The sequence below is a fragment of the Lepidochelys kempii genome, chromosome 8 (assembly GCF_965140265.1).
Source record: "Lepidochelys kempii isolate rLepKem1 chromosome 8, rLepKem1.hap2, whole genome shotgun sequence".
Classification (NCBI taxonomy): domain Eukaryota; kingdom Metazoa; phylum Chordata; order Testudines; family Cheloniidae; genus Lepidochelys; species Lepidochelys kempii.
The window spans coordinates 100951274-101527989 of record NC_133263.1 but is presented as its reverse complement, the minus strand read 5'-3'; the positions used below and the strand labels follow the sequence as shown (position 1 = coordinate 101527989).

Sequence of the window (576716 nt, the reverse complement as noted above, 5' to 3'; positions counted from 1 at the left end):
GGACTTGTGGCAACTTAGAGACTAACCAATTTATTTGAGCATAAGCTTTCGTAAGCTACAGCTACATCCGATGAAGCGAGCTGTAGCTCACGGAAGCTCATGCTCAAATAAATTGGTTAGTCTCTAAGGTGCCACAAGTCCTCCTTTTCTTTATGCTAGGCTGTTTACACATGCAATCAATACATTCCCAGGTGTCCATGTGACCAGTCACTGATATTTCTCATGTGTGAACTGCCTTAAAAATAAACCCAGGTTAAATATAGCATCTTTCCTGCATTTGTTGTAACCATGGGAGCTGAGATAGTTATTATCTGTTGACTATTATCTGTATGACTAACAGATAGTCATTATCTGTTGGTCCTAGGCCATGATCACTTTACAGTCTGCTACTATAATTGATCCTTCTCATCAAAATAATATAATAAGAGAATACAACTGGAAAGAGGATGGAACTGATTATAGGACCCCTCCTCCCCCAATAACCTCCAAATTCAAAGTTCCGTTGTATTCCTACCCAATTCTATTTGACAGGCGTAATTTCCCATTAAAAAATACACTAGGGCCTTGCTCTTGAATCTCTACCCATTTCCTATTTGCAGCTCATGTTATTTCGATAAAATAGGATGGAATTTTTCATTAAAAACGAAGAGACATTTCCAATAGCAAATCACCGTCAAATCTTCCCAGAATGGAATGCTCCATTTGACCTTTTTATTTGGTGATTTTATATACTTAAAAAAACAAAAACAAACCTACAACAGTCTTTACTTCAAGGTTTTTCCATCATTCCTGTCTATTTATTAACGGTGGTGGCCATGAAATATTATGCGACAAATTAAATTCTGCCCTTTTCAAGGCCCAAAAGCTATTGGAAAGCAATTACCATGTGAATTCTGAGGCGAGATCCTGGTTTTTGTCCTTCCTATCTGCAGCTTTTAAGTTTCAGGACATTTCTCCCGCCATTCCCTAAAATGCTAACCATTAAACTGAGTTTTAAGTCTCTGCGTGCCCATCTGAAAGCCATTAGCCAGCCAAAATGACGGCCATGTGATCCCGTGATAGAAAGTGCTGCTAGGCTCCTTCAGGGACAGCAATCAGGGCACAAAAGATGTGACAGATGTTTGAAAACTGTAATAAATTCATAACTCAGCGCTCAGTCTGTGATCGGAGCTGAGAGCCTCTATTCTGCATGAACTAGCCCAGGGAGAGCATATTTATTTCCCAATGCTTCTGCACACGTAAAAAAAAAGGACTCTATCCTGAACGAGTCAGCTTAGATTTTATCCCCATTGATTTAAATGGGACTCCTGCCTAGGGACAGGAATAGAGGTAGCACACGGCTCCGATATAACTGGCAGCTCCTTTATCTCCATCCGAGGGGTCTTCAGCAAGACATCTCCGGGCTGCTGGTCTTCTACCAGGACCTCCTCCAGACCTGGAACCTGGTCTCAGTGACCAGGTCCATAGTGGCCACTGAGGGGGTGGATCTCCTCACAGAGCCCCTGCTACACAACCCCCAGCTCCATGTGCAGGTGGCGGAGTTCCCCTTGGTGCAACAGAGATTGGTCCTGGCAGAAGTCACCAGACTCGGAGACCTCCTGGATTACGACCGGAGAGTCTGGCTGGATCCCCTGATGCTGGCTGAGTGCATAGGACTCTCTGGCCCTTGTACTCCCCGGTGCATATTTCAGGAGGTAAGGGCTGCTTTACCACCCACTGCTTGGGCCTACCTTGACCGAGTCCTGTGGGAGGGAGCCCCCCCCCACCCTACACCCCAGGACCTCCGGACCTTCTCGTCGGGCCCCTGCCCCGTGGCCCCACCTGGCCATCCCAGCCCTTCACCGTGAGCCAGCTGCATGAATTGCAGCCAGTTCATTTCCGGACTGTGCCTAGGAAACATCTGTACATGCTCATGCTCCACACCCTTCACATCGTCACCCTCACGTCCCACCCCGACACGAAGTGGCGGGACCTTCTACCACTTCTGTAGGGTGAGGAACCCCGGTGGGCCAGCCAATATTCCAGCCTGGTCCCGAAGCCTGCCAGGAATATCAGTTGGCAGCTCCTTCACAGAGCTGTGAGCACAGGTGTGTTCTTGGCATGGTTCACCCCCGTCCTGGACACTTGCCCCTTCTGCGGTGTGAGGGAGACCCTGGTGCACGTGTATCTGGAGTGGGCCAGGTTGCAGCCCCTATTCTGGCTCCTCTTAGATCTCCTGTTACATTTTTGGCTGTACTTTCCCCCTCACCTCCTTATCTACACACTCCTTATCTGTGGCCCCACCAAGTCGCGGGACCTCCTTGTCAGCCTCCTCCTAGCACTGGCCAAACTAGCCATGTGCAAGACCAGGGAGATACGTTGGTTGGCTGATGGGGTTTCCTGCGACTGCGGGGCCTATTTCCGATCCTCCGTCTGCTCATGCGTCCAGGCGGAGTTCCTCTGGGCGGTGTCCGCTGGCTCCCTTGACACCTTTGAGGAACAGTGGGCGCTGTCTGGGGTTCTCTGCTCGGTGTCCCCATCCAGGGCCGTCCCTAGCCATTCTGAGGCCCTACGCACCACCCCTAGGGGGGGATGTGTGGGGCCCCAGGCCTCCACAGGACCCGAAAGGGGGCTGGCCCCAGGCCTCTGTGGGGCGGTGGGGGGCTGGCAGGGGGAAACCGCCCCACAGCACTCACCGGTGGTGCGACTGGGGCCAGGTCGCTGCACTTCCCCCCACCGGTGAGTGCAGGCCCGGCCCCTGCTGAAGTGCTCAGGGGAGTGGGGGGCGGGGTGGGAGCGGAGTAGGGGTGGGAAGAGGCGGGGCCGGGGCGGAGCAGGGGTGGGAAGAGGTGGGGCTGGGGCGGAGCAGGGGCGGGGGCCATGAGGAAGAGGCAGAGCAAGGGCTGGAGCAGCACGCAGCAGCCCAGGGCACCAGGAAACTTGGTGCCCCAAATTTCCTGGTGCCCTTCTCAGCTGCGAACTTTGCGTATGGGTAGGGACAGCGTGTCCCCGTCCGGTTCCCTTCGTTTACCCCTGTGACCTCACCCCATCCCTGTTATATCTTTAGTTGTCCCTTGTAATTAATTGAGATCCCGGACCTTGTGGATTCTCCCCTTAGGCTGGGGGAGGTCCTTTAGCCTTGGGCACTTCTGCCCCCCCAACTTCCAGGATCCCCACAGGACAGGGATGCAGTACCAGAATCAGCCAGGCTTCTAGGAACCAACCCATCCTTCCCACTAAGAGGCTGCAACACAAATAAATAACAATACTTCTAAATTATTAGTATTTAAAGTAAACACATGAGTGCGTCCTCCCCTCCCGTGGGGCAGAACGGGCCCCCAAGTGATGGGGGTGGGGGGGGAAACCTTCCTTGTTGAGGCGTGGGTGGCCACCTCTCTGCTCTGCCCTGATTTGAGTGTGGTGTGGCGCTTTTAAAGTGCCTTGACACCCATTTCCCCTCTGGGCAGATTTATTTCAAAGGCAAGAGGGGGGATCATGCAGTGTTATGCTGCCATGTTTGCTGTGGAGGGGGTGTTTTTTCCTTTGAAACCTCACCGGTGACCACCCCGTTAGGAGCTCCGTTTCCACGTGGGCGATTCGAAGTGTAGCAAGGTTCGATCCCGATTCCGACGCCTGGCTCTAGCTGGGTTCCACTGGTCAGCAGCGTGGTTTAAAAGGGAGAATTGCCCAGCCCCAGTGCAAATATTAACATATTCATCCAGATGACGCTCCTCTCCCTCGGGGCAGATGTGTCTGTGTGCGGGCTTTCTGTCAGGATGACTGGCTGAAAAGCGATCCGGTTGCTAACACGTGGTCCGGATTACCTCTATTTACATTTCCTCCCCCCCTTCCCCGCCTTCTCTTTGGGAAGATGGGCAGTTCGCTGAGGGTCCCGGGTTAGGTGAGACGAGATCTGAAACTTTAAACCGTTTCATGGTTGTTTGTTTTATGATCCTGTTGGGCCACGTGTTTACCCAGATCGTGCCACCATCTGGATTAGATAATTTGTTGGAAATTAACCGCGTTCGATGGTTATCTACCATCGGTTGATTAAAACTCGTTGGGAATTTATGACTGGACACTGGGGTGGGGGCGGGGGAATAACACACCCACCCAGGAGTGGGTGGACTTGAGTCATGTTCTGATCGGTGGGGAGGGGGCGGATGTGGAATCAGTGTGTAACCCCATCCATTCAGGATCACAAGGAGCACTCAGTCAGAACCGATGCAAAAAGCCAGTGATGTTGCTCCAAACAGTTTATGACTTTGCAACAGCCACTTCCTACCTTGGCTAGCCCCTTTGGTCGGCTGCCAGCTGCCCACCGGTTTGCTGAAGAGTTTCACCTGCAAGTAGGCTTAACTTCTGCAAAAGGGCTCATGGGCAGGTCTGCCAGGGGATCTAACAGCTGACAGAAGGCTGCAGGGGCAGACGTTATTGTGGGAGGCTGAGCTGGGAACAGGTCAGACTAGCTTTAAATGGTGCCACTTCTATTAGGAATCAGGAGACGAACCTTTTCCCCCCTCCACCCTGTTTTCCATTATTTCCAAAATCCTGATGACTTGGGAGATCTTGTGCTTCACCAATACCCAGTGAAGTAGTGACAGTTCCACCCACCCACTTCCAGGATCCCCACGGGACAGGGATGCAGATTGCAGTGCTAGAATCAGCCAGGCCTCTGGGAACCAACCCATCCTTCCCACTAAGAGGCTGCAACACAAATAAATAACAATACTTCTAAATTATTAGTATTTAAAGTAAATCCAGGAGTGCGTCCTCCCCTCCCATGGGGCAGAATGGGCCCCTCGCCCACCTCCTGGATCCCAATAAGACGAATACCCAGTGATCATGGGAAATCAATGTTTGTTGGAGTCAAATAACCAGCTGTCTCTTGCAAAGTCACTCGCCTGGGGATAAAAATTACCGAATTGAGTGATTACCAACAGGCAGTGAGTTTTACTCGATCTAAACGTAAAGATCTGGATTAATTAATCACAAATTATCCCTCCTCCCCAGCAAAAATCTGATGCATTTTAAAAATGAAGGCATATTTGTTTACAAGTCACTGATCTATCCTGGAGAAAGAAATTGCAACTCACCCTTCGAGCTGTAATGGATCAGTAAATCAATCGCTGTAGTCTCAGATGTTGGGTGTGATGTTTTCGAAGATGTTTTCCATGTGTTGCTTTCTAACTTTATTTCTTCTTTTTTTTTTTAAGTAAATGTTTAGAGGAAAAAGGTGGGGGGGGGAATCCTCAATTGTTATGGGCACACTATTATAATAGTAATAAACGTGGGTGTATTTATCGGTTCGTTTGGCGAAGGAAAAAGTTGACTTCAACCCCAGCAGCACGCAGGCTGTACCAGGGAAAGCAAGTATCAGAGGGGTAGCCATGTTAGTCTGTATCCCCAGAATCAGCAAGGAGTCTGGTGGCACCTTAAAGACTAGCAGATTTATTTGGGCATAAGCTTTTGTGGGTAAAAAACCCACTTCTTCAGATGCAAGTTCATAGATGGATTAGACCCTCAATCCTCAAATGGTATGAAAGGATTCAAAAAATCAAGCACAAACAGGAGGGTAGAGAAATCCGTTGCTTTGTGTGGGTGTGGTTGCTCAGGTGTATTAGCTGAATAATTTGTTAGACAAGCTCCATGATATTTATATAAATTATATACACTGCTTGACAACCCCCACCCCCTTAGCTCAGTTTACAGAGTAGGGTGAATAGCTTCATGAGTAGATTCATGTTTTGTTTAGTTTTTCAAACAGGCTATTCACCTTCATCCCCCCCCATCATCCTCATTCTGCACAATTTAAATCAATGGGACTTTTAACACTGATTTAAATAGGAACAGGCTCAGACCCTATTTGCCCAGCTCTAAGTAAGGGTCCTACATTTTGCATAACTTTATTATCGGGGTTAATTTTGATGTTCTGCTGGATTCACTTAGCAGTCAGATTAAATGCTTCCAAAGTCCCATTCTGCTTCAAAGACTTAGGCACCAACTTAATTTTGAGCATGTGAGTAGCCCCAGCAAAGTCAATGGGATAATTCCTGTGCATAGAATTAAGCATATATGCAAATCTTTACAGTAGTGGGCATGTCTGTGTGTAAACTGCATAGCATCAAGGTACACAGTATTGTGTGTGTGTGAACTACCTAGCCTCACAGCACCCAATATAGTATGTGCATAGCCTGAGTTAAGATGGTTTCAAAACAGGAAATAAGAGGTTTTCTTTTTCTCCCCTTTTTGTCTCTCTCTCTCTCCTCTCCACTCCCTGCCCTTTTCCTTTCCCTCCCTTTTTTTCCATTTTGCCACTGAAAAAAGGAAGGAGCAAAAGTGAGAGGGGGAGAAGTAAACAAAAGAAAATTGTTGTTTTTCCTTTTTCCTCCAGAACAGGACATTTTTTATAAAAAAAATTGCCTTGAACATTTTTGAGGGGAAAAAATAGTTTCTGAAATTTTCCCTGGACACACACCGTTATTCCTCCCTCCCCTCCACCCCCGCTGGGTGCAGCTACAAAGCCACTGTAATCAGCTTCATGGCTCCTGCTGTTTTGTTGAGGAGCCAAGCCCCACGGAGTTTCATGGGATTGAGAGCCAGTGGACCATTCCTGGTGACCCCTACAAAGAGCAGCCACCTGCTTTCCCAAAGACCCTGTGGAGGTGCAGAGAAGGGAACATGGCTCTGGCAGGGAATGGAAGGGGGAGACAGGCCCCCCAAAGCTCAGGGGGCTAGGCCCCTAGCCCACCACAACATGGGGGTCGCTCGTGGCTCCTTCCCTGCAGCTCGCCTCTTCACCATGGCCCTGTCAGTCACAAACTGAGATGTGAGGGAGGCTAAGCCCCATGGAGTCTGTTCCCGTTATTAGTCGGAGGAGTGTTCCAAACCTTGACATGCAATGGGCAGCCTGAGCTGCTAGTTCTCCTGTGAGGCTTATACGTTGGCTCTGAGAGGCACAAGATCAGCTCTGGGCTCGTGGATTGGCCGGAGCCTCGCACAGGAATGGCTCCTCACCATATACAGCTTAATCAGGCTCTAGTTCAGGGATGACTCATCGCCTCCCGCTGCCCCCACTTGGACTGGTGATGGCGGGGGTGGCTGCATGGGGCCCCTTCTCCTTAATGACAGTAGCAGAAGTTTTTTCTCCCCCGCCTTGCCAATGCAGAAATGAAAGTGTGGATGGGATGGGCTAGCACTTACCCCAGCAGCCAGGGTATATCTGTATCAGTGGGTCGGCTGGCTCCATGGCACTCTTTCTTTCCTGCCACACACACAGTCCTCGGAGGTGGTGGTGGTGCGGGCAGCTCCCCCTGGAGCAGTGGCTTTTGGAGTTAACACCCCGCTGAGTTGCATGGGGCAGTCAACCCCTTTCAGAGCAATTGTTTCAGTCTCTCGGCAGACTCAGGCAGATATCACTGCGTCAGTTATATTTGGTTCACGTTGCTGAGTTTTTCTTTGCAACCAAGAAGGATGAAATCTTACTCTTATGTAGAAATGAAAGTGTAGGTTCTGATCTAACTATGTGGCTCTGGGAGCTGAGGCCCTAGGAACAGACCTGAAATGCCTATGCCTTAATCAGACTCTACTGAACGCAACAAAGAGTGTGTGTGTGCACACATGCATATGTTCTGATTTCTGGGTTGTTGTCGGTGGTGGGTCACCCAGGATGTGTGGAATCATTATCCGTTCAGAGTCAGCAAATATTCATGGACCTTGCCCAAATTTGTAACACCACCCGGGATCCATCCTGATTTCTGGGGGATCCATCCAAGCCCCTCTGCAAACTGTGGAGCATTCAGCTGGCTAAAGACTTTTCATATCTGCCTTTCTTTAACTTGAACCAAAACAAAACTCACATCAACAATCTGCCCCGTGGCTACTTGCACTCGTTCCACATGCAGGGCTCCCGTTGATGTGGGAGTTGAGCTGTATATAGCAGGAATCCTGAAATATGGATCAGGAATAACAGTTTTCCCCTTTAGCCTGCAGCGCATATTCGGAGTACATGATCATGAAAAAGAGAGTGATTTCCTGTGCCATAGAAGTTATTTTTATGAATGGAGCCATCTAAAACTTTAAAAACTCCATAACGGAAATGAGAGAGGGCAAACAAGCGGTACTATTTTGCTGAATGGAAAACAAAGCTGAATGTTGTGGTTTGGGCTGCTTGTTCAAGATTTCATTTTTCCTTGATCCTAACTCTCCCATTATGACTTTCAGAAGCAAATAAGGGATAATCCCTTTATGGTGTTTACTTAGTGTATAGGACAATAGATGGAAAAGCACCAGTTTTACTGTAATTGTGACGCTGACAGCAAAATAAACCTAGCCTCACCCACAAGAAATATAGTTCCTTGTGATCAGCAACCACCTTGTGAATTGGTGTTAACTGGCTGTTGCCTCCCAAGTCCTCATCACAATCATAGATCTTTGGGCTGTAAGCCTCTCATGTCTGAACAGAGCTCCCCATGGGCTTTGATGGGGCAACAATGGCAGCACACCCCTTGTTGTCTTTATTTAGATGAAATAAAGATCACCTCAAAGGCCTCTGAGCATAAAACTTTATGGGAAGCTTCACAGTAGCTGCTGACATGGGAAAGCTGTAGAGAGGCCCCAGACCAAAATCTTGGATGCAAACATCTAGGAGTTTGGGGCTGTTCAGAATGTGAGTCCAGATCCGTGTCTTGCAAGTGTCCCTTGTCTTTATTATGGGTCACACCAAACCCCTGGATTTGAGCACACCCATATTTGATTTATTCTGATCAAAATCCGGATCCACCTTTTGAGTCTTGAAGCCATCTTTGGGATACCCAACTGTTAAGAAGGGCCTGATCCAAAGCCCACTGAAGTCCAGGGGATATATACATGGGTGATAATTAATATATGTAACCATAAATGGTTACAGTAAAGAGGCCAAGAACTTTTGCACACACTGACTAAGCCTGTCTTTCCAGGATATAGGAAAGTTTATTATTGTACTTAAGTTTAAAAAATAATGCTAATAAAATAACCATCAAAGTTTTCATTAAGAGCAAGTACTTACATTAACTCTGCCCAGCAGAGCAGCATTACACTCGGTCAATATATATATATATATTCTGTAGGAACTTTGTGAGCATTGACATTGTTCTTACATTTCTCCCCATTAGCCTGTTTCTGTTTGGAGTGCACTTGAGCCAGAGTTCAGAAACATGCCACGTTATTTACTGAGCGGCAGTAACCCTGGAAAGAAATATAGTATTTCACAGGCTGTAAAGTTGCATGGAAAAAAGAAGCCCACTTCTGACACATAGTATCTACTTGGTGAAAGTAAATATTTTTCTGGATTTAATTAGGAGATGTGGTATTAATATTTGTGCAGATAAATCTAGGGTGGGGGAAGGGAAGGCCCCTGTGGTGTAGTTTGTATTACTGAAACAAATTGACCTCGTCATTCGTTATGAATGACAGTGCGAATGAAACTGGATCATCTCTCTCAGCCTCTCAGGTTGTTGCATAGACAGATTGTTTAACTTTTTCCTTGAAAAGGAAGGCTGGGAGTTTCTAAAGGATTAAGGGGGTTAGGTACCTAAAGCCAACTGACTCTCACAAATCTCAGCCAAAAGGTGAGTTTTGCTTGAGGTCGCCCTAGCGTTTTCCACCGAAGGGCCGATCTTGTATCCAGAACCAAGTCTGACTATGTGGAGTTGGCCCATGGGTTCCGTGGGGGGCATGGAAGAGGTAATTCCAGACCACAGAGCAGCTGTAGAGTGCTGTTCTATTCTATCCTGTTCAGAGCTGGGCAATAAATGGTTTTCCCATCCAAATTTCAAAAATGTTTCCCATACTGAGGAAAAGTAAAAAATTTCCTGAAACCAATAATCTCATTTTTTTTTCTTTCCGGATCATGTCAACTGAAATGTGTTATTTCCATTAATTTTGAAAAGTTCATATGGATCTTTTTAAAATTTTAAATTAAATATCTTCTTAGTCTCAATTAATTAAAGTTTTGAAATAGTCATTTTGCACTGAAAAACAAAACTAAAAAAAAAACCTTCGATCTGGGAAATTGATCAAAACTGACCTTTTCCTGTGAACAGGTTGGGTTTTGACAAATAGGCATTTGACAAATAGGCATTCATCGAAAAAACACTTCACTGAAAAATTCCAGACAAACTCTCCTTCTGTTCTATTCTTCTACTACATCTGTCACTATGCCATCTGAGCATATTTCAGGAGTGACTTAAGAAATGTGATTGGCCTCTGTAAAATTGTGTGTAGAATTTTTGGGTGATTTTTATTTTATTCAGTCCACAGTGTGGGTTTTATTAGTGAAGGCAGGTTAAAGGAGTGCACCTTGCACTTAGAATGGAAGATGGTGAGGTTATTGGTGTCTCTTAGGTCACTGAGTTGCAATATGGCTGCTTCTACAAGCTCAGGCTATCATAGCTCTCTCATGGAGTGTGCCACCGTAGGGGTGAAAGGTCACTAGATCTATGTAATCATCTATCCACTGGCCCTGACTCAGACCACCTCTTGCCTATGTCCAGCACACCATCAAGCTTCCCCTATGTGCTAGGACACAACAAATAGCAGCTATTCACCCCATATACCATTATGAAGGGCTACCCGGCTACTGGATCCAAGTACATAGAGATCTAGTGGTCCAAGTGCTTCATCCCACACTAACCCATGTGGAGCCACCTGTAAGCACAGAAGAAAGCGCAATAATAACATGATGATCCCATGATAGAGTAACTGAATGGTGTTATCGAGATAATCAACAGGTTAGTCAACATCATATTAGCCTCAAAAGAGATTAGATTCAGTTCTGGGTACAGAGTCTGAGGTCCTACTATTCCATCATGTCCAAATCATACCATGTGTTGAAAATAAAGAAGAAAACCTGCTGGAAGTGGAGTTAGAGAAGAAGAGACTGGAAAGGATCCAGTAATCAGAAGAAATATTTTTATTTGTTATTTTAATTGGAGGCCAGGAGCCAAACTCTACCCTCAGTTTTCAGTGGAGTGGCTGAGAGCAGAATTTGGTCCCAGTTTTTTTTTTGAGTACCGAGTGAGCTCTGTCCCTGTTATATAAAAGTGACACGTAGCATTTTGTTTCTGTGGGCACTCAGAGCCAGAAAAGGGAGTCGCTAGACAAAGCCATGTGCCCTGAATCACACAGGAAATTAGAGGAACAATAGAACAGAAAATGTAGAATAGAAGTCAGCCTCACAAAGTTCCTTTCATACTCAATGCAACCTAAATTAATCCCAGAAGGCTACATACTTGGAGTAATGTGTGCAGATGGAGGTGAGACCCTTGCATAACAGCAGTGCAGTGACTGTGAAGGCAAAGAGGGCAGCCATTTTGTGCTCAGCAACAATGGAGGTGAGACCTTTTTGGTGACATAAGGGGTTGGGTCACTGGTCTGCTGCACCCCCAGAGCAAAGGGGAAGCAGGTCTAGCGCTTCCTTGCCTGCAGGGGCTGAAATTCTGCCTGAGTGCTAAGTTGGTTGGGATGGAGGAGAGAGAGTCGTTATGGCTTTCCTTCCTTCCCCACTCCATGCCCATGCGAAGGTCCATCAGAATGTGGCCCTTAATTTTCAACAGGCACCATAACAGTTGCTCCCTTTAACCACTATTATGTACTATACCAGGACAACGTTTCAGACTGAAGAAGGAGAAGGAGAGGCAACAGGATAGCCATGGTTTCTTCCTGTGGAATGACCTTGACTACAGAAGCGATACTCTGGGTCCAATTCTTAACTCGCTCCCACCGACCTCAGTCAAGAGTAACTCTACTGAGAACAGTGAAGGTGCACTGCGTGAGCTCAGAATCAGGCCCTCTAAATCTAATATCAGTAGAGTGGCATAATTATTAGTCTAATCACTACTCTGAGCAGTTCAAAGAGAGAACCTCTACATTTTCATATAATATGCTATGGAGCTTCCAGGAGCAGGAGAGGTTAGAGAACTTTAGAAAACAAAGGCATGCCTGGGAAATAGTGCACTTAACCTTCTGGCTTGAGGAGCAATTCATCTCTTTGTTCTTGCCTTTGTACACAAACTGCACCTGAGGCTCTTTGATTTTTAATGATCAGGTAGGCTTGTGAGGAAGAGCCAGGCAGTTAGGGCCTAACTGTGTTAGAAACCATCACCTTACATTAGGAAATGGATTCACCTCTTTGTTCTTCTCTTGTATGGTAATTGGATTCTAATGAATCAACTCATGGGTTTGATTCAGAATATTTTAAGAAGTGTTTGTTGGCTGAAAAATAATGATAGAATCAGTACTGGTTTCCTTGCTTGGTTTGACTATATTCTTTTCCTCCCTAATTCATTTTGCTAAGGGCAGATTTCACCATCTTTACTCCTGCTGAGTAGCATTTATGCACACAAGTAGTTCTGTTGCCTTCCATAAGTACTACTCAATGGGCCAAATTCTTCCCTCACTTATCTCTTTGCAAATCAGGAGTAACCCCCTTGAAATCAGTGGAGTTACACCGTTTTCACACAGTGACTTCAATGGGGTTATTCCTGATTTACACCACTATGAATGGAGAATCAGGTCCAGTATTACCAAGGGAAGTGGTGGATTCTTCATCTCCTGAAGTAATCAAATCAAGACTGGATCCCTTTCTGGGAGAGATCTTTAGCTAGACACAGGTTATTGGGATCAATACAGAAGTAACTATATGAAATTTTATTACCTGATAGGAGATCAGACTGCATGACCTAACAGACCCTTCTGGCCTTAAAATCTATGAATCTATAAGGATTCAGGCAATCAGTAAACAGTGAGCACAGTATAGGACCCAGGTAGAAACACATAGCAACAGTGTTCAAAATCATTGTAGTTTTACAAAGCAACACTCATTTGTGTTGGACAGTTTTAGATCCAATTATACCATACTGACCTGTTTGCTTCTTCAGCCATAACTACTAATTTATATTGTACATGTATAGTACTTTTCATTTAAGGATCTCAAAGCACTTTACAAATTATTAATGAACTCTCATGGTACCTCTGACCTGAAAACAACATGATGAGTCACTTTTCCCTGAGTGAGAACGAAGATTTATAGGGTTATAAGTGAATCATCTTCATTTATTGTCTTTCATATTTGTAGCCATATTCCTAGGAATAAAAGATTGGCTCGAGGAATGAACGTTACTGTACAAAATGTGGTTGTGTTTAAAACTTGTTTATTTTCATTGTTTTTCTTTAGCTTTGTTCTTGGAATTTGTGTAATAAACGTTAATATTTTAAGGGACACAGAGGGTTTGAATCTAATTTTGTACAGTGTGTGGTATGCTGAAAAAAAACAAAACACTGCCAAGTTAATGGACCACATTCAGAGTTTCAGAGGTGAGTCTTAGTATTAAAAAATCTGAAGGAATCCAAGTTGGTAAAACATTCACCATCCCCCGCCCTTCTCAGCTTGTATATTAAACCATTTTATACTCTCACTCACGTACTAACATCTAACCTACACCTCCTTATCCATCAACAATGAAACTGGCCTACTTAATCAAAGTTGGAGACACTCCTGTTCTGAGATGTGCAGCAGGAAAAACAATTAACAGGAGACGTGGACATGAGAAAGTCCATCCAGACCACTCCCGACCCCTTGTTATAATTCCTTCCATCCCCTTAGTATGTTTGTTACATGTGTTTCTTTACAATAAGTGATGTGAAAGGTAGGCAGAGGTGAAGGAAAGAGATCTTGATTTAATCTGATGTGGGGCCAGTGTTACAAGTTAACGCTCTAGAATATGTTGCATTAAGAACTTGCAATCCTAAAACACTTGTGTTGCACCAGCTGGTCCCTCCTGAAACTTGACCCTCTTTCTTCAGTTCCACTCATCACACTGCTTAGAGTCACATAGACTCTTTACATTCACTTCGGCGTTGTCTACACTACAGAGTTGTGTTGACGCAAGTTAGGACGATGTACAGCCACCAGTGTAATTAAACTGCTGTTGCATGTTCACACTCCCTGTGTTGGTGGAGCACAACCACAATAGCAGCTCTTGCAGCGACACAGAGAGCAGTGCATTGTGGGTAGCCATGCCACTGTGCAACTGGCCGCAGGGTGTTCAGAGAAGGGTTTGCAATGCCTTCTGGGGGCAGGTACAGTGTCACATGATAAAGGATTCTTGTTCCCATCATTCCATGGGCATCCTACTGGATTGTCAGCCACTTTTCACCTGCCCTGGTAACCTGCGACCCAGCCATCTCCGTCAGAAAGCCTGGATCCTGCACTGCTCTTCAGTATTGTGCTGTGTGTTATGAACACAAAGCTATAAAAAGAGTCCAATGGGGGGCTATTCGGCTGGCATTTTGCCAATCTAACTTTGTCACAAAAAGGTCTACACCTCTTGTTGATGTGGTTTTATTTTGTCGGCAAAGCAGGAGAGTTTTGTCCGCAGGAGGAGCATTGTAGTGTGTACTCCTCCCCTGTTTTGTCAACAAAACTGTGTAGTGCAGGCAAGGCTCCCCTGGATTTCTTTAACTTCCTTCCACCCATTTACTGACATGTAATTTACACCACTTCACACATCACCCTTGAATTTGGCCCAACCTCCGTCTATCCCAAGAGCTCAGGAGAGAAGTGTATGTGAGAGACACTGTCAGACAGAAATGAAGAGTATTCATTTATTGGATAAAATGGGAAACCCTTGACTTCTGCAGGATTTTAAATTGGAGCAGAATGTAGCCTTGATGCCTAATCTATGTAAAAAATTGCATCACACCTATGTGGCCCAATTTCTCTATAATACTTTCCTGCCTAAGCTGGGCTACAAATTTTATGCAAGATTCATAAAGCAAAACAACCTGTTCCACCATTCCATACTGTCTGCGGCTGTTATTAAGAAATCGTGTGTGTAATTAAGAAATGCCCTGTGCTGCTTTTAATATAAACCCTTGCCATAGTATCAGGATCTGGAAACCATGGGAGACCTTTTGTTTAGAGTATGCTGGAAGCAATGGATTTGTTGCTTTCTTCATGGGTGATGCCAAAATACTGCATAGAGATACTTGGTTGTACGTTAAATTGAGTTGTCTCTTGCACGCCATGATTTTCTTGATTACTACCGTCAGGTCTTCCTGTGCACACAAGAAAAAGAATTGTTTGATTTTTAAAGAGCAAAAATGAAAAAAGAAACACATGCGCTTCAAAATGAATGCCTTATTTCTCTAGAAAGATGCTCTGCATCTCACAACCAGTCTAAGCATGGTTTTATGGACACTGTTGATTATGGTTCCTAAGAAGGTGATTGCAAACATTTAGTGTGTTAGTATTAACAGCAGCTAAAATCATTGCCCCCCTGCTGCTATGCACTGTCTATACACATAGTAAGAGGTGGTCCATGTCCCACAGAGCTTACAGACTAAGGCTATGTCTACACTACAGCCGGGATCGACGCTCCAAGCTCGATCCACCAGCAGTTGATTTAGCGGATGTAGTGAAGACCCACCAAATCGACAGCAGATCGCTCTCCAGTCGACCCCTGTACTCTACCCCCAATGAGAAAAGTAAGGTAAGTCGATGGGAGAGTTTTTGTTTACCTAAGGTACGCCGACTCCAGCTATGTTATTCACGTAGCTGGAGTTGCGTAGCGTAGGTCGACTTACCATGGTAGTGTAGACATAGCCTAAATAATCAAAGGGTGGGAAGTGAAAGGGTAGCACAGAGAGGTGAAGTGACTTGCTCAAGGTCACTCAGCAGGTCAATGGTAGAGCCAGGAATGGAACCCAAGTTTCCCGAGGTCCAGACTAATTCCTTTCCTACTGGCCTGGGCTGCCTAATAAAGAGCCTATTGAAACATGCATATTATGACACATCTTAGGCCAAGTGTTGCCGTCAGTCACACCCATGCCGCCCCTGGTTGCACAAGAATAAGATGAGGGCAATGATCTGGCCCATCAGTTGGACATAGGCAGTGAACTTGAAAACACATGGTGCCCTATCCAGCCGCCTTTGAAATTCAAAAATCATTCTCAAGTCAATAAGAATCTTGAGTATGTAACAAGTGCAGGCTCAGGCCTAGAATACTTCGTTTGCAGTCCTCTAAGAACAATTCATTGAAGCCAGACTTACAAGGCTGTATTATCTTTTCACCCTTCCCTGACCACATCTCCAGCCTGCCCAGGCCTTCCCTTGGCCTGCCCCATCTCATCCCTCTCCCACTGAACCCCAGGAGCACCTTCTGTGGCATTCAGAACAGGGAGGTTGGACAGTGCTATTCCTTCCATTCCACATGGAACAGTTGGAGCCCCATACCCTGAGAGTACCCTTCATACACAGACCTCGGGAAGGGTTGCTGTGGGACAGTGTTGTGTTCCTTCAGGGCGCTGTTCTGAAACCCTCATTCATGCGCTAACCCCCCGCTGACTTTAACGGGGCCAATCAGGTGAGCATCTCCTTGCTGCTGTTGCTGCTTTGCATTCAAGACCAGTTACTGGGTCAGTCGGGACTGTGTGTCTGGGGACTGTTCGAGCCTTTGTTCCCTGGATCATCCTTGATCATCTTCGATCAGCCTCAGTCAGTCTTGTGATCATCCTCTCCCTGTGTGAGTAACAAGGGGCTAGGGCTGACCTAGGAGAGAAGGTCTTAAAAGCCAGTGGCTAAGCGACCAAGGGACAGCAAACAGGGGAGTTTGAGAGGGAGTTGTAATATAGTCACTATAGTTAGGAAGAGCCACATCAGCAGTCCCAATGCTGCTCCTCTCTCCTCCACCTGTGCCTGTATCCAGACAGACAATCGGATCATAGATGCCTCTACCCAGATCCTGGTGTAGATTTGCAGAGACTGTGGCCGGCATTTCCCACTCACAGAAAGCCAGGTGAGCGGGACCATCCCGGGTGAAAGGTGCCTGCTGGTGGAATCTCTCAGGAAGCAGGTGGGAGAGCTACAGGAGGAGGTGGCTAGGCTGAGGAGCAGCCGTGCCCGGGAGGAATTCCTTGAGAGTATTCACATGGAGACATTCAAGACTGAGGAAGCTATCCAGCTACAGAGGATTGCTGTCACACCACTGGGGGAGGCGTATATGGCTCTGTCCCAGGGAGGACACTGGCAGCTAGTTACTTCCGGCAGCAGGCAGTGTTCAACCACTACTCCCAACCCACCCACCATGGTGATGGAAAACCAATAAGCTGCCCTTGCAACGAGCGATGAGGAATCACCCCCAGAGGGGGTGGAGAAGCCGTGTATCCCCAAGGCTGAGTGGATCGCAGCCATCGCTCCCAGGAGGAAACGTAGAGTAGTGGTAGTTGGTGACTCACTTCTGAGAGGGATGGAGGCACCCATCTGTCGACCTGACATGACATCCCGGATTCCCAGGAGGTATGCTGGCTGCCAGGGGCCAGTATCTGAGATGTTACAGAGGGATTGTGGAGGATCATCCAGCCCTCTGATTACTACCCCATACTACTCATCCATGTGGGCACTAATGAGACTGCGAGGTATGATCAGAAGTGACTACAGGGCTCTGGGAGTAAGGGTGAGGGAGTTGGGAGTGCAAATGGTGTTCTCTTTGATTCTTTCGTCAAGGGTAGGGGCCCAGGCACAGATGCATCCTGGAGGTGAATGCCTGGCTGTGAGGATGGTGTCACCAGGAGGGCTTCGGCTTCCTTGACCATAGGATGCTGTTCCAGGAAGAAGGACTACTAAGCAGAGATGGGGTCCACCTATCAAGGAATGGGAAGAGCATATCTGGATACAGACTGGCTAACCTAGTGAGGAGGGCTTTAAACTGGGTTCAAAGGAGGAAGGTGACCAAAGCCCACAGGTAAGTCAAGAACATGGAGCCCTGGGAGAATGTTTGGAATTTGGGGGAGCATGGGCTGTTATAGCAGGGATAAAGGAGAGCCAAGAACAGTGTGTGTGTGTGGGGGGGGGAATCAAATCAGTACCTTAGATGTCTGTATACGAATGCAAGAAGTATGGGGAATAAGCAGGAAAAACTCGAAATGCTAGTAAATAAACATAGCTATGGCATCACAGAGACCTGGTGGGATAATACACATGGCTGGAATATTGGTATAGAAGGGTACAGCTTGCTCAGGAAGGACCAGCAGGGAAAAAAGGGAGGAGGTGTTGCCTTCTATATTAAAAATGTACACACTTGGACTGAGGTTGAGATGGAAATAGGAGACAGACTTGTTGAAAGTCTCTGGGTAAGGATAAAAGAGATAAAAAAACAAGGGTGATGTCATGGTAGGGGTCTTCTACAGACCACCTAACCAGGAAGAAGAGGTAACAAAATCATCCAAAGCCCAGGACCTGGTGGTGATGGGGGACTTCAGCTACCCAGATATCTGTTGGGAAAATAACACCGCAGGGCACAGATTATCCAATAAGTTCTTGGAATGTATTGGAGACAATTTTTTATTTCAGAAGGTGGAGACAGCTACCAGGGGAGAGGCTGTTCTAGATTTGATTTTGACAAATAGGGAGGAACTGGTTGAGAATTTGAAAGTGGAAGGCAGTTTGGGCAAAAGTGATCACGAAATGAAAGAGTTCATGATTCTAAAGAATGGGAGGAGGGAGAACAGCAAATTAAAGACAATGGATTTCAAGAAGGCAGACTTTAGCAAACTCAGGGAGTTGGTAGGTAAGATCCCATGGGAAGCAAGTCTAAGGGGAAACACAATAGAAGACAGTTGGCATTTTTTAAAGAGACATTATTAACGGCACAAGAGGAAATTTTCCCACTGCATAGGAAAAAGAGGACGTATGGCAAGAGACCACCCTGGCTTAACCAGGAGATATTCAGTGATCTAAAAATCAAAAAAGAGTCCTACAAAAAGTGGAAACAAGGTCAAATTACAAAGGATGAATATAAACAAATAACACAAGTATGTAGGGACAAAATTAGAAAGACCAAGACACAAAACAAGATCAAACTAACTAGAGACATAAAGGGCAACACGAAAACATTCTACAAATACACTAGAAGCAAGAGGAAGACCAAGGACAGGGTAGGCCTGTTACTCAATAAGAGGGAGGGGGAAATAATAACAGAAAATGTAGAAATGGCAGAGGTGCTTAATGACCTCTTTGTTTCGGTTTTCACCAAGAGGGTTGGTGGTGATTGGACGTCTAACGTAGCAAATGCCAGTGAAAATGAGGTAGGATCAGAAGAGGCTAAAATAGGGAAAGAACACGTTAAAAATTACTTGGACAAATTAGATGTCTTCAAGTCACCAGGACCTAATCAAATGCATCCTAGAATGCTCAAGGAACTGACTGAGGAGACATCTGAGCCCTTAGCGATTATCTTTGAGAAGTCATGGAAAATGGGAGAGATTCCAGAAGACTGGCAAAGGGCAAATACGGTGCCCATCTATAAAAAGGGAAATGTGGGCAACACAGGGAATTACAGGCCAGTCAGCTTAACTTCTGTACCCAGAGCAAATAATTAAGCAATCAATTTGCAAACATCTAGAAGATAATAAGGTGATAAGTAATAGTCAGCATGGATTTGTCAAAAACAAATTGTGTCAAACCAACCTGATAGCTTTCTTTGACAGGGTAACAAGCCTTGTGGATGGGGGGAAGCGGTAGATGTGGTGTATCTTGACTTTAGTAAAGCTTTTGATACTGTCCCTCATGACTTTCTCATAAATAAACTCGGGAAATGCAACCTAGATGGAGCTACTATAAAGTGGGTGCAAAACTGGTTGGAAAACCATTCCCAGAGAGTAGTTATCAGTGGTTCATAGTCATACTGGAGGGGCATAACGAGTGGGGTCCCACAGGGATCAGTTCTGGATCTGGTTCTGTTCAATATCTTCATCAGTGATTTAGATAATGGCATAGAGAGTACACTTATAAAGTTTGCGGACGATACCAAGCTGGGAGGGATTGCAAGTGCTCTGGAGGATAGGATTAAAATTCAAAATGATCTGGACAAACTAGAGAAACGGTCTGAAGTAAATAGGATTAAATTCAATAAGGACAAATGCAAAATACTCCACTTAGGGAGGAACAATCAGTTGCACACATACAAAATGGGAAGTGACTGCCTAGGAAAGAGTACTGCGGAAAGGGATCTGGGGGTCATAGTGGACTACAAGCTAAATATGAGTCAACAGTGTAACACTGTTGCAAAAAAAAGTCAACATCATTCTGGGATGTATTAGCAAGAGTTGTATTAGCAGGAGTGTTGTAAGCAAGACACAAGAAGTAATTCTTCTGCTCTATGCTGCACTGATTAGGCCTCAACTGGAGTATTGTGTCCAGTTCTGGGTGCCACATTTCAGGAAAGATGTGGACAAACTGGAGAGAGTTCAGCGAAGCGCAACAAAAATGATTAAAGGTCTAGAAAACATGACCTATGAGGGAAGATTGAAAAAATTGGGTTTGTTTAGTCAGGAAAAGAGAAAACTGAGAGGGGACATAATAACAGTTTTCAAGTATGTAAAAGGTTGTTACAAGGAGGAGGAAGAAAAATGGTTTTTCTTAACCTCTGAGGATAGGACAAGAAGCAATGGGCTTAAATTGCAGCAAGGGAAGTTTAGGTTGGACATTAGGAAAAACTTCCTAACTGTCAGGGTGGTTAAGCACTGGAATAAATTTCCTAGGGAGGTGGTGGAATCTCCATCACTGGGGATTTTTAAGAGCAGGTCAGACAGACACCTGTCGGGGATGGGCTAGATATTTAGTCCTGCCACGAGTGCCGGGGACTAGACTAGATGACCTCTCGAGGTCCCTTCCAGTTCTATGATTCTATGACCAACGCAATTTCCAATGCCCACTGAACTGTCTAAGCAAACACAGCAGCTGACATCCCTTCCTCCAGAAGAAAGTTCTAATACATTCTTGTTTAACTTGCTGATGAGTGCAAAAACACTGCAGGGGAGGCCTGTCCTCCAGGAAGCCTCTACAGCCATCAGTGCTCTTGGCAAGGAAATTTTGGTGTGTCACATTCAGTATAGCCCAGAAACATTATGACCCTTCAACTCTCCATCTCCATAGAAAGAAAACCCAAGCAATGGCGCATGGCACTGTATGGAGAGACAGATCAGGTGTATCATTCAGATAAAGTAGATACTTGGGAACTGCGGGAATACTGATCCAAAGGTCACGGAAGCTAATGGGATTCTTTCTATTGAATTTATGAGTCCAGAAAGGACTATTGTGATCATCTAATCTGACCTCTTGCAATAACACAGGCCATATAGAATTTCACCCAGTGATTGCTGCATCAAGTCCACTAACTTCTGGCTGACCTAAATCAGATCTTTTAGAAAGGCCCTGAATCTTGACTTAAAGACCCCAAGGGATGGAGCATGCACCATACTCTTTGGGAAGCTGTTCGGTGGTGACTTAACCTCCCTGTTAAAAATGTGCATCTTGTTTCTGGCTTGAAGTTTAGTTTTAACTTCCAGCCTTGGGACCTCATTATGCCTTTGACTGACAAAGTAAAGAACCTTCCACTCTCAGAAATCGTTGTCAGTGTAGATACATATAGATCAACTCACCTTTATGCAGAGTAGATACATATAAATCAAAGGACCATATAGATCTAGTCACCTTTTATTGAACAGCTTGCAATGAACTTGGATCAGGTTGTACAGTGAGTATCGATATCTGAACCAATTTGGACGAGACATTTTCCTTTTGCCACCAAAAATGTCATTTAAAAAACAGCACTGATTGGCACTCTTATTCGTAGTCTTATCAGAGAGGCCCAGGAGGCTGAACGAGCCTGGGGACCTACTAGCATGGGATATGGGGTGGAGTACTTTTTAAGGCAAGGTAGGGAAAGCTGCCCAGCCAGTATCTGTTCTGTGGACAAGACAGGAGTTCAGTCTCCAGGTCTCTCACCCTGGCTGCTTTCAGGAGCACTGATTTAACTCCATCCCCACACAAATGCAATGTCCCATCTTCAGCCGGTGATATAACTAATCAAAATCATTGCAAATAATACATTAATCACCCTCTTTTCTTTCCTCTGCACCCATCTCTCCCAAACAGCTACCCCGGTTGGAATATGTCTTCATAAATCGTACCGTATGCTCTTCTTTTATTCTGAAATATATATGCCCCTAGAGATAACATACATAGGAGAGACAAGAGAGTGATTAATGGAAGTAGGTTCAAAAATTGTTGATTGTGAGTTCTGCTGTAGGATCAATCAGTTGGGTTGATTGAGATCAAGCTGATCATGGAGGTACCCGTAGATAAAAGATGAAATAATATAAGATAGGTCATCATGTCAGGTGTCTATCTGCTAAAGCACAGGATTGCTATGGAACACCTGATGTACCCATTAGTTTTCCTCCAAGAAACAATTTTGCTGAATGAGACCAATTGTTATGACTGTATTTTAACTGAACAAGTGGGGGGTTGCCCTTGTTATATGTCAGCCTAGGTCTGGTATGTATTTTTTTCCAAGTTTTAACCTGGGCATATGTTACTCAATCACATCATTAGGTAGCCGGAATTCTAATTCCCCCGTCATGATTTTTGACCTAAAATCTAATGCCAATCCAGTCGGGGCATGCAAAGGATGAGTGGTCGGTGTGTTGTTAGGACCTTACAATGCTTCTGCACTTCCACCAGCTATCTGTCTTCTCACATCCATATTCAGCTCATCCATGAGCATGGCAAAGGCACAGAAACATAATAGAGACCGGGGAGCCTTTTTATGCGAATGCAGGCCACACTTCCCATCCTGGATAACGGCTCCCTACAGTCTTTAATGAAAAATGCGATAAGAAATAGCTGCAAGACAGATGGACAAGGGTGGATGGACATTCCGCTGATTTCTTTAATTTTACACTAATTTGAAAAGCCAATTCATTCTCTTTTCTGCTCTTATATTCCACCCCAGGCCCTCTTTTTATTAATGAGTAAAGTAGGTTGGAGTGCAGTTTGTATAAAATACATCTGCCTACCATTCACTTGTGTGTCTGCCTGCATGTTATATCTTCTGATTTGCAGTGGAGTTGTGACCATTTTGGTCCCAGGATATCAGAGACACAAAGTGGCTGATGTCATATCTTTCATTGGACCACCTTCTGCTGGTGAAAGAGACACTCTTTCCCGGCCCAGCGAGCTCAGCTCCCCAGACCCCCAGAGCTTGTCTCTTTCATCCACAAGAGTTGGTCCAATAAAAGATACTACCTCACCCACCTTGGTTGTGTGTGTGTGTACTGTAGCTACAGGAATATATATATGAGCCTGGGGACCTACCAGCATGGGATATTTGTATTGTATGTCTGTGTGAGTGTAATACAGGCATGGGTGATAGGAATATATGTGTATGGGGTGTTGTGTTTTCAAGGTGTGAGTGTCCATGTGTGTATGGAATGTGTGTGTTGTACTTAGCACACACAGAGAGATTTATTCCCTTTTATTGCTATGGCTACTGTATGTGTGACCTGTCAGTGTATTATAATCAGCGCCACGAGGTTGGCCTTGGGCTTTCCCTGGTAGGTTTTCGGAGCTCATTATGGCCTACACTTGAGTTTGCTCAGCTGCTTTACCAACAGCCCAACTTTTGATCTCGGCTTGGGAACCGGTTGCCCACCCTGGCTCTATAGGTACCCTGCCCTCTGTCTTCACCGAATCTCCCCCCCTTTCCCTTTCGCCCCTTCTATTATGTGTCCCCTTTGCTGACACACAAAAGCTTTGTGCGGTGCTTGTGTGTGGTCCCCAAGGGGCGCTGGAGCGGCGACAAGCTGATTTTCGGCGAAGGCGCTGCGGGACCTGTGTGTGAACCGGGTCAACGAGCAGCTTTCGCTCCACGACCCCCCGCGTTGGCTAAGGTGGGGACAGGCCTCCCCCCCGGGGGCGAGCGCACCCTACCCCAGGCAGAAGGGCCTAGTCGCAGGGCAGACTCCCCAGTCTCAGGAAACCCCAGCCCTGCAATCTGGAGATTGGTTGATTGCCTCCCCCCTTGCGGAACACATGGGGTTTAAAGGGATCATTTGGAAAGCCTTTGCAAGCATATGGATCGTTTTTAAGCTAATGATTTTTAATTCACTGTGTTTCCCGGTTTCTTTTTTAATTGAGGTTTTTTAGGTGGGGGGGGGGGAGGTTGTTCTGTGCTGCAGAAAGCACCGCTGCAAAGGGGGGGGGGGATTGGTGTGTCAAACCTTTCCCAAGCCCTCTTGTGCCCAGCTCATGTCCCTCCCATCGAAAGGACAGGAACAGCGGCTTGCCCGATCTTCTTCATCGTGATATTACCAAGTACAGGCCAGGGTCACTGCAGCCAGATCCAGTCGGAGACCCGCGGCCAGGTTTGTCTTTCAAACAAAGATACCTAGAGGCTCCGGTGGTCCTAGTCCTGATCTGGAGGAAATAATAATAATAACAATAAATAGAATAAATTAGGACAAATAATAACGAATGAAGACTTGCTCATCGGAGGAAATCGGTCAAACAAAATACACAAGGGGACACTTGGACTCACACCCCGACGGGGTGCGGTACAGCTGGCTGGCGAGAAAGTCGCTGCGATTTGGGGATGTGGCTGGACTGTCACTGTGCCTTTTGGGGGTGGGGGGGGGGAGAAACCTGATGGGGAATCGGACCGCTTTGTGAATGCAGAATTGCCTGGCAAGGGCGTGTTGATTTCCTACAGCCACGTCCATCTTTCACCTCGCCCCGCACTTCTCCTTAGGGTGCTTTAAATCCGCGATTGCTAGATAAACGGTTTCAAGCAGGTGGGTTTGCGATTTGTAATGGCAGAGGGCACAGGGCCGGTTTTGTTGCAGAAGCAGAGACGGGTGCGAGCCTGACCCCACTGAAGTCGATGGAAGTTGGACCATTGAAGTGGGGCCAGGAATTCACCCTAGATAGCCACAGCACGTGTGTGTGTGTGTCTACACTTGGGTGTGTTACATCTGTACCAGGTGATTTTTTTTCTTTCTTTCTTTTTTTTTTTTTTTTTTTTTAGCGTCTCCTTTTCGAAAAAGCTTCCACACACAACCCGCCCCTCATCGCGGAGTCGGGCCTGCAGCAGGGGACGCCTCGGCCCGCTGCCAGTGCAGCGTCATGGTTTCCTGACGGGTGGTGGGGAAGCCGAGGGAGGCTTTGCGGCTCCGCTTCCTTCCCAGCCGAAAACCATTTCACCTCCCCGGATAGACATCCAGCTCCGACCTCCTTCCCCTCCCCTCTGCGCCTTATTTGTACAACCGGGGCTGTGCCTTCAGAAATCAGCCCAGCCCGTCTTGCGTCTTAAACCTTCCGGGAGATTTTGTTTCTCTCAACTTGGAAGAGCCGAGCGAGCCAGAGACCTGGGGGGAGAGGAGCCGGGGGGAGGGAGAGGTTGCTGGGGGGACGGAGAGGTTGCCGGGGGGAGAAGGGGGGAAGAAGCCAGGTGGGACGGAGAGGTGGCGGGGAGGGGGGGAGAGGTTGCTTGTGGTGGGGGGGGGAAGAGGCCTGGGGGGAGGGAGAGATTGCCGGGGGGAGAAGGGGGGAAGAAGCCGGGTAGGACGGAGAGGTGGGGGGGGGGAGGGAAAGGTTGCTTGGGGTAGGGGGGAAGAGGCCAGGGGAGAGGGAGAGGTTGCTGGGAGAGGGAAGAGACCAGGGGGGAGGGAGAGGTTGCTGGGGGGACGAAGAGATTGCCGGGGGGAGAAGGGGGGTGGGACGGAGAGGTGGCGGGGGGGAGAGGGGAGGAGAGGTTGCTTGGGGTAGGGGGGGAAGAGGCCAGGGGAGAGGGAGAGGTTGTTGGGGGGACGAAGAGATTGCCGCGGGGAGAAGGGGGGAAGAAGCCGGGTAGGACGGAGAGGTGGGGGGGGGGGGAGAGGTTGCTTGGGGTAGGGGGGAAGAGGCCAGGGGAGAGGGAGAGGTTGCTGGGGGAGGGAAGAGACCAGGGGGGAGGGAGAGGTTGCTGGGGGGACGAAGAGATTGCCGGGGGGAGAAGGGGGATGGGACGGAGAGGTGGCGGGGGGGGAGAGGGGAGGAGAGGTTGCTTGGGGTAGGGGGGGAAGAGGCCAGGGGAGAGGGAGAGGTTGTTGGGGGGACGAAGAGATTGCCGCGGGGAGAAGGGGGGAAGAAGCCGGGTAGGACGGAGAGGTGGGGGGGGGAGAGGTTGCTTGGGGTAAGGGGGAAGAGGCCAGGGGAGAGGGAGAGGTTGCTGGGGGAAGGGAAGAGGCCAGGGGGGAGGGAGAGGTTGCTTAGAGAAGTGCGTTATTCACTCCACTCTTTAAAGCTTCTTTTCAAGGCTCTCTCGAGTTGGGCAAACTGAAAAGCAAAACAATCATTAGAGATAATTGCTTGTGGCCAAACACAGGCATCAAAGCCCCCGGGCTCATTTGTGCCGGGCCTTGGTGTGCGATCCGAAAAAGTGACCCTTGTTTTCTCGCTGGAGTGGGGGAGCACATAGAAAGTGCCAGATGGAGGGACCCCCTTTGCCCTCTCCAGCGGCTCAGCCGTGTCCGCCCAGGCGAATAGGCGCAGAGGCCGGGATAAAAGGGACAGAAAGAAGGGTCAGAAGAGGTTGCATAATTACCAGGGGGTGGGAGGAAAGAGAGAGGACGGAGGATACTCACCACCGTCATGGAGTTCTATGCATGAGCGACCTCATCTGGGGATGGGGTGTGGGGGTCCTGTTTAACCCGGAGGGGGGGGGCGGGGATCATGGACGCTAATGATGGGAAAGCATCTCGGACCTGATTGAAAGCCAGTGGGAACTGAAGTCAATGGGAATCTTTCCACTCATTTCCGTGGGAGTTGGGTCAACTTCTCCCCACCCCCCAAAATATGTTGCTCTTGTGTGAATTTAGGATAACCTGAGACGCCCCGATACTCGCCCCAATCTTGTCGAGTTACTCTGAACACCCCAAGAGAGGCTCATTGGCAGTGTCCTGGGTACCATCCCCTCCCCCTTGGGGACCTTGGGTCACAAATTCTAATCACTCGGGAGAGGGGGGTTCCGGGGAGGAAAGGAAAAATAAAGTACAATCCAATAAAACCCACCCACGGTGTTTTCAGCCCCCCTCCCAATTCGAAATATTAACTGGCGTCAAGAGAGACGTTGGGTTCGTCCACACTGGGCCTGCTGATTTTCCGACGTGTTGGCTTAAAACGTGTCAGTCGGTGGCATGACAAGAAAAGGTGTAACAAAGGCTCCCTCTAACAATTGAGTCTCCAGAGAGGCACGTTATGAGCCCATCACACTGCCAGAATCCATGGGGCTGGGGGCAAGTCACAGCCCCCCACTCGCGGGAGCTCAGCAGCAGCTGGGAAGGATGGGGGAGAAGCTGTCTTTGAAGGCACTCTGCTCGGCAAGGCTGAAGGCACAGCGCCAGGGGGCCGTGTTCGCCGTGTTTAGAGCTCACTGGGTCCTATGATAAGATAGAGTCAGGGTTTCTGCGAGCCCAGCCTGTCTCTCAGTAATGGGCTTGTAATGACCTAAACGATCTGTTGATGAGGGACAATAAATCTGTCTTTTCGTCCTGTCATTTCATCGGGCCCTGGGTAAGGCTGTTTGCTTAAAATAATCTCAGCTGCTTGCAAAGGAAAATGAAAGCCACTGGAGGAGGAGAATGCGAGGAAATACTAGAAAAGCTTGAGTTAAATATATGGCTTAGGTTAATCGTATATTAATCCTCATTTGCCATTTTTATTAAAGCGAATGTTAAAAAATGTATAGAGTCCACAGGTTAAGAAAAGAGTCTGTACATCTGGGTATAGTGCTTAGATTATCCACAATACAAAGTTTGTTTTAAAAAGTCATAAAATACATATAGTGCGTACTCCATATCTTCGATCAATGCAAATATGAGTCTACAGCTTATGGGTAAAAAGAAAAGGAGGACTTGTGGCGCCTTAGAGACGAATCAATTTATTTGATCATAAGCTTTCTTGTGAGTTACAGCTCACTTCATCGGATGCACACTGTATGCATCCCATGAAGTGAGCTGTAGCTCAGGAAAGCTTATGCTCAAATAAACTGGTTCGTCTCCAAGGCGCCACAAGTCCTCCTTTTCTTTTTGCAATTAGGGATGTGATCCAAGGAATTTTTTTTTCCCAAGGGCAAAACATTCCCTGCAGCTGAATCCGTATTTATCTATTTGTAGTTTTGCGACCGGGTTGGAGACATTTATCAAACCTCTGAGGCACTTCTGTCCACCACAGGTGTTCAGTCAGCTGTCCGATCAGTTCGAAAAGTAAAAGGAATGATCCTTTTCCTGCAAAAACAAGGAGGAGTCCGGTGGCACCTTAAAGACTAACCGATTTATTTGAGCATAGGCTCCATGCATCTGAAGAAGTGGGGCTTTTTACCCAGGAAAGCTTATGCCCAAATAAATCGGTTAGTCTTTAAAGTGCCACCGGACTCCTCCTTGTTTCTGTGGCTACAGACTAACAGGGCTACTCTTCTGATTCTTTTCCTGCCGTTTTTCTTAAGAGGACATTTGTATAGCGGGTGTGGGGTGCTTGCTTTTGTTTTTTTTTAAATCTGGGCTCTGCAGATAGAATTACAAAACCCCACCCCGACTTCGCTTTTACCTTTTCAAAGCGAAGGCTCTTCCCTGAAAGATCACTTCACCCAACAACCCTGTTTGGGAACTGGTTGTATTTTTGCATTCCAATACTTCCAGATCTCCACTGTATCATCCCCAGCCTCCAAACGTGTGTAACACTCAGACCGGACAGAACAGAATTCAACCGCAGACGCAATCCCACTGCGCCCCCTGTGCTCTGAAGAGGAAAGAGCGTGTTACTCGGTCCTTTTAAAAGGGGGTTACTTTCCAATGCTGTTATTGATCGTGTTTTATCACAACAACGCTCTCCACCGAGATATGTTGATTCTCCAAGGCAGCGCGGGTTGCAAGAATGGAAGAGCGATTGTTAAAACTCGAGTTAAAGGCAGCGAGGGTCTAATTTTTCTTACTATTTTGCTTTAATTTTGCAGAAACTCTGCTCAGTCCTTTGCAGAAATTGTAACGTGTCCAAGTGGAGCCCAAGAAGTTGTCGTTAAATATTGGGGTGTGTGTGTGGGGGGGGGGGGGTTAAAAGAAAAGTGATCGAGTGACAGAAAAGCAAGACAAGAAATCATTTCAGTCACTCAAAAGGACCGATTGTACTCATGCAAACCCCGCAAGTAATTGGAGTTTTGGGCTGACTGAGGACTCCAGGATCATCCCTCGAAATAGGCTTCAAAATGTGGTTGCTTTTGATATTTTAGTCGCATGGCTTCTTGCCTTGTTGGAAAACGAGGCTAGGTTCTTAGTTGATTAACCCCTGAACACAAGCGACCCACTAAATAATCTAATATAGCACATGGAAAGAAAGGGGGAAGCCTCATGGATTACCAGCCACTAGCCAAAGCATTAGGAAACGGGCTGGCGTCACAGACCTGGGAATCTGGCGACTTTTAATTGTGTCGGTTTTGTGCGCAAAAATCCAGCGGTGTTGGATGAGATGTCCGTGAGGAATAAACAGCTGCCTTTACTGCCGTGCCAGAATTTAGGGTCTAAGTCAGATACCACTTGCTACAGCAAAATCCATAAGCTTCAGTGACTTCTGGTATTCACAGCCTGGATCACGACGAGCTTTGTTGTGTGCCGCGCTGCGAGGGTGGGGAGCGACTTTACCGGCTGCTCACTAACTTTCTCTCGGGGCCACCTCCCTTTATCCAGACGGTCTCCCCAACAAAGCCCTGAAATTGACCCGAATAGTTGAACGAGGCATCTTTAGAAGACTCGATCAGACGCCTGCAATTCTAGCCCCGATCGGGGAAACACACCTTACTCACCTGAGTAGAAGACTTTGCCGCTGCTTGCATGAGTAACGCTGAATCAGCGGGGTCGGGGGGTAATTTTGATGGGCTACATTGTCTATTCAGTTCGCCTCCGGGTAACTAGGGGAGATTTTTTTTGGAGAGGGGGGAAATTCTCATGTTCGTGTTCACAACCCCCTGTAGAAAAGGAGGACTTGTGGCACCTTAGAGACTAACCAATTTATTTGAGCATAAGCTTTCGTGAGCTACAGCTCACTTCATCGGATGCATGCCCTGGAAACTGCAGCAGACTTTATTTATACACAGAGAATATGAAACAATACCTCCTCCCACCCCACTGTCCTGCTGGTAATAGCTTATCTAAAGTGATCATCAGGTGGGCCATTTCCAGCACAAATCCAGGTTCTCTCACCCTCCACCCCCCCACACAAATTCACTCTCCTGCTGGTGATAGCCCATCCAAAGTGACAACTCTTTACACAATGTGCATGATAATCAAGTTGGGCTATTTCCTGCACAAATCCAGGTTCTCTCACCCCCTCACCCCCCTCCCAAAAACCACACACACAAACTCACTCTCCTGCTGGTAATAGCTCATCCAAAGTGACCATTCTCCCTACAATGTGCCTAATTCAGGTGGGCCATTTCCAGCACAAATCCAGGTTTTCTCACATCCCCCCCACCCCCATACACACACAAACTCACACCCCGTGTAGGTGCTCCCAAGTGCCACTTTTGGAAGCCGCAGGGTAGAGCTTTGGCCACTGGAAAGGTATTCAGTGGATGGAGGTTTTTCCTACTCTAAATCCAGGGACAAATAAACAGGGAAACCCAGCGCGATTCCGGCTTAGGCGTGAAGGAAAATGGGAACCCTGGTTTTAGTTACGCAGCGGTACGGTTTGGGAACAGGTAGCCAGTGGCTTGCGAGCCCACGCATCCGAGGGGTTAGGAAGGGATGTGGCAGCTGGCGGGCAATTTTCTGCTCAGGCTTTTCAACGACCACAGAAACGCCCAACCCCATACTGGCGATCGTTACCCCTGCCAGAGGTGCGATACGGCTGTCTGCGGCCTTGGCGTGGGCTTCAGGTGTGAAAAAACCCGGTCCTGGGCAAAGCAAACGATCGGCCTCTTTTAATCCCCAGCCAAAAACTACGAGCTTCAGGCCCGAGCGCTCTGGGGTGCGCACCCCTAACTGCGCCCCGCTTCCCAGCTGGTGGGAAACAGGCGACGGGGGAAGAAAATGGCCTCGTCTAAATGTCTTTTCACCTGGGACTTTTCCAGCCCGTTGACAGGCGAGGTTTACACCCACTGTGGATCTACCTGTGAGGCGTGTCTCCTTTCGGGTACTTGGGAGAGGGGTGTTTGGTTTTGAATAGCGGTGAAGGAGGGAGTGAATGAATCCGCGTGCAGGGTGATTTCTTATCTGTCTGCCTGGTGTTCAGATACCACGGGGATGGGCGCGGTATAAACGCCAGGTAGCCAGAGAGCTAGAGATGTATTTGGGGCCTGATCCCCGCGGCACAGAAACCAGGGGGAGTCTCTTCGTGGACTCCCGTGGGCAGGGGCGAGGCTCTGCGCAATCTGGGACGGTTCCCACCCACACCCCTCCAGCCTCTCCGGGGGTCCTTACGTGCCTTTCCAAACCGCTCTCTAAACACAGGAGCTGCTTTCTGCGGCCCCGAGAAAGGGGAGAGCTGCTCCCTTTGAATGGTGAGCGGGCGGGCCATTAGCAGGTGCCCCCCTCCACCACGGTGATCAGATGTCCCGATTTTATAGGGACAGTTCCGATTTTGGGGTCTTTTTCTTATATAGGCTCCCCTGATTTTTCACATTTGCTGTCTGGTCACAATGTGAGGCTCAATGTTAGCACCTGCCCTTCCCTTATTACCATTTGAGCAGCCTGGGGAGGGGGGCGGAGGGCACTGGCTGATGGGTGCTCCTACCCCCCCCCCCCATTAGTTAACCTTAAAGGGAAGCCCCCGAGGCCAGGCAGGGCTTGGACATTTGCTGTCTCTGCTCTGGGTTCCTGATTCCCTGTGATCCGGGGGCTTACCATCTAGGCGAGTTGTCTGAAAACATACCAGCTTCCTGCCACCGGGCGCAAACAACCTGTTCAAAGAAAGCCTTTTTTATAGCCCCACACCTACCTCTTCCTCCACTGTGGCATTTTAATAGCCCAGGCTGACCTTGACCTTGCCTAGCCGCACCTGAACCGGGCCATAAACCGCAAGCACGAAGGGATCTGCACCCCCACCCACTAAAACATGGAATGGGGCCATGAACCAAAGTGGGGACACAAGTGGTGGATTGTGTTTTCTGTCAGAGCTGGGGGGCACCTGTTATCCTTAACCAGAGGCCAGAATAAAATACTTAGGCAAGAGAGACCTGAAGCATAGACTCCCAGGGCTGGACTTGAGAAGTCATGTCCAGCCCCCTGCTCTGAGGCAGAGCCAGATGACCAGAAACCATCCCAGACAAGGTCTTCCAACCTGTTCCTAAAATCTTCCAATGATGGGGATTTCACAGCTTCCCTGGGCAGCCTGTTCCAGTGCTTAATTGTCCTTAGAGTTAGGAAATGTTTCCTAATATCTTTCCTTGCTGTAGATTAAGCCCATCACTTCTTGTCCTACCATGGAGAACAATTAATCACCATCCTCTTTAAAACAGCCTTTAACCTATTTGAAGGGCGATGCTGTTTTGTTAGGAATCTTTATGGAGCATTTTTCTCCTTCTATTGATTAAAATTTACATTTTTTTTTAAAAGCTTGCATCATCTGGTTCCCTGCCTGTGGTTTTCTTTTTGACAGCTTGTTTTCCAGTCCCGACAATGAAAAAGAAAAAAGGCATTCAATCATAGCAATCATGTAAAGATTTCAAATGCTAGCAACAAACGTGACAATCCTTTGCCTCCCAAGACTGGCCAGAGGTTCTGGCACTGGGCGAGGTTCTGATGTGCCTGACAAGGTTACATTTGAACCCCCTGGCCATGATTTTTACACTGTTATCAAGATACCCCGGGGGGGGGGGGTTACAATCAAAGCACAATAACACCCGGGTGTGCTGGCAGAGAAATTTGGCTCAGCAAACGCCCCTGTAATAGGGGAAGGGACAGAAACATCACACACAGCCAGCCCCCTTTTTGCCACCTTCTTCCCCTGTTCCCAAAACAACCGGCATCTTTCCCCCAAAGTTCCCAGCTGCGTATGAAATTCCAGAAAACCAGCTATGTTCGAGTTCAGCTCAGGGGCATTTTATTTTTGCCTGGAGAGAGAACCATCCAAGGCTTGGCGTGCAGTGCCTTACATAATAGATCCTGTGTGGAAGAGGAATTTGGAAGATCAGCAGAGATCTATAAGCCAGGGGGCTTAAAGGAGGCTCTTGAGAAGAAAGACAATGACATTTCTGAACCCTGTGTGCTAAAGCTTGTCAATTTCTTTCTCATACCGATTGTGTGGCCACCGCTAGCTGAGACAGTGGATGATATTATTTTCACGGAGATGCACTAGAATAAACCGGGGTGCCCATTTGGTATCAAGACGTTTACAAACATGCTCTCCTTAGAAACCATTTACTCAGGCAGTTGAAAGCCTGTGACCAATTTAAAAGTCTTTAAATGAGTCAATGGTAGCCTTACAGTTTTGTTTTTCAATTGCATTGCTGAATGTATTGTTGATACGTATATTCTGGTTAAATAAAAAATAAAACCAATCGCTCTTCCTTTTGGCTATGAACTTTTAAACAAAGAATATTCACAGTTTGCCCCTTAGGTGGTCCTCTGCAAAACTGAAATATGCACCATTTAAAACAATTGCCATTGCAAAAAAATGAATGCATGCATTTGGACTTTGAGATAACATTGTAATTTACATCCGGAAGGGAAAAATGACTTTTTTGCATTTCTTTAAAAAAAATTTTAAAAAAAGTTGGATGAAGACAAATAAAGGATGATTGCAATGTTTAATCCAGTTCTAAATAAAGAACAATTTGAATCATGCCTTTAAAGATATATTCAAATGATCATAATTTTCTTCCCCTCTGAATATTGCATTGATATTACAGTAGCTGCAATAAAATTAGGAAAAACAAACAAACAAACAAACAAACATTTTTTAAAGATTTTTAAGAACATAAGAATGGCCATACTGAGTTAGACCAAAGGTCCATCCAGCTCAGTATCCTGTCTCTGACAGTGGCCAATGCTGGGTGCCCCAGAGGGAGTGAGCCTAACAGGTAATGATCAGTGATCTCTCTCCTGCCATCCATCTCCACCCTCTGACAAACAGAGGCTAGAGACACCATTCCTTACCCATCCGGGCTAACAGCCATTAATGGACTTAGCCTCCATGAATTTATCCAGTTCTCTTTTAAACTCTGTTATAGTCCCTAGCCTTCACAACCTCCTCCGGCAAGGAGTTCCACAGGTTGACTGTGCACTGTGAGAAGAACAACTTCCTTTTATTTGTTTTATACCTGCTGCACATTAATTTCACTTGGTGGCCCCTAGTTCTTATATTATGGGAACAAGTAAATAACTTTTCCTTATTCACTTATTCACTTTCTCCACACCACTCATGATTTTATATACCTTTATCGTATCCCCCCTTAGTCTCCTCTTTTCCAAGCTGAAAAGTCCAAGCCTCTTTAATATCTCCTCATATGGGACCCGTTCCAAACCTCTAATCATTTTAATTGCCCTTTTCTGAACCTTTTCTAATGCCAGTATGTCTTTTTTGAGATGAGGGGACCACATCTGTATGCAGTGTTCAAGATGTGAGCATACCATGGATTTATATAAGGGCAATACGATATTCTCTGTCTTATTTTCTATCCTTTTTTAATTATTCCTAACATCCCATTTGCTTTTTTGACTGCCACTGCACACTGCGTGGACATCTTCAGAGAACTATCCACGATGACTCGAAGATCTTTTTCCTAATTTGTTGTAGCTAAATTAGCCCCCATCATATTGTACGTTTAGTTAGGCTTATTTTTTCCAATGTGCATTACTTTACATTTATCCACATTAAATTTCATTTGCCATTTTGTTGCCCAATCACTTACTTTGGTGAGATCTTTTTGAAGTTCTTCACAGTCTGCTTTGGTCTTAACTATCTTGAGCAGTTTAGTATCATCTGCAAACTTTGCCACCTCACTGTTTACCCCTTTCTCCAGATCATTTATAAATAAATTGAATAGGATTGGCCCAAGGACTGACCCTTGGGGAACACCACTAGTTACCTCTCTCCATTCTGAACATTTACCATTTATTTCTACCCTTTGTTCCCTGTCTTTTAACCAGTTCTCAATCCATGAAAGGATCTTCCCCTCTTATCCCATGACAACTTAATTTACATAAGAGCCTTTGGTGAGGGACCTTGTCAAAGGCTTCCTGGAAATCTAAGTACACTACGTCCACTGGATCCCCCTTGTCCACATGTTTGTTGACCCCTTCAAAGAACTCTAATAGATTAGTAAGACATGATTTCCCTTCAAAGAAACCATGCTGACATTTGCTCAACAATTTATATTCTTCTATGTGTCTGACAATTTTATTCTTTACTATTGTTTCAACTAATTTGCCCGGTACTGACGTTAGACTTACCGGTCTGTAATTGCCAGGATCACCTCTAGAGCCCTTTTTAAATATTGCCATTACATTAGTTATCTTCCAGTCATTGGGTACAGAAGCTGATTTAAAGGACAAGTTACAAACCATAGTTAATAGTTCTGCAATTTCACATTTGAGTTCTTTCAGAACTCTTGGGTGAATGCCATCTGGTCCCAGTGACTTGTTACTGTTAAGTTTCTCAATTAATTCCAAAACCTCCTCTAGTGACACTTCAATCTGTGACAATTCCTCAGATTTGTCACCTACAAAAGATGGCTCAGGTTTGGGAATCTCCCTAACGTCCTCAGCCGTGAAGACTGAAGCAAAGAATTCATTTAGTTTCGTCTTTAAGGGCTCCTTTTGTATCTCGATTGTCCAGGGGCCCCACTGGTTGTTTAGCAGACTTCCTGCTTCTGATGTACTTAAAAAACATTTTGTTATTACCTTTTCTGTGATTTGCCTATTTAGCTCAATTTGGAGATTCATTTCTGTTAACAAAACAGCACTTTATAAAATAACTGCATCAAAGGAAACTTATGCTTTCTATTTGGTTTGTGGCAGATGGCTTTATATAGAATGCCAAAGCTTGCAGAGCCTTCACAATGAATACTATTTTAAGATTGGGGACAGGCAGTAAACACAGAGACGCAATTCTTCAATGTGTTTACTACATAGCTATAGAAACACACATTAATGGGTGTGTTTGGTGGCCCACTCTTGTATCTGAAGTTCTACAGTCTATATGTATCCTGAAGAGAACTTCCACACATGTTAAAATGAAATGGGAATCAGGTGCCTATGTGCTTTTGAAAATCAAGTTTTTGTATCTTCAGACACATATGTTCTTTTAAAAAATCTGGCCCATGGCCCCTAATGCAGGAAAACATCCCTGTTTAGAAAAGCACTTAAATGAGTGCTTAACTTTCAGCAAGCACTTAAGTCCCACTAATTGCAGTCGCATTTTACCATGTGCTTAAGTGCTTTACAACGTTGGAATGATTTTAGAACCAGGGCCAGAGTAAAGATTGCAGGGTGGGGCCCATCCTTTATGGTTTATCTTGGAGTAAAATATAAGTATTGTTATTAAACTCTGGCCCCACTGATTTTAATGAACATTTTCTAATTGACTTTAATAAGGTTTAAAATGTGGCCCTATATGTCCATAATGTATGCATACAGGAATAAGCAAGATGTCTTGTGTGTGTACAAAAGGCAGGCTTGGTATTACGGAGGTTGTCATGCTCTCCCCATTCTGAGACCCCATTTTCATTACTTATAAATTTGCCAAACTTCAACGCCCTCCCACTGGACCTACAGAAGCGAACGGACAAAACCTGCACACACCCTCTGAAAAATCGGTGTGGGTTTGTGTGTGTTTTATATGTATATCTACCGATGAGAGAAATACAGACAAATAGATGGTAGATACACATGCACAGAAATATATGAACAAGTTGGAGAACTTTGAAGAAAAGAAGAATTTTGCAAGACAATAGTGGAGATCTTTAGTAATGCCTTGATCCTGTTCCCATTCCAGTCAATAGAAAAACCCTCATTAGCTTTAAAGAAGGATGATCAAGCCATAAAAGCACATTCAGAGTGTATTCTCTGCATAAGTTTTACAATAAAATCTTTTGATTTCACACTCTCCAGTTACCGGTGACTAATCTCTTAGGATTCATTTTACAACTTCAGTGTGAAAAGCTCATGATTTTGCTTTTGATCACTGATAATATTATCTTAGACCTTAGTCCATCCCTTACTTTGCTGCACATTGGGCTACCCACATTTGCCATCCTTGCCTGTCAACTGCCCTTCTCTCCAAATCTTCCCATTTCATGTTGAGGTGTTTGATGTCATTCAGAAGTGTTCATTTCCATGTTATTCATGGTCTTCCTCTCTTTCTTCTTGCGTTTTCTGCTTTCCATTCAAGGGCGGTATTTGGTAAACGTTCTTTTTCCATTCTCAGCACATGTCCCAGCCACTGTTGTCTTCTTTTGTATGTTATTTGTGAGAGGGCACCTTGTCCGGTAATTTTTTTCTGACTTCTTATATTACACACCTTAAAAACAAATCCATGGATTATTTTATAGTCTTCTCTTCCCTGCCTTCTGTCCTGAACTTAAAGCCAGACTCCCAGCCTTTGTGGTTAGTTTGTACCGAAAATGACTCATACTCATCTGGCTGGGCCTATTAATCGAGTTGACTTTTTATTTTTTAAAAGAAAAGAAAACATTTCATGCTACGCCCTGTCCAGCCCTTTCACAGAGCAGACCTTGTCAATTGCGTTCTGACATTTAGCCGTCCCCCAAGGAGCCAAGGCTGATAGTCTAGCTACAGAATATGGGATACTGTGCAGTTACCTATTTGGCAGGCATGTATTTTCGTGCAGTGAAGGAAGGGATTATAAAAGGCATCTTGTACTTATTATATGCCCATCACATGGGCTAGCTGGGCACATGTGCACAGTTCTAGGCTAAAGAGGAGGACCATGACGTCTGGACTGCTCCCCCATCCCTTGCACTCACCAAGAAATTGAGATGCTGCTTCAGCCTTATGGGGGCTCCCTCTCATCAAGAGACAAGTGAATTGTGAATACTAATACCCCCTTGCTCGGTCCATCAGTAGATCTCAAAGTGCTTCACAAAGGAGTATCATTATCTCCCTTTTACAGAGTCACAGGGAGAAGTGACTTGCTCAGCATGGACCAGGAGCAGAGCCAGGAATAGAACCCACTGTTTTTACTGAGTTTAAGTCCAGTGCTCTACCCCCTAGGGGTGCTGTCTTCTGGTTGTGTTCTCCTGCCATATGATGTGGAATCAACATTGCTTCGTGCTGACTCAGAGCTCTTTGGGGCTAACAGTTTTGAGGTTTCTGTGGAAAAATGTGGGCACCCATAGGTCCACCTCACCAATGGTGCTTCTCTGGTGGACCTATGGGTGCCCACGTTTTTTCAACTGGTTGTACAGCTGATCAACTTTTTTTTTTTCAAATTTTGAATTTTTACATAGACTTTTCAAATTTCAGCAACAAAAACAGGGGCGGGGGGGGGGGGAAGTCAATCCTGTTTTCATGGTTTCGTTCCCCTCGTGTTTTTGACCAGCTCTACTTGGGAATAACAAAGTACCTGAAGAAAGTCAAAGATTCAAGAACGAAGCAAATTAGTGGCCTAATTTAATTTGAGTTAATGAATAACTCAGCCAGCTCAGAGACCCGCCATGCTCTTTCACAAACATTGGGCCATTTTTGCAGGATGAATTTTGGATTCTTAACTGGTGGAACACCATATCTTCCATCTTCACCTACACACTTGTCAATACAATCAGGTGAGAAACAAGACCAGAGTTTGGTCCATAAACTGAATGGGATGCCATGATTGAAACAATCTGGCTTGCCACAACAGAGAATTAAGCTTCCAGTCCCATTCCCAATGAAGCCAATGGCAAAGTCCTCATAAATTTCAAATGGAGCAGGATCAGGCTACCATTCATAATGTGGCTGAGCATGGCGATGCAGTGGAATGGATGCACTGACAAAAGGAGCAGGCATGGAATCCTTCCCCCGGACAGACCGAGTGCAAGGGCTGTGTTTAACACTATTCAGCAATACTCTACAGTGGCACAGGGCAGTAAGTGAAGGAAAATGCCATGTCCATTTGGAACTGCAGGGGAATTTTAATGGGGGGGAAAGCACTTAACCAGCTGGGAATTTAGCTACGCATGCAATAACATACTTGGCATGGAGCATTTCCTGAGGATTATGTACCTTGGGGCAATCTCTTAACCAGTTGCTAATCCCTAGGAAATGCCCTGCACCTCACGCGTAACTGCTTAACCCTAGCCCCGATGGATTTATTTTAAGTCCTGTTTTCCTGTGGTGCTGTGAGGCAGAATAAAACAATAACTACTTTAAACAGTGCAGCCACTTGAGCAGCACCACTGAAGAAGCCAGGAGTGATGCTTGTGTGAGTATGGCTTTATGAGTCTCGCTGCTTTCAAAGAACAGTCCATTTCTCTGGCAAGAGGGGTTCATTTATTTTGTTTAGAGCCTGATCCAATGCCTATCAATGTCAATGGAAAGCATCCTATTGATTTTAATGGAAAGTGGGCTGGGTCTTTGGCAACCAGAACATTTAGGGCTGCTTTATAGAAATGCAGAATGTGAACCACTGGCTGAAACATGGACATCTCTGTACCTTATCTCTCGAGCTAGCATGTTCCACTCTACCCCTGGTTTTCTTCTTTCTGACTTGATTCAACAATCCAAGAGTTCTGAATCCAAGAGTTCTGAATCCAAGCTCTGCTGTTTGTGAACCTGTCAGAGGCATCTTCTCCAGAATGTGCCATGCAAACAGAACTTGAAAACCCAAAGAAGTCCATCTGTCTTTGACTTGGAAGAAACGATAGGCATGACAACGCAAAGATGATGACATCGCAGCTTGAGGCATGCATCGCTGCTATGGAACAGATGGTGCAAAGACATTTTTTTCATTTGATTTTATTAAGATTTTGTTAATGAACTTGGCACCTGGGAACCTCTGGGGGAAATGTTCGAATTTGGAGTAATCAGAACATTCATCATTTCGGATACACTGAAAATCAACAGCTCTGCTTAAGAGAAATGTAGTTTTAGAAAAACACAAAGATACAAAACATGATTTATTATTCAAATTAGCTTCTGCATAATAAACAACACTGCTCCTTTCAGATTTCAAGACCTGATTCTCCTCTTCCTTATGTTAGAATAAGTTGGGAGTAATTCAGTCAAAATCAGTGGATTTTCATCAGTTCCTCCACCAGTACAGTATAGAATTGATGTTACTGAGAGGAAAGGAGGACACTATCAGCCAAACTTTTAAATGGACTGATAGATTTTAAGTCTGAAAGGGACATTAGATCTTCTAGTCTGACCTCCTGTATAACACAGGATATAGAATGTCAACCAGTTACTCTTGTATTGAGCTCTGCTGACTTGTGTTTGACTAAAGCATCTCTCTCAGACAGCCATCCAGTCTGGATCTGAAGACTTCAGGAGCGGGAGAATCCATCGCTTCCCTTGGTGGTCGGTTAACGGATAATCACCCCCAGCGTTAAAAATGTGTCCCTTATTTCTAATTTGCATTTGTCTGGCTTTTTGACTTCTAGCCATTGGTTCTTGTTATGCCATTAAAACAAAAACCCTTTAGTTCTCTGTATTTTCTCACCAGAAAGATACTTATTCACTGTACACTGTAATCAAGTCACCTCTTGATCTTCTTTTTGATAAACTAAACAGACTGAACTCTTTAAGTCTCTCAGTAGAAGGCATTGTTCTGGCCCTCGAATCATATTGATTTCCATATGGCTTGACTTCGCTGGAGTTATGCCAGCTGAGAATTTGACTGTATATTTCAATTCTCGCTAATATTTTATGGTTTCAGTTAGAAGCCTTCCATAGAGACGATAAGCTATTTGTAATGAATCTCTCTCTTGAACTGGGTTAAGCGATTAAATGGGGAAGAATTCACCTCTCTGTGGAGGACCAGCACAAGGTCTTTGACCCACTTAAACCCCCATTTTGAGGGCTTAAATATGACTTAAGTGGGGCAAAAGCCTTGCAGGGGTAAATTTAGACAGGGGTAAATTTCATTCATGAAGACTGATCCTCCGTTGATGTAAATCTACACTGATTTGCACCAGCTGAGGATCTGGCCCATGGTAAGCAACATTAACTCAATGAAGAGCCAGATCATCAACTAATGTAAATTGGCCTAGCCCCATTCAAATCAACAATGTTATGCTAATTTATCCCAGCAGCGGCTCTGGCCCTACATAATTAGTGACTGAATCACCTCTGTGATGCTCCATATTTATGCTGATGTGGCTCTCCTGGCTTCAAGAGAGTGTCACTGATGTAAAGCTGTAGTAACTCAGGTCCATTCCTCTTTGCGATCATTAGATGAAATAAAGAGTCTCGCCTACATTGCAACATAGTCCCTTGAATTTGATTATTTAGGGATTAATCCTGCAAGGCGCTGAGTGTCAGCAGGACTTGGTGACACTCAGAATCTTCCAGGATCAGCCACACATCCATTTTGTCCCAATTTTCCACTGCTTTGCACCTTGTGATGAATCCCTGTGCAAAGTGGGGAGAAAGAACCCACGGGTGATAGCATTATACAAGTGTCTGGGCTAGATCCTCTGGTGTCCCTGAACTCCACCAGCCCAGGATGGCTGGAGTGCTCTGCACTCCATTCAGATCCAGGTCAACCCTTGGTGTGCATCTGGCATGTCTGCTACTCCAAAGAGTGGTGTAACGCCAGCAAGGCTGGCTTTATGCCACCTACCACCGAAACCTCAGCTTGCCTGCTAAGGCAGTTCTCCGTCCTCCTTGTGCCACAAGAGTCCATGTGGGATGGAGGAACTAGCCCATTTTGAACAGATCAAAATGATGACCTAAAATACAAAGCTATTTTTTTGTGTATGAAAATTTTCAAGCCACTAAATCGCTGTTTTTTTTTTCTTTTTTAAAGTCAAAACTTAAGTCCCTCATCATTTTACTTGGAAAGGTAACTATTTCCCATAAACATTTCCTAAACAATTTTCACAAATAAAATGAAAAAGTAATTAATAATCGATAATGTTAATCACACTTACTACATACTTCCTCCGCGTGCGAGAAACTGAAGCTGAGGGTAAGAATGGCCCTGGGACGATCTTGTGGCTGTGAAAGAGGCCCAGTGCAGTTTGTTGTGTTGGTGAGCTATGAAGGGCAGTATTTGCTGACATCCTGCACTGTTCAGCTCTGCTAGTTTTTCATGGCCAGAACTTGTGGATTGACAAGCTCTTCTGACTGCATCAGAAGAACTGGACTGAGTCTACGACAGATTTGAAAGGGGGTTTCAAAACCAGGATTTTACTTTTTCTTCTCTCGCTTTTGTTTTAGGCCACCAGAAGAAAAGAAAAACTAAACACACATAAACCCTACTGAACCATCCAAGGTGTGACTAGAGCCGTAAATGTCTGAATTTCAGAGGTAAGATCATGTCATCCATTCGAGTGGTTTATAACCATGCCAGCAGTATGAAGCCAAAGTAAACCCAATAGATCTGCCTTTCTGAAGGTTCCCCAATGCGAAGAACGCCTTGACTAGCATAGAGCTGCCAAAGCTGTTCCTACACCCTCTCCCCGCAACACCCTCATTGTTCAGTGGGCCTATCAGGGGAAAAAGGACACCCTGGTTATCTATAGATTTTGGAATAGCCCTCTGGGGCTGTGGGCAACAGGACCCAATTGAGAGCAGCTCTAAAGTATATCAGGGCTCAACCTGTTCCCGCTTGGGGCTTGGAATGGAGGTGGTGGGAGGCATGGGTAAAGGTCACTTTAAAACTACCTTCCCCTCCAATCCTGCATCAAGTGCCGCTTATCTGGGCCAGAGGTTCAGCAAACCCAAAGCAGCTCATTTACTGAGAGTCGGGTGGGGTCTTGTATACAATCCCCTGAAATGAGCATGAGTAAAGCATACAGCGTCATAGGTGAGTGCTAAGGGGCTAAAACTTAACTCTCAAATGGCCTGACCTTAGGGCATTTATACACGACCCTTATACAATGTATTTGTGTGTCTCTGTAGTTACAGATGTATGTGTCTCTCTCACATGCCACCCATACCCCTTTGTCTATATTGCATATATGCCTGCAGTTTCATACATGCAAACACACATCCCTGTACTTCTACCTTATATATGGACACAACTCTACCTGTAGAGTATATAGAGTGGTATAGAGGCTATGAATATAGATAAGAAGGTATGGGAATGTGTGTGAGCATGTGTGGCGGATAAAGAGAATGCAAAACCAGTATTTACATTGCAGGCGAATGTTAGGATCCCAGAGGTTAAGGGATAGGCACTAGTCATAAAAATAAACCTACCATTCTGGTTTGCCATTGATACATAGGTATACTCATGGAGGAGGAGTAAAGTTTTAGTTCTCACCTTCTTCTGATGGTGAGCTATTTACTTCTCTCCCTGGCTTTCCTGACAGTTCAAAGGAAAATGACATTTGAAATGGAAGGTTAAAGTGCAAGGGAAAACAGTGAGGTGTTCAGCTCACCAGGGGAGATTTGATAAACCAATGTTCCAGAGGTGTTAGCAATTTGAAAAGGCTCCCTTTCATTTGAATAAGATTTAAGGAGTGTGATTCAGAGCCGGATCTATTAGACTGAGCTCTTAGCTGATTAAAAAGTCAGACAGTCTATTGTGTTAAACCTATTGCAAACGCTGCCACCATCGTATCTACCTCAGTGCTTTAAAACTCCACTTTGATCCCCAACTAGAAATTGTGCTGATTTTGGAATGATGCAACCAAAAATACACGCCCACACCCACTCAGGGCACATCTACACAGCAGCTGGGAGTGTGCTTCCCAGCACAGGTAGACAGACACATGCTAGTTCTGTTTGAGCTAGCATGCTAAAAATAGCAGTGTAGCTGGGGGGTAACATGGGTGGTGGCTGGGCTTGACACCCGAGTACATACCACGGGGATCTGGGTGGGTTTGTACTCAGGAAGCTAGCCCAAGCTGCTGCCTATGCCACCTCTGGCTACATAGAGATCGTTAGCACGCTAGCATGAACAAAATTAGCATGTGTCAGTCTAATCAGGTGGGGACACACGCTCCCCGCTGCAGCATGGATATATCCTCAGGGCAGTGGCTCTCAATCTTTCCAGCCTATCTGAACCCCTGTCAGGAGTCTGATTTGTCGTGTGTACTCTCACGTTTCATCTCACTTAAAAACGACTTGCTTACAAAATCAGAAATAAAAATACAAAAGTGTCACAGCACACTGTTACTGACCAATTGCCGACTTTCTCCTTTTTACCATATCATTATAAAATAAATCCATCGGAATATAAGTATTGTCCTTACATTTCAGTGTATCATATAGAGCAGTATAAACACATCATGGTCTGTATGAAATTTTAGTTTGTACTGACTTCTCTAGTGCTTTTTGAGTAGCCTGTTGTAAAACTAGGCAAATATCTAGATGAGTTGATGTACCCCCCCTGGAAGACCTCTGTGTACCCCCAGGGGCTCACGTATCCCTGTTTGAGGACCACTGCCCTAGGATATGTCTATATGGCAACTGGAGGTGTGAGGGCAAGGCAGACCCACACTAACTTTAAACTAGTTCACACAGCTAAAACTAGCAGTGAAGATGAAGTGGTGCAAGTCCTTGCAGGACCCTGACTATGTACTCACATTGCTAGACAACACCAGGGTCCATGCTGCTATGTCTTCACTGCTATTTTTATGCATGCTAGCTAGATTAATGCTAGCATGGGTATGCCTCCCCAAGCTGCTATCATACCTCTTGTCTAAATATAGAGGGGTGAAATCCTGACTCTATTAAAGACACTAGGAGATTTGCCATTGACTTCAGTGAGGTCAGAACTTCACCCAAGGAAGTTGGTCACAATTTATATTAAGGTTTCATTAATAAAGTATTTATAAATGCTCAATAGATTTTATAAGCATGTTACAGACATGAGTCACATGTTTCATTGATGGTTGTAACCACATCAATAGAGGGTCCACTGAATCAGACCCTTACCAAAGTTTGATTTGTCCTCGATTTTGACAAGAGTTTATATCTCAGGAAAAAATGAGGCCTTTTAATTGTTACCATTGTTTCGTTAAAGATTGATTGAGGAGAATGGATGTATCAGGAAACGTTTTACCTCTAGGCTGCCCAAATGAATGCAATGGCCCAACATTCAGCAGGCAGGAGTGAGTGGAAGTTGTTGCCACCCGACAGCTGTTTATTGACCTTTGAAAGAGGACAGTATTATCACAGAACAGTTAGTACCGGGCAAGCATCCGGGTTGTAAAGGTCAGCCTTCTTGGCAATCTTAGCAAAGGACTGGATAGGTAGGAATCAGCCCTGGCTGACCTACAGTCTGCCTCCTACGGGTGGCCTCTGCCTCTAGAAAAAGTGAAGTCAATGGATGTTTTATCTGAAGAAGGACTGCAAGACCAGGCCAAGTTTTGCTGACTCAAGAGGTCCAGAGCTTTTGGACTCTTTCATCCTCTGAGTCTTTGAAGGTCACTCTTTCCATAAAAGGAAAGGGAACTGCAGTTTAAATTACCGTATGCTTTTATGTATTTTCCCCTGGGAACAGAGAGCAGTGAGGGAGTTGTCAGAAGTGCCGTAAATTGCTTTGGGTGACAGGGCGAGTGATTTTCGCAACAAGACTATAGACTACAGGATCCTATAATCTGTCACACTCTAACAGGGAGAAGCACAATTGCCATTTTGTGATGGTGCTATTTGTTTCTTGCCCTTTCATAGGCAGCATGATTTGAGGGAGGTTAATAAAGCAACACGACACCAGATTAGGATCCTAGCCAGCCATTGGATGCCTTCTTTCAAAACGAGCACATATATGACAAAACATCAGTAAAGCAGCAGCAGATGGCTCCAGATAAGGAGATGAATTATGGCCTTATCTTAAGGTAAAGGGCTAGGAGCCAGGAAATCGAGGCTCTATTCCCAGTTCTGCCACAGACTTCCTGTGTGACCTTGAGAAAGCCCCTTCAACTCCCTCTGACTCAGATTCCCCATTTATTAAAACAGGATTAATAAACACAGGGGAACTTCCCAGGGTTTAACGCACTGCTATTTGCAAGATGCGTCAATATTCTTGGATGGAAGGTGCTATAGCAGTGCAGTATTATGTGGAACTGAGAGAGCCTTTCAAATGCATCAAGATGCATAGATATCTCAGTGAAAACAGTGGGCTAAATCTGTGGCTGGTTTGAACTAGCATAGCTCTCATGATGTCAATAGACCTATACCGAGTTATGTTAGCTGAGGTTCTGGGCCCCTGTTTTTAAACAGATAAATAAATAGCTGTGTATATGTAAATTTATATATATATCCATGCAAATTATGTTATATAGATAGATTAGCTTAGATATGTATGTCTGTGGAAATATATGTATAAAATTGCACGGACATATATATGCTATACATTGATTTATAACATATATATGATATAAATAAATGTGTGTATCTACCTATCTAGGTATGTGTGTGTGTGTGTGTGTGTATATATACACACACACAGCTAGATAGATAGATATAGATATATATGATAGATAGATATAGATATATACACACACGCATAGCTAGATAGAATTATTTATACACACATATATAGCTAGATCAAATTTATAGCATCTTTCAGTGGCAGACAGTATCTAATGAGATGCTTCTAAAATCCCTTTCATGGGTGTAATTTATTTCAAACCCCAGATTTCCATTCTGGTTTTAGCAATCACTGCTATCTTAACTCCAAGCCTGTTAAGTCAACCGCGCCTGGACAATGATATGATGTTTCAAAACAGATCTGCTGGCTCCCCAATGGGAAACTAACTTGGACTCAGGAGCTACCATTTAACCTTGGAGTCTCTAAATCAACAAGGCCGTTTCTGGAGAGGTGCCCAGAAGTGTGCACATTTTATGCTTTAACATGGCTGGTAAATCCTGGGTGGTTAAGTAAACTTAACCTTCATTTATGAAACTTGTGAACCAAAGGGTAAAATGTGACTGGTGCAAAGTAATTACACCAGGGTCTTAGCAAGTGGAGTTATCACTTAAAGAAGCAAAGCATTGCTAATGAGTTGACTGAGAATTGATCCCTTTGTAATTTAGTTATTTATATGCAGCTCCTCTTTTCCATGCTCAGCTATAGGTCAAGCCCACTTTGAACTGCTCCGAGACCCCCAAGTTTGTCAAGCAAGGTCCCAAAGCCATGGCAAAATGATATTTTAGAAAAGTAAATATTGTCCTGTGGGGCTTTAAAAAGGAGGAAAAGCTGTTTGCTTTATAGCTTGTTCTTTAAACTAGACAACTGTTTCCTGTTACTAAGGAGTCTCTCAGCAACAACACTCAGCTGCAGTTAAACAGAAAAGAGCTCCAAGAAAAAATGTCACCAGCACATTCCAGGTATTTTTACATTACAGGGAATGAGGTAGGAATATGCTAAGGGCCAGATTTTAAAAAGTATTTAGGCACATAACTCCTCCTGATTTCAGTGAGAGTAGGTCCCTGAATACCTTTAAAAATCTGGCCCAAAGGTCTGTGAGCGGAAGAGAAAATATTTGCACTAGTGAAAAGAGTGGGCCTGATCCTGCCAAAAAAACCCCAAACCCTGTATTACTGGGCATAAAGGTTACTCCACTGAGCACCACTCCTGATACTAAGTGTTTGCAGGCTCTGGCACTGAAGTTTTCAGTTCTTGTCATCTTCGTCAGCGCCATATTAAGTGGCAGGACCTGAGGATATTTGTAGCCAAACTCAGCAACCGCCTCCATCACAACTGGTTTGGTTTCAGCAGCTCTCGTAGGCAAATTATTGAGACAGAAGACCAAGGAATTATTGTTTACCAAGGAATGCCACTACATGGCTGGCAGTCATGTGGGTGCCAAGCATTTTGGTGGTGCAACAAGATGGCCCATGACAGATCTAGACTGAAAAGCCTGCCAGACTGCCTTAAGGATCTAGCTAGAGATGGATCCACGTAGTGCTAGATCCCGCGGGGATATGCCGTGGTGATGCACTGAAGTCCCAATCCTATAAACAGATTCTAGAGTTGGAGCTTCCAAGACCAGCAGGGACCACTGTGATCATCTAGTCTGACCTCCTGTATAATGCAGGCTCTAAAACTTCCCCCAAATAATTCCTAGAGCAGACCTGTTAGAAGAAAACCACATGCAATCTTGTTTTAAAAACTCTCAGTGATAGAGAATCTACCGCCACCCTTGGTAAATTATTCCAGCAGTTACCTATTCTCACCATTAAAAATTGACACCTTATTTCCAGTCTGAATTTGTCAAGATCCAGATTCCAGCCCCTGGATCATGTTATATCTTTCTCTGCTAGATTGCAGAGCCCATTATTAAATATCTGTTCTACCATGTAGGTACCTCTAGATGGTAATCAAGTCTTCCTTAACCTTCTCTTTGTTTAGCTCAATAGATAGAGCTCTTCGAGTCTATCACTATAAGACAGGTTTTCTAATCCTTTATTCATTCTTGTGACTCTTCTCTGAACCCCCTCTGATTTATCAACACCCCTGTATTGCGGGCACCAGAACTGGACACAGAATTCTAGCAGCAGTCCTACCAGCCAGTTTTTAATCCATTTAATGGGTGCCATGTACTTTTCTATCATTAGTCATAGGCGGATTAAGACTTAATCATTTGTGTGCCCCTCCGGCCATGGGGCTTCGCCCCCTGCTCCCCCACTTCCCCCAAGGCCATGCCCCCGGCCTGGTCAGAAGCCAGGCTTTGGTAAGGGCTGCCCAGGGAACCCAGGCTGCTGTGGGGAGCCCTGAACCCTCCACCTGCCCTGGGTGGTGCTCCCTTGGGGGCACAGACACAGGCCAGGGGCTGCTTTCAGGCACCCTGCCCCCCCACCCCAGGGTCTGGGGCTCCCCACAACTGCCCGGGCTTCCTGGGTGGCTCTTATCACAGTGTAGGGCAGTGGTCCCTAAACTGTGGGGCACACCACCATAGGGGGCATGGAGGTATGTGGCAGGGCCTGGGTCAGCAAGGCTTGGGGCACCAACCCATGGGGGGTGGGCAGGGAGCGCCACCCAGCCCTGCTGTGGCCCCAGCTCTGTTCTGGCCCCGCCACAGCCATGCCCCCGACCCCAGCTGCGGCTCTGCTCCCAGCCATGGCTCCACTCCCGGCCGCAGGCCCAGCCACACCTCTGGCCTAGCTCCTGACCACGGCTCCCGGCCCCACAACAGCTCCTGACTCCTGCTCCCTTCTCTGTCCCTGGCTCCCAAGGCAGGTGTGGACTGGGTAAGGCGAGGGCACAACTGAAAAAGTTTGAGGACCCCGGCCTAGGGTGACCATACATCCCGTTTTGGCCCCAGACATCCTGAGTTTTTTGGTGGAACTGGGCATTTGTCCCATTTGCTCTTGCCAACTGATCACCACTTGGCAAGAGTAAATGGGACAAATGCCCAGTTCTGCCCAAAAGGGGCTGGGGGCGGGAGGCGGTGGGTGATGGGGTTCTGGCCAGCCCTGCACGAGGGAAGAGCCCTGGGTGAGTGGCTTGGGCCAGCTCCGTGCAGCTCTGAACTCCAGCCTTGCTGCCACCGCCCTGGGTTTTTCTTGAGCAGCGGCTGCCAATGACACGGGAGTGTCCCATGGACAAACGGAGACCTGAGAATCAGTCCCTGGTGGCCTAAAGGAGCGCGGCATCCTTCTCAAGTGAAAAGAAAAGGAGTACTTGTGGCACCTTAGAGACTAACCAATTTATTTGAGCATAAGCTTTCGTGAGCTACAGCTCACTTCATCGGATGCATCCTGTGGAAAGTGTAGAAGATCTTTTATACACACAAAGCATGAAAAAATATACCTCCCCCCACCCCACTCTCCTGCTGGCAATAGCTTATCTAAAGTGATCACTCTCCTTACAATGTGCATGATAATCAAGGTGGGCCATTTCCAGCACAAATCCAGGTTTTCTCACCCCCCCCACCCCCCACACACAATGAGAAAACCTGGATTTGTGCTGGAAATGGCCCACCTTGATCTAAAGAGGCAGTTAGGCACCTTGTGACTCTAGCCCTTAGCCTCTCTGTGCCTCAGTTTCCCATCTGTACAGTGGGGATAACTGCCTTGCCCTGCCTCATAGGGTTATGAGAATAAATGCGTTAAAGACTGTGAGATGCTCAAGGACTGTAGGGGTGGGGGTGGTTTCACATAGGTACTAAATATAGACTAGTCACTTTTCTTCTGCTGCTGCCATCCTCAGCAATACTAAAGGCCAACAAGGTCATTGCTGCTCCCTTTGCCCTTTTAGGGCCTGATCCAAAGGCAGTGGAAAGAATCCCATTGACTCCAGTGGGTTTTGAATCAGGGCCTGGATGAGAACAACACCTTGTAATAGGTGCGTGTTCAGGGCCTGTGTTTAGGTTCTTCTCAGCATATGTGCAGCATGCCTCATGTGGCACCTAACCAGGATTCATCACCGAATTTGATCCACTGGTTGGATCATTAGGTTCCCTGGCCCAGGCCGGGTACTGACGGGGAGCGTGACGTAAATGCTGATCCGTGCCCCGTTGTGTTCAGGTTGCCAGAGGTGGCGTGTTCCCACACCTTGATCCCTGACTCAGATGGACCCCCAGACCTGCAGAGCGATCGCCATAAGTCTAGGGGCAGGCGGGAAGGGTGCTATGAAAGTGGCACAGACTCAGTTGGGCAGGATTCAGCCCACAGCTGGGTGGTAGCAACCCATCGAGATGTGCCATGACTGATGCAGTGTTGTGCCTCTGGACCATCTGTACTGGATTATTATTATTTTTTGACGCAGAGTGTTCCCCCCTTGGGAAGCCTTGTGGTGCTCAAGGTGGGAAGATAATAGAGCCTGTGTCTAGACTATCTCCTGCCCCCTCATGTCCATAGATGGGGTTATCTGGGGAAACCATCAGCTGTCATACCTCAACACGGCTTGAATGGCAGGCAACGGCTGTGAAAACCTGGAGGTGGAATGGCAGCACGAGGGAATCTGTACATAAGAATGGCCCTACTGGGTCAGACCAATGGTCCACCTAGCCCAGTATCCTGCCTCTGACAGTGGCCAATGCCAGATGCTTCCGAGGGAATGAACAGAACAGGGCGATTCTGAGTGCTGTATCGTCCAGTCCCAGTTTCTGGCAGTTAGAGGTTTAGGGACACCTGGAGCATGGGGTTACATCCCTGACCATCTTGGCTAATAGCCACTTTAAATTCTAAATTCCTTTATGGACCTAGTTATACCTTTAAAACCTGTATTTTAAAAATCCGTACAAGTGGCACATGGGAGGTGACAGGAGCCTTGCGACTCGCACTGGGTGGGGCATCAACCTCATTGTGATGTGAAGAGGGCAGCCCCAGCTGCCCCATTGAATGACTGAGGAAGTACCTTTGAGATCTCCACCCCCTCCAATTCCCCTACCAGATTTTCAGCCCCAGCCTGCTTCCCACACACAAAATCTTTCCTCTCTAGCCGGAAAGAACCTCTGTTCAACCCGCAGCTGTATCTCTGTTCTGGAAATCCCAGCTTTCCTTCTTCAAGGGTTTACAATGGGACCTGTGAGAAGACAACGTGATTTCGCCATCTAGTGCTCAAAGTAATTATTACAGGCAGCTGGAATTTTACTAAAGGACTGAATCAACAAGTTGCCAGGTTCAAAGCCGTCATTATATAGACAACCTCTTTGCTGTGCTCTGCATTCACCTGCAGAAATATCAAGTAATACCATTGGACTTACAGTTTCACAAACTTCTTGCTGCCAAAGTTTTTCAGGCTCCAAATTTAACCTATTTGGAAGTCACCCCCATCATCACCAAATGCACATAGTCTACAGAGGAGCGTTGCACCAGCTGGAGTGACCATAGTTGATGGCATCACACCAGGCACCGTAGAGTGAAGTTCCCAGATTTGGCTCCATCCTGAGAATCCACTAACCTTGGGGGCGGCCCTGCGGGCAACGCCAGGTAGGGTCAAGGCTTGCACCCCTTTGTGCGTTGATGGACAGTTTAAGAGCACGGTGAGCTGGGGTATTTTTGTTCTTCCTGGTGATGGCTAAAGAACATGAAATACCACTTTCAAATGTAGCAGGTGAGTGGGAGAAGGCCAGATCGGTGCAAGATTATTATGGCATTTTGCCCATAGCCGAACCACTTTATGCTCAGGTTTTGGCACTGACGGACAGTGCATATGGATTACCTCTAGCTGCTCCAAGACTGCCCTAAGAGGGTCCAGGTTTCTGACCCATGTAGCAATATAGGTAGTATAGCAGTTTGATAGATCCTGAATTTTGTCCCAGCTCAGAGACATTTTTTGCATCGATAGGTGAGACATGAACTTCATTAAGGAGCCTGTCAGACCTAATAATTGGAGGATGTCTGGTTTGCTGTGACTATTTCAACTCAGTTTGCCATTTACATTTTGATTAGACATATTCCTGGAAGTTTCATCCCATGACGTAATCTTTAATTAAAGATTCATCTTTAATTCCTGGAGATTCCACAACAATCCTGGAGGGTTGGCAACACTAGTCTAGATAGATGAACTCATCAGTGCTTTCCACAGTGCTCTGTCCCACCTGCACTGGAGGTTCTGATGGCCCAGTTCCAAGGTTCTGGGCCTTGGTCTTCTGCCATGAGACATTCAATCCCATAGTGTGAGTGATGTCTTGGGAACCCAGGGCTGAAATTCTCTGGCATCTTCACGAGCAAGGCCAAGTCGTCAGTGACCACTTCCTGACCAACCTTGATCCCCATGTGTGGAGTGACAAATCCTAATATCCAGTCGATGGTGCGACAGAATGGGGGGCAAGAAAACACCCCACACACCTGAGGATCTGTAGAAACACAGCAAAAGCACATCCACTTTTGCACACATGCCAGCGTGAAGCTCATGCGCTAGATTTAGCAGAACATCTGGAACACGGACGCCTTGCAATGCAAGCCAAAGTTCTGCCCTGGTGACTGCATAAAAAGCTTGGAAGGTTAATTGCAAAAAGCCTCTCGTCTCCCAGCAAACAAGGTGGTGTTAAAACATTTTTTTTAACTCGGTCAGAAAGGTATTTAAATCAGAAACAATGGCAGCACCCGTTAAGCTAACAATAAACAATGCACTGTGCACAGCTAGGTATAAAGGGAGTGGGGAGCAGAAACACAAAGTGACGGTGGATCAAGCTTCCTGTTTTACCCAATAAAGGCTGAATATGAAAAAATAAACCAGGCAGTAAACATGTGTGAGGGGGCCATTTAAGAGCAGAAGCCAAGCCCCAAAAAGTGATCTTTGCATATATTATATACACGAGAGAGAGAAAGAGAGATGGGATCTAACCAGGAACTGGCACTCCCCCCAAATACATGGCATCCCAGTTTGCTCTAAGAGAAGGTAATAGCTGGGAAAGAAACACTTATTTGAGAGGGTTTCTAAGATCGTTCAAAATTTGGCAACATGATGCCATGACTCAGAAACCGGTGGCCCGTATTCTATTGTTAGCAACTTCCCTGATTTCCTGCAAGACATTGGAGTGTATGTACTGCATTTTTATTAATTATTATTATTATTTGCATTGTGGTAGCAGCACCTAGGTGCTCCAGTCATGGACCAGGACCCTGCTGCGCTAGGTGCTGTACAAACACAGACCATAAAGACAGTCCCTGCCCCAAAGAGCTGACAGTCTACGTGATCGTATGATGAAACCTATTTTTAAAGAGTGGGGTCCTGCTGTCCTTCTGTAAAAGGTTTTGTGATTCTCCAGTAAAAGGCTCTGGAGACTATGAGTGTCAAGTGGTGTTTTTAATCCCCAGCTATTGTAAGACCCCTTTTAAACAGGTCACCACGGCACTTTCCCATATTTATCAGGTGCACTGGTGATCTCAGAGGGCAGAGGTTATCTCCAAGGTGATGTGACATGCCCACAGACATAAGGCATTCCTGAGTCTTGTAAACATTTACTCTTACATGCAGAAGGGAGGACAGAGCGATAAGGGTCTCTGAGACCCGTTCCACTGACATTGTGCTATGCACCAATACCCCATTCAGCTGCTACAGTGCTAATAACATTATATTCTGTGTAACGTGAGCAACTTTTATCATACACTATTTTACAAACGGATACTTTGTGTTACAGGAGCACTTTTCATCCACAGATCACCGCGTGATCCAAACTGGATCAGCATTGTTACCCTGCAAAGAAGGGGTAGAAGAAGCACAGAGAGGATGAGTGAGTTGGCCAAGGTCAACGAGTGAGTCCGGTGCAGCACCGAGGGTGCCTGACCTGCAGCCCCCATGCTCAGTCCACTAGCCCGGCCACAGCTTACAAACAAGGAATCAATCCATTCAGCACTTTAAGGCGACTCCCTCTGGGGCTGAGCTTGGCAGCTGTCTAATAGCACTCAGCAACCATATACAAGAGCGCAGGACGTTGTGGGAACGTCTGTGCAGCCCAGGCAGCGAGCCACCCAGCCTGGGTGGCCAGATCTGAGTTTGCGGGGCTCTTGTTAGTGTTTGAAAACTCACTATATAGACTATGGTAGAATTTGGCCAGGACATTAGAGGCAGCATCGGGCCAGATTGCACTGGGACATCTAGGGCAGTGTTTCTCAATGACCGGTCGGTGGACGGGTGCCGGTCCCTGAGATCTCCCTGACATGGTTTAGGGAGGCAGCAAGCCGGTCCCTGGCATGAAAAAGATTGAGAAACACTGCCCTCGGGAAACCCAGAGTGCTGTAAGAAACGGAGCTGGTAATGCCACAAAGAGCATCCTTCCTCTTGCTTCAGTAATGGCCAGGTATCTCTATACTGTCCTCTTTCAAATGAGCCACAGATCTGGAGGCACGAAAGACACTATGGTATCCTTGGCCAGATGCAGGACGATAGCCGTGGGGTGAAATCCTGGCCTGATTGAAGCCTCCGGTGAAACTCCCATTGACTTTATACATCCATGAGTTCTCCCCTTGCGTGTGAGCCAGAGCCCGATTAAGAGTAATTGCGGTTTGCCTTCGGCAAGGCCCTCTTTAGCTCCCATGAGATTATTGGATTCGTCACACCCTCAAACCGTTCCGTCGTGTTACAGAGAGTGGTGACGGAGACGCTTTGCTCAGCCATAGAGCTGGCTGCAGGCGATTTCCAAACACCCACTGTTTGCTAATGACTCCGGAGTTATTTCAGGGTACTTGGTTTACTAAATTCATTCGGGGCTTTACGCAGCACAGAGCCTATCCGAGCCAAAGTTCAATGTAATGGAAAGCTTACTAAATTCCATCCACAGAGGAATTCAGTCCTTGCCTAATTTGGCTGCATTTCAAGGGGTACTTGTGTGCAGAAGGGAAGGGCCTAATCGCTGAGCAAAGAAACAAGCAAGTTGTAAGGCCCCTTTTACAGTCCAAACGGATGTTTCCCTAGACTCATAAAATACGCAGTTGAAGTAGTAGCTATGTTTCTAAGGCTGGTCTCACACCTGCAATGACCTTGTAAATGGAATTGGACTATAGAGTACTAAGTCACCTTGTTAAAAAGAAAGATCACCATGAGATTTACACAGTTTTATTGAACGGTTTTATAAGCTATTTGGACAATGAAACCTGCCATCAAATTCACCTAAGGTGCTAATCACAGATGGAACATTCAGCAACACCCAGCAAAGCCAATTGCAAGCGGTTTGTCAAGGAGCTGTGGGCCTGATTCGGTTACTGCTGAAATCAAAGGCAAAACAGCTCTGTCATAGAATCATAGAATATCAGGGTTGGAATGGACCTCAGAAGGTCATCTACTCCAACCCCCTGCTCAAATCAGGACCAATCCCCAGCTAAATCATCCCAGCCAGGGCTTTGTCAAGCCTGATCTTAAAAACTTCTAAGGAAGGAGATTCCACCACCTCCCTAGATAACGCATTCCAGTGTTTCCCCACCCTCCTAGTGAAGAGGTTTTTCCCAATATCCAACCTAAACCTCCCCCACTGCAACTTGAGACCATTACTCCTTGTCCTGTCATCCGTTACCACTGAGAATAGTCTAGATCGATCCTCTTTGGAACCACCTTTCAGGTAGTGGAAACAGCTATCAAATCCCCCCTCATTCTTCTCTTCCGTAGACTAAACAATCCCAGTTCCCTCAGCTTCTCCTCATAAGTCATGTGTTCCAGACCCCTAATCATTTTTGTTGCTGGACGTTTTCCAATTTTTCCACATCCTTCTCATAGTGTGAGGCCCAAAACTGGACACAGTACTCCAGATGAGGCCTCACCAATGTCGAATAGAGGGGAACAATCACGTCCCTCGATTTGCTGGCAATGCCCCTACTTATACATCCCAAAATGCCATTGGCCTTCTTGGCAACAACGACACACTGTTGACTCATATCCAGCTTCTCGTCCACTGTAACCCCTAGGTCCTTTTCTGTAGAACTGCTGCCGAGCCATTTGGTCCCTTGTCTGTAGCGGTCCATGGGATTCTTCCATCCTAAGTGCAGGACTCTGCACTTGTCCTTATTGAACCTCATCAGATTTCTTTTGGCCCAATTCTCTAATTTGTCTAGGTCCCTCTGTATCCTATCCCTACCCTCCAGCATATCTACCTCTCCTCCCAGTTTAGTGCCATCTGCAAGCTTGCTGAGGGTGCAATCCACACCATCCTCCAGATCATTTATGAATATATTGAACAAAACCGGCCTGAGGACCGACCCTTGGGGTACTCCACTTGATACCGGCTGCCAACTAGACATGGAGCCATTGATCACTACCCGTTGAGCCCGACAATCTAGCCAGCTTTCTATCCACCTTATAGTCCATTCATCCAGCCCATACTTCTTTAACTTGCTGGCAAGAATACTGTGGGAGACCATGTCAAAAGTTTTCTAAAGTCAAGGAACAACACATCCACTGCTTTTCCCTCATCCACAGAGCCAGTTATCTCGTCATAGAAGGCAATTAGATTAGTCAGGCATGACTTGCCCTTGGTGAATCCATGCTGACTGTTCCTGATCACTTTCCTCTCCTCTAAGTCCTTCAGAATTGATTCCTTGAGTACCTGCTCCATGATTTTTCCAGGGACTGAGGTGAGGCTGACTGGCCTGTAGTTCCCAGGATCCTCCTTCTTCCCTTTTTTAAAGATGGGCACTACATTAGCCTTTTTCCAGTCGTCCAGGACTTCCCCCGATCGCCATGAGTTTTCAAAGATAATGGCCAATGGCTCTGCAATCACATCCGCCAACTCCTTTAGCACTCTCTAATGCAGTGCAACTGGCCCCATGGACTTGTGCTCGTCCAGCTTTTCTAAGCTGGGAACAAGACCCTGGAATGTCTCAAACAGGGGCAGAGCCAGGTTATAACAACCAGGGAGGTGATGGGTCCTTGGTGGTACCTCCCTGTTCAGCGGGTGCACTCTTCCCCCTCCTCATCCCACCAAGGGGCATCCATTGCCTGCAGCAGCACCATCCACCCTGCCCTTGCAGCCCTAATCTTGGCCCCAAGGCAAAGGGGATGTCCTGGCTGAAGGGGCTGTAGAGTGAGCCTCCCCCACACCCATCAAGCACCGGTGGCTCCTTCCCGTGAGGCTGGGCCCAGCTCCCCTCTCTGGATGTCATGACCTGGAGCACAAGATGACAGCGCCATTCAGGTTTGGCCCTGCCGCCCCCTCCGTCACGGCAGAGGGGCCGAATCTGAGTGAGGAGCGGCGCCATCCGGTGCAGGAGATTGTGGTGCCATGTGACTCCTTGTGCTATGTCACAATGCCCAGAGCAGGGAGCTGGCACTGTGGGACAGGAGCCACCACTGCTGGGTAAGGGAGGGGCAGGCTTGTTCTCTAGCAGAGAGGTTCTCAAACTGTGGTCCGTGGACCACCGCTGGTCCGCGAGCTCCATTCAGGTGGTCCACGGATAGTTCTCTCTAAGGTGTGCACCTGGGCGACCGCACACGAGAGAATGAAGGGCCACCCACCTAATTAGTGGAGTCGCGCGGGCGTGGCTCCAGTAATGAGGTGTCTGGACCCTGGAGAGGACGCACCATGTACTGTGAGGTGGTGGCCTTGGGAGGAATCGGGGGAAGGTGGGAGGGAGCAGTGGGGTGAGAAGAGGGGGTCGGGGGAATTTGGGATGTGCAGGGCTGCGGCAGCCAGAGAAAGAGGTGACTTTCCCCCGCTCCAGGGCTGCGGCTATGGGAGGGGGATGGCCTTCCTTCCCAGCCCCATCTCAGGGGCTGCTGCGGTGGGGGAGAGAGGGAGAGACCCCCCCCTCCTTCCCAGCCTCAGCTCGGGGGTTCCCGCGGCAGGGGAGAGAGGGCACGTCCATCGCATTAGAAAGGTCAGACTACTGGTATTAAAATACGAATTGTGGGCTTTTATTTGTAGAACAAAAATAAGTTAATTATTATTAAGGGTTTTTGTTTTCTATATATCCAAAGCACTTTACAATAGTTAGCTAACGGTACGAACAACATTTGGAAAGATCATTAAGTGGGCCGCCGAGACCCTCAGCAATTTTCAAGGGGTCCTTGAAATAAAGTTTGAGAACCACTGTTTTAGCACCATGTGAAAAGGCACCGTACACACAGCTAAAGGCCACTGGGGGGCAGTCACCCCCCTTACCCTTCTATTCGCTCCACTGCTGAGCTGGAATCTATGAGGCTGAAATGTGCTTAGAGAAAGGCAGATGGGCCAAAGATACTTTAGAGATATTTATACTGCTATAAATCAGGTGTATTTCCCCTTCTACGCTTCCACTTTCTCTCTGCCCCTCCTGCCCTGCCCCTAAGGGGACAGGTTGCCAGAGCAGGGAATGCAATTCTGCCTGGCACGTCCTTTGCTCACACCTGCCGAAAGGCTTGCCACAATCTGTCCCGTCCGTCACAATGATTCTATCATTTATATTGTAGTAGCAGTTATAGCCTTGATGAGGTCAGGGTGCTATAGTGCTAAGTGAAGAAGGTCCAAATTTTTGCATCAATTTTTAAAAATAATTTTTCATCAAAAATAGCCTTTCCATGGAACAGATATTTGGGCAAGAAAAACGTCCATTTTTTGTCAAAATGATTTTTTTTTTTTTGGTAAACAAGTTTAAAGATTTGAAACAAAACAAAAAACCAACTCCCCATCTGAAAAACCAACCCACTTCACTTACCTCCCTTCTGCTTTTTCCTCCCGTGACTGGAATAAAGTAGGAAAAAGTGGGATTTATTTTTCCCCTCCAACAAAATCTTTCAGCACTGTTGTTTGAAAATTTTCACTGAAAAATTTTGAAATGAGGGGAAAAAAATTTCTTTCTAATACTTTTTTGAAATGGACTTACCTTGTTTCGCCCAGTTCTAGAGCTAAACATTGTACAAGCAAATTGTAGTTGACAGTCCCCTGTTCTCAGAGAGGTTATGATCTAAACGACAAGACATTGCAGATGGAGTGGACAGCAGGCAGGCACAGGGCTGGGGGGATTTTGTCACTGTCTAGCTGCACTGCACTGATCATAGCCAATCACGAGCAGTTCTCAACTAGACACCTGCTTAGTCCTCAGATGGTAGTTTCCTGCATGTGCGAGGGCAGAGGTGAGGTTTGAGTTGGGACTTACGGAAGGATAAAGTGTGTTTATGACTTCTGATTCTGAGCTTTTAAAGATGGGCATGGGTGAGAGCACAGAGAGAGGTGGGTGATGGAGGTTGCCATCGCTGGTCTAACAAGTGGAAGTCAATTTCTCAACAAGTGTATGTCTACACTTAGAGCTGGAATGTGCAATTTCTAGCTCGAGGAGACATACCTGTGATTGAGCTATAAAAATCGCAGCACTGCGAGCAGCAGGGAGCAGCCTCACCCAGAGGACGATCCTGTCTGAGACCCTAGGAATGTAGTCAGGGCAGCTAGCCTCTTGCACAGCCATGCCTACACTTCTATTTTTAGCATGCTCGCTTGATCAGAGCTAGCACCGGTATGTTGACCCAAGCTGGAAATTACTCCTTCCAGTGGAGACATGTCCTAAGAATGAAGGACAGATAGGTAGGTCAGGGCTTTGAAGGTAGGATGGGATGTTTGTGCACCTAAGGACGTGTCTACTTGGGGAAACTGATGAGAAAAGCTACTGCGGAATGGCTGTCCAGATGGACACTATTCCAGAATAATTAGTGCATTTACAGAGCACAGGGAACTATTCCAAATAAATTGGTTAGTCTCTAAGGTGCCACAAGTACTCCTTTTCTTTTTGCGAATACAGACTAACACGGCTGTTACTCTGAAACCTATTCCAGAAAAGATATTCTGGTCAATTTCCTCCATTCAGACGAGCCCTAATTCGCCATTGGCCTGCCCCTTGTGTTGTCACTTCCTCCAATGCAACGTGGGTGTAAAATGCTTCCACATCGCACCGGAGAATGGAGAAGCAGGCCCTGTGTTTGTGTTGCTTCCGTTTGAAATGAGTCGTTTGCCTGGCTTTCTCCATTGCAGCCTCCTGGCTGTTTGCTCCTATGAACGGAATCATTGGGGTCACAGAGGAACTGCTAATGCATGTTACAGAATAAGCCTTTTGTTCCAACCCGCCCACCTGCAAAGTTCCTGTATTAATTCATCAGAATGGTGTAAATGATACATGCCCCCACATTCATGAGCCATGCTGGCTTTGGGAAGAAAGATGGAAATAGCAATCCTGCCTAGACGGAAGGGCTTCTTCCGTTCATCATTACACGGTATACGTCTTTTGGGGGCTCCTTCTTCTCAACTGGCAGCCAGGCTGGACTACGTGCTGTCCGTGGGGAAGTTGTGAGATCCATTCAGAGGGAAGGCAGGCACTCAGCACTTCTTACGCTTCATGAGGACGCGTGGGTCTGACCCAAGGCCACTGGGAAGCAGAAATGTGCACTCCACGCTCCGTGTTAAATGTGTCGTTTTCAACCAAAGCATCTCCATTTCCAACACATCCTTTTTCCAACACATCTCCATTTCCAATAAATGCATCCTTTCTTGGCACAGCAAACGTGGACTAATTCCCATGCTCAGTAATAGTTTTATCTATGCCCAGGCTTACCCATACCCGAAGTGGAGCAGATGAATACATGTCCATAGTCAACTTCTATTTTTAGCATGCTTGCTTGATCAGAGCTAGCACGGGTATGTTGACCCAAGCTGGAAATTACTCCTTCCAGTGCAGATATGTCCATATTCAACTTCAGGGGCCTGGAAGTTAGCAGAGAGCAGAATTCATGTCTGACCATCAGTGAGGACGTGTGTCCTGATCACTAAAACGCAGGGCTCCTGGGTTCTAATCCTGACACTGATTTGTCGTGTGGCCTTCAAGCCACTTAACACCCCTGTGCCTCGGGTTGCTCATATGGAAACTGGATATTATAATACAAACCTTCCTCCCAGGGGCTGATGGGGAGGAGTTAATTGTGGCAAAGACCCTCATTTGAAATGTTGCTATGTATGTACAAAATATTACTGCCACCACTCTGGGAAGCTGAAGGATGATCAGTGACTGAGCTGAAATCTGTTGGGGGGACCATGCCATGGAGGTAGTTCTGCTGAGGAGGCTGGCTGGATGTCTCCTGGATCCAGGTAACTCTGCTGAACGATGTCAACTCATGGACACCCTTCCTCCTGGCGGCCTAGCCTTGGTTGCATGACTATAATGAGGGATAAACTAAAGCACAGGAAGGGACCAACTGCCGGATTGGATCAGACCTGAGATCCATCTCGTCCAGTAACCTGTCTCCGACAGTGGGCAGAACCAGATGCTTCAGGAGGAGGTGAAGAATTCCAGCGTAGGCAGATGTGGAGTAATCTGCTCCTCACATTACCTCTCATCCTGGTCTCTGAGGAGACGGCTACACTGCGGTAAAAGATCCGGGGCATGGCCACAGCTGGCCGGGCTCAGGGGGCTCAGGCTGTGGGGTTATAAAATTGCATTGTTGATATTCAGGCTTGGACTGGAGCCCAGGCTCTGCTACCCCTGCGAGGCGGGAGGAGCGCAGAGCTGGGGCGCCAGCCTGAGTGTCTACACTGCAATTTTATAGCCCCGCAGCCCAGGCCACACAAGTCCGAGTCAGCTGAACTGGGTTCTGGGACACAGTGCTTGGGCTTTTTACTGCAGTGTAGATGCACCCTAAGTGTTCATAGGTAGTTTAATAGAACTGCCAGTGCCTTGAGGGAAATGATTCTATGCAAAGAAAGAACCGGTAATAGATTGGAAACAGAGAAGGTGGCAAACGAAGCCCCAGGAAGAGTTTCTTCCTTGTCTGAGTGCAAAACCCTGCGGACGCAGAAACTGCCACATAAGAACATAAGAACAGCCATAATGGGTCAGATCAAAGGTCCATCAAGCCCAGTGTCCTGTCTGCTGACATGGTGCCCCAAAGGGTGCCCCAAAGGGAATGAACAGACAGGTTATCATCAAGTGATCCATGCATTGTCACCCAATCCCATCTTCTGGCAAACAGAGACTAGGGACACCTTACCTACCCCTCCTGGCTAATAGCCATTGATGGACCTATCTTCCATGAATCTATCTCCCTTTTGAACCCCGTTACAGTATTGGCCTTCACAACACCCTCTGGCAAGGAGTTTCAGAGGTTGACAGTGCGTTGCGTGAAAAAATACTTTCTTGTGTTTGTTCTAAACCTGCTAATTAAATTTGGTGGCCCCTTGTTCTTGTATTTTGAGGAGTAAATAACACTTCCTTATTTACTTTCTCTATAGCACTCATGATTTTATAGACCTCTTTCATATCCCCCCTTAGTCGTCTCTTTTCCAAGCTGAAAAGTCCCAGCCTTATTAATCTCTCCTCATACGGAAGCCGTTCTAAACCCCTAATCATTTTTGTTGCCCTTTTCTGAATCTTTTACAATTCTAATATATCTTTTTTGAGATGGGGCAACCACATCTGCACACAGTATTCAAGATATGGGCGTATCATGGATTTATATAGAGGCAATATATTTTCTATCTTATTATCTATCCCTTTCTTGATGATTCCCAACATTTTGTTAGCTTTTTTGACTGCCGCTGCACACTGAGTGGATGATTTTAGAGCACTATCCGCAATGACTCCAAGATCTCTTTCTTGAGTGGTAACAGCTAATTTAGACCTCATCATTGTATATGTATAGTTAGGATTATGTTTTCCAATGTACATGACTTTGCATTTATCAACATTAAATTTCATCTGCCATTTTGTTGCCCAGTCACCCAGTTTTGTGAGATCCTTTTGTAGCTCTTCGCAGTCTGCCTGGGACTTAACTATCTTGGGCCCATTATCTATCAGGGCCACCTCCCTGATCTCATTGCTAGATCTGGTCCAGAGGAAGCAAATTGTTTGCTGCAGCCCCACCAGTGGCCCTCCAAAGCCACTGTACAAGGTGGCTTTTCAAACATGTCACTGCGAAGAGCAAACTCCAACGGCATCAAGAGCAGGTGCCAACAGAATAGCTAATGACAGGACTAAGATGCAGGTGAACAGTGCTGTCAAAGATAACCATTCATAGCTTATCTCACCAGAGATCTCAAAGCAGCTCCCAAAGGAGGTCAGGATCTGGATCTTTTACAGCTGTCACCCAGCAGACCAGTTGAGCGAGGCCTACCACCTGTGTCTTTTGAGTGCAAGGCCAGTGCTCTATCCATTAGCCAACACTGTAACACCTAAAATCAAGGAAGGAAAGTGGAAGAACATTGACCTAAGGCTCAAGGAGGCTGTTTTAAAGTCCTGTTTTATAGGACAGCCCATAGGCCGAGAGCCCTTGGGAAATTAATATACAAATTTAATATCCCTTCTATAGGAGAGCAGAGAAAACCCTATAGAAAGTATACAATCCTCTAGTACATTCTGTAGATGTCTAAGATGATTTCTGTTGCTTCACTGGTACCTCATAGAATCATAGAATCATAGAATATCAGGGTTGGAAGGGACCCCAGAAGGTCATCTAGTCCAACCCCCTGCTCGAAGCAGGACCAATTCCCAGTTAAATCATCCCAGCCAGGGCTTTGTCAAGCCTGACCTTAAAAACTTCTAAGGAAGGAGATTCTACCACCTCCCTAGGTAACGCATTCCAGTGTTTCACCACCCTCTTAGTGAAAAAGTTTTTCCTAATATCCAATCTAAACCTCCCCCACTGCAACTTGAGACCATTACTCCTCGTTCTGTCATCTGCTACCATTGAGAACAGTCTAGAGCCATCCTCTTTGGAACCCCCTTTCAGGTAGTTGAAAGCAGCTATCAAATCCCCCCTCATTCTTCTCTTCTGCAGGCTAAACAATCCCAGCTCCCTCAGCCTCTCCTCATAACTCATGTGTTCCAGACCCCTAATCATTTTTGTTGCCCTTCGCTGGACTCTCTCCAATTTATCCACATCCTTCTTGTAGTGTGGGGCCCAAAACTGGACACAGTACTCCAGATGAGGCCTCACCAATGTCAAATAGAGGGGAACGATCACGTCCCTCGATCTGCTCGCTATGCCCCTACTTATACATCCCAAAATGCCATTGGCCTTTTTGGCAACAAGGGCACACTGCTGACTCATATCCAGCTTCTCATCCACTGTCACCCCTAGGTACTTTTCCGCAGAACTGCTGCCTAGCCATTCGGTCCCTAGTCTGTAGCTGTGCATTGGGTTCTTCCGTCCTAAGTGCAGGACCCTGCACTTATCCTTATTGAACCTCATCAGATTTCTTTTGGCCCAATCCTCCAATTTGTCTAGGTCCTTCTGTATCCTATCCCTCCCCTCCAGCGTATCTACCACTCCTCCCAGTTTAGTATCATCCGCAAATTTGCTGAGAGTGCAATCCACACCATCCTCCAGATCATTTATGAAGATATTGAACAAAACCGGCCCCAGGACCGACCCTTGGGGCACTCCACTTGATACTGGCTGCCAACTAGACATGGAGCCATTGATCACTACCCGTTGAGCCCGACAATCTAGCCAGCTTTCTACCCACCTTATAGCACATTCATCCAGCCCATACTTCCTTAACTTTCTGACAAGAATACTGTGGGAGACCGTGTCAAAAGCTTTGCTAAAGTCAAGAAACAATACATCCACTGCTTTCCCTTCATCCACAGAACCAGTAATCTCATCATAAAAGGCGATTAGATTACCTCATCCTCTCAGGCTCTCAACCCTCTACTTTTAGCTAGTTTTTCCACTCCTGTGTCTTGATGTTAGCTGGGATTGTGAGTGTGCTGGGGCAGGGAATATCTTCTCACTGGTTTATGCAACACCTAGTTCTATTAGTATTCATATACAATCACGCCCACTATGTGCTGGGCAGTTTTGAAGCACAGAAGGAAGCTCCTCCTTGCTCCAATAAGACCCAATGAGACAGACGTGAGAAGAAAGTGGAATGGGAATGACAAGAGGCAATTTATGGACAGGTTCTATACTCCAGTTGTTCTCAAACAGGGGTACACATACCCCTAGGGGTACACAAAGGTCTTCCAGGGGGTATGTCAGCTCATCTAGATCAGTGTTTCTCAACCTGTGGGGTTGCAATGTCCAGGGGGCATTGCCGTCAGAGGATGGGTTTTTTGTGGGGAGGGTCACAAGTGCAGGGCTGGCAGTGCAACTGGTTTCTATTGCATTCAGGTTCTCACATGGCCCTTGTCATGATTGCATGCCTTCCATGAAAGAACTAAGCACCGACATCTTTCACGTGCGGTTTGCAGTATTGCCAATCCCCAGTGTCTAAAACTCATGCATCAGGCCCCCAGCGTCATGAGATTGGCTTAAAAAACCATGTGATTTCAAAAAAGAAATACATTTGGATTCCCTGTCTTTGCCTTCTGGTGGCTGAGCCTTTAGGCTGTGCTCACGTCACAACTGCAAGCTAGAAACTTATTAACAAAATGAAAGTTGAGAGGCTCACGTAGTAACATGACTGCAGGAGCTGGGCCTTTAAGAAATAAAACAAGTATTGTGAGCGACATGATAAAAATGGTGAAAGTTGGCAACACTCGGTTCATTCTTTCTCTCATCCTCTCCCCAGAGGAGAAATGTATGTGCAGTAGAGAGTTTTGTTTTGGTAGGGCTTTATTTTTATCCACGTTCATGCTCCTTTGCATTTATATTAGAGAAGGCAGGTTGGAGAAATGCCCCTTGCACTTGGAATGGAAAGTGATGAGGCTTGGGATGGTCTTGAGTTCCTGGGAGCGTTCACAGTCTGGGACCAGCCCTTAGAAAGCTCTGTCTCCTGAATAGACAATATTACCAGTGATTCTCCCTTTGCTTAGTAACCGTGTGGCGGTGGCTAGGAAAAAATGATTTTTTAATGGCTTCTTAACTACATCTGAATTTGAGCCATGTTACTGAATGATCATTTGCATGGATTCCTATTTCAAATCAAAATCGCTCCATTTCCCAAATCCTGTGGGATATAATGAGGATGACACAAATACAATATTCGAGTGGTGTAGTATATGATTCTGTATTTATTATAGCATCAGGAAAAAGACTAAGAGGACTTTGGTGCAACTCAACTGACTTTCTCTAGTTCTACCAATGCCCAGGAAAAAAATCATGATTGTATCTTTTTTAAAGAAAAAAGCTGTTTGGGGCTTCATTGATGTTTTCACTCACAATTGTTCTAAAGGTTTCAGAGGGGCAGCCGGGCTAGTCTGCATCTGCAAAAAGAACGAGGAGTCCTTGTGGCACCTTCGAGACCAACACTTTTATTTGGGCATAAGCTTTCATGGCTACACCCCACTTCATCGGATGCATGCAGTGGAAAATACAGTAGGAAGAGATATAAACACAGAGAACATGAGACAATGGGTGTTGCCATACCCACTATAACGAGCGTGATCAGTTAAGGTGAGCTATTATCTTTCTACTGCATTTTCCACTGCATGCATCCGATGAAGTGGGGTTTAGCCCACAAATTGTTGTGAAGTTATTTACACATAAAAGACATCCCCAACTGTGCACGAATGCTAATTATCCTCATCAACTTGTGATCTAGATTAAACCAATCATAGTGAAGGATTTAAGAAAAACGCATGTGTTCAAAATATTCCCCCAGGCATCATTCACCTAATAGTAAATTGCAGAGGTGAATAACAGCCGTGTAAAACTCCCAGCAGTCGAAAATAACATGGACCTTGCACTATGACACACGTATCCAAGACACTAAGATTATGTCTATATTGCACACTGAGCCGAGGTGTGATCCAGCGACTCTTTGATGCCAACTGGCAGAGGGCATAGGCAGTACATCGGGTTTTGCATGGATACCCTCGGTCAGATATCTGCATAATAGTTCACCAAAGGGTGGCATGGGAGTTCTCTATCAAGAGCCAGTAGCCCACAGGTCATCATAATCACTGTGAAATGTATGTACCAATAACATTCAAGGAGTTTTGTATCTATGCTAAAAATTATGTTCTTAAGGTCTTGCAGTTAAAGCTGGTTACCAGGACGTAAACAACACTTAACTCCCTGTCTTGCTATTTGTGTATTGTATGCCTCACACTGTAGGCCAGTTTGCATACTTAGCCTGTTGTAAATTAAACAATTGTGAAATCTACAAGAGAAAAAAATGTACAGGAAGAACCACCCAGCTGGCGGGAGGAGGAAGGAGGGTGTTCTGTTTATGAATAAAGAGCAAGGATTGACCTATCTTGGAGTGCAAAGGAACACTCCGAATCCTTCACTAAGGAGGCAAACGGCCAGGGGGCGTGTTTCACGAAAGGAGGGTTACAGCCAGCCTTGGCTGTAATGCACTGCAAAGATTTTCAGTGAGCATACTCAACAAGACATGAGAGAGTCGTGTTAATTAAGTCCAGGCTCAAGGATGCATGTTATGATTACATATGTAACCATTTCTTCCCAATATTTCTACTTGCTACTCTGAATCTCTATGCTTGGTTAAGTACATTTATACTTGATTTCACTATAAACACACCTGAGTGCTGTGTGTTAAATGGCTCAGTGGTCTGAGGGGGAGCTGCAAAGCTGGGGTGCACTGGGGTGCAAATCTGTGCATAGGGCAAGGGATGTCCAGTGGATCGGAGCTGGATACTCCAGGGAAACACTTGGAGAGCTCAAGGGTTAGAGTGTGCCAGTTGCTGACCTGTAAAGTGACAGTGGGGCATTCAAGGCCTAGAGGGGAGTGTTTATATGTTCTTGGGGCTGGTGGACGTGGGGCTCTGAGCCCCGGCAGTCACAGAAATGGCTTCCTCATGCTAAGGGCCGATGGTAACTAAGTGCCTCATAATCCTACATACCTCCAGGAAGCAGTACACTGGGGATATCTGGGCTTGTGGACTCGATCTTTCCAGGGTTGCCAGTTCGTTTATTTGTTTGTTTGTGCATAGAAGCTGTAAGTTCTTTAATAAGGTGAATTGTAAGTCTGGGTAACATGAAAATAATAACGATCAAATTTCCTGTGGTACAGTTAGCGATAGCTTCACAGAATATAACGCAAGGAACAATCTGATCAGAAACTCATTTAATACTCTTTTCATCAATGACCCTTTATAGAATAAAAGTGATAACTGAAAAACTCTCCACAGTAGCCATCCCAGCTTGGGACTTGAACGCTTCCTGGAAATAACCGGCAAAATGTTTGCTTGATCTGATGGCTGGATCCTGTTGCTGAAAGCTAACAATATAGGGGAGGTTGGGGGGAGAAAACTCACTGTAACGTAGCCTGAATGATCACATTGCATGACTATCATTTGGGGCAGATTATAGCTCACCTGCTGTGAACTAATCTGTCAGGGTTCAGGTGTTTGGATAGCACAGCTAATGTAAGGCAGCACCTTTCCTAAGTCTGCCTCATTCAGGGCTGTCTGTTTAGAAGATGAGTCAGAACTGGGCTATTTATTAGCTTAGGAGCTACTCAGCCAAGTTCACAAGTACCTTTAAAGCACTTTACAATTACAAGAAATTATACTTGGATGCTGATGTTACAGCAGAGCCCTCTTCCTGCCCCTTGGGCCCGAGAGGGCGGAACGACAGGTTCACGCACCACATTATTTCATTCTGAGTGGTGGAGTACGTGGGTGGAATGGATTCCCCACCTGTACATTTGTCTTTGCCGATCTGAATGCCCATGGAAAAACCACATCTGAACAAATAGTCGCAGTGGGACTGAAGGGATCCAATTCCAGTGGCAGTCACGGAAAGACCTTCCATTGACTTCACTGTGAGTTGCTTGGCATCTCTGAAAATCAAGCTGGTGCCTAAGCATGGCTTTGAAGCCTAACTCTAATAATAATACTTAGTTCTTTTCAGTAGTAGACCTCAAATCGCTTTACAAAGGAGGTCAGTATCATCCCAATTTACACGCAGGGAAACTGAAGCACAAGGCAGGGCAGTGACTTGCCCAGGATCACCCAGCAGGAGTAGAAGAACCCAGGTCTCCCAGCCCAGTGCTCTATCCACTAGACTGGACAGTCATTATTTCCATTGTGCCACTTTTAAAACTTCAGCAATTCCACGTGGCTTCTGACAGAGTACATATTTGATTGAAGATTGTGCAGACTTGCTGAGGCAGTATGAGCAGTCAGGTGATCCAGAGATTGCAGACCATCTTATAGAATCATTGGATGCCGCGCACCGGGCTTGATGGGAAGAAGCGACAGTGGCATTTGACTTTGCATGGTCAAGCCGGAAGAGCTGGAGTTTAACTTGTTGACTAGGGGTGGCTCAGCATTCACGTGCACAAAGCAGACCAGCAGTTACTCCAAATCAGATTGCCAGTCATCTGTTGAAGGTTGCCAAACCTCCTGTTGACAGAGTTGTCAAACGACAGGCCCATGACAAGTGGTGGCGTTTCGCACAGAGTGATCCAGCTGATAGCAAGATGGAGCCATTCACTAGTATGGAATTGGATAAAGTGCTGAAGGATTTAAAAACTGGCACAGCTCCCGGATATGACAGAATTGCGTCTGAATTCATGAAATGTCTTGGTCCTTGCGCTCGGGAATGGCTTGTTTGCTTTTCAAACAGAGTTCTGCGGGAATCCAGCTTGCCTAGAATCTGATGCCAAGGGAAGGTCATTGTCTTGCTGAAACCCGGGAAAGATCCACACTTGTCTTTGAGCTATGGACCAAATTCACTAAGCATCTGCTTTAAGGTGCTTACGCATCTGATTTTGCAAAGAATTTCGCCGTCTGTGGGAGGCAGGCTGGCAGCAGAGCAAGCTGGGTTTTGCTGCAATCGTCGTACCTGTAATCAAGTGCTGGCACTTACAACTTTCATCGAAAATGGATTCCAACCTAAGCTGAAGACTAGTTCAGTTTCTCTCGACCTGACCGCAGAATACAATACAGTGTGACACACAGGCCTTTTGGTGAAATTGTGTAGAACTATGCCAAGTTGGTTTGTGTGCACAATGGCTCTGTTTTTGAGAAATCCCCATTTCCGTGTGCATATTGGGGATAGAACAAGTGCTTGGGGGCACCAGAAGAACAGCCTCTCTCAAGGATCAGTATTATCTCCAACATTATTCAACTTATATTCAAATGACCTACCATACACTAGGTCTTGCAAGTTAGTTTATGCAGATAACATATGCCCGGCGCTCAGTCCACTCTGTTGATATATTTGAGTGTGTTCTGAATGCAGATATGGTGACTGTGGCTGATTATTGTTGTCGGTAGTGCCTGATACCAAGGGGAAGTAAGGGGTGTCTTCCACTTACGTCATGCACAAGCAGGCAGAGAGCTGAATATAGTTCTCAATGGTCAGCGAATAAAGCACGATTCACACCTGGTCTATCTAGGCGTCATGTTGGATAGAACTCTCACATATGGTGACCATCTTACAAAGACAACAACTAAGGTCAAAACACGCAACGACCTGCTCAGAAAACTGGCTGGAATGACAGGGGGTGCCAATACCCAAACGTTACGCACTTCAGCCTTGGCACTCTGTTATTCAGCACTGCAGTAGGGGCTCACTCATCTCATGCAAGGATGATCGACATACAACTTAATTCCACCATGCGTATCATTTCAGGCACACCCAGATCTACTCCTCCACCACAGTTACCGGTTCTCTGCAATACTGCTCCACCCAGTGTTTCCAGGAAAGCGTAACGAAGTTTGTGATGAAATTGTGTGATCTGCCACATCTACCATTAACTGAAGACTTGTTTAATCCACCATATGGTCCTCTGCCCTCACGGCACCCATTGTGGCTAAGTTTACCTGGTGAGGAATTTACGGTAGAGGATGCGTAGCGAGTTTCATGGTCCGTAGAGAAAGTGACAAATAATTATCTTGTCTCACACCCGCTTAACATCAACCGGGGTTTGATTTACCTTAAAGGCAATGGAATCCTTTCAACTGATTTCGTACTGGACATAGAATTTAGGCTGCAGCAGAATTTCGGTAGAGGTTTAGAGACTGTCAACCATGTCAGTGTGGGTAGCCACAAACCACGACACACCTTGTTGAGGACGGCAAAATGACACAACTTCCTGGAGGTCTTCGTGCCTTGAACATTGTTGATGAGAATGCTGTGGTTTGGCTTGACCCGATTGCATATGCCAAATAAGAAATAATGACTCTGGACCCTAGGTTTGAAAATCTTAGCCAGACTTTACTTGTTGCCCTTCATATTATTTGTTGAGTGTTTTGTGCATCACTCAGCTTGGACATGGGAACTACTAGATCGGTCAATTTCTTATTTTGTCATCGTTTACTATGGAAAGTTCAAAAAGCCAGTAAATACACAATAGAATGTTAGTGATTCCCTTTATGGACAGGTTACTTCTGTCCTAGAAAAGATGGTTACATAACTAGAACAGGAGTACTTGTGGCACCTTAGAGACTAACAAATTTATTTGCGACCCCCGAGCGGTCGGCGTCCAACTTCTTAGAGGGACAAGTGGCGTTCAGCCACCCGAGATTGAGCAATAACATGTCTGTAATGCCCTTAGATGTCCGGGGCTGCATGTATGCTACACTGACTGGCTCAGTGTGTGTCTACCCTACGCCGACAGGTGCGGGTAACCCACTGAACCCCATTCGTGATGGGGATCGGAGATTGCAATTATTCCCCATGAACGAGGAATTCCCAGTAAGTGCGGGTCATAAGCTCGCATTGATTAAGTCCCTGCCCTTTGTACACATGCTCAAATAAATTGGTTAGTCTCTAAGGTGCCACAAGTCCTCCTTTTCTTTTTGCAAATACAAACTAACACGGCTGCTACTCTGAAACAGGTCACACAACTGTTGTTCTTTGAGGTGTGTTGCACATGCCCATTCTATTCTTGGTGTTTATACACCCCTTGCACACTTGCTGGAAATTTCCCCTTCAGAAACGAGGGAAATTTCCCCCTCGAGTGCCCTCTGATGCCAAATGCAGTATAAAATGCACACCAGTATGAAATGCTCTGCTGACCCCATGTCCCTTTAGTTCCTTCTTACCACCCATGACCATCGCTGGAACTGCTCTTTGTGTGTTCACAAGTTCTCAGTGGACTTTTCTCTGTATAATGTAGATAGTTAATTTTATTGAAGCTATTAGTTTATCAGTTTTTTCAGCCAATCCAGTTTATGTGATGACTTTAGCCCAGTTTATACATCATGAGCTATCTGTAACTAAATCATGATTTACACTCACCTCTTTGTTATTTGTAATTTTACCATATGCACAATACTTGCTATGAGTATTTGCTCATTATTACTTGCAGGGGTTGTTTTAAAAAGAGTGGGGGAAAGCCAATGAAAATTCCCCCTGCTTTTTTTTTTTAAATGCAAAATTTTGAAACATCCATGAAATTATTTGTTCTAAGTTTTGAAAAATTTCAACCAACTCTATTTGCACTGTCAGATTGGTCACATGACACCACATGGGATTGTTTCCATTCTCTGAATTGGCTACCCAAACTTTATTTGTAGGAAAAGTCCTCTTTTATTTTTGAGTTCACCAAGCAGATATACTATTCATAAATATGTGACAGGTTTCAGAGTAGCAGCCGTGTTAGTCTGTATCCGCAAAAAGAACAGGAGTACTTGTGGCACCTTAGAGACTAACAAATTTATTTGAGCATCAGCTTTCGTGAGCTACAGCTCACTTCATTGGATGCATGCAGTGGAAAATACAGTGGGGAGATTTTATATACACAGAGAACATGAAACAATGGGTGTTACCATACACACTGTAACGAGCGTGATCAGGTAAAGTGAGCTATTACTGGCAGGAGAGGAAAAAAAACCTTTTGTAGTGATAATCAAGGTGGGCCATTTCCAGCAGTTGACAAGAACGTATGAGGAACAGTGTGTGTGTGTGTGTGGGGGGGAATAAACATGGGGAAATAGTTTTATTTTGTGTAATGACACATCCACTCCCAGTCTTTATTCAAGCCTAATTTAATGGTGTCTAGTTTGCAAATTAATTCCAATTCAGCAGTCTCTGGTTGGAGTCTGTTTCTGAAGTTTTTTTGTTGAAGAATTGCCACTTTTAGGTCTGTAATTAAGTGACCAGAGAGATTGAAGCGTTCAATCTTTTGGTGACAACAACAGACGGACTCTTCAGAATGGCCATAGAGATTCATATTTGGTAATTGCAGCATTTACTTATTTAAGAATAATGAATCTGAATATATTGTCACTTACCTAGATGAACATGTACACTGTATATTTAAGAGGATTCTTCCTCCCCACAAATGTATTTATTTTTTATTTTGTCAAAAAGACTGGAATGTTTTCAACAAAACCAAAAATTTTATTTTCAAAAATTTTAATTTCGTTGAAAAGTCATTTTCTGTGCAAAATATGTTTAAGGAGAAAATTTGTGACCTAGTCTAATTGTTCGTGTAGGCGCTGCATGTGTGCAAAATATTAGCATTCTGTTGTCACACATCTGTAGATCTATTTAATTCCTCTTGTTGCTTGGGACACGTGCCCATATTTAACCCTAGTTACTCTGTCATTCCATCCACTGTCATTTATTGGCCTTCTAGTTAAACAGAGGGAGCCCTTTACTGGAAAGATAAATCACACTCCATATTTTATCCCATGTGATTCATCATAATTTAACTTTACAGTATGTTTCCATAATATGCTTAGCCTTTTGCATTAGTGGCTCAGCTGTGTCTATAAACCGGTTCTCCTAGGAGCATAATAAATGTCTTCTACATATCACTGTTTTCTAGTTTGGGGGTGAAGGGTAGCTGTTGGCTCAATCTTTTATCATTCCTTTTTTTTCTTTCAGTACTAACTGAGATCAGGGCCCCATTGTGTTAGGTGCTGTACAGAGACACAGTAAAAGGCACTCCAGGCCTTGAAGCACTTACAGTATAAATAGACAAGACAAAGGGCAAGACAGGAAGGATGATCATCCTCATTTGAGGTCAACTGAGGTACTGAGAAATTAAATGGCTTATCCAAGGTCATAGAGAGCTGGGAACCAAACCCACAGAGCCAGAGTGCCAGCCCAATGATTTAAAACAGGATCATACTTCCTTCCCTTTTTCCTCATGACTGTACTTTTAATACAGGGTGACTTTAGAGAACCCTTTTCTGTATATTTTAAATCGAAATCCAGTTGTCCTGGCATTTGCTACTCACAGGCAGGGGTGTGCACAAGAGGGGGACAAGCAGGGGCACAGCCCCCCAGTAATCATCTCTGCCACCACGCCCAGCTTCTGCCCCAGCCCTGGGATTCCCTCCCTCAAGCCTGTCCTCACCCCTTACTGCCAGGGTGGGAGTCAGGCTGACCGCCGCTGAAGGGAAAGGCACTACAGCGAGCACTTCTGATGAGCTCCACTAGGTGGTGCCCAGAACAGGGAAGCCAGGCTGGCAGCACAGCTCTGCCAGAGGGGGCGCCGGGAAGCCTGCGGAATCCCATCCCTTCCTCGCCCGCAGGCTCGAGAAAGTGTTAGGGACCCGCCTGGAGTGCGCAGAAGAGAGCTCGGGACAATGTGGGCAGTGTGTGAGGCAATGGGGTCTGGGGGCGTGCTAATCGCCTTCTATGATGAGATTACTGGTTCTGTGGATGAAGGGAAAGCAGTGGATGTATTGTTTCTTGACTTTAGCAAAGCTTTTGACACGGTCTCCCACAGTATTCTTGTCAGCAAGTTAAAGAAGGATGGGCTGGATGAATGCACTATAAGGTGGGTAGAAAGTTGGCTAGATTGTCGGGCTCAACGGGTAGTGATCAATGGCTCCATGTCTAGTTGGCAGCCGGTGTCAAGTGGAGTGCCCCAGGGGTCGGTCCTGGGGCCGGTTTTGTTCAATATCTTCAAAAATGATCTGGAGGATGGTGTGGATTGCACTCTCAGCAAATTTGTGGATGATACTAAACTGGGAGGAGTGGTAGATACGCTGGAGGGCAGGGATAGGATACAGAGGGACCTAGACAAATTGGGGGATTGGGCCAAAAGAAATCTGATGAGGTTCAATAAGGATAAGTGCAGGGTCCTGCACTTAGGACGGAAGAACCCAATGCACAGCTACAGACTGAATGGCTCAGCAGCAGTTCTGCGGAAAAGTACCTAGGGGTGACAGTGGACAAGAAGCTGGATATGAGTCAGCAGTGTGCCCTTGTTGCCAAGAAGGCCAATGGCATTTTGGGATGTATAAGTAGGGGCATAACGAGCAGATCTAGGGACGTGATTGTTCCCCTCTATTCGACATTGGTGAGGCCTCATCTGGAGTACTGTGTCCAGTTTTGGCCCCCACACTACAAGGAGGATGGGGATAAATTGGAGAGAGTTCAGCGAAGGGCAACAAAAATGATTAGGGGTCTGGAACACATGACTTATGAGGAGAGGCTGAGGGAACTGGGATTGTTTATTTTGCAGAAGAGAAGAATGAGGGGGGATTTGATAGCTGCTTTCAACTACCTGAGAGGTGGTTCCAGAGAGGATGGTTCTAGACTATTCTCAGTGGTAGAAGAGGACAGGACAAGGAGTAATGGTCTCAAGTTGCAGTGGGGGAGGTTTAGGTTGGATATTAGGAAAAACTTTTTCACTAGGAGGGTGGTGAAACACTGGAATGCGTTACCTAGGGAGGTGGTAGAATCTCCTTCCTTAGAAGTTTTTAAGGTCAGGCTTGACAAAGCCCTGGCTGGGATGATTTAATTGGGGATTGGTCCTGCTTTGAGCAGGGGGTTGGACTAGATGACCTCCTGAGGTCCCTTCCAACCCTGATATTCTATGATTCTATGGGGATGGGTGGGGAGCCTGGAGAGAAAGCAGGGGCCTGGTGGGTAGGGGAGGCAGCAAGAGACAGAGGGATGGGGGAGGCAGTGGGCCCCAGGGGTGGGGAGCTGGTGTTTAAAATGCCCCTCCAAAAACAGTCACATTTAAATCCCTGAGCACGCCCCTGCTCACAAGGTTGATACTGTGACGGGATGGTATTTAAAGCACCTATGTATGTAGTCCATCAGAAATGCAAAGAAAGCAGCATAACCCACAACAGGCAAAAAGTACCAGGGAGTTGTACTGGATTTCTTCAGGTGAAAGGGTTTTATCACTCTGTGACAGAGAAATGCAAAGCATGGTCACATGGAACACAAATCACTCAGAATCCTTTAGAAACTACTTGCGAAGGCTTACCATCCATCAGCCTATTAATACACTGAGGAGTTTCACCTAGATATGTTTTCCATGGCTTTAAAAATACACAGGAAAAAAATGGATTCTTGTGAAATGTTATTTTCACTGCTTTACAGGGATCAGCAGTAGCAGAACGGTTTGCACTGTGATAAGATTAAGAAGAACTGACATCATTTCATTGTATTCATTGGACCCGATTCAAAAGTCAATCCCTATTGAGCAAAGCACTGAAACACATGCTTGAATGTCTTTCTGAAGTGAGGCCTTTATCTGTACCTTTACAATCATGAGTTAATAATGATCATAATGATTTATAATGCTCACCACAGCAAAGCACACAGGGTCTGATCCAAACCCCATTGAACTCCATGGATCTCTTTCCACTGACATCAGTCGGCTTTAGATTCAACCTTTGGAGTGTTACAGGCATATTAAAAACAATCATACTAGTCAACAATACCATTAAAGGTGGTCTATGCAATATACAAACCCAAACACTTTTCTAAAAATCCATCATTCAATGAAGTGGCTTTAATTTCTTTAACTGCCTGTAGATGGCACTATGGCAATAAAAGTTTTAGGTTTAGACATTTTGCAAAGCCGCCTTGAAAGCCCTTATGTCACAGAGATATGTTGCTTGCACACTGTTCGGCGTTCTTGGGGAGATGCTAACTGGAAGATAAGAAAGGTTATTTTTTGGAGGTAGGGAAGAGATCAATCCAACCAGTGTAAGGACTCCTTTCTCAATACTTAATGATACTTTTTGATCAGAAAGAGTGAGTTGCTATTAAACAGGAAGTTTTTAACTTTGGTTTATAGTGTTTTTAATAGGGCTAAGTTTGGTTTGAATATGCAGGCTTGTCACACAGCTCCTGATCAATTTCACATAATGTCACTGTTCGGCGTTCTTGGGGAGATGCTAACTGGAAGATAAGAAAGGTTATTTTTTGGAGGTAGGGAAGAGATCAATCCAACCAGTGTAAGGACTCCTTTCTCAATACTTAATGATACTTTTTGATCAGAAAGAGTGAGTTGCTATTAAACAGGAAGTTTTTAACTTTGGTTTATAGTGTTTTTAATAGGGCTAAGTTTGGTTTGAATATGCAGGCTTGTCACACAGCTCCTGATCAATTTCACATAATGTTGGTACAGTACTATGATCTTGTATTGATTTTCTGGTCACTCGCCCCTCCTCCCCCACGATGGATTAATTTATTTTTGCTTCCTATATCATATAGTGTTTGATGTTTTCTTTTGCAAAAGCATACTCTGTGAGCAGTATACTTAAATCAGCTGGGTATAACAGATATCATCTAAGCCTGATCCTTCTATTGCTCATGGTTGATTGCATTGGGACTACTTGTGGAATAAAATTCTTAATGCAAGAAAGGGTGGCAGAATCAGGTCCATCGAGTATTTAGAAGAGTCAGAGGGGTTATACTATAAAGACAGAACGTCAGCGTATGCATATGTAACAGGATACAAGCAACAGCTGAGGAATGGTATTAGCTTTTCAGATTATATACTGTCTTATGTAATTACAACACTGTTATTGCCTATGTCACATGAACTGGTGGTATGCTACAGTAGTGGTAACACAGTGTTGAATGCCATGTTGAAACCATACTGTCAACTATAAATAGCATGATGTTTCATTGGCTCACTTCACAAATCCGATTTGATTTTCCATAGTTAGGCTGAAAGTATATTTTGTCAGATATTTTTCTTTCCTTCCTTATTATAAGTTGCAGTGGGGGTGGTTTAGGTTGGATATTAGGAAAAACTTTTTCACTAGGAGGGTGGTGAAGCACTGGAATGGGTTACTCAGGGAGGTGGTGGAATCTCCTTCCTTAGAGGTTTTTAAGGTCAGGCTTGATAAAGCCCTGGCTGGGATGATTTAGTTAGGGATTAGGTTTGAGCAGGGGATTGGACTAGATGACCTGCTGAGGTCCCTTCCAACCTTGATATTCTATGATAGTCTATAAAAAAAAATAAGTAATTTTTGTTGTGTGAATTTTAGTGCTCAATCCAGCAAAGCGCGGATGCCCGGGCCTAATTTTAATCACATAAAAAGTCCGATTATAGTCAGTCAATTTGCTGGAGCAGGACCTTTCTATGCACAACAGCTGTTGGCTTAACAACGGTAGCAACTCAAGTTCCCTCAGACCTCCAACACATGGAGGTTTTTTGCCTTCCTCTGTAGCATGGGGCATGGGTCACTTGGTGGAGGATTCTCTGCTCCTTGAAGTCTTTAAACCACAATTTGAGGACTTCAATAGCTCAGACATAGGTGAGAGGTTTTTCGCAGGAGTGGGTGGGTGAAATTCTGTGGCCTGCATTGTGCAAGAGGTCAGACTAGATGATCACAATGGTCCCTTCTGACCTACATATCTGTGAATCTATGAATCTATGGAGAAAGTCTAGTAGAGGTGAGATCAGTCTCCGTGGTCCATTCAGTTCTTAGCTTCTCTTCAGAGTCTTCCAACTGGGTTGCCAGTCACACCAATGTGGTGGACATTGACATGTAGACACTTGGCCATCAGGGGTTTGTCTACGCAGCATTATAAAAAGAACCTCCCAGCTTGGGTCGACACACTCAGGGTAGCGGGACTCGCATTAGTTCTCTAAAAATAGCTGTATATTTAGAGCAACAGTGCAATCCAGGCTCGGAGGCTTATTCCAAAATGCTGTGCAAACATATGCTAGGAGGTGGGCTATGACTACTGTGATAATTTCACAGAGGCCACCAAGCACTTGTCAGATGTCAACAACTTCCAGTCACTACCCACCTTGGTTGGATTGAAACCAACACCTAGGGGAGCACAGAAACAAGCATTTTTCACTGAACGTTCATGAATTCGACATTGGTGAGGCCTCATCTGGAGTACTGTGTCCAGTTTTGGGCCCCACACTACAAGAAGGATGTGGATAAATTGGAGAGAGTCCAGCGAAGGGCAACAAAAATGATTAGGGGACTGGAACACATGAGTTATGAGGAGAGGCTGAGGGAGCTGGGATTGTTTAGCCTGCAGAAGAGAAGAATGAGGGGGGATTTGATAGCTGCTTTCAACTACCTGAAAGGGGGTTCCAAAGAGGATGGCTCTAGACTGTTCTCAATGGTAGCAGATGACAGAACGAGGAGTAATGGTCTCAAGTTGCAGTGGGGGAGGTTTAGATTGGATATTAGGAAGAACTTTTTCACTAAGAGGGTGGTGAAACACTGGAATGCGTTACCTAGGGAGGTGGTAGAATCTCCTTCCTTAGAGGTTTTTAAGGTCAGGCTTGACAAAGCCCTGGCTGGGATGATTTAACTGGGAATTGGTCCTGCTTTTGAGCAGGGGGTTGGACTAGATGACCTTCTGGGGTCCCTTCCAACCCTGATATTCTATGATTCTATGATTCTATGAATGGTCACAATTCAGTTCTGGGCAATTTCTCAACCCAAAGATCTTGCTTTTCAATGAAAAAAAGGACAATTTTTGCAGTGAAGCATCTGCAGTTTCAGGTGTATTGATGTGGAACTTAATTTTTCATTGAAAAGAAGTGTGTTTCAACATTTCAGAAGTGCTGAACTTTTGACATTTATTTTTACTCAAAAATAGTCGAAGCTTTGAATGGAAAACTGAAAAAATGTCTCAGAAACTCGGCCAATTTCACAAAATTAAAATGAAATGTGAAAAACTTCAGCTTTTGAGGTTATTGAATTTCACGGAGAGTATTTCACTGAAAGTCAAGAAGTGAAAGTCTCCGTGCCCCATTACCATTTCCTGGTGACATCCAGATATTAGTCTTAAATTCCATTCAGGGGCGCCCCAATCCTTTTAAACTTTATACATGCAGATAGTTTCATTGGCGTCAGCCGGCCCACTCAGGTGTCTTTGCAGAATCAGCCCCTTCATCTGTATGCCCTGATACTTCCAGTGAATGCTTTAATCCTTTGTCATTTTTGTATTTCAGGGGCCATCAACTGTGTCTCAGGCTGTGCAAATGCCTTATGCAAGAAGAAAATGCAAGTCTCCTAAAGGGCTTTCATGCAGAGCAATCTAAGGATACAGCTCAAATGCATCAATGCTTTTGAAATTGCAATAGACTTTCAGTTCTTTAACTAATCTCTGGAGAAAAATGAAGCCATGCCTTCCTTTTATCAAAATACAAAGATTCGTGAATGGAATATTGTGCAAAAGTTAATGGCACCTTCACTGCCTCGGCCCTTTTGAAGTTAATAACGTGCTGTGAGAATTCAATGGCTCTGGGCAGCAGGCTACAAAAGAACTCTTTTATTATTATTATTATTAGATAACTGTAGCTTTATAAGACAATTTGCTCTTCACTTACATTGAGAAAAGCTACTATTTGAGGCCAAGGAAGAATGTTATGGTGAGCAAGACATTAGGAGTCATTTTCATTAAGTGATGATTGAAAGCAAAGTAGAAAATTATACTTTGTAGTAAAGATCCATTTAGCCATTATACCACACTATAGAGTACATAGCAAGGAGGGTTATTTCAGCTTTCAGCCAGGCAGAAAATGCCAATGGAAAGACAACGGGAGGCTCTCGTTTACATCTGAATGACCTCTTTTCCTAGGATCAAGCAAGCTTGTCTGATCACGGCCATGTGCTGATTTTGCATCTGCATTTATTTTTGTTACCCTTCTCAAAAAAAAACTACTAAAAAGTGAAAAGCAAATATGAGTAACTGTTGCATTAATAAAGCATTGTAGCATCAGGTTGCACCCAAACATGATTCATCTAACATTACTTTGGAGAGTCCAATATCGTTCACTTTTGCTGTTACGTAGACCTATTTCACCCATCAAATGTTCATTTAGTCTCAGCATAGTCCAGTGGGGAATGTAAGTATTATACTCAGCACACAAGCTAATAAGCCAAGAGGTTAAGTGATTTGTCAAAGGCCACACTGCAAATCAGTGGCGGTCCTGATTCCAAGTCCCCTCCTCTAACCCCTATACCAATTATGTTGTCATGCAGGATCCAGCTTACTACTTTGCGGAAAAGCCTGTGGATGGGAGGATGCCAGAATGCAGTCACACCTTTGCATTCTCCATCACCAGTATGGTAGACTCTGTACCTGCACAGAGTGGACAGTTGAAGATGAGGCAACTGGCTCTGGACTTATAAATAAGAATACGCACAGCTTCCAGGCCATTTTGTTCGTATAATACAACAGCGTGTTGGGACCTCCACTGAGATTGGGGCACCTTTGTGCAAGGTGCTGTACATACACATAGTGAGAGGCAGTCCCTGCCCCAAAGAGATTACAATCTAAATAGCCAAGAGTCACAGTTCATGGCTTGTTGCACCTCTGACCCCTTCTGTGGTCTGAGTGCACTCTCTCCTGGTCTTATGCCTCATCCTTTAACCTCCCTGCAATTCCTCCACTCTCAAACCACAACCCTGGCTACAGCGCCCTGCATATCAACCGTAATCACCCAGCAGGTCCAACTGAGTTCAGCACCTGTGGTTCTTCCCTTCAGGAGCTGTGACCAGTGGTGAATACAGCAACCCAAACCAGCCTTCTTAAAACAAAGTATTGTTTAATCTGAATAACAGGACCAAGGTAAAGCATATAAGAGCAGCTTAGGTAGGCCTATCTTACCCAAACTTCCTGACCTGAGAATCCCCACCAGTCTCTGTCTTAGTCTCCCCTTTAACCCTGTCTTTAAACCCCTTGAGGCTTTTGATCCTTTTTGCCCCCTCACAGGGGCTGAGTCCCTCCTGGTGAAAATGTGGCTGTCAGGCCCAGCAGGGTGGTAGACCCAGGGCAGCAAGTGAATAGTTCTGCATTGTTTCTTATCCCATGAAGTGTCTTCCAGGAGATCTGAATGTCAGGAACCACCCTCTAATCCTGGGTGCATTTCCTGACAAGCATACTGATCAATTAACACAATATCTACAGGCAGTCAATGCCACAATGACCTGGTATTAATCATTACAGGCAGCTCCAAACCCACCACACCAAGGCAGACAAAAGGTTACCTCGCTTTACAGTTTGGGCATAGAGTGACGCACTTCAGGTCACACAGGTAGTTTGTGGGAAAGTCAGCTCCCTGGAATATCAAGGCCTAACCACAACACCCGCATTCCATCTTCTGAGATTAGAGGATATCGTCCCTGCAGAGGTTCCACCCCAGGTGCTGCAGCTGGAGGGGGTGGGGGAAATGCAGGCACTCTCATACCTTTACTCAAGAAAGAGGGGGGTGGATTTGGAACAGAACCTGGCAGTGGAATTGGAATCGTGTGGGTCCCACAGCATCTGCTGCCACAATAGTAGGATGGGTAAAATGTACTTTGTTGCGGGCAGGATTGGGTGGGTGTCAAGGTTCCTTCCCCACTCTGAACTCTAGGGTACAGATGTGGGGACCTGCATGAAAAACCCCCTAAGCTTATTTTTACCAGCTTAGGTTAAAACTTCCCCAAGGCACAAACTATTTTACCTTTTGTCCCTGGACTTTATTGCTGCCACCACCAACCGTCTAACAAATATAACAGGGAAAGAGCCCGCTTGGAAACGTCTTTCCCCCCAAAATCCCCCCAAGCCCTACACCCCCTTTCCTGGGAAAGGCTTGATAAAAATCCTCACCAATTTGCATAGATGAACACAGACTCAAACCCTTGGATCTTAAGAACAATGAAAAAGCAATCAGGTTCTTAAAAGAAGAATTTTAATTAAAGAAAAAGTAAAAGAATCACCTCTGTAAAATCAGGATGGTAAATACCTTACAGGGTAATCAGATTCAAAACATGGAGAATCCCTCTAGGCAAAACCTTAAGTTACAAAAAGGCACAAAACAGGAATATCCATTCCATTCAGCACAACTTATTTTATCAGCCATTTAAACAAAACAGAATCTAATGCATATCTAACTAGATTGTTTACTGACTTTTTACAGGAGTTCTGACCTGCATTCCTGCTCTGGTCCCGGCAAAGGCAACACACAGACAGAGAGAACCCTTTGTTTCCCCCCTCCAGCTTTGAAAGTATCTTGTCTCCTCATTGGTCATTTTGGTCAGGTGCCAGCGAGGTTGTCTTAGCTTCTTAACCCTTTACAGGTGAAAGGGTTTTTCCTCTGGCCAGGAGGGATTTAAAGGTGGTTACCCTTCCCTTTATATTTATGACAGTGGGCAAAAATCCCCAACTGCAGCAATTGGTGGAAAAACACTTTAAAATTGTTCATACTTAAATTGACGTGAGGGATAACAAGAGATTTGATTTCTATTATAACAGGAGTTAAGGTATTTTTAAATGGTTTAAGTGGGATTGGTTTTATCCTGCTTAGTGGTAAAAATTGTGTCGGAATTCCATATTATAGATTAAAAAAAGCAGTTGGTTAAAGAAGTGGTATGAGGGAATCTGTCTCTCCTGCAGGAGCTATGGTTTTTGTGGATGGGAGCGGGATAAAAATGCGAGAAATAATGCGGGGGTTGGGGTGGGAATTGCACAGTGGGATTAAAAAAACAGTCCCACACAGGGCTCCAATTTGGAACCCAAGCCCTTTGTATGGAACACTCTCATCAAGCCTGATGAACCTCTTGGGAGGTTGCCTGCATTTCACTTACAAAGTTCCACATAATTCACTGCAAAAAAAATACACCCCCCACCATCCCTCTGTTTTCTTTACAGGAGGAGGATTTATTTCATTTGCTTAAAAAGCATCCTGGGAACCCCACATACAGTTCAATTTCAGATCATTTAGGGCTCATCCAAAGATCCACATCTACAGTTCTGGGGGCACCATGTGGACTTCATAATGAAATGCACAGTGTTAAGTGCCCCTCTGGAATCATGGCTTTTAAATTCAATCCTTGCTTAAAGAAAAGAAGTACTTGTGGCACCTTAGAGACTAACCAATTTATTTGAGCATGAGCTTTCGTGAGCTACAGCTCACTTCATCGGATGCATAAAGTGGAAAAATGCAGTGAGGATGTTTTATACACACAGACCATGAAAAATGGGTGTTTATCACTTCAGAAGGTTTTCTCTCCCCCCATCCCACTCTCCTGCTGGTAATAGCTTATCTATGCATCCGATGAAGTGAGCTGTAGCTCACGAAAGCTTATGCTCAGATAAATTGGTTCGTCTCTAAGGTGCCACAAGTCCTCCTCTTCTTTTTGCGAATACAGACTAAGACGGCTGCTACTCTGAAACCAATCCTTGCTTAGAAGCACTGTCAGCTTCAGCTCCTCATGCAAACGAAAGAGAGGCTCCCACTTGAATCCTTCCCTTCCCCTGCTCCCTCTCAGGATACAAACCCCTTTTCAAAAATCAGACCTGACTTTTCATAGCACAACGTTGTCCCACAGAACGAAAAATGATACCTGCCACGGGCCTGATCCAATACTCACTGAAGTCAATAGAAAGATTCTCATTGACTTGATCAAGCTCCAAATGCTGGGGGGGGTTTTGTGTACCCGCCCCCCCATGTTATGCATCATTCATTGTACGAACAGTAAGGTTAGCTTGAAGATACTGGGCCTGATTCACCATTTAACTGCAGCTTGCATAGTCATTTGCACCAGTACAAAGTCAATGCAAAATGCTATGAAAATCAGTTGGTAAAAGGCTACACAAGGTAAGGCCCAATGGCGATTCAGGCTCATTGATATAAATGAATGGGGCTCGATCGCTCCATTGCAGTACAGTGGAGCTAGGTTGGCATAAAACTGATATAATAGGGTAGAGAACCAGGCCCTTAATATTTATTATTAAAGTGGGACAGTCCTTCATACTCAGCCTTCTGCTTTGGATTTTATATGCGTTCCTGTTAAAGCCACTCAACACAGATCTTGAATGCCAAAAAGGAATTACTAAAGCTCACTAATTCTACAGGCGAGAGTATCCAATTTTAAACCAAGAACTAATCAGATTTTAAAATACATTGATCGTGGGGTGTGCAAGGCTTTAAAGCTATTTTAGCCAAGTGATAAGTCTCCCTTGTAAATGCTTTTCAGCATGTTTGGGTATCATATGTCTTGGTGCACATTTGAAATCACATTGGGTTGGGGTTGTTGCATTTGTTTTCTTCATTTATCCATCTCTAGCTACTAAAGCACATGATTCCTGGGTCATGAATCTTGACCTGCGAGCTTGTCAGTGCTGTTATGCAAACTTCCATAGAAGCTTGGATTAGAGCCGTGTGGTAAATGGCTCTGTAATCCTGGGAAAATTTGACAGTTCAAAATGTTTTCTTGTCCCAAATCAAACTGAACTGTCAAAAATCTCAAAAGTTTTCACAAGCCAAAATAAATAAAACTTGAAGTCAAATGAAACAGTTTATTTTTATTTTCACCTTTTTATTTTTTAATTAATTAATCCTTCACTATAAACTAAATTAAATTTTGAAACAAAAAGTCATTTCAAACCACAACACATAACTTTTTTATGTAGAAAAAAATCAAAACTTTTTTCCAACATAGGAAATTTGTTGAAATTGACCCTGTTCTGTGAAAAGATTTGGTTTTGACACCTCAACACTTTTCAAAGGAAAAATGTTTTGTCAAGAAAGATTTCCAACCAGTGCTCGTTTGGATAATCACCTCACTGTCTTTTCTATTATCACATTCTCCATCATAAGTGTATTTCATCTTCGCTTGAAACTACACTAAACATATCAAACAACAAAAACAACTTTTTTCATAAGAGTAATAATTTATATTTAGAGGCCTGACTCTCCACTCACACCATTTACACACTGGTGTAACACAATGTGCCCTTGTTGAGTCAACAGTGTGCCCTTGTTGCCAAGAAGGCCAATGGCATTTTGGGATGTATAAGAAGGGGCACTGCCAGCAGATCAAGGGACGTGATCGTTCCCCTCTATTCGACATTGGTGAGGCCTCATCTGGAGTACTGTGTCCAGTTTTGGGCCCCACACTACAAGAAGGATGTGGACAAATTGGAAAGAGTCCAGCGAAGGGCAACAAAAATGATTAGGGGTCTGGAACACATGACTTATGAGGAGAGGCTGAGGGAACTGGGATTGTTTAGACTGCGGAAGAGAAGAATGAGGGGGGATTTGATAGCTGCTTTCAACTACCTGAGAGGCGGTTCCAGAGTGGACGGTTCTAGACTATTCTCAGTGGTGGAAGAGGACAGGACAAGGAGTAATGGTCTCAAGTTGCAGTGGGGGAGATTTAGGTTGGATATTAGGAAAAACTTTTTCACTAGGAGGGTGGTGAAACACTGGAATGCGTTATCTAGGGAGGTGGTGGAATCTCCTTCCTTAGAAGTTTTTAAGGTCAAGCTTGACAAAGCCCTGGCTGGGATGATTTCGTCGGGGATCGGTCCTGCTTTGAGCAGGAGGTTGGACTAGAAGATCTCCTGAGGTCCCTTCCAACCCTGATATTCTATGATTCTATTGACAAATATATATTTGCATTTGTCTTTATTCTTTTGTATAGAATCCTATTCTCTTTGGTGGCAGGGGAATGGGTTGGGAAAGAACACTTTGTACATAAAGTCATCATTTATTATACAGTGACTTTTATTCAAGGTCACCCAACAAGCCAGGAGCAGAATCTAGAGGTGAAATTCTGGCTCAGGACTTGTCTTCAATACCGGGATAAGTCGACCTAGGCTTTGTCGACTCCAGCTATGTTATCTGGAGTTGACGTAGCCTAGGTTGACTTACCCCAGTGTCTTCACTGCGCTGCATTGATGGGAGATGCTCTCCTGTCGAATTACCATACTCTTCTTGGAGAGGTGGGGTATCGGGGTCAACTGGAGAGCGCTCTGCAGTTGATTTAGCGGGTCTTCACTAGACCCGCTAAATCGACCCTGCTGCATCCATTGCAGCAGCTTTGATCTCCCCGTAGTGAAGACCAGCCCTCAGTTGAAGTCATTGTCCTGACTACTCATCTCATACTGGCCATTAGCCCATACTCCCTTGATAACACTCTGAGGCCAAGATTTCCAAAGAGTGGTTAGTAAATTTGGGTGCTTCAGTTTGTGGCACACCTTGACTTTCCTGTATGGGCTACCTTCATCATGGACTATAATGCAGGAGTCAGTGAGGTGAGGTTCTTCAGTTTTTGGGATGCCCATCTAGAGACATTTTAAAGGGACCAGATTTTCAGAGTGTAGGTATTCACAATGTTCTGAATATTAGGCATCTCAAATTCAGCTCTCAAAGAATAAGGCACCCAAAAATAGAGGAGGGCTAAAGAAGCTCAATTGCCTGCAATAGAGCCACCCCCATTTAAACTAGGGTAGGATCTGGCCCTCAATGGAAACATGAGTTTGCAAGTCAGCCTGCCTCTTACACACCAATCTCCAAGCACCTGAGATCTCTTCAGTGATTATCAGTTAAATGTTTCCAGCCTGACATTTTATTTAGTCATGTCGCGGGCTCAACCTATCTATAGAGCAGGCAAGAGGGATCCTCTGGGATTGCAACATCACCAAGTCTAATGGGATAATGATGCTGCTGGGGTGTGTGTTCCTTCCTGGAATATGCTTAAGTAGTCATTGGACTCTATTTCCGTAGTCTAAAACCACTGCCACATCCCTCCACTAACTGTGGTTTGGGAGGGTTCTTATTTGTTGTGAGGCTGGGCCTGTTGTTACTCTTTCATTTTTGCATGCCAGCTACCAGCATAACAGAGCTCCCTTCGGAGCTGTCTAATTCAGAGAGGACTGTTTTGAAAAGAAGCCTCCTTTCCTTATTCATATGAAGGGCAAATGTTGCCATGTAAGTCAAGCACAAGTTTGGAGAAACTTTTGTTTCCACACACATGGGATAATTTGGCCTAAACAGGAATTTGTTACTGTAAAAATCCCCTCAGAAAACGTTGACAAGACACTAACCAGATTTTTCAGCAAAGCCTTCCCATTCGGATGAATTATTCAGAGTTTCGGTTACAGATCCAATAGTGTGGATGGTTATCCAAACCTCAGGTCCAAAAGACTATGGAAATCTCAAAAGAACAGACATCCTTATGAGATTTCCAGAATTTCCTGATTCAGTCAGGCCCCAAGAACAGCTCCATGTTTTTGGCATTTCTGTATCCTGTCCCATTTGGAACCAGAAAGCAACAAGGGTACATAAGTTCATGGCTTGGGCAGTAGTGCTGGAACAATTTTTATAGTGAGGGTGCCAAAGGCGGAAATCAAGTATTTGGGTTGTTATTCCTACTTCAAGCCAAGTGGTGCGGCAGCACCCCCAGCACCCCTTGTTCCAGCACATATGGGCTTGGGTTTCATTTGAGTTTGAGAAAACTTCAGGACAGTTCTTTAATTCCAAAACAAAGGCCTCTATCACTTCATTTCTCTACATGGGTCCATGATCCACTCTGGGTCAGCCACTAGAGGGCATAATCCCTAGAGCTGATAAAAAACTCAGAATTTCCATTTTGTGGGAAATTCTGAAATTTGATTTTGTTCCAAACAGGAATGAAAAGAAATAGCTTCAAAATTTCCCATGTGTTGGGATTCCCTCTGAGACCTTTTCCATTCGGCTGATCCAGAACACCTTGTCCAGTTCTGGGAGAACACTTCATCCAGTTCTCTGGGATCCAAAATACTCAGGTCAGCTCTGGATTTCGTCACTCAGTTTCCTTTATTTGGCATACAGCAGAGCTATGCTGACTTGGGCACACCACACATTCAAAGTTACACAGCCAACCTCTTCCTTTATAGACATTTACACATTACATTGCATTTGCTATACATTACACCACACATTTTTGGATTGGATTGGTTACTTTGCAGGAACCAATCACTGTACAGCATGCTCTGTCCATGTGGAACCTGATCTTTACACTCCAAGTTTCTCTCTTCCATAGTCCTGGGCCTAGCATCAAGGTGTTGCTGCTTATCTTAGCTAGCACAGACATCCTGACTCCATCATATTGTTTGTCAAGCCCCTACTTACACCTTAACCTTCCATTCACTTTCCCAATTATGCCCACTAAGAAATGAGGCAACTTACTTATGTCAAGTCATGCCTATGCCATGAAATGGAAATTCCAAATTGTAGCCTGTTCTATTGATTATCGATTGTTTACTTACGAAATCCCAATTATTACTGAGGATTGACAGGTTCTTGTCCCAAGATCAGGCCCAGTATTATTCACGTTATTATATCGTTGGGATCCCCGATGTGCACAGCTGTAACCCTTGCACTAAAGGAACACTTCTATATTTACAAATAATTTATTAATACATTTAGTACAGTCACAGACATCCCAACTCAGTAAGGTAGATAAAAATACTACAGAATGTACATCTGCACATCCATATACTCACACCATCCCTTGCAGAACAACCTGAAATGTTAGCCATCATCTTTTTTATCACCATCACCTTCACCCTCATCACCAGTGGCCATCATTCAGGCACCTCCCCAAGGACTACATCTCTTTCTCCCACTGCCTCTGGGCTGGGATGCAACTTATTATAATATGGTATGTTAACGCCGCTATGATGCATATTCGTAGGGGGTTTCCCCCCTCTTCCTTATTTATATTTCCTCACCTTCCCAATATTGGAGTGTCCTTCTTCTATAGGTTTCAGAGTAACAGCCGTGTTAGTCTGTATTCGCAAAAAGAAAAGGAGTACTTGTGGCACCTTAGAGACTAACCAATTTATTTGAGCATTTCTTCTATAGGGTATATCAATGATCTCATTTTATTATCATATACCTCAATTTGTTGCTATGGCCCTCTTGTGGTTAGGTATCTGCAGCTGTGACCCATGTACCTGTTAGGTATGTCAATTCGTTGCCATGACACTCTTGTGGTTGGACTCATGTTTCCATTGTCAGAAATTCCCCTTAAACACACTTTTTTCAGCTCCCCAATACTTGGGGTTTTCCATTGGGCCATTCATCCATTCAAAGTTCATAGGCCTCAAGCCTTATGCTAACTATGTTAACGTCTTACAGGATACAGGCCTGTAGGTTCCTTGCATTGCTGTTGAATACAAAAAGAATACGAAAAGAATAAATAAAAAATAAAAAGAAGTTGGGTTTTAGGAAATGTTGGTTTCAGAATTCCAAAAAATTTAAATTTTGTTTCATTTTATGTTTACATTATTTCATAACATGTCCATATTCATAATATCTAAAACCACCATCATCATGGTATAAAATGACATAAAATAATAGTTGAAAATTTATTTTCAAAATCATTAAGGGCTGCTGTTACTTAGTACAAAGCACTAAATTGTTTCACTGCAACACAGACACAGCTCTAGAGAAGATAAGATGTTTCAATCAGTACTAACTAGCAACTGTCATTAATGGTTTAAAAAAATAAAATTGAATATTTCAACTATATACCATATCATATCATGCACTATTACTGACATGGTATGAAATTTTAAAAAATGCATTCCAAACCAAAAATTTTAAAATTCAAAAATGAAAATTTCAGAATTCCAAAACAAAATTTCTTAATTTCCCAAACAAAAAGAATTCCTAAATGAAATTTTTCTCCATTTTCAATTTTTTCCTGCAGAAATGTTTGTCAAAATTGACATTTTCTAAATGTTTTCATTTCAACAAAACCAGCATTTTTCATCAAAAAAAGGTAGACACATTTTCTGACTAGCTCTAATAGTCACACACAAAGCAGCTACATTACCAGGGAAGCTGTCTGGTAGAACCATATGGTGTTTGTAGTGTTGTTGTGGATGGCATGGACTTAGGATACTAGAGAGACAAGGTTGGTGAGATAATCTCTTTCATTGGACCAACTTCTGTTGGTGAAAGAGACAAGCTTCTGAGCTAGTCTTCAGGTACTTAAAATGTGACTCTAAGTACTTAAATTTAACCATTAAATACCTATTACACTAAATACCTAAATAAGTATTTAGCTGTGACATTTTGAGTACTTTTTGCAGACCTGAAGAAGAGCTTTCATAACCTTGACAGCTTGTCTCATTCACCAGCCAGAATATGGTCCAGCAAAAGTTATTACCTCACCCACCTTGTCTCTGAAATTAATGGGTCTGCTTGCATGAGCACAAGCTGCAGGATTGGTCCCTGAATCATGTATGCAATGAAATCTGAGCTGAAGAATGAGCTGATAGTAAATCTACCCTGCTTCCTACCTGTTATATGGCCAAGTCACTCCTAACTTTTTTTTTATTATTACACCATCCAGCTGTTTGCAGCTGGGACTTTAGGTTTCTTTTGAAGTTTAAAAGCTGAAGGGGAACAGTTATGTCATAGTGGAAACAGCTGGTCAAGAGCTAAGAAAGGCAGTAACAGGTTTATGCACAGTATGTTCAAGACATTGCTGTCATCAACGTGTGACATGCACCTAAAGACTAGGAAATAATGGCTGTGATGTGCAGAAAGGATGCCAAGCATCCCTGTGCAAATGACAAGCACTAAGCCTTCCAACTACAGAAGTCCTGCTTAAGCCTGGTCTGCAGTGTACTAGGTTTGTGTAGTTATGCCCTCAGGTGGCTGATGCACAGGGTCATTAATGGACCTGTTATTACGATCAGCTGGGGAGCTGAGAAGGATGTAAGTCATGCATCAGGCCTTCTGTGCTGAGGTGAATTTCACACAAGATGCTTAAGAGTAACTAGTGAAAGTGCTGGCCCAGGGGCCTCTTTAATTCACTAATGTATATGGTCTTTGATTCCTGAACAAGGGTAACATTTTGTGGAAAGAGGCTTTAGTCTGGCTTCAAACGAATTCTGCACTATTCTCATAGGCCCAAGTTTTTAACAGTATTTAGGTGTTTCTTCAGTCAGTGTTGCAATGCCTAACTGATTTAGAATCCTAAGACTCACCTGCCACATGGATTTAGGCACGTAGGAGCCAAAATTCCTTTTGAAAATGAGATGTAGGATCCTAAATCAGTTTGGCTTTGCAACACTGAGGCCAGAGTTAACTCAAAAGTTAAGATGACCCAGCTACATTGCTCAGGGGCGTGCAAAATCCATACCCCTGAGCGATGTAGTGAAGCTGAGCTAAACCCTGGTATAGATAATGCTAGGTTGATAGAAGTGTTCTTCTGTTAACCTAGCTACTGCTTCTCCAGGAGGTGGATTAACTACCGCAGTCGGAGAACCCTTCCTGCAACTGTACTGAGTGGCTACACTGAAGCGCTACAGAGCAAGAGAATACTAGGCCTGAGTGCAACAATATCTAAATACTAGGGCTGTCAAGTGATTAAAAAAATAATCAGTCATGATTAGTTGCTCTGTTAAACAATAGCATACCGTTTATTTAAATATTTGTGGATGTTTTCTACATTTTCAAATATATTGATTTCAATTACAACACAGAATACAAAGTGCGCAGTGCTCACTTCATATTTATTTCGGATTATAAATATTTGCACTGTAAAAAAGAAAAAAAGTGTATTTTTCAATTCACCTTAAACAAGTACTGTAGTGCGATCTCTTTATCGTGAAAGTTGAACTTACAAATGTAGAATTATGTACAAAAAATAACTGCATTCAAAAATAAAACAATGTAAAACTTTAAAGCCTACAAGTCCACTCAGTCCTACTTCTTGTTCAGCCAAACAAGACAAGCAAGTTTGTTTACATTTGCAGGAGATACTGCTGCCCACTTCTTGTTTACAATGTCACCTGAAAGTGAGAACAGGCGTTCGCAAGGCACTGTTGCAGCCGGCGTTTGCAAGACATTTACATGCCAGATGTGCTAAACATTCGTATTTCCCTCCATGCTTTGTTCACCATTTCAGAGACTTTTGCTGCTCTGGTCTTGCAGAGGTGACCCAGCTGTCCGAGAATACTCTCCTTTAGGAAAAATTGCTGATGCATCCTGAGTTGAAGGTGCTCAGCATCACATACACATGTGACCTGTCCACCAGGTGCCAATGCCAGCACCATGATCTGGGCTAAATCTGTCTAGGAGCCTTTCTTTAAAATAATTAATACTCCAGCCCCAACACACACAACCCACCAAGCCACTGGGAAAGTCAATTAAAACCTCCCTGTGTAGGCCTTGCTGGATTAACAGTGCAAACCAAAGGCTGTGAACCAGAGTAAGCCTGGTCTTGGTAGAACACCACACTAGGTATTGGCTAACCAAGTAAGCATATTCCTGACTGGAGAGGATGGTACAAGAACACTGGGAGGTCTCAAGTAACTATGTAAACACATTCCTAAGAGATGATACAGGAACACACTCACCCCTCCTAAGATAAGATGGTTTGATCGAATAATGAATAGGGACATTTTGTCTTAGACATCCGGAGCAATGTACAAGGGGAGGTAACAAACAGATGTCATGAAACATGTAAGGTGGCATGTAAATGGTTTATCCCAGTCTAAAAATGGCAGGGTACCTTGCCTTAACTCTTTGTGTGGCCAAGGGAACAGCAGAGATTCCTAGTGCTGACTGAGCCGCTCCTTCGCTCTCTTGTGTAAGTTGTGCAAGTCATTAGGACTATGCCTTGAGGGTGATAAACCTAGCCAAGTGCCTTTGTCACTGAACTATGCCTGTGGTCATTCTTTATGAGTAAGATAGAGGTCTGCTGAAATAGCAGGCTGCGCTCTCTGCTCGTGCAACTAACGCTGGAGTTCCAAGAACAGAAGCCCTAAGCAGCTGTAACAGCTTATCAGCCTTGACAGCATTGTCACAGCAACAATATTCCTCAGCACTTAACACCCCAGTCACCTTTGCAGGTGTTTCCCCCCACAAAACTTGTACATACCCAGAGACCTTTGGGAACATTGAACCACAAGGAACTTTTTATTTGGGGGGAGAAAAGGGAGGAAACAGACAAAAGAAACATGAAAACCCAGTATAAATATTGGCATATGAGAAACCAAGCAACCCAAATCAACACATCGGGGATCTGGCCAATCCCTTAGCCCCAGGCAGTAAGTGACTGCATTGGGGATGCCCAGAACTCTGTTTCTCCACAAACCTGACACACCTAGAACCCCACTCACAGGTCAAGTTAGTTTCACTAACAGTGAAGGGGAGTCCAAAGGTGGCTGTCTGCCATTGGTCTTCTCTGTTGGTCTCACCTTGAAGTACAGCTACTTGTTCAGTACTGTGATTTCACCTCTATTTTCACTGAATCAGGCATATGGAAATCTCTGTATCACCATCACCAGTTCAATCAGGCCTTGCTGGGGAGTCAGCTCAGCCGTGCTTCTGCTTCCATTGATCTGTCCGGTCAAGACCCAGAGATTCCTTTGCATAGAACACAAACACTAGACAGACAGAGATCTACAGATCCCTTAGATAGAGCCTCTGCTCCCTGGAATAAACCTTCTCCTCGCCAGATAGCAGCTTCTCCCCACCCCCTCTACTGAGCCTAAGCTTTTTATCCAAAGACCATTACTTACGAAGTTAGGGTGACCCCTTCCGGCAGGGCATATCCTGCACAATTCCTATGACCTGTTGTGAACAAAGTAACGACAGTAACCTACCCTCACATTTACGCACCAAAATATAAACAATTTCCAACCAAAAAAACCCCAAAACTCAGTAGGCGGAATTGTGGGTAATTCATGCAAATGAAGCTAGGCAGAACTGGGTTTTCCCCTTCTTTCCAATAGAGCAAGCACACAGGCTTTGTAACTCACAAGATCAAGCACTGAGATTGTTAAAACAAGTATAGCTCAGTGACCAGCATTTTCCTCTGGCATATGGTGCTTGCACCACAAGTTGTGAGCAACACCATAGATAAATTCCAGTTAACCTCCTTACAGCCAATTCTCGTAATAGCTTGGAACAATACAGCAGGCCACATGGCATGTGAAGTTCCCGCAATTAACTAATGGCTTCCAATTCTGTCATTATGGTTTAGCCGAAGATTAGTGCTTGTGCACCAGGGCACTTCTGCATCATCATCAAATTATCACGTTGCAATGACACATTGCTCTGCACGGTGATTACAGCCAAAGAAAGCACCAATTGAAGGGAAAGAAATGGATTGAAAGCTTCAAAAAGAATCTCAAACAAATGTTGTTCAGAACTGCTGTTACCATCCTACGATTTCTTTTCACAGAGCTGGTATGTGCAGTATTAACAATGACAGGTTTCAGAGTAACAGCCGTGTTAGTCTGTATTCGCAAAAAGAAAAGGAGTACTTGTGGCACCTTAGAGACTAACCAATTTATTTGAGCATGAGCTTTCGTGAGCTACAGCTCACTTCATCGGATGCATGCCGTGGAAACTGCAGCAGACTTTATTTATACACAGAGAATATGAAACAATACCTATTCCCACCCCACTGTCCTGCTGGTAATAGCTTATCTAAAGTGATCATCAGGTGGGCCATTTCCAGCACAAATCCAGGTTTTCTCACCCTCCACCCCCCCACACAAATTCACTCTCCTGCTGGTGATAGCCCATCCAAAGTGACAACTCTTTACACAATGTGCATGATAATAAAGTTGGGCCATTTCCTGCACAAATCCAGGTTCTCTCACATCCCCCCCACCCCCATACACACACAATTAACAATGATTATTAACAGTATTGAGACACTTGCCTAGGGTGCCCAATTATAGATCATGATCCCATTGTGATAGGGGCTGTACAAACACAGAAGAAAAGACAGTTCCTGCCCCTAAGTGTAAGACAAGAGACAGATGGATACTACAAATTGACAGAGGAGATACAAGGTGACAATGAGGAGGTCTACACTACAATCAACCACTCACAGCTGGCCTGCGTCAGCTGACTTGTGCTCGGGATGTGGGGCTGCAAAATTGCAGTGTAGATGTTCGGGTGCAGGCTCGAGCCCAGGTTCTGGGACCTTCCCCCCTCATGGGATCACAGAGCCCAGGCTCTTGAATGTCTACAATGCTATTTTACAGCCCCACAGCCAGAGTAGGCTGACATGGGCCAGCCATGGGTGTCTTATTGCAGTGTAGACATACCCAATAAGACAGACCTGGTCAGCTTGATCCGCAGTGGTTTCAGCGTACCAGGTGCTGAATACTTATTGAGTTTCTTGTAGGCATCACAGCAGAGAAGATGTTTAAGGAGGGATTTGAAAGATGACGATCAAGTAGCTTTACAGATATTTACAGGGAGTTTATGCCAAGTGCGAGGAGCAGCATGGGAGAAGGTACAATGGTGCTTGTTTAAAAATGTAACAAGTGAACAACAGAGACCAGCACCCTGCGCCGATTTGAGGTGGGGGTGTCAACAGCTTGATAACATATGAGAGATGATAGGTTGGGTGGGGACAGGACATGAAGGGTCTTAAGTGCAGATGAGTAGTTTGTGTTTGAAGTGGTGGAAATGGGGGAACCAGGGAGGGGAACGGTTTTGCATCATACTTTTCAAAGCACTTTATAAACTTATTAATCCCATTCCGTAGCTGAGAAAATTGAGACAGAGCGGTCAAGTGAATTGCATAAGATCACATAGCATATCAACGATAGTCAGGAAAAGAATAATCATCTCTTCCTTCCCAGGTCCCTCCTTGAACCTCCAGGACTATTATTACTGAGAAAGACTGAGCCAGATCAGAACTGTGAGGCTGGTTCTCTAATGAATGAGCCAAATCCAAATTCTGGATCCAAGCAGCCCTGAAGTTTGGGGGAGTTTTGTCTCTGTTCATTTGGACCATTTATAATTTATCTGCCATTTTTGCCAAATTCCACACATCCTGCTTCCATTGGAACTTGTTCCTTCAGTCCCATCAGGGAAAATACACTTACTTTCAAATTACATCTATGTAGGACTTCCAATACTTAACAATGTAGACCCCAATCCTGCAAACACATGCTTAACCTTTAATCATTTGAGTAGTCCCAGTGAAATCAATGGAGCTGCTTATCTCCAGAACTGAGGCCTTGTTTATTAATAGTCTCTTTTCCCCACCATTCCTCCTCACCTTTATCCTCTTCCTGAAGGATAAACACAGAATCTGTCTCACCATGTCTATTTTATATATGGGGAAACTGAGGCAACCAGGTTAAGTGAGTTGACCAAAGTCACATAGAGAGGCACAGACATAATTATGAAGAGATCTCAGGTCTCCTGACATCCTGAGCCCTGCTCTAAACACTGTAAAAACAGCAACCTCCATGCTTTCACTCATTGTCTTAGCAATGATTGGTACCATCCCAAAAGTCAGCAGTGTGCCCTTGTTGCCAAGAAGGCCAATGGCATTTTGGGATGTATAAGTAGGGGCATAGCGAGCAGATCGAGGGACGTGATCGTTCCCCTCTATTCGACATTGGTGAGGCCTCATCTGGAGTACTGTGTCCAGTTTTGGGCCCCACACTTCAAGAAGGATGTGGATAAATTGGAGAGAGTCCAGCGAAGGGCAACAAAAATGATTAGGGGACTGGAACACATGAGTTATGAGGAGAGGCTGAGGGAGCTGGGATTGTTTAGCCTGCAGAAGAGAAGAATGAGGGGGGATTTGATAGCTGCTTTCAACTACCTGAAAGGGGGTTCCAAAGAGGATGGCTCTAGACTGTTCTCAATGGTAGCAGATGACAGAACGAGGAGTAATGGTCTCAAGTTGCAGTGGGGGAGGTTTAGATTGGATATTAGGAAAAACTTTTTCACTAAGAGGGTGGTGAAACACTGGAATGCGTTACCTAGGGAGGTGGTAGAATCTCCTTCCTTAGAGGTTTTTAAGGTCAGGCTTGACAAAGCCCTGGCTGGGATGATTTAACTGGGAATTGGTCCTGCTTTGAGCAGGGGGTTGGACTAGATGACCTTCTGGGGTCCCTTCCAACCCTGATATTCTATGATTCTATGATTCTATGAAAAGCTCATGAAAGCCAGTGAAAAAACAGGCAGGGGAGTCCTTAAGTGGCTATAAGAATGTAAGCAAGCCAGGCATGATTCTGAAGCCTATATACCATGGATCTGAGGACTATAAACCAGGAACCAGATCCATGCCCACCAGTACCACAGACTTCCTCTGTGACTTAAGGCAAGTCACTGAAAGCATCTGCGCCCCACTTCCCCCCCCCTCAGTAATATGATACAACACCATTTCCTCACCTAGCACCCCTCAACGTCATGGAAATTAAGTCAATGTTTGTAAATGACTTGGGCAAGTGCAGTATTATTGTTAAAGCTGTAGCAAGCTACAGCATTCTCAGGGACTGTCGTTTATGAGCACATTTTCATTAGACCATTACCTTTTCGCCATTTATTAGGAACCTGAAAAAATATGATGGAAAAAAAATCACTCTGCAGAACCTCTGGGAAAAATCAAACTTCTCCCAGAGCACGAGCCATGGGAGATGCTGGAACTATGAAGTCACTTTCCAAATTATGGGGCCTGGCCCAGAGACCCATTGGATGCAATTGAAAGACTTCCACTGGCTTTGGATCACTCTCTATATCATAATTTTAGACCGGTCTTCCCATCCCTTTCGTTTGGGTGTCTGAGCTCAGAGTGACCGAGAAAAACAGATGGGGAAGTCTGGGGCAGACCCATTAAAGAGTTTTTCCATTCGCCTTCCTCTTCTTCCTGGCTATTTTAGAATTCATTTCTGTGACTAATCTCAGGACAGGAAGGAAAGTAATTTTGGGAGGCCAGGACAAACCTAAACCAGCACATTTACGAGTGTTTCTCCCTCTTCCCCCGAAAATGATTTGATTTTATTGTACCTCTTGACTGCATGCTGGGCAAGGTGCTTTCTTTTCATCACAGCTCATTGCTGGCTGCTTGCTACAGGAATTCCAAACCTCATAAATTTTATCCTAATGTGTAAATCTCTCATTTACACAAATTATTGCTTATTTTTCCAAAAGCGGTTTGAGTTTTGGAAAGTCATGGCCTAGGAAGTTTGAGACGTTAAAGGAGGCCCTTCACATAGGGATGTGCACATTTTGGAAGGGCACAGAGCAGGTCTTGGACTTCTTTCTCATGCACAATCATGAACTTGTTGCTCCTCCCTTATTATTAGTATTAATTATTGGCCAAGCACCACCCGTGTGTCCAGCACTTTATGCCACAGAAAGTTAGAGTTCCTACCTCATGGCCATTACCTTCTAAGAGTATGGCTAGCCTGCAATCAGTGGTGTGTGATTGCAGCATGTGTAGACATACCTGAGCTAGCTTTAATGTAGCTAGATCAAAGTTACCTTGAGTAACAACAGCAGGGACGCCGTGGCAGCATGGGCAGTGGCCAGGGTCGGAAGGGTTAGCCCATGCTGTCGCTGCTTCACTGTTGTTGTTACTCAAGCTAGCTTTGAGCTACATCAAAATTAGCTCAGGTATGTCCACACGTGCTGCACTCACACCTCCCAGTTGCAGTGTGGACCTACTCTAAGACTCTGCCACCCGTACTCAGGTACTTGAGGAGTCCCTTGGAAATCCAGGGTACTGCTAACGGAGGGCTACACTGTGACTTTGCCGCAAACATCACGAACGAAGTAGCACGTAGTTGCTTCGGTTACTGAAAGGACAGACACATCATGGGCGATAGCAGCTTGTTCCATGCCCTACCACTATGTTTCAACCTTGTCCTGAAGAGACCACCTCTAGCCACCTCTACACTCACTATGCCTTCCCTGCTGTGGTTTCTGGCAAAAATTAGAGACAAACAATTGTCCGCAGTTTCTGTGATGTAGACACCTTCTGGGACCTGGATTAAGACTGCTAATTTACTGTCAGGATCGCAACAAAGGCAGTTAGGACAAAGGGTCAAAGCAGGGGCAAACCTGAAGCTAGCAGTAGCCACGGAGTTCATAGTCAGTTCCAGGGCAGAATCAGAGTCCGAGTCAAGTTTCCGGGTTCAAGTCAGGAGACAAAGTCCAAAACAAGGAGAGGTTGAGCCAGGAGTTCAAAAGCCTAGAACAGGAACAGCCATGGCAACTACAGAGAATCCACACTGTTACCCAAACACTTCCTGGAATGCCCCTTGGCTTTATATAGGGCAGGGAGCCAATCAGGCCTGCTGTCTGTCAAACTCTTGGGGAGGAACTTCCCACGGTCTGTGTCCACAGTGGGTCATGGGAAGTGGAGTGCGGGGTGGGCGCGCGGGGGTGGGTGGGGGGTTAATAGCAGCTGCTAGGTGGCAGCCTGGAGCGGTTAACTGTCTGGTAGCTCTACGGGCTTGGGTTCTAGAACCGTAGGGCCTCCTACTGAGAGGAAAGAGGCCTTGCCTGTGGCAAGTCATTTACACCAGCGCAGAGTGGAGATAATACGGCATTATCACTGCAAATGAGTAGCGAGTTCTTTAGCGGTCACTCAGCACTCTCTTTGAAGGGGTGAAATTGACTCCACAAAGGTGTGGTAGTAGAGAATCACTTTATTAACCAGTGGCAAGAAGAACAATCCCAGGGCAACTGTATAACCTTTGGGTGGGCTGCACTTTACTTTACTGCCCCTCCCCTAGTGCATCACAACAATTCCCAGCGAAAAGCACACAGGGACCCAGAATTCAGTCATGTGAGGGTTTTCAGCAAGGATTGCACAGGGCAGCCTCCCCACAATCAAGTCTAAACAAAATGCACTTAATTCTTAAGTACCAGCTTTATATAGTTTTATAATGATGAAGAAACATAATTACAAGAGCTTAATTTCTACTACAAAACAAGGCTACTGCATAATCCACATATATTATCTTCACAGTTATACTTAAATCTAAACCAAAATTAAATTTAAACAGGTCAGTCCCTACAGAAACACACAGTGAGAAGTAGCTCAGAGTTCCAAACCCTGAGGTTGAATTCAGCCGATCCTCAGCTAGTGTCTTTGTTCTTCAACTCCGTGCAGCCTGCTGAGTCAGAAGTACGGCAATAATTTCATCCCTCTGCTTGCCTGCAGAAATCTCCATTTGGAACCCGGGCAGACTCTGTCCCCTCCTCTGAGGGACTGTGGAATCACTCCACTGGCTAGCCAGCTAACTGATTCACCAACCAATCAGTATTAAGTATATACATGAAAAACCCTATTTCCTGGAAGATGCAAAACTGAGAACAGCAAAATATTGATAAGAACATAAGAATAGACATACTGGGTCAGATCGAAGATCCATCTAGCCCAGTGTCCTGTTTTCCGACAGTGGCCAATGCCAGGTGCCCCAGAGGGAATGAACAGAACAGGTAATCATCAAGTGATCCATCCCTTGTCACCCATTCCCAGCTTCTGGCAAACAAGAGGCTAGGGACACCATTCCTGCCCATCCTGGCTAATAGCCATTGATGAACCTATCCTCCATGAACGTATCTAGTTCTTTTTTGAATCCTGTTATAGTGTTGGCCTTCACAATATCTCCTGGCAAGAAGTTCCACAGGTTGACTGTGCATTGTGTGAAAAAATACTTCCTTTAGTTTGTTTTAAATCTGCTGCCTATTAATTTCATTATGTGACCCCTAGTTCTTGTGTTATGAGAAGGAGTAAATAACACTTCCTAATTTACTTTCTCCACACCAGTCATGATTTTATAGACCTCTATCATATCCCCCCTTAGTCGTCTCTTTTCCAAGCTGAAAAGTCTTATTAATTATGAATTAAGTCTTATTAATTAAGTCTTCCCAGTCTTATTAATCTCGCCTCATCTGGAGCCAACGCATTCTAAAACTGATGTCATAATTCTCAAGAATAATACGGCCATTGCACTTCATTGAGCTTCTCTGTAAAACAGAGCAGGAATCTCCCATTTTCCACCTCCATCTGTCTTTCATTTGATTCACCTCTGTCTGCTGGCTGTTGATGTTTTCTCACATTATACTGGTCATTTTCTTCCCACTGTGCTTCACTGGAAGAACCAAGGGACCCCGGGTGTGAATGATCTTTATTAGCATTCATACATTGTGTCTGGCTGTTATTATCATTCCTCTATTCCTCTGAAAATCAACACGATGCCGTTTTGACTTCATGTAATTTGTTGATATTTTAATCTCGTCTCGCTCTCAATGGAATAAAGTGAATGGCTTTAGAAATCTGCTTGCACACAAACACACCCATCCAGTGAAGTCCATGGGGCTACTTATGTGCTCAACGGAAAGCATGATCTCAAGTTTTTGCAAGATTGGGGCCTACTATCTAAAACAGTGGCTCTCAACCTTTCCAGACTACTGTACCCCCTTCAAGAGTCTGATTTGTCTTGTGTACCCCTAAGTTTCACCTCATTTAAAAGCTACTTGCTGAAACAATCAGACATAAACATACAAAAATGTCATAGCATGCTGTTACTGAAGAATTGCTAACTTTCTCATTTTTACCATATAATTAACAATATTAATCAATTGGAATATAAATAGTATACTTACATTTCAATGTACAGTATATAGAGCAGTATAAACAAGTCATTGTCCATATGAAATTTTAGTTTATACTGTAGTGTTTTTATGCAGCCTGTTGTAAAACTAGGAAAATATCTAGATGAGTTGATGGACCCCCTAGAAGACTGTATATGTACCCCTGGTTGAGAACCACTGGTCTAGAAAAGCCAATCATCCAGAACCCAATCCAAAGTTTTTTCCCATTGCCTCCATTCCATTTCCATTGATTCCATTGAGGTTTGCATCAAATCATTAGCCAGTCCTCTATTTAGCATATCAAGCACAGGACTGTTCCCTACAGTATATTCTTGGGTAATCTGTCCAGTCCAACTTTAAACTTTAAAATGTCGGAGCTCGTTACATTTCCATCACATTTGCATGCCACCCATCAAAGAGCCAGGAGCTGACACTCACCCAAGAGCTGCACAAGTAAATCATCTGAGCCCTTCATTCACAGCAAAGGAAATCATCAGTCAAAGAAAGCAGCATGAAATTTGTAACTTTCAGTAAAACTTTTTGGTGTTTTTCATCTACCCTATTGAAATTAGATAATTACATTCTCACCATCCAAATGTTTAGTAAACTGTGTACATACTCATTTTCCTATTACTGCAGTTATTACTGGCAGCAGAACTATGGGTCTCTGGTTATTTTTGTTGGTTGGGTGTCCTCCTCTGATGGCTGGAGTTCCTCTGGTTTTACTTTCACTTCCAGTTGGACACACGGATTTAAAGGGATACATTTTAAAACAGCAGCACCAAAGCTGTTTCTGTAAAATATGCATATGTATGCACAAAACTGGACATGCTGTTGAGTATTTGTACATCAAGTACTTATTCATGTGTGTGACAGCCACTTTCTTAGCTGGTACCTCGGACTTTGAACCATGGACCTCCAGAGCTAAAAGCTACTGGAGGCTGAGCTGAGGTTCTCCACCTAGGCCTGTAATGTTCATATCCTCTGTGGCCAGAGGGGGACCCAGGCTGTAAAATACACTGAGCAGTAGGGTACATGTGCAAACAAAGGCATGTTTTTCATAAGTCTGCAACATCTAAAACCCTTGTCCTAGGAGACTTTTTTAACCAGTTTGTTGTGGCAATCGAGAAAGAACAGATATGAACACCAGGTCTTCAGCAGACAGAGAAAGGATGAGCTCTTAACTGGAAGTACCTTACTTTAGTGAATACTGCCTGCCCCATGCAGCATGTCCTGGTCCTAAGAAATGGAGCCCTAAGAACTCTATGAGTTTAACTTAAGTCCACACAATCAAAGAGCGACCAAGTGGGTGAGGTAATATCTTTTATTGGACCAATTTCTGTCAGTGAGAGAGACAAGCTTTCAAGCTTACACAGAGCTGTTCTTCGGGTGTAGGAAAGATACTCAGAGTGTCACAGCTAAATATAAGGTGGAACAGATTGTTGAGCGTAAGTATATCTTATATCATATGTGCTATAACAGCAGATGCAAAACCTGCAGACATTTCTCCACTGCTACGATGATCAACACCTCCCACCTTCCAGGATCCATGGGTCCTACACATGCCTATCACAACATGTCCAGTGCACTAAACGCCCCAATAAGTATGTGGGTGAAACCAGACAATCACTACGCTCTCAAATGAACTCACACAGAAAAATAATAAAAGGCAAAGACTGTACCACCCCAGGTTAACAATTTTCACAAACCAATCACTCCATAGTAGACTTCTTAGTACTCAGCCTCAAAGGACACCTGCACAACACCTTCCTAAGATGAGCCTGGGAGCTTAAGTTCATGACTTTGCTAGACACTAAAATTCATGGTCTTAATAAAGACACAGAATGTACGGCTTACAGTCTGAAACCCACTAATCCCCCTTTTTTTGCCTCTTTCACCAACAGAAATTGGTCCAATAAAAGATATTACATCACCCACCTTGTGTCTCTAATATCCTGGAACCAACATGGCAAAAACAGCACTGCACGGAACAATTAAAGAGTATCGGTCAGTAAGAAAATTGTGTCTCTGGTTTCAAGAGAGCAGAAAATGGCTAGAGACATGGGCACTCATCTCTCAGCTTCTGATCTGTGGAAGCTGATCTTATACTATACTGGGCCACAACGCTTGTATGATTGTGTGTAAGCATCCTAGATCTCAAATGGCATTTAATACAAATTACACAGCCATCTGCAATTCTGCCTGGGTGGAAAAATATAGAGAAGGGCATCGTTAGGCTTAATCTAGCTAAACATTGCTCACAAAGTAATTAGGATGGGTAAAATTTTCAAAAGCAGCTAAGTGACTTAGGAGCCTAAGAGCCATTTTTCAAAAGGGATGTGGGTAGGAGGCTAAGTCTCATTTAAAGGCAACGGGATTTAGGCTCCTAAGTGCTTAAGACATTTCTGAAAGTTGACCATAGGCTTTTAAGTCATGTGGGTGCTTTTGAAAATCTAAAAACCCTTCACCAGTTTCAGAGGGAATGGGTAATGTAGTATAAGTTAAACGCCTTTAGACTCAGCTGGAGTACCTAGACTGATTTACACCCATGGTCTGGTGTGTAAGGGAATCTAAGGGCACAGCTACACTACAGAGTTTACAGCCATGCAGTTGCACTGATGTAGCTGCTCCACTGTGAGTTCTCTAGTGTAGCTACTCTAAGTCAACGGGAGCGAACTCTCCCATCAGCTTTACTCCAGCCCCCATGAGCAGCAGTAGCTGTGACGGCGGGAAAAGCTCTCCCATTAACATAGCGCTGGCCACACCGGCTCTTCTGTTGGTGTAGCTTATGTCGCTCAGGGAGGTGGTTTATTCACATAAGGGGAAGTGTAGACATAGCCTCAAATGGTTTAGATTACATGCTGAACAGCTGGAAGAAGGTGGAAAATGTGTCCATTAAAGTAAGGCAGGGTGATATTTAACTGAGCCCTTTCCACACCTGCCTTTTATTCACTTTGCTGCCTCACCTCTTTGCTTCTGGTCCCTCAGCATGTAAATGACACCATGATGTCTGCAGTCTCAGTTGGTCTGTCTCTGGCCTGCCTCTTGCGGTCCTTTAGCGTGACCTTGTTCTCTGCTAGTGGCTGGCATGGTTTTGATCCTTTCCCTGGACTGTACAACTGCCCTTGCAACTTGGAGCGAAAGGTGCATGAGGTAATAGCTTAATGGATCAACTTCTGTTGGTGAGGGAGACAAGCTTTCAAGCAACACAGAGCTCCTCTTCAGATGACCTGTGAAATGGCTTCAAGTACGCGGTGTTGTAGCCGAGTTGGTCCCAGGTTATTAGAGAGACAAGGTGGGTGAGGTAATAGCTTTTATTGGACCAACTAAAGAAGCTCTTCTGAAGAAGACCCCTGTGTAAGAAGTTGGTCCCATAAAATATATTACCTCACCCACCTTGTCTCTCTAATAACCTGGGACCAACTCGGCTACAACAACACTGCCTACTTGCTACTTGGAGGCATTTCTCTACAGCTAGAGCTCTTTCTCTCAATCTCTCCTGGAAGCTGGACTCATGTGTCCCACAAACAATCCTCTTTCTAGCTGGTAAATCTTTTATATCTCCAAAGCTACATGTGGATGCCAGATTTCTCAGCTAAGTATCTACTCTCTCTTCTGTTTCTTGATTTTGAGTGAAAAAAGCAGGATCTCTCTACAGTCCCATTCTGTCTGGGGTCACATCTCTCATCAAACACAGTTATCAGCTGTTCCAGTGTTTTGGGCATTATTCTTGGTTGCAGTGTCCTAGGGTATGTCTACACTGCAATCAACAGGCATGATTGGAGCCCATGTTGGTTTATCTAAACTAGCTTGGATCAGGGCTAGCTGGAGTAACAATGGCAGTGTAGGGGTGGCACAGGCAAACCTCCTGAGCACAACCTCCTCCAGCTCCCTGGGTTAGGGGCACCAGTTCCGAAAAATTCTGGGTGGGGGCAGGGGACACAGCACACAGAACATTATATTATATGTGATTATATTATATCCTGTGATGTCAGGGAGGCAGGGAGTGGAGCGTATAGCCCTATGATAAGTCCGGGGAGGAGTCACAGCAACGCTGGGGGGCAACTCACACCTTTGCCCCATAGAAAATGACTCCCCTACGCTGGGTACACACTTGAGTGGCTAACACATGCCATTGCCCATGCTGCCATGGCTACACTGCTACTGTTACTTGAGTTAGTAACTGGGGTTTGCAATCACAGCTCTTGATCAACGTGTAGACACATCCTTACTCACTTCTTGTCCTCCCTCCCTCCCCCAAGAGATAGTTTAAAAAAAAGCGTTACCTGCATTTGTCATCTTTATCCCCCATGATCAGCTTTGTCTACAGATGAAATTGTTGCTTCCGTTACTTCCATTCTTGTGCAAGGTTTTTTTAATCTGAAATTCCTGCATTCCCAGTGCTCTGAGTCCCGCAATGTTTGAGCTGTTTCTAAGTTCTGCTTTCTTTTCCTGCTAATCACATTCTTTTCCTTACTGTGGGTCTCATTAAACTGACCACTGCCACCATGATCCATGTGCTGGGTGATAACATGGAAGGACTCCATGCTTGTAAAACTAAACCGGCTCTTTATTAAGAGAACAACTTACACAGCTGCTGCAACGGCAGCTAGCAGTCTAGCCATGTGCACACAGACTGACTCCTTGGGGCCTCCTCCAAACTCTTCCCCCTGCAACCAGTACTCCTCCTTCCAGGTTCCATGCAGGATGCTACAATGGGTGAGGGCCAGATTCAAAGATGAGCTGAAGTAAGTGCAGAGGAAGTCTATTTGGGGCAACTTACACCCTCTTCTGGTGCCATCAATGTGTATATTACACAAGTCCAATTTAGACATTAGATTTACTTATTTAAACTCACACTTCCTTACCAACATATCATTTATTACATACAAAAACCAACTACACTTAAAGAATGTTATCAATATTGCAAGAGATCGGAAATGCCAGAATTAAGGTTGACCAGGTAACCCTTAATTCTATCCCCTTATGAATATGCATGATGATAAGGCTTTAATTATATGATGCCTAACCATTTTTCCCCCACAGGACCTCAGCATCATTGAGTGCACAGTAATTTGTGTTGGGGGAGGGGTGGGTGGAGGGAATTTTTTTTTCAAAAATTTCCAGCCAGCTCTGCTTAAATGGCAACCCATCTGATTGAAGCCACCTGATTTCATTAGGTTTGGATGGAAAAGCTTAAGGGGCAGCACTCAAAAGTCTGAAAGATGATCAGAAGCTGGGCCAACCCCATTGAGCATGAAACGTTGACATTAGAGTGGTCTGAAAATATTCAGATTTTCAAAATGTGAATGAAAATTTGCTGTGAACATTTCCCAAGAATATCTATTGCTGGTTTCTGACCTGTTCGAGTGCTGAACATATTTTAAATTCGAAGTACTGATGAAAACTATTCTCCAAAAATGTTGAACATTTTCCTGCATGTTTTGACCAGTTCTCAATGGGATGATGGGAAATCTACAACTTCTCAGCAGCAATAACTATTAGGCTGTGATGTTATGCTCTTGGATGGGTCATTGGCATTAGGGGTTGAACCTGGATCTTAAATCCCCAGTGTTTAGGCTCAGATCCTCAAAGCTATTATGGTGTCTGATTCCTACTGAAATCAGTGGCTAAATACCTTTGAGAATCTGCACCTTAATGTCTGGGCTAGAAAATCACACTCTATTAGCTGTGGTGGTAGCAAACCCAACGACCACTAGAGGGGGACAGAGCGCCACACTGAATGGCTGTCTGTCAAAGAAACATCTATGACCCAGACACCTCGAAATATTGCTTTAAATTGCAAAGGCTTTCACACCTAATTAAGGTGCGATTAAGGGCAACGTATTCAGGGAAAGGTATGCGCTAGCGGTTATAATGCATATGATTTGCTGCAGGCTTTCATTGTAACAATGTGGAATGTGCCAAAAAATGAGCAAATTCCCAAAGCCCTCTTTATCTTCATGCACGCAGCTAACCTCCGCTTTATCTCCAAGGGATACACAATTCAAAGATTACAGCCAGCTGCAAAAGGGTGTGCTCAAGGCTCAAAAGACACCAACTGTTTTCATTCAAATAAAACACCTTCTTTTCCCACCGGGACTGAGCGCAGGCCCTCTGTCTTGTCCATTTACACAAGGTTTTTACTGGGATATACAGACGTGTGAGTTATCGCTGTAGCAGCCCTCACATCATGGAGTTAAGTAATAAATCCTGCCTCCAGACCTACACAGAACCCGATTCTAGGCTCACAATGGTGTAAATCAAGAGTAACACCATTGAAGTTAAAGGGGCAGCTCCTTAGCTGGTGTAAAGTGCTAGAGCTCCATTGACTTCAGAGAAGCCACTCCTTCCAACAGCTGAGGATCTGGCCCAATGACGTTAGATCACTAGTGCAAAAGGAGAATTAGGGCTACCGACATGGTTCCTGCAATACACAAGAGCTTGATTCGAAACTCACTGACATTGAGGTAACTCCATTGGCTCCCGGGGCCAGATCTTCGCCTGGTGCAATGTGGCATAGCTTTATTGGAGCTATTCCCACTGTTCACGATGACCTCTAAGGAGGGCTCCATTTTACTGCAAAGATTGCCCCATCTCAGGCATTTCCCACTCTGAAATGGCCCTCATTTCCAGGGAAAATGAGCCCATCCTGTGCAAAAGGCAGCTTTCAAATTCTGCACTTCAAAGTTGAGATTTGAATTGTCACGTGTTTTCAATGAACACCTAGTTCATGGGGGGAAGAACCTAGACATACAAGACTGGTGTGCTGTGGATTTATAATAACTTTTATTCATATATTATGCTACAAAAATATTTTGAAAAAAATAACATTAGAAAGCATCTTTTTAATTACACTCTTAAAGAACTCTTCAAAACAGGTCACAAAAGTGGGAGGAGGAAGAGGAACAAAGAAATCCTAGAAATATTTGACACACATTTGAAGTGGACGCTGACCAATATGCATCTTGAACTTCAAATGAAGACTCATCACCCCTCCACAAGAAGCAGCAGAGTTAACAGTTGGGAAGTTCTCATGGAGTTTCCCTAGCTTAAGGCACCAGTTTAAAAGCTAGCCACGAGGGGTATGTCTACACAGCAGCTGGGCCGGTACTTCCCAGCATGGGTAGACAGTCCTGAGCTATCTCTGCTTCATAGATTCCAAGGCTAGCTCGGACCACTGTGATCATTTAGTCTGACCTTCTGCGTAACTTCCTCAAAATAATTCCTAGAACAGATCTTTTAGAAAAACATCCACTATTGATTTAAAAATTGCCGGTCTTGGAGAACCCTCCATGACCCTTGTTAAAATGTTCCAATGGTTAATTACTCTCACTGTTAAAAAAATTTACATCTTATTTCCAGTCTGAATTTGTCTAGCTTCAACTTTCAGTTACTGTGTTGTGTTAGACCTTTCTCTGCTAGATTGAGGTGCACATTACCAAATATTTGTTCCCCATGTAGATACTTACAGACTATAATCAAGTCACCCCTTACTCTTCTTTTTTGCACCCGTGTAATCTGGATTATATTTACTGAATCATGCTGGTGCAAAAAGTGGTGAACTGAGATCAAAATCAGGCAGCTGGAGTTTTCTTCTGCTCAGGTAGAGCAGGTTCAAAATTGAAGTTGAAATCCAGAGCACTCTATGTAATATAGATCACTTAAGAGAGGTGGCTCAAGGTTATTTTGGCCAAATGACGTGTAGAAATACCTTAGGTTACTTAATGACAATTTGGAACAATGACATTTATGCTGGGCTGATTGATTTTAAAAAGCTAAACCTTAGCACTGCGGTTTCTCTGACATAACTGTAACATGCTGTGGAAAACTGACGTCCTAAATAGATGATGCTTTGTAATGAAATACCTCTTCATACCAATAGACTGAGCACTGCCTTAAGGATGGCTTGGATTACTGCCTCTCTTGCCAGCTCAATAGCAAAGAGGTTAGATAAACACACAGCACTGCATACTGAGTGTTCCTAAACTACAACTGAGTTTGCAGAACTGAGCAGGGAGGTTCAAGGAAGGGGGGAGTTTGACACCTGTGCAGAGCATAATTATCATTAATCATGCTCAGCAGTCATTGCCAATAGAGTTCTAGGAAGACGATAGCATTATTCAACGGTGCGAGTGCTTGAACCAAAAATATGCCATTCACAAAATGCAATGTATCTTCTCTCCCACTCTCCCCATACATGCTCTTCAAATGGCAATGCATTTTGGCAAGGGAAACGATGAAAGAAGTAAAATAGAGTCCCTTTGCTCTTTCGATTGTGGTATTGTACATTCCTTTCGGCAGGGATAGCAGCTGGATCGTTAACTGGCATTAGTTGCAGTATCACAGTCGGACATAGGGCAGGATGTATTACGATTGATTGCTGTGACACCGAGAGCAGGTCTACACTACGGGGTTAAATCAACTTAAGTTAACCAACTCCTGCTACGTGAAAAACATAGCTAGAGTCGACGTAGTTTAGATCTATTTATTGCGGTGTCTACACTGTGCTGGGTCAACGGGAGAAACTCTCTCGTTGACTTACCTTATGCTTCTGGTTCCGGTGGAGTACCAGAGTCTATGGGAGAGCAATCTGTGGTTGATTTAGCGGGTCTTCACTAGACCTGCTAAATTGACCCCTAGTTGATCAAGCACCGCAGCATTGATCCATGGTAAGTGTAGACATACCCTGAATCAGATGAGTGTTCAGGTTCAGATTCAATAATGCCAAAATCTTGGCCCTGAGTAGCAGAAATCTCATGAAATCTGTTGATTACGTGTAAGTCCCACAACAATGATGCCAAACTCTCACAATTGTATTGTGAGTTTTGTGGTATTTGGTGTTTTTCTAAAATCCCCAGCTCCTGGATTCAGGTGATGATCCATGAGGATCTCGGTTTTCATCAGGGAAAAAATCAGCTTCTATCCCTCTTGGTTGCTGAAAAAAGCTGGAAAATATGAAACCTAAAGGCTCAAAAAAGAGAAGGAAAATAAAATCCCAATGAAGCTAGTAGTGTGTGGTTATTACTATTATGTACACAACATGTTTCCCCTCTGAATTATATAGACACTCTCCAAACTCATGTGGAAAACAGTCATGACATTAACATGGCCCATTTGAATAAAGGCTCTTTCAGAAACATAGCTCTGTGCTATCTAGCATTAGCGTATTTTTATTAGTACTGGGTTAGCATAATTAATTACTAAATATTCCATTTTGTCTATGCTATACTCATTTTGCAGTCCCTTACATATTTACTGGTATGATTTAAAAACAGTTGATTGGAACCAGTTAACTGGACAGATATCTGTACACTAAAGCACACAGGGAATATTATCAAATTAGTTAGGGAACCTCTATGATAATGACTTCAACACAGTTCTCTAAAGTCTGTGGAAAGCTAGATCATCCAGTACAGGTCCTTCTCCTTAGCTCCAGCTTCAAAATAGCCTTCAAAACAGCTAACTATCAATTCAATACTTAGCTGATATTACTTTTCCACATGAGGAAGTTGCTACAGAGATGTTCTAGGATTTTGAATTGGAAGGAAAGTGGCCTAATATTGAATGCAAGGGGAGGTCTCCAGGAGGAAGTCTCTATATAAAACATGGACCACACTATGAAGTTTGAACATCCGTGTACAGAGTCATTCAAATAAATGGTGGCAATGCCTGTTTCCCCTGAAATACAGATGCAATCTTGGGACGTGACAGCTATAACTAGAATACATGTAGAATAAGTATCGTAGTATATTGGGCTAAAGGGTATGTGTACCATTCTCCTATATGAGAGAGACTCAGGACTACTCAGCCGCATGTCATAGGTCTTATCATGCTAACGGAGATTCTCCTTTAGCTCAGGCGGTAGGAACCCATGCTTTTGGAGCAGGAGGGTCTGAGTTCTATCCCTGCTGCTAGGGTGAAGTTCTGACTGACTATGGTGTGCAGCCTAATAACAACCCTGAAATTCCTAGATGTCCATAGACTTAAAACGATGCAACCCCTCCGTCCCCCACAAAAAATCAGTCTGGTCTAATGGATAGGACAGAGGCCTGAGAGTCACAAGACTTGGGTGTCACTCCTAGCTCTGCCGCCGACATTCCCAGTGACCTGGGGCACTCACTTCAGCGCTGTGGATCTCTTGTTCCCCTCCCACCTTTTCTCTGTCTTGCCTATTTAGATCAATGGTGGGCAAACTTTTTGACTCGAGGGCCACATCTGGGTATGGAAATCATATGGCGGGCCATGAATGCTCACGAAATTGGGGGTTGGGAGGGGGTGAGGGCTCCGGCTGGGAGTGTGGGTTCTGGGGTGGGGGCCAGAAATGAGGAGTTCAGGGTGGGGGAGGAGGCTCTGGGCTGGGGCAGGAGGTTGGGGTTCGGGTGGGGGGGCGGCTCCGGTTGGGAGTGTGGACTCTGGGTGAGGCTGGTGATGAGGAGTCCGGGGTGTAGAAGGGTGCTCTGGGCTGCGACCGAGGGGTTTGGAGAGTGGGAAGGGGATCAGGGCTGGGACAGGGGGTTGGGGCGCTGGAGTGGGTCAGGGGTGCAAGCTCCAGGTTGCGCTTATGGACCCTGCTCCCCAGCAGGAGCTCGACGGCCGGAATAAAACATCTGAAGGGCTGGATGAGGCCCCCGGGCCATAGTTTGCCCACCCCTGATTTAGACTGTACATTTTTGGGGGCAGGAATTGTCACTCACTGTGTGTTTGTACAGCGCCTAGAATAATGGGGCCACCATCTCATCTGGAGTCTCTGGATGCTATGCTAGCATATTCAAGTAATAATAATCTTCCTCTGTACTGTAGCATCACACCAAGAAAACCTGCATTACCTACAGGTCGATTTACTGTGGGATAGTTTATTCTTAAATGAGTTCACAATTCTCAGTTCAGATGGTCCGTTCATTGTCTAGAATACAGCCATACAGCATCCCTGGTTTAGGTGCATTAAAGTTGAATTTGAAGGCCTTTTAAGACATTATATTCAAATGAAGTCCTCAACAGTGCAACCGCTCAAATAAAGCTGTAACGGAAGTTCCTAAAACATGCTTGCAATACATGGCCCAGTGCAATAAATATCATGGAAGGGGAATGGCTTCCTTCCAAAACCAACATCTCTAATCGTCCACACACCAAAATATACAATGGAATAGTATGCATGAGATGTCCTTGTAGCTGTCACTGGGGGCAAAGCTTGATGGCTTCCATTTCACTTGAAGCCTTATGTGCGTGCCCCTGGAAAAACAGGGCTAGTTCCGCAAACAGCGGACCTACCTAGGTTTGCACCATTCTTCTAAAACATAATCTAATTTTCTGCAAACGCATTTCATTTTGGTCATTTTGTTTTTTCATTAAAAACTGTTTTGATGAAAACATTTCGACCAGGTCTATTAACCCAGCTATCTTCTGGCAAGACTCGTTCTCTTTGAGGACGAAGCCTGGGCAAAGTTTCATATGTTTCATCTCTTTTTTTCTCTAGCGCTGTCTTTCAAAGTGTGATTGGAATTATGAACAAGAGATGTACTTTTTCCACCACTGCCAAGCTCAAAACTAGCTACATAGATAATGATCCAAAATTACAACTGGTGTGAATGGGCACAGCTCTGTTTAAGTCAGTGGAGCTGCCATGATCTAGACTAGCTGTGAATCTGGCCCTTTGTCTTCATGCTCTTCTAAGAACCTAATCCAAAACCCATTGAAAGGACCAAATCCAAGACGCACTGAGATCAGGGGGGGTCTTTTCATTGATTTGAATAGGTTTTGGATCAGGCCAGAACGTTACAGAGAAAGCAGCCACGCATATCACAGCAGCAGGATCGTGGCTACAAAAGCAAACTTTACGATGCTTCTGCATCCCCAACTTACTCAAGGTGAAGCGTGGCCACAGCTGAGAAGCTTTATAGACTAGCATGCTATTAAACATTTAAATCCTGTAAGTAGGGCAAATTCTGCTCTCATTAGCACTTGTGTAAATCTGAGTAAATCCAGTGAGGAGTCACACTCATGCAAAAAGGGTGTGAGAGGAAAAACCAACTCCGCAGAATTACTCCAGACTGATGCCATGCATTTTCACTAGGAAAAAGGTGAGTTCTTGACTGAAGTTAGCTATCATAATGTATTAGTTTGTTAATCCTAGAGAAGACAACACAGTCTCCACTTTTCTTACAGGTTGAGTTGAAGGCAGTGGGGGAAGCTCAGGGTTTATCTTGACTTGCCAACTCATATGAAAACCACAAATGGTCTTTTCTTCAAGAGGATTTTACCTTGGGTTCCCTAACTTGAGTTAAGAACATGCCTTTTTCCCTAGTGACACCAAGGCCACAGACAGCATGAATTGTCTAAAATATGTCTAAATTATGCTAAACGGATATACCCCCCCACTCCCCCCCACTAATCTCAGCCATCAGCATAGATTTGCCTATGGGAGGGTTAGTGTAACATTTTAATGACCAAAACAGCATCTTTGGGTGTCATTTCAGATTCATTGGTTAAAAAAAACAAATCTAGAAAATATTAATTTATCTGTTTCATCGTCACTACTGTTTAATGGGGATGTTATTAACATATCCAATACCAAGAAAAATAAGTTTACCAGTTGAATAAATACACTTTTTCTTTTTTTTATATATATATATGAACACATATATTTTACAAAGCCCCATAGCACTATGGGAAATAAAGATCCTTCTACAAAAAAGAAGATGTAAGTCAGTGTTACAATAAAGCTTTAGAGTTTCAAAATATATCTGGGCTAAGAGACAAAACCAGCTAGAGACACTACGATTTCTCCTTGGTGAGAAGGTCCAGGTTGAAACCGTCATGGAGAAAACCACACACTCATTCATAAATTATCTCTGTTCTCCATTTTAGGTATTGCACGTAATCCTAGGTTGGTCAGGAAGACCTCAATAGACTCAGGACAAAAGACACTATTGACACATAGAAAGAAGCAGTTATGGATGGCGCCAATACCCGGCCAGCAGCTGAGCTCTTTGGCTGACGGTGGAACGGGAGAGCTGAACGTGGTCTCTGATCCAGTTGGTTTGAAAACCAAACGGGAGGATTGACTGTGATGTAGCCATTGGTTATCCTGATGTGGGAAGGTAGCGTGGTCGTGCTAGGAGAAAAGACAAGAGGACAAAATTAAACAGGATTATTTTTTCAGTATGCAAGTGGTTGCTGAGTCTACATCTTCCTAATCAGTAATAAGAACAATAGTTTGAACAGATAGAGTTCCTTTCCATGGAAGAGTTCACTGTGCTAATTATTTCACCACATCCCTGCATGAGAGGTGTTATTCATCTGTTTTACTGGGGGCGGGTGTGTGCGTGTATGAAACTGAAGCACAGGGAAGTGACTTACCTAACGTAACCTAGTGAAAAAATCAATAATAGAACCCCAGAGTCCTGACTCTAGTCACGTGGCCACGCCTATGTGTGCAAACTTAGAGATGTGAGCTTCAGTTCTTCCCTGGCTACAAGGAATTGTCTGTCAAAACAACACACTTGAAATGGACTCAGTGGAGCTATGTCTGTTTATACCAGATGAGGGTCTGGTCTAATAACTACATGACTGATGATTCACTGAGTTTTTGAAATAAACAAAAAACCCAAGCTTCTTCCCACTGGACTGGCATTTAGTGTGGCTATGCATGCTGTTAGGATGGTCACAGTTCAGGGCAACTCCACCTTTTCCCCCCTCTATGGTCCACCAAAGGCTCTGACATGTAGGCCTCTTGGCTCCCCAGCCATCACCTCTCTTGGGCAGAGACATGCATCTCACTCCCCCTTGACTGGGGTATTTTCAGGCCCAGTTCCCTGCCTACACTCTGAATTCCCCCAGCAAGTCAGACTGCCTAGATAGGCCTGCTTTGCTTTTCATCTCAGATGCTATCATTAGCATAATTGCTCACGGTTTTAAGTTACCACGCATCTCTGTTTAAGCAAGCATGTTTATTTGTAAGGTAAAAGCGTTACAGAAAAAACATATTAAAACAATAAAAGAATCTACCCGTTTGCTGATAAGTTTACCAAAGACCAGCCCCACAACTCCACAAGAACTCCGGTCAGTGTTAGTCCTTCCAACCCTTCCCTAAGGACTGGGGTGTCCCTTGGACAGTAGGTCCTGTCTGTTGACTGGACCAGAAAGATGGCCTTACATCAGGTTAAACTCAGACTAAGTATTGAAAAGTCCTTTTTGTGTCTGTTGGCCTCTGGAGAATCCAGTCTGAACTAGTATAGGCAAGCCTCCCTAAAGTGAATTTGCCTAATCACCACTTCACTGTTCTTAGTTCCTGGAGGGGCTGTGGTTACCATCCCCCATGGAATTACATATGGTCCCTGGGTGGTCTACAATGATACATAAACTTAATACAGTCAGATCTCCCAAAGATATTGCAGGAAATTACCCTATATGTCACAAGGACCAAATTCTGGTCCCAGTGAAATCCAAAGTAAAAAGTCCCATCTATGCCCATGCTTTTGCTCTTAAACTGCAAGCCCCATGTCAGACAGAGTCTGCTTCTATGTAATGAACAGCATCAAACTCACTACCAGCATTCAGTAATTAATAAGCAATCATGTGCACCAGTGTGACAGCATTAGTCGAGTATAGCAAATCTTGGAGCACCTCTAGTAGATTATCCTCAAAGAAGCAGTGCATTCTCCTGGCAAACAAGGTGAAAAATGATAGAAACGCCTGTGACAATCTAATGTGCATGCTGGTATCCACAGATTCTCTCTGCAGTTTTCTTAATCACCAGTGAAACAGGACTTCGAGGCAGTAAACAGCCCATGTAGCCACATTTCTCATGGGACAGTCTGAAAGTATATAGAAGATTAGGGTTGGAAGAGACCTCAGGAGGTCACCTAGTCCAACCCCCTGCTCAAAGCAGGACTAGCCCCAACTAAATCATCCCAGCCAGGGCTTTGTCAAACTGGACCTTGAAAACCTCTAAGGATGGAGATTCTACCACCTCCCTAGGTAACCCATTCCAATGCTTCACCATCTTCCTAGAGAAATAGTGTTTCCTAATATCCAACCTAGACCTCCCCCACTGCAACTTGAGACCATTGCTCCTTGTTCTGTCATCTGCCACCACTGAGAACAGCCGAACTCCATTCTCTTTGGAACCTCCCTTCAGGTAGTTGAAAGCTGTTATCAAATCCCCCCTCACTCTTCTCTTCTGCAGACTAAATAAACCAAGTTCCCTCGGCCTTTCCTCATAAGTCATCTGCCCCAGCCCCCTAATCATTTTCATTGCCCTCCGCTGGACTCTTGCCAATTGTCCACATCGTTTCTATAGTGGGGGGCCCAAAACTGGACACAAAACTCCCGGTGTGGTCTCGCCAGTGCCGAATACAGGGGAACAATCACTTCCCTTGATCTGCTGGCAATGCTCCTATTAATGCAGCCCAATATGCCATTGGCCTTCTTGGCAACGAGGGCACACTGCTGACTCAGATCCAACTTCTCGTCCACTGTAATCCCCGGGTCCTTTTCTGCAGAACTGCTGCTTAGCCAGTCAGTCCCCAGCCAGTAGCAGGGCATGGAGTTCTTCCGTCCTAAGTGCAGGACTCTGCACTTGTCCTTGTTGAACCTCATCAGAGTTCTTTTGGCCCAATCCTCCAATTTGTCTAGGTCTCTCTGGACCCTATCCCTACCCTCTAGCATATCTACCTCTCCCCCCAGCTTAGTGTCACCCGCAAACTTGCTGCGGGTGCAATTCATCCCATCATCCAGATCATTAATGAAGATGTTGAACAAAAATAGGGATGTAAAAGAAAAACATTTTAATAAATTCTAATAAAAAATATCCCCCCCCCCCCACCAAGCACAGTCAACGTAACAATCTGTGGCCAGAGTCACCGCTGGTATAAATTGGTGTGAGAGCTATAATGATTTGCACTGGCTGTGTCTGCATAAAATCACAGACAAAAGGGTCAGCAGCTAACCAGGAACATAAGACTGGAAGGGATCTCTTGGGTCAACAAATCCAGTTGTCTGCTATTTCAACCAACCATGTTATATAGTCCCATTAATTAATTTAACAATATATAATAAACCACAGATATTAGAGCCGGAAAATACCTCTTAGAGCACCTAGTCCATCCTCTGACCAATGCAGAATTGTTGCATATTGGAGTTTTTTGGCTGTGATAAAATGTCTTCAGTAAAATGTACAGCAAAGCATGTAATAAATGGGCAACTTGGTTCAGCAGTGATTGACCTTCTGTTTCCCCCTTCCATTTACAGAATCATTATATGAATCTGGAAAGCTCCCAGTCTCCCTGAGCCAAATAACCTGCTATGGTATCACATTTGCAAGCTCGTACTTTTGATCAGATGATGCAGCAGACGATACAGCAGCCATTCATTGCCCTCCCAGCATTAACACTGGTAACCCTTTCTCAAAAAGCAGCAAACCCAGGCCCTGATTCAGCAGGTTCCTTATGCACATGCCTGACTTCAAATATGTAAACAGGCCCATTGACTTCACGTGCTTAAAACAAGGCATATGTTTAAGTACTTGCTGAATTGGGAGTACACCAAAATGAAAATAAACACACACACACAACGCTATTATACATTGGTTTGGGGATCGATTCTGGTTTAGCACTTGAGGAGTAGTAAAACTGCAATTTTATTTTTTGTGGTTCAGCTTGTCCTTACAAATCTAGTCACATATTTGGCAATAGGTATTGGTATTGCAACAGTAGAATCCATAGAAGTAACAAGTTGTAAGCAAAACCTTTGTTCTTAGCACAGCTAGTGAATTTCAAATATCCTCTACACCAAGCGGGAGCTCTTTCCTGGAGGTATTGTCTTTCAGATGGTGTATACAGTTGAAAGCCTGTTGATAATACCTTCTCTTATTCAGTGCTTTTCATCCCTAGATCTCCAAGTGCTTCACAAAGGAGGTCAGTATCATTATTCCCATTTTACAGAAGGAGAAACTGAGGCATGGAATGCCAACACTGCCTAAGGTACTTTTGAAAATCTTGCTAGGCATAAATCTACATTTTTAGGTGCCTATATACTTTGAAAACCTTGGGCTTAAATGACTTTTTAGCAGACCAGAGGCAGACCCTGGAACAGAACCAGGTGTCCTGAGTCCCAGTCCAGTTCTTTGTCACTGCCTAACCTTTTTAGCAAATAGAAGGGCGTGAAAAGATCTCACTCCAAATTGAACAAATGTACCTGCCTACCTCGGTTACCTCTGCAGTTTCAGATGGCAATGGTATTATCACTTCCTGCCCGAGATTTCCATCCAGCAAGCTTTCCAGTCATAGGGCCCCCTTTGAGATCCATGGGAATTCCATGCATGGAATGGTTGTGGGAGGGGGTGCCCAATGCTTCTATGCAGGGGTTGCTGTGCCCTGTTAAACAGCTGCCATGTTTCCCCTCAAAGATGGCTGAAGTTCAGTGGTGGGTGAGTGATTCTTTTAGACACAGTTTACAAAATACTTTGGGACCTGTCTGGATGAAAGGGGCTATGTAAATACATGATGATATTGTTAATCACCCTAAACAATAATGTGTACAAGCCCAGCATTTGGTTTTCTTTATAATATTGGGTGAAAAGAGGTCATACGGATGACATGTCAACAGAGACTCAGACTTAAAAAAATGGAGTTTGCAACTAAAAGACCAAATCGCTGGTAAGTTGCAATGCTGTTTCTGTCAAAATTCTCCATAAAATAATGCCTGGTTCAAATTTGTGATTTGAGGTTGGTTTTGTTTTTTTTTAAATTGAAATGATTTTCAGCATGTGCTTCCTATTTATTTTCAAAACAAATTTAACCATTATTGAGCTTTTGTTTTGTTTTTTTTAATCCACAGATGTGGGAAGAGTCAATCAGATTATTTTCCTGGTGGCTTTTTCAGATCTGAGATCAGTAATAACGTCCTCCCTTTTTTAAAAAAGGCTGTTTCTGTGGAATCTAATCAGACCATTATGCATGTCACTACAGATTAGTAAATAAGATTCACAGGTCCCTAGGACCAGCCACATGCAGTATGATGACTGTTAGGCTTGTTAGAAGTTTTATAACTTCACGGGGAGAATATATTGGGTACTAAAGGGCTGTTTAATCTAGTGGAAAAAGGCATAATGAGAAGCAATGGCTGGAAGTTAAAGCCAGACAAATTCAAATTAGAAATAAGGCACAATTTCTTTAACAGTGAAGGTGATTAGCCATTGGAAAAAAGTACCGAGAGCAGTGATGGATTCTCTGTCTCTTGAAGTCAAGACTTGGATGCCTTTCTGGGAGATAGGCTTTCATCAAACACAAGTTATTGGGCTCAAGGGAGGAGTAGCTGGGTGAAGATCCATGGCCTGTGTTATACAGGGAGTCAGACAATCTAATGTTCCCTTTTGGCCTTAAAATCGATGAATCTATAACTCACAAAGACACACAAATGTGTTTAAGCTAAAGAATGTGTATTAGTCTTTGAAGGATTGAGTTCTGGAAAAAATAGAATAGGTCAAAATATAACGAGATTTTTTTATTTTGCTTGGTGGGGAGCAGTAGGCCACCTTTGTTGGAGACCAAAGATCTACCCCACTGTTTTCCGTACTTTACGTGTCTTCTCTTGAGACGCTGAATTGCAGTCTCCTTACTGTCAGCCCAAAGGTCCAATCCTTCAAGGTGCTGAGCACTCTAAATATGTCCTTAATTTTAAGTACATGAGTAGGTCCCTTGAAGCCAATATTTACACACTTAAAATTAAGCACTTTTCCTCTAGTTTGTGCTGCTTTTGCACTTCCAGGTTCCAGCCAGGACCAGACGTGAAAATACCACCAGAAAGGCTGGCCTTGGGGTACTCCTGCCCCAAACAGATGTCGGAAGTAGTGAAAGGTTTCCAGTCCAACTTTGCAGACCCGAGCGGTTTGGATAAACATTTGGAGCCCCCTTCTTCTGTTGTGGAAAATTTAAAGTTGGCGCAAGAGACTTCTCCTTTGCAAATCCTGCCACCTTTCCTTTCTACACCCTTTCCTTTCTGCCTTGTTTTTAACCTCTTCATTTCCTTCTCCTTTCGCTTTTTAACTTGAGCTTTGTGCTGCAGCATATCAAGGGTTCGGGGGAATAATGTTGGTATGAAAGATCCTCTACAAGATAAAGAATTGTACTAAATTTATGACAACAAATGTTTATTCCTGGAAGAAGCATTATTCAGACTGCATTTATTGGGGATCAGAAATAACTATAATGATAATTATTAACAACAAAGGAGATTGCCCAGGTCTGACAAAAACTATTGCTATGTGAACTTCTAGGAGTTTAGGCTTGATCCTCTTCACACATGTGGCTGTGTCATCTGATGTGTGAATCCCTACTGGCTGAGACTTGAGTCTCCTCTCCCCGGTGGCTGAGTAAGCAGGAGTCATTCCAAAGAAGTGATGCTGGTGTGCAGCTGGTGGACAGACCAATCAGATGTCAACATTTCAAATGCTTAACTCAGCCCCTTATAGTTCAGCGGCTAGGGAAAAGGACTGGGAGTGAGGAGACCTGGGTCTATGATTGCCTCTGCCACTGATTTACAGTGACCTTGGCCAAATCATTTTGCTTCTGTTTCCACTTTTCTTAATGAGATTGTTAACTTTTTAGGGCAGGGATTATCTATATGTGTACAATCCCTAGCACAATCTGATCTTCATTGCGATCTTAATAATAATAATAATATTCTAGCACAAACATTTCACCATCTCTCTCAGATTTGGACTATCCAGCTGCCAAGGTTATATGGAAAATTCCTTCTGAACAGTCTTTCTTGATGTATTTTGTTACTTCTGTGGCCACATTTAGTTCTGGAGCAAATCACAGAAGAAAGCAGAGTTGCACTCACTCGAACGAGGGTGGAATTATGCCCTTTGTTTCAGGTAATTCCCAAAGGGCGGAACTGGCCCATCCTCCAAGCCTGAGAAGGGGTTCGATTTTGTCTTTATTGTTTTTTTGGGTGAAAGTTCAGGAGTGGGAGCACTCTTATTTCTTGCTAACATGTATTTCCATCCCTAACTAATACCATACAGGTTCCTATTTAACTTCAAGTGCCAAAATCCTTCAGGAAAATCCTTCAATTAGTTTGCAAACAAATACTGTTCCCACTGTACCATGAATGGAGCAGAGGCAGAATTGGTACCTAGGTTATTTTTCAGACAACTGCAGAATAGTGAACATACTGTAAAAACTAATAACCTTTGAAGCTCACCCTCTGAGTGATTACCCCATTCCCATCTAATGACTTAAAGATGTTCTATTCCTCTTGGATTTGGCAACAACAAAGATTTCAACCTTATTAAAACCAGCCTGTCAGGAAACGACATGTCATCCCTAGGGAAAAAAAAAACTAAGAAAGAAATGAAATGAAATTCTTTAAAATCCCTGTGAACAATAAGTCAAGATACCATAGCTGAAAAATACCATGATTTGTTGGCTAGTGTTTGGGTGGTCCAGATACAGGAGATGACAACTTTAGTTCTTCCCTTTGCCCTCCTTAGAAATGCTTGGATGGTTCTCTAAGATCCTCAGAAGATCCCTTGTGATTTCATATTAGGACTCTGCCAGATCCTCAAAAATAGTTCGGCTCCTAATTTCCATTGAAATCGGTGAAGAGCAGGGCCTTCGTGGCCACAGAACCTAGAAAATCTATCCCAGTTTTTACATGACACCCAGCTCTTGCTGAGATCGAATACTTTGGAACTGTTTGTTTGGCCAGGTCTATGGAGACAGCCAAGCCAAAATGTGCTCAGTAAAGTTGCTGGTTGATAATATTGGCTCATAAGGGTCCATAGGCTCATTCTGTGCACACATGTGGATGTACAAAAATGCTTCTCTGAATTGTACATGCAGTTTCTGCAGCTGCATGCATAATCATGGTAACTGTGCATGCAAATGACCACATGCTTGTCTAACTGGTCAACCTTGCCCACACTTCCTGTGATAATCAGCACAATCGTGGGAAGTCAGCACACAAGCTATGCAGGCAAAGATGCCCAGAAAATTAGGAAAAATCTGGTCCGTATTGTGCTCATTCAAGGCTACCAGCAATTGGATGGTCCGCAACATGTGACCATTAAAAGAAACAGGTTTTCATGTGATGAAGCTGTAAATCAGGTCGTGTCAAACCCTCCTCCCCAAATGTTGTGTTGCTTGAAATCTGAATCCATCTCTTTTATCCACTTTCTGCACATGGCCCCCATTGTTAAAATGGTCCGAGCCAGAACGCCCACATCCAAACACCCCAATCTTGCGGTGATCCATGTTGGGATCCAGATTTGTGTCTCTTGGGCTCAGCTTATTGTTAAATCAGAAACAGAATGGCTAGCCCTACGCTCTCCTGTGCTTATTCATGTGTTTGTTTGGAATATTCTATTCTATTCTATTCTTTGCAGATGCACAGGATTAACCATGCATGTTTAGATATGCGTGAGGAAAAGACATATATATTTGTCTCTAGTGTTAAACACTTCGCAAGGTTTTTTCTTCTTTTTTTCCCTCCTCTCTGCACCTTATTCCATCTCTGTGTAGCTTTTTTTTTCTGCTTGGTCTCAGCCCCATCTTGCTCTCTGTTATTCGTTGGACTCTGTCCTCTGTCTCTCTTCCCATCGCTGTTCTCAAACAGAACATTAGGCGAATAACTTCAAGTTCAGGTCAGATCCTTGAACCTACTATGTCTGAGCAGTGCTGAATTTAGGCAAATTATAAGCGGGGAAAAAAGTGCAAGCTCTTTTGTCTTTCCCTGAATTCGAGGGTCTGAGGTGTGGGGGAAAAAGTTTCAGGTTGTATATTTGCCAATTTAAAATGTGAAGGTCATTACGCCTTTGGTTGCCCACAAGACACGAGCTACTTCCTATGTCTTACAAGGCAAGAGTGGAACCAGGCACCACACATAGTGCCCATCTCAAAACATTTCCAGAGCAAAGTAAAGTCCCCTCGGAAGTCCTGGAGATGCCAGTAATTACTTGTACAAAAATCTTTGACCGCCTGCAATGCTTAAAATCCTGCTAGCTAATCAGGGTTTCCCTGTGATACACATTAATTAGGACCCTATCTGGAAATGACTTAAGAGTCTCCATGGAACCATATCTAAGCTTTCTGTGAACCCATTCAGACAGTTTGCACACGTTTGCAACACTTCCCAGTGGCAGCACTGGACTTGGCCTCATAGATATTGAGCTGCTCCCAGAGAAACAGTCTTTGCTCCCAGTTTTCTAAAATTGCCCATTTCATGGGTGAACATCATGGGTATAATTCTCTGTGGTCCATGTTCTGCCCTTTGCTACCCTGGACAGTGAAAATGTTCCCAAGTGCATAACCCACAGAGAGATCTCTAATGTTTGGAGAAGGGGGAATTCTATGGTGGAGGTGACAAAACTTTTTTTTACATGGGGACTTGGAGTTTGGGATGCTTGAATTCCAAGCTGATTCCGGTCCTATTATCCATTTCATATTTAATTGATAAATATTGGGTTGAATTCATCCCTGGTTTAACGCCATTTACCGCTATTTATCTTAATAAATGCACCTGAAAATAATAAAGCACGTGCTCAATCTAAATGAAATGCAAACTTAAATCAGCCTTGTAAAGTTAGCATCCCCATCAGGGTGAAAACACTATTGTTTACTTGTATTTTAATAGCCTGTCAAAAAAAAATGCCCAGGTGAGTGTATTTATCTGAGATGCACCTAAATCTGAAATGCACTTTTATTCATCTTTGCAGGATCCACAGAATTTTACAAAGCTGTATAAAAGTGCATCTCAGATTCAGGATATGAAAAGCCACTTTAGTGTAAAGAGTGGATTTCTCTCCCCCCCCACCTTTTTGATAGGAGATAGCAATCTGATTTCTTTTCTTTTCTATGAAATAGATGATATGCCACGCATCCTCATAGTTAAAGACTTCAAGGACCCAGCCGTGGGATCATCTGGCAAGTGAAAGCTCTGGATATGGAAAACAGAAATGTAGAGGCTCATATTTATAAATTGGAAGGGCCATCAGGACATCTGCTAACAAGCTTTCCTCCAGAGTCTGTTTGCTGCGCACGGTTGTTCACCGGCAACAATAAACATGAGCATGGATCATGTGCATGGCCTGCCGTTCCTTTGAGTAGCTGAAGGAACATATGCTCTGGTTAAACATAAATGCTCTGCTCTCACAACACAGAAACACAAGTGTTCGCAAACCTCACAGCAAAGTTCGTGTATACCAGACCTCATAGGGATCTGTTCCTGGAATGGGCTAAAAGTAGCCTGCAAAAAATCCTTGCATTTACACAAAGAGAGTCAAGCCCACTTAGTAGCAACCTGTACAATGGAAAATCCCACATTTTTCTCCAGACTTTTTTTGTGCAAGGGTCCAGTCCTGAGCCCCAAACTCCTATGACCTCCAATGGAGTTTGGGGTGTGTATTCCGTGTCTGGAACAGATCCCCAGTTAGCACAATTGTGACCAACAGATCAAACATTAAAAAGTATGTACGTAAAATCAAATTTCTTTTCCATTTATAGTGCAGGCATCTTTCCTCCAACAGGTGCCAGCAAGAAGTACCTTACAAGCCCCTGAAAAAAAGTAACACAACAGATAGCAATCATAATAATAATCATAATAGTGACAGAGGATTTTGCTAATTGGTCCTCTGATCTAGGTGCCTGTAGGATCCTGTTCCCAGACATCAAGGCCCAGATCCTTAGAGTATCTCTACACTGCAGGCTGGAGGCATGATTGGGAGGGGTCATAGGCAGGAAGCTAGACTGTCCCACTGCCTCTGTTGCTGCAATTATACAGCTATTGTTATTCAAGATGGCTTTGACCTGTCTAGATCAAAGTTAGCTCAGGTAGGAGAACACATGCTGCAATCACGCCTCCAGCCTGTGGTGTAGAGATACACTCAGATCTATTTATGCATCTCACTCCCATTAAAATACCTTTGAGGAGCTGGGCCCAACAGCCTAATCAGTTAGCATTAATACTGGCTCCACATATAAAAAGTAGTCAACGAAAGGGGGGAAAAAAGAAGAAATAAGACGGAGGAAAGTGGTGCTCTCTATTCAAAAAGAAAGTTGTTGCATACCTGATGCCAGTATAATTATTGTTTGTATTACAGTAATGCCAAGAGGCCACTGCGGGGCCCCACTGTGTTAGGCGCTGTACATACACATAGTCAGAAATAGTCCCTTCCCCAAACAGTTCGCTGTCCCAAAGCCCTGATCCTTCAAAAGCTTATACAAGTGCTTACCCTTTTTGTACTGAAGTCAACGGGACTTGGATAAAGTTAAGCCCCTGTGTAAGTCTTTGCAGGATCAGGGCCGGAACAGGCAAGACAGAAAAAGGGTGGGAGAAAGCGATACAAAATACAAACAAAAGTTGGGGAACGGAGGCACAGAGAAATTAAACGTTTTGCTCAAGGACACGGAATAAATCCAGCAGAGTCAGGACCTGAGCCCAGCTGTCAGTCCAATGCCCAAAGCAGGGTTATACTTTTTCAAGCAAAGTAACCCCCAACATTATGTATACGTATCATGCATCTTCTTAAACGCTAGATGCCATGCAGTACTAGAAAACAGAAATGAAAGAGATATTCCTGTATAGGATCCATACCAAATCTTCCGTCTGCATTTACATTCCTATTAGCAGACTGAGAAGAAAGGAAGGGAAAATGTTCTTGGATTCCTGAATAGAGAGTAACTATATGTACAAAAATCTTTGCAGATCTGGCCTCTAGTTTGGTTAGTTTCACTCATCCACCCAATTGGAAATATTTAACCAGTAACAAATGCAGAATTTAGATTCAAAGACTGCTTAAAATCCTCTACCAGCAAGATACAAATGTTCTATTCTACATGTTTATTTGCCTCATTTTGCAGGAAAAAAGCTTTGCTTAAGGTAGTTTATTGCTGAAAGTAGCGAAGAGAATACAAAACGTGTTGCCTGTTTCTTCATGCTCCTGAAAGCAGACAGTTGTATAGGCTAATTTCTGCTCTCAGAGAGACATGCAGAAAGGCCAGTCAAGTCAGTGACAGTTCTGTAGACAGATCTGAAAGCACAATTTGTGTGCACTTGGCCAATATCAAATACAAAGTTGCAGTGTTTTAGAGTGTGAACATGAATAGCAAAATCATCCCTGGACTTTTGGAGAATTACTTTTTTACTTCTCTAGCCTGCCCTATTTCCTTCTGGAGAACCATAAAATGCCCTTTTTGACTGAAGGTAGGGTGACCAGACAGCAACTGTGAAAAAACGGGATGGGGATGAAGGGTATTAGGCACCTATATAAGAAAAAGTCCCAAAAAACGGGACTCTCCCTTTAAAAATGGGACATCTGGTCACCCTAATTGAAGGTACATTTTATAAAATCTGTTTGGTATTGTCTCTTATAAGAGCCCACTGTACACAGAAGTGATGTCTAGTGGTTAGAATGGGAGACTGGGAGTTGGAACTTCTGGGTTCTATTCCTGCCTCTGATTCATGCACCTTTTAACCTTGGGCAAGTTACTTAGGACCATATTGTGCCTTCAAGGAACAGCTCTGCCTGAGGGCGGTACAGCCTGTCCCTCCCTCACCCGCAACACTCAGCTGGTTGATGTGGGGTGGGGGACATGAGGTCATGCCCCTGATTCTTTGGGCAGATGTGCGCAATATCAGAAAGAAAGAAAGAAAGAAAGAAAGAAAGAAAGAAAGAAAGAAAGAAAGAAAGAAAGAAACTTTGTCTCTAAGTATAGACACTGCACATTATACTCAATGATTACCAAAGTGGTGTAAATCTCTTAAATGATGGCAATAAAAAACAATGAGACTTTTCTTTAGATTTTTTTGGAAAATAAAAAGTTGATAGCTTGGCGTATTCCTTTGATCACATTTCAGCAATGCAAGTTTCTCAAGAACATTAGGAAACTTAAGCCTAGTGAAACTAACAGAATGAACAAAAAGTAGCTTTGGACCCATAGTCTGTTTATCATATGAAATCATGGCTGTGCATCTCTTTAGATAGGTCTGGAGAATAGCAAATGAACCTTGTAGTTTTATAAGGTGAAAGACGTTATCACCCCTAGCAGGCTGCCAAATTTGGAGTATTAGCGTGATCATACTAGAGTTTAAGACACGTGTCAGAGTTTTCCATTTCTTGTTGTGATGCATGACAAAATTCTAAACTGAACACATATCACCATCTTAATTAATACATTGTGTGCACTTTGACCAACCTGCTAATCCAAGAAGCACTAATAAAAACCAGAAAAGAAACTATATCAAAGCCGTATCACAGGCTACAGTAAAAAGATTGGCCTCTTATTCATATTGTGCTGAGTTATCCTTTGCCATTATTCAACTTTTGCAAAGATTTTATACACCCATCACTTTTACCAGGATACAGTAAATATCAAGCACAGATATTGGGCCCAGTCCTGCTTTCAATTATTCCCATGCAACTTCATTGACTTGTCTCATTTTATACTTAAATGGTACTCTCCCTGTGGCATAGATTGTCTTTTTGTTCTCTGTTTGTACAGCATTTAGCACATTGGGGGTCTAGATCCATGACTAGGGCTCCTAGGCACTCTGATGATAATAATAAAATAATAATAATAATAATAATAGTGAGATTGAATCCTGGTAATTGAGACAAGAATGTGCTCCTCTGACAACAGTCTACATGATGAAATGCAGTAAAGACAAGTGCAAAGTACTTAAGGAAAACTCAAATGCACAGCTACACAAAGGGGAATAACTGGCTAGGTGACAGTACTGCTGAAAAGGATTCGGGGTTATAGTGGATCACAGACTGAATATGATCAATAATGTGATGCAGCTGAGAAAAAGACTAATATCAATCTGGGGTGTATTAACAGAAGCATTGTATGCAAGACGTGGGAGGTCGTTGTCCTGCTCTACTCGGCACTGCGGTGGCCTCAGCTGGAGTGTTGTGTCCAATTCTGGGCACCACACTTTAGGAAAGATGAGGACAAATTGGAGAGAAAAAAACAACAACAGATAAAATGTTTAGAAAACCTAACCTCTGAGGAATGGTTAATAAAACGGGGCATGTTTAGTCTTGAGAAAAGAAGACTGAGGAGGGAACTGATAACAGTCTTCAAATGTGCTGTTACAAAGTGGACTGTGATAATTTCTTCTCTTTGTCTACCGAAGGAAGGACAAGAAGTAACAGGCTTAATCTGGAGCAAGGGAGATTTAGGTTAAATATTAGGAAAAACGTTTTAACGCTAAGGGGAGTCAAGCTGTGGAACAGGCTTCCAAGGGAGGTTGGGATCACCATCGCTGGAGGTTTTTAGGAACAAGTTGGACAAACACCCGTCAGAGATGGTTTAGGTTTACTTAGTTCTGCCTCATCACAAGAGGCTGGATTTAATGACTTCTTGAAGCCCCTTCCACCCCTACATTTCTATTCATCTGTGTTAAAAGGCTCTTGCATGCAGGTCGCCAACTCTCAGGATTTTAGGGCGAGTCTCCTGATATTTGATGTAAAGCCTCAGTGCCTAGAAGTCCGGTGATCACATGAGAATTTATCTATCCGAAGCACTTGCATCACAGTGCGTTCACTATTGTCGCTTGGTACCTCATGGTCTTTAATGCATTTATCCACCCAACACCCCTGTGAGGCGGGGCAGTGGTCGTCTCATGTTTGGCAGCTAGGGAACTGGGAAACAGAGGCTAAGTGACACCTGCAAGTCACGCAGGAAGTCTGCAGCTGAGCAGGGAACTGAACCCAGGTCTGCTCAAGTCCTAGGCTACTGCCATGACCAATGGACCATATTTTCTCTCAGATTACATTTAAATACAGTAAGTTTCCATAGCTGCCGAGACCAGCTTGAAAACATGGCCGAAATGCACTCTGATGGCTCAGAAACCAGAAGGGCAATAAAAAGAATCCCACATTAACTATTAAAAAAAAAAGAACTTAAGCAAATTTCACAACTCTTTGAACATTCGGGGAATGGCCATAAGCACAGAATGTGGAATACAGGAGGGATTTTCAAACACACTCATTGTTGGCCTAACAGTGCTGCCACTGAAGTAAAGGAGTTTTACCACCAACTTCAGTGGAAGGAGTTGTCAGGCCAATGCTTTGGAAAATCCCCCCAGACACTTTCAAAGTACAAATATTTTGATATTATCAGGTATAATTATGAATTACTGTATCTACAAAGGAACTTGGTACACATGACTAATTAGTTTCTCAGAAAAAAGAATAGATGATTGATTCCGGGTCCTGATTGGGGATTGATAAATAAAATATTATAATAACTAATAAAAATTAATGCTTTTACATAACACCTTTCACTTGAAAAACCTCAAATGACTAACAAACATTAAAGGGCCATTAAAGGGCTTGATGTCTGCTGTGCAGCTCAGAAGCAGCAGGATAATGTCACTCCGGTGAGTAGAGCAAGGTGGGAAATGGTTTTCCTGTTCCACCAATATTTTGGAGAGTTCAAAATCGTTTTCCCTTCTTGACTCAGGACAAAAAGTCAAAAGCTGAAAATGATTCATGAATAAGGCTGTGAGTCTGTCATGGAGGTCATGGATTCTGGGACTTTCCGGGACCTCCATGACTTCTGCAGCGGCAGGTTCGACAGATCCCAGGGCCACCTAACCATCTCAGGTAGCCTCCGGGCCAGCCACACAGGCTGCTGCTAGGGCAGTCTCGGGTCACCACGTGCCACCCCTCCCTCAGCAGCAGTGATGGTCCTGGGCCACATTCTGCCACTTCCCCACCTCCTGGAGCACCAGCGGTGGTCCCGGGACATGCGCCGCTTCCCCCCTCAGCAGCAGCAACGGTCCTAGGCTGCGCATGGCCACCCCTGCCCCCTGGAGCACTAGTGGTAGTCCTGGGATGTGTGCCACTGCCCCCCCAGCACCAGCAGTGATCCCAGGCTGCCCCCTCCAGAGCATCTGCGGTGCCCCCGGAGCCCCCCCTCCAGAGCACCCATGGCGCCCCAAAGCCCCCACTCCAGAGCACCCAAGATTTAGTCAGAGGTATATACTATAAGTCATGGACAGGTCACTGGCTATGAACTTTTGTTTACTGCCTGTGACCTGTCCATTACTTTTACTAAAAATACCCGTGACTGAATCTTAGCCTTATTCATGAACTGAAAAACTGATTTATTTTTTTAGTTTGGATCAACTGTAATGTTTTGTTTAGATCATTTCAAAATGTTTTGTTTCTGTTTTTTTCCTTTATCCAATACAAGTTGTGGGGGCAAACAAGTTAGTTAGTTTTTAGAGAGAGCTGGACAAATTTATGAGTGGTATTGTATGGTGGGGTTGTTTGTGATGGGAGGAGGCAGCCCCGGGGGTCCCTTCTAGTTTATGTCTTATGTACCTAAAAATCTCATGCTTCAGGGCTTCACCCAGTTTCCTGTAAGGGTCAGGAAGGGATCCCCCCAAGTTGTCTTCTTCTTCTCTCTCTCTCTCTCTCTCTCTCTCTCTCTTTTTGGTCTCTTACATGAGTAGCTTCAGGAATGGCCATGGGGGGAGATGGGACATTGGAGGGGGATGGCCAGTGTTCTGAGGTGGCACAGAGTATTCTCTCTCTCGGGTGCTTGACTGGCCACTTCTTGTTCACATGCTCAGGGTCTAACTGATCACCATATGTGGAGTTGGGAAAGAATTTTCCCCCAGGTCAGACTGGCAGTTTTTTTTGGTTTGGTTTTTTTTTTGGGTTTTTTTTTTTGTTTACCTTTTTCTGCAGTGTGGGGTATGGCTCACTTGCCAGGATCATCTGGGTATATCTCACTCAATCAATTAGGTCACAGTGGGGCCTTGGGCACTGGTGTTTATCAGTCTCTCCTATTCTCTGCTTGTGACACTTGATAGTTTAGTCTCCTCTGGGACTGTAATACTTTGGTCCAATTTTGGTTGTTGGGTTTAGTGTGAGGGTGCTGGAGGTTAGACTACATGCTCTGGTGGTCCCTTCTGGCCTTTAACACTATGACTCTCTGACTATTAATTTCTTTCTTTTTGTTTCTTTTGTTTTAACCCTTTTCAGTCTAATTTGCTTAAATTTCTAATCCAAAAGTCACTTTGAACTGGGAAAGGAACACTTTTCATTTTAAAAGTTCTGAAACAGTTTTCCCTGACGTTGGGTTTTCCCCTTGACTTGGGCATTTCATCAAACCTGATTCTGTTTCGTGAATTTCAGTTTAGACCAATCAGCATTTTTCAACAATAAAACAATTCACTGGAAAATTCCCGACCAGATCTAATTGCAAGTCCTCCTGATGAAGTCAATGGGACTACTCAGAGTAAACATGATTCCTAGCAGGCTGTGTTTTGCACAGTTAAATCAGGGCCCGATCCAGTAAAGCACATGGACAGCTTTAAGCACATGTGCGCTTGGAACTATGCACAATGGAGGTATGCACATGCTTAAAGTCTCACTTCCTTACTTTTAAAATCACGAAAGCAACACCATCCGATCATAATGCCACATAGCTTTTTCAATGGGACTACTCACAAGAGAACAGCGAGCAAGATTTGGCCAGGAACTTCATATTTCATTTCATAAAAAAAAATACTCCTTAAGAACGAGCGTAAGAATCTCCAAGTCACTCAGAAGACATTTGGAAGCTGATGTTTACACTGAACTGGTTAATAACCGGCTGCATTTTGTAGTCACTTGAATATTTGTTGAAGAGCAATAATTGGAGCATGTTATCTAACAAGTCAGAAGGAAATCAAGCCAATATCCCTTCTTGTTTGAGGGCACTCATGGAGGCATCACGGTGATATCAAAGATTGCTGAGAAGAAGGAAGAAGGAAATGGTGGATGGGGTAGTATTTAATAATTAATCAGGAAGTGGACACAAGTTGCAGTAACTTACTTAGGTTACATACTGCAGTGAGATATAGGATCAGATAGCTTTGTTGCCCCTTTATGATGCTCTGGAGGTGCAAAGGGGATATCAACTAGGTGGACATGGCCACCAGAGAATTCCCTCAGTAGAGAGGGAATTTCCAGGTGGTATAGGGTCAGGGTAGCAGCTCTATATCCCCACCTTGCAGTTCCTTAGTGTAGGGGGCCTGAAGGAGGCATGGACCGGAAAGGCAGGCATTATAGGGCCCTGTGGGTCTAGCACCTGGAAGCGGCCATCTCCAGGCTATAACCAGCTTGTACTCCACTGCCCATGACCCTCTGTGGACACAGATCCTGGGAAGTCCCGCCTCAGGGGCTCTGGTTGGCTCCCCACCCTATATAAACCTAAGGGGTATTCCAGGAAGTGTCTCGGCAACGGTGTGGATTCCCTGTAGCTGCCACAGCCATTCCTTGCTCCTGAACTCCTGGCTTTGACTTCGGCTTGATTTGGACTTCACCTTGTGACTCAGATCCTGAAATCTGACCCTTGGTATCAGTCCTGGCTGGAACCTGATTATGCACTCCTCTGCTACTCCCTGCCTCAGGTTGGTCCCTGTTCTGACCCTTGTCCTGACTGCCTGTGTGGGGTTCCCAACAGGCCTGGCTTAAGCCTCTCTGTTCCTGACTGCTGGAACAGCTCGTTGGAGTCATAGGTAACTGGTCACAAGTTAGAGAAGCCCCAAGGCTACTCTCTAACTAATGCTGGGGTCTAGACAGGGCTCCAGCCAATCTGACAACAGGGGAAACACAAACCACAGAGCCACCATTACCCCTTCCCCATTTCCTATATTGAGCATAGATTGGCTGGAACAGAGAATGGAGCCCATAGTGTCCATCAGTGGCTATGTATCCCTTTAGCATCTACTACACTAAACAGAGAGACGGATGGAATATTTTAAACAAACACAACCCCACTGATGGAAATTTCAATCTCAAAGCCACCATATGAAAGAAAGTCATCTGACCACAATTTACCTGTTAGACTTCAAAAGTGTCTTGGTCTCCTAAAAAGAAAAGCAGCCTTCTCTTTAATGAAACTAAGTACTATATTTCAGCACTGTGTGTTGTGAAAGGGAAACAATTTGGATTCATTTACTGAAATTTACCTTTCAGGTGCAATTAAGCAGAATTAAAAATTTGTACAAATTGACAGCATTCTGTTTTCCATCACTACATTGTCTTCAAGGAAAGGATAACAGACTAACTGTCTTAAATTCCAGCCCAACTGATAAGGTTCACTATATATGGGCATGATTAGGGGAGTTTATTGCACATTGTCACTCTTCATTCATCACTGGCTTAAAGTTTTTAGTCTGAAATAGCTGTCACTTTGAAAAGAAATGGATGTTTGTAATGTTACTGCATTCATCTGGGGTTGAACATTCACCAATGGGCTATCAAGGAAATGCCATTCCCATTCACAGTGGGATTTTATTTCATTTTCAGGCAATAACAGACCTGCAGTTCCATGGCTACATTAGACACTCTTAGTCCTTTCCTTTCTCTGACCAAGTCTCCTCCCCGCTCCTTGAAATTTTCTACATTTGCTCCCATTTTTCATTCTGCATGAATCTGAACCTTCTACTCACCTTCAATGCACTCCATAACTCCACCCCATTAACAGCTCTTGCTCAAGGCTCAGCAAGGCTGTTAATCCCTGATTTGCCCCTCACTCTCATTCTGCTCTACCCAGTCCTTCCTTCTCACCATTTCATTTGTCCCTTTCACTTCCTCCAGACTCTCTGCCTTATTCCAAATTATCTCAGCTCCTGAAATAGTCCTCCATTCACCAACCTCCCGGCCTCTCTACCTGTAAGGAACTTTTCTAAAGACCCTTCTATTCTATGAAGTGCTCAAATGACTATGTCAACAACCGATGGTGTATATATTCTCTAGGTCTTGTAGTATTTTTTGCTTATGGTTTTAAAGTCTAAACCCTTAAGGGCAAGGACCTTGTCTGTTTGCATTCAAATGCCTACGGTATTTTAATTGCCCCAAGCATATAATCAGTAATTAACTATTCATATTAGAAGAGGAAACTGAGTTGATGGTTTCAATGGAAACAGTAAAACTTTCCCCATCCAATTGAAGCAGTGACCCTCTCATAGGGTGACCGGATGTCCGAATTTCTAGGGACAGTCCTGATTATTGAGTCTTTTTCTTATATAGGCTCCTATTACTCCCCCCCACCCCTGCACCTCATCCCGATTTTTCACACTTGCTGTCAGGTCACCCTACCCTCTCAGTGCAATCCATCCATGCCCCCCATCCCCCGACTCTCCCACCTTCCCCCCAAAATCCCAGCTAAGCTAGCTGAACTGCTCAACATTTAGTTTTGTGGAAATCAAAATGTTTCGTGCAAAGAAACAAATTTGAAACAAAATGAAGATTTCTGAAAATGGAAATGAAATCATTTGGTTTCATTTCTAATTACAATTCTCATTTCATTTTTGACAACCAACATTGCCATGAGAAAGGGACATTTTAATATTGTTTAAGTTTTTTTTTTTTTGTTTAAAAAAATAATCAAAATTGGCCATGGCACATTTTTGAATGAAATTGTTACATTTGAAAAAAAAATTGTTGAAATAAAATTGTATTTTTCAACCCCCACATATGACATAGTTCAGCTTTGTAACGAATCTTGGCTTTGTCAGAGCAACAGGGGGAGGTGAATTCCAGATCTAGAAACCTTCTACCGGAGGTGAAAGTAAGCCGGTACGGTCAGGTACGGCGTACCGGCAAGAGCCAGTATGCCGTGCCAGACTGGACCGGTTTCCCCGGGGATGATTTAAAGGGCCCAGGGCTCCAACCGCTGCGGGGAGCCCCTGGCCCTTTAAATCACCCCTGGAGCTCCAGCTGCGGGGCTTGGGCAGTGCTTTAAAGGGCCTGAGGCTTTAAAGTGCTTTAAAGACTCCCCGCCGGAGCTCCGGCAGCCGGGCTTGGGCAGAGATTTAAAGGGCCCGGAGTGCCAGCTGCTGCGGGGAGTCTCAGGCCCTTTAAAGTGCCGTCCAAGCCCTGAAATGCCACCGGAGCTCCGGCAGCAGGGCTCGGGTGCAGCGGCCGGAGCTCCGGGCCCTTTACATCACCACCAGAGCCCTGCCGCCCCGGGGTAGCAGCGGCAGGGCATCTGCGGTGATTTGAAGAGCCTGGAGCTCTGCGGCGGCTGGAGCCCTGTGCCCTTTCACAGAATCACAGAATATCAGGGTTGGAGGGGACCTCAGGAGGTCATCTAGTCCAACCCCCTGCTCAAAGCAGGACCAATCCCCAATTTTTGCCCCAGATCCCAAATGGCCCCCTCAAGGATTGAACTCACAACCCTGGGTTTAGCAGGCCAATGCTCAGACCACTGAGCTATCCCTCCCCCCTTTAATTTGCCCCTGCACCCGGGGGCTCCCAGCCACCTCTGCAGCTGGTAGCTCTGGGGTGATTTAAAAGCCCTGGGGCTCCCAGCTGGAGCCTTTAAATCTTGAAAGGCTTCGCCTCCTCTGGTTCAGGCAATGCCTCTTGCGGTTGAGGCCACCCCCTGCTCAGGACTCCAGAGTACCGGTAAGTCCTTTCAGTTACTTTCACCCCTGCCTTCTACCAGAACACCCTGATGTTATACAAATCTAGAGAATATCAGTTTGTGTGTGACAGCTAGTCCCAGCTCTCAGGATAGAATAAAAGGAGAGAGACAATGTCTAAAATAAAATAATAATAATGTATGATGTTAAATGATGACTCGTCTTTGTTAGACTATTTCAGATGGTGGCTATAACCCCAGAGCAGACTAGAAATACTGTATGAGTTAAGGCCTGAGTGGAACCATTAATTATGGATTTCCTGGCTTTTATAGGTTGAATTCAGACCTTTGATGTTCCTTTAACATTGTTCTCATTTGTTCATTTCCTTTGTTTCTGTATTGGAAGCTTAAAAAAACACCCTAAAATTTCCAAGGATGTGTAGGAGATGGACTTTTAATCCACAGTCCATAAAAGCCCTGCAATTCATGGCTCATAAAGTCCTCTAATCCATGGTCAATAAAGCTTTGGAAAAGAGCTCTGAAACAGTGATTTCATAGTTCAGTGGGGTTCAGACAAGAACCTTTAATCTGGTTTAAATTTGCATGTGTGCTCCGCCACTCACACATTTGGCTTTGAAACTCAACTGAAAATATTGAAGTTTGAAGGCTTTGGATGGAAGCCGACTGAGTTTTACATGGTTTTCACCTGAAATAAAAATGACACAGGTTCCCCTCCTTCCCCAACTTACCCCAGGTTTGTGCACCTTTCCCTCTTACCAAGTTTCCAGTGTATAATTTAACCCAATAATAGTGAAGCTAGGAAACAACCATGAACTGGGAGAACATTCTTGGTATACTGGGCCAGAGCCCAAGATGGTGTAAAATCAGCATAGCTCAGCTGTGGATCTAACCCATTGAATTTATCTTCTCTTAAGAAATGCCCAGGAGCCAAGCTGGCCGCAGAATTATTCTATCGCACCCGTTCAGGGAATAATCAGACTACAAACTCTAATAACTTACACAGTCTTATGTTCTACTATGGCCAATGGGAATGGAACTATTTAAAAAATAACACCCTGTGCAATGCATCGCACTAGGCCCAGCGTGCAGTTGATGCCGATGAAACAGAACTGCCAAAAGCACAATATGCAGCAGCTGGTTTGTAAAGTTCAATACCACATCCATTTTATTGGGAAACCAAAGCTTCCCATGAGCCTCTGATTTTGGATTAACAGTTTGTAATTTTTTTTTAAAATGGAAGTTGCTTTAGAATTGTAACAGCACCAAAAAAACAAACAAACCCCCAGACAAAAAATCATTTGAAAGCACTAAAGCAGATTTATTTTCCCCCTTCTTCATTTTAGATCTTTGGTCTCCCACCCAACCCCCCATATGCCTCCTTAGAAACACTGCTGCAAAGCAAATGTCATGCAAAGTCTTGCTCATCATAGCCTCTGTGAGCCAGAAAACGGACATTTTATCATCTCCTCAGTTCTCATCGAAGGGAAAGGAATAAAAGGTTCAGATTCAGATGAGATCCTGCAGGGGTAGTAAAAGTATCAGTGCAACACTAAGCTGGGGAACCATCCTTTTCAAAATCATTTTTGGAAGCAATGGTAGTTATAAATAAAAAAAAAAAAGAATAGCCAATTCCATCCAGCTGTTTGAACTCATAGCTACATAGCATAGTAGGTATCCTGTCCGTTAGCCTGAATTTATAGATAATTCAGGGAGTGTGGCTAACACCCATACCCCAACCAGATCTGAGCCTTTAACACACCCTTTTGTCCCACATGATGTTGAGCTGGGACAGGCGGTCCTATGGAATCCTGGGACACTGGAGGACTTGGAACCCTTCAAATGGAAAACAAGGAGGTTGCCCTTCTCTGGGATAACTCAGATCACAAAAGCCAGGACTGAGTGCATGAGAGCTGGGGACAAAGCGGCTCCATCTGTGGAACAAACTTCCAGATAAGACCAGGAGAATCCAGACTCTGACCATCTTTAAGAGACACTGCAAAACCTCCCTCTTCCAAAGAGCCTTTCCACCACAGCATAGGTCACACTCAGAACAGTGACACCCTCACCTGTCCATGCACCCACCCAAAATAGGAAATAAAACATGTAACATGGATAAATCAACCAATCACAACATAAAATAGTTCGAAAAAACCTACAAAATACACAAATGAAAAGCACAGTTTTCACCCCAACATGGGAGAAGTACCAGAGACTCCATGCTTTTGCTATCAATTTTAGATGGAAGGCGGTCAGATACTTCTGTGATGGGCACCAGTATGTAACCCTAAGATGAACAGCTATATTGATAGATAGGTAGCCACTTCCAAATAATGTTTGTTTCATTTCCTTTGGTTTGTTAGCTGGCCTTTATATACCTGTATTTTAAACCTCATCATGCCGACCTCTCTCTTTTCCTTTCCAGTTTGGATCCAATGTATCTATAACAGCTTAGCCTTCATCCCAACTCCCATATTCCCCCCTCTATGCCTGAAATATATCCTCACACATTCCAGCCCCAACTCCTTACCCCCAGAGTCCCCTCATGACTCATGACTTTGTTACATCAGCCAATCAGTGGGGGTCAACAGTCAAGTCTTGAGACAATGAGAAGGAAAAAGTTGCTGGGGTAATAGCAATGACTCACCTGTCTTCTATTCGAACCCACAGGTCATTGAACTGCCTTTGGCGATGGTGTTTGTGCTGCTTCTTATGCCATTTCTTCTGACGGCCAAACTCTTCCAGCTGGCTGATGCTATCTGGTAGCAGGAGGTGAGGTGGAAGGCTGTCTTCTTCATCTGACTGAAGAGGAATCGAAGAGGGAGAAGACACTGGTACAGGCTCAAAAATATGGACAGCAGATGCAGCTGTTCCTGAGGACCCTCCCGAAGAAGGGCTTGTGTTCTTTGTCCTTGAGCTGCAAAACACATATAAATGTAATATGTTAATGGGTGACCATCCTAACAAAAGCCTGATAGAAAGAACTATACCAGCCACTGTGAAGGCACATGAGGATGCGAAGGGCTTTTCCTACAGCGGGTTGGGAATTTTTTGATTAAACGTTTTTTTCCCCCTCAGACAACATCAATTTGTCAAAACAAAAACTTTCCATGGGAAAGTGTCCGTTTCAACACAGTTTTCAACTTGAAGAATTTTTGGAAAGAAGTTTTGAAATCGTCTAAGCATTTCATTTCAATATTTTAGAAAGGAAAAGATTTCTGGCTCAAAACATCTTTTTGGTTAAAAACCTTAAAGACGATTGGAGTACAAAATTAAATTAAAAAGGTCAAAATCAAAACAAAAGATTTTGAAATCATCTAAATGAAATAGTTCAACTGACCTGCAAACTTTCCCTCCACCTCTCAGGTTTTCATTTTACAGAAAAAGTCAAGACTTTGACTTTTCATTCCTGTTTGGGACAGGAAAAAAATTGAAATCTCAAAAATGTTCAAGGGATGGAAAAACCTTTTTCCTCACAGGTCTAACTTTTACCTCTATGCAGTGGCCAGGCACAAGTGTGGTACTTCCCATACCTGATGATATAAGATACCTTTAATAATAAGCTCTTCAATCTAGCAGAAAAAGGTATAACATGATCCAATGACTGGAAGTTGAAGCTAGACATAAGACCATAAAAATGGCCAAACTGGCTCAGACGAAAGGTCCATCTAGCCCAATATCCTGTCTTCTGACAGTGGCCAATGCCAGGTTCCCCAGAGGGAATGAACAGAATAGGTAATCATCAAGTGATCCATCCCCTGTCACCCATTCCCAGCTTCTGGTAAACCGGGGCTAGGGACACCATTCCTGCCCATTGTCAATAGCCATTGACGGACCTGTCCTCTATGAATTTATCTAGTTCTTTTTTGAACCCTAAATTCAGACTGGAAATAATGTGCAAATTTTTAACAGTGCGAGTAATTAACCATTGGAACAGCTTACCAAAGGCTGTGGCGGATTCTCCGTCACTGTGGGAAATCACACTATTGTTAACAAGCGGTTACCTTTGTTGAGGTCAAGGTGCATACAGGGTGGAAAGATATTTCCCTTCTTTCTTTCACTTTTAGAAGAAAATGCATTTTGTAGCAAACAACCATTTTCTTGACTCTTACAGTAATTATATTTGGGCAGCCAAATTTGGACTAGCAATGGGAGAACCTTATTATGTTTGAGGAAGGATGATCCAGTAGTTAGGACTGCAGGCTGGGATGTGGAAGACCCAGGTTCAAGTATTATTAATTATTATTATCCCCATTTTATGCATAGGGCATAGAGAGGTTAGGTGACTTGCCCAAGGTCATATAAGAAGTCTATCCTAGTGCTGGGATTTGAACCCAGGTCAACTGAGTCCCTTCACCATGGCCATCTGAACTACTTCCACCTCTTGCAGCTGTACACTTTGGCTGGAACAGCTATGAGAAATGTCAGTTGTTGTTGTGTGTGTTTTTGTTTTGTGTTTTGCTAGAGTTTTAATAATTCTTGCTTATGGTCAGGTTAGAAACACAATACAACAGCCTCTCTCTCATGGAAATGCTAAGGTACCCAAAACAAAGGCACACAAATAATACAAAACCAAAGGGAAACTTTTCCTAACTTAAAGAAAAGTTCACGTTAGATTTGAGATTTGAGCGAAGGTTCAATTGGGGCGAGATCGAATCTTCATCTATCCCAAGAGTGGTCCAAAGGGTACAGCGAGAAAAAAGTGGCATGAAACGCATAGTCAATGTGGCCTGCAAAACTATTTGTATTACACTGAAGCTGTGCCTTTTCTGACAGAAACAGTTAAAGCCCAGTTAAAAGTTTTGCCTCCTGAGTGAAACCAGTGAGTAACAAAAAATTCTTAACTTCACTGGTGACAATTTACAAAATGTGCTTCAAAGTGAAACCACATGTTTCATTATGGAACATTTTGTTCTAGTCCAAAAAAAGATTCATATCTACTACTATTAGTAGCTAATTTGTTCTTAAATCCATTAAGACAGCACTCTGAACAGTCAAAGTCACTTTCCACTATCTCACATTGCCCCTAAAAGTCTTTCCAATGTCACTCATCTGGATCCTCACTGCTACTAGGCATTCATTGTTGCTTACAGAAGACTTATTAATAAAGACACAGTAACTTTGACATTCAAAGGCAACAATAATGAGACTCTTCAAAGCTCAATAATGCTCTTACACCTAACCAAGAGGCTTCTCACTAAATTCTCTAGGCTTGTTATGAATTCTAAAAACAGCTGATATTTCTTGACATTTCAAAATGTCAATGAGCCAAATTCTGACACCTTTACTCATGCCGAGTAGCACTTTACTCCACGGAGTGAACTATTACTCAGTATATGGGCATCAGAACTTGTCCCAATGAGATTCTGCTTCATGACTCATGTTGAGAACATTAATAAAAACATTTTGCACCTCTGTGGGGTCTTTCATTGAAGAATCTCAAAATCTTCAAAAACATTTATTACGTTCCCCAAACCCATGCAAGATTGTAAGAGATAGATAGGGATCCCTGTACTCACTGTTAAAGCAAAGCTACCCCCAGAAGGGTAGGAGGTATTGTAAGTGTCTAACAACATTTCAAATATGAAATGGCAGAACTATTAAATACGGTACCGGATGACGGGAGGATAGCTAATATAACTCCAATTTTTAGAAAAGATTCCAGAGGTGATCCTGGCAATTACAGGACGATAAGCCTAAATTCATTATTAGGAAAACTGGTTGAAACTGTAGTAAAGAACAGAATTGTCAGACACATAGATGAACACAATATGTTAGGGAAGAGTCAACACAGCTATTGTAAAGGGAAATCATGCCTAACTAATATATAAGAATTCTTTGAGGATGTCTACAAGCATGTGGACAAGGGTGATCCAGTTGATTCAGTGTACTTGGAAGTTCAGACAGCCTTCATCAAGCACCCTCGACAAAGGCTCTTAAGCAAAGTAAGCAGTCATGGGATAAGAGGGAAGGTCCTCTCATGGATCAGTAACTGGTCAAAAGATAGGAAACCAAGGGGAGGAATAAATGGTCAGTCTTCACAATGGATAGAGGTAAATAGTGGTATCCCCCAAGGATCTGTACTGGGACCAGTTAGGGTGACCAGATGTCCCGATTTTATAGGGATAGTCCCACTATTTGGGTCTTTTTCTTATACAGATGCCTATTACGCCCCACTCCCTGTCCCGATTTTTCACACTTGCTATCTGGTCACCCTAGGACCAGTGCTATTTAACATATTCATAAATGATCTGGAAAAAGGGAGCTGACAAAGCTTGCAAAAGATACAAAAATGCTCCAAAGTAGACTGAGAAGAGTTACAAAGTTGGTCCAATAAAAGATATGACCACACCAGCCTTTTCTCTCTAATGGGCTATGGATCAGTCCCAAAATCCTCAGTGTGCTACTCTGAGTATTTATGAAAAAAGAAAAGGAGTGCTTGTGGCACCTTAGAGACTAACCAATTTATTTGAGCATAAGCTTTCGTGAGCTACAGCTCACTTCATCGGATGCATACAGTGGAAACTGCAGCAGACTTTATATACACACAGAGAATATGAAACAATACCTCCTCCCACCCCACTGTCCTGCTGGTAATAGCTTAGCTAAAGTGATCATCAAGTTGGGCCATTTCCAGCACAAATCCAGGTTTTCTCACCCTCCACCCCCCTACACAAATTCACTCTCCTGCTGGTGAGTGGAGGGTGAGAAAACCTGGATTTGTGCTGGAAATGGCCCAACTTGATGATCACTTTAGATAAGCTATTACCAGCAGGGCAGTGGGGTGGGAGGAGGTATTGTTTCATATTCTCTGTGTGTATATAAAGTCTGCTGCAGTTTCCATGGTATGCATCCGATGAAGTGAGCTGTAGCTCACGAAAGCTTATGCTCAAATAAATTGGTTAGTCTCTAAGGTGCCACAAGTCCTCCTTTTCTTTTTGCGAATACAGACTAACACGGCTGTTACTCTGAAACCTGAGTATTTATGCTCATCTTACTGTGATAGTAACAGGGATAAAAATAGTAACATACCAGTTTGTTTATATAGCCACTAAGCATGGTAAGCACAGTTATATTAAGAGATACCACAGAGATAAGTATGATGCAAAGGTCTAGACAGAGAAGATGGACTCAAGCAGGGTGAAGGCAGGATGCCAAGAAGTGACACAAATGTACCTAATGAGGCATGAAGTTATTAAATACAGTGGTGAGGACACTAGCCTAAGACTAGAGAGAGACCTGGATTCAGTTTCCTGCTGCACCACAGACTTCCTGTGGAATCTTGGGCAAGTCACTTAGTCCCTCTTGTGCCTCAGGTCCCCATCTGTGAAATGGGGATAATAGCATTGCTCTACCTCCCAGGGCTGTTGTGAGGATGAATACATTAAACGTTGTGAGGAGCTCACTTACTATAAGACAGTGTACCATGCAACTAAGTACCTAAGAGAGATAGCGTATGCATATACATTAAAACTGAGCATTGCCCTATAGCAGAGTTACATGACATTTCTGTGGAACTTTTCTATTGATGGTTATTTCCACATCTCCCAAAATGTTTCCAGTATTCTGAACAATCTGCAAAAAGGTCACCACAATAATCTCTTCATCTGATGCCTGACCTGTACACACCAAACAAACTACCATATATGTTCATTTCTACAAGGAGAAGATCTGAAAGTGCAGATCATGCATGGGGAAGTTCTCTGGCCTGTGTTATGCAGGAGGTCAAACTAGATGATCATAATGGTCCCTTTTCACCTTGAAATCTATGAATGGTTTCTTGAAGGTGCATTGAAGCATCAGAACCCAGCATTTCCAGATTGTGTCACCTTCTCCCTTGTTTCTAGAGCTCATAATGTTCTGAATTCCTAGAAGATTGGAGCTGGTAGAGAGGAAACTTTGTAGGCTGAAATTCTGGAAACGCTTTTCAGAGAGTTGGATGACCTATCCCTATTAAAATTAATGGGGCAACCAAATCCCTTTGGTAGTTTTGAAACTCTCAATCGTAATTCCTTCCACCACTGTTACACAACCCATGGGTTGTAAACTCGATATTCTGGAACATTCTTCAACAAGAGGATAAATAAATAGTGGAGCAATTACAAAATTTTGTAACCTAAAGAGGGTCATAAACCTAACCACTCTCATTTTTAGTGTCTGGTGTACTGGGACCAGCTGAGTTGTGAGAGCTGTATATTACATTTGGTTAATATTTGTTCCATTACTGTTGTATCAGTAATCGTCTCACTAAGACCTAGTAGATCAGTGTGTGCTTTGCAGAGTTAGATCTGTGACATGTGCCCCTTCAAAGACCAGTGGAAAATGGCTCCAGGAATGACAAAGCTAGAAAATAAAATACCGGGAATCTGAGGTGGAAATACATCTCGTGGAAAAATGGCCATAAACTCAAGTATTTGTCACGGCTCTCACTTAGAAGTGGAAATATAATCAGGAGACCATTCAAGCAAAAACAAAATCCTTAAAAATTGGATACAACAACAACAAGCTAGTTCAGCATGTTTTAATAGCATAAGAATGAAACTATTTTGAAATTGATGTAATAAATTCTAGAGATCATGGGGTTTTTTTTTTCCAGATCTGGTTACTATCCCAAACATATTTAACCAGAAATGTAAACAAAAAATGTAGTCTAACAGAATACGGAAAATTAATCCAACTATATTATATGAACATTTGTAAGCTATTTTGTCAAACCATGGTAACACTCATGTCAATCAATGGGAGTCGTCCTGCTGATTTCAATAGGCTTTGGCCCTGCATGAAGGGTTTGCACATTTCTTTATTTTCTGATTTTATAAACAATTTATTTTTAAAAAGAACTGGGCTGCAATTAGATTACAAGTGGAGTGAGTCTACCATTAGATTCACTGACTGTTGGATGGGTTCTTTTCCTATTATTCTGCTTTCTCTCAGTTCTTAGCTTCCTTCACTAGCATTAGCAGAGCCATCTATGTAATAAGTAACCCCCCCTTGTAGATTTTTTTCTTTCTTTCACCATTATTAACCAGGCAATTTTTCAAGGTTATTTTTAGAGACAGAGAAGAAAACAAGGATAAGTTTTCATTTTCTGAGACCATGAGGTATTTTCCCTAAGAACAGTCAAAAAATTCCACACCTACACACAAATGTTCCGCACATGTCTCATGGGATTTCCATGAGGCTCTTGACACACCTCCAGGTTGGAAGCGCCCACCTTTCCCAAACCTGCTTCTCCCTGTGGGATGATCTGCAGGAATTTCTGAAAATTGAAACTCATGGATTTTCTTGGACCATGGATGAGTTTTCCACACCAAGAGCATGACCTGACCTTATACAATGATTCTGTAAACCAAGGCCTGAGGAATCATGAAATCAAGGTGATAGAAGGTGGAAACATATGATTACATTCTCTTTGTAGTTTAGCTCCCAGGATATGAGAAAGATTGATTCTTCTGTGCTTGATTCTTCTGGGAAGAATTAGTCTTTTTCGTTCTGTAAAACTAGGCAAAGACAGAGGTCCCAGTGTCACACTTTGTTCCTGGTAGCTTTACTGCTCTCAATTTTGTACAAGGGTTGATCAAAAATTGCCATGCTGATATTTCGGGTGAGATTAATCTGCTTCATTGCTGTGCTTCTGCAGTTCTCACTCCTATTCTCTGGGCTCTTTGCTTGTTGCTATTCACCTTTGATTTTTAAATCATTATCAGGCCGTACTAAACACCTAGCACAGCTGTAGACAGAAAAGTGGGTCTGTACAAGTAACATCCTGGTGTTCCACATACAACCGTTCTCAATGATTCCAGATCTGATTTGTTTGCTTTGCTTCTTTTCTAACTGATGGTGCTACTAACTCAACCCGAGGCCTGAAAATCCAGTTGGTTTCTTTCTGCCTGCCACATTGCCAGCACCAGAAAAGATTCTGCAGTTAGAAATCAGCCAACAATTGTGTTAAGGAAGTATCAAGGCAGAGTAGACTACCCTCACTGTCCCAGCGCTGCTTTGAATTCCTCAGTGTTAACAGTAATAGAAACCACAGGTGACATCCTAGCCCTGTTAAAGACAATGGCAAAACCTCCATTGATTTCAATGGAGCCAGGAGTTTTGTGCTGGTTTTGCTTGTAAGTCAGAAAATAGGACTCAGAGACGCAGACAGGAAAATTCATCCTGGCCTATGCAATTGCTATTGATTTAAGAATGGAAGCAGGTATGTTCAGCCAGATGACACTTTTACACATTGTTCTGGACACAAACACACTTTAAGCTTCAACACAACCAAAATCTAAGGCCAGTTTTCCCTTATTTTACTGAAGTATTTATATTCCCGAAGATGCACAGAGAACCTTTTAAAACACAGCTTGCCAATTTGCTATATGCATCTCTTCTTTTTAGCTTGGGTGAAGGAAACTCCTGATTTGCAAAGCTGTCATATGCTCCCTAGTCTTTCCAAATCTAGTGATTTTCTCTCAGTTTCTTTATATTACAGATTAACCAACAAGATGAAAGATTTCATTTCCTCCATAGGGAAGCTGTGGTAAAAACAAGGAATGTGTGATGTGGCAGCTTTGTCTCCATGCCATCATTCCACTGCTGCACAGAGTACAGCCAAATTCTAGCTAATATCATTTTATTGTATCTGGATTCTCATAAATTCCAGTTTGGGAATGTTTGTCAAGTCAAGAATTCTTTGCTCACTTACACGTGTCCTTCATCTTCTGCCTGCATGCGACAGAGGCATTGGGATTTTCCCAGTTTTTCCTCCTGCTCTACTCTGTGGCCACCATAAAGATTCTGCGATTAAAAATTAGCTGACAATTGTGTTAAAGAAGCATCAGGACAAGTAGATGGGCACAAGAATGTCAAATCAAAACATTCTGAGATTGTTGGATTTCCTCTCCCCCCCCACCAAAAACAAACACTCTGGCAAAAACCAACATGAACTTGTGAATTACTCAAATTGCATTTTTTGCTGAAAAAAGTTTTGGTCATAAAATTTCCCCCCACCTCTAGTTGTGGTGTAAATGAGAATAAGGCCTACACAGTATTTAGTGATTTCCTAGGACTTTTGTACTGCTAGGTCTGAATTTTCACATAAGGACCCTTTACACTGCTCTGGAAGTTGTTATTGAAATACACACCTCTCTTAAGGCCCTCTTACACTGTCAGAGCTGCATACTCCATGGGTGACTCCGGGGATGGAGCACCTATGGAAAAAAAAAAGTGGGTGCTCAGCACCCACCATCCACCTGCCAATCAGCCGCTTGGCCGACCCAGCCAATCAGCTGCTCAGCGGGCTCCACCTACCAGCTGTTTGGCGGCAGGCAGGAGGTGCTGGGGGGAAGAGGCGGAGAGGGGGGGTTCGGGACGGAGCGAGGGTGGAGCACCCACCCTGAAAAGGGAAGGTCCGTGCCTGTGCAGAGCTGTGACCTCAGTGCAAATGAAGATCTGGCTCCTAGTATAATTTTGAATTGTAGTGGAGACTGAGCACGCCCGATACTACTGCCTCAGGATATCAGCTCTGTGTGATAAGTGATGGAGGTGTTGGAGCCACATGGTTGTCCTGCTTTTCCAATGTCCTGTTCCCACCCCCAAAACCTTGTTGAGAACAAGAGGCCATACCAGAGCATTCAAAGGGGGTACGGAACCCCGTCGCAGGCTCTCCAAATCCTACCCCCAACATCCATGCAGGACAAGCACACCGCTTTGACTGTTACAGCTGTCCTGGAGTTCTCCCACCTGTGTCACTCTGACAGAAAATGCAAGTTTCCACAACATCAAGATTTTCTGCCAGAAAATACCAACTTTGCGAAATTGTTTTCATTTTCTGGGGGGAAAACCAACAAGAAATATTTCTCCAATCTGACCTGAATTGAAATATTTTGGTTTGTTGAACTGACTTGAACTGTTTGGTTTCAAGTCAGTTCTTGAACATTAAACTGCATCCCCCTGTAGTGTCATATCGCCTCATGGGAGTTATAGTTCAAAGGTCTGATGCCCCCATTCTCTTCTCTGGGCTGGGTTCCCTGGCTAGAGAACATCGACAATGCCACAAAGTTTCTCTGAGTGGTGTGATGGATCATTGGAGTCACACGACTGCATGTGCATTTTGGGAGATATAATCCGGCCAGGGAGCCTAGTCCATAGTGGGAGCTTGGCAGCATCGGACCCAAACTACAGCTCCCATGAGGCAATGCACCACCATATGGGAAAACAGTTCAAAGTTGAGCTGACAAACTGAAATATTTCATCATTTCTAAAACAATTTCAGAACATTTTATTCCATGAACAATGGTGATATTCCAGGTTTTTGTCCTGATTTAATACAAAACCAAATGCTGAAATATCAGAATTTCCCATGGGATGGAAATTTATTTCACTCAGAGCTCTCTATGAATGTGGAGGATTGGAGAACATTGTTGTTTAAAGTTGAAGATTCTAGTTTTACATTTTATTAAACAAGAACATTCCTCTCAAACTTTATCCCATCCATTTTGCTCTGCTATGGCTTGAAAAAGATTAGTAGCAACAGAGAATATACAACTTCTTTCCTTTTAACATGAGTTTTGAATACTCACATGTATTACTTTAATAAAGAAGAATGGTGAATTTATTGTCGGGTTAAGCAATCACTACTTCCTCCCCCTATGAGCTCTCGGAGCACTAACTTTCAGTATTAGTGAGGATGATGTCATATTAGATAGCAGAATTTTTCTGATGCTGGACAATACCATTCATAGCACATAGTTCACTATGTTTTAAAAGTCATATAACTCACACTCACAGTGGCCCAGTCTGCCAAACTGAGGTCCCCCAGATCCAGAGTTAAAGTTCTGGGTTGTGAGTTTGGTTCTGTTCCATCTCTAATTTCATGGCATTTTGATACTAGGTTAGTATTTCGTTAGCTCACGAAAGCTTATGCTCAAATAAAATGGTTAGTCTCTAAGGTGTCACTAGTACTCCTTTTCTCTATACCTAAATATTTCCCCGTCATACTGTTTAATTCACACTCCTGAGGCTCTTCTGGGTTATGTTGAGCACTAATTTGGCTCCTGAACCATTGAGATCTGAGTATCACTGTGCTAGATGGATCGCAAATCTGATCCAATGTAGCAATTTCCGTTTAAGTACCTTGCTGAACCCAGCTCTTCAAACACATGGGATGAAAGATGAGCAGCTTTCGGTTCCGGAAGAAGAGAGACAGGGACCACTAAGATTACATGGTAGGCAGCAGGGTGGAATCAGATCCCTGTCAGAAGATCCTGACATCTGAGTTACGCTAAATCCACTTTTCCAGCCCATAGGGGGAAAGACTTACACAGTGAAACAGCCTATCTGCTGAGCTAAAAATAGGGATTAAGTGACTCCCTTCAGAAATGTTGCTGAAACCCATCTACATCTTTTTATCGCTGGACCTGAGAGACTCAGAAAAGAACAAGACAGTTATCAAACATCCTAGACAAGTGTAAGAAGATGACCCTTCAAACCGTCCGCAGGCAACTCCACTTTAAATCACAGCGCGCAGCCCAGCAGTACGTTGTCTAAGCCAGCAGCTGTCAAACGCCATTCGTTCACCTATCACCATCTTTAAAAACTGTTGCAGGTGAACAGGTGAACTTCAAGCTCATGGACCAACAGTAGCGCAGATATCACAGGTTGGGAACCCCTGCTCTAAACTCCCTTGGCCTTAAGGGCCAAGGCTATTTTATCAAACCTAAAGCTTACTGATTTTAAATACTATATACTGTACAGGCTCCCTTTCTGTGTCAACACAAACTCCCTAAATTGCACAGTGCAGTCAGACAACACACAAACATCTTTCTGAAAGAAAATAATCCATTCTTCATTAAAATTCCTGGAAGAGAAAGCATATTCATTTTTGCCAGGTCCTTGAGAAAAAAAAATACCTGCTTTATTCTCCTCTTTAATTAGAAATACAAATCTACCTGAATAGAGCTTAATACACAACTTGAGTGGCTGGCAAACATTTTAGGTCATGGTCAGAGCTATTGGCAATGGAAGACTAATTTTTAACCGTCGTGATTAAATCAGATTTTATAACTTTGCTGCGAAGCAGAGGCTCCCAAACTTGTGGGGGGGGGGTCGCCATCCCAAATGGAGTCATACCATCAACAGAGGGGACTGAGGCGATCCCTTGTGTATGGAGGATTTTACTCTGCACAGTGTGACCTCGCATGTAATGTGCCTGTGAGGTCACAATGCACGGCGGACGCCCTTTTGCTCTACAAAATGACCTCCTCCGCAGAGCATGACCTCGCATGCACTGTACATCTAAGGTCACACTGTGGAGAGGAGGCCATTTTGTAGAGCAAATGCACCATGCAGCATGACATTGCACACACAGTGCATGTACGGTCACGCTGTGCGGAGGATGCAATTTTGCTCTTTATTGTCTGGGGTCCTGGCAGGAAATACTTCATTCAAATTGGGTAGTGCCAGCAAAAAGTTTGGGAACCCCTTCTGTAAAGTCATGTGGCGTCCCCATGTGCCCCTTTGCAACCTGGTGTGGTCCTCCTTTAATTTCCCAGAATTGGGGTAGTTTTGGGTTTGCTTTAACAGCCTGGGACAAGGAGGAGCCAACACACACTAACAAAATAGCACATCCTCTTCTAATAAGGTTTCAGGACAGAAGCAATTACAATAAGCAGCTAATTAGGACCCTGGTGCAGAATTCCCAAACTTCAGCTCCACTAAACAAAGTCGCAAAGTCAGGTCACACTAGTCTCCTGGAGCCAAAGAGAAAAAACACCACCCTCTGAAGCCTTCACAGCTTCTATGCCCCGCTCCTCCTACTCAGCTGCCTGTTCCTGTTTAAATAGCCCAGTCCCAGGGCAGGGCAGGTCTTCCTTGATTATCCCCGGGTTGCCAACCACCGCCTGGCCCTTAAAGGGGTAGTACACTGCTTCACACTTGCTTACAACATACACCATTAACCAAGCTCTGGTAACATGGCCCTGATCTTGCTTCCATTGATGTTAATGGCAAAGCTCTATCTTGACTAAGATTGGTAGAGGATAGCACTCTGTCATGGTGCTTTTGACTGAAGGCCTGATGCTGTAAGGTCCTAAGGTGGCTTTCAGGAGCTCTCTCAACTCCCATTGACTTCAGTGACCTGACTGGGAGTTGAGAGTGCCCAGCACCTTGCCAGAGGGACTTAGAACCTAAAAGGATTAGTCCCTTACATATGCTGTTTGGCTTTTCACCAGAAGCAGGTCAGACGCTTTCAAGAAGCGGGTATTTTTGAGACACCTCTGAGGTGCTGGTTAACATCGGTGCTCGTAGCTTAGTGTTGCACCATATTTTAGCAACTCACCGGGCTCTGCTTCACTTTTTTGCAAGCAAAAAATGCTTTTCCTCGTCATTGGCACGGATCCTCTTCTCACTCCGACCAGTTTTACATCCACATCACTCCTGCCAAGGGGCGCCAAGAACAGCTCAGAGCCAGGTGAAGGGAGGCAGTGCAAAGGTGGCTCTAAGCCAATCCCCTGATTCTAGGACCAGCTGAGCGTCAGGCTGACCACCACAGAGCTGCTGTAACTCGAGCTGGTCAGCAACAGCAGCCAGGGATCACTGGAGTCCTATCCTATTTCCCCTGCTCACACCCTCAGCTGCAGACTGCTGGGTGGAAGAGGGTGGTTGGAGCCCTATGATGGCTGCGTCATGAGATAATATTCTTGTACTGGATGGGCCTGCCATGGGGCAGCTTTGTGCTGGTAAAGCAGCGCAAAGCTGCCAAGATTCAGGGGAGGATCAGGAGCAGTCACTGTTGCCACTCTGGGTTAGGGTGACCAGATGTCCTGATTTTATAGGGACAGTCCTGATATTTGGGGCTTTTTCTTATATGGGTGCCTATTACCCCCCCACCTCTGTCCCAATTTTTCACACTTGCTATCTGGTCATCCTACTCTGGGTTCACACCATCATCATTGAGGGACCTGTGTGCACTCTGAAGCTTGCATTCGCTGAGGAAAAAAATGTAATCAGACAGGAGATGAGAGGGGACGGTGGAAACTTCACCGAAGCTGTTTGACGAGAACGAAAGACACGTGGCTCGTGATGTGTTTTTGAACCAAAACAACATCTCATTATCTCTGCTCGGAGATGGAAGCAAGCAAGTTCAGCTTTCTTCCCCATACCGCAATAAACGAAACATTGGGCAAATGAAAACCACTTGTGGTGTCCTTCCCCGGAGCCGATGATGTCATTTCGGAAGCATCCTCCTTGTAGTGCGTGTGTTTTTTAGCAGACGTTTGGTTGAAAATGCTTTATCCAAGCGCCAGTTGTGTGAGCAGGTGTCTTGGCATCTCATTCATGGCACTACTTAGCTGCTGAAAATCTGTATGACGTCACTCCCGAATACCACGGCTGAGCGCTGAAAGTATGGCTGGCGTTCGGCTTAGTTTCTAGCAGTCACCCTGCTGAGCTGTCGTACTGTAGTACAAAGCCAGGACAGTCTGGAAGCCTCTTAGCTCAGATTTCCCTTTCAACAGTGCACAGCATTGCCTCTGCTAATCTGTTTACGTAACCCCGAAAACAACGTTTGTTTGGTGGTGAAGGGCTTTTCAGGTGAAATTTTCTCTCTGATTTCCAGTCAGACCTCTATGTTTCACAGGGTTCTCTTAAAGTAAATTGTTGCAATAAACTGGCATCACTGTCACGGTTGGACGGAATTAACTCAGTGTCCCAGGCCCTATACTGTTACCCAATGAGGGAGATTCTCTTGTAGCTCAAGCGATAGTAGCATGCGGGATCTGAACTCAACATTTACCACTGTTTAATGGTTGCTACACTTTCTCAGTCCACACAGGACATGATTCGGCAACATCTGTCAGCTCGGGGACTTAAGTCCCGATTTTTAAAGGCACTTAGATGTCTAACTCCCAGAGCCTAAATAATTTTAAAAATCTGGCCCTTAGTCCTTTAACTCAAGATGTAGAAGCCAACAATGGGCCCCTTCCCTCTACTTGAGCCGCTCCTTCCATCCTGGGTGTTGACCCCATTGGGCTGAGAGGGGACACTAGGACCCCAAGGTTTCTCCAGTTCCTCCACTGCTGTCCAGGAGGTAGAGGCAAGACCACTCAGGTTTCAGATACACAAAGCTCCAGCCCCTAACTCTTGACAGAGCTGTCAGCTAAAATCAATTCCACAGTGCTAGTGGAAGTGTGCTTCGTATAACAACTGCCATCTTGACAGGCAGCTGGTATATTTGATAGGCAACGCTGAGAACTCAAACAAGAGAGCAGCCAGAAATCTCCCACCTTTGCTAGAAGAGCTTCCTTATATGAATCATGGAATCTAACTTAAGAATCTTGTTTTCGAAAATCTTGCCCTTGCAACAAAGCCCGTTGCCAACTGTGTCCGCATATCTATTCAGAGGACACCATCACAGGGCCTAATCACATCAGCCACACTATCAGAGGCTTGTTCACCTGCACATCTACCAATGTGATATATGCCATCATGTGCCAGCAATGCCCCTCTGCCATGTACATTGGTCAAACTGGACAGTCTCTACGTAAAAGAATAAATGGACACAAATCAGACGTCAAGAATTATAACATTCATAAACCAGTCGGAGAACACTTCAATCTCTCTGGTCACTCGATTACAGACCTAAAGGTCGCAATATTACAACAAAAAGACTTCAGAAACAGACTCCAGCGAGAAACTGCTGAATTGGAATTAATTTGCAAACTGGATACAAAAAGAAAAGGAGTACTTGTGGCACCTTAGAGACTAACCAATTTATTTGACTTTTCTTTTTGCGAATACAGACTAACACGGCTGTTACTCTGAAAACTGGATACAATTAATTTAGGCTTGAATAGAGACTGGGAGTGGATGTGTCATTACACAAAGTAAAACTATTTCCCCATGTTTATTCTCCCCCCCGCCCACCGCTCCTTAGACGTTCCTGTTAACTGCTGGCAATGGCCCACCTTGATTATCACTACAAAAGGTTTTCTTCCCCCAGCCCCGCCCCTGCTCTCCTGCTGGTAATAGCTCATCTTAAGTGATCACTCTCCTTACAATGTGTATGATAACACTCATTTTTTCATGTTCTCTGTGTATATAAATCTCCTCACTGTATTTTCCACTGAATGCATCTGATGAAGTGAGCTGTAGCTCACAAAAGCTTATGCTCAAATAAATTGGTTAGTCTCTAAGGTGCCACTCGTACTCCTTTTCTTTTTGCGAATACAGACTAACAGGGCTGCTAATCTGAAACCTTTCCACACAAGGAGATTTTCAAGATACTTAGGGATTTAGGAGCCCAAATCTCACTAAAAGGCAATGGGACTTATGCTCTTAAATCTCTGAGGTGATTTTGAAAACTCTCCTCCAGAAAAAGCTTTTGCGAACCTGTAAACGAATCCACTCTCCACTAGGTGTCCCCTTGTGGCCAGGCCTGGCATAGCAGATCGCTTGCTCCCCTGCCAATGGTTGCTCAGGTTTCTCTTTCAGTGACTCAGCCCTCTGGCCAGGTTACCATTTTAAGTCCACCCCTTCTGGGGTCACAACCATCCAAACTGAAAGTCCCCAAATGACCCTAACTCAGACAAAATCCTTCCACCATCTCTGGAGCTATTCCTCAGCTTGTCTTAGGGCTTAGCCTGGAGCCCCCTGCTGGGCTTGATAAGCTTTGCAGCGGGCTTGTACTCCCCCTTCTTTGGGGCCAGTCGGGGAACGGAACCCAGTCCCACTCTGGGTTCTGGCCCAGGGCCCCGAATTGAACAGTTAGCTCTACTCCTTTAGCTGTCTTGGAGTTTTCCCTTCCTACCCAGCCTCTTAAGTTCCCCTCTGGGTCTCTCTCGGTCTCTTCCCTGCTTAATCAGGGTCTCTCCCAGAGCTTTCCCCTACCTCCTCTGAGCGTCCTCCCTGGCACTTACTCCAGCTCTTTCCCTAGCTGGGCATTGTCACCACTTTAACCTGGCCCTCCCTCTTTGTACAGCAGCTCTTTATGGGACATTAGACTCAGAGGCTTTAAGGCCAGAAGGGACCATCATGATCCTCTAGTGTCTGACCTCCTGCACATTGCAGGCAACAGAACCTTGCCCGACCACTCCTGAAATAGACCCCTAACCTCTGGCTGAGCTACTGAACTCCTCAACTCATGATTTAAAGACTTCAAGTTACAAAGAATCCAGCACTTACTCTAATTTAAACCAGCAAGTGACCCGGGCCCCATGCTGCAGAGGAAGGCGAAAGCCCCCAGGGTCTCTGCCAATCTGACCTGGGGGAAAATTCCTTCCCAACCACAAGTGCAGCAATCAGGTGGACCCTGAGCATGTGGACAAGACCCACCAGCCAGGCGCCTGAATCCCTGATTCCCCCCAGGTGGAGCTCTTTTTATAATCAGGTTGGCTTAGCCCCAGGGTCTCCAGCCCACCGGGCGAGCCACCTCAGTTACAGAACCATAGAACTATAGTTGAGAAAACTGCACTAAGATTTGTGTCATTGAGCTTTTCCCCAGCTTTCCCAGGATAAGAAGAGCAAAGTAAACACTAGGCGATTTTCTGACTCTTCTAACTGCATTTATTCCAAACAATACATGTCACTGTCACCTTATGCTGAATCCTTTCCTAAATACCTGGACATGCACATGGTTTGTAAAATCATTGTGCCCTAGCACAGAATTATAATCATCCCTTGATGCACATGTAAAATTCTTATTTAACATTTATGAAAAGTATCATGCATTGGTGGAGAGGAGACTGTAGGTCTCACTACCCAATTCGGATGTGTAGGTGTTGGGACAGGAATAAGCAAAGGGTTGTGTGGGCAAAAATGGCCTATGGAAATGTAAAGGGCTAGACTGACCACATGGCCTTCTTCCTTTGATATATGTAAATGAGCAGAGTTTGACCATCAGATCAGAGGTGAGTTCCCCATCACGGGAGGTACTAGATGCCCTCAACTCTCATCAGTGTTGAACTCAGGCGGGCAGAGCGGGTTAGGGTGCGGGGGGTGCCCATTCTTCCGGAAGCCCCCAATTGGCTGGGGTCCCTGGGCATGGGCCTCTGGCCCAGTGGCTAATCCACCACTATGCTGCAGGCTTCTGCTTCACAGAAGAGAGTGACCATATCTCAAGTAGGGATGAAGCCAGTCAGTGATGCTTTCTGCCTCCAGAACTCAGGCAGGAGGACAATACTCAGCCAGCTGGATTGTGCATTATATTCCAAGTGTGTAATAAAAACAGAGGCACAAAGATGTGGATATAGAAAATGATTACACTTTAGAAAGATATTTCAGTTTCACTGAATAAAACTAACTCATTCTGAATGCTGTTGGCACACACACATACTCTAGGGTTAAATATATCCCAATGCCCACAGAAACCAGCATCTTCATGGAGGCTAAGTGGCAGCCCCACTTAGTCCCTTGTGATTACAATCCTGAATATACAGAAGTATCATTTTTCCTCGGTGAAAGGGGAGACTGTTTATCTGGGAAGCATTTCACGGCAAGCACAATAGGAAACTATTTAGATTTCCACAACTAGGCTAGTGCATGACTTCCAAGCTGTCCGTCAGGAATACTTCAGAACATAAACATGTCTTTGCAGTGGGGTTCCATGGAAAGTAGTCAATACCCTGAATCTTTCAGCCTGATTTGATTCACTGTTCATCTTCGTTTCAAAGTACTGCACTCACTTCAAATGCAACAGGGCCCATCGCTGGGAATATGCTCTCTGAGGACAACGGATTCCAGACTTGTATCAGCAGTTCCAAATTAAATGGAGATGGGTTGTCTCTACAAAGGTATTTTTGTGACTGGCTTTATCTTTGCATAAATAATTCTGAAATATAAAGTTGGGGCTGAAACCGATGAGAAATGTCATATAGTTGTTAGAACAGGCCAGTGCCTGCAGGACTCCTGGGCCCTACCTGTAACTTTGTCACTGAGCAACTGCATGATCACATGCAAGTCATAATGCTTCTGTGGTTCTATAAACTTCACAGGGGCCAATAGGGAGAGAATTCAGGATTTTCTGCTCCAGAAAACAATAGCTTTCAATGAACTAGAGCTATATTCCTTAGTGGCCTCTAGAAGGTGACGAGTACACACCCACTTGAGCAGGCCTGAAATTCCATACAGCAGAGGGCAAGGCTGATCCATATGCTCTAGCAGTACATTAATGCTCAGATTTGCAAAGCCTCCTTAAGTGACTAAATATCTCAGGCTAAAAAGCCACATAGATGCTCAGTTTTCCCACCTGTAAAGTGGGGATAATACTACTTGTTTGCCTACTCTGGGGGCGGGAGGGGATGTAGTGAGGCATTGTTAATGAATAATTGTAAAGCTCTTTCAGATTCTAGGACAAAGTGCCCTAGAAGTGCCAAGAGTTACCTATTACTATTTAAACTAATGAAGAATGGTTTGGAAATACAGAGTGAAAACAATGCAGTCCTGGGATTGCAAATACATGCAAAAATGAGGAGCCTAAATGTAGCAAGACTGTTAAGCAACTTCAGTACTTTCCAACACGTGTGTCAACTGCAGGATTTCCTAATATTTTTTCTTTAATTTGGCACGGGCGAGGGAACATAGATATCACTGTAGACTATGGCCCAGTAGGTCAGCATGGAGGTGAGGCTGTAAAACAGTTGATACATAATTATGTGTAAATATGCTAGTTTGGGACCTTCAAAAGGATCCAGCATTAACTTAACTCTTTTCCCACTAAAGTCAATGGAAGTTTTACTTTTGACTCCAATGGGAGTAAAGTTGGGCCACTGCTTTAGAAAATGACACCCTACAGAGATGGGGTGCTTTACAAATGATGGACAGAGGAAGTCAAAGAAGCTGTGACAATTTACAGCAGCTGAGGATCTGCTTTACAGTGTCCGTCATACAGGCTAAGGGTCTTACTCTTGGGGGAATTCTGTGTCACTGCACACATGCAGAATTCATGTCCCCCACAGATTTCTTTGCTTCCCCACAGAAAAATGACTTTCTCACGGGGAAGCAAAGGGAAGCTGAAAAAGAGGTTACCTGCCCCTCCCAGCAGCATGGGTGTATTGTTTCAGGTGCCCGGAGCAGCCGGTGGAGAGGTAAATCACCACCGGGGGGGTGTGGGGGTGTGGGGAAGGAAACTGGGGATGCCTCAGCGTGTGGCTCCTACCCTGCGTTGGGCTCAGCTGCTAGTCCTGGCTGGGTTGGGGGCGGGAAAGGATGGGACATCCTCTTTCCCTGCAAGGAGCAGATGGGGGCAGGGACAGGAACAGGTAAGACCCACCCCCAGAAACCTCCCCCAGCTGCAGGAAGCTCCGCCCCCCACCTCTCCCGTTTCCTGACCCTATCGCTCCTCAGCCGCGGGTGCAGGGGTTCTGGAGGATCTGCTACCCTGTCTGCCCAACCCCTGTGCATCTGGACCCACCATACTCAGACAGACCCCTCTGCCGAGCCTCACCCCACCACACCCAGAACCCCCACACCAAGCCCCCCACATCCGAATGCCCACCCTGCTGAGCCTCACCCCCATGCATCTGGATAACCCCTCATACCCTGCTACCAAGTCCTACCCCCCTGCATCCTCACCCCTACCGAGCCGCACCCCCCACACCCAGAACCCCCCAATCCTGAGCTCCCCACACCTGAACCTCCACTCACCGAGCCTCACTCCCTGCATCCAGACCCTCTGCACCCAGACTCGCCTGCTGAGCCCCAATCACCTTTACCTGGACCCCCCTGCAGAATCCTGTTGCCCCTGCACCTGGAACCCTCCCAATGAGCCCTTGTGCATCCAGATCCCCCATGCACCTGAATCCCCCACTGAGCTGCCTGCACCCAGATTTCCCCACATGGAGTCCTCTCAACCCACACCTGGATCTCCCCACACTTGGATCCTGCAGGGCTGAGCCTGCCTGCACACACCTGCTGCTCCTGATGTGGAGGGGCAGGGCACCAGGGTGTTTCTGGGGCAGGCCCAGCCCTTGCACTGCGTAAAGGTCAGGTGCAGCTTCACTGCCGAACCCATGTCCTGGGGGAGTACGGGCTTCAGGGTGATCTCTCACCTCTGTGCAGCCAGTGGCCTGTGCTTCCCCCTCCCATGCTGGAGCCTCCACATTTATTTATTGACAAATAAAATTTGCAGAATTGTACAGAACTTTAAAATATTGTGCACAGAATTTTTAGTTTTTTGGTGCAGAATTTTTAATTTTTTGGTGCAGAACTCCCTCAGGAGTAGTCCATCTCTCACAAGCGGAGCAACTGAAGTCAGTGGGATTATGAACAATGAGCATTCCAGGACAAGGCCTAAACTGAACAATTCAGTTTTCATCAGGATTTCCTGATCTGTTGCTCTGTCCCTTCCCTGAAAATGTGCACGTGCCAATCCTAAAGTTGGATTTTTGTACTGGGACACTGCACTGGAAAATCTCTCTCTTGGAAAGAACCTCTCCATATTGGATCCATCGATGGCTGTTAGTCATGTGTTTCGCAGACATATCTACCTGATTGCTTTTGCCAACTTTTTTCTTATAGACATCCTCATTCCTCATTCTCCTTGCAACGTAGCACATCAGGGAGTGCAAGGGGAAAAAGTCAGTGTCTTTCAAAATGGATTAATGTTAATTAAGTTTGCAGGGGGAAAGAAAAGACCTGAACTTGTGCTCTCTGTAGTTCAGCAAACATGAAGTATTGCCATGTGCATCGATACACAGGAGGCTGCCCTGACACACAGAAAGTGGAGGAGTTGTTTTCCTGGGAAGCTCTGACTAAGCTAAAATGATGTCAAACACAGGAATTTAATCTCCAGGAAATGGAAAACAGATTGGTGTGATCCTCACTTGTAAGTAGCATGAACTGTAGTGAAGGGTGAACCACGAAGCTTAGTTTGGCTTACAGAGGGATGAACAAGTCTGGATGCTTCTCTAACACAGATCAGGAGTGGAGCTGGGTAACCTAGTTGCAGCAAACCATTTACTGGATGAATTTAGCTCTTCTCAGATGATCAGGAATGAACATTGTTAATCAAAATCATTCAATGGGTACTATATGCAAACATATTGTAAATTACTTGCTGACTGGTTCCTCAAGTAGTTGCTATTCGTCATTTGTTAGTTCTGCTACAGGCAAGTTTGAGGAGTGCTTACTTGTACCGGTGAGCACTTACTCCCAAAAGTAGATCCACTGAAGTGAATGTACTCAACAACATAAGTACTTCACAATCTAGCCCTGTGCAACTGGTCACCTAAATCACATGGTTTGGTTTCTGGATGACTTCCAAATCACCTGGGACTTTCAAGATGGCCATGTGAACACCTCAGCACTACTATAGGTGTGAAAATGTGTTTGTAAGTGTAGTCAGGTGTGGAAACGTGAATATTCTCAGCATTTTCCTTTTCAGCAACTATTCTTGTGAACCGAATTTTACTTGCAGAAATGTTGGCCAAAAGGATAATATGGAGAAAAGACCTTGGAACTTATTTCTTACACCTTGTTTGAAGGAAATCATCCATATTAAATACTTGCTTCTTCATATCATGCAGAATTACCTACAGTTCTGCTGACAACCAAGCGAGTCATTCTAATGATTACAACACATCCCACAAACTCCACTGTTAAAAGAGATGGCTCTGGAAGTAGAAAAGCTATCAGGTCAAATGTGTGAGGCCTCTTTGCACGACAGTGTGATAACGAAGGTAGGGAAAATTGACACTGGGTAGACTGAGTGACTGCAGACAGACTGCAGGCTTCCCTAGATAAATGGACAGTCCTTCAAGCCACATGATGCCACTTTATACCGTTGTACCACTTGAGCTGGTACAAAGTGGAGCATCACTTTAGTCCAGATTGATATCACCGGGGAATGAATCAGTCCAAAGGACAAGTGCAACATGATCACTGACAGGGCAATCTTCTTTCTAATCCTGTTTGAGTGAGAATGGGCCAATTTCTCTGCTGGTGTAAACTGGCACAGCTACATCATCTAAATTTGGTCCAATATCTCCAGGGCTAGAGGGTCATTCTGTCTCCTTTCTGATCCATTCTGTAGCCTCTCTGATGAGGACGTCAACAAAAAGCTACCATATTATTGCCAGTTCTGGCACTGGTTCCTGTCCTGTTGAGACTGGTCCCATGGGAGATATGCCAGGAAAAGCAACCCATTTCCTGTAGGTCACCAAACAACCATAATGGGCCAGATCCAAAGAACATGGAAGTTCAGCAGAGTCTTTCTACTGCCTTCAATGGACTTTGAATCTGTGGCTCTGTGGAACTGAGCCGTGGCTCCCTTGGCCAAGGAACTAGGAGCCTGGAAGCTCTAGGAGCCCCTGCTCTGAGGCAGTCCATGCAACAGACAGCCTAGGAGTGGGGGAGCCTGGTAGCTCGGGCTCCGCAGCAGAGGTAGCTGCAGAACTGGGAATAATTTCAATTTTTTTCTGGCAAAACTAATATTTTCTTTCAGAAGGTGCCCGATACCTGACAGGTGGCATAAACAACATACATAGACACTGGCCATAACTAAAGCCTTGCTATGAAGTGAAAGGGTCTTTAAGTTTTCATTGACAAGTTAACTCTGCTTCCCTACCCCTGATTTTGAAACCTTTCCCTATTTCACCCTCCTCCCCCCAAATATTTACCTTGAGTGACTCTGCCCCCCGAGATAATTGTGGAAACAGGGGAGTTAAAATCACGAAGGATGATATTTTAGGGCCATGTAGGAATTCCTCCATATTTCCATGACTGCATTTCAGAAGCATTGAACAATCCTATTCCCCAACTTTAGGTTAGGCAATACATTCACATACACATGGACATGATCCCTATTTAATCCCCATCCCCTCCTCTTTGGAACCATTGCAAATTATATTGTCATGTGAAAAACAATGAATTATGGCTTTGATTCCCTTCTGTCCAGGCTGTGATGGAGCTAGTGAAGGGAGGATGATCTAGAGGCTTGGATTAAATCCCAAAAGTTCACAGTAGAAATCAGGGACTGTTCCAGGGCTGCCACCTGGAAACCATTCAGGGTGGGGGAAAGATATCCAATTTTTTTCCCATCTCAGAAGAGATTTGGTTCAGGGTAGGTTAAAGTTTCAGGTGAAGATTCATGCCAGTTCTTACTTGATCTGAACCAGTTCACCCATCTCCAGACAAAGGTGTCATTTTACATTACATGCTATTTCTCTATCCTTCTCTTTTCTAGCAAAACTTTACCTCATTTGACTTCAACCATTCCACTCTGAGAGTGAAATCCTGGCCCCAACTGAAGTCAAGATTTCACTCTATAGATCTCCCTTTCCCCCCTTTCTCTCAATCTACTTTCACAATGTTCTTTGTCTTACCCTATCTTCTTTAAACATCGACCTCTGCATAATTTGCCTTCTTTGTTGATAGACCATCCCTTCCAACTCATCCTGTTCTTTTCCACCTGCCAAAAGAAGCCATTTCAAAGTTCATTTCAGAGACAGGTCAGAGATGCAAAGTTGACATCTGGATGTGGATCCAAGCTTCGCCAACATTTGCAGCTGTTCAGATCCAGAAGGACTGAAGCTCGCTGCAAAGCTGATAGCCACATTCAGACCTGAACGGCTCCAATTTGTGGGTGGGTTCATTTCTGGAATTTTGGTTTGGGATCATGGCCAGTTAATTGGCAGTTTGCTGTTCTGGGAAGTGTGATAAGAACTTTGAATGATGGGTGTGATGGATCCGTATAGCTCAGAGCACAGGGAAGAATGATGGCTATTGGCATGTGAGAAGGGAGATTTCCAACCAGTGGGAAGGTGTCCAGCATTATTCATCTTTTTGAAGCTGATCCTTCTCATCTGTAATACCAGACTGTGGTATAGTACAAACACAGCTTTATTTCTGCAATTAATTAAACATATTGTTTCTTCTAAGACTTAGACCCAGATCCTCAATGGGAGATAGGCATCTAAATCCCTTTGAGGATCTGGGCCTTAAGCCTACTGTTGATTAGAGAGAATTAAGCTATGTGAAAAGTGCTATCCATACCAACTCTGGGCCTGATCTTTGACACCCAGGGCCAGTTTTAGGAGCTGGGGCACAGAGTGGTTGTCTTAGGTGTCAACTTCCAGGGTGCACTGTACTGCTTAGCCAATTTTTTTTTCTTCACTGATTGGCTGGCTCCATTTTTCTTTGTTCATTTCTTTTTGGCTTAGTTCTCAGGAGATGGGGGAGGGGGTGGCACGGAAAACATTTTCCACCCTGGGCAGCAGAATGCTTAGCAACGTTCCTGCTCACACCCACGCAGATACCTAGAAATAAGAGCAATGCCTATATTCTATGCAGCTTCAGGGTCATAGATTTTTTTCTCTCATGCCCAGCATCTATTCTTCTTGTTGACACAGCAATTCTTAGATGCAGCAGATCCCATGCTCACAGCTAAAACAGCAGCATATAAAAATAACCATCGAGCTAATTTGTTTGCTGCTGCACCTCCAGGTTACCTTCTCTGTAGTCAGTGCACCATTCATATTTCTTTAAAATCAATTGGATTTGGGACATTCAGATGCATCCCAGGTGTGGACTGCTTGCTCTACCCTGTACATTCAGCAGCTCAGCCTGCAGCAGGTATATTCAGGGGCAAACTGTGTTTGCCTGCATTATGCCTATTACTCTTATATGCCAATCACATGCATTCTGGAACATACCTGGGACATACCACAACAGTGAAGGGGATTTTTAATAAGGTAAATTGACAGCAGGAATCCCATGGGTTTCATCATGATTGATATAATACAACCCTTAAGGAAGTAATAAAGTGGAGGCCATTGCATTTTGGTTTAGGGTGTCATACCCAAAAGTGCTTAAGGGCCAGATTTACGAAGGTATTTGGGCAGCTAACAATGCAGATATGTGTCTAGTGAATATACAAAAGTGATGAAGCAGGTTAGATGCCTCGCCTGCCAAGGGATTTTGCAAATTCCATGAGGTACCTATCTATATCTTTATGTGCCTAATTACCTTGGTCAAGCTGAGAGTTAGGCACATTTGAAAACATTCCCCTTAAGTACTAGTCCTCTCCATCAACAAGATCAAAATGTGCTTTGAGTGGATTGTGATGAAAAAAATATTTTTGAAATTGGATCCATTTTTTTCAACCTGAAAAAATGTCCTCATATGTCCTCAAAATATATTTGCTGGGTGAGCTGGAACAATGTTTGGATTTTGTTTTTCTCTTGTGGATCTCATCATGGCCCCTAAATAGAGGTTTCAGACAATGAATGGCTAAACATAGGTCTCATAGCCTTGCCCCAAGATAACAGCAAACATTCTTGTCTTGTGCCTCTTTCATTGAGGAAGGGAGCACATTCCACAGCAAATCAATCTTCCCTCTCTCTCTCTACTCCTTTAGAAAGCAGGGAGGGGGGAAATTTTGCCTCATACAGATTCCAATGGCTTGAGCAGATCTGTTGCCGCAGCTGCTGCAAATTTAATTTGAAACAGCAGAACTAAAAGATCAATTCAGGAAGCACCTGCGGCCAATGATGATTCTCTATTGTTCAAGAATTCTCAGACTCTACCCCATCCTTCAGCCGCGCGCCAAAGCTTTATGTACTGGATACAGTCTCATAGGCCAACAAAATGCACGGTAGTACTCCTTTCCATCAAACCACTCTGTTGGGTGCTATATTTAATGATATGTTCTTGCTGAATGGAAGAATATAAGCTGTGCTTTTATTTCCGTCCTTAACCTCGTGGGACTATACAGCAGAAATTAATCACCATCTTTCTATATAGGCTTCTCATCCCAGTGGAAGCAGCAAGAGGCAAGCCACAGCTGATACCTGGATACTGTGCCAAACCAAAGAAAGGTACAGCATTCTCTCTCCTCCATGACTTGCCAGCAGGTGAGGAGCATGGCCTTTGGGATGGCTTGTCCTACAGTCCTTATGCACAGGAGAGCTTGGGTACCACAGTTGTCCCTATCACAAGAGCACACAAAGTCAGAAGTCTACTCAGGTCCTCCTCCATGGATCCATGCAAAAGCCTGGCCCTTCACTTTCATGGATTCAGGAAGGTGATCATCTCTGCTCTTCTTAGCTAGGTTTTATTTTTGGTCCAATGTATAGAATTAAGCTTTCAAGGTAGAACACTTCAGATTTTATTCTTTGGATTCTGCTTTTGTGCTGTTTGAGTCTCGCACTTCTTCTAACACACATGATGAAATCCTGTAGGTATTTCTGGAGAGAATCTGAATATATTCTTATGCTTTCTGAAACTCAAATAGATAGACAAACGTGGCCTATTGGTCCATCTCCCTGCCAAGGTAGGATTGTTCCCTATACCATGGAACAGCATCCAGTGTTTTGTCAAAGCTAGTTCCAAATGATGGGTCTTCTGACTTTTGTCTAAAAAGACTGTCCTGCAGCCTAATATATCCCACTGTCAGGAAACTTCTCTTAATGTCTAGCCTAACCTTCCTTTCCTTAATTTCAACCCTTTACACCTACGTAAGCCCCCATGTTCTACCCTAAATTATGCCTCTCCATCAGTGTTCCCACCATTCAAATATTATGCCCCCTCACAGTTAGCAGATCTATAAGATCTATAAGACCACAGTTGGTCAAGCTATAAACATTTAGCCTTTTTAATTTTTTCTTGCAAATCAATACATCCATTCTGCCCATGCCCACAACCAAACAATCCAGTCAATCTTCTCTGAGCTTCTTTCAGTTTCTCAACTGCCTTTTGCCAATGTGGTGACCCAGAGTAGAACACAGTGGACTTGGTTCCCTTCTCTTTTATGCCCCTGTAATGCCATTAACCTCAGCAAGTTACTTCGGGTCTACGCTGGCATAAGTGAGAGGAGACTCAGACCCATTATTTCATGCGCAGTCCTACAAAGATCATGAAGAAAGCTCCAGAAAGTGATGTCTCCCTGCATGAGACTCAAAACTGTATGGACCTTTTTATTCTAGCCAAACTCATGTTTAATTTGCTGTCCCTTACCACTGCAAGGTACCTCTTTCATCAGCAGGGCTTTCCAGGTCTTCCCCTCCCTTTCTGTGTATTGGTACTTATTTTGATTTAAATGGTTAAAAAATATAAAGACATCTATACTAGGCTCTAGATCGCCTATCACTCTATTAATATTACAACATAAACTCAGCACCATTAAACAGTCGATCAGACAGGAACTCAGCCTCTTGGTTGTCTCCAAAAATAAGTCCTTTCTGCTCCTTCATCATTCTGGGAGCATACCCTCAACCCTCTCCAAAACCCCTGTCTTTTGCAGCGTGCCCAGAGGTAGCCAAATACAGACTATTCCAGACCCAGGGGGGAAGCACCCTCCGTGGTCCCCACTTGTCAGCAGCGTCCTTGCTTTTACAAAGGGGAACCAGTGGGAGTATGGCAGGGGGAGAGAGGCAATCCTGTAGGTAGACAGTACATGTGGTTTCAATTATTTTCCTTTCAGTGTATTAGGTTCCATGTCTCCAAACCCAATCTCACTTTGCTGTTTTCTGTCTGTCTCTGAACTTGCTAAGTTGTTTTTTTAACATTTCCTCTGTTCTGAGTGATGTTTGCAAATTAGTATCATCTGTAAATTTCATTAACATGCCATTTACGCCCTCTTTTAAACCATGAGTGAAGACATGGAGTAAGATCTCTCCCATGGCTGACTGATCTGTCCATCTAGGCATTTATGCCATGTTCCTCAATGTAGTATACTACTAGACCCCTCCTCCCAACTCGATCCATCTCATATAGAATCATAGAAATGGAGGGCTGGAAGGGATCTCAATATGTCATGCAATCCATCTGCCCATGCAGAGGCAAGATTAAGTATGCTTCCTGACAGGTGTTTGTGTAATGTACATATAAATATCTAGCACTGAACTCCCATCTCTCCCTTCACATGCTTGCTACACTATAGAATGCAAGTTTTCTACAACTCTTTTTTATGGGAACAGAGAAACACAGGCATCATGATTCTAGGAGACAGAATATAACATTTTACTCAGTCTCCCATAAAAAACTCAACCTGGACCTGGAGGACCAAGAACGTTATGGTTTTAACTAGAGCTGCTCAAAAATCTTCAACCGAAACATTTTTCAACAGAAAAGTTGGTTTTCGAATAAATGACTTCTTCTTTTTTTTTGGCAGAAAAGGTCTTTGATTTTTTTGTTGGCAAACAGAAAGCCCCAAACCTGAAAATGTTGGGCCTTTTTGTTTTAATTTTGTTTTTATGAACTGTCAGAATTATCCATTAACATTTTGATGAAAACCAACTCTTTTAGTGGTTTGAGTTTTCATCAACATTTTCTGACTAGCTCTATTTTCAGCTTAACTCCACAAGCTCTTCTCATTTACAAGTGATTCCTATCTTTCTACCCCAATGAATTTCCAAATTATATCTGAACATATGCCCTTCCTTCCCTCTTGTACCTTTTCATTTCTTTCTCCGTCTGATATTATTTAACTCTGGAGTTTTATGGCTGAATAAACTCTGTGAAGCATTTAGGATAAACTTTGTGTCAGAGATACTTATGCACCATTAAGCTTTATCATATTCTATATGAAGGACTGCAGGAGTTTTGCAAACAAGATTCAATCAGCTAAACATTAAGACTATATCAATCTAGATAGTGTCTTTGTACAGAGAACACAACCAGACAAGATTCATTAGTCCTGCAATTAATCCTGTTACTGAAACTCACCTCATATTTGCATTGGGCACTGTTAGTTCCACCAGGGACAGGAAAATGTGGCAGATCTGGCAATTTCCTGCAATATCCTTGGGAGACCTTATTAAATTATGTTTAAGTATCTTTGGAGCCCATTGTATTAAATTAATTGTTTATGTATTCTTGTGGGCTGGGATTGTATGTAACCTCTGGGGTGTGGGGGGCGGATGTGATAAGTGCGAGAGCTGGGAGCTCAAGGGACTATATAGAACTATGTGCCAGGCAAGAATGGGCTTTTGGAACAAAAGATATTAAGTTGTTTTCCTGGGAATTTCTCCAGAGAAGTGAATGCAAATTCCGCACCTCTGGGTATGCAAAAATCCAAAATTGAAACTATGCCCTGAGGAGCAGGCCATTTTCTGCTGGTCACCTCTTACAAGAGGCCAAGATCAAAGGGCCAAGCTGTATAAAGTAAAGACTGAACTATCCCTGGTGGTGCTGGTTCTGAGACAGTTATGAACTTGTAACCCATGGGGAAAACCCAGCAGTGGATTTTGAAGGACTGACACCTACCAGAGCCTGAGGTTGGAGTTGGGGTGATTTCGGGTAAGCCTTTTAGCATGCACATAGGTTCTTTTATTGTTTTTAATATGTTTTCCCTCTGATTATTTTTTACCTTAACAATAAATGTTCTTGCTTATACAGAGTGGTGTACAAACTTATAGATGTGGGCCAAGATGTTGTTCACAGCCTCTGGAGAGCAGGGGTGGTGGAACAATCTGTATAGTAGGGATGCTGAGGGACATTGAATCAAACTGTAAACCCTGTATATGATGGAAACCACTTCAAGCCAGGGGATGCTGCAGCACCCCCCCACCCCCACATCCCTAGTTCCAGCACCTACGCTTAGGGTGACCAGACAGCAAATGTGAAAAATCGGGACAGGGGGTGGGGGGTAATAGGAGCCTATATAAGAAAAAGACCCCAAAACTGGGACTGTCCCTATAAAATGGGGACATGTGGTCACCCTGCCTATGCTGGAGAGAAAGCAAAACACAGACTCTGGCCAGTTTAGGCCATCTAGCTTGCTGGGAATAGCACGGTGTAAGCAGAGAACTGCGCTGCCAGGAAAAACCCTAGTCAGAAGGGAGTGAGATGTGGGTCTCTGTCCAAGAGAGGTGATGGCTGAGGAGCCAGGAGCCTAGCGTGGGTGCCATAGAGGGGAACACACGTGCGATTGCTCAGAACTGTGGTACTAGCAGTTATTCCGAGCACAGGATTGCTAACAATCTTAGGAAGAAACAATGTCAGCCAATGTTATCTCCAGGGTGCACAGGGGAGGATGGCAGTGCAAAGATAATGCATTTCCTTGGATACTACCAGAGAGGAGAAAATTGCTCCAAAGCACTCCTCTCAGGATGTGTGCTTTGTCTGGGACACAGATGCACGAAAGGGCAGATCGATATCCCTGTGGAGGAAAAAGGGGCCTGGCACAAAGAAGCATCAACAGGAGCTAAAGTGGCAGCTCCTTTTCCAACAATGCACCATAGCCCTGCAGTGTTGAGGTGACTACTGCCCCCAGGGAGAGGGGAAGAGGCAGCGGGAAAGCTGCCGGGGAGAAGCTGACAAGGACAATGGCGTTTCTTAATGAGTAAAATAACTCAGCAGAATGGTACCACCTCTCAGAACATTGACTTGCTCTGGTCTTCACCATGGTGCATCTGATCTGGTCTGAATCATTAGGTGCTGGAACCAGGGTTGCTGGTGATGCTGCCGCACCCCCTGGTTTGAAGTCGTTTTCAGGGTACACAGAGTTTACAGGTTAGTTCAATGGCTCTCAGCACCCCCACTTTGCAAACTGTTCTAGCATCTCTGTTGTGAATAAGCAGTATCTATATCATCTACCCCGACAGGGAGCTACCTGCTGCCACTGTATCACACCTTTGATGTCCCTTAGCTGACGCTTCAGATGCCTTCCTTTGAAACGGGTAGCTGTAACTTATAGGGAACTTATAACTCACCCTCTTCGCTCACCAAAATAATCTTGCTCACTCGCAGAAAGAGAGAGAGAGAGATAGAGGTTAAAGGATCTGCAGGCAGCTGCTTACTTTCCAATTGGTTGTCCAGCAGGTGTATGCTCCACTTCAAAGCCTGCTTGTCTCAGCACATCAATCACAGTATTGTTACCCAGGAAGTGACCTAAAACATGGACAGAAAAATAGCCACGTCACTCAAACTGCTCCTTGAGGGTACTCCCTCCGTTCGACCCAAGCTTGGAGGAGTAGGTTACCAAAGACTGGGCTGGCTCCAAGGACAACAAGTCATGGCAAGCAACTGGTTGGGGCCCCAGAATCCTGAACGAGACTCAGCTGCTCACAGCCTGGTCCACTACTCCACTTTGGGCAGTAGCAAGGAGACGAGCCAACTCACAGCCTGACACGCTGCCCCCTGCGGGCCAGGGATTGATCAAATGGGTCGGCAACTCAAGGGCCAATTCTTCCACGGCAACTTGGAGCCTGCAGCTTGTTGTGTTAGCTCTGTACAGCTGCCGTTTTAAACACGGGTTCATGCACGCACGCTAAATCATCCCCTCACCCGGGTTTTACAATTGTTCCTGCAAACGGTGAGAGAAGTATTATTAGTCATCCTAACTGTATTCAGACTAAGCATCTATTCAGGAGTAAGACTGGGAGGAATGCAGGACTAGATGACCTCCTCAGGTCTCTTCCAACCCTAATCTTCTATGATGCTATGACACAAATACTCTGCTAAATACCACAGTGCAGTCAGGCCACGTTTATATCCCTTGTTACCTAGTGTTCCTAACGTCTGTGCGAATAGGTTAGGCTTGTGTGATTGTTTAGGGCATAGTATTTTCTCTAGGAGAATTGGCTGAAGTGGGACTCAGAGTGGATAGATGGATCTTATGCTGGTTCTCTGCACATCGGTGAATTTCAGCATTGGTTGCTAACCTCAAGTATTTAAAAAAAACATGAGATCAGCTAAAAATCAAGAGATTCATGAGAATGAAATTTGGATTCTTTTCATTGGTCCGTGGGGTTTCGAGCCTTTGGGATTTGTCATAAGGTGCCTTTACCCCATACTGCCCCATTGGCTGAGTGTACTATGGCTGGCAACCCCAGCCTTAGTTTCCCTTTCTGAGGTTGGTCTTCTCAGCTTCCCAGATACAGGTCTGTGTGGGAGATGTGGCTTAGCTCTCCAGCCAAGTCACAACCCATGTAATCCCTTTTGGGGTACCAAGAGTCCAAACTGAAAAGTTCCAAGCAAACAAAAATGTTCTTCTACCCTTCAGGCCTTCTCTTCAGCCCACTCGCGGGGCCTTGTTCGCAGCCCCTTTCTGAAGCCCCACCCCCTCCCTGGCTTCAGAGCCTGAGCTGCTGCCTAATCTATTTTTAGTACCATAATGCAAGCCCCAGTCTGTCAAAGAGGCTGAGGGAACTTGGGTTATTTAGTCTGCAGAAGAGACGAAGGAGGGAGGATTTGATAGCAGCCTTCAACTACCTGGAGGGGGGTTCCAAAGAGGATGGAGTTAGGCTGTTCTCAGTGGTGGCAAATGACAGAACAAGAAGCAATGGTCTCCAGTTGCAGTGGGGGAGGTCTAGGTTGGATATTAGGAAAACACTATTTCACTAGGAGGGTGGTGAAGCACTGGAATGGGTTACCTAGGGAGGTGGTAGAATCTCCATCCTTAGAGGATTTTAAGGCCAGGCCTGACAAAGCCTTGGCTGGGATGATTTAGTTGGGGTTGGGCCTGCTTTGAGCAGGGGGTTGGACTAGATGACCTCCTGAGGTCTCGTCCAACCCTAATCTTCTGTGATTCTAACCCAGGCTCTGAGACTTGCTGCTGCGGGCAACCACTTGCGTGTAGACGCACCCTAAGGATTCAAGGGTAATTCAGTCTCCAGTCTCTTTTAAGCCTCGGTCTCCCTGCCTAAACTGCCGACAAGGATGCTAATTAGTATCAGTTGTGAGTGTGATGTGGTTATAGGGCTTTAGTGCAACCCGCAAGCATCATAAACAGTTTTTAGCCAAAAGACTTTTCTTTAAAAGATTCAAATCACATTTGCAGGCCCTAACTTGTTCCAGGATTCCACTGCCTCCTTTTCAGAAACATAAAAAATTGATTTTCCCCCTGACTAACTTGCTTATAACTAAAGCCAAAGAAGCAGTCCCAAAAATGTGTTCCACGCCCTCAGAGAGGAGAGCAATGTGACATTTGTGAGCGATTGATTTGATTTGATCATAACTGGATTTTTTTAAAACAATGCCAGAGCAAACAAAGGCCCGATCCTGCAACTGGTTGAACAGAGGGCTGAAAGTGGAATCGGGAACAAAGACGTCTCTGTGTCCATACTCCAATGTCCTAGTTTTTCTCGACATGGAATACAAGTTGCCAACAATTGTATTTGTAGGAACAAGTGTCCTGAATCTTATTAACCTTTGACCTTTATATCATAATACCAAAAGAAACCCAATTATAATTCTTCAAAGCTCTTAATTAATTTAGTCCTGGCAAAAAATAGCATAATAACAACCCTAAATCCACATCTATCCTCATCATGACCAGGCAGCAGCGTTACCAGCTTCCCAACAACGCCCTGTCAATACATTCAGGGGTGAGAGATATTTTGGCCTTCTGATCCTTTGGCTTCTCTGTTAAGACTGCCAACAAAGATGCCACCTGTGGATCTGGTTGGCTTTTGTTGAGTACTTACGTTATTTAGATTGAGGAAAGTATGGGATGGTGGCAGTTTTGGTCTCACTGCATTCCAAATTTGGACACATTTGTTTTCTGCCTTCCGGCATTTGTCGTGGACTGAAATACTACAGTGTTGGGGATAACTTGTATTAATTAACAATTTTTGTCATGCAGACACCTGTCGACCAGGATGTGGACAGAGACCATTAATCATTTCACCCAACAGTTTTTGGATTCTATTCATTATTTGTCTGGAAGGAGTCAAACCAGACATGTAAATGTGAAAAGATCTGCAATCCATCACTGTGCCTTGAGCCCTCCAGTCTTCTGCCTTAATTATTCATTAGGAAAACATCCCAATGGTATCGGAGGGGTGCTTAAGATTTGCCCAGAAATTGGAGGGGATAAGAGAAGTTCCTGCTTAGTGTCAGAGCCAAAGATTGTTCTTGAGATCAATATTTTTCAAAGCAGATAGTTTGCACTAGACAAGAGTTGGTGCCCACTTACTCCAATGTCCAACAGTCTATCTCTTGAAGGAACTAATCCTTCCCTGAAAGATCACTGTGGAAACAGCAGAGCTGGTTTTGAAGTGAGAAACTGGCCAGACAGCATAAGAATCTAACTACAAACACCCTATTAACGCAGACTGTGTAGGGTCAGAAGTTTGTCTCTCTTGGGGTACCCAGGTATTTTCAAAAAGTACCTGCCTGGATGAGCAAAGTCTAGAGAGATTCAATCAATAATACCAGCATATACAGACAAGCAATAGGCCAGACATCTCATCTCTTCGGTCATAGCCCTAAGCCCACTAAAATCAGTTGGAGTCTTTACATTGACATCAGTGTGTTTTTGGACCATGCCCTAATTTATAACTAAACTGAATCTTTTATCAGTGAAACACTGTAATAAGCAACATAGTGAGGAGTCTAGTATACAAGTCCTCTTCAATCTAACCTTAAATATTTGCGTATTTGATTTAGCCTAAATGGCAGAATCTGAAACCCCTTAACTTCTCCCATGAATGCATCCTTCCCACTTTGCTGTGTCTTGTTTGCAATGATACTTGAATGTTGACCAGTTTTGCCTTGCTGCTCACTTTACTTCTCCTCTTCGCAATATTCATTCATTCCTCCCCCCCTTTTTGGAATACAAGCTGCTGTGCCCAATTTATTATCTCTCCATGAATAAATCAGAGGATCTGAAGACATGTTCTAGCTCAACCTGAATTCATAGGGTTGATTCAGGAAGCACTGAATGAAATTCTATGGCCTGTGTTAGGCAGGTCAGACTAGATGATCACAATGGTTCCTCCTGGCCTTAAAATCTATGAAAATTGCACACACACTGTGACCTTCCTTGGTGGCACATCTTTGTTAACACCTTAGTGTTCTCTTTGTTAACTATTTACAGCAGTGTATGATTTTCAATGGATCAGTCGGCCAAATGAATGCCAATTTTACCAGCACACTCAAAGGCATTTCAGTGCATTGTGAACTAATTCCCTGTACTTCCTGCCACTTTATCACTACAACTGTTTAAAAAGAAAAGAATAAAGATTTTGTAAAATTATTTTCATTTTTATAATGGCTTGGGTATATTTCATTCTCTCTCCACCTACTGAAAAATAGCAATACCATTTTTGCTAACGCTTTCCAAATTAATTCCCTTTGTGTTAGAGAAGAAGCCTGGAAAATATCTCCCTAAAAGGTAAAAACTTTAGGAAGTTATAATTATTGAAAACTTTGTGCATGTGGAAATAGATAGATAGATTTGATAGATAGATAGTTTAGATAGATAGATTCGATAGATGGATGGATGGATGTCAGGTCTTCTGACCTGCTACTCACTATTTATCCTGAACCTGGATGAAAAATCCCTTTAGTATTATCCTGATTTATTGTGACAGTTGATGAGTGCTAGGGCTAAAAAGGTCAGAATATCTACTGCCCTGGGAATGCCTAGTAAATATGCAGAGAAAAGCAGGTAAAAGGAGAAATAAAAGACCTGGTACATAGAGGTTTATGCAGTAATCCCAATATCAGGCACAAAGATGAATACTGCAAAATCTCCACTAACAATTTAAGTTAAAATAAGTTTCATTGTTGCAAATAAACCATGGTCATAAAACACTGGGTATTATATTTCTAGGTTTGGAAGGATTTGATTTTTATCAATAAATGTTAGTAACTGTTAATTTCACCGTATACACACAGACTGACAGAAATATTTCCCTCTATAATAATCAAAATCTACAGACAGGGAAAGTAAGAAAAATACAGCCTAAGAGTTTATCAGAGTTTGATATAAGGATATTTACTTTGCATATTTTGACATGCAATGTTGACAACTTGTGTTTTAATGGTTATAAAGCTTTAACATTTTTTAATCTCAACGCCTACTGTCATTAAATAATTATTATCTGACACTCCCATAATTTCCTGAAACTGTAAAAATTTAAAATAGATAAATATTCAAAAAATACTTAAAGCCCATAATTTTGCACAACTGTGAAGTTTTAAGTAAATAAAAAATACAAAAAAACCCCAGTATTCTGTCAAAATTACAAACAGAAAAAAAAAAGAAAAGAAAATTCTCCCAAGCCTATAAATATATCTGTATGTATGGTGCTCATGACAATACAGGGCAAGACTGTTCAAATGATAAATGGGTACTGTCACAGGTATTGTATAAAATTAAAATTTGAGCCATCTCTTAAAAAACTCTGCCACTCTACATTTCTAACAGGTCCTGGATTGATGCATATTTAGAGTCACCTTCTGCCCTTTTTTACTGAACTCGATTCACCAGTAGAAGATTAGGACAAGATCCAGGACAGGAATGGGGAGTAAAGGCAGTCCATCTGCTTCCTAAAGAAGACTTGATACCAATGACTTCTGCTAGAGGTTAATTTTTAATGCTAAACATACAGTGAACTCAAAGTTTGGCCACAGTTTACTTTAATAAACTCACTACTTTGTAAGAAGGATCTCTTTGTGTAACTCCCAAATGAAGTCAATAGGAGTTTTAACATTGACTTCATTGGGGCCAGAATTTCACCCCTTTAGCTCAAGTGGTACGAGCCTGTGTTTTGGGGTTGGACGATCTGAATTTCTCAGTGAATGTGTTTTCACAGTGCCTAGGGCTGGTCAAAATCCTCCCACTTCACCTTGTTTTTCTGATAGAAAACTGCTGTTTTGACTAAATGGCAATTTTCAGGGCACGTGTGTGCTTTCCTAACAAAAAAATTGGGATTTTTCTTTGACTGAAAATTGACTCATTGACTCAAAACTGAAAATCAGTGCAGGGATTGGGGGGGGCGCGGGGAGGGGAGGGGGAGTGTATGTGGCAGGGTAGAGAGGAATTGGCAGTTTTTAAACTAAAAGACAAAATAACCTTTGTTCTTAATTTTTTGCCAGAAGTCCAATTTTTCCACTGAAAATGACAATGAAAATTATTTTCGTTTTCATTTGGGGCAAAATATTCTGGGTGGGACTTGAAGGGATGTTTTTCAAACACCTCTGAGAGGGAGAACCATGTAGTCCTAGATATTAAAAATCTACCTTGCCATCTTAGACATGAAATACCATCAACATTGTTTCTAAGCATCAGAATCAAGCCACAGCCCTAAGAAGTTAAATAAGCCCACGGGTTCTTACAGGCAAAAATATTATCTTGTTTTGGTGACAGGAGCAAGAAGAATGCTTCTAAGCAAATGTTATGTGCTTTATCTGGATTTGAAGATCTACTACAAATTACTTTGTCTGTTCGCTTCAGGATTCGTTGTTCTGGGGCTTAGAGGGATAAAGTGGTACAAAGGAGCAAGAGATAATTCCCGCACAAAAGGCCTCCATGGCAGACCCTTTGAAGTCACGCTAAGAAAGGCTTGCTAGGCCATTAGCTGACACACAGCAGAAACCTGAACTGTTTCCATGCGCACAACAAGCCGAGCTATTTTCCGCACAATTAGTCATAAAAAGGGCCAGTGTAAACTGTGTCGGGAGGTCTCAATTCTTTACATTCTCCATGCCATGAATCAGATGTTATGTATAATGTTAGGTTGCCCTCAGGCTGCTTTGCAAAGAGCAGCCAGCAGTCTCTATTCCTCGCTTTCTCTGACGCTGATTTTCAATGCATTTGGCACGACCCCGAGTGTTTATTGTAGTTAAACTTCACAAGAATTAAGCAATCAGCTGAGATACAAAATCAAGTGCTGTATATTCACCGTTGCAGCAAATATTTACTGGCTTCTTCACTGCTTCTCCAAACTGTGTATTTTTTCAGACAGCTCTAACTTAACATTTGCAAGGCTGAGTGATTCGTGCATTAGAAAGATACCATGCTATTTTAGTAAGCAGTCAACACGTATTGCCCTCTGGATTTTTTAACCTCTCCATTGTGTCAATCCACTCTCCCTCAGTGACCTCATGCACACTCTTCTGCCAGCAAACTCCATTCCTTAACATGTTGTGTCCTATCATTTCATCATTATGGAGCATAATTGGAAGAATGGAAATTGGAAGAATGGCTCTATCTATCAGAGTGAGGTTCTAGAACAGCCTTCTAATAGGAGTAGCAGCAGCAGCAAACAACCTACTTACTTTGAAGGTGGAGTTCGGTAAGTTTATGAATGGGTTTATATGATGGAATTGTCACAATAGCAGGAGATTGGACTTGAGGGCTCAAGATGTCCCTTCCAGTCCCAAGTCCTATATCCTAGGTTCTTATGGATTTATGGTTTAATGTCAAAACCTTGCAATGTTTGTGATTCCATATGGTTCCAATGTGAAATGCTGCATCTCTCCTTTTGCTCTGGGATTCTGCATTTCAAATTCAGGGAGTATGAACCACCTCAAAACCTGTTCCCTGAAGCAGAAGTCTCATGACAGCACTACCCCGAGCAGACATTCCTTTTTCTAATACAGCTGCCTCTTACATTCAGTTGTGTTAAGTCCAATCCAACACAAATAGAGAGGGTGGGAAAAGGCAGAAACATTTTGGTAATACATTTTCAAAATTTTGCACAATCACTTCTTTGTTCAAAATGTCAAATGTTGGGAAAAATAGTGAAAAAACATTAAAAATAAATTCTCAAAAGTGTTTGCAAGACCAGCTCCCCCCGAAACATTGAAAATTCTAAAAATTTCGACACGCTCCAAATAATCGTAAGCGATGTTCATCACGTTTTCTTTTCTTTTCTCTTTTCATTCATATTGTGAGTTAATTCAGTGTTTGTGACAATAATAGTGTCCATGACAATATTGTCGTGAACACTGAATTAACTCACACTATGCTTCTCCAAACGGTCACCTTCTGTGGTGGGCATTGATCCTGACTGGGGGCTACTGGGCACGATCATAATAGGAACATTTAAGAAGAAAGACATCAAGTAGCAACAAGATTAATAGGGGCAAATGCAGTATGAGTTTCTTTACCACAGTACCTTACTGCTGATTTTCAGCACCTCTGCCATTCCAGTCTTCCTTTTTCTCCATGGGCACATTCATCCACCCCAAGACAGACACATCTACTTAATACACCCAATCTTGACCTTCACCATCCCTTGCTGGTCTAGCCCTGCCTCTTTCCCAGATGGAGCCTGCATCCACACATGCACCCTTCCCCCATGAATCTGTTTAATGAACCTCAGTCCTAAATTCTCTTTTGCTCCTTTATGGTAGGTAACAGGGCTGGAGTGGCATAAATTGGCCCTAAAAGGCTCAGTTCACACCAGGGGAAGACTCTCCCAACACACACACTGTGGAAGACAATCTGAAGGCTGCCTTCTGCACCTCCCGCCCCCCCCCCCAATAAACCATAGCATGTGGCTAGGGCCCTACCAAATTCACGGCCATGAAAAACACGTCACGGACTATGAAGTCTGGTCTCCCCCAGTGAAATCTGGTCTTTTGTGTGCTTTTACCCTACACTATCCAGACTTCATGGGAGAGACCAGTGTTTCTCAAATTGGGGGTCCTGACCCAAAAGGGAGTTGCAAGGGCATCCCAAGGTTGTTTTTGGGGAGGGTCACTGTACTGTCACTCTTACTTCTGCGCCGGCTTTGGAGCTGGGCGGCCGGAGAGTGGTGGCTGTTAGCCGGGTGCCCAGTTCTGAAGGCAGCACCATACCAGGCCATCCTGACTTCTGCGCTGCTGCTGGCGGCGGCTTTGCCTTCAGAGTCGGGCTCCCGGCCAGCAGCCGCCACTCTGCAGCCACCCAGCTCTGAAGGCAGCGCCGCCGGCAGCAGCAGCGCAGAAGTAAGGGTCGCAGAACCACAACCCCGCCTACAATAACCTCGTGACCCCCTCGCAACTCCTCTGCGGGTCAGGAGCCCTACCATGACAACGCCGCGTCATTTCAGATTTAAATAGCTGAAATCATGAAACTGATGATTTTTAAAATCCAAAGACCGTGAAATGGACCAAAATGGACCATGAATTTGGCAGGGCCCTACACATGGCACAGAGGGCTTGACGGAGGCAGGTCGGGGGTGGGAAGGAGCACTGCGGAGGTACCAGGCAGCCTGAAGAGGCTGCTGCAATTTAGAGAGGCCCCTACATGGATACCTTAGCTATGCTGGAGGCTGCCCCAGCCCCTGGAAGAGGCCAAGATCAGGAGGGAGCAAACTTCATGTAAAGCCACAATAGCCCTCTTAAACGGGCAACACAAAATTGCACCCGCGGTGCCTGCCCTTTTCAGAAAAGCTGATCGTAGGGGTAGGGGAATGAGAGTCACAACAATATTTTGCACTTAAAAGTATTATATGAATGGGTGGGTGGGGTGGGGGTTTCTGATTCCTTATCTTGGGTGGGGGGAATTGAGACCAAAGTGCGCGTTATAGCACTTCTGTGCAAAAGACGTGCAATGCTTTTGCAGCCTTATTTTAGACACAGCTGAAGAAATCTTTTTCCCATCCTATTTGATGTGGTTCTTCTCGACCGTGCAAAGCACTGACTCACAGCTGCTTTCGGACACCGTCATTGGAATTAAGAAATAAAACATAAAAGGGCAAAAAGGGCAGCACTTTGAACCCCACGTGGGCCCCACCTGCCACTCCATTCCTTCCTGACGTGTAATCACCTCTCCCGCTACAATTGTTCAGTTCTTGCAAAATACATTTTGGACCAGGGCCATCCTGTAGATTATTGGAGAGCGACTTAAAGCCCAAAGTCAATGAGGTTACTCCAGGCGGATGCCCGTGTAACTTTGAGCAGCTTTTGGTCCCCCATATCTCATTTAGAGCTGCAGTGTTGTGCTGTTCATAGAGAATCAAACCCCCAAAAGCTGCACAGACCACAGAGACTCCGTCCAAGATACTGTTTCTTGCTGTCCCTAGAGGTAGTGAAAACTCATTCTTTCAGCACATCTCTGCTCTCATGTCTTTCCTTCACAGCTCTTTCATTGCGCTTAGTTCTCTTGACTATGCGTCTGTGTCTTTCTCCCATTGGGTCATCTTCGTCTCTTCTTCCATGCTGTCACCTCTGTGTTTTGCTAACTGTTTTTCTACAGAAAATGGGTTTTCGAGAAAAACTATTTTTGGCAGAAAGTGTCTGATATCTGAGGAAAAAAATGATTTTTCAACAAAAAAAGAAAATTCAACACTAAAAAGCTTTCATTTTTGGCCAATCAGCTCTCCCTGCAATTCAATTAAAAATGCCATCACAGTTCCTCATGTGAATTATAATTTGGCTGTGTTATACCCCCATTCTCCTCTATGGGCTGGGTTCCCCAGCTGGACGACATTTCCCATTATGCACCATGGTCAAGGACTCCCAGAATGCATCACAGCAACTCAGCAAGAGGGTGCAGAAAACAAAGGTATCCCAGTTTCATGCACATATATCACACAGTGGAATTTTCCCACTGAGAGCAAGCACATAAGAATGGCCCTACTGGGTCAGACCAAAGGTCCATCTAGCCCAGTATCCTGCCTTATGACAGTGGCCAGTGCCAGGCGCCCAGAGGGAATGAACAGAACAGGTAATCATGTGATCCATCCCCTGTCGTCCATTCCCAGCTTCTGGCAAACAGAGGCTAGAGACACGATTCCTGCCCATCCTAGCTAATAGCCATTGATCGACCTATCCTCCATGAATTTATCTAGTTCATTTTTGAATCCTGTTATGGTCTTGGCCTTCACAACATCCTCTGGCAAGGAGTTCCACAGGTTGACTGTGTTTTATGTGAAGAAATACTTTGTTTTATTTTGTCAAAGGATGACCACTGTACATTTTACTGTAAATATATTAAATACGTTCACTATTGATTGGGCATTGGGGTTTGATTCTAAAGAGAAGAGGAAGACAATATAGGAAGATGTCCACCTTTTACATAAGTACCATTCATATTATCATAGTCCTGTTTCTTTGGGATCTCAGCTTACTCCTCGTTCTGATGCTAGATGAACCTGCAAAGAATGCATTTAAAATGCGAACAAGGTCTTTTTGCAGGGGAACTTAAAGAGACATGATTTTTTAATATGTATTTTTTTGCTTGTGATTTTTTGCTTGTGTGGGAACTGGCATTTCCATTTTGTGAGAAATTCTGTGATTTCAAAATTTGTTCCACACTGTAATGAAAACAAAGACTATAGAAATTCCCCACAAAACAAAATAAAAAAAAATCATTTCGGGTTAGATGAAAAAAGCTCCTTTTTTGCCTTTTCCCATGTTTATAATATGAAATAAAATTAATGTTGAAACGAAAAATCATTTCCAAATGGGAAATTGATACCTTCTGTTCTGGAAGTGTCAAAACAGAACGTTTCACCCTGCTCAGATATTTTTAATATTTATTCCCAAACAAAAGTTAGTTGCAATTGACGTTTCCATGGAAAGGTTCGATTGAAACAAAGCAGCATTTTCTGATGAAAACACGTTTTGTTGGAAAACATTCAATCAGCTTTACTTGTGATAGGAGCTGGAATGATATCACCAGGAAATGAAACCCATGGGGAAAGTACAGTGCGGGCAGCAGTGTCACACTGCCCTGCCTTTTCCAGGGGTGTGAGAGCAGCTCACTGTCTGTGACCCATTCTGTCTTGAGCCTCAGCGGAGACTAGGGGAATCGGTGTTTATCCCTTTTACAAAAGACGGTTGTAACATGAAAGAAAGGAAAGGTTTTGTCCTTTTGATGGAAACAGATGCTTTTCACCACTATTTATAGGCTGCTCAGATAGCACGGTAAGAAATGCAATCACCATGATTCACGTTAGTATTTACTGAGTGCCATCAACAGGTTGGGCAGTGTTCACAGTCTGGAAGAGGATGCAACCTCTCTCCCAGGGGTGTCAATGACTGGGATTGTGGCTTTGGTAAAGTAGGCAGTCTCTTACTATGTGACTCAGATCACCAACTCATTTCACATACACTACTGACGAGGAACTATGCTTCAGTCACGACAGCTGGATTCAGACAGGTAACCTATGAGTGAAGTGTTTCATATCCCATTGCAAATCCTCCAAGCCATTTTGGAATGTATAAGGTCTTGCTTGCCAAAAGCAGGGGGTGGGAACTGTTTCCAGAGCTCACAACTCTGGCTCCATTTTCTGCGAAGGAGATAACTAAAGCGATGTGAACAGATTACTAAAACAAACACAACGATAAACCCGAGCCTGACCTCAGCAGAGTGCAAGGCTGAGGAAAGCTCCTGACAGTCAGGGAAAACTGTTCTTGCTCTCTGAACATTTCAGCCAGTTTTCTAAAATATTTTTGTCTCTCCCTCAGCTAGGACCCAATCCTACAGGATGGGGATCTGATTCTGGGTATGGCCCATGCTGAAAAGCACAATGTGTATGGCCTTATCATAGAATCATAGAATCATAGAATATCAGGGTTGGAAGGGACCCCAGAAGGTCATCTAGTCCAACCCCCTGCTCGAAGCAGGACCAATTCCCAGTTAAATCATCCCAGCCAGGGCTTTGTCAAGCCTGACCTTAAAAACCTCTAAGGAAGGAGATTCTACCACCTCCCTAGGTAACGCATTCCAGTGTTTCACCACCCTCTTAGTGAAAAAGTTTTTCCTAATATCCAATCTAAACCTCCCCCACTGCAACTTGAGACCATTACTCCTCGTTCTGTCATCTGCTACCATTGAGAACAGTCTAGAGCCATCCTCTTTGGAACCCCCTTTCAGGTAGTTGAAAGCAGCAATCAAATCCCCCCTCATTCTTCTCTTCTGCAGGCTAAACAATCCCAGCTCCCTCAGCCTCTCCTCATAACTCATGTGTTCCAGTCCCCTAATCATTTTTGTTGCCCTTCGCTGGACTCTCTCCAATTTATCCACATCCTTCTTGTAGTGTGGGGCCCAAAACTGGACACGGTACTCCAGATGAGGCCTCACCAATGTCGAATAGAGGGGAACGATCACGTCCCTCGATCTGCTCGCTATGCCCCTACTTATACATCCCAAAATGCCATTGGCCTTCTTGGCAACAAGGGCACACTGCTGACTCATATCCAGCTTCTCGTCCACTGTCACCCCTAGGTCCTTTTCCGCAGAACTGCTGCCTAGCCATTCGGTCCCTAGTCTGAAGCGGTGCATTGGGTTCTTCCGGACCCTGCACTTATCCTTATTGAACCTCATCAGATTTCTTTTGGCCCAATCCTCCAATTTGTCTAGGTCCTTCTGTATCCTATCCCTCCCCTCCAGCGTATCTACCACTCCTCCCAGTTTAGTATCATCCGCAAATTTGCTGAGAGTGCAATCCACACCATCCTCCAGATCATTTATGAAGATATTGAACAAAACCGGCCCCAGGACTGACCCTTGGGGCACTCCACTTGATACCGGCTGCCAACTAGACATGGAGCCATTGATCACTACCCGTTGAGCCCGACAATCTAGCCAGCTTTCTACCCACCTTATAGTGCATTCATCCAGCCTATACTTCCTTAACTTGCTGACAAGAATACTGTGGGAGACCGTGTCAAAAGCTTTGCTAAAGTCAAGAAACAATACATCCACTGCTTTCCCTTCATCCACAGAACCAGTAATCTCATCATAAAAGGCGATTAGATTAGTCAGGCATGACCTTCCCTTGGTGAATCCATGCTGACTGTTCCTGATCACTTTCCTTACAGAAAAGCCTTTTGGAATTTAATAAGGATGCAATCAATAGGCTTTTACAGAAAATCAATAGGGTTGTATAGATATTACTCTAAAGATCTAACGAATTGAATATAAAAATGATAATCTTTCTATAAGGGGTTTTGAATCATCCAGTAGAATGCTCTGGTGTAGCTATAATTCTCTATTAAATTCTACAGGATAGTTTAAAAAAAACCGATAGAAAGGTTAGAGAGACAAGGTGGATGAGGTAATATCTTTTATTAGACCAACAATAAATCAAGAACTGACAGAGTTACCACCACTCTGCATATAGAAAGGTTATCATTTTCTATTAAATTCTAAATTTTTCTAAAAGTCTGGACTGAAAACCATAAATGAAACCTTGCAATGCACAGGATAGGTCTCCCAGATTCTGATTTGTATTTTTCAGCTGATCTTGAGTGGTGAAATTGATGCCCTTCACCTCTTTGAGGAATCAGTTTCTATGGGTTCATTTGGATTGTGACGGCAAAACTTTAAACTGAAACAGGGTGTTTCATAAGAGACAAAATGTGTGTTTAAACAACAACACGGGCACCCATTCACTCAGATGTTGACCAATTTGTAGTTTTGGAGATACAGGACATACCTCCACATTGACATGGAACATGTTGAATTCTTTCTAGGTCAGCATTCTTCATGTGGACATCAGCTGGTAGGAAGTAAACCTCCATTAAAATTCCTTTTAAAAAGAACAGTGCCATGTTCCATTTTACCAGGCTCTTTTGAAAAAAAGAACACTCTGGTTATTAAAACACTGCAGTCCCTAGTTACTGACACTTCAGTAACCATGGGTTCCATCACCTAGGCTACAGATGCTTCGTGCTTTTTCCTTGAATAACTTAGCTGGCCGCTGGGTGTCATTGTTGCAGAAGACTACAGAAGGAAGTTCACAAACCAGGCTGCAAATAAGGAGAGGTGATGTCACCCACGTCTGAAAATGACCATTTATCTTAGGTTGCCAATACCACTTATTTCTGCCTATGACTGGGGTCATTTGGTGTCAGAGCATAAATGTACAGAATCTGGTGGCAACGTACAACGAGTATCATTCAGCATTCCACCAGACTCTGCAAGCAAATGCATAGGACTTTCTGCACAGTGTATGCACCACCAAATCACCCTGTCTGTTTGGATGAATGGTTCTCTCCTTTCTCCTTCTGCCCCTCCAGTTAAATCTCAGTGAGATGTAGCCTTCAGAGCCTACAGGGACCATTGACATGGGAATGTTAGAAACCATCAGCAAATATTTTTACTCTTTATTTTCTTTTTCTTTCAATGGAAAACAAAAGAAGGAAATTAGATTGGAGGGAAGGAGGGTCATGTGATTAAGGGTCGTACTTGAGAGTCAACAAAGTTAGGTTCTCATCCCACCTGTGGTACAGATTTCCTCTCTGATCTTGGCCAGTTAACCTCTCAGAATGTCTGTCTTCCTGTCTGTAAAATGGGGATAGTAATATAGTACCTCGCAGGAAGGGTGTGTAGTGTTCCTAAGATGATTTGAGATCCCTGGATAGAGGGCCCAATATAATCACAAATCCTTATAATTATTAAGTGCAAAAACTATATACATGTCCTACTCATTCTAAATATAATATAAAAGCTATGAGCATGATCCTGCATTCACTTACTTGCATGCATTCATTTACACCTGTAAACAGTCTTGTTGAGAACTCAGTGGGAATATTGTGTGTAAAATTAACTCATGCGCATACATATTTGCAGGATTGGGCCTATATTAATTTACTTTTTGGGTTACAAATGTAAATGTAGAAAAGTCAGGCAATGGAAAGTTATGTTTCTCAGAGTACTATTAATTTACACAAATTGGGCCTTTGTATTTTTTACTACTCATTTATTGCTAATTAGACCATCAAATGTCTACCTACATTTTATTCTGTTCATGTTCTTATAGTGTACCCCTGGAACAAATTCTGTTCTCAGTTATATGACTATAAATCTAGAGGAATTCCACTGCAGTCCCAGTGTTTTTTGTGTATAAATGTATAGATATACTGGTTTTCCATACATGTATAAATTGAGGGAGGGGAGAAACTTGACCTGATTCACCAGTGTATTATGCTGCTTTCCACTGGCATAAACTCGGTTGGTTTTCACAATTACCTTTTGTTGCCAAGGCATGAAAGTAGAAAAATTAATAACGAAGAATGGCACCATTTATTTGAAAACTCAAATACGTATATTTCCTCATTACCCCTTTTATGAATTTGCCCCACTAGGTAGCCAGTGAACCAAGAGATTCACCTAGAGATTTTGTCATTTTCCCAAGAAATGGCTGTCCGCTATGATACTTGGTCAGTTGCAATAGTTTAGTGGTTTGGGTAAGTTATTACAGAAGTTTGGAAACCTCAAAATATACACAACATGTTTCAAAAAGTCTTGTGGTTGTGTGGACCCAAGGGTACTTGAGTCATATGTTAAAATTCAAACAAGCAAGCAAAATCTTGTTGCTCAGTCCCCTTTAAATCACACAACTAAGTCTGCATTCCAGTTTTGAGCTCTACTTATTCATACTATTCATTACAGAATAACAGCCCCTGTTTAAATATCACTGAACAAATATCACTGAGCAAAATTGTTCACACATGAGGACCAAAGAGATACAGCACCGCTGCAGCCTTATGGTTTCTGAGTGACAGCATTAAAAAGATTATGCTTGATATTTCTTTTAGCAAAGCTGGACAACATTCAAGCAAAGCCTGGATTTTGTTTTAACAGTATGTTAACAGAACCCTGAGTCTGGCACAGCTGGAAACCCACACTGCTGAACAAAACTCGGCCCTGCCAGCATTTCTGTTTGTCCCAGCCTCCCAGGACAGATATAATGAATGTTTATGTATATATCATTTTAAATATCTATTATTAGCTTGGTCAAGGTTAGAACTGGAGGGAATGTGAAGAATGATTTTCTTAAAAATGAATTGCACAAATTGAGCAAGCCACAGTTTATATGGTGTCTGGTGGTATGGACTGTATTTAAAACACACATACCAAAAGAAAGGAAAATGAATCCAAGAGATAAGAAAACCAAAGGAGTTGTCATCGCCATAGTGTTTAATGCCCCAATTCAGCAAAGCACTTAAGCACGTGCTTAACTTTAAAAGCACACGAGCTGTCTCATTGACTTCTCTTTCATTTAAAATTAATTACGTGCTTTACAGAATCATGGCCTAACAGCAGACAGCCACAACTGATGTAAATCAAGCTATATCAGCATACACCATCTAGAGAACAGGCCCAGGGACTTTCAAGATAAAGAAAGGAAGAAATAACCAAGGACACAGGGGAAGATTTAATGTTTAATTTTTCCTCTGAAAAATTGAAAACTTGCCATGTGCACAAACACACACACACACACACACACACACGAGAAAAGTTTCTTAAGGATAAATGGGGTCCCTCCAAATGCCCTTTGACTGTTCTCTGTGTTTCATATTTGTAAAGGTACAACAATGTTTTCTCTCTCTCTCACACACACACACATATTCACTTGCCATCTTCAAAATATTTCATTTCAATTCAAAGGAACCCCCCCTTATTTCAGCAGAAGTTTGTTTCTCTATGCCCAGCACTGACATTTCTGATTCTACTCCCTCACGAGCTCCAGAAAATGTCATGTTGGGTGTTTGATTTGGGGGATCATCCCTCCAGAATATCTGTGAGTGTAGAAGACCCTCCAATCCCTGATCTTCAGTTTCCACTAAGCTGTCTCCATGACATTGTGGAAGGGGGACGGCAAGAACATGTTGGGGATGGGACCAGTAATGAGGGATTGCTCCTCCACCCTGAAAAACACAGGCACCTCTGGATTGCCATACCAGATCACCCAGGATCCATCTAGTCTAGTATCCTGTGTCTGACACTGGTTAGTACCAGATCCACAGGAAGGTCCAAGTAACCCCATCCCACCCCCAAAGCTGACAATTATGGAATAACCTGCCCATGGAGGAAACTTCTGGCTCACCCCTATCAGCTCATGATGCTTATTCCATGCTGGCCTTCCAAGCTTGCCCACTCGCCTCGAAGATATCACTTCATGTCAAGCCCAACTCTTACTTGACATCCAGAAACTCTTTCGTCCCTCCTAAATTGATGACCTAGTGGGATCCCATCCCACAACCCTCCACAAACCAACCAACCAACCAGCCAGCCAGCCAACAAAACCCCTTGAAATGGGAATTTGCATAGGCAGGAGAGACAGTCACAGCACCCCAGGTCACAACACCTCCAGGGTCCTACATTGCTACATGGTGTTTGCAGCAGAGATGGGACAGACTCAGCAGAGGTTGAATACCCTTTAGACAAACCCCCCAAAGTCTAGAATTCTTGCTGGAAATCTTCAAGGTCAGGCTTCCTTATTGTTATTATTTGTTTGCATTGCAGTAGTGTCTAGGGGACTCTACCAGGGATCAAGGCCCCATTGTGATAGGCTAAGTGCATGTACATTTAATCAGGCCTGTCAGATTGGCTTTTCTCAGAGGATTTCTGTATTCATGCTATTGGATCATACTGAGGAATGCCGTAGTAGGCAAAAGTGAATACATAAATGCCAGCCAAGCTTTTAGAACCTCAGAATGGGTTCTGTTTAGCTTGAGTTTTGGAGGCTTGAGTACCAAGTCAGAACTTTTCTAGTCCTAAATCACCATCAAAATGTCCATCCATCCCATAGAATACCCCCACAATAACGGATCAGCGGCCAACCCTGATCTGTTCAGCCTTAAACAACTTGCTTTAAACACTGGTTTGGGTCTCCAGGCTTGCAAGGCCGTACTCAGGCAGTAAGGAACTTTGAAGCATTGGACAGGAATCTGAAGAACTCAGGCTGGATCCCAGCAAGTGTCAGAACACCACTCCGGAGGGAGGTGCCAAACATACAGCCTGCAGGATGGCCCTCAAGATATATTTATGTAGCCTATGTGACATATTCAGTTTATGCAGAACTGAAGCTTTCATTTTTTGTAAAAAATAGATAAGTTTCTAGCCTTCTTGTTGGGCAGAGATAATCTTCCAAAAGTGAACTGAAGGTAAACTGATGCCGTCTGCCTGAGTCTGCAGATAGCCTGAATTAGGGACTCAGAGGTGCAAGCTCCCTTGTCCCCTATTAATCTGATTCAAGAGTCAACTCTAAAGCCCTATGAGGACATTTCATTGTCAGTGTTAACTATTCCATTGCTGATCAATTTAGCAGGTGGAAGATGGGTACAGGGTGGCCATGAAGCTCCTGGGGTTGCTACTGGGAAAGAAAAGCAGATGCTATACAAAGGCAGAGAAGACAGAAAGACACAGCTTATGGGAGGTGGGGAAGGAAGAAAAGCAAAGAGCAGAAACAGCTTTGATCTAAAGGGGAGCAGATTTTCCAGTGCAGAGATGAAATGCGACAATAAGGTGCTGAATAAATAACGAATGCAAGTTTAATTATTGCCCAGAAGCTGTGTTCTCCCCTTGATCTCTGTGCAAACCTCCTACTGGCACCGGGGATAGGCTGGAATACCAAGTCTGGAATTTATATCCCAGCCCACACAGCAACATTTAACATGGAGTCCAGCCCCCTGCTCCCAGTGGGTTTGACACCCCTTCTGTACAAGCAGCCTCCACTCCAAATGGAAGTTCCAGCAGAGCATTAAATACATATTTATTGCAGAAGAAGGGGAGTCGGGTCTTGCAAAATCTACAACAGATTGGACTGCTGGTCCTTGTCTTCATGTGATTTCCCAGCACTGATAGGGGGCGATTTGTGGGCAAAACAATCCCTTTGATCAAATTTGGATTTATTAATATGAAAAAGCTGGAAACAAACACTCTCCTCCCCCCCAATAAAGCCCTGTTTTCCATTTTATTATGTCACAGTTGGGGTGGGGGGGGCTTTGCAAAATATTGAAGGACATGCATATAAAGAGGGGTGTGAGTAGAGGGAAAAGAGAACCTACAGACCCTCTCTCCAGCGCCCCACCCCAAGCTTCATAATGCTCACACAAGAAATTGAAACTGGTTTCTTGTCTCATACAGTTGACTTAAGGATTGAAAGTCTACTTTTTGCTAAATATTAACTATTAATTCCTGCCATAAATAACTCATCTGGCATTTATGCATTTACAGTAATATCCTAATGGAATTAGAGCGCAGACTAGGGTTTTTTTTTCCTCCCCATCTAGCCATGAAACACAATCCACAGCTATTCATCATGTGGCTATAGTAGATCTTTACCCTTAAAATTGTACTCGTGGCGAGAACAGTTTCAGCACGGGAAGAAATCAGAAGCCACCTCAGCAATATTAGGGGTGGGTTGCAAAGTTTCTGTGACATTGTAATTTAGATTGATCTTGAGAGTTTTCTCCCATTCGGCTTAGAAGCTGATAGCCATATGGGCATTTAAATAATTATCCAGGCCTTTCAGATGCATGCACAACATTTGTAACCGGAAATATCGTCTGCCAATAAAAAAAAGATAGATTTGAAAAGTATTAATGGACATCGCACATTAATAGGGAGGCAGCAAAGAATTTCACTGGAAAATAAGTTTAATTCAGAAGTTCGAAAACCCTGAGGGTGCCTTGTGGTTTATGTCTTATGTTCCTAAGAGCTAATGCTTCGGGTCATCTGCAGGGGTCAGGAAGGGATTCCCTTTCCCTCCTCCCCCGCCCCAGTATATTCTAGATTTGTGGCGCGGGTTAGTTTTTGCTTTTGTCTCCTACCTCTGAAGCATCAGAGATGGCCACAGCTGGAGATGGGACACTGGACAGGGAGGGACAATGCTCTGAGGTAGCACTGAGCATTCTCTCTCTCTCTCAGGGACTTGACTGGCTGCTTCTTGCTCAGAATCTAACTGATCACTTGTGTGGGGTCAGGAAGAAATTGCCCCATCCCTGTCAAGTTGGCATTGACTGCAGGGGGTTCTCACCTTCCACTTGCCTGGATTACCTGGGTATATCTCAATCAATTCCTTGCCACTGCAGGGGCCTCCAGCATTGGTGCACCTCAGTCCCTTCTAGCCTTTGGCACATACATGGTTAGTCTCCTGAGGGCTATAATGCCCTTGGTTTAATTTCATCTGTTGGGTTTAGTGTGAAGGCGCTGGGTGGTGTCCGTGGCCTGTGATATATAGGTGGGACTAGATCATCTGCTAGGCCCTTCCGGCCTTAAATTCTCTACTTCAGTCTCCTATGAATAAACAATAACAGCAATCAAGTACAAAGTACTACACCTGTACCATCCCTATGAAGTTATGGATCCTCCCATTCTAGCAAATGGATGGCACCACATTAAAGAAGAGTGGCCCACATATACAGGTGTGTTTATTATTTAGCCGGATTTAACAATACAAAAGACACCAAAAGCTAGAGCCAGTGGGGAATTTTTGGACAAAACATTTTTTCATTGAAAAGCGCCAATTCGTCAGAACCAAACTGGTTTGCAGTGAAGGGTCAGTTTCAACCAAATTCCGGTTTACACGACGTCAGGAAAAAAATGTTTGGAAATTGTCAAAATAACCAATTTCACCATTTTCTAAATGACCATGTTCATTTTTCAGGTTGAAATGACTTTTCCTTTCAAACTTTAAGTTCATTGATAGTTTAAAAAAAACAAACAAACAAAAAACAACAACAACAAAACACGTAGAAGGTCAAAATCAGAATGAAACATTGCAATTGACCCATTCTGAGTTTTTTCCTGTATTTTCAGCTCGTGACCATTTTCAGGATTCTGACTTTTTATCCCATTTGGGAAAAATTGTGAAATTTCAAAAATTCTTGCAGGATGGGAAACCATTTCCTGCCCAGCTCTAGTCAACACCCAAGTTCAAGCTGAGCCGACAACAAAATTCATATTCAGATGCAGAGGTGGAAGTAAGCCGGTACGCCCCGATACGGCGTACCGGTAAGAGCTGGTGCACCGTACCGGGACTGGCTTTCCCAGACGGCAATTTAAAGCCCTGGGGTAGCGGCGGTGGGGCTGCAGTGGGCATTTAAAGGGCCGCGGTGCTCCAGCTGCCGCTACCCTGCCTGGACCCTTTAAATCCCCACCTGAGCCCTGCTGCCCAAGCCCTGGGGTAGCGGAAGTGGGGCTCTGGCGGGGATTTAAAGGGCCCCTGAGCTCCAGCTGCCGCTACCGCCCCAGACCTTTAAATCTCTGCTGGAGCCCTGCTGCCGAAGCCCTGCGGTAGCTGCGGCTGGAGACCCAGGGCCCTTTAACTCCCCGACAGAGCCCGGCCACTGCTACCCCAGGGCTTGAGCATCAGGGCTCAGGCGGGGATTTCACTCAAATAAATTGGTTAGTCTCTAAGGTGCCACAAGTACTCCTTTTCTTTTACCGTTAAGAGCGACCTTTAAGGGTGACCTTTTTCATTCCTCGGGCCCATTCAGTCCTTGGCCACTGTCGAGATGACCTGCAGACATGGGAAATGGAACCAAAATCCTTATAAAGTCCTTCTGGCTTCAAAGGAACAAATCCAGGGAATAATCTACAGCTAAGTATTTAAGAAAATAACATTTCCTTCCAGGCTGGATTCAAACTGCTCCTCTTCATTTTCAGTAAGCCACACAGTTCTGGCCTGGCCCTCTATTCAAAGGCCCCAGATCCCTGTCTGATGGTACTCAGGGTACCCAGGACTCTGACTCATCTTGTTATCCACAGCCACTAGTGAGAAGTAGCCTTGCCCACAGTGGATCAGTGTTAGTGCCCGAACACCACCAGCCTGTCAGCCACTCAAACAGTCTCCTCTGGGCTATACCAGCCCTGACTTTGCCTTGCAGGATAACAGTAGGTACACAGAATCATAAAACCATAGAATATTAGGGTTGGAAGAGACCTCAGGAGGTCATCTAGTCCAACCCTCTGCTCAAAGCAGGACCAACACAAACTAAATCATCATCATCATCATCCCAGTCCCTGAGTCTCTTTGAAGGAGTCTCATCTGATATCCAGCCCCTGACACTGGCTACTCACAGAAATCCCAGATCCTCTGCCTCCGAAGGAGCAGCATGCCCCAGTTTTACCTTAATCCTTCCACTCCGGTCTAGCGCACAGCTCTTGTAATAAACAAAAGAAGGTTTATTTAAGAAAGGACAGAGATTCTACAAGAAACAAGTGAGCGTGATGGACACAAATGATTACAGTACAAAACAGAACCATAAAATGTGAATCTGGGACTACAAGTATTTATTGTTACCTTTTCCGTCTAATAAAGCAGATCCTTCCCCCACCCTCAAGCTTCAGTCTGGTACAGAGCTAGCTGGCTTCATAGGAACTAGTATCCTGTTTTTCATCAGAATACCCACCCTCCCTAAGATGTCTCCTTAGTGAATGGATACAGAGTGCCTTTCTCACTCTGCGTTATACTGAAACAGTCTTTTGTCTTTAGTCATAGGCAAGATGATTTCCCATCTGTTACAATGTTCCTTTTTACCTCCAAGTGGTTTTGATTGTTTGCAGTTGCCACAGATGGTTTTCTATTGGGATGGAACAAGGCTGGACAACTGAGACCTGCATTACGTCACCAGCTGATCAGGGCGGGATGACATCTCCCTCCTGATTGAATGGGCCACCACCAAGACACATTATCCCCTGGTGACTAACTTTTACTCCAAGTTCATAAAGGATGCTTTCAATATAGTTGCATTGTTCATTAAATATTACCCGAACTTACATCTCATAGTGATTGTGAGCCTTGGTAAGTTATGAGCTTCCTATAGATACCTTAACATGTTACTCTTTATGAAGAGATATCCTGCAACATGTGTTTGGTGTAATGAGTTTGTCAAATCCAAGGTGAGAGTTGTTTGCAAAGAACAGGGGACCCTTTGCCAAGGAGCCTCTCGTGTCACACTCTGAACATGGGGTCAGATCCAAAGTCCACTAGTGTCAGAAGAAAAATTTCCGTTAACTTCAATGGCATGAGACAGTCACTGTGCAGCATATGTGCTTAGTCTTCACTGGGCGTAAATTGGACTGTGTACTGGAGCCTTTGAGCCTGCATGCAGCTTTGGGGGAGCAGATTCTGTATCCTCACTGGTTTGCGTGGTTTTCATGCATTAAGACCCCAACTGAGGAAAGCAGGATGTCTGAACAGATGGTCCGAATGCTCCCATCTGTCCCTAAAAATCTATGAATGAAGGCAACGGTTTCCACTGCCCTTAATGGTGCAAGACCACAAGACCGGAGCCTCAGGGCATGCTTACAGTTGACAAGGAGGATTTCCTGCACTGGGGCCCAAAAGTAAAATGGGGATACATGTTTCTACAGTCATTTGGATGAACAGTTTCTTTTGTCCTTTGAAAAAGCTTGCTGCCTTCAGTGATGAAACTCAGATCACCCTGGATTGAAGAAAAACAATTCACTGCCCACCTTACACCAGTTTCTATGCCCTATCCCCAAAGCAGATTCTTTCCCCACCCAGCCCCCAACTCTACATGCACTATATTTCGGCTGGCCATTTTTTTCTATTATATAAGCCCTTTGGCAGCAGCCTGGTAGATTTCTCCCAGCCTCCATGCTTTTTCCCTCACATCCAAGTTTCTGCAGGAAACAAAACGCTTTTCATTGTGGCCAATTAACTCAAGAATGTCAACAACAAAAAATCATGAAAGCTTTGGGTTAGTGACAAGAGCAATACAGAGCCCACAAAAATGAAAAGAGCTTGTTCTGAAAATGTTTTTTTCCATGCCAGAGCCGATGCCTTAGGGAGTGAGACAAGAAAAACGTTCCTGGAGGGATTCAAGATTCCCTGTGACTTTCCAAGACCAATCAAGAAGTCACATCTACTCTCTCTTTCTGTCTCATTCTACCTACCCTCCGAAGAGTCTTTTCAGGTCTGTTCCTGGGGTGTCTACATGAGGATGATGAACTGAGGGAGCAAGAGAGTGTTACAACAGACTTGTTTCAAAGTAGCAGCCGTGTTAGTCTGTATTCACAAAAAGAAAAGGAGTACTAGTCACACCTTAGAGACTAACCAATTTATTTGAGCATAAGCTTTCATGAACTACAGCTCACTTCATCGGACGCATTCAGTGGAATATTTTTTCCACTGAATGTGTCCGATGAAGTGAGCTGTAGCTCACAAAAGCTTATGCTCAAATAAATTGGTTAGTCTGTAAGGTGCCACTAGTACTCCTTTTCTCCTTACAACAGACTTGGCCATTCAAAATGTCGCTGGACAAACTGGTTTGGAAAACATACTGCACTTCCCTACACACAATGCTCAGAACTATCCCGCATTGCCCCAGGGGACTGCTTCTCAGGAGAGCTGGTTTTAAGCCCCCGCACTGCAGAAGAGTTCCCATATGACTGGGCAAATCACTTAAATTTCTGTGTGCCTTGGTTGCCTGTCTGTTAAATGGGGATAATGATTCTTCCTTTCTTCCGCCTTCTCTCTGTCTTGTCTCTTTAGTTTGTAAGCTCTTTGGAGGAGGGACTGTATCTCACTATGTGTCTGTATAGCACCTCGCACAACAGGTTCCTGATCTAAATTGGGCCATCAAGATGCTAATGTAAAAACAAACAAATAATGGGGTTTATTCCCCCATTTTTGCACATTTGCACTTTCAGGTTCCAGCAACCAAAGAATAAACCTCTGGTGAGAGCCCTATTCTCTCCTAATTTTGTGGACTTCAAAACACTTTGGCTGTTTGTCCGAACCCAGTCTCACATTCCAAACCTTCCGCAACATGAATTCCACGGATTACAAATGTCATCTTAAAAAGACCCCAGGCAGCTATGGAACCATCCCACAAAGCAGCAGCAGAGATCTGTTTAATGAGGGACTCTACAGTTTCCAATCTCTCTGGAAAATAATTGCCACACGGCATCATAACATACTGAACAGGAACAGTCAAGCTCCAAGCTAATAACTCATAGTGACATTATATGTATTAACTTTTATGACAGTCTTAGTTGGACAACACCATACGTCGATCTTGAACATTTCACTGTGAAAGTTAAATATTCTTCCTGACATATAGCTCTGTATTTGTGGGTTCGTTTTTCCTGATGATTAATTGTGAGTTCATGTAGAGTGTGCTCAAGATTACAGGGATTCATATGCAGTTGACCATATCTGAGTGGATTAATTTTTTGTGTGCCCTGGTTTATGGCCCATGAAACATGATCCCATCCTCCCTCTCTTACTGCCTTCAGCACTGTATTAACAAGCAATACCCACAGCATTAGCACAGTGCAGGAGAGTACTTATCTTTCTCCAAGGAATATAGCCCTCTCTTCACTTTCTGTTCTCACTCTAACCAGTAGACAAATGAGTACAGGTGGTCAAAGATTTTCAGTCAAAATATTTTTCGAAAAAATTAGCAAATTGAAATTTGTGAGAAATTTCCCTTTTTTTTGGGTTCAGAATTAATTTTTGTTTTTGACAACTGAAAAGACTTTGGTTTTGGGTTGTCTGTGGTCAGTTAGGGTTGATGAAAACCCAAACACCAAAGAAAAATATTTGATGAAAACCACAAAAATGTGGAAGAAAATTGTGACAAAAACAGAAAAAAAACATTTTTACTGAAAATTTTCACAGGAAAAAATACTTCTTTCTGTACAGGGGTATATATGAATTTGGTCTTTGTCCCATGATTTTGTACCAGCGAGCTGCCATTTTTGTCCCACAGAATACAAACCATAAATAAACCGAGTCCTAAGACTTAGGCTGGATATTAGAGAAAAAAATTCTCTAACTATAAAGCTAGTTAAACACTGGAATAGGTTACTTAGAGAGGTTGTGGAATCCCCCTTATTGGAGGTGTTTAAGAATTAGATAAAACTGTCAGGGATAGTCCAGGTATAATTAATCCTGCCTTAGCATGGGGGATGGATTAGATGACCTCTTGAGGTCCCTCCTAGCCCACCCATCTTTTCTGTCTCTTACTTCAGCCTTGTGCTCTCACTCCATTTTAATTACTACTGGTGACTGTGTGATGAGATAAAACCATAAGAATCATCATTAATCATATATTTCAGTCTGTACCCAAAATGCAATCTTTGTGCTCGACTGCTAGGATTGCATGTTAGACTGACAAAGGGGATTGGGCAGTTTCAAACACTCTTACGTAAGGGGAGACACAGCCATCAATCAGGCCAGCAATTATGACCCACTGAGATTGAATGGGGGGTGGGGGGGTCTTCACTAGGAGGAGAAAAGGTGCTTTCTTAAATTGTGTCAGAGAGCTAACAAGATGCTCCTGAGGTCGCTTCCAACCCTAATCTTCTTTGATTCTATGCTGAAGACCTGAGCTGTGTGCACTTAGAGACATCTGAAAGGAGACAGCTAGCCCTGTAACTGTGACAGATGGAATTTAGGCCGATATTGTCAAACCTAAAGGATTTTTATGAATAGTTCCCATTACAATTAATGGGACCGGGGCGTCTAAATCCTTTAAGCGACTTTCAAAATCTGAGAATTACTGCTTAGGAGAATATTTGACCCAAAGCACAGTCCTGACCCTGGCATCCAGCAAACCTTCAGGCATCTCTTCACAGCTTTGCCAATATACTGCGGTTACACCTCTCCTGGAGCTATCTTGAGCCAGCTCTCAGATGCATTGAACCATGCTTGATTTATGATGTGCAGAGATTGAGATTTAAGGTGAGAGCACCATGCTAACTTTAATGAGCAATAAACAACCGTCAATACTAAAAATTAGCACTAATAATAACAATGCTTTACACTTCCTACCTCTCATCTGAGGATCTCTAAGCACTTTACAATCACTAATTAGGGCCTAATCCTGTAATTTGCATGTACAATGAGTAATAGTTATTTATGCAAGGAGCCCCATTGAAATTAATAGGGCTACTTGTGGAAATGCTATTCATCATGAGCATAACAACTTGAGCACGCGTCTAATTGCAGAATCAATATTATTTATTTACGGTTTATATTATGGTAGCAACTAGAGGCACCAATCAGAGGTTCGGGCCTCATTGCATTAGGTGTCATACAAACACGGAAAAGTCCCTACCCCATTGGATTGATGGCTTATTACAAGAATCTATACGCCACTAACCTCCCGCCCCCAAGTGTTTCCCTCCTTTCCTTTCCTCCCTATGACAGGAGGGGTGTGAACATGCCACTTCACCTTGAATGGTCCCTTGAAATTTGTGTAAAATAATTATGCTAAACAATCTGTTCCACCTTGTATTTAGCTGTGACATTCTGAGCATGTTTCCCAGCTCTGAAGAAAACTCTGTTTAAGCTCAAAAGCTTGTCCCTCTCACCAACAGAAGTTGGTCCAATAGAAGATATTACCTCATACATCTTGTGCCCCGACCCCAGAGAACTCACAGTCTCAGACTGGTAATTCAGCTACCTTGGAGGAACCAGGACGTAACTGTTGTGCCCACTTTATAGAAAACAAAACAGAGACATATTCTTAGAGAGGTAAAGTGACTGACAAATTCACACAGCTCACTTCTGCCGAGCTCTGTGTAGCTCAAAAGCTCATCTCTCTCACCAACAGAAGTTGGTCCAAAAAAGAGATATTACCTCACCCACCTCATCTCTCTAATATCCTGAGACCAGCACAGCTATAGCCCTGCATACAACATCTGTGTTAAAGACAGCTGAGGTCCCCTTGGAGAATTCATGGCAGGAAATTGTCCTGAAGGTAATGTCAAAGGATGAACAGGGTTCCCAGTGAATTATGTATAATCATTTATCATTACTATTATTTCTTGAAAGAAAAAACTTCTCTGCAATTACCCCATTCAAGGAGGGTCTACTGGATCACATGCCTTTCATTTACCAGGAAGAGCTGGGATGTGTCTTCTGCAGCATGCCTTTCTGTAGATGTATAGTGAGAAGAGATGGATTTGGGATTATCCCCCAGGTTACTAAAAAAAGCTGAGTTTTTTGCATATCCAAGAGATACCTGGATCACTGAACAAACAGCCACTATGCAATGAAAGCCAGTTTCCTTTTCCGCCTCAATTTTAAAAAATCATACCTATTAATAATATCATATCTGGGGAATCGCTTCACCTACCATTGAAAACCACAGCAAAGCAAGGCTATGTGACAGGTTAAGGGGGGGAAGCAAAGGGGCATACTGCATTCATTTGAAACTGCAGGGGGAATTTATGCAGAAACAGAATGAACTTTTCTTCAATGGATTTGGCCAGGACATCATAGCAAAAAAATCCAGTTTTGTGAAATATGCCACGGAATCTTTACTGACCACAAGTGGTGCCTGAGTTTGACATGTCAAACATTGCCTCAGTTTCCCCTGACACCAGGCTGTGGTATTCATCAGCACTGACTCAGAAGGAAGATTGTGTTCTATAGAATCACTAATGCAACTTCTTCCAGTACATGTTTCTTTTTTCTTTATTATGGACAGTGTTATTATTCTGACACTGATCAGCTGGTAGATCAGACACGAGATCACAGCTTATGGTAGCATGGCTGCATTCAGTGAACAGATATGAACTCTGAGGACAGATCGGCACCAGTAGAGCTCATGCTTGCTTACATCAGTTAATCACTTTTCTACACTTGGTGAGGCAACTCCCATCTTTTCATGTATTTATACCTGCTCCTGTATTTTCCACTGCATGCATCTGATGAAGTGGGTTCTAGCCCATGAAAGCTTATGCCCAAATAAATTTGTTAGTCTCTAAGGTGCCACAAGGACTCCTCGTTGTTTTTACTTTTCTACAGTGTCACCTTGCTGCTATGCAAGTGTCCACATCTTCCCAGCATCCTCCAGCACTGTCTATGATGCTTCCTAAGTGTCTGACAGTTGCCACTTGCGTGATAGCCCATCCGGGCAAGTCATCAGGTGGTCACCAAAAGCTTCAGTGGCACAATAAGATTGCCAATCATGGACATAAACTGAATATCCAATCAGACAGTCTGAAGGACCTAGTGAGAGGTCAACATGGGTAGTGACCACTTTGCAAGGAGACTATGTTCCTTTGGGATTTGCCATGATGATGATGAACTTGCAATATCCAATGTCTGGTTACTGAAAGTTCACTGATGTACATACATATTATATATATCTGCATATGTATGTATGCATTTAGCTGTAAAGGAAAAATGAGATTTTTACTTCACAAGATGAGCAAGGAGAATGGCAAGCCAAGAAGTCTGGGCCACCACCCAAACCCCATGGCTTTGAAATCAGCAGTGTGCTTACATTTTTTTAAAAAATCCATGCTTCCTTCCAAGAAAAGAGTGTCTAAGTTTTCTCATCTGTTTACAACTGATGTCTACCCACAAGAGACTAGATTCTGGGCTGGACAAGACCCGTGGTGTGCAAGACAGGGGGTGAACAATAGGGTAAAGTGTCTGTACATGGAGGCAGATTCATAGTTACTCAACTTGTTCCCCCGCAACCCCCGAAATGTCAGAATCTGCTTATAATTATTGAGGAATCAAGGAACTCGTCTGCTGGCTGCTGCTCATCCCCCTCCTACTCTTTTTGCTTTGGGAGCTCAGATATCTTTTCAAAACACCTGCTCCCTGATGCATATGAAATACGGTTTGAAAGTATTCAAGCACTGTTTCTTCTGTGTGAGCCAGCGCGCTGCCTCTGATCAAGTAGCTTTATCTGTGCTTATGGAAACAGGTGAGCAGGAAAAACAGGAGAACCAAAGCATTCCTGAGCAGTCTATAGCTACCTAAGAGGGGAGGGTAGATTCCACAATAACCAGTGGAGGGTGGTGATATCTGAAAAAAGATATATGGACATATATGCTTGGAGGCAATGTAGAGATCATACAATTGCAAGAATAATAAACCTATATCTAACCCAAATCATGTTAGAAAACACCTAAGTCGAGGAACCTCCACAGGTGTTAGCATCACTATTGTAAAAGGTTCACTTTGCTGTTCTCCTTCATGAAAATATTCCTGAATACCAGCCAGGCATTAACAAAGCCCCCTTTTTGGCACCTGTGCTCATGAAGAATTGAGAGGATTGTTGATGTCTGACTTTGCTCCCAGTCAAATTGGGTACTTGGAAATGGACATAAATTGCAACTGCAGTTATTTCTCCCTGCAAACTGCGTGCATGAAACAGATGCCAAGGTTTGCAAAATTTATTATTAGCATTAGGGGTGCACCAAGGGCCTCACTGAGATCAGGACCCCCCAGTGCTGGTGTTCTACAGATGCCTAGTATGAGACAGTCCCCACATCAAAGAGCTGAGAACCTAAATAGACAAGACAGATGAAGGGTTAGAGGGCAAACAGAGGCAGAGAGAGTATTTGAGTCTCGCAGTGCTTCATGGCTTTTACAACCCCAGGTGCTGCAATCAAGAGGCTGAATGAGAATCTTAGCTTGCATTTTTTTTTAAAGTAAGTTTCTAGCCCTCATGGTTGCAGAGAAAAGCTTTAAAATATCACTGACTCAGAGTCAGAAGACCTGAATGGAAACCAGCCAGATGTCTCTCGGTACATGCTCATTTTGCTAGCCCACAAGGTAGCTACTGGAGCTGCAATCAGACCTGAAGGGTAGATATACCTTGAGTCCAGTGACCTAATCACTGGACCATACTGCAGCTTTAGTTTTCTCTATTAACCAAATCCAAAGGTCATTTCTAGCCCAGTGTATTTCTTTTTCTTTCTTTTCCCTTTTTTATGATTTCAGGTTCCTGGAGCTGTGTGGAGCAGAGTGTTCCTGGATGCACTAGCCTTTCACCGGCAGAGACTTTAAAACCTTCATATCCCATATGTAACAATTGAAAACGGTTTGTTGATCTCATCCTTATCTCTAAACACTGTGATAAAACTGCCCCACATTGCACCGGAAGACGTAAAGCTAAGTTGAGGCTGCCTGTCCTATTATGCTTGATCCATGACACTCCTTTAAATGATGCTTCACTTAGCACCACTTTCAATTCACCAAAATCCTGACGTGTAACGTTTGCCAGCCCTGGACTCTTTAGGCCTGAATAACCGTCCTATGAAGACAATGGATAGACTCCCGGAGCAGGTCCCATGGGTGCAGACAGCTACAACTAACTTAACTTCACGGGGGATTTTATCATATTCATATAGGAGAAAATCTTAGCTTAGCTCATTTTGACTTGTGGCAGGATTTGAACTTGGGTCTTGAGCAAAGAATTGCTGGGTGAACTAACTCTGCATCACCACCCATCATTTGCATGCTTCTGTAGGAAGGCAGTGTTGTCTTTTGGTGAGAGCATGGCAGGAGACCTTGGTTCTAGCTCTGACTCCACCACTGGTTTGATGTGAGACCCTGGGGAAGCCATTTAACTTTTCTGTGCCTCATTTTCCCCAGTGGGAACACTAGTTATTTGATATTTGTCTATAGTGCCACGGTTGGAGATGGTTATCTATAGACAGACTAGGGACAAGGGACCAGCCCTGAAGAACGTACAGTCTGGGTAGTTAAGGATGACATTACCTATTTACCTTTCTATCTGTATGAGGTACATAATATGGTCCCCAGTACCATAGAGTCTGACATCACAACACCCCTGTAAGGTCGGGCACTGATGCGATTCCCATTTTAGATATGGGAAACTGAGGCACAGAAAGGCACGATGACTTGCCCAAAGTCACACAGGAAGTCTGTGGCAGAGCATGGACTTGACCCTACATCTCCCAGGTGAGCGCTCCCACCACCTTTGTACAGCATGTTGTGGCCTTCAGGTGAAAAGTGATATGATTGCATTACCTATTACATATTATTATTTGCCGAGTAACATTGGTGTTTTACATCCAGGGAGGCCTCACGGTTCTCACTGTCTGGTATTTAACCTTGGACTGGGCAGATAATTTATTACCGGAGTGATTAAAAAAAAAAAAGGCTGAAGTGTTCTATTTAAAGTGGCGCTTGGTGAGACGTCTCGTGTTCTCTCCACAACTGCTTTGTGGTGAAGCTCAAAACCGTTTCCCAAGATATAGCACATTTGGCACGATTCCCTGCCATGCACAAAATTGTCAGATTTAACTGAATTTGACACATTCTCACACCCTGCTTTCCCAGCAAGGCTTCAGAGCTTCACCACAGCGTGCAGCCATAGCTCCAGCCCTTCCAACAGCAGGGGGAGCAAGAGGCCAAGTTCGAGACCACAGCTGGTGACCTTGATCGGAAAGAGTCTGACACAAAGGTCAAGTCAAAGGGATCCTTTCTACTGGCTGCAATGGGGGATCAGGCTCCAAGTCCCAGCTGAAATGTCTCCTGTGCTCTTTTTTTTTTTTTTTGGTCATAATTAAGGTTCGGTGGGCTCTCTCTACAGATGCCCCTGAGCACCAGTGCTCAGAACCAGACCAATATCCAACATTCACAACGTTCTGGGATGTTTGGATCTGGGGTGCTGACTCAGTCCATTAGAGATGAGAAAGCTACACAGTCCAACCCCTAATTCGAATTTACCCCAATTCATGGGGTGATCAGGATTGGTGGCATTGCTCCCGTGTGGTTTGTTCCGTGTTTGTAGTTGGTGCATAGTATTAAGTGTCGGTCCCAGGATATTAAAAGATATTACCTCACCCACCTTGTCTCTAAGAGTATTAATGTCACGTGTGCTTGCCCAAATCTCTGTTTAGAAAAGAGGCGAGCTGGTCGGACTAAGTGTATACAAACATTTCATTGCAACTTTAGCACTTTCTTTGCAAAGCCAGTTTGTGAACTGATCTGCAGATGTGTCTGTAACACGCACATTTTCACTGAGTTGTTTGAAACCATTCACTTTACTCTCAAATTGATTTCTTTGACCACTCATAAATAATGTTGTGCAACTGGTCAGTTTAGTCACATGATGATATTGTTTACGTTCCCCGATTGAAGGCTGAAACCTTCCAAACAGGATAACAACTGCACTTGCATAATGAGTTTTCAGACAAATACTCATTCATGCTAAAATTCATGAAACATTTACACAAAGTCTGGACAGCCATCTGAATACTCATAAATAGCAAATGATATGATTCTGGGAATCACAGTGACCAGAACTTGAGCTTTCATTCATGATCATAGTCTGTTCCTGGGGGCATTCTGCACCAAAAAATTAAAAATTCTACACCAAAAAAATAGAAAATCCTACACACTATATTTTAAAATTCTGCAAAATTTTATTTGTCAAAATAACACTACATAATCATGCCAGTTTCAATTATTTTGGCAATTTATTTCTAAATACCTGTCACAAGTATGTCTGTAACAATACAGATACACATAAAAATTCCCCTGGGAGTAAAGAGTTAAAGAAACCCCTATGACAACCCAGTTCCTATTTCTCTATCACCTTCCCCTGCCACCCCAGAGCCTAGCTGGGGGGCCAGACACCCACAACACCCTCCCCAAAGCCCCAGGCCCCCCCAACCCAGATACCCACACCCCATTCCCCTCCCCCACCCAGAGCCCAGTGGCGGGGCCACCCGGCCCAGATACCTGAACCCCCTTCCCCCGCCTCCCCACCCCAGAGACCAGGGATCCAGAGGGAGAAACAGCCTGATGCTTGGTCCCAGGCTTGCAAAGAGTTTCCTGCCTGCCACCCTCTCCTTCCCTCAGGGCACGCTGGGAACTGCAGCTGCCAGGAACCCTCTACCTCAGAGGTTCTCAAGCTTTTTCTTTCGGAGGCCTTCCCAACATGCTATAAAAACTCCACGGCCCACCTGTGACACAATAACTGGTTTTCTGCCTATAAAACCCAGGTCTGGCATTAGGGGGTAGCAAGCAGGGCAATTGCCTGGGGCTCTATTCCACAGGGGCCCCCACGAAGCTACATTGCTCAGACTTCAACTTCAGCCCCAGGTGATGGGGCTCAGGGATCTGGGCTTCAGCCCCATGCGGTGTGGCTTCGGCTTTCTGCCCTGGGCCCCAGCAAGCCAAATGCTGTCCCTGCTTAGAGGCCCCCCTCAAACATGCTCGAGGCCCCCTAGGGGGCCCCGGACCTCTGATTGAGAGCCACTGCTCTAGCTCCCTCTCCTTCCCCCAAGCAATGTCTTCTATGTGCAAGCTGGGCTCTGCTGAGTCCAGTGGCCCCTAGTGGTGGCTAGCAGCACTACAGCCCATTTCTGTGGGCTGAAAGGAAATTCTCCATGCACAACATTAATTTCTACAAAATTCTGCACTGCGCAGTGGCGCAGAATTCCCCCAGGAGTAATATTCATGAATCGGGCTTTGTTTTTGTTTTTATATTACTACTTCCAGCGCAGTGATATAACAATTCTCACACAAAGCAGAAGAGCTGCTGATATTCAGGTGCAGTGTTACTGAGTCGCAACCTTCCCCAATAATGAACAGGATAGTTTATGCCATTAAGCCAAAGATAGAGGCCCATATAGTTGGGTTGCCATAGTCCCTTCTAGTCTATCCACCATACCCTTGAGTTTCAAAACAAGCCCTTTCCCCATGTCTTACACTAGCAGTTCAACATCCTTACTTGCTCTTGTCTATATAGATAGAGGTTTTCTCTGTTTATATATATATATATATATATATATATATATATATATATATATATATATTCATCTGTCTCCAGCACTCTTATAGAAAAAGAATGACTTCTCAAAAATCCATTAACATGCTTTGGCTACAATCCAACATTTCAGCTACCAAGAATGTTAAATCCTCCATCTGTTTGCTAGTTAGATAATGTTACCTTTGAGCTTTCCTTTGGCTGCTAAAGACACTTTATCTGCCTTAAATGTGCAGAAAATTACACTTTAGGTCAAAGCCTGCATGCCATTAAATAAGGGGGGGAAAACTCCTGTTGCCATAAATTCCCATTTTAGCTCTTCCATGCTGTTGGTATGTTGAGACACAGCAATGACCATAGTTGAGTGCATAAGCACATTAATAACCCAGGTAATTGATGGCAAAAGATGGAGAATACCAAGCAAGACTCTAATGCCCTATTAAATATGAGCCCGACTTTTTAAAATCAAGGGAATATAGTAAAGGGTAAAAGTTAGACTTCAGAGCAATGCAGCTCTGGTGTACTTTGCCACCTCATCCTATTCCCTACCTGAGACAGAGTTTATTCTGTGTCTCAGGTAGAGAATAGAATGATCACCAAAGCCAGTTGCCTTATTTATTACTAGACTGTGTTACTATTGTGAGATCCATCAGGTATGCCACGTGAGAGGTGATTCAAATGCTTGTAATGGGATAATTCAGGTGGTGTAGGTCAGATAGGTGAATTTGCAGAGTCCCTCCCAGATTATGCCTCATTTCCTACTCTTCTGCTGAAACGGACTGGACACCCAAACGGCTGTCTTCAACCAAGGGAAAAATATCTGACGAGGCCTGCACAGCTGAAGTCATCGGGAGCTTTCCCAATGAATTCAAATAAATTTCCAAGAGTTCATCATGATCAAGAGGGAGGGCCTGCTCTCTGTGCCTCATAGACGACTCATAACCCTGGATGTGGGGTGGGGGGGGCACAATTTAAAAGTTCAGGGGAGGGGGACGTAACCGCCCCATGCGTCGCCTTTGGCCCCCTTCCCGTTCCCCCCGCCCCACTCATACCTGCTCCAAACTGACACACCTTGCCCCCACTCTTCTCACAGCTCCTTCCCCACTTACTTCTCCCATCACCTCCCCGCTGCAGGCGTGGGCTGGAGCGGGATCTGGACACCTACTGCCGGGCAGGTAACTGTGGCTGCAGGTGAGGAAGGGACAGGATGCAGAGGGCTTCCCCACGCCCCCTCTGGCGGAGCTGTGCTGCCAGCCCCATCTCTCTTTCCTGCTCCGGGAGCTTCCTAGTGGGGCTCAGCAGTAGTGCTCAGTGGTGGTGCCTTTCCCTGGCATGTCCCCCTTAGCCGCACTCAGCCCGACTCCCACCCTGGCAGAAACCTGGGGTGGGAGGGAATCTGACCCCGTGTGCCCCTCTCACTACGCATCACCTCTGCTGTCACTTACTGTCATCCACACACCCCATCATGTTGTTGCCTCCTCCAGGATTTTCCCCATCCCAGCAGAATGGCAGGGTGGGGATGATGCCAGCAGATGGCACAGCAGGGTCTGCATCCCCAGTGTGCCGAGCAGTCCAGCCCCACAGGGACTTTCAGCACAACCTCGGCAGGTGGAATGTGGGACTCATGGGCTTGAGTAGCAGCTCTGTTCTCACTCCACAAAGTTGGAAGAGGAGACTTTCCATCCAGCCCTGTTATGGCAGAGTTTCACACCACCCACCCACGTTTCTCTGGCTGGGGCCCGGGGAGAGGATTTTAGGGCTGGTGTCCTAAAAAGGGCTTAACCAGCCACAGAAGTGCAGGTAATCAATGCTGCAATGAAAACACCCTGAACCTAACAGCAACTGCGGGGAGGTCAAGAGAAAAAAATCTTAGACTTGCCACTGCATCTAGGAACAGAGAATACATTGAACATAAGGATGAAAGGAATTGGGGCAGGGGGAAAGGGATGGGATGGGATAGATACTATACTAAGAGATGAAGGCTTTCACCTCTAAGTCACAGGTTCAAATCTGGCCTAGTGCAGCATGGCCAAAAGAGCTCTGCATGGCCTAAAGGGACCATCTAGTCTGACCTTGTGCACATCGCAGGCCACAGAACCTCACCCACTCACTCCAGTAATAGACCCATAACCTCTGGCTGAGTTACTGAAGTCCTCAACCCTTGATCTGAAGACTTCAAGTTACAGAAAATCCACCACTTACTGTAGCTCAGATCAACAAGTGACCCATGTCCCACGCTGCAGAGGAAGGTGAAAGCCCTGCAGGATTTCTGTCAACGTGACCTGGGGAAAAATTCCTTCCTAATTCCAGATGTGGTGACCAGTTAGACCCTGAGCATGTGGGCAAGACCCACCAGACCAATTCCTAATGGATAAGGTCCCACATTGGCATGGGACTTTGAAGGTGCTGACACTGCTCAGCACTCCCTGAGTATACAGAGGGGCATCCATTTCCATACCAGCACATACCCAGAGCATTAAAAGAAGAGGGATGCAAAGAACACATACCATGTGTGTCTCCCTACACACGTTGATACCATTGTCAGACTAATGCCAATCTCTTTTTATCAAGCAGCCCAGCTCCAGGGAAAAGGCTTGCTATCAGTCTTGCTCAATCCACAGAGAAACAAGGCATCCTTGCGCCCACTGACCTAGCATGTGAGAATGAATCATTTGTTTGGACACAGATGAAAGGAAGCATGCAACTGAAGCTCTTCTCTGTCACCACAACAGATTCACTTCTTCAAGTGGCCTCAAGTAGCTTTGGAAAGGAAGTCTGGAATGTAGCACGTCTGTAAATATTTGAATGTTCTGGCTTACCTCGAACACAGGCAGAAACCCGTTGAGAAAGAAGGCACTACCAAATCCAACAGTAATTTCGCTAAGAGGCCACAAACTGGGGAGCTTGGCTTTTGGAGGGTGGGGGGGCCTTAGGTATACAGTAAATTGCAGTGATGGGCCTACACCAAACCCTTGCGGGCTTCAAAAGCAGAACCAGATCCAGCACTGAAGATTGCAAATAAGTCAGTCACAACCTCACCTGCACCCTTAACTTTACAATGGGCTGAACGCATCATTTCTCTCGCTGTTGGCTCCCCCACACTGATAAAGATTATGTTGCATATGATTATTATTTGCACTTCAGCAGCTCTACTCCTAACTGTTCTCTCCATCTCTATAGGAAAACACAGTCTATGCCTGAAGTAGGTTACAATCTAAAGACAAGCAACATGTAAAGAATGAGGGATAAAACATATGATCTAAAAGTGCTGTCCCATAGTTAATATCAGCATTATCAGCTATCCAATCCAGAGCCATTATTAGCTGGCTAATTCAACAGCAGCTAAAGGAGTTATTACTTCATCTCAAGTGGCAAGTGCTTGTCATTTGGGTTCAAAACATTTTGGCTTTGACACTCATCAACTTGATGCCTGCGTAAGTACACTAACTTGGTTTATTAAAAACAGAATCCCAGATGGGCCTTGAAAACCTATGGATCTCAGACACATGGGACTAGCTTGCCCAGGACAGAGTATGTAATAGATTGGCTAAGTGTTTGTGACCATGTTGCCTTCTAGAAGCTCATTCAAATGTATGTAAGAGTGTGCTACTTACTAACAGAGTTACTCCTTTAGCTCAAGTGGTAGAGCTTGTGATTTGGTCCGGAAGGTCCAGCATTCAGTCACCAGTGAAGACTGTGGTGTGCACATGTATCTGGCCATGGTTCATTACATTAAACCCCCCTGAACGTTGAAGCATTCAAAATACCAATCCAAATCTTGTGCCTTCAACCCTATCTCAAATAAGATGTCAAACATCTTCACCACCTTTCTGACAGCTTTCTTTATGGATATACGACAGGCTGAGCTAGCCCCGATAAGAATATAAGAATGACCACACTTAATCAGACCAATGGTCCATCTAGCTCACTAACCTGTCTTCCAACAGTGGCTGGTGTCAAATGCTTCAGAGGGAATGAACAGAACAGGGAAACTATTGAGTGATTCCTCCCCTGTCATCCAGTCCCAGCTTCTGGCAGTCAGAGGGTTAGGGATACCTAGAGCATGGGTATCTTCTTGTCAACTGCTGGAAATGGGCGACGTCCACCTTGATTGCATTGGCCACTTTAGCACCACAAAAGTAATTTTCCCTCTCTTGATATTCACCCCTTCCTGTCAACTGTTGAGAATAGGCCACTTCTACCTTCATTGAATTGGCCTTGTTAGCACTGACCCCTCACTTGGTAAGGCAACTCCCATCTTTTCATGTGCTGTGATATATATATATATATATATATATATATATATATATATATTGCTTACTGTATTTTTCACTCCAGGCTTCTGATGAAGTGGGTTTTAGCCCACGAAAGCTTATGCCCAAATAAATTTGTTAGTCTCTAAGGTGCCACAAGGACTCCTCATTGTTTTTGCTGATACAGACTAACACGGTTACCACTCTGAAACCAGAGCATGGGGGTTGCATCCCTGACTATCTTGGCCTAATAGCCATTGATGGACCTAACCTCCAGGAACCGATTCTTTTTTCAACCCAGTTATACTTTTGGCCTTCACAAAATCTCCCGGCAATGAGTTCCACAGGTTGACTGCATTGTGTGAAGTAGTTTCTTGTGTTTGTTTTAAACCTGCTGCCTGTTAATTTTTTTGGGTGACCCCTGGTTCTTGTGTCATGTGAAGGGGTAAATAACTTTTCCTTATTCACTTTCTCCACCTCAGTTGTGATTTTATAGACCTCCATCATATCCCCCCTTACTTGGCTCTTTTCAAAGCTGAATAGTCCCACTCTTTTTAATCTCCCTTTATATGGAAGCTGGTCCATACTCCTAATCATTTTTGTCGCTCTTCTCTGTCCTTTTTCCAATTCTAATATATCTTCTTCTTTTTTTCTGAAATAGGGTGACCAGAACTGCACGCTGCATTCCAGGTGTGGGCGTCCCATGGATTTAGACAGGGGCATTATGATATTTTCTGCCTGATTTTCTACCCCTTTCTGAATGGCTCCCAATGTCATTAGCTTTTTGGAGCAGATGTTTTCAGAGAACCATCCACAGTGACTCCAAGATCTCTTTCTTGAGCGGTAACAGCTAATTTAGACCCCATCCTTTTGTATGTATCGTTGGGATTATGTCCTCTAATGTGCATTACTTTGCATTTTTCAATACTGAATTTCATCGGCCATTTTGTTGCCCAGTCACCCAGTTTGGTGAGATCTCTTTTTAACTCGTCACTCTTCACAGTCAGCTTTAGACTTAACTATCCTGGGTTATTCTGTATCATCTGCAAATTTTGCCACCTCGTTGTTCATCCTGTTCTCCAGGTCATTGATTAATATGTTAAAACAGCACTGGTCCCAATACACACCCTTGTGGGACCCCACTATTTACTTCTCTCCATTGTACAAACTGATTATTTATTCCTACTCTTTGTTTCCAATCTTTTAACCAGCTACTGATCCATGAGAGGACTTCCCCTTTTATCCCACAACTGCTTACTTTGCTTAAAAGCCTTTTGTGAGGAACCTTGTCAAAGGCTTTCTGAAAGTTCAAGTACACTCTCTCACCTCGATCACCTTTGTCCACATGCTTTTTGACACCCTCTAAGAATTTTAATAGGTTGGTGAGTCATGATTTCCCTTTACAAAAGCTGTGTTGACTCTTCCCCAACATATTGTGTTCATCGATGTGTCTGATAATTCTGTTCTTTACTATAGTTTCAACCAATTTGCTTGGAACTGAAGTTAGATTTACTGGCCTGTAATTGACAGGATCATCTCTGAAGCCTGTTTAAAAAAATTGGCATTACATTAGCTACCCTCCAGTCATCTGGTACAGAGACTGATTTAAGTGATAGGTTGCATTCCACAGTTGTTAGTTCTGCTATTTCACATCTGAGTTCCTTCAGAACTCTTGGGTGAATACCATCTGGTCCTGGTGACTTATTACTGTTTAATTTATCAATTTGTTCCAAAACCTCCTCTACTGACACCTCAATCTGTACAGTTCTTCAGATTTGCCACCTAAACAGAACAGCTCAGGTATGGGAATCTCCCTCACATCCTCTGCAGTGAAGATGGATTTGGCTTCTCTGCAATGGCCTCGTCTTCCTGGTGTGCTCCCTCAGCACCTCGATTGTCCAGTGACCCCACTGATTGCTTGACCGGCTTCCTGCTTCTGATGTACTTAAATTTTTTTTTGCTGTTAGTTTGTGTGTCTTTTGCTAGTTGCTCTTTAAATTCTCTTTTGGCCTAATTATACTTTATACTTGACTTGCTAGAGCTTATGCTCCTTTCTATTTTCCTCAGAAGGATTGAACTTCTAATTTTTAAAAGATGTCTTTTTGTCTCTAAATATCTCTTTTACTCTGTTGTTTAACCACTGTGGAATTTTTTTGGTCCTCTTGCTGTTTTTTTTTTTTTTTTTTCAATTTCTTTTTATTTAATTTGAGCCTCTATTATGGTATTTTTTTAAAGTTTCCATGCCGCTCTCAGGCATTTCACTCTTGTGACTGTTCCTTTTAATTTCTGTTTAACTAGCTTCCTTATGTTTGTATAGATTATACAGTTGTCACAGATTTCTACCAGTTATTCAGACTTTCCATCCAGAGAGCAATGGCATTCAGGAGGAGACAGAGAAAAAGGAATGGCATTTTAAAATTTATAATGCAATCTGAAGACTTCCTGTTTGCTTCTAAAAAACTACTTAGCTCCTAGCTGTGCTGATATCCCAAACTCAGGTTATAAATAGAATAAAGGATTTTGTTTTTCTGGACCATGGCATCCAAAAATGCACGCACAATATGAAATGCTTCCACATTTTGCAGTCCTTAAATTAATCTGAAACTAATAAGACATACATCACTCAGTTGATGAAAGGTCCTAACTCTCATTTCTCAATTGACAAGGAATTCAGTTTGAATCCATTGGAGAATTCTCACATCAGTTGATCTCCATGCTGTGGTACTTTCTCCTCCAGGCATCATCAGAATGCTGTAACCTAAACCACTGTTTTCAGTCCTATGATTCTAATGTCACCCTAGGTGATAAACATTCATTAAAATTCCATTACTCCAGCATTTGGATCAAGAGGTATGTACAAATATCAGCAAATCCTAAATTGCCTTCCACATACCTATAGAACAATTCATGAATAAATTTCTGAAATATATGGTCAAACCTTCCAAAAATTCTTTCGGACTATATCTTACTATGTGAATCTACAGTGCCTAGCATAACAGGGTCTTGATCTTGGCTGGGACCTCTAGTCTCTACCCTGGTAATAATAACTAAAACCAACAACAATAAATGAAAACCACCCCCTGAGTTTGTATTATTGCTGTCTACCCAATTTCTGTCTGGGGATAGATCCAGACAACCTATATTCATAGATTCATAGATATTTAGGTCAGAAGGGACCATTACAATCATCTAGTCTGACCTCCTGCACAACGCAGGCCACAGAATTTCACCCACCACTCCTGCAAAAAACCTCTCACCTATGTCTGTGCTATTGAAGTCCTCAAATTGTGGTTTAAAGACTTTATATCCCTGATAGAACTGGTCAGGAATTTTTGCCAAATCGTTTTTTCACCAAAAAAATGCCAGTTCATTGAAACAAAAAATGTTTGTGAAACAGGGTCAGTTTAATTGACTCTCTCGACTCAAATTTTTTTTGAAACAAAAAGTTTCATATTTTCATTTTGAAAAGACTTTTCATTTTCAAAATTTAACCTTTGTTAGTGTAAAAAGAAAAGGCAGGGGGTTCCAAAATCAGAACAAGATATTTCAAATTATCGAAATGAACCATTTCAATTGACCCAAATTAAAACTGTGTTCACATTTTTGATTACCTCAGAAATCACCTTTTTGTCCCAGTTCAGGATGGGGAGATGTTTTGAGATCTTGAAAATTTTCACGGGATGGGAAAACCATTTCCTGTCTAGTTGTATCCCTAGTATCTTTCCAGTAAAGTCACTGGAAAGAGTTTAAGTGACTCTTTTAAGTTTAAGAACATCAACAGTACAAGTTGCTTAATATACCCGAATCAAGAGTATAGTACTGTTCTTCAGAGCTACTTTGGAATGTTAATGATTGGAAGACAATGCTTGGAAAAATATGTGATTCCACGACAAGCCACAAAAGTCTTCTTATGCTGAAAATTTGGGGGTTAGGTTTTGCTCATTTGGGAGTCAGGCACTGTATTTGCATTCAGTCTGAGATTAATGCAGCAAAGACTTTCAAATGCTAATGTTTTTGCAAAGAAGCAACATGTGCAGGAAGTATGAACTGCACGTTTGTTTGCTTTGGGAATATTGATAAAGGCAAAAAAATAGAGGGACAGTCAATTGTTATGGTTTACACTTGGTTTTTTATGTGGTGCAGTCTTGGGCTTTTTGTTTTTTTGGTCCATCAGGATGTGAACAGTGCAGATTTGAATTCTAACATCCTTCAAGCAGCTGTTTTTCAAATACCTTCAATTCCTGAGGAAGTTTACATTGAGGGAATGGACACCCTAAATCATCTCCCTTGTGTTTCTTCACTTCCTACACAACCAGGCATCAGAGGGAGAAGGGCAGGAAGTTGGAGAAGGAACGAGAAAAGTAGACACTAGTGGTGAATGAAAGGTCACGGAATCATGCACAGGGGCCTGTGTGTGAACAGTAAAACCTTTCTGACAATAACCCATCACTATATGAGAATTCATAATATAATACATTTGCTGTCAAACAACTTTCCGAATTAACGGTCCATGAGGACATGATTGTTGATGCCTGGGATTTGCAGGATAAGAAGGGAACTATCCAGTTCACTGAAACTATAGTATCTCTTTCCTCTTGGCCTGAAAAGGATCACGGAATTAGCCTTCCAAGGCATTTCATTCAGAGGTGGGTCAAGATCTGGTAAAGGATCAAAGTGTAGTGGAAATTCCAGCAGATTTCATCAGGATCTTTCATCTGGTCTCCGTTGCTTTCTACTGGTCACTGTCAGTAGCTCCAGGAATCAGTACAGCAACTGACCCATTGATCTGTTCCAAATCTGTCTGTCAAATGGAACCAGACGAAAATAGTTCAAACGGAATTTCCCCTGGAGTTCTTTGAGCACAAAGATCACATCTGGCGAGTTGTGCAACTTGCCCACCGCCTCTTCCACCAGCATCCCTGTTGGCAGCACAGAACTGCCTCCTGCCATGTTCCTGCTGGCAGGCACCAATGAAGCTCGAGCTCTTGGCCGGGCAGTGCAGATGCAAGTGCTGACAACATGTCCGTAGTTCATCTGGATCCCCTGGACCACCTGTCTGCCCACCTTCTACACTTGTGCATTGTCACCTCTTCTTCCAGTGCACCAGAACACTCTCTCTCTCTCTCTCTCTCTCACACACACACCCTTCTCCTAGCTGTCACTGTTTATTTCCCTGTCCCTCTTTATGCCTAAAAATCTCAGTCCAGGAAAGCAGAGATTACAGTAGATTTTTCACACCATTTTATTTCTGTTGCCAACACAGGGAGATTATTAATGGTTTTATTTGAACTATGTTTTAACTTTTCCAGTTCTTAGGGCATGTTTACAGGGTGTTTTAACACCCATGGCAGCAAATCTCACAGCCTGGGACTACAGACTTCAGCTTGCAGGGCTCACACTACAGTGCTGAAAACAGCTGTGCAGATGTTTGGGCTAGGGCTCTGAAGCCAGGGGAGAGGATAGGCTTCAGAGCCTGAGTTGCTGCCTGAGCCGCAACATCTGCCCAGCTGTTTTCAGCGCTGCAATGAAAGCCCGAGTCTATAGGCTGGGGTTTGAAACTCGCTGCCACAGGTTTTAAAAACCAGTGTAGATGTACCCTGTGTCTTTTCATTTGTATCATTGCAAAGTGCAGAGGATGCTTTTGTAAGTGGGCATGTGCAAATAAAATGCGTTATTATTTTCATCAGAACAGAAGACGTTCAGGCATGTGATACTGGTTTACAGATACACGTCTGCAGAAGGAAATCTTTCCAAGGATACAAGCTTCTTTTAGAACTAGAAAAACAAACCCATCACAAAAATCCATGCTCTCCATGTTCACTAGCCAAAACGAATCCCAATTTACTTTCCTAAGGGTCTGAGATGAACAGTGAGAATGGCTCTAAGTCCTTCTGCTTCTCTACCTTCAGCCATTTATAACTTGCTACATTATCATTTTGGGCCTTATCCTCAGCTGATACAAATCATTATCCCTCCACTGACTTGACAAAGCCCTGGCTGGGATGATTTAGTTGGGGATTGGTCCTGCTTTGAGCAGGGGGTTGGACTAGATGACCTCCTGAGGTCCCTTCCAACCCTGATATTCTATGATTCTATGACTCCCGGAGAGTTTGACCGGCCCACAGCAGCTGAAGACCTGATACTTTGTTTCTTAACTGAAGAAGAGAAGGCACTGAAGATTTATAAATAATGAGGTAGCTCACGAAAGCTTATGCTCTAATAAATTGGTTAGTCTCTAAGGTGCCACAAGTACTCCTTTTCTTTTATCAGAACATATAGTAAATTTCACATGAGATTAAAGAAAGTTGGCTCATTAACTAGATTTGGGGGGAAACCTGAATGACTAATCAATTGAAAATAAAAGGGAAATCAGCATATAGCTCTGGAACATGTAAGTAGCCTGAAAGCATATGTTCTCTCGCTTAAGTGAATCTACCAAACACTTGCACTTTAATTGAATGGAAGAGAGATTCTGCAGTAATTCAGGCTCAGGATCTGAGATGGAGATTAAACCCTGATCTGAAATGAGGAAATGCATTACGTATCTGTTTTCCTGCTCTGTATAAGTATTTGGTGTCAAAAAATCCTCTCATTTTCAATGGCATCTGCTGCATTACACAGTGCAGACAAGCAGATAGGATACGATGACAAGGGAAACTAAAAACCCAGCACAACCAATTGTAACAATTCAGCTACGTTTGCATTCTGAACCAGTTTAGCTGGTAAGCCTGACACCAGTTCCAGGCAAAATAATGGAAAAAAGATTATATGGGATTCAATTAATAAGGCCTCAAAGGATAGGAATAGAATTAATGCCAGTCAGGATGGTTTTATGGAAATTAAGTCTTGTCAGACAAACGTGATTTAATTATTTTGATGAAATTGCAAGTTTGGTTGACAAAGGTAACTGTGTGCATATATGGTATACTGAGACCTAATCTACACGACAGAGCTAGGTCGACATAAAGCAGCATATTTTGACCTACTTATGTCAGTGTACTCACTACAGCCTTGCTCCCTGATGTGAGCAAGGTCCTACTACACCGACATAATAACTCCACCTTCACAAGAGGCCTAGGGCTTATGTCCGTGTAGTTAGGGTGACGCAAAGTCTGTTTAGACACCCTGTTGCTTATATTGGCTGTCATTCTTGTGAATTTCAAAGCACTGGGCAGGAGCTGTGAAATTGACAAGAAAGGCTGGTAGGTTCCCTGCTGTGAACCCCCTACTGGGCTCATGGCTGGGGCCGTCACCCCAGAGTGGGTGGGAGACTCTAGCCCTGGGCTCTCAGCTCCCCACTCCCCATGGAGCTAACCAGCTGGAGGTAGTGCCCAGGGTTCCTGAAGGGAGCTCCACACCCAGAGCCTGGGCTGCTGCCGGGCTCCCGCGAGGGAGCGGGGAGTCGAGAGCCCAGCGGGGTTCCCAGCAGGGAGCTTCACATGGGGCTAAGAACCCTGGCAGTAGCCAGGCTTAACTCAGTGGAAGCACTCCTGGTGAGGACATGCACCACCGACAGAAGGAGGGCAGTGTGGACATGAAAAGCCCCAGTAATTACTGCGGTGGCCGTAAGTCAGCCTAACATTGGTCGACTTAATTTTGTAGTGTGGATAAGCCCTTAGACTTTTGTAGGGCATTTGATTTAGTACTGCGCAAAATGCTGACATTTTTAAAAATTCACCACTGTCCAATAAAGCACGTTAAATGGATTAACAACTGGCTAACCAACAGATCTCCAACAGCAATTGCCGCCGGTGAGTCATCCTTAAATGGGGGTGTTTCTAGTGGGGTTCCACATGGACTGGTACTAAGCCTGATGCGATTCAACATTTTCATCAGTGATCTGGAAGTAAATATAAAATCACTGCTCATAAAATTGGTGCACGATACAAAAATTGGCAGAGTGGTAAAGGACAATGAAGAGAGGGGCGTTACACAGAGTGACCTGGATTGCTTGGTAAGCTGGAAAATGTGTTTTAATACAGCCAAATGCCAAGTTATATATCTCGGAACAAGTAATACAGGCCCACCTACTGGATGGGGAATTAATCCTGGAAAGCAGAGACTCTGGATTTAGGGGTCACAGTGGACATGCAACTCAACAATGATCTCCCAGTGTGATTCTCTGGCAAAAAAGTGCTAATGCAACCCGTGGGTGTATAAACCCCGTGGGTGTATAAACCCATCCCATAAACCCGTGGGTGTATAAACAGGGGGCTAACGAGTAGCAGCGGGGAGGTGTTTTTACCTCTGCATATGGCATAGTGAGACTGATACTGGAATACTGGAGAGACAAGGTGGGTGAGGTAATATCTTTTATTGGACCAACTTTTGGCCAATAAACAGAAGTTGGTCCAATAAAAGAGGTTACGTTACCCACCTTGTCTCTAATATCCTGGGACCAATAAAGCTACAACAACACTGCCTACTGGAATAGTGGGTCCAGCTCTGGTGTCCACATTTTAAAAAGGCTACTGAAAATTTGGAGAGGTGACAGAAAAGAGCTATAAAAATTATTTGAGGGGTGGAGACAATGCCCTACGGTGAGAGATTTAAAGACCTCAATCTGTTTAGCTTATCAATGGGAGGTGACTTGATTACAATGTATAAGTACTTTCATGCGGAGAAAGAGAAAATACCCGGTACTAAAAAGTTCTTTAATCGCGTGGAGAAAGGCATAACAAGAACCAATAGCTGGAAGCTGAAGGCAGACAAATTCAAATTAGAAACAGGCACATATTTTTAACAGTGACAGTGATTAACCAACAGAACAAACTACCAAGGGAAGTGGTTGATTCTCCATCTCTTGATGTCTTCAGAGCAAGACTAGATGCCTTTCTGCATTAGCCAAATGCAAGTTATTGGGCTCAGTACAGGGGAAACAGGGGGCAATTTAATGGCCTGTGATATACAGGTCAGACTAAATGATCTAATGGTCCCTCTGGCCTTGATTCTATGAATCAGTGGATCATGTTTTGACTCACCTTGGATACAAGTCCACATGGGCCTCTCCTCGACTTCAGTTTGAGTTCCACACATGTGCTGGGAGTGGAATTTGGCTTTGAACATTGAAAAGAGAGCTAAGCCGTGTTATTTCTCTCTGAACAGAGAATCTGGTTTGGTGAGGCGCTGAGCACCCTCAGTTCCCGCTGGCTTCCAAAGGACTTGAGGATACACACCACCATTCAGGAGAGGGCCTGAGCACCATGCAGGGTCAGGCCCCTGAGGTCCCCTGAGAACTCAGTAAGGGAAGTGGCAGGACAGAATTGGGCGCCATTCCCATATGCCATCTGAATTGGTAAACTGCCACTGATACCAGTCAGTTTACCAATGACATCAGTGATCAGACCCTTAAAGCTCTCACAGAGTAGCACTGTTTCACTAAAGAATGGCTTCGATTTGTCAGAAGAGGCATTTCTCTGATCTATAACATGAATATTTATGTTTGATTTGCCTTGTGGTGGGCAAGGGCAGGTGTTTTCTACTCCAAAAGCCTTCAGCAAATTTGTTCTACAGTCAGCTAATTTTATTACTGTATATAAATGTCCTTTACCCTATGGCTCTTGTGGTATTTTCATGATTCTACCCTGGGAATTACAAATCAACTTTCCTTTTGATAAAGGAACGTGCAGTATTTTATTTAGTTATTTTATGTTTATGTTCCGAACAGCTGAAAAAGTATGACATCCCATAAAATGTCTGGGTTAAGCCTTTATGCCTTTGCATATGTGTCTTTTAAAAAGTGTTTTAGCATCTGAACAGAGAAACACAATCCTACGGTTGGAGTCTATTAAGTAAAAAGGGGGAAGGGAAACCCTGAAAACCAATACTTAACGTGTCTTTAAAGTTGCCTCTTTGCATTCCATAGGGACCCACCTTCCATTTAATTAATTTTTTTTCTTTAAGTCGGGAACCTGAATTAATTTTATTTATTTCTATATTTTTTGCAGATGCTTACAATGAACTATATAGGTGAACTATCCCCAAAGGGAACGCATACTTAAGTAATGAAGTATTTTACTACAGAAACTGAAAACTGGCCTCAGAGACCTAATCACAACTTCATTCACAGGGCAACAGCTGAATCAAGAGGAAAGAGTCCCAAACACACAAGTAAATCAGATTTATCAGACCCCCAAATGTGTGGGCCGGTCCCCAGAGCTGCTCCCCAAATCAGTTACATGAGCATTCTGAAAGTTTTCTGGGGTGCATTTGCCATGGGAACTTGGCTGACTTTTATGAGGCTAGTTTTAAAACTGGCACTCCTAGCAGACCGGGGTGTGGTTTTGATCAGCTGTAGAGAGGACTGCAAAAAACTGAATGAAAGCAGTGGGAAACCTATCTGTCTGAGGACATGGGGAGCTACAATATAGAAACATAGTGACAGCTGGACTTTACATAGGATGTGGCAAGTAGCTGCTATTTTATTACATTTCCAGAATACGAACAAAAGTCACATTAAAACCTTATTAGATCTACTAAGCCATTTTCTCCCCTGACTCAGCTAATTAATAATAATTTAAACAACAGGAAGTGTAGCACCCAGAGGCCTCGACTAAGAATAGGACTCAATTGTGCTCAGGACCCCATTGTGGTAAATGCTGTACAAACTCAGGGAAAGAGTCAATCCCTGCCCTGGAGAACTTGCAGTTGAAATAGGCCAGAAAGACAAGAAGCGGAAGGAGAACCAAGAGGGGAAGGGACTTGTTCAAGATCACACAGCATAACAGTGAACAGAACGCAAGTCTCCCAAGTCCCAATCCAGTGCCTTGCCCACTAGATCATGCTGCCATCCCAATGGGGTTTTGTTTTCCAACTGTATGTTTCAGTGCTTTGTGAAGTCCTGCTTAAGGTGATCTCATGGGATGGCCCTTCCACCACTTTCCTTGGGAGATTACTCCACAGATGAAGCTCTTGGTGCTTTAGGATGCTCAGAACCGCACAGGATCCGGCCTAGCAGGCCACACTGTGATGAACAGCTTCATGACATTCAGGCTAAGTTTCTGATATTTTAAATTTAATTTCATTACTCCTAGTCCCTCAGTTAGCACCCCAAGCAAGCACTATAAATGCACGCTCCTGAGCAGGACCCATTAACCCAAGTGAGATCATTTCAAACCCATTTTAAATGCCTGGGCCCCCAATTTAATCATGGGGACCCACCTTTAGGAAAGGCTTTGTATTCGGCAAGACTGGATCTGCTAACGCGGACCAAGTCTTCAATAAAAAGTACGGTGTCAAATACCATTCCATTGAAGTCAATGGGATTACTCATATGCTTAGAGTTTGGCATGTGATTAAGTGTTTTGCTGATGGCTAATGGCTAGTGGAAAGCACAGAAGAAATAGAAATAAAGGAATATAGGAAAAGCTCTCATCATTTTTACTGGATTTCCAGCAGCACCTTGTGATATTATATTGCTGATCGTTGCACTGTTTATATATAAAACACTAGCACTCTATGAAATGCACTATTATGGCTTTTTCAACCATGGATCTATTCAGAAAAGTGACTCTCAAAGAGCTCCATATCTAGGAGCTCCACGTTCAGACCCTGCTTGCGACTACCTGCATTGCAAACCCCTAAATATGCAGTTTCAGTGTCACACGAGCATGCCAGGGCGTTAGACTCAGCACCTCCAAAAGGCACCGGGCACAAATTCTAATAGTTGAATTGTTTGCAGCTGAAAATTTTGGACCGGGCTCTTTTGAAAATTTACCGCTTAGAATTTTTTTTCCTGCTTTGATTCCACTTCACACCCGCTCAGATTAACAGTCGAATGATGGCATGCCAACTGCAAACTCCAGCTGGTAATCAAGCGATTTTCTTCATGTTTCCTCCCTCATCCCCAGCAATAAAGATGCTGCAATTACAACATGGCTGTCAATTTTCTTGATATTAAATGAAGCAGAACAGAATTCCCCTTGCCCTCCAACAGCTTCCTGGGCACTATGAAAAGGAGACAAGCTTCTTTATTTCAGTAAAATGAGCCAACACGTTGAGTAAACAGAGAGCATCCCACCATTTAACGGATTCAAAAACATGACTTATAGTGAATACGCTCCTTGAATTTGTCTCTTTAGCTTACCAAAGAGAAAGTTACGGAGTTGATCACAGTCTAGAATGTCCTACCTGGGGAACAAATATTTAATAATGGGCTCTTCAATCTAGCAGAGAAAGGTAAAAGACGGTCTAATGGAAATTGAATCTAGACAAATTCAGACTGGAAATAAGACGTACATTTTTAACTGGGAGAGTTTTTAACCATTGGAACAGCTTACCAAGGTTGTGGTGGATTCTCCATCACTGACAAATTTAAATCAAGACTGCAGGCTCTTCCAAAAGATCTGCTCTAGGAATTATTTGGGGGAAGTCCCATGGCCTGTGTTAAGCAGGAGGTCAGACTAGATGATCACAGTGGACTCTTCTGACCTTGGAATCTAAGAACCAAGTGAGTCTTTGGATTTTCAGAATCAATAGAAAGAAAAAATAAGCTTCCTTGAGTATTAGAGACAGTTACAGACAACAGAGACACTGCCCAAGGCACAGGGCAGGTTAACGCTAAAGTGTGTGGGCTGAAGTTTTTCCCTGACTGTAAAAACAGGGGCTAAGATAGTTCTTTTGTAGCCTGTATTAATTACATACTGGAAGCCAGAGGGGAAGTTGTGATCAGTGACCCTGAGAGGAATTAGAGAGATAGAGCTTTTGGGCACAGAGCTTGCTGGAGTGACGGACGTGGGGATTTAGAGCAAAGAACTGCCTGGTGTTGTTTGTTTCTACTTTGTGTGTGTGTGTGTGTGTGTGTGTGTATTTGTCAATAAAAAAAACCTGATCTCCTCTGAGGTGCAAGATTGCTCCAAAGAATATACCTGACTCCTATCATCCATTTCCCAACTTAACAAAAACAACCGTGCAAGTTCCCAGTTATTGGACCAAAGGGGCAACAATGTTTACTGAGCAATTTTTCTGGCCCTACCCACATTTTGTGTCCCACTCCTGCAATGTACCTCAATGGGAATGGAGGACCCTCGGTATGTTGCCAGAGTGGACACTGTAAGGGCTAACCTAACCCTACACTGGGGTGACTGACTCTCTCAGAGATTCCATTCAGGACTTGCTAAAGCTTCATTGTATTATATCATTTTAAAGAATCTAATTCTTTTCTTTAAACGTTTTTTTAGATTTATGAGGCTCTGCTGCTTGGGAATTTGAAATAGATATAGTGCCCTCCTCTGAGGTGCAAGAATGATTTATGTTGCCAGGCATCCCACTGGCAATAAGCCAGAACTGATCTAGCAGGTACAATTAGCAAACCCTGTAAATCCGCCCAGAAACAGAATGGAACAGGCATATCAATTCTGGGTATGCAGTTGCCCTGATGGTCAGCAACAGGTGCATAAGATATCTGTGCATGTGCACACAAACACACAGAGTTGTGAATCATCTACATAGCAGCAGATTGAACATCAGAATTGGAAGCAGCCGTAATTCCCCAGGGGCCATCTCTCCATAATTATTATTTATTCCCTGCAAATGGGAATTGTAATCTGCTGATTTTGTGGTTGCATTTTTGTGACTTAAAATTCCACATATCACAAGAAACATCAGCCTCACCACCCACATGCCTGGCTAAATCTAGCACATGTGTGGCAGATGAGGGCCACACAATAGCATCTCTCCTTCCCTGTTTAGTGTTAAAATAATGACAATGATCATAACAACATCATCTTAATGCCTGCAGAGCATCTTTCTTCCTGGAGGCACCCCAGGTACTGGTTGGAATCACATTTTTCTCACCACTGAAATGCAGTCGCTGTTGTGGAGGAGCTCAGCAGCTCTTTAGCAAAACCCTGCTGCATCCAGATAAAAGGATGGGGGGATTCAGACGCAGAATGTACTCACCCTAACTAGAATCAGGGCAGATGACAGGACCCAAAACCCCATGTCCTGTGAAAAATGCAATGGGTTTGAGGATGATGACCAACGTTAGTCATCATGAGCTCAGCTTCAACCAAACCAACCACAGAGTGTCGTTTAAAACCACCTGGGGGCATTTATTCAGTACTAACTCAAGGTCCACCAACACTGCTTGCTGCAGTGCCTTGGATTTTGCACAGAGGATTCTCACGCCTGGACTGACCAGGGGCTTGACCTTAAGACTAAATTTTGTCCTGGTCAGTGCTAGCAATGACACTAACAGATAAGTCCTCTGTAGTGTTAGGGCGTCTGGGCCTTTAAGGGCTCAGCTTCCCAGACAGAGAGTCTGCCAGGAGCACAGGGAAGCTCTTGTTATGCACCGTGTAAAAGAGGAGGCACCCCGGAGGCAGCTGCCCATGGCGGGATAAACAGCTCTTTGCAGGGTTAATTTGTTACAAAAGCCCCACAGCCCTAATCCAGAATTCGTAGCACAGTCCGAACACTTCCTTCTCTCTTTGAAGTCCCAATCGTCCATCAACACACCCAGTACAGCTCTGACATCTCTCACCACTCATCACTGCAGCCTCTCTAGCTGGGGGTGCTTCTCCACACTCTTTCATGCTCAGGTTTTGTTCTCAGCTCTCACCTGCTCAGGTCTCCGTCACTCCCAGCCTTCAGCCCTCGCTGGCCTTCTGGCTACAGATCTCCAGCTCAGAGAACCAGCAGGCACCTCCCTCTGCTGCTCTTGGCCTTCAGTCCCATCCAGCCCTCTCTGGCCATGGCTCCCTGGCCTGGGAAAGTTTGTCGGGGAGCCCTTCTGAATGCCTTCTGCTTTCACCAGCCTGATCTGTCTCCCCTGCTCAACTAGGGAGCTTTCACCATTCTCTCCTTCAGGGGCATCCCTTCCCTGAAATTCTCTGCCCAGCTCTGCTGTTCTTCTGATCAGTCTTTGCTTCTCTGAACACCTTCAGCTCTTCTCTCCCACTCTGGATTCTCCCTTCCCTTTGTGCTCTCTCTCATGTATAACTCCCAGGGGCAGTCCCACCCTTCTCATCGCACCACCAAGCTAGAATGCACCTGGACTAGTACAGGAGAGCTGGGCCCAACTGATTTTAAAGGGGCCAGCATGCCCTGTTACACACAGCCCGTTGGAATAGAACTCAGAATAAAGCAGAGTCCTTGGCAAGCCCCTGTTACCCTAAGCACTGTGTGATCACTGAATAACATATTCCTTTTTTCTAGGGAACCCTGCTTGGCAGGCAAAGGGTTTCCACAAGGGTCTGGAGGATGCACAGCTATGGTATGCTTTGATGCACCCTGACTGAGAGCAGCTAGCACCCCAGCTGCTGCCAAGAAAAAGACTTGCTACCAGGGTAGACATGTCCTCTTGGGGATGAGGTATGGAATGACCCAGTAGCCTGGCCCACTTCCAAGAACTCCCTGGAGCACTGAGGAACAATTTGGTGCATACAGCACTAGCAAACCAGCACCACAACACTTAGAATATCCAGGTTGGGCGGGACCTCAGGGGGTATCTAGTCCAACCCCCTGCTCAAAGCAGGACCGATCCCCAATTTTTGCCCCAGATCCCTAAATGGCCCCCTCAGGGATTGAACTCACAACCCTGGGTTTAGCAGGCCAATGCTCAAACCACTGAGCTATCCCTCCCCCTCAGTGGAGCTATGCCATTTTACACCAGACGAGAACTGGCCTCTTGGCTTGCAAGCGCCGATGGTGAGATTACTGTCTAATGAGGTGATGCTGCAGAAGGCACTGCCAGTAAAGACTATTAATAATGATATTTCACATAACGATGGCAGGGCTGTGCCAAACGTCTATCTGCAGCCTTCATTTAAAATAATGAGATGTAGTGAAGCTAAATTAGAAGCCACATATTGGATTAAATAATAGACGATCGCCATATGTATTAAATTTGATCTTTTACTGCAGCAGGATGTTAGTAATAAAAACAAGGCCAATAGCTAGTCAACATCATAAATCCAGAGCATATTCATGAGATGTTTCTTTTCCTAGCAGCTAGAGGGAGGCCTGTAGCAGGAGTCCATGTGATGAAGATGAGCGTGAAGATGAAGGTGGGTGCAAAGAGGGTATAAATGCTACCAGATCAGAATTCTCCATTCCCACAGATGAATGGGAACATTTTATACCCAGCTTGCACTCAATTACTGGACAAAGTGGAAGCCCCTGGAGGGAATTAGGCCCATAATCATTGCTTGGTTAAAGGATGAACATCATTAAAACATCCTGCTACTAAATTATAAATTACTTCACTCTTATAAATGAATACATGAATTAAAACAACTTGATTGATGGCCTTATGTGCCATGGCGCTGGTCAAAAATTTTTGCCACAGAACTGTTTTCCATCAGAACACGCAGCTGCATTGAAACTGAAATGTTTCATGTGAACACGTTGATTTTTTTGGAAAAGGAAATGTCCGAATGAATTGTTTCCACTTTCTCTCTTCATCCTGATCATGAAAAAACATTTAATTTCAATAACATCCATTCAATTCATTTTGTTTCAACTTTTAGGTTATACTGAAAGATGATTTTTAGTATATTGTGTTTAATATTATGTACTCATTACATACAGCATTTTCTATTATAATGCATTGGTGTGTTCAAAATGAAATATTTCAGTGTTTCCAAATGGAGAATTTTATTTACTGATTTTTGGAAATCCTGTTCCACGAGAGATTTTGAAGCGTGGGCTTTTCACTCCAATTTGGAATGAAAACAAGGTTCAAAACGTTGGTGTTTCCCCAGAGTGTAAATGTCTACAGCACCTTCTTGGAAAATGTTTGGAAGTACTTTAGGAGAGACCTTCCCAGCCTTGGCAGCTGCCAGACTCGTCCAGGGTGGAGGCAATGGTGGAGAAGAACAGTGCAGCTGGAGAAAGTTACCTGATTCCAGATCTCCCCTCCTTCTCCAAAGCAAATGGACTCCTGAGGCTCGGATTTAAGCCACGCCAGCTAATGAAGCTGGCTCAGAAGAGCAGCTCATATTTACAGGTCTGCAGGCCATAGCCCAGTCACATGCAGGGCAAGGACACTGCAGCCTTTTAAGGGTTATTACTAATCATGTGTATTACAGTTGTGTCTGGAAGCCCAAACTGATATCCGGGCACCATGATGTGCAGTGCTGCACAAACACATCCTGAGAGACTGTCCCTGCCCCAAAGGGCTTACAATCTACATAGACAAGGCAGAATGGAAACATTGTTATCCCAGTTTAACAGAGAGGAAATCAAGACACAGAAACATTAAATGACTTGCCCAAGGTCTATGGCAGAGGCAGGAATTGAACCCGTATCTCTTGAGTTCTAATCTGGTATCACCTACTTCTGGGCACGCTCCCAGAGCTATTATGCCTTCCTCGGACTTCCACATACACCAAGCAACCGCCACTGGTGTGCTACACCTCTGCACCTCCACACTGTGTCTCTCCCTCTCAGAGACAAACTCCCTCGATACGTCATTGAGAGCAAAGCATAATATTTCCTCTATGAGCTACACACATGGTGTAACTGAGTAGAATGCTTCAAGGCTGAGGAAATTATAGTGCTTGTCTGATTTAGTTGGGGATTGGTTCTGCTTTGAGCAGGGGGTTGGACTAGATGACCTCCTGAGATCCCTGCCAACCCTGATCTGCTATGATTCTATGAAAACTAAGAGTATATTTCTTGCCTATCATATGTCTTGGATGCAGTGCTAGGATCCCTAGCAGAGAATGAAAGCTGGTACTAGCAGAGTCTGCCAATCAGCAACCTGCGGAAGCAGTTGTGATCTGTGTGTCCTGTCACTGTTTTCACGTCAGCCGTTGCTTTCACACACTTTGGGTGCTGTACAATAATAAGCAACAACAACGTTTCTGCATGTGACTTTCACTCTACAGCTCTGGTTGTTATATCACTTATTTTCCCATTAGATCTAGCAAAAAGAACAGGAGTACTTGTGGCATGTTAGAGACTAACACATTTATTAGAGCATAAGCTTTCGTGGGCTAAAACCCACTTCATCAGATGCATAGACTGGAACATAGAGTAAGAAGATATAGATATATATATATACATACAGAGAAGGTGGAAGTTGCCATACAAACTGTAAGAGGCTAATTAATTAAGATGAGCTATTAGCAGGAGAAAAAAACTTTTGTAGTGATAATCAAGATGGCCCATTTAGACAGTTGACAAGAAGGTGTGAGGATACTTAACATGGGGAAATAGATCCAATTGCCAACTATCTAAATGGGCCATCTTGATTATCACTACAAAAGTTTTTTTCTCCTGCTGATAATAGCTCATCTTAATTAACTAGCCTCTTACAGTTGGTATGGCTACTTCCACCTTTTCATGTTCTCTGTATGTATGTATATATATCTTCTTACTATATGTTCCATTCTATGCATCCGATGAAGTGGGCTGTAGCCCACGAAAGCTTATGATCTAATAAATTTGTTAGTCTCTAAGGTGGCACAAGAACTCCTGTTCTTTTTGCGGATACAGACTAACATGGCTGCTACTCTGAAACCTGTCATTAGATCTAGATCATCTGTAAACCACAGCCCTCCTAACCCACTTTAAAATATACTTAATGAAAATACAGAAGGGAAACACCCCAACGAACAAACCAGTGTAGGGAAAATGCTCAGACGGGAGGTAAAGCACTGGCAAGGTTTATTACCAGCCACGTCATCACCAGGAATCCTAGAAATCCGTTTGCCATGGGAAAACGTGGGAATCTTTCATTTTTACACTTTGTGAAAACATAAAAACATACATTATCTTTTAACTAATTTTTTCTGAAAGTACCAGTGTCACTTCTTCAATGCACACAACCTCCCCCTCTTGTGGTTGAAATTTGAATGCACTTTAAATTTACATAGCTAAACACACTCCAATAAACTGCTTCCGGTGTATAGAGATTACCCAGTGGTGTATAAGAACACAAGAACGGCTATACTGGGTCAGACCAAAGGTCCAGCTAGCCCAGTATCCTGTCCTCCGACAGTGGCCAATGCCAGGTGCCCCATAGGGAATGAACAGAACAGGTAATCATCAAGTGATCCATCCCCCTGTCGCTCATTCCCAGCTTCTGGCAAACAGAGGCTAGAGACACCATCCCTGTCCATCCTGGCTAATAGCCACTGATGGACCTACACTCTGTGAACTTATCTAGTTCTTTTTTGAACCCTGTTATAGTGTTGGCCTTCACAACATCCTCTGGCAAAGAGTTCCACAGGTTGACTGTGCATTGTGTGAAGAAATATTTCCTTTTGTTTGTTTTAAACCTGCTGCCTATTAATTTCATTTGCTGACCCCTAGTTCTTGTGTTATGAGAAGGAGTAAATAACTCTTCCTTATTTACTTTCTCCACACCAGTCATGATTTTATAGACCTCTATCATATCCCCCCTTAGTCGTCTCTTTTTCAAGCTGAAAAGTCCCCATTTTATTAATCTCTCCTCATACAGAAGCTGGATTTTTATGGGTTCTTTTTTATCAGAGAATTTATTTTTTTTATCATGGTCTAGACCCTGAATGTATGGATCACCACTGAAAATGGCACATCCAGCACTGACCGTGGGAAACAGGGCCAACACACCCCAACAACTGGTGGATTATTCTATAATTAGATTCACCTAACCAGTAAGAAAATGAGCTTCTGTAGCACTGGTTAACAAGAAGCCAAAACAGAGTCCCCTTAGGCAATCCAGCCCTTATCACCACCCAGACATCTGGTCTTTATGATGAGAGGTTACTGAAAACCAGATTCAGCATATATAAAGTTCTTCCAGTCCCAAAGGATCAGCTACTTTCCCAGGTCAATATATAATTCAGATAAAAAACCATGCTATCAGCCAATCCTTAGTAAACCAAAGGTTTTATTAATAGTAAAAAAGACACAAAGATGGACTACAAGCCGTCAGGAACAGTATCCCCGATAATGTCACGGCAAACCTGGTGGCTGAACTTTGTGACTTTGTCCTCACCCATAACTATTTTACATTTGGGGACAATGTATACCTTCAGATCAGCGGCACTGCTATGGGTACCCGCATGGCCCCACAGTATGCCAACATTTTTATGGCTGACTTAGAACAACGCTTCCTCAGCTCTTGTCCCCTAATGCCCCTACTCTACTTGCGCTATATTGATGACATCTTCATCATCTGAATCCATGGAAAAGAAGCCCTTGAGGAATTCCACCATGATTTCAACAATTTCCATCCCACCATCAACCTCAGCCTGGACCAGTCCACACAAGAGATCCACTTCCTGGACACTACAGTGCTAATAAGCGATGGTCACATAAACACCACCCTATTCCGGAAACATACTGACCACTATTCCTACCCACATGCCTCCAGCTTTCATCCAGACCACACCACACAATCCATTGTCTACAACCAAGCTCTACGATACAACCGCATTTGCTCCAACCCCTCAGACAAAGACAAACACCTACAAGATCTCTATCAAGCATTCTTACAACTACAATACCCACCTGCTGAAGTGAAGAAACAGACTGACAGAGCCAGAAGAGTACCCAGAAGTCACCTACTACAGGACAGGCCCAACAAAGAAAATAACAGAACGCCACTAGCCATCACCTTCAGCCCCCAACTAAAACCTCTCCAACGCATCATCAAGGATCTACAATCTATCCTGAAGGACGATGCATCACTCTCACAAATCTTGGGAGACAGGCCAGTCGTTGCTTACAGACAGCCCCCCAACCTGAAGCAAATACTCACCAGCAACCACACACTACACAACGAAAACACTAACCCAGGACCCTATCCTTGCAACAAAGCCCGTTGCCAACTGTGTCCACATATCTATTCGGGGGACACCATCATAGGCCTAATCACATCAGCCACACTATCAGAGGCTTGTTCACCTGCACATCTACCAATGTGATATATGCCACCATGTGCCAGCAATGCCCCTCTGCCATGTACATTGGTCAAACTGGACAGTCTCTACGTAAAAGAATAAATGGACACAAATCAGACGTCAAGAATTACAACATTCAAAAACCAGTTGGAGAACACTTCAATCTCTCTGGTCACTCGATTACAGACCTAAAAGTGGCAATACTTCAACAAAAAAACTTCAAAAACAGACTCCAACGAGAGACTGCTGAATTGGAATTAATTTTCAAACTGGATACAATTCACTTAGGCTTGAATAGAGACTGGGAGTGGATGGGTCATTACACAAAGTAAAACTATTTCCCCATGTTTATTCCACCCCCTACTGTTCCTCAGACGTTCTTGTCAACTGCTGGAAATGGCCCACTTTGATTATCACTACAAAAGCTCCCCCCCTCCCACCACTGGTAATATCTCACCTTAAGTGATCACTCTCATTACAGTGTGTATGGTAACACCCATTGTTTCATGTTCTCTATGTATATAAATCTCCCCACTGTATTTTCCACTGAATGCATCTGATGAAGTGAGCTGTAGCTCAAAAGCTTATGCTCAAATAAATTGGTTAGTCTCTAAGGTGCCAAAAGTCCTCCTTTTCTTTTTGCGGACACAGACTAACACGGCTGCTACTCTGAAACCTGTAAATAGTTAAGGAGTCATAGGACTGGAAGGGACTTCAAGAGGTCATCTAGTGAGTCCCCTGCACTCGTGGCAGGACTAAATATTATCTAGACCATCCCTGACAGGTGTTTGTCTAACCTGCTCTTAAAAATCCCCAGTGATGGAGATTCCACAACCTCCCTAGGCAATTTATTCCAGTGCTTAAACACCCTGACAGTTAGGAATTTTTTCCTAATGTCCAACCTAAACCTCCCTTGCTGCAATTTAAGTCCATTGTTTTTTGTCTTATCCTCAGAGGTTATGTATTATAAGTATATATTACTCTTGATTTTCACAGTTTGCAGGTCAGGATAACAGTGATGTTATCTTTTAGCTTGTAATTAGTCTCTCTAGTTCACCCAAGCAGATTGGGAGTCATTCAGTCCTATGTTCAAAGCTTTCTTAGAAAATCACAGCCCAGAGATGAGAAGCAGGAATGAAGACAAAGCAGTGATGTCACAGTTTGCAATTTATAGCTCAGCTCACAGGCATGCAAAGTCACTGGCAAAAGATGGAGTCTTAGATCACATGTCCTAATCACCTGTTCTTACATGCTTTCTTGAATCACAGGGATAGCCATTTGCTCCACACTGTCTGAGGTATGCTGTCATAAATATAAAGGGAAGGGTAACCACCTTTCTGTATACAGTGCTATAAAATCCCTTCTGGCCAGGGGCAACATCCTGTTACCTGTAAAGAGTTAAGAAGCTCAGCTAACCTGGCTGGCACCTGACCCAAAGGACCAATAAGGAGACAAGATACCTTCCAATCTTGGGGCGGGGGGGGGGGGGGAGGGTTTTGTTTGTGCTCTTTGTTTACCTGGTTGTTCTCTCTTGGGACTGAGAGAGGCCAGAGAGAAATCCATCTTCTCCAACCCATCCTAATCCAAGTCTCCAATATTGCAACCAGTAGAGGTAAACCAGGCAAGGCGGATTAGTTTATCTTTTGTTTTATGTGAATTTTCCCTGTGTTAAGAGGAAGGTTTATTCCTGTTTTCTGTAACTTTAAGGTTTTGCCCAGAGGGGGATCCTCTGTGTTTTGAATCTGAATACCCTGTAAAGTATTTTCCATCCTGATTTTACAGAGGTGATTCTTTTACCTTTTCTTTAATTAAAATTCTTCTTTTAAGAACCTGATTGATTTTTCATTGTTCTTAAGATCCAAGGGTTTGGGTCTGTGTTCACCTGTACAAATTGGTGAGGATTATTATCAAGCCTTCCCCAGGAAAGGGGCTGTAGGGCTTGGGGGGATATTTTGGGGGAAGACATCTCCAAGTGGGCTCTTTCCCTGTTCTTGGTGGTGGCAGCATACTGTTCAAGGACAAGGCAAAGTTTGTACCTTGGGGAAGTTTTTAACCTAAGCTGGTAAGAATAAGCTTAGGGGGTCTTTCATGAGGGTCCCCACATCTGTACCCTAGAGTTCAGAGTGGGGAAGGAACCCTGACATATGCTTAAGAAGGGCTCACTTAAGAGCGGATTCCCCTTAATGGCCCATCATCACATGGATGGTGGGTCCATCAAGGAATGGATGGCCCAAACACAGGGATGGCTAGTCTGGATGTAAAATTTCCATATGGGTGTCACCCAAGGAACAAAACATGTCTGAGATACAGACACGTAGCAAAGTTTCATAACTTCATGTGCAAAGAGGATACATGCATATAAACATGATAATCACTGTTAGCAGAGTAGAAGTCTCAAATGATACCTTACATGACATACATTGTACAAGATTTGTTGCAATTGTATAATAGGAGTAACAACAAGGATATACATGGTCATCTTCCTTTTCATACAGCACCAGGCACGGAAAGCTAGGGCCCTTGGTCATCACAAGATAAAGCTTTGTAAGAGGTCTTGCCTTCAAAATGGGAATGGCAGGGCAAACTGGATGCAGAGTCAGTAGGGAGCAAATTAGGGGGTGAGTTAGAAATGAAGACCAGGGAGTGTTGTAGTGGGTAATTTAATGGAGCTGATTTGAGCTAGTTGTCAGAGATTCAAATTCCAGAAAACAAGGTACCCTCGGGTTCTTCGTTGTAGTTGTTTTTGGTTGTTGTTGTTGTTTTTTTTTACCCAGATCTTTCTGTTCACCCATTCAGACCCCAGTAGCCACAAAAGAGGCTTAGGCTAAAGAATCCCCCCGAAGTCACAGACCAGTGCAGCAGGCTCACCGAACCAATACAAAGAAGAAAGGAAAACTCCTGGCTTCTTGTACAATTGCTGGAGAGAACTGCAAGGAGGCAAAGAGTGCGGTAGGGATTGTTCATCACGTCGTCACTCAGGCAAAATTCCCACTGACTTAGGCCAGGCCTATTCTAGGAGAGCTTGACTGGTACCAGCATACAGGTATATCACCCTGGCAACGTGCTCCTGGCGTGGATACAGCTTGTACTGGCAAAGCTGAGTTTTTACTAGTATAGCCTATTCCACACCCCCTGAGTGGAACATGGGCTCGTCTGCACAACAAAGTCAGGTCGACCTAGCAATGGTGCTCAGTGGTGTGAAAAATTCATATCCCTGAGAGACGTAGTGCTGTTCTACACCCTTCTTAAGTTGATGTAACTTACGTCGCTCATGGGCATCTCTTCACCATCTCCCTGAAGGCCCCCACGTGGGTGGAGCAGGGAGGGGGAGAGGCGGAGGGACGGCGGAGCCTCAGGGCAGGACAGTGGCGCACTCCAGAGGGGGTGGGACGTCTGTTTGGGGAGGCTTAGCCTCCCGTGGCCTATTATACCCGCCACCCATGCTGGACATCCTGGCTAAATGAGGCTTGAGGTTGTGAACAAACTATCTTCTATTATTTTGGTTTCAGCTGGGAAACAGGACTTTGTACCTTTCTTGCAAATAAAGAAGACTGCATTAAAGGTACCAGATTCCATCACCAATTTCTCCTCCCAGGTGGAAAAACCTACAAGACCCAAATTGTGGCTCGCCACTTAGATCAAAAGGGGTAACATCAGCCAAAGTGTAGGTTTGCCAACTGTGTCGACACTAGGTGCTTCGGCTGGTGCAGCTATTGATCACAAAACACACCCCTTCATATACGTGACCAATATAATGATGCCAGCAGAAGTGTGTAATGTAGACATGGCCCCAAATGAGAGTGTTGGCTGAATAAAGACTATGGGAATGCAGGATACTGGTTAGGGTGGTAAGGCATCAGAGAATGAGGCAGAGGCAACTAGACAGAATCAAACAATTCTATGGCAAACATCAAAGCAGTGCAAAGACAGCATTTATTTTCAAAATTATCTTAACATTAATTTTCCAGGTTTTCATTAAAAAATGAAAGAAAAATTAATTTTAGGCAACCAAAAAGAGAGGGGGTAAAAATACAAAAAAAGTTTTGGGGAATTTTTTGTGTGGAAAACATTGACAAAAACCTACTTTTTTTTTTTCCAAATTTTCCATGAAAATGACAAGTTTTGTCAGCTGTTGTCTCAGGCACAACGCTGGAGGATAGGATGAAAATTCAAAATGATCTGGACAAACTAGAGAAGTAAATAGGATGAAATTCAATAAGGACACATGCAAAGTACTCCATTTAGGAAGGAAAAACCAGTTGCACACATACAAAATGGGAAATGACTGCCCAGGAAAGAGTACTGCGGAAAGGGATCTGTGGGTCATAGCGGATCACAAGCTAAATATGAGTCAACAATGTAACACTGTTTCCAAAAAAAGTGAACATCATTCTTGGTGTATTAGCAGGAGTGTTGTAAGCAAGACATGAGAAGTAATTCTTCTGCTCTACTCAGCATTGATTAGGCCTCAGCTGGAGTATTGTGTCCTGTTCTGGGTGCCAAATATCGGGAAAGAGGTGGACAAACTGAAGAAAGTCCAGAGAAGAGCAACAAAAATGATTAAAGGTTGAGAAAACATGACCTATGAGGAAAGATTGAAAAAAAAATTGGGTTTGTTCAGTCTGGAGAAGAGAAGACTGAGAGGAGACATGATAACAGTTTTCAAGTACATAAAAGGTTGTTACAAGGAGGAGGGAGAAAAATTGTTCTCGTTAACCTCTGAGGATAGGACAAGAAGCAATGGGCTTAAATTGCAGCAAAGGAGGTTTAGGTTGGACTTTAGGAAAAACTTCCTGTCAGTGTGATTAAGCCCTTGAATAAATTGCCTAGGGAGGTTGTGGAATCTCTGTAATTGGAGGTTTTTAAGAATAGATCAGACAAACACCTGTCAGGAATGGTCTAGTTATTACATAGTCCTGCCTTGCGTGCAGGGGACTGGACTAGATGACCTCTTAGGGTCCATTCCAGTCTTATGATTCTGTGATTTTGTGAGTAAGCGGAGTACTTTGAATCATGGCTAAGACCTGTGCATTCCATGAGGATTTGTAGAGCCACATATGGTTCTCTACCCATGGACAGAGAATCCAAAGGATAGAGGAATGGAGGAACACAGAACAAGTGTACACAGAACACGAGAAGATGTAGAAATTCCCATAATGCACTGACTGGCAGACGAGTTGTTTGTTGGATAACAATGTATGCAAAGACACCTGTTGCTGAAATCTCTGTAAGCAGATGTTCCATAGGCTAAGAAAAATCACAAGATCCCATAATACCCAAGACCTGTTTTCCCTTCTCTCCTCCTCCCTACCCCCAAATTTCCCAGCTCTTTTCTACTTGACAGTTGACATAAGATGGTGGAGGGTCAAAGTCATCCAGTGAAGGCAATCAAGACAGACCAGTGATGAATTTGGACTAGAGGCTGAAAAAGGCCTAAGATCTTGTGGTTAGACAGTATGATTGAGACATACAGTAAAAGATGTTCGACAGAAGGGAACAGGGAACAACTCCGTGATCATTTGTACTAACGCTGGAGACACCATGGACAGTGCTGTTTAGTGGTTAGTTCAGGGCCTGGGCTCCTGGGTCCCATTCCAAACTCTGTCACTGACTTTCCATAAGACTTTGTGCAAATTAACCTTGAGCATGGAGCTTGTATGAATTCCATGTACCACTGAAACCCCACCTTGTGTATGCTTGCTGAGCTAGGGTGAAGTTCACCTTTAGTCTCTGTGCCTCAGTTTACTCATTTGCAAGCTGTACAGAGAACATCTGCCTGTCTCAAAGGGACCTCGTGTGACTTCTTTAATGTTTGTAAAATCCATTGGAGTCTCTGGTGAAAGTGTCTATGGAAATAGGAGGTTTTATTATATTTTTTAAAATCAATTAGGGATCAACTGTGAGCTGGACACTGCTCCCCTGCACAGAATATCTGCATCTGGATCTCAAAACAGATAAATCATCAACAGATTGCTGGTCTCCCTCCTTCGTGGGTGGGCAGGCAGACAGGAGGAGTTGGGGGACCCTTGACTCTGCCCGGGCAAAAGCAGCAGCTAGCACAAAGGGAGAAATAATTTGTGCCCAGAAAAGGGCTAGTGAACCCTACATCCCCTATGAAACAGCTACTCTTTGAATCACAATTTAGTGCTTGCTCTGCTCCTGGCACTGCATAACTACGTGCTGTCCCTTGTTGGAGACAGATTGCAAGACACCAGCCTCATCTTTAATGTTTATAAAGTGCAGATCACTGAGCTCTCTGTGCGTAAAGTATTACTGTAAAGCCTACTTTTCTACAGAGGTGTGTCCGAAACTGCACAGGGTTCAAAGTCACACATACAGAAGCTGTGCAAAGAGCCACGCCTTTCTCGTTCGCCAAGGAGGCAGAACAGAGCACTAGGCTTTTTGGCCATCACATCCCACTGCAGCAGGATGGAAAGTATGTTCCCGTATCACGGTGGCCATAGATATTTGTACTTGCCCATTTTTTCCCTGTGCCTTAGTTCCCCATCTGTTAAATGAGGATAAAACTTCTGTGTTATGCAGGAGGTTAGATTGCGTGATTGCAGTGGTTCCTTCAAGCCTTGTGATCTATGAATCTATATATTAGCTAGATAGTCATCATCCTTTTGAGAAAAACAGCTTGACATTTACGGGGGTGGGAAAAAGAGCACGACAAATTCAAAAATACTTTAGCAACCCCTAAATGTAGCTTGCGAGGTTTTCAAATCCTTCAACTCCTCAAGTTTTGCCCACTCCTGTTCCATAAAGTGAAGAATGGTAAAAAATAATCAAGAATTTTATTAACATGCAAATGTCTGTAAGCTAATTACATTCCAAAACTACCTCTCTCCCAGACAGAAATTACCCAAATCAGATCAATGTGAATATTAATGAGATTGACATTTCCTATATTGGAGGCCAGATCCAAAGGGCAGGCTGCCCCCAAAGCCCTCTTGGCTGAATGACCATATCAACCTAATAAAGTTCTGTTGCATCAATATTGTTCCTGTTTCAGCACTTAGCATAATTAATGCAGATGCAATCAGCGTGAAGAGGAAAACACTCTTTGAAAGTGTTCCCAGTGCTGCGGCTCCAATGGTATTTTAAAAGTGGACTAATCAAATGCTAATCAGCTGAGAGAGTTCAGGCGGGTGGAGAGACAAACAATCTAACACGCTTAGGATGCCCGCAGCGGCTGATTATCTCGTAGCCCTGGAAATGCACAGCCTGATAAGGGTGGCAGTTTGTTTCCATCTGGTCTTTTAACAAGAGTCATTTTAATTGTCTGAATATTTGTTTTTCCAATTGGGAGCACTTGAAACCTTTTGCAGCCCGCAATCCGTCACTTCTCTTCACTCCCAAGTGGAAGTGACACGGTCAAATAGTTTGGATACAAAAGTTACTTTTTTATTATTTATTTCCCACTTCCCAGAGGAAAAAAAGCCCCCACACCTATTGTTATTTGAGTTACAGTAACATCAAGAGGCTCCAACCAAGATGAAGGCCCTGCTGTATTCGGAAATGTAGTAAAAGACCATTACCACTCTGAACAGTTTGCAATCTCAGTAGATGAGAAGACAAACGGGAATAGAGGCAAAATGACATGCTTGAGATCCCCCAGCAGCAGGGAATAGATCCCAGGGCTTCTAACCCCCCAGCCACTAGCCTAGCTACTGGTGCACACTGTCTCTCTAAGGCGGTGGTGTAGTGGAGCTGGAAGATGCTGGAAAAGCATTCTGGCTCCATGATACCACTGTGCCCACTTGCTACAGCATGCATGTGGGGGAGGCTAGGGCAGGGTTGGGGACCAGGTTAGAACAGCGTGGGTGCATAGGTGCTGGAACAAGGGGTGCTGGGGCTGCATCCCTGGCTTGAAGTGGTTTCTATCATATCCAGGGTTTACAGTTTGGTTCAATGGCTCTCAGCACCCACACTATAAAGACTGTTCCAGCTCCCCTGCCTGGGTGTGCGGGGGTGGGAGGGTTAAGAGCAGTGTTGGGGCAACCTTTAAAAAAGGGAAGAAGGAAGATCCTGGGAACTACAGGCCAGTCAGCCTCACCTCAGTCCCTGGAAAAATCATGGAGCAGGTCCTCAAAGAATCAATCCTGAAGCACTTGCATGAGAGGAAAGTGATCAGGAACAGCCAGCATGGATTCACCAAGGGAAGGTCATGCCTGACTAATCTAATCGCCTTTTATGATGAGATTACTGGTTCTGTGGATGAAGGGAAAGCAGTGGATGTATTGTTTCTTGACTTTAGCAAAGCTTTTGACACGGTCTCCCATAGTATTCTTGTCAGCAAGTTAAGGAAGTATGGGCTGGATGAATGCACTATAAGGTAGGTAGAAAGCTGGCTAGATTGTCGGGCTCAACGGGTGGTGATCAATGGCTCCATGTCTAGTTGGCAGCCGGTATCAAGTGGAGTGCCCCAAGGGTCGGTCCTGGGGCCGGTTTTATTCAATATCTTCATAAATGATCTGGAGGATGGTGTGGATTGCACTCTCAGCAAATTTGCGGATGATACTAAACTGGGAGGAGTGGTAGATACACTGGAGGGGAGGGATAGGATACAGAAGGACCTAGACCAATTGGAAGATTGGGCCAAAAGGAATCTGATGAGGTTCAATAAGGATAAGTGCAGGGTCCTGCACTTAGGACGGAAGAACCCAATGCACAGCTACAGACTAGGGACCGAATGGCTAGGCAGCAGTTCTGCAGAAAAGGACCTAGGGGTGACAGTGGACGAGAAGCTGGATATGAGTCAGCAGTGTGCCCTTGTTGCCAAGAAGGCCAATGGCATTTTGGGATGTATAAGTAGGGGCATAGCGAGCAGATCGAGGGACGTGATCGTTCCCCTCTATTCGACATTGGTGAGGCCTCATCTGGAGTACTGTGTCCAGTTTTGGGCCCCACACTTCAAGAAGGATGTGGATAAATTGGAGAGAGTCCAGCGAAGGGCAACAAAAATGATTAGGGGACTGGAACACATGAGTTATGAGGAGAGGCTGAGGGAGCTGGGATTGTTTAGCCTGCAGAAGAGAAGAATGAGGGGGGATTTGATAGCTGCTTTCAACTACCTGAAAGGGGGTTCCAAAGAGGATGGCTCTAGACTGTTCTCAATGGTAGCAGATGACAGAACGAGGAGTAATGGTCTCAAGTTGCAGTGGGGGAGGTTTAGATTGGATATTAGGAAGAACTTTTTCACTAAGAGGGTGGTGAAACACTGGAATGCGTTACCTAGGGAGGTGGTAGAATCTCCTTCCTTAGAGGTTTTTAAGGTCAGGCTTGACAAAGCCCTGGCTGGGATGATTTAACTGGGAATTGGTCCTGCTTCGAGCAGGGGGTTGGACTAGATGACCTTCTGGGGTCCCTTCCAACCCTGATATTCTATGATTCTATGATTCTATGCTTAGAAATCAACATCAGGGTGGGGTGAGAAGTCCCAGGTGGTGCGGAGATGCTGCAGTTGAGTAGATCTCTGCTCTAAGGCTACATCTACACTACGAGCTAGGCATGTAATTCCCTACCTTGTGCAGACATCCCTGGGTGAGCTCTCCTCCAGTATCTCATTACGAGGAGGCACAAACCCACCTGGAACTGGTGGGTTCGTACTCGGCCTGGCTCATTCTTTGGCAATGTTGGCAACCCCAACAAAGCAACACTGTGCTGGAGCATGAAAATCAGCAGGCAAAGTTAATTTTAAAGAGAGAGTGAAACTGACCAAACTAGTTGCCCTATCTAAAAACCAGCGAAGTGCAAAAAAGTAAACAAAGACTATAAAGGACAAAAAGTATGTTAGATCCTTTACATTGTTTCAGCCCCAATAATCTAAAGCAATAACACAGGGAAGGGAAAAATTAGCTTTCATGTTATGTCTACCTTCCTTGCTTTTTTCCAGCTGGATGGCACCACGTGAAAATCTTTGGAGGAAGAAAAAATACAAAACCAAACTCATCCTGTGTTCTGCAGGTGGTCGGATTAGACCAGGGGTGGCCAACCTGTGCTCCGGAGCCCCATGCGGCTCTTCACAAGTTAAGATGCGGCTCCTTGTCTAGGCACCGACTCTGGGGCTGGAGTTACAGGTGCCAACTTTCCAATGGGCCGGGGGGCGCTCACTGCTCAACCCCTGGCTCTGCCACAGGCCCTGCCCCCATTCCACCCCTTCCTGCCCTCTCTCCTGAGCCTGCCATGCCCTTGCTCCTCCCCCCTCCCTCCAGAGTCTCCTGCATGCCACGAAACAGCTGATGGGGAGGTGCGGGGAGGGAGGGGGAGGTGCTGATTGGTGGGGCTGCCGGTGGGTGGGAGGCGCTGGGAGCAGGGTGGGAGAGCAGATGGGGGGCTGCTGACATATTACTGTGGCTCTTTGGCAATGGACATTGGCAAATTCTGGCTCCTTCTCAGGCTCAGGTTGGCCACCCCTGGATTAGACGGTCATCATGGTCTCTTCTGGGCTTAAAATCTATGAATCTCTGATGGTTGACAGCTAGTCTACACTTAAAAACCTTTACTGGTATCACTATGTTGCTTAAGGGTGTGATTTTGTTTGTTGTAGTGGTAAAACACTCTAGATGCAGATGCAGTTATAAAGTTGTGTGTGTGTTTGTGGGCATGCGTGTGCATGCGTGGAGCTATACAGATACCTTATATGGTACAGCTTATTTCAGTTCCCAACGCAGAAAAAGTTATACCGGTATAAGGAATTTTATATCAGTACAACTGTGCCTACACTGGAGGGTGGGGAAAGCAATTTAACTATACTGGTAACTTTTAAATATAGACAAGCTCTGAGCTTCCTAGGAGAACAGCAGTTAGTGCAGGACAGAGACTGTCATTCTGGCATGGGGGCTGAGGGTGGATTCCCACTCAGAAGATTAAACTGCTGTGTGAACCGGAGCGCAGGGACTTTTTAGCTTTGCAGCATTCTTAGGACCTGCCTATGTCACCAGCTTTACAGCCTATTCATTTAACTTATTATCGGTCAAAGAGGGAATGGCCACTGGAATGCCTCCCAGTAAGAAAAGCTCATTTAGCAAAAGCTTGGGGGTGGGGAAGCGCTCAGACAAGTGTTTCCATTCAGATGCCAAAACCCTTGTGAACAGACAATTTATTTACATTAACCACTTTTTGGAAGAAGAAGAAGAAATGGGGGTGGGGGTGGGGAGCTGCGTCCAGTGGGGATTGTCATGTTCTGTCTCAGCAGATGTGATTCTTTGGGTCCTAGACAATCTGTCATTGGCACGATGCCACGCATAGGCGCCGACTCCGTGGGTGCTCCGGGGCTGGAGCAACCACAGGGAAAAATTGGTGGGTGCTCTGCACCCACGAGCAGCTCCTTGCCCCACCCCCCAATCCCAGCTCACCCCCGCCTCCTCCCCTGAGCATGCCATGTCCCCGCTTGCTGCCGCAAAATAGCTGTTTTGCGGCATAACAAGCTGTGGGAGGGATGGGGGAGGAACAGGAATGCAGCGCGCTCAGGGGAGGAGGCGGGGCCAGGGCAGGGATTTGGGGAAGGGGTCCAATAGGGGCAGGGAGGGGGCGGAGTTGGGGCGGGGACTTTGGGGAAGGGGTTGGAATAGGGGCGGGGCAGGGACGGGAGGGGCGGGGCAGGGGTGGAGTCGGAGCGGGCCAGGGGCAGGGGTCGGGCACCCACTGGTGCCAGGAGAAGTTGGTTCCTGTGATGCCACAGGTTGCTGGCTCGGACCCAGTGGATGTAACAAGCAATCTTAGAACCATACTGTCATTCCATGGCTGCCTGTCTGTCCGTCCATTGACATTTGTCTCCTTCTGCTCTGTATCCCATCACCTGTACCTTTATGGAAGGTCTATTCTAGGGCCTATTGACTACCTCTAACACAGGTCAGGTTGGTTTACTGGATCTAGTCTATGTTGCAGAGGTTACAGATACATTGCTACCTGCCTTCTTACCTTAGCTCTACATGGAAGGGATTTTAAATGCTCTTTGCGCCCCTCTCCAGCAAAGCACATGCTGGGTAGCCACGTGGAGTGAGCTGTGTGATCAGAGACTACAGTATGTTTCCTGGAGTGAGAAAGCAAACAAGTAATAGGCCTCTGAAGTCAACAACAGCCACTTATATCACACAGAAAGCACAAGGGCTAGTATGTCCAGTCAGGCCTGAGTCCCAAAATTCACACCTCCGTCTCGATTTCAGACATCACCATTGAAAATAAAATTGATGGTGTTTAGACCTGGAGTTCTGGTTTGGCCCAAAATGGAGATAGAGTTCAACTGCCAAGTTAAGTTCTGGCTCCAGATTGTGATTCTAAACATCTCCCAGTTTGCGGGGGGGGGGGGGGGGGAGGGCACAGATTTGGGGTGGTGGTTTGGGGCTATCTGTGACAAAGAAACCCAAAGCTAAATATCCACCCCATCCCACCCCCAACCACACATGAAAACAAGACCCTGGAAGTGGGATGTAGAAGATTCCACCAAAAGGCCAGGTTGCACCTAGTCTTTATGAGAAGCTGGGGTGAAAGGAGGATACATAAAGACCATTGCAGTGTCCTTTCAGTTTTGCAAGGGCTTCTTCCAGGGGTGTCTAGCTCCCCCAAATGGCTTGGGGCGGGGCAAGGCCATGACTCCACCTCCCAAGCACAGTGGAGGAGCAAGCCACATCTAAAAAATATAATCATAGAAACGGAGGGTTGGCAGGGAACTCAAGAGGTCACCTAGTCCAGCCTCCTGCACTAAGGCAGGACTAAGTAAACTTAGACCATCCTTGAGAGGTGTTTGTCCAACCTGTTCTTAAAAATCTCCAGTGACGGGCATTCCACGACCTTCCTCTGAAGGCTGTTTCACAGCTTAACTACCCTTATCATTAGAAAGTTTGTCTTAATATCGAACCTCAATCTCCCTTGCTGCAAATGAAGCCTGTTACTTCTTGTCCTACTTTTGGTTGACTTGGGAGAACAATTGATCACTGTTCTCTTTATAACAGCCCTTAATACATTTGAAAACGGCTCTTGGTCCCCACTCAGGCTATGTCTACACTACCACTTATGTTGGTATAATTTATAAAAAGAAAAGGAGTACTTGTGGCACCTTAGAGACTAACCAATTTATTTGAGCATGAGCTTTCGTGAGCTACAGCTCACTTCATCGGATGCATGCCGTGGAAACTGCAGCAGACTTTATTTATATCATTTATAAATAAAGTCTGCTGCAGTTTCCACGGCATGCATCCGATGAAGTGAGCTGTAGCTCACGAAAGCTCATGCTCAGATAAATTGGTTAGTTATTTATAAATAAAGTCTGCTGCAGTTTCCACGGCATGCATCCGATGAAGTGAGCTGTAGCTCACGAAAGCTCATGCTCAAATAAATTGGTTAGTCTCTAAGGTGCCACAAGTACTCCTTTTCTTTTTGCGAATACAGACTAACACGGCTGTTACTCTGAAACCTGGTATAATTTATGTTGCTCAGGGACATGAACAAGCCACCCCCCTGAGCGACATAAATTACACCAACCTAAGTGCTGGTGTGCACAGCCCTATGTCGTGGCAGAGTTTCTTACATACGACACTCTTGTTAACACACTCCAGAATATTAGACTTTTTTTTCAGCTGCATCACCTTGTTGACACTTGCAGGGGAAAAGTTTCAGTTTGAATGAAAATGGCATTTTCGGATAGAAAACGTTCCAGCAGAAATTTTTAACCAGCTCTTGGTTTGGAGGGTTTTGGTTTTCCAGTGAAAAGTGCGGAGATGAAGGAAGAAGGAGGCACGCCTCGAGGCCCTAATTCACCCCAGGGTGATCGCTAGTTCCCACCACCCAAACACAGATATAACGAGGTTAAGTGGTGTTCATATAAAATAAGTAAGAGCTACTAATTATTCCTCAAGAAAGGCTTTTAATGATTTTTGAACAGCATAAACAAAACAGAAAAAGGAAAACCAAAGACCAACCCTGAATAAGAATTAATACAAAAGGCAGATTATATTGAAGACCAGCGCAAGTACAAGTAATATTGTGGACCATTTGTGAGTTCCTGAACAGGGACTCTACATATGCTGGTCCTGGCAGGTTATAACAAAAGCCCCGAAGACAAGCATAGGTAAAACTATTGTTCACCAGCCCTATATTCCTGGTGTTTTTAAAGGCAACATAAAGCTGATGAACGACCACACCACATGCATCCGCTCGGACTACTTAAAAGACAAGCACAAATACATGCAAAGCTATTATGCATCAGCCATCTACTATTGATTTTGTACTATGGTATCGATACGACTATGATCAATTCGGCTCGAGCGACCAGACTTCTTTAATCCATAGACTTACCCTGCATTCGTCCGGAAAATACGTTACCCTTCAGTCGGCCGCTTTCTGCACTGGCCAGGTACAGACAGTCGAGAAGTGCATGTCCCTTCGGTTCAGGGGGTGTGGGTCAGGTATGATGGAAAACACACATGCACACACACAGAGTCCCGTGCCTTTGTCCTTTTTATCTGGTCTGACAGCCGTGTTTTAGAACAGACCAACCAATCAGGGTGGGCCACATTGTTTATGTGACAGGTTACAGAGTAACAGCTGTGTTAGTCTGTATTCACAAAAAGAAAAGGAAAAGGAAATGGCCCAACTTGATTATCATACACATTGTAAGGAGAGTGATCACTTTAGATAAGCTATTACCAGCAGGAGAGTGGGGTGGGGGGAGGTATTTTTTCATGCTTTGTGTGTATAAAAAGATCTTCTACACTTTCCACAGTATGCATCCGATGAAGTGAGCTGTAGCTCGCGAAAGCTTATGCTCAAATAAATTGGTTAGGCTCTAAAGGTGCCAGAAGTACTCCTTTTCTTTTTATTGTTTATGTGGTTGCCCTAATTGTATAATTGATGCGTATTTAATTTTTATGTCCAATTGTTCGTTGTTCGTATAATTGAGGGCCTATTTATTTTCTGTAGCCAATTAGACCTTGATTGTGGGTAATTTGGGGTTGATAAGTACACAGGAGTCCGCAGATATTGCTATCTGGTAGCAGTGTGTCCTGACCACAAGTCACAACCGTAAGCTTTATTTTTGCAAGGCTTGAGTAATACGGAAGTTTGAGGCCTAACAATTGCAATTTTTTAATTTCGTTCAAGCTTGACAAGACAGTTGTTCAATTTATTCACAAAAAGGAAAACATTTTTTGTGAGAAAAAAGTCACCATTTCCAAACCAGTTCTAATTTTGATTCCTGAAATTAATTGCAGAGTAATCGTCCTGCAAGATGCTCTTGCAAGAATCAGGACATAGCCATATGGAAATCAGGAATATCTCAGAACAACTAGGAATGGGTGACTTGGTTTGGATCAAATCAGGACCTCCTTAAACTTTCTCCCAAAGCTGAAATTGAACCTTTCTTGATGTCTGAAAGTTCAACAAACTTCTAAGTTTTTCTTTCTCTTTTCTTCCCCCTTCCCCCCCCCGGGACTGGAATAAAAGCACCAACATATCACCAGGAAAGGCTTTTCTTGTGGCATTTCAGACCCAGTCTGAAGCAGGAAGGGTCAAGAAGAGCACCTGTTCTCTAGAGATTGCCTTCTGAATTCTGCAGACCCAGCAGAGATTTGGATCATTGTTTGGCTAAATAACCAAACCTCTGGGTGTTTCTCCAAATGTAACCCAAACTCCAAACCCTTTGACTCACCCCTCCCTAGTGACTATCCTGACCTGACTATTGAGGGCCCTCCAACAGCTTCAGGTGTTGTGGGTGCTTATAGTCATCCATGCCCACAAGGTCTTACCACATAATGAAACCTGCTCAGGTAAAAAGTGAGAATCCACAACCACTAGCTAAGAAACTGGATCCCTGGAATTAGTTGTCACACGTGTAAAATATTCAATATGGACACAATCTTATCAGGTGTTTAGTGTCCTTAATTCCCATAACATGTGCCAAGGACTCTCAACACACACCAGGAGTCACTCAGACCATAAGATCAGGCCCTTATGCAGCCTGAACTAGTTCCAGGACTAAGTACTTTATCACATGTTTAACTTTAAGCACATTTAAGGTCATAGGTCTCATTAATGGGACTCAAGCCCAGGCCTCAAGGCCTCAAATTAAGCAGGTGCTTAGGTGTTATGCTGAATAGGGGTTGTCTGCTGTCTCAGAGTCTGGAGAAATACGTTTAGTCTTTGAGAATCCCAGCGAAGGCCCATATTGGAGGTTCTAGCCTTTGATAGATGGATTTTTACTTAGTCCTCTGCTACAGTTCATAAATGAATAACTACTCATAAAATAAAACTGTTTAAAAGAGTTTGTTTTCCAACAGCTGCATCTATTACCCAAATATACAAATGCTGCATTACCCGGACTGTCTGACACTCATAACTGGTTTTTATTCACAAGAAATGTGTTACAAGGCTGTAATCAGAACCGGGCAGCAGCGTATGATTTGTGGGGCTCTGATGGCTTCCTACTAAAAATAACGTAGACTTTTAATTTTAACAGCATAACAGTATCCAGGAGGTTGCAAACAGGGGGACATTTCAGCTGCATTCATAGTGCCTCGGTCATTCAAAGGTTGAAACAAAGACTAGTTTTAGTGCCACACCTTTCTAGTTGCACTGGAAGTTTGTCTGCAATTTTCTTTCTGTTTTTTAAAGCTTCAGTGTTAATGTACCCCTGGAAAAAGATCGCTCGACAGCCCTGCTCTGTCCACAAACCAAATACAACACAGGCAGCTATTGTGCAAGATACCCCCAAACTGTCCTATCAACATCTCTGAACCATTATCTGCCAGGGCCACATGTAGAGGTGAATTCATTCTCCATTGCCAACTCAAGGCTTAATCTTGTGCCGCTGATGTCAATGGGAGTTTTGCCATTTACTTCAATGGCTCCCGGCCCCAGCTCTCACCCATTGGTTGCTCTGCAGATTCCCAACAAGGGTGCCATGTAGACCCAATTGCTTGTTTGGGATGCAGACAGCTGTCTCCTGGGTCCTGGCTTGAGACCACCAAACAATACCTATTTGCAGACACTACCAACCTACGTTGGATTTAAATTTGGGGGCCTACAGATTTAAAGCTCTATAACCCAATAAAATACACTCCTGTTGACCCAAATGGCCTGGGGCACATCCAAAACGTTCAGGTAACCAGGCTTTGGGGTAAATGGAAGTCATGTTTTGAGCTGGGTTCTCGTCGTGGGCTATGAGTCAATGAATGGTGGTGCTTCGCATGTCAGCCCCTCCCCTGTGTTCCCTGTCTGACTTATGGCTGTCCTAGCACCCAAGCTGTGACTCGACACAGCCCCACAATGACAACTGTGATGTTGGTGAGATGCCTGCCCGCTGGGCGCTTAGAGGGGCTCTGTCCTGGACAGTGGGGCTCCATCCTGGGAGAAGAGTTTGAATTGGACACAATGTTGCAGCCATGTAGTCACATTGAGAGTGGATACATTGTGGCACCGGTGTTCCATGAATTAGAACTAAGCTAATTTACTGCTATGTGTCTAAGAGGCTAACTGAGAAGTTACTAGCAGGTGATTAAGTAGTGCTAGGAGGGGGACACATTGTGGATCTGGATACTGAATTGCCAGCACCACTGGTACCTAGGTATCAAGGTGATGGGTACATAGTCTGTCTAAACTAAATGGGCTGTTTGTTTGATTCTTTGTTTTAATAATCAAATGCAATATTTGTCTTTCAGGTGCAATTATCCACTCTCTCATGAGAAGAAGGATGGTCTTATGGTTAAAGTCTGGGCTGGGATCCAGGAGATTTGGGCTCAATCCCTAACTTTGCTCCAGCTGTCCCTGCACGACCTTGTGCACTCTCAAGGGTCATCCAAAAAGGGTTGGTTCAGCAGTTAGGGCACAAGCCTAAGACGTGGGAGCTATGGGTTCAATTCTCTGCTCCACCGCAAACTTCCTGCGTGACCTTGGGCAAGCCACTTAGCCTCTGTATGCCTCAGTTCCCCATCTGCCCAACGGGGGTAATAGCCTTGCCCTACCTCAGAAGGGTGCTGGGAGTGTGAAAGCATTAAAGATATGAGGTTCTCAGGAACTGTGTGAATTGGTACGCTACAAATACCACACATAACACAATGAGTCAAATGCATCCTTAGTGTACATATACTGACCCCTAAAGTTAAATTAACGACCTATTTAACCACTTTGTCTTTTTGCATTGATGTTTATGTCCAGTTTTCACTCCTTAAGCTATAGCTGCTGATGCAGCTGGGCTGCTGTAAGCTCTCTAGGGGAGCTGCTCTAAGCCTACAGGAGAGAGCTCTCCCATTGACTTAATTAATCCACCCTCAACAAGTGGTGGTAGCCATGTCATTGGGAGAAGTTCTCCTGCCAGCATAGCACTGTCCACAGTGGTGCTTAGGTCGGTGTAACTTATGTCGCTCAGGGAGTGGCTTATTTACACCCCTGAGCAACGTAAGTTATACCAACATAAGGGCTAGTGAGGACATAACCTTGTATATTTGGCCCAAAGAATATAACTTTAAAAGTAACATCATCCATTTTATTTGATCTAAGCTTTTAAAAATTTCATCAGTTTTCTATTACTTATTGTTATAAACTTTGGCATAGCTTTGATTCCTTTCATCTTACATACACAGTAATTTACCATACTTATGCGTTTGACGTTTCTTTTATTTCCAACCATTTAAATCGAACTTTGGGGACCCTTGTGTGTGTGAGAGAGAGTTTGATAGGGCCCATTGGCTATTTATTTTAACATCCTCCATGAAATGTAATAGATCATTAGTAGGATTGAAATCAGATTTCCTCTTCAGCAAAAAATAATCCAAATCCAAAATTCTGCCTTGACAACATTTCTTTTCCAATCCAGGTCACAGTGGCAACACCACACTATAACAGATACTGGGCCAACTCACTGGGACTTGGTTCATGCCACAGAGTGGAATTTGGCCCACTGCCTTTGGCTAAAACTCAGACAGTGTAGGATGTCTGTCAGAGTAGAGTGGTCACTTGCACAGATAGGATAACTGTCTAGTTGGACCGTCAGTCTCTTCCAGTCTAGTTTGTTTCATCCTATCTCTTGGCCCACCCCCACACCTCCCCTAACAGCAGAGCTTTGTATGTATTTATAACATTAACAAATCTCTCTCTTGCCCTTGTCGTACCTTCCCAGGCTGATGGAGAAATAGTTTGATCAGTTGTTAGTGTTCACATGTGTGTCTGAAAAGCTCATTGTGGGAAAGTCAAGTCAGAGAGTTAAGTATTTGCATTTAGTTCTGAATGCAGGAGGGGCCTATGAGATTCTTATTTCTTGTGAGGAACAGGTTCCATAGTTGTGGAAGTGTAGCCATGGAGTTAGCTAGGTTGATTTAGATACACTGGTCCAAATCCCTAGTGCACATGTGCTCTACTAGTGTAAACCTTACAGTAGCGAAGCACTTTCCCCAGGTCCGAAAAAGTGAAACTCCCCTACACTATGGGTTTGCACTTGTGTAGCTACCTGAATGGCTACCAACCGCAGTGCAAGACCTAGGGTCTGATCCTGTGAGCATACTGTCTCCTATACTCACCAGCCTCCCTCAATGGTCAGCAGTGACCATTCAGAAGGTAGCTGGTGTGGCAGGTCATGATGATAACAGGAGAGGTCAGTCGTCAGGTATCTCAGGCCAGTCCCATGGAAGGCTTTGTCTATCAGGACAGAAGCCTTGAACTGGATTCTAGAACTGCATGGGGATCCCGTCCAGCGGAGCCTTGAGGCTGTGTGTACACAGAAATCTTGGTTGCTAAGCAGAAGGACAGCCATGTTTTTGTGCCAACTGGTACTTTGTTGGTGGTATGTGGGTTTCATTCCTGGATATGGATGAGTTGCAGTATAAGTGGGGATTTAAAAAAAAATATTTAACGTCCACTTTATATTTTCAAGATCTTTCCTTTTGGTTCTTTGTCCACAGTGCCCACTTGCTGAATGTCACTGTGTAAATGTGAATCATTTGTTTTGAAACCAAGAGAGGCAAAAGTGTATGTGTGCCCATGTGTATGTGCAGGATGGGGTCGGGGGGAGAGGAATGGGTCCACAGTTACAATACCAATTGAAATTTGCTTTGGCAAATATTAATGGATCTAGCGCTACAGTTGTCACCCTTACATGGGATATAATATATACGAAACATGCGATCTAAAGACAATCTGTCCACGATAGAGAAGTGATAGTTTCTAGCAATAGCTTTATCCTCAGAAACAGAATCTTGTCCAAACGATCTTTACACTGTTGTGGATTTATTCGGAGGGTTAGGCGCGAAAGAACAGCATTTTGAGCCATTCAGGGTTAGCTCAATCCACAGTGAGAATTGGGATTGATTATGACCAAGTCGCTTTCACTACTGCTTTGAACGGCAACCTTGTCGGTGGAATTCTGCCATGCCGGCTGTAAGTGGGGTATTGTATGCGGCTGGCAGCTGCTCCACAGGTCAGCCTGGCAAATCTCACACTGTATTAGGAACCCTCCGGGTCTGATTCCGATCTCAAACGGGGTAATCAGGAGTAACTTCGCTAAATTGCACCGGAAAAGATTAGGTGGCAAAGATCAGAATCAGGCCTTCCACCTCTTTTAGTAGGAGGCGGAAAATAGACAATTATTCCAGCCATCAGAATTGTGCTGCCCAGTTGCTTTTCACAAAGACGATAACTAAACCAACAAATCTGCTTCCCTGTTTCTGCTCTGTTGCTCACCTCTAGCTTAAATTGACTTACTCCAAACAGACGCTTTACTTAAGCCATAAGTCACTGACTCCATCGACACCCAACCCAGGAGATGCTTAGATTGGGAGGCATGGCAAACAGCAGCCCTCTGGCGCTGGTCCCAGTGCTATTCTGGCTGAGCAGCTTTGCTCTTTGGTGGCCACTTACACTTGCGTGTACTTTATTTATTTAGTGATGCTAACCCTCATCTTTATTTGCTCATGCAAATTGTCTGAGTGACCCTTTCATTGGAAAGGAAACACATTTTTCTTTCCTAACAAAGAAACAGATGATCTCATTGGCAAATTAGATACATACCGTCTTGTGTTTACTTTAGTGAAAGTTCACTTATAAATCAAGCCACTTGACTCATCAAGTGGGTTTTTGTTCTATTATGGAGAGCCCCCTAATAATGAAGATGCTCCCATGGCACCCTGCCTCATGGTTCGTCATTTTACTACTACGGCTTTTGAATCCTCGCCACAGTGATGATTTAAGCCTGGTGCTAACAGGACACACAGTCAGAGGCCTGACCCCACGACAGCTCCTGCTGAAGTCTGGGAGTCAGTGCCTCTCGGCATGAGGTCCTTTGAAGACTTGTGCACATAAGACAGTCTGTCCTGTTGTGCTAAATGACCATAAAAAGGGTTACAAAGCATTTGTAACTCTACATTAACTGAGGGCCAGGTTTTGCTCCCATTTATGCACCAAAATAAGGGGTCATATTTTCAGAGCTGGGCAAATTGGGTGCTTAATTCTTTTGGAAATCCAGTAATGTCACAGTGGGTTCTGAGCATTTTGGAAAATCTGGTTCTTAATTAGGTGCTGAATGGAGTTGAGCATTTTAGAGAATAAGGCCCCAGTTGTTGAGATTGAGCCCCTGAAAATCTGGCTCTGGGATCACAGTATGAGGGGACCGAGCAGGGGCAAAATAGCATAATATCTGCTTGTCTACACTGGGGAAATATACCAAAAAGCCATGCTGGTCAAAGTTATTCCACCGTAACTACCCTGGAATAGCTCCCTGCGTGAACATTATTCAAGAATAAAAGTGACTTTGTTAGAGAAAAAAGAAAAGGAGTACTTGTGGCACCTTAGAGACTAACCAATTTATTTGAGCATGAGCTTTCGTGAGCTACAGCTCACTTCATCGGATGCATACTGTGGAAACTGCAGAAGACATTATATACACAGAGACCATGAAACAATACCTCGTCCCACCCCACTCTCCTGCTGGTAATAGCTTATCTAAAGTGATCACTCTCCTTACAATGTGTATGATAATCAAGTTGGGCCATTTCCAGCACAAATCCAGGTTTTCTCACCCTCCGCCCCCCCTCACACAAACTCACTCTCCTGCTGGTAATAGCCCATCCAAAGTGACCACTCTCTTTACAATGTGTATGATAATCAAGATGGGCCATTTCCAGCACAAATCCAGGTTTTCTCACACACACACCCCTTTCCAAAAACCACACACACAAACTCACTCTCCTGCTGGTAATAGCTTATCCAAAGCGACCACTCTCCCTACAATGTGCATCATAATCAAGGTGGGCCATTTCCAGCACAAATCCAGGTTTTCTCACCCCCCCACCCCCATACACACACAATCACTTTTATTCCAGATCGAATCACTTTTAATCAAATCTTTATTTGATTTAATCAAATCACTTTTATTCCAGAATAGAATGTGTGTGGGGGGGCTATTTAGACTAGCTATTGTGGAATAGTTTATCTCACAATAGCTATTCTGGTCAATTTCCCCGTGTAGACAAGGTCTAAGGAAGGGTAGCGTGTGCACCCAACATCCCCTCTTGATGCCTAACATCTGTTCAGATTACAAGATCTTCATGGCCAAGTCATCTGTCTTGTATGGTTTAGACACGAATCTTGCATCTTGGTGGGGTGGGTGGGTGGGGGTTAGACTAGATGACCCTTGCAGTCCCTTCTAACTCTATGGTTGTATGAAAGGGCCCTGCTTTATTATACATTTGAGAGTCACCTAGCCTACTTTTGGGCACTAGATGAGAAACCAGTCGCAGTCCCGTGGGACTTTTGTCCCACTAGACCCCTTGAGCCCACAAAGCATAAAGCCGTCTTCCAAATCCCTCCTTGCAAGACCTTCTCACTGTTGGGCCCCATGTTCCTCTTCCCTACAGCAGTGTCATTCAGGAGTAACCCAGTTTAAATCAATGGATCCATGCATCATAAAAAAAAAATCAACTGTTGACTGAACAAAATAGTCCGTATTCTCCCCCTACTTGCACTACTGTAACTCCATTGATTTAAACTGAGTTCAATCAATCTTGTCTTAGACTTAGACTGTAAACTCTTTCAGGCCAGGGACTGTCTTTTTGTTCTGTGTTTATACAGCGCCTAGCACAATGGAGTCCACGGCGAGGGCTCCTAGGCGCTATGGTAATACAAACAATAAATGATTATAATAATTGCTGTTTGCTTTAATAGCTCACAAGCCTAGGTTAAGATTAATAAAGTCAGATCAAGAATTCTCCCCACATCCCCTCAGACACACACCAGCCAACTCCCTACACAAAACAGCAACAACCAGAAAAACGCTTGATTGTGCTATTTCTCTTCTGGGTTTCTAAATTCTTCTCCTGTTCCTGACTGATCTCATACTCAAGGGAAAAAGAAAACAACAACAAAACCCCAACAACATCTGAATCAAATATAGAGCCATTGGCCGCTTTCAGTTTTGCATTTCACCATGATCTTTAACTGGCAGGAGGGAGCGAATTCACAAGTAGAGTCCCGGCGGGGGAGGGAGTCCAACTAACAAAGTCATATCCCTGGTGAGGAGCAGCTTTCTGCAATGCTAATAATCACTTTCACTGAAGATGCTGCATCGTGGCTCATAATTTGCTCCTTTTGTGCAATAAACACAGGACAATTAAATCCAGGTCTTTTAGATATTACCAGTAAAACCCAGGGACAATCCATCATTGTCTGTTTAAGCACGACTGAGCAGAATTAACACAGAAAAAGCAGATGTGCTTGGTTACACTGTCTCATCGTATTCCCCCATAGTTAAAATGATGCAAGCCTAGACCTAGATAGCACTTAAAATGCCTCACCCCCCTCACACCCATTTTTAAGCCCCAAGTTTCACTTTCCTGGTTTTCACTTGCCTTTGTCACCTGCTAGGAAGAGATGGTAAAACAGAGTTTAAATTTTCAGTGATGTAAGATCCACCAACACTAAAATAGTTTCTCTCGCCAGAGGTCGTTTCTCCCAACCCGCCATCATCACATCTGTCTTATCCAGGTGAGTTTCATCCAATTAATTCTTCTCCAAGCGCCAGGCTTGGCTAGACTCTGGCAAAAGCCACAAGTGATCAAACACATGGGTCTGCTGGGGTGCAACAGCAGAGCTGAATGTTTGCAGTGGACTGATGGCCAAAGCTGGTGACATGATGTTTTTTTTAAAAAAAATCATGAAAATTTACATTACATTTCATTCCCCTCCCGCCCACCCCCAAAATTTCAGACTTTTCACCTAGCTCCACTGATTGTCGCTGTGTTCTCCAGATGGCTCATCATCTCCTCTATCTGCCTCACGTTAGACAGGTGGAGGGACAGATCAGAACACTCTGGTACCCCATGTAAGAGAACTCTTGCTGCTGAAGAGCAATCACACACAGGGCTCCTTGCTGAGAGAAGTGACTTAAGACAATCCAAAGCAGCGATCTTTATCCCTGCTGATGTCTGTAGCTGTATCAGCAGCACCTCTTGGTTAACATTATCAAAGGCAGCTGAAGAATCTAAAAGAATCAGCATTGACACTCGATCTTTGCCCATCCCCAGCAGGAGAACATCAATGAACCAGGTCAGAATAGTCTCTATGCCACACACAGATCTAAAACCAGACGGACGGTGGTCAACTCTGAAGATTTTGGACATTGGTAGAAATGATCCTGATTCATTGTTTGAAATCATTTGCCAAATAATTTATGCAAGCAAATTTCAGCCTACGGGTTTTCTGCAAGTGCTTCACACCAACTTTATGCTATTTGTTATTCTTGATGTGTGATTGATGATCTGTCACATGGTATTGTTTCGGGTTCCTGATTGGAAGATGGAAACTTTTTTTTTTCAATAGGAGAACAGTAACTGGTGAGTGAAAACTCTTGCTCATACACTAGAATCTTTGTTCACATGAGAATATGCATGGCCATTCCTCTAAGTCTGTGCACAAATATTCACAAAGAGCAAGTAATAAGGAATTTTGCCCATGTGATTCTTATGCATGGACCATCCTCCCAGAATTAATCTGTCACCCACTGTCTCCTTCTCAAGATCTTTTTACAGGATTCATTTCCATCCATCACTTACAGAAAACCAGCGAAACAATGAAGCGGGTTCAGCCTGGAATAACAATTTATTTAAAATTAAAAAATAAAACAAATAATCCCAGGCACTTGGAACCTTCCATCTTGGCATTAGCTGAACTACAGAACCACGTAATCTTGGTTTTGGTGCCCTGTTCCTCTCTCTCCTGCCCCAGCTACTGTATATCACACTGTCTTCCTGTGTCTTGTCTCAAATTAGCACCCAATCGTAAACTGAAGGGTCTGTTTGCATGTGAATACAATGATGGCTGAACCTGGTGATATTCTGAAAAAAAGGGAGCTCTCAGCCATGCTTGTAGCTTCATCCTGACTCAGCAGTCATTCCAGACTTCAGAGTGAAACACAGAGCGACAATCCCGAAGTCTGATCCTCTAGCTAACTAGAGCCATGCAAGGTATTTTCAGTAAATAATAAATTCAATTAAAAATGCATTTTTCGGGGCATGTGACAGAGTGCTGGGCAACAGCAGCTGAGCCAGGACTCTGGTCACTGCAGTTCCAATTCAACACTGCAGCACAGACCTAGTTAAGAAGAGCTCTACCTAATTGGTGGGTGGAGGAGAGCTGGAATGCTAGTTAAGCCATTAGACAGAAGATACAAAAAGGCACAGGAAGGAAGTAGAAGAGGGAAGCAGACAGAGAGATTTCTCTTCCCTGTTTGCCCGAGGAGCTGAAGAATCCCTAAGACTGAATGAGTAAGATTTACTGTACGATATACAAGGGTGATGGGAATCACCCTTGTAAATATACCACGCCAGGTGAAAAGGTTTCTGAGCTGTTGGTGGACTTGAGCAGAGGCAGGATCGAGTGGGCCCTGCCATAGGGCACCAATACCATTTGTGAATTTGAGTCAAATTCAGCAAATAGTTTCCGTTGGGAAAAAAAAAGTTGAAATGGTTATTTCCAAAAACATTTGTTTCAACTTTTTGTTCCAAAATGTTGCATTTTGAGCCTTTTGAAAAATAAACGCTTTGACTTTTCATTTCAAAATGGTATTTTGTTTAGAAATTTAGCTATTAAAAAAAATCAAACAAAAAAATGGGTAACACACTCAAAAATAACCCAAAATAAATTGGAAAAATAATTGTTTTGGGTCCAACACAATATTTCATTCAAACCAAATCAATTCCTCCCCTCCCCCAGATTCTTCGGTTTAGCCCCAAATGAAAAACTCAATTCTTTGCTCAGCTCTAATGATGACAGAATGCAAATACGGCTGAACTGAACAGAATTCCTACAAACATTCACCATCATGTTTTTGCAGAATTCAGCAAGACGTCCCTGAAAAGTGAGCTCCGGATGAAATCTTCAGATTAAGACTTAATGCCTTTGTGGAAGATGTGCATTAGCTAAACAAGTCCTTTCGCTCAATACAGTACTTGTATGAAATTCTATGGCCTGTGATATACAGCAGGTCATTCTAGATGATCTAATGATCCCTTCTGGCCTTAAAAACTATGAATCTATGAAATGGGCTCCTGCTTTTTAACGGATTGAAAGAATCTTTTGTCAAATGTTTATAACCATCTGAAGTATTATTAATGATTATTACTATGACATATAGCTAGAATCCAGTAAGCATAAAAGTGCAAAAGTAAGGGAAATTGATCCTGGAATCTGTTTAGATATAAAGGGGAAATTGACGAAACGCCCTTCTCCGTAAGCGAAGTGTATTTGTTTAAGACATTTTGGTTAGCAGCAGAGGGAGGGGGCAATGTTCAGGCTCGAAGTTTTACAAATATTTTAAGTAGACTTTTAATTGACCCAGTTTGACATTAAAAGCACTTTTTAAGCTCTTGATATTGTAGCCATTTAAGATAAGTGGTAATAAATACAGATTAATTGGAACCCATGAAATGAAATATTCGAGCTCTGGTGGGCTTCTGAAAAGCCCCTTTGTGCTCTGGTGAGGTGCCAGCTCACATGTTAGGGTTAGGTTAACAGAATCTCCTGTCAAGCTCAGTGAGCTCTTTGGTAGCTCATGCTGTGACCAACTGCAAAGACAACAAACTCTGGGCGAAGGCGAACAGCATGATTGGCAGGTTTAAAGAAAAACAAAACTGTTCCAAGGAAGGGCTCCCATTTGACATGCAAGCTGTAGGAATAAAATGCAGGGCAATACTCAGTCTTTTCTTGTGCAGGCTGAAAGGCCTCTGAAAACGTACGTTCAGGAAGATGTTGTGTAAGATGCACAGAAATGCTACAGGCTTAGCATGGTCTGTGAAGTGGGATCCTGTCGAGTGGTTCCATTAGGAGCGCCTTTTCTCTGCGACTGTTTTTAACCCTATTCCCCCTTCTCCCCCCCAAGCCTTATGTACAATAAAACAAGTTGCCTCCAAAAACTGCAAAGAAACTGTGGGCCTGATTCTCTTCTCACTTACACTGCTGGATCCAATGGAGTCACTCCTGATTTACACCAACGTACGTTGGAGAGAATTGAGTATTCCAGGCGCCAAGAAATTTTTGTTTTCGACCTCTTCCTCCCTGCTCCCAGATGAACTAAACACATAACCATCCGCAGTGAAAAGAAACACGATACCACTCTCACTTCAGTGTGAAAGGAGTCTATTTTACTTATACAGTTTGGAAGACCAGGCTTGGGACTGAGTCACTGCCCACACTCCAAAGGTAGTTCTCCCACCCTGCAGATGACAAGTGAGGAAAAATAGAAAAGCTTTACACTTCTGCAACTCCATGTCCATCTCTTCTGAGCGGTCGTAAAGATGGAAAGAATTTAACTCCTTGCGCTGTTACTCTTTACATTTTGATTATCACAACTCTTCCATCTCAAAATAAATACAGGCCAAAAAATCATGAATGGTCTGAGACAGATCATGGCACAGCAGTTCAGATCAGCTGGAAAGATTTTATCCAGAGAGCTCAGACTGAACTTTCCAGGACTGGTGGCAGGGTGCTATTGTAACCCACACACCTTCTGCATTTGGTGTTCTGTCCTATCTAGGGGCATCGAGACCACTTAGAGAGAGATTAATGAGTCTGCTCTTCAGCCTTAGCTAACAGCCAGTTGGCTTTTAGTTCATGCGGTAAAGGCTCATGCACTAAGCTCCAGAGCCACCAGGCTCGATCCTGCCCGCCGACAACCGGGGTCGGTCAGTGTTACACTATACTGGAGGAAGGTCCTTGCCTTTGGATCTCGGTCTCTTCCAATGGCCAAGTTTGCTGTTCTCCAAGGCCCAATAAAGGAATGGTCTTTGATCTTGCTTTTGCCTAATATCTTTCTCACAACCTACTAATATGAAGGCAGCATAGCTGTGGAGGCTTTCCCAGGGGCAGCATGGTTTGAGTAGCTCTTGGTATGCTAAACAACGGGTCCATGGTATCACAGTGGCAAGGATGAGACCAGAACCCTGGATTCTTGATTCCCAATCATCTCCTCTCTCTGACCAGTTACCATGGTCTCTAGATGTCAGATACACTGTTTCAGGAAATTTTATGGGGTGGAAATAAATTCCAAAAAGGACTCAGGTGCCTTTGAAAATCCAAGCCAGAGGAATTAGGTGCCTTATTCCCATTGAGATGCCAGGAGGTTTGAGCACCTAGAGCACCTATTGACTACAATGGGCTGTGAGTACAAAACTCCTTTCAAAATCAGGACCCTGGACTGTAGCTTTAAGGTTCTGGGTGGACTAGTGCCAGGCTTGCTTTATTCTTCAAAATAAGGAAGGGAGTGAAGGGAAGAAAAAGAGCTCAGTCACAACAGCTAATCAATGAGAGACAGAATGGAGAACACACAACAGATGCAAGTCACATTGCCTAATGCACTACGAGAAGGAGCTCAGATAATGCAATGATGAGGGTGGTGTATGAACCTCTACAGAATAGAATACAATAGGATCTGAGTAGCAGCAAAAAGGAGGTTGAAATTCAATGGGAATTAGGCACCTAATTCCTCTATGAAATGGAATAACCTGTCTCCATCCAGCTCTAGTTCTAGTTTTGCAGTAGGTCCATCATATCCAGAGGAGGCAGAGCTGAGAGTCAGAGGTGGACCTGAACTTCTCCCAAGTTTGGATAGGGGATTTGCATCTTTAGCTTTCACCACGAGGATTTCATACAACATGCCTTAGCACTTTTGCACAGGCCTCAGCATAACTGGTGAACAGTGGCAGAAGTTCACTTTTTTAATATCTACAGGAGATTAGGAGCTAGTGTTTCTGACATGTCTTCTTGCTACAGCTGGCTGATGTTCTAATTATTTCCCTGCTGACTCTTCAAGTAATTCTACCCTTGCTTTATATTTCTGACATTTAAATATTTACGAGGAGGGGGGCAGTGGTGTATTATATACACATTTTCTTTTCCTTCTTTTTAAAAATTCGTGACAATTCTCTTCTCATTTCATAGAGGAAATAATACCGGAGGGCAGATTCAACAGACTTATAAAGAGAAGGAGGGTGGTGTTGCTTTCCAGCAATGTCAGAGAAATGATCTAGATCAGGGAATCTTATCCACAAGTCAGAATTGAAGTTAATAGTAAAACTACCCTTGATTTCAATGGGAAGAAGATTTGGTCCCATATCTATAAGCACTTTTCAACAAGGTTTCTCTCATGTTATTTCTGGCCCAGTCATAGCCAGGAAATACTGGAACTCTCACAAGAATTCCAGTTTTAATGAGATTTACAGCTGAAATTTATGGACCAACAATGTTTCCCTAAGAATCCATCCAACTTACAAGCAAACTTCTTGAGGTTCTCCTACTGCTACCCAGGTTCACACATCACCCCTCTCCAATAACCAATGTGTCCCAACTAAGTGATCAAGGAGTCCTTTAGTGCATCTCCATGGCTCATACAGCAAAGCTAGGGCTTGATTCTGAACCAGATGGAGCCTTAAAGTCACACAGCAACAGTACACAACAATTTAGGACTGGAAATGAAGAATGCTGCATCCAGTTGAAATTAAAAGGGGGAATTTCATTGTGTAGAACAATAGGTTTCAGAGTAGCAGCTGTGTTAGTCTGTATCCGCAAACAGAAAAGGAGGACTTGTGGCACCTTAGAGACTAACAAATTTATTTGAGCATAAGCTTTTATGAGCTACAGCTCACTTCATCGGATGCATTCAGTATTTTCCACTGATAAATTTGTTAGTCTCTAAGGTGCCACAAGTCCTCCCTTTCTCATTGTGTAGAATGTATTCAGGAGACTGGGGCTAACCCCTTCTCTTGTGAAATGTCCCAGTGGCTGTTTATTGCCCACAACTTCTCTGGCCCTTGGCTTAACATCTCAGGAAGCCAAGCTTAGTCGTGTAGATTGTCAAATATAAATATTGGAGATGGATGAAAATAATATTCATGAATAATTTTCCTGTTGAAGTGGGGAAAAGTTATTTATTGTTGCAGTGTGGCCCAGTGGATCACACACACTAGACGACAGATAAGGAGCCCTCAGTTGTATTCCCAGCTTTGGCCAGCTCTGTGACTTTGAGCAAGTCACTTCACCTCTCTGTGCTCAATTTCCCCATCGTAAAATGGGGCTAATGACATTGACCTCCTTTTTAAAGCATTCTCCGATCTAATGATGAAAAATGCTATGTGGCCCCCTGTGTTACGACAGACTGGTGACCATCCATGGGGGGACTGGCCCAGGTTTTAAGTGGACCCAACCACTGAGTCCAACATGCTTTAAGCCAACTGGGTCTGTGCTGAGTCTAGTCACTGTTTCTAGACTGGGCCTCTAGGGTGAACTCCAAGGCTCAGTCCTGTTGTTTGAGCCCTTCCTTAGAGTATGGGTCTCCACAGTGCAGCTACCATAGTCCCCCAAACCAGTGCCTCACGTAGGCACTGACTTTTACTTTTGCCGGTGGGTGCTTTTGAAGAGATGTGTGTGCGTTTGGGGAGGCTATTTTCAGCATATTTATACATTTCTTTCACATTCTAGTTACTGAATGTGTCTATCATTGGAATCTTTACTATTTTAATAATGATTAAATGGTTATGAACTACATAATTACATTATCATGAATTACAGTCTATTAAAACCATTGCAATCACCGAATCCAAGATCTCTTTCTTGATGGGTAACAGCTAATTTAGGCACCATCCTTTTTATGTATAATTGGGATTATATTTTTCCATGTGCACTACTTTGCATTTAACATTGAATTTCATCTGCCATTTTGTTGCCAAGTCACGGAGTTTTGTGAGATCCCTTTGTAGCTCTTTGCAGTCTGTTTTGCACTTAACTATCCCAAGTAATTTTGTATCATCTGCAAACTTTGCCACCTCACTTTCACCCCTTTTTGCAGAGCACCGATGGATATGCTGAACAGCACTGGTTCCAGTACTACCCCTCAGGACACCACTATTTACTTCTCTCCATTCTGAAAACGGGCCATTTACTCCTTCCCTTTGTTTCCTAGCTTTTAACTGGAGTGCATGGGAATGCTTTCAGGATCATGGATCCTTAATTTAATTTAATGACAAGCCTTTTGTTCTCTGAATCACCCCGCCTCTGTTTACAAAAAAACTCCCTGCCCCAAGGGCAGAAGTTATGTGATGAGCACAGAACTCATCACATTCCACACTCAAGCTCTGACTCCTGGGTGCTGAGCACCCACAATTTCTTGATGCTTGAGTCCCGGAGCACCCATGGAGTCAGCACCTATGGTGCCTCAAACCTCCCAAGCCCCCTAGTTGCTGTCACACACTCCTCCCCAATTCCACATAGTTGTGGACAACATGGCTTCTAGCAAAGGAAGTTCTTAACCACAGTCACTTTACTCAGACAGCACTAGTCAGCTACAGATCTTTGTAAAACAACAAGAGTCCTGAGACACACACCCTCCCCTAGTCTGATCTCACTTCTTCTGTGATTCAGAGATCTGTTAGCATTGCAGCTTCTCAAATAAGGGAAAAAGATCGTTGATCATGAAGAATTTATTCAAAAATTACTGGAAAAATGTTGCAAACCAACTACTTATCTGTATTATTAAACCCACTAAAATGAATACATTATACATGCCTTGAAGACTAATATTGAAAAGAACCTATGGGAGTGAGTATAAATCTTATGAGATTTTCTGAAAGGAGACCATAGGCTCTGCTATAGGTAGGCACAAAGAGGTAAAGTTAAAGGGATAATAGGTGTTTCAAGTCAGAACGGCTTCCTGCTGAAGACAGAGCCTCAACATTTTCTATCTCACGGGACATTTTTCTATTTCATATATTTGAGAATTATCAACCCTCGTTTCTATATCCATAGAATCATAGAAGATTAAGGTTGGAAGAGACCTCAGGAGGTCATCTAGTCCAACCCCCTGCTCAAAGCAGGGCCAACCCCAACTAAATCATCCCAGCCAGGGCTTTGTCAAGCCAGGCCTTAAAAACCTCTAAGGATGGAGATTCCACCACCTCCCTAGGTAACCCATTCCAGTGCTTCATCACCCTTCTGGTGAAAAAGCTTTTCCTAATATCCAACCTAAACCTCCCCCACTGCAACTTGAAACTGTCGCTCCCTGTTCTGTCATCTGTCACCACTGAGAACAGCCGAGCACCATCCTCTTTGGACCCCCGCTTCGGGTAGTTGGAGGCTGCTGTCAAATCCCCCCTCACTTTTCTCTTCTGCAGACTAAATATGCCCCATTTCCTCAGCCTCCCCTCATAAGTCATGTGCCCCAGCCCCCTAATCATTTTTGTTGCCTCCACTGGACTCTCTCCAATTTGTCCACATCAAAGTGGGGGGCCGCCAAAACTGGACGCAGTACTCCAGATGTGGCCTCGCTAGTGCTGAATAGAGGGGAATAATCACGTCCCTCGATCTGCTGGCAATGCTCCTACTAATGTAGCCCAATATGCAATTAGCCTTCTTGGCAACAAGGGCACACTGTTCGCTCATATCCAGCTTCTCATCCACTGTAATCCCCAGGTCCTTTACTGCAGAACTGCCATTTAGCCAGTCGGTCCCCAGCTTGTACAGTGCATGGGATTCTTCCATCCTAAGTGCACTTGTCCTTGTTGAACCTCAGATTTCTTTTGGCCCAATCCTCCAATTTTTCTAGGTCCCTCTGGACCCTATCCCTACCCTCCAGCATATCTACCTCTCCTCCCAGCTTAGTGCCATTTGCAAACTTGCTGAGGGTGCAATCCATCCCATCGTCCAGATCATTAATGAGGATGTTGAATAAAAATATGGCAGGCGATCAACTTGGCTTAACAGAGAAATCTTCGGTGAGCTTAAACACAAAAAGGAAGTTTACAAGAAGTGGAAACATGGACAGATGACTAGGGAGGAGTATCAGAATATTGCTCGAGCATGCAGGGGTGTAATCAGGAAGGCCAAAACACAGCTGGAGTTGCAGCTAGCAAGGGAAGTGAAGGGTAACAAGAAGGGTTTCTACAGGTATGTTAGCAACAAGAAGGTGGTCAGAGAAAGTGTGGGACCTTTACTGAACAGGGGAGGCCACCTAGTGACAGAGGATGTGGAAAAAGCTGAAGTACTCAATGCTTTTTTTGCCTCAGTCTTCACAGACAAGGTCAATTCCCAGACTGCTGAGCTGGGCAGCACAGTACGGGAAGGAGGTGAGCAGCCCAACTACAGACGTCAAACTACGCCTATGGTCCTGAACGACGACATCTGCTGCTGAAGTAAATGAGTTGCCTTCTGCCACTCTCACTCACGTAAGGTGTGGTTCTGCCCTGCACATCTTAGCGGTGCCGCACAAACCTCACAGTCCAGAGGAGGGCAGCAAGTCTCCATTGCAGACTTCGGATTCTCAGCTGCTGTGGGAGCTTGGTGAGGTGTCCAGCATAACTGACACTTCGGGCAGGCTGCCTAACTTCCAGCAGCCCGTCACTAGCTGCCTCTGGGCAGCGGCACCACCCAAAATGCCCGCAGCCATGCCCCCTACCCTGGAGCTTGCAGCATTGCTCTTAACACCTCAGCTCTGGAGCCGCTACTGGCCTTTTATGACACCTCAAAAGCCCGTAAGGACCACAGTGGAGGGCAGAATCCAGCCTCCAACCAGCAGTACCTTAATATTGGTCAAGTCAATAAGGCCGCCGATATAGACCCCCTCCTTCTTTACACCAGTGAGCACCCATTCGCCCAAGTGTACGTCCACTGACTCCAATGGAACTCTCATAGGAGCCAATAAAGGGGCCACAATCTATCCCTTAACATCTCTGTGCCACAATTTTCCCGTCTGTGAGTCAATGGGTCTAATAGTATTACCTATTTTACAGGTCTGTGAGACTCTTCATTTAACACTCGTAAAGTGCTTTGAGATCCCTACAGCCAAAGTCTGTATATTGTACGACAGGGCCGGATAATGTAGATTTTGCTTCCTTCAGAACAGGTAGTAGTCAGAATTAGGGTCGTGCAATAGAACTCAGCACAGATGTAATAATAAATTTGATGCAAGATGATTTTGTCAGGGATCTCAAGGAGCTGACATTAACATATGAGTTTTTAAAACCAAAGATTCTCTTGAAAACAGACAGACTCTCTCATTCATCATGCAGAACATTAAACTGTGTCGTGCAAAGTATGTGCGGTGTGGTTTGTAAGGGATTTCTTAAAGCAAAACTGCAATGCAACGTAGAAGTTATTCAGGTCAATACTTCTAATTCCAAGGAATCTAGGAATGTGACTAACAAGGCTGCTTAGGTAGCACAAAGGAGCCAGCATCTGGCCATAGTTGGCCAGCAAAGAATTCTCTGGATGGACAGAAATTCTCAACTGGCATAAAACCGGCAAACCCAATTCTTGTGCCAGTTTTTTCCCAACCAATCCCGGTGTAAGTGGCACGTTGTAGGGAAGGAGCACTGCAGGAAACATCCTAGATGTAATTAATCATTTCAGTTTTCCTTTAACAAATGAGGTACTGTAGCTGGGTTTCTTCTACTATTTAGCCTCTCTGGCTCAGGCTTGCTCTTTGTGCAGATGCAGCTTCAGGGGAATATATATATTTTTTCAGAGGCTTCCAAATGTCCCTATGATATAAGATCAATGTATAATAAAAGTTCCTTGTATTTTTAAAAGGCTGGATTTACACATAAGATGAGTTATATCTGATTTGCAGCAGAATATCTGAGACACGAATCAGACCCTGCATTTTTAATGAAGACCTTTAAATGTAACTTACAAGATTTCAGTCAAAATTAGCATTTGTTTTTTTAAAGGTAAATGACATTTTGCCTTTAAAAAAACAACAGCTCAACTTTACTACAAGCATCTGCATGCCCAAATAAACACACACACAGGGGATTCCAGCATCTGCAAACCGTTAATTCACCCTTTTCTTCTCTTTTGTAGGTTTGCCAAGCTCAGACCCATGGTCGCCAATTTCTTGCTCTGTAGAGACAACTCTGCAATGAGCTGACTTGGTGATGTCAGTAGTACCACTAATCAGCATTGGAGCAGGAAGCTGTACTCCAGGGATAGAGTCTCTTTATTTCCTGGTATTTGGTGGTTTTCTCTATATATTTTTCTTACTACTTCTTCTTCTTCTTCATTTTTTTTTTTAAATATTCTGCAGTGGATAAAAACAGGATAATGAAAACTGGAAAGAAGCGTGGAGCTCTAGAGGAAAAGGCCTAGATTTCCAGCAAGTCTGATTCCTCCTGCACACAAATGTGAATGCAATGTTATTCCTAATTTGCATACACACTTACATCAGTTGTGACTGCCAATCACCCGTCTGGTTATTTGCATGTACAATGGTTGTAAACCCACAATATTGCATGTATATTTGGATGTGCCCCTTTTGCAAAATCAGTCCCAAAATAAACCTATTTTTAACTCCATTGCCAGATTCCATATGGGTGCCAGGTGCTAATAACTTCCTAAAATTCTCCCTTTTTTTGTTTTTTTTTCAGTTGGGTACATCATCCTTCATTTCTTTCCCAAACTATTGACTATTGCCACCGTTTGCTGAAAAATAGCTGCCATGTTTGACCTCAGAGATGACTGTTTCTTTAGCAGTGGGGGAAATGCTTTCTATATGAGGTTTGTAAGGCACTCTGAGATCCTGTGAACTGAAGGAGGCAGGGTGAACTAGTGGGTAGAGCACTGGACTCGGACTCAGGGGACTGGATTCTATTCCTTGCTCTGTCTCTGGATGGCTAGCTGAATTTAAGTAAATCACTTCTCCACTCTGTACAATGGGGTTAATGATATTGACCTCCTTGTAAAGTAATTAGAGATCTACTTATGAAAAGCACCGAAGTGCCAGGTGCTATCATTATGATGAAAGGGTATGTCAGAGATGTGCAGGATGAGTATAGGACGAGGAATAAGAATGTTCCACATTCTAATCCCAACTCTGATATTGATTTCTCCTCCTAGACAAGCTTTTAAAATCTAGGTCTCACTCTCCCCATCAGTAAAACAGAGACGATCATATTTATCTACCTTTTACGGCTGCCGTAAGGATGAATCAGCTACTGTTTGCAAATGACTTTGAAAATGACAACCGATAAATTTTATTAAAGCGATTGTAAAAGTTATGATGACCATTGTTATTAATGACGAAATTCATGCTGGAACAATTTCAGTAGAGTGGGTGGATGATGATAGTAGGATTTCAATTTTGTGGACCTATAGAAAGTACAAAATATATTAACAATACCCTTACCATGTGCTGAAACTCCCTGCAATCATTTGGGCACACATATCTAGAGTAAAGCTGGGCTCTTTTGTCTTATTTAACAGACATGCAGGCCAAAGTCTCAAACTCAGGTGCCTATGGTTAGCCACCTAAACCTATAGTGAAGCAGCTAATTCAAAGTGGCCTGATTTTCGGCACTTGCACCATCCACATACTTCAGGAGGAGTTGTGGTTGCTCAGTCTGAAAAACAAGCCACTTACATAGCTGCCTAGTTGTGGATGCTTCCCTCTGACTTGAGGTCAGCCACTGGCTTCAGCAGAACATCCTTCTTGTAGGCAGCAAAATCCTGTCTTGTACTCTGAGGATACGGCTGTTATTAAACACTGTGAACTGGAACTGCATCGGAACGTCAGAGGTGATAAATACAGCTCTCAACCCCCCAAAACCGACACAGCTCCATTTAAATAAAGAGAGACAGAAATGAACATGAGAAAGTAAAACATCCTAAGGAAAATATCATTCAAGTTAACTGCAGACATAAATTTATCCATGTGTTATCATAAGTGTTACTTGAAAATTACTTGTCCATAAAAATGAAATAAACCAGAAGTGATTTTTTCTTAAACATTGATTTTATGTGTATATTTCTAGTTGCCAAAATATTAACTCTTTTTAACAGCCCATGTGCTCTTGGCTGCTTCTCTGTTTCTTGGCTGTAAAAGGCCCTTCAAAAATTCCCTATGTATTTTAGCTCTTAGGTGCTTTGCGTTGCACTACATCAGTCATCTCGGGCTCCTGAGGATGGGCCTTTCAAGCAATGACCAGCTTGGCTTCAGCGTTCTTCCTTTAATCCCATTGATTTCACCACAAAAGCAAGTGATTAAAGCTGTGACCTGGAACAATGAATACTGTATCATATGCTGGAGCACACTTACAATGAACGTAGATACAGCAAGACTCATTGGGGAGATTAAGCCCTGGAAGGACGGGTTTCGATTTTGCAGAATTTAGCCTATTTCAAAACCGGGTCCCATTTTCTCCAAATCCATAGGACTATCTTTCTCTTGGGGAGGGCAAGGAATAGAAATAAGAAGGGGAGGGTTGCATAAATGTTCAGTTGCAGCAGGTGTGTTTTATAAAGATGGAGAATGAAACTCCTGACCTGTTCCAGGGTATTGCAAACGTGAGAACTGCATACAGAGTAGGTTGGAAATTTTATTTTTTCCAGGGAAAATAGTCAATTCCCACTCCACCCCCCAAATACGTTGGCAACTTACCGAAAATGTCAATTCAGACAAGCCAAAACATGTCATTTCAACATTTCTTATCGACACACAATGTTTGCACAGCATTGTCGGACAAATTGAGACCGCTTCTGCAAACTCAAGGTCATGCCTCAAGTCAGTGGCAAAGTTGGGAAGAAACCCCAGCAGGATTCCTAATTCTCAGTCATCCGTGCTTGTCAAGTTCTATTCACCAGAGATTTTCCTGCTTTCACCACTGTGTGTCTGGGCACTTTCATCACCCCAACCTGAGTCTTTATCAGGGAGTCTGAATTTAGAACATTTTCCCCCAATGGATTTTTGTTCGAGCTGCCCTCAACAGAATTTTACTTTTAGGCTGTGGAGCATCATGGGAAAATGCAGTGCATTCTATTGTGGGGAAGGTTATCAGCCGGCGGATGGGTTGAGAATGAATGAAATCATATAAAGGCTAAAAGGAGGTTGTAACAGTGCAACTCCATAATCATAGAATACCAGGGTTGGAAGGGACCTCAGGAGGTCAATCTAGTCTAACCCCCTGCTCAAAACAGGACAAATCCCCAATTTTTGCCCCAGATCCCTAAACGGCCCCCTCAAGGATTGAACTCACAACCTTGGGTTTAGCGGGCCAATGCTCAAACCACTGAGCTACCCTCCCCACAAAGAGTGGTTGACATATGCATGTAGGGCCAGGTCGAAGTAGTTAATTACTGTTCTGTATTGACAGTAACACACAGCTACAATTCCTCTCACATGAGCTAACCAAGTTGTAGGGGTGCTACACCACCCTTTAGGAAGGGGTAGTGTACACATCTCACTATGGCTGGCCAGCTGTACCTGCCATTTCATGGGCTAATGAGGACAGTGGCCGTCTCAACCTCATGTGGGATGGTTTGCACCTCAAGCAGTGCTAAGTGTACTCTGGAGCTGGGGTGTAATTTCCAGCTCTGATAGACAGCCCAGCGCTAGCTTGGATTGAACCAGAGTGCTAAAAATAGCAGCATAGGAAGAATTGCATGGACGAGCCAGATGGGCTAACTGCCCAGAGTTCAGTCCCACCTGAAACCCTCGGTATGTACTTGGGATGGTTAACTCGTGCCCCCACCCGCACCTCTGGGGCTATACCGCTATTGTTAACACTGGTAATTACACCTTCCAGCTCCAATGTAGACACAACCCAATAGTAGTCAGCAACCCCTGCACGAAGGAGGGAGTAGGGAATGAAACGGGGCTGAGCCCGTGCACAAGGGATGAAAGGTTGATGGAGAGAAAGGCTTCTTTGTGCCTTCCCGCACCTGCACACCCAAGCAAGTACTAGTCACAATCTGGCCGATAGTAACTTTATGCCACAGTTTGTGGACTATGTTTTTTTAGTGATCAGGGAAATTCCATATTAAGAAGATTGGGCCCTACACTGCCATGAGGTTTTATCCCAGTAGGAATTTCAGCCAGTTCAAACCCACAACATTCACTAATCAAACCCTTTGCTGCCAGCAGTTGGGATTTTCCAGCACTAACCGCTAGCTCAGTCATGCTGGGATTCTGCATTAGTGGTTAGCCAGCATAATGTCTCCTAGTGTGATAGCTACAGTCAACATGGCCCTCAGCCTGTCAACTCCACATTTATGGTCACCATGACCCTTCCCCCATCATATTTTTTTCTAAACAAGGATATCTTTGCTTACAGGGGTCTACAAAAATCCTGCTGCCATAATCACAGAAAGGGGTACATAGAACTCAACCAGATTGTAGTTTATGAGGACATTTGCATACTATGCTGGTATAGTCATGCACATTATGCAAATCTACTGCTCTGCAAGAGAAACTATCCTTCCACTCAATCAAGACCCTAAATTAGGCTCAGGAATGGGCATGCAACTGACAGGCTGCTGGAACTTCAGTAACTACATTTAGCAAAACTCACTGGGTCCCTAAGCAAAAAGGCATCAGTTAACTTTGTGCAACATTGCTAAAACAAACCAAATGCAGTCCTCACAATTTTATCATGCTTCTCAAGTTATACGGCATGTTTCTTTAAGCCTGAGCTCCTGGAGTCATGGGAAAATGTGAGAAATTCAACTCTCTTTTTTTTTAAAAGATACATTTCTAGCTTTCATGGTTGGAGAGAAAAGATTGAAAACATGACCTGTATGCACCCTAAAGCTCAGGAATCAGAAGGCAAATAAAAAGAACTCAAGATGTATTTAGGAAAACAAACCATGATTTTTAAGCCAAGCTCATGATTTCTGGGGAGTTGGCAATATTGCAAACACAACTGTACTTGAATCATAAAGGAAAATGAACATACACGTGTCAAAACCACAGCAATATTCTGACATGGAAGAATCAATCATCTCCTGACCACTTACAGCATAAAGATGGAATAGACCCGGCAATAGTGGAAGACTCTGGGCTATCTTTAAAAACAGAGATCTCAGGAACATCAGAGAATATTTAATATTCAGTTTGGCACTGAAATTTTTAAGTGCAAGAGGGTGAAAATGATCAAAAGAAAAATGCAGGCTGAATATAAGAGAAAAAACGTTCACAGTGATGCCTACTGGATTGCAAAATAGTCTCTCTGAGGGAAACAGCAGAAGCTTGAATCACTGAAAACTAGACTGGACAGAAGATGAAGGGATGACAAGCTGCAGTGGCTTACCAAGGACGGAAGGACAAAACAGCTGAATAAAGTAGGTCTCTTACAATTTTGTTTTCTACAATTCAATGGTATACGAGTAGAAGCTGGGATGGGGTGCACCATAGCCACCTGGGAACCCATTCTGAGATTATCAGACTTTTGAACTGGCCACATGGCATCACCACTCCGCCACAAAAGTAAGAGCTGACTATGCATTTTTCGGGCAGGTAAATAGTGGTTGGGAAATAATCTGGTGCCAGAAAAGTTTGAGTGTCCTGATAATCCATTCAGATTCCCTCCATGCCTACCTTCAACTAGACATGAAGAAAGTAAATTCATTTCATGGGCAAGAAATTCAGAAAGACACGTAGGCTGGGCACCACAATGTTGCCCAATGTGTGCAGGATATGGTCAGTGTTTGTTTCATTTTAAAAACTCAAGATCAGCCAAAAACAGAACCTTAAATACAGCCCTCCAGGAATTTCAGGAAGGACGCGTGATGATTTAGACCCAACTCATGGATCTGAACTCACCTGTAGTGTTTTATTTCCAGATGGTATCCAAAACTGAAAGGGGACTGCTTACCCATTTGGGTGCAGAAATGGATGAAATCTCACGAGAAGAATTCTAGAATAATTTGGTGGAAGTCTCCTGAGAAGATCTGATCTCATGAGTTTTCCATCATTTGGGGCCAAAAGCTCAAGAGAACAGTTCTCAAGATGTCACTACCACTGAATCTGAATCTCAGTTACGGACTCTTGTCTGTGTTCTACCCCATGTCTGATATGATCATATCTAATTAATATAATCTAATTGCATAACATAATGAATAATGAATAATCTAATTCACTTAATCTGGTTCCAGATTCCAATCTAAGACCCACCCCAAGGGCTGTCTCTATTTAAAATGTTTGTCCTCACAACTGCTCATTTCGTCTTTACAGGATAATTAAACTTTAGCAATCTCACAAGTAGGATGGTGGCATTTCCATGTATTATTGGCCTAATGATGATGAGCAGGAAGTGACATCTCTTTGCCATTAACCACTGAATGCCTCCATACCACTTCTACCATATTTGAGTCGTCTTCGCTGCCAGGCCTGCAACATCTTTGTAACAAGAGACAATAGTAATGTCTTTTATCTTCTCTTTGCCATATCTTAGATTATCTACAACAAACTCCTTGGAGGCCAGTTCATTGGTCACACTATTGAAAAGATGCTGTTCAAGAAACATTTTGTCAATTTTGGATGTTAAACAAAAGCCCTGAACTTCCACAGTTCAGCCATGACTGTTAGGAAGAGATGTGTGGCAAGTACCTGTTTGTGTAGTTTTACTTCTTCCACTTTCGCTCTGTTAAACATCTAACACATCCCTTTTTTTTCTCTCGCTCTCTCCCTAAAAAATGCATTTTCCTTCTGCAAGAAGAGCTAGGCAAAACTCCTGATTTCTAAAGACATGGAAATATCAAGGAATGAGAGAGTAAAAATGCCAGAGAAAATCCAGTCTAGAGCAGTGGTTCTCAAAGCCGGTCTGCTGCTTGTTCAGGGAAAGCCTCTGGCGGGCCAGGCCAGTTTGTTTACCTGCCGCATCCGCAGGTTCGGCTGGTCGCGGCTCCCACTGGCCGCGGTTCGCCACTGCAGGCCAGTGAGGGCTGAGGGAAGCAGCGGAGGCCGAGGGATGTGCTGGCCTCCCTTCCCACAGCCCCCATTGGCCTGGAGCAGCGAACCACAGCCAGTGGGAGCCACAACCAGCTGAACCTGTGGACGCGGCAGGTAAACAAACCAGCCCAGCCCGCCAGGGGCTTTCGCTGAACAAGCAGCGGACCGGCTTTGAGAACCACTGCTCTAGATGCACTGAGAAAAGAAATCAAAACGTGTCCATGCGTTAACAAGATATAATGGAAGGTCTGGACCAAATCTTGATGCCTTTCTCAAGCAAAATTTCCATTGATGTTAATGGAAGCTTTGCCTGAGGAAGGATTGCAAGAGTGGCCTTTGCCAGCATCCTTTGCAAGAGTCATGGGGTGGAAGGCCAAGTTCTGTCATGGATTACAAATTGACTAAGGGTAAGAAAACAAAGAGTAGGAATCAATTATTGGTTTTCAATATGGCAATTGCTAACTGCCTTGAAATCAATGGATTTAAGCACTGGCTTAACTTTAAATACATGCTTATTTGGGGCCTCAGAAGCTAGAAAGATAAATGCCTTCACCTTAGAAAATTTTCTATTATGTTCAGAAAAGAAAGGGGGCAGTGGTGTATATTGTATTGATCTATTGGAGGCATCTTTACTGCATAGAGTCCCTTTCGGGAGCAAACCGGAGCACTCTAAGGAACACTGAAGATATTCTGTGATGATATGAAAGGCTGCTAAGTAGCCTGGCATGTATCAAATCTACTAGTAAAGTCCAGGAATGTCCTGACTTAGTCTCTAAGAAATGAGCAGATTTACAATAAGGGGGGAAAAATAAGTGAACATATGTTGGCATTTAAAATAAATTGTGTAAGTGCAAAGAGTTTATGTTTCAATCCACATCACTGCCAGGTCCTGAAATAGGTCAGGGAGCAAGGACCTTCTGCCTCAAAGGAGATTCCCAAGAGGAAGATTTCCATACTGAAGGCCAAGTTTTACAGTGACGAACTGCACCCACACCCCATTGATTTCAATTACATTGTCCACATAAGTAAACAAACAAGGGTATTTTGTTCCATACCTGCTCCAAAGGCAAAGAAGAAGCTCTTGTCTGTGTTCTGCTTTAAAAGGGCCATCACTCTTTTCCCCATCCTCTCATTCCTCTTGTAAATGAGCTCCTGTCGGAAGTAGCTGTCTATCTCCTGAGCCGTCACTTGCTCATGTGGAGGGAGCGTTGTGTTGATGAAGTTAGGGAGCTGCAATGGAAAGAAATTCTGCAGTTCAGATACAAAGGCAGACAGAGAGAAACCAGTGGGCTTGGGGAAGGAGAACATGAAATAAAGGTTGGGTTCATTCAGCCAAGCATCCAACACCCTACGTTATTCGAGATTAACTGGAATTAACATTAACCCAAGTTTATCTAAGACACCCAAACTTCCTGGCACTGTAAACAAGGTGTGCAAATCATGTCAAATTGCAGGAAATTCCACAAGAGCATGATTTTATTTTTTTTTAATATTGGCATTTTTACTTGTCTGGGACTGAACCGGGAAGTGCCAAGGAGAACATGAAACCGGAAAATAACGAGAAGGACAAGAAAAATGAACAGAAGTCCACTGGATTTCAAAACCATGTTGTGTTTCATGTTGTGTTTGTTTTGAGTAACTATCTGAGGATGTTGGAGAGGCAAAAAAAAAAGTTACTGGCTACAAGAGCGAAAGGCACAGCAGCTTCAGATCTCAAGGAAGGGGCAAGGCAGTCAAAGTTTCCTATCCCCTGGACTGGGTTTGAGTAAATAATGGCCATTCCACACTTGGCTCTTTGTGCAATATCCGCTGTAAAGAAAAGCCATAAATCAATTGGTTCTACATAAATACTACAAGCCTTTCTATTTCCTTGTATACCAAGATTCCATATTTAATGGGTATCAGAACAATGGATCTTAGCCAGCGGTGCGGGAGCTTTTAGAAGTTGAATTGGACGATGAAATTATAACTCAGCAATTCTAAGACTGTCTAAAGGCACAGTACCTAGAAGTGGAAAAATCTCTCTTCTCCACCCATTGCCCAAAGGAAATGAAGGCCATATATAAGCATACAGATCCTGATCTGGAATTAGCTAAAATGCCTCCAGAGCAGGACCATCAGTGCCATATGCAAAATACCGATGCGAGATTGGCTATGTCGGATGGTGGACCTGCCTCACTCCACCCCATTAGCAAGCCTAGCATTGATGCTGAAGCTAACCTTCCCCACCTGTCCAGGAAATACAAGGACTTAGGGTTAGGGTTATACGTGATTATATGAAGCTCTGGCCCAAGCAGAAAGTTAGGTGCATCATATTCCCACCCCACCTGCATAGACTGAGCTATAATCCAGCAAAGTATAATCAAGATACACATTGCCTTGTTAATTGTATTTAATTTTTTGCTCTTGGCTTGTCATTAAACTATCCTTTGCTCATCTCACCCAAGATGCCCACTCGGCATAACAATGAACAGATCAAACAGCGTATTCCAAAAGGACCCAGATTTTCTCCTCCTACACTGGAAGCCAGAGCAGTCCTTTAAAATCAGGCATTGGGTTTCCTATTCCTTTTCCATTCTCCTCCCAAAGAACAAGAGGAAGGGACATATTTAAGCCTCATCACTGGCAACACCATGCCAGCTCTGTAAACACATTGTAAATTATTCTATTTTTAATGGCCACCACACTTAACATGACTGCCCCCTCGCTTGGGAAAGAGAAGGGGGAGGGCGAGGAGAGAAGATAAATGATTGAAGTACGCATAGCTATACACAGTAGTGCAAGCACTCGCCGAGCCTCAACGTCTGCTCCATTAATCATCTCCACTTCTTCCAATATCTCAGGGCCTTTCTACAGTTTGTGACATACGCCATGCCTGGCTCGAAGGAGGCAGCTGCTCCTGCTGATTTATGGAGCCTTTTGCCTCCTTAACCACCAGACAGGGATCAGCAACTCAAGAAACAGTTGCATGCAATTAGCAAGCTGTTAACCGTTGTCGGGAGTTAATTTTTTTTCAAATTGTTATTGTAAAAGCTCAACCTCAAGAATTCAGCAAGGGAATTGGATGCCCCCCTGTTAAGTGTTCCCTGGAAGGCCCCATGTTTTTATTCTCTCTCCCCACCCCATGGAGACTTTTTGTTTGGATTCAAGATAAAGTATATATAGCTCCCCCTAGTGGTGCATACATGTGTACTATGCTGCTAACCCCTCAACTGGCTGAGCTGCTAAAAGGGAACAGCCTACTAATGCTACTAGCTGAGCAAGTTGCTTCTGTAGCTTTAAACAGTAGTGACTGCTGTTGAGAGTCCTGGGTTCGAATCCTGCTGTTGATCTACACAAGCAGAATTTAGATATTCAGGAAACCCATTGCCAAGCAATATGCGGAGAGAGCGCTCCTTGCAGGAGACAGGTGGGAACTGAGTGTGAAGTCTTTGAAAAGCATTCAGCCTCCTGGCAGTCTCCACGCACAAGCTTACAGAGGCATTATGGCTGGGCTGCTGTATGAGAGCTCATGTAGCAGCGTTATGCTGATGGGAGAGCGTCTCTCACCAGCGTAGCACTATGCACATGAGCGATTATGCCAGCAGAATTTGTGTCACTCGGGGGGGGGGGGTGTATTTCCCCCCCTCCCCCTTAGACGACCTGCGCTCAAGTTCCTGCTCCACCACAGACTTCCTGTGTGATTTTGGACAAGTCACTTGGTCTCTCTGTGCCTCAGTTACCCATCTGTATAATGGGAACAACAGAGCTGGCCTGCCTCCCAGAGGTGTTGTGAGAATAAATGTTATGCAGCAAGATTTAGCCAGAGCCTGGATGTGAGGAACTAGAGAGAGGTCAGAGTCAAAGAAGATGCCCAGGTTACAGGCCCGAGCGACAATAAATATTATCTGGAAATGGTGCTGGGTTCTACCACAGCGGTCAGCATAAAAGCCTTCGTGTAAAGCTTCAGAATGCCACAGCTTAGCAAATCATGCCAGCTTGGTCTCCACAGCTGTACTGTGCAATCAGCTCTGTCTACGGAGAGAGAGAAAATATGTTACCTTAGCACAACGTCCTGCAGTATCGTTAACGGGAAGCAAAACACAGAGAGAAACAATGGCCTAGCTCGTGCCCTGATGGAACGGAGATGTTATAAACACTAAAGTACATTTTTTCCACAGGGGTGTTTTGTTTTTATTTTTTTTTAATGCTCAGAGGAGTTTGGGGACTGACGCAAAGAATCAGAGATTTACCAAATCTGCCTGAAAACAATTACCTCAGACACGTGTAAGTGCAGACACTTCAAGCTAAATTCATTGGTGAATAAAATAAAGCAGGCCCAACCTATACTGATAGACCTTTTACAGTCTCCAGTTGCTTTTTCCTGCCGCAATAGAAATAACTGCTCCTGATCCCATCTACCCCTGTAGAACACCACTGACCCCAATGGAGCATTTCTTGAATCAGGCCCAGCAAACACCAGCATGGTGCAATTTTCACTCCTGAGACAAGCTACGCATAGCTTTATTTCCCAGACTACTTACTCTATGTGGACTAACTCCATTCAGGTCAGTAGCCTTGCAGCAGTACGAATGAAATCAGAATCAGGCCTTTTTAAATTCACAGATGACTTTGGCCCAAAGGCTTTCACGGGAATTGGGCCTCCGTATATCAGTCAAGTGCAAAGAGTGCAGGCTCCCGTTAGATGTTAAAGCAGGAATATCTCTGACCTGGGTTGATCTGTGGGTGAGACTGGTGGGGTGAAGATGAAGAGTGAGTCAGTGTTATTGCCCTTCAAGCTTTATTCCATCTGTGACTCAAGAGGATGAGCCCCAGATATGAAAATGGGACAGGGACAGAAAAATTCTTCTCAGTTACCCCCACGTCAAAACAGAGAAACCCTACTGAAGACATCCCAGTGTCTACGCAAGTGTCATTGCTGCCAATGTATGCACCGTAGAGACCATACATTCCCTTTCCTGAGGTGGGCATTATCGGTACAACCGTCAAACACAGACCTCAGACTAAGCATTTTCCCCAGGCCAGGTGGTCCTTAGGGTTTCACTGAAGATCTGTCCCAGACTTTAGTTCCCTCTCTCTGTCTCAGAAAGGTTCCTCCAACCCCCTTTATCTCTTGGTTGAAAGCTAACTGAATTCACCTATACTATGGCTCAGCAGTAATTCCACTTCACCTGTATGTGGGGTTCAAACTCCTGATTCCTACCGTTTGGGCACCACGCACGCACACACAGAGTAAGGTACAGTACCTGCCCCAAACGTTTCACAATCGAAACAGAGAACTCATGTGGTATCCCCATTTTACAGTCCGATGAAGTGAGCTGTAACTCACGAAAGCTCATGATCAAATAAATTTGTTAGTCTCTAGGGTGCCACAAGTACTCCTTTTCTTTTTGCGGATATAGACTAACATGGCTGCTACTCTGAAACCAGTCATAGAACTGAGGCAGAGAGAGAGATTAGGTGACATGCCCAAAGTCAGAGGCAGAACACGGAATAGATCATGGATCTCCTGACTCCCAGTCCACAGTCTAAACCACAGGATCATCTTTCCTCAATTAACAGGACATGTCAGAGGAGCCCTGCGTCCATAAGCAGTATTGCCAAGCCAGCAAGATAAAAAATTATGGATCAAGCTCTCCAAAATCATATAGATTGGCTTAAAGAGCATGAGTTTTTTATTTTTATTTATTTATTTTAAAGATCATCACTTTTTATTGGCCTTCTAGGTTTTGAGCCTTTAGACTTCACATTTTCTAGTTTTTCTCTGCATCCATAAGGCTAGAACCTTGCTATATTGAAATCCAGGGCCTTAAGCAAAACACTGAGGCTTTCGATTAAAATCACAAGAATTGACAACGCTGCTCAAACAGGATTCTAAAGACCCTAAGGAGAGTTCTAAAGGCTGCCAACCTGTCATAGTATGTAAGATTCAAATTGAGCCCAGCTGAGCTGCTCTCAATTTATACCAGTGTTTTTCAGCAAGAGGCGGACATTTAAGTAACGGTTATCATGGCCTATACAGAGAAGGGACTCCACTGCTAACAAAGGTCAACGGGGTATTGCATTTTTATTCCAGTGTTACAAAATGTACTACTTGGACTTGGAAGACACCTGTTCTCCTCTGATTTATGGACATTTCTAACATCTGGCCGAACAATCTATGGTTACTTTAGCCTGTAATGTGAAGAATTCCAATAGCGCATGCAGAATGGACTGTGAGCCGAAGAGTAGCCAAGAGAAGGATAAAGCCGACATGGGATTGTGGTTGCTGAAATGACGACTGCTGCTGACTCAACCGTTTCTGCTCCAGGAGCCATGAGTTTCCTTCCGAAAGGGCCATCAATAGCCAAGAAAAGAGGCAGCTAATTAATTTGGTATGGCCCAAAGTTGGCAGCTTCCAAACAGATCAACTCCTGGGTCATTATGCAAAATGGAGAAAAAGGAAAGCGTAAAGGAGCTACGCACGGTGGTGTGCTGCCCAGGGCACTGATGCAGATTAACACCCTACCACCAGCCAAATAAATCCTCCATTTATTAGTAAAAAGAAAAGGAGGACTTGTGGCACCTTAGAGACTAACCAATTTATTTGAGCATGAGCTTTCGTGAGCTACAACTCACTTCATCGGATGCATATTGTGGAAAATACAGAAGATGTTTTTATACACACAAACCATGAAAAAATGGGTGTTTATCACTACAAAAGGTTTTCTCTCCCCCACCCTACTCTCCTGCTGGTAATTGATCACTTTAGATAAGCTATTACCAGCAGGAGAGTAGAGTGGGGGGAGAGAAAACCTTTTGTAGTGATAAACACCCATTTTTTCATGGTTTGTGTATAAAAACATCTTCTGTATTTTCCACAGTATGCATCCGATGAAGTGAGCTGTAGCTCACGAAAGCTCATGCTCAAATAAATTGGTTAGTCTCTAAGGTGCCACAAGTACTCCTTTTATTTTTGCGAATACAGACTAACATGGCTGTTACTCTGAAACCATTTATTAGTGACTTTTAACAGGAAAAATAAAATACCAGAAGCCTAATGGGGGTGTGAATGGATTTTCTATGCAAAGTGAGAGAAATCAACTCCGTTACCCCTTCATCTCATTCAGGGCAAAATCTGCTCTCCCTTAAGCAGGATGGGGACATTATCCCACATCTGTCTGGCATAGGGTTCTTACCTCTCATGCATCTGGTACTGGCTACCATTTAGATACTGGACTAGGTACCATCCTATGCATCTATTTCCATTGGAGGTGGCTTTTCACACCCACTTTGCACAGCTGTAAGTGGGTAAGGCAGGTGCAAGGCTGTGTAGGACTGGGGAAAGGCCTGAGGAAGCAGCGGGTGAGGTGTCTAGGGCATATTCAGGACATGCTGGATGTGGAAGAGGGCATAGCCAGAACAGGTAGAGCAGCTTGATCCCACCAGGGGGATCTTCTGACATACAGGTTGCTAGAGAGGTTTATAGGAGCCTTAACATGACACATACATCTAGCCCGGTACTTGCATTGACCAGAAATCTCAACACATTTATGATTCTGCTAATCAGCTTTCATTCCCACACACCCACCCGGCACAGAACAATGTCTGAGGGCAGACCCTTCATTCCGTTCAGTCAGAAAGCTGCAACTTTCAGCTGGAGACGTGTCAATAAAACCAGTACAATCTCTCCCTGGCACACCTACCCTGGGGTGTCTACCCACTCCCCAGCCAAGCTGCAGTGCGGCCCTTTGCCTCGCTCCAGGAAGCACAGAGGGAAGCGGCATTACAGTTTTGACTAAGTCACTGTTTCCAGCCCCGCGATGGCTTTTCCATTCTGCCCTTTGCGGAAGCTCAGTAAGAGTCTGCCCTTCGAGGGCAGGAAGCGACACGGCAGTACTGCAAAATGGCCTAGTCAGTCGGGAAGAGCAGGGGGAGTCATACAGACTGGGTTCCGTTCCTAGTTCTGCTCCTGGGACCTTGGGCAGCTCCCATCTCTCAGTGCCGCTACTGAGACCAGGTGTTTCATAGAATCATAGAATATCAGGGTTGGAAGGGACCCCTGAAGGTCATCTAGTCCAACCCCCTGCTCGAAGCAGGACCAATTCCCAGTTAAATCATCCCAGCCAGGGCTTTGTCAAGCCTGACCTTAAAAACCTCTAAGGAAGGAGATTCTACCACCTCCTGAGGTAACGCATTCCAGTGTTTCCCCACCCTCCTAGTGAAAAAGTTTTTCCCAATATCCAATCTAAACCTCCCCCACTGCAACTTGAAATCCATTGTGCGGTGCAGGCCGACATCCATTTTCATGGGGCTGGGGGAAGAAATTCCACTAGCAAGAGGCATATTTTCAGTCTTCTCTGCCTCTTCGGCAAAGTCAGCTCATCTTCCCCCACCCCTGCGGCGGAAAAGCAGCCAGAGGCCAAGCTGGCTGGTAGTGGGACCGATGGCAGCCGTAGTAAGTCTGTGTCCCTTTATCCTGGAGACAGCAATAGCAGGAAAAACACAAGGGAGGAGGAGGAGGAGGAAGAGGAGGAGAAGGCCCTGCCCGATGACCCTGGTGTTGCAGGGCTCAGCAGCAGCACCAGGAACCCTATGGGCGGGAGGATACAGAGGTGGAAGGAGGGAGAGAGAAAGACAAGAGAAAGCGGGGAAAGGAATGAGAGAGGAAGGGAGCAGCAGCTGCTGTGGGGAAAGAGGAACCCTAGGACTACAGTAATCTGTGTCCATGGGAGGCTCGGAGCTCAGGAGTGACTCCCAGGCCTGTATGCCAGCCACTAGCCCAGACCTCTCTCATCTCATTTGGCCTCTTAGTGGCACTGAAACATCTAGATGTATAAATCTCTAATATATTTCAGAATGCTGATAGCAGCAAAAGTTGGGGAGGGAACTCAAGGCTCAATTGCTCCTTCTCCAGGACCAGAATGTGACAGATCTCACAGACCAATTTGCCCCTCTGACGGTGGGTCCAGGGAGAAGAAGGGCAGTTCTTGGCCTGATCCCACGTCCCCAGCAGGCTCTGGTCCTAGGAGGAGCCCTGTATGGATAGAGCCCAAGCACCCTCCACCAAGCACCAGAGACATCAATGGTTCTCCATCCCAGCAGAAGTACCCAGAGTGGAGCAGTTGGCTTGTTCTGTGTTGGAGTTGTGACCTTATAGGGACTGCAGAAAGTCTAATGCCATTTCTGCTCATACTGGGCACTGGAACCAACCTCCTTCTCCCCCACTGTCATGAATTTAAACTCAACGGGGGGGAAAAATGGCTGCAAACACTGGCCATCCATCTCATAAACACCTTGAGGGGGGAGATGTTTACCCCTGTTAAAAGACTTTCAATGAATCCCGGAGAAGTCATGACCTCCGTGTATGTTTTCTATTTATTTTTCCACACCAGTTAAATAGTCACTTTCCAAGCACTTAAAGGAAAAAGAAATCAAGATCAGCCCCCGCCCCCTTTTGGTAGCGATGCCAAAATATGCAGCCGGGCCTCCCTATCTGAATGAGTGTTTTGATTAAAGAAGTCTTAACAAAACACAGTCAGAACAACGAGCGTAGCCCCTTTCTGCAAGCTTCACCCAAGTATGCAGTGTATACTTAGGGCTGGATTACTGGGATTCGTGTATTAATTGAATAAGGATGACAAGCCTCCAGCATATGCAAATAGAGGGTTAGGTTTCAGTTTTGAGGGTAACCCCCAATGCTTACTAATATCCCCTCAGAACCCCCAAAGCTGGGACTCTTGAGGCAAACCCTCGCAAGCTGCAAACATATGGAAAAGTTCATGTTTTTCTATTTTTCTTCTAAACCTTTTGTTTCCTTTGACAAAAAGTTTCTGCTATTCCGACACTAAAACCATCGCCTTGAGCTGCCAAGACTCCCAAGTGAGGATCCTGATCAAAGGAAAGAGTGTGGCAATAAAGCAAGGAACCTGTGGCCAGGATTTTTTGTGTGTGTGGTGTATTAAAACATTTCATTCTTTTTTCCAAAGGTATTTTTCATATCACCCTCTGCTACAAACTGGGAGAACAGCTGGTTGATAGAGGATACAGGCAAAGGCTCAGGCGATGATGGTTTTTCATGAGTAGGTGTTGTCTAGGCTCGAGGGAAAATGGCCGTGTGGTTTTTTTCATATCTGTTTTGTACAGGCAGCCAGTTTATAAACAAAAGGAAATATTTCTTCACACAATGCTCAGTCAACCTGTGGAACTCATTGCCTGGTGATGTTGTGAAGGCCAAAAGTATAATGGTTCAAAAAAGGATTAGGTAAATTAATGAAGATTGGTCCATCAACAGCGTTTAGCCAAGATGGTCAGGGACACAGCCCCATGCTCTGGATGTCCCTAAATCTCCAGCTGCTGGAAGCTGGGATTGGATGACAGGATAACACTTGAAATTGCCCTGTTCTGTTCATTCCTTCTGAAGCATTTGGATTTGGCCAGAGATAGGATACTGGCTCCATGGGCCATTAGTCTGACCCAGTATGGCCATTCTTATATTACAATGTTTGTGGCCAGACTGGATGTTTATATAAAGTTTGCAACATGGTTTTAAACAAAAAAAAAAACAAAAAAGTGTAATCCAAAAGATCCAGTTTGTAAGAGGCCTGTCAAATTCCACAAAAAGCAAAGATCAAAATGCAGTCTAGGAGGAATTATAGATTAGGGCAATGGCAGAGCTGAAAACACACACGCATGGACATCACCCAGCAAAAATGAGATTATTCAGATCTGGTACATTGGTTTGATCCATTATGAAAGTTACAGGCCTTTTGCAAATTTCAGTTACTGATCTGGGTTTTTGTTCCAAACTCCAACAAAGCTGGAGGATTTATGGACTTGAAGTTTTGATTCAGGTCCAGGAAGAGTAGAATTTATGACCCCACCAGAGCATGGGATCTGAATTGACTCTGCAATAGGATGGCAGCTGCCCAGAAGTGTCCGGTCCTAGAGTACAGCAAGGACAAGATAACTCACCTCTTTTGCTCACTTCCAGGAGCCTCTGCAGCTTGATAAAGTTTTGAGAGTTTTGGTATCCTGAATTGTTCTAAAGAAACCCAGGACTTTGCACCAATTCAACTAGAATCAGCCAGGCAGCCAAGCAAACATCTGCCACAACCTGGAGGATACCTCTTGGAAGATATAAGACTGGCAAATACTCTTTCAGGCCAGGATTTTGCCCTAGAATTTCAGGATGGGGAATGAAGGAAGGAAAGAGTCACAAAAATTTTCCCCAAAGAGAAATGCTCGAAATGGTCCCCCAAAAGCCAAAACGGCCTGATCCTCCTCCAATTCTACAGGTGGAAATCAGAAGAAACAACTGAAATCAATGGTATTACTCCAGGGTAGATCAAAGTGACCAGTTTCTGGCCAGACAGAGTTGCATAGGGTATAAATCAACGCAGGATTTGACCTTAGTCTAGAAACAACTGTCCCCAAGGTGATTAAAATCTAGGCACCAGATTCTCAGATGATGTAAGTCAGCATAGCTTCATTGAATACAACAGAGCTACAATGATTTACACCAGCTGAGAATCTGGCCTGCGGTGTTCAAGGAACATGTGGAATTGTGGTCATTCTTGTGGAATGCTTGAATTCTAATCCTGCCAAGTCAGGGCAGTGAAATGCTTTTTTTTTTTTTTTATAATGAGGTGACAAAAATGTCCTCTGGCTACAATACAAAAGAGAAACAGCATCTCCCATAGTCAAGCCACAATATAGTTAAAAAACAAATAAGTCCTTCCCACTTCACTTGAACAAGTAGGATTAAATAAGTCCTTCCAAGGCCAACTTCATAAAACCAGCTCCTTAAAAACAAGGAACTGTTCAAATGCTTTACAGCAATTTATAGAGGGCTGACAGATACTTTTGGACTCCAAAGACTTCTTACACTAAATCTCGGTCTACTCTAAAAAGTTTTGCCAGCATGGCTGTGTTGGCTTGGAGTGTGGAAAAACAACAACAACACATGCCCCCCACATACCACACATGTGCCCCAACCAAGAGAGTTACGCTGGCAAAAACCCCATGTGGATGCAGCTTTTACTGGCAAAAGACTCATTTTGCTGCGATAGCTCGTCATTCGAGGAGATGGTGTAACTGTACCAGCAGAAGAACTCCACTAGTTATGTATCAGAGGGTTAGCCATGTTAGTCTGGATCTGTAAAAGCAGCAAAGAATCCTGCGGCACCTTATAGACTAAGGTTAGTCTAAGGTTAGTCTATAAGGTGACACAGGACTCTTTGCCACTTCCACTAGTTATGTCAGTATAGATATATTGACAAACCCATTGCAGTATAGGCAAGCCCTCTCTCTCTCTCTTTAGAGACCTCTTTAAAGTTTGGTCCCATATTACTAAGTAGACCTGGTCAAAATGTCTCAAACCAAACAAATACTGAATGAACACATACATTCTGAACTTTGAAAAGCTTAAAATAAACAAAAGAATTGATTTTTCAAAAGTTGTGGGATGAAAATTTTGACATCTTATTTTTTTCCCCATGAAAAATCGTGAGTTATTATTTAGTTATTTATTTTTGACCAGTGCTATTAAAAAGAAATGGACCCCAAGCTGCAAATTTTGGATATGGATCCATATGTCCAAAAAACACATGCATGGTCCTGCCCCAGAGCTTGAGATTGTTCAGATCTGGTATTTTGGTTTGACCCATTGCAAAAAATAGAGGCCTTTTGCACATTTTGGCTCTGGATCTGGGTTCTTGGTCCAAAAGCCTACAAAGCTGGAGGATCTAAGGATCCAAAGTTTTGATTCAGGAACGAAGTGGAGCAGAACTTATGATCTCACAAGAGCACGGGTGCTTCCGAACTGGCTCTGCAACAGTGTATTTGCCCAGAAATGTCCTGCCCCAGAGAGAAGCAGATAGCTGGCCTCAGGAGCATGAGCTGCCCTGGACAATCATGTCACAATTTGGTTCAGCTTTTCTGGTCACCAGACATAATGGCCCAATCATGGGAGATCTACTGGCTTTAATAGGAGCGAATGCGTATGCAAGGAATGCAAGACTGATTCTTTGTCTAGAACCTGAACCAGAGCTCCTTTGGGTCAACGCTCGCGACCCCCAGTGCTCTGTACAGAGCTTCATTGGAAAGAGTAATCTCTTTCGAAGGAAAGACAAGATGCTGTGCCAGCTCATTTAAGCTGCTTATGTCTGAAGGTGATAAGATGTTTCCAAACGGTCCCGTTTCAATGGCTGCACATTTGGTGTGCAGGTTTATTTTCTTTTACCTTGATAAAACTCCATTCCTCGGACAAATCAGGGGCCTGCTTATCAGTCAACACTCCACCTAATGGTTTCAGCTGTACCGTTTGTATTTATTGTAACCGGGGCATTCCGCAGATAGTTTTCATTGACTAGCTTTGGAAGCGAGCCAGATACTCAGTTGTATTTATCCAGCACTAGAAGGGAGGCAAATTAATGATGTGATTCGAATGATCAGGACCTTGACATCTTCAAGGACAGGTCTAAGCACAGGATGCGCTGATAACATTTTCCAAGGCATATGTAACACAGCCAAGTGATTTATAGACCACAAAGCGTGTTGTAAGCGTGTGACACACAGCAACTTCTCTTTGCAGGGAGCGAGGGTAGGCTCCTTTGATGTGACATACATTTATACTTCTTAAATTTCATATGATCAGAAGCATGGTGCGTATTGCATGCTGCCCCAGCACTTAGTGCCAGATGCACAATTTGCTGGGCCAGATTGGAGGGAAATCTAATGGGAGGGCTGTGTGACTTAGTGGATACAGCTCGGGGCTCAGGACATCTATTCCTGTCACTGGCCTGCGGGGCAACACTGGGCAAGTCACGTCATGTCTCCGTGTTTCAGTCTCCCCATCTGTGAAATGGGAATAATGATACCAACCTCTTTCGTAAAGCACTTGGAGATCTGCTGATGAAAGCGCTGTATACAATGTGAATTATTATTGTTCAAGAGAGTGCAGAGACTGAAATTGTGCCCAGTCACTACACAAGGGGGAGACTTCTCCCACTGAATGGCTGCACAATGCAGGCCGAATCCTAAACCCACTCAAGTCAATGGAAAGACGCCCCACTGAGTTCAATGGGCTTTGGACGAAGCCCAATAAGGCTTGCTGTTTGTAAAGGCACATCTGCGGGAAAGGTGCTACATAAACATAAAATTATGATCATTGCATTGCCATCATAATAAAAACAGCCCAGGCAGTTTATTCAGTGGGATCTAGTTCAACCGAAATTGGCTCCAAAATGCAGTGTAGAAGTGGGGATTTACAAAGGTGCCAGACCAGCACTGCGCTCCACAGGGGACGACACAAGAGAAGGCTGAGAATGGAGGAAGATAGCAGGACAGCAGATGTGTGAGGAGAGACTATGTGGTGTTGAAATGGAGTCGGGGCAAATAGGAAGCCAGTAATGACGGGGGTAGGATGGAAAGGCAGACAGAAAGAAAAGTAGACCCTCCTATTTAGCCTCTCTCAATACAAGAGCAAAGAGAAATCCAATTACACTGAGAGGCAATACATTTCAAACAGACAAAAGGAATCCTTTGATACACAAATTCATATATAATAAGTCAACACATTGGCCATTAACACATAATTAAATTGATACATAATTCACTGGTGGAATTCCCTGCCACAAGATACCACGGTTGCCAAAGAGTTTATTGGTATTTTAAAAACCTGTGTTATTCCATTTATATGAACAAGGAGAAAATCCACACTTACATCAGTTTGGGAGGAAAATAACAAAGGATAAAACCCCAGAGGCTTCAGATCTTAAAGGTTGGGAATAAATGTCCTCTAGAGGCTGATCTCAATTTTACACTAGAAGTTTTCTTGTACCTTCTTTTCGTTGATCCAGCCTGGTAGGACTACCCCCCTTAAATCCTACAGTACTCTTCCATAAAGGGACAGGGAACCTTTCTTCTTTTTTTTTTTTTTAAGTCTAGCATAGAAGCAGAACATTCCTACCCCATCTCTGTTTTTATAGTATTTTCATGTCAGTATCATTTTGACTCTCTGCCCAGAAAGTCCAGCATAAATCTTTTAACTGAAAGAGCCACAGAAGGATCAAGTGTCAGAAGAAGGGGGTACAAGCAGGAGATACGTTTCCTTCTCCACTTCTGTGACATAGCCTGAGTAAGCTTGGTCCCGTTACGTTTTATCTAGTTTAACTAAGGATTGATGAACTTGGAGAAATGGTGCTCGCCCATACAGAGAGCAGCGTCAAGGAGGGCTGGCTTTGGGGTTCTCCCCTTTTGTAAAATAGTTTAAAAAAATTATGGTGGATTTATTTAGGGCTTGGGAATGCAAGGATCTCATCTGAATTCGCTGGGATATGGCATAGCAATGAGGAGTATTTGATATATGTTCTCTCACCCAGCTCTGTCAAAGCAACCTGACCCCCAACTGCAGCTTGATCTAACATTCTAGCATAGCAGGTCTCATACCGCCTGGCCAGTGCACCTCAATATCAACATGGAGTACCCTCTGCTCTTTCCATTCCTGAGCGCAGCAGTATCCATCAGCACCGACAAGCCGCAGGATGCTTTTGTGATGTAGATACCTCATTTTATTCCAGACCCTGCACAGTAATTCACATTTGAAGCCAGGGTTCCAAAGGAGACAGGTTGTTTGTCTATCATCTACTTATGCTTCAATAATTGCCAGAATATTAGAACACTATATGGTTTCTAGCAAATGTTTCCGATGTCAGATGTTACAGAAGAATAGTACCGTATTCCAAAAATGCTGACAATTCTACCACCAGGATTAGCAAATATTGCATTTACCCAGAAATTTAAGTAATGATATTTGTGCTTTTGGAATGTATAGTTTTTGGTTTTTTTTTCTATTTGCAGGCCTAACATCTTCTGTACATAACATCCTGGGGAGGGTTGCAAACTTATCAGGCCATCAGAAACCACACTGCTTAAATTCAAGCCAAGAATCCTGTGTTCTCCAGTAAAAGGATATGTTTTATACATACTTCACAAAGGCTAATCTAATTAGGTATCCAAATCACATGGCATCTCCATGCATGCATACTTGAAAAAAGCACCCAACTAGAACATAAGCTTTGGAGCTACCCTGAGTAGTTCAAAGTGCATCCTTTTGTCATTTATGAAACACTTGAAATCTAAAGACAGGTTTCAGAGTAACAGCCGTGTTAGTCTGTATTCGCAAAAAAGAAATTGCTCAAATAAATTGGTTAGTCTCTAAGGTGCCACAAGTACTCCTTTTCTTTTTTGAAATCTAAAGCTGCCTTAAAAAAAAAAAAAACCCACACAAGAAAGTAGTATTGGGCCCAATTCTGTCCCCAGTTAAGCCAACAAGACTTTTGCCACTGACAACATTTTGCTACGTGGCCCGGAGTATTCTATGGTATTTTAATTTTCCCTGGCTTGTAAGTGGTCTAATCTGTTCTAACTGTCTGCTCTGTGGGACTCTGGCTAGAGATGTTGCCTGGAACTTTTTTTATTTCCCCTGAATGGCATGTTTTTAATGCAGTATTTGCTCCTAGAATTTGCAAGGAGAAGAGCTTTTAAAAAAACAAACATTCTCTTCCTCGCTAGTCTAAAATGCAGGTCTTTTACAGGCATCTGTGATTTATTGACACAGAGTTCCTATGTGTCACTGCAATCAGTGGGAACAGCTGCAAATTGTTCTAGGGAACATGGATATATTGCTGGAGAGACTGTATTGTTTTACAGTGGTTAAAAGATAAGACGGGACAGCCGGACACCTAGGTTCAATGCCTGATTCTGCCACTTGCTTTTTGACCTTGACCAACTTATCTCTGAGCCTCTAAGGTCCCCATCTGTAAAATGGTTATGTATTTACCTCAAATACCTTTGAGAGCCTCTCTTTGCAACTCTCCACTGGTACCCTTTTCTCTAACACAGCAACACACAAAGGGACCCTTGTGGTCCCTTCTAAGCCGACAGTTCTACACATAAGCTACTTGTCTTCTCTTTCAAGGCCCTTCATGGCCTATCATCTCTCATTCAGTATCAAAGGGTCGACTCCCACCTCTGATTGAAAATGTATCAAGTGGGTGATGGAAGGCTAAACACGACCTTCACGCTTTCTTCTGTGTTGTCCCTCATGCTTTGGAGGAGCTCCCCATTAACATGTGGAAAGTCACTTCATTGTACTCCTTCAAATCCCTTTGCCATGATGCCTCCAGAAACACTAGATAACTAGGCAGCCAGTGTGCTGGTACCTCATCCTACCATGCTCACTTAAATTGCCTCATTGTTTCTTTTAACTCCCCCATATAGCTGTCTGTATCCTCCATCATCTCTTGTCTTTTGTTTAGATTGCCAGCTCTTTGGGGCAGGGACCATCTTTGTTCTGTGTTTGTACAGAGCCTCGCACAGAGGTATCCTGGTCCTGGACTGAGACCCCTAGGCGCTATGATAATACAAACAAACAACAATAACTAGTTATGGCTGTCTTCATAGGCGCCAACTCTGTGGGTGCTCTGGGGCTGGAGGAAGGGGTGGAGTGGGGGCGGGGTCTGGTGCCGAGTGGGGGTTGAGCACCTCACAGCAACTTAGAAAGACGGCACCTCTGGTTGTCTTCTCAATGGTACACATCCTCTTTGGTTCTCCAGCTCCTTCATTCCGCATACCACATCATTAGAGAAATGTTCCCATCTGGACCACTTCTTTTCCAACCTCCCACTGCATGGCTCTCCACTAGGGGCTCCTGGTAGTCCACAGAACACAGTCTTAGAACTGCTGCATTAATGCCCCAATTCTGCCACATTTCTGCATGCTGAGTAGCACCTTCCAGTGCCCAGAGTTCCACTGAGAAACAGTGACTCCTCACACAGTATGGCGCTACTCACGAGGAGTAAAGGTGTCAGAATCAGGCCCTGAAATGATGACAGGTTCCCTGATGCCTCTACTTAGACTGACAAAAGGATCTGTGTTTCTTAGTTCATTTTACCAATGTATGGTCCTCCCTTGAAGGCATGCTGACTTTGACATCATATATGGTTGCCATGGAGATGACTGAATTGCATCACCGTGGGACTCAAACGGCATGATAAGCTATACAAGTGTTGCCAAGGTGTAAGAAACAGACAGACCCTTCAGCTATCTCCCAGGTGCAGGTAAGACCCAGCCAAGATATGGGGGTCACACACTGTTGGAGTTACAATGATAATACATAGCTCTTATACGGTGCTTTTATCCATAGATCTCAAAACACGTCACCAAGGAAGGCCGTCTCATTATCCCCATTGTGCAGATGGGGAAACTGAGGCACAAAGAGGGGCAGTGACTTGCCCAAGTTCACCCAGCCAGTGGCAGAGCCAGGACTAAAAGGTCCTCTTCAGTCCCAGTCCAGTGCCCGATTTTCTAAGTCGCCCTGCATCAGAGCAGCAGTAGATGATGTCCTAAGAAATATCCTGTCTCCACACAGTTAACAGAGAGAAAGAAATTAACATACACATATAAAACCAGCACACTCTCTCAGAGTTTGCCACCAGCCATCAGCTGGTCTGCAAAGGAGGATCCAGCTACACTGAAAGTCTTTATTAGCACCAGATAACTAAGATCAGCAGAGACTGGAGGGCTGCAACAGACACATATAATATGTTTGGATTATGGCATGTTTGAGAAGTTATTTAGCCTTGTAGCCTATTTACATAAGGTTCACTCCATCTTTTGTTTGGACACATTCCTAGCAAAGCTTTTCAGTTGTCATCCCCGCCTCCGCCAAGCATGCATAAAGCAACTCAAAGGTAAAACCCATTCTCTCCCCGGACAAATGAGAGACATGTGGAGAACTAAAAAGGAGCAAAAGGAACAGGAAAAACGAGAAGGGTGGGGTGAGGAAAGATGAAGGTTATGGTCAAGGGGCTGGAGCGGGACTCACAAAATCAGGATTATTTTCCTTGCTCTGCTACAGGCTCCCTATGTGGCCTTGGGCAAGTACTGCTGGGTCCCTCTGTTTTCCTCTCTGTACAATGGAATCCAGTCTCTACCTTACAGGGGGGTGGTGAGGATGGGCCCATAACTACCCTGATAGGGTGCAAAGCCCTTTCCTGAACACAGCTGGCATACTTTAACCCTTCGATTTTGCAGAGGATGCGAGGTTGAAAACTAGATACAGATTTTTAAGTCCCGGGAATGTTCAACCTGTCCCGTTATAGAGACAGGGACGATTTCAGAAATTAGATACTAATCTGGGATTTGATTTCAAACACGCCACAGTATAGGGAGTGTTTGGACCAAGGGTTCTCGTAGGGTAGCACCTCTACTTAAAATCTTAAGGCCGGGCATTCTATGACACAGGCATCGACATCATCGTCGTTACTGATACCTCTTAGCCAGTTTGCCCATTCAGGGGCAGCTGTGAAATGGCCTTACCTGGGAAGTATCATGATTGAATATGACAGCATTCAGGTCTCCACAGTTATAATGCTTGATGAGATCTTCAGTAGTGTATGGGGCCTGCAAGCTGCCTGCTCGTAGACTTTCATGTTGTAGCAAGGTTTGGTTCAAAGCAAACAGCACCTGCACAAACACACACAATAGATATATATTGGTTGACTGAGGTCACAAGAGCATGAATGATCAGCAGAATGCAGGAGCACGGCAGAGGAACCCTTATGAGCCCCAGATGAGGCTTGTGCTTCTTGCTTCTCTTTGTCGACCCCCTCTGGCCAACCAAGGGAGTGGCTCAGGAAGGAGCTACGTTTATCCCTCCCCAAACCGAAGGAGAGTCACATGGATGCAGAGCTTAGACTAGAAAAGGAAACTGGGAAGGGTTTGGGATATGCCACCCTCCTCATCAAGGTAATAAAATATAGGCCTGCCTAGAGACACGATTTCAGTGGGGCTGTGGGGCACGTGAAAAATCAAGGTGAGCCAGAGAGTTTTAGACTGCATGTGGAGTTCACTTTACTGCAAAAGTGACAGCCTGAAAATAAGGGCAGTTCCATCATCTCTGCCAACGAACCAGCCTGAGCTGGGAGGAGCTACATCTTCCCCACCAGCTGTTTAAAATCCAAAGCCCAAATGAAATGGGAAACTTCTTGGTAGATGCAGTTCAGAAGCTTCTCAACATCTTTAGCAGTAAAACACTGGTGTATTCAGGCACCTCTGCCTGTCATTTAATAAGTAACCTGCAAGGACCTTGAGCATCCCTCGGGAACTGGCACTTGTGAAACAGGCAGAATATACACAAAAAGAAAAGGAGTACTTGTGGCACCTTAGAGACTAACCAATTTATTTGAGCATAAGCTTTCGTGAGCTACAGCTCACTTCATCGGATGCATCACGAAAGCTTATGCTCAAATAAATTGGTTAGTCTCTAAGGTGCCACAAGTCCTCCTTTTCTTTTTGCGAATACAGACTAACACGGCTGCTACTCTGAAACCTGGCAGAATATACAATCGTGCTCTCTCTCCCCGTCCCCCGCCACCTTTCAGCTTCTCCCTCTGGCAAAATAAATGGTCGTGTCAAATTGTTACACTGTCCCAGAGGGCTAATTGAGCTTTCTCATCCCAGATCTGGAAATCCAACAGGAATGCATTAGCAGAGAAATCTAAGCAACCAGGAGCATTCATTGCTTTTGATCTTTAAATGCACAAGTATCCAAGCTGCCATGAAATAAAACACTTCCTTAAAAAAAAAAAGTAATTGTATACTTTTCTATCTCTCATAAAAGGCAGTCAAGTTGAAATGAGTGATCATGTACCTATGCTCGTTAGTGATAGTCTTGGTGGTGATTTATGCTGATTACAGAACCACTGAGCATAAGCTCAGTTTTCAAAGATCCTTACAGGGAAGCCTGTTTTTGAGAAGGTCTATGAATGGTTGGAAGAATGACAACATTTGAGTAGGTGGGACTAATAGAACCTTTATTATTTATTTGCATTATCATAGTTCTTAGGCATCCCCGTCATGGATCAAGACCCTAATCTAGGGTGATTTTATAGGAGGAATTCCCATTCCTAGGAATAATTTGGCTTTATAACCCTGGTGGTTATTTTATTAAAAGTCACAGACCCTTCAGCCCTGTGTTTTCCTGCAGTTTCATCTTCTCTCATTTTTAGCATCAAGAGTATTCTTAATGGTACACACCACCACTTAGGTTGGTTCACTGGGATCTTCTCCCTGTTTTTCTTTGATTACCAGGACATCGTTTTTATCAAGTCATAAGCAGCATCACATTTTCAGATTATGCTTTGATAATTTATGCTACATAATTCAACAAGGTGGCTGATGAAGGATAGTTCTGAGCCCAAAAATGGGCCACCTAGTTCACAGTCAGATTGTTCTATAGCCAATAGAGAGGAAATCCCTTTAATTTTTTGCAGCCAGCTTGGAACTTTCCTATCTTGAGAAATTTTATAGAGTCTGCAAACTTTGCCACCTCACTGTTTATCCCTTTTTCTAGATCATTTATGAATATGTTGAACAGCACTGGCCCCAGTACAGATCCCTGGGGGACACCACTATTTACCTCTCTCCACTGTGAAAACTGACCATTTATTCCTACCCTTTGTTTCCTGTCCTTTAACCAGTTACCAATCCATGAGAGGACCTTCCCCTCTTATCCCATGACCCTTTACTTTGCTAAAGAGCCTTTGGTGAAGGACCTTGTTAAAGGCTTTCTGAAAGTCCAAGTACACTATATCCACTGACTGGATCACCCTGCTCCACATGTTTCTTGACCCTCCCAAAGAATTCTAGTAGATTGAGGAGGCATGATTTCCCTTTACAAAAGCCGTGTTGACTCTTCCCCAACAAATTGTGTTCATGTGTGTGTCTGATAATTCTGTTCCTTACTACAGTTTCAACCAATTCACCTGGAACTGAAGTTAGGCTTACCAGCCTGTAATTGCCAGGATCACCTCTGGAATCTTATTTTCAAAAACCGGCATTACATTGTACCAGATGACTGGAGGGTAGCTAGAGTCTGATTTAAGTGGTAGGTTACATTCCACAGTTAGTTCTGCCATTTCAAGCCTGAGTGCCTTCAGAACTGTTGAGTGAATATCATCTAGTCCTGGTGATTTATTACTCTTTAATTTATCAATTTGCTCCAAAACCACCTCATTGTGGGTCAGTTCTCCAGGTTTGCCACCGAAATAGAACAGGTTTGGTGTGGGAATCTCCCTCACATTCTCTTCAGTGAAAACTGATGCAAATAATTCATTTAGCTTCTCTGCACTGGCCTTGTCTTCCTTGAGTGCTTCTTTAGCACCTCGATGGCCCAGTGGCCGCGCTGATTGTTTGGTCGGCTTCCTTCTTCTCATGCACTTTTACAGCAATTTTTGTTTGTTTGTATCTTTTGCTAGTTGCCCTTCAAATTATTTTTGGCCTACCTAACTATACTTTTACATTTGGCTTGACAGAGTTTATGCTCCTTTCTATTTTCCTCAGAAGGATTGGACTTCCAATTCTTAAAAGATGTATTTTTGTCTCTAAGTGCCTCTTTTACTCTTTTGTTTAGCCATGGTGGGATTCTTTTGGGTCTCTGTTTTTTTTTTTTAATCATTATTTTATTTGGAGGTATACATGTAGTTTAAACCTTTCTGGTGTTTTTAAAAACTATTTCCATGCAACTTGCAGGCATTTCCCTCTTATGACTGTTCCTTTTAATTTCCATTGAACTTGCCACCTCATTTTGGGGTAGTTCTCTTTTTTGAAGTTAAATGTTACTGCGGTGGGCTTCTTTAGTATACTCTCCCTACTCCCCCTCCTTACTCCCCCCCCGCAAAAGGATGTTAAGTTTAGTTCCATTATGGTCGCTATTACGGATAGGTACAGCTATATTCCCTGCTTGGACCAGATCCGGTGAACCACTTAGAACTAAATGAAGCATTGCTTCTCCCCTTGTAGGTTCCAGGCCTAGCTGCTCCAAGAAGCAGTCATTAATGGTGGCTAGAAATTTTCATCTCTGCATCCCGTCCTGAGGTGACATGTACCCAGTCATTATGGGAATAGTTGAAATCCCCCATTATTACTGCATTTTCTGGTTTTGTAGCTTCTCCAATCCCTAAGCATTTCACAGTCACGATCACCATCCTGGTCTGGTGGTTGGTAGCATATTCCTATGCTTATACTCTTACTATTAAAGTATGAAATTTCTATCCTTAGTTATTCTATAGTACAGTTTGAGTCATTTAAGATTTTTCCTATATTTGACTCTTTCACAGAGTGTCACTTCCTCACCAGCATGACCTACTCTGTCATTCTTATATATTTTATACCCTGGTATTACCATGTCCCTTTGATTATCATCATTTCCTCAAGTTTCTGTGTTGTGTATTATATCAATATCCTCCTTCAATATCTGGCACTCAAGTTCACACATCTTAGTATTTAGACTTCGAACATTTGTATACAAGGACTTACAAAATTTGTCAAGGTTTTAGCTGTCTGCCTTCAAGTGATGTAATTGAATGGGACTTTTTTTTTTTGTTTGACAGTTTCTCTTCAGTTCCTACCTGTACTTTATCAACTTCTATCCTCTCTATTTTACTAGGAGATAGAATATCCCCTTTAATAAATCATCCCCTAACGGATGTCTCTGTCCAAGCCATGTGCTCCTCCTCACCTGTTCAGCTTTCCTCCAGTACTTAGTTTAAGAACTCCTCTATGACCTTTCTGGTTCCATTTTGATTTAGGTGGAGCCCATCTTTCCTGTATAGAACGGGCAATGGGTATAATAGGGCATGTGGCCCTCCCCTTCCCCCCTTCCCGGTTGGCTCCCCTGGCCCACCACCACTCACCACATGCATCCCGCAATGGCAGCTCGTGGTGCCAGCTATGGGCCTGGAGAACATGACGGTGACAGGTCTTGCCCAAAGCTGTTCAGGAACTGCATTTCTGAGTGATGGGGCTCTGGGGCAGGAGGTTCCCTGTGCTGGCCAGCCAGGGAGATGCCCTGGTAGCGCATCAGAGGGCATTCGGGAAGTCACAGCTCTGGTGGATCTGGAGTGAATCCTGCCAGTTTTAACCTCAACCCAGACTCACAGCAGGGCTCAGCAGCTCCACTTTCTCCACCACTGGGTCCAAACGTTAGGTATAAGCCAGGCTCCTGCTCCCAGAGAGAGGCACCAGCCAATGGCCCTGGCTTGCAGAGCTGGGCAACAAGCCCCCCGCCCCAACGCCCAGGACCTCAGAAATCCAGCCTCAGTGCCCAGACCCCGACTGCCCAGTTGGAAAGTGAGACCCTTGCTGTCACCAGAACAAGAAGAGAGGCGGGACGCACACAGCGAGGGGGCTGAAGGAGAGGAGGGACGCACGCAGTGAGTAGCAGTGGGGGGCTGAGCGTGGGCAGGGCCGTGGGTGGAAGAGGCGGGATGGGGAGCTAGCATACCCCAGAAGAAGCTTCACATGCCACCTAGGCTATATAGGTTCATCCTTTTTCAAAAGGTTCCCCAGTTCCTAATAAACCTGAATCCCTCCTCCGAACACCATCATCTCAGCCATGCACTCAGACCCTGCAGTGCTGCCTGTCTAACTGGACCTGCGTGTGGGCCTGGAAGCACTTTAGAGAGTGCAACCATGTAAATCCTGGACTTCAATCTCTTGCCTAGCAGCCTAAATTTGGCCTCCAGGACCTCTCTCCTACCGTACTCTATGTCACTGGCACCTATACATGCCATAGAATATCAGGGTTGGAAGGGACCTCAGGAGGTCATCTAGTCCAACCCCTTGCTCAAAAGCAGGACCTATCCCCAATTAAATCATCCCAGCCAGGGCTTTGTCAAGCCTGACCTTAAAAACTTCCAAGGAAGGAGATTCCACCACCTCCCTAGGTAACGCATTCCAGTGTTTCACCACCCCCCTAGTGAAAAAGTTTTTCCTAATATCCAACCTAAACCTCCCCCACTGCAACTTGAGACCATTACTCCTTGTCCTGTCCTCTTCCACCACTGAGAATAGTCTAGAACCATCCTCTCTGGAACTACCTCTCAGGTAGTTGAAAGCAGCTATCAAATCCCCCCTCATTCTTCTCTTCCGCAGACTAAACAATCCCAGTTCCCTCAGCCTCTTCTCATAAGTCATGTGTTCCAGACCACTAATCATTTTTGTTGTCCTTCGCTGGACTCTCTCCAATTTTTCCACATCCTTCTTGTAGTGTGGGGCCCAAAACTGGACACAGTACTCCAGATGAGGCCTCACCAATGTCGAATAGAGGGGGACGATCACGTCCCTCGATCTGCTCGCTATGCCCCTACTTATACATCCCAAAATGCCATTGGCCTTCTTGGCAACAAGGGCACACTGCTGACTCATATCCAGCTTCTCGTCCACTGTCACCCCTAGGTCCTTTTCCGCAGAACTGCTGTCTAGCCATTCGGTCCCTAGTCTGTAACTGTGCATTGGGTTCTTCCATCCTATGTGCAGGACCCTGCACTTATCCTTATTGAACCTCATCAGATTTCTTTTGGCCCAATCCTCCAATTTGTCTAGGGTCCTCTGTATCCTATCCCTGCCCTCCAGCGTATCTACCACTCCTCCCAGTTTAGTATCATCCGCAAATTTGCTGAGAGTGCAATCCACACCATCCTCCAGATCATTTATGAAGATATTGAACAAAATCGGCCCCAGGACCGACCCCTGGGACACTCCACTTGACACCGGCTGCCAACTAGACATGGAGCCATTGATCACTACCCGTTGAGCCCGACAATCTAGCCAACTTTCTACCCACCTTATAGTGCATTCATCCAGCCCACACTTCTTTAACTTGCTGATAAGAATACTGTGGGAGACCGTGTCAAAAGCTTTGCTAAAGTCAAGATACAATACATCCACTGCTTTCCCTTCATCCACAGAACCAGTAATCTCATCATAGAAGGCGATTAGATTAGTCAGGCATGACCTTCCCTTGGTGAATCCATGCTGACTGTTCCTGATCACTTTCCTCTCATGTAAGTGCTTCAGGATTGATTCTTTGAGGACCTGCTCCATGATTTTTCCGGGGACTGAAGTGAGGCTCACTGGCCTGTAGTTCCCAGGGTCCTCCTTCTTCCCTTTTTTAAAGATTGGCACTACATTAGCCTTTTTCCAGTCATCCGGGACTTCCCCCGTTCGCCACGAGTTTTCAAAGATAATGGCCAATGGCTCTGCAATCACAGCCGCCAGTTCCTTTAGCAACCATGAGTACCAACTCCTCTCCAGCACTGCCCAAAAGTCTATCTACATGTCTTGAGAAGTCTGAAACCTTTGCAGCTGGCAGACGATTCACCATGAAGTTCTCCTGATCATCACACATCCACTATTTCTAATAATTGAATCCCTCTGTCTCTACCTAATAACAGGGTTCCCTTCCCCAGGAGTCGTATCCTGAGTGCAAGAGGACACCATGACATTATTTAGAAGGAGGGTCCAAACTATGGGATCATTTCCCTCCACTCCAACTTGATATTCTCCTTCCCCGAGACTTTCATCCTCATCAACAGCGCACAGGCTGTTAGATGAGACTTTCCAGGACAGAGCAGAGCAGTCCCACCCCCAGACTATGCACCTCTCTCTTTTTGCTCCTCCAGTTCAGCCACTCTGGTCTCAAGAACCCGTACTCTGTCTCTGAGGATCATGAGTTGCCGGCGCTAAATGCACACATATGCCACTTGTCCACAAGGCAGGCAATCATACACGCTGCATGCAGTGCAATAAACTGAATAACCTCCGCTGCCAGGCTTCTGCCTGCATTACTTTTACTCTTGCAGGATTTTTGTGTGTGTTCTTTCTGGGGTGGGGGTAGGATTACTGGGCTAAGTTTAGAATATGTTTATTAGGTGTATCTGGCTCTCACACTCCCTTTCTATACTGCCTTGCCAAACTCCTCTGGTTGCTAGCTCTTCTAGTCGCTTAGGGGCTGGTTTTTAAACCCCTGTTCTCCCAGAGTTAGCCCTGCCCCCTGCTCAAGGAATCTTAAAGGGATGAGGGATCAAAGGATGGCAGGCTGCAGCCTTGTTCGGAAGCACTCAGCCTTGCCTAACAGACCCTAGGCTCAGCCCCCAGCCCGCCAAGCACACCATCAATTTCAGGTCAGCTTCATTTTCTGGTTCTCCTGAACTCGCCGAGAAACTGCAGAAGGGTGTTTGGACCTGACCCTACAAATCCTGACCCACTCCCCCAAATAAACCCATTGATTTGAAAGGAATTACTCAAGCATGAGTAGGCCTAAGGGTTGCAGGGTTGCGTTTATTGACCCAGCTTTATTCACATGTTTAAGACATGGAAGTCCATCCCAGGGAACACAACAGGTGTGCTCACCTGCTTAAAACCAAATGTGTGTAAACATTGACACAACTGAGTTTTTTATTTGTTTAAAAACCTGTTGCCAGTGGGTGGGTGCTTTAATTAATGGAAACATTCTTTTATCTCTCTACACAATATAAGTTGGGTATAAAATGTGATCCTTTTAAATAATAAAAAAATACAACTTATATGTAGCCTTAGCAGAATGTGGGTTTTTAAATATAAAATTGACAGATATCAATGCTTATTTTTAAGCTTTTTCAATGTAAATAGTTGGCAAAATTAGGGGGTTTGAGCATTTTTTTTAATTTTTATCCATTTAAATTTCCACAGTTGTGATAGGTTACCGGTGGTTCAGACAACGGGAAGGGAGGTCAGGCAAATATTTCATGATAGTAGATGCTGAGATTCCATATGCTAATGCTTTATATGACTGTTAAAAACCAAATTGTCATCACATGTCAAAATATACAAAGCAGATATCCTTAAATCAAACTCTAAGGAGTTTTCAAGGAACATTTGTCTTACTCGTGCCAATCTGTAAATTTCTATCATCATCAGTAGAAACATTCTGTTTGCGTGTTCGGTGAAATAGAAGTTTACACACCTTTACCAATAAAAATCTAATCCTGCCAAGCCTAAATATAATAACATATGAAAATAAAGTTAGAGGACTAGGGTACCCATCCCCATGTGGGAAACACTCTAGTCCACACCTGAGCAGCGTTGTTAAAAATCATCAGCCTGCAGGAAGGTTTTCAGCGAAAGCATGTGGGGAAACCCTCTGCTCTCACTTCCCCATTAACATTTTTCTAAAGCTTTCATTTTTATTAGTCAAATGTTTAGAATCCACAGGAAATCCTAGGATGAGCCATTTCCTCCTTTGGCTATAGCCCTTGGGGGAAAGCGCAGAGCCTTTCAAAGGTTAAAAATCCTTTAAACCATGCTTTTCACAGCTTTTTCAAATTACGAATATGCTCAGCTTGGATTTTATGGGGCATGAAAGATGGTGACATTTAGACTGCGGGTGGGGGAAGGATTGGACTTTTTGTAGAAAAGCCGGCAGAGCAGTCGAAAGCTGTGTGGGAAGCTATAATGGGATATTAGGCCCTGGTTCTGCAAGAGGACCGACAACAGGATACAGCCCCAGCAGCTTCACTAGATACATATACAGTTGCAAAATAAAAACAAATATAAGCAAGTAAAAAGCTCCAAAATTCTTACATTTTTCTGATGCATTGGCTATTTTGTGTTAGGATGTCGTTAACATCTAAGGAGGCTTAGAACAGTGGTCCCCAAACTTTTGAGTGTTGCGTTCCCCCTTGCCCCTGTCCACCCCACCTGGAGCAGGGCTGCAACTCTGGAGGGGGACGGGGACGGGGTAAGGGGGCCGAGGGTGGGGTGGAGATGCAGCCGTACTGCGGTGAAGGCCGGGACCTGGGCCTATGGCTGGGAGCAGAGCCATGGCCAGTGGCTGGTGCGGGGCTGCGAGAGGAGACATGCTCAGAGTCAGGATGGGGACAGGCCAGGCACGGGGCTGGAAGCTGGGGACATGTCTGGGGGTGGGACTGGAGCAGAGCTGGGGGAAGGGAGGATGCGTGGGTGGTCCCCCCAGCACCCCAGATGTTCCTCCACACCCCGCTAGTAGGGTTGTCAACTTTCTAATTGCACAAAACCAAACACCCTTGCCCTGCCCCTACCTCAGCCCTGCCCATTCTCTGAGGCCCTGTCCCCACTCACTCCAGCCCTCCTCCCTCAGTCGCTCGCTCTCCCCGACCCTCACTCACTTTCACTGGGCTGGGGTAGGGGGTTGGAGTGTGGGAGGGGGTGAGGGCTCCAGCTGGGGGTGTGGGCTCCAGAGTGGGGCCAGAAATGAGGGGTTCAGGGTGCGGGAGGGGACTCTGGGCTGGGGCGAGGGGTTAGGGTGTGGGAGGAATTGGGGATGCAGGCTCTGGGAGGGAGTTTGGGTGCAGGAGGGGGCTCAGGGCTGGGATAAGGGGTTGGGGTGTGGGAGGAATTGGGGATGCAGGCTCTGGGAGGGAGTTTGGGTGCAGGAGGGGGCTCAGGGCTGGGATAAGGGGTTGGGGTGTGGGAACAGGTACGGGCTCCAGCCAGCCAGCCCTTACCTCAGGCGGCTCCCGGTCAGTGGTGCAGTGGGGCTAAGGCAGGCTCCCTGCCTGCCCTGGCTCCACTCTGCTCCCGGAAGCGGCCGGTGTGCCCAGCCCCTAGGCTGAGGTGCAGCTAGGTGGCTCTGTGCTGTGCGCACTGCCCATGCCCACAGGCGCTGTTCCTGGACAGTGGGAGCTGCAGAGCCAGCACTGGGGGTGGGGGTGGCACGCGGAGCTTCCCTGATTGCCCTTCTGCCTGGGGGCCGCAGGGACATGCTGGCCACTTCCAGGAGCTCTACGGAGCCAGGGCGCCTGCCTTAGCCCCACTGTGCTACTGACCTTAACGGCCTGGTCGGCGCTGCTGACCAGAGCAGCCAGCGTCCCTTTTCAACTGGGCTTTCTGGTCAAAAACCGAACGCCTGGCAACCCTACCCCCTAGGGGTGCACGTCCCTCACTTTGGGGACCTCTAGCTTAGAAGGATTAGATTTTTATCTGTGATGTCGGTAAATGTTGATTTCATCATACACACAGAAACCAACCAAAAAAATATTTCCATCAATAATAATGGAAATGTACAAATAGGCCGAAAGCAGGAAAAATCCTGCTTGAGAACTTATTAGAGTTTGATTTCAGGACACTTGCTTTGTATATTTTGAAGTGGGATGTTGAAATTTGGTTTTTTAATGATAAATCTTTAATTTTGAGTCGGCAATCTTGAAATTAGTGTCTGATCTCCCCTCCCATTGTCTGATCCACCTGTAATTTCCCACAACAGTGTAAATTTACATTGATAAAAATAAAAATGCTTAAAACCCATAATTTTTCCAAAATTGTAAATGAAAAAAAGCTTAAAAATAAACATTGATATCTGTCAAAAATTACAAAAAATAAGGTTTAATTCTGCCAAGCCTAGTTATTTTTATACACTTACAATTTTTTTTAAACACTGTATTGTTTTTATCATAAAATATAATGGAACTTTATTTTTTTTAATGACCCTTCAGTGCATTCTACATTTTGCTTTTGTTCTTTGTTATGTAGTTATGATCCTTGAAACTACACAGAAATTCATTTAATCATAACTCGAAACCAGAAGCAGTGCTCATCCCTTTAACAGTAGAATTCTCTGCTGACATTGAAGTCCAGCTAGTAGGACGCAGATAAACATAATGCAATAAAATACTTGACACTGCCATGGTACCAAGGATCTCAAAGTGCTTTCCAGACAATGAACTAACTGCCCCATGGCTCATAAGGTCTTGTACTATTTTTCCATTTCGCAAATGGGAAAACTGGGACTGAAAAGTTAAGTCACTCACTTAAAGTCACAGAGGGAATCAGGAACCACCATGAACCTGGAACTTCAGAGTGTCTTCTCCTGTGCTTTAAGCAGTAGACCAAGCAGCCCCTCAACAACTGAGGTCTTAATTAAGTAAAACACTTAAATACATGCTCAATTTTAAGCACATGTGGTTTTGCTGAATCAGGGCCTCAGGGCCCTGGCTTTTCAATGGTGCTCAAGACCCATAGGTTCCCATTTTGTTTTAAAGGAATTCAGAACCTTTGAAAAAAAAATCAGGGAAGTTATTTAGGTGACCAACGTATGAAAATTTGACTTTGGGCTTTAAACATCAGTTCTTTCTGAATTATTGGATTTTTTAAAAAGGTACTATTTTATTTTTTTCAAAGCGAAAGAAGTATTTTAGACGTTATTTTTGCCTATTCATTCAACCGCACTGATCTTCCACACATGTCATGGACAAAGTTACTTTTGAGTGAAGCATGAACTTTCAGACAAAAAACGAAGGGATAGGAGCTGTTGAAAAGATGAGGTTTAGATCTGAGACACATTCCTCAGCTTTCTCTGGGTTGAGAGCAGCACCCATAGAGCTACCCAAGAGGGTCTATTGTAGGATGGAAAGTGGGTTAATAAAGCCAGGCTGACACGCACATACACAAGCCAACCAATGGTAGGACTCCCCTACACGTATATTTTTCAAGAGCCATAAACTTGACACACACAGTCCCATAGTTCAAACCTGACAATCGTGCTGGAGTCTTTCTCCAATTCTTAGCACACTCTTTGGAGTGGATTCTATGGGCCATTTCCTTCAGGGTCAGGTTAAAGCCATTTTAAAGCCTAGATTTATTTTTTTACACTGCTTGGCTGATGTCACAAAAACAGTGTCATTTCTCTTTTTTTGCTCCATCTCAACCCCAGTGACCTCTAGCCTAAATCTCTATCTCAGTTAAGTCTCCCAGAGGTGCTTAAGATTACCGAAGAACTGACTTAAAAATAAACATACTTAGAGCTGACTGCCCATAGACGGTCCCACCTCATAAATACAGCAGACAGTATTTGTTCTGGGAAGAGATGGAAAATTATGATTTGGTCTTTGGGAAAGAGCATTTTTATTCATGCGATTTATGAGCCGTATATGCATGCACTTGGGAAGCAGTTTCACCAGAACAGTACTTGGGAAGCAGTTTCCAGTTTTTTAAAGAGGCCTTTAACTGAACAAGCTCAGAAAACATTAGGTGGGCCATACGCTGCCAGACTGTGGACTTCCTACTCCAAAGGCAGAGCACCTTCCTACACCAAAAGTCTCATTAGTCCAGAGTTTAAGATGCTAGCCAGGATTTAGAAGACATGAGCTCAATTCTGCACCCTCCCACAGACTTCCTGGCTGTCCTTGAACAAATTCATTTGGGGCACGTCTACACTATTTAAAAACCTACGTTAGTGAATCCAAGCTCCCACCCGAGCCTGTACGTCTACATAGATGTTTTACTGCCATAGTATGAGCCTGAGTCTGTAGACCCAGCCTCAGACACTTGCCGCTACAGGCCATAAAATGCAGTATAGACATACCCTTAATCTTTGTGTCTCAGTTTCCTCCATCTGTAAAATGGATATAATAGCACTTCCTAACCTCATGTGCATTAAAGATACAGTGATTGAGGCCATGTAACTAATTAGGATAGACTTCAACCAAACAAAAGCAATACACCAGTGAGCCTAGGGAGGTTACAGTCTGGCTCATAATTAATTCTAGAAAGAGCTCATACCAGATAATCACAACCACAAAGGCAAAGAAACTAACAAACTTGTGCCTATCAGGAAACAGTTGCATCAATTAAGGATGGACAAACTAGTTCCTTTGAAATAAGAAGCCCCCATACTCCAAACATGAACTGAATCCAAACAAAGGTTTGAAATTTCATTTGGCTTATAATTTTTTCCCTTTCATTTCTGTACTATCTGATTTCAACTGGACCAGAATGAGACCATCCAGATACTTAAGGGAGGGTGCTAATGGATGACTTCCAGTCATTGTTAATAGCAGCATGAATGTGTATTTAAGGTAATGGGGAGAATTCAGACCTTGCTCTGTACTGTTTTTGACCCCTATATAAACTCTTTGGACAAACTTCTCTCAGACGGAGGCACTCTTGCGTTTGTCAATCCCAGATCTCACAATAGGGATGAGGATCCATTTGTTCTAGTCCCAGTACACACACAACACACAGTCTGTGTCCCAAAGAGCTTGCAATCAACCTGACATCAATCTGCTGAAAATGGGCTACAGCTGTGCTTGGAACACAATTCCTTGACCTGCTTTGTCCATGTTCTCCTTCTTAATCCCAATTTAAAAAACCACTCCTTCCATGTAGCCAGTGAACCACAAGGCCCTGATCAGCACTACCCTTACAACACTTCCAGCCTCTGATCCCCTGGGGGGCTGTCTGTATATATTATTAATTGTATTGGTCAGCTTAGGTTGTAAGATCCTTAAGAATGGGCAGTTGGGGAGGATTCTGCTAAGATTGAAGTCAATAGGAGCTTTGACATGAATCTCAAGAAGAACAGGATCAGGACATTTCTTCTATTCAGTGCCAATCATTCTTGCCCTCAACCACAAACAATGTCTGTGCTGATAGATGGTTGCTTTTTTTTCTTGCTGTCTTTCCTGCGGGATCAAGGGCTCTGATCCCACAATTAGATACATGTAGGCAGGCTACTTATGCCTATGTGCAGTCCCATTGCATTCCCCGGGTTCTACAGAAGCCCAAATGCAAGGTTGGGACCATAGTGAGTAACTCAACCTGTTACCCTGACACCGAGGAAATATTTTTCCTCTGGAAAAAATCTCACTAGAAGGATTCAGATATAAATGAAAAACAAGGATTACAAAATCTAACACACACATGCCTGCACCAATCCACTTGAATGGTTAAGACATTTATTTCCAGCTTCAAAAGACTAAATGAAAAAAACACCCTGGAATAAAAATGGATATAGAAAAGCTGTACTGGACTGCTTGTCTCCAAGGGGGCTGGCATTCTATAAAAACGATGGGCATGGATATACCAGGAGCAGCATCTGTGAAAATCACACTGGAAGTTTGAACTTCATTGTCACCAGCAGGCAGAAGGAGGGGCCTGAGGTTTTAATGAGATGATGGTTTTGATCAAGCACCTCCATTTAAAGAAAATAGCTCTAAAAAAGCCTTCCCACCTTCTCCAATTAGGAGGTGAAGGGCCTGCACATGTATATGGGCTACGCTCAGAAAATCTGGGGCTTTTCAATAAAAGCCTATTCTGCAGGGGATTTACTTCATTCGCCAGCATATGGCGAGCTGAAACTCCACCTGTTCTAAAGAACCTTCTGAAGCTTCAATAAATCACATTTTATTGTGCCACAAACCCGCAGCTCCAGATCGAGAGTTTCAAGGACATTACTGAAAGCAGCGACCTGTCTGCTATAGCTTAAGAGACGAAATCACAGCTCCTCTTGTTTTGAGCCTATCTGAAACGTTTGCACGCCTGGATACTGATCACATACAACATTTACACGATGGTCACCATTCTTCACTGTGTCCAATTATTTTCCTTTTCACATCACACAGAAGATAGTTTTCCACTCCACTTTTGTGACAGATTCTGTTCTATTTAGGGTTTATTTCCTGTGATGTTCACCGACCACCAAATAGAATAATAGAAGATTAGGGTTGGAAGAGACCTCAGGAGGTCATCTAGTCCAACCCCCTGCCCAAAGCAGGACCAACCCCAACTAAATCATCCCAGCTAGGGCTTTGTCAAGCCGGGCCTTAAAAACCTCTTAGGATGGACATACCACCACCTCCCTAGGTAACCCATTCCAGTGTTTCACCACCCTCCTAGTTAAATAGTGTTTCCTAATATCCAACCTAGACCTCCCCCACTGCAATTTGAGACCATTACTTCTTGCTCCTAGTTTGAGGACGTAAAAGCCTCTGTAGTTTTTTCAACTGTAAACTATATATAATAATGGAACCTAGGAGAATAAATTGACCTTACGTGGTGGCCTTGTTTCACATTCAAAATGGGGTATTATACTAGAACATTTTGATTTTATCGAAACAAAACATGTTGATAAGTTCATTTTGATGTTTCTGAATCATTTTTCCCCCAGGACTTCTGTTTGATGGAAAATTTCGCCTTTTTTATCCTAATTTGGGACAAACAAATTGCAAAATCTTGGCGTTTCCTCTGGGAAGAAAATTCTGTTTTCCAACCAGCTCTATCTTGACAGCTTTGAATCAAGACGGGATCTCTTTCTAAAAAGAGATGTTACAGCACAAACAGAAGTGATTGTACTTGCAGTATCCAGCCTGAGGGAGATTCTCTAGCCTCTGCTATGCAGACCAGCTAATAATAATGGTCCCTTCTGGCATTAAAATCCATGACTCTATGAAATATGGATGCTTTTGCAGAAGACCATGGTTCCTTTTATTATAGTCCTTGGAACCCACTGAACGTTGGTGACAGCTTGGCTCCATGTCCATAACCTTTTTGTTTTTTTCCAAGACAACACCACTATCTTCAAGCCTTTAGCTAGGCTTCTCTGCACTATCTTTTAAAATTTGTCTTGCTGAAATACAACTTAGCATCACAATGCTAAAACACCTGTTTACTTGTGACTGCAAACTGGAGATCTTTTAGAAATAAGACATGGGAGTTTGATGGCCAGATAAGATTCCCAAGGCCTTGCTAACACTGGCCAAACCCGTTTGCTAGAATGATAGACAGAAATTCAGTTCATGGTTTACACAGAAGGACCAGACAGAGAGTTAAAGGTACCTGCAAGAGATGGGCTTGGGTGTGAGAATGGGTACCCCTTCAGCTCTTGGAAACCCTGGCTAGTAAGCCCTCTGGCTGAATTAACTGGTATATACAGTCCACCAGAGTACCTCCACCAGTTCTTTCTGCTGCATGCTCCAGGTACATCACAACCTAACAGCAATTATATAGCACCCCCTTTCCTGCTCCCTCACTCAGCCTTTTATATGGCTTGCTTTCTTCTCAGCGCTCTCCAGCCGGCGAGCTTGGGAGCTCATCAGGCTCCCATGATCCCTTCCCGAACCCAAACGGCTGAAGCCCCTCCTGTTCTAACTAAAGCCAGTGCCCTGGGGATTTAAGTGATCAGGGTGTTGGTTTCCAACGGGCAAAACTGTAGCTGCTAACAGCACTCTGCCCCCGTGCCCTTTCTGGCTCTCTCGAAGGAAGGTCCGAAATGAAGCAATGAGAAAACTCACAGCCCAAATCTGAGGCCTCAGATGAGACTTCCTGCAAAACCAGTGCAGCCTCTAGGAATAAGTATTTGCTAGGTAAGGCCTAGGTATAAGTTGAGGCTTGTAGGCTCTTTGTGGTACTGCCTGAAGACCTGTACAAGAAGAGTGTAGCTAAACTTATCAAGGCCTAAAAAAGCATTACCATAAGCAGCTAATCAAGAGTAACCCTAGCTCATAAGATAGAATAAGGCCACAAGCAGGTATGACTCAGCTGCTGACAGGGAACCGCAATTTGCCAGCTGATATCAGCTTGAGATATTTGACGTTAGGAACACCAATGGCATTTCTAACCACAAGAATGCCATGGGAGCCAACTGACGTATATGCTAATCAGCGTGAGGGAAATGGCCTGGCAACCTATTGGAGTTAGCTGGTGGGGCGTGGAAGTCCAAATAAGGAAAAAGGGCTGAACCCCCTACTGAATATGCATTAGGCAGAGTGACCTTAGCGTAACGCATTATAAGAGCTGCATCCTGGCCTGTGTGCCTTGAAAGATGCCAGGATGTTGACCACTGGCGATGAGGAGGAAGAGTAGCAGCACTTCAGGGGGTTTCTCCAAAGGATGATGGGAGTATCTGTCCCAACTCTTATTGCAGATTCTCTTGCTGGGACGGAGTGTTGGTGACTTTGCTCACTGTGTTAATAAAACAATTGCAAATTCAGAAGGTTTTTTCCCCTTAGTGTCAGAGTTGCTTCCATGCACATTGGGCTTCCCAGATTAATAGTAATTCTAACAACACTGGGTCTGACCTTGGGACAAGACCCTGCCAGACCACACAGTGCTAACTGGGAATTCTTAAGTAATTAATATAATTAAAATACAATCAAGAGATCAGGCAACACCAGGGGAAATCAGACTGGATGCTATTGATCTTTCGAAGGTAAAAAATGGGCAAGAAAAAAACAAAAAAACTTTTTTTGGGGGGAGGGGGAAATCCAGGCCTTCTTTATCCAATATAAAGTAGCAAAGGAAGGGCATAAACCTATCCCTTCCCGTGCCCCATTTCCAGGTCACATTTAAGGAGTCCCCAAAGCTTTTTCTTCCATCAAAAAATGCTTCCAGTCCTTGAAATCTCCCATGGACTTACCCCAGACTCTCTGTACTCCCCCACAGGTTCTCCCTGCCTGCCCAGAACCAGGGTCCTCTATGCGACTGGTTTTCAAACTGTGGGGCAACCTCCCCCCGCTCCAGATTATCAGGGTGTGAGGGGTGGGATGCAGGGCTGTTGCCAGCTGGGTGTCCAAGCCCAGGGAGAGCATGCAGGGAGTCCCCAGCAGTTGGGTGGGGAGTGCATAGAGACCCTGTCACAGTTTGGCAGCAGCCTCTCTCTCTTCCCTACCCTCCCCACCCCCCTTAGAGTATTCCCTGCATGCCTTGCCCTGCTCTGGCTATCCAGTTGGCCACAACCCCAGTTATTTTAAACCATCTGGAACCTGTGGGAGCAAAAGGCTTGGGATGGGGAGGTGGGAGGGAAGAGCGAGGAGCCCCGGTCCACTCTGCACTGCATTGCCAATGAGCTTCTCTGAGGCGAGTCATTTTGTGCCCCAGATGGTGGGAGCGGGGGTGGGAGAGGGGCTATTATGTGACTCCCACGGAGAAGAGAGTTCAGTAAAAAAGTTTGGGAACCTCTGCCCTCTTTATAACCTTTCTTTCTTTTCCCTGCAGCTTCCACCAAGGCCATATGGCCCAGGGGTTAGTGTGCTTCACCTAGGACGTGGTCCACCCTGCATTCAATTCTCCGTTCCACCATGGACTTCCTGAATGGTCTCAGGCAGGACTCTTAGGGTGTGTCTACACTGCAACTTGGAGAGCGCTTCCCAGCTTGGGTAGACAGGTGCACTTGCTCTGCTCAAGTTAGCATGCTAAAAACAGCAGCGTCACCAGGGGGTAGCAGCTCGGGCTAGATGTCTGAGCACAAACCCTCTCAGATTCCCTGGGTACACACTATGGTGGCTAGACTGACTTGTCCCTGACTACGTTGCTACTTTAGTGTGCTAGCTGAAGCACATGTCTGTCTAGCCACACTGGGAAGCACGCTCCTAGCTGCAGTGTTGACATACCCTCAGTCTCTCTGTGCCTCAGTTCCCCATCTGTACAATGGGGACAATCACACTCCCCTACCTCACAGGAGTGTTGTGAAGAGAAATACATTAAAAATCGTGAGGCACTCACATACTACAGTAATGGGAGCCATAGAGGCACTTTAGATAGATAGATATACGGACAATGTGTTCACATGACTCCTGGAGCTGGTGATTTATGAAAAAATAGATCGCAATAAGATTTGTAATAAGATTGAGAGAGTACAAAATTAGATGGTAAGCTCTTTAGGAAAGAGAACATCTTGTTGTTCTGTGCCTACCACAATGGCATCTTGTTCTGTGTTTGGGGCGCCTCAATACAAATAATCCATGATAGGAGGCAACTGTCTAGTAAACCTATCACTACAGTGTCCAGATTGGGATCAGAATGCAGGAACTCCTAGTCCTTCAGCAAATCCACTACACCTTGCCCTATGAGGATAGACTGTAATTTACCGCTGTTGGGTTTTTGGTTCTCTGGATCTGAACAGGAATTGAAATATATACTTTTAGGGCAAATAAGTGGCCTAAAGGGGAAAGAAATGCTGATATTCCAGATTAACAAAAGGGAGTAAAGCGTTTTCCCCAATCCCTACGATTCCATCTACTTCCAGAAGACAGGTAATCCCCTCACTGTTCCTAACTCACATGTGTTATTGCAAGGAATTAGCGAGCTGTGAAACCCACCTAATGAGGTCAGCATCAGGAAATCGCTCTGAAAAATGGTTCCAGTGGGAGCTACTAAAATGATGCCCCCAGAGTCCAGAAGGAACGTTGGATGCCTCTGAATATCAGGCAGCAAGGACACTCAATAGGAGTGAGTGTGACTTTTCTTTTGTTTCTATAAAAGGGGCGGCCAAGAAAAAGTGAAACTATTAACTCATCCACTGGAATTTCTGCTCACAAAACTGTGCCCCCTATTAAAATTTGCTCATAAAAGCCTTTTGGCTAGTTGGTTCCATATGTTTCCCAAACCCACACTTACTGCTTCTGAAAGGCAAGAGTAGTTAACACGCTGTGGCTTGCCACTGACCCAGGAGACCTTAGGACCTTGATTTTTCCCTTTCAGATTGCTAATTAACCAGTTTAATAAACATGGCTCAAATCTGACAGCAGAGCTCTGAAAACTCACGGTAACCACTACATATCCTACAGTGTTATTTGCTAAGAAACTTGGGGTTGATGTGGCATGATGCATCAGTGTCAATAACACACAGCCACAGGATCTCGCTGAGCTTTCGAGAGGCTGGGAAGTTACAAGGAGCTAGGGCGTGATCCCACATTGCACGCTCAAAGCTCCCATTAATGCCAATGAAAGCTTTTAACATGACAAAGAAGTCAGAGTCGGGCCCCTGATCTCCCTCACAATCCACAGATCCTGTGCCAAGAGGACCATACAAAACCATCTCACTTTGCAGTGTAATGAATCCATGTACTGCAAGCAATCCCTAAGTGAAAATCACTCACCCACATGGGACTAACACCCTGGTCTCTTTGCTTCAAAGCCACAGAGCATTCCACCTCTTGAGCCAGAGAGCCACCTTACGTGATAGCAGTACTGGTCTCATCCATTCTACCAGGAGACCACTAGGAGGCCACATCACATGTGCCCAAAGGAGTAGATCGGTGGTTTTCAACCTTTTCTCATTTGTGGACCCCTAAAAAATATCAAATGGAGGTGCACACCCCTTTGGAAATCTTAGACATAGTCTGTTGGCCCTAAGGGGTCTGCAGACCACAGGTTGAAAACCACTGACCTAAATCCTCAAAGGCATTTGGGCACCTAACTCTGACTAAAATCAGGTTGAATTGAGGTTTGGGGCCAAAGTCTGAGTCCCCATTGCAATGGGAGCATTGTTCTCTCAGTGGAATTTGCATGGATTTGTTTAGACATTCTGCTTCTTTGGGAGCACTTTTTCTCATCCATTTTCTTTGCAATCAGATTTTGTGGGGCATTTTGCCAAGCTTATGAGCGGCAGCCAGTCTCCCATCATACCCTTTGGGTGTAATTCACCCCCTGCATAAAACCCGTGCACCAATGAAGACCCACTTAAGACCTAAACCCACTTGAGTTCCATTTTGAATGCACTTTGGTGGTACATTATATCATTGCCAAGCAAATACTTCTGGCCCACCTGGGGAGAAGGACAAAGTGTCCCTGAAACAAGGCCTTTGTACAGCACTTTGAAGATATAAACCTCTGTATAAGTGCTAAGTAATGCATTCTTTACCGTCATCATCATCAATAAGCGGTTCAAAATAAGGGGATCCCTAGAGGAACAGATTGAAATATATAGTGACTGAGGCAGCATTGGCTCTCTGGCAGATTAATTGGTAGTTGCCATGGGGACAAAACATGAACTCAGATCCCGCCCCCCAACCCATCTTTGGAACTGCAGCAGGTTTCACGCAGAAATGGTGGAATGGTGCTACAGAGCTGGCTGATTCCCCTTCTGCATGAGATGGGGGAAGGTCCTCATACAGAAGGTCATCTCCAAAGATGGACACTGGTGAAAAGCTCCCCCTGTTATTCTATTTGCTCCTTCCCCTTTGATTTGTACTGTCCCCAGACTATGCAGCAGAATGGAAGCAGGTGGGCTGGGAGGATCGAACAATGGACTCTCCCATAAGAGAACTTCCAGCAGTGGGGGAAGAGCACAGACTTTCCTCCTTTCTGTGCATTGCACAATCTTGACAGGTAATCTGTTGAGAAACCCCAGCCCACCAATAGCCACCAGGTCAGATCTTTCCTTGTTTCCATTAGAAATGTCATACTGATTTTGCTAAAGGGCTTGAATAAATATTGGGGGGGGGGGGCTAAACAACAAGGATCTCAGACCACAAAGCACTCTTGCATGTCCACACAACAGCAACAGGAAGCTTTGCAGCCAGCATGTTTTCTCCACTGACTTCCCCTGCCTCGCGTCTGACTGATCCTGTTCCTAGCAAAGTCAATGGCAAAACTTCCGCTAACTATAAAGGCACCAGGAATTGGGCCCATAATGAGCTAATGCAAAATCCATGGCAGGCAATAGAAGGCACCAGACCCTGATCGAGAGAAATAGTAAGTGGCTTTGATGATTGAGGGAAGTGCCCAGAATCTTGTAGAATAAGAACCAGTCTGGGCCTGGGCCTTTGTATTATGTGTTTGTACAGTTGTTAGCACAATCACGCCATGATCAGACTCCACAGCTGCTACAATATCTAATCATCCATCTCTCTTGAGGTCAATGGCAGCTTTGCTACTGGTACCCATGAAATGCAGTGCGGAGGGAGTCCAGCCTAGTGGATAAAGCACTGGACTGGAACTAAGGAGTTCTCTATCCAGCTCTGCCACTAGCCTCCTGGGTGACTTTGGGCAAGTCACGTCCCCGCCCTGTGCCTCAGTTTCCCCACCTTTAAAATGGTAATACAATGATACTGACCTCCTTTGTAAAGCACTGCGAGTTCTACTAATGGAGCATAGATAAGGTATTGACCTTGTGATCAGCAGCAGGCCCATAATCTCTAATTTCAAACCTACTGATCTGGTGTTTTTAAGCTAGTTAAAGCCCAAATTCAGATTTAAATTTTTAAAATAACCGTTTTACTAAAAAGTATAATTTGATTCTGTATTTTTCATCCCTCTTTTCCTGCCCCACAAACAGATTTCAATGAAAGTATATGTTTAAATTAACCACTCCCTGATACACTTGAAATCGTCAGTACGGCATGATGCTTTGTACCCAATGCTTGAGAAAGTAAAACTGATTATAAACAGAAAGTGGAAATGACCAGTGTAGATTCACTGTCCCAACTGAGTACACTGAAATATCTGGTTTTTTGGGTTGGTTGGTTTTTGAGCCCTTAGGGGTCACATTTCCAAGCTTTTCTCTTCAGTTCTGAGAGTCAGTAACTTCTCAAACTTTTTTTTTCTTCCAAATAAAAGGTGAGATTCTCACAGAATAACATGACTCAAGGAGGTGAGGCTTTCAGGAAAAACAAACAAACAAACATCACAAGATTCACCATAAGAGATGGCAACATGGTGTCGCTCATCTTACCCTTAGATTGTAAGCTCTGTGGGGCAGGGACTGTCTTTTTGTTATCTGATTGCACATAACCTATCATGATGGGGCTGAGGGCTCTAGGGGCTACTGAAATATAAATAATCATATTTTCCCCCACAGTTGCAATAACTTGTAGTGTTGTCAATTACACAGGGAAGGCCAAGTTTTAAAAGACTCGTTTTTCTTCCCAGCGTCACTTTAACTAGAAAAAAATTAACTCCATGTAGAGTTTAGTTTATGATAAGTATCCAGCAAATAAATCCTATGGATATCGTCCAACTTTTTTCTGCTCTGTAAAAAATAAAGCTATTAATCAAGAATGTCTAGGTGCCTGTGACCCTTGAGTGCACATGTTCAGTGCAGAAGAAAATGAATAGTTAGTGTAGATAATTTACAGAGGGTAACATGCTCTCCTTATTTTGTATTAGGGATACCTCCTGTTTGTGCTTCATAAACCTTTTATTACTGGCAGAAACATACAACACACTGACATTTCTCCTTTTCTGTCAATGACAACAAAAAAATCTAATTCTAAAGGAATAGTCTCAGGTTCAGTGAAGGCTCAAATTTAAGTTTTGTAAATAAATAAGTGATGGGAGTTGGAGTTCACACTTTAACCAAAATGGAAAAAGTGATAGAAATAATCTCCATTAGATTTCACAGATTCTAAGGCCACAAGGCCATTGAGATCTTCTGCATAACATAGGCCATAAAACTTCCCTGAGATAATGTATATCATAAATATTATCTAAATACGTATTCGGTGGATTTTGCCTGTAGGATTTAATTGCACCTAGTAACTTGCACAGGCCCCAATTCTTAAATCCATCCCTCTTCAGCTAAGTAGTTAAGCACATGATTAAAGTGGTGGTGATGCTTTAAGCACGTTGCTTAAATAGTTTGCTGAATAAGGACCGAAGAACCCACTCCTGTGAAATGTGGGAAACTTTATTCACTACAGTTGCTGTGAATTCAATAGTTCTCCTGATATGAGTAAAGTTACTCTCACACCTAATTGTTTGCAGTATAGGGGCCATATTCTGCATATAAAAGCCTGATTCAGCAAACACTTACCTGCCTTCAGCGGTAACTGGTAACCAGCACTGTGCTCAGTAGTATGTATTTGCAAGGACAAACTATTCGCAGTTTGTAATTCTACAGTGGTTTGATATCACAGTGAGTTCTCGATAAACAGGAAGAGAAACAACACAACAAATTCACTTGGGTTGTAAGTGGCTGTCTCTCCAATGATGTTGTCACAGGCTCACCTAGTCCTATAGCAGTCAAATTAATATTCAGTTCAGAATGGCCCACCTGGGTCTTATACTCCACAGTGTAAACAAAAGAGCCTTTTATTGACTCAAACAAAAAGGCTCCATCAGAGTTAGGCCGGACTTCTTGAGGGTAAGACAAGAGGAGACCCTTCTTATCCTATCTTTACCCAGAAGTAGACTCTCAGATGAAGCAGCCAGCCCTTTTTATCCTGCCTGGTGGGCCCTGACTGGTTTCTGCTTATTCCAGCCTTTCTAGCCACTGGAGGACTGATTCTTATTGGCTTCACCTGCAGCTGATCCTGCGTGGCCTTTCTAGGCACCTTCTGCAGATCTAAAGTAGGTGGTCTCCTCCCTGCCACAAAAGGACACCTTCTTCAAGTATCAGAGTAGCAGCCGTGTTAGTCTGTATTCGCAAAAAGAAAAGGAGGACTTGTGGCACCTTAGAGACTAACAATAACACAAGTACTCCTTCTCTTCTTCAAGTAGGTTATGCTGAATGCAGTGGGGCTTCCAGCAGGGGGCACCTGGTACACCTCCTCTCAAAAGTTAATAGTTTTTTTCTTTTTATGCCAGGGATGAATTTGGCCCGGGAGCAGCAAACTCACTGGAAGACTTTTAAGCCATTGTTTTTGGTACTATGTAAATAACAATAACACTGTTTTACTACTTTGTAATCTCAGAGGCCATACAGCAGAGCACCCAAAAACTACTAGAGGAAAAATAAATCTAAAACCAGAAATCAGCTTTTAATTAAGTCAATCTGGATTGTGTAAATTGGGTCCTTTACATATTCCCTTGCATGTTCCATGTTTATATGAGAGAGAGAGAGAGAAAAAGAAACATTCCTAATGAGCTAGTGAGCTGGCAATGCTCAGGAAACTGAATTAGATTTTAATCAAATTCACCTCTATGCTATTTTTCAGTTTAAAATATCAAAACAGCCATTAAAAGAATACATGATGAGGCCATCAGCGGGTGTAAGTAGACACAGCTCCATTAAAGTCAATCTAATTTACACCCTCTCAGGAGGTGGCACAACGTTTAAAATTGCAGAGGCAACACTCCTGGGGACTATCTGAGTCTATCATGAGACTATCATGGCTGCAAACGAAGGCAGAATTTGACTCAGTGCCATTTGCTGCTTCATGGATATTTTGTCTCTTTGTTGGTCACTGTCAAAACCTTACCTTCAGAGGGCCAGTGTCCCTCCTTATACACACAGGTTCAACTTTTGTAACTTCAATGCAATCACACCAGGGTTACTGAGAAGAGAAGTTAGCCCAAAGGTCTTTGGAACAGATTCGAGTTCCCGTGAATATGTGCCATGGGATTTATGACCCAAGGTTCCACTCATATCACTGAAATATCACTTATATTGGACTATCTTTAAACCACAAACAATGCATGCTTGTGCCAGTTAGTTTATCAATACCCAGCTGACGAATCTATGCAATGCAGACTTTACTGAAAGTCACACCAGACAAACCAATTAGTCAGTTGAGTCTGTTACTTTGTTCAGCAATTGCATTTCCAAAAGCACTGCCTGGCAGTCTGCCTGCGACCGAGAGGGCAGTGCCAACGATCAGGTTCCTTCATCTTAAATGGACACATTGTCACATTTTCACAATTGTTCATTTCAAAGGGGGAACATTAAAACCTTCCCAAGAACCTGAAACCTTGTTTGTGCTTGCAGATTACAACAAGCAAAGCTCTTCCTGGGGTTTTGTTGTTCCTTTGTCACAAATGTAACAGAAGAAATCTGGGAATGAGCTGGACTCTGGATTCGGAGTGTACGAATCAGCTCCTGTCAGAGCCACACATGATCTGCACTTACAGAAAAAGATCAAAGGATGGGATCCATGAAGGGACTTGGACGTTGCAATGCTGAGTGTCACACTGCCTAACCCACCCATTGGAAAGCAGAAAAATCACAGGAACGTCGCTGCAATTTCCAAAGCTGAGTTAGGCACCTAAGCTCCCTCCACGATGAATGGGGAGAGAGGCTCCTAAGAATATGAGCCACAAAGATAGCCAATGGGAGATGCCGACCAGAGGGACATGGACTAAGCCTTCTCTCAGAGGTGGGCACCTCAATCCAGGCTACCAGGGGGTGTCTATCTCTGTTTAGCAATCCACAAGTGGGAACCCATCACCTGAAGTCAGACGGCTTAGGTGTTACTTGAGGGAGTGAGTTACTCCACACAAGATGGCCAGAGGATAGGAAGGTGATGAGGGTGGGGCTGTCCATCTTATAACTGTGACTAAACAATGAAAGAGTCATTGGGACAGAGAAATAGACCAACTCTGCAGGCCAGAGGTTAAGACACTGAGATGGGAGATCCAGGGTCCCGTCCCGTGCGCCAATCATTTTTCCATTATTTATCCACAGTGAAGCAGTTTCCACAGGAAAGACTGAGGGAACCTTACAGCCAAATATTCCATAGCTCAGTGGGTAGGGAATTCTCTTACACAGGAGGAGACCCCTCTTCAAATCCTCTCCCTCTGGCATAGAGCGGGGATCGGAACCTGGTCTCCCACATCCCCGGTGAGTGCTCTAACCACTGGACTTAAAGTTAGAAGATGAGCACCACCTCCTCCTCCTGATCCATGGCTGGTCACACCTACTGGATCAGGCCCCGCCTGTGAGTTAGGTGGCTGAATGCCTGTCTTTCCCTGAATTGGGAATCGCTGTGGGGCTTTGGTGGAGAGAGAGGAATCTGGACACCCGGGGGGGGGGGGGGGGGCTGCAGGAGTGTGTAAAGCCAGAAGCAGGAACAGGCTCCTAGGAACTTTTACTCTGAAAAACATAGGTGCCAAGTGAAATTAGGCACCTATAGGGTTCAGCAGGAGTTTTGCGGAGCCAAAACTGGGACTTGGGCATCTAAAACAGGGACTTAGGTGCTTACGGCTGGGGTTTAGGCACCTAAGTACTTTCATGGATCCCACCCAAAGTAACTAGTGAGTTGGGGGGCATCCAACCTGAGATGCTCTAAAGAGGCTGGTTTGAAGATTTTGCTAAGCACCCACCCATTGGAAATCAGGTGCTTTGAGGTTTCTTAATTTGCTCCGATCCCTCAGAAAGAGACAAACACCTAGAGGATCTCTATCAAGCGTTCTTAAAACTACAATACCCACCTGGTGAAGTGACGAAACAGATTGACAGAGTCAGAAGGGTACCCAAAACTCACCTACTACAGGACAGGCCCAACAAAGAAAGTAACAGAACACCACTAGCCGTCATCTACAGCCCACAACTAAAGTCTCTCCAGCGCATCATCAAGGATCTACAACCTATCCTGAAGGACGATCCCTCACTCTCACAGACCTTGGGAGGCAGGCCAGTCCTCGCTTACAGACAGCCCCCCAACCTGAAGCAAATACTCACCAGGAACTACACACCACACAACAAAAACACTAACCCAGGAACCAAACCCTGCAACAAACCCCGGTGCCAACTCTGTCCGCATATCTATTCAAGGGACACCATCATAGGACCTAACCACATCAGACACACCATCAGAGGCTTGTTCACCTGCACATCTACCAATGTGATATATGCCATCGTGTGCCAGCAATGCCCCTCTGCCATGTACATTGGCCAAACTGGACAGTCTCTATGCAAAAGAATAAATGGACACAAATCTGACATCAGGAATCATAACATTCAAAAACCAGTAGGAGAACACTTCAACCTCTCTGGTCACTCAGTAACAGACCTAAAAGTGGCAATTCTTGAACAAAAAAACTTCAAAAACAGACTCCAATGTGAAACTGCAGAACTGGAATTAATTTGCAAACTGGACACCATCAAATTAGGCCTGAATAAAGACTGGGAGTGGTTGGGTCATTACAAAACCTAAACCTAATTTCCCCCTACTGTTACTCACACCTTCTTGTCAACTGTTTGAAATGGGCCACTCTCATTACCACTACAAAAGTTATTTTTCCTCCCTCGGTATCCTGCTGTTAATTGAATTGTCTCATTAGACTGACCTCACGCTTGGTAAGGCAACTCCCATCTTTTCAGGTATTTATACCTGCTCCTGTATTTTCCACTCCATGCACCAGATGAAGTGGGTTCTAGCCCACAAAAGCTTATGCCCAAATAAATTTGTTAGTCTCTAAAGTGCCACAAGGACTCCTCGTTGTTTTGGGGGAACATTAGTAGGTATGGTATGCTAATCCCCTCTGGATTTGACTTTATACAATGAATTTGAAGCTTCTAGATAAACTAGCTTCACAGTTTATCTCAGGCGGCGTTCATCAGCACTGGGGGCTGTCAATGGGGTTGCATATGCCAGTAACGACTACCGATGGAAATAAGGGTTCAAAGATCAGGGGCTTAAATTAAGTGGTAGGCATTGTGTCAGTCACTGGTTAATTTAATTCTCTGTTTAAACTGGAGACAAACTTAAAGGAAACAGATCCATTATATTAAAACCAACACAATCTCCAGCATTTCTTCTGAGCAATTGTGAGCTCTTTTTGCATCATCAGCTATAGAAGGTTGTCATGTCATCATCCTTAAAGGACTATGAGGCAATTTTTTTTTCTCATTCATCAAAATCAGGTTATAAACCTAAAGCCTTGCAAAAGCAGGCCCTAAATGACAGTGGCTGTAAAGGAGACCTACAGTCATAAAAGATGACACCAGCTAAAAGCCCAACATTGAAACATCGGCCCAGACATTTCAATGTCTTTATTTTTTTTAGATTTAATGAACACTCTGTGCTCTCAGCTCCGGCCACACATTAAAACAAGAACTGGCTGAAAACATTTTTTGTTTCCTTATTTTATGTATTTATTTATTCGACGCAATGTCTGTTTTTCTAATATAATGACCCCCACCCTCAAAAATCCAGGTTTTTCATTTGTTTTCTCCCTTTTTCCATTAAGTAGGGGAAAAAGTTTAAAATGAAAAATGTTCCAGCTCCAATTAAAACACATACACATCTGGATTAACCTCCATAAAGAAAACTCTCCTTTCCAACCCTGCCAATGTTCAGCTCTTTCCACCACCTTGAATCTCAGTCACCAGCCTTGCATGGGGAAAGCAGAAGGATCCACTTTACTGCCTTGCCTGGGCAAGAAACATTGCCAGAATCTGAATGATGGGGAAAGCAGCCATCTGGGGGCGTGTTCTAGTCCCTTTCTTATGCAAATGATTGGGGAGTGGGTGGAGCCTCACGAGTGGGTGGAGTCTTGCCTCTCCCACCCCTAATGAGTTGGTGTGGAGGAGCCAAGAAAAGGGCTCATGCAAATTACTTCTTCCCTGGAGCAAGAGGGAAGCAAGGACCACACAGCTTTAGAGTCACAATCTGGTTTCTGCCTCCTTCTGGAAATATACAGTGAATGTTCACTGTCCCTTACTTAGGCTTGAGTTTAAGGTTGAAGTCCAGACATGGGCAAATAATGGATTTTTTGGTTCACTGGTAACTCCAAAAACATTTTTAAAAAAAATGTTTTGGGTCAAACTGAGACCTTCTTCTTCTTTTTTTTTTTAATTTGCGGCAAATCAAAAATTCAAAATTGAAAAGAAATCATTTCAGGCCAAGCAAAATGTTTTATTCAATGTAAAGCAAGAGATGCAGGCAGATTTCAAATATTTTTACATTTTCATCTTTTTTTATCACAAAATTAAAGGAAATTTTGAAATGAAAAGTTGTTTCAAAAAGAAAAATCTAAACATGTCAATTAAAAAAATGTCAAAATGAAACATTTGAACGTTTTTTTTCCTGATTGGTTTTGTTTTGCTTTTGTTCTGTCTGAAACAATTTGGCAAAATCAACATGAATTCACAAAAACATTTCTGTGTTGCTGTTTTTTGCCAAAAAAAAAAAAAAAAAAAGTTTTGGTGGAAAATTGTCTCCCAGCCCTATGAAACTACCATGGGATATGCAAACTGTTCAGTGAGGTTCATAGAATATCAGGACTGGAAGGGACCTCAGGAGGTCATCTAGTCCAACCCTCTGCTCAAAGCAGGACCAACCCCCAATTTTTGCCCCAGATCCCTAAATGGTCCCCTCAGGGATTGAACTCACAACCCTGGATTTAGCAGGCCAATGCTCAAACCACTGAGCTATCCACATCACAAGGTCAGCCACATTCATTGATTAACATGATAGTGCAGCGAGACAAGACAGAGACGGCAGCTGTTGGTGGAAGGCAAAGCTTTTGAGTTACACAGAGCTCTTCAGGTCTGGTGAAGGAAATCACAGTGTCTGAGCAAAAAAGAAGTTAAGCATAAGGTAACTCCGATTGTAGGGAGGCCACTTGAAACAGATTCAGTTCACATAAGAGGAATGGAGTGTACTGCTTCTAAAGGGTGCTTGTGTAAAAAGGTTTGTTTCATTAAAAACTCTCAGATAAAGGTCCTGATACTGTGCAGACACACCATCTTCTGTGTAATAAAGACTAGCCATGTGAGGATGTAGGATAGGCCCCAAATATTTTTGTATAGGAGTCTGAAGGCCTCATCTTGCTCCAAAAGAAGTCAACAACCGATGTTTGATGGTGCAGGATCATACTCTTAGCAAGCAGACCATCTGAGTCCCGGCTGCTGCCCTCAAAGCCATCTCACTCTGCAGCAATAAGTCAGAGTAAAGAAGGCTGTCAGGAAATCAATTAGGCAGTGACATTGCAGCCCTCAGTAACAGTAGCTGAGTGCAGAAATCCTAAGGATAACTGCTTGAACACTTACATTATGAAAGGCTGGGAAAGGACAACTAAAGTGATCAATCATAATTCATACAAAAGACAACCAGACGTACAGCCCTTTTCAGGAGAGTTCAGTGTGGAAAGATAAAGTTACACCATTAGACTGTCTAAGGGAAACCTTTGGGGATCGACTGTGGAGCAACTGTTGAGTCTAGAAAGCTATGGAGAATGGATTCTGCCCCTGGAACATGTATTCTTCAAAATGCTCCCAAGTGCACACGCAACTCAATACTGACGAATGGCAATTTAACGTTGAGTTGTGACTTGTGAACCTTAACATCCCCCGTTTCCATTGTTCCATCATTCTCTGCACATAGCATAGAAGGTGAGAGGAGCTGCCCAGATCTGATACTCTCAGTGTCAAGAGTCCTATTCATTTTGCAAACTGAGGGACCGACGCTCCGTGTGTGGGAGTTTTTCCTGAAGGAACCAGGCCCTGTAAAATTATTCAGTATTCAAAAAACATTGTGACCTATGCATCAAAGCACAACAGCTGCAATTTATCAGACTGACTGCTCATCATGAACTCTTTGCCGGTGAAGTGCAGACCAAAAAAATATTGACATCACTTTTTCTGTGAATAAATTCAGGGAAATTGTGATCTATTTATAGACAAGCTACAAAGAGGAAATGAGGAGAAATCATACAATTAAGTTGTGATAAATTATTCTCTCAGCTCTTCAGCTCATAGCGACAAGATTAGACGCTTGATTTCACCTCATACTTTAGACTCCCTCACTATGCAGAAACTAATTATAACGTGCAATGATCCACCTTCAAGGAAGCTGCTGTATTTTCATTGTGCTTGGAGAGACACAAAAAAAACCCACACCGACAGAGCGCCTTCACTGGCAATTTAAACCATGAATAAACAACGCCACACTGGGTTGTGGGAACAGCTATGCAGGAGGATGCAGTATTAGGGGACTGAGAGTCAGGACCCCTGGGTTCTGTTCCCTTTGTAGTTACTGTGTAAATTTGGGTGAGTCACTTGAACTCGAAAAAACCCAACAACACTTGCATACTTCAAAGTGAGGAGTTTTGCGTGGAAAAAGATCAATCAGATTCAGGAGGATTTGGATGTTTCCAAATGTTCTTCCCATTCAGAACAAAATGCACAAATTTCAAAATTCTCCATGAAAGGGAATGGTGTCCTGGCTACAAGGCAGTCTGCCTGGCTGGCTGCCCCAGAACGTAGGAGCCCTGGAGTCCCCAGCTAAGAGGCAGTGAGATGTCCCCCAGCTGCAGACCCAAGTAGCCCAACAGTGCTGGGAGGGCAAGCTGGCAAGAAACCAGGAAGGTTCTAATGGAAACTGGCTGGACAGGCAGGGTTTCGAAACCTGCCTGGCAATTCCGTTGGAACTGCATCAAAATTGAACCATCTCCACAAAACATTTAATTTCAGCTAATAGGTAAATTCCGGTTAAAAAATGTTTGTTGGAATTTTTCCAACCAGTTCTACTTTTGAGGTAGGTGGGTGAACGGCTTGTTAAAGAGGTAGGAATACTCCTGAAAGTTGAGGCGTTCATTATGTGACTACTAGTTAAGAGAGAATTGACCGCTTTTCATGTACCGATCTGGTCCCTACACCCTGATGGCAAAGACTATGCTCAGAAATTCGGAGAGGGTTGGAAAGTAGTTGGGGACAGCAGTTTAGGTTCATCTTCTGCCTTCGCAGCTGTATCTTACACTCCCCGCGCCCTCCCAAGGAACAGGAAGTATTCCCAGTGTTGAGTGTTGAAAAGGCCAATCCCTCTCCTCTCCAATTCCTTGCCTGATTAATATTGATGTTCTGTAAACAGGCACATATGTGGCAGCAAATTGGCACATGCTGCCATTCCCCAAAACACTTCATAAATTCTTACCAAGCTGCTGCTTCTACAGCTGTGTCTTACAGGAAATACTCCAGCAAACCCTAAAGCTACAGCCTGCTTTGTGTTTGGGGAAGCATGCTAGAGATGTTAAGAGAGCCCCAGAACAAAGCAAGGTCATAGATTGTTATTGCATGAAGGCAAGTGTCTGTACACAAATGCTATAGACAGGGAGTTCTCTCCCTGTCTTCTGGTCTGTGATCTGCTTATTAAGCTGAGTCTCCCCATTCACTATGGGCCATATATTTACCCCCCTGCATCCAAACATCAAGCTAAATTCTCCTGTCTGCTCTGCACCAAGAATTACTATTAGAAATTCTGCATTCATTCCCTGAACGGAACTTCCACTGACGTCAATGGGAATTCCATTGCGGAATGGGTACAGAATGTGTAATGGGGATCCGTGTGTGCAGATATGGGATGCGCCATGCAGATTACAGATGTCCTCTTTATATTTGATTGAAACCTCTGCAGCCAAACTGCTTTTGCATCTCGACTTTATGTCAGGCTGCATACCATTCATCATAAAAACACAGGAGATACAGGGCCAGATTCCCAGCTGGTGTAAATCCGAAAGTTCCACTGACTTCAATAGTCACCTTCAATGCACCTGCTAAGGTCTGGCCCGTATTGTTATGGGGGAGGGAGAACTGGATGACTCGGGAGATTGATATTACAGAATAATGCCTTTCACCTATGGGTCTTGGGTTCCAGTCTTCCTCAGGTTCATGGGCAAAGCTGTGCAAATAACTGATTTTTTGGTTTGCTGGCAATGCTGAAAAATCGAGAAAAAAAATCATTTCTGATTGACCCCAAATTAATTTTTTTAACTTTTTACCCGATCAAAATATCAATAAAATAAAATAAAATGTCTTGAGCCAAATGAACCTTTTAAAAAGGTTTTTATTTTTAATAAAATTGAAGGAAAATATCAAACCAAAAAGTCATTTCAAACTGAAAAATCAAAATGTTTCATTTGGAAAATGCTGAAATGAAACATTTCGATTTTTTCAGAGAATTTTCCCCTTGACCTAGCCAAATAAGTGAATTTGACACACATGCACAAAATATATCAGTTGACCTAAATCTGCATTTTTGGGTGTCAAAATAGTCATTTTTTTTTCACCCAGTTCGACTGGTGGATCTGTGGGTGCAGTGGGAGGAGAGAGGAGAGCTGGGAAATGCATATCATCCACTCCACCATGATTTTAGGGAATCATCTTACTCAGAAATTAACACCAAATCAGTTACCTACCTCCTCACTGCTGATGTTAACCTCCTTAAATAGGGGAACCCTAACTTTCAACAGAAGAATTTAGAGGACATAGTTTTTCCCTAGAAAAGAGACTATCTGGGCCTTTGCTTTATCATGTCAGGAAGAGTCCACAAAAGAAAGTCATGATGACCCTGTAAAGAACCCTGAACTAGATTGTAACTAGCCATTCTTTATGAGATATATTTTCTGCTGATGGAATTTGGCGTGAGCCCATTTAGTTCAGTACAGCAGTGCTGATTTGCATCGGTAGAGAATGTTGCCCTACATTTACATTTTACAGAGGAGTAGCTGTCTGTCATTTCATTTGCCCCAAGATTTTATTCAAGAGATATAATGATCACACTTAAAGCAATGCAGTTTCAATTTTGAATATCAAATACTTGTAACTGCTAACTTCAATCTACAGGCCTAGAATTATTCATCAAATGATTTCAAACGATGGATACACGGGAGAAAAAAATCCAAACAACAAATGTGCATACAAAAAGAGTCAGAACGTTTTCAGGATAAGTTATCTGGTACCAATTATTTGCTCATCTCTGCTAACTAAATGCTACTGGATTCTAAGTGCCACAGCACCAACATTGCTGAGACCAACATTTAATGCTGCCCTCGTTACACCGGAGGCTTTGACTTCTCTATTCTGTTTATGTGATCTTTCCTGACCCCGTGTTCGCTTTCATTGAGCTAATTTACATTCCTGTCTGCCTGTTTTCCGATAATCACATCTCTTTGCTCTGAGCACGAGTGCTTTGGCAGAGCTCTGATCTTTCCAGGTGGAGAGATACTGAAAAGGGATCAATGACAGAAAATAAACTGTACCCCCATTAACCTACTGGCCCTTTTAACACTGAATTTTCTTTTTAAAGTTGGTGTACACTGAGTTAGAACTTTGCAAGATCAGATCTATGCACAATTGTCAAATGACAAAAAAAACAACAAATCTGTCCATCACTGGTTGGCTGGTTTTGCCAACGATGTATTTGTCTTTAAGCTTCCCCAGAAGAATAGACCAAGACACTTGTCCTTTCCAGCATTTACCAGAGGGTAAAGTGTAAAAGTTGAAAAGCGACAAAAATGAGCACGGAATTATTTTCAAGCTACTTTTCATGGGAGAGCTTTGTACTTGAAAATAATGAAGTTAAGACAAGGCCAATGCAAAGATGTGAAGTCAAAGGGATTATTCGTATGAGACAGAGATACTTGCACCAGTAAATATTACAGGTCTAGACCACTAAAAGATATGCTATATATCCTGCAGGAAAATGCACTACTGTTTCTATAGAGACATGGTTTTCAGTGTTAAGTTAAGAGCATAGGAGTCTAGGAAATATAGGTCATTAGCAATGGTGGCTGCAATAACTCAAGAAACCCCTGTAATACATTTTTACTCTTGGATATGTCAGTAGACAGACAGTTTACTTACTGTAGGGCAAAGGGTCACTTTATTTACCCAGCACAACAGCTAGTGTTGACTGGAGAACCTCAGAAGGTTCAGAGATTTGGTTTCGATAAGGACCCAGAAATCTGGATGCTTATACAAAGTTCACTGAACTTCTTGGATTGAACTTCCAAAAACTGTACCGCAAATTGTGCAAAACCAGACAAGAACAGACCTTGGCTATTATATTTTTTCCACACCCAATCTTCTCAATTTAAATAACTTTTATTTGAGATGAGTGAAAACCAACAAACGAGAAAGAATAAAATTTAAATCTCCCTGAGAGAGACAGAGCGCGTTTGTGTCCTTTGTGAATGTCTGAGCTGAAATGACCACAAACTGACTGCCTTTCTCTTTAGACAGAAGAGTTTTGGGAGATGTCAAGGTACAATGCCTGGTACAACTCATACATAGCTGAATACACTACACTGGTTGCTTCTGGTCAAGACAGAAATATCACAAGAAGAGCCATGAATATTTTTGTCCTTTCTCTGAGCATAAATGAGAACTTAACCAAAAAAAAAAATTAGCTAACCAACATTTTCCAAAATCTTCTCCCAGCTGTGGCTCAAGTTTTGGGGTAAATCTGGGGTGGAGGGATCTTTCCTTTCCTTTATTACAATGCTATGCAATAGAAAACGGAAAGGGCATTTCACAATTCAGTTTATCTCAAACAAAATCACTGAAATGAATGGATACGATTAAAAATTAGTCCACATGCAATTTGTATGAGTGCATGGTGGTTGGTAAAAAAACAGAGGACTCTCTCAAGCTGTTTGATTTCATAATTTAGATTGGGATTTTCAAATAAATCTAAGGGAGTTATGCACCAAGCCCCTATTGGACTGGACACCTATTAAATTAGTATTATTGCTATTATTTGTATTGCAGAAATACCTATAAGCACCTGTCGTGGATCATGACCCAATTGTGCTAGGCATTGTACAAACAGAAAGATGGTCCCTGCCTCAAAGAGTTTACAGTCTAACACCCAAATTCCGTAGGCTCCATCCAAAGTCCCAGCCAGTGTGCATTTTGATGGGTCCAAATCTATTCCATTTAATGTCCCATGCAACTCCACTGGGACTGATTCTGATCTCACCTACACTGGTGTAACTGCACTGATATCAGTGGGGTGATTCCTGATTTACACCAGCGCAAGTGTGAGCAGAATCACTGGCAGCAACACAAGCCTTGGCAGGATTGGGTCCTCAGTATTAGCAAGTAAGCTCTACCAGAGGAATGCATGCATTCAAATGCCGGGTGGAAGCAATTGAAATCGCTGGGAGTTGCACTGATCCTCCTGCATACAACAGTAAATTAATCATTGCTGATAGAGATCTAAACAGGGCAATGAGTTTTTGCTTTAGTGTTCCATTCAGTCCCCTGATTTCATTCACTACCTGTTAAGAGACGACAGATGCTTAGTAGCGTATGGCATTATCCATATGAATGTTTCTCTCCCTCTCTCTGGCAGACAAATAAAGACCTGAGCATTCCTGCTTCATTCAGGGTTCCATGAACCCTAAGCTGATGTTGATTTAAGAATTACGGCCCAGGACTGAATAACAGGTCACTGACAGAAGGGTATAAGATAGAGATTGTAAATATCACTGGCCACACACAGGCAGTCACTAGAATATGCTTATAACTGGCTCTTGGAAAGGTGCATACCTGTATGACTACATGGTACCTAAGAGAGCCCACTGCACACACCGGCGTAGCAAGCCAAAAGTGCCTGACAGAAACATGTGGGATTAAGTGGCTGATCTTGTTTGGGACTTTTGTGGGGGACTGCTAGGTGGTATTTCCTATTAGCAACTTTCAGAAGCTGGAAGTGTGGAAAGGCACAATTATAAGACAAAGATAAAAGACTTTATAACATTTGAATGGTCAGCTCAGGTTCAGTTCTAAAAATGGTAAAGGATCAGGGATTAGAGGTGCTTGTTTCCCATGAATTGGCTCCATCCCTAACAGTTATCATTTGAAAATGAGGAATCATTGCAATCCTTCCACATGGTAATGAAATGTCTCCTGTGACCTAGCATCACTGACCTCTAGTGGATGGAATCAGACCTGCTCAACCATGCTCCCGAGGTCCTATATAACTAACATCCAAGAAGGATTCCCCTTAACTCAAGTAACACGGGGCTGTGCTTTCTGAAGTAGGAGGATCAAGGGTCTCTCCTTGCTACACCCATGAAGTTCCAAGTGGCCTAATGACATACAGTCTAATGACAACCATAAAGTGGGAACAGATTTGTTACAATACACTAGGTTTTAATACATCAATGGGAGGCCTAGCAAAGATAAGCAAGGAGACTTGAGTCGAAACACAGGTTAATTTAAGAATCGTGCTCAGTTAAAATAAGAGTTGTCACCAAGCAAAATGAACAAGTAGCCATTGACGAGAAAACTGTCGAGATTTATGGGCCCCATTCTAGAGACATAAAAGACAGTCAATCATCATTTGAAGTTTGTTATTTTTCTTTTTAATAGGAACTCCTCAAACATTCCCTCCACATTTCATTGCTAGAAATTTAAGCCCGGGGCTGTTAAAAAGTTAAAAATTAGGAGCTTCCTAAGTGGGAGCAGAATACATGATTTCTCTGTGTGACCCTAGCTACTCCAGCAGCTAGGGATAATTCCCTGGGGAAGCATCAGGGGCTTGTGAAATAAACGCCTTTCTCTTCTTGTACAAATTATCCCTTTATATTCCTGAACTTCTGAACCTCTAGGCTGAACAACAACTCTGCAAGAATGAAGAAAAACGACAGAGTGTTTATAACAACACACATCCCCTTTGATTATCATCACAGGCTATGGGCAATTTCAATTTAGCAAAACCTTAGTCATAGACTCCTTACAAAACCACTCAGAACCTAGATAGAGGAAAACCTTCCTACTAAATATGAACTTGTGTCTTGAGGTCAGTAGACATTTTGAAAACCTCTCAAACACTTACTTTCATGACAGACACTATTCTCCCTGAAATTACAATCTAATAGCCTAATGATAGTATTAGATCCTAAATAGAAACTAAGAAGACAAATAATAATAGATTCAGTAATAAACATTCTGGGCCAGATCCTCAGCTATAGCCTGATCCTGAACCATTGCAGTCACTAAATGGTGCATTAGTGCAAATTAGTGCAGGCTTTAAGGACAGAAGAGACCTTTTTGATCCTCTAGTCTGCCCTGTACCATCCATGCTATACAATGACACCCAGGGGTTTTAGCAGTAAAGTCAGTAACTTGTAATTAAACTACTGGAGTCTATCTTTTAGAAAGATATCCTGTCTAGATCATCAAGTCAAAGAAACACGGCCTGATTTACCCCTACATTGCCCCCACATTTACACCAGTAAAAGTTACACTGATGCAAAACTGGAGTAACTCAACAGTGACTCAAACTAATGGCACTGACTCAAACTAATGACATCTTCTAGACATTCGAGTGGCTGCCCTAAAGTCAATTGTTTAATATTTAGGACTGGATCTCCTCTAGCTTACACGGGTCTAAGTCAGGAGTAACTCCTTTTAAATCAATGGGGTTACCTCAGTGTAAAACTGGTGTAAATGAGAGGAGAGCCAAATCTTTTACATCAATAAGGTCAATCCCCCTGCATCTTGGCCGGGAGTTAGACTAGATGACCCTTGTGGTCCCTTCTAACTTTTTGGTTTTATGATTCTATGAAAAATGCTTAGTGGATAAAGCCAGAAGGAGGCACCCGAAGATAACATAGTGTTGACAATGGATATTTTTTTTCTCACTGAAACAAGCTTCTTCAAGAGCATCTTTGCTTTTTTAATCAGGGTCCCTTGACTTAAATGCAACCTCAGAAATCCCAGCAGTGTGGGATTTCCCTGCTAAATTTGCCTCCTTAAATCCCCCGCAATGTGGCTGTTGTGGATAGAGGTTGTAGGCATTCTTATGCCTAGGCGTCGCCAGCCACTGACCCAACCACTGGCATTTAAGTTAAAGCCCATTCATCACATGCTTATGGTCAGAACAAACCCTAAATGGATCCCGGCAACTTTGTTCCACAGTATGTATTGCTTCTAAAATAACCCCACAAAGTGAAATTAATATTAACTATAACAGGGACAGACACTAACGTGGCTGCTAAGTATGAGGGGCCAGATCCTAAACTGGTTTAAATCAGCATAGCTTCATTGGAGTCAATATATCCTGTGCCTCTATTCACCCTCATGTAGATGTCCCACAGCTGACTCCCCACATAGGGTGACCAGACAGCAAGTGTGAAAAATCGGGATGGGGGTGGGGGGGGGGTAATAGGAGCCTATATAAGAAAAAGACCCAAAAATCAGGACTGTCCCTATAAAATCGGGACATCTGGTCACCCTATCCCCACACCATGTACATCCCAGTAAAGGGCTTATGAGAGCAACAAGAGCAGGTCCTCTGCACTACGATGAATTTCACTCTTCGGGCATTGGCTGCTGGACTCTTGGTAACGATGGATGAATAAATGGAGGTACCTCAGGACAGAGTAAAACAAAAATGGGGGCCAGATTCTGAGATGGGGTAAATCAGCATTGCTCTGTTGAAATCAACAGGCCCATAGCAGTTCTCATAAGCTGAGGAGCTGACTCATGCTCTTTCTAGTTAAATTAACAGGTTCTGTTAAAACCTATAGGCCCAGATCCACAACTGGTTTATGGAGCTTTGCAGGAGAAGAATCGGTCCATACGTTTTGTCAGCCTTGCCTAGCAACTCTAAAGGTTCCCAGGCTTAGGAAGAAGAGGGCCTTGTCGAAAAGGCACCTGAGTGGAACTCGGAGCTGGGAACTGCACCCTGTTCCTCTGTCACAGACCTCCTGCATTACCTGGGGGAAGTCACGCAGGGACTGATCCAAAGCTCACTGAAGTCTTTCTGTTGACTTTGGTGGATATTGGATTAAACCCTTAATCTCTGGAACCTCAATTCCCGATTTGTAAAATGTGGTTAATACAATTATTCTACCTCAGAGGGGTCATGCAAGCAAGGATAAATTCATCAGTAATTGCGATGCACTGGGTCACTACTAGCATGGGAGAGTGACAAGGTATAAAAGCGCATGAAGGAGGTACAAGTAGGACCTCTGTTCCCTGTCCATCCCATGGGTGATGTATAAAAGTAAAGGGGAAGCTCCACCAAGGGAGAGGCAAGACTCCTTTCCCTGTATAGCTTGCTAGAAGCTGGAAAGGCTCTGCTGCCTGGAACCCAGTGTTCTGTGTAGTGACTAGATGTCTTGAAAGTCTCTGGGTAAGGATGATAAAGGTAAAAACCAAGGGTGATGTCATGGTAGGGGGTCTACCACAGACCACCCAACCAGGAAGAAGAGGTGGATGAGGCTTTTTTTAAACTAACAAAATCATCCACAGCACAGGATTTGGCGGTGATGATGGATTTCAACTACCCAGACATCTGTAGGAAAGTAATATAGCAGGGCACAGATTATCCAACAAGTTCTTGGAATGTATTGGAGATCTTTTTTTTTTTCCAGAAGGTAGAGAAAGGTACTAGGGGGAGAGGCTGTTCTAGATCTGACTTTGACAAAGAGGGAGTAACTGGTTTGAGAATTTGAAAACAGAAGGAAGCTTAGGTGTATGTAGGGAGAGGCTGTTCCTACATGTACACATGTATGTAGGGAGAGGCTGTTCTAGATTTGACTTTGACAAATATTTGTTTGAATATAAACAAATAACACATGTATGTAGGGAGAGGCTGTTCCTACATGTACACATGTATGTAGGGAGAGGCTGTTCTAGACTTGACTTTGACAAATATTTGTTCTAGATTTGTTCTAGATTTGACTTTGACAAATATTTGTTTGAATATAAACAAATAACACATGTATGTAGGGAGAGGCTGTTCATACATGTACACATGTATGTAGGGAGAGGCTGTTCTAGATTTGACTCTTACAAATAGGGAGTAACTGGTTTGAGAATTTGAAAACAGAAGGAAGCTTAGGTGAAAGTGATTATGAAATAGTAGAGTTCACAATTCTGAGAAACGGTAAGAGGGAAAACAGCACAATAAAGATAATGGATTTCAAGAAGGCAGACTTTAGCAAACTCAGGGAGTTGGTAGGTAAGATCCCATGGGAAGCAAGTGTAAGGGGAAAAACAATTCAAGAGAGTGCAGTTTTTCAAAGAGACATTATTAAGGGAACAAGAGCAAACTATCCCAGTGCATCGGAAAGATAGGAAGTATGGCAAGAGACCACCCTGGCCTAACCAGAAGATATTCAATTATCTGAAACTCAAAAAAGAGTCCTACAAGAAGTGGAAACTAGGTCAAATGACAAAGGATGAATATAAAAAAATAACACATGTATGTAGGGACAAAATTAGAAAGGCCAAGGCAAAATATGAGATTAGACTAGCTAGAGACATAAAGGGTAACAAGAAAACATTCTACAAATACATTAGAAGCAAGAGGAAGACCAAGGACAGGGTAGGCCTGTTACTCAAGGGACGGGGGAGGAAATAACAGAAAATGTGGAAATGGCAGAAATGCTAAATGACTTTTTTGTTTTAGTTTTCACCAAAAAGTTTAGTAGCGATTGGACGTCCAATATAGTGAATGCCAGTGAAAATAAGATAGGATCAGAGGCTAAAATAGGGAAAGAACAAGTTAAAAATTACTTAGACAAGTTAGATGTCTTCAAGTCACCAGGGCCTGATGAAATATGTCCTAGAATACTCAAGGAGCTGACGGAGGAGATATCTGAGCAATTTGCAATTATCTTTGAAAAGTCATGGAAGAAGGGAGAGATTCCAGAGGCCCAGAAAAGGACAAATATGGTGCCAATCTATAAAAAGGGAAATAAGGACAACCCAAGGAATTACAGACCAGTCAGCTTAACTTCTGTACCTGAAAAGATAATGGAGCAAATAATCAAGCAATCGATTTGCACATACTTAGAAGATAATAAGGTGATAAGTAACAGTCCACATGGATCTGTCAAGAACGAATTGTGTCAAGCCAACCTGATAGCTTTCTTTGGCAGGGTAACAAGCATTGTGGATAGGGAGAAGCGGTACATGTGCTATATCTTGACTTTTGTAAGGCTTTTGATACTATCTCACAGGACCGTCTCATAAAAAAAAAGAGGGAAATACAACCTAGATGGAGCTATTATAAGGGGGGACATAACTAGTTGGAAAACCATTCCCTAAGACTAGTTAGTAATCAGTGTTTGAAAGTCAAGCTGGAAGGACATATCAAGTGGGGTCCCGCAGGAATCAGTTCTTGATCTGGTTCTGTTCAATATCTTCATCAGTAATATCACAGAGAGTACACTTACAAAGTATGCGGACAATACAAAGCTGGGAGGGGTTGCAAGTGCTTTGGAGAATAGGATTAAAATTCAAAATGATCTGGACAAACTGGGGAAATGGTTTAAAGTAAATAGGATGAAATTCAATAAGGACACATGCAAAGTACTCCACTTAGGAAGGAACAATCAGTTGCACACATAGAAAATGGGAAATGACTGCCTAGGAAGGAGTACTGCGGAAAGGGATTTGGGGGTCATAGTGGATCACAAGCTAAATATGAGTCAACAGTTTGCAAAAAAAAAAAAGCAAAGATCATTCTGGGATGTATTAGCAGGATTGCTGTAAGCAAGACACGAGAAGCAATTCTTCTGCTCTACTCTGCGCTGATGAGGCGTCAGCTGGAGTATTGTGTCCAGTTCTGGGTGCCACATTTCAGGAAAGATGTGCCCTATTACACTCCCCCTCTGCATCCCAATATTTCACACTTGGTATCTGATCACCCTAGTTCTGTGTGAGTTTGATCCTGTATTGGACTCCTCTTTATGTTAATTGAGCTAGCCCTGGTGCTTTACCTGAGCTCCCTGGCTGGTGTACCTGCCCACTAGTTTACATGGGGACATATATATAGTGGGGAAAGAGAGAAAACCAGGATTAGCACTCTGTACAGTTAATCCCTAATCCCAAACTCAGATGACTCTCTCTCTCTCTCTCTCTCTCTCTCTCTCTCTCTCTCTCTCTCTCTCTCTCTCTCTCTCTTTATGACACTTTTGCTGTATTTCATTGTTCTGAGTACACCAAAAAAGCACCCCCAATGTGAAATAAAGTCTTGGCACAATTTTTCCTGGAGTTCACTTTTCATGGACAGAGGCTGCGCGCAGGGCAACATGGTTAGCAGAAGTTCTGTTGGAAATGTGATGTGAATTACAAGCACACCTGAGAAAAACAGCTTTGTAGAAAACAGGACATTAGAGACTGTGATGTACCCTCCTGTCTTCCCTTACCTCAGCTCAGCAGCTGATTCACTGCACATTTCCTGACGCTGTAATGGGCAGAACAAAATGCTTTCTGCTCTTCGTTTTTTGTCCCTTTGAATTTAGGATTGAATTTGATGTTTATCAGAATGACTATACCTATGTGTAACATGATGTAAACTGGAGCTGTGTAAATTTGCTTTCTGTATCTACCAATAAAGGCAGGTCCTGAGTGGTGCAAATCAGCCGAGCTCTATACAGCTTTGTGAGGGCACAGGCCTGGAAGATGTGCTCAGATAGTATGGTGATGAAGGCCATAATAAATCCCTAATAAGTAACAGGGGTGTTGTAGGTCTGGGTTAAGCTCTATGGGCCAAATCCTCAGATGGTGTAGATTTACACCAACTGAGAATTTCGTCTATAAATTGCAACCCGGATCTACAATGTTCCTGCTATTCCAGTCCTGGTCTTCGTGCCCCCATCCTCATCCCTGAGTTCTGCCAATGTATCTCGGTACTTACCTATAACACACCTGGACCAGTAGTCCAGCACTAGCCTGAGATTTAGGAGAGACAGATTTGATTCTTTGTTCCGCCACCGACTCACTCCAACCCGTCTCATGGACTTTGTCTCCCTCTACTCCTCTTCCCATTTCCTTTGTGCGTGTGGCATGGGCCTCCCACACAGCCAGTGTGTTCTCCTCTGCATTTTCTGCCATCTGAGATAGACTTCTTGTAGCCCTCCAGTTCAATACCTCAAGGCCTGCTAATACCTCTCTCCTCCTGTGACTAGCCTTGAGAGTCAGATTGAATATGTGTCTGTATTCACCACACAGCATCCACGCACCACTGTTCTCAGTAATTTATGTCAGACGTAGGGTGGGATTTTCATAAACAGTCAGAATTGGTCAGACTCTGCTCCCAGTGAAGTCAATGGGAGTTTGAATGCTGAGTGTTTCTCGACCCATGCTGTAGCTAACAGCCTAAAGCCTTTTGTGATACCCTTCATAGGAAAGCCACTAAAAAAAAAAAAAAAATCAAGCTGTACTTCCATTGCCATGTCTATTGAATACCACGAACAGAAGATGGCTTCAGCCAGCTTCCGATGCACTTGCTAGTTGCTTTCTTCTGATGGTTTCCTACTTTCAAATACAACTCCCATTAAAATCTTAGAAACCATCACCAATCTTTTGTGCTGCAAGACTTCTCCCAAGTCCTTAGTTTCAATCTTTATCGCTGCCTTAACGCTGGCTACTATTAGAGCCACAGTGGCTGGGTATGAAAACGCACAGTACAAACCCTCCCACCTCCCCATTCTTTCAAAGTGCCATTTTTACTTGACCTTATCATAACAAAGCACGGCCAACAGAGAGCACTCTGTCATGTTGCACAGAGAAAGCAGCTCTAGCCAGCCTTACAGGCAGGGGTTTTCCTGGCTGCTTGATGTTTTTGATCTGATGGAGTTTGTAGTGGTCTTGTAAATGGGAATTAGTCATGCCTGGAGGGTAAAGGTGGCCAGACCTCATGCTGAAGTGCACATGTATTACTGAAAAGAAAACTAACAAAAGGAGATTCTGTGGCAGGCGAGAGCAGAGGAAGAAGACATCAACAAATTGACAGAAAACAGCTTCTGGGACTTTCTAGCCCAGCAAGGATCAGACGGCTGGGCTGGAAAAAAAATGGTGCCATTTATTATGTTGAACAGTGGGGGAAAGCAATCTCCCCTCAGCCTCACTGATCCCATTAGTGAATCACATAGGAACCTTCATCCATTAGGAGGATTTTAAAAGAACCGCAAAGCTTCACTAGGTGTAGAGAATAATCCCCTGGATTGGCAGTGACCTTTACAGGAGATAGATAGAGCTCTGTTTTTTATACAAAAGGGACAGTTAAGAAATAACAAACCCATTATGGAGCCAGATCCTCCAGCTGGTATAAGGCGGCCTAGAGCCATTGATTTCAATGGAGGCATGCCAGTTTACACCAACTAAGCATTTGGCCCCCCATATTTAGCAAAAATGTCCTTGCTTTTGAAACTATTCGCACTTTGGCCCAGTCCTGCAAGCCCTACTCAGGGGAGTAAGGTTAGCATGGCTTTTGAAAACCATTCTGCTTATCTTTAATAAGAAGTGGGCAACTAACATTTTTTCAAAAGTCATGCTCACATTGCTGTTCATAGATGACCTTGCAACACCTAAGTTGTTTTGTTTAGAGAACCAAAATTTGTGGCCTAACCGACTTGGCAGTATCCCCTTTCGATGCAAAGATAAAGTTGAGATCCAGAGAACATTTCCCAGCCTGGTACAAATTATTCTAAATTACTCACGTAAGATGAACCAGAGCAACTGCTGTTGTGCCCAGACTTTTCAAGCCCGAGAATCTGTCACACGTTGATGGTGAGTTGCTCCATTTATATGTGAACCTACTGGAACCAATTCACACCCTTCCCCGATAATGGCAGGAAAGTTTTAAAGGGAAACAAAATATTATTTATTAAATTAAACATTGTTTCCAATGTCAGTGCATCACAGCACCATGCAGACGAAGGTACTATTTAGGGCAGTTATAATGGCCCTGTGATGGGGTATACAAACCCCACACTAGAAAGGAAGGGGTTAGAGAGCTACTCTGGGCCCAAGCAGCCCCAATCCACCAGACTTGGAGGAGCCTAAAAAGGGGAGCTGAGTGTCTCAGTAGCATGCAGCTAATAAAGGAGAGACCTGGGATTCTCTGAAGGTCAAAGACTGTACTTTTTCGTTTAATTCTTTATTTTATGTGGTGGGAAGAGAGGGCATGGGTAGGAAGTGATCCAGGGAGGCAGCCGCATAGCACCCCAGGGTGCAGAACTTACCAGTGGGCCCTGGATTGGTGTCTGGTGGAAAGGGTGGGCTTGGGTTCCCCAACTAACCCCTAAATAGGGACAGCTATGGAAATCTATCCCCTCTGTGGGGAATCTAGTTGGGGAAAGATCCTGAAGATACACGAATAAAGACCAGGAGATCTTGACCCAAGGGGGAAAACACTGAATCCCTTGCTTAATCCTGAAGACTTTGCTGGTTTTGGACTCTCTATATATACACCCTGGAAGGGCCAGACTTGAAAACCATGACCTGGCTGGAGGGCTGAGTCACTGAAAGGACAGACGACCACAGGACAGGGCAATAATAAGAAAGAAGAATGCCCAGGGAGAAGACAACCTGCCTGACCACCAGGCAGCACTGGTGGTGAGTGATCCCCTTCATAGGCCCCCATTAACAGAATATTCGAGCAATTCACATTGTTTAATTAATTTATTCTCACATAGCCCTGTGAGGTAACAAAATGTTTTTTACCCCCATTTCACCAGGTGGGGGAAGAGGCGGGAAGTGAGGTGCAGAGACACTAAGTGGATTGGTCAAGGTCATACAGGGAGTCAGTGGCAAAACAGGGAATTAAATCTAGTTCTCCTGAGTTCCAGGATAGTGCCCTCACCACCTGAACAACCTTTCTCTCAGAGTATAGCAACCTACACACATGTTATATCTGCTTATTATTCTCTAATATGTGTAGAGTGGTCGCAACAAAGGCCTCAGCCAGAGAGTGGCGCCCCATTCCAGTACACACATCTGTAACAAAGACAGTCCCTGTCCCAATGAGCTTACAGTCGAAGAGGAGGATTTGCACAGGGCTAAGGTTCAGTAGCTGGGTTCCTAACTCCCTTAGGCTCCATCAAAAACTAGCCCAAGTATGATGAGTGCAGCTGTTCAGAAAGCAATATTTCCCTCCTGTGGGAGATTCCAATATTTTGACATTTGTTGTCAGCCTAAAATGAGCGAGGAGTCAAAAACTTTTCAGAGGATCCCCAAATACCTTCTATTCAGAAGGGTTAACATGAAAGAGTCACCATTTTTGATTGAAATGAAACATTTTGTTTCATGTTTCCCCATCAGGAAATCCAAAACCTTAGTCAATCTACATTTGCCTATGAAAAATTTCATATTCCGATGAAACCCTATATTTTGGGGGAAAGCTTTTCTGTTGAAACATTTCAACCAGCTCTAATGATGAGCAACAACAGGTGGATATGACAGATGGACAATGTGAGAAAATGGTATCAGGGAGACAGTTAAAATTAGCATCAGAAGCAGCGGTCACATAGGAACCTGTGAAGATATCTCTTTGCATCACAGTTGGTCCTATTCACAATTCATCCACAACCCAATCTGTCCTAGAGCTCTGAAGCAGAATGCATTCATGAATCACGCAATAGTTCCAACCAAGGTTTCATGGCCCTAGGGGTTCCACATACACAGGTCCCATTGTGACACAACAACTCTTTGATGCCAACTAGCAGAGGGCACAGGGGTGCCTAAGGATTTCAGGGATCCCCTGGTTCCAACATTCACGGTTCTAGTTCCCCAAGAGAGCCAGGTAAGGTTTATACTGAAAGCTTGTGTCACACTGGCCATCATAATCTTGGGGAAATGCACATGCAAATAATATGTAAGGAGCTATGTACATACATTGAAAATTATGTTCTTAAGGCCCTGCAGTTAAAGGCAGGTCACCCAGAGGTAGAATCACAGAAGTGTAGGACTGGAAGGGACCTCAATAGGTTATCTAGTCCAGTCCCCTGCACTCCAGGCAGGGCTATGTAATAACTAGACCATCCTGACAGATGTTTGTCTAACCAGTCCTTCAAAACCTCCAGTGACAGATATTCCAGAACCTTCCTAGGCGATTTGTTCCAGTGCTTAACTACCCTGACAGTTAGGAAGTTTTTGTCCAACCTAAAACTCCCTTGCTGCAATTTAAGCCCATTGCTTCTTGTCCTATCCTCAGAGGTTAACGAGAATAATTTTTCTTCCTCCTCCTTGTAACAACTTTTTATGTACTTGAAGACTTATCATGTCCCCTCTCAGTCTTCTTTTCTCAAGATTAAACAAATCCACTTTTTTTTAATATTTCCTCATAGCTCATGTTTTCTAGACCTTTAAACATTTTTGTTGCTCTCCTCTGGACTTTCTCCAGTTTGTCCACATTTTTCCCGAAATGTGTCACCGAGAACTGGACACAATACTCCAGTTGAGGCCTTATCAGCATTTAGTAGAGTGGAGTAAGGTAGCATGCCTTAGGACCACTTCCCCCAGGCAGGAGGTGGAAAACAGTTAGCTCCCTAGTGCTAAGACATTGTGTATCTTAAAAGGAAAATCAATTTGCATACTGAGAGAAATGCTAATGAAGAGACAGACGGTGTGGACTTCAAGAAGAGAAAATTAAAAGAAGAGGTGAACAGTGGGGGAAGGACCTTGTTTACAGCTAAAGAAGAAAGAACTTGTTTCATATAACTCGGGATGCAGAAAGACACCCTGGCATCCTTCAGTGGGAGAGGCAAGCTGCCAGTGGGCTTGAATCAGTGAAATCATCACTTCCCCCAATTTGATTTTACTTATTTTACTTTTATCGTCCTCTTAAGACTGAAGCCTATGATGGCCTAGCTCCCCAGGAGGCTTGTGAAAAGCTGAACTGCACCCAATTTGCCAGTTTAACTTAAAAGTTAACCAGCAGTTAGGGACAAGCTGCTTCATTCTTTCCAGCTCTGGAATCTTTGAGCATAAGAATCTTGGACATCACTGCAAAAATGGCATGTTACAAATTAGTAACAGTTTCATTTATTAGCCCCCGAGTGGATTTATTTATGGTGTAGAAAATGTTGCTATCGGTTTTTCAAGACCGGGGATATGATGTCACCGGAATTAAAAGGAATATCATTTCACAGTATGTGCCAAAATAGCCTTATTCCCAGCATGCTTTCAACATGCGGCATCCTTTCACCAAGCACTTCTTCAAAGCTTGATGCCTTCACACCTCACAAAGATCTACTGTGACAGCAGCTGCTCCCTGCTACTATCACAATAGGGCCATACACCCCCTGGGAGCCAGCTAGAATGAGCATCTTGTTTCCTTGCCCCCTTCCTGCCTCTCCAGAGAATGCGTCTTTAGAGCACTGGGATTGTCAGCCAGAGATGTGATGTGAGCACTTTTGCTTCATCCAATTCTCACTGACTTCAATGGGCTTCGGATCAGGTCCTTCAAGTGCCCCCAGATGATGGTTGGGGCAGAAAGCCTGCCTGGGGGCAAGGTTTTGAGTCTGGATTTTTGCCTGGGGAATAGAAATAGAAGGGTGGGGGAAGATGACTTCAGAGAGCAGAAAAAGCCAGGGGTCAAGTAATCTCATTTAGAAGGGGAGCCCAGACACACCAGGCTGGACTGAGAGGTTTGCACTCTTACGCATGGATGAGCAGCCATTGCTATTAGAGATCCTTGAAAATAAATGCAGCGTGTCTGTTGATCGAGTGGTTGGTTATTTTTGGTGAATGCAGAAGGCCACTGAGATTTTATTTTCTTTCCCTCTTTTAGGGCCAGATTCTCCCATCCACGATAAGGAAGGGGAAACTCCGAGTTTCTTAAATTCTCCCATCAGGAAGATGGGGTTGTCTCCCCACGGAAGAAGCCAATGGCTCAACCTCACCTTACGCAGCTATCTCCACATTGCTACCTGGCCTCCAGCACAGCCCCATGATTCTAATTTGCCATGCTACAGAAGCTCTACTCAACATGGGTAGCCCTGGAACCCCCCTTCCTCCCAATAAAGAGGAATTCCCAAACTGCATAGGCAGAAACAACATCTGCAATATCAACTATATGTGCTATCTGCAGGAATGAACTGTGCTTCAGCTCATATGGGGGAGAATCCAGTAATGTATTGGAATATTAGTCTGAACGAATGAACAGTTCCTCTGTTCTTTTATAAGCAGTTCCTCAGAAATGGAGCCATCTCAGGGGATGAGGGGTGTCAACCAACCTGTACACTGTCAGATTTTGACGAACATGAAGGCGAACCCCCAGTCTTACGAAAAATACCCTAGGATCATAAACATCCACCTAGAGGTTTGATATCTAAGGCCTTGTCCAAAGGGACCACGCGGCATGAAACACAATTTATCTGCTTTAGAAAGGTGACAGGCTGTGGGAATAGAACCTCTAATTGTAGAAAGACAAAGGGTGTGCGTACACTTTGAGCTGGGGCTGTAATTCCTAGCTCGAGGAGACATCCCCACACTAGCTTGATGCTGGGCTCATACTCGGAGCAGCTAGCCATTCCCACGGCTTGCCCGGCCACTATACTTTCCCCTCCCCTCCTTTTTAAGCACATTAACTCAATCACAGCTAGCACGGGGATGCCTCTTGAATTGAGAATTACACTCTTAGCTCAAAGCATAGGCATACCCTATGTACCATTAGCCTCATGTTCAGGACACTAAGCTATCCCCCCTTCCAAAGCCAGGCTCTGCTAGAGACATTTAAAGATGCTTTTCTTCACACAAACTAGATATTCCCATCAAAACTCATGCTCGTATTGTGTAGGCGCAGATGTAAATAGCAACAGAAAGGGCTGGACAGTAGAGAACCAGCCTTGTGAGAGGAAGCTTCTGCGCCCCCAACCTGAAACAAATACTCACCAGCAACTACACACCACACAACAAAAACACTAACCCAGGAACAAAACCCTGCAACAAACCCCGGTGCCAACTCTGTCCGCATATCTATTCAAGGGACACCATCATAGGACCTAACCACATCAGACACACCATCAGGGCTCTTTCACCTGAACATCTACCAATGTGATATATGTCATCATGTGCCAGCAATGCCCCTCTGCCATGTACATTGGCCAAACCGGACAGTCTCTATGCAAAAGAATAAATGGACTCAAATCAGACATCAAGAATTATTCAAAAACCAGTTGGAGAGCACTTCAACCTCCCTGGACATTCAATAACAGACTTAAAAGTGGCAATTCTTCAACAAAAAAAACTTCAAAAACAGACTCCAGTGAGAAACTGCAGAACTGGAATTAATTTGCAAACTGGACACCATCAAATTAGGCCTGCATAAAGACTGGGAGAGGATGTGTCATTACAAAAACTAATTTCCCTATACTAATTTCCCCCTACTGTTACTCACACTTTCTTGTCAATTGTTTGAAATGGGCCACCCTGATTACATTAGCCTCATCACCACTACAAAAGTGATTCTTCCTCCCGTCATATTCTTCTGTTGAGAATAGCCCACTTCCACCTTAACTGAATTGTCTTGTTAGCACTGACCCCCCACTTGGTAAGGCATCTCCCATCTTTTCATGTACTGTGTATATATACCTGTCTACTGTATTTTCCACTCCATGCATCTGATGAAGTGGGTTCTAGCCCACAAAAGCTTATGCCCAAATAAATTTGTTAGTCTCTAAGGTGCCACAAGGACTCCTCGTTGTTTTTGCTGATACAGACTAACACGTCTACCACCACTCTGAAACCTTCTGCGCTCCGTTATCTTAGTTTCCTGCCAGTGAAACCAATGGAGTTAAATCAGCATAAAACTGGTGCTGCGGAGTGGGGAAATCAGGCCTTTAAGATGTACGTATTCCTTTCATGAAAGACTATTGGGGAAGTCCAGGGGATGAGGGTACTGCCTTGTTCAGTTAGGAGTAGAGTTGAGTGAAAGTTGGAATTTCCCTTCCATGGGAAATTTTGAAGAAAAAACCCCCATATTCTGTCTTAAAATGAAAAGTAGAAATTCCAAACTTTGACAAGGAAGGGAAATTCGGGGGGGGGGGGGGGAATCATCCCAAAATAATCAATACATTCTACTTGGAAAATGTCCATATGAAATTCTGTCTGGAAGCCCAAGCTCCCAGGTGCCCAGCTCAGGCATGGCTCCTAGGGCTTCCAGGTTCCTGGTTCTGTAGCAGGGAGCCTGAAAGCCCTGGAGTCCCTGGCCTTGGGCTGGCTTCTGGGCAGAGATATGGGAAAGTTTCAAAACCTGCCCTGTGTTCTGTCGGGAGATTTGACAACTTTCCAGCAAAACACTTTGATTTCAGCAAATTGGCGTTTTTCATCAGAAAACTTTCTCCTTGGAAAGTTTCCAACCAGCTCCAGTTAGGGGGGCCTGATTCTTCTCTCGCTTACATTTCTGTAACTCCATAGACTCATAAGCACCGTGACAGGGAGAGCCGAACCAGGCCCAAAAGGCCATATCTAGCTTGGAAGTCACAGATGGCGGGCAACTTCCTCAGCTCATGTAACTCCACCTAGCTCCACTGACTTCAACAAAGCGTCATCGGAGCTCTGTATCATCGCTAGGGGCTGTGAAGCTGGCCGTATCTCACCAATAATGTTAAGTCCATTTCCCTTGGAAACACAGAAGATATTATTAGAGGCATCAGTGCATGACACTATATCTAACGTGTTGCTGACACCTCATGGAAAAAGCTTTCCCTTGAGAAACAGTTGTGCCCCTGCGATGCCGTCGCATCACTTATTTAATAGGGTTATAGGCACTGAAAGCAGGTTTGTTCCTTGTGCAACATTTGAGTATGTAAAGCTTAGAAGCAAATGCAAAGTCGTTTTATTATTACCCAGCACTCATTTTGTTCCTCAATTGAAACCATAATCCCTGTTGTGACATCATAATGGTTTGCTATTCAGATGATTGTGATGCTACAGAAAAGAGGACTTAGAAGTCTGACGTCAGGTGAATCTTACAGGGGTTTAAAATCCTCAAGTGGTATAAACAGTCATAGCCACACTGAAGTCAATGGAGCCACACTCAGTTGCACCAATGGGACTACACAGGTTCATGCCAGCTGAGGGTCTGTCCCAAAGTGTTTCACAAGACTCATGCCCTCCCTTTATAGATAGAGGGAGAATTATCCCCATTTTACAGAGGGGGAAACTGAGGCACAGAGCCGTGAAGCATCTCCTGCCTTATGTTTTAACAACTCAGTTATGTTGTCCCCGAGTAATAGGATCAGATGAACTCGTAACACAGAGATTCTGATTCCTACCTAATTTACCAAAAACTCGATGGTGAATCCTTTAACTTACTTACCTTAGAGAAAATTATTAAATACAAGCGGGCCCATTGACCATAATCTGGCTCCAAGTGAAGGAACATGAAACCCTTGTAAAGTACATGACCTACAGTTAGAGATACTTCTATGAAGAATTAAGAGTACAGGAATGTGCTCAGATAAAGGAAGAATCAATCTGAATTTGTACCCAAAATACAATCAAAATCTCTTTTAGGACTGAAATAAAAAAAAAGATAATTTCTCAACCGTTCCTGGTCCTGTCCAAGATCAAACACACCAAAATATTACAAAAACGACTATTTGTGCAAGATTTTCTGACCCTGTCAGAATCAGGAAGTACCAGAAAGCCCTTGAATTGAAAACCTTCCATTTATGTAATTGAGATTCCTCGCTGGCCCTCTCCCACAGCACTGTGCACATGTGCACAATTCCTGTGCAGCGGTCTTGTTTAAACATTAGGAGGTCAATTTTCAAAGCTGTGGTTAAGGGGAGAATGGACTCAGAGCACAGGTCTGCTTCACTGGAATGCGTTACCTAGAACACTGGAATGCGTTACCTAGGGAGGTGGTAGAATCTCCTTCCTTAGAGGTTTTTAAGATCAGGCTTGACAAAGCCCTGGCTGGGATGATTTAACTGGGAATTGGTCCTGCTTTGAGCAGGGGGTTGGACTAGATGACCTTCTGGGGTCCCTTCCAACCCTGATATTCTATGATTCTATGATTCAGAGCTCTAGGACAGAGTGGATTGTGGATGAATTGTGAATAGGACCAACTGTGATGCAAAGAGATATCTTCACAGGTTCCTCTGTGACGGCTGCGTCTGATGCTAATTTTAACTGTCTCCCTGTTGCCATAAATGTATGGAGCTGTGCAACTTTGGTGCTCTTCGAGGGGTATTTTGTCATAATCCTTCCTTGCCTGGAACTGTGTGTCAGACACCTGAGCTCAATGCTGCAAAACCTGGGAGTGAAAGTATAAATACTTAGACTGTTTTGCTGTGAGCCAGATCCTCACTTGGTGTAAATCGCTGTAGCTCCATTGAAGCTATGAAGGAGATAGTCCTGTTTACACCAGCTGAGGATCTGGCCTTGCTGTGAGGTTGGGATTGTTTCCCTATTTATCACATGAGTGATTTGTCCAAGGCCAAATAACAGGCAAGTAGCAGAGCCAGGAATTCCAGGTGCCCAACCACAAACACAATCCAGGTAGACCACAGTTATCTGACACATACAATGTCCAGTCTCATGAGGTGTAATAAACAAGATATTTAAAGCACAATTTTGCTGGCGCACTGGCTAGAGGTACTGGATGTCATCCTCTGCTTAGGCTGTTCTGCTATAATACCAGCCAAATTGGATGATTTTGTCCAGAGCATCCCTCTCTTGTGATCCCTGGATACCAGAACGGAGCCCTGGGACCACGGGAAGCTAGGTGTACATTAGAGCAGCCATAGAGACTACGTTAACTTACACTGGGGATCAATCCTGTCCCCAGCCAGCTCCAGGATCATGGAGCCAAAAGGTGGCATAAGGACATCCCTCATCTCCACATCCTGCCTCTAAGCTTTGTTGAGTTCTGAGCCTCTGTGTTTATTTTATAGACAAATGGAATAACTCAGAGGATCAGCTGGTGATCAGCATAGCCCCAATTATGTCAATCTGGACGTAAGTCAATTTGTCCCAAGTGAGGATCCTGTGCAACAGGTTGAATTTTGCCATGACTTATAGGCTGCAACTCCTGATGAAGACTTGGGCTCAATGTTAAAAAAAACAAAGGAGAAAAGGAAATACCTCTCTCAGAGCTTGACCCAAAGCCCAGTGAAGTCTTCAACTGGTTTTGGATCCAGCTCTAAGTGAATCTGAATGGAACAGAACCGGATTCCGTTCTCCTTTATGCCAGCGATTTCAAGGGGTCATTACTCATTTACACCGGTGTAGCTAATAGCATAATCAGGTGTGCAGTTCCTTGTGAATGCAGGCCTGGAGTGTCAGTGGGTGGGAGGGTGATGGGTGAATGGGATGCAGAGATGAATAATTAAGGGTGACTTTCAAGACTTTGGTGACTTTATGGGTTTCCTCTCTCTTCATATATATATTTTTATTGTTCAGAAAGCTCTGGGGCTGCCCACTTGAGTGACTAATAATGTACCATTATCACTATGTCACATCCTAAACAGTCAATAAAAGTCTAAGTGCTCTCAGTTCACGCCAAGTGGCAAGTTCCCCGGCATCCTTCCCTTCACAATAAGGAGGAAGCGGATACCAGCAGCAGGGAAAAAAGAATCTTAGCTTTTCTTTCATAATCTGGGTCAAAAAAGGTCAACGTTAATTTTCCTGAATGACGTCAGGAATGTAACTAAGCAAATGAAGCTGCATCAAAAATCCATTGTTGGTTTGGTAAGGCACAGCACAGCTAAATGCCATGGGCCAAATGCAAGTCTGCTATAAGTGAGGGGGACTCCGTGACCTCCCTAGGACAGTGCTGCTTAGCCAGGTCTTAATATGCCCTCATAGAGCAGCTTGTATGGATGTATTCTTCTGTTTTCCTTTCTCTCAAGATGCTTCGGAAAAGATCCTGGGCTGGGCTCTGGCCACACCATCCACATAAAGGCTCACTGGGGCTGGCATGGCATGCCACCGTAGCATCACTAGTGTAGGAAATCTAATGATGTAGCGCCAGGGTAGAAGCTCCTGTGCGACCCCGCCTCCCTGAGACTGGTACAGAGTGCACGGCCAATGGGTAGTGTCACATTGTCCCCTCGTAACACAAGCTGAACCCTCCTATTCCACCCCATATCCTGGAGAAGTTTGGATCTGGACCTTCTGTACAATGAACTGAGTCAGAACCCTGGATCGGAGTTCTAGGAGGTAATGCTACACCCCTAAAGGCTGATGAGCCTGTTACAGCTTTGGAGAACAGAGGTGGGTCTTGTCAGTCAGGCACAGGCCTGTGCATTAAGATCCAGAAATCCACGTTTGATCCTCCTTGATGATGACCCAACCAGGAGCACAGTATTCTATGAACTGTGAATAAATCCAAAATGTCACAAGTAGGGGCTGGCTCTAGTTACAAAGGTTGCTTCTATTTTTCCCTCCAACATCCGCAGCACCAGTGAGGATGTTGGAGGGAGCAGTCAGGCAGTGCAAGCTTTTCACAAGATCTACCTTTCACCAGATTTGAGGCAGCAAGATGGAAAGGGGAAGATATCTCCCTCACGACCTGATAGCTCCCTCTGTCCAGTCACTTGGGGCCCAGTTTCGCTGTGGAGTTCTCACACATTGTCAGGCTGACCCTGCCTGTCGTCGTGCGGGATCTCCTTCTGGGAGCTGACGCAACTGCGTGCAAACATCTTGAGACGAGGGATGTGAATTCTCGTGGAGCATACCATGGCAGTTTGGCAGAACTAGGGTCCAAACTAGAGGGGAAAACAGAACAGTTTGACATTTCAGGGAGTCAATCTCCCTCAGTCCCTGCCCTCATGTATCTCCTTGGGCGATTCACTTGTGGCTTGATTTCAGAGGTGTGGTGCAACCCCACTTCCCAGTGACTTCAAGCACGAGTGGCCCTCATGACTTCAAGGGAAACTGGGTGCTCAGCACCTCTGAAACTCAGCTAATGAGTGAGGATGATGATCACAATGAGCTACCTCACCATTGTGAGGGTGACCTCATTAAATTTTGCAAACTATTTTGAGATTCCTCAGATGCGAGGGGGTTATATACACGCTCTCTGTTTATTAAGTAACCATCATGAACGGCCTTCCTAGCAGATAGGATCAGAAGCTGACAGCAGCTCTTAAACGACAAACGGAGACAGGTGCCTTCTATAAACACTAGAGCAAGTGCCCTTCCTGTTGCCAACAGACTAGAAACTAGTTCTAAATTTCATGTTGGACTTGATTTTCCTCTGACCTCCACCTGCATAATTCAGGAATATTACATTCAATAGAGTTACACCAGTGCAAGCAAAAGGAGAATCAGGCTCTTTAAATTTAAACTTCTCTTCAGCAACGGATGCACTTGATTAATATGGCAGCTTCTAGTGCCGTAGGCCAAGATGCCAGTTACCGGGATGCTGGTTTTAATTAATGCTTTGCATGTACCATATAATATAACCAGCCACATATGCTGGTTATATTAGATGCTTCATAACCACAAGGAGAGAAAAACATAACCCTGCACTGAAAGAGGAATCAGATCTCCCTTTGACAAACTATTTCTTGCACATTCCTCTCTAACTCTCTACCTGTAGTCTAGGAGCTATAAAATTTCATGTACTAGGAGTTGTGGGTTGTTCTAAGGAGCTGAGGGTAGGCTTTGCTAGAGGAAATTGACTTTAAAAGGGCACTCATTTCTGCCGGCTGTTTTCACCCCTAATTGATTGACAACTACAATTGTCTACCCCTTTCTCCCTATGGGCAAGTTGGGAGCCGTCCTTCTAATTCCTCTTACAATTTACACTTAAGCGCACAGTCTTCACTGCGGGCAGAAATCATTCTGCACCAACATTCTCTGCCTCTTCCCCACCCCTGCCTACCCAATGCAACAGGATTCAGAAGTTGACGTCTCTTGCAGTTATATATCAGTCAAAAAGAAGGGAAGTCTTAGGAGAGGAACTTATAGTCTCCTCTGCTTTGCCTGGAATGGCTAGATTTTGAATTGAGGGAGCACAGAAGTAGATTCCTATGTCCAAAGAAAGCATTATTGTATCATCAGTGGACAAAGGAAGATAAAATAGGCATATAGATCTCTGGTTTCAACCAAGCTTCATTCTATGTCACCTTTCTACTCCCATGATTTTTGTCCCCCTCTGGCCATAACTAAGGATAGATCTAAGTTCTTCCAGCTAAAGCAGTTCCCTAGGAGCCTCTCTGGTCAGGCATTGCAAGAGCCAGGGGCACCGGAACAGGAGGGGCCTGGCAAGAGCACATTGTAGTCCACCTCTGACTAGATGGTATAGAGTGAACTATGTCAACTTTACACATCATGGAGATTCCCTTACATCAGGGGAATTCCCATCTACCCTTTTCCATTACCTTTTCACTGTTAGAGCACAGCAAAATGGCAAAGCTGGGGAACAGAACCTACCCCACTGCTTCAAAATGTTGGACTTCTTGTAACTAGAGATGGACTGAAGCTGACTGTTATTCCAGCAACGAGCACATAACGTTCCACTGTTCTGCTTGTGGGTGGAAGAACATTAATTATAGAACTGGTTGGAAACTGGAATTTCCATTCTGTGGGAAATGCCAACATTTTGAGATGTGTTTTTGTTCCAAGTTGGAACAAAAAAGCCAAAATTTTGAGATTTCCCATGGATCAAAAATTCTGAACAAATTGAATTTGGGACCATCAAAACATTTTGCTTCAACACTGTTGAATCTTCTGTTTTGATAAGGTATGTTTCTCAGTGTTGGAAAATAATAATTAATATAGTCAAAATGAAATGAATTAAAACAATAAAGTTGAACCAAAACGTTTTCACCTGATGAAAACGAAACATTGACATTTATTAAAAATGAAGAGAATCAAGGCGATTAATTCCCTGTTGAAAATGTCATCGAAACTGACACATTCCTGAGAAATGTTTTGATTTTGACAACTGCATTTTCCAACAGAAAACTGTTCCATTGAATTTTTTTGTTCGGCTTTAATTATTGATAAGTTTTGAGTGGGTGGATCTACTTGCATTGTATTTTAATAACACTAACAATTTCTTATATGTGTCTAGAACCTGCAATCTTCTACAGTCCCACAGGGCTTTCAAGATCATGTAGATTGGAATCCCTTAATCCACAACTGAAATGCAGCCACGCTTGGGCTGGAACATGACAGGTGTATAACAGTACAAAGCAACACCACCTACCATACTGTAGCCATCACTCTGGTACCTGAGCACTCATATCAGTTTATTAATTATCTTAATTATTATTATACAAGTAGCTGGAGTCAACGTACCTTAGGTTGACTTATTGTGATGTCTACACTGTGCTGGGTCGACAGGAGAAATTCTCCTGTCGATTTGCCTTATGCTTCTTGTTCCGGTGGAGTACCAGAGTTGACGGGAAAGCGATCGCAGCATCGATCCACCAGTAAGTGGAGACAAGCCCTAAAGAAGAGGAGCTTGTACCGCATGCTCCCCCTATCTTGAAAGAGGACCAAATTCCATGCTCAGTTTTGCCAAAAGTCAATGAGAGCAAAGAAGTGCCCAAGACTGTCTACTAGGCTAAGGTCCTGCACCAGTAAAGCTGAAGGGATTTTTATCATTGACTTTAAAATGCACAATAGCAAGCCTTATGTGTGCAATTTTTTTTCCCCGCACTCAGTGACCTCAATCCTGCAATCTGGCCCACTAGCAAAAACTCCTTCACTCACATGGAGCATTAGATCGAGGTCATTGGCTGGAAAGCACTTTGGGATCCTTACAATCAGATGCCCTGTATAACTGCAAGATGCCCCCTCACATTAAATAAATCAAGCCATCATGTATTCATAGCTGCAGCACCCAGCCTAAAGAGAGACCTTTGAAAAGGGCAAAAAGGAAGAGGGATTATTTTTAATACAAACCAAACCATGGCACCCTCCTCAGCCTCTCTTAATGATACCGGCTGTGGTTAAGAACATTAATTGCTTGGAAATATGACATGTTAGATGGGAAGACAATTTCAAAAGAGCCTCTGAATAGGCAAAAAGTCTGAGAGGTATTTTTCTTTCCTGGTTTCACAAGCTGCCTTTCCATATTTTATTTTTTTGGCTGGTGATCTGGCCAAGTCTCCTTACATCATGATTTGCTCAAAAGAAAGGGCAAATTGAGAAGGGAATTAAAACAGTCGGTCAAGCAGAGGTTTTCCCCTCTTTTAACCAACAAAACTTATTGAAGGCGCTGAAAAAGCCACAAGTCTGGTGGATTGGAAACGCTGTTAAATTTAAACAGAAGCAAGGTAATTAATACATCTTTAAAATGCATTAATGTTTTTTTAAAGGAAAGAAATACAGAAAGGATATCAATAAACATTCTAACAAAGTCAGGATTGTTAACGCCTTCTGCAAAATCGAAACACGCTTCCCGCCACATGAAAGGGAAGACTATGAAGAACCAGATGTACGTGGTGTTAAACTCAAGTACAAAGAGTAAGGGCATGGGCTGAAGGCCCAGTTATTGGACCACATCTTGAAACTCTTACCCAGGGTTTGAGTCTGCGACCCCTTACTGGTACTGAATGCAATTCAAATCCATGCACAAGCCCAGGGAGCTTATGGGGTATATAGACCTTATGATCTACGTTTGGGTGAATTTCGCCCATTGAGTAGTGCTTTTGTAACCCACTGCAAGTGTTTGTTATAGGTCCCTTTCTGTGCCAAATCCACAGAGGATATGAGCATTATAGCACCTGCTAGGGGTCCACAGTTCTTTAGCTCCAGCTGTATAAGCCCATTCTTCTAGCTCTGGAGATCCCTGGTTCAGTTCTTCCTGTCTTGGCCAAGACGTTGGCCACCATGTCCGAAGAGCCAGGGCACTCACATGTGGGTGAAGCTCACACCTCGGCAGAGGGCCAACACAAGACCCACACACACCACTTACCCTCTGTTTGAGGGCTGAAGGAGGAAATAAGTGATGTTTTTGCTTTGTTTCACCCCTCTGCCTTGGGGTGACTTTCACTGGCAAGTAGTTCCAATGGGTTCAGTGTAGGGTGACCAGATGTCCGATTTTATAGGGACAGTCCCGATTTTTGGGTTTTTTTCTTATACAGGCTCCTATCACCCCCCACCGCATGTCCCAATTTTTTGCACTTGCTCTCTGGTCACCCTAGATGGGATATCGAGGAGTAGAGTTAAATGGGTGTAGTGTCATTAATTAGTACTACTTGGTTAGTAAGGTTGGCAGAAATCAGTTCTTATTCAGGCAACACTCCGCTTGGGAGTAAGAACATCAGGATTTTGCCCCATGAAGAATGCCAGCCCCTTTGCCTGCATCGGTTTTCTTGCAGTATGGCTAGTTTAAACCCCCTTTTCTAAAAATGCATAACCAAAAATGCCCGTTAGTTTCTGACAATGACAAGATTGCCCAGGGAGCTGAACACTAGAGCTGGTTGGCAAATGGTGTGTGGGGTGGATGGTTCCCAGGGTGAGTTTCAAATTTTCGTTGAAAATAAAGGAAAGCTTGTCAGCCAAACACAGACACACACAAACACCACCTTTTGTGCTGAAAATCTTGCCATAAACTCAACATTTTCCTCAGAAAGCAGACAGGCTTTGTGAAAACATGCGTGTTCAAACCCCCAATTTTCCATTTAAAAGACAGTGGGGGGGGGGGTTAATCAGCTTTTGTGACAATAGTGTCAATAGTGACATGAGTCAATAAAAAGGAGTACCTGTGGCATCTTAGAGACTATATGAAGTGAGCTGTAGCTCACGAAAGCTCATGCTCAAATAAATTGGTTAGTCTCTAAGGTCCCACAAGTCCTCCTTTTCTTTTTGCGAATACAGACGAACACGGCTGTTACTCTGAAATGAGTCAATAAGCCCATCTTGGCATGTAGACCTTCCAATTAGCACAGAGAACACTGGGGAAGTTTTCCAGTCTACAGTTTAGCCTCATATTCTGGGAATGAGGAATCTGCAGTGGAAACTTTAGGCCCTTCTGATAACAGAGTGGTTTTTTTCCTCTTTTCCAAAATGTTCTCTTTGATATGTTCTAAAACGCTTGACTTTCTCTGTTTTGTTTTGTTTTCAAAGTGCCTTACAGGTGGTTTCATGACAGGTTTCAGAGTAACAGCCGTGTTAGTCTGTATTCGCAAAAAGAACAGGAGGACTTGTGGCACCTTAGAGACTAACCCATTTATTAGAGCATGAGCTTTCGTGAGCTACAGCTCACTTCCAGCTGTGGATTTCCTTGCTCTTGGAAGGGAGGATTTATGGGACTTTGGGGCTAGTACTCTGGGGCTTTTTTACATGCTTTATGAGTAGTGCCCCCATCTCTGCTCTGCTGGAACGTCTAAAATCTTGAGCGTCCACTATTCCCTGCATCAGGCCATTAAAATTCATTGGAGATGCTACCCTGGATTTGTACAGCCTTTGGAAGCCAATTCCTTGTGCTCCAAGTTGTTATTATTTTCCAAAACAATTAAGCACGTTTCTAACCATTTTTTAAAACCTCGAGCCTGATTCTCTACTCGCACCAAATACAGATGCCTTTACCTTATTGGAGCTCTCCTGATTTACACCAGTGTAAGTGAGCTCAGAATCGGGGTCCTACGTGTCTAGCTGCTATGATTGCTCCACACCATAAGAAGTTAATATGTTACGCCACAACCCGCAAGGATGCAGACTAATCCACCTGTCACGTGATCACACCACCTGCCAAAGGCTGAGAGTTTACAGCATTAGTATCAATAGCTCTGTTTATATGTTGCTGATTATGTTTACGTTGGGCCGTATTGGAGGGACAAAGTCATAGAATCATAGAACCATAGAATCATAGAATCATAGAATCGTAGAATCATAGAACCATAGAATCATAGAATCTCAGGGTTGGAAGGGACCTCAGGAGGTCATCTAGTCCAACCCCCTGCTCAAAGCAGGACCAACCCCCAGATGGCCCCCTCAAGGATTGAACTCACAACCCTGGGGTTAGCAGGCCAATGCTCAAACCACTGATCCTTAAGATGTCACTTCCTTCAGGGGATACATTATAGAACTCTTGGAAAAAAGGTTTCCTAGATGGCATTTATAAGGAATTAGATAATGGAAATCTTATATATTTTCATTAACATAGAGGACAGTAAAGAGGGGTAGGCTGAGGAGCAGGTGTGCAGAAACTGAATCAGGACAAGGTTTGCCTTCAGGGTCTTAGAAGTTTCAAGTGAGCCATTCTGGAGAGGTTTTCATAATCTCGTGTAATCAGCCATTTCGGAGCCACATGCAAACTGGAATTAAAAAGCTAGCTCGTTCCAACTTTGAACCTGACCTAGAACCAAAAACTATAGGACAGGTTCAGATCCAGCAAGCCGATGCCAAAACCACCACTGCCCCTTGAAATTCAAAGTGTTGGCTTTAAAGTGGGGGTTAGACATTTATTTAGACACACAAAACCCATCCAGTTATATTTCAGTAACATTGCTAAGGTACCGCAAAAAGAAAAGAAGGACTTGTTAGTCTCTAAGGTGCCACAAGTCCTCCTTTTCTTTTTGCGGATACAGACTAACTCAGCTGCTACTCTGAAACCTGCTAAGGTACCGTAATTCTTAGGAAATACATGTTTCACTTTCTAATAATTTCTGAGTTCCATGGACTGAGCCTGGAAAAAAAGAAACCAAGAGTACCCTAACGATCAAAGTGCTGTGAAGGGAACACATACTGCTACACTGCAGGCTTTAGATTGAAACTTTAACATATGGAATCACTACAGAGGTTTGAGTTGCTCTTTTCTAGTGCCAAGCTGTGCAAAGTTGACCTCATTTGAATCCTAAAAAGAGCTGGATTTGTAATTGGGGAAAGGATGCCTTGACAGAGGGAGGGGTTTGAATTCCACCTAATGGTAAAGGTGTGTTGTCCACACCGGCTGATTAAAGTGGAGTTGCTTTGTGATGTCACATTCCCTTAGTTCATTGCTGCCAGATTTTGACATAGCCTTACGCAGAGGCCAGCTCCTCATCAAAGATGTGTTACATTTATCTGAAACCAAAGGCTCCAAGCAGATGTCAGTAGATGTGTTTCTTACTTGTACGGAAGACAAATAAAACCAGTGTCATCTAACACATTCTGTCCAGCATCTGCAATGCCAGCACTGCAGAGGGAAATCAAAGAGAAATGAGTTAAGTAGCTGCGTATCCTGCATGTGCAGAGACTGTTTTTAACTCCCATGGCCTCTGTAATAAGAGCCACAGAGTCTGAAAATGGAACATTGCCAGTTGTTAACTGCAGGTCTGGTGGAAATAAAGCGAGAGATTCAGGGAAAGGGAATTTCACCTAAATTTAATTTCTTCTGTGTCAAACAGTGCTACTGTATCTCCTTCATATACAAGGATAATAGATGAAATGCGGAGGAATGTTACCACAGTTTGCAATGAGGGATGCTCAGAAAGGTGGAAAAGTCTGGTTCATATTTGGATTCTGAAGTTCAGGTGTTTCTTCAAGCATTTCCCCAGACCTCTTGATTCTTGTTCTGAAAAAAATCTCACAATATGATTTCTCCTGTGGAGTCCAATATTGCCAGTCTTATGCAAAACTCTCACTGAAATCAACGAGAACATTGGGCAAAATGACCAGGATTCAGGCAGGGATTTCTAGACCTCCTGCTTCCAGAAAGGATGACTTTGTGGATATGATACTGGATTGGGACTCAGGAGCTCTGGATTCAACTCCTGTCTCTGCCACAGGCTCCCTTCATGACCTTGAGCAAATCACTTAATTTCTATGTGCCTCAGTTTCCCTTCTGTTAAATAGGGATAATACATCAACGAGCAGGTCCTCATGGAATCAATTCTGAAGCACTTAGAGGAGAGGAAAGTGATCAGGAACAGTCAGCATGGATTCACCAAGGGAAAGTCATGCCTGACTAATCTAATTGCCTTCTATGACCAGATAACTGGCTCTCTGGATGAGGGGAAAGCGGTGGACGTGTTGTCCCTTGACTTTAGCAAAGCTTTTGACACAGTCTCCCACAGTATTCTTGCCAGCAAGTTAAAGAAGTATGGGCTGGATGAATGGACTATAAGGTGGATAGAAAGTTGGCTAGATTGTCGGGCTCAATGGGTAGTGATCAATGGCTCCATGTCTAGTTGGCAGCTGGTATCAAGTGGAGTGCCCCAAGGGTCGGTCCTGGGGCCGGTTTTGTTCAATATCTTCATTAATGATCTGGAGGATGGTGTGGATTGCACTCTCAGCAAGTTTGCGGATGACACTAAACTGGGAGGAGAGGTAAATACGCTGGAGGGTAGTGATAGGATACAGAGGGCCCTAGACAAATTGGAGGATTGGGCCAAAAGAAATCTGATGAGGTTCAACAAGGACAAGTGCAGAGTCCTGCACTTAGGATGGAAGAATCCCATGCACCGCTACAGACTAGGGACCAAATGGCTCGGCAGCAGTTCTGCAGAAAAGGACGTAGGGGTTACAGTGGATGAGAAGCTGGATATGAGTGTACGGTGTGCCATTGTTGCCAAGAAGGCCAATGGCATTTTGGGATGTATATGTAGGGGCATTGCCAGCAGATCGAGGGATGTGATCGTTCCCCTCTATTCGACACTAGTGAGGCCTCATCTGGAGTACTGTGTCCAGTTTTGGGCCCCACACTACAAGAAGGATGTGGAAAAATTGGAAAGAATCTGGCGGAAGGCAACAAAAATGATTAGGGGACTGGAACACATGAGGATGTTTAGTCTGCGGAAGAGAAGAATGAGGGGGGATTTGATAGCTGCTTTCAACTACCTGAAAGGGGGTTCCAAAGAGGATGGCTCTAGACTGTTCTCAGTGGTAGCAGATGACAGAACAAGGAGTAATGGTCTCAAGTTGCAGTGGGGGAGATTTAGGTTGGATATTAGGAAAAACTTTTTCACTAGGAGGGTGGTGAAACACTGGAATGCGTTACCTAGGGAGGTGGTAGAATCTCCTTCCTTAGAAGTTTTTAAGGTCAGTCTTGACAAAGCCTTGGCTGGGATGATTTAATTGGGGATTGGTCCTGCTTTGAGCAGGGGGTTGGACTAGATGACCTCCTGAGGTCCCTTCCAACCCTGATATTCTATGATTCTATGATCTATTTAGATTATAAGGCACTGGGAATTGGCAACCCTTAGGTCAAGCCCAGGCTGACCAGAATATGAAGGCATTGAGCCCAAGGGACAATCACAGCCAAACTCTGGAGAGCACCCTCAGGGAGGGCACCACTGATAAGGATCAGTACCAAGTCAACGGTCACCTAATGCCATACCCATTGCACCTGTTTTAAAAACAAATAAACAATATGGCTCCTGGTTGGGGGCTTCCCATTTCTGGAGACCCAAGGGTTGTTTCCTTGACCCAGAGGTCTGGATTCCTCCTCTGGCATCTGGTGGCAAAGTCCAAACAAATAACCTGAAAAAAGTCTTGTTACTGAAGCTCAAACACCACTCTCTCTCTCCTCCTCCCCCCAAAATTCCGTCCTCCCAGACAGTCCTGCCAGCTTCCAGATTCTCCCCCACAGAGTTCTGGCACTTAAAGGAAAACATCAGCTGGTAGATCTCGCCCTGTCAAGGAGGGATTGCCAACACCTTCATCTGCAGTCTCTCCTATTAAGAGAGAGAGGAAGCTTATTACATCTTGCCTTGCTTTCTGGCATGCCTTGCATTGGAGACCTACAAATCCAAACAGCTCCTTGGACTACATTTCCCAGAAGTCCTTCAGGCTGAGAGAGAGAGAGAGAGAGAGAGAGAATTGACCTGCCCACTCTTCAAAGCTTGCATGTTAATCCCTAGACACCATCAGAAGCCTCGATTTTTTCCCCCATTCTACAAACTGCTGTCCTGGGAATATTACTTCTTTTTCAGCGGCTGTTTCCTTTGTCACCGAACTGGATACCTGGAACTGTATCCCTGGAGTGTTCCCTGCTCCATCTTAAAGGGCTAGTATATCTAGTTACTACGTCGTAGACTGAATTCACTTCCAACAAAATATAATCTCACTATAAAAGGTAAAACCCACCATTCAAAGTGACCACACATTCCTTCAGTAGTTCTCCATAATGGCTATTTGCACTGGACAAAAACTGGAACACAAAGCAACATTCAGCCTGTGAAAGTTTTCAGAAGTCTTAAAATATTCTGGGATCTAATTTTTTTAACTGGATAAATCCAGCTTGCCTTGCATTATTGCTGGCTCTCTGAGATCCGATCTGAAAGTGAGAGAAAGAGAAAGGGAATCTTTAAGAGGAACTCCCAGGGGGACACTAATATTTTTTAATAGTTTGTGGGTTATGAAACAAACCTGTGTTAGCAGTATTATATATCTCAGGCTGAGCCACTAGGGTGTTTCCAGGCTCTTTAATGAAACTAAAGTACTAACACAGCACAGCCAGGAAAGTAGATTTATTCACAAAGAAATGTTTGCTAACAGAAATGAAAATGTAGGCTTGGGTTGTGTTGCGGAGTACTAATGTACAGCCGTACCTCTTGCTTTACCCCTCACCATTCCAGTTTAAATCCAGTTGCAATATCTGATCCCCGGTTTTTGCTTCCACCCAAATTTATATATTCAACTTGTCGCTCTGTTAGCTTTCAGAGCCACTGCTCAGTGACAAGTCAACATGACCCAAACTCTATGCTAAGAAAATGGTGTGATCTATAGTCAAGGAGAGTTCAACATAAGAAGAAAAAAAAGTGTACAGAAACTCTAGAGACCTTTTTTAAAACAAAAACAAACAAACAAACAAACCAACCACCATACAAAGCAGCGTGAAACAGAACCTGAACTAATCAATGATGCTCGGGGTGGCGGGGGGAGTATAATTATTAATAGGCCATACAAGGGGCCTCAGAAAATACGGAGTTCTCCTGGAAGTTTAAAAGGTCAGTGTGGATAACTAACACATACTTTCCTGGTAGTTATTATATGCAGTCAAAAATAATTCATAATGAAAACAGTATGGAAAAAATGCTCATGTCCTAGATGGCTGGTTTAGGAGCTATTTGCATACCTTCCAAGTACCTTTAGTCAATGTGCCATGTTTTACATTCTTCTTTAATTCCTCAAACTTAGACAGTCCAATCCTTCTCACTGTTTGTTACTACCGAACATGATTACATACCTGGCGGAGGGAAAGCACGAAAAGTTTTGTGCTGATCAGATGGCATGTGCAATCGGAAGCCAAGGGACAGACTTGTGATGTCTACTATCCTTATTTTGAGAACCTGGCAAGTGTTGGGTCTTTTGCTCTTTGTATAAAAAGAATGTGAAGAAACCACCTGGGCACAGCTGGGTCTGAGATACTCTTGTTTACTACCACAGTATTTACTATGTAACTATTCACAAATATGCTAGATCTAGCTATTTACATACCGCTGCGCTGATGGGTTTCTGGCAGCTTCTAAAAACATACAACATGGTGAGTGCCCAAAAGGGCTCACAAGCTATTTAAAGGGATATGGCCCTATTCCTACATGTTCCACTATAATAGAATGAACAACGCTGAGTGTCCCATTCATTACAAACGCTGTTGTGTTTAACTTCAAGAACAAACACATTGTCCCTCATTTATTCTGATGCAAGCCCATTGACTTCAATGGATTTTGTCTGGTGCAGGATGTGATCCATTGTGCTAAAAGTGCTGGCATCAGAGACAGAGCGTGATTGAGTGCGGTTTAGAATGGACATCCACAAAGACTAGGAAAGAAGCCATGGGATGCAGAAGAAGCAGAGTGACAGAGCCCTGACTCAAAGAGCAGATGCACAAAATGACTGGCACAAGAAAAGGCTTTCCATTTAAGCACAGAGGGAAACTAGGACTCATGAGAAGAGCGGTGAACCTGGCACTCAACATATGGCAAGCACAGAGGAGGCAAGAATAGTTGGAAGAGAAGCAAAGAGCCCAGCCGTGAACATCCAGTGCAGAGGAAACTGCTCTAGCTGAAGGGCTATTTGGAAGCCCAGGCTATACCAGCCAAAGCTGCACCTGGAAGGACTAGTTGCTAAGTCTAAAGCTGAGACATGGATGGAAACTTGGCTTGTGGCATGCTGAACTGCTACATTTTGATGACATGAAACCACTGAAGAGTAGACAAATGATCCATTGAACAACAGACAGACAGAACAGTGCTCCGACCCGTGGCTGGGTAGCACTGTGGTGAGAACCTTGTGGAAATAACAGCTGTCTGGCATGAACTGGATTTTTAGCCAGGGTACTGCATGTACCCGAATCAACACTACAACACTTTTCCCCTGAATATTCATTCTGTGTGAAATTCCCCCCTAGGGAATGACCAGCAAAAGTGCAATGACCCTGGGCTGGCCCTCTGGAGAGGGGTGAACTTCACTTTCTATTTTCATACAAATTTGCTGCAGTCATATTCTCCCCCTTTTTGGGTTCATTTCCTGAACCCATTTAGGTCATCCAGTTTTATGGGATCAAGGAAAGTGAATTACAAAGTTGCATACACAAATACCAGTGGAAAACACATTCTATGTTCCCACATGTAAGTATCTGCAGAAGTGTTTGCCCGATTGTCGGATCAGGGAAGGGAAATAAAGTCATGTGACTTATCTGACCAATCACAGCTCAAAAGGATAATAGCAAATAAACACCAGAGAACTGTTGTTCATATCCATTGAATCGCTTCTTTAAAAGAATGAATAAATTTAAGGAAATCACAGTTTGTGGATGGATATTTCATGAGCTGAAAAAAAGGAGGTAAACTCATCAGTTACTCATTGTGACTTGTTTCAGAGGGGCAGCCGTGTTAGTCTGTATCCACAAAAAGAAAAGGAGTACTAGTGGCACCTTAGAGACTAACCAATTTATTTGTGACTTGTTCACACAGATGAAGTAGAGCAGAGGAGGACAGGATACCAGACTAGCCAAACTAGAATTGGAGCTAGAAATCCCATGAACTGGCCGGCTTTCAACATGAGCATTAGCATTGCATGAGCATAGCGATTTAGCTATCTACTGTGCTCTTCACCCTGGAACGTGCAGCATCTGTTTAATAGAGTAATTAATATAATTAATTAGTTCCTTATAGTGCATTCTCAAAGGCTGTATCCCTTCCATTTCTTCTGACTCTTGGGGATATGCACATTTTCCTGGGATACAACCTACATTTTCCTTGGCGTAATTAACTATTGGAATGCTTGTGGTCTATGTAAGCTCTCTTCAGGTTCTACAAAAGTCATTGGGCCAGATGTAGAGCTGTCAAATCACTATAGAGTTCATTGATTTCAAAAGAGTTACCTGGACTTACAACACGTAAAGATCTGAGCTATTAAGTGATTTCCCAGCGATTGCCTGTGGAATATGGCCTAAGTCAGGACTAGGGAATTTTAGACAAAATGAAGAAAGTTTGTAAAGATACATACATATATTTCAGTTTGATATTGTTTGTGCTAGATATTTACTAGGTGATGAAAAATTCAATAAATAGACCCCAGGCACGTATATGATAGACTGGTGACGTCAGCTTTTGATTTTGCCAGTGATGAGCAACAATGTACAAGAAACTTATGGAGAAACAAGGCAGGTGAGATTGGAAATTTGGCTGCCAGTCTTGGTCTCCAAGAAAACACAGGAAAGACGTTAACACGGGTGACAGGGATGTGAATGAAAGAATACTTTCAGGGAGAAAGAAAATCAGTGGTCACTAGGAGTGCTTCTCAAAAGCTCTATGGCTGAAAATGGAGAGGTTGGTAAGGAAATCCCCATATCTGAAGCCAGAGCAACCAGTGTTTAAGGCTATACCTCATCTGGAAAGGCCACGAACACTCCCTGAATTAAAATACAATTGTCTTCCCTGATAACATTCCTGGTCAGTCACAAGTAGATATGGGCCTGACCCAAACACCCTGACTGCAGCTGGTTGAAAAGTTTCATTCAAAACACTTTTTCCAGTGTAAAATTATTTTTCCATCAAAATAGAAATGTCCATGGAAAATGTCCAACTCCGGCAAATTTTGTCCTGGGTTTCGCAGAAAAACTCAACGTTTTCTGCAAAAACCTGATTGATTTTGTTTTTTTTTAAATCTGCTCAAAGTTTTTCAGTTTTAGGTTGCAAAAAACTGAAATTTGACAGCTTTGGAGTTTCTGGTTTTTAAATTTTTGATAAAAATGAAAGCTCTTTTGTTCTCATGAAAATTTGTTCACAGAAACAAAACACAAAACAAAAAAACAAACAAGGGGAAAAATCCCCACATTTCCTGACTAATTCTAACCCTAATATTTTAGAGCATGTCTGAATTTTGTCGTTCAGGTCTTTCAAACCTGTGAATTGAAAGCAGTCCATGACAAGAAGACGGAAGCATATTCTCAGTGCTTTCAAGTCTCCTGGGGATTAGAAAGAGAATGACAAATGGCAGTATCTGGAGTTACGTGCCAATGCTGGCACAAGAAGAAATGGATGTGAACTGTGAATTAATATGCTTAGGCTTGAAATTAGGCAAAGGTTGCTAACCATCAGAGGAGTGAAGTTCTGGAACAGCATTCCATGGGCAATGGTGAGAGCAAAAAACCTAACTGGTTTCAAAACTAAGCTTGATAATTTGATGGAAGGGATGGTGTGATGAGATTGCCTGCAATGGCATGTGGCCCGTCTGTGACTGCTGGAAACAAATATCCCCAGCTGCTGTTGATGGGATACTAGATGTGGAGGGCTCTGAGTTACTGCAGAGAATTATGTCCCAAGTGTCTGGCTGGTGGGTCTTGCTGACATGCGCAGGGTCTAACTGATCACTATATTTGCAAGTATCTGGAGTTCCCCAAGTCAAGTTGCCAGAGACCCTGTGGGTTTTTCACCATCCTCTGCAGCATGGGGTACTGGTCACTTGCTGGTTTAAACTAGAGTGAAAGCTGGCGTCTCTGTAACTTGAAGTCATTAAATTGTGATTTGAGGATTTTGGTAACATGGTCAGAGGTTAGAGGCCTATTACAAGAGTGGGTGGGTGAGGTTCTGTGGCGTGCGATGTGCAGATCAGACTAGATGATCACAATGGTCCCTTCTGGCCTTAAAGTCTCGGAGACTCTGGCATGTCAAACTAGCACCTATCAGATGATGCTTACTTGGAGAACTGACCCACAGACTCAGCACTGAATGGGTCTGGAAGCTAAATCACTCTCAGCCCATAGAGGTGGTGCTTCTAGGTCAAGTGTGAAGTCCTGATCTTACTTGTATGAGCAAAGACTAGGAACATGAGACAGGTTTGCAGGATCAAGTTTATGCTTCAAGCTTTGGCCCGAGATAGCATTGCATAAAGAGAGCGTGCACCACCAGAGCTACAATGAAAGGTGGTCACTGCATGTGTAATGGGACATATAATACCCTGCCTGTTCAGACTAATCCTTTGCCAGGCATAGGGACCTACCTTAAACTCTTCACTAGAAGTCAGTGGAAGTTCTGCCTGAGTAAGGAGTACAGGATGGGGTCCTGCATTGCTTAAATCCACCCTGTGTCTAGTTATACCAATAACAGAAGGTCTGACATCACAAATGCCGGTATTTTAAACTTGTTTCACCTGAAGTAAGTTGAAGCTACAAACAAACAATAAAATAAAACAACAACAACAACACTAACTTCCTGATGCCCCAAATCAAATTCAGGCTGAATGGAGTTTCAGAGGGAATTTTTATAGCTGAACTAGAAACCCCCGAAAAGAAAAAAAAAAACAACCAAGTTTATAAAGGAAACACTGACCCAGCCTGACCTTCAGTGATGCAGAAGCTAGAAGCATGAGAGTTGAACAGCAAATCTCAGCTGCTGTAACTCTTTAACCAGCGCTTTGTCTCTGCGACACAAGATGCAGTCACCCTATTTGCCAGTGCATTTGTCATCATGATGCCTCAATCTCACATTTCGAGTAAGCAAAATTGTACTGATCTCTCTGCCCTCATTCAGGGTAAAGTCCCAGTGAAGCAAAATACAAAGGATCGGGCCCTCGATAGGATGACACAAGGTGAAATTAAGAGTATTGTTATGACGGTAGCACCAAGAGGATCAGGGCCACGTGGTGGTAGGCTCTGAGAGATGGACTTGGTCCCAAAGAGTTTACAATTAAAAAAAAAGAATGGATTGACAAAGGGACATAAAAAGAATAGCTCCCTTGACTTCTTACTCCATTGACTTCAATTCAACTGAAGACCAATTGCGGATCTGACCTAAAAAAGAGGAAGGAGTAGGAGGAAACATACAAGAAGAGGTCTGGGTAAGGACAGGCATGTGTGTGGTTTGATTGTTTGTGGGGACTAGAACTAGAAAGGTGGGGGAATCTAATGGAGATATCCTCTCTTTGGATATTAGGAAAAACTTTTTCCCTAGGAGGGTGGTGAAGCACTGGAATGGGTTACCTAGGGAGATGGTAGAATCTCCTTCCTTAGAGGTTTTTAAGGTCAGGCTTGACAAAGCCCTGGCTGGGATGATTTAGTTGGGGATTGCTTCTCCTTTGAGCAGGGGGTTGGACTAGATGACCTGAGGTCCCTTCCAATCCTGATATTCTATGATTCTGTTCTATGATTCTTTCTTAGCTAAGGTGGAAGGGGAGAAAGGGAACTCTATACCAGCCATTCTAAGCCTGGAAGAAGGGCAGAACATACAGGAGTGGTCCACAGACTACAGAATGGAGAGGGAAATGTTGCTTCAAGTGGTTAAAATATCTTCCATTTTCCGTCACATTGTGACTTGGAAGCAGCACCAGACTCTTTGTGCGCCAAGCGTCCAAGGGGCAATAAAAAGGGAAAGGAGGGCTGTCTTTTATTAGCATCAACCTGACATGAAATTGGCCATTTCATTCCTGTTAAAGTCAGGTCACGAGTGACCTCACTTTCTAGCATGCTCTTTTATGTCATTGTCCTAATATACAGAGAGCAGTTGGCAAGCTGTGCTTCCCAGTTTCACAGAAAAACAACAGATACATTTGAGAAAAACATAACCACAAACATTTTGATATATTTTAATATGGCTCAGGATAAAAGCCTCTTTCCAAGGGTCTAATGATTTTTCTTTAAAAGGCAAGTAATAGTTATTTTAGAATTATTTATTTGCAAGATATCAAGCAAAACCTAAAAACAATATCCAGAAGATTGTTTCTCTTTTTTTCCTGCTTTTTAAGGTAGATTTAATGATGGTGAGAGGTGCCAGGTTGAAATCCTTGGCTTATTGACAGTTGATGGGATTTGGACTCGTACGTGCTTAGATCCCTTTTGAAAATGAGATCTAAATCAGTTAGGAGCTGAGCAGTGCCTGAATACCTTTAACAATCTGGGGCGCTGAGTCTAAACTGGTAAATGGAGACGATGTAACAGTTCTAGCCTCTCCTTTGCCAGGGCAGAGATTGTGTCTTGCTCTGTGAATGTACAATGTTTAGAATGATGTGTCTCAGCTGGGCCCTCTGAGTGATGGTATAAAGTTAATAATGCTGTTTTAGAACTACATTGCAAACTGCCCTCATGTCCTTTTGTCATGTGCCCAGAACGTGGGTGGTCATAACTAGTGGCTGGATCAGGAGTCAGGCCCAATGGTCAGGGCAGGAGTGGGTAGGAATCAACGCCCAAGGTCAGAGCTGGAGTCAGGGCAGGTGCCAGAGCCACGGGTCACAGCTGGAGTCAGTATGAAGCAAGTTGGGAGCACGACTGGGTCCCAGGCGGGAGTAGGGCCGGGAACAAGCAGGCAACATATGGCAGCCATGGGTGAATGCTCTGAACAGCTGCCAAGCTGCTGCTGCTGGGGCTAAGAGCCCATCTGCTGGCTTTTTCCAAGCAACCAGCTGCAATGTAGCCAATTAGGCAGCCTACTATAGGCCAGCTGAGTTAGGTTGCCCGGAGACTGGCTTTGCTGCAAGGCCCTGCTTCCTGACCGCTGCTTCCCATTCAAGTTGCAGTGGGGGAGGCTTAGGTTGGATATTAGGAAAAACTTTTTCACTAGGAGGGTGGTGAAACACTGGAATGCATTGCCTAGGGAGGTGGTGGAATCTCCTTCCTTAGAAGTTTTTAAGGTCAGGCTTGACAAAGCCCTGGCTGGGATGATTTAATTGGGTATGGGTCCTGCTTTTGAGCAGGGGGTTGGACTAGATGACCTCCTGAGGTCCCTTCCAACCCTGATATTCTATGATTCTATACCTCAGTCCCAATTGGGAATGCCCAGCTCGGTGGGGGGTTAGACCAGATGACCCTTATGGTCCCTTCTAACCCTAGGATTCTGTGATCTCTAGGCAGTGATCACGTTCACTTTCAGTAGATCCCTTATTACTGAGAGTGACAAGAAAGGTTCCAGGAAGTGCAAATGCACCAGTTGTTTCTGTGATCTTATATACAGCAAGGCCCAATACACTTAGTAGCAACTTCTGATTACTGCTAATATGGGCTGGGTTTGAACAAGCCATCTAACGAGCTAAATCTCCCCAGATCTCTTAGCGACACTTCCCCTTTCCTTCCTTTTCTCTAAGACACATTAGATAGGATCTAATCCCTTTTTGGTGAGAATTCACCACATCTGAACAATGAACGCCACTTCAATGTTTCCCTGCCTAGTCTCCATGGTATAAACACTGCCACTCCCAGAGCATTAAAATGTCTTTTACTAGACACAATTTACTTCCACGTGGGCTTTACACTTCCATGGGGTTCCAATGCCTTTTTGAGCAGCAGGGATGTAATGAGCACCATGATGCAAGCAGCTACATCATAATCTCTGCCAATATCACAACACCATAAACATTCTAGAGCTAAAGGTGTCAACATGTGATGGGTTCTTCTCTTATTTATTGATCAGTTTTTATATGGGCAAAGTACTGTTGTTCTGGGCCTCTAGCTAGCAAAAAAATATCACCCAGCTCACACAGGATAGCAAAGGATGACCTGAAGAATTCATCTATAATTGTATCCCAGCACTTTCCACATTTGCTTAAATGTAAAGGTGTGGCTAGAAAAGCCAGTTTGCTATCACATCTGCTGCCTTGTAGTTGCCTAGAGTCAGCTGTTCTTGTTTAGTTTAGGGTATGATTTATAGTCTTCAATTAGGTTAACAATATGATTGTTTAGAAAATACAAAGGCAATCTATGAGTTGTGTACATTGAAACCCAAAGAAGGGATTTAATTGCCCAACTTTCTATGCCTGAAACAGTCCATTATGATCTCTACAAATATGATCACAGTATGATCTCTGCAAAAGGAAGAGGTTTGGTTCCAACCTGAAACTGAGGCCAATCCAGCGACACTCCTAAACCTTTCCGCTGAGTTATAGCCAAGGTTGCTCTAGCTGGCAGGTAAAAATGGGCCAAGTTATGGTTTGGGATGAAAACTGAGTGAATTTGAGTGGTTTCTACCTAAAATCTGGCAAAATCTAGTGGTTTTGCCTGAGTTTCATTTTGAGTTTGGAGCTTTGTTAAAATCCCCATCTCAAACGCTGGAGAGTACCAAAATAAATCAGCTGAAGAATGTTCACATGTGCCCCTGCAAAATGTAACTTCTGAGTCACAAAACTGCACAATTCTGTCACAAAATTTCATGTATTCATTCACTCTCAATTAGAAAAGAACTAAAAAGACAGGGCCCAAACACTCCTGACCTATGTAGCTTCAGAATCCACAACTGGGCCCCAGACTGAGCTGCGTAATTCAGACAATGTGTACTGACAGTTCAGGGATGCACACATGAACCAGAAATTGGGTTTTCATTAATTGCTTATTTCATTTTGAGGGAGCGAATTTAGACCATGATCCAGCAAAGCAATATCAGGCATGTGAACCATCCCAGGAAAGTCTTTGGGACTACTCAAGCGCTTAAAATTGAGCACTTGCTGAAGTGTTCTGCTGGATCAGGGCCCCAATGAAATAAGCTGGGTACCACTGCATGCTCTTTGCTAAAGATCTCCTAAAAATAGCACTGTTTAGTAAGAGAGAAGATATGACATGAGAGGGCATTGGAAAGGGGGTGAATACTTAATACTGCCAATTCCAATAGAAAGCTCACTCTCCTTGACCACCAGAGATGCATGCCCACATTTGTATGGAGAAAATAGCCTTTGTTGGTGTTCCATGCCTTGGGGCTATGCAAGCAGATGCAGTGGTAGCAGATTTCCAGCAGTGATTAGCACTGGCCATGGGGCACTATTCTTGTCAATTATCTGGCATATCCCTCCAGGCCCAAATGGGACAAATTAAAACTGGTGACACATTAAAGACTTAACCCCCTAAGCATTTATGCCCATCGTCAATCACTCACTTCCTCCTGGAGCATGAAACAGAGAGAACAATAACACCATGCCACGGAGATTAAACATGCATGACTGAAGTCGTGATTTCTGTGGGCTGCTTAGTGGGGAAATGTACTTGCTAGGAAATAATTGATGCTTTGGGCCATGCAAAAAGGGAGTAATGAGATGAAAGAACGAAAAGGGAAATGTAAGCTGGATGTTAGGGAAAAACATCCTAACAGGCTTCCAGGGGAAGTGATGGAAGCACCATTGCTTGGATCATTTACCTGGACAAAGCCCTGGAAAGTATTACAGTGTAAGGGGGCAATCCTGCGCTGAAGAGAGGGTAGAGTCGAGCTTATACATCTCTACCTTGGGAGCAGATGACTTTCCCAACATGCTCCACAAAACCAATTCATGTATCAAGCCCAAATTCATCATCCTGGGCTTTGGGTTTATCAGCAAAGGAAACAACACTAAGATAACAAAGAGCAACTCAAGTACTTCTCTGCATGCTTGGCTGTTCCCAGGGTTCCTCCCTCAAGACTCCTTAACCTGTAGCCTAGATCCTCTTTCCCACAAGAGAACCACTCCATTCTATCCAGGTGGGGTAAGAAGTACCCTGCCTCACTGTGTCAGCAGAGCCCCCGTATTTCTGTCCCAGCGGGATCAACTCTTGCTGATAGGATGGGGCGGCGGGGGGGGGGGGGGGGGGTTTGAGAAAAACACTGCCCGTTTGTTACATATCTTCTGTGAGAAAGGGCAATATTTCCCAGCACTTCTGAAGTGCCCCAATAGAGAACAGCAAAGCTGAGCCAGGGTCTGGCTCCCAACTCGCCCACGGATGAAAACGAGTCTCATTCTAGTCACCAAGGAAAGGAATGAGAGAAAGTAAAGAAGAGGCCTAAATCATCACTCAGTCCCTTTCATGGCTGTAAGGCAAAGCAATATGCCCCGACAGCAATGCAGTCCTATCTCCAAGCAAAAAGTGTGAGACATGCTCTTGGACTAATTTAGAGGACATAGAAATCACCACACCAGATGAGACCTAGGGGCCATACAGTTCAGTATCCTGTTTCTGAGTGTCACCACGACTGGATGCTTCACAGGAAGGTCTAAATCCCTAGTAATGGATAATTATGCAAGAACATGCCCACAAGGAATGCTCCTTCCTAACCCCAGACAGTTAGCAGTTGGCTCTTATCCTGGAGCACGAGAGTTTATATCCCTTACATTAAATAGGATAAAACAATTATAACTGTGGTATCCATATAAATGTCTAATCCTCCTTAAGTCCTACTAAATCCTTGAAATATACTTGGAGCAGAATGATCTTGGGAGAGAAGGTTTAGAAGTGTCAAAGCCATCAGCAGTATCCATCTCCCGGACAATGCTTCTATCTGTTATTTTGGCAGGAGTGTAAGTCTTTCAAAAGGGACTTTGAAAAGAAAGAACTCCGCCTAATGCCAGACCAATATGTTGGTCCTTGTGTAATTACATGCATCCATTTCATTTATGCCTCGTGCCATCAGCAGCACGGGGTAGGAGGCTGTAATTCATTATTCATGTTGCTTTGCTAATTTTGCCGTGCTGGTCTGATCTGCCATAGGAGAGAAAAATGGATGCTTGAACCCAACACTTGAGGTAATACGATAGTGGCTAAAGGCGACCATCGGCGACTTCTGTGGGAACTGGGTGTTCGCCTGAGAATCAGGCCACTGATGTCTCCATGCTATAAAATGCATCCACTGTCATTTTAGGGTGTAAAACTGGGATGAGGGCCTAATTGTGTTAGGTGCTGCATGCATCCACATCATGAAAAAAAGACAGATCCAACCCTAAAGGACTTGTCCCCTTAGCCCATGATGAGAGAGAACAAGGAGATACAATGAACAAACCAGAGGGAGAAGACGGTAACTGCAAAAGGCTCAGTCTAAACCACTGTGAGATCGAAGTCATACCTGTGGTGGCACCATTCTTTCTTAAGTACGTATATCTCAGCATCTCCCAGTCTTTAAATGTATTGACTCCCATGAGACACCTGTGAGGTAGGGCATTATCATCCCCTATGTACAGATGGGGAACTGAGGCAGAGAGAGAGACTAAGTGACTCTCCCAGGGTCATTCAGGATGTTTGTGGCAGAGCAGGAATTAAACCCAGGTCGCACACAGCTCAGGTTAGGACTCTAACCACTGGACAAGCCTTCCTCTTAGGCTATTATTCTGGACAAGGTTCATGGGGAGAGCAAAGAGGGGGTGGATTCTGACTTTAACTCAGGTGCAACTCCTTGGACTTCTGTGGAGTGACCCCTGATTTACACGGCGAGAGCAGAGGGAGAGGTTATCACTGGTCTCTGCCTCTGCAGGAGACAGGCTCGTGATTGTAACAGTAGCAGAGTACAGAACTCAATGACTTAGTCTTACCCATTCAAATACTATTTTCTCAGCCTGTATAACAGATCCTTAATGAAGCTATTTATATAAGGAAATTAAATTAAAGAGGAATGTTAAGCACCCGGGTGTTGCAGCATAGCTGTAATGTGTGTCTGGGGGAGCGGAGACTCATAAATTGTAGGCAGCACACTGAATAGAGGTCTTTAGCCTTTATAATTAAGTGGCAACTAGTTTCATATTAAAGATATTACACACATACACCCACACAAACACGATGTCATAGTCTCCATTTCCTGGGCATCAACCTCAGCATGCCGCAAACTGAAAGCACACGGAGGGGGGATGATTTAAAGGGAAAGGGCCTGATTTTGAAAAGTGGCCTCTAATTTTATGCCTGCAAACTTTGGACCTGGAAGTAATTGTGGGCACAATTGTGGAGGTGCAAATTAACATGGGCACATTTTATAGCACATGCAGTGCGACTAGTAGACTTGGGTGGGAACTAGAGGTGATTCCAGTGATTGATTCCAGTGATTCCAGTGGGAGTTAGGCACCTAAATACCTTTAAGGATCTGGACCTGGGTGCTCAGCATCTCTGAGAATCAGGCTATTGATGGCTCAGGGTATGTCTACACCAGAGCTGGAAGGTGTAAGTTCCAGGTTCAGGAGATATACCTGTGCTTGCTCAATCAGAGGTAGCATGCTAAAAATAGACATATAGCTATGGGTGGGCGGTGCTAGCAGTGGGAGGAGCTAGCCACCCCAAGAATGTACTTACAGTCACACATGGGATTGTACTTGGGGTGACTAGCCCCTCCCACCACTCCCACTGCCACAGCTACGCTTCTGTTTTTAGCACGTTAGCTCGGTCACAGCTAGTGCGGGTATGTCTCCTCAAGCTGGAATTGACGCTTTCCAGCTCTAGTGTAGCCATACCCGGAGTGATAAACCTCGCCACAATCACTGTAGCTGAAGGCACAAAATCAAAATCAGAGGCCGAGTCAATGCCCTTTTAAAAACCAAGGCCAAAGATGGCAGCACAATGCATTAAATTGTTGCTATGTGTCACACAAGATATTGCAAACAGCCATTCTCAGTTTAGCCATGGTTAACACAGGTCTGACCAAAAAGAAAAGGAGGACTTGTGGCACCTTAGAGACTAACCAATTTATCTGAGCATGAGCTTTCGTGAGCTACAGCTCACTTCATCGGATGCATACCCGACACAGCCAGAATGGAGATGAGCAGTTTCCCTGCACACAGAGAATCCCTATTTATCCAGGATTGGGAAAGTCCTCACTAGCAGTGAGTCAACAGTTTGCAAATGATTACCAACTATGTATACTATGTTAGCACATTAAGACCCCCAACACCTCCCCCAACCCGGTCAGTGCTTCACAAAGACACAGTAAGAGATGGTCCTTGTCCCAAAGAGCTTACTGTCTGAATAGACAAGACAGACAAAGGGTGGGAGGGGAAAGAGGCTCAACGAGATGAAATGACTTGCCCAAGGTCATGCAGAAGGTCAGTGATGGAGCTGGAAGTAAAAACCTGAAGTCTTCATGTTCTCAGCCTAGTGCAGTCTTCAGTGAAACTCACTGCATCCCCAACGTGTTTCATGTGTCTAAGTAAGATGCAGCTGATACTAATGAGACCAGGATCAGCCTCCCTGTGCAGGCTGACAAGCATACTCTAGGGCAGTGTTTCTCAAAGATTGGTCCATGGACCAGCACTGGTCCCTGAGATCTCCCTGATGTAGTTTAGGAAGGAAGCCGGTTCCTGTTATCAAAAGGGTTGAGAAACACTGCTCTAGGGAACAAACAATTTCTAGGCAAGGCCAGCCTAATACAGATCCGGCTGGCTTGGGTCAAGGGAAGCCTCCACATGGGAGACCCACACTGCTTCCAAAGAACAACTGGCTGCAGAAACGTGGGGGAAGCAAACCCAGACGGGGACGATGGGCAAGGCAGCCCATAATCTGGTCTGCTGTAGTGTCTGGAACTGGCTGGCAGGCAGAAGGTATCTAACTTACCGACTCATAAAGACAAATGAAGCAGGCATTTTGAACTGACTGGCTGTGAAAGGGGAAAATTGACTTGTGTAACTTACCCCACTCAGTAAAAATTAGAGTTCGCCTCAAACCTACACAGTGCTAATCAGCAGGAAAGGCTTCTCAGAAAAAAAAAACACCTCTTCCGGAAATCTAATAATATTACCAGACAGTAGATACATTGATTTAGAAGGTGTTGATTTTATAAAGTCGCGGTGACCACATCTGCCCTCGAGTCTGATGGAAGAGATTGTTTTATATTTTTCAAAATAATTCTGCCTTTCCTTACACTTTGCAGAGAAATTTCAATGGTTCTTTAAAGTTGACTTTCAACCTAGTTCTGCAGAAAAGAAAGTTTAATGGCATCTAAAGCAGTTTGTAGTCAGTGCAATAGAATAAAGTTGACAGTCTATATACACATGTGTGAAATGCAGCTTCTATTGCCAGGATCATTTCCCCTTCATCGAATTAGAAAACGTCATAAAAGGAAAGTGGGTAGGTTTATTCTCCCCACCGTCTACCCCAAGGTAAATCTGCATAAATCAGAATGGGGAGCGTCAGAGGGAGCTAAAACAGATCTATTCCTTTTCCCCACCTTGTTTTTCCCATGGAGTTATGAAAGTGGGCCGAATCTGGCTCATCAAATCTGTGAAATGGACAGTTTCTCAGCTTTCTCCTGAGGCTAAGCTTCTTAGATTACTCTATTGGCAGGATACATTGCGTCTTAAATGGCTTTTGATATACAGCCATCTAAGCTTGAGGCCCTCGGCTGGGAGACAATCAGTGCCTTTTAAATTCTTTCCAGTTTAACAAAATACAGGCAAGGTTATTAAAAAAAAATTAATTAAGCTTCAGCAGGCTGGGACCTCAGGATTCAATACCCACCCTCAGATCCATGGTGGGAAATGATCCTGTGTAGCGCAAGGATCAATAGAGAGGGGGCCACAGATGTATGAATCTGGTCTTTCTAAGGCCGGGTGCTCCCTGTGCCTCTTCTCTCTCCACCTTCCACCATATCCCTCAGCCCCCTCCTCTGCAAAAGCTGATAGAGGTCCAGGAAAAAGAAATGCATCACCTGTAAAGCATCTGTTTGCCACGGACTTCAATGGAGACAGAATCAGGCTTCTCAAGCAAAATGGCGATTTCTGACTGGCTTGGATTCAGGGCTTTATTCCAATGGTTTTGTTGCATCACACAATGAATTAGGCAGCCGGGAAGGACAGGGATAGGACAAATAAGCCTGCTTGCAAAGCTTCGGATAATTAGAATAGATAGGGCTAGGATGTGTCTTGAAACACAGCCCTGGACAAAGGATGGAGTATAAGTTTCACCTCCCCAGGAAAAACACTAGGAGGCAGTGTGACTCGGAGACACCCCTCTGAGTCGTACTTCCTCCCCTGCTTCCTCCTTGCACCCCAGGAGGTAGGAAATCCCTGCTGGCCTACCCCAGGAATAAGTTACGACCCCCTCCCATTGAGGGACTGGCCAGCGAGTGAATGGGTGAACCCCAGGCTCTGCCTTTTCCCACCACCCATTGCTACCCACTCTCCACCCACCTGCTCCCAGGAATGAGTAAACAGGCAAATAGCCCCTCATAACCCTGCATGTGTCGATGAAAGTCCTTGTAGCCCATGCAGGGGATGTAAAGAGGGGGAATCTCTTTGCTGTCCCTTGCAACACATTGCGAAATCCGAGGTGTCATCTAGCCTGTAAAGAGCACCTAGCAAATTGCTCAAACTCTTTTTTTTAAACAAGACATTTTAACCCGCCCCCTTTTCATATCCTTTATGAGGCTGCCTTTGGCCCTGGACACAGTAAAAACGCCACATTATGGAATTAATCAGAAAGAAATTATACATGGAAAAATCATTACATTATAAATTGGTTCCACTGTTCTAAACGTGTAGGAAATGGAGCATATAAAACTCACAAGGCATCGCAGACTTTGATACAAGGTTCATTATTGCACCGTGACAAAAATGAAATATGTGCTAACACACTGCAGGCTAATTTTCTTTTATTAACCACCCAGACACATCACCGGGCAACTTCATAAATTTGATCTACCCGTGTGATTTCTTTGTTCACATGTAGCAGCAATGAGCCGAGAGAAAAGTATTTTCCTCAGACCTGATGCATTGTACAGTTATGGATTTGTCTTCTCCCTCCCCCCCGCAAAAAAAACCACAGAGTTGGGAGTCAGGAGGTCTGAGTAGAGCTGGACAAAGATTTCTGGCCACATTTTGTTGTTGTAGAAAATGCAGATTCAGCAACACTGAAATATTTCCTGAATTCATGTCAATGTCACCACATTGTTTTGTTAAAAAGAAAAATCCAAGAGAATCTAAATGGTTCCTTTAGACACTTTTGAAACGAAATGTTTTGATTTTTTCCAATTCTAAACAACTTTTCATTTCAGAATTTTCTTCCCTTTTATTTTTAAAATGCTCAAAAATGAAATTAAATGTTCAGTCCAAAATGATTTTTTGACTTTTTGATTCACTATTTTTTTTAAATAATTGGTTTTCAGTTCAATCCCAAACTTTCCTCCCCCCGCCAAAAAAAAAATTACAAGTGAACCAAAAAAAATCCATGATATCCCCATCTGAGTTCTAACTCCACTTCTGTCACTTATTCAGTGTCTGATCTTGGGCAAGATATTGCCCTCTGACTCAGTTTCCTCATCTGTAAAATGGGAACAATGATCCATACCTACCATTACAGGAGTGCTCTTGGCATAGGAAACTGGCAATGACTATGAGCAGACTCAAATACTGGTAACGCTTAGGGGCTGGCAACAGTGGTACCACAAAATCTAGTAACTCAAAAAAAATCTCCAGAGGGCAAACGGCAGAAGGAAGGAAGGAACGAAGGATGGAATCACACAAAGTGGAAGGGCAAATAAGCTGCCGAGTTTATTGAAATCAGCCAGCTTCTTTTAGAGGAAAAAAATGTTGCAGGAGGGCTCTCTAAATGAAAAAATGTCTTTATATGGAAACAGTCGGCTAATATATAAAGGTACCCAGTAGATGGCACTCATGAATATGTAGCACTTGTTCCTAGGTTTTGGAGATCCAATAAAACTTCTTGGTATGCACCGTGCATGCATCTGCATAGGAACATACCCTACAGGAGTTTCATAAGGAAACATTTGTTACAGTCTATACAGAGTTGAGCATATAAAGCGCTGGAAAAATGCTAAATATTTTTATCCCCTCAAGGTTGCCATCTCAGTTTTGCAGGACCGAAGAGTGTGAATGAGCACTTGGGCCAAGGAGGCAAAACATTCACAAAATTTGAGGGTGTTGAGATCCAAGTTTTAGCTTGGGCCCATCTCTAGCTTGTGTAGCATGGATAAACATCCAAACTTTTGGTTGCTTATCCAAACCGACCTCAGATTTTGAAGCTACTGACGCTCACAGGTTAAGACACATTCAACACCACTGAATTTCAGAGCTGTTCATCTGGTCTCTTGCCTGAGATTGTCTCTACAATGTATTCTAAAAGCATTTCTATACTGCCCAGCAATTCGGACTACTGGGGGTGTGAACTGCAGCATGAACCGAAATGCTACTCTGTAACTCCCCCGTGTGGATACTGCGGGTGCAAACTTAAAGGTCCCTAGTCCTCACTAATGTAGTCCCCTTAAATGGGGGGGGGGGCGGGGGGGTCCAAACTCCAGGACATGCCCTAAGAGACTGGAGATCTTTATATTATACTGTTCATATCTTCTGTCACATCTTTCGCCATCATTTAAAATGAAATAGCATGAGGCAAGGGGAGAAACAAAGCAAGGATCTAGGCAATACCATGAACCTTGGGCTCAAACAAGCAATACACAATGGAGTTGTATATGAAATGATTTCCATTAAGTCATGTGGGTCTTGCAATGAAGGTTTGGCAAAACCTTTACTCTTGGTCTGTAAAATGGTGTGGAAAAATGTTCGAGACGCTCCAGTCTCAGACAGATTATGGAGGCCACTCAACCAGATCAAAAAGGAAGCTGAAGATATCTGGGATTAGGGGGTTTTGGTCACAAGAAGCTTTGAGGCCCTAGTTTTATTGGAAATGCCTTCTGGATCTTGGCTACTGGTTCTGTTTTCCTGTGTTAATAAAATGACACTGAAGGAAATGTCCAAATTTAATGTATTTTTCATCACTTCTGCTGTTTGTCTATTATTTGCACTATGCTCAGTGTGGGCACTGGGTCTAGTCTGGTCAGTTTCACTTCGGGGCCACATTCTCAGCTGGCGTGAAATGTATGACCTTTGATTGTCATGGTGGTTGGTACTTACATAGACCCTAACTCCGCAAGGTGATCCTGTAGGATCCTGGAGCTCCCTTGTGGTTCTGGTTGGTGCTGAACAGTCTGACCTGGTTTACACACACCGTTCAACTGCTCCCAGAGCCAGTACAGTGGCAAATTTTGCTAGCACATGTTGTCAGTGGTAGGTAATTTTCCCGGTGGTTGGGGCCTCTAGGTACCACTGCACTAAATCATTATTACACATAATGACAGGCCACCAAACAACCAGGTGATCTTGACTTTCAACCATTACTGATCTGTAACTTGATTCTGCCTGTCGTCCATTGACTTCAATGGACATTCCATTCCTTGGAACCAGCGATGTTGAGGAAAAAAGCACGAGTATACAGTTACCAATCCCTGATCCATCCAGTCGTCCTTGTTTATATTAGAATATTAAAGTCTGAAAATTTCTCAGCAGCACATGGCCCTTAGTTCATATGACCCTCCTTTTCGAAAAAAACTTAGCTTTTACAGCAGCGTTTAAATTATTCTTTTAAATAAGGAAATTGCATCTTGAACGGAAATTAATCTCCCAGATCCCCTCGATGCAAACCTTTGAAGCTTCCTACGACTATGACAGAGGTAGGTATTTTTAGAAGAACCGTGTGGTAATTTTATCTGCGGCATTCAGTAATTTGCAATATCGTAGCTGAAAGTGAAGATTTCCCTTAAGCGTCATTTGGCATTAAGCAGGCTTCCGCAGGCATATTCTTTGCCGACGGGGCACCAGTGTGGAACACAACTTCACCCTAAAGGTCACTAGGGAATTGCAAAACTGAATAGTAAAGCCTTATGCAAATTCATTGCCAGGTAGAGGCTGAGAAAAACACCAGATCTGAGACACATCAAACTTCAGCCACAGAGCCGTAGCAAGTTCTCTCCCAGTTTGTGCTCACCTGTTCACCAATGATTACAGGTATATTAAAGACAGAGAAAAAACACACTTAGCATCCAACACTAAATAAAGTGTTGTTGCTGTTAAAGAGATACAAATTGAAAGGTAAGGAAATGAGTCACTGCCTAATAAAATGCAATCTCTAAATGAAAGGATCCATTCCCTTGTCATTGATAAAAATAGTACATTAGCCGCAAAATGAATTTTTGGGGCTCTGAAACTATTCATAAATGTGGGTCACATTTAGCAGCTCTTTTCCACTGAAAAACAGGAAAAAGGAATTTAAAACCATCAAACCTTTTGAATCGATCTTTTCGCTTTAAAATATCATTTCCTTTTGAAATTCGGTTCTTTAAAAAAATAAACACAAAAAGGGTTAAAACCTTCCCCCAAATGACCCAAAACAAATAAAAAAAAATCAATTTCTGTTTGACCCAAACCATTTTTTTCCAGCTGTTTTGATTCAGCCCCTGAACTGAAAAATCAATTATTCACTCCACTCTTGCTTAAAGGCCCTACCCAAGATCAGCATCTGTGCCAAAGAGATTACAGCACAATTAAAACAGGGGCGGACAAACTTTTTGGCCTGAGGGCTGCATCGGGTTTCAGAAATTGTATGAAAGGCCGGTTAGGGGAGGTTGTGCCACCCCAAACAGCCAGGCATGGGCCGGCCCCCACCCCGTATCTGACCCCACCCTGCTTCTCGCCCCCTGAGGGCCTCCCCCCTGGGACTCCTGCCCCATCCAACCCCCCGCTCTCTGTCCCTGACCACCCCTGGACCCCCCTGCCCCTAACTGCCCCCTGCCACCCCATCCAACCCCCCTCTCCTTCCGGACTGCCCCCCCACGGACCCCTGCCACATCCAACCACCCCTTCTCTCTGTCCCCTAACCGCCCCCGGAACCCCCACCCCTGACTGCCCCCTGCTGCCCCATCCAACCCCTCCTCTCTGTCCTGACTGCCCCCCCCGGGACCCCTGCCCCATCCAACCACCCCTTCTCCCTGATTGCCCCCGGAACCTCTGCCCCCATTCAACCCCCCTGTTCCCCGCCCTCTGACCACCCGACTAGGGTGACCAGATGTCCCAATTTTATAGGGACAGTCCTGATTTTGGGGTCTTTTTCTTATATAGGCTGCTATTACTCCCCCACACCCCCGTCCCGATTTTTCACATTTGCTGTCTGGTCACCCTAGCCCCGACCCCCTATCCACACCCCCAGCCCCTGACCACCCCCCAAACTCCCCTACCCTCTATACAACCCCCCTCCCCCTTACCATGCGGCCTGGAGCACTGGTGGCTGGCGGTGGCTGCACCAGGTCAGGCAGCCGTGCCGCCCGGCTGGAGCCAGCCACACACCGTGCAGCACCGAGCACCGGGTTAGGCCGGACTCTGCAGCTGCTCCGCCCCACTGCCCAGAGCATTGCGCTGGCGGTGCGGCGCAGTGAGGCTGCGGGGGAGGGGAAACAGCAGGGGAGGGGCCGGGGAGTAGCCTCCCGGGCCAGGAGCTCAGGGGCCGGGCAGAACGGTTCCGCGGGCCGGATGTGGCCCACAGTTTGCCCAGCTCTGAGTTAAAAGGAGGGAGAAAAAAAAGTGTTCTTCTCCATTTTACAGATAGCAAACTCAGACACAGCGTATTTGACTTTCCAAGATCAGACAGGGAGTCAGAGCCGGGAATTCCCCAGCTCACTAGCTCTTTAACCACAATGTCATCTTTCCTCCCAGAATTTTTTAAACATGTTCTCTCTTTTATACTCCTTTTCATATGTAGCTTCCTGATCTGTGCTCAGTCCACACCAGCATACTTAGTTCTCTGAGCTGAGTCTTGTACATATTTCATTACCATACTTAACAAATGTAATCATGTCATTTTTGTTTAAATTGCCAGATGATTTTCTGAAGCATTTATATAACAAGTTCCATATTTACAGCTCTTTTAGCTTCTGGACCAATGAACTCAGTCTGCAATGGGAAGAAGAAATACCAGATGGTCTTGTATCAATGGGTCTGTATGGTATTGACAGTTGCTAGTTAGCCATAATTACTTGAACCTTATCAGTGAGATGATGCCTGTTATATCACAGGCTAATCCTGTATTTATAAATCATTTGTGCAAGACAGAATCCCTGTTTTGTAGGCATTCAAATGAATTAAAGTGATACAAGCTGTCTTAGATTTGTAATGATAAAACTGCCAACAGCCGTGACCTGTCCCTTTAAATCCCAGCTCCTTTTTAAGAGCAATGACCACTCCCTTTGACCAGGTGGGGAAGTTATTTTGAGTCTCTGAGATAGATAGGTGCTGAGTGGGAAAGTGAGCTACGGAGCCCCACAGCTCTCCCTGAAACAAATAAGTAAAGGATCAAGGGGATGGAGAAGGCAGAAAGCAGTGAGGAAAAGACCCTGATCCTGCATGGAGCTCTGTGCTGGCAAATTTCTGAGCCTCCAGACAGCTATGCTGTGGACTCTGGTGCAAAGTTCCTTGGGGGATCAGGGTCTAAGAGAGCAGTGTAGTTATTGGAAAGCAAGAAGCAGCCACAAACCTGAGAGGGGTACTGCAATAAATCAAGAGCGCAGTGAGATGGTTTGGAAGAGCTCTGCAATAGAACCCTCTTTGGGTATGTTCCTTTAGAAATTCCCTGCTAGCTGGGTGTCAGGACAATCCAGGCAACCGTATATGGTTGGAGCAAGGACTGGAACAGGAGCAGCCTGTCACAACCGTCACAACTGCTGTGTCTGTCTGTCACAACTGCTGGGAGTATCCACAACAACGTAATGATGTTGAGCAGACTGGAGTGGCTCCTTTCCGTAGGAACTTGTATACCTGCCTTGGGGTCACCCGGTTAGACCCTTGCTTGTGGATTGGCCAGACCCTTAAGACTCACAGGTAATTACATCGGATGACTCATCAGGCTCAGAATACTCATTACACTGGGTAGGAAATCCAGCATAAATGAGAGAAGGAGCATGGGGTCAGTTAATACACTCTTCCCATAATACATGTGTGATGGCCACCCTCTTGCCTGACAAACTGAGGCTTGAACCGGGGACCTCCACAGCTAAAAGCACACGAGTGACTGCAGCTTGAGCTAAAGCTCTGTAACAACAATTTTCCATGTGGATTCATGCAGAGGAAGACTGTAACACACACTCAGTCCTGGGTAACACATGCCATCCCCGGAATTAGAAAAAGCATCTTTGCAAACATATCTCTTGCTTTACAATAACCTCCTGAGTTCACGAATGTAAACCTGTCCACCTCAGAATGCTCCCACCCAATGCTCTAGTCTCATGACAGACTGTAGCTATTGTAATATCTTGGCATCACATCACGGCAACTCTTTCAGAGAGACAGAACTCAAATGGAAATGCACACGCAATGTGTATAACAGGGGACACTATGCTCCAATTTTCAAATAAGATAGCGACCTGGGGATTTTTATTTCAAATTTTAAGGGAAACCTTCCTCTAAAAAATGAAGAAAATAATTTCAAAGAACACCTAACGTTGTGACAAACTGTCAAAAGTTGCCATATGTGATGGATTGCTGCACAACCAGGAGGTACTCATGTAGAAAACAATCAACATTCAAGCTAATGTTACCCCAATACCCGTGCCATCAGCTGTTTCCAAACATTCCATCTGCAATTGTACTTGCAATTATATTTAGCGCTCTGGACTTCACAATGCTGCATGCATCTGTTAGGGGCAAACTTTTGACAATGGTAGAGCCGTCATCCCCTGCAACACACCACGTTTCATCTGTTGAACCGGAGCCCTTTTGAAGTCACACAAATCTCAGAAAACATCTTAAATCAGCCAATAGCCCTTTGCTTTCCTTTTTCCCTTGTATAATCTAAGCATGATTATACTGGGATTTAAACTAATGACTTCTGGGCCCAGACCTTAGATGGCAATTGGCAAGCTCCCAGCCAGAGAGAATTGTTGGATAGGAGTTAGAAATAAACCTATGAAAATCAGAGCATACACAGTGGAAATGCTGCCCCCGCCCCCGAACCCCAGTCCACATCAACCTGGGATAACATCACAAAAGGTGTCATTATAATAACTTTATTATGGCCTCTTCTGAAGGAAGCTGGGTCGCAGTGAGAGTTTTGTTAAAGCAGGCTTCTTGCTCCTCATTGGGGTAAAGTCCTTTATAATGAATGTTGGCTAAACAAAGCGCTCATCTGTAAACACTTTTAATTAGAAATCGGTTAAAGCTTAACCTCCATGACCACATCGGCCAGAGGGATTAAATGCATGTCAAGCTTTGCCTGATCAGCAAATAAGATGCCCTTTAGTAACCTAAATTCCTCAGCTGTGAGACCCTTTCAGTCTCCATCTCATGTCATTGTGCTGTTCAAGCCCTTCTCTCCAAGCTCAATAGAGGATCAATATTTGTCTGTACTTTCTAGGTAAAAAAGACTCCTTGACACAGGCAGCATCTGTGTTTGAACAGCTACTTGCTAACACAGAGCAGACTTTCACCAAACAGATCTTGAGTTTGACAGGTCAAAACAGAACCAGGGTCACCTAGCAGTGTAGTTATTTCTGTGTTTATTTAGTGGAATGTTCATACCATACCATAGTTACTATAAAGGATATGGCTGGGCCCTAAATAAAGGATGCTTATTGGTTTCATGATGAAATACACATTTATAAGAACAGTACGTGGTTAGAGAGAGAAGAGACACACGTTACTAGGCCTTAGTTGCTGTAAATTAAATCTTTCTGATGTTTCCAGTCCTTTGATAACATGCCAAAATATCTAAGAGCCAGGGTTAATATAAATGAGTCTGACAGCATGCAATCAGATTTCACAGGGGATGCTACGGCTTTTGGCTTTGATTCTGCAGGGTGGTAGCTAACAGCACACTGACACACCCTCAACTTTAAAGACAATAAAAAATGAACGGTGAGGATGAAGAAAGGAAACTCTGAAGCAGTTATAAGGTCAAACATAAATGGTTCTCTCCACGTGACAAGGAACTTGTCCACTGGGAAGACCAACGGAATTAGAATAATTATGTTAATATATAATTGCCGTTTATATGGATTTTGCATCTTCTTTTGAAGCATTTGGTGTTTACCAATGTGAGGAGGAGGCTACTGGACTAGATGGACCCTTGGTTTGATCCCATATGACATTGTTCTTATAGACTAGGTTACAAAGGAATGGATGAGAAATTGGTGTAAAAGGTTTGATAGTTAAAATGGAGAGGGGGAAGCACCTTTAAGAGCTAAGGATCAAGTGATGGAATTCTTCCATCAACCTAGCACTGTCTACTCCGGCGGAGGTTAGGTCAGCATAGCCATGTCTCTCTGGGGTGTGGATTTATCATGCCCCTGAGAGACATAGCGATGCTGATGTAAGTTCCCCAAGTTGACCAGCCCTCAATGTGATCGTAAACTCAGTTCTGCTGAACACACCAAACTACCTCATCTGGGCAAAAAGTTTCCGTTTCTAGGGACTCTCTCACAGGCCATCAAATAAGAAGCCCATCACACTCCAAAGCCATACTTCCCCCAGTAAAGAGGCAAACAGCTTGAAGGCCACTTTGTGAACTTCATCTGGACTGTGCTGACAGTGAAGAGTGTGAACCATTTCAATTGGACAAAAGGTGGAGAGTGGGAGACTCTTGCTAAACTGCTCAATAGGCTCCTGACCCTCTCCTAATCTAAAGAGAAACCACATACAGAGAGAAACTCAGAAAGGCTGTCATTTGCCCACCTGCTTTGAATCTGGGTGTTAACTGCCTCCAAGGGCACGGCTAATATGCAACAGGTGCCCAGTAAACACAAACAGGTGTCTTTGAAGCTTTTGAGGTGGTTCAGCTGTGGTTGCCATTAAAAAGTCAACATTTGCCAACAAGGACAGGCCACATTGTGGTTTCTGACAGAGCCCAATATTTACAACACAGAGCCCCTGTGCTTAGAAGAGGAAATAACTGTGGTATCCCAGATAGTGTGGTCGATCTCATGATGAATATACTAATCTCTTGAGTTTTGGGGGGCCTGACCCAAGTTTTTTGAACATTTAAGGTTGGCAATACTAGCCATGCGTAGTGAAGTTTCCTAATTACTATAAATCAGCTACAGGGGAAATTGCTCTGTTTACTAATTCATTCAAGGGTTTCTTTCTTTTTCATTGAATGCACATTGTTCAGCCTCTTGTTACATCCACTCCTCCCTCTCTTTTTGTTCTAATTGACAAAGCCTCTTTGTAATCCAGACAGAGCAAGTAATTAAGGAGGGAAACACCAGTCTACACCCTTACCTAGCTGCACTGTTACATTGTTTCCCTTCAAATCACTATCTCAGAACTGAATTAGAAAGTGTGAATCAACACCCAGCCTTAAAAGCTTCTCTTCTTGCTTCTGTTGCCCATTGCCAATGAAGATGGTGATCTAATATTTGTATTGCAGTCAAGCTCAGAGGCCTCTGATCAAGATTGCAGCCCCGTTGTGCCTGACTCTGGAAAACACATACGAAGACTCAGACCCTGCCTCATAGAATGATCCCGGACTGTTTGCCTTTTTAAAATCGTATTTTAGTTAGTCTAATAAAAAAGGATCATAAATGTAGGAAGGGATTTTTCTACCAGAAACTTCTATTTATTTGATTTGATTTGATTTTCAAGGTCATTTATTGAAGCCATAAAACTGCGTTTTGAAGTGAAACTTGGCAAAGGAAGTCCAGACATTGGAATATGTATTTTATTTTTAAACTAGCCTGGTTTAGAATGCATAGCATAAAGGGGGCAGTATGGTCTAGTGGCTAGGGCTCATGCACCCCAAGGACTCAGGAACCCTGGGTTCTAGTCTGAGCTCTCCCTCTGATGTTGGGGAAGCTGCTTTGCCTCCGTCTTCCTCTCCCACCTTTTGTCTGTCTTGACTTTTTATGCTGCAGGCCCTTCAGGGCAGGGATTGCCTCTTACTATGTGTTTCCAGAGTGACTGAAAAAATCTGCCCCTCTCCCCTCCCCCCCAGCCCAAGTCTCAGTTGGGCCCTCTAATATTAACAATAGTTGACCTTTTCAAAGTCATAGCAATGAAAAACATTCTGAAATCTCTGAGTAGCATCTTTAAAGAAGGAAGGAAGAAAAAAGCAAAGGAAGATAATGGACACAACCAATGTCATCTTCCTCTCTGCTTATGGGCACTAGCCATTACCTTCTAGTTCAGTGGGTGAAATCACCCTGGAGCGGAGAGCCAACACAAGGCCTTCTGCACCACAAAGAGCTGTGTGCTGCGGAGGGGGTCTCCAGAGCTGCTTAGTGTAGACCTGAGCAAAGGTGGCATTGGGGATGGGCTGGGGGTGATGCCGGCCCAGTCCCAGGAGCCGCTATTGTGCAGATACAGAGGTGTGAAGGGGAAATGGAGCCATCAGACTAGCAGTTGCTGGGGGGCTTTGCTGCCTGCCCTGGTTTAGGTTGAGTGATTTCAATTCCCTCACTCAAAGAGTCATAGAATCATAGAATATTAGGGTTGGAAGAGACCTCAGGAGGTCATCTAGTCCAACCCCCTGCTCAAAGCAGGACCAATACCAACTAAAGGCTGCATACTATAGCTTCATGCAAAGAAAGCAAATTACAACAGATATCCGTACACAACATTGAATGCTAACAGACCTCAAAAAGCTAAATAACACAGTCAAAGAGTTCATGCTTCCGTGGGTAGATTATTTTTAAAATACATTTTCATTTGAAGTTGGGAATCCACATAAAATATATCTTCACTGAAGCCTTTTCTTTCTAGTTAAGACAGGCCTGTATCTACCACAGTCTAATCCCTGGAGTCAATCCTCATTCCTGCTCTTTGTCTGAGATCCAGAATATGACCCCCTCCCTAGGACAGGGATGGGTTAGTAGTCTAAGCATCAGATTTGGTATTATTACACTCCCTTGAGCCATCGGTTTAAGTCCTAATAGGATCAGCTCAGTGTTCTTCATCCTTTTGAACTGACTTTGATGCAATTTAATACATGTGGTCTGAAACTCCTGATGGGAGTCTTGCTTGAGAAAGGAGTGCAATACCAGGGATGCGATGAATAATTTTACTTAGGACCAAGGACGCCAGTCAGGCAAAAAGCCCACTGATTTCACTGGGAGTTCTAGGAAAGCAGGATTTGTGCCTTAATTTGGAAACACCCTACAATAGCCTAATGCAGTGGTTCCCAAACTTGTTCCGCCGCTTGTGCAGGGAAAGCCCCGGGCAGGCCGGGCCGGTTTGTTTACCTGCCATGTTTGCAGGTTCGGCCGATTGCGGCTCCCAGTGGCCGCGGTTCGCCGCTCCAGGCCAATGGGAGCTGCTGGAAGTGGCGGCCAGTACGTCCCTTGGCCCGCGCCACTTCCAGCAGCTCCAATTTGCCTAGAGCAGCAAACCGCGGCCCCTGGGAGCTGCAATCGACCGAACCTGTGGACACAGCAGGTAAACAAACCAGCCCGGCCCGCCAGGGGCTTTCCCTGCACAAGCAGGGGAACAAGTTTGGGAACCACTGGCCTAATGAGCTGCATGGATGTTGCTTCTTCCCACTTGCTCCTAGCTGACAGCCAGATTTTGGGGTTTAGCAGGCAACCATCACAGCAAAAGAGAAAAGGAGAAAATAGCCTGAATTCTTGGAGCTTTTGTGTCTTCCCTCGACTATTAGGAAACCTTTTAACTTTTTCAGTAGGGGATCCAGAAGAAATGCAACAGGGAAACTTTCACATGGGCAAGACCCCAGCTCAAAAGACCTCAAAACACCCTTGCAAAAAACAGAACCTTTGGAGTGTTAATTTATGACATGCCTTCCATATGGATTATTAATATTACTTTATTTTTTCAACTTCCAATCTAGTAAAATAATTGAAAGTTTGGCCTGGCGAGCATGATTATGAACAAAAGGGAATGCTGCCCATTTGGATTAGCTAAAAGCAGCCAGGCTGATTTTTTCCACCAGGCCTGAAACAGGCACTGCTCCCAGACTTCCCTGACATACGGTGCCATCTGTGTTCCCTGGTAGGCCTGAAGAGGGAAGAAGGACTTGATGGGATTTGGAGTGGAAAATCCAAGCTCAGCCTGAGGTGTGTGCAACAGAGAAGTTCACAGATGAAAGGGGAATCCATTCCCTCAGTCCTTTCTCTGATCAGAAGGGTCTATAGGATTGGGCCTAGTTGGAGAGACAGAAACACACAAGACAAAATCCTGTACACCTTGCTCACAGGGGTAGCCTCATTGAAACCAGCTTGCATGAGTGAAGCCAATAGATTATAACCCACAGGAAACCTTAGTCAATTTGAGCACCTGGCGTTCACTGAGATAGAGAAGCTGACCGCAAACAATGGGCTTAATCCTGCAAGGAGCCGAATGCATTCCACTCCCCTCTGGCGACAGTGGAAACAGGACAGTTCATGGCAGCAAGCTGTCAGCACTCAACACCTTAAAGAGTTAGGCCCACACACAAGTTATTTTAGAGCAACTGTCATGCTTGTAAGAAGAGTAGGACAATGGAACAGACTGCCCAGGGAGGTCGTGGAAGCTGTCCCTTCTAACCCGATGATTCGATGATGATGTAACATTTGTATTACAGTATCGCCTAGCTGGGGGGAGGGAGAGGCAGTGCGCTGGGCACTGTCCGGACAGGTGGTACAAAGCCAGTTGCCTCAACTTGGTAGTGACAAGACACAAGGGTCGGGTGAAACAAAGAACTGGAGAGAGGGAGGATGAGGTGACAGTGGTTTTGCACAATGGGTGGCAGGATCAGCTCATCACCTGCTTAGCTGTTTTCGGGTCGCCATCTTCTGTCGGCATCAGTGCAGAAGGGAGTCTTAAGGGTAGGGTGACCAGATAGCAAGTACGAAAAATCAGGACAGAGTGTGGGGGGTTAATAGGCGCCTATGTAAGAACAAGCCCCCAAAATTGGGACTGTCCTTATAAAATTGGGACATCTGGTCACCGTACTTAAGGGCCTGATTCTTTACTCATGTGAGTCATCCTTACTCATGTGAGTGGACCTATTCAGGCCACTATTGTCCTTCTCCCACAGTAGTCAATGGCAATATCCCCAGTGACTTCCAATTGCCTGGGTGCAATCCCTCCCTGGCTGATATTACACCCGGCTTGTGTTTGCACCCTCGTATATGAGCAAAAGTTAAATATTCAAACAAGAGATGCATTTCCCTTGCTACTGAATATTCATCCTGTACATACAGCTAGACAAATATTTGTCAGAGTGGATGTAACATTTTTCAGAAAGCACTGACTTCAGCGGGTACAGGGTGCATGCAGCTAAAGGCGGGATTTGGTGCTTTGATATAATCAGTTTCTTACAGCTTTGCAAATACACACAGATGCCTCTATTAAAATTAATTACCATGAAACCCACACAAGCTCACAAGCCTAATCCTGGGCAAACCTCTCTGATAAACAGACGTTTGGGAACACAGGTATCCTTCCCGTAGATATAACACAGAGGCTTGAGTGTTAAACAACTGATATTTTAATGCCTCTGTTGGCAGTACTTTTAATGCCGGGTGGTTACCGGGAGACTATGCAGGAAAATCATTCCCATGAATTTTATTCATAGTGGAAAGTATATGGACACTTAGACACACACACACACACGGCCAGATTCTCAGCTGGTGTAAATCTGGCTGGCTCTATTAACAGTAGTGGAGCTATTTCAGTTTACACCAGTAGAAGAGATGGCCTATAGATTGTATATATTAAATCCTTGAGAGGGAAAATCAGAAGCATCAACTATTTACACAACACACAGTAAATGTGAAATGTCAGACTGTCCCTTTCTCACATACTTTTTTTAAAAATGTTGCCAACTTTAGTAAGCAGATGCTACACACCACATGAATTGGATACAGAGGCTCATTAAAGCCCAGTGGCTTCAGTCTTGTCAAAATAAAACATGGAGGGAAAATATGGAGAGAATCAGCAAAAGATGATGCGAGAAGATGATGGGTACTCATGCTGACTTTGATGTCTGGAGCAGGCCACTGCCATGTTCAGGGCCTCTGAATGATCAGAAGACAATACGCTGGAGAAGGCAAACCAGGAGAATGTAATGATCACAGCAGCGCTACACCGAGCGCTAGGTTTTTGAGAGGAAATAAGATTACCTCACAAAATAAATATCACTTAAACTATTCACTTAAAAAAGGAAAGTTAATGCCTAGGCATCATGCCTAAATATGAGATTTAGCCTCCTCTTAGAACTGCGCTCCTCCTCATGCCAGAAGTTCTGCATTATTGCATTATCTTCTCCTGTGGGATTATACCGCCATCTGGTTCACACTATTGTTCTAAGTACTTCTAAGACTAAGTTTAGGTCTCAACCCTACATTCTGTATGCAATCATACATGCAATTATTTATCTGCTTACACACATACACACTGTTCATTAATAAGAGTTGAGGTTTATGGTAGAAAAGTAATGTCTTCCAGGTTGAAAAAGTAACTGCTTTCAAGTTTTTCAACCCAAGGGACAATGGGATACCTTATAAACTAAAAACCCTACTCAATATATGTTTTATTATGCCGTTTAAAAATGTGTGTTCCTCTCCAAATGTGCTTCAGTTTCACTTACTGTCAGCTGATGGATCTCTTTTTTTGTTTTTGATTTTTTAAACTCACAGGGGCATATGAGCTGCTTATCCAATGGAAGAGCTCTAACGGCAGCCATCTTGGTTAAGGAAAAGGAAAAATATTTCAGCGATCTTATTATCCCTGTCTGCAAAGGTCTGTTGGCAGGATTGGGCATGACGGCACATCTGTGCTCAAGAGCGATTCACCATGGGAATTGCTATTAGGTTTGACCTCATGTGGAAGTAGGCACATCACACGTGCCTGCTGGCAGTAAGCATGGCTGTAGACAGCACTACAGTATCAGGCCCTGAACTGCAAATTTTTGGGCAGTTCACTTGCCTTCGGTAGGAGTTGGGGCGATCATAAACTCACCACCTCGGCAGGATCAGATTCTTAGTCCCTTACTTTTCTTACACTAAGGGTTAAATCAAGAGAGAGGCCAGACCATCCACACACCTTCCACTAGACTCCCATGGGAATTGCAGATGCTCACCATCTCTATGGAATTGGCCACAAAATCACTCACAAAATCAACACTAAACATTAAACAATAAAACTAGGGGGGGGGGGAGGCAGCAGGATGCTACCTTATTCCATTCTGGTTCACTCTTGATAGTGGGATGTGTGGGGGTAGAAAGGCATACTTCCTACTCTGATGAACACCAACAAGACTAATGAACTCCCTAGTCATTTTCTGTTTCTACTGCTGCTTAATTGAAGGGAAGAGAATTTGGCCCAATACTCCTTTTAGTTAGCTTTCCACTACTAATCTCTGCTCATGCATCCTCTGTTGTCATTCCTACACCTGCCCTGGGTCCAGTTTGTCAGGCTTTTACTCATGATACTATTCATGCACAGAGTGAGTCTGTGAGAAGCAAAGACTGGAATTCCGGGTGCTCAGCACCTCACACTAGACGGTGAATGCCCTCAACTTTCCCTATTTGCCAATCAATTCGTTTCCAAATTAATGAGAGTGGAGGATGCTCTGCACTTTGTAGGAGGTGCTCAGAACCCTGCAGGGTCAGGCCCATAGATCCTCTGAACAGTGTTGTCTTCAATGGACTTAATTCTCCAAGGGGTGGTGTAAATGGAACAAGAAGATACTTGCAGGCACTTTCTGGGATTTGGCACTATTTATCTATACAGCGCCTTGCACCCACCTAAAGCATCTGGTAAATAACAATAGTCATGAGCCCTCCCTGCTCTTGGGAACTGGCGGAAAGAAAAGCACCATTCTATGGCTATATTATATAACGTTTGTGTGTGCTTGGGAATGCATTGCTTAGTTCATGGACCGCCAGGAGGGAAGCAACCACACCACTGAAATGAACCTCTTAACACTGTGGGCTAGAGTTTTACAAGCACAAACCCAATGAAAGCAAACAGCCGCTGGGCTAATGATCCTCCGTTCGGAAGTAGCACGTAGGTGGTGTGCGTGGGTGGGGTGGGGATGGAAGCGGATGCGGGAGAGATGCAAGATCTGTACAGAGTCGTTTAGTGTGCTTGTTAGATGGTTTTCCCTGTCATTGCTCAGGCTAGCACAGACCCTGGTTTCAACAGATGGTTAGCCACATCCATTCCAGGGGGATTTTTTTTTTTTGCTAACCACGAGGGCCACAACATTTTGAAATGCCATAAATCCCCATGATGCTACAGGCCTCTCACATGCGGAGCAGGGAGTAATAAGGAAGAAATGTTTAAAATAAAAACAAAACAAAACGGAGGCTGGTATTTGCTTAGGAATTTTCACCACAATGCTGAAGCTGCATAAGTGCCGTCTTTGTTCAATCAAAAACTGCTTTTGGGTTGAATGGAGGCCACCACTAACAAGGTATTTGGCGGGGAAGGAAATTTCCTAATGGGCAAAGTGAATTTAGGGGTTTGATGGAGCATTTGATTCTGGGTATGGTTTGTAGAGCTGGAGAAACAGAAATACAGTTTCCCTATCTCGGCCAATACATACAACATGCCACAGAACACATACAGTGCTGGCATCTTAACCACATGGCTAATGGATATGAATGGGAACTATATTCTTGTGTGAGCAGGGGGAATGATAAAGTGACAGATAAGAGAACTCAAAGGAGTGACACAAGGTATTTTGCACCATTTGGGATGAATTTTCTGGCAAGATAGATTGATTACAGATGCTCGCATTGAGCTGTATGAATCCTTGCCTGCAGGGAACCAGCTCAGAATGAGTTTGGCTTATATAGCATATTATATAATCATCTGAGTTTGCACTGAGTAAGTTTTCCCATCTCAGGTTTTCCCCCTGATTAAATCCTCCATTACCCTGTAGGCATTCTCGGTATCTCCATTTTCCCTTCCTTGACATCCTCGAAGACAAACTACATGGGAGCTGCCATTTTGTCCTCTAAGGAGAAATGGAAGGCCCTCCTTCCAGACCCTGTATTGGTTGGTTCCTACTGATCTTCTCACTTTTTACTGGTATCAGTTGATAAGCCAGTAGTCCACAGAGCCTAAAGAACAATAGACTATACTGTTTGGTTTCCAAAACTTATTTGCCTAGTGAGAAGTTCATAGTTTTTAAAACCAGAAGGGTGCCGTCAAGATCTAGACTGAACTTCTGCACAGCACAGGCCAAGGAATTTCATCCAGGGATTCCTGCAATGAAAAGAATACTTTTTCCTTTATATGTGAGTGAACATTATCAAGCCCAATAACGACCACTCAGGAACTGGATATGTTGCCTCTGCAGGGTTGCTAGTCCATGAAGTGACTGAGACTGGAAGGCAAGCATGGGAGAGGAGCACTAGCCTTTGGCCACTGAGCCACATCCCTCCTTAAGTTAAAATAGTTTATACTGCCCTACTCCAAAATGTCTCTGAATAACCAGGTTCTGGCTTCAGAGCAGCTGCTATAGCTAGTGAAATTGCAATGACAGAAAGCGGCGATAGCAGAAATGGAGGAGACGGAAATGGCAGAAGACCAACCTCTACAGCTTTCATGAACAACAAACCTTGTCTTCCCATTATAACAGAGTCCTCTGTCACTGATAATTGAACTTGATTTGTTTTACCCACAATCACCTTTGGCTTTCAACACATCTCTCACACTGTGGCCAATTACCTTACAGTATTTGCTTGCCGTGATGGAGACTGCATCTGCAATGACATAAGCTAGGATAAAATCACAAAGAATATCAATTCTTATGCCTCAGGGCATAAGCTGATCACCAGCTCAGGTCAGGAAGAAATTTCCCCTATAGTGTATTGGGGCTTTTTACACCTTCCTCTGAAGCATCCAGAATTGGCAACTGCTGGAAGCAAGATACGGGGCTGGATGGACCAAGTCCTCATACAACAATTCTTGCATTCTTATGGGCCTACACTGTTACTTTTAATGCTTCATTTTCTTCTCTGACCAAACTAAGCCTACACAACTGGCATTGGGCTAGTTTTCTGTCTTTGCTGAATCAGCAATTTCAACTAGAGAAGGCGATATAGAAAGTCTGTGATACAGCCAGGAATAAAATGCTAATCACTTGACACCAAGTCTTGTGCAGAAATGCTATGCCCAGCCTGCCATCTTTTGAGTGATTTTTTTTGCAACCTTGTAGAGGTCTGTGTACGTTTCAGATGAGCAGGTGAAAGGGGAGCTGTGGATGGTCCAGTGGATGGTTCATGGAATATGAGACAGAAGAGGTGGTTTCTATTCCTGACTCTGCTATGAAGCTCTGGGCAACACACTTTAACTCTTTACGGTCATTTATCCCCCTCTAAAGCAGGAACCATTATACTTACCTTAATTTATTAAATGAGTTGAGACCAGTGGATGAAAAGTGCAAAGCATTATTAAATAGGTGCTTCTCTAAACCAGACCAACTCTCTATGTGTGAGCTTCAACTTATCTCTAATGACTGCTCTTCAGCACAAAGGCAAAAGGAGTCCCTCACGCCGCTGGACGTTTCGCTCTCATCAATCCTAAAAAAAGAATTTGGCAACCTACATTGCTGCCCGGAAAGCAAACAGAGAATTTTTGGGATGTAACAAAGCTTTTTTTCAGAAAAGCCAGAAGACTTGGAAGCCTGAGAGTTTGGTTTGTATATAAAAAAATAGAAGTTCTTTGCAAATGTTTCCTTGTGCCTCTCTCAGTGGAATTGTAACGATTTTGCAGGTCTCCTGCTTTCTTGACCACCATGAAACAATCATTTGTTGATACTCTATGCTGCCTGAAAAAGACCTCTATCCCATGTATCCCCTCCTCTGGGGAGAGGATGCAAGGAACTTGGATTTAATTGGGTAGCCGGCTGCAGGTCTAATGTGAAGCCATTGCTTTCCCAAGGAGAAAAGGGAAAACCCGAGCAAAAGTCTAGCAGCAAAAATGGAACTAAGAGCTCCTGGGTGGTAATATTCACACTTTTGTAATGACTAAGAAAAAGCCCTAAGCTGTGTTGGAAATGGCTTCCTGCTGGTTAAAAAACCATGGAACTTGGATTTGCATTGTTGCAGCTGGATTTAAGCCTTCACCATGCTCCAGATGGGAGGTTGGGAAGAACTCACTTCTGAGAACAGTGAACGGCAGATGGAAATGTGGGGGTGTTCCTGTGCTGGATGGGGCTCCCTGGTGCCCCTTGTAAATGTTACCGCCAAACAGAAGGGAAAGGTGGGGGTTGATTTCCCTGAAGATCGTAATTCTTCACACTGTACTCATGTGAGTAACTGCTGTGAGGTCCGTGGGGGTCTACTCATGTAAGTAAAGTGGGGCTTGGAAAACATTAGCTGCTCAGGCATGGACACCATACTAGAAACAAAGATTTGCCACCATACCAATATTTTTGCAACAATGTCTTCTCCTTGGCACTCATGACAACGCTTCTAAAGAGCAAATGGAAGGGGAGGACCCCAAATTGTGCTAGATGTTAGGTGTCTTTAGAATAATTCCAAGAGAAGACCTGCTCCCCACTTGGACACTTTGTTCCCCTCCATACTCAGTGAGTTCCAGGGACAAGGGGTGGCCAACCTGAGCCTGAGAAGGAGCCAGAATTTACCAATGTGCATTGCCAAAGAGCCCCAGTAACACATCAGCTGCCCCCGCCGTAAGCTCCCCCCTCACCCCCAGGGCCTCCCACCTGCCAGCAGCACCTAACCCTCCATCCCGGCGCCTCCTGCCTGCCGCAATCAGCAGTTTTGTGGTGTGCAGGAGGCTCGGGGGGGGGGAGGAGGACCTAGGGTGTGGTAGACTCAGGGGAAGGGGTGGGGGCCTTGGGGGAAGGAGTGGAGTGGGGCTAGGGCCTGGGGTAGAGCCAGGGGTTGAGCAGTGAGCACCCAGTAGCACATTGGGAAGTTGGCACCGGTAGCTCCAGCCCCGGAGTTGGTGCCTAGGCAAGGAGCCGCCTCTAACCTCTGAAGAGCCGCGTGTGGCTCCGGAGCCGCAGGTTGGCCACCCCTGTCTTAACGCTTCCAGCAAAGGCACTTAATAGGCATCTGTTTGCCAAGTGGTGCTGCCTCCTTCCTTGGATATGGTTATGAGAACGTGGTTTCATTTAACTGGGGAAACAAGTGAGTAGCGTCCCCATTCTGCCCATCTGCAACCCCCGCACATCTGGTCCTGGGGTATTATCACTGGCCAAGAGGGAAAGTTTTATATGAGCTCCTTGTTGCTGGTATTGGCAGCTCAACTCACTGTTCCCGTAATGCTGCAGCAGACGTCTAGGCCAGGAAGCAGAGCACAAAGGGAGATGGAAGTCCAGGGGAGCAGCAAGCCAGGTTGGAGCTGGGGCACAGGGAGGTGAGATGGGTTAAGCAGAAGATGTGAGGTGGATGTACAGGTCTAAGCTAGGGGAGTAAAGATGAGGTAAGCCCTAGCATGTGATCTGTTATAAGCCTGTAGCACAGACCTGAGACCAGGCAAAAGGTGACAATAAGATGAGCACTGCATAGCATCTCCAGTCAGACCCTCGTGTTAACTTCCTTCCTTCCTTAGTGCTCTTTCGTGCTGTCCAGTGTTGTTCCTTTATCTTCCTTTCCTGGGGATCAGGCAGAGGGGCAGAGCTGGGAGCTTCCATCCACTATCCTCTGGCTTGCATGGATTTGTGTCACATCTCTACAGAACATCGGGCTTACACTGTCCCGCTGGGTGCAGTGAAACTCTCCCTGAGCAGCCTTCACCAAACAATGACATGCCACCAGAGAAGTAGTTCACAACATGGAAAGGGCCACCTAAATACCCCAAGAGAACCTGCTTCAATAAAGAAATAAACTCCTCTCTGACCACACACCCTTTGTTGTCACCTACCACCCCATGTTGGAATCCATGCGGGATATAATAAAACAGCTACAACCCATACTTGATGGGGATCAAGTTCTGAAAGAAAGCCATCCTGAACCCCCTCTTCTGGCCTTCAAACAACGCCCCCAACCTCTCCAAGATCATCATCAGAAGCAAGTTCCCTGCAGACCAGGGCACACCAAATCAAAGTGGAATAGACCCTGCCAGAACAACAGATGAAAAATCTGAAGACATGTCTCCACCGCTACAATGATCAACTCCCACCCCAAAACTCCTGTCAAGATCCATGGGTCCTACACATACCTATCCCAACATGTGGCGTACCTCCTCCAGTGCACTAAATGCCCCAATAACAACTATGTAGATGAAACTAGACAATCACTACGCTCTGGGACAGGAGAATGATAAAAGACAAAAACACCATGATCACCTGTGGGAAAACACTTCACAACGTGACTACTCTGTATCTGACCCCTCAGTCCTCATCCTCAAAGGAAACCTGCACAACACTTTCAAAAGATGAGCCTAGGAGCTTAAATTCATAACTTTGCTGGACCCTAAAAATCATGGACTGAATAGAGACACCAGATTTATGGTTTATTACAACAATCTGTAACCAACTATCAACCCCCATCCCATCTTCCTTCCCTCCTTCCTTTTCCCCCTATGACTGGAGGGGTGTTAAAGGGTCACTTCACCTTGAATGGTATCTCAAACTATGTGTTAACTACTTATGCTGCATAACCTGATCCACCTTGTATTTAGCTGTGACATGCTCAGTACATTTCCCAGACCTGAAGAAGAGCTCTGTGTATGTTTGAAAGCTTCTCTCTCACCACCAGAAATTGGTCCAATAAAAGATATTACCTCTCACACCTTGTCTCTCTACTCCTAAAAAGTTAGTGCATTTTTTTTAAAGTCTCACTGCACATCTGTGCAGCTGTACATGTATTGTGAGGTTCTGGTATCATTTCAGTGTATATGCACATTTCTATCACTAATACTGTAGTATCTGTACCAGGAAACTGTAGGCCACAAAAGAGGAAGGAACATAATAAAATTAAGATGTTGCCCCATCTATTAAAATTGTTAAATCCATTTCCCTGCAGCATTTTAATAAGCTTATACTATAATATAACTAATGAGGTAATAACAGCATATGTGACAATATCTGGACAAGGTTTCATACAAATTGGAACCTATTCTAATGACACTGTACGTTTTTATAACCTAAGGATGGTTGAATTGATCGCCGGGATGTGGTACAACTGCGGTCTCACCAAGCTCATTTTCTAAGTACCACAATGTTATTTTATTGGGTTTTAGTGATCCTTGGTTTTGACTTACACTGATCATATTGGACTCAATACATTTCTATCTTGGTAGATGATTTCATCTCTTGCAGCTCAGTGCTGTATGTATCCAGGAAGTTTGGATCTTTGATAAGCATACTGTTTCTGGGTATTTGAATAGATTAACGCATCAGTACAATCTGGAAACCAATGGACACTGATAGAATCTCTCCGTAGCCCTGATCCAGAACCATCACTTCTGTGAATTTCAGATCATATGTATTATGCAAACACAGAAAATAAGTAGCCCGCCAATCTTCAGTGTGTTTGGTATAAAACAGGCCAGAGTCTTGTTTACACTAAGGCCTTTTTGCACTGTTCCAGCCATAAATTACACTGCCACCGTGGTGTGAAGGAGTCGTGGCATAAATGAGAATCAGGCCCAATATTCTGACGGATTGAATTTAGAACAAAATTCTGCTCTCCCTGGTACCAGTGTAAATGTAACTCATCTGTCCAGAAAGAAACTGGAGAAAAGAAAGTTTATAATTTATTCAACCTCTAAAATCTATTCATCCTCGTAAATATTCCCAGAATCGCTGGGATCCTGCTGGTTGTTACAAACAAAATTGAAATTTATTTTTAACCTTTTCAGTGCAAGGGGTATGATTTGTTCTGTAGATCCTGCTGGTTTCTTTCATCTCTCTATTTTACTGTGACTGAGGCAGCCATTACAAATAGTGCAATAGACAAATTCCGCAGGTCAGATCCTGAGCTGATATAAACTGGGCTAGCAGCAAGGAAGCCAATGGAGCTACTCGGATTTATACCCTCTGAGGGAACTTTGTTGTAGCTGTAGCCAGGAAATATGAAGAGCTTTAAAAGGAAAATCAGTTATTACATGCTGAGCTTTGGAAAGGCCTCGTATGCATTGCCATAATCAATTTCCCACAGAGTGGTGGTCTAAAAGGAAGCTCTCCTCAGACAACCTAGTAAAACTTAATAAGCCTTCTGTCTTCAGACCCGGCCTTCGAATGGAAGTGAAATGTGTAATGGCTAATGCACTTGAGGATCTGTTTAGGCATCTGGCATCTGCTTGTTCAAAAATAGTTTTGGCATGGATTTACTGAACAGAAAATCTACTTACACTTAAGAAAACACGTTGTTTGTTGTTATGGTGCATTACTAGAATAATTCAAAAATATTCATGGGGGAGGAAGGGAAAGCAATTTAGTTCTGGTTTTCTGGTATCCCGATTTCTTTTTCTTTTCTCTCTCTCTCTCTCTCTCTCTCTCTCTCTCTCTCTTTGAGATACCACAACATTCTTCTAAGCAGGGTTATCTTGATGGAAAAAATACGATGTGTTCATTGCGGAGACATGGAAAATAGTTAATAATTTTGTTGTCTCTTTCAGGATAGATTTCTGTCTCTGCAACCTCTGTGCAAAAGCGCAGATAACAAAACAAGGGAGACAGACATTGGGGAGTAAAACAAGAAGGTTCAGAAAATACTCAGCATTAATTTTACTTTGACATTTATGCTTTAATAGATTCCAGAAGCCTCATAATTTCTAGTGAGTCTGAAATGGCTGTTTGATTTTCACCCTTGATGAAAAAATGATACACTTTGAAACGCTTAGTATTGTGCCCTTGAAGTATACAAAATATGGAAAGAATATCCTGTAACCACCTAGAATTTTCTCCACACTGCAGACCATGGCTCCTCCAAACTACCAGGGGATGGCTAGGACAGAATTAGGAAAAGACAGCTCAGATCTTTCTGCTGTGAAAGTGTTACTTGAAGTAGAGCACCTATGACTTGCAGTCAAGCAGTTTTGATTTCAGTCAGTAAGGAGAAGTCGTGCACATGTGTACACATACACTAGTTCACTACGGCCTTGACCCTGTAGAACACTTAAGTGTAACACCAACAGCCCCTGCTTGGCAGTAGGTGGGCTCGAACCTTGGACCTCTGAAACTTAGGGTATGGGCCCCTACTGCATAAGCTAAAAGCCATCAATCGCTGGCTGTGCTAGGTGCCTCTAGCAGGGGACAGAATGCCATACCAAGCAGGCATGGGTACATAAGCACATGTGTAACTTTAAGAACAGCATAGTACCTTTGAAGAAAATGGAACTACTCATGCTTAAAGTTATACACTCACTTCGGTGCTTTGCTGGATCAGTGCCTATGTATACTGAAATATATATTATCGCAAAATATTTCAGAACAATTAGTTTTTCTTGTTGGATGACTGCACAGCACCACTGAACCTCAAACACTGGTGAGGAACTAGCAAGCAGACCTGATGATGCACGATTCAAAGACAAGGTGTTTCAGAAGAGTGATACTGGTGTAATAACAATAAGCCCTAGCTCTTTTCATCAGTAGATATCAAAGCACGTCAATATCACTAGCCCCATTTTATAGATGGGGAAACTGAAGCTGAAAGCAGAAGTGACTCATCTAAGATCATTCAGGGGGCCAGCGACCAAGCCAGGAATAAAACCTGGAGCTCCTGAGTCCCAGTCCAATATCCTACTCACTAGGTCATGCTACCCTACCATAGAGCAGCCTTACAGTATGTCTCTATCTCAGACCTACGCAGGTTAATGATAACTAAAGAGGGGATAAGCCCCAAAATTCATAACTGGATCTGAACATTCCCAAACTCAGGGGCATTTTGATTGGGAAGGTGGGCTCAGATCCATTTGTAATGGTCACTGCAATTTGTTATTGTCGAACGCCTGATCAATGGCCTATTTGAATTGATGAGTTCTTAAAACCCCATGAGTGGCCAAAAACCCTCTATCACAGCTGGCACCCTTGATAACTGTCACAGCAGAGAGGCTGAAGACTGGCAGAGAGGGACACAAAGAGGTTTTTAAAGGCACAAGTGATAGTTAAGTACCTAGGCCCAGATCCTTAAAGGTATTTACCTGCATAATTCCCCTTGATTTCATAGAATCATAGAATCTCAGGGTTGGAAGGGACCTCAGGAGGTCATCTAGTTCAACCCCCTGCTCAAAGCAGGACCAATCCCCAACTAAATCATCCCAGCCAGGGCTTTCTCAAGCCAGACCTTAAAAATATCTAAGGAAGGAGATTCTACCACCTCCCTACGTAACGCATTCCAGTGTTTCACCACCCTCCTAGTGAAAAAGTTTTTCCTAATATCCAGTCTAAACCTCCCCCACTGCAACTTAAGACCATTACTCCTTGTTCTGTCATCTGCTACCACTGAGAACAGTCTAGATCCATCTTCTTTGGAACCCCCTTTCAGGTAGTTGAAAGCAGCTATCAAATCCCCCCTCATTCTTCTCTTCTGCAGACTAAACAATCCCAGTTCCCTCAGCCTCTCCTCATAAGTCATGTGTTCCAGTCCCCTAATCATTTTTGTTGCCGTCCGCTGGACTCTTTCCAAGTTTTCCATATCCTTCTTGTAGTGTGGGGTCCAAAACTGGACACAGTACTCCAGATGAGGCCTCACCAATGTCGAATAGAGGGGAATGATCACGTCCCTCAATCTGCTGGCAATGCCCCTACATATACATCCCAAAATGCCATTGGCCTTCTTGGCAACAACGGCACACTGTACACTCATATCCAGCTTCTCGTCCACTGTAACCCCTAGGTCCTTTTCTGCCGAACTGCTGTCTAACCATTCGGTCCTTAGTCTGTAGCGGTGCATGGGATTCTTCCATCCTAAGTGCAGGACTCTGCACTTGTCCTTGTTGAACCTCATCAGATTTCTTTTGGCCCAGTCCTCCAATTTGTCTAGGGCCCTCTGTATCCTATCGCCACCCTCCAGCATATCTGCCTCTCCTTCCAGTTTAGTGTCATCTGCAAACTTGCTGAGGGTGCGCTCCACATCATCCTCCAGATCATTTATGAAGATATTGAACAAAACTGGCCTGAGGACCAACCCTTGGGGCACTCCACTTGATACCAGCTGCCAACTAGACATGGAGCCATTGATCACTACCCGTTGAGCCCGACAATCTAGCCAACTGTCTATCCACCTTATAGTGCATTCATCCAGCCCATACTTCTTTAACTTGCTGGCAAGAATACTGTGGGAGACCGTGTCAAAAGCTTTGCTAAAGTCAAGGAGCAACACGTCTGCCGCTTTCCCCTCATCCACAGAGCCAGTTATCTCGTCATAGAAGGCAATTAGATTAGTCAGGCATGACTTGCCCTTGGTGAATCCATGCTGACTGTTCCTGATCACTTTCCTCTCATCTAAGTGCTTCAGAATTGATTCCTTGAGGACCTACTCCATGATTTTTCCAGGGACTGAGGTGAGGTTGACTGGCCTGTAGTTCCCAGGATCCTCCTTCTTCCCTTTTTTAAAGATGGGCACTACATTAGCCTTTTTCCAGTTGTCCGGGACTTCCCCAGATCACCATGAGTTTTCAAAGATAATGGCCAATGGCTTTGCAATCACATCTGTCAACTCCTTTAGCACTCTCGGATGCAGCGTATCCGCCCCATGGACTTGTACTCATCCAGCTTTTCTAAATAGTCCCGAATCACTTCTTTCTCCACAGAGGGCTGGTCACCTCCTCCCCATGCTGTGCTGCCCAGTGCAGTAGTCTGGGAGCTGACCTTGTTCGTGAAGACAAAGGCAAAAAAAGTATTGAGTACATTAGATTTTTCCACATCCTCTGTCATTAGGTTGCCTCCCTCATTCAGTAAGGGGCCCACACTGGGACATACATTCCTATACAACTTTGAGGGGCTCGGCCCTAGTTCCCACAGACTTTCAGCAGCACTGAGGCACCCAGCTGTCACCTGTGCCTGTGAAAATCTCAATATGTGGCTCAATGTGGCAACTAACCGCCCCTCTGCTTCACAACACGGTTGAAGCACATCAAAGGGCAGCATAGGGGGTTTGCTTGCACTGATCTGATTGTACCACATCTGCACAGTGGATAAACAGAGGGCTTTTCGTTTCCAGGCCAATGAAACATTCTTCCACAAGCAATAAATTTTGTTTTGTTTTAAAATAAATATTAAAGAAAAAGTTGAACGACACAAAGATTTAGCCCTGAAAATTCTGAAATAGCCTGGCTGCATTTTCCTTGCCTAGCGAGTGATCAAGACATATAGTTACAGCTTCATTCAGAAATGTCATATGGAAATGTCATTTTGATACTAAAATGATGTTTCCAAATGTATGTTCAGTTCATCGAAGAATTTAGTCTCATTCATCTCTCCTATTGGACAGAAAATGGACAATAAATTATTGAGGCCCAGAAAGCAAATAACCACTGACAAAATATACCAGGCTGATAAAGGGAACAGATGTTAGTTTGATTTTCTTTTCTACCTTAACATCTCCTGTTATCTCTTTATTGTTGAATGTTGTTCCATAGGTTGTCAGCTACTTTGACGCTGGGTCTGCTTTCACCATTGCTGTCTCTCAAAGTAGTTTTCACAATGGTAGCAATGAGACAACAGCCAAGGAAGGCAGTCGTGTCAAATGGACACCAGCAGAGCACTGGAAAAAATATATGCATGCTTTCACCAGAACATATGGACGTAGGAACAAGTCCCACATTATTCCACTCTAGAAAGTGATCTCTGGGCAACAAAACCTTTTATTTTCCAAATGCATTTCATTAAGGTGTATTGCCTAAAAGACATGAGATGATATTGTGGTGTAATGGACACTATGGGCTAGGACGGGGAGTCAGGAACACTGGCATAGGAACAGAAGGATTTGCAGACTGGCTCAGAGCAGCCACTTCTGTAGTCCGGTCTCCTATCACCAACAGTGGTCAGTTCCAGATGTTTCAAAGGAAGGTGTAAGAACCCTGCAGGAGCAGCTGTGAGATAATATAACCCCCACAGTAGATGTCCTCCTGGTCTCCAATAGTTACACAGGCACAAGGTTTAATATCTCTTCTGAATGTTTGTTATCCTTAAAGATGACATCCATATAACATCGAACTCCTTTTTGAGTTTTGTTAAGTTCTTGGCCTCAATGACTCGTCAAGGTATTTCCTTTTACCACTTTTGAATTTCCCACCATTTAAATTAATTGAATGTCCCCATGCTCTTGTGCTAGGCGCCAGGGAGAACAGACATTCCCGCTCTACCTTCTCCATCCCATCAATTATTTACAGACTTTTATCATGTTCACTCCTCTTCATCATTAAACCTCTGTAGCACTCTGATTTCTTGTTAAATGTATGGCATTCTCTTTCTTAAAGAGCCAAGAGATTATTAATGATCACAACGGGAAAGCACCTCAGATTTTCATCTCATCTGTAAGGCAGCACTTCCTAAAACCATGCTAAGTCATTGGCTCACTGCTGACTCACAGGGAAAAATACTGCTTATTAAATCCTCTTCAGCATTTCCTAGAGCAACTTGGATTCTCCTAGATACCCTCCCCTCCACAGACTGATCACACCTTGAGACAGAGTGCAGGGAGTTTACAGGTGATCATGCACTCTCATCACTCTGACACCCATCAGTTCCCCGCCCCGCCCCACCCATCCTAGAGAAAGCTGATTAGGCGGGTGGGCTGGGTGAGCTAACAAGCCAAGCCGATTGGCTCAAGACCAATAAAGGGTTATAGGATGGACATGCCAAGTTAGCTGAGCCAGTTTCACAGAAGCCTCAGGGAAGGGAAACTTCTCCTCCACTGAGGTCCTGAGGAGAGGGCTGAAAATACAGAGGATATCGTAAATAATTCTGTCCCACTGGACTGTGAAAGTGTTGATGGAGGGAATGCAAATGAACAACACAGTGGATATGTAGTCAGTGGAGTCTGAGCTGGTTTCTGTGGGGCTAGAAGGCAGGAGTGGACCACACTACATGCCTGAACTTGATTAGCCTGCAAGATACGATGCAAATACAGGCCAAGGAGATATGGCTGCAGGCCAGTTAAGAGATGCATTTGCTTAGAAAAACAGCCCGGCCACTAAAAAATGTAACAGAATGTGCAATGCTGTAAGGATAAAACTAGATAAGTGTCTATCCCTAACTGACATCAAAGTGTTTTTTTAAAGCTGGTCAAGTGGCACTCATATAACAATTCAGTGCTAAGTAACAAAAAGTAAAGGGCACACCACCTTATATACTTTCCTTGGCCTGTGGATACAGCACTGAACTGAGAGAGAAGAGACCTGGGTTTTATTCCTAGCTCCACCACTGACCTGTTGTTTGACCCCAGGAAAGTCACTCCACTTCCCCGTGACTCTGCTTCCTCTACTACTCCTGGTCTAATAAAGCTCTTTAGAGCAAGGACCATTTCTTGGTAGGTGTTTGTGTAACCCATACACCTTCTGGGTGTGGTGTTCTGTCCCATCTAGTGGCACTGAGACCACTTAAAGAGTGAGCCCACTGAAAGAGAGAGATAGCTAATAGCTAGTTGGTTTTTGGCTCATGCACTAAGCTCTAGAGGTCCCCGGTTTGATCCCACCCGCTGACAACTGGGGTCTGTCGGCATTACATTTGTACAGTGCCTAGCACAATGGGGCCCTGAGTTCTGTGGCGGTCCCCATGTGCTGCTGTGATATAAAACTGCTAATGGAGTCAGTGGGAGTTTTGCCTGTGTAGAGCCTGCAGCATTTGGTAAATACATAAGTTAGGTCCATGTTTCTAAGTATTCCGTTCTTGGATGGAAATGGAAAACACATCATTAATTTTTTTAAAAGTATTATTGTGATTAGTCAAAGTTGAGTTTTTATGGCAAATCAAAGGAAACTTGTTTTCCCAATGAAATCTAGTATGACATTCATTTCCTAAGTAGTTCCAGTTTGAGTTGTAATACCCATAGTGATCTATATGATCAACGCTAAAGACCTAATCCAAAGGCCAGTGAAATAAATGGAAAGATATCCATTGACTCCTCTGGGAGTCAGATGAGACTATACAGCATGACTTTGATCTAATGCATGAATCTGCCTTTGCGGTTGATCCAAAGCCCAGTAAAGTCAACAGAAAGATTCCCATTGACTTCACTATGCATTGGATCTCTCACGCTGTTAATATACCAAGAGTCCATTAGCATAATAATGTTTATACTGTGCATGTCTGGATTTGTTTGTTCCAGGCTCAAGATATACTGAAGAACAGAAATAAAATAACCACTTTGCCCTTTAGAAAATGTTTTAGAAGTTTAACAGACACAGTTATTACCAAATAAAATGATACCAGATTTGTGGGATGAAATTTATTCTGGACTCAGTTACTCGAAATTACAAAATCTATTCCAAGGGTCTCTTTAATCATAAATGCAAGTCCTTGAAAAAATAATCAAGGATGGGTAGTTTGGATTTCAATAACCATGGGAAGATCTTGAGAAACCAAGAATCTGAAGTAAGTTCCATTTTGTCATTGGGAAAATGCAAAATTGTCAGTCTTATTCATGTGTTGATATAATAGTACCTTTCCTTTAGGGTAATTTTTTTCTTTTCACCAAAGGATAATACATTGTGGTTCAACATGCAGTAAAACTGATTTTTCCCCCCCTCAAGCCATAGATTCTTTTTGCTTTGTTTACATATAGAAAATAGTTCTTATTATGGAGAAGACAGCAGCTGAAGCAATGAGTTATGGAAGTTATAGTTAGGCAAGCGGTGAGTGGACTGGCTAAAAATCGTGCTTATCCTATTTTATTTTCTACACTACCTCCACTGTCCCTACCCTAACCAACTTCTTTGTTTTATTCACCCGTTACGTGTTGTAAGATGTGGGGGCCCAGAAATGTCTCTTACTGTGTGTTTTCACAGCCCTTAGGACAATGGAGCCTTGTCCAGTTGGCCTGTAGGTCCTATAAGAATATAAATGTTAATTAATAATAAAGTTATAGAAAAGATCCAATCTCTCTCATGTCTAATATGCCCTAATTATCATACACACACCCACACCCCTTTTAAAAGTCTTCCTTGGCATTCATGAGGCTAATGAACCCAGCAAACTCATCAAGGTAATCTGTTAGGAGATCACCAGGAAACTTTTTCTGGAGTCTTTTCAAGTCTATTTAAAATTTAACTTCAAAAGCACGCTGCACACAAGAGGCTGTACAGAAGAGGCAGAGTTTAGTGGTTAGAAGAGGTGATGGAAATTCTGAGTTTCTAGGTTCTGACCCTAACTTTGTCAGCCAATCACTGGACCTCTCTCTTCCTCACTTCACCCAGCTGTAGGACGGGTAAGATTTGGCATGTCTACTCTGCCCAACATTCTGGGGTGTAAATAGCAGTACGCACCAAAATGCTGTGCTGTAACTCACCCATAGGGATGCTGCAGGCACGAAGAAAAGGTTCCCAGTTGGCATTCACATAGTCCTCTTCAAACAGGACTACATTAATGCCAAGTCGGAACTCTTCAGTTCAAGCCCACAGCGTCCACACAGGGGAATTATAGTGCAGCACTTTTCACATCTCTGTAATCCAAACTTTCGGGCAGTGTAGAGATGCCCATACAATTGTTACAATCCCACAAACAGGAATGTGGTAAAAATTTACTGATATTATTGTTTGATCAAAAGCTCTCTCGATGGGCCTGCTTCAATGCCCAATGAAATCACCAGAAAGCCTCCCATACTTCAGTGAGCGTTGAATGGGATTCTGATTTCAGAGTAACAGCCGTGTTAGTCTGTATTCGCAAAAAGAAAAGGAGTACTTGTGGCACCTTAGAGACTAACCAATTTATTAGAGCATAAGCTTTCGTGAGCTACAGCTCACTTCATCAGATGCATATCGTGGAAACTGCAGCAGACTTTATATATACACAGAGAATATGAACCAATACCTCCTCCCACCCCACTGTCCTGCTGGTAATAGCTTATCTAAAGTGATCATCAGGTGGGCCATTTCCAGCACAAATCCAGGTTCTCTCACCCTCCACCCCCCCACACAAATTCACTCTCCTGCTGGTGATAGCCCATCCAAAGTGACAACTCTTTACACAATGTGCATGACAATCAAGTTGGGCTATTTCCTGCACAAATCCAGGTTTTCTCACATCCCCCCCACCCCCATACATACATAGTCTATTGCAGTTGTTCTTGTTATTAATGATGATTATTATTGGTCCCTACGCATGCCATGTGTGCTAAAACAATAAGAAAAGAGGAGAGCATTAACAAAATTAAATCTTAATTAAATCTTTGTCTAAGTAGCGTGTCCCAAATTTCTGGTCATCTGCAAAACAGCTGGTCCACATGCTCTCACTCTCATTAAAAGATTTTTAGAGTGTAATTTGGATGAGAGTCCATGAATTATTCACTGCCTATTGCTGCAAATTCATCTATTTTTGCTCCTCCCCCCCCGCTCAATCCCCCCTGTCTTTTTTCTCCCTGTATCCCTGGGATTATTTAATAAGGACAGCAGAAGAGCCAGATGTTTCTGTTGTAAGGGCAAACACAGTACCTGTGGGTCATGGGTGGTGAGTTATTAAATGTAAATTGCCTATTATTTAAAACTTTCCAGAGCTTGGCATTTTTCATATCAAAATCCCACAGAGCCCTAAAAAGATGTTGTTAGTTTTCACCATAAAAAAATTTCTAGCAATGTATTAACTTATCAAATACATTTCAGTAGTAAAGCTCCTAATCCTGACTGAGAGGAGACCCTTTTTTGCTAGCGATTTTGTTTTCCATGTAATTTCATAGCATCAGGATGTCCTGCCACAGTTTTGGAAAGAAAGACAAGCATTCCAAGGGATATAGGTTTTTCGAAGCATTTCTTAGCCCGGTTACTTGCCAGCTACAGAAAGAGCAACTTGATTCCCAGCCACTAAAAAAAAATAAATTAAATTAAATTAAAAAAAGAGCCACGTTTTCTCTCCCCATCTCCCACTCCCCCATCCTTCAGACTGGAAGAACTTTGTCAGAACAGCACATTAATAGAGTAGCAAAATCACATACAACTTTGATATAGCAAAGATGTATCAATGGCAGTTTCACGACAGAGATTGCTGAATGGCTCGGACCTTCACCTCCATAGTTGGCCAACTAGCAGACACTATGAACGTTTTACTTTCTACTCTGCTTTGGTCAGATAATAGAGTTGCTATTTATATTTTCAATGTGTGTGCTGCAAGGGGTGTATTTAGGGTGAAATTTACCCAGGGGCAGAAGGCCTAAGGAAGGTTTTCCACATCACTGAAGCTTTGTATTGTTCTTCCATGGCTCTCAGACACAGGGACCACATAAGAAGTCTTCATACCCTGGCATACCATACAGGTGCTCCATACCAGCCTCAAAATAAACTTTTGCAGAGGGGGAGCCATTGGAAGTGGGCTGGTGATGGAAGCTAATGGATTTGGACTTATATGGATCAAGTAGTATTTGGGGGAGTGAATGGGGTGCCCCACTTAATCTGCCAAATCTTTGAGTGAAATAGATTTCACAGGCCCAGTTCTCGCCAATTTCATGACCAGAACTCAGTTCTCCCATAAATCAATAAGATGTCACTAAGTGCCTATATAGGCAATTAGAGTATGATCCAGCAGACATTTAAGACAATAAAAAGACTTCCATTGACTCCGATGGACATTGGATCAGGCCTTTTTAGCACATATTTGAAGGGTGCAGGCATGAGGCTGAAGACTGAGTGATGTCTGCTACCAAAGAAGTGGAACTGTAACCCTTAAATGAACTACCCAAGGGTTTTTGCTTTTGTGCAATGGGAAAATATAAAGTGGACAAGATACAGGTGTGGTTTACATGTGTGAAGCTCCATTGACTTAAGAGTGATGATGATTTACACCAGCTAAGGATTGGACCCACTGTGTGAAAAAAATATGCAAAAGGGTAGAGCTGGTCAATGATTACAGACACAAATGGCCACAAACGTATTCACACTCCATTCTGTTCACTATTGGTGAACATTCATGTGAAAGGGCTTTTGTTCCCAGCAATGTTCGCAGAATAGCCGTTCTTCTTCCCAACACCTATCTGCATATATGACCAAAATCACCCAATCAGGGAGCAAAGTCAACATCATGTGATTTAGATCACCAATCACAAATCAATATACAGGGAAAAATCATCAATAACAGTTTATGAAGAACCTATAGGTTAGAATGAGTTCACATAAGTTGGTGAGGAAATGGTTACAAATAGCAAATATTCTTGTGCATTTGTGAATAGGAAAAACAGTCTAAAGGTCTTAAATAATTTTGTAATGAATAATACAACCAGACCAAGAAAACATTTAAATCTGTACTTACACAAGGCAGTATAAGCATGGATATTTCATCGCATACAGCCATTTAGAAAGCAGACATCAAAAGCCACTTCATAATTTGCAATACAGCAGAAAGGAGTTGGTCCAAATAAAACACTTTCTTGTACCAGAAATGGTATTTATTAAAAACCAGAATTTGGATAGATGCTATTTGTAGATAATTTATATTAGTTACATATTTCCTACACATATACATGTAAAATATGATCAAATAAAATAAAATAAAATAAAACCCACCCCCAGTTCTATGGAGTAAATTTACAAATGAAGTATTTCCTTTTTACAGGCACATCCTCAGATATTTGAGGATTTTGTTAAACTTAAATCATCAAGTCTAACTACCAATTAGGGACAAGACAAGCATTGTAGAACAATTGCCTATCAGTAATTTTCAAAACATTCTGCAATTATGTGTCAAGGCACAAAAAATTATCTTTAGGACAGGGGTGCTGGAACAATTTCTATAGTGGGGGTGTTGGGAGCCATTGAATCAAACTTTACATCTTGTATATAATAGAATCCACTTCAAGCCAGGGGGTGTGGCAGCACTCCTAATTCCAGCACCTATGCTTTAGGATTTACCATGTCATGATGGTGACCTTTCATTATTCAAATCATTGCCTGGTTAAGATGCCTCCCATTAGCCTTTTAAGGAGCAAACTGAAGTGAAACAAAATGTAGTAGCAAAACACTAACAGAGTGATAAACAGCGGGTAAGGGAATTTAATTGGCTGAGGAGAGAGGCTGACTATATATATAAAGAAGTAGGCAGGACCTGGGCAGAAAGAAAGAAGAGAATGGCAACGGAAAGGTTGTGGGGCCCAATATGTAGGCAGTCAGCTTCAGGACAGAGAAACTCTGCAAGCAGCAGAACTGGTCAAAATATTTCAGATCTCAACATCTAGAGGAAATTTTGAATTTAAAAATGTTGACATTCCAGACATTCCAATTCTGTGGGGAAAACAAGAAAATATTTTGGGGACAGAAACAGATTTTTTTTTTACCAGCTCTAGTAAAAAGTAACAAAATATTTGATGAAACTCTGCAAGGAAGGTAGAGGGACAATGTTGAACACTAAAGTCTACCAGTTTGTCAAGGAAACATTCCAAGTGATTCCTAGCTTGCCACAGACTCTTAAGAGAAACTGAGTCCTGAGTCTCAGTCCAAAGCCTTAACCAGAAGACCATCCTTTCTCCCATTGACTTCCCTGGGATTACATGTGGAGTCAGGTAGTACTCAAGGTGAATAAAGGTGTCATAATCTGGTTCCTATAATTGCAAGCTTTTTTGAGGAGGGTCTGTCTTTTTGTTCTGTGTTTGTACAGCACCTAGCACAATGATGACCTCATCCATGACGGGGGCTGTGCAAGATGCTACCATCATGCAAAGAAGAAATAACTAGCATCAAATATTCAGTAATAATGCAAACACCTGCGTGTAATTAGCTTTTAGCAAGTTTGGGAAGGCAACTAAATACAGAGTGAAATTATCACTAAAATGGCGGCCAGAATTGCCCCTGAAGGCAACTTTTACCAATGTCTTGTCCTTTATTCTCAAGAAAATATTCCTGAGGCCTCAACCCCTCTTGAAAGCAATGGACGTTCTTGCACTGACCTTACTGAGAGCTGGATCAGGTAAACTTGGCAGAGAAATTTTGAGCACAGAAAATAAGTTTTGGAAGAACCCAGCTTGTTTTCTTAAAAGGAAAAATTGCAGTGCACGGGGCAGGAAATAGCACACTCATGGGTGGTTTCCTCCTCACCAGAAGTTTATACACTGCAGCTGAGACAACACAGTGCAAAGACCTAAGTTGGAGTTTCACAAAAAGGATTCCCACAGCAGTGGGGCTGGGTTTGGATCCCGGTAAAGGATGGTCTTTTGAGGTATGTACATATTCAAGTATTTGATGCCATTCCTCACGGGGTGGAGTTATTTTTCCCAACAGGATGTATCGCCTAGCTTCCATTCCAAACAGCGATCAGTCAGCTTTTCAGTAGACAGTTTTCTATATTTTCATTCACCGTGGTTCCCTTACAGAAAACAGTCCCAAAGACATTGATGGATAGCCCCAACCCTGAAGGCCATTTCAGTATAAGCTGTTGCTGCCTCATGGAACCACGGCTGCTTGCCCATGAAGTCAAACGCGGATTCAAAGACTGATCCATTCTGGAATTTGTGCCTGACACGGTGTCCATTAAGTTATGCAAACATGCTAATTGGCAACATAAAATAAAACAGCAGTCTCTGGCCCTTCCAATAATGTTTCCTTTGGGGCTCAGCAGGGAAATGCCGCTAACATGAATGTTTTGTTAATGTTAGCGACAGTGACTGTAAACTACACTGGAAAAAATTTAATGGATATTTCAAAAGAAGCTCAGGTTTATAATTTTTTTACTCCCCAATCAGACAGAAATATTGAGGGACTAGAAACCCTTTGCATGGCTTCTTTGGTGGCATTATGGAGTATAGATGCAACTATTTTACTATTTATCTCTTGCAAAGGTCTGGCATGTGGCAATGTTGTTAGTGATTTGTATTACGGTAATGCCATAGATCCCAACCTAGAGTGAGACACCATTGCTCTATAGACACTGTAGAAACCCCTAGATATAGACAGTGTCTGTCCTGAAGAAAGTATAATTTAAATATAGAGAGTGGGAGAAAGGAAGCATTTCTATTAGCCCCACTTTACAAAACGGACACCCAGTGAGTGATTTGCCCACTGGGAGTCTGTGGCAGAGCTGGGAATGGAACCTGAAGCTCCTGAGTCCCAGTCAAGGGCCTCACCCAATGGGTCATCCTTCTTCCTGTATTAGTGCAGTCATGGTATACAGGACCATGCCTATTTACGTTAGAACAGAACTTGTCCCTAAGGCCAACCGACACATCCTGCACTGGTATAGCCCTCTTGCAGGGACTGATCGAAACTGGCCTGTGTGGCTTAGAAGAGGGTTTTTATGCACTGAAACAAGAACACGTAAAGCCATGCCGGTGTAGATCTATCAGGATGTACATTTCCACACAGTGGACAGACCCCTGGTCCCATTCCCTGTCCTCACTCAGTTTATGGTGCCATGGGCCTCTCATCACCTAGTACAGGAAAATTCACGGACATGCCAGGATATCCTCAACTCTGGCCCCATTCCAGCTACATACAATCCCTTGCAACTCACCACAGCTAACCTCCCTGCCACAAAGAGCTTTCCTCACCTCATCCAACCTGCTCTCCCTTCCCTCATCCAGAATAACCGCTCAGGCTCTTTTTGACAACACTTAGCTGTACCATGGTAACAGAGTAGTCAAAGCCAAAAGGTCAGTTGTGCCCTAACAATCACACCCCCCTTTCCCCCATAATCAGAGCCCAACACACTAAAATTGCACAACAGAATGGATGAAATTACTTTCCTTCCTTTCCCTTTCCAGGACAGCAGAGTCCCCCCCTAGTAGTATGAGGGTGATACTGCAATGGCGCATCAGCTGTCCACTCTGGGAAGTATGAGAGTTCTTCATGAGTTGTGGTAGGCATTCATTCACCCATCCATCCCCACAATATTTTGAATCATTCCTAGATCCACTGCCCTATCAGGAACGCAGACAGATGCCTACTGCAGAAAAGGATCTGGGTATTATAGTGAATCACAAACTAAATATGAGTCAATACTGTAATACCGTTGCAAAAAACCCAGACATCATTATGCCATGTATTAGCAGGAGGGTTGTAAGCAAGACATGAGAAATAATTCTTCCACTCTACTCAGCACAGATAAGGCCTCCGCTGGAGTACTGTGTCCAGTTCTGGGCACCACAGTTTGGGAAAGATGTGGATAAATTGGAGAAAGTTCAGAGAAGAGCAACAAAAATGATTAAAGGGCTAGAAAACATGACCTACAAGGAAAGATTGAAAACATTTGGTTTGTTTAGTCTGGAGAAGAGAAAACTGAGATGGGACACGATAACAGTCTTCAAGTATGCAAAAGGTTGTTATAAAAAAGAGGGTGATAAATTGTTCTCCTTATCCACTGTGGACAGGACAAGATGTAATGGGCTTAAATTGCAGCAAGGAAGAGTTAGGTTAGACATTAGGAAAAAGCTTCCAAACTCTAAGGTGGTTAAGCGCTGGAACAAATCCCCTAGAGAGGCTGTGGCATCTCTGTCATTGGAGGTTTTTAAGAACAGGTTAGAGAAACACCTGTCAGGGATGGTCTAGATGATACTTCGTCATGCTTCAGCACAGGGGACTGGACTAGATGACGTATTGATGTCCCCTCCAGTCTTACGTTTTTATGATTCCAAGGCTATACAGTGATCCCGGGGCAAACAGACTGCTGTCATGGCATAGCTTGTGATCTGCATAGCTAGTTATTCCAGTGGCTAGAAATCCCCACAATTGCATCTATGCCTGGCTACAAATTCCACACTCCCATATAGGCCTCTCTTGCCAAAAATATCTGCCTTTGCTCCTATTCCCCTTTAAAACCAGTTGGTTTTGACCAGTTAGTTTTGTTTGACCTTTAGATAATTTTCTTATTTCTCTTTTGTGTGTGTGTGTGTGTGTGCATGAACACAGAAATAAAGTGATGTGAAAGACAGGAAATTCTTTTGGTTTGTGTTCTTGGTGTTCAGCTGGATATGCAAAGTGGCTGAGAAGGAACTTACTCACAGTGGTTTTGAGACTATTGGGAAAAGAGTAAACTGCTTCCTGACCCTGATTTATATTGAGACGTGAATAAGGTGGGACCAAACTCCTTGCTGGTGTAACCCCATTGACTTTCATCTGGGTTACATCAGGGATGGATTTCGCCTATCCTTCCTTACCATTTTACTAGGGAAGTCATGGTACGGGTAGCGGCATCACTTTTAGTAAACAGAGCCTCCGGTTATCACAGTGAAACTCCTTAGAGAATTTTATTGAAACAGACTGATAAAAAAGATCTCGTTAGCAATACCACTCCCTAAGCGTCCTTTCTAGCACTGTGAAATGCACCTTCCCTGGTGAAACCAACAGCATGCAATCGCTTTGCTCAATCTAAAACCCCAGCTCACACCAGCAGTAACTACAAATAAATTGGTTGGAGCCAGTAATTTGATCTCATTCTCATTTACTGGAGCGGAATGGAAGAATGGCCACACTGGGTTAGACCAATGGTCCATCTAGCCTCTGACAGTGGCCAGTGCCAGATACTTCCGAGGGAATGAACAGAACAAGGTGATTGCCAGTGAGCCACCCCCTGTTGTCCGCTCCCAGCTTCTGGCAGAATGATGAAACAGTATGAGAACTCAGTTCAGATAAAACAGTGGCATAGGGACCGGGTGCCTGACATGGCTCCTATCACCCTCCTGTTGCATAGTAGAGAAAAAGGGAGTGGTCAGAAGAAAGGAGGAGTGATGATGTCATACTGATCCCCTGCTGCCGTTTTGACTCCCTTTTTCAAGCCAGTATAAGTGAAAACAGCTCTTCTCTTTGCTGCTTTAGCTCCATGGAGAGGGACTAGTCCTGCACTGAAGCTGAGAAAGGATCACAGCTGTGCAGAGTTAGTCCCTAAAGTGTGCTACGTGTGCTCTGCCATGGGTGAGGCTCCAGCCCTGATTCCAGCTGTTCACTTCAGTGGACCTTTCCATATGTTCAGAAACTAGATCACATAACTCAAGCCACCAGGACTAGACGTGGGTGTACAAAGAACCAACCCCAGGTCACAGCACATTGATATTTGAAGGCAAATGATGTTCTTAGAAGCAGCTCATCCCATTGCTACTTTTGAACACTCGGCCGTTCGGGAAAATTACAGACTCGGGGTATGTCTACACTGCAAAGAGAAACCCGCGGTGCCAAGTCTCAGACCCCAGGTCAGTTGACTGAGGCTCATGGGGCTAGGACTTTGGGGCTAAAACATAGCAGTGTAGACATTCCCCCTTGGGCTGGAGCCAGGGCTCTGAGACCTTACCCCTTTGCTGGATTTCAAAGCCCAGGCTCCAGCACACACGGGAACATCTATACTGCTGTTTTCAGCCCCACAGCCTGAGCCTCAGGTGCCCAAGTCAATTGAACTGGGCTCTGAGACTTGGCACCGTGGGGTTCTCTTTGCAGTGTAAACATACCCGCAGGGACAGAGCTGGGAGCAGAATCCAGCATTACAGTTCGGCGAATAACAAATTTTTCAGGTCACTGGCCATTTTGAAAAAAGTCAAAAAAATTCATTTCAGGTAAAAAAAAACATTTTGCTTTGAGAAAACTGAAATGTTTCATTTTAATTTTGATCATTTTAAAATGTTTTCGATTTTACTAAAGTCAAATTAAAGACAATTTTGGAATGAAACGTCATTTCAGACCAAAATATTGAAATGTTTCATTTTGAAACAAAACATTTTTTTTGTTTGATTTGGTTTAGCTTTTTTCCCAAAATGAACAATTCATGAAACTGACCCAAATTTGCAAACACGTTTGGGTGTTTCCGAATCTCCATTTTCCACAGAAAAATGTTTCAGATGAAATTTTCCCCAGATCTCCCCAACTAACAATCCCCTGCTCTGTCTGGCTTTACTCTAACTTCCATTACACTTCTTTCCACAAAGTGGTACGATGAGAGGAAAGCTTAAGTGGTCTCCAGTTAAGGCTCAATGAATTATGTTCATTTCCAGCATAAGTTTTTGGCTGATAAATAACAGCTTCATGCACCAGCAGCATACAGCACTTAGCCTGTTTAATCAAAGGCCACTCTCATGCATCAGTTGGCTTTGGGAAATCATGTTTATTCACTGGAGTAGTCTTGAACCATTATGCACATTTATCAGCAAAACACATTTATTTTATGTCACCACTGCAGTAACCCAGGCCTTTACAGTCAAGCAAGTGGGCGAAGGAAGATTCTGAAAAATAAGGGTCTCATCTAGAATGAATACAACAAATATGGGGGTAGTCCCAGTGACTTTTAAAAGGATTTGTAGGGAAGGAAAAGGAGCAGCAGGAGAAAGAGAATGAGCATTTTCTAGGGTTGTTATTATTATGATTAATTCGTATTGTAGTAATGCCTAAGTACCCTGACAAAGATCAAGGCCCCACTGTGCTCAGTGTTGTAAGAAATGGTCCCAGCACTGATAAGCTTACAGTCTAAATATACAAGAGAAAGAAAGGAAGTATTATTATCCTCAATTTACAGATGGGATTTGAGACAAAGAGGAACTACGTGACGTGGCCAAGGTCACACAGGGAGTCTGTGGCAAAGCCATGAACTGAACCCTGAGTTCTACTCTAGAGCCCTAACAAGACTATCCTTCACATTCCTGCATTCTCATTCTGACTCCAGGCTTTGGGCTTGCTATCCATGCACATTTTCAAACGCGTCCATAAATTTTGAGGCCCAACTTGAGACATTTTTGGTTTAAAACGCTCGCTGCAAGTCAGTGGAAGCTGTTGCTGTCGAGCGCTGCTGAAAATCGGCCCGAAGTATCAAGCTGAGGGATCAAACACTGAGACATGTTTAAATTAGAGAACACTTTGGAAAATATTGGTTGTGACTTGGATGAGCCTTAGGGCTCGTCTACACTGAAATATTAGATCTACCTAGCAACGTTGCTCAGGGTTGTGAAAAATGTTGTGCCCTGACTCCACAGTTAGGTCCACCTAGCCCCCAGTGTAGATGCAGCAAGGTCCACAACAGAATTATTCCTTCAACCTAGCTACTGTCTCTCATGTAGATGGATGACCTACATTATGGAAAAATCCCCTTTCACTGATGTAGGAAAAGTCTACACCATGGTGCTACAGCAGTCCATGTGCAGTTCTGTAACGGCTATAGTGTAATCATCCCCTTAGTAAAAAGAACAGGAGGACTTGTGGCACCTTAGAGACTAACAAATTTATTAGAGCATAAGCTTTCGTGAGCTACAGCTCACTTCATCGGATGCATCCCCTTAGTGTACCTGGTGTAAAACGGGCATGAAAATACTTACCTATCTCCAAGGAGTGCTGTGAGATTTACATTACTCTCATATATTAATGTATGTATTTATGTATTAATACATATATTAAAGCATGCTGGGAATCTTTCATGAAAGAGAGGTACAGTAAACGTGCATCTAAACCCAATATACTATCACAAAGACACAAAAGTTCTGAACTGGCAAATTTGTGTTTTGAAACAACAAACTTTGGTGACCACACACCAAAACTACATAATGCGTGTCAGAAATGAGACATTTTGGATCAGATTACACTATTCATTTACATTGAAAGGGGGAAAATTCTTGGTTACAAGATCTGTTTCACTGAGAAAAACCCGCCTGGAACATATTTGTCAGTGGAAGTCTGAATATTAAAGGCACCTTCTGCAGAAGGATGAATCAAGGCTAGAGGGTGTCTAAAATTAAATAAAAACCTAAATTTAAGCACAGACTCAGAAGACTCTAGAGTATTTTATATTCCAGATATGAATGAAGTCTCATGTTTCCAGTATATTGTGTGTTTTTGTCTGCCAAACTGAAACCTTGGTTGAACAGCCTGTAAAAATATGCTTATTTTATATGCTTTATGTGCTGATTGTTAAAAACAGAGGCATGATATCCATGTGAATTTTTGTATACACACTTGTGCACTAACATTTAGGCTCAGAAGGCATACCTACATGGATCAATAGGAGTTTAGCATTAGAGGTAGGACTGGTCAGGAAACAGTTTTCCCATTCCATGGGAATTTTCAGGATATTTTCCTGTCCTGAATCAGGCCAAAGATTCGAAACCTTGAAAATTTTCACAAACTGAAAATGCAAATAAACAAATAAATCAGATTGGGTTGATCAAAGCATATTGTTTCCCATCATTTTGAAATGTTTCATTTGAAGATTAACCTTCTGTATTTTGTTATAGTTTTTTTCTTAATCTTACATGAACAAAGTTTTAACCAAAAGTTTGTTTAGAACAAGAAAGCTGACCTCTTTTGTTTTGAAATTGTCAAAACAGCACATTCTGACAATTTCAAAACATTTTTTCCCCCAAAAAAAATCTTTTGAAAGTGGAAATTAATTTAAACCGATCCTCTTCAGCAAACAGTTTTGATGTCAGCAAATTGACATTTTCTGGTGGAAAAGCATTTCATCAACCAGTTCCTGACCTGCTCTAATTATAAGCAAACGTAGACGTGAACCAAAAGCATGTGTGCAACCAAAACTACAGTTGCCCATGTGGGGCTCAAGTTTCTACTTGACATCCATCTTCTGACCCCTGGTTTTCCAGACATGTGTACCCCCCCCTCAATTTTTCATTCGATTGCTGGAAGTAGGAAGAGCCAATACACCCTGCCTTTTGAGGCAGTGGCTATCCATGCACATTTTCCCAATTGGAGGGGGCTTGAGGGTAAGGGTCCAAGTTTGTGCACTTACTCAAAATTTCATAGGCTGCGGAGCCGAGGGGGCCATGGCCCGACCATTTTAAAGCAGTGGTCCCGTACCAAATCAGTATGGCTGCTGCCAGAACAGTGCGGAACATCGCTCCAGCTAGTCACAATGCCACTGACATTGGACCCGGTTGCTTCTCTATTCAGACGGGTGGGTGGCCAGGCCAAATTTCAGTCAGAGGTTTTTGTCACGGGGCTGCAATGCCACTCAAATTTGGCCCGACCACTCGTCTGTTTAGATGGAGGAGCAGCTGGGCCAAATGGTGTTACCAACGGAAACGGAGGGAGTCTATTCCTGTACGCCAGTGGGCAGGAGACTCCACTGAGAACTCGACTGCTGGAGGCATCAGATCATGCACCGTGTGAGTATGAAAGAGGGGAGGCTTGGAGTCCCTGCAGGAGGAGGGGGGAGCAGGGATCAGAACGTGGTCCCTGCCAGTGGGAGTGGAGGCAAGGAGCAGAATTTGCCTCCCTCCTCTCCCCCAAGAAAACTCTCCATTGGCACCCCTGCTTTGTGGTGGGAGTGGGGTTCTAGATCTGGATCCAGCTTTTACTGTTCAAGCCCAGCTCTGTTTATAAATATTTCTGATGGAGGCACAGAACTTGCCACAGAACTCCTCCTCCTCCAACAGCAAAGCTCCAGGACAATAAAACGTATTTCTACCCATCAATACTTGCATGTAGCATTTTGCAAAGCTATCGCGGGGGCAACCACTTACAAAAATCAGGGTATGGGGAACCAGGAGAGAGAATACTTAGATTCCGCAACTGCATAGAGGAGGGACAGGAACCAGCTTGTAAAATATTGAGAGAGATGTCCCTCCCATGCTTCCCCAAATCATTTGCACCTATGTTATTACAATTAACTCAATATTTTGACTGATAGCGTCTCACAAAACATGGAGCACTAGGAACCCAGATGGGAAAGCAAAAATATAAATCACTGCATTTTTCCAGGATGGAAATTCTTCATTCAGCTGAAACCATTCTCTGGAAAGCTGTCAGTTTCCTAACATAATAGTTCTTGTTAGCCTAGAATATGCTTCTCCCCCCTGCCCTTCCCACCCCGCCCCCACACACTGGCATAATGGACAGCACTGTCTTGTTGGAAGCTTCCACAATTTCTAGTTAACTGGCAACTCTAGATCCTTCCTAAGCTGACGAGCTTCAAGAAGTCTTACCGCAGCCTTGGCAACGGCGGTATCTGTTTTCACTGGATAATTTTTCTAACCACCAGACATCTTCTCTCATTGTAGCTGAAGCTTTTTTGGCTGAGTGTGGCCTAATATGCTTTACAAGAAATTGAAATAGAGCAAACTTTGCAGCCAACTGACACAGGGCAGATATTGGTTTCTACTGTGATCCTAAACATTGGTTCAGGTCTACAATGTTCAGCGTGGCTGGGCAGTTTCTAATCACACTGCCCATCCTCCCTTCCACCCCCTTTATCTTACCCAGCTACCTCCTCTCACCCTGCCACTTAGCTCTGGTTATTGGAGATACAGGCCTTCCTCCTCTGTCCAGATGGCTCTTCTCCCTTTACCCCATGGAATACCTTGTACTGTATGTTTTATGGCCCATCATTTCCAGCACCCTCAATCCATTTAAGGCCTTCATGGGGGCAGAATGCATGTGGGGCAGCAGGCCAGGGAAACACTCTCCCTAAACCCTAGCTCTACTGGGTATTTGTCTCATAATCCCTAGTAAAGCTCCTCATGAACTACTGCTAAACATGTGCTTGGGTATTATAGTTACACTGGCCTTGGATAAGTAAGTATCTACCTAGACAGTCAGTATGGCACACTAGGGATTATGGGATGCTATATGCTGTTTGCACAGTACAGCCAAAGACTGAGCTGATAAGTGTAGAAAGGGAGTGTATCACTCCTTTCTGCTCCCACATCAAACATGGGCTCTCAGCTGGTGACTCACCCACCCCAAAGCCACAAGACAAGATTTGTCACACACCCCAAGGTGTAAGCAATACCACCTAGGGGTTGGAGCAGGAGTCTGACCTAGTGGTCAAAGCAAAAATTGAAGAGTGGAACCAGAGGAGTGGTCAGGAGACAAGCCAGTGGTTGAAGCCAGGAGTTTGGAATCAGGAGTTCAGAGGCAGGCAGGAATTAGGGCTGGATACTGCCCGGCTGTGATGATTCCTCAACTTTTGTGTCAGTGAGCTCTTCTGTCTGAGCTTCCGCTAACGTGGTCTCTGCTTTCCGTGATAGCTGTCATACCTCTTGTACCTGTGTTTTCACCAGCTGGATGTGATTGCGAGTGGTCACTGAAGCTTGATGTGACCTGACTGATACGCAGCTTCCGTTGCCATCTCAGAAAGACGTAAAGCAGTCATCCAACTGGATTCTAATTTCAGGAATTCTTGCTGCTTTGTTGTCTTCACAGCTCTTGCTCCTATGATCACCTGCCATACTGCATTCATCTCTTTGGAATTCATTTTCGTAAGAAGATCTGTATATTGCTGGTGTGTGACCCACCTTTGTATACTGTTGTCATAAATATAAAGGGAAGGGTAAACCCCTTTGAAATCCCTCTTGGCCAGGGGAAAGCTCCTCTCACCTGTAAAGGGTTAAGAAGCTAAAGGTAACCTTGCTGGCACCTGACCAAAATGACCAATGAGGAGACAAGATACTTTCAAAAGCTGGGAGGAGGGAGAGAAACAAAGGGTTTCTGTCTGTCTATATGCTGTCTTTGCCAGGGATAGACCAGGAATGGAGTCTTAGAACTTTTAGTAAGTAATCTAGCTAGGTACGTGTTAGATTATGATTTCTTTAAATGGCTGAGAAAAGACTTGTGCTAAATAGAATAACTATTTCTGTCTGTGTATCTTTTTTGTAACTTAAGGTTTTGCCTAGAGGGGTTCTCTATGTTTGTAATCTAATTACCCTGTAAGGTATCTACCATCCTGATTTTACAGAGGTGATTTCTTTACTTCTATTAAAAGTCTTCTTGTAAGAAAACTGAATGTTTTTTCATTGTTCTCAGATCCAAGGGTTTGGGTCTGTGGTCACCTATGCAAATTGGTGAGGCTTTTTATCCAACATTTCCCAGGAAAGCGGGGGTGCAAATGTTGGGAGGATTGTTCATTGTTCTTAAGATCCAAGGGTCTGGGTCTGTAGTCACCTAGGCAAATTGGTGAGGCTTTTTACCAAACCTTGTCCAGGAAGTGGGGTGCAAGGTTTTGGGAAGTATTTTGGGGGGAAAGACGTTTCCAAACAGCTCTTCCCCAGTAACCAGTATTTGTTTGGTGGTGGTAGTGGCCAATCCAAGGACAAAGGGTGGAATATTTTGTACCTTGGGGAAGTTTTGACCTAAGCTGGTAAAGATAAGCTTAGGAGGTTTTTCATGCAGGTCCCCACATCTGTACCCTAGCGTTCAGAGTGAGGAAGGAACCTTGACAACTCTGTTAATGCTTCAATTAATACATATGTTTTTGAGAGAGAAGAGTAGAAGTACCGTGTGTTACCAGCAAAACTGCCCTTCTAATCAAGGCTTCATGACTGAGAGAAGTGGGCTCATGTTTTCCAATCATTCCATTCTCTTCTAATAAATCCTGTAATGGCTTCTCTGAAGGGCCGACATTTCAGGAAGTAGTTCACCAAAACATCTTTTCCTGTACAATAGGGACTGCACATAGGGCTGCTCCAAAACCCACTCCCACCACTTTATTCCATGGGCCACTCAGTCCCGAAAAATAGCATCTCCTAGCATTAGCTAGAACAGGGAACTCTTGTCCGCAGAAGCCCCGGAGCCACCATACACATGCACAGCAGCCGCCATCTCCTTGGAACCAGTGCTGGAGTGAAGCAGGCAGGGGGGAGCAAGGCCTGGACAAGATGCAGGTCTGGGGCAGCTGCACACGTGGAATGCATTGAGAGGCCACCGTGCTGCTGTGGCTCCAGGGCTTAAATGGTGATCTGTCAGCTCTTCTGACCAATCAGGGAGCACAGTCACTTAGTCAGGTATATTGGGCCCAGCCCACGTCATTGGGTTGCTAGGCAACCATGCCCAGAGGCAGCTGAGTTCCCAGCAAGATTAGCCAATAGCACATTCTGATAATCCTGGGGCAGGAACCTCCAGACACCAAAATGGGGATGAGACTAGAAAATGAAGCAACCACCCCCAAACCCTTAGAAACAATAAAGGTTGCCTGGACTCTGTGAGAGCAGGTTGGTTGGGAGTGGTGGGGGAAGAGTATGTGAGTGCCCTAGGATGGGAAGTGGATACAAGATCCTTCCTTGAATATTAAAATGTACAGGATACAGCCCTGCCTGCCTAGTTGGAACAGTTGGCCCAGCACCTGCCCCACAAACATACCTTGTAGGTTCTTGATCACACATCTGTATGCAAAATCAATTTGGCACATTGCTCAGCCCTTTGCTATAGCTGGAAAGAAAGTGGTTTTCCCATCCTTCAAGTGTTTGAGATTTTTAGTTTTTCCTGTCCCAAACTGGAACAAACATTTGAAATATCCCAAATTTTCATGAATCAATAATAAAATAAAATAATAATAATAATCAGATCTGGTTTGTCAAAACATTTTGTTTTGATAATTTTGAAGATATTTCATTTTCATTTTGACTTCTTTTTTTCTAACCTTTGTTGTTGCTGTTAGTAGAAATAAACTAAAATTTCAAACTGGAAAAAGGGTGTTTTGAACCAGAAAACAAACCTTTTCATTTTGAAAATGTCAAAATGGAACATTTTGACACTTTGTAACCATTGTTGTCCATTTTTTTTCAAATCAGGCGATGCATCCAAGCAGATCTTTTCCCACAAACAGTTTGTGTTTCAATTGATCGGTATTTTCTAAAGTAAAAAATGTTTAGTTGGAGAAGTCCAGACCAGCTCTGTCCAGCCCAATAAGAAATCAGAGTTCTTGAGGCAGTAAGTAGAATATGTATGTTGCACTTTTCATCCACAAAACCTTATAGTGCTCCTATGAGATAGGCAAGATTTTTTTTTATTCATTTCACAGATGGGTTAGCGGAGACTCACATAGAGTGATCTGAGACCTATTCAGTAGCAGATCCAAGACTAAAAAGCAAGAGTTGCCTGCTCTAACTGCTTAGCTGCACTCCTTCCCAAAACACTATTAAACTGCATCTTAAGCCCACTGAATTAGGATTGCTCCAATGCATTTCGAACACTTAATAACAAATATTGTCATTAATTACACCTGCTATCCCATAGCAAGGCAGGTAAGCCAAAACTAAAATGCAGAATGAAGAGGACAATCTACTTGCCACACATAGGGAACTACAGCTGGATTTCCTGTGTGACAGTACTATATACTTTACTGTGGAGTGAATGCTCTCTAGTGGTTAGAGCAGGGGATTGGGAAATTGGGATTGCTGGGTTCTGCTACCTGACTCTCATACTGACAGTGGACAAGTCACTTGTTCCCTCAGTGCCTCAGTTTCCTTACATGTGAATGGGTACAACAATACCTATTTTACATAGAGAAAGGATTAGCTAATGCTTGCAAAGTATTTAGAAAAAAGGTCCTATATGTCAAGGCAATGCATTGTTGCTGAATTTAATTTTGTGAATGTGAAAGAACAGTTGATGGAAAAAAGGAAAAAACATTGGAATACACTTGCCAGACCATCTCTCTCTTTATTCTAACCCACAGACTCTGTTCCTCAAGTTGATTGCTGCTTATCTTTACCTAGGGCAGCCCGGATTTTTATATGATTAAAATTTCTTTGACAATTGCTGAGGATTTACAACGTGAAATGTTTCAGTTTTCCTTATATTATGTCTTGGCATCAAAGAATCTGCACTCGGGTCCTAAGTACTGGATAAAGATGATTTCTAAGGGGAGACAAATGAATCAAGACCCTGACACCCATCTTTTTTTCATATACATCTGGTTATTATTGAACTGAGGCTTTCATGTTTTAATGATAAATTGTCTTTTCCCGCTGAAACAATGTCCCCAGACGGCCTGTCTCGGCTGAAATGTCTTCTAAGAGCATCTGCTTTTGATCTCTGGGGGTTTTAAATCTTTGGATCTAATCTCCACACTGACTGACTTGAAAGCCGATTTCCACAAAAGTAGAGTGTTAAAACTTGTAGAAACCCCTTAGAAGGGATCATTTGAAATTATTTAAGAGACTATGTTGACAATTATATTCAATATGTCTTTATGATCATTTTTCTGCTAATATATATAATATAGTCTTATATTTTACATCTGTCTCCAATATTAGAAAGAAAGAGAGAGAGAGGGAGAGAGAGAGAGAGATTTCTTGCAACAAATGCTACAGTGGTATTTCAATATAATCTGCATATGTTGTGGCTTAATACTCTAATAAAGGAGGCCTGGAAGCTTTCCAGAGCACAATATTTATGCCCTGTGTATCAATTAAGATAATTGCCAATTAAAATGATATGTCAATTAAAGTAAAGTGACTTATAAAAGGTTCCTGCTTGCTATTAACTTGTTGATGTGCGCAAATTGGAAGTGAAGTTATATGGGATTTTCTTTAGATGCTCAATGTGGTTCACATCCAGTATATAACCAACGCCACCACCTTGGGCTCACCAGTCCATTACTAAGCTAGGCAGGCAGCAGTTCTGCAGAAAAGGACCTAGGGGTGACAGTGGACGAGAAGCTGGATATGAGTCAGCAGTGTGCCCTTGTTGCCAAGAAGGCCAATGGCATTTTGGGATGTATAAGTAGGGGCATAGCGAGCAGATCGAGGGACGTGATCGTTCCCCTCTATTCGACATTGGTGAGGCCTCATCTGGAGTACTGTGTCCAGTTTTGGGCCCCACACTACAAGAAGGATGTGGATAAATTGGAGAGAGTCCAGCGAAGGGCAACAAAAATGATTAGGGGACTGGAACACATGAGTTATGAGGAGAGGCTGAGGGAGCTGGGATTGTTTAGCCTGCAGAAGAGAAGAATGAGGGGGGATTTGATAGCTGCTTTCAACTACCTGAAAGGGGGTTCCAAAGAGGATGGCTCTAGACTGTTCTCAATGGTAGCAGATGACAGAACGAGGAGTAATGGTCTCAAGTTGCAGTGGGGGAGGTTTAGGTTGGATATTAGGAAAAACTTTTTCACTAAGAGGGTGGTGAAACACTGGAATGCGTTACCTAGGGAGGTGGTAGAATCTCCTTCCTTAGAGGTTTTTAAGGTCAGGCTTGACAAAGCCCTGGCTGGGATGATTTAACTGGGAATTGGTCCTGCTTTGAGCAGGGGGTTGGACTAGATGACCTTCTGGGGTCCCTTCCAACCCTGATATTCTAGGATTCTATGATTCTAAGCTGCAGCTCAGTGGGATTTCTAAGGACTGAGAAGGTACACTGAGCTCAGTCAAGAGGAATCACTCACTTGGCTATTAGTAAAACAATATGTGGAAGAGAGAGGCCAGGCTCTGCTCACAGCATAAATGGGAATAGAAGTTGGCCAATGTGTGGGGGGGATTTCTGCGGCTAAAAGGAAAACCACACTGGTCAAATGAAAGAGAACCTGGAAATCATACACCATATGATGAACATCTTCAATGTTTGTCTGCTAGTTTGTCTACTAAACCCGCGGCGATGCACTGCTACATTTTATGTACCGTATTAATGTCAGTGATAGAGACATCTTGAAGGATTCACATTTTAGCTTTGGGTTGGATCAGAATTAAAGGTAGGATAAAGCAGGACATTTTGAGCGGAGTATCTCTTTCCCACAAACAGTGGTGGTTTGAATATAATGGAACCCAGACTGAAGCCACCCCTCTTGCGGTTTGCAAACTCAAGCCCCAACAACTAATTTTTCTGAGACAGATTCTCTTACAGGATTTCCAGTGCTCCCAGCTTCTGGTTGGACCACAGACATCAGGGATCAGCCCACTCCAGGATATTTCAGCGCTGCTGCTCTTATCCATGTCCAAACCCAGAAGCGGAGGTCAGAAGTGAGGGGGAAGTAAAAACTCATTGGTGAAAACAAAAATTAATCAAATATTTCAAAATTGTCAAAAATGGGTCCAAATATGAGGAAACATTAAGAGAGGTGGAATTATTTTCTCTAACCATCCCTCATTAACAAAGTGCTTTGAAACACGACAAGCCAATACATACTGATGGCTTTCTGAACCTCATAACGAAAACCTACTCAATTATTTATTTTATAATATTATAAAACTTGGCTGGTAAAATAAATGGGTGGGCCGGAAATGTACAAGAAGCCCTAATTTGATAGGAGCCTCATTGGTGTTAGGAAATACGTGGTTTAGGGAGATTAGTTTATCACATATTTTCCATCTCGCTTGCAGGTTTGTCGTCAAATGATAGGATCCAGTTTGGAAACTGACGTTCACTAACTTCTACTTAAAATGTGTTTTGCTAAGTAGGTTATTTGCAGAACATTTTAGAAAAAAAAAGGGAGAATGGTCAAAAAGAGTTCTCTCTTTTATTGTTTTCAGGTGATGTGAATTTCAGAGTTTATAAGGGAGTTCCCAACTTTGATATTACAGCTGAATTCAGAACCCCCTCTTCCGATTGTACAAACTGCCCCGTGAGAGCTTGCTGCGGGCTTCCAAGTGGTTTGGACGAGGATTGGTCCAGTAAGAGGCACTGAAGGAAGCTCACCCATGTGAAGAAATTCAAGCTGTCCCTGAAAATGCCCCCCAAAGAGCTCCATTTCCTAAGCAAAAAGCTAATTTGGGGTTGGGGTTGACTTGTTTTCACCTCGTATATTTTCCCTGAAAACATTTGCAGGTGGCCAAGCGAAAACTAACAGTTTCATACTGCTCTGGTAACACCTCCGTCCTGCAGTGGGACAAGGACATTCTACTTCATATAACCTGAGAGCAGCGACCCAAAGCTACTTCTAGCAGAAACCCGGAGTGTTGATAGGAAGTTAGTTCAGCTATTTTGCGGCTGCTTCACTGACCCAGGAGTGAGCCCCAGTGGTGCCCTGCAATCAGATAAATCATCTCTGAAGCATCTGTGTCCCCATGGGGTCATTCTGCTATATTACACCATAGCAGAAGCCACAGTGGATGAGGTCCATCCCCATTTTGTAGTAGCCACATAAATAGATAGATGAATGGGGAGTAGAGAGGAAGGAGGAAGACTCCCCGCAGCACTGAGGATGAGGCACTCTCCTCCTTAAACAAAACCATGGCGATCAGGAATGAAGGGGCCCCTGGAGAACTGCTTTTGGTGTGATGGGAGAGGGGATCAGAGTCTTCCTAACTCTACCAGGTATTTTTATATCATGCTTTGAAGCAATCGCAGCCATGCAGTCAGACTGCAGCCATCTTTCATGCCCACAGCCCTATCTGGAATAATCCCCCACAGTCCCAGTGGAGAATGATCAAATGGACCAAGTCTAGGGCGTGGTGGGTGGTGTGCTGGATGCATTTGCATTGGCTTGTCCTCCTCCAAGAACCTCTACAGGTCAGCACACAGCAAGCGTCCACAGCCTTCTACATCTGGCCCAGCAGGGATATTTTCTGTCGGAATGGGTCAAAGTCAGCGTGCAAACATTTAATCCACTGAAGTGAGAGAGCAAGCCAGCCAGCTAGCCCTGATGGCATTTATCCCTGTACACTCCAGTATCCCTTTGTATATTCCCTGACTCTTCATACAGAGTGCAGTTACACATGAAGCTGCTAATGCACACTGATTTCTCCTTAAGCTTGAAAGCACAAGAGGTTAAACAGATTTTGATATAAGAGCCTACAAGGAACACTCTATTTAAAAAGACTATGCATCACTGGCTGCAACTGAAAGGATGATGAGTGGTAGGAGGAGATGAAAGGTGGTTCAGACATGGGCATGATGACAACAGTAAAGGGAAATTAAATACACTGCAGGGAAATGGAAGTCATAATCATCTTGGGTTTGCAGCTCATGAACAGTGAAAGGCTTATGTGATGAAACAGCAGGTAGAAGTGCCCTGAGACTCAAGTTTTAGGGCCCCAAGGGTTTCAATTTGACATTCAAACCTTTTAAAGTTTTACGAGGGCATCCAGGAACTCCTCCTGCTCAGCCCCCTCTGCCATGTGCTGTGCTTTCTGATTTACACGCCCTACGGAACGTACAATGAATTCCAGGAAATCATGCAGAAACCGTGGTAGGGTCATAATTAAAAAACTTTAGAGCAGTATTAAATTTCTGCTAAGGCCCAGTCTAAACGCAAAGGGGCAAGAACATCGGTGGGTGTAAATCGGCATCGCTCAACTGAAGTCAATAGTGCTTGGCAAATTTACATCATCTGGCAGAGTGCGATATTCCCATTTAAAACAGACACACTGTGTCATGCATGGGGGCAGACATTTAAATGCAGCCAAACCTTGCTAATTCACACATTGCTAATCCACAAACCTGAGCATCTCCTCTCACAAAATACAAAGCAGTGATTTTTCTCCGCTTCCCAGCAAAGATTCAATTGCAGACAGCTGTAGCAAGGTCTCACATTGCTAAGTCAAATCCTGAAGTCCATTCTCAGGCAAAATCCCTATTGATACATCTGCAAAGACTCTCCTGTTAAGAGCTGCCCAAAGAGAGCTATTTGCAGTGCATAACAACTCCTCTACTGAATCAACAGACCCTATACTTATGCACCAATCGATGGCCTTATGCTATCTACCTATTTACTGACGCTGCTTTTATTAGCTAGACTTCTTGTAACATCTCCCAGTCTTTATTAGTTCTTTACAAATAATGACTAAAAAGTCTCTTCCCTCCCATCCCCCACTTAGAGTATAAGAACAGTCATACTGGGTCAGATCAATGGTCCATCTAGCCCAGTATCCTGTCTTCTGACAATGGCCAATGCCAGGTGCTTCAGAGGGAATGAACTTCCCTTATTGTATCACTCAGAAAATAGGATATGTTAATGTTTTCAAAAGTGGTCACTACCTTTGGGTTGATGTGGTCAACTTGAGAAACTTAACATGTCTCAAACTGGGCACCCAAAGTCAGTAGCCGATTTTGAAAATGTTGCTCCTAAACTTAAAAAATTAATAAAAAAATGGGATGTCAAGATCCTGTTCATCAAGAAAATAATTAAGGAGGAGATTTTCTAATGCACAAAGGGCAGGTAGGTGCCAAATTCCCATTGAATGTGGTGACATTTGTATGTCTAGGAAAGTTGGCACTGATCTATAACTGAAACCTGACCATCATGGTCCTCCAGCAGTTGTGATTAGGATCAAGAAATCCACATTTGGGGGAACAAAGAAGAAATATTTTTGTGGGGGGCAATTTTTTTGGAAAATGGGATTATTTGAAATTGTCAAAGAGATGGATGAGAGGGCAGAGGGTGAAAGGTGTATGATAAATTACCGCATGTCTCTAAAATTGATCGCAGAGTTCCGCCACTGATGACATGGGTATCACCTAACGTTACCTCTTCACACTGAAATTTCCCATGGAGTGTGTCAACATGGTCAATCTTAAATCTGGCATTTCCCAACTTTTGAGTGCTTGACATTGCAACCTTAACATTCTTTTAATGCAAGGTTTTCTTTTTGTTTTGTTTGGTATATTATATAACATACAGCATGGTCAGTGCTGTACAGAACAAATTGCAGACAAGGGTTCGGCCCACAATCTAAAAGCCCAGTTCTTGCTCATATGGATAGTCATCCTTTAGATGAGTAATCCCACTACTTGCAATAGCTTTTGTGGTTGCTGAATACCCCTGTCCCATGAACAGTTCTGCAGCATGCATGGGATTAGCAGTCCCTTTGCAGATACATGATATCATGTCATCAATCAATCCATCAGGGATATCCCTGTAATCCATCCCTGCCAGCTCTCCTGCCTCTTCAGTTCAACACTCCCATGAAAGATCAGATTTGCCCTTAGCAACATGTTCATTAACATATAATCATAGAACTGGAAGGGACTTCGAGCAGTCATATCGGCCAGTCCCCTGTGCTGAATCAGGAGTAAGTGTCCCTGACAGGTGTTTGTCTAATTTGCTCTTAAAAATCTCCAATGATGGAGATTCCACAACCTCCCTGGGCAATTTATTCCAGGTGCTTCAGAGGGAATGAACCCTGACAGTTAAGAAGTTTTTCCTAATGTCCAACCTAAACCGCCCTTACTGCAATTTAAGCCCGTTGTTTCTTGTCCTATCCTCAGAGGTTAAGGAGAATATTTTTCTCCCTCCTCCTTGTAACAACCTTTTATGTACTTGAAAACTATTATCATGTCCCCTCTTAGTCTTCTCTCCTCCAGACTAAACAAACCCAATTTTTTCAATTTTCCCTCATAGCTCATGTTTTCTAGAGTTTTAATCATTTTTCTTGATCTTCTCTGGGATTTCTCAAGTTTGTCCACGTCTTTCCTGAAATGTAGAGCCCAGAACTGGACGCAATACTCCAGCTGAGGCCTAATCAGCATGGAGTAGAGTAGAAGAATTACTGCTTGTGTCTTGCTTGCAGCACTCCTGCTAATACATCCCAGAATGATGTTTGCTTTTTTGCAACAGTGTTCCACTGTTGACTCATATTTAGCTTGTAGTCCACTATGACCCTCAGATCCCTTTCCGCAGTACTCCTTCCTAGGCAGTCACTTCCCATTTTGAATGTGTGCAACTGACTGTTCCTCCCTAAGTGAAGTACTGTGCATTTGTCCCTATTGAATTTCATTTTATTTACTTCAGACCATTTCTCCCATTTGTCTAGATCACTTAGAATTTTAATCTTATCCTCGAAAGCACTTGCAACCACTTCCAACTTGGTATCAGCCATAAACTTTATAAGTGTACTCTCTATGCCATTATCTAAATCATTGATGAATATTTTGAACAGAACTGTACCTTACCTACCAGTTCTGCTAAAGTCTGAGTGAGTTGAAGTCAGCTTTTTTTGAAGTCCATTCTCCTTATTCTGCTCCTCTCACTCCTTCTTTTTCTTAGAATCATGAAATCTATTATTTCATGATCACTTTCACCCAAATTTCCTTTCACTTTCAGATTTGCTATCAATTCCTCCCTGTTGGTCAGAATCAAGTCTAAAATGGCTGCCCCCCTGGTTACTTCCTCAACGTTGTGAAACAAAAAGTTGTCTCCAATACATTCCAAGAAGTTATCGGAAATTTTGTGTTTTGCCATATTACATTTCCAATGGATGGCTGGATAAAGTCCCCCATTACAACCAGGTCTTGTGTTTTGGATATTTCTGTTATTTATTCCAGAAATGCCTCATCTACCTTCTCTTCCTGATTTGGTCTATATTAGACCCCCATCATGACATGACCCCTATCTTTTACCCCTTTACTTTTACCCAGAGACTTTCAACTGGTCTGCCTCTCACCTTCTTCTGGACCTCAAAACAAGTGTATATATTTTTGATGTATGATGCAACACCTCCTCCCTTTTTATCCTGCTTATACTTGACTAAGCTGTTCCCCTCTATACCAAAGTTCCAGTCATGAGACTTAGCCCACCAACTCTCTTTGACGTCAATTAAGTCACAATTTCACTTATGTACTAATACTTCCAGTTCTTCCTGTTTATTCCCCATACTCCTTGCCACTGTTCCCTCTAAGCTGTGCGCGTGTGTGCACGCACACAGATCCTAAACCCCGCGCACACAGTGAAACACCACACACACACAAATTTGTACAGAAGCACAACAATTTGCACAGAAGAAATTTTTTGCACACACGGCCTGTCAAAAATTAGAGGGAATATTGTCACTTGCTTTTGTGCATAGGCATTTACCATGTTTGCAGTGTTGTTGTAGCTGTGTTCGTCCCAGGAAACTAGAGTGACAAGGTGGGTGAGGTAATATCTTTTATTGGACCATCTTCTGTAGGTCCAAGACAAATATTTCACCCACCTTGTCTCTCTAATTTAAGATGTTGAGCAGATTCCCCCACTGATTTCCCTCTTGTCACTCCTCAGGCCCTACTATAATTTTCCATGTCGTCCCCAGCATCTAGACCTCTGTTAAGGTCACCTTTTTTATGCTTACCTGTGTGCTTTTGTCATCTGCCCCCTTTGAACCTAGTTTAAGACCAAACACTTAAGCAGGGGTGCTGGGAGAAAGTCAGCCAGTAATAAGGGCCACAGTTCTGTTCTTCAAAGCATGAGCCAAGTCCTCCATTGGTATTATACACCGCCCTTTCTTGGTGGTATTTTTTTTTATTCATGCACATCTGATTGCAACACATGGCTAGTTTCTGAAACTGACAAAATATTTCCCCATTTTATTTACGTCATGGTTTATTTGAGCTGCAGCACACTTAAGCCTAATAAATGACAACTGAGAAGCAGCGATGAACTCTCCAAATTAAAGAAAACAGCCTCTCTCCCCCCACCAATTTCCATCATTTCATACTGAATGGCTGCTGTGTTGTTTTATTTTGGTTTTCATGATCCTATTCACTCGTGATCTGGCCCAGGGTATAGACAGACAGACACTGAAGCATCTGAAAGAGATTACTACAGTCTGTTACTCTACGGCAGGCTCCAGATCACTGACACACAGAAAGAAAAAAAGAGCTGAAAAGATATACCACTCCTTAATCACTAGAGAATTTTCAGGCCAGCATATTCAGATCAAATGGTGTCAAAGGTTGTTATTCACTTCCCTATTGACTCACCGCCAGACCACCTTAGTGCTGGCCACAAGCTAAATCCACACTAGTTGAAGCTAATTACTCTCATTATTAATACCTAACTCTTATATAGCACTTTCCATCAGTAGATATCAAAGCACTTTCTAAAGGAGGTTGGTATCAGGATCTCTGTCTTATGTATGGGGAAACTGAGGCACTGGGGTGAAGTTACTTGCCCAAAGTCACCTAACAAGGATTGGTAGAGCTGGGAATCAAACCCACGTGTTCTAAGGTGCCAGTGGTTGTGGTTAAGTGGTTGTGAAAATTCCAGTAGGTGACTATCTGCATCTTTAGGCACATAAATACACAGTAATTGAAAATCTGGCCCTTTGACACCCAGTGCCTATTGAATGAATTGGGTGCCTAACTCAGTGAGGCCCCTTTGGAAAATCTCACCTGAGGAATGGTGTTCTCACAGATATTCTCTAAAGGCCCAATCCTATTCCTATTGAAATCTATACCAAAACTCTTACTGATTTGGCTGGGGGCATCAGACACCAGAGCCGGATGTTTTACATTTGACTTTATGTCAGGAGCTCCATAAAACTATAACCATAAGAATTATACACCCATAAATGATCACATTTGGGGCTTTTTAATGCATTTCCCAGCAGCACACAGGCTCAGAAAGGCATGGCCTGATTATCCCGCTTCCCCTCACTTGCTGATTGGCCTTCTCATGCCCCAGTATGCAAGAGTTCATGCTTCAAAAGGATCAGGGCCTAGCCTGCCCCCACTGAAGTCAATGAAATGTTTGCCACTGATTTCAGTGAGATCAGAAGCGTGGTTTGACCTCTTGGTCCCACCAAAGTTAGCCCAGGTGCAAAAAGCAATGGGACCAATCTCTCAAGGCGCTCAGCATTCCCTTATGGGGAGCCCCCTCCATTCCTGTTGAAGGCAAGGGTACTTTGCATGGTCAGATCATAAGTTACTGGGATGTCAGCACTGCACAGTTAGCATAAAATGCAAAATGAAAGATCCTGCTGTTATTTATATTGCAGTACACACTAGGCCCCATTCACACTTGTGGGTGTCTTACTTTCTGGGCTCCAGACAAGCATTTAGAAAGAGATCCCCACCCCAAAGAGTTTACAATCTACGGCACCTATTACAACCATGGGGCTCTGCAGGGCCCAACGCAAACAGAGCTCATTGCAGAACTGGGCCTAGTTTAACACTGACTTTGGCATGTGGCACATACATTGTGGAGTGTTCTCCAGTCCTCCTTCTCTTGCCAGAATCCAGCATAATTATATTGGTGTAAATCATGTATTTGCCACAAGCTTTGAGCACGGGCAAACACTGTGCTGCCCCAGGGGCAAACTAAGAGGCAGACCATGACTTTCAGTTAGAGATGGTCAGAAAATGTCCTTTTCCTGCGGGAAAAAAAATCAACATTTTGGCAAAAAGAAAATAAATACATAAATAACTGAAATATTTCAAATTGTAAATGCTGTCATGGTGCCTCAACAGAGCTGTACTTCCAGTCATTTATAATCCCATTCTCCTCTGTAGGTTGGACTCTCTGGTCAGACTACATCTCCCATAATGCACCATGGTCTCACCTCACTGGTGAGGGGATGTGGTTGCATCCTGGGAGTCTCTGGCCATGATGGATCATGGGATATGTAGTCTGGCTGGGAAGCTCAGCCCATAGAAAAGGATGGGGACATGAGGAACTATAGCTCCCATGTGGTGGGATATCCTGAAATAGTTGAAATAGTTTGGGAGGGGGTCACTCAGTGTCTCACTTGCTCCAGGGGAGAGAGAAGTACACTGCACCCCACTTATGCCTGACTTGGTGGACCTCCCCCAGGGCACCAGCATAGATATGCTGATCTCTATGTAGTGGAATGGGGGGGGAACCAAGACTGCCCATTTTCTGGGCTTCACTCCTGCCCACACAACATAGAAGGAGGAATATGGTAGCTCTGTGGACCCATGGTGTTGGTAGCTCACACAACAAATTTTCAAGATTTTGACAAAAAAAAAGAATCATGAACAAATTTAAAAATGTTTGTAAGCATGTTTTGAAATTCTCACACAATTGTTCGGCATTTTTCTACCAGCTCTAATGAGGCTCATTTACAAGCACATTTTCAAACTTCAGTCAGTGTTTATGAAACAAAATGACGTTTTTCAACAGGACGAATCCCACTGTAGAGCCTAGGTGCACATTTATAGGTTAACTGTAGATTCAATTCTGGACCAGTGCCGTGTTTAAAGTCTAATATCTCAGAACAACCTAAGGCTTGGAGCAGCAGCTTTATGCTATTAGAAACCCCAGAAACTTCCTTTTCTGATGTGTTAAGACTTTTTGTTTCCAGCCCAGGATATCACAAAGCCAATTTAGATCAGTTTTAGAGGTTTCTAAAATGGATTAGTTATAATTTCCCTTCTTTTTGGACTCATAGTAACTAAGGGACAATTCCTACTAAAGTCAATTCCTACTAAAGTCAAAGGAAAGATGCACACTGATTTCAATAGGAGTTGGAACAGTCACTAAGAAACCAGAATTATAGGCAGACTGATATGAGAAAGAGCCCCAATCACATCTTTTACAAAATATGTATCATATATTACCTATATAGAATTCATAAGAAGAACATAAGACTTGCCAGACCAGGTCAAACCAGTTGGTCCATCTAGTGTGGTATCCTGCCTCTGAAGAGATCAGTGCCAGATACTTCAGAGGATGGTGCAAGAAGCACCACAAAGAACAGCTAGGGAACAGTATGCCCATAGCAGATGTTCCTCCCTAAACCCAGACAATTAGGGTTGGCTGATGCCCTGAAACATGAGGGTTTATGTCCCTATTTTTTTTTATCCCAAGTATTATCTCTGTGAATCTTCTTCATTGTCTAATAGGGTGTAAATGTTTTCTTGGCACACATCTGGGAATGCCTTCAGAACTCACTCATGTCTTTGCTACTCAAGCCATCCCAGCTTGTGCCAATAAAACCTTTTCATTACACCGCCATGCTCTGTGCAATGGGTATATTTCTATTACCTATGTGGGAATGGTAAGCAGGTGATAAAAATGCAAACGCATGTAATCAATGGCATTCCTTCCAACATATGCAGACTTCCCATCTCGATGCACACTGCCTTGCAATCCTCCAGCAACCTCAGTTCCTATATTTTTGTGATAAATTTATGGCTTTATACATAGCAAAATTGTGCATGTGTGTGCGTGGGAGGATGGCCACCTTCAGGGTGGTCTTGCAGCAAAGAGCCAAAATAAGATACTCAAATATGATTACAGGATATAATAAAAAAATGCTTCTTCCAGTTCATTCTCAAAGAGTCTCTTGGAAGAAGAAGAAAAAAGAAAACTTTTTTTTTAAAAGAGACTGCTTGCTACCCACCCAACGGAGTCTGCAGCAATCACCAATTTTCCTCTGTTTGAACCTTTGAGTATATACTTCATAATTTCACATGGTGAAAATTAACCCGGAAAAACCCAGGCGGCAGCTGAAACACACACACGCCCCCCGGCCCCGCAACTGATTCCTGCAGAGCAAAGAAACAAAATTGGACTTTTTTTATTTTTTAAGGTAGAGGGAATCTCCAGTCTTTGAGTGAAAGGAAAACTGAAGCAATTAATTTTACCTTACATGGCTAAGTACATATTTACCATATAAGAGCATATATTAAGGAATGAGTTTATAAAACGAGATTGGTATTTTTTGTTGTTGTCCCTTCCCCTCCCCCACCTTAAGAAATACTGTGTCACTGTCTCTATAGATGTGTATGGTCCTGGTGTCTCTCACAAATTGGGCTGCCATTTTGCTGATGCATCATCAGCCTCCAGGCTTTGCTGGAAATAGATTAGAGGCCCAACCCAGAACCCGTTAACATCAATGGCAAAACTCCCAGGCCCTAATTCACTGTACCTTCTACCTTATATTGTCATTTATACCAGGGACAACTTGCCCTTACTTTGCATTGGTGTAAATGACTAAACAAGGTGCAAGGCAATGGAGAATCAGACCTCACTGATCCGGCCCTAATACATCCTCAGTGAGTGAAACTCCTTGCAGCTCCACTGACTTTAGTTAATCTCTGTTTAGGGAATTCAGCTCATCTCATCCTTTGAATGTATGGATATGACAGAGAGTTTCAAAGTGGTTATACAGCGGATTCTAGAATCCTCTTAGTCCCTTGCAGAGAGGAAGGATAGTTTCAGTTAAGGCATGGAACAGGGAATCAGGTAAACGGGGGTCACCACTGTCATTAGACTTCCTGTTACATTGTCACTAGAGCTGGATGCAATTTTGAATATTCAAAATTTCCCCAAAAATGTGTCCAGAATTTTTTCGCATTTTTTTGGTTCGATCTTTTCCAATCAGCTACTAGAGTGGTCAACATTTTCCAAACGTTTGAAATGTTGATTAAATATTTCTGTGAAAAGCATCAAGCATTATTCGCCTTTTTCTACTATCTCTAACTTTTGAAATACAGGACACCCTGGTCTCACTTTTTAGAAGTGCTGAGCATTCTTCTTGCTATGTAGATATAGTGAATAAAATATCTCTGCCTGCATTTCCCTCTAAACTGAGACACTTTAACCACTGAATGCATCCGATGAAATGAGCTGTAGCTCATGAAAGTTTATGCTCAAATAAATTTGTTAGTCTCTAAGCTGCCACAAGTACCCCTTTTCTTTTTGCGGATACAGACTAACATGGCTGCTACTCTGAAACCTTTAACTAAAATAGTCATCTCTCATTTTAGCCTTCTGGGGTTTTTTAGCCAGAAATCTCAAAAGTATTTTGCAACAGAGGGTAAGGCTCATTATTCCTATTCTACAGATGGGAAAACTGAGGTGCAGTGGTTTGCTCATGATCATGCAACAAATCAGTAGCAAAATTAGGAACAGAACCTAGTTCTCCAAACCATCAGACTGGTTTGGTGAACGAAATGAGCTTCCTAAGCATTTTAAACTTGCAGCATCTTCCATTCCTTTTTTTTCTCCTAGATGACATATTCTTATAGTGCATCTCACTCCCCTTCATTAATATATAACCACGGCTGTTGTTTCTGTATCTGTAAGATTTCAACCTTTAATATAACTATTGTTCATTTAAAAAAAAAGCTTTTTATCTATTATCTGGATAATTCTACTTCAACTAAACTGAGAAGGAAGAAGAAAGATTTGAATTATGCAGGAGTAAAAGGTGCATGGAATAGCCATGAGAAAATGAAAAACAGTGTAAAAACTCATGTGGTTTTGCACTTTGTGATGAACTAAAATGAGCTGATCTTGGCAAAAAAAAAAAATGTTGCAAAGGTATTTCAAGCAAACCCGTTGCCAATTTTAGAAGAAAACAGAGGTTCTTTTTAAGGCAAAAATCTGGCCTGCTTCTTGGATGGAAGTGAACTTTGCATGAGAAAAAAGAAACTTTAACTGTTGCACTTTTCGTGTGCTTTTGAAGTGAAAATAGCCATTTGATTGAAATTTCACACAAAGGTAAATTTGGGGTACAATAAATCCTGAGAATAAAACCAGCAAATGTTCAGGAGAAATTCCCTGAAACTAATCATCTGAAGGTCACACTTCATAACTCCGTTGAGAAAGGTCATTCTGTCGCAGTCTCTGCTTTCAGGATACTGCTGCATACACAGCTATTTTACATGTAAATAATAAAAAACCTGGAAGAAATAACAAGTCATTTTATCACAGAACTGCTATATTAGTGCCAAAAAAACAGTATTCATTTGGCATCTAATTATTCTTTCTGTTACCAAAGAAGTTCCTACCTTGTCCCATGACATTAACACTAAAAAATAAATTCCTCTATATTTTGGCTGTTCATATTGGGAGTCAAATGCTAGTCTCCTGAGACATGGGTGATAATCAAAGGATCTCTGTAAGCATCAGATCAGACTACTTCTTCCACCAGGGCTTGAAGCATTGGTGATGATGGATGGCCGCATAATGCAGTGAAAGGACTTCTGGACTGTGGGTCCCTCTTTGGCTCTGCCATTTCTATTATCATCTCCTCTCAATTATGCTCTAATCTGTAAATGGTGAAGAGAAAGATCGTATGTATTGTTTCTAGAGTCATACAGCCATAGAATTTAAGGCCAGACGGAACCTCCAGATCATCTAGACTGACCTCCAATATATCACAGGCCATCAACAACACCCACCCACCCACCCACTAAACCCAACAACCAAATTTAGATCAAAGTATTACAGCCCTCAGAAGACTAACACATTGTGTGCCACTGGCAGAGAAGAGAAGAGACCGAGATGCACCAATGCCACAAGCCCTCTGTAATGGCAGGGAATCGATGAAGTGTGATATATATACCCAGATAAATCTGGCAAGCTATCCACAGCTATTTTCTTTCACAGCCAGGGTTACATTTCGTAAGATATATGCTGTTCTTGAGAAAGCATTTTTGCTTATTGAACAACTGACTGTTTTGCTTAGGGTGTTCCCCTCCTTCCCTTTTCTTCAAATGACGGGAAAGATGAAACAACCTTGGTTCATCAGTCTGGTAAGCATATAGTGTAGTTACTATGTGCCGAGAGAGAGAGAGAGAGCGAGCAAAGCTATACAGTCCATTCCAAACACAACAAACATGATGTTGAGAAATGTGGTCAGAATAAATTTGCACAATTTCTCCTCCGCTCAGCAGTCAGTCCCCAACAATTTCTGGAGAATGGCTCCTGTGTTGATTTAATAGGTAAGGCTAAAGATTTCCCATTCCTCTAGTCTAAGCTGTTTCCCAAAACGGTAAACCAGATATATGTCCCCTAGACCCAGAATCAGAAATGATTAACAATTAGTCCAAACCAAAACCCCAGAAATAAAGAATATTAACTGGGAAGTATTCAGATGACAGATCCAGATTGGGCTCCACTTTTTGCAAACCTTTATAATGGGTCGAACATACTGCTAACACCTAGGGGACCTACATCCCTAAAATCTGGAAATAGAGCCAAATCCACGCTTTGCACCTTGAGCCCACACACAGGTTTTCAGTAAGAAATTCCCATTTAAGCTGGAAGGATGATGAGCCAACTACTGGTCTGAATGATCAAAAACTCGACTGCAGGCAATGGAGGTGTGCCCATTTGCACCAACAGAGATGTTTTGTCTTACTAGCTGATTCCAAGTATTGGGTTTCTGCTTGTTTTTTTCCCCTTCCCATCAGACAGGCTCCTATTAAACCATTTACCACCGAACATACAGAACGGAATGGGTCTGTTAAAGGCCATCGCCTTCTCTTAACAGAGCCTCAGCAGCCTTTAATATATCATCCTTTACGCTGCATTCTTGTGCTGGTGCATGTATTAAAAACATTATTATGTGGCTACAGTTATACCACAGAATTAGTTTTTGGGAATGATATCCAAAGCCACACGTACTGTAGGACAGGGAATACAGAAGAGTATTATGGCCCCTGCCCTCTGTCCCGTTCCCCTACGCCCCTGGAGTTGAAGATTACCGGGAGACGCTGCATTCGTCAAGTGAGATTTTTATTTCCCCCTCTGAACAAGCTATCTTTATGAAATGAAATGACTGCCCTTCAGATATTAAAAATAACACCTCTTTAGGAGAGAGTTGCATGGGCAAGGACTGTAGCCCATTTCATAAAGAGAACATTTACACTTCAGAAAATTTAAAAGCAAGCACAGAATTGGACCAAGACCAATTGTGGGGGATGGACCGGGACATTTTGTCTTTGGTGTAAAAGTAGGTACTGAGAAAAGGCTAATTTTTTATGCCTTATTCATGTTTCAAAGCGCCTTTGCTAGAAACAAAGAAACCTTAAACGTGAACTTTTAATAGTACTGTTAAGTTTAATAGACATTTTGAGCAGCTTTGCATTGAAATTGTTTAATGGTTTATATACACGGCTGGCTTCACACCCTTGTGCTTTACCTGATGCTTACCTATGTAAACCTTCTGTTGGAAACATAACAAGTTTTGTATCCAGGAAGCAGGGCTTTGAAGAGTAGAATTTAAATGTGAGGGGTACTTCAACACACCATGCTTAAGTGCCATTCTTTGCCCCGCACAAACAAGGTACTTCTTGTCCCTGTGGCAAGGTTTGCAGAGAACACAAGCAGAAAACAGTTTCAGCTAATAAAACGCCTGCACTTTGGAGCATGGCATGAGGTAATCAACTGGATACAACCACTGACATTTAGTCGCCGCTCCTTAAAGCCCTCTATTTGGTTATCCATGGTCTCCCCCTGCCCATTCATGGTGAAAACAGCCACGTATTTATGGGATATTGTCTCTTAACGTTCCCCTTCCCTCACTTGCTACATCTGCTTGGTCTTCTGTCACTCCATATTCCCTCTGTCACAGGTCAGTCCTGATGATGGTTGGACAAACACCTGACAGGGATGGGATAGATAATACTTAGTCCTGCCTTGAGTGCAGGGGACTGGACTCTCGAGGTCCCTTCCAGTTGTATGATTCTATTATACTGCTCCACCAGCTAGCTAGATCAGCCGGCCCCCCATTCTGAATCCCCTTCCTTTTTCAGAGCACAGCGCAAACCTGAGGATGGAAGAATAGTTTGGTGGATGAGGATGCGGGAGGCTTAGATTCAGTTCCAGTCTTGGCCAAAAGCTTTGTCTAAGAGCTTGGGCAAGCCTACCCTGTATCTTATCTTGCACTGTGGATAATATTTTTCTGCCTCTTAGGGGTAGGGTGGAGGATAAGTCCATCGGTGCTTGTGAGGAGGTTACATACTATAGAGATGACGGCCAGATAAGTAGACGGAGATGGGTCTGAGGCACAAAGTTCGTGGAAGTTTTAGATGTGTATCTGAAGTTTCACTCTTCTGCACTTCCTGGTGCCTACCAGGATTAAGAGTGAAACTGCCAAAACATCCCAAGAAAGGTTACTGCTGTGATACTTTGGGTCTCATCGGAAGCAGCAAGGACTGGAAACCTCGTGGACAAGATTTTCAATACCAACTAGCGACTTTAGGTGCCCAACCCAAGATACTTACAGGGGCCTGATTTTCAGAACCTGCTGATAACCAGTCCTCTGAAAATCAAGCCTCTTTAAGATATCTCAAGTCATGCACGAATATCACTAATTGCTTTTGAAATTTTTTGCCCATGAGAAAAGCCTGGTTCTCCAAATTTTCCAACCCCGTTTGGCAACCTAAGGGGCTTTGATAGTTTGGATAAACTTTTGCTAATCTGCAAATATTTTTCTTAATTACAGTTTTAAATGTTGTGCACACGTTCTAAGACATAATTAATGTATACATGTTAGAAACTAGAAAAAAAAATCTTTGGGCTTCTTCAATACATCACCAATAATCTGCACATATGCAAAAAAGTGATTTCCAGCTGAGCCAATCCACTTAAGATGCTCTGTCAGACTCTATGGAGTCATGGATTCAGCTCTCCCTGTGCTACTGAATCAAATGTGATGGCTGCCATCTTGGCTGACAGACCTGAACAAGGGACCTCCAGAGCTAAAAGCATGAGCTGATAAGCCTGAATTGAATCTAACACACAGACATATACACACAGCAAACCCGGGCATTAGACAGAGAACTCTGCTAGGTGGTAAAGTCTATTCTAGTCCTCCCATTGGTCCTCCGTTTGCAGAAAGGACCTGCGGAAGTCTCGTTGTTACACAGAGCTCCAGGATATATGCAGCTGGGATTATCCAGTGTCAATCTAATTTATTCTGTTTCGTAGAGCGTTTTTCCAAGGAGATTTTTTAGCTATCTAAAAAACAAAAGGGTTATAATAAAGGAAATGGAAGGAGGGGCATGTCACCAAGGAAGTATACATGGGAATAGCATGAGCGTGTAGGGGAAAAATTAGGAAAGTCAAGGCAAGGAATCAGTTACAGCTGGCAAGAAATGTTAGAGACAACAAGAAGGGGTTCTACAAATATGTCAGACAAAAAAGAAAGATCAGGGATCGTGTGGGTCCGCTGCTCAATGGAGGTCAGCTGTTAACGGAAGATGATAAGAAGGAGCTTCTCAGTGCCTACTTCGCTTAAGTCTTCACACAAAAAATAATGTGACGAGCGAAGTGATCATAGACGATAAAGGGGAAGAGATGCTGATTGGGCTAAGTAAACATGTCAGCAATCTGACTAATTTGAACGAATTCAAGTCAGCAGGCCCTGATGCTATTCACCCCAGGGGGCTGAAAGAATAATTTTGGAGCCACTGGCAATAAGATTTGTAAACTCATGGATGACAGAGAGGTCCCGGAAGACTGGAGAAGGGCTAACATGGTGCCTATTTTTTTAAAAGGGAAAAAGGAGGAGCCGGAGAAATATAGACCAGTCAGCCTGACTTTGATACCTGAGAAGCTACTCGATCAATGTAGAAAACATTCAATTTGCAAATATCTGGAGGATGAAGGGGTGATCAGTAGCAGCCAGCATGGATTTACTAAGAACAAATCATGCCCAACCAGCTTGATTTCCTTCTTTTTCAGGGTAACTGGTTTGCTGGATTTGGTGAATGCACTGGACATAATATACCTGGACTTTAGCAAGGCTTCTGACACAGTCCCACATGACATTCTGAGAAGTACGCTGAAGAAATATGAGCTCAGTGGAGCTACCATTAAATGGATACATAATTGGTAAACAACCGCAAACAAAGAGCAACTATTAATGGAATGATGCTGGATTGGAGGGAGGTATCAAGAAGGGTTCCACAGGGATCTGTTCTGGGTCCGGTGTTGTTTAACATCTTTATTAATTACCTGGATATAGGAAGAGAGAGCATATTGATCAAGCCTACAGGTGACAAAAAGCTATTGGGGGTTGCCAACACTTCAAAGGGATCTTAATAAATTGGAGAACTGGGCTATAGACAACAAAATGAAACTCAACAATGACAAAGGTGAGGTGCTACACTTAGGGAAGAAAAACCAAATGCACAAATTCAGAACAGGAGATAAGTATCTTGGCAGCAGCACCGCTGAGAAGGATCTGGGAGTTGTGGTGGATCACAACCTCAACATGAGTAAACAATGCAATACTGTTGCAAAAAAAGCAAATGCAATTTTGGGTTCCATTAACAGAGGCGTAGCATGCAAGTCATGGGAGCCAATAGTACTGCTCTGCTCAGCACTGGTTAGGCCTCAGCTGGGGTACTGTGCCCAATTTTGGTCACCAATGTACTGAAAGGATGTAGAGAAACTAGAAAGGACCCAGAGGTTAGTGATAAAGATGATCAGAGGGATGGAATGCAAGCCGTGTGAGCAAAGGCTGAAGGAAGGAACTGGGTATGTTTAATATGCAAAAGAGGAGGTTAACGGGGATATGACAGTGGTCTTCAAATACTTGGAAAGGCTGCCATAAAAAAAGATAGAGAAAAATTATTCTCTCTTGCCAGAGAGGACAGGACAAGGGGCAATGGGTTCAAACGACAGCACAGCAGATTTAGACTAAATCTCATGGAAACCTTCCTAACTGTAAGAACAGAGGGAGAATGGAACAGATACCTAGGGAAGTTGTGGAAGCTCCTTCACTGGAGGTTTCAAAAAGAGGCTGGAGAGCCACCTGTCTGGGATGACTTAGGTAGGAGCTGCGGGAGACACATTAAAAGAGCCACTGGCAACTCACAAGCCTCAGTTTAAGGATCACTGATATAGAGGTTTTTATAGTACCTGTGATGGGGTATACAAACCCTACACTGGGACGGAAGGGGTTAAAAGACTATAATGGGTCCAGATAGCCCCGCCCCTCCAACCCTGCAGAGCAAGCTCCAACTGGAGACAGGGTTGAAGAGGGAGCAACCTAGCACGGAAGGGGAAGGCTGGGAGTGCAGGTTTACTCTGCAGGCTCCTGCAAAAGGAGTTAGAGATGCCTCCCTAAGACACCAAGGACTGTATGCTGAGCCCCGTTGGGGCTGCCGGTTTGGCTTCCCTTTTATATATTCTTTCTTCTTATCTTGGACTGGAAGCAAAGAGAGCAGTGGTAGGAAGCTACTAGGATTGCCAACTTCATAATGTATGAAAACCAGACCCTCCCTGCCCCGCCTCTTCCCCTGAGGCTCCGCCCCCTTCCTGTCTCTTCCCCCAAGGACCTGCCCCTGCTTCGCCTCTTCCCTTGAGTCCCCATTTGCTGCTCTCCCCCATCCCTTGTTGCACGATCCTATCCACCTCCTTCTGCACCCCAGCTGGGCTCCCTCTGCTCTGGGAGCTGCAGCCTGATGTGGAGCCAGCTGCCTGCCTGCCCATGATGAGATGCAAGTAGGAGGTGGCCCTGGCTGAGCAGGGGCTGGTGCGGGTTGATGTCCAGCACCTCCACCCCCACCCACTTTTGGTGTCCAGTCAGTACATCTGACCAGACACTGCCTTTTCAACCAGACTGTCTGATCAAAAACCAGACACCTGGCAACCTTAGAAGCGACCCAGGAAGGGTAACGCAGACAGTCCACAATCTTTCCCAGGGGTCAACGCTGCTGACCCTCCTGGGACCCTGGGTCAGAGCCCAGTGGAGTGAATGAGCCTGGGCTCCCCTACCATTTCCCTTCCCCCAGCTGAGTGGATGCTATCCACTAGGCCACCAAGCCCACTGAGGACCCTACTACGCCACCCTTGTCACCATGGTATCTGAGCCATTTCTAGTAGTGCATTAAGTGACATGACTAACATCTGAGAGACAAGGGGGGTGAGGTAATATCTTTTATTGGACCACCTTTTTTGGGTGAGAGAGACAAGCTTGCAAGCTACACAGAGCTCTTCTTTAAGTGGGTAACATCTGTCACCTATGGTTCATTCCATCTCTCACTATTAGATAGGTAAAATCTCTTTTTCCTGGCCCTACTTGCGCCTAAGGAAGAGCAAAATGTTTTGCAAGGAACCCTGAAACTAAGTAATACTCATTTATGAATGTCTGAACTGAGCTTTGGCCCACTTCCAGTGAACTCTGGGCAGGTTTATGGTTCAATATCAAAAGCAATACAGAACTCATTGTACCAAGTGAAACTGAGGTTTCATTCAAAACTCAAAGCAAAACTGAGAAAGCACAAACCCATACAAAGTTAAACCAAAGCCAAGCAGCCTTTCACTGCTGAGTTTGAACAGCTCTGATTACAACAGAGAGTTTTCCTACGAGGTAAATGTCATATTCTACACTCTCAAGGGAATACTCTAGCTAGGAACCATGCAGTCCCTCATCATCATTTCTGCCTTCTTAAGCATGTTCTGTCTCTGAGATCTAAACCTACATGTGAAAAAAATACATGTGCATTTCTGCCTTATTGCAAACCTCTTTCTTTCAAAGAGAGACAGAGTATAATTCATTTCAGGAGTGCATTCCATCAGTGCACACACTGTACACAGAATGGATTCCACACAAGAGGAGCAATCCAAGCAATACTCCACTCCAGACCACATGGAAGTTCCCCACCCATCTTTCCAATAGATATGACCTGTAAAATTATTGCATGATCTCTCTGAAAAGATCTTGGTTTGCACCACATTTTATCTCTGATCTCAGAAGGGTTTCCATCTTCAGCTGCCTAAAAAGGAAAAAGAAAAAAATCTTCTTCAAAGACACTAAGATAATTTTATGAAGGGGACAGAGATCAAGAGATAGATTATGACCAGTCTATACAGCTCTTGTGCTCTTCAAAATGCAAAGGAACCTCTGGCCAAGACTTCCTGTGGGCACTAGCTTCTCATAAAGGGGTGGGAAGGAGTCATGATCCCTGCACACAGAGTCTGCCAGAGACTTTCCTATTGCCATTGATTTTATGTGGAAGAAGCTGAAATACTGTGGTGTTGGGTGGCAGTGTAAAACCCTAAAATGATAGACAGACAGACAACTGGTAGAACAATTCTCCTTCCTAAGAGCTCTGAGAAGCGCCATGCATCCCCAAGCTCCATCTAGGTGGTGTGGTTCTGCATCACATCCTATCCAGTAGCGATATCACATTCAGGCCCCGAAATGTATTCCTTTTTTTTTTAAGGATATGAAAAAGTGAATGAGTGGGAGCATCCACAGGGAGCAGTGTGATGGCAAAACTTAAGGTTTGGGGTTCTGTTAGCATTAGAACTCAGCATTTGGCTGTAAACTATATACGCCTCTTGGATTTACAAAGGCAGGCAGGAATTCACCAGAAAAAAAGGCCCTTTCATGACATTTCTAGTCATTTTTGCGTTTGATCAGTCCGGAAATGCCATGAGAACAGCCGTTTCAAGTACGTCAACACTCGCACTTCCAGGCCTGGCCAAGACCAGGAAATACAGAGACATGAAAAATAAGATAGCGGGGCAGGGGAAGGTAACCAAGTTTTCTCAACATCAAACGTCCATGAACATCAAAGCTTTGGTCTGGGTACTGGTCCCAGCTCTGGGTGAACAGAAGGGGATCTGGGCCATGTCCTGAGGCAATGTAAGCTGGTGTAGTCCATTGGAATCGATGGAGCTACTCTGACGTTCACCAGTTGTGGATGCAGCTCTTTGAGTTTATTCAAGCCGGTGGAGCCGTTTTTAGTGCAAATGTACTCGGGATATTTTAAGGATGTAAATCACGTTTGGGAAGAGCCCTCTGAAAGAGCACAGCGGCCTTATTCGTAATAAAACACTGTCTGTATATTAACATGGTACGATTACTTTAGTATTATATACAACTCTGCCCAATTCCTTAAAGGAAAACATACCTTTTAAAATACAAGCATTCATTTGCTGGCAACTGTGCAAGTCCGGTGTCTCACTGCTCCAGAATGCATGACCCCTTATCCATGTATATTCCCAGATATGCCTATTAGCTTTGAGTTCATTATTAATAACAGCACCACTTTGTACTTCCGGCGCCTGATGCCGAACGTTTACTTTAGCACGACGAGGTCACTGGGTCCTGATTATTTCGCTGCAGGAAATTCATTGCAGTGTAGGATGTTTAAGCCAATAAGCCTGATTCTTTGTTACACTAAGCCTCCTTTTACACCACTCATGCAGAGGAAAGGGGCCCCAGAGTGAGCGCAAAGGTAATTTACACAGTCAGAGCAGTGTAAAGCAGACTTACTGCAACCCCCATAGCACCCCATTCTCCTGGACTTGAGTGCTCCTCCCTGCCTGTTTGAATCCCCTTTAAACACCGAATCGCTCAGAAAGAAGAGGCAGAGGCTGTCTTTTGTTATGGGTTTGTACAGCGCCTGACACAATGCGGCCCTGGCCTCCAGGTGCTACCGTAAGACTACTACTAAAAGCTAGATAAATGTTCACTGTTTAGTTCCAACTTCTATACAGAGGAGTATAACATTAAGGGAATCAGAATGTGGCTTCCCTGATGCCACAGGGCTTGATCCATAGCTCAGTGGTGGAGATTTAGGTTGGATATTAGGAAAAACTTTTTCACTAGGAGGGTGGTGAAACACTGGAATGCGTTACCTAAGGAGGTGGTGGAATCCCCTTCCTTAGAAGTTTTTAAGGTCAGGCTTGACAAAGCCCTGGCTGGGATGATTTAGTTGGGGATTGGTCCTACTCAGGCAGGGGGTTGGACTAGATGACCTCCAGAGGTCCCTTCCAACTCTGATATTCTATGATTCTATGATTGACATCAGCAGGACGATTCCCATTGGATCCAGCCTGCGGGGCAGCCTGGGAGAGTCTCAGCCCAAGGAGGAGGTAGGTCCCACTAGTGTGGAAGAAACTGCAGGATCCTTAGCCTATCCTAAGGAAGGCAGGAGTGGTGGCAGAGAAAAGCAGGTTGCTAATCCTTTGCCCAAGTGTAGTCGTGGGTTTCAAAGCTTCAGTTTCTGCTAGGAGAGCAGCAATTTTTAGACTGTCTCAAGAGGGATGGCAAGGGCTAGGCATATTTTGGCCAGCGCTCACTAATACTTCACGGTCTGATGATAAAGGCAACAGCCTGCAGGTTGGGTATGGTGCCCAACTTGCGTCTAAGTCACTAACTGTTGGGAGCTGGAATTGAAGTCAGCTGACCAACCTCAGATTTACAGAACCCAGTGGATCACTGTTTCGCACCTGTGTGGCTGAGTCGAGAGTGTGAGATGCCTTGTTGCTGGTTACAAAACACAACTGTAGCAAATGAACTGAGGAAAAATAATCTGGGAATTACTCAGGCGGCTGAGTTTTTAAATTAAGGGCAGTTTTAAAGATGCCTTTAAAAAAACCAGAAACCAAAAAACATTTGGTCTCAATTTGAAAGCCCGGTCTATACTTAAAATCTATATTGGCAGAGCTCTGATGGTCCAGGCTGTGAAAAAAACACAAACACAGTTATGCCGACAAAAACCCCATAGTTCCTCCATTAGCAGCAGTCCTTCTGTGGGTATACTCAGTGTCTATGCTACATGGCTATACCATCATAGGCTCTGTCGTGTAAACATTGTGTAATTGCACCTCCCCCGCATGTGCCAACTACCTTTTCCTTTGCATGGGCATCTCATCAATCCATCAAGAGGGTTTTTTCACCCCCAGCATATGGCTCAGAAGCTATGCTAACACACAGGGAACAATATCACCTTGTCGAACGTCAAAGATTTCACATGAGCTCTTCACTAAGACAGCTAAGGAAATTAGTTTTGGCTGAAGCCATCTGGTCTGCACATAGTTTTGAGATGAAGGAAGCAAAAGTTTGACTAGAATGGAGGGGAATTGCTGCTGAAAATAGGTTTTTAATAGGAACAGGATTGCTGCAGCCGATTTTCAGTGTAAGCAAAACTTCCATTAAGTGTAACATACTTTTGAATGCAAAGGAACCTCTGCAATTAAGCTTGTTGTTTTTGTTCAAAAGGAGATGGAAGGGGAGTAATATTTGAGTGACATTAATTGCCTATATTAGGGCTGAATATACTGTACTTCATCCAGACTCCACTAAGGACATACAATCCAACTGATTAAGCCATGGACAGTGGTTCTTTTGTAGTTGATGGACGGCATCTTGAACTGAGCAACAGCCCTTATAGCATAGAGTTGAGTTATGTCGAGATCCCAATACAAACTGCAACATCAAAGGGGGAAAACTTTCTCCAGAAATTCTTGCCACCTGCACAGGTTCTAAATGTTTCAAGGAGCATGCAGGTGTTTGCAATTGCCTCCCCTAGCCTGGAAAAGGGACAAAGGAATCCCCTGTTAATGACATGGCTTGGAAACTTCCCAACCAAACCAAAATTATTGACAGTGCACTCCGCCCCAGTGATATTCAGACAACCAGATGCAGGAAGGAGACCAAACCATGAGAGAAGAAGAGGGGTGTGAGCAAGCACTTGTGCCATTAGCAGCTTTAGCAAGCAGTGGTTGATGCGTGATGGTTCCAAAAAAGAGGACTGGATGATCAGAACAGGACCTTGAGGACAATGGCACATTACAGGCACATCCTTGTATTATTCAAGAAGTATGGTGGCTTAGGTGTGGATGTGTTTATCTACAATGAGTTTCCCTGTGAGCACAAATACACTTGCCCTTTGCCTACAGAACTTCAGGCGGGTTACAGGGTTTTACAGGTTCCCTCTGCTGGCTGAGGCAGTGAAGCCATTCCTTTAGCTCACCAGGCAGAGTGGAAAAGCACGTAACAGCTGTGTTTCTTGGGGGTCAGGGGAAACACAGCTGATAGCTACATCTGCAGACATGCGGCACGGAACCCAAACCTGACTGGAACCTCTTCTGAGTTTTGACAAGTTCATTTACTCTGCAGCCCACTGCCTTCCCATTCCCTGATATTTTTTAGCTTTGCATTTATTATTATTCTCCTATCTGGACTGCCCAATTACAGCTGGGAAGTGAAGTGGAAGTGAGAAAGTACCCTGAGAAAAGTTATCCCCACTGAATTTCTGTCCAGATAGTCCCGAAAAGCTTACAAAAAAGCCTGACCTGGAAGAGTAAAGATGGTCCAGTGGTTTGCATACTAAACTAGCACTTGTGAAACATGGATTCAATTCCCTGCTTTCTCTCTCTCTATTGCCCATTCGTAAAACAGGAATAATAGCACTGCCCTACCTCAGAGGTGCATTGTGAGGTGCTCAGACACTATGGAAACGGGGAGCCATATAGGTCTCTTTGATAGAAGAGATATTGTAGGGAACATTACAGAAGTAGTAGAGAGTGGGGCAGGAGATGGATAAGACCACCCAATAGATCCAATTTCTATCATTCTGACCCTTTTTAAGTGTAAATGTTTGGAGGGCAGGGGCAAGGAGGGCCTCAAGCCTGATATCATCCCATAGCGAAAGAGAGAGCTAACTCTGAGTAAGTCCTATATGTTTGATGTCTCTCCCTCATCAAAAAAACCCTTCAGTGGCGTCAATGGGTTTAACTGCCTGTCCCCTAACATTTACAGACAAGCATAAAAAAGGGAAGTGTAATTCTTGCAATTACATCTGAAGAGCATCTTTAATGAATATGAAACAGCTTTGAACATCAAAGTATTGACTGAAGTGGAAACCTAATATCTTCACTACCAGCCCTTGATCCCCTGGCACAAAGAAAGCAGCATTGGGGGAGTGGGAGGGGAAGATGAGGAAGTGGAAGGTCTTTGGCTGGAATGTCAAAGACAAAATATAGGTGCCCAGTGACCTGCACTTTGAACAAGCCTCTCGGCTGGTAGTTTGTAATGTGCAATAAAGGAATATGCCACTACCTCCTCCATTGCCACTAACCATCCTAACGGCAAAAGCACCATTGCCATAATGCCTGAGGAAACATGTCACCTATTAAAGGCAGACAAGGGTCCTTCCATTTTTTTCTTGTCTTATTAATTAAACTGGGGTGTTTTGCCGCTCAGGATTTGTTCAGAGAGTCTCAGGAATGGCTGGGAGGCCTCTCCCAACAAGCAGGCACTGAAAAGTAGCCTGTGATGAAAACTAAGGATGAGAGAACCAGAAAAGGGTCAGAGGACTGTCAACAGGGATACACACGTGGATGCTGAGCTGAAGCTTATTAATTCATTCTTTTTAGAATGAACTTTTTGGAAGTTTTTTCCATGTGAAAATGTTGGTTCAACTAAATCAAAATGTTTCCTGGGAAAGTATCAATTTTGACAACATTTTCAATCTGATACGGTCAAAGTGTTTTTTTTCAATTTTTTTCAAATTATAAGTTATAATACAAAAGTAAAAATGATAAATTCAAAACAAGTGCTTTGACCTTCTCACCATGAAATATTTTAATAAGGTCATTTTGATATTTCAGAAATTTTGAAATTTCAACTTTTCATTGCGATTCATGACAGGAGGACATTCGAAAATGTCAGAATTTCCTGCTAAATGGAAATTCTGAGTTCTGACCTGCTGTTTATAATCTATATAGTGTGACAGGGTCGGGCCAGTTGGCTACAGGAGAGTGAAAGAAGGCAGATATATTAGCCCCAGGTTAAGTAGGTCCTTTTTCCCTGGGTAAGGTAACAGGGAAGGTTCCAAAACAATCAGGAACCTTCTGGAGACAATTAAGACAGACATGCTGATCAGAACACCTGTAGCCAATCAAGAAGCTGCTGGAATCAATTAAGGCAGGCTAATCAGGGCACCTGGGTTTAAAAAGGAGCTCACTTCAGTTTGTGGTGCGCGTGTAAGGAGCTGGGAGCAAGAGGCACTAGGAGCTGAGAGTGAGAACGCATACTGTTGGAGGACTGAGGAGTACAAGCACTATCAGACACCAGGAGGAAGGTCCTATGGTGAGGATAAAGAAGGTGTTGGGAGCAGGCCATGCGGAAGTAGCCCAGGGAGTTGTAGCTGTCACACAGCTGTTCCAGGAGGCACTCTAGAGAGCTGCAGTCCACAGGGCCCTAGGCTGGAACCCGGAGTAGAGGGCGGGCCCGGGTTCCCCACAAACCTCCCAACTCCTAGTCAGACACAGGAGGAGTTGACCTGGACTGTGGGTTAATGAAAACAGCCAAACTGAGGGCTGCCGTGAAGCTCCAAGGCGAGCAAATCTGCCAATAAGCGCAAGACCCACCAAGGTAGAGGAAAACTTTGTCACAATAGCCAAGACAGATGAATGATGCTTAAGCACATCAGCATCATCTATCTGTCTTGCAACCATCCAAACCAGGACACTCTGTTTTTAATATACAGATCCTTGGCTTAAACAAAAATAAGCAAGCCATGTTTCATACTATCCAGTTCCCTCTCTAAAATCAATGTTAGAAGGCAATAAACAATTGAACTGAAAAAAAGACATCTGAGCCATAAATATGCTGCCACTGCCTATTTCATTTTCACTACTAGAGAGAAATAGAAATACAGTAGAGATGTGGTGGAAAATGGGGAAATCACTGGCATTTCACTGCCAAAAAGATGGCTCTCTCTGTAGAGCAACGTCTGAGGCCTGAGTCTACCTAGAGGTCCATACAGATGTCCCAGAAGCATCAGACATCAAAGTGGCATTGCAGCATTTAGAGAAAGATGTACCTATTGAGCACTCAATGAACACACTAGATCCACTCTTTCCCCAGAAGGTACATTTGAAAGGCCAGATGTCATCAACATGATAGCTAAGACTATTTATATACTTAGAATTTTATCAATTAATTTGTTAAACAACAAAAGTAGGTATTACAGCCCTAATCCAGCAAAGCACTTAAGTACAGGCTTCACTTTAAGCTTCCATATTGACTTCAAGGGGACATAAGCATTGGCGTCAATGGTTTGCTACATAGGGATCTCAGACCCTGACAAGTATCCCATTTGCATGGCATCTGAGCATCTCACAAACTTAGGGTATTTATCCTCATGACATCACTGTGAAGTACAGGAGTGCTATTATCCTTATTTGACACATGGGGAACTCAGACACAGATAGGACAAGACTTACTTGCCCAAGGTTACAGAAGAAATTTGTACGGAGCTGAATTCCACTCTTCCGAGTCCCAAGCAAGTGCTCTAGCCACTGGACCATCTTTCCTTGCAATGGACGGAATTCAGCACACATTTAATATGCTTTACTGAACTGGGACCTTTGTGATTTCAGTCTTAGAGCATACTTCCAGGTAACCTGTTCAATTCCAGCTGCAGCATCTTAGCAACTACCCAAGGGACCAGCAAAATTGACTGCCTACTATACGTGGTCATTAAGGAAAGGCCAAACAAAATTGCACTGGAGACTTTTGGGGACACTTCAGAATGGTTCCTTCAGAGAGGGTTTGTGTGTCAGAGTATGAGATACTTTGAAATCCTCTTATAGCGCCTGATCCAAGACTTCACTGGCCTTTCCATCAGGCCCAGTTGTCAAATCATTTTCCTGTCTCCAACCCAACAGAATGATTTGAAGAGTTGGATGGTGCATCTCCCTACATGCCACGCATCCCAGCTTCACAGCACCATTGTATAGTGGGGATCCAGGGCAAGTTTGAGGAGTGCTGGATTCAATGTATATCTCCCCCAGCACACATACACCCACACTGATCCATCAGTCCCTTATGCATGGGACAGCACAGGAGACCTGGAGGCTATACCAGCCTGGAGGGAGAAGTGATAGGTGCAAATCTACTCAACTGTTGTTCCTTGCCTGCAGCGAGAATGCTTTCCCACTCCCTAAGGAGCTCCCCAGCCCAGATGTTCAGACTGAGCACTGGAGACAGGACGTGGGGCTACGTGCAGTGGTGCCATTCGTGTGTTGCAATGCAGTGAAACAATACAGCAGTTTCCTGCTGCTTCAGTAGATGTGGAATTTGCTATGGGTCAAACATCCAGTGACGTCAAAAGACTGGGCCTTATAAAGGTCTCACGCAGTTCTATACACCCCTTATTGTCTTTAGACTAACTCATCTTTCCTCAGTCGTAAGCCAAATCAAGGCTACTCCACACCCGGCTCCTTGTGTTAAACAAAGCACTCAAATAAGTCTCTGCATAATGGGTCAGAGTCATTTGGCAAGTGTTAGAGAAGGTATAATAAAAATACCAGGCTGCTATTCAGTTGAGGATGCCCGTGGCTGCCCATAAACCATTAGCAGTGAGGTCAGTGGACCTTAACACTGATTACGTAACCTTGTGCACTACCATTCCATGGTTTATTTTCTCTTCCTCTCATGAGGAACTTTTAGGAACAGGAAAAGGGCATCAAGCTCAATCCATCTGCTACTTCGCAGCAATCTTCTTAATTTTACCCTTTCCTTAATCCTGGTCTTTTCACCAGTCCTCTTCTCCCCATTACCCAAGACTGCATCTTCTAATGGTGATGATATTTTTCTATGGCACATAATACTGCAGATTAGAGATGCGTGGGAATTGTTCAATGGAGTGTTTGTTTGTTTGTTTATCAGAAAATGCCAATTTGTTAAAACTGAAACTTTTTTGCAAGAAAGGGTTGGTTTTGATGAATTTCCTATTTTGAAAATTTGCAAAAAATGTTTTTAAAAGGGTTGAAATCAAAAGGTCTCAAAATTATTGAAACAAAACATTTTAATTGACCATAAATATATATACTTTTGGGGGTGGAGTTCAGTTCATAAATAAACGTCAAGATCTTGTCTCAATTTAGGACAGGAAAAATCTCAGAAAATTCTTGTGAGATGGAAAAACCATTTCCCACTCCGTTCTGCTCCAGACTGGGGTATATCAGGTGTCAGACATCTTAATAGCAACACCAGGAACATAGAAATTGCAATAGTGGATCAGACCGATAGTCTGTCTTGTCCACTATCCTGTCTCAGACAATGGCCAGTACCAGAACCTTCAGTGAAGAAACTTTGCTGTAGACAGGTATGGAGTAACCTGGCCCCAGAGAAAATTTCCCTCTGACCCTCAACTGTCAGTGGTCATCTTATGCCCTGAAATATGAGGGTTTATATAACTGGATATTCTTGTTATTCATATAAATGTCTAATCTTTTTTTAAGCTGTTGGCCTCGATGATTCACTGGGAGCAATGAGTTCCACACACTCATTGTGCACTGTGTGAAGATGTATTTCCTTTTATCAGTTTTGAGCTTGCCTCCCTTTAGTTTTCATTGAATGTCCTCTTGTTATTGAATTAAGAGATAGAGCTAACAGAAGCTCCTCATCTACCTTCTCCTTTCTTTGCATTTTATTTCCTATTCACTCTTTCTGCTATTACACCATAGTGCAATGTGTCATCAGTCGTTTTTGCTCTGCCCTGGCTTGATTCAGCCATATTTTGACAATAATGCCCCAGTTCATTCCCTGATGTCTGTTTCACTTCGCCCGTGTTCCCTAGGTTGGCTCACTGCTCCCAGACAATTTTATTTTTACCTTCACTAAACTGAATTTGCCACCAACACTCCCATTCCCCTGAATGATCCATAACGTTTTGCATATAGTTGCATTGTTCCACATTACAGTGACGGGGGATGGATCACTTGATGATGATCTGTTCTGTTCATTCCCTCTGGGGCACCTGGCATTGGCCACTGTCGGAAGACAGAATACGGAGTTAGATGGACCATTGGACTGACCCAGTATGGCCATTCTTCTATTCTTATTATTCGCTCTGCCTCCAATTTTAGATGTTAACTGGTCATTTTGTTTACATCTTCCTTTCTAGGCCACATGCATATTCACTCGTGGGGAAGGGAGAAAACCCTCCGCAGGAAGAATCCACTTGTAACCCTTTTGCAACTTTTGAAGATGCAGCATGATCCAATGGTAAGGCCTGGGACTTGGAAGACACAGATTCAATTCCCAACTTTGCTGTTGACCTGTGTGACTTTAAATAAGTCACTTCCCCTCCAACTCTTTGTCTGTTCTATTTGGATTGTAATTTCTGGACCAGGGACTGTCTCTTACTATGGGTACGTACAGAACCTAGAACAGTGGAGCCCTGATCTTGGGTTGGGAGCTCTAGGTGCTACTATGATACAAATAACAACCTGAAAAGCTTCTAACTACTAGTATGTCTTTGTCGCGATGGATGAGTCTCAGAAGATCTGGACAAGCAGTGAAATGTTCAGTTGCTTATCTCAGCCTAAGTGCTCACACTTAGGGGTTCAGGCCCCTATGGGCCTCTACCTAACCATACAAAACCACCATGTTTTACAGTCTCTCCAGATGGATCCATAACTCATTCCAGGCTAACCTCATCCCAAGTTCACTCAAAAGTCACCTCAAGTATACTGCAGATTTGGCTCAGGCGTGTAGAAAGGTTAATGGACCTTGATAAACCTGGGCCAAATTTCAGATTTATAAGGGAAGGCGCCCATGTTATGCCCCTTGTCTCAGTGCTGTACATTGTGTTTAACAAATCATTCTTTACCAGGCAGACAGGACATAATGGGCGTATTCCACAGCAAGGGAGATTTAGGTTAGATATTAGGAAAAGCTTTCTAACAATAAGAATAGTTAAGCTCTGGAACAGGCTTCCAAAGGAGATTGTGGAATCACCATCATTGGAGGTTTACAAAACAGGTTGGGCAAACACCTATCAGGGATGGTTTAGGTTTACTTGGTCCTGCCTCAGAGCAGGGGGCTGGCCTTGATGACTTCTTGAGGTACCTCCTAACATTATGATTCTGTGATTCCGAAACAATCATACATAGTAGAGAATTCTTCCCGTCTCCCTTGTTCTGCAGACCTCACTTTCTTCCCATTGTTTTGATTCTTCAGTCCAGCTCTTCTTGTTTAATTTTGCATACAATAATCTTCTTTATAGCCTAACAACATTCTTCCCCAACCGAAGCAAAACAATGCTATGCCCCTTCCACATAGGAAACTAAACTGTAGGGAAATCTTTCAAATCATTGGTTAAGATTTTCAAAGCCTAGTAGGTGATTTAGCCACACAAATCCCATTAATTTCGAAGGGGATTGTGTGGCTAACACCCTGGCTCATTTTGGAAATATCATCCCATATGTAACAGTGTAAGGCTCTAAGCACTAAAGCAACATTAAAAATCACTTTTCACATGAACACTATGGAACTCACAAGTGCAGTTGGTCAGCATCAAGAGTTCATCAAGATAAGTGGCTTTTCAACATAGACAAAATTTTCCATGGAAAATTTTCTTTTTGGTTTCAATGAAAACCAGAAACCAAATAAAATTTAAGCTTTTTGTACAAAATTCCAGGTTTTAGTTTTTGGAAACCAAACATTTTAACCAAAGAAAAAGAAGCAGGTATGTATTTGTATTTTTGACTGGCGGGGGGTGGAGGCATTTCCCCCCCAGGAAATTAAAAAAAAAAATCCTAAATTTCCCACAAAATATAGTTGGCATGTTTTGATCAGCTATATTCACATGAAATAAGAATGACCATGGACTTCACAATTTGCAGAACTAAATGCAAAAAACTCATTTCTTCAACATTGCTTTCCATCAATCAGTTCTTCACATACACATACATGCTCACAGACAGACAGACAGACATACACACTCAAATTGAATGGACAAATTTAAAACTCTATTAAGGTATTTCTCTTATAAATTGGGAAGTATGAAGAAGATAAAGGCTTTCTTTTCACTGACAAAAGGGTGGGTTTTTTACAGCATAGTAACTAGTGGGCAAGTCATCTTGCTGTAAAATTCTAAATGGAGACAAGGTACCTGTCATGTTTATTGTGAGGTGCCTAGGGAGGATAGCCCTACACTCCCTGCCCATGATTTACCTTACCTGGTATACCTTAAGCTCAAAACTACAGTGCCTTCTCTTCATTATGTTTTTGAAATGGGCTAGCCAATGCACTTTGATTACCTCATAGTAAAACCAAACCTTTTCTGTCAGTGAGGACATAGTCAAAGATATTGCTATGCTACTTTCAGGGTGAGATTTGCAAAAGTGCCTAAGGGCATCCAGTTTGTGCACGCACCCCTAAATACTTGGAAGACACTCAGCATTCCCTGGCCAAGTGATGAGCCAAATGGACAGACATTGCTTCACAATATCAATAAACAGCTACTGGGACAAGTCACTGGCTTCACTCCTACGTGTGAGAGCAGAATTTGGCCTCAACTCATTTGGTGGAACTCCATATTTCAGTGTAACCAGGAAACTAAGCGATGTCCATCTTCAGACAACTGTCCGGCTAAGATTTAGAATTTTGGTATAAAACTTTGCTTGAAGTTATTTCTTTCTACATTTTTCCCGTGTAGAGTGGTTTCACAGTTTGCTGCTGACAGTCCAGGGTCAAGGGCCTGAGAACCCCAACAATATGAAGCCAGTTATGAAGAGAAAAAGTCTCTCAGTGGACTTTGATAAACAATATTGGGAAACAGTGAAACTCCCTCAGCATAGGAATCGCGAGCATTCATTCAGACAGAGGCTTTGGGGCTGTATTCCTTTTGTTACTTAAGTGGATGTGAGGTTGTCAGACACCAGTTTCTACCTACAGTTGTTTTGAGTTCCATTATAAAGTTCTCCTTTCGTGACACTCCAAAGGCTTTGCTCTTCAGGAAGCTCTATTGTGGCAGTGGAGAGTTTACTTAACAGCTTGAAAAAAGGAGCTCACATGACATGATACTGAAAGAATGTGGTGTCAGAACCAGGCACGGGCTGCAGATTAAACAGGAGCAGTGGAGTCAAGAAGGCAGCACAGGTGAACGGTGTTGCTCACAAAGAACTTCGCAAGTGGGCCTACATATCTGAAGGCTAACCCTCCAAGGTCCCACTGGGGTGATTAAAATAAAGGCCTGAATTGTGGAATTATTGGTCCGACTCCCCCAGTGCACAGATGACGTGACAGCCAGTCGATCCAGCCTGAATGGCTGGCAGAGGCCCATCACAGGCAGCAGAACTCAATTAAGCCTCTGCTTACACACAGCCTTTGTGAGCCAAGCTAAATTTTTATAATCCCAAACTGCTCTGTTTCAAATTCTAAACTCACACTTTCACATCCCCTCCAGTAGAAAATATGTGGATTAAACACATCTCTCTCACACACACTCTCACACACACACACACACACGGCACCTTAATAGACCCCTGACGCTTAGCAGGGTTTTATAATGAGAGAGTGGAAAGACATGATGTGAAGTGTTCTGCGTTGATAAGAAACCTATTACCACTGTGGAAAAGCCCACTGGGAACGGAAGAAGCTGCTGCCCTTTAAAAGAGCCAAAGGTCAAATCAATATCAGCATTCTCCTGATCTCCAAGAGTTAAGTGAGGTTGCAGTTATCTGCTTGCAATTCTCTAGGGCTCTAGCCTGAGATGCTGCATTTTCTCATATTTCACTTACCATACATCACTCAACATTCATTATTATTAACCAATTGTGCTCAGCCTGGGATATGAATTTGGTGAGATATTTGCTCCAGTAATTGTAATGGTGACCCCTAAAAGGCTCAGAATTCAGGTTTGGCTTTTCATAAGCACCCCCAAGTCTGAAACAATTATCCAAAATATAGGCTCAATCTGACTGTGCAGCTCACAAGAACGAGTTTTCTCCTAGGAATTCCAATACTTACTGCCTCTGGAAGGACTGAAAATATTCAAAGAAGAGCTTTTCTTATATATTTTGAATCTTTCTCACAGAATTTGGAATGGAGCTAGGGGAATAATTCATAGTGAATAATTTGCTGTCAATTAAATGTATTTCTTTTCCTCTTTGTGAATTGTCCACAAATTGGATCTATACTGCCTTACATTTATTTATTTAAAATGATTTGCTCAATAATTTATGCAAACAATTACAGGGATGCAGCTTGTTTGTAAGCAGTTTGTTGTGACTATTCAATATTTGAACTTCAAGATGCTTTGACTAGATACAGACAGCAGCTCCCAAGCTGAGCTTCTGTTCCCTGACTGGGTGAGCATATCTTTTAGGATCTGATTTCTGATGCTAATACTTGCATCTACATTTTCAGAATTTGCTTTTCCATGAACATTCTGCAACGGCCTCTTAAACTTTGCTACTTCAGTGACAGTTTCTGCCAGTCTGTTGGAACATTACTAGACTGTGAACACTAAATAGGTTCAGAGAGTCAAGAGGAGGTCTGTTTGAAATGTTAACAAATATTCCTAGACACAGTTGTGCAGTCTTGGTGGTAGAACTGATCAGAAAAAAAAGCAAACAATGAGAAATCTGCTCATAAATTTGGTTTTATTTTGCTGCACCAGTGTAATTTTACCAAGTGGACAGTCTTACACAAAGCAAGGCTCTGAGGACACATAAGCCAAATTCCTTTTTTGGGTAAGTCAACTGACTTTAATGGAGCTAAATAGCGGATGAATTTTGGCCCCACATGTCTACTCAATGTCAGGATAAATTCTTTAGGGACAACACGTTCTGGCCACTGCTTACTAATTGCCTCCCATAACAAATGATCGGTTCATTTGTTGTCATCAGATACATTGGCTGTGTTTTCCATCTTGCAGAATAGAGTCAGCAGCGTCACTGCCATCTGCATGTTTCTTTAGGGGTGGTGACAAGGGTTTGCACTGTTTTCTTAGATGAGCACGGTGTTATTTGAACCACGTGTCATCACTTGAAGCCTTCATGAATTGTAGGACTTCCTCTCCCCATTAATTGAAAGATTGTTCTCAGCGATGTCTTTTATCTGCCTGAATGCAATCCAGCCAGCTTGGATTTCTTCTAAAAGTCTTCCATCTGCTTCTTATTTGATTCTAGCAGACGTTCAAGGTAGAAGTATTCTTCTATTTGTTTAATTTTGATTTCATCCCCAGGGAGCCTTCTTTCTGCTCCAGGTTTATTGAGGTTGTTCCTCTGTTTCGGAACATTTTGGTTTTTCTGGTTTTCAGGACTAAGCTCCTCCACTGGTTCCTACCCAAGTCCGGATTGTTTGGGCAGCACAACTCAGTCTGGATGGCTCGACTGATGTGCAGTACATGTCTCATCTATGTGAGGCAAATCCCCGGAAGATGTACTTACAGCAGTCTGTGCTGAACATTTCAGAGGTGCTCTTATTCTTGCCCAGGAGGTAATGATTTTCAAGAACTTCGTATGTTTAGGAGATAAATGAGCCCTTTTTATCCATAAGAACATAGGACTTACCAAAGTGAATCAACCCATGGGCTATCTAAGTCCAGTATCCTGTCCCTACCAGTCATCAGTGTCAGCTGATCCCTGCAGTAGGCTGTTCAGGGATAGTTTCTGAACTGAGCCATTGATGAATCCTGTGAAAGCCCTTTGACCTCCTCACCCTTTAGCCAAGCCAGGATAAAAAAGGAAGCAAGCCCTTACCAAAAGCTATTAGTATATCTCAGTTGAGCAATCTCGGGAAAGTGAATTACACTCACCGTATAAAATAAGCCCTCCTCCATTTTCTTAAAGTCATAGTTGGATGCCTAAAGTTAGAACAAATCTGAATTCACCCCAGCACTGTGGATTCAAAAACTTTTTCAATGAGACTAAACTTTTTTTTCTATCCAGGCTCCATACAAGGATGACTCCCGTATGAAATAAAGCTGTTCCTTATTTCCTTGCGATCTGTACATTACTCCTACATATGACAGCCTGTTGTGTTGGATATTGAGTTTGATTTCTTAGGTCTCAAAACCATGGAGTGAAACCTTCCAACTGGTGTAAATGGGGAAAGCTCCATTGAAGTCAGGGTCCTGGGGGAAGGGAGGCAGGACTAGTGGCAGGAGCCTGGGATTCCGGAACGGAAGCCAGAGGGCAGAGCCAGTAGCAGGCTCAAGAGTCAAGCTGAGGGTCTAGCCGGAGTGTGAGCAAGGGTCAATACCAGTTATAAGGGCCCCTCATGGGGTCCCAGGCGTCAACTGGGAGTCACAATGTAAGTTAGAGCTGATGTCAATATTGGGAGTTCAGGAGCAGAAAAGCAGGCGGTTATGGCAGCTAGCTAGGGATCCACATTGTTGCTGGGACACCTGGTATGCCCCAGGGGCTTATATAGGGACAAGGAGCCAATCAGGGATGGCTAGGACCACTGTCAGTCACATCCTCAAGGCGGAACTTCCTGTGGCATTGAATCTCTGTGGATTGTGGGTCACAGAGAATGGGCAGGTTACAGATGACACTGGAGGGGATGTTGGTTACCTGGTTGCCCTGCAGGCCTGGGTTCAAGTTTCACCAAACCTGATATCATGGAGCAGTGTCCATTTATACCAGCTCAGGATCTGGTTCCATTATTTTGTGGGAGAAATTGGATGAAGACTTTATGTGGAAAAGCAGCTTTTCTGTGAAAGGTTCCTGATCCAAAGACACAAAGGCCTTGAGAGAAGGTAAGATCTGTGTAAGAAAGGAATAGGAATCTGGCACAAAGGAAAAGAGGGTTTGGCAATAAAGGTCAACATCCTTGGAAGTCAATGGAAGAACTCCCATCAGCTCCAGAGAGATGGAAGTGAGAAGGCAAGCAGAGGTAAGAGGCAGATGATGATCAGGAATCAAAGAGCTGTATACTGCCCATAGCCATTTCCATCCAATTTCTATGCAAAAGCAACTGAGGGGTTAGATTTGGCTCAGAGAGGAGGGTCCCTGAAGACAGTGATAATCTTTTACTATGGCTAATGAACACAGACATAAGAAACCCAACCAGCCTAAGGCACAAAAATAAATATCAGACTTGTTTTAGGTTGGCTTTATTTCCCTCTGCTGCAAGATGTAAGCTAATCTAGTTAGTTAGAGAAACATGGTTTCACTGAATTCTGAGTAATAGCTTTGGAAAAGGAGCAGTGTTATTGTTTTTCTAAATTCTGACATGTTTTTGTGATGCCTTTACAACTTTCTCCGAGAGGCTGACGGGTTTCACATTGCCAACAACCTTTCTGGCTGCTCCTTTCTCTGATGGTCACTTGAATTTTAGAATATACGCTGGAGGTGGCATGGAAAATCCTCAACGTGCTGTAGCGGAAAAACAATTTGTAACAATATTTCCCAAAGCAATAGGTTGTAATCCATTGAAACTCTATTCGCCATATGCTTGAAAGACTCCAGGAACAACAGAAAGCTGCACATGGATGCTTATGTGCAAACACAAGGTGGGTAAAAATAGATCCTTCTGACTTTCAGCCAGCAACATCAAAGAGGCAGTTTAATTAGGTCTTTTTCACCCATTCTGAATGAGCACCTGGGAAGTCATTAGTACTGTTGAGCTTCCACATTTAAAGAATGGTTAACACCACATGGGATGACGAGGGCAAATCCTCACCTGACCTCAATGGAGACTCAGCAATTTATGCTAGCTGAGAGTGTTCAAAACGGACATCTGGAACCCGTGCATAAAAAAACATGTACACAAAAGTGCAGTTGAAATGGTTAACAGCTACTGCCATTGCGTGTGCCAATTGAGTACATCTGCCCTCCCCCTCCCTCAACAGCTGGTTAAGTACCTTAGCCCCATTCAATACAAGGGGCATATTTTGCACACACATTTTCCATGTTCATACCTGGGCTTTTACCTTCTGAAAATGTGTTCCTAAAAGAAGGGCCAGGTTGTTGAACCCAGAGTGTTCTGGTTTTACTATCACTCATGAGCCAATAATTCAAGCAGATTTACGGAACCCAAACCAGGAGTCATTGAAAACATATATCTATGGGTATGTATGAAGGATTTTAAAATAACCCTAAATCAGGAGAGGGCTGGAGAATATCCAGCCAGCCACTTTACCACTACTATTTATCACTACCGAACATCTGCAAGCAGACAGCTTTGCTTTGCAAATATTTCTCCTAGAGACGATGGCAAAACTTGAAAGGTTTACAGGTTATGTTTGGTTAGGATGGGTGTCCAAATTTTGGATGCTTAACCAAATGAATCAGACCCTCTTTGGTCTGGAAAGTACACTAACAATACTGGGGACAAAAAGAACAGGAGGACTTGTGGCACCTTAGAGACTAACCAATTTATTTGAGCATGAGCTTTCGTGAGCTACAGCTCGCTTCATGGGATGAGAGGGATGTTTGAAAGGACTCCGAGTTGGCTTACCTCTGCCGGCATGGAAGTCAATGGTCAAGCTCCCATGGACTCAAATGGTACTAGTTAAGGCACTGCAAGCCAACCCACAAGCTCAGGCTTTCTAGTGAGTTTTTTGGTACTTTGTAGGTTCAGATAGAGCAGAATGTGGCGAACACTGCCCTGTTCTCACAGTATTCTGTTCCATCAGCTGCCAGCCACAGCCAGGACATGGACATGGAAAGTGAGGGCAAGAAGAAGGTAATTTTTTTCAAACTTGATGACACCCTCAAAAAATAAGGACATTTTCATGATCTTTTTCATTTAGTCAAAAATCCAATTTTCCATCAAATCTTTTTTCACCGCAAACTTTTCCATCAGCCTATGTCATAAGCTTTTTCTGCCCTTTAACAATATTATTGTGGTCAGGAAGAACACTGAAAAATTACGGATGAATGAACCAGCTGAGAAAAACAGAGACGCAGAATTATTTTCCTCTCGACATTAGGATGTTCCTTGTCCTTTCTTAAAACTCCCCTGAATACATTTTCTATTGCTTTCCCCTAATAGTCCTGAGTCTAGATGGTTTTATACCTGAAAAATAACACAGTTATACTTGAAGAGTGTCATTTTTGAAAATCCCAGAAAAATGCCCCCAAAATATTACTATTTACATATTTCAGCACATTCTGCAAGCTACTCAAAACTGTCTCAGTCCATTGTGATAAAAAGGTAAAAATAAAGGGAACTGCATGGTTCATGGGATATAGAAACTTTTGGTTTGTCTCTTGGTTTAATCCAAGTCAGGCTGATAGTGATCAAAAGTTCTTTTCATCTGACGTCTGGTTCAAAGGATTCCATGAAATAAACCGATGTACATATGTTCATGCCACAGTTTGTAGTAATTTGCATCTGTGCTGGGAGTCTTAAAAGATGAGGTAGTTGAAATGTTTTAATCAAAACATATTTTTGATCAAAATGAACATTTTCACAGAAAAATTTCATCTGGATGAAAATTTTCTGATTTTTCAGTAAAGAACCAGAACATTTTACTGTAAAAATTTTTGGTTTTCGGTTAAAAAAAAAATCAAAAAGTTGAAATGTTTAGTGAAGGAGAGGCGATGGATGGATGGCTAGATAGCTAGAGACTGGGGCATGGAGACTGAACTAGTCTCTTCTGAAGAGGTGACTCTCCCAGGTAAGGATTAAGGAAGGCGGCTTCACTTCTGACTGATGACAAAAAAAACAGAGGATTTAATTCTCTAAGGCTGCCTGTCAAGTTAGCATTTTTGCCCGTTTGTAATCCACTTCAATCTAGAAACCTAAGGTTTCTAACAGGTTTCTAAACAGGTTTTTGAAGGAATTCTCAAATGTGTGGCTCAGTCTTTGGGTACATCTACATTGCAATCAGAACAGCACCAGTAGGCATACCAGAGCTAGCTTTGATTGATGCAGACACAGCAGCGAAATGAGGACAGACGCAGGGGAGGAATGCTACCTGCCCATCACCCATACTCTCCTATGCCATGTATTTAATTGGTTCCAGTCTGGGGGTTACAGGACTTTTACCATTTAACCCATAACTCGGGGTTAACTCTCCTCAGCAGAAGGGTGGGGGTGAAGAAATGTGGGGACCTCGGCCTCTGCGGGCCACAAGCTCTGACCTCAGCTTGCAAAGGCCACAAGATCTTACCCTGTCCCATGAGCCCAAGGCTCATCACCAAAATCCCAGGTCTTTTACCTCTGGGAGCTGCTCACGTTATTCTTTTAACTGCACTGGGAACTGGCGGTGAGTTGTGATTGACAAACAACTTGATCCAAGTACCGCATTCCTAGCTAACCTACTGGGACTTGAAGGTGCGGTGAGGAAGGCAAAACAACTCCCTGCTCCTTTGCCAATTGGCAAATGGGAGAAAAAATTCCTTCCCAACTCCCAAACAGACAATCGGCTAGACCTGCAGCATCTGTCAGGCTGGATTCCCATTCCTAGTTCAGGGTGAGTCAGGTAGGGCTGCTGGAACGAAGCCAAAAGAGGGCCCATGTGGTCCAGTTGCAGGTTAAATCTTGGGAACTGAGGAATGTTGGCCAATCAGCCCCTCTCCCCTGCAGATGGCCAATGGGTGCCCGAGCCTCCAAGGATGGGAAGGAGCTACCTGGTCTCCCTCAGTGAGTGTCTCCTTCTCTTGCGGCTGGGACTGTTTCCTTTCACCACCAGCCAGATCAAGCCAGATCCATTGAGGCAGGTGGGCAGCATCTCAGTTAGCTCACTAAAATTACCCACGGCATGGGCTCGCTGCCTGAGTACGTACTTAGGGTCCTGGGCCACCATGGCTCCACTGCGATTTTTAGTGAGCTAGGTCGATCAAAGCTAGCTCAGGTCTACCTACACATGCTGCAATCACACCTGGCTGGTGTGTAGACATACCTTTTATGGTAACGTTTAGCTCATATGTGAGGAAATGAATCGCAGAGCCAATGAACCCATGCAGCAAAGTGAGCACGTGCAATGAGAAATATATAGATGAATACTGACTGCGGCCTCCGAGATGAGGGCCATCGCACCACATTACATTTCTACAAACACAAGGAAATCAGCTGCCATGCTAAGGAAGCGCCCATCTTCAGCAGATGTCTGCTTCTGCGACCTGATTAACACGGTTGGCGTTTGCAGGGTCTCCACTCATGATTTAACAAAAAAAAAAGGGAGAAAGAGAGAGACTAGTTTGTGGAAGAGAAAAAGGCTGCCTGCAGGTGGGTGTGAGAACCAAAAAGGATTAGGTGTTTCATTGGCTGTTGTGTACATTCTTGCACATCTGCCAACAGTGCAAGACGGAGAAAGTGGGTGGAATCTCCATTGCTAAAGGCAAATTCATGTACAGTCAAGGTGTATGAGTGTCGAAAGTTTGGGTTTGGACAAGCACCCGGAAGTTGGGATGTTTATATGCATCTTAGCTAGCTTATCTGAAGCTCTTGGATCAGCAAAACTGAGCTAGAAATCATTCCAGAGCTGGAGATTCCCAGCACTACACTTCCCATTTCTGGTCAAGTCAGGAATACCGGAGCCCTGCCTTTCTCGTGGTGGTTCAATGATCCTGCTCCCTGTTCCTGTCTGAACCAAGAAGTCAGGGATGAGTGAAGATGAAGTTAAGTGACTTCATCAAACCTGGGGGGAAAGGTTCAGTTCACCTCTGGGAAGGAGGTTCAGATAGTCACGTTTTATCTAATTGATTTGCGTGTTCCTAGTTATATATAGATTTGAGATACAGAATTCTGGATTTTATTTATCTATTACTACTTTGTACAACTCCCACCTTCTGCATAGGAACGAAAACATTTTTAAAATTATGGCAAAAACCAAGGTGATCTCTACAATGGTGTTTAAATTACCTTGGTTGATGCCATCACAGGTGACACTAAAGGTATGGGGTACTTTTCCAACCCACATCACACATGACCCCGTGTCACATTCTGAGATGATTTCATCCACAGAAGGTACCAGACCTAAAACACAGAAGAATCTCTTTTACCTGCTCTTTGAAAAGTCACTGGATGCCTCCAGTTTCTCTCCAGGTTTTCAAAGTTTTCCTGTAAACTCACTTTCTCCTGCAAACCTCATGACAGGATCACCATTTCACACTTACTGAGCTAGATCCTATGCTGCTGTAAAACAACATAGTGACCTCAATAGTAGAACTGGGCAAATTTTTGTTCAGCAAATAGTAAATTTGCTCAAAAGTGCATTTTAGGGGGCACCAGAACTATTCATGGACTTGGGTCAAATTGGGCAAATAGCTTCAGCCAAAAAAAACAAAAAACAAAAAAACCCCTTTGCAAACAGAAATTTTGGAAATGTCAAAATGGTTCATTTTGAAAATAACTGAAAAACCTTTTTCTTCATTGGCATAAAAAGAAATTCCATAAAAATGCTACTCTTTTAACAAGTCTGTGTCTACAATGCTCATCTTGGTTATTAGAACAATGCTTAGCTTAGCACAGTGGCACATTAAGAGATGCTAGGATTATTATTACATTGCTCTCTGAAAATGAAACATTTTTTATTGACATGGAAAGATGGCGCCATGCACGTAATTGCTGCATATGACAAAATAAAAACCACAAGCAATAAAATACTCCGTGGGTTATGACTCGTGTTTACAATAAACAGGACACTGTTGCCATATGTCAGCAGTGCGAATCATGAGCGGCTTATGCCATGTTATCAGAAAAAGAAAGTACAAGTATCATGTTTTTTTCGTCCCCGCAGATGACGAATGCGGTGTTGATTATGCAACTTAAATTCCTTAGGGTTTAAAAGACAGGAAATTTACGTTTATTAGAGAATCCCTGTATGTATAATATGAAAGTGACTTTAATATGTTTGTTGACTCCCATCATTTAGAAATAAAAAAGTTGCTTTGTCCAGAGTTTCTAAAGCGCTGAGCACCCAGCAGCACCCATTAAGGGCAAGCGTTAGGGTGCCCATATGTCCATTTTTGGCTGGGACAGTCCCTTTTTTAAGCCGTTCCAATGTTTTTGGCAAAGGTGGGCATTTGTCCCATTTGCTCTTGCCAACTTGATCAGTTGGCAAGAGCAAATGGGACAAATGCCCACCTTTGTCAAAAAGTGGAGTGTGCAGGAACGTTGTGGGGGGTGAACGGTGAGCCAGCCCCACACTCGGGGGAGGCAGAGCTTGCGTACGGGAGAGGCAGAGCTTAGACGAGCAGCGACGCCAGCCCCACACAAGGAGGGCGGACAGGGTTCCGGACAGCCCTGCATGGGGGAGGCACCCATGCCAGCCCCACACAGTGTCCCATTTTCCCTTGGGAATTATGGTCACCCTAGGCAAGAGGAGCAAGTGAATGCTCAATATTTTTGAAATTAATTAACCATTGGAACAACTTTCCAAGTGATGTGGTAGTTTCTCCACCATTTGAAGACTTTAAGTCAAGACTTTGTAAATGATCTGCTATAGCTCAGACAGAAGTTGTACCCTTGATATGAGAATTAGTGGATGAGGTTCTCTGGCTTGTGTTATGTAGGAGGTCAACCAGATGACCACAATGTACTCTTTTGCCCTTAAAATCTGTCAGAATCACACCATTTATTTAGGGCCCTAAATATGGATCTAGGACTAAGTTTTCCAGAAGTGATCAGTGATTTTGGATATCTTAATTTTTGGGTGACCAACTTGAGATACCTTAAAAGAGCCCAATTTCAGAAGGTGCTGAACATACGCTCTCTGAAAATCAGGCCTCTTTAAAGGTGACTCAAGTGGGGCTTCCAAAAAATTGAAGTATCCTAAATACTGGTTGCTTTTGAAAATCTTGGCCTTCGTTGCCCAATGGCAGGCACCCATATTAGAAATTCTTGGCTCTTGTTTTTCACCCTGTGCACATCTGGTATAAAAACAAGTTCTAGATTTCAGAGTGTAGTGTGGTGTTCTATCGAATCAGGTCTCCTTAGGGATATGGAAACGGGAATCATTTGAATACTGCAATACCAAGCAGCAGAAACTTTTAAAGAAATACAGTTTCCTTAGGGCAGAGTGCTGCTTGCCTGAGATGAGTAGTTCCAGTGAAAGTAATTGTATTTGATCCTTAAAGTCAGCAACATAAGTTCTTGGAAACGTAAGTGGGTTGCTGCTACTTAGGGTAATAAAAAAAGCATGAAAAACATTCCCGGCAGAAAGGTTTCAAAAATGGGATGTCAGTGAGACACAATACGTTTAACATGATTTATGGCCCACTGCTTGCAAATGGCACACATGTCAATCAGAAGGTGCAAAATGACCTACCACCTATCCCCGTCACAACACAGGACTCCTAGAAATGGACTCTTGACTGTTATACACTGGAATACTTATTAACAGTCATATTATACAAACTTGGACTCCTTTCAGAAACACAATCACCTGATCTCATCCAATTATACATGATGCTAACTGTTCTCCTTGCAGATGTGATTCTCCCAGTAATAATGCATTGTGGTGCATACATTCTGTTACATGACATCATTCTTATCTGCAGCTGCAAGGAACTACTGAATTCACACTGCATGTTGCAAGCAGCATTGATTCAAATAAGTCCAACTTCCTTAGGCTCTCAGCCCTGAAGCCCCCCAGAACACTAGAGATAACTTATGTTAAATGGTCCAAACCCTCAGCTAGTGGAAATCCACAGGAAAAGGTCAATTTCAATTATTATTATTTTTTAATTCCAATCAGGAGAACTGAAACAAAAAGTGCAGTTTCAAACTGACATTTCAAATTGTAATTGCACTTTTCGTTGTGACGTATCAATTTGAAACAAAACATTTATTTTTGATATGTCTGAGCATTTCATTTTGGTCAGAAATGTCAATATTTCCTATTTCAACTCTTCCCATTCAAAACGTTTTAGAACTTTTTTTTAGCAATATGTATTTGACTTTTCACTCCCATTCAAAACAAAAAGTAATTTTGAAATATCATTATTTCCCACAAAAGGAAAATTCCACTTTTTAAACAGCTCTGTCTGAAGCATCTGCCATTGGTAGGGCCCTACCAAATTCATGGTCCATTTTCGTAAACGTCACAGTCATAGCATTTTAAAAATCTTGAATTTCATGGCTTTAGATAGTTAAATCTTAAATGTCATGGTGCTGTAACAAAACATTAATACATATTTTTAAAAGGCAAAATATAAACATGTAAAGCCCTTAAGACTCAGTGTTTCTCAAACTGGGGGTTCCAACCCAAAAGGGGGTTACAAATCTATTGTGGGCGGGGGAGTGGGAGGGGTGTCACAGTGTTGCCACCATTCCTTCTGCGCTGCCTTCAGAGCTGAGTAGCTGGACAGCAGCAGCTGCTGGCTGATTGCCCAGCCCTGAAGGCAGTGTTGCCTCAAGCAGCAGAACAGAAATAAGGGTGGTGATACTGCGATCCCCCTACACTAGCCTGGTGAACCCCTTTTGGGTCAGGGCCCCCAGTTTGAGAAACACTGTGTACTTTTGTATACTTTTACCCTATAAGTAGAGAGTAAAAGTACACAAAAGACCAGATTTCACTGCCCGGCACGTGTTTTTCACCGCTGTGAATTTGGTAGAGTCCTAACCCTTGGCTATTGTTAGATACATGATCCCAGGCAGGATGGACCATTAGTCTGTGGGAATTGCTATTTTCCTGCTATTCCCTATTCAGCCAAGAAACTGTTCATTGACTTTTAGCTCACAAAGTTCAGAGAAAAATGCGCCTTCCTGGTGGATTCTTTCTGCATTCAGGTCTGAAGAGCACCTGCTGTGCTTCACACATGGTTTTCATCTGTGATTGGCAGCCATGCTCTGTTTGTTAATGCTTCACACTCGTAAACAAACACCCCGCGTCTCTTGCTCTTGGAATAGCACACCAAGGAAACATGTTTTGCTCTTTTACACAGTGCTGGGCTTGTATTCTGCCGACCTTGGTTTACTGTCCTGTTTAACTGCGGCTTTGATACAATGGCTTTTTTCTCAGCGTGTTGTATGTGCATTGAATCTGACACATTAAAACACCCAATGCACTCCGATGTAGAAGTGTCACCATTAGCTTTGGTTACTGGGTAATCACAAATACCTGCAACTCACTATTATTCATAAGAGGTGGTGTCCCCTCAGTGGCTAATTAATTATCAGTGGACAGTCCCTCAATTAGTCAAAACCTTGATGATCTGAACTTATTTACTAAGCCCCATTTGCATAGCTGATGTTGCACAGAACTCATGGCAACATAAGGCAGTAGCCTATATATTTCCACTCCTAGTAAAATCTTCCATGCCTTCAACTCTTCTCATTCTGACTATACCTCACCCCCATTCCCTGTCTGTCGCCTCCATCACAACTAATTCTCCAGTTTGCTGCTGCTGCTGCTACCTAATGATGTACCACCTTGGGCACATCTGTAACAGTGAGGACGATTAACCATTATAACGCACTGCCAAGGGAGGTGGTAGATTCCTTATCTCTTTATGTCTTCAAATCCACTCTGGGTGCCTTTCAGGAAGACATGCTTTAGCCAAACCAAATGAATGACTATCAGGTGGATAGAAAGCTGGCTAGATCACCGGGCTCAACGGGTAGTGATCAATGGCTCCATGTCTAGCTGGCAGCTGGTATCAAGTGGAGTGCCCCAAGGGTCGGTCCTGGGGCCGGTTTTGTTCAATATCTTCATAAATGATCTGGAGGATGGTGTGGATTGCATGCTCAGCAAGTTTCCAGATGACACTAAACTGGGAGGAGAGGTAGATATGCTGGAGGGTAGGGATAGGATACACAGGGACCTAGACAAATTGGAGGATTGGGCCAAAAGAAATCTGATGAGGTTCAACAAGGACAAGTGCAGAGTCCTGCACTTAGGACGAAGAATCCCATGCACCGCTACAGACTAGGGACCGAATGGCTAGGCAACTGTTCTGCAGAAAAGGACCTAGGGGTTACAGTGGACGAGAAGCTGGATATGAGTCAGCAGTGTGCCGTTGTTGCCAAGAAGGCCAATGGCATTTTGGGATCTATAAGTAGGGGCATTGCCAACAGATCGAGGGACGTGATCGTTCCCCTCTATTCGACATTGGTGAGGCCTCATCTGGAGTACTGTGTCCAGTTTTGGACCCCACACTACAAGAAGGATGTGGAAAAAATTGGAAAAATTCCAGCGGAGGGCAACAAAAATGATTAGGGGATTAGAACACATGACTTATGAGGAGAGGCTGAGGAAACTGGGATTCTTTAGTCTGCAGAAGAGAAGAATGAGAGGGGATTTGATAGCTTCTTCCAAAGAGGATGGATCTAGACTGTTCTCAGTGGTAGCAGATGGCAGAACGAGGAGTAACGAGGAGTGGTAGAATCTCCTTCCTTAGAAGTTTTTAAGGTCAGGCTTGACAAAGCCCTGGCTGGGATGATTTAATTGGGAATTGGTCCTGCTTTGAGCGGGGGGGTTAGACTAGATGACCTCCTGAGGTCCCTTCCAACTGTGATATTCTATGATTCTAATGGTCTCAAGTTGCAGTGGGGGAGATTTAGGTTGGATATTAGAAAAAGCTTTTTCACTAGGAGGGTGGTGAAACACTGGAATGCATTACCTAGGGAGGTGGTGGAATCTCCTTCCTTTGAAGTTTTTGAGGTCAGGCTTGACAAAGCCCTGGCTGGGATGATTTAGTTGGGGATTGGTCCTGCTTTGAGCAGGGGGTTGAACTAGATGACCTCCTGAGGTCCCTTCAACCCTGATATTCTATGATTCGAACACAAATGATTGGGCTCAATACAGTGCCAACTGGGCGAAATTTAATGAGCTGTAACATACAGGTCAGAGCAGATGGTCTAATATCCCCTTCTGGCCTTAAACTGTATGAAGCTACGCACCTTCTCAAACACACACATCCATGTTCAAACAGCTCCACTGCATCCTCTAGTCAAAATTTCCTCCTTTGTTTGTAAAACCCTCCATGGACCTTCTAAATTAACAGACCTTGTCTCTCTGAACCCCTTCCACAATCCTTCTTCAGCTAGCACTTACCCGTCTGCACGTTCTTGGAGACTGCTGGAGTGGGAGCCTTCTGCAACTCCTGACAGGTTCTCCTCCTAGAGCCTTTCCATTCTTTGTCTTCCATTAATCTTCCATTTCTCTTCATACCTCACCTGAGCTTGTCTCGTTGTTCCCTTATCTACACCCTTCCCTTTCTTTCCTTCCTATTATGCCTTCCCCTCCTCCCCGCATTGGTCCAAAATAGCCTGGATTTGATGATCCACCAGACACACTGCAAAAGCCATTGATTTGAGAGGGTTTTAGAAGAAGATTGAGGACCTATTGCTAGGGGTGTGGCTTCATTAAAAGGGTCATTTTGCTACTTTGGTTCATTGGCTGGCTTTGTTAATTCATTGGCGTAAGATTATTCTTCACAGTTGAAATATACAATTGGATGGTTATTGCTCAAAACCGTTAACATTAATTAAAAAAACCCAAAACCTCTTCCGTTACCTTCCAGAGCTCTTCCATTAACTTTTTTATTATTAAAACCTAAACAAATACATAAATAATAACTAAATCAATAAGTTAACCATTATAGCCTTTATCCCACTGTTTTGAGGGTACAGTGTGCATGAAAAAGACTATATAAAATTGAAATTGTATCGGATATGAATAATGCTTGATTTTTGGAATCAGAAAGTCTTTGTTCCATGCTCCAAAATGGAGAAATCAAATCAGATTTTGTCTGGATGATGCTCATACAAATTCACACTCATAGGCTGCTTAAGCTTCTCTTTCTTCCCTTCCGGAATATTTGCAAAGTGACCCTGCAGCTATCAGCTGTCCCTTCCCCCTGTCAAATCCCCCTAGTAAATCCATCTTTCCATAAGAAATCTGTCTGCACAAGGCCCCTGATTAAACAGGTCAGAGGTTTGTTTCGTCTGTCACTCATAAGTGGAGGGGAAGCCCAGAGTGACGGGTGCTGCTTGTGTCAATAATCACAGCTAGAAGGTCCTCACTGTTTTCCTTTAATACAATAAACTATGCCTCCTCCTCATCACTCGTCTCTTTCCCCTGGATTCAGACATGCACTCCACAGGGATAGATTCCCCACAGCCTGTCTCTGCGCCTGAGGAAGTGCCTTCTGTATACAACTGGTAGTTTCATTTGCATTAACCTGGGATCTGCTAACTTTGGATGAGCTGCAGATACTGGAGGTCTGAGCTTCCAGATGTGTGACCATGAGAATTCCAGCTGGGGTCCACTAACAACGGTAACTGGATAGGGCTCTGTCGCAGCCCTGCACACAGCTCGTAGCATAGGGCTTGTTTTGGAGTTGGGCCTGAGTGCACAGCATTTCAGCTATCTCAACTCCTAGCAAGCAGATTGTTACACTGGAATATGCCTAGAAGACATGATCCCTTACCTACAAAAGCTTTCCAGACTTAACAATTGCTAAGCTCAATAATAGCATGGGGGGAATGAAAATTAGGATCTTATCCTGGGTATAGGATATGAGAAGCAGACAAATATCTTGTCTAGATTTTAAATACCCCAAAGTTCAGCTGTGTTCAGATTTGGGGGAGGGGGTGGACCTAGGTACCCTCAAAATCTGAACCTTGATCCAGGCCAATGTTTCACAGACAACTCCAATCTTTATATGGGCTGATCCAATAGCACATATCTGAATGTTGCCAAAACATGTGTGTGTGGGGGGGGGGGGGGTTAAGAATGGGGGGGTAGTATCTGGGTCCAAATCCAAATATTACAGATCTCTATTTTTTCCCCAACATGACTAATACAGATTAACGTCCCTGTGGCACAAAGCCAAGCTACAAGAGGCCACATCTTGAGCAAGGCGTCTGGAACTCATTCACTTCTCCTGCCATTTTGACAGGGAGAGGGTTAATGCCATCTTTCAGCTCACACAGGTGCCTGTCTTCATTACTGATGCTCCTACCAGGCAACCCAGCCACAATAAAGGTTAGAGTGTCTTGACTCAGCTGGAGTGAATGACTCCATCAGGTGGAAAGATAAGAAGGATGAATGGCTGGCAATCTCTTTAGCTTTGGGATGACCTGAGACCCAGAGTCACTCTGCGAGGGAAGATGGGGGAAGATGCTGGGTACAAGAGGCCCTTTAGGTTTCTCTGTTGTGAACTCTGGCTGGCAGCAACCTTTTGTCTTCTTGTATTTGAACCCCACCTTTATGTATGGTTTCTTTTTAACTCTTTAGATGATCCGTTATGGATCTGCAACTCCAACTCATTGCATTGGAGATATCCTCCGTTACCTTTAGGCCAGCATTTTAATCTTAATAAATCACACGTTCAGCAGTGCTGCAGGGAGCAAACTTAAAGCTGATCGAAAGAAATACTTTTTTCCATGCAATCAGCCGGTCAAATGCTTAAGATAGCACTGAGGCCAGTCAATGACATGGATAACAAGAAAAACCAGAGTTACTGTAGGTTTTTTTTTAAAATTAAGATTTTGGAAGGCATATAAACTTTGTTGCTTGAGGGCTTAAGCCACTCCACATTAATCAGACAACTGGTCTGAAATCAACAAGATGAAATTCAGTAAAGACAAGTGCCAAGTACTTCACTTTGGAAGGAAAACTGAAATGCACACCTACAAATTGGGGGAATAACTGGCATGGTAGTAGCACTGCTGAAAAGAATCTGGGGGTTCTAGTGGATCACAAATTGAATGAGTCCATGTGATGCAGTTGCAAAAAAGGCTAATATTGAGGAGTGTATGAACATACATAGGAGTGTCATATGTCAGGGGTAATTGTGCCCCTCTCCTCAGCACTGGAGAGGCCTCAACTGAAGCACTGCCAGGGGGCACCAGAGGGCCATGGCCCCATCACTTTTAAAAGTGGGAGGGCTACGACCTCCCACTTTTTACCAGCCGTAAAGGTGATGGGGGGGGGAGGGGGTGGAGAGAAGCGACAAGCGGCAGCAGGAGGGCAGGAGCTTGGGGATAAGGGACAGCATGGGGGCGGGGCCTCGTGGGCAAGGGGCGGGGCAGGGGGCAGGGCCACAGTTCGGGCACTAGTGCCCCCCCCACTTTTAGGAGGCTTCCGCTGGTCCTGAGTACTGCATCCACTTCTGGGTGCCACACTTTAGGAAAGATGTGGACAAACTGAAAAGAGTCCAGAGGAAAGCAACAAAAAGGATAAAAGGCTTAGAAAATCTGACCCACGACGAAAGGTTAAAAAAAACCCAACAAACCTGGGCATATTTAGTCTTGAGAAAGAAGACTGAGGGGGGACGTGATTATAGTCTTCAAATACATGAAGGGCTGCTACAAATAGGACAGTGATCAATTGTTTTCCATATCCACTGAAGGTAGGACAAAGAGCAATGGGCTTAATCTGCAGCAAGGGGGAGTTAGATCAGATATTAGGAAAATCTTTCTATGTATAAGGGTAGTTAAGCTCTGGAATAGGCTGCCAAGGGAAGTTGTGGAATCCCCATCACTGGAGACTTTTAAAAACAGGTTGGACAAACACCTGACAGGGATGATCTAGGTTAACTGACTCCTGCCTCCAGCTGCAGGCTAGATTTGATAACTTCTCAAGATCCCTTCCAGCCCTATATTACTATGATTCTATGTTTAATGAGGGTCAGGAGGAAATTTTCCTTGGGGACAGTCTATCCCTACCTGCCTATTGCTGATTTCTTGCCCATTCCTCCAAATCAGCTGCTATTGACTCGTATCAGAGATAGGGCCGATGGCCCACTGCTCAGATCCTGTATGACAACCCCGATGTTGCTATGAAAGCTCAACAATACAGACCAGTGAGAAGGAAAAATCAAATGAAGGGACACTATTCAAAGCTGCTCTCTGCCCTGATCCTGGATCCAAATCCAAATATCTCAACAGCAGCAGGTTTTTTTAGGAAAATAAACGACTCACTGCAATTTTGACACAACAATCCTGGGGGTTAATAAGGTCTGTTGTGTGTCTGTTTCCCGGCAGAGTTGACCTCCTCGCCATAATTCTCCTGATGTTGGAGTACTAGCCTGTCCCGCGTGTTCTGAACAGTGAGCACCTGTTTGCCAAATACAGTCACTACATATATCCTTTAAAGGAAAGCAGTTGGATGTCAGATGGACCTGAGCCACAAGGCACACACTGGGATCTGGCTTTTGAATTTCCTCCTATCCAGATGCAGAGAAAGAGTGGGGGTGGGGGGGTCGAGCAATCTGCTTTTCTGGTTCAACCATTGTAGAAAGATGGCTTAGCTGCAAAATCAGGATCTGGATACCCCAAAGTTCAGGGCCCTGCCCCTTGTGACTGGGAGCTCCTGTAATACAAATAATCATCTAGAGGCTCTTAAAGCCCAAAGGTGTTTGGATCCAGAGTTTTTGGATATGTATCTTATTAGCTTGCTAACTTCCCCTCTCTTCAGCTAACTGGGTACTGATCATTGCCTCCTGAATCCCAAAAATGCTATATTTGAAATATTCTTTCCCGATCAGGCCAGGTTTAATGAATCCATACTTCTAGCTTGTTGTTTTTCCTTCTAGTTCTTAAGCTAAGCAATTTTCTTAATAGAAACAGTGCTTAAAAACAAACAAACAGATTTGAGTCTCAAAATCCCATTCCAGAGTTCCACGGAGTGATAAGCACAAAAGTACTTCAGTTCTCCAGAGCCAAACAAGCTCTGATGTCTTCAAGTATCAGTCCAGGCAGTAAGCATCACTGTGCTGTGAATATCGGAGACCAACAGACTGACATAACCAATTTTCAGCCAGCAAAGAAAGACAGTAATTCTAGTAATTAGAATAATAACCACCAATTAGGAGTGAGAACACACTGAATGTGTAGATGTTGGGCTTACAACCTTTATATTGGGCTTCCAAGCTCAATGCGTATCTTTAATGTTTGTTTGAAGTGAGCGCAGATCTACAATAAAATATCATTGTACTCATCCGGTGCCTTATAACTGTAAACGTACTTAGAAATGGATAGAATAAAATGAGATACCTTTAGGGGTCTATTACAGGAGCGGGTGGGTGAAGTCCTGGGCCTGCAATGTGCAGGAGGTCAGGCTAGATGATCATGATGGTCCCTTCTGACCTTGAAGTCTATGAATCTATGGTATACAAAACTAAACTACAAAAGAATCTTTTACATTTTTTTCACCCAAGGATCTCAAAGCAGTAATGTTCATAACTGACACAGCATGCACCCACATGAATTAGCAGCACAACTCCACTCTGATGTAGGCATTATTATTCCCACTGGACAGACGAGTAAACCAAGCCACAAGGAATTGTCTGGGTACTATGGGAAATCTGTGGATGAGCCGGGAGCCAAACTTTGTCTCCTGATGCAATCCTCTTCCTTAACCACAGGATCACCTTTCTTCTGCTGACCTAAATGCCCACCAGTAGATCACAACTGGGATTGATTTTTCCCCACACAAAATGTGAGGATGTTTTTGGTCTCTCACAAACAGAGTATATTCTGAGTCATTTCCAAGAGATGAGGGCCCAGAATCTTAGTCGTCACTGTGAGACGATTTACAGTCTAAACAGACAAGACAGACAAATGGTGGGAGGAGAAACAGAGGCACACAGAGGGGAAGTGACTTGTCCAAGGTCACACAGCACACCAGTGGCAGAGTTGAGAACAGGTCTTCTGACTCACAGAACAATGCTCTGTTCACTACACTACACTGCCTTGATTGGGCTGTATAACAGGCAGGTCACACTGGGCCAGTACACAGAGCTACAGCTGACTGGCACCTCTCTCAAATTGCTGTGATGGTCTCAGGAATCTAAACTTTCATTCAATGAAAACATAAGTCTCTAGCTGTTATGGCTGTGAAGAAAATCTCAGAAATGTGACCCGAGTGTAACTGATACAGAAATGTCTGCCTGAGCCTGCAGAGTGCCTGGAACAATAGCTCGGAGAGATGTGAACTGCCCCAGTCATCCCAGCAAAGGGTTGACTCTGATGCACAGTGATGATCATTTATTCGGCAACATGATCAACTATTTCATTCCCCCTTGTAAGAAAAGAGGGAGGTGGGGGCTGCAGCAAACTGCATAGTTTACTACGCGTGGTGCCTCATACTGATGCCACAAGTAGCATGTGGGAGTTACCACCACTTATATGTTTCTTTTTCCCCACCCCAATCATGAAGAAGCCCTAGCAGAACCCATGGACCTATCCACCCCCATCAAGAGGGTGGCCAGAGAACATGCACAATCAATCGTATTTTGAACATCTGCACAATCTACTGTGAGTTGAGTCTCATTTTGGCAACTCGCATGGATGGAGCTTATTTTGTGGGTGAAGTTTACAGCACCACCACCTTTTCACACCCCCAGCTGGACCCCTGACCACAAGGAGAGAATTTTGGTTTGCAACCAGATGCCCGTAAAATATATGTCACATACATGTCCCCTTACCTATCTTTTCCAGAGGAAAGGGGAAAAGATGAATCACTCTATTTGAAAGCAGTGGGCACTTTGAGAGCCTCGGAGATTGCAGATACCTCCACACATGCATTCCCACAGATTTAACAATTACACTCATTAGTAAGACAGCAACGAGTTAGCAAACTCCCCATCTGCTTCCTGCCATCCTATACTGTTGCACAACCATCCAGCATGAAAACTCCAGCTTTCTTCCAAAGCATCCAGTGCTGTACTAGCTTGCCACTGGCAAAGATGGGATAGAGGGCTTAGACGGATCAGCAGTCTGATCCATTATGACAAACCCTTATGTTCTTTGGCAAATCTTATGCAAGGATTTTTTTTAAACGTGTAATAAAAGTGGATACTAAAAAACAAACCCCCGTAAATTGGATATATGAACAATTCTCAGATATGAAGCCTGTTCCTCCCCTAGATTACTGGGAGATTTCAGCAAGTGAAACAGTGGTTATCACTTGGTCTGGGGGATTTTGTTGGCTTTTTGTGGGCTGATCCCTATATTTACGCTAGAGCTGCTGTGTCAGACTGGCTTATTGTTTTCAAGCCAATGTGCCAGTTACTGACAATCTGGAATTTACCTTTGGGGGAAGGATGGGCAAATTTAATTACTGGTGCTTTAAGAGGAGAGCGAGAGAAGAATGGGACCATGAAAAGATCTGCTCATCAAAAATCATGCTTGTCACTTGCATACTTCTTTCTTCTCAATCCCGGCCTCTTGCTGCTTCTGCTGTACTAATATTGCAGAGCTCTTCTATAGCACTTCACAAAGGTCAGTATCATTATCCCCATTTTACAGGTGGGGAACCTGAGGCATGGAGAAGGGCAAGAGACTTGCCTTAGGTCACTCGGCAGGCTAGGACTAGAATCCAGGTATCCTGGGTCCTAGTCTAGTGTTCTATCCACTAGGCCACTCTGCCTCCCTCTGACAATAGTGGACAATAACTGCTGTACATCTGTGTAACACTAGGATTTTCAAAAGCGCTTAACTCTTAGACACCTAAATACCCTTGAATTTCAACAGAGGATGAGAACCTAACTGCCATACCCTCCATGGAAAATCCCACTCTAAATACAGAAACAAATTGTTATGGCATTGAAAGTGACTTTTCTCCTTCTAATTCCTCCCTTGTCGTGACATACACTAAATCTTTATGCTGAAGTTCATTTAATCTTGCAACACTCTCCTTGCAATCAACAGATCTCCATCAATTCCCCATTTGTTCATTAATCTCCATTCATCGTTGAAAAAAAGTACTTTGGACAATCGAGTGGGTTAATTTTATACTATCTAGAAAAACTTCAGATTTTTAATAAACTTTTGGGGTTTTGTTCATTATGACCCCTTGGAAGCTTAAAAGCAAACTTTCTTTTCATGCCAAAATGTTCTCTCCCTGGCACTTGTACAATAGTTTATGGCAGGGCTGTTCGTAACACTGATTTGTTATTGTAGGTTGCTCATTAACACTAGATTAGCACAAACAGGTTTATTGTTACAGCACTTCTCATTCATTAGTGGTTGGTAGCTGGCACAGATTTTTATTTCAGAAAAAATAAGCATCTAAGTATTTGTTTTCTAAAAAGAGAACCATTCTAACGATACACATTAAAGAACTACATGGCCATTTCAATAGCCCGGAGAAAAACATGAAGCCAAGTCAAATGCTGGATTCACCCTCCTGCACACTGTTGCTTTATATCACACACAGCAAAGTCTTTAATTTATATTTGAGGAGGTAAAAGTCTAAGAGCAACCATAAATTAAGCAAATAAACCTGTTGCTTCAGATCAAATAAGGTTGGAGCAAACATAACAGGGAACATGAATGGTAGTTAATCTTGAAACAATTGGGGAAAACAGGCCTCTGAATCTCTCCACTCTTTGAAGAGACTGGGAGACTTTTCTCAGCCTCTTGGCCATTTCTTAGGAGAATCACTCACCGAGTCCTATTTTTCTCCCGTTGCAAGGAAAGTTAAGTGTTACTCCTCATGCTACGTTGCCTCCAGGGGTGGAGTCTTGAACTTGACTCCAGCTCTCTTCAAACATGTGCAGCATAACTTTGGGATGAACTATATGGCCCCCTGTACATATGTAAGCGGGGGGAATGGTTCCGCTATTGTGGGGAACTTTCCTGGCTTCTGCACTACCCCGATGAAGTGGGCTAGTGAAAGGATCTGAGTCCTCACTCTCACTTCCTTTACCCAGGGGCCTCCCTGCCCTTGAGGACTCCCCTTCTACTCTCCTGTTTGGCAGAGTCCTCGTAACCCCAACAAGGCTGGGCCCAGGATTCCTGGGGGGCTTGACCCCCAACCTTGCTGCAGTCACCTAGGACAGGGGCTAGGGTGTCCCCACTCCAGGGTACTCTCTCTGCACTGGGCACTTCTCTGACCCACTGACCATTACATACAAGTTAAAGCAAATGCAAGTTATTTAATCAACAATTAATTTTAAAAAGAATAAGGAAAAATGGGAAAGGTTAAAGGAAACACATCACCCCGTTCTGTGGCAGAGAACCTCACAGTGTCTCTGGAACGTCCGGGCAGTTCACAGTCTGTTCCTTGTAAGTCCCAGGCCTCCTTCTCAGGCCCTGGCTTTGCTGCAGGGATGCTGTGGGTTGGACACTTGATCTGGTGGTGGCCACACACTCTCAGGCTCTAAGTGGTAGGACCCTTCTTCCCAGTGTCGCCCCCCGCCCTGTCGGGGTTATGATCCAAGCCTGGCCTGCAGAGCATCTTGGCTGAGGTGTCTCCCTGTGCTGGGCCCGCTGCCCAGGGTCCCCCTTGCTCTCCCCAGTTGCTCACCACACCCAGCTCCAGACTGCTCCAGCCCCAGCTGCACCACTCGGTCTCTGCCCTGCTACTGCTGCTCTGCCTCCAGCTCTCTGGGCTGCTGCTTTGGCCCCTCTGCCTCTGGTTGCTGCAACTCTGCTCCCAGGACAGGTCTGCTCTGCAGGCTGCTTCTGTGACTCTGCTCCCAGCACTGACCTGCTTCCTGGGCTGCTTTTCTAGCCCCTCTGGCTCTGGTTGCTGCAGTTCTGCTCCCAGGGCAAGTCTGCTCTCTCTGGGCTGTGCCTCTGGCTTTGGGGCTGCAGCTCTGCTCCCAGGACAGGGTCTGCTCTCTCTGGACTGCTTTTCTGGTCCCTTTGGACCTGGCACAGCTCTGCTCCCCAGCCTAGCTTGGGCGCCTGCTTTCTCCTTAGCTCAGCCCCACTCTGTCTGACCCAGGCAAATCCAGCTCACACAGAGGACAGGATGGGACCTCCCTGGCCTCCTGACTCTCTGATTAGCCTGCCCACCCTCTCATTCAGGCTGACCTGGAGCATTTGCCTCTCCCCATTGTTCCTGGGGACTAATCAGTCTCAGGGTCCTGGTTTCCCATAGACCCTTCCCCTTTTAGTACTGGGAGCTAGCCAACCAAAACACCCCCATTGAATGTTAGTAAGGGGGCAACAGTCCCCTTATACATAGCAAAGCTAAACAAGGCTCCCAGCTGTGCTTCGTTTCAGAGGGAAGAGAAGAGCAGAAACCTCATTCTGAAGTAAATGGCCTGTTCTTTTTTAGGTCGGCCAGTTTGTAGACTGCTTGAGTGTATGTTTGTTTGGGTGCAAATGTGTCATCAGTAGGACTTGTTTTCAGCCCTCTTGAATTTCACAACACAACACACTAAGAACTGGCAAACCTTGCAGTCTGTTGGTTGCTTTCAACATCCTGCTGTTTAGATCCCTGCGTGTTTGGAACATCTCATCTATTTCTCTTACAATTATTGCTTCACATAGAGATATAAGCTTTTGGGGGGGGTTGGTGCTCTGGGCTCTTTCTAATCCTAGACTCCGCCCTTTATATGTACAAATCTCAAACCAAGATTATTTTTCATTCAAGTATCAGCCAGAGCTCCGTCTGTTAAGAGTGGAATGCTATGCCATATGACAGCTCTGCTTTTTATATTATAGTACTGCCTGTAGGCCTTGACTAAGATCAAGGTCCCATTGTGCTGGGTGCTGTATTAATAACTGAGGAGAGGCAGCTTCTACTCTAAAGAGCTTGCAGTCTAACCAGACATGACCAACAAAGGGTGGCAAATAGTGGAAAGAGAGGCACACAGGGGATGTGCGACCTCACACAGCAGGGAATCAAACCCGGGTTTCCTGGTCCAGTTCTCTAGTCACTACACCAGACTACCTCTAACAGTGGAGAAGTAATTTTCCCTAGATCTGAAATGGACTTGGATTTTGCCTATGAACATAGTTAACGTTTATTATTTTACAGCTATGAAAAAAAATCACTTGTTTTCAAAATGTAAATGTATTTTCACATTTCTCAGCCAGGGGTGTTTGTAATTCGGATCAAGATGTTTTTTAAGAGTCTTGCTTCACTTAACAAAACAATTCAGGGAAAAAACATTTGTCTTTGGAAGGGGAGGTCAGAGCAGGCAGAGCGGCAGGGAAGAGATCTGTACTAAGCATGCTGACTCTAGAGTTTGGTCAAACAGCCTGGCCCTGGCTCGCCTTCTGGAACCCGTGGTGTCTCACCATTCTAGGTGCCTCCTGAAACCTGACCTTCCTTATTCAGTCCCACTCCTCATACTGCAGCTAGAGCTGGTGAAATACTAACAAACAGCGTTGGGGAGGCTATGCCATTTCGTCAACAATAATCAGGGAGAAGAATAACAGATAATTAAAATGTGAGAGAGAGAGAGAACCAGCAGCTGCCATTTGCAAGTGGCCATTTCAGTGCCACAATGGTCTGTTCCCCCAAAGGCAAAGAATCATCCTCAGAAAAGGCATCCCTAATGTATCCCTGGTGATGGGATACCGAATGAGGAGGGTTGTGCATTACTACAGAGAATTATTTCCCAGGTGTCTGGCTGGTGGGTCTTGCTGAAATGCTCAGGGTCTAACTGATCGCCCTATTTGGCGTCAGAAAGGAGTTCCCCACCCCCCAGGTCAGAGAGGCTGCGGGGGGCGGGGAGAGGAGGTTGCCTTCCCCTATAGCCTGGGTCAGTTGCAGGTTTAAACTAGAGTAATTGGTGGATTCTCTGTAAATGAAGTTTTAAAATCATGAGTTGAGAGCTTCAGTAACTCGGCCAAAGGTTATGCGTCCATTGCAGGAGTGGGTGGGTGGGTGAGGTTCTGTGGCTGGCAACGTGCAAGAGGTCAGACGTGATGGTCCCGTCTGGCCCTAAAGTCTCTGAGTCTATGCTAGGAAAGGGTTCCAAGATGGGGGGGAGGGGCGGAGAAGATTAAAGATCAGCACGACACCAAGGAAGGTGATGCGACAGAAGGGACTACTTTGGTGCTGTTCCATCACCACGACATCACATTTTCAGAAGCATTTGTTCAACTGCCAAACTGCTGTTTGATTCAGCCGCGTTCATGGTCCCTTACTAACTGCTATTCACAAACATGTGTGTTAACTGGTTGCTGAGAAATGTCTCTGTTTACCAAAGTCTATATCTACCTGCGAACAAAGCTATTCTTGCATGTACCCAAATAGTCATTCACTATTGGTTAGTCTCTTCCTTCAGAACATTTGTCACCCAATCAGAGTTGAGAAATGTTGCCATGCGACTTAGGTGACCAATCACATGCCACCAATAATGGAGACTGAACAAACCCCAGACTGAAAATTATTCATCCAAAATGTCCAGCAAATTGTTATGAATAGCTAATACATACACAGAAATCAGGTCTGCTTCTCATTTGATTTTTGAACAGAACAAGGAAGCTAAATTCCTATATTCCTATATTCCAATGAATACTATTTGCAATGAGCAATTCTATCATCTCTGGAAGTCTGTCTCTTGACTGAAAGTATGAAGGATATATCCAAACTAGTTCAGATCAAATACAAATTTACCTAAATCTGAACCCGGCACTTAAAGGAAACCCAGACCAGACCTTTTTGGATGTTCCAAAAAGGTCAGTAAACTTAAATCAATTTGCAAAAAAACCATGGTAATAAAATACAACTGTAACTCAAGTATGTTTCATTCAGACATTGTTATTGTTGATGTAAGTACAACCATTCCCTGCGCACACTATGCTATGCTCCCTGGTGGTCGTACAGTTGTTCTGATGGATTATTTCACTCAACATGAGAAGAACAGACATCATCAAAGAAAGAGAAAAGGGTTCCACATAGTAACATAGGGAGAAATTACTCTAAGAGGATGTAAGTATAATGTTGCACCCCGGGGTGGGTTGGCAGCAGTGGGAAATAGAAGCTAGGACTTCTGGATCTAAAACCATGAGCTTCCATTACTGGAGCTAAAAGATGCCTATTATCCAATTCTATAGAAGGCTCATGAACCTCCAGCCAGTGCTAGATGGGGACAGAGTTCCACACTGAGTGGCTGCGGGTATTTAGAGGAGAAGAATTTGGGAGGGTATCCTGCAAACAACGTCCCAGGCTTCTTTACCTCACCCTCATATCCTTTCCCTTGTAACAAGCAGTGACTCAGACCTCTGTTATGTAGACTCAGATTTCTTCTCACACTTTCTATCCCCTTTCCCCTTCCCATGACAATGCATCAGGCCGTAATTTTTCATTGGTGAGATCAGTCTTTTTCATCAGGAATGTTTTTGTAGTGTCAGAAATACAGATTGATGCCCCCATTGAAAGAAGAGTGAAGAGAGAGACAAAGAAAGGAGTAGATCATCCTTCCTTCTAGACACACATGCACTCAGAACTTCTCTTTCGGACTAACCAAGAAAATGCCAAAATCCTGGGCTCTGGCTCCTTGCATAGCTCGTTTCTCAAGCCTCAGTGAGCTTTACAAAATAGTAAACTACATTAAAAATGGGGATAAATTCACCCAACCCCTACAGCTTATCCAGTCACCACTGTGGGGAACAGAGCCTTCAGTTAAATGTATTGACACCTAAATCTGAATAAGACTATGTAAACTTTCCTCCTTCAATTTCACCCATTGCAGAATATCTGAAATCTCTAGAAATTGACTGATTCACAATTATGACATTCAAATGGAAGGGCACGCAAATCTCCTTTTTATTTACTGGGAGGGAAGGGAAAAAATTCTTCACAAGAATGAAATGCAGCCTAGTGCCAGCACACCTGGCTGTAGAAATGGCAAGTCTGGAGTGTATCCACTGACCTCATCAGAGGCTCTGATAGAGATTACAGAGATTACTCCATCCATTGGCTATATCATTCACATGGCATTGTTTGGCTTGGAGACACCACAGCCCACATTTTACTCTCCCACCTGGTCCTGTACCCTGCAGCATTTTTACATTCAGCTAAAGTTGAATGATCTCCATGCACGGCAAGGAAATACCTTAAAGATGTGTTTCTTCTCTGCTTCGAGGTGTTTGGTATGAAGGAGGACTGTGTGGCTTGGAAGCCCGTCCCAGGTGTATGTGATGAAATGCCAGTGCGTGTTAGTCTTTCCAAGCTAGGCATACTTCTCTCTCCCTGAGTGACTTCACAGAATAATACTTCAGTGGAGTATTAAGCTTTACTAGTTTATTGCTAGCTCAGTGTTTTGAAGCCTGTTGTCTCCTAATTAATACTTGAGGCACAAATACTCCTCAACACCCTGCCTCCTAGACACCTCTCCTTAGCCAACCCAACAGGCAACGGAGGGGCAGAACACAGCTGATCTGTGTGCGGCTGCTGCTGCTGCATGGGGAAAGGCAGGATGTGGGGAGCCCACAAAGGGAATTGGCACTGTGCAGAGCTCAGCAGCTTTCAGCGCACAGAGAGGGGCCTGGGTAAACACACCAGGCCCAGCCGCTGCTGCTCCTGCAGAATCTCTCCATCTCCACTTACTGACAACGGTCATTGAAGCCCAGATATCTGAGCTCCTCACAGTCTTCACTACATTTATCCCCAAAACACAGGGAAATGCTAATGGCCCCATTTTGAGATGGGGAAACTGAGGCCCAAAGAGAATTAACTGACTTACACAGGCAGTCTGAGAGCAGGGAATTGAACCCAGGTCTCTTAAGGCTCAGGCTAGCACCCTACCCACTGGGCCATCCTTTCTCTCCCAGAAGGGCTCAACTATACTATATGGTTTGGGTGGAGGGAATTTCTTCTCTCCCAACTTTTGCGCAGAGCCCCCTGCACATAGTCTGTGCACTCAAGCCGCATCCAGGCTCCCGAATTTGGCCCCTTATGAATAGAGCACTATGCTGCGCAGTCTGTGAAGCACACCGTCAGCTGCATGAGGGAGAGGTTCGTAAACTAGGCGAGCAAGGGCAGGAATGCTCCTTTGGCAGGCTTTGCAGGACCCCAAGCATCAGCTAATTTTTCATCTAAGATACAAGTCATTTCAATCCAGATTCTGATCGCTTTCCTATGCCCGTGTAAATTAATGGCTTCGCACCAGATTTGCACCCATGACAGTCAAAATGGCTCTTACACATCAGCCTGGAAGCTTGTCACCGTCTCTCTGTCTAGCTGTCTTGTCACCCGTCAGCTCATTGCCTGGCCTGTTGGCATTCCTGTCATCTATCTCCATGGTTTTCCCCCCCTCTCTGAATTATGCTCTGCCAGGTTCCGTGTGTCTCTATTTATTCAGCTCTCTGTGCTTAAAGAGGGCAGTTTGATACTATGTAAAAAACAACTGAATAGCCCTGGTATTTCTATATAGACAATGTCTTGCTTCTGCAATTAAAATGCATTACTCAGGGAGATGATAGTATTTCATGTTGAACAGTAAAATTGCCATGCTGTGTTTTTCATATAAATGAGTTAAATACATTGGGGACAGCTGGTACGGCAGTTACAATTATACTCCCTATTAGGATGCATTAGATTGCATTAACCCAGGACCTCTCAGGTCCACCACAAAGTATCCAGGCAGCGAGGCAGTTTAAAAAGCAGCCTGCAGATTAAAGAAGGATTAGCATCCAGCAGCTATAATATTTAGAAATATTTAGGGTGTCTCGTTTGCAGTTTTATGGCAGGGCAAAAATACTCACGGCAGCTTCCAGGTTACCAGGGATGGGCTTTCTGAAAACCGCCTCTTAAAAGTGCCCTTTGATGCCATGTTAACCCTTTCACTGCTGCTGAGTGTGCCAGGGAAATGAGGCCAAATGCATGGCCAGATGCAACCATACTCTCTCTTGGGCACCGCAAAACCCTTGCTGGGCACCAGCCAGGGACGCCCCCCTCTTAAACTGTGCTGGTAAATACCAGCAACATCATTTTACTGAGGTGCAAGGTGGTTACGCCCCACAGCACGTTAATGGTAATGCTGGGCCCAGAACCCGCTGTGACCAGGAGGAGGCTTTAGAGCAAGAGTCTCAAACTCGCGGCCCGCGGGGCCCGGGCAGGTTTGGGGGCGGGGCTCTCCCTCGGCCCCGCCCCCCGCCGGCGATTGACAACGGCCCGAGGCCCCCGCCGCGCAGCGGAGCTGGACGGTGTCTGCCAGCTCGCTCCACGTGCCTGCCGGCCCCGCCTTGCCTGCAGCCATGGGGCGGGGCCTCCGCGCGCTGCCCCCGCCCCAAGCGCCAATGGGAAGCTGCGGGGGCGGGGCCTGGGGGAAGCCGCGCGCGGAGGCCCCCCGGCCCGCCCCACCTTGGAGACCCAGGTAAGCGCCGCACCCCCACCCCGCCCCCAAACTCCCTCCCAGAGCCTGCACCCCCTCCCCACACACCCCCTCCCCTTTTCCACCCCCAAACTCCCTCCCAGAGCGTGCACCCCCTCCCACCCCCAAACCCTACACCCCTTCCCACCCCCAAACTCCCTCCCAGAGCCTGCACCCCCTCCCCACCTCTCCCAGCGCCTGCACCCCCTCCCACCCCCAAACCCTACACCCCTTCCCACCCCCAAACTCCCTCCCAGAGCCTGCACCCCCTCCCCACCTCTCCCAGCGCCTGCACCCCCTCCCACCCCCAAACCCTACACCCCTTCCCACCCCCAAACTCCCTCCCAGAGCCTGCACCCCCTCCCACCCCCAAACCCTACACCCCTTCCCACCCCCAAACTCCCTCCCAGAGCCTGCACCCCCTCCCACCCCCAAACCCTACACCCCTTCCCACCCCCAAACTCCCTCCCAGAGCCTGCACCCCCTCCCCACCTCTCCCAGCGCCTGCACCCCCTCCCACCCCCAAACCCTACACCCCTTCCCACCCCCAAACTCCCTCCCAGAGCCTGCACCCCCTCCCCACCTCTCCCAGCGCCTGCACCCCCTCCCACCCCCAAACCCTACACCCCTTCCCACCCCCAAACTCCCTCCCAGAGCCTGCACCCCCTCCCACCCCCAAACCCTACACCCCTTCCCACCCCCAAACTCCCAGAGCCTGCACCCCCTCCCACCCCCAAACCCTACACCCCTTCCCACCCCCAAACTCCCTCCCAGAGCCTGCACCCCCTCCCCACCTCTCCCAGCGCCTGCACCCCCTCCCACCCCCAAACCCTACACCCCTTCCCACCCCCAAACTCCCTCCCAGAGCCTGCACCCCCTCCCCACCTCTCCCAGCGCCTGCACCCCCTCCCACCCCCAAACCCTACACCCCTTCCCACCCCCAAACTCCCTCCCAGAGCCTGCACCCCCTCCCACCCCCAAACCCTACACCCCTTCCCACCCCCAAACTCCCAGAGCCTGCACCCCCTCCCACCCCCAAACCCTACACCCCTTCCCACCCCCAAACTCCCTCCCAGAGCCTGCACCCCCTCCCCACCTCTCCCAGCGCCTGCACCCCCTCCCACCCCCAAACCCTACACCCCTTCCCACCCCCAAACTCCCAGAGCCTGCACCCCCTCCCACCCCCAAACCCTACACCCCTTCCCACCCCCAAACTCCCTCCCAGAGCCTGCACCCCCTCCCCACCTCTCCCAGCGCCTGCACCCCCTCCCACCCCCAAACCCTACACCCCTTCCCACCCCCAAACTCCCTCCCAGAGCCTGCACCCCCTCCCACCCCCAAACCCTACACCCCTTCCCACCCCCAAACTCCCAGAGCCTGCACCCCCTCCCACCCCCAAACCCTACACCCCTTCCCACCCCCAAACTCCCTCCCAGAGCCTGCACCCCCCCACACACACACACCCTCCCCTTTTCCACCCCCAAACTCCCTCCCAGAGCGTGCACCCCCTCCCACCCCCAAACCCTACACCCCTTCCCACCCCCAAACTCCCTCCCAGAGCCTGCAGCCCCTCCCCACCTCTCCCAGCGCCTGCACCCCCTCCCACCCCCAAACTCCCTCCCAGAGCCTGCATCCCCTCCCACCCCCAAACCCTACACCCCTTCTCACCCCCAAACTCCCTCCTAGAGCCTGCACCCCCTCCCCACACACCTCCTCCCCTCCCACCCCCAAACTCCCTCCCAGAGCCTGCACCCCCTCCCCACCTCTCCCAGCCCCTAAACTCCCTCCCAGAGCCTGCACCCCCTCCCCACCTCTCCCAGCCCCTAAACTCCCTCCCAGAGCCTGCACCCCCTCCCCACACACCTCCTCCCCTCCCACCCCCAAACCCTACACCCCCTTCCCACCCCTCCCAGCCCCCAAACTCCCTCCCTGAGCTTGCACCTCCTCTGCACTCCTCCCTCCCAGAGCCTGCAACCCCACCCCCTCCTCCTACACTCCCACCCCCTGCCCCAGACCAGAGCCAGCACCCAAACTCCCTCCCAGAGCCCAACCCCTCACCCCTTCTGCACCCAAACTCCGTCCCAGAGCCTTAGGCAATGGGGGGTGGAGTTTTGGGGGGCGGGTTCTGGATGGCATGAGTGACATTATTGGCCCTCTGAGAGTACTTGAGAATTGGCACTGGCCCTAAGGTAAATTGAGTTCGAGACCCCTGCTCTAGAGAGCTTTCATGGGGACATCAGTAAAATGCAAAACCCCAGCATCTATCATGAGTAGTTTCCTTGTACGCTCATAAAGATGTATAAGGACAACACTTTTTAAAGTTAATTTTTCACTTACCTCTCATGGTAACTGAAGAGACCTGATAACACAAAGTTATGGAAGTTTGGAAAAGAACAGTTTAGGCTGGATTCACGGATAGAACATCCTTAAGTTCAAGTGGCACTAATCAGTCTCATTTCTATCAAGCTACTTGCATCCCAAACCTGTACATTTTGGGGGTTCCTTGTTTGTAAATCTGCAGAAAATCAGGCTTCGCTGTCCACATAAATACTAAGTTGTCCGTGTCAAGAAAATTAGCGAAAGCAAGGCTCTGGCAAGGGGATAGAAAAAGAGGGTATTGTTTATGGAACATGAAAAGCCCCTGCGACACAATATATGGAATTTTAAGAGAAACAGGCCCTTCTTTCTTTCAGCACAATTCAAATAACTCCAGCGGTGGACTTGATATTCCACAAAATGAGCTAGAAAAGCACGGGGCTGTCAAAGCAATTTCGAAAGGGAAAGTTGAAATAAACACGGGGGCTGTTTTGAAACCTTAATGCTTGAAGAACCTTAGCACTACCCCGCATAATGTGCCCTTTACAAGGTAGAAGGCAGTGCTGGGTGGGCTTTCAGTTCAATGCCTGGAGAGGACAAGAGCTGACATCAGAGATAGGCTTGGAAAATCCATCGGAATAAAATGGGGCTGGATCCTCAGCTGCTGTAAACTGCCCTAGCTCCATTGAAGTCAGTTATTCGCACCATGTCAGGATCTGGCCCTGTGTGTGTTAGAGCAGTAATTGTTACTGGTGAAGCAAACTGCAGTAGTGCCCCCAGTGTGGTAAGCCCACCACTGAGGAAGAGGCAGGCTCTGCCTTTGAGATCAGAGTCTAAAAGACAAAGACAGAAGATGGCTGGGGGGAGGCAAAGCCCTTGACTCGGAAAAGGAAAGACTTATGTCTGTGTGAAGTTGCTTTCAGTTCAGAAAACCCACTGTCCCCAAAGAGATCCCAATGCATGATCGAGCCCAAAGTAATGAGGATGATGACAGAAATGCATCTGATTAGCTACACGTGTATTGGGCTGATACGACATTGTTTTTTTGTGTGTGTAACACTCTAAATTCTCACTTTACACAATTCATCCTCCACCCCCAACTCCAAACTTCCAGTTCCAGTCTCCTTCCTCCCCCTACTCCTCCCCCGCTTTCCTCACAGCTGTGAGATGCTCCAGAGGTTGGAGAAGCATCAGAAATTGGGGTGTCTAGAGTACCTAGTTCCATCACTTGTAAAGAGCCCTACCCAAAGAAGACGGGTTCAGGAGGCAGGAAAAGTCACAACACAGCCCACCCTCTCACCACTGTAAGAGAAAGGCCTTTGAACTGCAAAAGGGGAAGCTGCCCAGACAGCAAAAGGGGTTTTGCTGCTTTCAAAAATCTGACAGTAGAAGGGCAGGGGAAAATACTTTGCATAATGTGATTTGGGAATATGGGTGACAAGGCTCAAAAAAGCAAAGCCGCAGGAGACTCTTTTTGAGTCAGGCTGGGCATGAGGATTACAGGTGGGGTGAACACTTGCCTCTATAGCTTTCAATTCTTTAAAAAAAAAAAAAAAATGCTTCTATCTAAATAGGGGGAAAGCTGCAAACTCGGCCAGCCCAGAATTCAAACTCCAGGGTTTCCCTTTTTCAATTACAGTTGCTCATCGGTCTGTTTTTTCCCCATGAATGCTACCAGGAGTCACATTTTGAACATTGGTGGAAAAACTGAAACTTAAAGCAATTGGCCTGGGTTTGTTTTACATAAGACCTGATGATAGATTCCCTCTGGGTCAGCTGAGCACTGACAACTCTCACTGACTTCAACTGGAGGTCTGGATACTCAGCACTTCTTTTGTAGCAGGTCCATTCTGACTGATCCCCTCATCCCTCTCTTACACCCCATTCTGATATGGAAATCTGGAATCTAGAGATGCACTCTAGAACCCTGGCAGGTCTAACAGCAAAATCAGCTGTAGTGCGTCAATGTAATTAGAACGGTTCTTGCACTCGGGCGGACAACATGGACTTGACATTGAATCTCTGTCTCCCTTTTTGTTTGGGTGGAGGGGAATTTCAAAAATTCCAGGGTGTGGGGTCTCTAATTTAATTATATGTATACTTATAGTAGATCAGTTAGCCACTAGGTGTCTCTGTGAGCTGTAGATTTCCAGGGACTGCAAGGTTCTTGGTTAACAAACAAGACAAAACTGTAACTCAAACTCTGAAGAAGATTCGTTTGTGTCTAGTTCGTAACTGTTTTTTTTAAATAATAATAACTGCCTCCTATTTAAGAGAGACTATGATTCTGTATATCATGACAACTATATACAACTTACTGAGCAGTACTAATACAAAAGAGAAGACAATATGTAAAGTCAATAAGAGAGTATAACAAGGAATTACATCCAGAACTAGTAAATGAAAATCTTAAATGTGTTAGGGGGGGAAAGTCCAAATATGGGAAGCCACTTAGACAATGGAATAAGTTGCCTATGGAGAATGCTTCAGGCAGCACTAGAAAGAGGTGTAGAATTGTATAATAAAACATTTAAGTGATTAGAATCGTGGCCAATCCTGAACTCTTACAAAGGTATGGAGTGAATCATACAAGAGGTCCTTTCTGACCAGAGGTGGTGATTCTGGCATTAGAGATATGGGTTCAGATCCATGTCAGAGGCAGTACAGTCAGATGGTTCTGGTGTTGGCTTATATCTGCTTCCATACACAATCAGACCCCCAGTGATGAATGCAGAACAAACATTTGGATAGCTAGACCTGAGATTCCCCTATACCATTTTATTTTGTACACTATTTAGCAATATTTAGTAAATTTCACCAGTAAAACAAAAACCTGTAATGCTGCTCAGAATTTGAAATCTCTGTTAACCCTAACCATTCAGAAGAATTCATTCAGATACATTCAGCGGCTACTTAACGAACAAATAAAAGATTTCCGTGAGAAGCAAGCAATTAAGAGCTAGACCATCACTGAGGCAGAGGAAATTGCTTTATTGCAATAGATCAGATGACAGAGTGAACAAGTTCCCCATATCTAGGGTGTTAGTCAGCCTGAGATTTTACCGGCTGGCTCTCACTTATCTTACTCTCACTTATCGTGGTATAGATAAATCTACAAATAGCTGAGTCAATGGGTTACTGATTCGTCAATTACTTTGAAATGTCCTTGCCCAAGCAGCACATCACGGAAACAAATATCACATGGAAAAAGGTGTAAATTCCAACTGAAAACCTGAACCCAAAGAGTAGACACATAGAGAATGTTAAGGGACAAAGATGGACTCCAGAAATCTCCCTGGGAAGATAAAACATGGCTTCCAAAATTCCAAGAAAAATTTTGTTATATTGGTTTTCACATTCGGGAAGCTACCGGGGCAAAGGATTGGTGCAGTGAGATGCCTGGCAAGGTATAGACTCTGCCCTGGCATGTGTGAGGGCCGACACCATGGACTATACCAGGAACCTCCAGAAAGCATGACCTGCTATTGCTTAAACTAAAGAGCGACATCTCAGTAGCGTGGGACTGTAACAATCCATATTCTCTATGGGTCAGGGCAGAGAGGGACCTATAACACACACTCACCAGTGGCTTACACATGCACACATATGGCTCCAACTGACATTGTGTGTGTGTGCAAGTGAAAATCTAGCCCAGACTGTTTTTATTCTTGAAAGGAGAGCTCTGGATGCAGAGTAGCTAAGGTCTGGCACAGACTTCCCCAAGAGGACTATCAGTGGGCTGTAAGCTAGCACTGGGTGAGACTGCAATTGAATAGAAACTTACTTCATTTGCTGCTCCCTTGACATCAATGAGACTACTCAGTGCACAGTACTATTTAATGTGAGCAAGGACAGCACAATCTAATGAGAATACACTGAAAAAACCAACAACCTCAAAATGCTTCCTTTTCCCGAGAGTCGGAGATATAGAGCCACATCATCAGCTGGTAAAAATTGACATAACTCCACTGTCGTCTGTTGTGAATCAGGTCCATAGATGGATAGGCCATCCCATTCCTAAATGCTTTACTCTCTTTGTTTCTCATATGGTCCCTATTGCTGTAGTGCCTGAGCACCACAAAGTTTTTAATGTATTTATCCTAACACCCCTGTGAGGTAGGGAAATTATATAATCCACATTTTACAGATGTGGAAACTGAGGCACAGAGAAGCTAAGTGACTTCCCCAAGGTCACACAAGAAGTCTGTGGCAGAGCAGGGAATTGAGTCCAAGATCTCATAAGTTCCAGGCTAGTGCCCTAACCACTGGACTTTCCTTCCTTCTCTAGTTCTTCATGCTTTGTTGGCAGCCTGCTGCAGGTATCCTTTATGCAGAAATGATTCCATCTCGTACACACTGACTCATACAGCAAAATGAGAACTCTGGGCCTGATTCTGGTCTCACATCTTTATACATCAGTGATGACGCTATTGAATAAACAGAGTTAAACTGAGATGCAACTCAGACCCTCTGACACCCATTCCCTTTGCTGACTAGGGCAAGTTACTATGAAGTTACTCTCCCTCATTTTCCCTATCTGTAAAATGGGGATGTAGTGATATTCATTCTCCTGCCTTCTTCACAGATGAATTCATGCCTGTAAAGCATTACATGTTATTAAATAATGGCATTAATTTTCCCTTGTATACAAACTTTCACTGGTGATCTAAAGAGAGCTCACTTTACAAACACTAATTCACTTAGCCTCCAAGCACTCATATGCAATTTATACATATTATTATCCATATTTTACAGTGGAATAAATGGAGGCACAGATGGGCAAAATAACCAACCCAACATCACACAGTAAATCAGTGGCAGCGTCAGGAATAGAACCAAGGAGTCCTAACTGCCACGCGAAACTCTAGTCTCTTCACGGCACAGCATTTCTGCAGTTGCTCATGGAAACAGAGTAAAGAGGAGATGGGTCTTGAAGCAAACAGCTGGTTTTAAGAGTCTCATTTAGAGCTGCGTAAAAGTCATTAGTTTTGTTTCCCGGGGTGGTTGTATTAATTTATGTGCCATATCAATTAACGGCTTCTCGAATGCTACTGGGCTTCCCCAGGCTTTCCAAACTATAAACGGGCCCTATAAATGGGCCCCAGGGTTACCCCACTGAACACCATAGTGAGTCCCCAGAAATTTGAAAACCTTGGGTGATCCCTCCCCATATTAGAGCTTTGTAAGGAAAGGGTGTCCGGCCTGTCACGGAACTTCATTACAGATGTCAAGATGATTGTTTTAAAAGCAAGAGCAGTGGGAGCAAGTGCAAAGACGCAATCTGCTTCATCGCAAACGCAGCAGGAAATTCAAAGGGCCATAAACAAGGGAAAGGGCACATTGCTGATACAAGGGAGTATTTTAGCTGTTGGCATAAACACAAAGGACGATAAAAGGTCTCTGAAGGTATTTACTCTAGTTCGTACTGTATCGCTGTTAATTTCAACACAGAGACAGCCTACTGCCCTGTAAGCATATGTTGTGGATTAGATTCCGATCTGGCAGTTAGACTCAAAAGAAAAAAATGAAGACTCCAGCGAGTTCCAACTACACTTTCATTTTTGTGTTTCACCTAAAGGAGGTGGCCTTGGAGAGCACGCTGGAGAGACAGGAACCCTTGAGCGCATTGTATATAAATTAATGCAGAGTCCTTCATCAGCACATCAGAACACCAGGATGAGAAAAATATCTCTTTCTTCCCCTCATCCCCCCTCCAGTGCATTACATACACAGTCGTTGCAAATCACAACAATTTTAATCTCTCGTTTTATTAGCCTGGGTGGACAACTGTGACAAGCTACCACCTAATCCCTTTTCCAGATAGACCTAAAAATAAAAATGGGCATCCTATCAATAGCAATTAGTCTGGGTCCCCATAGGCACAGATTAAGAGAATTCTTTCAAGAGACTTTTTGACTCTGAGATTAAGAGTTCCGGTTTGTACAAACAAACCCATTAACAAGAGGGAACTCTGATGCTGATTATGTGTGGAGGGGGTTCTTGGAATGGACAGATTTAACAAGCCAATTCAGTAATTATTAAAGATGAAAGCGTATTTTTATGACTATTGTTGCATTAAAAAATAGGAACAGCTGAGTCCAACTGAAACAATCTTTAGATCAGCATGTTAATTTTCTTAACCCCTTCTAGACCTACCCAGTCAGATTAAGGTGGCTGGGGGATTGCCCCCGGTCCCACTCCTTATATTGAGAGCTATGCAGAGTCCAATTATTAAGTAATAAACAAATAAAACCTTATGTGTCTGACTTCTGTGGCTTTGTGGTTTGCAGATGTCATGCATGGGATTTTTATTATTAATTATTATTATTATTAATACGAAGAAGAGATCATCTTTAAAAAAGTGCTTTGATTTCCTTCCGGACCTTGATTAAGATTGTTCCCCTTACAGCATAAATGCAAGGCCTGGTTTGCTGTCACACATCTCCCAGCCCCAAGGAATTGGATATTTATTTGCATAGGCTTGGGGAATTACTGTAGAGACCTTCTTGACTACCATGGAATCTCTTTTCTCCATGGCCTTAATTAAGCCCGACTGCTGCTCTTACAAGCTTGGCTGGTGAAGCTGGAAACATTAAATAAAGAAGCAGTCTCATCTCAGAAGGGGCAATAGCTGCATGACTCCCAGCTGGAAACAACGGAGAGCCATTCATCGGTGAAGGTCTTGTAGTGCTTTTCACAAGAGAAGTGCCAACCCAAGACTGGTGCTATCCCAATGTTCTTCCCATCTAGTCCCTAGATAGGGTTGCAGTCTTAGGACTAGATTGCACCTTTACACAAAGGGAAGAATATGAGATGCTTCACCACAGGAGTTGCTCCAGGAAGCATTTTGGTTCCACTGAGACACAATTCCGTCCCTGCTAGCTCTGGGGGAGCAGTGGGCATGGTGCAGTTAAATAGCCTTTTGCATATATTAAAAGCATGTTATGGCAATGCTGGCCAGGGAGTAGGGGGCTGTAGAGGCCAGGCCCATTCCCAAACCACTTTCTGCCAACATGCTCCAAGGAGGGAGTCCTGCTAAGTCATATGCTCCCAGATCCTATGTTCTATGAAAGTGGTTACTCCTGGACACAACCATACATAGTCCAAGTCATAATGAGAAGTGGTTGGGAATTTTTCAACTTTTTCTTTTTTGGTCAGAAAATGCAGATTCATCAAAACCAAAATGGTTTGCGGGCAAGGGGCAGTTTTGACATATTTCTCATTCAGAAATTGCTTTGAAAAAAGTGTGTTTTGAAGTTCTAGAAAAGGGACATTTTGAGATTTTTCTGAACCAGACAGTTCCAGTTTTTGGGTCAATGGGACTTTGCATGTTCAAAATGTCACATAATTTCAGGTTAAAAAAATGTAAACTATTTAAGGAGGTTGAGAGCAAAACTAAACATTTTGAAATTACTGAAATCGTTCGACTGACCCAATCTGAAATGTGTGTGTGTGGGAGGGTGAATTTTCATTTTGTGAAAATTTTCAAGATTTCAACTTTTCATCCTGGTTCAGGAGAGGAATTTTTTTTGAAAGCGCCAATATTCTTGTGGGACAGGAACACCAGTTCCCACCCAGCACTAATCATAACGGAGCGCTAGATAGTTACACTGTACATTTCTCTTTCAACTGGATGTGGAATTCTCGTTCCCTTCAAGTGTTAAACTGCTGTATAGTGTTGTTGCACACTGTTAAAATATGCTGTAGGAATTATTTTGGGGAAGTACTATGGCCTGTTATACACAGCAGGTCAGACTACATGATCACATTGGTCCCTTCTGGTTTTGAAATCTATTAATCAGTGAAGTAACTGCCTCATGCCTTGCCCCAGAGATAGCTGCATTTCAGACAGGAGTGAAGAGTTTCCTGTATGTGTACATATGTAACTAGTAAATAAAGCATTTTGGGTCACGATCAAAATGTAAGAAATGATTACGGGTTGAACCATTATTACTTAAGGTCCTTTTGTCCCCTGAATCTCTCTTAATTTCTTTTGAGGTGAAATAATTCATTTGTATTCAGGCACTTCATTAATGTTTACAGGAGAACGCAAACACACAGGCAAAGCAAGAACTAAATGCGAGCACAAGATGTGTGATACGATAAATGTCACTCGAGCAAATATTTGGAGCTGTTTACAGAGAGGCCGATTAAGTCCTTTTGAAAATCTGTGCAGCACCACAGTTTGGTTTCTACATAGCAACTCCAGCATAAACAAATGGAAGATGGCTAACTCTCTTGTTATGACATCTGGAAACCCAAGGATATTGGAAGAAGCTTACTGGATGCTATGTTGTAGCATGTAGGAACAGAGTTGCTCATTGCATGAAAGCGAGACAGGCAAAGTGGGGCCATTCAGGTTACACAGCCCATGCCAAAAATCAGCTGTTGAAAATCAAATCAACCTGTATTAATATCCCCCTTGATAGATACTGTTATAACACAAGGGGAATCTGTTGGTTATGAGTTACACAACCTGGGGCACTTTCTTTTTCAGAAAGAGTATGATTCAGAGAAAGCAACTTAACTGTGGATTTGTTTCATTACAAATTGGAATGAAATTCAGCCAGAAATTGTGCGTGTGTGTGTGGAGAAGTGGCGCTGGGGAATAAAGAATTCATTGCAATCAAGTCTGCGTTGGACTAAGACAAACAAAATAGTCACCAAGGGATAGAAGAATGTGTCATGAACCCCAGCCTTTTAGCATCCTCGGTCTCCATTTTGCAGTGCTTATTCCCACTGAAGTTAGCAATCAGTCAAGCTTTCCACAGCTGAACTTTCCTCACCAATTCCCTGGATCAGGTCCCACAAATAGTACATTTTCTTATCATAAAAACTAATACATTAACAAAGAGAAGGAATTATGATGGTGTATCTCAAACTCTTTCCTAGAGATAAGCTGCCTCAGGGTGTTTAGGTTGCTAGTATGAAAGATTGTCGGGCACTGAAGGTACTAACGTAGGACTCAAGAGACCCAGGTTCAATTCTCTCCTCTGCTACAGCCTTCCCATGTAATCTCGGACAAGTCACTTAGATCCAGATCCTCAATAGGAGTTAGGTGCTTAAAGGCCTCTGAGAATCTAGCCCTTTCTCTCTCTCTCAGTTCCCTATAGGTAAAATGGGGATTATAGTTCTGCCCTGCCTCACAGGGATGTGGAGGATATATACATTAAAGATTATGAAGTGCTCACATCCTGCAGTCATAGAGCTAAGATACTACCTATGGTATCATTTTACCTTGTATGGAATGGCTTCCGTATGAGGAGAGATTAATAAGACTCGGACTTTTCAGCTTGGAAAAGAGACGACTAAGGGAGGATATGATTGAGGTCTATAAAATCATGACTAGTGTGGAGAAAGTAAATAAGGAAGTGTTATTTATTCCTTCTCATAACACAAGAACTAAGGCTCACTAAATGAAATTAATAGACAGCAGGTTTAAAACAAACAAAAGGAAATATTTCTTCACACAACACACAGTCAACCTGTGGAACTCTTTGCCAGAGGATGTTCTGAAGGCCAAGACAAAAACAGGGTTCAAAAAAGAACTAGATAAATTCATGGAGGATAGGTCCATCAATGGCTATTAGCCAGGATGGGCAGGAATGGTGTCCCTAGCCTCTGTTTGCCAGTAGCTGGGAATGAGCAACAGGGAATGGATCATTTGATGATTACCTGTTCTGCTCATTCCCTATGGGGCACCTGGCATTGGCCACTGTCGGAAGACAGGATACTGGGCTAGCTGGGCCTTTGGTCTGACCTAGTATGGCCGTTCTTATGTTCTTACCTAAGCAAGTACCTAAAGTAAAATCTAATTGGAACAACTTGTGTTTTGCCTGGTCTGAACAACTAGTGCTCATATTGTACTCATGAAGTATTCATAGATTCCAAGGCCAGAAGGGACCATTGTGGTCATGGAGTCTTAACTCCTTTATAGGCCATCAAATGTCTCCAAAAATAATTCGTAGAGCTGATTTTTGAGAAAAAGCATCTAATCTTGATTTAAAAATTGCCAGTAATAGGAAATTCACCATGACCCTGAGTAAACTGTTTCAATCGTTAATTTTCCCCCTATTAAAAATGTACCACTTATTTCTAGTCTGAATTTGTCTCAATTCAACTTCCAGCCATTGGATCGTGTCAGACCTTTCTCTGCTAGATTGATGATCCCATCGTTAAATATTTGTTCCCCATCTGTGTACTTTTAGACTGTAATCAAGTCACCCCTTAACCTTCTCTTTGTTAAACTAAATGGATTGAATTCTTGGAGTCTATGACTATAAGGCATATTTTTCTAATCCTTTAATCATTCTTGTGAGCCCTCTCCAATTTATCAACATCATTCTTGAATTTTGGACACCAGAAATGGACATAGGATTCCAGCAACGGTTTCATCAGTGCCAAATACAGAGGTAAAATAACTTCTCTACTCCTACTCAAGATTCCTGGCAGTCCTCGAGATGCTAGACTTTACCATTCCATTACTTGTATTACAACTGTAACTCCCTTCCAGCATGGATTAACATTGTGGGTTTCATCCCTAAAGCATAAGCAAATACAACTAGAGCTAAAGAAGCAGCTTCTCCAGCTAGTAACAATAGCAGGCAGTTACCTTCTAAGAACTAGTTATTACAGGAGAACATGATACACACAAGCAATAGATTATATTCTTGAACATTTGTTGTGTTCTATGCTTGTGGAATAGCACTCTGGCCTTTGACCCGGCCAGTCCACCTGTGTTGTTGCTATCATAACCAGAGTCATTCCCTTGCCCCTCGTGTTCCCACTAGGTTTTGTTTTCCGCATATTTCTTCAGCTCTGCATTCTAGTCAGAATTTGAAAGTGCTAAAATGGCACCATTGAGGCACTCCCTTGTTGTGTTACCCATCTAGATCTGAAGCTGAAATACAAGAATTCTCATGGTTCTCCTGGCTTTGCTACATAAAACGCTCACTGCAAATCCTGTCGGACACACCCATTACTCTGTTCAAAGTGAATATGCTCCCAAGGCTGATGGTTTTGTCGCTCAAAACAAAATACACCCTTTTCTCACCTCGTTGGTTGTGAGCCAGATTATATATATCACAGGATCATAGAACTGTAGAGCTGAAAGGGACCTCAAGAGACCATCTAGTCCACCAGCTCTCAAACTTTAGCAACCTGAGGACCCCCATTTTGATTTAAAAAATCTTCCGGACATCCAAGCCCCCTGCTCAGCCCCAGGCCCTGCCCCCACTCCACCCCTTCCCCCAAGACCCCGCCCACACCCCATCTCTTCCCTCCCCCGCTCCATCCCTGCCCTTCCTCTTTCCCACCTCTTTCTGCCCCCTCCTCAGAGCGTGCCACCTTCCCCTCCTTTCCCGCCCAGCGTCTCCTGCACACCACAGAACAGCTGTTCCGTGGCATGCAGGAGGCATTGGGAAGGAAGGGGGAGGAGTTGATCAGCAGTCCGCGGACCCCAATTTGAGAAACCCTGATCTAGTCTATCCCCACGTGCTGAGGTAGGATTAAATAAATCTAGGCCGTCCCTGATAGGTGTTTGTCTAACCTGTTCTGAAAAACCTCCATTGACAGATTCTACAACCTCTCTCTGTAATTTGTTTCAGGGCTTAACTACCCTTATAGCTAGGAAGTTTTTTACTAATATCTAACCTAAATCTCCCTTGCTGCAAATTAAGCTGAATATTTCTTGTGCTACCTTCAGAGGAAACGGAAAACAATTGATCCGTGTTCTCTTTATAACCACACCACCACTTTTTAGCTACCAAGCTTGCTTCCTTCTTTTAGAGCTGGCAATAAGGGTATGATACACAGAAGTGCTAGTAAGAACACTACACTTTGTCACCATGATCCCAATCATATGACTGGGTCCTGGAAATAAATATCAATATCCCTATTGCATGACAGGGCTCGGCACACCAGAGCTTCCACACCAGAGATGACTTTCCAAATGAAACCAAAATGAAAAATAAAGCAAAAAACCACCAACCCACAATAATAAACCACAGACTCATTCTAACTACTGTCTCTGAAACTCAGTGATTTCCTGATCACATGGCCATTACTTATTTTTCCCGAAAAGAAACCCGTTCAGCCACTGAGAAGTATCTGTCACCTGGGTTTGCGGCTTCTGGTGTTTTTCATGGTAAGCAATGGGGAAAGTGTGTAAATACCATTCTGGAAAGCCCTAAGAAACAGAGAACCAGTGTCCACCTTGATTTTCTTTGGGCTGCCTTTAGGAGGGATCGTGGAGGGAGGGGCTGTTGATGCTGTATGACCTTGATGCAATTGACATAACTGTTATATTGGAAGGTTGCCTGATACTTTGTTTCAAATGTAACACTCTCACTTGCAGTGGGGATAACTCTATTGAATATTTATTGGAGTATTTCTTCCAGTCTAACTGTGTGCTATATAGCTCTTTTGGAGCTACAAAGGGTTAAAACAGCTGGTTAGAGGCATGTATTAATGCCCAGGGACAAGCAGCTTGTTAGATGCTAATAGCGAGGGGTTTTTTGTCCATGTGCCCATGAGTCTCCGAACTGGGTGATGCTACAAAGCTCTGTGATAGTCTAAAACTGCTAAGTATGGATTCTGTGAATCATCTGTCAAGAGTTTTGTTTCATCCAGGTCTTTGCTATTTGTACTTACTGTCCTGTTAACCAATGTTGACTGTGCATACCAAGGGCTTGAGCTGGTGCGCATCAAGTGATGTATCAAAGAGAACTGCAGAGCCATGCATGAACTGTGGCCATGACTGGTGCCTTGACTCATCTAGAATCCTGGAGTGAGCAAACCACAATTTACAATGGGTTATGACGTCACTGCTTGGTGTGTTGCACAGCAATTAAAAGCCATTATGATTAATTATCAATTAAAAGCCATTGTAATCCCCTAATAAAAGAATATTTCCCGTGTAATAAAAATCAACCTATGCCAGGTTTGATCCTGTGCCTTGGATCAAGGGCAGACAGGAATCGCAAGTAGTTCTGGAGGTTCTTTTGCATTCTTCTTCCAGAGATCACACTTGAATCTTTCCTCTTCAGAGACAGCACCTATGCATGGCCAGAACAGGACGTCTGTGGCTCAGCTCTTACACGTCTCAAAACCCAACCCCTGATCCCGGATAACCTGAAACTTAAAATGTTCAAAACCAGTATCAGGGCGGAATTGAGTGGCCAGGGCCTGTCTCTGCTTTCGCTCAAATTCATGGCAATAAATGGCTCAGGGCTTTGTACATTAAATTTCTCGTGAGCTTGTCCAATCACAATTAACTCCCAGTATGCGCTCCAAGTAGTCAGTTTATTTTTCAGAAGGGCCCTTATATATTAAGATATAGAGCTCTATTCCATTACCAGGACAAGAACCAGTGTGAATGCTGCAGCTAAATTATTCAATTTTGAGAGAAAGACTTTCAGATGCAAAGACATTAAAGGCTCATGTCTCTCTGGACACCCTGCTTCACTGAGAATGAAATGAATGCCTTTACAAGCACGTTTGAGTTATGTACTGTACAGTATGTCTCGTTTCACAGCCAAGCCACTTGAGTTAATAATGAAAAACCTCTTTGGCCTCATACAATTAGCTGGGTAAAGAGCCAGTCAGCATAGGCAGGCAGTAAGTCACTGCTACAAACCAAACGCACAGCCAGACGACAGCACAAATCCAGGAATACTCCTGCCCTGAGCCTTTCAATTCTCCTCTCAGACAAAAAGGGTGAGTTATTCCAAGATGGTTTAACTTGCCTATTTTGACTTCCTGGTACTTACATAACTGCCTTAAACAAACAAACTGTGACATTGTGCTCTACATTTGGAATTTAAAAAAACATTTGAGGAACTCACTTAATATAGATTTAAGATGGGACATTGGTTGGAGCGGCAAGGAAGACACTGGTTACTAGCAATTGACCTCTTAAGCGCCAGCCGGTTATGCCCACTTGGGATACCTCCTTGCCTAGGGCACTGCACCTTAGATTTTGAAGTCCCTGCTCCTCCACAGGTTTCCTGTGTGACCTTGGGCAAGTCACTTAGTCTCTCTGTGGCTCAGTTCCCCATCTGGACAATGAGGCTAATAGCATGTCCCTACCTCACAGGAGCATTGTGAGGATACATCAAAGATGGTGAGGTGCTCAGGCACTACAGCAATGGGGTTTATATAAGTCCTTTTGGTAAATATTAGGTCAGACCTACAAAACATGCTGGGATGGGTGGGTTATTGGTGCCACTATCTGGTTGTGGCCTGTGGGCATACAGGACACAAAAGGGGGTTAATCTCATCTAGACTATGTCTGAAGGAACCGCCAGAGTCACAGCTTAACGCCAGCCTAAATCACTGTAAGAGAATATAATCTTGGCAAATGGTGCCAGCCTGCCAACCCCGCAGATCGAGTCCTTCTCTTAGCCATAGAACAGGCACAGCAGGAGTCAGAACAATGCAAAACCCATTGGCACTGTCCCACCAACATAACTGAATCCGGATCTAGAGAGATGGCATCACATCAAAGACGGTAGCTCAGTCTCCAAGGCTCACTGAATCCTTGCTCGCTCTCTCTCAAGAATGTCAGCATAGGTACTGATAAGCACCTGTCATTTTTGTTGATGTCAAGATCTATTTTAGTGGGCACTCAGCTGAGACAACCAATTCATCTGACAAACTGACCAAGCAGTCATCAAATGGTAACAAGGTTTTTGTCCCTTGAACTGATGTCATACTAGAAATCTAGCATTGGGAAGCTTCAAATCCCATTACCAACCTATTCTCCAAAGCCACTCCTTTGAGACAAAGCCAGCCTACTTGTGTTCAAAATCATCCTCCCATAGGGCCAGATGAGTGCCCCATTCCCTTGGACATACATCAGAACTCTGGAGGGGATTTTCATTACTGAGCAGTGAAACTGGCAAAGAAAAAACTAACCTCAAACTCATAGTTCTTTGTGACAACAAACTATCACAGTTCTCTGGAACACACCATATGAAGCAGACGTGACTTCAAAATAATTCTGGCTACAACACAGGACTAGTAGCCTGATTTTCCATTGGGCCTATTTCTAGACAAGCTGTTTTATTACTCGTTTCTTGAAACTGTTCTTGAAAAAGTCCTTCTCTAAGTCTGATTTCCATTCTACTCAGTAAGGTGGGGAAGAGAAATCAAGCCCTGCTCTTTCATATTTAACCCTGCTAAGTGATTAAATGTTCTAATAAGCAGGTAGCATAGTTATCTCGTCAACGTTTGTCCTTTTTGTGGTATCCCAGAAAACACAAAAGACTACTAGAACCAGAAGTCAACTGCACTTTAGTCAATAATTCCTGCTGACCACGCCATGCAACTCAATTCATGGACTGTATCCTCACCTGTAAACTGAAACAGCTCCACTTAGATCAGTAGAACCATACCGATATGTATCGGATGGGAATCTGGCCCCGTGACTCCAAGTACATTTGACTAGTGGAATAAAATTCACTATCTTGATTGTTTTAACATTGTAAAGCAGCGACAGACCAGAAAATACAGAGGCTGTCAGTAACTCAGCTATGTTCCTCGAGTCTCATTTTTCTCACTCTGCTTGCTGACTTTGCGTCTTCTTTATACTGAGAGCGCTGTATTGGCCTAATATTGAATAGATATCTTCATCGCTGTTATATTGTCACCTGTAATAGGAAATGTCCATGGAAAAAAAATCAAAAAGGAAACAAAAATGTCTTAGTTGCAGAAAGCATACTGCAAGTTATCAGTATCAGTTAGCAACCCTGGTTGCTAACAAATGTGGTAAGTCATTAGGCTGGTTATAAGCATTAATGCAGTTTCTAAAATATTGGCAATATGCAGTCAAGATATAAAATCTTTAAATAAGGAAATATTCTCCCCTTTGTTACTAATAATAGCAAGCTAACTTATGCAGATGGAAAGATCTTTAAAAATCAACCTATTGACTATTTGTTTACTTTTTTGCACTTCACTGCACATGAAACTAGCCTGGTCAGTTTCACTTTGTTTGTAGACAGTTTCTTTTTCTAGTTTTCATGAACTATGGGTAATTTTGTCCCTTACAGGAACCCCAGTACAACAGCAGTGGGCACAGTAGAAGAACCTGGATAGAGAGGTACTGGAAGAAAGATTAAACAACTAGATAACAATTAGAATCTATGTTGGTATGGCAAACATTTTGGCCAGGATACTCAAAAGTGACTGATGATTTTAGGTGCTTCAGTTTTGGGGTGTTCAAGTGGAGACACCTGGGAGGGGGTCTGATTTTCAGAGTTTGGGGCTCAGCACTTTCTGAAGATCAAGTCTCCAGACGGGCCCGCCAAAATGAAGTCACCTGAGCTCACTGGTCTCTTGAAAATCCTAGCCTTTGTTTCCAAATTTTTGTTCACAAAATATAGAAAAGAAAAAGAGAAATAAAAAAATTCTCCCTCATTTCCACTTCAGGGGAAGGCTAGCCCAGTAGTTAGGGCCCACTCCTAGAACTGGGAAAACCAGGTTCAATTCTGTACTCTGCAACAGACTTCCTGTGTGACCTTGGGCAAATCATTTCTTTGTTTATCCTTATTTAAAGATTGGCTCAATAAAGCCTCATTAGAAGATGGCCTTTCCAGAGACCTATGTTACACGTTTCCTCTTCAAGAAGTTAGGACTCCATGGTAAACATCAAAAAGTCTGGGAAGTCCCAGATGACTGGAAAAAGGCTAATGTAGTGCCAATCTTTAAAAAAGGGAAGGAGGAGGATCCTGGGAACTACAGGCCAGTCAGCCTCACCTCAGTCCCCGGAAAAATCATGGAGCAGGTCCTCAAGGAATCAATCCTGAAGCACTTACATGAGAGGAAAGTGATCAGGAACAGTCAGCATGGATTCACCAAGGGAAGGTCACGCCTGACTAATCTAATCGCCTTCTATGATGAGATTACTGGTTCTGTGGATGAAGGGAAAGCAGTGGATGTATTGTTTCTTGACTTCAGCAAAGCTTTTGACACGGTCTCCTACAGTATTCTTGTCAGCAAGTTAAAGAAGTACGGGCTGGATGAATGCACTATAAGGTGGATAGAAAGCTGGCTAGATTGTCGGGCTCAACAGGTAGTGATCAATGGCTCCATGTCTAGTTGGCAGCCGGTGTCAAGTGGAGTGCCCCAGGGGTCGGTCCTGGTGCCGGTTTTGTTCAATATCTTCATAAATGATCTGGAGGATGGTGTGGAGCGCACCCTCAGCAAGTTTGCAGATGACACTAAACTGGAAGGAGAGGCAGATATGCTGGAGGGTGGCGATAGGATACAGAGGGCCCTAGACAAATTGGAGGACTGGGCCAAAAGAAATCTTATGAGGTTCAACAAGGACAAGTGCAGAGTCCTGCACTTAGGACGGAAGAATCCCATGCACCGCTACAGACTAAGGACCGAATGGCTAGACAGCAGTTCGGCAGAAAAGGACCTAGGGGTTACAGTGGACGAGAAGCTGGATATGAGTGTACAGTGTGCCGTTGTTGCCAAGAAGGCCAATGGCATTTTAGGATGTATATGTAGGGGCATTGCCAGCAGATTGAGGGACGTGATCATTCCCCTCTATTCGACATTGGTGAGGCCTCATCTGGAGTACTGTGTCCAGTTTTGGACCCCACACTACAAGAAGGATATGGAAAACTTGGAAAGAGTCCAGCGGACGGCAACAAAAATGATTAGGGGACTGGAACACATGACTTATGAGGAGAGGCTGAGGGAACTGGGATTGTTTAGTCTGCAGAAGAGAAGAATGAGGGGGGATTTGATAGCTGCTTTCAACTACCTGAAAGGGGGTTCCAAAGAAGATGGATCTAGACTGTTCTCAGTGGTAGCAGATGACAGAACAAGGAGTAATGGTCTTAAGTTGCAGTGGGGGAGGTTTAGGTTGGATATTAGGAAAAACTTTTTCACTAGGAGGGTGGTGAAACACTGGAATGCGTTACGTAGGGAGGTGGTAGAATCTCCTTCCTTAGATATTTTTAAGGTCTGGCTTGAGAAAGCCCTGGCTGGGATGATTTAGTTAGGGATTGGTCCTGCTTTGAGCAGGGGTTGAACTAGATGACCTCCTGAGGTCCCTTCCAACCCTGATATTCTATGATTCTATGAAATCAAGGGGAATTATGCAGGTAAATACCTTTAAGGATCTGGGCCTAGGTACTTAACTATCACTTGTGCCTTTAAAAACCTCTTTGTGTCCCTCTCTGCCAGTCTTCAGCCTCTCTGCTGTGACAGTTATCAAGGGTGCCAGCTGTGATAGAGGGTTTTTGGCCACTCATGGGGTTTTAAGAACTCATCAATTCAAATAGGCCATTGATCAGGCGTTCGACAATAACAAATTGCAGTGACCATTACAAATGGATCTGAGCCCACCTTCCCAATCAAAATGCCCCTGAGTTTGGGAATGTTCAGATCCAGTTATGAATTTTGGGACTTATCCCCTCTTTAGTTATCATTAACCTGCGTAGGTCTGAGATAGAGACATACTGTAAGGCTGCTCTATGGTAGGGTAGCATGACCTAGTGAGTAGGATATTGGACTGGGACTCAGGAGCTCCGGGTTTTATTCCTGGCTTGGTCGCTGGCCCCCTGAATGATCTTAGATGAGTCACTTCTGCTTTCAGCTTCAGTTTCCCCATCTATAAAATGGGGATAGTGATATTGACGTGCTTTGATATCTACTGATGAAAAGAGCTAGGGCTTATTGTTATTACACCAGTATCACTCTTCTGAAACACCTTGTCTTTGAATCGTGCATCATCAGGTCTGCTTGCTAGTTCCTCACCAGCAAATTTGCGGATACTAAACTGGGAGGAGTGGTTGATACGCTGGAGGGCAGGGATAGGATACAGAGGGCCCTAGACAAATTGGAGGATTGGGCCAAAAGAAATCTGATGAGGTTCAATAAGGGTAAGTGCAGGGTCCTGCACTTAGGACGGAAGAACCCAATGCACAGCTACAGACTAGGGACCAAATGGCTAGGCAGCAGTTCTGCGGAAAAGGACCTAGGGGTGACAGTGGACAAGAAGCTGGATATGAGTCAGCAGTGTGCCCTTGTTGCCAAGAAGGCCAATGGCATTTTGGGATGTATAAGTAGGGGCATAGCGAGCAGATCGAGGGACGTGATCGTCCCCCTCTATTCGACATTGGTGAGGCCTCATCTGGAGTACTGTGTCCAGTTTTGGGCCCCACACTACAAGAAGGATGTGGATAAATTGGAGAGAGTCCAGCGAAGGGCAACAAAAATGATTAGGGGTCTGGAACACATGACTTATGAGGAGAGGCTGAGGGAACTGGGATTGTTTAGTTTGCAGAAGAGAAGAATGAGGGGGGATTTGATAGCTGCTTTCAACTACCTGAGAGGTGGTTCCAGAGAGGATGGTTCTAGACTATTCTCAGTGGTAGAAGAGGACAGGACAAGGAGTAATGGTCTCAAGTTGCAGTGGGGGAGGTTTAGGTTGGATATTAGGAAAAACTTCTTCACTAGGAGGGTGGTGAAGCACTGGAACGCATTACCTAGTGAGGTGGTAGAATCTCCTTCCTTAGAAGTTTTTAAGGTCAGGCTTGACAAAGCCCTGGCTGGGATGATTTAATTGGGGATTGGTCCTGCTTTGAGCAGGGGGTTGGACTAGATGACCTCCTGAGGTACCTTCCAACCCTGATATTCTATGATTCTATGATTTAGTATTTCTGTGCCTCAGCTCTCCATCTGCAAAATGGGGATAATAACACTTCCCTGCCCCACAAAGGTGATGTGAAGATACAACATTTTGTTGAAACTGAGGCATTCATATACTATTGCAATAGGGGCCAGATAAGTAGGTAAATAGACATTTATGTAATCCCTTCTGTGTTCAACCATGCATATTCCCTGGGGTTTTCCATCTGGCTTTTCTCAGGCAAACTTTGCCTTGCCAGCTTGTCCCTCCTGCCTCCACACAGACTCTAAAGGAGGTTTTTGAGGGAGTAAGAACTGTGGGATTTGGCCCATAATAAATGGAAGGTTGGCTCACTCCCTACACATACAGGATGCTCTCCTGGGTCCAAAGAAGTCAATTGCAAAACTCCCATTGCCTTCAGATGTTCAGGTGAAGGTTGTCTGTAGGGATGCATTAACAGGAAATCAATAAACAAATATATTTTAAAAGTTACCCTAAAGTTACCCAGAATGTGAGTATTTAAAGAAATTAACTCAGGTAATGGGCATGTATGTCTTGGAGAATGGGGTGTTTAAGCCCATGTTAAATCAGTCTTATAATGGGAGATTTGAAGAAGATGTAAAAGATTTCTATTCATTTATATAAAAAATATTTGTGCTGATGGATTTACGCAATTCAAACAACATGCAGTGGTGCCATCCCAAAGTGCCAAACATACGGTTTTAATTTACAGACGTTAACAGCTTCCATTTATATCACGTTATGATAATGAAATGACTTGCAACAGAAACTTTTTTCCAAGGACCTCATAGAAACATAGACGCTCTAAAGAGTGGAAATGCAAATGTTAAAGAACATGGTTAGAATAATTGAAATGACTGAAATGAACCTTTGATTTGCACGTACTCACATCTGAGCTTCTGGACCAGGTTCCGTTTGCAGAGGCATCAGCAATGGTGTTTATAACTTTGTAAGGATTCAAAATATTGTTAGATGTGATCCTCAATGAGCAGAGCAGGAGTAAGCAGCTGCAATACATACTTGAACACTAGAGGGAGCAGAGGACGGAAAGCCAAAGAAGAAGAAGAAGGCAGAACTGTATTTGTTGAGTTTGTGTAACCCCTTGATGAGTATGTGTTACGGGTCCTCCTCTGCGCCAAATCTGAGTCCCATTTACAGAGTTGTGTCTCTTTAGCTCAAGCTGTAGTACCTCATGCCTTTAGCTCTGGAGTCACTAATTTAATCCCCAGTGTGGTGGCCATCACGCTCGTAGAAAGAACCTTAGCTCTACCAGTTGCTCCCATCCTTTAATAAATGTCTTCTCACAATGTGATCCTTAGAAGGTTTGGAGGTTCAGGAAAGCCACCCGACATTTGGGATGGGGGTTACAAAAGCTTATCCATAACTCTTAGGTCTGAAAACCTAGCCTGGAAATAAATAGCACGGAGGACGGGCTCAAAAGTGAGATTTCTGATACTTCCTCCTTCTGGTTGCCTCTCTACTGTTGTATCAGCTTAGGCGCTATCGTGACTGGAGCCTGGAAGTACAAAGGCTCACAAAAATTAAAATAAAGAGGGTCCGCCAACTTCTTCAACTTCAGCAAAGTTTGTTGTAAACTTAAACCAAGGTGCAGGAGGTTTTATCTTACCTCAGTCGCATGGCCCATCCATCCCTACAGCTAATATACTGTATTTTCATTCATCCCTTTTGATTTCAGTCTTATGATGAGCTTGGCTTTTTTTCAAACGTTTTAGGCCAAGATTTTCAAAAGTAACTAATGATGCTGAATACCCTACTTGCCACATGTTCAAGGGGCCTGGTTTTCAGCAGATGGGGGCTGGCTCAAACGGAGGTCCCTTTAAAGTCTCTCGGGTTGGGAAGTCAGAAACTGAAGCACCCAAAATCACTGGTCACCTTTGAAATTCTTCTTAAATGGTGTGTGTGTGTGTGTAATCAATCCTCATGCTGTCAAATGGCATCTGTGTATGTATAATCAGTCCTTACACTGTAACACGGGGTTTGTGTGTATGTACAGTGTGTGTGAGACAGAAATCAGAAATGTCATGACAGCCCTGGTCAAAGCATGCAATAAAGCCAATAGACAGACAGGATAAATCCTACCTATTTATTAAATCTGGGCGTGGATTAACCAATATTTCTCCTTCACATGGCTCATTGTCTGTGGTTGTTAAAGAAAGCGAAGAGGTTAACGATGGAGGGATTGGAACCTGAAGTGCATTACAGGGGAAGCCTGTTCTGCCGTCTACAGCACAGTATATCACTCTGAAGTTCCCAGCCCTGCCTTGCCAAGAGCTCTGCTGCAGACCCCAGTCCCAGCGGGAGCACAAAGTGAATTAGTGCCCTTGCTTAAGATCATTTCAGTACAGGAACCACTGACCAGCCGGAATGATGTGGGTTGGCTTTATAATGTAGACTGCTATGCACCAGGGACTGAGGGAAGACGGTTAAAGATTTCACTGAGGGCTGGAGGTTGAACTGTACTTGAATTGAGGTTCTTAAGGTCTAAACACAACACTGTGTTTAGAGTCCTAACCTCCCTTGAAATCAGTGGAAGTTAGGAGCTGATGTACCTTTGTGGATCTGCGCCCATATCCCCAGTGTGGCATGCAGCTGGTGGGAGGGGTCATTTCCCCAGGTGCCTTTACTCCAGTGCGTGAAGCAGCGCTCTTTGCAAAATCCTGTCACCTGATCCCCATGCACTGTTGCACAGTCAGGCTCTGGGAAACAGGGCTCAGGGTTGTACAGCAGGACATGCCTGCCTCCCCGTTACACAGCAGAATTATACCATTTCTGCTCCCAAGGGGCCCTCTCCAGACACAGAGGATTTTTAATTATTTGTATTGCAGTAGCAGTCCCAGTCACAGAACAGGACCCTAACGCACTAGGCACTGCACAAACAGAATGAAAAGCCGGTCCCTGCCCCAATGAGCATGCTTCCCAAATAAGAGGGTGGATACATTTCCCCCCTTCCTGGATGTGCAGTTTTAAAAACAAGAGTTGCCTCCTGCAACAGTCGGTGGCATCGCTGGCCTCCAGAATAGATCAGGGATTGCAGTGCAATTCCAAGTGTTACAGAGGAAAGTGGACTGTGGAATCGTCAGAAAAAGCCTTTCAGTTCCCATTCAACAGAGCGACGCGCCGTCTAACAAGGTGGCCTGTCTCTGCAGAGCACACTGTGTTTCCATGGCACGCCACTGTGCCTCTAACATATCACCCAGTGCTGATGGATCAGTCTGATGCATTTCAGTACTCAACTGCACAAATGGGAGACCGTTCTGTCTGGCTACAGCAAAGTCTCCCTTGATCGAGAGCACTATTTCAGAGGGATGCTGATGAGTTATTTTAGGCCAGAGATTTGCCAATGGGGCTAAGCACAAGAGAATGTGAGGCTCATTATGTTCCCCTTCCCAATCTGACACCAGAGAAAGAGTCTGTAGCTTAACCTCTCTGCAGCTGCTAGCCCTGAAGAAGAAGCCATAGCTTCTTCATGCCATGCTGTGTGACATGTTAGGGCCACTGGCTCTGCATAATGGTGCCTCCAGTCACTCTTCTGGTCTCCTTTTCCCCATGCTGGCTTGGGGCAGCCAAACTTCATGGCACACAGAAGATATAACTGGCTCCTCCCCCCGCCATCTATCTAGGCACTTCTACACCAATCAGAACCTTGTGCATCCTAAGCACAAGGATCAGCGCACCATTGTACTGGGTGCTATGAAAACACATGCAGAACCAATCCCTGCCCTGAAGTGTTGGCAAACTGAGACCCTGATCCTACCAATGGATCCACTAATCAAGACCCCTCAGATATGAAGGGATCCACCCCAGCAAATGTGACTGCAGGACAGGGGCTTATGGATGAGAAACTGGATATGAGTAAACAGTGTGCCCTTGTTGCCAAGAAGGCCAGTGGCATATTGAGCTGCATTAGTAGGAGCATTGCCAGCAGATCGAGGGAAGTGATTATTCCCCTCTATTCGGCACTGGTGAGGCCACACCTGGAGTATTGCATCCAGTTTTGGTCCCCCCTACTACAGAAGGGATGTGGACAAATTGGAGAGAGTCCAGCGGAGGGCAACAAAAATGATTAGGGGGCTGGGGCACATGACTTACGAGGAGAGGCTTAGAGAACTGGGGTTATTTAGTCTGCAGAAGAGAAAAGTGAGGGGGGATTTGATAGCAGTCTTCAACTACTTGAAAGGGGGTTCGAAAGAGGATGGAGCTCGGCTGTTCTCAGTGGTGGCAGATGACAGAACAAGGAGCAATGGTCTCAAGTTGCAGTGGGGGAGGTCTAGGTTGGATATTTGAAAACACTATTTCACTAGGAGGCTGGTGAAGCACTGGAATGGGTTCCCTAGGGAGGCGGTGGAATCTCCATCCTTAGAGGTTTTAAGGCCAGGCTTGACAAAGCCTTGGCTGGGATGATTTAGTTGGGGTTGGTCCTGCTTTGAGCAGGGGTTTGGACTAGATGACCTCCTCTTCCAACCCTAATATTCTATTCTAACCCAAGCGATATGTGAAGGTTTGTGGGGGTTAGTAAAGTGGTACAACCAAGTATATACAATTAGTTATATACATCTGCAATTGAATAGCAATACTGCAGATTAATTGCCAATTGCTCCACAAGCTGTCTTTAACTGGCTGACTTTTTCTTTTATAGGCATGATGCCAGAGCTGGACGCAAAAGAAAGATCTCAAGGAGGAAAACAGCATGGCCCTAGAGATCCGTATGAAAAGTAAATTTGATTTTATAAATCTTTCAGGTTTTGATAACTTGGGGTATAACTATTTGTAGCAAACTATTGATTTCTTTTTCAATACATATGTTTATCTTAAACAGTTGCCCAGCACAGGTTTTAAAGTGACTCCATCTCGAGAGCTCTTTTCAGAATACAGACAATACAGAATAATTTTAATTTTTCTTTGTTCCTTATCATTATAAATTTTATAGTGCTGGCTGGGAAATTACACCCCCCCCACACACACAGACACACACACTTGAGAAATTCAGGTTTTCTTCAAAAAATAAAACAGACTAAAACATTTATTTTGGGGGGAAGAACCTTTGGCAAAGATAGACCAAAAAATCTTCTGGTATTCAGCCACCAATATCTGAAATATTTAGGGCTTTTGTCTTTATTGTTGTTGAAAAAAAAATTGAGAGAGAAAAATAGTTTGTCAAAATCCCAGTTTCCCAACAACCCTACTCCCCCCCAAAAAAGTAAAAAGGTTTTTCATCAATAAAATTTTGTCCGGTTCTAAAATTTTTAACTTTCATCTGTTTTTTTTTAAACTGGGCCAGGTCCTCAGTTGGTGTAAACTGGCATCGCTCCACTGAAATCAGAGCTACAGCAATTTGTACCATCTGAAGAGTATGGTCCTTGTAGATGCAAAAATATTTAATCATTTTTAAAAAGGCAGGGGAGGAATGCGGGTGTACAAAAATATTGCCCTGTCTGTATATTAATATTTCATGTGGTTCTGCTATTCAGAGCCCAGCGTAAAGAGTGCAGATAGATGTCACCAGCCAAACATGATGGACCACCCATAGTCCTTTTATTAAACAGCACTTGTACTCTCTGTAATCCTATCAATAGCGTAATCAGAGCTGCCATGTCCCAGAGTTTGATGGAACAGCAGGACCTGGGAAATGAAGACTGACTTTGTTAACAAAGTCATTTCTCCCACTTCATTCTGACTCTCCTTGGTGGGAAATAGGAAAACAATGTTTATTTGTGGAAAGAGCAAGGCGGAAGAGAAATAAAAGGAAGAGAATAGCTAAGTGTGATGTTTAATCTGACACTATCTGGAGCTCCTTTCTTCGAGGCTGTCTCTGAGCCAATCAATTACAGTTTGATATTACATCTCTCATTTAATTTATCCCACCATATCTTACAGTGATACAATCTAGATAATAATCAGATTCAGGACTAAGTAGGAAAACCTAGACATCTTGAGAATAATGAACACAGCCTTCGTTCAATCAGTGTTATTTCCCATGTATGGATAGGTTTAAAATCATCAGGACAACACTGGGTGTTTAGCAAGGCTACTTTGCAAACAGGAAGCATAGTAATGAAAGGCTTTGCCACCAACTGAATGTGGATTAACTGTGTGGACAAAGAACTAGTGATGGGAGATGAAAGAGAGTGAAGTGGATAATATATAGGAACGAATTAGAGGGAGGGGAGTAAATACCTTCTTGGCAGTCATGCTGGGTTCCATGTCTACAAACAGGACTGAACAGCGAATTTGCAAATCTTCCTTTGGAATCAGGGGTGCTCAGATACAGGGGTGAAATCCTGGCTCTGTTGAAGTCAATGACAACAGTCCCATTTGTTTTAATGGACACCTGATTTCACCCAGGTCCCCTAACAGAGTTAGGAGCCGGCTGCAAAGTTCAGATCCAAATCTGGAGGTGAAGTTCCCCAAATTTCAGTGTGATCAGGTGTGGGGTCGGCCCACATCTACCCAAAATCAAACAGGTACTTTCGCTTCCTGGAAAGCCCTTGTTATAACTATATTGGAGCTTTTAGATAGTGGGGTCCCAAGAGCACTGGGAGATATTGCTCCTTCTAGAGCTCCAGGAAGCATTATCCTCTCTCTCACTCCATGGACCATTTGTGGGCAAATCACTTCTGCTCCCATTGGCATTCATGTGGCTGCCTTTCCTCCTCCCTTCCCACAGAACATCCTAATTTGGGACTAGGAGCCTAAAAACTAGAGATGGGCCTGAACTGGCACTGCAGATTCCACGCAACTCCACAAGACACGGGTGAGTTCAAAATATGGATGTGAAGCAGGACCTGAGCTTGGAGATTCAGGGCAGTGTCTGTTAAGAACTCAGGCCCAGATCCTCAAAGGGATTTAGGCACCAAACCTTTGAGCTATTTCCCATAAACTTCACTCTTCATCAAAGCTACTAAGATGGATCCATATTGTTCTGATCTGTTCTGAATCAGAATCCAAACTTTCCCAATGCTGGAATATGAGGTTCTGACCCACCTTTACTTATCACACGTGGATTTAGAAACCTTCACTACCAAGTGATGCACTGTGTTGTTTGCTAGTGCTGGTACTTACTAATATCCAGGGCCCGACCCTGCATTTCTTGGGTAACCAAAACTCTCACTGAAGTCACTAGGAGTTGTGGGTGCTTGTAAACACTAGATTGGGTCCCTCTCAATCTCAAGAACACTTAGAAAGCAATTAAAATCAATGGTAAAGCTGCCATATATCAGCCACATGGTCTCCATATATCAGCAGGGAATACTGTACAGAAGTTCCATGCAGAATGGAGGCTCAGACTACAAATGTTATATTGCCAAGGCATCCGATGAAGTGAGTTGTAGCTCATGAAAGCTTATGCTCAAATAAAGCTTAGTCTCTAAGGTGCCACAAGTCCTCCTTTTCTTAATGGGAAAATGATAGACCACGTTCTCAAAGAAGAAGTGAGTTACATTGTACACCTTAATTTTCTCATCTGATAAAACAATTCACAAATTGAAAGAACTCTGGGCATGGAATATTCCTGGTTAACAATGCAAAATCCTCCCGTTTCTTTAAGAAACAATCAAAAACCAAGTACAACAGGGTGATCACTTCTTGATTTTCCCCTCCTCATGGTATCAGATTAACAGATTTGGTGTACAAAGTCCTAAACAAAATTTTCAGTAACACAAAGCTGCCTTTCATATGGGGGGATGGCAGCGGGGGGGTAGGGGGATGTCGTCAGGGAGGAAGCAAATGACTATTTTTTAAAACTTACTAAGGGAAACATGCTGGATTTTTCCCTGGAAAACAAAAGCATAGAGATGTTTAAATGAGGCACAATCACAAGACTTGATTTCCAAATATTCTTATATATTATATGCAATATTAGAGTAATGCTGAAAGCAGGTAAGAAGTGCTGATGCCCTTAGCAGATATGGGAGTGTAATTTAGCGGAGATGTTCTCAAACCACACACACACAGAGTGGAATATAAGAACTGGTCAATTTCTGATTTCCATTTTTAGTACGTTTAATTATGTGTGTCTTACAGAAGGTTCCAAGATTTAGAATTAAGAGGAGAAACCTAGTTATAGGAACCCGCTCCTCTCAATTAGCACAGTAATACCCCAAGCAGTGAGACTGCTAGACAGAGTGATAACATTACAAATTACTACCGCCAAACAATTTGCCAAGTGCCAGAATGTATTCACCTTAAAGGAAGCAAGTAAAGAGCTATCTGGTTTGTTTTACTTAATTTTGTCTCATGTTGTTTTGACAGCCACCTTTCCAGAAGTGGCGTCAAGCTAAGAAAAATAATATTTTTAAAGTTACTCTTGAACGGTGACCTGTTTTCATAGTAACGTCACCAATCCATAATAATCAAAACCTAACATTTTGTTAATAAAAATCAGAATTTTCCACAAAATTCCCCTTTACTGTCTATAAAACAACTCCTTTACTAAATAGGTAATAGTCCTGATTTCTTTTTTTTTTTAAAGGAAGGGGGATTCTATGTACACATTAAAAACTAATGACCAAAAGGAAAATAAGTTGATTTCTCATCCCCTGAGTACTATGGTAAGAACATTTCTTTGCAATTCTCTTTCCCGCACACACACAAAAATGTGTAATATGATTCACATTTAAAAGGCTTCCAAGTGTAGGTTTTTAACTAAGGTCTTTCATGTGTTTTATTTTAAGTACCATTTGACTTACTACAGCCAACTAGGATTGGATCAATATTGGGAGGATACCGTGGTTAATTATTTAGACTTTGGTTTTAAAGAAATATGTGGTCAACAAAAAAGAAAAGGCAGTTAACTCTTTGAGGGAAAGGGAGAAGCAAATTCCTTGTCAAAAAACACAGATGTCTGTAGTTTTAGAAATAAGAATTTTTTAACAACTCAAACTATACTTTCCATGCTCTCAGACCCCACGCTCTCAGAGATTTGCTGTGGGGACTCTATATACTCTGTGTACACGCTTACAACTAGGAACATTAAAGAAATTTATTTTTGCTAAAAGAAAAAAAAAAGTGATTTTCCCCTGTAAAGCAAAACCCCCATTAGATCTCTGGAAAATGCATCACTTGGTGGCAATTTCTCCACTTAAAGGGTCACTGAGGATTTTTTTGTTCAAATAAGGACAGCAGGGTAGGACAGGAAATAGTTGCACTAACAGTAATGACAGAAGCCGGTTAAAAAAATGATGCATTGTAATTGTAAGTTATGGTCTGCTCTGGAATATTTCCCCCTCCCACTCTTTTTGCTCATTTTCAGAATTTCCAGTATGTCTAATTTGACAGTTTCACAAAACAACGTCAAGAGCTGTGAATGTATTACTGCTAGTCCACTAAAATGAAATAGATCCTGGCTTGAAATCTGGTTTAGAAAGCTGAATCTACGCACAGAAAGAGACATTCTGGATTCAAGCTGCACCAACACTTGCTCCTTAATCTGTCCTTCACTTTCCAAGCTTTACCTCCTCTTCACAGCCCACCCCCGCCCCCTTGCAAATTCAAGAAATGAAAATTCAACTTATCTCAATACACAACAGCTTATATGAAAGTCCATTTCTTTAGACATGGAATAATAAAGTAAGAACACCCAAGCAGTTTGCGTAACATTAAACACACTGAAAATGGCATTAAAACTCCCCTCATGCAGTTAGTCCACGTTTTTACTTCTGAGTTGCAGGGAATGAGAGGATGGTGTTAAAAACTTTTTACCAAGTTGCTGGAGAAATTACATACTAGGTTTGACACATTCCCTTGCAAATTACAAACTTGTAGACACCACATCTCGGTGCCTCTGGCTCCCTAATATCACATGCAGTAGAAAGCGAGAGTGTATGTGTGTGCACATTTGTGTTGTGGTGGCTATCCCGTGCACACACAGAGGGAAAGAGTCACCTCTGCAGATACACAGCACCATCAGTGTTATGCCACTTGAGCGCTGCGTTGGGTTGCTGAGGGTCTGCTCTAAAGGCCATCACAGCCTCAATGGGCTTTGGCTCATGCTTTGTCTTCCTGAGCTCCCTTACCCTGGCGCTGGTCAGTTTCCCTTCCTCCCCCACCCCCTCGCTGGGATGGGCAGAGAAGCCCAGGGGCCCAAGCCCGCCTTACCTGGGAGAAGTTGAGCCCATTCAGTGGGTGGCACTGCTCTTCCACCCTCTCCACAGCTCCTGTCCTCTTCTTCGTCCGCTCAGCCTCCTGGGCCAGGTAGAGGTCTAGTACCGGCACCCCTCGGGAGCGGATGTCCGTCTCAGTCAGGGAGTTGACCATCAGCATCACCCAGACGGGCCTCTTGCGCTCCCAGTTGCCAGCAATGGCGTTGAAGAGGTAGTCGGCATACAGCCCCTTGCCCCGCTGGTCTGGGGTCATCCAGTGCGGCAGCATCAGCTTGACGTACTCCAGGTGCCGCTTGAGGCGGCGGTAGAGTTCCCGGGGCAGCACGTCCTGCAGGTTCTCGCCGTGGGGCAGCAGCTGGCAGCTGGCCAGGCCTGAGATGGTGTAGGGATCAGTGAGGTCCAGTTCGAAGTAAACGCTGGAGCTGGCCTGGAACGCTGCCTTGGAGTTCTCAGGGATGAAGTCCCACACCCGCGTATAGGGCACGTGGATGGTACCAAACAGGTAGGCCGGGGGGTCCCGGCGAATGGTCCACAAGAAGGAGTTTAGCTCTCCCTGCTGGGGATGGGGGAGAGACAGTCAGAGAGCCAGCCCGTTTTGGGGACGAGGCTCAGGGCCAGCAAAACAACAGGACAGCATGTGAGAGAGAGAGAGAGAGAATTTTATATACAGCAACTCTGCTGCACCCACTATACCTACAACGCACCCTGTGCCTCAGTAGAGATGTCTGTGAGGTATACGCCGAAACGGTCTATCTCCATAAATCCATACGCAACACAAATAAACCACACATAAACTGTCTCCGTATGTATGGGCACACAAACACACACTCCAGGCATATGCACACTGAGCCGCTATAATACACAGGGCCAGATAAAATACAGTCCCTGTGCGTGTACCTACGTGAATAAGAAATCTTGTCATGTGCATTGTTCCTTGGTATAACTCAACTCTAGTCTGTGATTGACTGTAGTGTGTGTGCCGTGCACACCCAAAACATTGGTTCTGTCTCCATGTGAGTGATGAACTGTGGGTTGTGTAACTAATGTGGTTCTGGGCGAATTAATAACTTGTTGGCTAGTTACGAATAAGCAAGTGCCCTGATTTGAAAAATACAGTTCAAGTTCAAAGTGGCCCTGAAAGTTGAATCCAGCCTTAAAATTAGTAAGTGAACACTCCCCGCATCCAATAAAAGAAGGTTTCAGAGTAGCAGCCTGTTAGTCTGTATCCGCCAAAAGAACAGGAGGACTTGTGGCGCTTTAGAGACTGACCAATTTATTAGAGCAGAAGCTTTCGTGGGCTGCAGCCCACTTCATCGGATGCATAGAATGGAACATATAGTAAGAAGATAGATAGATACATACAGAGAAGGTGGAAAGAAGGCTAACGCTATTAGAGTCCATCCTATGTTGGCTCTAACAACGCTTATCCAATTAGCAAACCCAGCTTGTTGGATTTCCGCTTTAAAATCTAACTGGCACCTTGGCAAATTCATAAAAGTGGATCCCTTTTCAGTAACTGGACTTAGCTATGTTTCTATAGCTATATATACACCCCCTGCACAATTAGCATGTAACCACACAGATAAAGGTGGTGATGGCTAGACCCACATACAGGTACAGCTCGATGAAAAATATATACAGTATCTATATGTGCCCCTATATACACACAGTGCTCAGGGGAGGCAGTGTGTAGATATGGAAAGACATGTGCAGAAACTGTATTTAATGTGCCTGGGTCTACACCCAGGTATAAACTCTCCCCACGGGACGTGCATGCTCCCACACAGCGGGGTACGCTCGGAGCCATGAGCCCATACACGCAGCCCTGCCTTTCTAGAGGCACTGCCCGGTGCGTGTGGGGAGGCAGCCGGATGAGCTCTCTGCACAGGAGCGCTGGACGTGTGGATCCAGCCAGGCAGGCAGAGGGAAAGTGACCCCCTTGGGCTGGCGGGATCAGACCCACCCCATAGCTTTGCCCTGGAGCAGCCGCAGTCCAGCCCCATCTCCCTGCAGGGCTCCTCGGGGAGAAAGCGCCTGGCAGCTGGCATGCCCTGGGCAAACTGGGCACCCCCCCTGTCCCCCTTGAGCCAAGCCCCGCAGCCGCCCCCTGGTCCATCAGAGGAGAGGGAGGCAAACAGGGCTGGGATGGGAATGTCTCCATGCCCTGGCAGGGGGAACTGATTGGGGCGGGGAGGGTAGAAAGCAGCAATTAACCCCTTACCCTCCCTCCCCCCGCCGGCACCTGGAGGAGAATGGCAGGCAGAGGGCCAGTCCCCGCCACGGCGGGTCGTCTGGTCGTTCCTGGGGCTTGGGCGTGAAGCCGGAGCGCAGGGCGCGGGCTGGGGCGAGGGGAAGCCGCTCACCGATCGGGGCAGCTCACATGGCCCGGGCTCCGTCTGCTTCCTCCTGGATGTCGCGCCTGGCAGGATCCCCCCGAAGATGAAGTAGAGCAGCGCCAGGGTGGGTTGCATCCTGCCTCTCCCCAGCGGAGCCTTCCCTGGTGGCTCTTCGGGGTCTCAAGCGTCCTCCCCGCCCCCGGCCCCGTCCTTGCCCCGGTCTGGTTATTCAGACAAACTTCGCCCGTCCCGTCCGCAGGCGACAAGTGCAGAGCAGGAGCCGGCGCCCGGAGCCCCCCTCTCTGCTCAGGGCCTGTCAGAGGGGGAAAGGCTGCTCCGAGGATGCGCCCGGCTCTGCGGCGGAGCCCCAGCCTCCGCCATGCTCTGTTTGCAGACCGCAGGAGCCACTTCTGAGCTGGCCGGAGCAGTTTTTCGGCGCTGGGGAAAGGAGGTGGGAGAGCAAAAGGAGCTTTCCAGGAGGGGGGCTTGGAGCCTCGCTGGTGAGGATGGAGCTGGGGACGGCTATTTGAACAGGCACAGGAAGGCGGGTACTGATCTGCATGTCAATATCACAGACACACACACACACGCAGCGAGGAGGCAAAAACTTACAGCAACTTCCAACTTTCCCAAACTTTTTTTTTTTTTTTTTTTTGGTGCCCCGCAGGGAGGCGCTGACGCCACTAGAGGGCGCCTGTTTCTCAATCATCTCACCAGCCGGCGCTGAAGGCTCAGTCCATAGGCAGCTTTACCCTGCCGGCAAAGGGACCGGTTTGATCAGCCCGCTGGTTTCCTAGGTTCAGTGCCTCAGTTGTCCCGATTTCCACCTGCAGCTGGACGGGGCGGGAATGGGGGTTAAACTCTCTGAACGTGCAGCTCCAAGATACCCCCTCAATTAGCGGTTCCTTTTGAAAGGTGAGTTTCTTCTTAAATCATTGCCAAACTTTCCAGGGCCTCTCCTCATTGCTATAGAAGAAGAAATATGCCCCCCCCCCCTTTCAGTTTTATTTCTTAATCTGGGCAGGGTCACATGCAGGTGTTTGTAGCATTCACTATCCCCGAGTGTGTTTGCCTTCCGTCCTTCTCTCCAAACAACTGTAAAAAATGACCATATGCCCCTCCTTCCCACCCCTGAATCCTCCAGCCCTTCATTATAGAATCAAACCACAACTTTGTGTTCAAGCTTTTGAAACAGTTGAATGTGTATTTTCCCACATCCATTCCCCTTGGCAGCTGCCTTTGCACCCCTGGGTTGGAATCGGGATATAAAGCCTCCTGAGAAAGTAAGCTTCTCTAAAGAGATCTCTGGTCCTGTTTTGCAAACTTCAGAGGCTCTGATACCGACACTTCATAAGAATCTCAAAACATGTGTGGCTTGTCACCACTTGGAAGTGGCTATGTGAGACAGCTTTGGCCAGTAGCTGGCTTCAGGCAAAATCCTGGCCCAACTAAAGTCCGTGAAAGTTTTGCCATTGACTTCAGCATGGCCGAGATTTCACACTTAGATTCTATGCCCAGCTCTTCCATTTACTTACTGCATGTGCGTGGGCAAATTGAACATAATCCCTCTGCGCATGAGCGTCCCCATATCTAAAATGGAGGGACAATGTATATCAATTGTATATACAGTGGCTTGGAACCACCCACATCCACGCAACACAACAGACGAGCTCTGGGTCAGAACTGTACAGCTGGTCCCTATCTGCAGTAATCCAAATCCTGGATCTAAACACTCCCCAAACTTTGGGGAAGTTTATATCTAAGCATCAATGCTCAGGTCATCTTTTAACATATTAAAACATAAAATCTACCTAGGGTAGGCATTGAGCGCTCTGTGTGTATATTACATACACGCTGCGCTGTAAAGAGTTAAAGGTGACTGGTTTTTTAACAACTTCCTGAGTCCTTAATCAAAACTCCCATTTTTGGTAATGGGCATTTGCCAGGGTAAAGCTGGCAGGATCGGGTCCCTCTGATTAATTATAAATAAGATTCTTCTAAAACCCGGGCAAAGCCTGAAATGACGTCACGTGTATCAGTCACTGTGGTTACTATTAAACAAATGTAACTACACAAGACGATTGAAGGAGCTTTGACGTTGAAAGCAAATCAAATTTGTTTTGCTTGGATTCCGTTTCTGGCTTCCAGACATGAAAACAGTGTGTTCTCCTAACAATAGCTTTGATATCAGTGGCACATTTTTATAGAGGAAAATTAGACCCACGGATTTATCAGACAAGATCCTGGAGATAGGAAACGCATAAAGGAGGATAGATTTTTTCCAACTAAGGCCATGATCTGATAAAGAATTACACTGACTTCAATGGGGCTGCCCGTGTGTGTCAAGTTACTTACGTGTGTAAGTCTGTACAGGACCATTGTTTACAAGCACTCTGGAAACCTTGCAAATTGCGGAAGGGGGCTGTAGGGGTTTCCCATGCAGAGCTCTTTGCAGGTGCGGGGCTGGAATTGTAAACATGCATATCTACTATACCCATGTGCAGCAAGATGATTGCATTTCTCCTTGGTGCACGCTGTCACAGCTGCGCTCACCAGAGGCTCTAAGCTGGAGTCCTCAGCCTTTTTCTATAGCTCTTTCCACCCCTGCCCATGTACGGTGTAATAGCTACTGAAACATACCCTTATTTATAGTGAAGAAGCTGGAGCTGCTGCCACCGTTACCCAGACTGGTGCAAGGGGTGGGAGGGCGTGCCAGGAGGGCCTGGATGCTTCGATATTGCCCCTTTGTGCAAACACACAGGGATTCGGGGGAGCACAGGGTGCCGGGCCCATCCCTACCCCCTGTAAATGCCTGGCAGGCTTAACTGCTGCTCTCCTGCCTCACCCAGCCATGGCTACCATAGCAATGTCCTTATGAAGTGACTCCTAGGTGTGGTAAATCGCTGTAGTAACAAGGCCGCTTCTTGAGGCACCATTACCTATTCCAAGATTGGAGTCTCAATTTGAACTTTCTGGCGTTGCGTTTCACTCGGGGAGGGAGTCGGTTGGGACCGTTACGTCAAATCACAGTCTGTCCTTTGTCCAAGCCGGAGATATTTATCAATGACGTGACCAAGACTATGCAAAATGTACTTTGTAGCTTGGGGGAATTCTCAGTTAGGCTGCGCCTCACTTGCCTGGCCTGACAAGCCACCCCTCGGTGAGGACTTTGGAACGTGCTTCCATCTTTGGTCGAAAATAACCCATCATTGGTGACCTTCACGGCATGCCACAAAAGCTGGTAGGGCTCGGGGGAAAGCCAAGAGTGTGTTCCTGGGGAGACTTCCTGGCTGGCTGAGTTATCTGTATAGGATTAAAGAAAAGGAGGACTTGTGGCACCTTAGAGACTAACCAATTTATTTAAATAAATTGGTTAGTCTCTAAGGTGCCACAAGTCCTCCTTTTCTTTTTGCGAATACAGACTAACACGGCTCTTACTCTGAAACCTGTATAGGATTAGTTAATGCTGGTGGCTGGCTGAGTAAACGTTACCTGTAGATAAGTATTTACCGCTGCTGGGTGGCTGCCACTATGCAAGTGTAAATTGAATTGATAATTAGGACACTTGAAGCTTTTAATCTGGATGTCTCTCCATTGCTTGGTTTCAGAGTAGCAGCCGTGTTAGTCTGTGTTCGCAAAAAGAAAAGGAGGACTTGTGGCACCTTAGAGACTAACAAATTTATTTAAGCATAAGCTTTCATGATATACTGTATTTTTCACTGAATGCATCCGATGAAGTGAGCTGTAGCTCACGAAAGCTTATGCTCAAATAAATTTGTTAGTCTCTAAGGTGCCACAAGTACCCCTTTTCTTTTCTCTGTTGCTTAAATCTAAAGAGCTGCATGATGACAATCTATCCCCGACATGCTGCCAAGGGAAATCCCAAAGGAGCCAGAAGAGGCAGCCTCTTTCTAGCCCTGGCATGGGCGGGAAGCCAGCCTTCCAGCAGCCTGAGTCTGCAGGAATGATGGCTGGTGGGTCTCCCCAATTAATCTCAGTGGGGCATCAATGCTCAGCCCTGATGAGACACTTTAACCGCATCCCCGCGGAGGTGTGGGCCGCTGGAAGGGCAGTAGGACAGGCGGCTGCCAGTGGGGGAGCTGCTCCCACACGGTGCCATGCCATACCCTCTGATGAGCCCCCAACATCTCGCTCTGGGGCCAGCCAGGAGATCCAAGGGCAGGGTGATACTCTGCTCCCCCCAAGCACTCCCCCGCCCCTGGGCTCCCCCACAGCCTCTTAGCCACAAGAACTCCTCGGGGTTTTTTTGCTGATACAGACTAACACGGCTACCACTGAAACCTGTCATCCTGTAGGATAGTTAGTTGTGTATGGGCCCAGCCCGCAGTGCTCCTAACACGAATAGCTCTATCTGTGCACAAGGGCAATGCAGGTAGCCATTGCTAGGTAAAAGGCAGGTGCACTGGGATCAATATATACCCGGGTTTATAGCAAATCCCTGAGCCATCCCTTAATGCAAGCGCCGTCTAGCTGGGAAAGCACAGCCTCTTGTTGATTTATGCTGCTTGCGGGTGAGATGACTAAAGTAACCATAAAAAGAACAGGAACATACATCCCAGCATGAGACAGAAGCCGAACTGTCCTATTAAAGTGGCGGAGTCGGGTTGTGGAAATTTCAGTCAACGGTCCAGGGAGCAGAAACGGCAGACCGCAAATCGCATGCCATCCATCATGACGTCTCACCTAGGACTTAAAGGCACGCCTCAGACCGATGACTTTTACAAGGCCATCGCTTCTGCAGCAGCAAGGGAAATTAATTCTTTTGTGTACTTGTAATTTTTCTTTTAAGATCAGTTCCATATGTCCCTGCACTTCTCATTTAAACACAGCCGTTCAGGGCAAATCTGAAGTAATGTTAACCCCCTTCTAATGTAAATATTTACCAAAATCATTAAATAATTGCTCTGATCTTTGAACATGTATAACTCTCTACCTGCTACTGTAGGTTTCAAGCTGGAGCAGTTCAGGGCCTCTGTGATAAACCCCAAAGCCTGTTAAAGAAGCTTAATGGTTTGATGGTTAGCAGTTAGCTGGTAGAAAAGGCTAGCTATAAAAATTGCCCAGAGGAACAAACTGTAAAAGTAAATGAATTATTTTGGAACAGGGACTTTCTTTTTGAATTTCAAGAATTCCAGTTAAAATAATCATGCTTTTGAAAAAAATCTAGAATCTTTCATTTTTAATGTGGCATGTTACTTTTTTGGGTATAATATGGAATAGTATCAGTGTATATTTATAACATGTGTCTCATCCTGAATGCTCCCAAATTGTTTTGCTAATTATTGGGAATCACTTGAAATACTACTGAAATGCAACCACTTCTGGGGTGGGGCGAGGAAGCTGTTTAACAGTGTACAGTACTCAGCAGTTTAAGACAGAAAATGAAAAGTGCCACATCCAATGAAGAAGGAACGTAGATAGGCAGAGTATAATGCCCATCATGGAATCTGGCTATGACTCAGGGTTTTAAAAACATCTCTATTCTTGCAAGAATCATCAGTGGACTTTCAGTGCTACCTTTTGTATACAAAACCATACACATATGAAATTCACCTATTTAGCAGCTCTGCTTTTAAAAAACACCACCGCTTATTTTATTTTACAGCCTGTGAAATATGGCTCGCGTTTGTTGCATTTGTATTTCCATGTGTGGGCCTGTTCATTTTTAGACTGGTGGGTCTTTTGATTCCAAGATGAATTTCCTTTTCCAGCAGCCACTTCAGTGCTGTGATGCGGAATAGCTGTGAGATTAGAAAAACACCATCTGTTGATCAGATAAACAAAAGCCTAGTTAGTTATAAGTTTAGTAGGTCATTGTGTCTCGCAAGGTCCTTGTATGTTAATAAATTCCACCGTGAAATGTTTTCTAACATCACATGACAAAACTCTGTCTTCCCAGCATTTCTCTTGATGCTGTTTCTTTAGCAATGGACCTGGGCCTAAGATCTGAACTTTCCCAAAGATCAAAGAGGTGTTTGGGTTGGGAGGATTTGGTTTCATTGTTAATTAATAATTCAGGATACAGCACATATAACATTGTCATGGGCTCATATTATTTATTTGTGTTGCAGGCCGCAGTTGATTGGGGGGTGAGGGGTGAGATGTGTTTGTGCTAGGCACTCTACAAATGCAGTATACTAATGCAAACTGTGCTGTACTGAAATGTGAAGCCCCTCTGGATACGTGGAAAGCTTTTGTAAAGCTAGCTGGCCGCTCCCCTGATAACATGGGGAATCTCTTCTTCTGGGAGTGGATGGGCATGCTCTGGAGCCTACGGAATTTTACCCTCTAGTTGCCAGTCGATTGCTATTATTATTCGTGTCACACACGTGATATCTGGTTGATCAAGTGCCCCTCACTGCATGCCAAAGTACTCAGGGTGCTGCTGAATGAATAGTTGATGCCAACAGGGCTACTCGTGCTTAAAATGAAGCACATATGTAAATCTTTGGAGGCCGGGTGGTATAGATTGTAAGCTCACAAAGAGTCCAGAATTGTTGACCTATAGAAAACACGGCAAGACTCACCCAGGCTCCCAGTTTTTCCTCTGGGGAAATGGAATAAGATGTGGAAGGGAAGATAACGTGGTGGAGGTGACAATAGAAGCTGTAATGAAGACTCCACTGATGACTGGGAAGATTGCTTTTTTAAGGCCTGATTCATTGCCTGGTAAAGCAGTGGAAGGACTCGCATTGATTTCAGATGAGCTCAGACTCTCCTTGAGGAAGTCTCTTTTGCAAGGTTCCAGAGTGGTCTGGTTTAGAAAAATAGTGCTTTAAAATGTATGGAATGTGGGTAGAGATGAGACAAGCACAACTGAAAATAAAGCCAAATACATATGTGTACAGTTGAAGTTACTGGGGAAATTCTTCCCACCACTCAGATTTGCATGATAACATTTTAGTTTTTTCTCCATTCAGACTCTCAAACATAATAATTTGGAGATTCCTAGACTCTTTCCACACACCTCTCCCCACGAGTTATAAAAATATGGTCTAGTTTCCTTCAGCTACTTGTTTATTTCTTCTGGAGTTAACACCTCTTCTGTTTTCGGAGTGTATGTGTAGAATAGTCCGTTCTTAATCATCGGAGTGAAGCTGTGGCATTTCAGCCATAGTAATCTTTACCTTTCACTCCTCTCAGGTCAGATCTTTCCAAATGGCTTTCATATATTTATAACCTTAATTCAAAGGGTACAAAGTGTCAAACATCGATTGACTAAAGTGATTTAAGACGGCTCAGTACAGAGTGGCAACTTTGTTGATACATACTGAAAGTTAATAGGAAAAGATGTCAGAAAGGTAGGTGATATGAAATACATAATGCAGTGCTTATGGTATATATGGCTTCTGTCTTTTCTTGCATGCCCTTCAGTTGTCCGCTTTCTGTTTATTATAGAACCATAAAACTCCCATTTGAATTGTCTTAGCAAGACAAATTAATACTAAACCCAGAAAGAAAGAACAGCTGAGTTTCAGAAAGCAAACAGCACCCACCATTACAAAGCTCTCAAACTCTTCTTCTGCCCAGCTCTGTCCTCAGACTATTAAAACACAGGAACAAGCTAGAACATTAGTTGCAACAATGCGTTCTCTTTGATTAGTTCTCTGGTGATAGGAACCCAACTTATCCCTGGAGTCAAGCTTAAAAATAACATGTTTCTGTACACTGTTTTTAACCTACAACTTTCTAAAATAGCTTAAATTTCTATAACAGAGATTAAAGAGAATATATTTTTATCAGTGATTACTCTGTGCATTTGATAGCATTTTGTGCCTAGTCACTTTCAATATGTCCCCTATGTAGTAAGTGAGTTTCTTCTGATGTTTGTGTGGGTCTTTCACACAGAAACAGAAAAGAGAAAAATGAGAAAACTACATGTAATGGCTTGAGCATTCAGTACTGGAAATGGCTTTTCACATATTTTTAAAAACCCAATTAGATTCAACTGGAGAGTGAGCTTTGCAGAGCTGTGTTATAAATTTTTATTTTATTTGTTGGAGCCCCAGTCAGGGACCAGGACCCCTCTGTGCTAGGAGCTGTACAAACACAGAACAAAGAGACTTATAGTTTCGTGAAATTCAGAGAAATGGGATCATTTTTGACAGTAAATATAGATTTGTGAGGGTGTGTAATGAAATCAACGAAACGCTTCTTTGCAGAGGTTGTGAATTTCACTGAGGAAATCTTTGTCTGGAAGAATTGTTTTGCATTGCAAATTGGCGTGTGTGCATAGAAACTGTCTTTTCCGGACAAAAAATGTTTTGTTTATTTGCAAACCCTGTGGAAATAAATGTTATTATTATTATGTAGGATTTTCTGACTGTGATATTTTCTTTTTTATGTCCAGTGCCAAGCTCTTTCATAAGTCAAAGTTTGAACAATCAAATTCCATATTCTTAGACATTTTGTAAATGAATACGTTTAAAAGTATGGGCTGGATGAATGGACTATAAGGTGGATAGAAAGCTGGTTAGATCGCCGGGCTCAACGGGTAGTGATCAATGGCTCCATGTCTAGTTGGCAGCTGGTATCAAGTGGAGTGCCCCAAGGGTTGGTCCGGAGGCTGGTTTTGTTCAATATCTTCATTAATGATCTGGAGGATGGTGTGGATTGCACCCTCAGCAAGTTTGCAGATGACACTAAACTGGGAGGAGAGGTAGATAGTCTGGAGGGTAGGGATAGGATACAGAGGGCCCTAGACAAATTAGAGGATTGGGCCAAAAGAAATCTGATGAGGTTCAACAAGGACAAGTGCAGAGTCCTGCACTTAGAACGGAAGAATCTCATGCACCGCTACAGATTAGGGAGTAAGTGGCTAGGGAGCAGTTCTGCAGAAAAGGACCTAGGGGTTACAGTGGACGAGAAGCTGGATATGAGTCAACAGTGAAGGCTAACGGCATTTTGGGCTGTATAAATAGAAGCATTGCCAGCAGATCAAGGGATGTGATCATTCTCCTCTATTTGGCATTGGTGAGGCCTCATCTGGAGTATTGTGTCCAGTTTTGGGCCCCACATTACAAGAAGGATGTGGAAAAATTGGAAAGAGTCCAATGGAGGGCAACAAAAATGATTAGGGGCCTGGAGCACATGACTTATGGGGAGAGGCTGAGGCAACTGGGATTATTTAGTTTGCAGAAGAGAAGAATGCGTGGGGATTTGATAGCTGCTTTCAACTACCTGAAAGGGGGTTCCAAAGAAGATGGATCTAGACTGTTCTCAGTGGTAGCAGATGACAGAACAAGGAGTAATGGTCTCAAGTTGCAGTGGGGGAGGTTTAGGTTGGATATTAGGGGGGAAAAATCACTAGGAGGATGGTGAAGCACTGGAAGGGTTACTTGGGGGGTGTATGTGTGTGGAATCTCCTTTCTTAGAGGTTTTTAAGGTCAGGCTTGACAAAGCCCTGGCTGGGACAATTTAGTTGGGGTTGGTCCTGCTTTGAGCAGGGGGTTGGACTAGATGACCTCCTGAGGTCCCTTCCAACCGTGATATTCTATGATTCTATGAAAACTGGCAATAATCCTTCAATGACTTTTCAGTTGTTGGTCTTGCCAGTAAGACATTGGTCTGGCAATCAGGTCATGTGGGTTGAATTTCCAGCTCTGCCACAGAGTCCCTGGGTTACCTTGGACAAATCACTTTATCTCTCTGTGCCTCAGTAGCCCATGCATAATGATAGTCTCTTTCCTCAAGGGGTTATTGGGGAGGAATAAATTAAAGCATGTTTATGAGGTGCTGTTTTCCTGCAGCAATATGGGCCATCTAACCACCTAGACAGCATCAGACACAGGATTACGAGTCTTGTGTTCTAGTCCCAGCTCTCCCACAGAATTAATCTCTCGGTGCCTCAGTTCCCCATCTGTAAAATAAGGACAATATCACTTCTCCACCTCACTGGGATGTTGAGGGTCAATTCATGTTATGTGGAGCTCTTTGCAGACTTAGGGGAAAAGTGCATAGTTTTATAATGACTCCATTTAAACTAGAGTTTACTTTCCTCTTCAGAAACTGCTTTGCCAAATTCTTAAACTGTCCTACGGTACAAATATATTGGCATTTAATTCTCACTTCATTGTGTAAATGCTTGATTTGATCAATTGAACTGTAACATGCTATATTGTGAGTTATTTTTATTGCCTTTCCGTGCGCTCATGGAGATGACCTGTGGATGGCTTCAATATATTTTCACCCTTCTGTAAGGCACCAACCATAAAGCAAATGAAATATTATTCCTCAAGCAGTAAATCTACAGGGAACAGTAACAGATCCCTGAAAACTCAAATGGCATTTTGCCAGATAAACCAAGCACTTGAATCCACTCTATAAAAAATAAATACATATCTATTCCAGTGTTTAGGGACCTTTGAAGCGTGCACTTTTAATTAAAAGGAGGAAAACACAGATACACCCCTACCATAATGGTACATTCCATCTGAATCACATGAAAGTACCTGTTCTCTTTTCCTAAGAGCGTTTGAAAGACACAGGCCACAAAAGGGTGTCTCTGCCGTTTGCTAATATACATATGTAGAAGAGGCTGCATGGGCTAATGGAGAATAGATTATGCCCTGAACAAATGATCCAGATCTCCAGCTGGTGTAAACTGGCATAGGAGTGAAGTCCTTTGACATCATAGGAGTGATAAGGATTTATATTAGCTCAGGATCTGGCCCTATGCTGGGGAAACTGGAGACAAGTCCTCCCGCTATCTGCCCTAGAGGAATTGGAGAGCCAGCATGGTGAATAAGCCCTTTTTCCTACTGGATCCCTTTAGTGCCAAAACCCAAAGCAATCTGTTTCCCCATCTGGAAATGGGGATAATCATAGTAATCTCCTTTGAAAAATGTGTTGATGTCTACTGCTGAGCAGTGCTAGATAAGAACTAGGTATCATTATTTATGTCCAGCTCCTCCTCAATGGGTTCCTTGGCTTACAGCGGCCTTGTCTTCCCAGCAGGCAAGGATCTCGTTATCTTTTACATATCAAGACCCATCAGCTCAACGGTTGCTCTCCGGAAAGGAAGTATGTTCTACTCCCAGCAGGCTATGAGTTTATTGGTTAGTCCTAGCATGTTGACCCATCAATCCAGTTGATTTTTTTTGGATGATCTTTCACTCTTCCATTTTTCTTGGCTTCTACCATTATGTCTTGGCCTCTGTACAGAGGGGTAAATGAGATGTCGATTGAGGACCCAATCCAAAGCCCATTGAAGACAATGGAAATACTTCCACTGATTTGCATCCTGCCCTCAAAAGAAGCCTGAAGATGCTGTTTCACTTGCTTTACTGCACCAGTGCAGTTCAAAGTGTTATTCCCTCTTGCTTCTCAGGCAAGCCAAATCTCCATAGGTCAGTGGCTGGAGGAAATCCAGTGCATTTCTATATGCTCTTTTCCCAGGACACTTTTTGTGCAAGTGCCTAGCTATAGCTCATCTTCTGCTGACCTAGATTAACATTTTTGGCAAGTGTCCCCATGTTCTCACCAGTCCTTGTCTGGCTAGGCACGTGCAAGTCTTCAGACATGTCTCCAGCAGGATGCTAACCGTGTTTTCAATCAACACAATTAAATTACAAGCTGTGAGAGGTTTTCAGGGTTTGCTGACAAGTCTTACCCTGAAAAGTGTTGTGAAAAGCCTGAGATCTGCCCTAGGAAGGAATGCAAGAACGTTAGAGTTTTGGGGGGCTATTCCCCAATGGTGAATCTTCACATGATGTTTAAGTAATGATGCTCCCATCCCAGCATCTCACCACGGATCTTCAGACAAGGACACATTGTCCAAAGTGAGCACACAGGACGCCTTTCATACTCTGGGTTTGTTTGTGCCAAGTGACCAGAGTGGCTGTAGTGTGTTTGAGTCATTCTAAGCTGTCACAGCTTTAGGTTATAAATACACAGAATGGACTGATATTCTAAATATGTCCAATTGGACAAACTTCACATGCTGACAAGAGCGGGATCTTGGCTTGCCTTAATGAGTTTTGTTTGGGTTTTTTTTTTCTGTTTGGTATAACTCAAAGATAATGTAAATAAACGGAACATTTTTCTAACCCCACCCATCAGTAGATGAGATTTTTGACCAGGCTAGTAGGTGAATTTGTTGCTTTGTATTTGCATTATTATTTTTTACAGTCCCATATTTAAAGGGACACTGTCAAGATAAAAATCCAGTGTGGAGTGTTTTTATTTAAACTGTGGCTATCTCTGATTAGTAATACAGAAATAGATGAAAGACAAAACTTGACCCTCGCCTACAGAAGGCACGTGACGCAGAAGGGGAATATAATGAAGGGAGTAGTTAGAGATGGGGGAATGGCTATTTATTACTCGACTAGGACTCCATTGTGCTCGTGCTGTACCAACGCAGAACAGAAAGATGCTACCTGTCCCTGAAGAGTTTATGCTACTGAGCAGGCTGCCCAAAGTCCAGTGGGGCCATGACGCGGTGCTGGATGAGTTAGCCAAGCTCACTGCATGCTGCTCAAGGGTAAGTTAAACCTAGAGTTGTTTGGATTTTTTTCACTGAAAAGTAGTTTTGATGAAAAATAACTTTTTGTCTAAACAGGTCCCCCCCCCAGTAGAAAAACTTTAATTTTCAATCAAATATTATAGGGTTTTGGGTTTTTTTAACATTAAACATTTTCAGCATTTTTGTTTTTCCCAAAAACTGATTTTTAATCACTAATGGGTTTTCAAAAGCAGATTTTTTTTTTTCACCAATCTGAAAAGTTGTCTTTAGGGTTTTTTTTTAAATGAAAAGAAAATTTTATGAGAAACTTCAGCAAGAACAATCTTCTTTTCAAAATTTCCCTGTGGACAAATAATTGGTATTTTTCATCCAGCTCTAGTTCAAGCCGAGATCCTGCTTTTGTCCCGCATGGAGCATTAAAGAAGATTCTTGTGTGCTTTTATCCACCCAATGCACCTGTCCCAGCCAAGCTAGACAGTTACCCTCTTTGTCAAATGGTCATTAGTATTTGTAGACTGTATAGCCATTAAAGAACAATGGATGGATTTCCCTGAATCTCAGGGTTTGGAATCCAGAAGCACTTGTAAAAAAAAAAAAAGAAAGAAATGTGGGGATGATCCTGTATATGAGCATGGACCTTGCATTCATTTCTTTGTGCATGTGCATGTGTGTAATCAGTCCTTACGCTGTTTAATGGTGTGGGTGTGACAGTGAGAAAGAGAGTATAATATAAATTGAGGCCTGTTTTTTTTTTTTCTTTGAAGCTATTAACACCACCCACAAGCAACAGGAAAGAGACTTCACTTTTAATTAGTACTAACACATTCAACATTCACCCTGGATTTGCCTTTAAGTGCAGCAAAGCAGCTTCAAAGCAAAAAGCTTCTTCACTTGCTAAGTAATAATGAGGTATTAATGAAGCAATTAGGGACTTGTAAACATGGCTGTCAAAGAGATATGAACTAATCACCAGCCAAAGGAAAAAGGCAGAGACTTCTGCCTTCAATGCTCTCCTCTCTCTGCAGCCCCTGGGGAAATTCTGTGCTTGTAAACTAATCTGCAAAAATGTTCTAGATTAATTAAAAACACTATCCTCCTTTTAATTCCCTGACCTCAGGCTTGTGTCTGAATGGATGCCCCGTGCGGCAGCTTTTAAATATGCACTTTTGTTAGGGCAGTAAAACCCAGCTTGAAGAGCTATTGCGCCAGTCTCTCGTTTCCATCTGTCTCCATTTGGGCCTTTTTATTAAGTGTTCCGAAATCATTCCTTCAGACGTATTTCAGTTCTTTTCCTTTCCTTTCAGGCTATTAAAAAAAAATTGCATGTGATTTCATTAGACCTGACAAAACCTGCCTAATTTTATTTTCTTTAATTTAAAATTAAATACAGTGCTGCTGAAAGTGAGGCGTTAAATGCACCGGCTAGAGCCAAGGTGAGTGAGACCAAGTTGGGACCAACAGGGCTACAACAGTACTGTACTGCATATGACGAGATCCAGGCACACTGAAGACATGCAACGTACAAGCATTTCTCAGGGGGAGATGGTTGGGTCGACTGGCTAGAATGCTGGACTGGGAATTGGAAGATCTGTGTTCTGGTCCCCAAGTTGCCACGAGCCCGCTGTGTGATTTTAGGCAAGTCACCTCTATTTCTTCTTCTTAGGCCTGACCGCCAACCCTCCCTCTTGGTCTAATTCGGTTTCCACAGACTGTGGATACACCTCCAGTATTGCCAACCCCAAAGTTAAAAAACCATGAGTTAGGGGGCCCCAAATCATTAGTTTTTAAATATATTCTGAGTTCTTGTGGTGTTCAGGGTGCACCTTGTTCACATTTTCAAGCTTCTCTCTGCCACCATAAGGGCTAGAAAGTTACCCTCCACCCCACACCACTAAAAAAAAAAAAAAAAAAAAATAGACAAGAAAGAAAGCTGAGTCACATGACTCCAAGAGCTGGGGCTTTAGAAATACCAAATGTCATATGAGACTTGCTACTGTGAAAGTTGGCAACACTGCACAGCTCCCTCAGCTATTCCAATTTCAATCCCTGATCTTCACAACAACTCTGCTGATGCACTGAAGTTTTAATTCCACATCATGCACTCTTTTCCTGGGTCTCTCCTACATAGTTGGAACTAATCCATATTCCAACATATTCCAGATTTGGGGGTGATTCTGGGATATGGACAAAAACCCAACAGACTCAGGTGAAACCTCAACCTCCTTCCCCCTTATGATATAATTATGATTTGCACATAGGAGGTCTCCAGAGGTGAAAGGTGAATGCACTAACCAACTGTGAACTAATATGTTTAAGACTTACATGTTGTTCTTGCTTCTGCACTCACACTTGTGTAAATCAGCTGAAGTCAATGACATGCGTGTAAAGGCTGTGTAAGTCTGCAGTTCTTAATGAGGGTCCGCAGCCTCGGGGCGGGGGAACATGCAGGTTTTAGGGGGTTTGCCAAAATAAACCAGAGAGCATGCAAAAATAAAAGCCATTTCACCTTGCACTATATGGACACAGTGTACTTTTATATAGTTATTTATTTTATTTATTTTTAGGAGAGTGTGTGTTAATTTTCCTGCATGATATGCTAAAACCTATTGGCTTTAGCAGGGCCAGCGTTAGGGGGTAGCTAGGTAGCAAGCAGGGTAATTTCCTGGGGCCCCACACTACAGGGGCCCTGCATGCCTCCGGCTTCTCTTCAGCCCTGGGCGGCGGGGCTTGAACATATTAACATTTGAACATAATATTCAGGTTTTTTTATTTTTGTACCTATATTATCCTTTTCTTCATATATATATTAGGGCTGTCAAGCGATTATAAAAATTAATCACGCGATTAATCGCACTGTTAAACAATAGAATACCGTTTATTTTAAATATTTTTGGATGTTTACTACATTTTCAAACATATTAATTTCAATTACAACACAGAATACAAAGTGTACAGTGCTCACTTTATATTTATTTTTTATTACAAATATTTGCATTGTAAAAAACAAAAAAATTGTATTTTTCAGTTCACCTCATACAAGTAATGTGGTGCAATGACTTTATCATGAAAGTTGAACTTACAAATGTAGAATTATGTAAAAACAAAACTGCACTCAAAAACAAAACAATGTAAAACTTTAGAGCCTACAAGTCCACTTAGTCCTACTTCTTGGTCAGCCAATCACTCAGACAGACAAGGTTGGTTACAATTTGCAGGAAATAATGCTGCCTGCTTCTTATTTATAATGTCACCTGAAAGTGAGAACAAGCATTCGCATGGCACTTTTGTAGCCGATGTTGCAAGGTATTTACATTCCAGACAGGCTAAACGTTCATATGTCCCTTCATGCTTCAACCAAATCTGCTGTGAAAGTGTTCTTAAAAGGAACATGTGCTGGGTCATCATCCAAGACTGCTCATGAAACATACGGCAGAATGCAGGTAAAACAGAGCAGGAGACATACATTTCTCCCCACAAGGAGAACAGTCACAAATTTAATTGACGCATTATTTATTTAACGAGCATCATCAGCATGGAAGCATGTCCTCTGGAAAGGTGGCTGAAGCATGAAGGGGCATACAAATGTTTAGCATATCTGACACGTAAATACTTTGCAATGCAGGCTACAAACGTACCACGCGAACGCTTGTTCTCACTTTCAGGTGACATTGTAAATAATCAGGCAGTGGTATCTCCCATCAATGTAAACAAACTTGTTTGTCTTAGTGATTGGCAGAATAAGAGGTAGGACTGAGTGGACTTTTAGGCTCTAAAGTTTTACGTTGTTTTGTTTTTGAGTGCAGTTATGTAACCCAAAATAAATCTGCATTTGTAAGTTAAACTTTCACGATAAAGAGATCGCACTTCAGTATTTGTATGAGATGAATTGAAAAATACAATTTCTTTCGTTTATCATTTTTACAGTGCAAATATTTGTAATCAAAAATAATAATATAAAGTGAGCGCTGTGCACTTTGTATTCTGTGTTGTAATTGAAATCAATATTGAAAATGTAGAAAAACATCCAAAAATATTTAATACATTTCAATATATATGTATGTGTGTGTGTTTGTGTGTTCAACTGTAAAACTATAAATTTAATACAGCTTTTAATCTACTGAATATGCATTAAAAGCAGTTGTTGTGGCAAGGATGGGCCGTGAAATTTTTATAGCATGTTTGGGGATGGGAGGGTGGAGTGCTCAGAAAGAAATCAGTTGATAACCCCTGGTGTAAGTGACAGCAGGATCAGGCACGTGGTAGTATTCCTTACATTGAGATTTTGACTGAGCACAGTAAAAATGCTGCCAGGGTTCAACAGCACTAATTTCATTATCACTGGCAGGTCATTAATACAGTGTGAGCTGGTACTTAAGGTGGAAATGTGGATATTCACACATGCACCTGATATTTCAAAATGGCTTCCAGACTTTGGCACAGTTTCTTGTGCCTACAAACCAGGTAGTGAAATGGGTGATGGTATTTGTTCCCCCAATGACTCATGCCTGCAAAACTGGAAGTCTCTTTTTCGAAATTTGGCCCATTATTTATGCTTCCATAGCAGCATTAATTAATTCTGAATTGCAATGGATTAAGGCTCATATAGGAACCACTCATGCAATGCCTTTACATTAGGGCTGTCAAGTGATTAAAAAAAATAATCACATGATTAAAAAAATTGGAAAGGAAAGTTAAAAGGAGAAGGCCCAGCTCAGTGTAGGGCTGACCAAGAAGGGTAGCCTGGTTTCACCCAAGAGTCAGAAACAGCTTGCTGCCTGGATAAACCTGCTGGTGGATAGGCCTAGCAAGACGGACTAAAAGGGCTGGTTGCATGAAGACAACCCCTGAGGAGAAGGCTGGGTTCTGCTGAAAACTGAAAGGATGGTTCTGTTCTTGACTTCATAACATTCCTTTATTTTTAGACGTTCATGCATGCCAAGAGGTGGGACTCAAGTGTGCCTCAGCCAGAGGGCTAAAGGACCACAACAACATACTATGAAGGTATGTCTACATAACCATATAAGCCCAGGGTTTGAACTCAGGCTCAAGCCTAACCCCCCCGTGATGGAGTGTCCTCCCCAAACTGGTTCTGATAGGGCTGAATTAGGCCAGGTGGGCCCACTCAGCCAATTGGGAGGAAGCTCACCTGTGAAGGAAGAGGAAGGACCTATATAAAGCCCAGGAGCTGAGACTAGAAAGGGGCAGCTGAGAAAGTCTGCAGTCGCTCCTTGGGAGAAGGGAAATATGTTTCAAGGCGTCAGAGACACATAGCCTACGGTTCCTCCCTGGGAGGAGGAAGCTGGGAGGTTGGCAAACCCAGACAGGTGGGCACCAGGAATGTAGGCAGGGTCTCATGGAAAAGTAACAAGGTCTAAGAGGGGATAGACTTCTAATTAGAGGTCCTTGAGTCAGAACCCAGAGTAGAGGGTGGACCTGGGTTCCCTTAGCAGCTACCAAGGGAGTGGCTTCAGGGGGCAGTGAAAGGGAAGACTGCCTGAGACTGCTGGTGAGAAGGGACTTGGATATACCATCTTGACTGGGGAACACGTGTATAGTGACCTGGCCAGAGGACCGAGTCATAAAGAGGCAGCAGCAACTCATGGAATGAGAGAGGGGCTGCACACCACGAGAGCAACAGAGAGACAAGGTGCAAAGGCAGGAAGGGGTGTTGGCCTTGCAGAGTGAATCCCCAGAACAGTCAGGAGGAGGCGCCATCCTGTGGTGAGTAGAGCACCCTGTCACACACCCCTTCAGTCTAAACACAAAAATCATGCTAAACCAGAGCTCGTACCTCCCAGGACCTCACAGGGGTGGAGGGTCTGAGCCTGAGTCAAGCCAGGATCCAGGGTTCAAGCCCTATTCCTTGTAGTGTAGGTGCGGCCCCCACTGGACTCATGCTCTGGGAATCCACCAAAAGTATCGCACAATCCCACAGGCTGAGGTTTTTTGTCCTCTGAACAGTCAAGTTTGGTGAACAGTCAAGTTTTCCCATGCTGCACCACGAACAAAAGTCCAGAGCGGCCACAATTTGGAATGACACTAGAAAGTCTGGAATATGGTTGGTTGGATCTATATACTGCAGTGTGGACATTGGAGCCCTGGGTTCGGGCCCAGGTTAGAAAACTCTTAACCGAGGGTTGATAATCACTGTAGATGCTCAAGCCCTGGGTTTTCTAACCCTGTGTCTGCCTACTCAAGTTCCACTAACCCTAGCCTTCCATAGCAGTGTAAACATACCAAAGCAGCAACTGACCATCAGAGACCCTGGGATAGGGTGAGCAGTGCCCTATTGGGCTACAAGGGGGCACCCCAGAGGCAGATCCTATCACAGAGGGTTATGAGCCACTCCTGTAGGCTTGGAAGAATTAGATTGATATTGGTAATTGCTGGTAAATGCCAACTTCACTGTATCCATGAAAACCAATGAAAAACGTGTTTCCATTGATAATAGAAATTTACAGATAGGCAAAGTAAGAAAAATGATGCTTGAGAACTTCAGAGTTTGATTTAAGAATATTTGCTTTGTATATTTTGACATGTGATGTTGACAACTTGTGTTTTAACAGTTATAATGCTTTAATTTTTCAAATCTCAACATATAGTGTCAATCAATAATTATCATCTGACCCTCCCTGGAGCTTCCCACAACTGAGAAAAGTTAACTTTTAAAAATTTAAAAAATGTTTAAAAATAAACATCAAAATTATCCATCAAAATTATTTTAAAAAATGAATTCTGCCAAGCTACTGGATCAAGAGGAAAGTTAATGTGCTTTCACCCTCGTTTTCCACTTCCTAGTGATAATCCTACATAACTCTACAGCCTTTCCATCTTGGTCAGTATGCTGGGAATCCCTGCTGTTCTGCTCTGCCTCCTCTGTTTATGTGAAATAATATAGGATCGCCGAGCTGTTAACACCTCCTAGGAGTGCAGTACATTGAAGTTAGAAAATGCTCTGCCCCAGTCTCCTTTGCCAAAATGTATCAGAGTGAATTGTGTGCATTCAGTTCCCTTTGTTTAAAATACAAGCAGTGATTTTGTCGCTTTTACTTTGCATGTCCCCTTCTCATAGTTGTACCCCAGTGTGTTTTCCTCTTGTAGCTCCATATGAAGTAAAGAAGCTTGTGAATTTTTTTTCCTCTTGTAGGTTTCTCCTGGGAGGTGAGAACATGAGAGGGGGCGATTGAGTGACTCAGTGCATTGTTCATAGGGTGTGAAGCCATTTACTTCAAAGGCAGTCTATTTTAACTCAAGCTGGGGTCAGTGGTAACACAGTCTCTTCCCATCTGAGAACTAGTCATACACAGAGGAAACCTATCCCTAACGCAAGAAACCTGCCCAAGGGAATCGTAACTGTAGAGCGGGGACCCTATCAATAGGAAAACAAATCCGAGCCAGAAGCATGCACATAAGAACCCTAACCCTAGGGAGGGGATCCCTACCCAGAGGAACATTAACTTTAGGGGAGGGAGCTCTACCCATAGGAACCCGAACCCTAGCTCCAAGTACCTTACCTGTAGGACCCTTAACCTAGGGAGGAGAGCCATACTCATAGGAACCCTAAACCTAGCTCCAAGTACACAAGATCCCTGCACATGGGAATCCTAACCATAGCTCTGGGGAGAGAACTGGATTTGACATAACCCACAGGCATCTTGTTCACTTAACCCCCATAAGCTGGAAGTGAGGACACCACACAGTCAGAAAAATCTGGCCTTGGAGGCTTAGGCAAACAGAACAAAGACATTGGCACAATTGCTGTGTTAATAACTAAAACAAAGCGAAAGGACAGATTCATGATGCGGGTGGGCGGGGGAGAGTAAATAGCTGACCTTGATTTCAGTGCCTTTGTTTGTAAGTTTCTTACAGAAGTTGCTTTGCTAATAAGTAGAAGAATAAATTATTATTTGCTCTTGCTAGATCTTTTTTTAGAAAGATTGTTAGCGTATTAGGGGCCATTATAAGTTATGTGGTTGGTCAAAAAAAGCCTATAAAAAGTTTAGTTAAAAAGTGTAGTTTGTTCTTTGAAAAGGCTTGGGAAAGAAGTCTGAGAGTATTTAATCATAGAATCATAGAATATCAGAGTTGGAAGGGACCTCAGGAGGTCATCTAGTCCAACCCCCTGCTCAAAGCAGGACCGATCCCCAATTAAATTATCCCAGCCAGGGCTTTGTCAAGCCTGACCTTAAAAACTTCTAAGGAAGGAGATTCCACCACCTCACTAGGTAACGCATTCCAGTGTTTCACCACCCTCCTAGTGAAAAAGTTATTCCTAATATCCAACCTACATCTCCCAAACTGCAACTTGAGACCATTACTCCTTGTCCTGTCATCCGCTACCTCTGAGAATAGTCTAGATCCATCCTCTTTGGAACCCCCTTTCAGGTAGTTGAAAGCAGCTATCAAATCCCCCCTCATTCTTCTCTTCTGTAGACTAAACAATCCCAGTTCCCTCAGCCTCTCCTCATAAGTCATGTGTTCCAGTCCCCTAATCATTTTTGTTGCCGTCCTCTGGACTCTCTCCAATTTTTCCACATCCTTCTTGTAGTGTGGGGCCCAAAACTGGACACAGTACTCCAGATGAGGCCTCACCAATGTCGAATAGAGGGGAATTATCACATCCCTCGATCTGCTGGCAATGCCCCTACTTATACATCCCAAAATGCCATTGGCCTTCTTGGCAACAACGGCACACTGTTGACTCATATCCAGCTTCTCGTCCGCTGTAACCCTCTAGGTCCTTTTCTGCAGAACTGCTGCCTAGCCATTCGGTCACTAGTCTGTAGCAGTGCATGGGATTCTTTCTTCCTAAGTGCAGGACTCTGCACTTGTCCTTGTTGAACCTCATCAGATTTCTTTTGGCCCAATCCTCCAATTTGTCTAGGGCCCTCTGTATCCTATCCCTACCCTCCAGCGTATCTACCTCTCCTCCAAGTTTAGTGTCGTCTGCAAACTTGCTGAGGGTGCAATCCACACCATCCTCCAGATCATTTATGAAGATATTGAACAAAACCAGCCCCAGGACCGACCCTTGGTGCACTCCGCTTGATACTGGCTGTCAACTGGACATGGAGCCATTGATCACTACCCGTTGAGCCCAACAATCTAGCCAACTTTCTACCCACCTTATAGTCCATTCATCCAGCCCATACTTCTTTAACTTGCTGACAAGAATACTGTGGGAGACAGTGTCAAAAGCTTTGCTAAAGTCAAAGAACAACACGTCCACTGCTTTCCCTTCATCCACAGAACCAGTTATCTCGTCATAGAAGGCAATTAGATTAGTCAGGCATGACTTGCCCTTGGTGAATCCATGCTGACTGTTCCTGATTACTTTCCTCTCATCTAAGTGCTTCAGAATTGATTCCTTGAGGACCTGCTCCATGATTTTTCCGGGGACTGAGGTGAGGCTGACTGGCCTGTAGTTCCCAGGATCCTCCTTCTTCCCTTTTTTAAAGATGGGCACTACATTAGCCTTTTTCCAGTCGTCCGGGACTTCCCCGGATCGCCATGAGTTTTCAAAGATAATGGACAATGGCTCCACAATCACATCCGCCAACTCCTTTAGCACTCTCGGATGCAACGCATCTGGCCCCGTGGACTTGTGCACGTCCAGCTTTTCTAAATAGTCCCGAGCCACTTCTTTCTCTACAGAGGGCTGGTTACCTCCTCCCCATGCTGTGCTGCCCAGTGCAGTAGTCTGGGAGCTGACCTTGTTCATGAAGACAGAGGCAAAAAAAGTATTGAGTACATTAGCTTTTTCCACATCCTCTCTCACTAGGTTGCCTCCATCATTCAGTAAGGGGCCCACACTTTCCTTGACTTTCTTCTTGTTGCTAACATACCTGAAGAAACCCTTCTTGTTACTCTTAACATCTCTTGTTAGCTGCAACTCCAGATGTGATTTGGCCTTCCTGATTTCACTCCTGCATGCCCGAGCAATATTTTTATACTCATCCCTGGTCATTTGTCCAATCTTCCACTTCTTGTAAGCTTCTTTTTTGTGTTTAAGATCAGCAAGGATTTCATTGTTAAGCCAAGCTGGTCGCCTGCCATATTTACTATTCTTTCTACACATTGGGATGGTTTGTCCCTGTAACCTCAATAAGGATTCTTTAAAATAAAGCCAGCTCTCCTGGACTCCTTTCCCCCTCATGTTATTCTCCCAGGGTATCTTGCCTGTCAGTTCCCTGAGGGAGTCAAAGTCTGCTTTTCTGAAGTCCAGGGTCCGTATTCTGCTGCTTTCCTTTCCTCCTTGTGTCAGGATCCTGAACTTGACCATCTCAAGGTCACTGCCTCCCAGGTTCCCATCCACTTTTGCTTCCCCTACTAATTCTTCCCAGTTTGTGAGCAGCAGGTCAAGAAGAGCTCTGCCCCTAGTTGGTTCCTCCAGCACTTGCATCAGGAAATTGTCTCCTACATTTTCCAAAAACTTCCTGGATTGTCTGTGCACCGCTGTATTGCTCTCCCAGCAGATATCATGGTGATTGAAGTCTCCCATGAGAACCAGGGTGTGCGATCTAGTAGCTTCTGCGAGTTGCCGGAAGAAAGCCTCGTCCACCTCATCCCCCTGGTCCAGTGGTCTATAGCAGACTCCCACCACGACATCATCCTTGGTGCTCACGCTTCTAAACTTAATCCAGAGACTCTCGGGTTTTTCTGCAGTTTCATACCAGAGCTCTGAGCAGTCATACTGCTCTCTTACATACAGTGCAACTCCCCCACCTTTTCTGCCCTGCCTGTCCTTCCTGAACAGCTTATATCCGTCCGTGACAGTACTCCAGTCATGTGAGTTATCCCACCAAGTCTCTGTTATTCCAGTCACATCATAATTCCTTGACTTTGCCAGGACTTCCAGTTCTCCCTGCTTGTTTCCCAGGCTTTGTGCATTTGTGTATAGGCACTTGAGATAATCCGCTGATCGCCCCTCTTTCTCAGTATGAGCCAGGAGCCCTCCCCTCTCACATGCTCCTGCTCGTGCCTCCTCCTGGTATCCCACTTCCCCACTTACCTCAGGGCTTTGGTCTCCTTCCCCCGGTGAACCTAGTTTAAAGCCCTCCTCACTAGGTTAGCCAGCCTGCTCGCAAAGATGCTCTTCTCTCTCTTCATTAGGTGGAGCTCGTCTCTGCCTAGCACTCCTCCTTCTTGGAACACCATCCCGTGGTCAAAGAATCCAAAGCCTTCTCTCCGACACTACCTGCGTAGCCATTCGTTGACTTCCACGATTCGACGGTCTCTACCCTGGCCTTTTCCTTCCACAGGGAGGATGGACGAGAATACCACATGCGCCTCAAACTCATTTATCCTTCTTCCCAGAGTCACATAATCTGCAGTGATCCGCTCAAGGTCATTCTTGGCAGTATCATTGGTGCCCACGTGGAGAAGCAGGAAGGGGTAGTGATCCGAGGGCTTGATGAGTCTCGGCAGTCTCTCCGTCACATCGCGAATCTTAGCTCCTGGCAAGCAGCAGACTTCTCTGTTTTCCTGGTCAGGGCGGCAGATAGATGACTCAGTCCCCCTGAGGAGAGAATCCCCCGACCACCACCACCCGCCTCCTTCTCTTGGGAGCGGTGGTCGTGGAACCCCCAACCCTAGGACAGTGCATCTCATGCCTTCCAACTGGCGGAGTCTCCTTCTGCTCCCTTCCCTCAGATGTATCATCTGGTCCATTCTCCGCATTGGTACCTGTGGAGAGAACATGAAAACGGTTACTTACCTGTATCTGCGTTGCTGGTACATGGACGTTCCCCTTTCTTCTTCTGGAGGTCACATGATGCCATTTCTACAAGCTAAGAGGCTGGCATCAAACTCCCTAGTGGCTCAGAGAAAGGCTGGCCACCGGAACCCTGCTGCTGAATCACACAACACCACCTCAGACTTTGCATAATTATATCTATCTGCATATATATCTATATGCATCTGATGAAGTGAGCTGTAGGTCACGAAAGCTTATGCTCAAATAAATTGGTTAGTCTCTAAGGTGCCACAAATACTCCTTTTCTTTTTATATCTATCTGGGTGCCCTAGACTATTGCTAATTTTGATGTGTGCTTTGTACTCAATAACCCAAGGATTTTGGTGTGGAAGCACTCTTGCGTGTACCAATCATTTTATCAGATGGATGTGCTGTATCCCACACTGATTTATTTCCTAACACTGCCTGGAAAACAGAGACTAGTTACCATGGCTTTGGGTTCAAATAACCTCGGGTAACAGATTTAGTGAGCCAGCCAGAAGTTTTTGGAGAGGAAGGAGATGATTGGTGCACACACACACAGTTTATTTGCAATAGAGGATGGCAGGGCAGGGTTGCAACCAGTAGTTGCAACCTGTGTCATAGTCTGCGAGTCAATTTATGGGTACATTCTGTTACTGGGACTCAGGCTGGTAGCCTGGTCAAGTAAAAACAAATATTAAAAATAAATAAACCTTAAAATGGTTTTAAATAACAGCTTGACTGATTTTGTATAAATATGGTAATAAACCCTGAAAGCCTGGAACCTTCACTGGCCCTAGGGTGTTTCTGCCGTCCTGTAAGCAAATAATAGTAAATAAAAAAAATTAATCAGTTAAAAGCAAAAATAAAAAACAAGATTAAAAAAGAGCAGTAGCCTGAAGGAAATATAAAATACCTGAAGGGCTACAGCTCTGACTCAGGCAGCACAAATAGTGGCATGCAAAAGCAAGTGTGTAACAATAACAAAGTAAATAAAAAAGCTAAAACAAAAGGTCAAAATGTTTTTTTAAAAAAGCAAACAAAACAAAAAAAAGCGAGGCAGTGGTTAAAGGCTCACTAAAAACTTCCCAGAATAAGACTGAGGCAGACCGTGAGGAATGTAAAATGCAGATCTTTGCTCTCCAAGCGGAGTTGGGAGAGAAAAGGGAAATAGTGGCTGTGATCAAAAGGGCTTGTGCTCGGGGTCGGGTGTGGGGCAGGAGGGGGAAAGCGGGGGCGAGGGGGGCTAAAGGGAGGCCCTGATTTTTATCCTCCTTATTACAACTATTAGAGGGCTTACTAAATTTAAAAGGTAAAATCCTAAAAATGAATGCTTTAAAAAAGCACCAAGAGGTGTAGGCTACATTTTCGCCCCGGTAATCGGGTGACCCCACTGATGACCTCTGTAGTGGTTAAGTATCAGAAGGTAATGGCCTCCCCTGTAAAAAGGTTTAAATTTGGCCAATGCTTTCTTTGCTATCCCTTTACATTGGGCCAGTTGTTATAAGTTTGCTTTTACCTTTTAAGGGTATCACTCCAGCCATCCGTAGTAAATCAGGGCTAATAAATTTGCTGAGCCCCAACTGAACGCTCGAAAGCACAGTTGGAAGTACAAAAGCCCACAGCTTGGCAAATACTGACTTGGGCCCAAATAAGTCTAAGTACATGCTATTTAAATATAGAATAGTGCCTCCTGCTATATTAAAAAAAGTTTGCTTTGTATTTCAAATGACAAATAATGTAAATATTAAATATAATGCATTCCTGTGTGGTGCTTTTGCTGGTATCTGAATTGTAGGTCTACTCCTCTAATCATGTAAATTCGGAACTTGAGGCTTGAAAAAAACTTCCCGTAAATAACAGTAACTATGTAAAATAAATGGCTCCACATAAACATCACTGTGACACTTCAAAAAATCTCTGAAAAAACTGTGTGTGTCATACGGTGAGCCAACAGGAAAATGAAATAAAAATACCAATTCGAATGCCTGCCACACAACAATACTGCCTCCAGCCAGCCACTTCCACCCCCAGCACAAAGCCAAAATACTAACGTAAAAGTTGTCATTAAAAACCATTCCACCAAACTAAAAAAAAACCTGCACAATAATAAAACACATAAAATATAAACAACAAAAATGCCCCAAAATAAAAAATACTATTAAAAGCCTGCTTAAAAAAACCTAAAATTGAATAAAAATGCCTTACAGTCACAAAATATATATTTAAAAATAACAAAAAATGCCATTATACTATTAACCCATTTGCAAATACATTTATAATTATATATGTAAATAAAAATTTTGTATGTTTTAAAAGCTGTAGCCTGATGCTCATAATTAATTATGTGCATAATATAACCTACAATCCATATAAAAACAAATATTTTTTGGCACAATGTAGCTATTAAAAATGTAATTTTAAATTTTAAATATCACAATTAAAATATAGCCAATTAAAATTAAAAATAAAATACAAATGGTATTCAAATATAATACCTGTATCCATTAAAATAAATGCAATTGTTCTAAAAATAATTGCTTAGCCACCCCCGTTTAAAACTTATTTACTTGCTGCTAAACAAAAAGCACACAAAATCATGGTCACTGTCCATTACTCCACCCACAAAATTAAATAATTTAAAAACTTAACAAAAATGTAAAACATAAATGATGAAAGTCTTTGTTAAATTGGTCCCCCACGGCAACAGAAATCTTAAATTTGGCCTTGCATCCAATTACAGTAATTCTAATGTTCCAGGTGGTGGTGGTGGTTTTATTCCTGGCCCTAACATGCTGGATAGTAACAAAAATCAACCTGCTACAAAGCTGCTGCTTTTACAGACCATGGACCTTTCCCCAGAACGACTATAAAGTCACTAATAAAGCAAAATCAGTGGCAAAAGTTAAGGGTGCTGGCAAAAAGATCTTTGCTTGGTCTCAATTAAGAGTCTTGACCCTATTCTGGACTGCCTCACTAGTAACCTATTGAACTCATTATAAGTGAAGGTCTTCATATTATAAAACCCTCAAGGAGGGGAGTGTTATGAGACAACTAGATTTGACATAACCCGCAGCCATCTTGTACACTTAGGCCCCATAAGCTGGAAGTGAGGACATCACAGAGTCAGGAAAATCTGGCCTTAGGCAAACAGAACAAAAATATCTGCATAATTGCAGTGTTACTAACTAAAATGAATAAAGTGAAAGGACAGATTCATAGATTAAGGTTAGCTGTATATGTATAGAAGTGCCTGTGTCTGTAAGTCATTTGCTAAAATTGCTTTGCTAATAAATAAAATAATAAATTATTCACTGTTGCTAGACTTATTAAAATTGTTAGCCTATTAAAAGCCATTATAAATTATATGCTTAATAAAAAAACTATAACAAATTAATTTAAAATACATTTTAAAAAAGCTTTAAAAATTCAAAAAAAAATTCTACAAGCTAAAAAGCTAGTATCCACAGCGGCCTTAAAAAAAAAAAGAGCTGGGTGAGCTAGAAAGGGGACCTTAACCCTAATCCTAGCAAGAAGAGCCCTCGCCATAGCAATCCTAAACGTATGGCGGGGACTGTTACCCAGAAGAACCCCAATCCCAACTAGATGAGACCTTCCAATAATAGCCTTAACCTTATGGTGTGGACCATTACCCATAGGGACCATAACCCTAGCCAGAAATGCCCTCCAGATAGGAACTCTAACCCTGGGGCTGGGCCAATGACTAGGGTCATTGGGTGACTATCCCACTCCCAGGGAGTTTGTGTCCAACTCAGAAAGAACTACCAACACTCCTGAGATTACCTAGTTCCCTTGTTAGAGACAAGGAGGATGAGGTCGTGTCACAGACCAAGTTGTGTTGGTGGAAGAGACAAGTTTTCAAACTGCACCAAGCTGTTCTTCAGGTCTGGCTCTTTTGTTTGATGGTCTAAATGGGGAGTCCCAGGATTGTATGGGCCCTGGTACCTGACCTACCCTTACCTCCCTAGCTGTAGGCCCCTTGGGAGTAAGCTGAGGTAAATTGGCTGAGGCTATGTAGAGGAAACTCGAATGCCCTCAGCCCATGCTGGTACCCAGAGCCAGCCTTTGGAACCCAGGGAGTCTGTAGCAGCAGATCCTGCCTATTTCGGTGAATTTAGAAATGTGAAAGATTCTCCCTCCTTTATCCTAGTAGCATGGGCTTGGATCATGTAAAGTGATGGACTGAAAGCTTGTTACCCCTTTTTTCATTCGGGCCCCAGGTTATTTACCATCCACCTGGATTTTGGTATCTCTCAGGTGTGTTGTGACAGACTCAGATACAATGAGGGCCAGATGAATACAATGTGTTATCCGTGACTGGACATCTTGACTGTTCCAAGTTCTTGGTCCGCAATCGGGAAGATGTGTCCTTGGGAGTAGGACTTCTCGGTGCCTCCTTGTTAACAACCTGAAATGCCCTTTGGGAACTCCATTGTGCTGGGGACATCCAAGCTTCCAGTCTCAAACAGGAGAGCATGTAGACAGAGGACAAGCTTCACTGCTAACTCAGCACAGAAATCTTTATCTCCACCAAGTAACTGCTCTCTCCCATTGCCTTTATGCCACTGAGTTTATCATCCAGCAAAGCAATCCCCAGGGACAAACTCTTGGACTATAAGCAATATGCTTCTTTTGTTTTAGAGGCCTTGCTATTTGGTGTGGGCAGCTGAGTGAGCTTTATTAGCATCAGAGACACAACTGATGTGTAGCCAGCTTTCCAAGCCCCTGCTCCATTGGCATTAATGGGAATTTTGCCATGGACTTCAAGGGATGCAGGCTCAGGGTTCCTAAGGTGACTGAGACATGTTGCCCACAAAAGTTGTTTTGTGAGTACGACAGTAGTTGGAAATCGGTGGAACAGGACTGGGTGCAAGGTGCTGTACATTATGATAATTGCATAGAGTAGTAGTGGGTAAACCTAATACATGCTTGAGAGCTGCATGGGGAGGTTTGGAGAAGGGTACTAAAGGGAAAATGCAAGAAGATGGCATTGTTCTGACTTGTGAGTATTTTTTAAGTACAGATGCCAGTTTAATCGCGGTGGTTGTTCGTACCCTTCCAGTCAAAGCACAGCACAAAACTCCTGTGATTGGCTGTTGTGTTTTAGGGAGCTTGTTAAAAAGGCATTCTGATTGAGTCTGAAACTTTCCTCCCTTCCTCAGTGTACTAAGGTCCCAGAGGAGAGTGAGCTCTTCATATGACAAGATAGTTATTTCTCCAGTGAAGGAAAGGTTGGTATGCTGGTTAAAGGCACCAGCCTAGAGCGTGAGATCTGACTCCAATTCCCAGCTCCGCTATAGACTTCTTGGGTGACCCTGGGCAAGATGGCTGTGTGTTTCCATTCCCCATCTGTAAATGGGTATGGGGCTAGTCATTAAAGCTGGGTGAGAAACTGGTTTGTTTTTTGTTTGTTGGTTGTTGTTTTTTTGGTTCTCAGGCAATTCTGCAAAAACCAAAAAGAAATTAAAACTGTTTCTGGTCAAACTGGGTTGTTGGGTTTTTTTGGTTTGGGGGGGGAGGAAGTTGGACTTTTTTGGCAAATTGGAAGTGAGAAACCAATTCATTTCAGGCTGAACAAACTAATTTCAATGAAATTGAAACCCTTTTTTGGTTTCAGTGTTGACCATTTTTAAACATTTTTCCATGTAAAAAATGTATTAAAGGACATTTTGAAACAAAGCCAGTTTGAACTGGAAAATCAAAATGATGTGTTTTTTAAAAAATGCTTGAAATGAAACATTTTGATTTTCTCTGAATTTGTTTGTTTGGATTGAGTTTTTTTCCACTGAAATGATTTGGTGAAACTGACAAAAATGGATGGAACCATGTTCATGTCCCTGAATCTTGCTATGCATATGTGTGTTGTTTTCCACAATGGGATGCCACGCTCAGCCAGGGCACTAATCAAGTATTAATGATTCTAACAGTTAATGAACTCATGGGTAGTATCAGCAGGCTCCAGAAGAACAGGAGTCCCTGACACTAGGCCTTTCAGGGGAGAGATGAGAACCAGTCAGGGAGATCATAGACAACATCCTCAAGCAAAATATATTTTTATAAAGAGAGGGCATGTTGGCCAGGACAAGCCATAAATATTTCTTTTATTAGAGCACAGGCTGTTTCTCTTCTTGTTGGCACCATTGCCAAAACTGGCCCAGACAGAGACTTGTGGTGTCCATTTATGTGTCACACAGGGGACAGGTACAGAGACCCAGGGAATGGGCCGATCCAGTGTAAAAAAAACCCATTGACTATGATTGTTTTAATCGTAAAGCGTGACATTTGCATGGCAGCAGCCTGTGTCTACTTTATCTTCATAAACAGGGCTTTCTAGCAAAGGTGTGGAAATCTTCATGATTTAATCATCCAAATTCATTAGGTCGAAGAAGGGCATTTTATAACAAAAACTGAACTGGGCTAAATTCAGACCTGGCGTGCGCGGGTCTAACTCCATTGAAGTCACCGACATGCACCAGTTGTGAATTCGGTGCACGCTGTCTTGTGATTGGGGCGGGAGAAATGTGCATGAGGTCAGACAGACTTCACATGGGGAGGCAGGTGAAAACAGCTGTACAGGGAATAGATGAATGGCACATGGCACAAAGCATCTTGCAGAAAGTGTGCTCTGTAATCAAATCTAATTGCCGTACACACGGATAATTGTAGCTAGCTTTGTTCCTGCTAATTGTGCAAGTGTTCATGGTTTACTGTGCGTCGATCTCTTCTGGAAAGGGCTCAGGAGGTGTTGTGTAGTTCAAGCACATTTCCTGCTCCTAGGGGAATCATGCAGAGATGGAGGAATACTCCAGGGGAGAGAAGGGGGAGGAAGTGGGGCTAAAGCTGACCACTGTGCGGAGAGTCAGCCTGAGATCTATGCACCCCTTATATCCTACTTAATACCCAAGTGGTGCATGGACCTTGCACTGCATCGACTTTATGTTACCACACAAGGGTGAATCTTTATGAGAAAAAAGCTAGTGAACCCCATTTGATACAATCCAAATTTGGCCTTTTCTTCTTCCTCCATGGCCTTCTGCACATTGTGAATTTCACCGAGAAAGTAAACGCCACCAATGCAGAAAGAAGCAAAACTAAAATTAGAAGGAACAGTTGTGGACAAATTTAAGCATTCTTTCCTCTCTGGATTTGAGTATATGATGGAGATGAACGGGAGTCCTAGATTTAATGCTGACAAAAGTGGGTCAATAATTAGTGGGTCAGATCCCCAAGTGCAGCTAAGCTGTGGTTAGCATAAAGTCCCAATGTTGTGGGAGAAGACTGGCTTTAAGATACCTGTACACCCACCCTGTAGTCCTTCAGAGAGCCAAGGACTGCTTTGGCCTCTGGTATAACAGAGCAATCTGAGGGGCCATGCTATGCACTGAGGATCACTGGAGCACATGCTGGGGACTAGTGGCACAGGGTTAGCTTTTCACCCCTCAGGGATACCACCATGCAAAGGAAATCCCCAGCTGCCCTACCAAGGCACCATTCTAGCTGCAGTGGCTGGAAGCGGACCTGGCCCAGTTGAAGCAGAAACTGGGCTGGATTCAGTTATTTTCATGCAGCTGACCCCCTTATCTTAGGCTATGGCAACACTACAACTTAGGTCGATATAACTTATGTTGCTCAGGGGTGTGAATAAGCCACCCCCCTTCGAGCGATGTAAGTTGCACTGACCTAAGTTCTGGTGTGGACAGCGTTATGTTGGCCAGAGAGCTGCTTCTGCCGACTTAGCTGCTGCCGCTCATTCAGGGTGGATTAATTAAGTCGACGGGAGTGCTCTCTCCAGTTGGCTTAGAGCATCTGCACTAGGTGAGATGGTTCCTAAGAACAACCAGGCAAGCACACAGCTGCCCTTCATAGTTCTGAATATATTCAGTATAAGGCGAGTTGCCCAAAGCTGCTTTAATCCATTCCACTGTGTGTTTTCACACTGTGTCTGCGGTGTGGCTCTCTTCTAGCACATGCTCCATGCCCTGCTGTGCCAGTGCTTTCCTAAATGAACTTCTCCACCAGTGTAAACACTTGGCCTCTGTTTTCCTTTTAATCCTATTTGCAAAAACCGTTTTGCAGATGCTGCACTTTGGTTTCCCCTCAGCGGTACCGCTGCTCCTCATTGTTTAAAAATCCTGGCGCAATGTTTCCCAGCCTCGAAGGAGTTGTGTTCAGAAGGTCTCATTGTGTGTGCATGTGCCCGAACGGTTTTTGAAACGCACGCTGCAAAACACGAGGCACTGGAATGCAAGCTGCAAACATTGAGGCATTTCACCCTCAGGACAGTAGGGTTCTTTAAGACTTATAGTGTGAAATCCTGGCCTCATTGAAATCAATGGCAAAACTCCCAGACTTCCATGAGCCAGGCTTTTACCCACTGAGTCCAAGGGCAGAAGGGACCATTACGATCATCTAGTCTGACCTTCTGCCTAACAAAGGCCAGAGAATTTTCCCAGTGATTCAGACCCAATAACTGATTGAACTACAGCCTGCCAGCGATGTGCACTGATAATTGTGGAAACAAATCCTAAATGTTGCCATTTAACCTTCAAAGTCAGAATGGTGTTTCAATTGGATGTTGTGATGGGATCCCTGGGGTACAACCTGGAATTGTGGGACTACTGTGCCCCCCTAACTCTTCAGCCTGGGCTATCTCTCAATGCTTTGCCAGTGACAAGCAGTAAATCCCACCAGATGCTGTTCTCACTCAGCCACCAGCCTGCAGAGGCATACCCAGCTAAGCAGCATGAATGCTCTGCAAGCTACTGATGAACTATGCACAGGGAAACACCAGCAAGTCTCCCAAGCCCCCAACCTTGTACCCCAGGAATATACTGTCTTACACTGCTCAAGACCTTCTCTTGAACAATGCAGGTTCATTCATTAGTTTGCCACTTTGTCAAAGGAAAGTGGACATGCACCAGCCTTTGTATCCTGAGCAGATTCCCCAAGCACTTTAGACAAATTCACTGGTTAAGATTAAACATTAAAATAAGTTTATTAAAGATAGAAAGATAGATTTTAAGTGATTAGAAGTGGTAGGCATAAAAGTCAGAGATAGTTACTTAAGAAAACAAAAGGTAAACACGCATTCGAAAGCTTAAACTTTCAGACTAAGCAAGATTTTAATCAAACAGCTTTTCTCACCCCACTGGATGTTGCAGGCAGGTTACAGTTCTTAACACACAGGCTCACTTTCCTTCTCAGCCTGGGACCAGTCTCCTCATTCAAAGTCTTTGTCTTCCCAGCATTTTTGTTGCCTTCAGAACAGGTGGGGGAGGAGAGAAGTGGTCTCATGATGCTACGGAACCTTATTTTATACTCTCAATCCGTGTCCCTGGAAAGATACTGGCCCAGACATGTCCTAGTGGGCCCTGTAGAGTCACAGAGTTGACCAATCACCATTGAATTGTTGATCTTTTGTTTACAATTCCCGTGCTGATCAATAGTTGTTTAATGTCCACCTCAGTGGGGGGTCACCTCCTTTGTTGTCATTTGAAAGCTAGCAGTGGGTGACTCACAACATATTTCAATAATAACCATAGAGCAAAATTTCATAACTTCCTACCCACTAACAATATACGTATTTTGACAGAACAATGGGTTTCAGCGGGTCATGACCTTTCAAATGGTATCTTACATGGCATGCTTTGTATGAAATATCACAACTATATACGAATGATGAATATGGAGGTTACAGGGTGCTACTTTGAGGTACAGTGTGTCACAGATGTGAAGTCAGTAATTAGCAAAACGGGAACTGTGAAATGCAAGCTCCTCAGGTGAAAACAATCTCTATGATCTCTCCCTTCTGGTCCCCATGAAGCAGCCTTGGGAAAAATTGCAAATGTTAAGAACACGGAATATGTCCAGTAACGATTTGTGTTTTTCTCTTGTTCTCCCTTGTGTTTGACTGTTTTAGGGTTTGAGAACAAGAACCTTGCACCTGGCCTCCTGCCGGATATCTCTGCAAAGCAGCAACTGGAGGTGGGCAGGAATGTTCCAATGAATTGTTTTTTAATTGGAAAAAGCTCATTTTTTCCCCCATTTCATTCCATTGCCCTCAGAAAAGTTTGGGAGCCAAGGGAAGTCTTGTGTGTCCAGTGAGTCATCCAGTCCAGCTTCTGGGAGATCTTACAGTCTATGTCCCCAGTACTGCAAGCATTTAAGCACCTACCTGAAAACAGCAGGGCCATGATTTATCTTGAAAGTGTGTCTGCTTCTGCTCCTATTAAAGCCTGTGGCAGTCAGCCAAAGGTCCCTTTAAACTATTCCCCAGAATCCTCTTCAATTTTATGCATTCTCATGTTCCATTTGCAGGCCATTCATCTAATGGGACAGTAGCATGAGCTAATTGTATTCCCGTCCCAGATTTTGTAATGGGAACATCGTGTGTTACCAGAGTTTACTGTGACTTCAACCCAGTTATTCCGATGGAAATATCATCTTGCGCTACCAACAACCATTGCGTAATCTCACGACAAATTGCTCAAAGGCATGTGGTGGGAAGCATCACTAGTGGATGGAGCTCTGGATGAAGATTTGCAATGTGATATCACAAATGCAGGAGGACATTGTTAACAGAGGACAAGTTTCAGGAGGAAGGACCTGCAGCTAGCCTGCTAGGAGCTGTTAGCTTAACCCCCCTGGTGGTCTAATGAGCACAGCAGGGTACCGGTTGAGCTGTCTGATTGGCCAAACTGCCTGACTGGCTGACGGGACCAGCAAACCCTACTCTTAAAACCACCAGCAGCCAGGAAATGGCTGCTCAAAGCATTCACCCTCAGCTCCATTAGCTTCTGCTCCTGCCTTAGACCCAGCCCTGCTCCTGCTTTCCCTGACTACAGGTAACCTGGTTCTGACTCTCGGTTCCAATTCCTGGTTCTGACTCCGGCTTGACCCTCAGCTCTGGCATCTGGCCTCTGACTCTGGTTCTGACCCTCAGTTCCGTTTCCTCGCTCTTGATGCCTGCTCTGTCCACCAGGCCGGATGGCCCACTTCTGGGTCCCTAACAAGTGACAGGAGCTGATGAGCTCTGAAAAACAGCAAATCTCTTACCCATGGTTCCTTAACAAGAAATGATGATGGAAGAAGAGAAATAAATTACCCTGTAGCACTTTTTTATCTATTCTAGGTACTTATAAGGCTTGGGGTCAGAGACGGTTTGTACAATGTGTAGTGCATTGAGGTCCTGGAACACAACTGGGGCTAATAAGTATTACAATAATACATATGATGATGATGATGATGATGATTAATAGCATCTGAGCAGCTCACAATCTTTAAAAGATTTTCCTAATACCTCTGTGAACTCTGTGAGTTCAGGCACTGCTATTATCCACCTCGTACAACTGTATTTATATTTGCACATGTAAGCTTCAATGTGTATGAACTAGCAAAACGGAGAGGGGCGGGAGGCAGGGGGGAGGAAACAAGCCAGATTCTAATACCTTTTATCACACTGACTCCTTTACTTACATGCTGGGGAGCAGTTACTCTCACTATTGACTTCCACAAGAGTACTTGTGGGAGGAACTAGTCGCCCAGGATTCAGGCTGGCCAAATGAGTAGCACCTTACTCCACAAGCACTCTCATTGGGTTCAATAGGACTCCTGGAAGCCTAAGGTACTGCAGTAATGGTATCAGAACCTGGCCCGAGAAAAGAGAGAGAAAGTCAATATGTGTCAAGTGAAGTTTTTGACACATCAGGCAATTTAAGGGAAGACCCACAAAAAACACCACTAGTTCCCATCAGTTATCATAGATACCGTTTGCTCGCAGATGCATTTTTTACGATCAAAGGCAGGTTAGCCACAGCCCTTGTGTATTTTGTTTTAAAATTTCATGGGTTCAGGAGCAATAGAGTGAAGTAATAAATCCTCTTCAGAACCACTCAGATTTTTCTCAAGCAATGTTATATTCGAAAACAGCGTCATCTTTCCAAGTGTGGATTAGTCCCTGTGTCTCTTGTATATGCTGTAGGTTGCTGAAGGTGTCACCCAGCCCTCAGTAAATCATAGAACCATAGAATATCAGGGTTAGAAGGGACCTCAGGAGGTCATCTAGTCCAACCCCCTGCTCAAAGCAGGACCAATCCCCAACTAAATCATCCCAGTTAGGCTTTGTCAAGCCTGACCTTAAAAACCTCTAAGGAAGGAGATTCCACCACCTCCCTAGGTAACTCATTCCAGTGCTTCACCACCCTTCTAGTGAAAAAGTTTTTCCTAATATCCAACCTAGACCTCCCCCACTGCAACTTGAGACCATTACTCCTCATTTTGTCATCTGCTACCACTGAGAACAGTCTAGATCCATCTTCTTTGGAACCCCCTTTCAGGTAGTTGAAAGCAGCTATCGAATCCCCCCTTACTCTTCTGCAGACTAAACAATCCCAGTTGCCTCAGCCTCTCCTCATAAATCATGTGCTCCAGCCCCCTAATAATTTTTGTTGCCCTCCGCTGGACACTTTCCAATTTTTCCATATCCTTCTTGTAGTGTGGGGCCCAAAACTGGACACAGTACTCCAGATGAGGCCTCACCAATGCCGAATAGAGGGGAACGATCACGTCCCTCGACCTGCTGGCAATGCCCCTACTTATACATCCCAAAATGCCGTTGGCCTTCTTGGCAACAAGGGCACACTGCTGACTCATATCCAGTAATAATACTGAGCCCTTGTGTCGTGCTTATTGTCCAAGCACCAGTAGCAGAGTTAACGTGTGGGGCAGAGGGGTGGGGGTGGGGGGAAGAGGCGTGATCGCTACCCTGGTGGCCTTTAGTTGTCTGCATGATGCTTTGTCAGATGCAGCTGGAGAGCAAGCACACTCCTCACTCACCCAGCAGTGATGTCTCCTACCCTGCGGGGATGGGCCTGGCTCCCTGCTCTGAGCATTGCAACCTGGGGGATGGGGTACTAACACCTCATGTGCCATGTTGCAAAGTCACTCACTCAAGTATTGTCCAGCCACTCATCTATCATGAGAGAGTGATGACCAAGCCGAACTCAGTGGCACTGAGACCCCGTGGACCAGGTCGCAATGCCTGGAGGGTGCAGCTGGGCCCAGCCTAGCAGGACAGAAGCCCTCACTATCAGGTGTGTACAAGGTGGGCATGCTGTCCAGCTTCCCCCCACCAACCTTCCTCTCTGCACCAGGAGGTGATTGGGGTACCAGGGCGGAGGTTCTGCAGAGAGTGGTCTGTGCCCCCTTGGTGGGGACGAGGAGAAGGTGGTGGTGGAGGAAGAGGTGTGCACCCACTGAATATGGAGGCACCACCAATGATCCGTCGCCCCCCTGATTGCACAATCTGGCTCTGCCACTGCCAAACACCATGCAGAAAAAAGGTAAATATCATTATCCCCATTTTACAGATGGGAAAACAGAAGTGAAGAGACTTGCCTAAGGTCATACAGTGATTCAGTGGCAGAGCTTGGCATAGAATTTTAACCTTAATACCCACTCAGCCCACTGGACCATGTTTCTGTCCTGCCCAATCAAATAAGAAATACTAACAGACCCTTAAGCCATTTATGAATAGAATCCTTTCGTCCATTCCCAGCTGGATCTATGATAGCAAACCCCTTTTAAAGAGGTTTACGGGATTTCTCCATCGAACGCTGCCTTGGGCTGCTCATTATTTGAAATCCTGCCATGCCATGCTGGGAGAGCAGGGTTATTCCCATAGCAAAACATGAGGAGCCATCGTTTGCCATCTACAAATCAGGAGTCCTGAGCCAAGAGGCTGTCAGCATTGCCAAAGCCAAGTCAGCCTGTATAGGCACGATCACAGGACCGCTCTTTTCTCTCTGCTTGAGCACGCCCACTGTGGTGCTTTCTACCAGCCTCTCTGCTCCAGCGTTCTGTGCCCCTGCCAGCTAATCAGTCCAGAGCATTAATAAACGGTTGTAAAGATAAACTACACGTTATACTGAAGGTCCACATGTGTTGGAGCAGTTCCCGGAAGGAAACAGCTGTACATTGGGGCTTTGGTAGTACAGAAAGGAAGGTGAGATTTCAGGGAGGGGCCACATGAGGGCTCTAGAGTGGGATTCAGGAGACATGGGTTCTATTCCCACCTCCGTCCATCACCTGCCTTGCGACCTTAAGCAGTCATGTCATCTGTTTCTGCTCCCACCCTTTGTCTGCTTTTACTATTTAGATTAGAAACTCTTTGTGGTGGGGAATGTCTCTTGCTATGTGTATTTACAGCATCTAGCACAATGGGACCTCATTTTCACTTGAGAGCACTGGTCTGTTTGAGGAAGAATGGGCCAGTGGCTGGGGCCTGGGACTTAAAAACAGCCCAGTTCAATTCCCTGCTTTGCCACAGACTTGTGGGAAAGTCACTTAAACTCTGCGCTTCAGTTTTCCTTCTGTAAAATGGGTATAACTGCACGGTCCTTGCATTAAAGACTGCAAGGTGCTCAGATACTATGGTAATAGGTGTCATAGAAGTAGCAAACACAAATAAAAAGCAGAAATAAATGTGTTCAGGTGTAAAATGGGATCACACTTGCCGTAATGGAGACTGCAAGTTGGAAAGTGCTCTGAAAACTTGGGCCTTTCATTTATTTATTTTATTGCAAACTCTTTGGGGCTGGCCCGTTTTGGGATAGAATCTGCAACTCTGACACGCTGGCCTCTGTTGGAAGACAGGACAGTGGGCTACAAGGACCATTGGTCTGGCCCTCTGTGGCTGTTCTTATGTTCTTATGCTCCAATGCACTCGAGAAAAACCCCATGGAAGCTCATAGGATAACTCACATGAGTAAGAGCCATGCAGTCTAGCCCTTTTTGTGTCGTACAGCGAGCGACAGTGGTGGGGTCTAGGCCCCATTTCAGCAAAGCCCTTCAATGCAGGCCTTGGTCCCAGTGAAGTCTGTGGGAAAAGCTGGAAGCTGCCCCAGAGCTGCTTCTGGGAAGTTTAGGGGGATACAGGAGACAAGGCATCCCTCTTTCCCCAGTTGGGTTTCATTGAGCACATAGGGCCCGCTTGGGTCATCAAGGGTAGTGCCCTGGCAATCCTGTCATAATGTCATGAATAAACGTATCATGCTCAGTCTGTGGCCAAGCAGGGCCTCAAACCCAGGAGTCCCAAGCAAATGCCTTAACCACTGGGCCATGCTTCCACTCATGCCAACTCCCCTCTGCTCCCAGAGTGGAGAAGGAGGCCACAATATGGCCCCTATAATCTTTCCGTTCTGGGGTTGACAGTAGAGGAAATAGTCCCTAGTTCATTTGTAGCATCATAGGAATTTGAGATGGAAATGAGTTGTTTAACCAGCTGGCCCACCCCCTGCCATCAGCCAAGTTTATTCCTTTGCATAGGTCCACTAATGCTTTGACAAAGCCCCAAATGAAGCGTAGACATAGAAAGCTGCTGCTTACAATCAATGTAAAGCTTACGTTAGGTTGAGCCACCGGAGTCCTCTCCCAGCATAAACAGAATCTATCAACGCCGATTAAACCATTAAAATTGACAACTGAGGTTCTCCAGAGAAAATCCTTCTCAAAACGGAACCGAAAAGGAAACCTGAAGGGAAAATCCACATCACCCTTTAATGCACTTTAATAACTTCCTTAAGAAGATGTGGATGAGTCTTGTTAGGCTCAATTTAATCCTTTGTCAATCCAAGGATTGCTGCAGGTTGGGTTATAAATTCTTTGAGGATTTGAGTCCTCATCTTCTGTTGCTCTTTAGTTTAATGGTTATTCTAATGGTGTTTCTTTTTTAAAAAAAAAAATCTAAATTCTCGCACAGTAACTGTTCAATGCACGACAGGAATGTTTATAGTCCAATCCCTAACCTGTTAATGTCTCTGGGCCCAGTTGTACCTTGGGATCCATGCATAGATGGGAATTTGTAATGCACAGGTCTGCCCTAATGCATCAGCATTCCAACACTCCCTGGACATTTCAGAAGGCTCTCCCCAGAAGCTGGGAATGGGCAACAGGGGATGGATCACTTGATGATTGCCTGAGGGTCTGTTATTTTTCTGCAGCCTCATGCTAGGAATCCCCTTTTAATGTGCCCCCAGGGCAGCCACCAGCCAGGAGAAAACTTAGTAGTGGGGCTCCAAAGGTCCTGCATTGCTAGGGAATGGGGAAGGGACTCATGGTTCGGACCAAAGCACATGGTCTCTGTGCTGATGGCCTTGGATTTTGTCAGATCTTCCAGGATCTGTAAGGTCTGTGGCCTCTCTTCTGCAGGGTGTCAAACTCTGGCCACCAGCTCTACCAATGGGACAACTCAGGAGGAAGCTTTCTGGGGGAAACCTCATGGAGACTTCCTCTGTGGATTTCTCCACAGTAGCAAGTCAACCAGGGAGAAGAGCTTAGGAGAATGGATGAGCTGGTGTGAGATACTGTATAAGAAAACAGCTCCCTAAAGTATTTGCTGATAGTGGTGGAAGAAGCTCAGAAGGTTTGAATATTTTGGAACAGTTTGGATAGGCACCTAAAGGCATATTTAGAGCTGGATCCATACTGTAAACTGTCATTGTTTTGTTGACTGATGTTTTGGCCACTGCTCTGAGCAGGAAGTCTGCTGGAGAACAGCCCTTCCCATGGTAAGTCTGAGCTCCTACTTTGAAATGGAGGCAGTGGAGAGGAGTGTGAAAATGAAAAAAAAAAAAAACCAATGAGAAGTTATAGGACCTTCTGGTCACTTCTGATTTTGATTCCCATGGATCCATCTAGGTGGGTTTAGGACATCATAAACCTCAAAACCAAAGCTGTAAATGGCTTGTCTCACCAGGATCCTTGGCAAATTTCTCTTCTCCTTCCCCCTGCATGCTCTGCATGTGTGAGAAAAGAGAGTGGTAAATGGAGCAAAACACAAAGGTCCTATTGAAAATATTGCAGGTATGTCATTTAGAAATGTTAGATGCCTATGGGGTTATTTTATGAGTTGCATCACTCATTTGTATTCCCTGAGGAAATCCAACACACATCTATCTCCACCTACAGGAGGAAGATTAAAAATGTTGAAGGATTGTTATTTTAAAAGTCAGACCTGAAGATTTTAAACAGATCCATCTTTTGTGAGGCTCAAATGAAGAAGGATCTCTATTTTTAAATGAAGATGAACAACGCTAAGCCCTCATTTTGGGGATGGTGCCAATGTTTTTGCAGACGTACATGGTAATAGCTAAATTATTTAGCGTTCAAAGAGGGTGGCATTTGGCTGTCGGTCTTGTTCTGAATTCAGAACATTCAACTGATCCTTTTCCAAGTGAGACATTGGGGTGCAGTTCTGGCTTCCCTCAGAACATGCGCAACTCCCATGGAATTTAGCTCAGGGCAGAACTGGGGCATTGGTATGTGAATTGTGAAATGCACTTAGCCCTGCCTTTCTGAAGATGAAGAATTCCCAAAGACTCAGGGACTTCAATGTTTTCACTTTAAATAATGTAACTATTAATTGCTTAAATGCAATAGCAATAAATCACAGACAAATAAGGTGATCTTCTATGCTTCTTCACGAGAAGGCCTCAAAGTTGAGTCTGTGGGTTTTTTTTAAATCTAAAAAAAAATTTTGTGGGGCGGGGGGATCTACCTTTAGAAATAAAAGGAATACCAAATCTGGTCTGAGAAGTATGGCTGAGGGCTAGGCACACTGGCTGAGCCTAAACAGATCTTCCTGGGCTTCACTGAAGCACTTTTTGGAAGGCTTAAAATGTGAACTGTGAGTATTCTCTGAGGTTGATGGCTCTTTATCAGAGACGTCTTTTATCCCAAACCTGCCTGAGCTCAAATGACCAAATATTCAGCAAACCAAACAAATTTGAAACAGTCTGAATATAAATGACTTCCCTTCCCAATTAAGCAGGAGTCTACAAAGCACCAAGCATGTTATATAGAGATAATCACTGTCATCCAACCTAGTGTGTTAGCAGTGACAGAGGCAAGGAAATGCTTTAAATACACAGGCTGGGTTTTCTAAAGAGGCCTAAGGACATTAGGGCGAAATTCAGTGGGAACTGGTTGCCTAATTACAGCCATGGTTTTCTTGGCTTGAAGGTTAACAAGCCCAGACAAAGGCAAAATAGGTGAGCCGTTCCTTTATTAAATGGACTCTTTAAAAGCAGGCTTTAGTCAGACCTATTTTGTTGCCCAATATCACTTGTATCTTTATATCAAATCATGAGCGGCTAGATTTTTTTTCCATGCATATATTCCCAGTGGGATGTTACATTTTTACAAAAAGTCTTTGTGGGTCATTGACATCTTCTGTCGTCAGGTGGATGAATTAAGGAAACCCAGAGCAATGGGCCTTCAAAATCTGAAGACTATCCAGCCAGCTGCTTGTACAGTAAAGACCCCCATGCTTTCACACATGCAGCATTTGACACATTGGAGGACATGCCAATGAAACACTGATATTTTATTGCTGCAACATACATTGTTTGTTTGTTCATGTCCGTAAATGACAAGTCTGCTGAAATTGCCTTAAGATCTTAGGGGACCTTGAGTTGCAATTTGAAACCTATAATTAAGAAGAGTGAAGGGAAAGTTTCTCACAAGTCTCCAGAGAATACTCCTCAAACCAAAGCTTGTTTTCCATTATGGTTTACATCAACATTTGGTCTACAGGACCCTTGTGCGTGTGTGTATGTTAATGAGTTGTCTATCTTTGTACATGTTCCCTCTGGAAGGAGACAGTAAAACTCACTTGAAAATTCACACACACAATGTCAGGATCCAAATTCAGAAGCTCGTGCTGTGTTGGGCAAAATTGCTCAGGAAAAATAGGAGTGGTGTAAACCATCATAGGAAATTCAACTCTGCTTGAGCACTGTGTCTGTTGCCATATTTGGAAGCTCAGTATTTCCTTTGCTCTGTTCAGCTACTCACACACTTGATAGTCACGTCACTTTCTTGTTGCTTTTTGTGGCTGTCCTGGAAGAAGAGGCAGGATAGCTAGTGAACTCAGCTGGCTGGTTTTGTGTGTTGCCCAGTGGATGTCATGATCCTATCTATGATGGCACAGACTTTACATTACATTGGAACTTGGCAGAACCATGACTCAAGTGGATTGCAATCCATTTTTAAGAAACAAAATTTACCAAAACAATTATACTTGCTGTGATACCCCATTGGCACCCTCAGGCTACACAAGCACTTTTTGCCAGCATCGTAAGGCCAGTTAGGGGTGTGACTGGGTTTTTTTATGGCATTTCTATACTGGCAAAAACCATAGTGTAGACACAATTCTGCCAGCAACAAGGTGCTTTTGCTGATGCAGCTTATTTTGTTCAGGGAACTGATCTAAGCTATACTGCTAAAAGCTGCATCCAGCCTAGGAGAGTTTTCCAGTATCCGCAAAAAGAAAAGGAGGACTTGTGGCACCTTAGAGACTAACAAATTTATTTGAGCATAAGCTTTCGTGAGCTACAGCTCACTTAATCGGATGCATTCAGTGGAAAATACAGACTAACACGGCTGCTACTCTGAACCTTTTCCAGTATAGTTATAGTTAGGTATGTCAGCAAACCATTTCTAGTGTAGACTAGACCTTCAGTTAAGAGGCTGTAACAGTTGAAAGCTGATGCCGGAGTTGCCACTGAAAAGTCAGCACATGCCAACAGTTACCATTTGGTTATTTCCAGTCTGTTTGTCCTTGGCAACCTATCACCTCAGTGTCTAAACGGGATACCATGCATTTTCCCTACACTTAGCTTGGGCCAGTACAAAGTTCCCTCTTTTTCACCTCCCCAAATTAGGCTCGGAACTGGCAAAGTGTTGTTGAAAGTAAAGCACATGCTTAAATGCTTTGCTGTATTGGGGTCCTAATTGCAGTCGGGGCCACAAGGCTTAGGGCTGAAAGGATGGAGGGTGACCAGGGGGGTCTGGAGCAGCATGTGGTGGTAAATGGATTTACTTGGGGGTGAGGGTTAGCTCTGCTTTGTATCATTTCGCTAATGTCCCTTTCTCTGTGCTTTGCATGTCAGATTTCAGAGCAGTCCCTAGGAAAGAAGCTACAAGATGCGGGCGCGGGTGGCCTTTTCATAGCTAGTGGCTGGGGAACAGCAATTTCAATCTCTTCTCTGTCTCTCAGGTGGATCTCCATGGGAGACTGCCTTTTCTCTACTGAAAAAAAAGGGTGTGCAAATGAAGTTTTCTCTAAGAATCTTTTCTGCTCTGGGGGCTTGGCTGGAGATCAGGGGCCAGGTAACGCCGAGATCAGCCAAGCTCTACCTCAGCTGCTCTTGGGCCAGCTCTGAATGGCAGCAGGGAGGGGAAATCTGGGCAGAAACCAGGCCAGCAAAATAATATCTCCACTGTTGTCAGGCCTGCATGCAGTCGGTAGATGAGTGAGCTCCCGAGGACCCAGGGGAATCGCCTTAGAAGCAGCTCTTCCACCCCTTGCCCCTAGCCTGCCCAGCCACGCCCGTTATGGGGTGTCTAGTGCAGCAGATATTGCTATCACTTCACTCAAAGAGCCCGAGCACAGGGATTCGGGTTGCTCCTGTATAACTGGGGAAGAAGGGGATGGTTGGAAAGGCTCCCTGAGTCCCCTTCCTCACTCAGTCAAGGGACAGCTAGGATCTGGCCCTGGGTCTAGCGCTCCATAGAAGAGCCTGGCTAGATGGAAAGTCCATGGGAGTTAGGTGCCTGAATGCCACTTGCCTTTGAAAATCTACCCCTCTGTCCTCAGCATGAGCAGCACAGCTCCCTTCTGGAATTGATGAGCTCAATGGAACCATGCCTCTCTGCACCAGCTGATGATCTAATCCATACAGTCCCTGAGTAAAGTGCTCTCTCTCTTTCCCCTCCTCCGATCTCCTGTTCTATATTTGCTGCAGTGATGTCTCTTCTGGGACTTACTCCAAGTGGGCTGAACTTGCACGGGCAAGGGGTATGGATGAGACTCAGCGCCTGTCTTAAAGATACCCCATTAGCACTGACCTCCTAAGTGATCATCCCAAACGGATGGGAGAAAGGCAAGGTGAGTAAATGGGCTGTCAAGTTCCGGTGAGCAGAGTGCAGGGACAATCATCTCTAACTTCATGGCTCCTGCCTGCCAGCGTGACTCCGCAGAGACATCTCTTGTTCCAGGAGCCGCTCACATATTTAATAAGCAGCAACCACTGCTCCAATGGGCTGGAACCTTCTTTCTCAGGTGACATCCTGGCAGTTCAGTAGCTTGGATGGATAGATCCTCTCTTTAAAATTTAACAAGCAATCTCCTCTTACAGAGTGGGGTCATTCCGCTGCCCTGGTTGCTTCATATTTCTGGGCACTAACTTCTCCCTTGCTTTCTGCTACCCAATCCCTAAGAGCATGTGTAACTCACACACCTTCTGGGTGTGGTGTTCTGTCCCATCTAGTGGCATTGAGACCACTTAGAGAGAGAGAGAGATAAATGAGTCTGCTCTACAGCCTTAGCTAACAGGCAGTTGGCTTTTAGTTCACACAGTAGAGGCTCATGCGCTAAGCTCCAGAGGTCCTCGGTTTGATCCTGCCCGCTGACGACCGGGGTCTGTCAGTGTTACCCATATGCAAAAGAGGATGCCAGCTCCTGCTGTACATGGGCTGTCAAATGGTGGTTTTGATGTACTGTGCCTTAATAGAAGAAGTGGAGGGAACTACAGATGAAGGGAGGGTGCTTGGGCAGACATGCCTTATGTTCTTCTGGCTACATACGTAACTAATCTATGTTCTATTTACTCTCACCCTTGATTTTCCTGCTCTCCAAATTGCTATGCCACCCTTGCCTCAGTTTCCCCATCTGTAAAATGGGAATAATAATCCCTGCCTACCAGAACCTAAGGGTTGAATTAATTCATCTGTAAAAGGAGTGACTTGAAATCCTCAGAGGAAAGCATCACTCTAAAGGTAAAAAGAAAAGGAGGACTTGTGGCACCTTAGAGACTAACCAATTTATTTGAGCATGAGCTTTCGTGAGCTACAGCTTACTTCATCGGATGCATCTGATGAAGTGAGCTGTAGCTCACGAAAGCTCATGCTCAAATAAATTGGTTAGTCTCTAAGGTGCCACAAGTACTCCTTTTCTTTTTGCGAATACAGACTAACACGGCTGTTATTCTGAAACTCTAAAGGTAAAGTATTATCATTAGAGCCATGGGGATGGGAGGACAATGGTCTGCCTTCCCTGGAGTGTGGCAGAAGGCTCCAAAATTGGTGATGTGTCAACTGTTCAATTCACTACATGTAGAAGCAGTGGGGACAGGGAGAAATCCACATGCGCTTTGGGGAGGTGACTTTTCTAGGGATATTAGAGAGAGACAAGGGGAATGAGATAATATATTTTATTGGACCAACATCTGTTGTCTCTTTCACCAACAGAAGTTGGTCCAGCAGAAGATATTACCTCACCCACCTTGTCTCTCCAATATCCTGGGACCAATAAGGCTACAACATCACTGTAAACAACCATGGAAGTTGTCCAGAGATACACAGTTTCCTGCTGTGAAAAGCTCAACACAGCGTGTGTGCGTTCATGTCTCACTCGCCGTTCAGCTGAATTAAATAAAAACATCTGAGAATGATCAGTGCCCTGTAAATGTCACCATTTTGCAAAAGATGACATTGACTTACCAGGGATTACAACATATACACATGTTTTATCTCCACAAGATATTTTCAGGAAGTTGAATAAGCCAATCTATGTGCTGACATGCATTGTAAGCAGAAGCTCAGCTTGAAATATTAGGCCAATAATACGGATAATATACACCCAGTTGCACAGCAATCCATTTAACAGCATGACTCGGGTCCTAGTTTTGCCAGCTCCATTTAAAGTGGACCATCTGGGATAATTCCACTTTTCACAAGTTCTTGTTTTGTTTTCCTAATGTTCTGGAGTTCTCAAGGTTTGACAAGAACGTGCCACTTTAATTGAGAGGAAGACATTAGTCTTTACACCAGCTTAGTCTTTACAAGGTTTTCTAAGATTCTGACATTAGAGTGGGTGTAGAAAAAAATCATTGTATTTAAGGTTCTCTAGAGGTGTGGCACAAGTCCCTCATTATGCAAATCAGTTGGCCAGCAAAGTTTAGGGTTAAGGCATACCCACTCATCGCTTAAAACAAGACAACCCATTTCAGAGTTATATTTCAACCAGAAAAAGGTTCAGAAGCTACCAAATGAATAATGAAATATTTGAAGTATCTGAGAATCAACTCCACAGAAACTATTGTCTCCTGAGCAATCTATCACCCTGCACTTATTCTGTGCTAGTCATGTGAATATCTGACCACACATTGTCCGAGTGTTGGCTTTCCAAAAAGATCAGATAAATCAGTGTGGAGGAAAACTCATCCTCAGAAACCCTGGAAGCTAATTGTGAGTAACATTTTTTAGCATGATTTCATGACAGCAGGCCTGTGAAATGGCTTACAATCTGGCATTCCTGTTCAGTGTATCTGCGGCCTGGAGAAAAATGAAGTGTTATGCCCGTGACCTCTAACTTGGTAGATAATTCAGATAAAAGTTCCAGCGAGCCGAATAAATGTCATTTGTCATAATTCTGGCACTGAATCCATAGTGCACAGAGTCTGATGGGTAGGAAATGGACACATTTAAAATCTAATTAATTCTGAGATGGAAATATTTGAGGCATACATTCCCTCCCCCCCTTAACTGTCAAGAATATTCTTTATTTCTTTGGCAGTTCTCATTAATGTTGAATTCTCCAAACCCTTGTAGCAGGGCCTCTTAGCTGGATGAAAACAGCCCAGGAGAAAGTTGGGGATTTCCTACCATCTTCCTTATGTTTTATTCTTGCTTAAGCTTTCAGAGCAAAGTCCTTTTAGTTTTCTAGGGATATTTGCTGCCCTGATGGGCAAGATTGTTTTATCAAAACCATGTAACCAATTTGCAGCTACTTAAGTGTGGTAAATCTGTGGGCTGGTCCACATGCAGTGGTGCACTGATTGAACTAAAGGTGTGACTTAAAATGGATTTAATTAAAAGGCGGTGTGGACTCTTCAATCTATAGAAACCTGGGGTATGTCAATTTAGCTCAAGTCCTGCTTCTTATTTAGGCCAGGTCTACACTAGGCTCTTTTGCCCTTGTAGCAATGTGAGTTAGGGGGGATGATTTTTTTTAAAATGACAAATTTATATTGGCAAAAGCCTTAGTCTAGATACAGATATATTTGCCAAAAAAGCAAAGTACACTTACTGGTACAGCTTGTTTTGTTCAGGGGAAAAGTACAAACTATAAAGGCATGCCTATGTAAGCTCTGTCATCTACACTAGGAGGGTTTGCTAGTATAGATATACAGTACTGGCAAACTTTTTCTAATGAAAAGGAAGCCTAGGAATCTCCCCTGGGTTGTTTACCTGTGTGTGTGTGTTTGAAACTCAAGTGGAGACTGACTGTGGATCTACTAAGCTGAGCTGCTTGTTCCACAACTGCATCATCTCCACTTCACTGACTAGTGAACCTCACAGTTGGGGTCAGGTCCCCCTGCCCTCTCTGACACCAGTGTAAATCCATTGGCCTCAGGGAAGTTACTCCTGGATTACACTAGTGGAAGTGAGAAGAGGTTCGGTCACTATGGAACTCCATGGTAAGAGCCCATGTGGAATCCAAACTCTCCTGCTTCAAAACCTCAGGGTCTTATGACAAGAGCTAAAGGAAAATCTCAGTTAGCTGTTAGCAACTAGGGCCAATGACACACAGCTGAATAGTTTGAATTCTGCCCACCTGAGGGCACTGGTGCATTCACACTTTTTACAATTAGACCAGGGGTTCTCAAACTTGATTGCACTGCAACACCCTTCTGACAACAAAAATTACTACACGACCCCAGGAGGGGGGACTGAAGCCTGAGCCCCACCACGCCGGGGGGAGGGAGAGGGGAGCCAAAGTCCAAGCCCCGCTGCCCTGGGCGGGGGCCAATGCCAAAGCCCAAGGGCTTCAGCCCCAGGCCCCAGTAAGTCTAATGCCAGCCCTGGTGACCCCATTAGAATGGGGTCCAAACCCACTTTGGGGTCCCACCCCACAGTTTGAGAATCACTGAATTAGAAGATCACAACACAAACTAAAAAAAAAACAAAACATTCAAATATGGTCTAAAGTTTCCAACATTTTTGTTCACTGTTCACTATTTTTAATTTGTGTGCATCCGCAGACTGACGGGTTCTGGCTGGGATTGGATTCACCAGTATGAGATTGCTGGTATTGTATTCCCAGCCCAGCAAGAAGCAGGAAGGACTGGAAATATCACAAGAAAGAGTCCAGGCCAGTTTTGCAAACCCAGCTGAAGTGAACTTGTGTTGTTCGTCTAGTTTCCACATAACTAGTACATATATAAATAGCTATATTAACTGCAGGACCTAGAAGTCCCAGTCAACATTAGGGCTCTATTGTGCTAGGCACTGTACAAACACATAGTGAGAGACGGCCCCTGAACATCTTACAACAGGAGCTCAGATACTGCAGTGCATATATGTATCTGGGTAAACCAGACAGACAAAGGTGGGAGGGGATAAAGGGAGGGGAACTGATTTGTCCAACACGTCACAGCAGCCCAATTGTATAGGCAAGAATAGAACTGATGTCTTTTAATGCCCAGTTCAGGGCCCTAAACCCTAGAACAGGCTGCTCTCATTTCCAGCTAGTATTAACTAATACACAGCCTTGTGGGCAGTAAGGAATGAACAAAATGAGACTCCATGTAGTCAGGTTTGAGGCATGTAAAAATTAAGATAGGATAAAAATGTGTAAGGGATATAAACCCTCATGCTTCAGGACATAAGGCAACCACAGACTGATACTGGTCAGGAAGAAACTTTCACCCTATGGGCACATTAGTACATAGTTGTCCATTATGGGTGTTTAAATTACTTCATCTGAAGTATCCACTACTGGCTACTGTTGGAGACAGGATACTAAATCGATGGACCACAGTTCTAATCCAATCTGGTTATTCCTGTGTGGCAAGTGGTGCTTAGTAGGGCTGTGCAAATAGTTCAGGTCTGAAAAACTGGGGCAGGAGTCATTTTGGGTCAACCTGAAATGAAAATGTTTTGAAATTTTCAGTAAAACAAAATATTGAAAAAAGTTTAGTTTAGTGTCAACTGAAACATTTCAGTCAACTCAAACTGAAATCTTTTGTTTTGATTTTGAGGGGTTATTAAACATTTTAAATAAAAAAAAAATACAACCGAGGGGAATTCCAAAAGGAAAAACACATTTTGTTTTTGAAATGCCAAAACGAACCATTTTGAGGTTTGCAAAAAAAAAAATTTGTTGAAACAATTTGAAATCAACC

The 576716-nt window shown here is 44.0% G+C and overlaps 1 protein-coding gene and 1 pseudogene across 2 annotated transcripts; both read right to left on the bottom strand.

The window, feature by feature from the left end:
• Positions 1–115066: 115066 nt before the first annotated feature.
• Positions 115067–526789, bottom strand: TRABD2B (TraB domain containing 2B). Of its 2 annotated transcripts, none has more exons than XM_073358274.1 (7): positions 526274–526789; positions 523906–524466; positions 292348–292494; positions 274041–274215; positions 170587–170677; positions 139512–139781; positions 115067–115584 (listed from the first exon to the last, which is right to left on the bottom strand). In XM_073358274.1, exons 1-7 carry the CDS (start codon positions 526379–526381, stop codon positions 115362–115364), a joined length of 1575 nt encoding a protein of 524 aa, XP_073214375.1. In that variant the 5' UTR covers positions 526382–526789; the 3' UTR covers positions 115067–115361. The 2 variants fall into 2 exon arrangements, 1 of the variants encoding a protein (XP_073214375.1); XR_012160561.1 differs by lacking the exon at positions 115067–115584 and adding an exon at positions 163171–163256 and having other exon boundaries at positions 139705–139781.
• LOC140916421 (diablo IAP-binding mitochondrial protein-like) lies at positions 422161–455462 on the bottom strand (annotated as a pseudogene).
• Positions 526790–576716: the final 49927 nt, after the last annotated feature.

What these genes read in the sequence shown, in the direction of transcription:
- TRABD2B (XM_073358274.1), bottom strand. Translation starts at nt 526,381, where the DNA reads ATGCAACCCACCCTGGCGCTGCTCTACTTCATCTTCGGGGGGATCCTG. An exon ending in ATGGGCTCAACTTCTCCCAG is followed by an intron (nt 292,495 to 523,905) that starts GTAAGGCGGGCT and finishes GTGTTTGTGCAG; the next exon opens with GTGCTGTTTGCTTTGAACCA. An exon ending in CTTCTTTGCCTTTGGAGCAG is followed by an intron (nt 170,678 to 274,040) that starts GTATGGAACAAA and finishes TCCATGTTTTAG; the next exon opens with GTCACTTCCTGGGTAACAAT.